This window comes from Fundulus heteroclitus, chromosome 18 (assembly GCF_011125445.2).
Source record: "Fundulus heteroclitus isolate FHET01 chromosome 18, MU-UCD_Fhet_4.1, whole genome shotgun sequence".
NCBI classification, from domain to species: Eukaryota; Metazoa; Chordata; class Actinopteri; order Cyprinodontiformes; family Fundulidae; genus Fundulus; species Fundulus heteroclitus.
In genome coordinates, this window is record NC_046378.1 from 27,842,288 (window position 1) to 28,419,003 (window position 576,716).

A 576,716-nucleotide genomic window follows, 5' to 3' on the forward strand; every position below is an offset into this window, starting at 1 on the left:
GCGGTTATGCAAACATAGACTGGTGGAGGTTTTAAGAAATCTACCATTCCTCATTAGTTTCATCAGCTACTTTCATCCATTATCAGCAATCCTCGATAGCATCTTTGGGTTCTTGTTTTACTTTCCAGAAGGTACAGCTGGTCCAGTGCTTCTGTGTTCAGCTGTCCTAGATGAGAACACTGACAAATGTTATTGCTGTCATTGACTTTTTGTACTTTTACAAATGTAAACAAAGTGGTTTTCACTCCCACAGAAAGTCTCCTAGCCCAATGCTTCTGTGATTTTCCGTCTCTATTCGGTGCATTGGCAGTGTATGGTTGTCTTAATTTGACAGGATTGTGTCATAACTGGAGTGAAAAGAACTCTATTGGATCTAAATTTGATTATTTTATTGTAATAGGTACACTGAATTCCATATAATGTAAAATAAATTGGACCTGTGGCTTGCTGGATGTATTCATATGACGTCTGTAGTGATTTGATGCAATAGAAAATAAATACTATTAAATTGAAGTGGAAAAATAGTTTTATTCACCTGTCTTTGAGAATTTGATCACACGTGTGCTTTGCCTTATTAGTGATTTTAACAACAATCTGTACTTTCTTTTACAAAATGGTTACCTTTCTTGAAATGCTTTTCCGCCGATGCACCCAGCTTCAAGATGACACTTGCATGCTTAAAATGTCTCCCTACTAACCTTTTCACCCCTCACACCTGGTCCAAACCATTGGTCTGTGGTTTCCTCAGTAGCTCAGTTCTTGAATGGTAATAATAAAAGGCTTGTTCTGCTCCATGTCCATCATCTTGCGTGAGGAACGTGTTCAATCAACCAGAATCTGGCTGGAGGGGAATACAACCTGTTTGAAATGGAAATTTGTGCTGGTTCATCCTCTGCCACCACCAAGAGTCACAATGGAAACCCCCTTCTAATTTATTGGCATGAATCAGTTCCAAAAGAATAAATTAGGTGAATATTTTTCACGTTTGGATTGATGCCATTTCTGATTTCTTTGAAAATACTATATGAAGCTGCAAAAAAAAATAGTGCCTCAGTGGAAGCACCGAAAGCCTTTGATAAACATTCTTATCTAAATGTGAGATGTTGAAATTTGATCTGCTCAGACAGAGCAGAAAGCTTAAGGCATGTGAGTGTATATGTATGCCTCGCTTTCCCTTCATATGCAGGACTAGGGGCCTGTTTTATCAGCTCCACCACTGCAGCTGGCAGTAGTGTGTGCCCACCCATGTAGACAACTCTTTCAACTTAAGACAGTGAAATAAATCTTATGCAGACATAAAGCCTTGCAAATGAAAATGCGTGGCATTGTATTTATAACGGTGTGTGCCAGCCAGCTGGCTTGAGCAATATTCAATTTATCTTGGCTAATTTACAGGGTCTCTTCAGACTTTAGAGAGATTTGCCTTATGACTAAAGACAGAGCAGGGTCTGTGCAGGGACAGCCAAGCCTAATGAGTGCACTGGTGCCAACTCTAGAGCAAGTAAGAATGCTTGAACAGCTCAGAAAACTAAGCACGCCATAAGATATCCATCAGATCTAAAGCAATTCATGTAAACATAATAAGAAATTAATTAAAGCAAAGATAAATTTCAGCTTTAAAGCTTGAAAGCGTCACAGATATTTGAGTGAAATCAGATGTTTTATTTTTAGCGGAGAAAACACACACACACCCACAGCCAACATCTATTGACTGAATTAATTGTAGTTGTGATGGATTATCTCTTCAAATGCTACCAAAGATTGAAGGTTACAGCTGGTAAATTAATGAAAAAAAGAAAAAAAAGTTGATGTTTTGATAAGATAAATATCTTTAATCATTTCATTTCAAAATTATCCACATTGTGGTACCTAGTAAGTATATCATTGGTTATTCCTACTGCTCAAAAAAATAAAGGGAACACTTAAACAACACAATGTAAGACCAAGTCAATCACACTTCTGTGAAATCAAACTGTTCACTTAAGAAGCAACACAGACTGACAATCCATTGTATCTGCTGTTGTGCAAATGGAATAGACAACAGGTGGAAACTAGAGGCAATAGGCAAGAAAGGAGTGGTTCTGCATGTGGTGAACACAGACCACTTCTCAGTTCCTATGCTTTCTGGCTGATGTTCTGGTCACTTTTGGATGCTGGTGGTGCTTTCACTCTAGTGGTAGCATGAGATGGAGTCTACAACCCACACAAGTGGCTCAGTTAGTGCAGCTCATCCAGGATGGCACATCGATGCAAGCTGAAGGTTTGCTATGTCTGTTAGCATAGTGCCCAGAGCATGGAGGCGCTTCCAGGAAACAGACTAGTACATCAGGAGGCGTGGAGGAGGCCGTGGGAGGGCAACAACTCTGCAGCAGGACCGCTACCTCCACCTTTGTGCATAGAGGAACATGAGGAGCACTGCCAGAGCCCTGCAGAATGACCTCCAGCGGGCCACAAATGTGCATGTGTCTTCTCAAACAATCAGAACCAGACTCCATGACGGTGGTATAAGGACCTGAGGTCCAAAGGTGGGGTTATGCTGGCAGCCCAACACTGTGCAGGATGTTTGCCATTTGCCAGAGAACACCAAGATTGGCAAATTCGCCACTGACGCCCAGTGCTTTTCACAGAACAAAGCAGGTTCACACTGAGCACATATGACAGAGGTGACAGAGTCTGGAGGTGCCATGGAGAACGTTCTGCTGCCTTGCATCATCCTCCAGCATGACCGGTTGGCGGTGGGTCCATAATGGTGCGGGTTGTTATTTCTTTGAGGGGCCGCACAGCCCTCCATGTGCTCGCTAGAGGTAGTCTGACTGGCATTAGGTACAGAGATGAGGTCCTCAGACCCATTGTGAGACCATGTGCTGGTGCGGTTGGCCCTGGGTTCCTCCAAATGCAAGACAATGATAGACCTCATGTGGCTGGATTGTGTCAGCAGTCCCTGCAAGACAAAGGTATTGATGCTATGGACTGGCCTGCCCGTTCCCCAGACCTGAATCCAACTGAGCACATCTGGGACATCATGTCTCACTCCATCCACCTATGTCACGTTGCACCACAGACTGTCCAAGAGTTGGTGGATGCCTTAGTCCAGGTCTGGGAGGACCTCATATGGAGCATGCCTAGGCATTGTAAGGAGGTCATACAGTCACATAGAGGCCACACAGACTACTGAGCCTCATTTTGAGGACATTATATCAAAGTTGGACCCTGTAGTGTGTTTTTCCACTTTAATTTTGAGTGTAGCTCAAAATCCAAACCTCCATGGGTTAATACATTTGATCTCCATTGATAATATTTGTGTGATTTTGTTGTCAGCAGATTCAACTATGTAAAGAACAAAGTATTTAATGAGAATATTTAATTCTTTCAGATCTAGGATATGTTATTTCAGGGTTCCCTTTATTTTCTTTGAGCAGCATTTTTTTTTAGCAGCATTCAATCAAAAAGAACAAGAAAGAACATATTATTTGTTATCTGTTTTTCATGACACCAATAGAAAGAAAAAGGCAATACTTCTTAAACTTTCAGTTTTAGCCTTAGATGAAAACTGCAAAATGTGCAAATGTGCAGAATGTGCAAAATGGGGAATTAATTGGTTAGGTTTACGTGACCCAGAAACTGTTCTAAACCAATCTGGAACTAATGCAGTAACATCAAGCTACTCTAATATCGTATACTATTGGTAGAGGTGCAAGCAACAGGAAACAACAGAAACTTGTGTGAAAGAAAGCTGTAAAAAGAAGTTGTAGCTGTTAAAAACTAAAGTTCCAGATGAGTATTTACAGACAGTCTGACAGCCTTGCCTGGTGTCTGCGACAAGATAATCTGAGATTGGCCCCCACCCATGGCATGCATCTCAACACTACTAAATGAGAAATAAAGCCTGATTTCAATGTTGAGACCAGACGTAAAAATCATTTTAGTATAAGGTAATGTTATATCTATGAATGGCCTGATTTAGAGAAGGTATTTGGTCAACGTTCAGACCAACCTGCATGGTCTAAAAGTGACCTAAGGTGGAATTACAATGAGTAAAAAAAGTTTGTAAATCATGGAAAAATGCCACACGGCCTATGCCGAAACTTAAATTTGGGTTCCTGTGAATACATTTAAATAAATTCCATCCCTTTTGCAGTAGTGATATTGCTTTAATAACATCAATGTACAGAAACAAAATACAGTATTTGCATATTTGAGACAAAAATTAGGAAAACAATGGTAAATATGAAATGTTTGCTGAACTGGCAGATAGGAACAACATACAATTTGATCTGATGTATCCATAGACATTCTAGCTTCACAGGCCATGCAATGACAGCAAGATACTTTTCAAGAGAAATTCAAGAGAAAAAATATTTTTTTGTTTTATGAGTGGAAACATCATGAACATTTTTGTGCTTTGAAAAAACTTAAGCAGCAGGGGTCAGAAAATGTGGGTGGTCTGTGTCCCTTGACTCAGACTGGGTCCTCCTCCAGTCCACTGTAGTCTGGTTATACAGATCTCTGTCCAGAATGCATTACAGCAAGACCAATACAGCATTAATAATAAATTGTTTGATAGCTGTTATAACATTTTAATTAACTGCTGCAGTCTTGCACAAGTTTAAAGGTTAAATTGTTTTTGTTTTTTTCTTTACCATACATGCCCTTACAATTGCCCGACGTGTAAAATGAGGTTTCCCCCATTTACTGCAGTTGCCACTATGGGCTCCATTAGTCAGTTCAGAAGAGAGTGATTCAGGTAATTTTGTAGCAAATGAAGAAAAGGCCCTGTCTTCTTTTGACTTCAGTTTAATATGAAGAACTATCAACAGGCCCTAATCACAGGACCTAAGGGATCTGCTGGGGACATTATAGATGCAATGGTCCTCTGATAAAACCTGGTGCCTGCTGATGAAGAGCTAAGTCAGATCAAGAATCTTGAAACACATCTCAAACACACCGTGAGCCACTGTGGTGAAAAATAACTTTTTAAAACTGTTTGAAAATAACTAAATAACTGTGTCAGCCCTATTCAAACGTATAATATGTGAATGAGCAACATTTATGACCCTTAGTTTGGGGTCAATCCAAAAAGTCCTATCTCCCTAGTAAGCCATTTCTGGGGTAGATTTCTATCTACTTTTGTCTGGGTTGATCCTGGTTCCTGCTGTAGTAATGCAGGGTGAAAAAAACTAGCCCAGAAAGGTAGCAAGGTTCCTGCAGTAGAAACTCACTATAATATCCTACACTTGAATTTGGAGGAATTAATGTTTTATGCTTCTGATATAAGTCTAAAAGTTTGGAGTTATAAAAGACAAGTAGCTCAATGTGTTTCTCTGTTTGAGCTGAACCAAAGCCTAGAAGCGACATTCACTGAGCTAGGTTCTGCTGAAGGGATGGGAGAATGTTTACAACCAAAATGGGAGGAGATTACTCACTCATCTCAGTGAAACACAGTTGCTGAGAGGCTGAACCCTGCAAATTGTTACGTGTGGTCACACATCAATTAGGATATGTAAAAAAAACAAAAACTCTACATTTCTTTTTCAGTGGGCGTCAACTTTGAGATAACATGTTTCATGAATTGGCGCTATATAAATAAAATTGAATGGAATTGAACTTGCATTTCAGGACATTATTGTCACCAATTCTACTAAAGTAGACAAGACTCAGATTTTTTGCCGGTGTTGCAAATGCGATACACATATGAACGTTATAAATGTGTTGTTTTATCACAGAAAAACATTTTTTATTTGGTTGTCTTTTATTAGGATGAGAAACTGAGTTTTGGGGATCCTTGTGTGTATTATTGTCACTGTTAAAGGTGTTATAAAGATGCTAAAATACTTACCAAATGAATGGATCAATTAAGTAAATCAGTAAAAAAGTGACAAAAAAGACCCAATCCCCCAACTCAGAAATAGGTACAGCTTGAAAACACAATGATGAACAAATGACAAGCAATTTGGCAACTTGGGAAACATCAAGTTTGTGCTCCACTGCCTATTGAAGCTCTCCATGAACAGTAGCAACCTGTTTTGTAATATATTTGGCTTCTTTAAACAATCCATTAAAGCCACATATTTTTCCAATGCATATGGGTGGAGGTGATGGACGTAGTTTTTGAATTAATTAAACAGGACTACCACTGGCTGTCTCTTCTTTTCTCTGTTTTCTCAACCAGATGCATCAAAAGGAATTTAGTGTACTGTTATGTTAATGAATGTAGAAATTAAAACCTTCAGTTTTTCATCATAACATTTGCACAGCTACATATATTTTTTTACATACATTTTTTTTCTTACATCCAGTTTTTCTTTTTGCACATTAATCTAGTTTGTTTATCATCTGTTATCAAGCTAAAAACAGCAGTAGAGAGATGCCTTCATGAGGCTAATGTACGGTTGACAGCTTGGTTTACACAAGCATACCAAACAGCTTTCTAGATGAATTATTATAACCTTCCTCTGCTACATTACAATACAGCCAAAACTATGTAAAACAATGTAACATTTTAGACTCACCCAATTGTGGATGTAGCTGTGTAAGTGAATAAGTTGCCTTATCAGATTAAATTTTAGTTTTCAGTCTTGGATTGTGTGAAATACATTTCTAAATAAATATGACATATATTCCAGAGCGATTTGTATTATTGCCATTTATTGAAAAGAGAGGCAGGTATTTCATGGTAAGTTAGGGCTATTTAACCTGGCCAGCCAGATTGACAATGTGTAGCATCTTATCAGTCTGGGACTGCTCCAATTGAATCTGTTTGGGGAAAGGAGGTATATGCCGCCTTAAACTACAATACTGCAACGTGATTGGCCCGAATCGTTTTTGGTTCGGACACAGATGGTAGAAGCCTGAGCGGTGCAAGATGACTTCTCGTGTGTTTGTGAACGTGAAAACACTACGGGAATTCAGCTTGCAGGCAAGGTTAGGGGGGTAGTAGCTTTCTCTCAGCTTTGACAGTACACAACTCCAGATTACTTCTATATTTAATTTGTAGAAATGGTCAGTTTCAAACAGTGTGGGTCACCTTTAAGTATGTTTTCTTATTCACTCTCACTCTTTTTTTAATGACAGCTCGTGTGATCTCACTCGCAAGTGAGTTCTTATCATTTTAAAATTAGTCCGTTTGGGTTCCACCCAGGCATTTAGTTTGTTACCACATGGAACCAACATGATTAACAAAGAAGGCCAGGGGTGGGTGGGGGGTACACTGTAGAAATGTGTAAATCTGCCTCCGGAGGCCTCTATGTGCTGTTATTTTGGAGCCTTGTCAGTTCATGAGGAGATATGAGAGATCTATGACCAGCTCGTAGGGGTGAAAAGATGCTGTCCGAGGGTTGTAAGGATGGGTTAATGTGCAAAGAGGGAGGGGGATGTTTAAGGTAGAACAAAATTCCTGAATATCTTATTGGTTTTCCATTGCCCCTCTGCAAAAAAAAGAGCAAAAGGGTATTTTTTTTTTAAAACACATAAACGCAGTGATTTTGATGATTGATAGAGAAAGGAAGATGAAGAAAAAAGAAAGGAGGAAAAAGGGAGGGGTGGTGGTAGGGGGGTTTAAACATGATGCAAACCATTTGGAGTAGAGAGTGGAGGTTGCCAGCACAGCCTGCTCTGTTTAAACTGGAGAGGAAGTCACCATATATACAGCATGCCAGCAAAATCTCTCTCTTACTGTCTTTCTGTATCTCCTCTTTCTCCCTTAGCTCTCAATCTTGCTTTTTCTCACACATGGAGATAACACACACACACACACGCACACACACACACACACACACACACACACACACACACACACGCACACACACATCCGACTCGTACAGTTTGAGAAGCTCCAGAAAGATTGTGTGCACACGTAGGTACACACTCAGAGGTCAAACAATGGCCACTGGTTAGAGAGTGTGTTTGTTATTCCAATATTATGTTTCTTTACATCACCATCACCAGCCCCATCACCATTATTATCATTATTACTATTATTACAATCTGGAAGGCTGGCGTCTACATGTACATGGGAGAGAATAAGGCAGCACTGATGGAAGAAAAGAGCCAAGAAACAAAGACTAAAAATGAAAGATGGAGCAAAAAAGGGAGGAGAGGAGGTCAGCATTTTCCCTCAGCACCCGTACATGACTTAATCTTATTCCTCTCTATTGAGACCTTCCCAGGAAAGAGGATTTGTTGTATGCACTGAGACACAAAAGGAGAGAAGGGGATGAAAAGTGAGAGGGACATGATTTAGTGAAGTGGGTGATGAGGAGGTGAAGGTGAAAAGGAGCAAAGAAGGGAATTACAGGAAGATGTATGTGGAGGTGTGGTAGGTGTGATCCTCATCTGTAAAGAAGATTGGTCTTTATTGCATTCAAAGCTTTCATCACATTTCATACCCCTACCCCCCCCCCCCCCCCCCCCCCCCCCCCCCCCCCCCCATGCACACACACACACACACACACAGACACTGTTCTCTAAGGGCATCAAGTAAAATTCAGTGCAAGCGATTGTCTTCAGAAGATACTTAGTTAGTCACTTAGTCACTTAGTTAGTCACTTGTCTTAATTCCTGCTGTATAAAAGGCTTTATTTACTAACACATTGAGCAAATACAAAGCTTAAAACACCAAAATAACAACTAATACGCCAGCAGGACATAATCTTCTTTCATAAACACTTTGTATGCAACCAGAGTGACTTTAAAAAAGTCAAACAATGTGGCTATACACCTTTAATATACAGACAGAGCTAAAATGGAATAATTTGGATCAAAGCAGATATTTGTTTAACATTTGTTAAAACAAAATGCTGCAAGGCCTAAAAAATGTTTTACAGATACCCTCTATCCAGTCTGACAATATACAATTGTCTCAATTTTTCCTCTGTGCAAAGCTTGTAGAGATAATTAGATACTTTGTTTTTTGTGGTTGTAATGAGACCAAATATGAAAAAGTTAAAAGGATTTGAAAACTTTTACAAAGTACTGTCTTTGAAAGGGGGAGGGGGGGGGGGGGATATTTAGTATTTAACAAGTTTTCAGCTCTACAAAAAGATTTAAAAATTCAAAAAAAAAAAAACACTCGTAAAACAGGTAGCCACCAGAAATGTCAGATGCATTGAACATCTGTTTCTCTAAACTTTGTTGTAAAATAAAATTTTTCAACTTGTGGATTTGTAATAATATTGCTCACTGTCAGATAATCCTCTGGGTATAATCTGCTGCATCACGAGAATATTATATTTGTTGTTTTTGGTGTATCAAGAGGAAATGTTGAAAAAAATGTGTAGCTGAAGGATTAATTGTAAAGTGACCACCGAAACCCCAGTAAGTGTATAGAAACAAGAAAAGTAAAGCCCATGTACGATGAAAATGTTTACACCGCTTATGTGTTGGCTGCAGCCGGCCTTCATAGAAGACATAATGGTTTTTGAAAAGAATCAAAGCACTGCTCAGCATCAGATATGACTTTTGTTGTTTCTTTTTTTAAACAAGTATGTACCTTTATTTAGTAAAATAGTTACATGTTGTACTTGAAAACACAACTAATGTACTCTCAGTGAATTATAGAAAATCCCAGATCAATACTGACATAAATGATAATATCTTTGTTCTTGGCCACAGCATCAGAATATACTTGTTAGCTAGATATGCTGGTATACATAATCAGGCAATTTTTCTCAAGGTCATTCTCCCAGTCTTTCACAAATAAAAGGTTTGGTATGAGAGTATTTTCTAATTTCAAAGGTGCATAGCCAGATTATTTGACTTTTTTCTTATTTTACGTCAGTAGCGTCAGCAGCTTACTCTGGTTGCATACAAAGTTTTTAATAAACGATTATCACGTCCTGCTAGCATATTACTTGTTATTTTTGGTGTTTTATGCTTTTTTTGCTCAATTTGTTAGTAAAAAAAGGCTTTTTTTAATTTCCGATATTTCCGGAAGTACGTACTGTGCGTGTGCAGCAGGGGTTAAAACAAGGAAGCGGCTAACACCTATTAGCATCACCCAGTGAATCAATGAAGTTGTCTCAGCCTTAATTAAAATATAGTAAGAGTTTGAGCAAGTCTGCTACAATGCGTTCAAACATTATTGGAAACCTTTGTAAAATAGTAAATATCTTGCATGGAAAAACTTAATTTTGAGTAAAATAATGATTTCTTCAGTCAATAAAAACATTCACTTCAAGAAATAACTTTTTTTTTAGAATCACTAGTGGCAAAGAGTTGAGACTTTTCAGATTTCCTATTCCCCATGCTATAACAATTCTTAATTTCTTTGAATGACAAGGACCTTTCATGCAATCCATGAGATCATTTTCTTGCAGCTCATAAATATGATGTTACAAATGCACATTTGTAGCCAGTTTTAAAAGACAAGATAACATGTCTGTCAAGAAAGCTGATGTCTGGTGATCTCCATAAGTCAGGGAATTTTTGCAAGGATAAATAGCGATTCACTTACAGTGACCCACATCTACTGTCAGAACAGTTATTAAACTGTGACAAATACTGGGTCACTGAGTCTTTTACCAGGACAAGGACTTAAAAGATTGAGTTGAATTGACAAAAATGGTTCACCAAACACAATGGCAATTTCAGGCCTCAGGCATAATGCCAAAACAAGATCTGGGGTAACTACAGAACAGATGATCCAGAACTCAGGAGGAACTAAAGAAGTTGTGCATAGACCAAAAAGATCCCTCCCTATTCTCCAGGCTTACAATGTGTCATAGGAGAAGAGGGCTATTCTGGTGGCAAAAGGGTTAATCAGGGTGGAGAAAATCCCACAGTAATACAGAATTGTTCTTATATTTCAGTGTGTACATTATTGAGATGCACACAAGTACATGGCAAATATATTGTTTTATTATATGGAAACTTAAAGCAGCACCGTGTGAGTTTTTAGTATTAGCTTAATTTGAGATATTGATTTTTTTTTTCAGGTCAATATATAGCACTTGGTGTGTATCGATGCTCCGGGTTGCCCTTCTCAAAAACACGCCTATGTAACTTGAGAGAGTCGGTTCATGTGATGAATAGGTCATGTGACCTAGCAGTCTGAGGTCCTCTTACCTGTTGCTTTTGACATGGTTTGTGTATCATCACTGATACACAAACCAGTAGGGTAATGATAAGCAGTGGGAAAATCTGATTTGTCAGCTGTAATATTCTCTTTTTCTCAGACATAAAGGTTTTTCTTCTGTTTTGTCGAACATCAGCTGACAAAACAACAATTTTTTAAATGTATTTTGTAAAAATTATTAATGTCTGTAAGTTTAATAGCAGAAGTTCTCCGTTTAATAAAACTGGTTTTGTGCATCCTGGGTGTCTGGAGTGATTATGTGAAGGATTTGATCTTCCTCTTTCTTTTACAGTGACTCCCAAACTACCAGTAGTGCTAATTTACTCATTTAAATGGCATGGACCAAATCTGTTTTGCACTTCTTATCCATTGCGCACAAAATAGTTGTAGATCAACTGCAACACACCTACTTATTGCTTACGTGTTAAGCGTAAGTTCTTAAATGTAAGTAGGCATGCGAACAGGTGAGCGGAGTAGACTCTAATTAGCGCAGCAGGTGGATCTGACCTAACTGATTAACTGGTGACTAAAGAGTGGACTGTGCTGATTGGGTGGTGACAGATGGCTGGGAGGTGACAGAGCTGATAATAACTGGGGGCTGAGAGGAATGAAATGAAACAGTCCGGAATAGTCCAAAAATATACGCCCAAACCCAAACCATGACAAAAATAAAGTTGAGCAGTGTTACAGCCTTGGGTGAATAAAAGCCTGAGTCTGATGGCGTTGGAGTGGATGTTCCTTTAGTATCTGCTGGATGACAGGAAAGTCTGTGGTTTGGAAGGGATGCATCGTTGATCAAACTTTTTGGCCTACTAGTCAAGAAAACCATCATGTTAATGAATCTGACCATGCAATCACAGTTTATATCAGAATAAAGGACCTGTCTCAGTCATGGATCTGTCATTGACGGCCGTGTCAAAGACCGACGCCTCCAAAAACGAGTCGCGTGCTCTACCCCTACCCCACCACCATGCCCATCTATTTGTTTTTAACATCTGTGCTTTAATGGTTTTCAATCAAGCGTGATGAAGACTTAATGGGAACTAAAATTCTCTGGGCTCTTGTTTGGAGCTTTTTATAAACCAGACACAGACTATGTATTGCTGTGTGTCTGTTTCAAATATGGTAGATCAGTCCAGAACTCACTTGACTGGAGCATTGCGGTTGGCTGACGTCATCCTATAAAAACACTGCACAGTTAATTGGTTTATGATCACTTCCAAATTAGCTCCCTGTGGATTTTTGTCAAGTGAGAGGCTGACAAGAATAAAGATGGTTACTTGGCAGCACATAATGTTGAATAAATGCCCTGATTTTATATTTATAGTTCAGTAGAAAGTATATATAATAAGATGGGAAGTAAGAGGGGAAGTATTAACACTGTATTTTTCACAGAAAATATATTTCTATTGTCTGTGATAATAAGTCTGTTACAACAGATGAAATCCACATAAAATTGTTCCATCCATCTAGTCCATCACAGGGAAACAGAGAGACACACTGGCAAAACAACCATGCAACTCAAAACAAATGAGTTTATATATTTCAACTTTATAATAAAGTAAAATAACAGGGATTTATGTGATATTACAGTTTTTATTGATTGCTTTGATGCAGCAGTCAACTCAAAAGCCAAATTTTTCAAAACAGTTAACGCAGAGGCCTAAACAGTGGCAACAATGGTCAAAATTACACATTTTGTTAGCAAAAGGCCCCAACTCTGCCAAAACATTTAAAATATGAACCAAAATCAAATTTTGCCCTCAAACAACACAACCTGCACACAAATGTTTGAGCCCTTCCAATCATTCATTACACAAGGGGCAACAAAATACAAAACATCACACTCAGTGTGAATCAGTGCAGCATTGCTGGTTCATTGTAGCCAATGACTGTACGCAGCTTACATGTCAGTGTCATTTGTAGTCACATTTGCCTTCTTGCAAAAAATGGATCCAAAATCAGATATGCTGTGATCCAAATTTTATTGATTATTCATTCTTTTTTTCAGATTGTGGCTACAAATGAAATATTCCAAGAAAAGATACTAGAGCTGTCTGTCTCTTCTAGTCTCTTCTCTCTTGACAAATGAGCCACATGGCCTCAACTTCATCACACTCAATATTTTCCCTTGTGATGTACCTAGGGAAAAATCTTCTTGCATGCCTGATCCATCCTTGACATGCCTCTGCATCTATATCATGGGCAGCAGCAGTCATTGCATTGAGCAAGGGCATCTGCTCATAGGGGCGGTGATCATATACTTTCCATCTCCATGCACTGAAGAATTCCTCTATAGGAATAGATAGAGATGTATATACTGTATAGCAGCAATACCTGCTCTCCCGTCGAAAAACTCTTACCATGGATGCAACCGTGTTTCTATTGAGAAAAGGTTGGACTCTTTGTTCAGCCCCTCTAAGTGAAAGGACATGATTTACCACATGATCAATCACAGTTGCCCGAATTTCATCTGTAACTTGAGCCCTTCCAGCTACACCGCCACCTCGCACACGGATTCCTCTTCCTTATAATCTTCTTCCCCTTAGCCATCTACCTCTTACTCTGGCTCTCACCTGCCTTAGACCATCCATGCTTGCAAAGAACAACACACAGCATAGCACCTTTTACGTAAAGCCTGCAAACTGATTGCAAATTGAAAAAATGTGTAAAGAAGTGTCAATCAGGTACTTCAGTGATTTCATTCCAACCAATAAGTTTCTAAGAGCTTGGAACATATGGTTTCTGTTTTATTAACACAGCTAAAGCAATGGAGTTTGGACTGCTTGAATGACATCCGCGTTAACTGTTTTGCATAAGGGCGGGGAAGATATGTCAAACCAATGAGAATGAGTTAACTCATATGCAAGAGGTGTCTTTTGCTCTGCTGAGATGGTGATGATGAAAACTGAAAGATTACCAAATTCTGTCCTTGGGCAAGACACTTCACCTGTACCAGTGGTCAAAGGACCTGCTGGCACTGATCTATGGCTTCCATTAGGTTGCCCCAGGGCAGCTGAGGCTACAAGGTAGCTCACCATCACCAGGGTGTGAATGACTGAATGTAGTGTGAAGAGCTTTGATAAAACACTATACGAGTGCAGGCCATTTTACCATTTTTTTTTAAAACTGGGATTAAGGACTGAACACATGAATACAAGAAGCAATCCCGCCCCCTGACGGAAAGTTAATAAAGAAGATTGAGTCCTAACTGTTGACCAATAAAGTTGTTTCTTGTTACCAAGGGAATAAACAAGAAGCATTTCAGGATGAATAAACATAAACAGCTCCCAGTGGATCTTTGCAACCTTACAGTTGCAAAACGTATTATTGGCATTGATAACATTCTTTCTAATCCTCTGAAGGTCCAAATGCACACTGTGGGGGCCATAATCTGGTAGTGGAAAGAAAATAATTTCACAGTGAACCAGCAACAAACAGGTGACTTCACAATATTTCTGACATAATAATCTGAAGGCCAAGGACCACCTGCAGAGAGCTACCGAAAGACCTGGTATTAGTAGGTAAAATTTTGCATGAAAACCAATTGACCTATATGCACACTTACTACGCAAGACTCCACTATTAAAGAAAAGCATCATAAAAGCCATTTGGACACTATTGGTAAAACACTGGCAGAATATGGTCTGCTCAGAATGGTCCATCCATACCAAACACACCATACCAACAGCAATGATCTTGGTGTGAGGCTGTGTTTCAGCACATGACAATGGGACACTTAATTAATTAAAGCTGCAGCAGGGATTTATTATATAACAGTGGACTTGGCCAGAACAGTTTTTAAAAAAAAACACCTTACACCTCAGAGAAAGGAAATAAAGCTTCTACAATGACATATCCAGTCACCTGAGTGGACTCCTATGCAAAATCTCTAGGAAGAACTGAGGAGCAGTGTCCGAAGAAGACAAAGAACCCTTCAAAATTTGAAGACATTTCATGTAAGGGAATGGGTCAATAAAAGTAACACCAGTTCATGTGTTGTTGTCAGTTGTCTTGATGTTCTCACTACTGAAAAAGGATTTTATGCAAAGAATTTCATAAAATTCAAATGTGTTCAATACTTTTCCCTATATCATTCCACATAGCTTACTTTACAGACTAATTGATATTGTCTTGTGTGTGAAGAACTAGGGTTGATAGCAAAATCTGGTGTCAATTTCATGTCAATAGCCCTACCAGATATTTTACCGAAACTAAGGTTAACAGGTTCAATGTATATTTACCCTCCCCCACCTTTAGTAATTTGGTTGTTGGAGCAATTTTTTTCAGTTTTAAAAATTATTATTTTCAGTAAAATGGTAAAATGAAACATTAAAATGACCAAAACTGTGAAGATGGTATTCAACCAGGTCACCAATCTCATAGTCAGCTTATTCTTTTAAAGATTTCTCCATAATCAATTATAACAAAAGCTGTAAAAATGCTTCAGCAAATTAACACACCCACATCTCTGTGCGTTTCGTGTGTGTCGGTGCTGTTGTGTTTCTGGTGGCTCGACTTCAGGATTGTGTCGAAGCTGTTTGTAATAAATGTGCCCAGTCAAGTGGGCCCAAAGAGATATATCATGAACGGGAGGGGAGGAAGAGTGCACAGGGGAAGGAAAAGGATGGAACAAACAAGGATGAGGGGGGAACATAGTGGGAAAATACATGAAGAAAAGGAGAAAGGAGATGGGGGGAACGAGAAAGGAGGATCGATTAATAAGGAAAACGAAAAAAAAAAAAAAAAAACAGGGGGGCAGGGGGCTGTTTCTCCTGGGTCCTGCTATGTTTCCCATTATGTAAGCCCTGGTCACCGGCATCATGCCAGCAGGCAAAATAAAAGAGTCTCTCTGGCTTGGCATGGCTTGTATTTTCCTATCCTCAGCTTGGGGTCAGGGAGGGGTCAGGCAGCTGGATGGGGCGCTGAGGGGATTGTGGGGTCTGGGCTGGCCTCCAAAACCCAAAAGGCCCAGGGTTCAAGTACCAGCTGAAAGCAATCAGGGGGAAATCTGGGAGTGCCACAGCTGCTCGCAGCAGCGTTGTTCTGTGGCCCATCTCTCTCTCTATCGCTCTCTATCGCTCACTCTCTCTCTCTCGCTCTCTCTCTCTCTCTCTCTCTCTCTCTCTCTCTCTCTCTCTCTCTCTCTCTCTCTCTCTCTCTCTCTCTCTCTCTCTCTCTCTCTCCTGTCCCACTTCTACACTCCCTCATCCTTTGCCCCCCTCTCCCTTACTTTTCTTGACAGGCTTGCACACACGAAAGACTGCATACTTTAAACATGAAGCCAAAAGTACACTTCTGCTGGTGTGTGTGGGCGCATGCAGCATTTGTGTGTTTACATCTGCGTGCTTGTGTGTGTTTGTCAGTTTGTAAGTGGGGTCACGGAAGAGACAAAAGAAATAAAAACAATAACTGACGTCCAGTCTGCTTAGACAATAACCAGTTGTGCACCACAAGACTGTATGAGTGTTTCACCACAGAGCATCTTAGTAAATCCGCATGTCTGCTGATGTGTCAGTGTGAATGATTTTGTCCATTTCAACCAGTCAAGTAAACCAACATTTAATGGGAGGCAAAATGTACTTATTACAGGTGTTTTATATTACAGTGTTTCAATAAACCCAATGCAAGCATGTTTCTTCAATATCAGAAATGCCAGCTTTAAACAAATTAGGACAATGTTTTTTTTTAAGCATGGGGGTTGCATTTTTCTCCTTGGGTTTCAGTCTGATCACAATAAATGCCAAAAAAATACAATACCGTTGTCAGTGATTTGTTCCATCCTGTGATGTTTGTCCTTTTTTAGCAAAGATGACAACTGCCTCCGTAAAACACTGGTTAATGAACCAGTGAGATGAGCCTTAATCTTGTAATTACTTTGATAAAAGTTAACACTACTGTGCTCCACTCTGAGTTTGTGCTACCGAACTCTGGAAGAAGGTACAGGATTCCCTTGTGTAAATATAACAGATACAAACATTTGTTCATCTGACCATCATTAAAACATGTTAATAAGCGTATGGTTTGGGATTAGAAGATTAATAGAGGAAAGTAAAGGACATGTAGGTAGCCACATCTCTTATGATCCACATCAGTAACTGGGAGGGCAGTGGTGCTTGATCATCTTATCCAATGTAAACTTCTCCCAAGGGAGACTATTAAAGATACTTTGACGTTGACATTGACAAACAGGATTGGCTCATTAAATGTAACGTGCTTCACAAAAGTATTTGTACCTGTTGAATTTCTTTTCATTTTGTCACATTACATGGAGAACCTTTATTGTATAGTGTATAGTTAAGGATGGTCAAACATGGTGTTGACAACATCTGGGGGAAACTTTCTTCAGCTTTGAGACAGAAAATGGATGGAGCAAAAATATATTAAAGGCTGCAAATAAAAACCAGACTGGAGTTGAGGCTCACCTTACTGTAGGATAACAGCCGTAAACATTAAACCTGATCTCAAATGGTATTGTTCAAATTTGAAGTATATTCAGGTAGAACTGCCCAAAGTCTGACAGACACCTAAATCTAATTGATAAGGTTTAAAAACTGATGTTCACAGATGCCATAACCATCCCAACTGAGCAGTTGATATTTTGAGAAAAAACTTTGGAGCTGAATATAAATAAAAGTGCCACACTTTAATATCTTGTAAAACATTAAATATTTCCTTTCAACTCACAATTAAGCAGGACCTTGTGTTGGTATATTATGTAAAGGTCTGATAAAACACATTGAGGTTTGTCTTTATATCATGTGGCAGGACATAATATTGTTCAGAGGGTATGAATGGGTTTTTCACATTGGATTTATCTCTCTTTGACAGACTCAGTGCTGCTTGTATGCAGACAAATTTCAATAGGGTCCGATGGAGATGGTAATGTGCTACACACCAATATTTGTTGTACCTGATAGTTTGCTTTGTTTTCAAGGTCCAAAAGGCAACAAATGCAGCAGAAGTTTTGTCGAGTACAGTCAGTTTTTGCTTTATTTAGTTGTTTTCAGAAATCTGTTAAAAAACACATTTGCTGCTGTTCTGATGATCCAACATTGTCCAACATTGATTTCGGTATAGAGTGTTCTTCTACTATGATGCTCCTCAAACAGAGGACTGGACCATTTGTAGGGAAGGGTGACGTGCCATGTGTTTAAATGTGTAAAGCTTCCTGCAATGGTGCAACAAAGTTTGTTTTAACAGACTGCAGGAGTTAGACACCCCATTAAGGCTCACTTTAAGTTGTTATTTTATTACCAAACAACACTTACCTGTGAAACTGAACATATTATCATCCTCTCATGAAACACACTTGCTTTAAACCTCTCAGCACGAGAGGGAAGCTGCGAGCCCATTAGACTTGTTTCAGAGCCATTCATCTTATAATGGGCCAGAGATAGAGCAGAGCATCCAGCAGAGCCATTAAACTCTGCATATGGTTTATGAGGGGTCATGGATCTCCATTATGTCTTGCTTAATGTGCACAACAAAATGTCTCCTGTTGTGTATCCAAAAAAGTTGGCACTGGTGCCTTTTGCCAGAGCATGAACCTTCTCTTACAGATGAACTAGGCCTGCAATCATCATTATCAGTTGTATTCCAGGTGCTTGTTTCTTTCAACCCTCCCCCCCCCCCCCCCATCTAGACACCTTGGAAGGGTAAAAGATGAAGGTTGGGTGCTTTGAGGAGGCCAAAGGAATAAAGCAACAGTGTGATTGAAAATGACAAAAACAGAGGAAGTGATATAGACAGAGAGCGAGCCAGCTGAGTAAAACTCCAGACACAAAGGGCTGGAATCAAGCACACAAACACGCACAGTCTCCAACACATGCTCCCTAATTGTCCAAGAAAAAGGGGCACTGACAGAAAATGCTGAAGGCTTGTGCTGGAAGAGACACCCATAGCCCGTGTACGAATTTGTTGCTTCACTTGGAGTGACGGAAGGAGCACGGCTGGCTGTCGTCAGCCTGGTCCAGAGCAGGAAGTGTGCTGGGGATAAGGCAGCCATGTGGCAGGATGTTATGGATTTCTAATTAGGGCAATTCATCTGTCAGCAAGGGCATGCTTTCACTGGAGTTTTCTCCGGCCTAATGGTCGCTGGATCACAGTACTTCGCAATCCCAACTTTTACCATGCTTTTTCATGCAGATTCTTCACCCGGGGTGAACATGCACATTCACACACTGTCCCGGAGCTCTCACAGCCAGCATACTTGTTCTAGTACTAGCTGTGACAGAACAAATCATTCAGTCACCACCACTAACATCAGCCAAATGGCCCAAAATTATCCATGGGCATCCCCTTAGACCATTCCTAATTGGCAGTGTAAAATTATGAATACGAGGGGGAGAGTGTGGGAGTGAACATGCCATAATTTAGCAGTCTCCTCAAAGTAAATCTTGGGGTGAATGCACTGTTCTGGGGGCATAAAGAAGAAAACAAAAAAAACAACGATAGTGCTCCATAGATATTCCAGTGGGCTGCTAATCGGAGAGCTCCCCAGGGAGAAAACTGTGCTATTGTGTTAAACCAGATATCCTGCTGCAGCTCTTTTGGACAGGAGCTGATAATCAGACAAATAAACAAACAAAGGGAGGTGTGCTATGTGTCTAACAAGTGCACATACATGTGCGTGGGTGTTTGAAACAGTGAATGCACTGGACTAATATTAGAAAAATTTGTGGATTATAAACACAATCGTCAATATATGTCTTTACAGATCCCTATTATTTTACAAACTGAAGTTTTTCTAGATATCTCCTAAAACAAGGGATGAAAAGATGGCTAAAAATTATGTCAATACTTTAAAATATTTGTTTAGCCTTGGCTGTTGTTTGCTTATTGAGTTTTTAATGTTTAACAAAATTAAGTATAAAAAAGACTCAGAAACCCAAGGGAGGAACCAATTGGAGGGTTCACTCCTACCTTGCTCTTCAGGGGGATTGTGTGAAAAAATATCCCAAATCGCTTCTTGTGACTCTCAGCCATGTTCAAAGTCTACGATGAGAGCAGCACAGCTACAATGAACAGCTAACTGCTAACTTAGTCACTAAGCTAACCGGATACGTAAAAGTGCACATGTGCAGCCACCAAGCGGAAACTCAGAAAGACAGAGCAGGAACGCTGGCATTACGTTAGCACGTCAGAATGATTGGCATGTGGGACAACCAATAGAAAAGACGAGTCCCCCGGAACTTGAGGGACAGAGGGGTGAGTATATAACATCTATGGGCGAGAGCAGGGACAAAACTGTGACAAATCCCTGCCCAAATCCCAAATGGCAAAGATTGGTTAGAGTTTTTACAGGCATGCAGCTCCCACAGAGACTGATTTTTGTAGCCTCCCTTTTCTGAATACATAATGTTTTAACTACTTTCAGGATGGAAGGATGATTTTACATTGTATAAGAAAAAGTGTTTCTGACCAGAATTACTAATTATAGCTTTAAGTATAGCATGCGTATCAGACATTTCAAAAGGATAGAACATATTCCCTGGCCAGTTGGCCAGTTGTTAAGTTCATGGAGGTGCCGTCCTGCTCGGCTCCAGTCACGCAGCACACTCTTGTTTTACTTGTGCCACGATTGCGTCGAATGCCTTCTTTTCCTCTCCTCTGCTCCAGTCAGGCAGTTCTGCTGCGTAGTGGACCGAAACACATGAACAACTGCTATATGGCCGGATCAATTTAGCTCTAGCTCATCATGACATTCCTTTGTGTACATTATGCCGACCTGTCAATCAGTGACGCTGTAAGCAACATTCAATAAATGTGACATTAACTGTGAAGATGGAGCAGTAAAAGCAAACAATGACATGCAAAGGTGGCGCTGAAATGAAAGGAAGACCTCAAGGATAGTGCAGCAACAAATGAAAATATTTCTGATTAGTTTGGTGATCATTTTTTCTATTGTGTCTGGTATCTATGCCAGCCATGATTAGCATCGGTTAGCACTGTTTCATATTACTAACGTCAAATGTTTTTTGTGGCTGTTGCAAATTGTTTACATAGCAATTTACACATTACCACTTCTAATTTCTTGCATAGACTGTGGCTGACGATGACTCAGGTCAGGCAATAGACAGCCAGAGGGCCCAAAGCTCAGATTTTCATATGGGCACAAACAGAAGAGCAGCAAGAAGAGCATCAACAAGAACAAAGGCAAAGCACTATGGTAAGAATAATATTAATAATCTTTGCTCATGCACTAAAGCCAAATACTATGATTTTATATATATATATATATATATATATATATATATATATATATATATATATATATATATATATATATATATATATATATATATATATGTGTGTGTGTGTGTGTGTGTGTGTGTGTGTGTGTGTGTGTGTGTGTGTGTGTGTGTGTGTACGTATGTATGTATATAAATCTTATGATTTGTTTTGTTTCTGCACAGGCCTTCTCTACAGAGCGACTCATTCAAAATAAGTGTCAATGGAGTGTGATTCCATACAAAGTTAGCCAAGAAGCTCCTAAGTCTCAGCTTGAAGAGTTTTGTGAAGGTAGGCATACTTTGAGAAGCTCAAAATTGTATTATTGCTTCATAAAAGGTTATTACAAGAGCAATTGGTTGAACACTGTATCCCTCAAATTATTTCTAGTTTGTTAAACATTTTTACCTTTAGATACTCTTTTTTTTGTTGCTCTTTATGGCGGGCCGTTCATAGATTGAACAGCCCCACCCTCCCCATACCAATATGGATGGATTCTGGCTCAAACCAAAAACTTTTCAGCAGTGACCTCATTTTATTTTTATTCATTTTATTTTTATGCATCAGAGTAAAGTCAAAAGCAAAAATGAACTAACTGATGAGAAGTAGATGTCAAAGAAAAAGTCTGGTATGTCCAAACATAAAAAAACTAAAGAAACACTTAAAGTAGAAAAAGGTTTTTGCAAAGTATCACTGAGTATCAATAATGAGAAAAATCAGTAGTGAAGGGATGATAAAACAGAAGAGGGTGTGTGAGAGAGAGCAGAGAGAGCCGAGTAAGGATGAAGCGAGTGATGGAGGAGGAGGTGGGGGTGGAGGCTGTGCGAGGCCGGGAACACAGAGCAGCGGCCGGGGGGATGTTTAGATAGGTGCAGGCTGCCACTAGGAAGTCCACGCTCCAGTATAAACAGGCCGCCACACAACCCAGCACTCCCAACTGTGGGAGAAATCTGCCCTGAGACGCATGGTGTGGCGCTGGCCAATAAAGTGAAGGAGGACAGGAGGGAATGAGGGAGTGGGTGGTGGGGGAGGCAAGGGAGGATGGGTACACGACCACTTTGAGATCCCTGCAGAATATATACACAGCTGAATCTGGCCGCTCGACCCATTTCCTCCTGCCTCCCTCTCTACAGTCTGTGCGGGACCCTTGAGACCATTACGGCTGCTCTTATCTCAGTGTAATCTTTACCTCACATACTCCAATAATGTACACACATATAAACTCACACTTGGAATACAAAAGCAAGTCTTTATCATTTACAGGGAAATACAATGCCTTACAAAAGTACTTATACCCCTTGAACGTTTTCATATTTTCTCAAATGATGATCAGAAACTTGAATCTTTTCTTTTGTTTTTTGTGGCAAAAACAAACAAATTTATAAAATTTTCTTCTATTGTTTTTGTCACATAACGTCAAACAATCAATCAATTTTTATTTATATAGCCCTTTACAACACACAAGGGGACCAAAGTGCTGTACATAAAATCAACATTATAGAAACAGAATTAAATAATTTTTTTATTTTATTTTTTAAAAAAATAAATAAAATATCAATAGAATTGAAAAACATAAAACATAAACATAAAAAGCATGTACAAAATTAAGTACAAAATATGACACAGTGCTACTGAATGTTAAAGCCAGTCTGAATAGATAGGCTTTAAGCCTGGCCTTAAAAACGGCAACGTCGGTAGTTGTACGAATGTCAGGAGGCAATTGTGTGTGTGTGCGTGTGTTTGTGTGTGTGTGTGTGTGTGTGGTTTAGTGTAATCATGTTCGTGTGTCTGCCCCTGTGTGTTTGTCTATGAAATGTCCCAAATAGGACTTGAAGCCATTAGTCATTGATAGTGGTAGAACATTATCAGGCAGTTCAGTGCGCTCTGTTCAAGGTCACATATGTCATAGAGCATCTTGTTTACATAACATTAAGATCGCTGGGGGCCAGTTTGGATAGCAGCATTTGTATTTTGGCAGGCAGACTCTTGGTTTTCTGTCCGCTTTAAAGTCTCACTGGTACATCTCAATGGCGATTCCAAAACAGCCAGAATTGTGGTAATTCTGCCAGGGTCCAGCTTCCATCTTTCTCCAAGATCGTTCCCATTCCACCAGCAAGTTCAGAAACTGCAGCTGGCCTGCGGTTCTGCTTACACAGCATTTCAGTCTGAGTGCTGGTAGCGGACATATCCCTCACATAGTTCAGGCAGCCTCGACATGGGCTGAAACAGCTCCCAACGTTTTCACAATTTCTCGATACTCCAGGTAACCACCAGCTCCAAAAAACAGAAATACGGTTATCATAAATCCAATTTTGAACACATTTTCAACATCCTCGACTGACAAAATGGACATACACACGATCCTCCTCCCACTGTGTGTCCAGCTGCACATGTCCAGTCAGACACAGGGGCTCTCCTTCTCCCAGTCTTCTCGTTGACAAAATTTGATCAATTGCGTTGAGAGTCCAGCTAACTAGATCCGTAATTTATAGTTTGTAAGATATGTCAAAGGAGGCTCCAAAAAAGATTAATAAAAGCAGGTAGGGAAACGGGGCAGGGAGACGCAAAAGGAGAGAAAGGAAAAGCTTAGTGAAGGCGGAAGAAAAGTCGTAGTATGCCATATTTTGTCCAGTTTGGTCTGAACAGTGCTCTGCAATATGTTCAAAACTTGGGACATTGTTTTATAATTTAACCCTGCTTTAAATTTTGCAACTATATATCTGACCTGTAAGATGTGTTCTCTGGTCTTGATGCTATTTGTTAACTGGTGCTTTCTAACACACCTTGGAGGTCTTCACACAGCAGTAGTTAAGCTGAGATTAAAATACACACTGGATGATTATTTACCAAGTATGTGACTTATTTTTTTTATTATACCTTTATTTTTACAGGCAAGTCATTAAGAACAAGTTCTTATTTACAATGGCGGGCTGACAAGTGGAGTAACCACTTAGGAAAAAGGAAGTAGGGCTAAAATAAATACATTAGTAATACATACATAATACAATATAATACAATTTAAAACACAACAGAAATAACTATGTAGAGAAGCAGCTGCAAGTGTCTGTGAACAAGGATGATATAATTGTTATCAAGGATAAAATTGAAATTAGTCTATCCAGTTTAAGAATATTTTGCAGAGCGTTCCAGTCACTGAAAGGAATTGGATGCATTTGATGTTATGTAAAGGTATCAGAGTAAAGGGAGTTGGTTACACGCAAACACTACTCTTTTTTTTTTAGATTATCCATCGATTATCCTTGTATGATTGCAATGGAGCTTGTGTCTGTCTCCAGCGGTCATTGGGTGAAAAGTGACGTACACCATAGGTTGCCAATCCATCCCAGGGCAACAAAGAGACACACAGAATTAAAAACCACACAAAGATTCTCGTACCTAAAGAAATTTAAAGAAACCTATCAATCTAACAGTCATGTTTCTGGACTGTGGGAAATAGCTGGAGTACCCAGAGACAACCTACACATGCACAGGGATAATTTCACATTTTGTTTTAGATTTTCTGTTGGTCTTTCTTATAAAGCCTAGTGAAATACATAAAGGTTTGTAGTTATAATGTGACAAAATGTGAAAAAGTGAAATGGATATACGTAGATAGTTTTGCAAGCCACAGTATGTCAATTAAGCAGATTGACTTTTCAAAACACATTTAAATTAAAGAAACGATCCAAGATGAGAATCAATGTTTTGGCCAGTGACACTTTAACAGGATGTGGACTAATGACTCAACTTATGCTTTCAGGAACACTTACTATATCTTCCCTATAAGACAAAAACAGCAGAAGGTTGGGACTGAAAGTTATCTGCTGCAGGACTTGAAAGGACGTTGTTGCCAAGAAAACATTAACCTTCCGCCAAACTGAATTGAGAGCCATTATAGAAGCATTTCCCAAACGAATGATAAAATAATATTCCTCCACATCTGCTGGTTTTGTACTTACCCAGCCATTTTTTAGCACTTTAAATATTTTTGGATCGGTGGCCAGGCTATTGAATTTGTAAAGTAAAAGAAATTAAGAACTACTAATCGGCAGAACTGATCTACTGTACCTGCAGTTCATTATGTTTTCTGAATTATTAAAACGATGCTTTCTTAATGCAAAAGAAAGCAATGAAAAAAGGAAATTATAAGGACACAAGAAAAAAACTTATCTTTGTTATCTATTGCAGTTGTTATTTCGTATAAATGAAAAATAGACATGTTCCCAAATCATAGTTGTCCCTCCCTTAAATTTTAAAGTGATCTATTTTAAATGTTTGTTCTCATAAGCTGCACAGGTATGATTATCCAAAGGCATTATTTTGTATTTGCTGTATTTCAAATGCATTTTTTTTCATAAAATTGATAAAGACTATTAATTTTGCTAACAAATAAGGCACCATCTCTGATGTCTGTTGTTTTATGAGCTGCAAAAACAGTCAAAATGAGAAAGTGTATACAGGGATTTTAGCAATAAATACAGGTCATCACAGAGGCCATCTCAAACCTTCCAAATCAATGCATATTTGTTTTTCAATGATATTATACAAACATCATTCATGTTCTATAAAATAATTAATGAGTAAATTAACAGAATAGAAGATAAGCAACATGCATCAGTTAGTTCATGGGTTCCCAAAGTGATGGGCGGGAGCCCTATGGGGGTTGTGAGACATCACGTGATGGTCCAAATGATGATTAAAATTTCTGATTTTAAAATGTCAGAGATATGCTTGTTTTGATATAGTTTTGCCTTTAATCATGGAAAAACTTTTTTCACAAAAGGTTTTTTTTGTGTGTGAAAATGTACTTCTCCGTGGTAAATAGTTTATTTTCTTTAAACTACAATGATCCAAATCCAATTCTCTTTTTTTGCAAAAATAAAGTAATGATATTAGGTGTACTACAGTAAACAGTACGAGAATTAAGTCCTAATATTATAAGGATAAAGTCAGAATATTACAAGAATAAAGTCAAACTGTCGTTTGCCATGTGCTAAAAAGATTTAGCAAATAAGAGTTTCCTTGTTTGTGAAACCGATACCAAAGTATAACCTCACTAAATGCTCAACATTCCTCATTCTAACACAGTGGGGAAGACTGTGCTTTTTTTGAAAGAGTTCTAATAAAACTATTAATTTACTTATCGCTTTATTCTTGTAATTTACAACCCCATCCCCAAACCACCAAAAGGTGGTAACCAGTCCCTGGAACTTTAAATTTGGGAGTCGTAGGGAAAAATCTTAGGAACGCCTGAGTAGTAGTAGTAGTAGTAGTAGTAGTAGTAGTAGTAGTAGTAGTAGTAGTAGTAGAATAGAATAGAATAGAAAGATCCTTTACTGATCCTTTACTACCCACAGTGCAGAAATTTGGATGTACCAGCACCAAAGAACATATTTACAACATAAGAAAAAGTACTTTACAATTATAAAAATAGCATACCCAAGAAAGAAGTGTGCAAATCTGTATGTAATGCAATGCTGCATTACTTGTGAATTTCTTCAAAGATTTCAGATAAATACTTGTCTATAAATAACTTGTATTTTATCTACACTAAAATTACATATATTTCTTTTTTGTTAAAAACTTGTAAGAATTAATGCCTTACATTTCCGAATTGTTTAGGTCTTTATATAGGAACTTTTTATTGGTATTATAAAAATTATTCTTAGTAAAATTCAGGGACAGTTAATGATAACTGATAATTTGTTTTTTTGGTTTTGGTTTTAAAAGTAAAGCAATCGATCTAGTCATATGCTGCTTTACAGATTTCTCCTGTTTTTGTACATAAATGTTTCACATCATCAAACACACTTACACATCACACAAAGAAAACCAGAGTAAGTACAAAACACAGTTTATTAAATGATGCTTTCCAAACCAACCTGGCCTTATGTGAAAATAACTAATGTATCCATTAGATTGTCAGTGCTTTTTAAAGAACAAAACGTTTAACCTAACTCTTTTTAACCAAGAATTGGACGGCAGGATCATACACCGTTACGAGTCGGGTCCACTCACCTCAGACTGGAAGTCACACACTTCTCTTGTGGTTTTCATGTTACTCATAGGATTTTCAGGGGAAATTCCTTTGAACATGAGACCCAGCACAAGTAGGCACGGTAAGTGAAGAGAAACAATCAGCGTTCCATAAGAGCAGACTCGACTGCAAAACCCTCCGTCACACGCAACAATTTGAAGGTTACATCATGTCCTCCTAGGCATTATGTTTATTTCTAGATCAACTGGAGAAGACGCTCACTTGCTCACATCTTGCAAACACATATGCATGCACGCACACACACACACACACACACACACACACACGGACACAACAGAGAGATTACTGCCTTCAAGGGAACCCATCTGTACCTGGCCCAGACACCTCAAAGCTTAATGCAGAGAAAGGCCAGTCTCACCATGTTTAGTCTGTTCTCCTGTCCCTTCAGATCCTGACAAGACCCATGAGAGGCTGAGGAGCAACTGAGGAGACTTACAGTGACATGATAGGTACACAGCTCTTCTCCTGTAGACGTATATCCAGCACACTATTTACTCTGTCTCTGTCAGAGTTAAATTATTGTATTCACAAAAAGCTTGGTAAAAGAGCCTGTCTGAAGTTACAAGATTCTGACTTTATACCTATGCATTTACAGCAGCAAATAGTAGAATAATTTAGACTTGAAAGTTGACAGCTTACCTCTAAGAAACATTTTTAGTGGAATCGACCCAAAAACACCATTTGTGCTTTTGAGACCCGTAAATATGCATAGCCTACGCTTTGTGGTGATGTACCGAATGGAAAAAAATAGAAAAGCTATATTTGTTCAGGGCTTTTGAAAAATCAATTAAACTGAAAATTAAACAGGTCTCCAAAACAAGAAAGAAAAACAAATAGTCAGGTGTAAGCCCATGTCCAGTTCATGAGAAAAGACGATGCAAAAACAAGAGAATAAAGAGTTTTCCGTCTTTGTTTTCACAAATAGAGTTTAGGGCTGACATATCACAGACTATGTTTTATAAAACCCCTTTTCAGTTTCAAATTTTATGGTCAAGATTTGATTAATCAAAGTACTTTGAACTACAGATGATGAAAAACCATCTAGATTATTTAAGGAATTGATGAATGAGCCACAGCTGTGAAAACAGATGCCCACTTTAGAATCCCTGGTGGTCAACAGTTAGCCAGACATGGTATTATCACACTGCTTACGAGTTGTTGTTATCACTCTGTCAGTGTTTATTTTTTATCTGGGGACCACAGTACTGCCGGATAAACAATTTCAAAAGTGATGGAGGATGCTTCTATGCTTACCAAGTGTTGTGAACCAGTTCAACAACATCTTTCCATTCAACAGGGTATGAAGTACTACTTCCTTTTATCCTTTTTATGTGAGAGTTTCACACAGGGTGACGAAATCTTAAAGCAACTTACTTTACATCATTAATAATCGCAGCTTAACCCACATCTCAGTCAGCATTGCCACTTTCAGCCTCAACAACAACATTACCTAGCTCGTTGAACTACGTAACGAATAATAAAACTAATGTGCCCAACAGAGAAAAATGGACCAGTGTTACTGGGATTATAGCCTTAGTCTATAACCTACTGAGTAGGTATATTCCTACTCAGAGAACAGTATATCTCAACACAGGGCTTAAAACTGGAGAGATCAAAATCTTACACATGGCTGTGAAAACTGTGAAAAATAAAGACATAACAGTACAATATAGCAAATTCCTTAGATTTTTTTTCATTTAGCTAATTTTCAAGATCATTCATTTTAAACTAATCCAAAAATACTTTATTAATCCCATGGGGACATGAAATGCTAGGGGTCTCTTCAACAAGTTGTTGTAGATAGTGATGGCTGCAGGCAGGAAGGATCTCCTGTAACAATCTGTTTTACAGCGGAATCCGGAGAAGGGTCTGACTAAAATGCCCACAGGACATCAGACCCACAGGTCTGTTGTTGCATGACAGTCTGAGGAGGAGGATGTTCAGGGTTATCCATTATCCATAATTTTCTTCATTTTAGGAAGAACACTTCTTTGCTCAATCATCTCCAGATGTTCTAGAAGGGTCCACAGAACAGAGCCAGCCTTCTTTATTAGCTTGTTGAGTTTCTTTGGGTCAATAGTTCTAGAGCTGGTACCACTAAAATGATGGCAGAGGAGCTCACACTCTCCATAACAAACTTATAAAAGATCTGCAGCATCTTGCTGCAAATCCTGAAGGACATAAGCTTCCTCAGGATGTTCAGTCTGCTCTGTACCTTTTTGTTGACAGCTTCACAGTTGCGTCTCCAGTACAGTCTGTTGTCCAGGTGAACAGCGGGGTATTTATACTCCTCCACCACCCCCACTTCTTCTCCCAGGATGGGTAATAGCATTGAACCTATTCCTGTTTCTCCTGACATCTATAATTATCTCCCTTGTTTTATTCACATTCAGAATGAGGTGATTTTTTACACACCATGCCACATGTGGGGATGTGGGGAATAAAATAGTTTTGTGCTTTTTTCATCCAATTGAGGGATTTACAGTATGTTAGCACCACACATTGATACCTCCCCAAAAAGTAGCCTCAAAAACCAACATACTGCAGCTTTACCCTAATGGGCCTATATTAAGGATTTTCTAAATGTTTTGGGTCCCATTTGTGTTTTTCCTTGCAGAGCAGACAACAGTTCTTCCTTATTTTATCCCAACTAATTTCTGTGGGTCTCCCATGGGGGGACATGCCCAAAATGAGCCTCACAAACTTCATGTGTATCAGCTCATGCACGGCATTAAGTAAGTTATGCCCGTGTACACCCACTATTACAAGGGCTATTACCCAGGGCATTTCACAGAGCAAACTACAAAAAGAGAAACCCAAAGGCCTTGTGCATGTAGCTCATCAAGGAAACGCAGGAACTTTTTTGAGGAAAACATGTGGGCAAACAAGTGTAGTAATTTCCACTAAAAGAAATTATATCAAGCACTATTTTATCACTTAATATAATGGCAATTATAATTAATGCAATTATTCTTTGAAAATGTAGGAAGCAAATGTTTTGTTGTCTTGCAGCTGAATACCTTCACCCACAGATAATGTAAGATTTCATCCATTCTTTGTTTTTCCTACCTAAAAATCAGTCTCAGCAGATCTTAAATTCCAATAGGTTTCCTGGCTGCCATTTGGCAACATACATTTCCAGCTCCCTCCACAGGCTTCTGTAGGAATGAAGACTGACTCGGCCACTTCCAGACCTTACTCATTCTTCAGCCATTCAATTGTTGCTTTAACAGCATATTTTGGGTAATTTTCAACCTTGAAGTTTATTCTACAATGCATCTTTAATGATAAGTTGGCGGTAAGAAGGTTCTCATCCAAGACTTGATGGTAGATTAACCTGTCCACTAGCCCACCTCACCATGCAGTGAGGTCCTCCAGCTTTTGCCCCCTGATGTGCTTCGAAGGATCATTTAGTCTTGTCAGGAATGATAAAGGGATTTTAATGCTTTATGCACTCAACCAATTAAGATCAGTGGTATTTGACTGATGTATTGTAACTTCCAGCACTGGAAGGGATCAAATACTTATTTAACTGAATGTGTGTTTTTCTTTCTGGCTTTGTAATTGATAATCTGTGACTTTCCTATAGAATTAAACTACTGATTCAGATAGCACTTTACACTAAAGTCACCCACACTCATGTACCGATATTTAGGTAAAACACTAACTATTAGGTGCCTTTCCCAAACTCACGACTTTCTGACAGCAAGACAGACATTGAGTCACTGTTCATTTCTGACCCCCCTCCCCCCCATGCTCTCAAAAAGCTTTCTGTATTCTATGTTATATATATTCTATGTAATTTAGTGCACTAGTTTATCCTTTCTTAATTTCATAAGAAAACAGCAAGCATTTTTTAAGCTGCTGTTTATCATCCAGTTCTTATCACATTTTCCCATTTGTTGGGAATTCCCTGCCCTTTGCATCTGCTGGCAGTTTTTGTCCTCTATGAGAAACGTATCTATTTTGTCATTACACGCACGAGGATCACTTAATCAGAAATGTTCATCTTAGTCGGCCATCGTTCTATGATCCATTCTGCTCATACTCTCCAACCAGGCAGCCAGCCTCTCCATCCACACTTTGACTGTAACCTGTGATTCGAAAACTTGTAACCTTGGGCCTACTGTTAGAGGAGTTAGAATTTGTTCTCTCTCTCTCTCTCCCTCTCTGTCATCTGTTCTGTGATCACTCTTCAATCTGATATAAAAACAGCTTAGTTAATCTTCAAATGTCTCACAAAAAAGTGGGAAAGCATTGCATAATCATCGCAAGTTGCAGAGCTCAGCAACATTGCCTGCCCCCTTCGCCCCCTCGAAGCATTGGAGGCTGACCAAACCCGCCTTGGCCAAACCATTGTTGTGTGTGGGTGGGGGGAATTCTGGGCCATGGTTAAAGAACATGCTACATATATTAAGATATGCATATAAATGTTTTATTAACTCAAATATTAAACGTATTTCACACAAATAACACCATTTTGAAAAAGCATTTCTGCCTATAATTGAATGATTAGAGGCCCAGTCCTTACCCTCCTCCTGGGCCTGGGACAATTAATCCATCTGCCACCCCCTCCCCTGTTGGCAGGTGTGATGGGAGCCCATGACTTTTCAAACTGGGATGACTCCACTAGCTCAAGGCCTAATACGTCACTCTTATGACTTACAAACACATGAGTCAGTGCCATTCTTTTCAAAAATTCATAGCAAAATTCAGAGGAACACCAGATGAGTAGGAGGGCAGCTGAGAAATAGGGTAATGCATGGCCAAACAAAAGCGGACCCACACCCAGCCTAACACATTGATACAAAAATACACACATTCACAAAGTGGATACCAGTAAACACTAGCAAGTCCGGCAGTTCTTCCTGGAAGAGCCCCATGAAACAGCTGTGAGTCCCAGCATAGCCTGACTCTCCCACCCACTGGGCCTCTTACAAGCAAACAAACACCCATGCTCTCACACACTGATATACCACACACAAATCCTTAGACAGACTTTATATGTACTGGTTTTTAACGTTTATACACTCATGGACAGTCGTCTTTGAAAGTGATTTATTTCACAATGGATATTTTTGTTGCCCAACACATTAAAAGACAATGGCATATTGTAATTATTTGCACATTTTCTAATGTCAGTTTGATTCTTTTTTATGTATATAAAGTTGATTCACAATGGAACATACACGTAAATGCTTTGCTGAGCCACCCAAAAAATTCTTGCATACTTCCTTTCAAACCACATAGAAGATAATTTTTGCAAATTTGAAATTGTTTGAAAAATTCATAGTATGCCTGTAACTTAAAATAAACAACTGCTTTTCCAGCAGGCCAGAGAGGAAGAACAAAAAAAAAAAAACAAGACAAATTTGACCAAGTGCACACAACTATGAACAATTACTAACTTTCGTCCAAGCTTTAAAACATTGCCACTTGCCAACTAACACAAAGGGTCATACTCAGAAACATGGTGATTCAACCTCAGTTGACACATCGGTATGGCCTGAGCTTGTTACTAGATATTGCTTCTGCATCCAGGCAAACACAGCATTACGCAAATTCCTGTGCAGATCACACAGGTTTTTGGTGTCCCCAGCAATTAGGAAAGCAATCCTATTTTTTCTTCCAACCCAGGGCAGACAGATAAAATTATAAGAGAATTTGGAAGAAGAACATCAGTGCAACATTTACAGACTTTGAGGTTGGCCGTTTGCATACATGTCTCAGCTCTACATCAAATTTTAATCTTCAAATTCTTATAAATTCTCTCTAAATTCTGATTCCTGCTGGGGTGGGGCCTTTGGGGACCTCGTGGTGGCCTCCAGTGGCTACTGGCTGGGTAGCTGTGCTGCTCCTGGGTGGGTCTGGGGCTCAGGGTTCCTGCGGTGCTGTGCTCTTGGGCAGATGTCCTGGTAGAGCCTTGGGGGCTTGGGTACTGTGAAGTATGTTGCTGGGGGTTTGAGCCGGTCCATGCCCAGATGTCTGGACCTACGCAGGGTCTCTGGTGCGCTGACGGGCCTCTCAAACCGGTGGGGAGTATTGGCATCAAAATCTCAGGGCAGATGCTCTCCCCTTCAAGGAAAGCATGAATGATAAAAGCTGAAATAACGGCCTTTGCAATTTACACAGTTTAGACACAATTTTCTGTAAAATGCGAAAAAAGAACAAAAAATTCTGGTACAAAATAAATAAGGACATTCTTACATTGATTGCTGCTTAAATCCTGTGGCGCATAGCGGTCACTACAGTGGACACCTCTTTGGCAGTTATTTTCTCCTAAATACAATGATTTATATGGTGGAAGTGCATTTCAGTTGTTAGATTGTTATCTGCTGCCCCCTTCCATTGAGTTTGATTTAGTGGTTAATTGTTGTAACTACAAATTAACTTCCTCTGAATCCACCTCTGGGAGAATCCCAGAGGTGAAAAAAATATTACAATACACATGACTGTCTAAGTAACAATAGCATTATTTTAGTTTATGTTATTTAATAAGTCATAGATTGCAATTAACTACGTGTCCAACAAAGGGGACGTCATGCAATGATAACTATTTCCAACATAGGTCTTGTAGTTGATTCATATTTTATTGGAGTTGCAGTTGAGTTCATTTTGTTATAGCTAAAATTTTGTTTTTTAAAATACATTGTTTTGTGCAGGTTAGGCTGTAGTTTGTGTCATATTTTAGACCAAAAGTGCAGGAAAGAATATGAGAGACTATAGAATAGTCCAGGAGATTCCACCCGACTCCATTCTTGATGGCATTTTTGATTTTGATGGTAAATGGTAAATAGCCTGTGTTTGTATAGTGCTCGATCAAGTCCGTTGACCTCAAAGCGCTTTACACTACATTCAGTCATTCACATTCACAGTCATTGTACACATTGTAGCCACAGCTGCACCGCTGTGGTTGATTGACAGAAGTGGGCCGCCAGACAATCAGTGCCACCGGACTGCCGGCAGCAGGCAATGCATGTGAAGTGTCTTGCCCAAGGACACTACATCTGAGATAAACAGTGTAAGGGTTTAAAGTGGCAATCCACTTGTTACAGGATGAAGTCCTAGCTCCTGCACCCCTGTCGCCACAAAAACCACAAGTGTTTTCTTCATTTTTGGGATGAGACCATTGTTCATCCCTTGAGTCTCTACCTGATGTCCGGATTGGAAAAGTTAAATCTCCTGATCTTCAAAACTTCTGTGGCCTGTAAACTGATAAATACTGCTTCCTCCTGCAATGCAAAAGAGGAAGACCTAGGGGGACTCCATCTTCACCAACGTACAGAAGAGTGGCCAAAGTATCCAGTGAGGTCAGATTCAGCACAGGAAATAACTGGCTCAAGCTCACCCAACTCAAAACAGATGCCATGATGATGTATGCACATGGAAGACCAAATAGATCTGCATGCTGTGCAGTGTGGCACTGTGCCTTGGGTGCTTTACCAACTTTCTTGTAAAATAGGATTGGTTCAAATTAAAAAAGAAATGTTCAGAGAGGTAGAGATTTCATGGAGTTGCCAATGTTCAATGATGCAGCGACTGTCCCTTCTTGTTGGTGAAAACATAATTATAGTGTAACAACATGGTATTACTAGTCCTGCATTCTGGAAGTGATATGGAGACTCACAAACATTTGTGTTCTTTTTATAAATGTTTTGATACATTCATTTTGCTCACGTGGGAGATTTCCATCGACAATGCGACTCTCCATTGTGGCTCTAAGCTCTTTATTGAGGAATGAATGCTGCTTGTCAAGACTCAATGCAATCTACTGGGTTTCCTCAGACAGGAAACTTTATGACCAATCTGTCTGGATGATTTGATTGAATTTGACTTTGTAAAGTGCCTTGAGATGACATGTGTTGTGTATTGATGCTATATAAATAAAATTGTATTGAATTTAATTGTTAAGCTTCGTGTTAACCTGAAACAGGCTGGAAATTAAAGAAACACCTCAAACATCACTGGAGCAATATTTCCTGAGACCAATGTCAGCGTTTGGTAGATGGCTATAAGAAGTACCCTTTTTCAGACATAGTCACTAAATTACACATACATATAAAAGTTTTTTCCACTATCTTTGTTTAATCATGAAATTATTGTGTTAGTGTGTTCCTGTGGTTAAATAAGTTTCATTCTGCAAAGATAAATACTTAATAGAATATTTTTGAACGGATATTTATGTTCTATGTTTGTGTTTCATTGGTCTTTGCACAGATATTTGCTGCTTGTTATGAAAATACAAAATAAATTATCTAACAATTCTTTTTTACTTTATAGATTTTTTCCAGTCAGTCTAAACCTGAGCTCATGTGTAAAGTTAAACTTTAACATCTTGCACCAATTTTTGTCTTTGTCAAAGTCATCCTTGTTTTTTTTTATCATTGTTTTCACCCACCTCAACAGTTTATTTAATTTGTCTCGTAATGAAAATCTGTGGAATTTTATCTTGTCACACAGTGATGTATTAACCTCCTTTCATGTGCCTGTAACTTCAAAAGGCAGTTCTGTTTTTGCTAACCTATTTCAGCTGTTTGTGGCATTCTTGCATAATGCACATTCCCATTCCGGAAACTAATGCTGACGTGTTTTTCAATGCAGTCATAAACTGCTTAGAAGTTGGAAAGCAAGTTCTTATAGTTATGGACAAATTGGTGTTATTGTTGTAGATATTTAGATTGCTATGACGAAAAAACAAATAATACAAAAAAGCAATATTAAATAATGCAAACGTTTACTGGATTTCAGACACATCTGCCATTAATACTTCAGTTTGATCCGTGGATATGTTGAAAATACAACTGTAAGAAGATATTTACATATATTTGCATCTTTTTTTTCTCTCAGAGACATTAAATCAGATGGAAGTTTTCCCGTTTCAGTTCAACTATCAACATTATTACTGTTTGCCAATTTACTAATGACCAACACTTTTTTAGACAACTTTTGGTTACTATCTTCATATTCAGACACCTTTTCAGCCCTACACAAAAGTTTTCTAATGTACTAAGATTAGCTTTTGGTAAAATATTGACAGTTTTTTTGTGACTAATTCTGCGGTGTGATTAGAGTCATTGCCCTAACTGTTCCCAAGCTTTAACTTCCTGGTGAACGTCTTAAAATGTTGCTTCAGAATTTCTACATAATGGTCTTCCCCTATGAGGCCATCTATTATGTGAAATGCACTGATCTCTCTTGTAGCACAACAACCAGATAATATGATGCTGTGGGGATGTTTGGATGGTGTACCTTGGGCTCACAAGTTTCTCCCCATTTCCTCCAATTGTAATATTGATCACTATGAGCAAACACATACATTTTTGTTTAACCTTCTACTCAACCTGTCTCCAGATAGTAGAGTGATTTACAAACTTTGATCAGATTTTTTAAATGTTTCATTTTAAGTAATAGTTTCTTTCTCACTGACTGGCTGTTCCTACTAGTTTCAGTCAGCATCTTCACAAGATTTTCTGTTGTTCTGGGGGTTGTACACACATTTCGCCACAAACCACGTTCAACCCTGAAACACAAAACCAATCTTCTTTCTGAACAGTATGCTGCCCGGATATTCCCATGCTGTTCATACTTGCATATAATTGTTTGAACAGAATCTTGAATCTTGAGCTGGAAATGGTACCCAAAGATGAACTGTATTGTGGCGGCCCACAGTTTTCCTCCTGATATCTTCCCTTTGGATTTTTGTCATGATGTCAAACAAGTGTCTTTCAGGAGCTGCCTTAAAATACATCCACAGGTCATCTTCTGAGCTTTCCAAAATTGTTTAAAGGCATGGCGATGTCAGTGTGCGTATTTTTCTGACTTTTAGGAAAATAATGGAAAAACAATTTCAGAAAATAAGGAATCTGTTTAGGTTTCTCATATAGAGTATATAAATAAAGATTGTACATTATATGTGCGTCCTTTCTGAGAAGCTTAAAAAGTAATTTCTCACAAAGAATGTTTCTGAAAATTCTTACATAGTATAATGCTTTGCAAATGAATTCATGTTGTTTGGATTTTTTCACATTTTGTTATGTTGCAGATACAATATTAATGTTTACATATTTATATTTAAATATAACATATAATTCTTATATTTAAAATTATATCACTTTGGTTTCATGTAGTAAACCAACATAAGTAAAATGCAAAATGTTTTAGTCATAAAAATTGGAGAAGTGTGCCGAACATATGAATTCATCCCTCAAAAACAATAATTTGAAAAAAAAAACACCTTTAGCTGCAGTTAAAGTTGCAAGTCATTTCGACTTTTCAGATTCAGATTCTCTGTTGGTTTTAATTTTACTTTTACTCATATGCTTTGGTCTAAATCATCATGTAGCTATGGCTTTCTGTTTAGATCCGTTTGTCCTGCTGGAAGACAAACCTCTGCCAAAGTCTGAAGTCTTTTGTAACGTCTGAAGGCTGTTGTTTTCTTGTTGTTTTTTTCAGGATTGCTCAATCTGTGTTGATGAATGAATTACTTGGCCTTTTACAGCTTTCCATCAATAGAGTAAGTTGGAGCTTGCAGATTGTGCACTCAGTGTCGTGTGTAGCCATCAAAAAGTTAAACTTTTATCTCATGTGATCAGATTAACTTAAACATGTTTGCCGAGTTCACTACATAAGCGGTCCTCAACCCCCGGGCAACAGACCGGTGGCAGTCCATGTTTCATTTGGTACTGGGCCACACAAAAAGAATAAATAACTTACATCATTTCCGTTTTATTTATCATCTGAGGCTAAACTATAGTTTTTGAGGAAAATCTCTTTATATTGAAAAATGGCCATATTCTGTCCATTACATCTCCACATCTCACTCACCAGGTTAGGACACATTCCTCGGTCATGTTCACATATGAACTGATAGCTTCATACTTGGTAACTGTATTGCTAAGGCTAAGAAGCCATTTACTATTGGTGAAGAATTGATTCTGTCTACCACTAAAGACATTTGCAGTGAATTTCTAGGAGAGCAGGTGCATTGACAACTATGAACATTGATTTATAAGCCCGTAGCTCTTTCTGTTTGCATACAATGTTTTCACGATTAAGTTTTTGCACCCTGTTGGCTTGTTATACTTTATTTCTGTGTTTTGCACTTTGTCTTTGTTTCATTTGTTAGTAAACAAAGTGCTTTTGTGTATATTTAAAATAACAAGACCACATGACAGAAGGTACTGGGCATTCACACAATGAGTAAACAAGGAGGAGCAATGGAGCCCACAAACATATATATGACATTAAAGGGAATGAATACAATTATAAGTATATGTTCATTCTTACCTGTAAAAGGTAATGCCAGTACACTGGTTTGTATAGTTGGTACAATTCCACTCAGCAGATGAATGAGGCATCTTCTTCAAATTGCTCCACTATGCTACCCCCAATATGGTGGCTACTTCAAAGAGCAATTCAACGTGTCGACATGATGGAAACAAACGAGTCAGCAACATCCAGTGGAGGTGTGAAAAGAAAGAGTAAGTAACCCAACTCTGTAGATTAGGTTGGTGTTTGCCCACACCAAACAGTTACTTTACTGCAAGGAATTGCTGGAAGGTCTACTGAGTAGTTGTGTGAATTGTTTGCGGGCTCTCCCAGTTTGGCTTTGTCCGTGTATTTGGACCAGCACTTCCTGTGCTATCCTTACGCAGCAGATCTTGGTGATATCACAGTAAATTGGGCAAAAGACTGGGCTATTTCAGCCCTGCGATGGACTGGTGGCCTGTCCAGGGTGTACCCCGCCTTTTGCCCATTGACGGCTGGAGAAAGGCACCGGCACCACCCGCGATCCCAGCAGGGATAAGCGTGTAGGAAAATGAATGATGGATGAACTTGTTGAACTCGCACAGCTGACAATACGGCAATCTGATTGGCTGAGCAGCAAAACTCGAATCACGTGACCTCTTGGACCAGAGTGCAATGGTTTATATATTTTTTTATTGGCTATAACTTGTTAATGTACAAGTGAAAATGTGGGCACATTGTTTTTTGAGATCACTGCCATCTATAGCAACTGATCCAAGTGGGAGAAAGTTGCCCCCTGACAGTTCATACAAAAGTCCTTAAGGAGACGTCCTACAGATTCTGGCCCATGGCCTAATGGCTTGTTAACAGCAAGCAGGCTTACATTGGCGGCAACCAGACTTTCGCTCAGTTTTTCTGAAAATATTTAGACAAGTGGCTCGCACTTGAGCAACCAGTAGTTGGAGCCAAGGACTCCACTCTAATCTCCACTTCAACCTGTACGCGGGTGACCAAGTACTTCACTCACACCAACCAATTGCTTCTAATGAACCAGCACAATGACAGGTGGGCCATTGATCTGCATCTGACTTAGAATGCACCTTGGAGGATGGGCCTCCATGTCCTTAAAAACAGCAGCGCTCTAACTGCTGATTGCTGAAGTGTGAGCCACCAGAATTGACAAAGATTCCTGGATAGGTATTGAAAATTTTTCAGATAAACTGAGCAAAAGTTTGGTTGCCTCTTATTGAAGCCTGTTTGCTGTTGCAATGACCTGGATAACTGATAATTTGCACAGGCATGGCTTGAGGACATGCCTGTGCATGGCTTCTTATGGTAAAATTTCTTCCTGTAACTCTTCCATAAAGCCTAAATATATGAAGGGGCACAGCTAGTAGCAGTCCTGTCAACAGATTCTCCCACTGGTGAGTGCAGTTCCTCCAGATACCTAATGCACCTCTTGGCTGCTTCTCTGATTAAAGCTCTTCTTGTGTGGCCTGCCAGTTTAGGTTAATGGTCATGTCTTGGAAGGTTTTGGATAACGTACTGGTCCTGTACTCTTAACAAAGTTTGGTTTATTGTTTTGCAACCTAACCCTGCTTTAAAATATTCCACAACATAATTCCCCCATCTGTCTGCTGTGGGTTTTGTTGGTGTTCATGTTGCATTTTGTTCACTAATGTTCTCCAATAAACCTTTGAGCATCAGACAACCATTATAAGACAGCTTTTACCGAGATTAAAATATACACAGGTAGACTCTAATAACTAATTAGATTGCCTATCAAGGCATTTGGCTGAACTGGCATTTACTTAGCATTATCAAAGTAAAAAAAATAATTTAAAAAAATGATAAACTAAATGGAAATACAAGCCAGACTTTCCAGGATTTTATTTAAAAAAACAAACATTTAAACCATGTTTTTTTTTTATTGTTGTTCATAATTGTACAATGTTTTCTGTTGGTCCATTACATCAAATCCAAATAAATTACACTGAAGTATGTAGCTGTAACATTACCAAATGTGAGTAAGTTCAAGGGGTATGAGTACTTTTGAAAGGTACTGCCTACAAGAAAAAAAAATAAAGTTTTTTCACTATAAACGTGTGCCGACTCAATTGTGAAAACACCTAAAACTTGTTGTCTGCTTTTTACACTCACTTGGCGGTCACAGTAACACACGATTCTTCAGATTTTGTGGTATTTCCAGATCCCGCCAGCATCAATGTTGACTTACAGTCATTTGAGTGTTCCAAAGAAAACACGTCATCACTGTGCTCTGTGAACTGTTACTGTGTCTTTCTCACTGTTGAGTTTTCACATTACCTTATGCCTCTTAATTCGATTTATGAAGAATACACACCCCATATAGTTCTAGATAAACCAACAAGTCTGTTAAAGTGGTAGTTCAGATTGTTTAAAGTGGGATTCTGTGAAAAGGTTTGGAACAGTCAGTATCTTTCAGAAACTGCAGTAGTAATGTGTCTGAATGAGATGAGCTTGGAGAAACAAAAACATGTTTTCACCAGAGAGTCGCGCTGTAAACTAATCTGAGTGGGGGCAGTTTCAAATCCGATATCTGCCATACTAAAACAATTTAATCTGTGTGTTTTTTATACTTCTGTATGTTGCTGTCACTTTTGTTTTAGGTTGTTATGGCTAACATTTGTACAGGTGTTGGCCATATAATTAGAATATCTTAAAAAAGTACTTTTTTCAGTAATTTCATTCAAAAAGCAAAAGTTGTATATTTATTAGTGCCGTCAAACGATTAAAAAATGTAATCGCCATTTATTGCATAATGTCATTAGTTAACTCTAATCGCAAATCAACTGCAGATTTTATCTTCTTATTTCTGAAAGTGCAAAGCATATTTGGGTATTTTTAATATGCAATTTACCTCCTTTTTTCAAGCACTTTTCAGAAATTGGAATGAAAAAATCCTGGTGCCATAAAATGTAAAATCTGGCCAATAATGGCTTAATCATTAATCATAACGGCCTGATGTTTACACAATGTTAAACCAATGTGTAAATAACAACTTGTTTTCATGCTGAAATATTTTTTTGACTCTTAAACAAAGATAGACATCGTATTACATATTAACACATAAATCAATACATTTTAATAAAGTCGCAAGTTTTATTGTTCATTTTTCCACTCTCTTTTACACACGTCTAATCCTGAGCTTTCACAATAATGTCATCATATTTGTTTGCATGCTGTTTATATCCACGTTCATACACTGTTTTTTTAAAGTGTGGAAAAGGTTTAAAATTTCCAGGTCATTCCAGAATCTTACACTTTGCTTGCAACTGGTGCAGGAGATTAATACTCTTGAAAGAGAACTGTTTAGCACAGTTTGCATGTGCTGACACTGTAACCCCAGGGTACTTCATTTGGCAATGTGATTCAGCCTTAGTTTGTCAAATACAGAGACAACATATTAATAAGCATTAAAGTATGGTTCATGGGTTGGGTTTCTGCAATGTTATCAACGCGTAAAAACTCATCTCCACAACCAATCTCTTCCCAAAAATGGTGATCTGCGTGGCGTAATCTACGTTCAGCAAGTTTCACCGGTTATTGCAACCGTAAACTGCAGAAAATACGGGCAACATTACTCCCTCTGCCTTTACTGCCATCGGCTCCTATGTCAGTCTAGAGTAGAAAAGACGCAGCCAATATGGCGGCGACGCAGGATGCTCTCCAGCACATAATGAGGCGGAGGAATAGTTCAGCTGGTTAGACTCACGGTGTCTGTAGTGCGACAGCGCGAGTGGGTCTCTTTATAACTCGTGGTTATCTTTATTTATTTTAGAGCCCAAATAAGCAACTTCACTTTCAGAAACATGCCCAAAAATCCGCAGCCCATGGCTCACAGAATTTACAAGTAACTTTGAAAAAGAGAAGCCGAAAGTCGCTTATAATAAGCGGACTTGGCGACAGTGAGTGAGGGTTTGTTATACTACAGTTTCTACCGCACAATTAGCATTCTTGGAAATACAGAAAGCGCCGAGGGTAAAAGAAACACAGTCCGGAGAGTGCTATGGGGGAAAAAAAAACATAGGGAACGGTATGTCTGTGCGGGAAAAAAACAAACTCCGTCATAGTATTACAAACTTAACACGTTAATAACGCGTTAAAACTGACAGCCCTAATATTTATTCATTACACACTAATATATTTCAAGTGCTTATTTATTTTAATTTTGATGATTCTAACTGACAACTAATGAGACCCCAAATTCAGTATCTCAGAAAATTTGAATATTACTTAAGACCAATACAAAAAAGCATTTCCACAAATGTTGGCCAGCTAAAAAGTATGAACATAAAAAGTATGAGCATGTATAGCACTCAATATTTAGGTGGGGCTCATTTTCCCTGGATTACTGCAGCAATGCGGCGTGGCATGGAGTCGATCAGTCTGTGGTACTGCTCGACTCCAGGCCACTATCAGAGCAACCCTCATGAGAGGGTTGCTCTGATTGTAGCCTTTGGCTCTTCTGCATTGTTAGGTATGACTGATTGCATCTTACTCTCCACAATACCCCACAGATTTTCTATGGGGTTAAGGTGACATGTGTTTGCAGGGCAATTAAGAACAGGGATACCATGGTCCTTATACCAGGTACTGGTAGCTTTGGCACTGTGTGCAGGTGCCAAGTCCTATTGGAAAATGAAATCTGCATCTCCATAAAGTTGGTGGGAAGCATGAAGTGCTCTAAGGCTTCCTGGTAGATGGCTGCGTTGACCTTGGACCTCAGAAAACACAGTGGACCAAAACCAGCAGATAACATGGCACTCCAGACCATCACTGACTGTAGAAACTTTGCACTGGACCTCATGCAACGTGGATTCCGTGCCTCTATCCTCTTCCTCGAGCCTCTGGGACCTAGATATCCAAAGGAAATGCAAAATTAACTTTAATCAGAGAACATAATGTTGGACCACTCAGCAGCAGTCCAGTCCTTTTTGTATTCAGGCCAGGCGAGACGCTTCTGACGCTGTCTCTTGACAGCTAAAAACCCACGTCTTGCATACGTCTGTGCGTGGTGGTTCTTGAAGCACTGCCTCCAGCTGCAGTCCACTCTTTGTGAGTCTCTCCCACATTTTTGAACAGGTTTTGTTTCACAATCCTCTCCAGGGTGCAGTCATTCCTATTGATTGTACACTTTTTTCAGCCAGATGTTTTCTTCCCTTCACCTCTCTATTAATTTTGTTGGACACAGAGCTCTGTGAACAGCCAGCCTCTTTAACAACTACCTTTTGTGTCTTGCCCTCCTTGTCCAAGGTGTCAATTGTCGTCTTTTGGACAATTGTCAAGTCAGCAGTTTTCCCCATGATTTTGCTGCCTACAGAATTAGACTGAGAGGCCATTTAAAGGCCTTTGCAGGTGTTTTGAGTTAATTAGCTGATTAGAGTGTGGCACCTGGTGTCTTCAATATTGGATCTCCTTATAATGTTCAAAGTTACTGAGATACTGTATTTGGGATTTACATTAGTTGTCAGTTATAATCATCAAAATTGAAAGAAAGAAGTGCTTTAAATGTGTGTTATGAATAAATGTAACAATGAATGAACTACTAAAAAAAAATCAATACAAAATCAAGAAATGTAAAATACTTTGTTCCATGAAAAACTGAAACAATGCTTTTTATTTTGAGCATAGCAGTGGCCTTATTATTATCCAGAAATAGTACTGTATGACCAAATAATACTCAGACATGTAATGACAGCATGTCTCTTGACTCCCTTCATGGCCTGTGGGTACCAAGAAATCAATCAATCAATCAACATTTGTTTCTATCTGCGCTTCATAGTGTCATGCAAATGTACTACAACATTTCATTTATTTATTTTTACAGATTTATGGTTCTGTGTGTAGTTTAGGTGTTTGTGTGATGCTCTTTCCACTTTCCTATTATGGCAAACACCTGATTGATAGCTCTGTATCCACTTGTTTTCTGGCATTATACTACTAGGCTTAGAAAAAGCATCAAAGACACAGTCTGCATGTAAAGTTAAGTTAATTATTCAGACCCCTGGATGATTTGGTTTTAAAGTAGTCTTAATTACCAACAAGTCTGCTCTGACTGGAAGTAATATTAACATTTTGAAGTGGCCCAGCCAAAGTCCTGATTGAATCTGAAAGAGAATCTGTGGGCAGAGTTAAGGATTAGGGTGATGATACGTCAGCCTTCCAACCTCAAAGAGTTGGAGCACACCACCAAAGGCCAATTATCATAATACTGGTGGAAACATGCAAAGACCTGATCAGCAATTACAAGAAGGGTTTGAATGGTTTATTGCCAATATATATAAAAAATGTTTACACTTTCATTAAAAGTATGATGTAAGGGTTTATTTTCTGTTGCAGTTACAATTTACTAAGACAAATGCATGTAAAGGTGTACAAATCTCATGAACAATTTTATTAATTTGAACATTTTTCTATACTTATTGAGCATTTTATTCATATTGATTTTGGTTCTGATCTTTTTTGGAACCAGCTGAAACTCATGACATACAACCCATATTAAAACCAAAATAACTTTAGGTGATTTCCATCTGTTAGATATTTTTAATTGTTTTTTTTTTTTAGCCATTTTTCCTTCCAGTAGACCTTGAATTGATTGTCAAAGTGGGTCCATTATGTGGTTGTGAGAAATACAAATTTATGCATGGTCCGTCCTAAATGTCCAACAGTAAACTAAAAGGTAACGAGGCATTCAGAATTTTTTGGATGTGGATAACTGGGTGTAGTTTTATAGACATCAGTAATCATTAACAATGAAGATGGAGCTGGTCTTCAGTATGTTTCAATGATGTTCCATGCAAAAAAAAAAACAAACAAACACATTTATTGAAATGTGGGAAAAGTTTTCTGTTTTTTAGACTATCTGAAGGGGGAAAAATAGCATGATATTTACGTTTTATTTGGAGTTCATTTAGTGGGAAAGAAATACATTTTACCACTTGCCCAAGTTTAATGTGATATTGACTAAATAAACTGCTGATCTCTCCATATTCCACGTGCCTCATCAAATGTTATCTTTTTAGCTCAAAATGTTAAATTTCTTTAAATAAAGCATATTTAACCTGTATTTAAGACACATTACAATATTGCATCATTTTTAAATTTAGATATTTTGTGATTACGTCTTCCTACTTTCAACTAAATGACCAGTTTTGCATCATTTTGTGGACAAACTTTGGGATTTATTCACAAAGGGGATCAATGCTTTATTGGCCTTAAAACTAAGATGTTTGCATTTTAACCCTTTTGTTGTGGACAGAATTCAAAGTAGAGTAAATAACAAAAAATGAAAATCTGTTTGGTCAAACCCAAAAACCCCAATTTTTTTGACGTTTCCTTTGTTTCCACAAACCCTAAATTCAATACTTTTTTGCTGAGCCAACATAATTCTGCTTTGTCAACCTAACTCGTGCTGTGATTCATTTTATAAAGCAGGGTCACGTTCTCACCACAAAAAGTCCATGACTTGTTGACACTCTTGTACATAAATTTCCAAATGCTTCATTACAAGACTCGAACAGACTTACGAAGGATGTAAGATGCACTGCTGCACTTTCAGTGACACGCTTTCCCAGGCTCTGCTCCAGTAAGCGTCTTGCGTCACTGCTTTGGGTCTCATGTGGTTTTTCTGTGGTTGCAACTGCTACAGTTCACAGAGTGAGCACTGAGTTTGTGAAACATTTCTAATGATAACAGATCCATCCTCACATACTCACTGGCTGTAACACATTAAAAAAGCAGCTCTTGTACAGATGGAATAAAAACACCTGAAAGCTATAATTCCAGATCCGGTTTTTCCAGTTTGGGGAAATCTCCACGGATTTCTTTGAGTGAAGCCCAGAGCCACTCAGAAGGCTTGGGTTCAAATACAATCCAGCCCTAATGACCTTACCAGATGTTTCAATTGAATTTGTGAAGTCACAGTGTCTTCATTTGTGCTTATTTAAGCTGCAGCAATGTCATTACATATGCTTTTGCATATGTAATGACATTGCTGCAATTTAAAACTTTTATACTTTTTCACATTTAGTAATAGTACGACCAAAAACTTTGATGCATTCCATTTGAATGACCAACATGAAGTACAACACACAGTAAATGTGAAGTGGAAGAAAAATGTTTCTCTTTAGAAAACTAATATCTATAAAACATGGTGAGTTTTTGTTCTGAGCCCCATTTTTCTCTGATATCCATAAATAAAATCTAGTGCCAGAGAAAAATCATTGAACAAACAACATTATGGAGACCATTTTGCTCCTATTATGTCTATTTACATGGACTTACATGCCAGCCTCTAGTTCTCCAGTTTCTGAACAAGAAAGTGGAGAACAACACAGAGAGATGGTGTGACGTCATACCATATTCCATCATATTCCAACTAAAGGTAATGATACCTTTAGTTCTTAACATCATTATTTTTATGTTATTTCTAAAATAATGACGTATTGCTTATTCTTCCTTTAAGGCAGAATTAGAAACAAAGCTACTATTAAAAAAAAGACATAGGAAGTCTTCTTTGCAGTTTGCAACAAGCCTACAAGCAGAAATTCAATGTGGGCCAGAAAATGACCACTGCACATCCCTATTGCCATTGTTAGTCATGGTAGTGGCAGCATGATTGTGTAGGGATGTTTTCTTCCAAAGAGACCGAGAGTCTGGACAGGTTGGTGGGAAGATGAAGATGGATAAAGCTAAATACACAGCAGTCAAATAAGAAAATCATTTAGACCCGGTGAAGGACTTTAGACTGAGATGCACTTTCCAGATCCGATCAAAGCAGACTTACATGTTAAAATCAGCCACTCAAAGTCCATACTTGAATCCAATTGAGAGTCTGTTGCAATTTGACTGAGTTTTAGCTATTTTGCACAGAAAAATAAATACTAAGCATTCCTAACTCCAGATGTGTCAAGTTGGTAGAGACACAGAGGACTTGGAGTGTAATGGCAAGGACAGGTGGATAAACGAAATAATATTTCTAAAGGGCTGAATCCAAATATACCCCAAACCTTTAATTTCCTTTTTAAAAAATATGAAATAATAATAAAAAGCATATATAATTTTTTCTTGAAGTTTACAGTTCTGCACTATATTTCGGTTGGTCTATCATGTACAATCACAAAAAATACACTTAAAGTTAGTGGGAAAATGGTATACAATTTAAGAGGCAGAAATATGTTTAGAAGGCAATTGAAGTCTACTTCAGTACAAGGATATATAGAATCATGACAGAAATATTTCTTTCTAAAAAGTGATTGATCTGTATGTTTCATGCTAACATACAAACTGAATAATTTATTTTAAAGTTTTAAAGAACATTAACCTTCAATGCTTCTTTCATGTACTTTAAGGACATTTCCTGTGATTTTTTTAAGGTGAAACAGATTAGTGTTGTTAGCCAGTGTCAGCATTAATTGTGTCTGCAGAATGTGATCGCAATACAGCATAATTTAACAGTGTTGTCACTTTGTACTTCTAGCACTACATGATGTTTGTCCTTCTATATTTAAAGAATAGTTCAAGAAAGATGAGAATTTAGGGGAAAAGAATACTTTTCTTTTAGACTCTCAACAACTGCAAAAACAATTTGTCTGTTAGTTTGATCTCATTTGACAAATAACTACCAGTGATTTTAATATTGCATTCATTAAAAGTCAATTATGAATGAAAAATATTTACTATTTTTTGCTTCATCAGTCATGCTGTTTTTTTTATATTAGACACGTTACCTTTACTTATGTATTTACCGAGGGGAATTTTAGACATACTTGGCTATCAATATCTGGTAGTTTACACACTGCAGTCAGAGCAGATGGCAGCTAGATTGTGCTGCAATTTGCACTGAGAACGTGTCATAAATACCATGAATCACTACTCTTTCATTTCCAAGAATGAAAAGTTTTGGCTCATGCTGGAGGAAAAAGTAAATTTAATCTCGTGTTTAGAGCTTTAAGTTTGAATCCTTTGGAGAGCCCTTATTTACCAATTTATTGTGAGTTAACTTGGTCCAAAACCTGCAAATATAAAAACTGAGGCAGCCCATTTTGTTTCCAAAACAAACTTTAGGTTAATAAAACGAGGACACACTGAGCACAGTTTTGATTTTTAGGCCATTGCCTACAAATTAAAGGCAACAATAAAAAAATAGATTCTAATACACACAACAAATTTGACATACATGTCAAAACATATGAATTGAATGGGAAAACCCAAGCTCCTTCTCTCTTCATTGAGTCCTGCTGTGTGTTTCTGTGAAGACAAAGAGTGTACGCCTCTCCAAAATGATATGCAAACCTGATTCGAAGAAAGCAGACAAACATACCAATTAAGTGGGCTTTCTGTTGTTATCTGCAGACGTTTGCAGTTTACACAATGACTCTGTGTAATTGGAAACTCATGTGATATACTGCTGGAAAATGCAGATTGCTTTGATTTAGCAGTTCTAAAACGTTTTACGATGCAGTCATCCCAACAGGTACAATCAGGGCCAAATGCATGATAGTAGTACTGATCTGTGTTCATTCAAGCTACTGGCTCGCGCCCTGTTCATAAACAAAGCTGGAGCCTTTTGAGCCCAGGAAAAGCAAGTACAATCTCCAAGCATGAGGGGAAGTAATGCAGTCTGGGAGAGTATCGGTTGCATTAAAGTTTAAATCATAATAAGATAAGTAAAAGGCTGCAAGAATCTTACATAAACAAATGAATGTCAGTCAGCATTAAGTGGCCTTCAAAAGTGTGAACACCCATGTTCTTATAGGTATTGCAGATATTGTAATGTTATGGATGCCCTAACAGAAAAAAATCAACCTTCCAGCAAAATCGATTTGTAAAGGTTTGATGAGTTCTTAGTCATATCTGTGAGCGCACGAACACACACTGCAGATTAGCCATGAGTAAACAGAGGTACACCTCTGTCTATTGTAATCAAGTTCCATAACCTGAGCCTCTCTTCTGATGGGGCAGACAGCCTGGATGAGCGATAAGTCCCCAAAGCGAGGCCATCCGCCAGCACATGTGTCTGCATGGAGCGGTAAAGAGAGCAGTGAAACTACCCAGTGACGGCTGGTTTATAATAAGTCAAACAGAGGCTTGTCAGCCCCGCGTTCTCTGACATTGGCGCTATGCACACTGGTAGCTAAGCAAAAGCCAGTGGAGCTCTAAGATTCCCGCTTGCATCTTACTAAACAGTATCAGTTCATTTTCATGACTCGTGATAAATCATTGTGACCCATTTATGAGGCTGTTCCAGTCAGACCTGTCCGAACACTCCCTCTGGTACATCAGGCAGATGCAGGTGCTCACAAGGATGATTTTGAAAATACAAAAATGTATGTTTTTGCTTAAAGCATTCTGGATTTTACATTTGCATGACAAGGACAGAAAAAAATTAACACAGATATAGACTTTTGTACTTAGATTGATCCTTTACAAACGCAAACTTAAACCTTCCTCAACGGGTTTAAGTTTGGGTTTGTCCATTGTGTTTTATGTCATCTCAAAGGTGGAAATCTTGTTAAATTATTTATCTCAGTTTTTATACAGTAAATGCTAAAAGTCCAACAGGGTTGTGTAGGGTTTTTTTCCTCAACTGATCCTAATTTCTTCTAACTCATTTGAATTGCAATGGAAATTGACAGGAAATTCTCAGATGTTTACCCTTCTGCCCGAAAAAACCTGCAGGCACTGACACAAATTAGGATCAGAACCAAAATCAGTTTCAGTCGTCGAGTTGGTTTATACAACAAGGAATTTGACTTCACTTCCGTGTCACTGAATATGACTGAGCTTCATTTCCTGCACATTGTAGAAAAGAAGACTGACCTAATAAAATGGTTTAGGACCTTGTTTTTGGATTAAAGCAGATTCACAGAAACGTGAAAATGAGCGTCACACATTTCCATTGTTTCTGGGACAGAGAAGAGAAACAGCAAATCGAACAGGGAATGGAAACAGAAAAAAGAAATAAAGGTGATTTATGATGGAAAATCCCTGTTTGTCTTGCAGTTTAGCTCAGAGATGCAGATGAGTTTCTCACGTCACAGCCAGAGGAAGCTGCGATGCTTGTTTCTGAGCGTCTAAATACATGTCAGACAGGTTATCTGCTTGGATCGAGGAAATTATTCGAAGCCCTGAAAAAAAAAAAAAAAAAAAATCCCCACAAAGTTTGGCTCTGATGCACTGAAAATTTACACGTGTACAATTCCACATGTTGGAGCAGAACCATGAGGCTCTCCAGAGGAAACAGTGCACTCTGCGCATACGCACATAATGCATGTTGCAATGACCGATGCTTGTGTGTCTGGCTAGAAAAGTTGTGTTTGTGTGTTGCCCGTTCATGTGAGTGTAAACGTGTGTAATTAGGGCTTGAAGGGTGGGGGCGGGGATGGGGGGGGGGGGATTTGCAGGTGGCTCACTCGGATGTTCTGCCAAGAATGCATAAACCCACGGGGTGGGGTAGAATAAATGAAAGTGGAAGAGGAGCAGGAGTGCAAAGAGCAGTAAAGAAAAGTACTTGATTTAGATGGTGATTATCATAATCAATTAAAAGCTGTTTTTGCTTTAGTCTCGGTACCCCATGACTCTCGCTGGGGCTTGGGTGTGACTTCCAGAGAGGCACTAGGCCAGATGACTTCATTGCCATATGGTATCTAACCTCTCAGTCACACTCATTTACAACAACACAAGCATACCCATTCTCCAAACACTCCCTCTGTATGACAGCACTCTGTTTTTCTGATAAAACCATGCCTATATGCATGATCAGTTAGTCAGGTGGAATCGGGAGTACGTGACCGGTAATCACAGGCACCCTCCCTGCATGGAATCGTTATGGGTAGGTCTTGGGAACGGCCCAAGCAAAAGGGAAAGACTCATTACTTACTCATCATTTTTTTCTCTGGTGCATTAGTCAAAACAAAACTTGATCTCATGAGTTCAAGCTTGGTTACACCAGGACCAGATTAAGTTGTGAGAGGCCCAACTGGTTCCTGAGTTGGGTGGGGTTAATCTCTTATATTCAAAGAGATAGTTTGGATTTTTTTGAAGTGAGGATGTGTAAAGCTATTATCACTAATTGTTTATTTTATTTGTAAATGCATGCCGTTGTTGTAGTGATTTCGTGGAAAACTCAGGAAATTCTCTGAGCATGAAAACTCAAAGAAAATTGCAAACACAACACATTTTCAATCATTATTTCTATATTGAAAGACACTTCTTGGACCAAAATCATCATTACCACTAGAGGACCTAAAGAGCCATAGCAGCTGGTTTCAGACCCTTGACCTAGACATACAGGGGACCCCATTTTAACAGATTTTAGCAAGTTAAAACAATTAAACTGTGTTAGATTTCTTCCTCTGGGTTTCTTTTTATCTTAGTTCAGCCGCCATTGTGTTAATTAGTCTCTCTCCCTCAGCTGGTCTGCTTTTCTCTCTGCATCAGCTGCAGCTAATCTCACCTAATTAGTTCTTCTGATTTGTTTGCCGTTTCTCAAACCCTGCCTCAGTATTTAAGCTCTGTGACTCTCATCGTTCTCCACCAGATCTTTCCCAGTTTCCCCTCACTATTCTACCCAGTTCTCTATCTGTGTTCCACCTCCTCGTCGTGCCTGCTTGTATGTTTTTGTACTTTCATAATTAAACACATTAAAAACCTTTTAAGGCAGGAGCTTGACTTTTTGACAGAACATGACCATATTGTGCATATTTTAATATCCAAACAATACATTAAAGAATTGTTTAAAAATACTTTAACTGAAACTTGATCAAATCTCAGAAGAAACAAAATACAAAGCATTCAGTATTCTGCAACACTTTATTAGTTTTAACATTGTGAGGGTACTTGACATTCTACTGCAAAATGTTTGCGGTCAAGCTTTTTTTTCCCTTTGGACTTTCACATTAAAATAAGTGCAGTTGTAAATTAAACACTAGTGAACTGGAGTAATTAGTAAAACAGTGAAGTGTATTCAAATTATCTGTCTGTCTGTCTGCAGTTGTGTGTATCTCTTCTATGAATTGTGCTTTTGTGTTTTTAATAGTTTTTAATAGTTGTGAGATTTAAATCTCCCCCACCCCCACCCCGCCCTTTATTTTTAGGAAACATTGGCCAGAAGCCATGTCATATTTCCAGCAGTGCCACAATGTTAATTATTGTGGTTAATTGTGCACCAAACAGCATCAGGAATTCCAGAAACACTGACACTACCTCTCTCTGTCTCTCTGATGCTTTGGGTTAGAGGAGAAGCACTCAGCACCACATGAAGGCTGAGTGGAAAAGGGAGCGGCGAGGTAGAGGCTTTTGTGAGCAGGGTAGATTTCTCACAAGAACTCAAATAAATGCCAAGAAAATATAAAAACTCTGTTGTAGGGAATTTATGGAATTGATGGTACTTTTTATTTTTGAATATTGATGAATGAAGAAAAATTTGGGGTCCAGCAGAAAGGGCAGTTTTATTCATCTGAGCACATGCATGGATCAATCCTTCATTTTTTTAAATTGAAATACTAAAATAAATTAGCTTTTCAATGATATTCTATTCTAACCTTGAGAGATGCACTTCTAAAGGTAAAATCCAATATTTGGTGCTATGGCCAAACACAGAAACTCATGTCTGTATGAGATTCCAGCAACAACCTCAACCGCATCCATGACCTGAAAACCAAAAGATCCAAGCATGACTCAATCTGGACTTATAGGATCACATAGTTGTGCATTTAAAGAAAATGCTGCCTGTACAATAGTCAATAAATGTAGGACTTACAGAAGGCTGTGCATTGACAAGAATATTAATGAGAAAGTAGAAACAGATTTTGATATGCTGACGACAGCGAAAATATGGAATGTATTACGGAAGTGAAAGACTTGAGGACGAAGACACAAACAAACACATAAATCCACAGACAGACACGTAGTCGATTGCAGAGACAGACAGGCCCCCTCTAGCATTGCCTTCTACATTATGTCTCTCTTTCTCTCTGCTTCTATCACTCCGTCTTTCGACCCTTAGCCATTACTCCGGTGACTCTACTCTTTCCCCCTTTAAGACTCAAACAGTTGGTCAAGTTCCCTAAGTGGACCGGGTCTGTCTTCTTCAGTCCATCTTCCTCCTCTCCTGCTTTTTGGCGGTGTCTTGGCGGCTCTATAAAGGTTAGTGAGAGCATGATGTGGGTGTTGGTGTCTTGGGGTGAGTTATGGGTACTGCAGCCAGGGGACCTAAGAGAGAGCCAAGCGAGTGCACTGTTGGGCAACGGATAAAAGAGAAAGAGAAAAGAGGGAGGGCAATTTAAGGGTTCAGAATGCCAAGTGCTGATGTGTTTGTTTTCCATCACTGATGTTCCGGGCAATGACAGAAAGAGGAAAAAGAAGAAGAAAAAACCCCCGGCAACATTGATATATTACAACCAGACCTTAAAATCAACTCTCAAAGCAGTAATTGTATAGTGAAAGTGTCTTATAACCAAAATCTTTATTATATCTTCCTATCTAACTTTCACACGCGTCATCCTGTACATGGAAAAGTAATTTTACTCTTCCATCATTGCATTTCTTTACCAAATAAATAAAGGAATTTATATTAATTCTAAAAACAAATCTCAAATATTTTTGCCCACATGTGAAGCCGATGACATGAATATGAACGAAAAGGTAGCGGTTCTCTGGCTTACCAGAGAATCAACATATCTAACAGCATGGCTCCCGTTCAAACCCGTGACTTTTACTGTATCTTTTCAGCCATGTCTGACAACTTTTACACAGAGCAGAGGTGTTTTATGCAAAGTGTGAATACCTGTCTTTATAAGGTAGTGTGTGGCTCCTGCTGCAGGCAGAGACAGATGCAGGCACGCAGAATACTCTGGCTTCACACTGGAAAGGTAACGTATGAGACAGGTTGGAAGCGGGGGGGATTCGGGAAGCAGCATCCGCACATCTGCTGTGTATGGAAATGTGCATTGAGAGATACTGTACATACTACATAAACAGAACCGCTGAGTGAAAGTCTGGCCATCTTAGCTGAAAATGCTCAACAGAACAAACAACTGACAATGATATAGTGTGATGTTACTTTGAAAAACGCATTTTAAATATATATTCAAAAAAACATTTATGTACAACGTTTCAGCTATATTACTTTATAGTGGAAAAGGCTATTTTTTTGGATGTGTTGTGGATTTTCAGCTCAATATACAGAATAAACTGGAAATGCTATAGAGGGGCTAAATCTAAACTACGGACAGTTTAGATCGAGGAAGCAGCAGCTTCACTGCTTTGTGGCTTTTTGCAAATTGAAACATTGCTAAAAAACACTCAAAAGATGAACATCTAGCTGGTGGAATTGCGATTTAACATGGCTGCCTACTATTTGAACAAATTAGAACAAGTTAGAACACGGGATGCACCGAGATAATCACCCCTTTTTTGTAATGGTTTTACAGATCAAAGGCTTTGTTTTGAAAAAAGTGTAATCAGTGTAGAACACTACAGTCAAGGTTTGACTAATCCTTATCTAATTATATATATATATATATAGATATAGATATAACAAACACAAAAAACACTGACAATACTTCATTCTGTGTTTTCACAAAGAGAATAAATGTTTCATAAATCTCTAGCTGTGTTAAAATGTTCCTCTGTTCAGACAAGAATTATCCAGGTAAGGTTTGATCAGTCTAAGTACTTCATATTTTAAACTGCAGGTAAACAAATGCAGTTCAGTTTCACTTTATATGAAATAGTTTAGTGTCAATGGTTTAGTTAGTTTAGTGTCAATAGGAAGATGTGCAGCAGGTGCTAACTTTAGTATCATGAGAAGTTGGCAGTGTTTTCACAGCGATAGTTTATTTTTTAATGTGCCTCCCACTTTCTGTCATAAATGGTTGAACGCAACACTATGTGATGTCAAACATATATTATAACAACAGCCTTTGTGTCATTTTTTTTAGACATGGAGTCGTACAGTATATGTACATGTATATAAATAATATCAGGACACCAACGTTCCTAAATCTTACAAATTTTTATGGCAAATAGAGGCTGAAATAAAAAAAAAAGAATCAGCTTTCTGTTATCTAGTTAGCATGCCTGTTGTCTGTTGAAAATCTAGGAAATTATTGTACTCAGTTGAATATTTTTTTTTATCTGAGTATGCTGTTTAGTAACTGCACTGATTTATTTTATTTTTGTTATGCTGTACATTTTATGCTCTTACCATACAATGTCTCATTCCTGTTTTGTTATCGCATTTTACTTTTGCGTAAATCTGTATGTCTCCATTTTCCCTGTAACTTTGCTGCTGGTTGCTGAATTCCTCCGTAAAAGGGACAATAAAGAATATTTTTTATTGTATTTCTATTCTATTGTTTCATTAAGCACAACATATCAAGCATAAAACCATTTATTGCAATAATAATCTAACAAAACTTGATGTAACTAAAACCGAGCAAGAGGTTACTACATTAGTAAAAAAGCAAAGATGATGGAATTTTTACATCTTGACAGCATTTTTTTTTAGCAATTAAAGCCACTTTTGCACATGACAATTGTAACAATAGTCTCTGTATATTTTGCAAATTGTAAACATTCCTATTGTGTCCCAGTCTTCCAACAAGCTGCCAGAATTTTCTAATGCTGCATGACAGATCTGGAACATTGACACAAATACTGCAACAGATCATTCCCATCCTTCGGCCTCAGTGTATAAATTTAGTATAAGAAGCCTTCTAAATCAATACATTTTTCAAAAAAATCACATGAATCAAGATACCAAACCTTGCATCTTTGAATATGTGCAGATAACATTTTGACCCACTTGAAATGGGTGTATACTGCAATCAAATTTATATAGAGCTTCTCTGTGAAATGTTAATCTTGCTTTTATCTTTATGAAAATTATAAGATATTATCAGGGCTAAAAACAAATGTATAGTTTCCTAGTGGGAAATTAAAGAAGTATAGTTGGATTTTAGAGGAACAGATAAGAAAGATTTGGTATGAAAAGTCAATAGGACAAGAAGAAGGAGGAAGTGGAAGACCCCCAGCAGCCCACGCAGCCCCAACCTGTTTGCTGTCTGACCTATATCGCTTCTTGTGAATGGAAGGAAATTGTCTCCTGAAAAAAAAAAGCTATTTTAAAAACATGAGCAACAATAATAGAATCATGCTGGCTTCTGAGAGCGGTACAACAATCTACTGAGGACAATACAAGGACAAGACGGAGGAGAAGAAGGGAAATAAAGACAGGCAAAAGGACAACCAGGAGGGTTTATTTCTATTAGCCTTTAATAAATATCTGACAGATTTCCTGAGGAAATATCGCAGATCACATGTAAAATAGTTTGAGACTGATGTCAACTGCAGTAACATATGAAATCTATTAGTGCGGAGCCACAGCAGACATGGGGTGAGAGGGAGTGAGCAAGCAGCAGAGGAACAGGGAGTGAGAGAGAAAGAGAGCATGAGAGAGAGAACAAGAGAGAGAGAGAGAGAGAGAGAGAGAGAGGGAGCGCTGCTGAAAGTGATGCAGGAGAAAAAAATCTCACAGCCTTTCCAAATTCTTGAGGAGGTAAAAAAGTCAGCCAAGACACAAAATCAGAAAAAGGAGAAAAAAAGGAAAAAATAGAACAGAAGTGCATGCCTGCGCTCAGACACACACACACACACACACACACACACACACACACACACACACACACACACACACACACACTTCAACACTGATCTCCACATCCTGCTGGGTTCAGAGCCAGCAGTGAAATGAGTGCCCGCACATTGCTGCCAGCCCCAGGGAGGGATGGAGAACGGACGCACATGTACACACACACATATGCACAGAATGATGGACAAAGCAGAAAAAAAAGAAAAGAAAAAGGAAGGACTGGCAGAAGAAAGGGCTACCATCCTTTTACATATGAGTGCTACCATCTGTAAAATAAGATGCCTTCAAGGCAATGCCTTGAAACCTACCTTTTCACTCTGGTTAAACCCTTCAGCGACTATTGTTGACTTTAAAATCTGGGCTCTCTGCACATCACTGCTTCAGTAATGTATGCATGCCTTTGTAATTCTGAATGAAACCAACTTTTTTTTTTTTTTTTTTCATAAGAGCAGCGTCCATAACAAGGCAAACGCTGCGCAAGACAGCAGTAACATTTGATTACGGAACACGTCTGGGTTACCCTGAAATTCTGCAGTGCACATGCACACTAATTATATCTGTGAGAAAGCTCATCAGTTTAGGAAAGCGATAGGGAATGCCATACAAGCAATCACTAAATCTTCCAAGGGTCCCGCACTCACAACAGACACACAAGCACAAGCACAAGCACACACACAGTGTGGTGGTTCTGTACTTTGGAAAGAGGAACTTGTACTGACCCAGTGGTGCCAGTATGTCTGTGGCAGTGTGGCAGCCATGGTGTTCCGCCACCCTCACCCTTGCTCTCCGCCGAGACCCAAACCACAAGCCCGTACCCACAAGCCAGAGAAGCCGAGGTGAACATACCCACCACACACAAACATACGCGTGCGCTCACACACGCGCACACACACACACACACACACACACACCTCACACACAGTCAACCGACCACACATACCAAGTAGAGAGGTAGAGTTCTGGAAAATGAGAATGAGTGAGGTTTCTCTCTTTCTCTGTCTTTTTTTTCCCTCCCCTTTTTAATCATCTAGGCCTGAAAGGGCACACAGAGTTCAGTGGGGACGAGGAGGCTTGTAGGCGGGGTGCTAGTGCCGCTACAGAGATGAGCAACGTCCTTACTACATACTACACTGCCTAGCATGGGAAGTTGAGGCGGTGACTGCTCTGAAACATGTTTGTCGCAACGCATGCGAACGAGGTTGTACGGGGCCTGCTTGGAAAACATCAAAATGTAACTCCTCAAAAGTTAATGTTCAAGCCCTGTAAGAGAGATGTAGCTGAACTTGTAAAAGCTTTGGTGAGAGAGAATCAGTGAGATCATTCTGATACTCAACACTTTCGTTGTGAGGTTAAAGCAGAGGTCAAGGGGTCTGAATAATCATCTCAGTTTTTTCTAGCATCGCCACAAGGGGGCACCACCACCAGAAATGTTCAACATTTATGGAGAACAGGAAGCTGACTAAAGTTTAAAAAGTGCCTTATAAAGTGCAAACTTGTATAAATAAAATTCAACGTACCATTCTAAAGCATTTTAGCTACTATAACAAATATTTAACTTATCCTTAGATGGTTCCAAAGTTATTGTTTCTATAGCACTTATATTAGGTCAGATTGTTTTGTTTATTTGAAGGTAAATTTTTACTTTGGGAACATTTTAGGTATTTTATTCGCCTGCTATGTATCGTACTTGCAAAATGTGGAAACAACATTACACGTGCATGTGTTATTGCTGTTTTGTTACAAAATGAGCGTCTTCCTTCAGAGTAATTACCAGGCAGTTTATAAGTAATTATGTGTGGCCTTTGCATACAGTGCCTTGCAAAAGCATTTTTACATCTTTAACTTTTCCACATTTTGGGGATTCCTACCACAGATTTCAGTGTTTTCCATTGGTATTTTATATAAACACTAACTAGCACATAATTGTGAAGTAGAAGTAAAATGAATCAAGGTTTTCAAATTTTTCAAACAAATAGTATTCTTAGGGGTTTGGCATGTACAATTATTTAGCCCCCTTCAGGTAAAATACAATTTACTGCAACTAAGTGGCTTCAGAAGTCACATAATTCTTGACTTCATCTTGTAAATTATTCTCAGAATAAACACAACTTTTCTATGAAGGCCTCAGAGGACAGCACCTAGAAGACCAAGACATACAGCAGACCACTCAGGGATAAAGAGAAGGAATTTAAAGCAAGGTTAGGTTACAAAAATGTATCCCAAAAGTGGCAAAGGGAAAGCCATTGTAGAAAGGCAGCCACAGGCTGTCCCATTTGCAACAGAGGGTCCTCCAAATTAGAAGAGAACAAAATTTAATTTAAATTCAACCCACATATGGCATCACCTTGAACTCACCACCCCTTGTTAAACATGCATCCTGCTTAGGGACACTTTTTTTTCACCAGGGTCAGAGAAGCTTTTTCAAACTGATGGGAAGATGAATGGAGCCAAACAGAAGGCGGTCCTGGAGGAAAAGCTGTAAGAAAGCCTCAAAAGACTTGAGACTGGGGCAGAAGTTCATCTTCCAGCAGGTCCACAACTCTAAACATACCGCAATGAAAGGATTCAGAGCAAAGAATAGACACAATACAATAGAATGTGTCACAATTGTTCAGTCAAAGTCAAAACTCCACTTAAAAATCAAAGAAGGATGGGCAGAAATTGCATTCTTTAGATGTGGGAAGCTATAGTGGAATATTGTAGATGTAACAGCAAAGAATTGTGGTCTTCCAAAAAAAGTGACTGGTCGGGACTGACTGCCAAAAGCACACCACACTTTGCAGATCTTTGCAGATCCCCCCCCCGATTCACAATTCTGCTCTGTGGTGTTGGTTATTATATAAAATCCTGATAAAATACACAGTAGTTTGTGGTTGTAATTCAATAAGTGAGGAAAAATGTAAAGATACAAATACCTTTGTAGTTATTATAAGCTCAATTGATTCATTCCCTCAAACGTCCAAATTCATTGTTTTAAATCTGCTCAGGCTGGCAAAGACAAACACAATAAAGTTGAAAAGATCGTGTGTGATTCAATGGAAACGGATCACTTGAAGCTGTACTTAAATACAGCAGATGAGTAACTTTTTCTCAATCACTTTCCATGTCTGCTTTGTGTATAATGTGTTTATGATCAGCCAGGCAGAATGCGCTCCGTCTACAGCTAAAACATCCCTTCACTTTAGCGTGGAACACTGTGTACAAGACCCATGGTGTTCATTTGATTTTAACACCAACAACACTACATCTCACCACAGAATGTGTACGTGTGTGTGTGCGTGTGTGTGTGTACGCTGGGCGCTGAAGGTTAAGGATCCTGTATGTGATCTGCTGATGGAGTAATGGCCCAATGGAGTAGAAAGTGATGAGAAGCTGGTGTTTGGAACCAAAGCAGGTCCTTATAAGGAGTCCTGGAGCTGTTTTCTCTCCCTCTTCACTGACTTGCTTCTCTCCAAAAGTGCTGCAAGGTCGGAAGAGAAGAAGACATCCTTCCAAGTCAACATATTTACATATTTGTAACGGCATGGGGATATTCAGCTGAGGGTTGGCAGGCCCCGCGGTGGTCAGCCAGGACAGCTGGGCCTCGGCTGTGTCCTTATCAGCCTATCTCCAGCAGACGAAACAATACACATTTGACAGTCTCGAAAAGGGCTCTGGACATCTTAAGATGTTATCTTTGGTGAAAAACTTAGCATGAACTTACACATGTAAAACCAGATGTAATGTATGGCCTTCATCCATAATGCGCTGGAAAGCTATAGAGAGGAGTCGCCATAATGTAAGAATTTTTAAACATCATCATCATGTGGCACTTTGCAATATCTCATATAGTTGTGTTTTTTCACACAGATACCCAAGGGAACCCCTAATCTTCCTCTCCACCCTCCACTTTAACACAGACTTTTTTTTTCTTCCCTCTTTCTCTCACCCCTTTCCTGCTCTCTCGCCCCCATAGCTCTTGCGAGGAACACAGCACTGTGTTGCTCTTGGCAGAACTCTGCAGGCTGTCCCTGCGTGCCTGAAAAACCAGCGTTCTCCCCCTCATCCCTTGTAGCCAGCGCACACATTTCTCACATTTTCTGCCTGCTCTCTTTCACTCTGGCCTTCCCGCAGCATCCAGGCTCCCAGGCACTGCAGTGCAGGGCGGGAGGAGGTAGGTACTCTTGCTTTGCATCCAAAAATCCTCTATGGTCGCTCTTGTTGTAATTCATCAACACTCCGTCTCTCTTTGCATTTTTTTTTTTTTTGCTCTGAGAAAAAAAAAAAAAAAACAGGTGTGTGAGAGCTTGAGTTCACAGTGATGAGAAAAAGCTGTTAATCTGAATGTTTCTAAGCTAATGGGTGGAGGAAACCACGTGTCTGGTAGGCACAGTGGAGGCAAACAGATGTCTCACCAAATTAGAAAAGACAGACTTTCAGGCTTGCCCAATGACACAGGTGCAAGACTCAAGTCAAATAGAGGAAGTAGAACTCTGAAAGTGGAGGGTATGCTTATACGAGTTAGATGAAACCCAAAGAGAGGCCAGGTGAACACACATGAACACATTTGAGGGCTTAATTGAAACAGCTGGAAACGGAATCCGATTCACAGCAGAATGTGACCGTTTAACCTTCATCCCACACACCAGGCCGTTTGGCAGCGGATCACTGTTATATTTGTTGTTTAATCTGTTTCTTCTAAACTTTAATTTAAACTTTAAGTCCTCTGTGAGGCTGGGGTCCGGGCATTGCTACATAAATGAACATTCTGAGAAATCGGGAATGGGGGGGGGGAGGGGGTAGAGGGAGGGGAAGAGAGAAAAAAGAAAAAGTGCAGGCTGTCTCTTGGGTGCCCTTTTTGCCATCCCATTTCCTATGCATCTGGTCTGTGTTTGTGCTGGGAGGGAGAGGAGGGAGCAAAAGGGGGGCTAGCCGTCTGGGGCCGATTAATAACCAGTGATTTATAGGAACTTTTATGGAATAATACAATAAAAATGTGTGCGTACGTGTGCGCTGGTGCATGTGTGTGTGTGTGCGCTGGTGAGAGTGTGCACAATGCTTTTCTAATTCTGGGGAATCAAAAACAAATTATCGGGGAAAAAACACAGGCCGCACTCAAGATAAATTGGCCACAGATGGAGGCAGGAAATAAAAAGAGCGGAGGTGAAGACACTCGAAAAGACGAGCCCAAGAGGAGAACCGTGAGGGATAGAAAAGGGGCACCGGAGAGAGTGACAGGACGAGGGCAGGGCAAGGTGAGGGCGTTATGAAGAGAGGCGAAGAAGAGGGGAAGAGGAGAGGACAAGAGGAGAAAGGGTGAGCAAGAGGACAGGGATGATGTTGAGGAAGAGGGGAGAGTGGGAGGAGAGGGATCGGGGGAGTTCTCATGCCCTATGCAAAGGAAGTGGGCTTAATAAAGGGGTTATAGTGATTCTGTCTGTGTGTGTGTGTACGTGCGTGCGTGCGTGCGTGTGTGTGTGTGTGTGTGTGTGTGTGTGTGTGTGTGTGTTAGGGGGTAAATCATACTTTGGCAAGGAAATACTTTCTTGTGCCAGAGAGGTCTGCTCATCGCATTGCCCACTCACTCACTCATCAAACACACACACACACACACACACACACACACACACACACACACACACACACACACACACACACACACACACACACACACACACACACGCAGAGAGAGAGAGGTCCACCACTACCTACATGTTCATCCCATCAATTATCAACATTCGTGCGCACACACTCATGACCCCAACAACTGCCTGTTTTATTTTTGCACTCACATGGCTTTACCATTAAACTCAAGAAAAGCAACTACCAGCAAGTACAGCTCTCCAAGTCAAGTACAAGTTTTGAGTTTGTTCAATATTTTTCTTGCAAAGGCATTCACAGACATTGAGCATTTCCACATTTTGTCATGTTACAACCACAAACTTTAATGTGTTTTATAAGGATGTAATGTAGTAGACCAACACAAAAAAGTGCATAATTGAAAACTGTTGAGAAAATCATCATACATGGTTTTTAATGTTTTATACAAATAGAAATCTGAAAAGTGTGGCACAGCTCCCTCCACTCACATGTTCCTCAATCAAATCCAGTGAAACACTTCACTTCAACGTTTTGTCCATCTGTGTGGACCTCAATCTCAGAATAAGTTCAGCTGTTCTGTGGAGGCCTCAGAGGTTTGCTAGTGAATAATAGCTCTGGAGGAGCTGCAGAGACTCACAGCCGGGACAATCTTTTGACATGGAAACTTTTAGTTCTGTTCTCGACAAATTGAGCTTTATAAGAGAGTGTCAAGAAACGATAAGAATGTTGTAAAAAGTTTTCAATGTGCCATACAGAGGACACAGCAAGCATGTGGATGAAGGGTGGCCTGGTCCGATGAGATGAAAACAGGCTTTTTTCTTGACCTGTTAAGGGTGGTATATAACAAGGTTTACTTTGAATCACATTTAAAATGGAAAGGATGGTTCGCATGCAAACTGCATGCCTCTAGTATGTACGGAAAAAAATCTGATAATTATATGCTTAATGATAAGTCTATTTAGTCGAGTATTAATGAGTTCAAAAGAGACATTCATGAACTATAAAATGAGCTATCATGGCTAAAGATGCACCGCTCTGTTTCTTAATGAAACGTTATATAGTTTAAAAAGTTGTTTATTCCATAGCGGTGCATTATGTGACATAATAGTTTAAAGAGGAACTGACTGGGTACAATTTCATCTAAACATAAGGAACTAAAAGCTCTGACTCTGCTCTAGGATGGACTGTAGGAGCTGGCAACAGCCAGTTACTGATATGAATGACTTCCTGTGCTAAGGGGGCCTGGACTGTGGCATCTGTCAGCCTTCCCTTCAACCTCTCCCCTACTCCCTCCTTACTGACAACTCCCCTTAACTCATCCTTTCCTCTTCTCCTTTTGCCCTCTTGCCCACTCCCCCACCCCTACCCCAACCCACCCTTGACTGGGGCCAGGAATCACACAGTGTTTCACTCAGCTTGCTGGTAATCCTCTCTCTCTCTCTGAAGGTTTCCGTCTCTCGTTTGGCATTGCTACCCACACACATGCTAGTTCCTGTTGATCCCTCTGACCCTCTTATGGCCCCCTGGGCATAATTCATGTTGCCCCTGGGTAGGGGCTAAAGCCAGGAAAGACAGAGAGGTTGGTGGTTCTTGGCAGGGCAGCAGAAAAATGAGAGGGGCCTTTGCTGGAAAGTCAATCAGAGACTGAATCACTCTCAGCTGGATTCTTAAAGAGAATAAAAGGCTGGCCATTCACTGCCAGGCCCTGCGTATGTATCTTTCTGTGGAATTCTCATGCCTTTCCTTCTGGATCAAAATGACTTGGTGGGAGATGAAGAATGGTGCTGCTTTGGATCACATGGTTTTAATCATGATAAGACTTTTCTGAGTAACAAATGTGGGTGTTGATTTGCTGTGATACGTCCTTTTCTCAAGACTGATTAATAGTTACTGGATCACGAGAAAGGAAAAGCTCGCCTTGTAAAAGAAATAAAACAAAAAAAATTATACACTTTATAGGCATTTACCTTTACCTTAAAAAAGTAAAATAAATAAATAAATAAAAAACACTACATAAGATACTTTGAGCAAGGAGGACCGGTTTGCATAAGTATGTTTTTAGGTAGTTTAGAGTGGAAAGGAAGTCAAAGGAATCAGTCAAGTAGAAAGGAAGAAGAAAGAGTGGCAGATAGCTTGTCCCCAGTGTTAACCAGATAGCAAATTAGGCTACAAAGATGAAAGGCGGATGGAGATTAAAGTGCGTTAGTGAGTGCGTAGATGCGCATGTGATCTTCAAGATACTGAGAAGCATTGTGACTGATGGCCTTAAAGTGAGAAGCAGAATTTCACACTCCCTACAAATTATACCTTGGGGGTTAATCCAATCATTTGTCATTGTTCTTGAAATCTATCTTGTTAAACTTGATTTTGGTGTAAAATAGAAGAACTTCTGTTTTGTTGCTAAAAGGACATCAGGAATTGCTTAAAAACTGTAATTTTGTTTTTTTAGGCATTTATAAAGTCAGTTGGGAGCAAGAGCTTTTGAATGTTTGGATAGAACTGTACATCACTGTGTTATCTACATAAAAAAGACATTCATGCTGTACTTGAAGCTGTGACCGAGTGTTTAAAGGAAGGACGTGACAAAGTGGACGTGGAAGAAAGAGGTTAAATAGTCCCCAGCACAGAGCTCTGAGGTGTGCTGAATGTGACTGGAAATCCCTCTACTGTATGGACATCATTTGGATTAACTAGAAGTACTTCAACCATGTGAAACTTCTAATTATCACTGGGGAACTTCCAAACCATTCATTTAAATGTCTGTTGACTTTAAGGTCTGGTATGAAGGACAACACCAAATGTAGGCACATTATTTTTTTTGTTCATTTTTAGAAATGTTCTCTTTAGCTTTTAAAAGGCTGGAAGGTTCCTTCCTTGATTGACAAAATCACCATTCCAACAGGAGCAGTTACTCAATACAAGAGCATTGCATATGCTGAAAGACAACTTTATATTTGAAATCCAAATCAGAGATAATGGAGTTCACTTAAATATCGTTAGAGATGGTTTGTGACGTCACACTACGTTTAATTAATGTTTCATTTTGAACACAAATGTTTTCTCTGAGAAAACACACGTGCATGTATCATCAAATCAACTGAACTTTAGTTGACACTTATATCAAAACCGTCACATTACATCTTGCATTTGATGGGGTCCTTCAGAGGAAACAGGTAACAGACAATCATTTGAAGTGTTTCCGTCAACTTTTCTACCATCTGCACGTTACCTTGGGGTTATGGTTTCATAATGACATTATCTTCTTTTTTGCTCTGCATGACTTGTTAAAAACTGTTAAACATTTGCAGTCACACGCGACACTTTGCATTGCATACAGTTTACACTATCAGATTGACAGTGGTCAGTGGACATGTTTGTCCCTGCGAAACCACAAGGATGAGCAGTTATCTTTTTACGGACATTAAAGACAAATCATGCTGCATCATAAGACTTAAAAGTCAGCTCAGTTTCATAATCACTTCCACTTAGAGAAATATCTCGCTATGTGAAATTGGACACATGAGCTTTCCCATGCAAAAAAGTGGCTGCTACCAGAAAGGGGGCAAAGGATAGTACGTGCACAAATCAGGTTGACTACGTGCCGACCTGCCCGTGTGTGTACGAAAGTGTTTGCTTATGACTTTTAGCCCTAGTATGACTGCAAAAGTGGCGCGTATGTGTGACCACAGTGAACGAGAACATGCCCGCCGCAAAGAGACTAAATGAGAGAAATTTGGAGAACAAAAAGAGAGGCAGGCGTCAGAGGTGCAGCAGAACACCGTCTGTTCAAATGTGGGTATGAAAAGACACTCGTCTATAGGCACATGATTGGAAATACACACACACACACACACACACATACACATCAGGTCGACTCAAAGCCACACACCCACAAGTTTCACTTCTGCCTTATGTGGCAGCACTCTTGAAACACCAGTGCACCAAGGTTAGGGTTCACATACAGGTCAACGCACACATAAACACCACAAAGGAGATGTAAAATTTACAATGACACATAAAACTGCTACGATTCTGTTGCTTCAAGAGGTATGTAAAATCTTATTGACTAAAAAAAAGCTGTGAGCACTGGAAGGTGGTGGTGCATGCAGGGCACTGACGTTTTTTTTTTTCCTTGCAAAGCCTCACAGAAATCACACACAACAGAAGCATACGCATAAAGAACAACAGCAAAAAAAATGCATCACAGTGCCAATTTGTGCAAGCTGCACAGAGAAATCCACCAGATTCAGAATCAATGAAGATAAATTGGCAAAAAGGCATCAACCAAACCATGTTGCTACATTAGAAATGAGGACATGAGAAAATGTGTTTATTGTGACGCTTCGGAGCTATACTGAGATGGGGAACTTGACCCTGGGAAATCAGCAGGGTCTGGACTATGACTCATTTGCATGGACAAACTGTCAGATGTTTGCTTAATCAACCCAAAGTGCTTATCTTTACCTTTAAGACCCGTGCTGTGAAAACAGCTAATAGAGGATCTGCTTTTGTCTCGAGATTGGCCACTGTAACCGTGCTCTGATGGTTCTAAACCTGTTTGCTTGTATTTGGGTGGACTAAGTGTATGCGTGCGTCTCGGGTGGATTGTGTGTGTCAGAGGGTCAGCGGGGTGAGAGTAGCGCAGGCCAGGAGGAAGACTGCGGGTGTCAGAGCACTGGACGAGCCTTTCTCATGGCCTCAAAGCCCTCTCTGGACTCGACTCTCATCTCCTGATTGGTTGACTTCCAGACACTGCCAGTGAGACCAGACAACGCGCACACACATCCACACACACACACACACACACACACACACACACACACACACACACACACACACACACATACACAGATGTGCTTTCACATCTCGAAAAAAGAGAAGATCAACATTAGCATAGAGATTTTTTTTTTTTTATAATTTGAGCAGCAGCTTGATGGGCTGACACAAAACCAAGAAGACGGAGAAAAGAAAGCTGTCAAGAAAAAGTGATCTGAAATGAACTAAACGTCTTGGTCCAAACATGCCACTCAGTGTCACAGTGTTTGTGCCTCCTGTTAAAGGAAGAGTCTGCCCTCTGCTGATAGCCTGTTGAAGTGCAAAACTGCACATGTAAATTTATATAAAGCTTTTACGAGCTTAATTTGAAGTAGAGAGAAGGCTAAGAATTCTGGATGTTGGTTGAAGGTGGTCCGCTCCATTTTTTAGGGTAATTCAATGAATCTAAATTAATTTGTAGTCCACCAATTTACAATAGATGTCATCTCAAGGCTCTACACAAGAAAAACGTGTCCAATTCATATCCTTTTGCAAATCGGATACAATTCAGACAGATGGACAGATTCAAATTGTAACGTATGTCTCACAGTACAGACAAATTTAATCAGATACAGGTTGCTGTGTTGATGATCAATGCATTGATTCAACAATGCAATCTTGTTGATGACTTACACCTCAGATATTTGGTTTGAATCCAGAATGGTATCATTTTTGTTGATCTTTGAGGAAATAACATAGCAATATAGTAGGCCCACGTAATCTGCTTAATGTTGTATCATTGTCACAGAACTAAAACAGGTGATAAAAATATCTGAAAGGCAAAGGAGGCTTGAGAGTGTTTTACTGATCTATTTACTGATGGTGAATGCGTGAAATGAGAATGCTACCCATGGAAAGTGAACTAAGGCACATCTATAACACCTATTACTGCATTTGATAAACAAAAATGAAATTCTGCACACAAAAAAAAGGCATAATTCTAAGGGGCAAGCGTTTTGGCTCTCCTGCAAAGAATTACTGTCAGTATGAATAATCCAAATGAGAAAAGGATGTGCTAGCCTATAAAAAGCCTAAAAGTATTGTCTGAGGTGTGTCATTTTCAGGAATAAAAAAAAAACATAAAAAATCCACCAAAAACAAATAAATATACTAGCCATTTTAAAGAAAAAAGACTATGAACTGTTGTGTATGCGTAACTGATTAATGATAAATAGCGAAGGTAACAGATGCAAATTTTTTTCCAATAACAAATATTTTTTATCATTCAGACTAAAGTTTACATGATACACTATCTAAGCACTTTTTTTTTTAGGATTTCTAAAATGAACAACATCATAAAAGGTTGCAGTGCCAAACCTTCCCCTTGTAATGCCTGTCTTTAAAAAGCAATTGTGGTGCATGTAAACAAATCTGTCAGAGATGATGACAAAACCTTAGCAACAGAAAATACCTTCCTACGACATCTACAGGCCTGACTTGGAGCACAGCAGCACACAGGGGTAATTCGGCACCTTTATGTGTCCAAGACAGACAAACAAAAGCTCTTTCAGAGAGCAGCAGCCTGTTTAAAGGTAGCCTCGGGCACAGAGAGTGGGCCATTAGTCACTGGCTAATGGGTGTCTTTAATATGCAGAGTCATACAGACAGACTTTAACAAGGGATTGACCCAGAGCAGGAAGGATTAAAACAATATACAGTAGCCTTTGCGAAGTTGCCCATAAATCATCTTCAGTATCAACACAACATAAGAGTGTTTCTATAGATTATACACACACACTTTGGTGCCTGTATACATATGCCCTCGAGCAGGTCTGGCACTTTAATGTTAGTACAAGCGGTGAGATGTTTATCTCAGAGACAGCTGGTGATTCCTCTGTTAGGTTAAGTACTGTCCTCAGAAGAATGAGGCTCACACGCACTATACATAGGCAAACATATGTAAGGTAATATGTTTAAAAGCCAATAAGCAGGTGAATGTTTCCATTCCAACAGTGAAACTGGTTAACCTGAGACAATGTGAAAGCCTGTCATCGATGAAACACTTGAGGATAACCAAACCCTCAGGGCTTTTCAGCTTTTTCCGCTATCTTAATGGTACAAACACTCCTGCGGATGCCTAACTCAGTATACTTTCACCATGTGCATTATGTGTTCAGGCCTTCATCAGCATCTTCGAAAGCTCGTCTCACAAGGAGCCTTTCTTAAGAATATTCTATGAAGAATATTTCTTTTTTTTTTTCACTTTATGAGATAAAAACTTACTGGTCTTCACCCAATGCCATCATTTTGTATCTGCTTTTCTAATTGTCCAGTTAGGTTCCAACAAAGAGAATATGCAGAACAAAAACCATGGGTCTTTCAACTTTTTAAATGTAGTTCAGTGTAATTGTTTATTTTTTTTAATTGTGTTGCTATTTTTGATTTTAAATTGTACTAGATTTTTTTGTTTACTTCCTTTAAAAGAAGGCTGTGGGTTTGAATCCCAGTTCTAGCCGCTTTTAGATTAGTTGGCTACTCTAAATTTTTAAGAGTGAGTGCATGTGTGGTTGTCGTTTCTGTGTTTTTCTGCTTTTAATCTTTATTTATACAAGTTGTCTCATTGAGATCCCAATTAAGAGATTTACAAGTTTAGTTCAGTTTATTTTTTGTTTTAATTAATAAGAAATACGGTATACTGAAGCAATGCTATCCTAATTTGCTGCACCTGTCGTTTGCTGGGCTTTAGGTAACTTCATAATGCTTTACAGGGGGAAAAAAAGTACAGAAATAAAGCACATTAAACATGCCAAAGATATAAAAAAAGGGACAAAAAGACAATTTAAACATGAAGCCAATAAACAGCTAAGACATGATAGAAATAAGATGATAAGCAATCTTTAGCCTTAATAGGAGATGTTAATGTTTTCGGTCTTGATTTTAGGGAGCAAACTTTAGGCTAAGTAAAACACAAGACATTACTAAAACATAACATTCACAAGGACCCAACAAAACAAATAATCAATTAGCAAATAAAGAATAGGGGGGACTATTTATAACTTCTGACATAGACCGGGCAGCCCAAGGGAAGCTTTACAATAAGGCATCTTCAAATTTCCTCTGGATGCTCCATGAGTCACTGAAACAGTAGCTATATGTGGATCAACAAGGGCACAGAGGAAAGCATTGGAGAAAAATGCATTTGTGAATGAAAAATAACTACATTTTTTAAAATACATTTTCATAGGCTATCTTATTTCATTTCTTGTGGAAGTGACTGTGATGTGATCTTGATGAACTTCTTTTCCAAGATCCCAATTGGCTGATTATGCTTAATCCTCACTGGCTTCATTACTACAGGTGCTGCTTCAAGACCAAGCGGTACAAGAGTAATTTAAAATTGGATTATTTTTTTAATGTATTAAAGTATTTGCAGCACAAAGTGACAGATAGTCTCAGATTAGTCCAAAGAAATCTACATTTGCTTTGGCGACCAGGGTTGGGTACAGGAGGATGTGGGACACTATTGTGCCGTTCCCAGACATCCAGGCTAACTGTAGTATAGCAGTAGTTCCATCCATCCATTTTCTAACATGCTTATCCCTATTAGGGTCGCGAGGTGTGCTGGTGCCTATCTCAAGCTGTCAATGGGCGAGAGGCGGGGTACACCCTGGACAGGTCGCCAGTATATCGCAGATAGCAATAGTTAGATACTAATAAATGAATCATTTTTAGTTCATGCTCTCATAAATAGTTTTTTTCTAAAACAAACAATTTTTTCCTCTTCACAAGCATGGCATCATTTCTGGAAGATCTACCTTCATCCATGTCCAAAAATGGACCTAAAAAAATATTACAGTAATTATATCAGGCCTGTGAGAATCTAACATAACACGAAGATATTTTACTTTGGAGACATTTGTTTCTTTTCACTTTTGAGACTTGCCAACAACAAGTTGGCAAGTCTCAAACTGTCAATTGAAGGATTTTATGTGACGTCTGACTTTTCAGATCATGCTCCGATAGTTTACAAATATTGAGACAGTTGCACTGAGACATGTCATTATTAGCTACAACATATGGTAAAACTGTCTTCAGCATACATCGGGAATCCTGCACCAGCACATCAACACGGCACATAATATTGTTTTCCTCTATGACATGTTGTTACCATATTCCTTTGATAAACTAACAGTCTAATCACGCCAACCACCCATGCAAGGAAACAAGGATTAATAGAAATAGTATGTATATAAAATGAATATATAAATGGAAGGATAAGAGACCAATTGTACAAACATATACAGACAAAACTGCATTTCAAGGGTTTTCCAATATCCATCCCACTCATTTTAAGGAGCACGCTGGCCTTGTCTTTGTAAGAGCAACGCTCCAGTATGCTTGCTGACGATAGAAGGTAACCCTGGAAACAGCTGCGAAGGTGCTGCTCCTCGTCTCCCTGCCCACTGACACACCACTGCACTCTTTCCCCCCTCTCTCTCACCAGCTGTGGTGAGTCATGACGGTGATCATCAGCTTCCTGCACAGCAACTCACACTGGGCACCAAAGAACACCAAGGGCAGACGTTCTCTTGTGCATTTGTAATAACAATAACAATGTAACGATATGAAATAACAGCCATGTTGCTGCTTACATTAAAATTGTCAATATCGTCAACGGTACTCTGAAAAAGAGAACAGGTTGTGTACTTGGAGATGTTTAGTTGCAGGAATTCTTTACAAAAGCTACAATAGGAAGTTAATCAGAGCGTTTCTTTCATGTGGTTTTCAAGATTCCTTCCAAGCAGGCCACAGTGAAAAGTTTGTTTCCATTCCCACACAAACTAACTGACGGTTTGAAAATAGATGCTGTTAAAGCATCTTTTTTTTTTCCATCTGATTGTCGATCCAGTTGTTCGGTTAATTTGTAAATTCCAAATTTCACAAATAAACCTTCACAAATAAACTGTAAAATGCATGCAATTTTGTGGTTGTGAGGTCACAACCACAAATTTCGACGTATTTTGAAACTACTTCATGCCACACAAAGCAGCATGTAACTGTAAAGTAGAAGGTAAACGCTAAATAGCTATACCTTCTGATATACCTTTCACAAATATAAGTATATTTCTAATATAAGTATATTTCACAAATAAGTAAAATCCATTGGAACCAGTTGTCTTGAAATGTCAAAGAGTGAGTAAAAAGTCCACAAGTTCACCTGTGTATAATTTATTGTATAAGCCTAAGTATTCTATGAACACTTTAGAGGTTCATGATGAAATATTTATGAACAGTGTATCATGAAGACAGCCAGACGTGACAGACAGGTCATCAATAAAGTTGTGGAGAAGTTTAAAGCAGGATTGACGGATAAAACGATATCCTAAGCTTTTAATGTCTCATAGCGCAATATCTAGTCGATCAGCTTAAAAGGTATGGCAAAACAGGAGAACTACTAAGACATGGGCTTTTGACTAAGCTGACAGGCAGGCAAAGAAGTGATCTGAGAGGCGACCAAGATGCTCATGGTAACTCTGGAGGAGCCTTAAAGATCCACAGCTCAGTTGGATAATCTGCTGACAGGACAACTTGTTGTTGGACAGTCTAGAAATGTGTCCTTTGTAGAAATCCAATTTAAAGTTTGCCATATGCCATATAAGGGACACAGCAAGCACGTGGAAGAAGGTGCGCTGGTGTGATTGAATCAAAACATTTTTGCCTGTAATAGGTTTTAGGTGGAGAAAAATACACACTGCGGCACACATGGTGGGGATAGCATCCTGCAGTGGGGATGCTTTTCTTCAGCAGAATAAATTCAAATAGACACTGAGGTCTGTGGTTGTAATTAAAAAAATGTAAAAGTTTAAGGGGCTTAAATATTGCTACAGGCTCTGTATAGTGTTAAGAGTGCTTGGAGCGTTTAAGCAGTCCTTTGCAGGATTTTTTTTTTCTCTTCCTTGCAGAAGCCCATGTGTGTCTGTAATACATGCGTACAGGTGGAAAATTGTTACATTGTCATGAGCCAACACTGTGATCCAGCGGCTTTGAGTTTTTGATATGCGGAAAAGATAAGGTCTGTTTTAAAGGCCAGCAACTTTAGCCAAGACCCATTCGTGGCCAGCAGCAGCTGGCTTGGCACATGCGCACCTTCATCTGTGTGATCTGGCCCCAGACTCTGACAGCAGATCATAATCACATCCATTCAAGATTCAATCACTGTTTGTTAAACTGTGAGAAGACTGAATGGGAAGTGCGCGTCCTGGCCAAAGCACATGTGTTTCCATTGATGCTGAACCACTTCGTTGAGAAAAGTGTATTTTTATTGGAGAGGTGCAGGGATATAAAGTCGGTGGAAGTGTAGATCATGAGTCTCAACTTGTCATTTTTGTATACGTGTATGTGCTTCACTGCCACGGAGCGCGGGCACGCTTTAAGAACAAAAGAAAAACCACACTGAGGCAAAAAAAAAACAGGTCACCAAGTGTGAACAAAGATAAACGAGCCGACACAAACAGATATAAATGGCAAGAGGTTGCACTGCTTCCTTTTACTCAGAAACACACAGACATAGAACAGACTGCTACTTGATTTATGAACTTTGAGTCACTTCTCATATTTCTCACTGGTATTTATTTTTAAAATTAAACCCTCAGACACAGTTTCCTTTGATGTCTTGCAGGTTTCTTTTTAAAGGCAAAAGCTGCTGTATCCTATTCGCAAATGTTGAAGATGCTGTTTTCCTGACATATAATATGTTTAAACAGTGATATGTGTTGTGAATAAGTATTTCATCCCATACATACTTCTTCTGCTTTTCCTTTTTCCCGCAATTTTTAAAAATCTAACTAATTTTAGATAGTGACAACATAAATACCAAATGGAGTTTTTTAAATGATAATTTGATTTATTAAAAGAGAAAAAAGATACCTAACCCAGTCATGCCCAATGTGAAAAAGTCATCAAACCAATTATTAAATGTTGTCCTGAGTAGAATTCCCCTATCTACAACCCAGATGAGATTACTGTTGAGGCTCTAGCATCAAGAAGTCATCCAAGGATCCATCTGACAACATGAAGTTGACTAAACATTTTATTAATTAATATTAATTAGTTATTAATAAAATAAAATAAATAAAATGAAGTAGACTAAACCTATATGTATCAAAAGTCAACATCTGATGCCCCCAATCTGAAGAAGTTCAAGAACAGATGAGAAAACAGTCCATCAAAATGTCTTGGGAATAGTTCCAGGGCTATTTTCAAAGTTTCAGGTGTCCAGCAAATAAGTTTTCAGAGATGGAGAATAGATAGAACAGTGGTGACATTTCCAAGGAATGGTTGGGCTTCAGAATATACTTCAGGAGCACATCGATAAGTCACCTAGGAGGTCCCAGGATAACTCAAAACATAGATAACAAGACAAAGAGAGAGACCGGGCAAAAAATCACTGGCATAAAACTAAACATCATTTCATATAAAGAACGTTAGTCCTAGAGTCAAGCATGGTGTTGTTAGTTTTATGGTCTGGAGCTGCTTTGCTGCTTCAGGACCTAGATGTTGTGCCATCATTGCTGCAACCTGAAGAACACTGTCTGGTCATACTTTCATGACCTTGGCCTTAAATGCACAAGGGGACATGAAAATCAACGATAGATCCAAAGTACACCAGCAACTTCCTCACTGAATGGCTTAAAACAAAATCAAGGTTATTGAGTAACCTAATTAAAGTCCCGAGTTAAAATCCGATTGAGATGCTGTGCATGATATTGAAAAGGGTAATTCAGGCTCAAAAACCATGTTCTTTGGATTAATTAAAATAGTTCTGCCAAGAAGAGTGGGCCTAAATTCCACCACAACAATGCAAAAGACTGATTGCCAGCTATCACAACCAGATGGTAGCTCTTGCTGCTGAGTGCAGCGTAACCATTTTAGTGGTTGAGGCTGTAATTAGTTTAAACATAGGGACAGAATCTTTGGAGAGGCATTTTTTCCCCCTAAATGAAGGCATCATTTTAAAGCTGAATTTTTGATTTTTCTCTGATATTAAAACACGTTTGATGATCTGAAATATTATACCGTGCAAAAAAAAGAGAGAGCAAACGCAGAAGAAATCAGAAAAGTGAAAATACTTTTTCACTGCATGGGCATGTAGGGAAGTTGGTTAACACCCAATTCTCCTGTTTCAAGTATTAAAAAATATTCTAACTATTGAGAGGTAAGGAAAGTCCAAAATCGGCACCAAAAGCTCCACATGTGCTTCCTAAGAAGACATTATTTTCAACTATATGCTTAATTGTGGCATCAATCAAAAAAACAGAACCCCCACCCGTGTGAAGCATTATTAATTCCAGGTTTAAAATGTCTTGATTTTTAAAGTATACACTGCAAAGTCAAATATAAATACAAATATAAACAAAATGCATAAGTGATATATTAGAATTAGTAAAAATATGAAACAAAAACAATAGTTTTTTTTAGTTAAATTAAATAATTTATGTTTGAATCAAGCTTTTACTCAGCTCTATTTCATTCTCTTCAAATATATTCTGTATACACTAAGGCGGTATATTATTTGGTTTATTAATCATGTGTTCCAAAGCTATTTGGCATTGAATCTGATTTAGCAATACAAAGAGGAACAGCTGAAATGAGACGTTTGTTCTCACATGCCTTATTTGAATAATCTTCTTTTAGGATAACTGTTGATGCATATTACTTTTTTCCTGTAGAAAGTAGCAGTTAGAGTATTTTGAAAACATCTGCTTACTATTAATTTTTTCTCCTTAAGATTTATCTGAAATCTCTCATTTCTGCAATAATCCGGCCCCATAAATCTCTTTATCCGCAAACTTTATTTATGGCCCTCATTTTCACAATGCACATGCAAACACAACAGAAAAGGCATCATTCAGACACGTCTGCACAGATTCAGGGCTCCCGACTACATCCTGTGAAGGAGGGAAAAAAGGATCACAGTGAGACAGAAGCTGCATGAAGAAGCTGCTGCTGATTTAAGATTATCTAATTTGGCTCAGGGCTGCAACTTCATCTATCTTGTGAGCGAATGCTGTGACATTTATTGCAGGAAGAAGACTTTCCAAGGGTTTGAGGGCATGGCAGTAGGACAGAGATGGAGACGGTAACCGTGGCCAGGACAACGTTGGAACTGACTGGGTTTGAGACCTCTGGGAATTGGTGAAGCCCTTTGGAGCCAGTGGTGGCTAAGGTTTCTACCCTGACACTTTCACAAGTACTGCGTACATACACGCACAAAAACACAACCGATTTTGGCATCCTGAATCCCCAGTGTATCACAAATAAAGAAAGAAATGATTGCAAAATGTGTCCCAGGTATGTTTGTGAACACTGTGTCTTGTTTGGGAATGTGTGAATGGATGGGTAAGATCTAGATTTAGCCTCTTCACAGAAAATGAGACCTGTCAGGGATGATCTACACTTGTGGTAGCGATCACCATGGACTGTAATGATGCATAAAACATCCAACAACCGCTGATTTACTTTTGCTTTTAATTACTGCCTTTCTGGTACACCATTTCTGTGTGCATGTGTGCACGTATGTGTTTGTGAAAGTGTGGGACCTCGGCCCGCAGAGTGCACTGTCAGGGCAGAGATATTGTACTTCCACCCTTACTTGCAGTGCAGCCAATCAGCAAACCGCAAAGTCACTTCTGCTACCTCTCTTGAAACAAAAGGTCAAATATGAATTTGGATCTATTTTCAGTCAGCTCCAGTTCCCTTAAACTGGCGCCTTTACTTAAACGGCGTGCAATGTGTTTTTTTAATAGATAAATGTTGAAGGTTTCTTCTATGACCTCTGCAAAAGTCATAAAGCGATAACCAAAAGTAATAAATACAACAGTCAAGCTTATAATTTCAGATTTTGAAGACTTTGAATATAATCAAATGTTTTATTCATCTCTATATTATTGAAATTTTTGGCACATTCCTAATCTGTTTTTGTGCTGTAGCGTCTATGATGATGCTCCAATAGTTCTTAGAACTTTTTTTTAAAAGTTTGCAACATTTCAAGCACAAACTTTAAAGCATTTTTTTATTATTTTTTTGGGTTACATATACATAGAAAGTGTTGCATAATTTTGAAGCAAAAGGAAAATATTGCATTTATTTTGGGTTTGTTTTCACCAATAAAAGTCTTAAAAGAATGACATTTATTTGTATGTAACCACTATTTCTATGATACACCCTAATTAAATCCAGTGGGGAAAATAAAACTGGATACATGAAGTGTAGACACCATATTTCCAATTTTTAATTAAGACAAAACTTAAACCAGGGAACTTTTTGCTTACACTTCACAAAGGTGAAAAGTTTTGGGTCGAATCCCAGCTGCCCCCTCTGCCAAATAACAATGCACCATTAGGCAAGGCACTTATACCTATGTTGATTATGGATCTGTAGGAATGTTTAGAGCTTTGGTGGATAAATGGGATATGCAGTGTAAATGTGCCTTGAGTGGTCTATATGACAAGAAAAGCAATATAGGTTTAGAACATTACCAGTTTACTTTGTGTTGGTCTGTCGTATAAAATCACACAATAAAATGCACAAAATTCAATCTTATTACATTGTGTATTGGGAAGAAGCTCAACGTATTTGCAGTATTTTGCAAGGCACGTTATTGTCACGTCGCACCTACAAGCATTTCACACTTAAGATTGTATCACTCTCAGTGGTTTTAATAATTGCTAAAGAACAAACAAAGTCAAGCAATTGTCAGGACATGTAAATTACAAGGTTGTGTGAAAACAACAACAAGTATCTTTCATAGTAAGTGAATTGTTCTCCCTTTAGTTGAAGTGAAACTGGTCGTGGAGACAGAATACCACCACAGCCATAAGCCAAAAGTCCTGACCCCTGGGTCAGCTGAGCTGCAGCATGTGTGGGAGCGGGGGAAAAAAAGCAGCAGTGGAGAGAAGCTCTCAACATCGGCCGCCTGTGTGGCTTCCCCATTGGTCGCTGCTTCCCTGTCTGCAGGGGAAGCAGGACAGTGCCAGGGTGCGATGTTTTATGAGCTGGTCTCGACTAAACTCACCACATTCCCACAAGCATTGCACTGGGGGGCGTGACTCTGGCCATCCAGCTGCTGCTGCCAGACCGCAGGGAGCGTGCATGAAGCATTCATAAGACATACAGTAGACACGCACACATACTGTCTGAATTACACTGACAAATGTGTTCACAGCTCCTAGCTCCAGAACGACTAACCCACTGGACTGCACAAAAGAAGCTCAAAGAAATGAAAAGTCAACTGATCTGTGAAATTTTAAACTTGGTCAGTTTAGTGCTTGTCACTCTCGATCTGAAACTCGTTCGTCAATTCTTGTGAATTGTTTTCTTTTTTTAGTTTACCAGCTTTTTCTTAAAACAGATGTAAACCGTATTCTCAAAGTACTTTCGGAATTTCTGTTAAACATCACATATCTGCATGAAACTCTGAAGTGCAGCGAGGGGAATTCCATGTTGAATCTGCATGATATAGTCAGCTGACTCAGTATCGCCTTCATTATGCGCTTCGTTGGCATTTCCTGTATTGCTTTTACATTTATAATTTCAAAATAAGTAACAAACTACAGTTAACCGACTACTTTGCCGTTAAAGGTTGAAGTGGTTTAGGACTCAGATTCAGGCAATGCATAAGCAGGATCATTTGAAATGTATAAACTTAATACAATAACTCAGCCTAAATACATGAACAGAAAACAGAGATAACAGACGAAAATATGACAAACACAAGGTCCATGAGGGGGCCAAGAGCACAGGAACAAGAGAATCCAGTAAGGTGTGAAAGAAAACAGGTGTCAGCCTAAGTGTGGTTGAGTTAACTGACTGGTGCAGAACAGCTGCAAAGGTAGAACCGAGCACTAAACTGAGGTTTTAGGAGAACAACTGGGAGATAATGGCTTGAATACTACAGATGACAGAGGTGAAGAAAACAAAACAGATCACAAAAAAAATCTAAAAACCAAAACCAAAAACCACTGAAACAAGTGAAACTCTAAGACAGAGTGTTATATTAAACCCAAGTCCAGAGGATCATGACACTGGCACTTCCAAAAGGTTGCTGGAGTTTTTCTAAAACCAATAAACAGCAAACTTGAAAAAAAACAAAACAATGAAAAATAAATAACTATAATGGACACCAAACAAAGCATCCACATAAAATGTTTCTTTCAGCCCCGTTTCAGACTACTAAAACTCCATCTCTGTTAAGTCCCGAGTATTTAAAGATAAAACATTTGGGAGTTGCTGTGCCTGAAATTTTACAGAGTAAATAAAGCTGTATAGTGCAGTTTTCTTTTGACTTTTGATTGCCTTTTTTTTTATCAATTCCAAAACCTAGTTAAAAATAAAAAAATAACGTTAAAAACTGTGCATGACAAAGAAAGTACTCTTGATTCTTCAATTTGGTTTGACAAAGTAAAGCAGCAGCCAGATGCTGCTAATCAATTGATTAACGAGTTACATCAATGTGACCTCTTCTGTTAAAACGGGACTTGGGAGACGGCTGGTCTGGAAGATACAGGTGTGTCTCAGCACAGCACAAAGCAAGAAGGAGAAGCAAAAATGTTGCTCCCTATTAATCTGAGAAAGATCATTATTATTTATCATTATTATTATCATTATTTCCAAACAAACTCAACAAATTCACTCCAAGGTCAGACAACACAACTTACTAACGTAACACCAACTGGACTCCACGGTTGCTGTGAAGCCACAGAAGCTGGCCACCTCACAGTCATTAATTTAACCATATCTTTCTCTTTGTAAAGAGTTCAGTAAAAAAAAAAAAAAAAAAAATTCAAGGCCATCTGTCCAACAACTGAAGTGTGACCCTGACTGGGTCATGCAACGGGACAACGACCCCAAACACAGCAGCTAATCTACAAGAGAATGGCTGAAAAGAAAATCAAGTCCAGACCTAGACTTGACCTGCGTGAAATGCTGTGGTGGAGCTTAAGAGAGTCGTATAAAAAACTAATGTCTGCAAACTCCATTGAACTGAAGTCAGGCTGTAAAAAGGAGTGGACCAAAATTCCTTCACAAGGGTCTGAGTCAAGAAGCATACAGAAAATGGGCATTGAGAGTTACTCTTGCTAAATCATTTTTCATTATCATATTTTCTTATTTGGATGTCTTCTTTTTTTTTTATAATAATCACATAGTGGAATCTGCTGTATGGGTATTTAAATAAATTTTTTTAGAAACTGGTAAAGACTTGATCTGTGTCATTATATCCTAAAATATAAAACCCTAGAAATGAAGAGAGGGCAAATCACTTGTCATCTTGTCGTTGTACTTTTTTTTTGTCCTTTACTACTTAATAGTTTATGCTAAATACAGACCAGCAAATATGGATAAACATAAGCATAGTCAGAAAACCTGTATCAATCTTTATAATAAAACAAACACCTTAATCCTTAATCTGTTTTAAAAAGCCTTGAATTACACAATAATGATTAAATACTCACATCAAAGCATGAGTGCTATTAGGAAATTGTTGGGCCCTCTTCATTATTTGACAATTTTCTGTACTCGGACCATTGCCAGCTCATGTCCCCAACTACCATAAACCTACAGAAATTTATGAGGAGAGGACATGTAGAATTCCTTTTTGCTTCATTGCTGACACAGAAAGATAAATAGCCGGCGGTGCTGTGATTCTGCTCACAACGTAAAAGCCAGATTTTGAAGAGGAAGGCAGTCGGTGGGTTTTCAGTGTGTGTTGGCATATCCTGTGTGAGGTTGACCAGAGATAGATTACACACAAGGAGTGTGCGGTGACCTGTGCTGCAGCCAACCAGTAGTGGTTAAGATTGCGGCACTAAATCATTTCATATCATAGCCGTATCTGTTCTTCCCATGGCAGTTAGAAGCTGCAATCCTAACCCACACAGTCACTACAGGAATGTCCGATAATATAAACTTGGTTTCCACAAGTTAAACCTTTGACAGCTCTCAAGAAAAAAATATATCAGGGTGTACTACCACAAAAATCTCAATTGAGGATAAAACATTTTTTTTTTTAGCACAGCTATGCACACTTGTAATCTTTTTACGGGTATACATATTTATTTCTTTGTTTAATCAAACGTTCTCCACTGCAGGTTCTGAAAATACAGAGATTTTGGGTCATAAACTGTAAGCTTAGCCATCAGAAGCCACCTTCTTTACAACCAGTGTGAGCAGAAAAAAAATTCTTCTTTGTCAGAGATCCATAAAACTACAGGTCTAGACACACACGGCACACAGAGGAAGTTGTTTATCAGCTCGACACTGACATCTGTTGGTGACCCAATGTCTCACGTGTATATTATATTTCTGACTAACTCAAACGTCATTATTATATAAAACTTGGCATGATTGATCATATTTTGAAATCTACCACAATAAACAACATACAAAAAAGTATGGTTTGTTGTCTTTGGCTGACTAGTAGAACAAAGTATTTATATTTGTCAGTTCTGCTTTCAGATGATAGATAGATAGATAGATAGATAGATAGATAGATAGATAGATAGATAGATAGATAGATAGATAGATAGATAGATAGATAGATAGATAGATAGATAGATAGATAGATAGATAGATAGATAGATAGATAGATAGATAGATAGATAGATAGATAGATAGATAGACAGGTATTCTAAACTCTGTGGTGTTGAAAAATTTAGGTTCAGTTTCACTCTGGATGCACTTTCCTTCTAAATGTGTGCCATTTTCTAGGTTTCATAATTACTGCTGTACATCAGAACAATACTATGACGCTAGCACCATGTCACTGTAGGGAAGATATTAAACAGATAAAGATCAGGGTGAGCTGTTTAACAGAGGTTTCTGTCAACCCAGCTAAACCCTTAAAACTCATGTTTGGTTAACAATATGGCTAAGAAATAGTAAATCATTTACTATGAACATGGATAATGTGCAGGAACCTTGTTTTCTTAGTTACTCACTCAAATCAGTCATACTCGACAACTGCAGACTCATTTTGTTTTGTCTTTTTAATCAAGTCCACTCCAATCCAGTTACTAGATATTTTAAAAACATTTTAAATCAAACAGTATGCATTCTAACGTTCTGGAGAGCTACTGCAAAAGGTCTAACATTACTCGGAATAAGAGCTTTAAATTTCAACACCTTTTTAAAAGAATGTATCCGCCTAGCTTATCTTTAACTGGTTGACAGGGTAAAATTACTTGATCAAGCTAGAAAAAGTAAAGATTTGAAAGAATATGTGTAAAGAACCCCAGACATACTGCAGCACTAGTTTTAAGTTAGTAAAACACAGCTTTTCTCTCAGGATAAATACTGGTTAGAAAATCTATTAAAAGTTCACAGTAAATATATATTACAGTATGTAGATTTATCTACAATTAGTCATGATCATGTGTCCAAATGTCTTGGACTGACTAAAGGGATTCACACTGTTCTACCTAGCTCACACACTATATTTGACCGCCTCAACTATATTTAAAAAGGAGTGATGCAGGCAGATCTATTTCTAAAAAGGCAGGCGTTTCAACAACCCCGATCCAACGGGACGCTTACATAAAACGTAGTTGTTGCGGAAATGAAGGAGAGCTCCAGCTACGTCTCAAAATACCGGGCAACTTTCTGTGTTCAAGGTTAGCGGAGAGAGATAATTCAAAGATGTGTGAGGCATGTGTGCGTGGGGGAGGGGTCGGGAAGGGGTAGGGCTGGAGAGGGAGGGGAGGGGGGGGGTGAGTCATCTGGATGAGTCATGTGCAATGTGTGTGGACAGCACAACAAAGGATGGATGGATGGATGGATGGATGGATGGATGGATGGATGGATGGATGGATGGATGGATGGATGGACGGATGGATGGGCGGATGGATGGGCGGATGGATGGATGGATGGATGGAGAGGAGAAGGCTGAGGAGCTGAGTTCAATTTGTCACAGAGCTCCAAACTGACCGGTAGTTTAGTAACCTTTGTGTCAGCATCTGACAGCGTTTTTATGGGGATATACAAGGATGGGGGAAATCTGAAACTACTGTATAATCTGTCTGACTGCTGTGTTCCTGTGAGACAAGAATGACAAATACACTTTTAGTTCTCAGGCTTGTGGTATTTCTTTACAACCAGCAGAGGGCCCTTAATATCCAGGTTAAAGGCAACAATAAAATGAATACATTCTGTGGGGAGAGGCAGGATGGTATGATAAAGTTTGGCATCATTATAAATGGGAAATATCTTTGAATTCTTGGTAAACTGTGGCAATTTTAATGAGAACCATCCAGGATTTTATCAAAGGTGTTTTTTTTAAAGTGAATTTTCGTTCATGTTCTTTTTTCCACTTATTTTTTTTCCCCACACAGAGAGTAAGTTAACATCAGAGAAAGGTGACGTCTCTTGTTGCCACAGGCTCCCTCTCTAATACTCATAACCCTAACCCATTATGCAATTCAATTAAAGGTTCCTGACCAATCGACATATAACAGACCATGTTCATATTCAAGACAAAAGAAAGAAAAAGCTACACTAGCGTGTTTGCCAAAAGTGAGCTTCTGTGCTTGGTTCCCTTTGCTTGGATGAGTCGTGATGAGCTGAGTCAGACTGCAGACTTTGTCCAAATTCATCTGGTTCATCCTCAGTGAGGCAGTGGGACTTCAAGTCTTTCCCTAGATCAAGCAGCTACGCTTTGTGTTAAAAAAAAAACGATCAGTGACGAACCCACCAGTTTCCACGTACACAAGCCAGGATGGCGTAAAAAGAGCACAACACAGATTGTTAATCAGCACTAACATCATCATGCGGTGTCAGTAGAAGGACGGCACTTCTCCAGCTGAGCAGGAGAATTTTTTTTTCCTCTGCTTTCAAAGAGAACCACACCTGTAAAAACTGAGTGCATGAACAGTCACGTCTGGTGGAATCAAACTTGCTTCGGGTTATACTGTTTAATTAATTCTCTCCCGCCAACAGTGCGTGCGTGTGTGTGTGTGTGTGTGTGTGTGTGTGTGTATGTAGAAATAAGGAAAAAGCTGTGGAGGAGGAGGGGGCAATGTGATGAAAGTTTAATGAGTGGTGGTGATGTTCGAAAATAGATAGGGGTTTTATATAAATCTAAGAAAAAGATGTCGTAACCAATACATGCTTGTAGAAGCAAACACACGGTTATCACATTACATTCACAAGCATGCCATGTATTATGCATACAGATGTAATCAGTTAAAATATCATCAAAAAGTCAATGTGTTTGAGTGATTTAATTCCAAACAAAAACCTTGTATTGCACACAAAGACATAGATCTCTTTTCATTTTTGAAAATTAGCAGACTCCAACTACAGTCTGAGCTTTGTGTATGTTCCCCAAGTTCTGGAATGGCCTTTCTTTAACAATCAATTTTGAATGGTCAACCTCTTTATAGACCACCTTATGTGGTTTACCCTCTTTGTGGAGGGTGTCAGTGAACGTATACTGGGCAAGCCATCTGCCCTCTCCATGACTTATGAACATATTTCTACTTATATTCAAACTATCTGATGAACTGAACCTTAGGTTTACAATAGCGGTGAATCATGATAATCAAACTTAAAAAAATACTTGAAATATACTATATGTCTTATGAACCTATCTATTCACTATTCATCCTCTGTACATGTCCAGACTGTCTCCGTCTGGCCTCTTTGGCTTCATCTCCAATAGATCTAACATGAGCTGTCCCTCTGATGTACTCATTCCTGATCCCATCCATCCTCTTCAACCTCAAAGAGAACTTCAACATCTTCATCTCTGCTACCTCCACCTCCAGCTCCTGTCTCTGCCTCAGTGCTGCTGTCTCTAAGCCACACAACATTGCTGGTCTCACCATCGTCTTGTACAGCTTTCCTTTCATTTTTGCTGACACTCTTTTGTCATCCTGCTTGGACACGTTTCTTCACCTCTTTGCCACACAAATCCTAGCCCTGGATTATTGAGCCTGAGTAGTTAAAATCCTTCATTGTACTTATCTCTGATCCATTTAACCTCACGGCTTAACGTTGGTCCCTCTCAATCACAGACATGTATTATGTGTTGCTATGGCTAACCTTCATTGCTCTCCATTCCAGAGCAAAGCTTCATCTCTTTAGGTTTTCTCTGACATGTTCCCTACTCTCACCTCTGATCACAATGTCATCTGCAAGGGTATTTATACCCAGGGATATTTCTGCCTAACCTCATCTGTCAACCTGTCCATCACTACAACAAACAAGAGGGGGCTCAAAGCTGATCCTTGACGCAGCCCCCCTTCCCCATCACATCTACAGCACACCTCACCATTATCTTACAGCTCTGGTTTATGTCCTGTACCACCTTAACATATCGCAGCTTTTTTTCTGCACCTGTCATATGCTTTCCCTGGATCTAAAAAATAAAAAACAGCAACAAGCAAACAATGCAGCTCCATCTGGTCGTCTCTGTACTTCTCCATCAACATCCTTTAAACAAAGGGTGCCTCTGAAATATTTATTTTTTCTAGGGATGAAACAATAGTGTTGCTCACAGATGCTCACTCATTCTGCATTCCACCATGCTTTCCCATAACTTCATTGTTTGACTCATCAGCTTTATTACTCTGCAGTTGCTACAACTCTGCACATCTCCCATGTTCTTGAAATTTGGTTCCAGCAACTCCTCCTGCATTCCTTTGGCACCTTCTTGCCTCCTAAAATCTCAATGAACGGTCTAGTCAAAAACTCTACTGATGTCTCTCCTACACACTTCCATACCTCAACAGGTAGCGGGACCCACTGCCTTTCCTCTCGCAAGACTCGTCAACTAGGAGAAGGAAGGCCATGGCACGCCTTCTACTTGGTGCTCTTTCCATGTGGCAAAAGTTCTTCTCTGCGAGAAACACACAGCTGTGGAGCGTACAACACTGCATATCACTTTAATTTCTAGCTTCGGACTCATCACCCTATTTGACACTCTTTTCACTTCCAGAAAATTCCTGTCAAACCCTTCCTTTGAGATAACTCCTAATTCATTTCTCTTCCCATCCACACCATGGTGGAACAGCTTGAACTCTGCTCCAAAGCTTCTAGCCTTGCTACGTTTCCTGAAAACACAGTATGTCCACCTTTCTCCTCTGCATCATGTCAGCCAAATCTCCAGCTTTTCCTGTCATAGTCCCAACATCCAAAGTCCATGCTCTCTGTCCTAGACTCTTGCCTTTCATTATTCCTCTCTGCCTATGGTCACATTGTCTTCCTTGTCTTCTTTGCTGGCCAACAGTAACCCAATTTGCCCTGGTACCCTGTCAGTCACCTGTACCATTGGTGGCCATTGTTAAACCAGGCCACGACTGATCTGGTATGCAGATCATACGTTTGACTCAGATGATAAATTTGGCAAAGGTTTTCTGCCGGATCTCCTTCCTGGTAAAACCCTCTGCGTTTACTCAGGCTTGGAAATGGCACAAGTACGACATGGGACACCGTGCCCCCTTTGAGGGTGCATTAAATTCACTTTTAGACGAAATCCTAATTTATTGAGAGGCGCTTGTGAATGGAAAACAAAACACTATGGTTTTCAATTCTCAATTTTATGAACACAGAAGAGTCCTCTTACTTATAATGAGCTACAGTCTGGAAACCTAAACTCTGACTGGATATCTTTTACATCGGAGGGCAGGCAAAGCTATATAGTTGTGGTAGAAAAAAAAGGGAAGGTTCAGGGGTAGTGAATTGGGAAAGAAAGCTATAAAAGAAGAGCGGGAAAATGAAAATAGTAAAGCAGAATACTGATGAGCTCTGTGTGTGAGAGAGGAAGGAGAGGTGGGGCCATGCAGGTGAAAGCTAAACCCTGTGGGGTATTTCTTCCCTCTCTTCCCATGCTATTGTGTAACCATCACACAAAAAATGAGAAGACACTGACTCCATGGGAAGAGATGACAAATTAGAGAAATATAGAATTAGTAGCTGCAAGGATAATACCAGGATTTAACCTTACATACAATTTTTGGAGTACAGATTCCCTGGACATAAAAGTTTCTCCCTAATGCCTCTTTCCAATATATTTCTTCTTCTTTCGTTTGCCATTTTCCCTTTCTGACAAATGCATAGTTTGTATTTTCTGAAGTGCGCATTAAGCTGAAGTTGGTTGGCTGGAGCTGACACAACTGTACACGAAAAAAAAAAGGGATTCTGAAGCAAATAGTTGTGAAACATAGCCGCGGGATAAAGATGGGGTGGGGGTGGGTGGGTTGGGTTTAAAGGGGTAAAACAAGCGTAAGAGCATGAGGTGCACTGGGGATTGAACTCCCAGTGACGTATTACTGTTTCATTCTTAATTCATGACACCCTGGCGGGAACACTGATGGCTGGTTCTGCCGTTGGAGTGAGTAACAGCACTGATCGAAGCTACCTTTTCGCTATGACTTATTTATGCTTGGATCGCTTGTCTACAGAAATCATCACATCATCTTCAGCCATATATTTAACGACAGAAATGTTTATGTGAAGGCATGATAATGTTTTAGTCATAACTGAAAGGCTTAGAACAATAGATTTTTAACACATTCAGAGGAAATTGTGGTTAACCAAGGAGACTGAACTACATGTAAGGATGACGTTTGTGGAAGTGGTGGCCTAAGGGTTAGAAAGTTGGGCATTTGTGTCTTGGAGAAGCCCCAAAGGTCGGCAGTTCAAAACTCAAAACTTGACCACAGATTGCGCTCTGTGCACCTCTAAGAATGGGAGCACAGAGCTCCCTAAGAGATGGGCTAAATACAGACAAATCTCCACTCTGTGGGACCTTAAATGGAAATATCTGTTTGTATTAATTATTTTAAACTGGGCTTTGTTCAAGACGTTGGGAATCTCAGAATCAGGATTTTTGCTCTGATAATCAAGTAATTTAAAACAGAGTACCAATTTAATACTATGTTGATGTTAATAAAATCAGTTCCATGTGTATACTTGAAACCTAATTAGCTTTTATGTGCATAATCTATATTAGTGTTGTAATGTTGTGTTTTTTTTTTTAAATCACGTCCCAGTCGACAATGATGTTGGTGTTGTTCTTGACAGCAACGTATTTTTTGTCCCAATAGGAGCTTTTTGCAGTACAGCAATAATATAGTGCTCCCACACAGGGTCAACTAGTTTTATTAAAGTTACTAAAATTATCTGAAAAGACATTACCCAATACATGCATGGCTTAATTTGTTTCTAAAGATATATGACTTGACACAAACAGCTAGTCTCCAATAAACTCGCCTCTTGCTTCTGCTGCTGTAATTTCATGTAGATCAGTTACCCAAAGTCCAAAACTAATGTTACAATGTTTATACTCTGTTTCAAAATGACTTGTTGATTTCATCTAGCATTCTGTATTTCAATGTAGTTCCAAACTTATCAGTCTGTTTTAAATATTCTAAAATGTAATTTTTTGTAACTATTGTTTCTGCAGTGTAGGTCCCATGACACAAAGAAAAAGATGCAGCAGCCAATACAGTCTCTTGTTCACTGTGAATGTCATTGTAAAGGGTGTGAAACAGGCTGTTGCACTCTCGTCAAACTATTGTATACCTGCCTTGTGTTTCTATGATGCATGAAGACGTGCATATTTTTTGTCTTTTGGTATCTATTTCAATAACGATAAAGTGAAAAAATATTCTTTTGGAAATTGGTCACAGTATTTTAAGAATATATCTGTCATTACTTGCAGTCATAGCCACACAAACACAAATACCGCTCAAGAAGTAAAGCTTTCCCAGTCCATCAGTTATGTTCTGCAGTACAAACGTACCACTGTAAGGTGCACAACAATTGTGTTAAATCACATTTTTAAACACGGAGAAACAAAAGAGGAGAATTTTTTTTAAATGAAAACAATATTAATCCCAACTATTGTTTCAGTTTTTAGAGTATGAGTTTAGACATTATGATTATCAAGACAAATCCTGATTCTTAAAAGAGTAAGTTCTTTCATAACAATACAAAATTGCAGCATCAACTTTCTACGTAGCTAATAGTAAAGCAGGTAGGTGCTACTGCTCCAAAGTGCTCTGAATATCATATGTAGGTATCATTTGGCTGGCGATTTGGGGGTGACGGCACCTTAGAGCTCCTTCAAGTTTTTTACCCTACCGCCATTATTCTCTACTCTCTTGTCGTTGTTGTTTTCTGACTCTTCCATTTGCATCATGTGAGAATAAAATTCATGCATGTGCTTCAAAGCTGCCAAGGGTGCAACTTTAATTGACAAGTATCATGAATTAACCTGAGTGGATGACACACGAATGACACAAAAATCCCTGATTGGCTACAGGCACAGAGAGCTGCACCACAATGAGAGTCTTTAGTAGCCACTTAGAGTCCAGCATGAAGTCACATTGAAGCCAACTGTTGGAGAGCATATATACACAGTCATGACACAAAATGCAATTTTTTTTCTTCAATTTTGATGGCAGTGGCACATGAGCACCCCCTATTGACAAACTGCCACCGACACATATGTCATGCTATGTAGACTTTCTCTCTGTACCTATGACAATTTGCTCCACTATGAATGTCAAATATTTGTTTTCTGATTTGGTCAGTAAGTGAATATTTGACGCCTAGATGGTATGCATAGATGTTCCTATTTAGAGTTTGTTACATAAGCAAGATAATGTGTTCGGCCTATGATATGATTTTGCGAATAAACAGGCCATACTTTTTAAACCCTAGGTGTGAAAAATGTGCTTGCACAGTTTGCTTAGGTTGAGACTGTCAAAACTTCTGGTGTACGGCTTAGTCAGGGATACTGAACACCTAAAAATTCTCTAATGGGGACTCAAATCTAATCTTTGCCATCAAATTGCTGCATCTCTACACACAATGTTTCTCCTTTGTTAATTTTGTATCAATACATTTTCTTTTTAGTTTTAACCTGTAAATACTACAGGTCATTAACATTGAGAAGTGTGGATAGACAGATTTGAGGAAACGGAGACTTATTGAGAGACAATAAAGAGTACAGCATTATTCACACCATCTGATAGAGGCAAGGTTCAGTAACTTGTTTTCTAATTTACGGAGACATGAACAATACCAACTACAAAAAAAGCAATTAAGGCTGAGCCTAAGTATTAAACCTAATTCCCTGGAGAGTAGAAAGCATCTTCACTCAACATCATCACACTCCATACTCCCTTTGTTTCGCAAGAAAATATGGAAAATGGCTTGAACTTGTATAGTGCTTTATCAAGTCCGACGACCCAGAGTGCCTTACACTACAGTCAGTTATTCACACACACATTCGCACCCTGACGGTGGTGAGCTATGTTAGTAGCCACAGCTGCCCTGACAGAAGTGACTGACAGAAGCAACATACATCGGCGCCACTAGGGTCCTCTGACCACCGCCAACAGCCAATTCGGGTGAATTGGAAACCATTGAGGAAGACAGAAAAAAAAACCCTGAAGTGTCATCTTTATTTAACAACCAGATATACTTGAAAGAAATACATCAGAACAAATATACCATATAAAATAAACAAATGTCTGGATATTTAATCAGAATCTGTATTGGTTTTTATGTTTTCTTTTGAATCCTTACATTGTTCAAATCCACTTTCCAGTCTGTAGATGTTTACCTCCCCCTCGTCGATTTCCTGCTTACACTAAAACTAGTGAATCATCACTGTTGCTCCCTCCCTCTTCTGTTAACTGCAGTTTTCTCGCCTGTACACTCACACATGAAAAAAAAAAAACAGCCGTCAACAGCCTAAGAAAGAATACCACCTATAAGAAGGCGAGACGTAAGTGTGAGAAAGAAGGAAGGCTGAAACTGTCGTAGAATTGCCATATGTGGTTGATATTTTCACATAGTTTTAAAAGATGACAGATATTTAATGCCTCACATCTATAACTTAACATTAATAAAGCATCTGTCTTGCACAGGTGTGTTTTGATTATTAGAAAACATTTTATAACAGCTGCTGTAGTGTTTATCCATATAGATGAACTAATGGCGGTAATTCAAAGTACACATGATGAAATGTTGATTAAAAAGTATTAAACTGAACAGAAATTGTCAGTAACTGTTGTGATGAACAATTTAAATCAGTTGTTGATGCTTTTATATTATAAACTGTATTAATTAATCTCTAAGGGAATAAAAATCCAGCTTTAAATGGGGACTGGGTTCAAAGTATCAGAGTTGAAAATGTATTTGTTTTTGGTTTTGATAGTGGCAAAGTTAAATAATAAAATTTGGAGTTGAGATGTGAAACACAGAGATTGGAGCAATAGAGATTATTAGCTACAAAAAAGGATTTTGTAAGGTTTGTTACAGAAGAACTGATGATAAACTATGGACTAACTGCTACTTAATGATAAACTACTGGATTTATGTACTTTAGTACACTGCTTACCTCATGTTTGTGTTGCTGTGAAAAACCGAAGGAACACTACAGGTACTGAGTGCTGTTTCATCATTACCTAATAATAATCAAAATCTATTTTTTAACCATTCCATACCCTTATATCCCTTCCTTACCATTAAAAGCATCTTCCTGTAACCCCACACAAAGTATGTTGTTAAGCATTTTATAACCATTATTCCAAAATTTTGGAATAGATTTTTATTGTCCCCCTAAGGTGAAATCAGACATGTAAAAAATATTTTTTAAACATTAGTTAACCACACATGTACTATTACATCACTAGTAGGTTTGAGTTTGTGTTTCTGAAAGGGAATTCACACATCTATGGTTAACCATTAGTTAACCATTAATTGATCATTAGCTAAATAATAGGAAATGTCTTTTTCCCAAAAGCCACACACCATTATCTTATTTTTTCACATTTACTTGCTTAGTGTTGCATCCTAACAATAAGAAGCTTTTTATGTTCCACAATGTGAAGCTGTTATTAATGACAATTCATTATTATTTAACAACTAGGAAACATTTTTGTGTCTCCTAAAGTAAGGTCACATATCTCAATCCGTAGTTAATATTAACTGATCACTACTTTAGTGAATTTCTCCACTGTGAGATCAATAAAGCCTAACTTATCTTTACCATTATTTCATTCTTAGAAAAACATTCTGAATCCCCTAAATTCATCAGGAGCTGTTGTCAACCAATTTTTTTCATCGTTATATAACCATAAGAGAATTGATAACCAATAACTCATCTTGACCTAATCATAAGGGGATTATTCTGAGTTCCTTAAAGTAAAGCAATTATTCATCAACATTTTAGTTTAGTAAAGTCCCTGTTTTCTGCTGCATCTCCCCTTGTTGTTCATTCGCCAGTCATTCTGGGGGTTCAACCTAAACGTCTCATAAAGAGCATAAATGAAAACTACATAGACAACTGACTTCTACAATTAGCATGTGTAGAGAAAATGAGGGTGTTTGTGACAAAGAAAAACGGAAGTGATTCATTGATAATCTTCGAGAATACTCAAACTGATTCAACTCAATAATGACCGGGGGAAAGTGGGCTCATTAGCAAAATAAGAGAAGTTCTCTCCTGTGAGACTAACTGCTCATAGCTCATGGCATTTTACACCTCCAAAGCAATTTCACTGGTCTGAAACGTGCTGAAGCCGAAATAGGACAAGTGTGTAGCGTTGCTGCGCCCAATAACCCCCCTCCCATCCCCACCCCACCACCACCACCACCTCATTTCTCCCGTCTTTTCTTCCCTCGCGGAACCCTGAGCGTCCTCCTGTTGACTACATCTCCTCGATGACGTAGGAGTCCACGTACATCGTCCATGTAGGTGATGCTTCTGAATGAATGAGTGTCCCCTCCCATCTCCATTACTAGTACTACGGGACGTCTATAAGAGCAGATCACCGGGACAGCCCGCTGAATTTTATGAGATACCGACGTGCAGGAAAGGGATGCGGGACTTGAAAAGAAATGTGAATCAGAGCTACAAAACCTTCATCTCAACGACGAGTTTAGATAGAACGCAATTAGGTTATTTTAATTTAATTTGTTTTAGTTTGACCAAGTCGCTATTAATAAAATCTTAGTTGGACCAGCAACGATTAAAAAGGTAAGTTATATATTTTCTACTTTTTCTTTAAATTAATCATACTTACATGCTTTACCCACGTGCGATATAGTGAGAATCTTTAAAATACATCTAGCCTCCGGGCATTGAAATCGCTTGATTTTCCTCCTGCGTCTCATTCCGTGAATGTACGGTAGATTACAGAGGCTGGAAGCTGCTGCAGTGTGAGTCACTTTGGCGCACATGGGCAGTGACAACTGTGGAGAGGAAAAAAAGAAGAGAGTGACTTGTGGGGTGTAGGCTACGCGGAATGCATGTTAACCAGGCTGAATCGCCGCAGATACACAGAGCGAATCACGACATGCGGTGGATGAGTTAGTAAGGGCATCAGTCGGTGCGGGACGTCCTAGTTCCTTATTCCCAACCCGCTCAAAATCGCTGCATTAAGTAACAATGTGCATGTGATTGTCAGGATGACCCAGTTTGTGAGCAACATGCCACCATAGCTGAGACGCCATATAACGTGTACCGTTATTCAAGCCAAGTTTTTCCCCCTTCTTTTTTTTCTTTCTTTTCATCTTCAAATGACATCGTGACGCGCTCTTGAGGTAAAGTCAATTTTGCGTCATTCCTGCGCACATGCGGGCAACCTCCAATCACCCAGCAGAAGGCATTAAAGACACAGCTACAGCCGCCTATATACGTCCATAACCTGCATTGCATTGCGTCTCTATTTTCTAAGAGTGAGAGCGGGGAAGGAGGGGTAGGGGAGGCCTAGTGCCTGCTGATGGAAAAAGCTCCCGAAGGTAACTCCTGGAATGGGAGCTGCTGTGACCAGAATCACAATGAGCTCTGGTCAATAAGTGTCGCCCACAGTTTTTAAGGTTAAATGTCCACCTGTGCGGGGGAACCACGCTGTCTTCAGGCGGGATACACGGAGGGGCGATGGAAGGCATACAAATGACCACGATGTCGCTGTCCATTGTGCTGAAAGCGTGCTGGATTTAGACAAGTTTAAAAGATATAACGCTGTAGGTCGCTTATAAGTTCACAAGTGTCATTGGTTTTCGATTACTTGTCTCCAGAGTGCGGTCTGCTGTAAGCATCAGATAACGTTGCTATGATCACTGTTGTCTCTTTCATAAGTTTGCGTTCAGCTGAACAGTGTTGCAGAGATGTTGCAAACCCTCTGACCCCTGCTTCACAAAAGCCAAAACACAACTTTTTCAATATCTACACCTCCCCAAGCGGGAGAATGGTGGTGGGACTCATTTTGCTCCCTCGCCGTTTCATTTGAACAATTACATTTGCAGTTTTGGTTGCTTAGTTTTCAGTAGAGCCGCCAACCGAGAGCTATTTCATAGCCGCTTTGAAAACCAATGATTTTAACTAAGTTATTAGCATCGTTCAAACATATTTCCATGTTGTGCCTTCCTACTTCTATCTCATACCTATAAATATACTACTTTGTACCTATGTGCTTAAATTGTGCATTGGACATTTTACCCTTGACTATTATCAAATTTGCAGTTTTGTCTACTGGGAGACATTTCCTCCCTATCAGGCATCAATCTTACCTACCAGGATAACGTTTTGTACTACTGGGGATTTTACATGATTTCCTATAATCATTTAAAGTCTACTGAAGGCACTCCAATAAATTATGTCCACCAGCAGGAGGTCATTTAGAGAAACTTTGGCTTGATGAATTGTTATAATCTTTCAGATTTCACAAGACTTGCCCAAAAGGGATCAGAACAAAAAAATATCTAAAAAAATTGGTGTAATACAAAAGCTTTCAGAAAAGGATGTATAATTAAATTAAATAATACTTGAAATTTGAGGATTTATGACAGTTTATCTCCATTATTCATGAAAATGGTCCCTTACAATGAAGCTCTGAGTACATAGGTCCAAATTGGTCTAAAACAGAAGGAGTAAGGTGGGATATTGGATGGGAGCATTTAAAAGCACATAATTGCAATGGAGTGAACTGAAAAGGGGATCAGAACCAAAATAAATAGAAGCATGGTGTACATTTTCAGGCAATATTTTAAAATCATGACCACTTATCTAAAACATTCACAGACTGTTTAACTTTCAAGAGAAATTAACTGATATGCAAAGGTTGAAGCCCACTGATAGGAAAAGGAAGTAGAAATGGACTAAATATCAAGTGTAGGTACACAATGGTTACAGAATCTTGACCAGGACCAGCACCATGAACAGAGTTCTTTTTATGCCACATAAATAAATAAAAAAGGAAAATTAGTTTATTTCAACGCATTGTTTCTACATAGGGTTAGAACTGTAAAATGATATACCAGTCATCGTCTCAGCATCTTAAATAGGGTACAGGAACAACTTCAAGCAGTGTTAACCTCGGGTGGCAGCTTTCACCTTTAATCTGTAGTTTCTGCATCTTCTGTGTTTGCATGAAAACACACACATTTTCTTCTTCAAGACACTTTTTTTCCCACACAGATTGAGTGTTTGGGTGAACTGAGATTTCCTGACGTCAGCTCCACAGATACTTAGTTGGGCTTGCATAAGCTACCAGCTCACCCTGTCTTCCTGTGTTCCTGTCTATCCCTATCTTGTGGCTGAGTCATCCATAACCGGCATGGAAATCGATACAACAAACACGACAACAAGTGGGCTATGTAACTGTCCTGCCTGGCCATGCATAGCCTCAGGCCTCTGCCAGGAAAGGCCATATTGTGTGTGCTGCACTGAAAATTTTGTTACTCTGCTTTGGCAACAGTTGTACCAACCTGTTTTTCTTTGCACTTTGCACCTTGACTTGATTGTGTAGCACAGTTATTAGTTTGATGAGAAAAGGGTGCACCTTTGCTTTTCCCTTTGCATGTTACCAGCTCCCTACAGCCTGATTTAGCCCACTGCTCTCAGTCAGAGCATCAATACCTTGGCTCTAGACTGCTTACTGCTAAAACTGACCCAAAGTACAGTAACAGTCTACAGTCATGGCTACTGACGCCTGGCAAACCTCTGCACAGCGAGTGTGACTGCGATGTACTGTGTGACGTTGGCTTCCGGAGCCCGGCACTGAACACTGAGGCTGCGTTACCAACATCGTCATAAAAAACACACACACAAGTAGACGTCAGCGGTTACCACAGCCAACCCGCTTTCCTCCTGCTGTCTCCATGGTAACCGTGGCATTAGATTGTTACTGTAGCAACAGCACCACTGGTAACAGTCTACAGCCATGGTCGCTAGGGGGCAATACACACTCCTTAACCAGAACGGTGCAAGTATGAGAGGATTATACAAGGAAATATTCCTATTTAAGAAAATAAATGTGGCAAATGTGAAAAGTGCTGCATGTTATAGGTTTAGGCAATAAAGTGTGATTTATGTTACATATTTTTTATTCCTGGGACAAACTAAAAGTCTCAGTTAATGTCTGATGAAGTGAGATTTTGATAATTTTGATATTTACACCATTAAATGAGTAATTAGATTTATTTGGCTGTTTCATACTGTGACATATTCTGCTGATTCAATTAATTTACCTCTTTCCTTTGGATGCGTGCTGAATGTAATGCAATTATTCTTTTTAAATAAAGCAATTAATCATAAGCCCATGAGACCTGATGTCTTTTCCAGTCATTTTAATTTACATAATGTTCTTCTTATTCTTCCCAGAATCAAGTGAAAGCTGAATATCTGTTATGAACGACTTTTTTCTGCACTCTAGGACACCCTATGTTCAAATCAATTCAGGAAGGACACAAACTCTTATGCCAAAATGAACAAAAGCTGCTGATTCTAACCAGCTGGAATTTAATAACAGTGATTGACTTGGTGATAAAAAAATACAAATTTTCTGATCTTTTGGCAGCTATTGGTAGTAGATGATTAGGATTTTCTTATGAAAGATGTGGAGACACTGTGGGAGAAAAAAGTGAACTTTCACTGTAAAGTCAGTTCTAGTTAAAAGATAAAAGGACAAAGATGTACTAAAAATCCCATAAATGATTAACATACATTTCAGTCTGTGACAAAATATTTGATTTATTGCTTATAATTTGTCTTAAACAGGTTACTAAAAAGCCTGAGTGTGTGGCAGAATTTTCTAAGGTTAGAAGCCTTACGTTTCTGTTTTGAAAACTAAAGTCAATATTATGAACAAGTCTAAGTTTCAAATACATATTTGTATAAAACACAGTTTTTTTTTATACAACATAAAAGACAATATGCATTAAACAGGATGAAATAGTTTTATAAAGCTTTTCAAGTGCTTTTCATTACCTGAGAGTACAAAGATTAAACATTAAAACCATTGTGGTGTAGTGTATTTTATCTTTAGCAGTTCTGATATTACACATACTGTAACTCTAAACCCAAATGCAATGTAGTTTTTATATGTATTAGGTTTTTATATTTTAGTTTCTTAATATGATTAAAAAAACGTTATTGGAAAAAAAATATTTTCACCAAATAATAATAATAATAATAAAACCAAAATTGACTAAACTTACAGAAACAACCAACTGTTTTCATGCAACTTTAAACCCAGTGCTTCAGCAATCATTAAATAAGATGATAATTATATACACCATTTTTTTTCTCGATGCAGAAATTAAAATACTGACATTTCTAAGGCTGTACAACTGCTGGAAGTTTTTCCTGAAATATTTACTGTCACCTTTTTCTTTTCTTTTACAGAAGACAAGAGTTTTTGACCTATATGCTCCTGGGAAATCACTCTATCACTTTGATACAAAAATCAATGTATTATATTTGAATATACAATATGGCATTGCTTTTATTTATTTATTAAAAGATGCCTGTCTCATTTTCAGCCAGAAACAAACTTCTTTGCTTGAATAAAAATAGTTTTAATCTAAATCAACCAGAAGTATGATGCTTTGACTGTATACAAAATAGACAAAAACTAGTATAAAAGGAAGAAATAAAAACACCCCATCAAATATAAACCTCAAGGAACTTTTGCTGAAGAACTCTGAGAAAAGTGCATCAAAGTCTGATGTCAATCATTCAACAATCTTAACAAATTAAATGGGCTAACCAAGTTTTACCCTGTATTTTAGGCACATGCATGCAGTCTATTTGTCAATGTCAGCTTTATCTTTGACACACTTTATAATGGCAGCCCAACCAAAGAGGTCGTGGTGGGTCTAACTGTCACCCTTAAACATTTTCTTTGACGAGTTACGACATGCAATTATTTATCTTAATTGGTTTTCTCTGTCCTGTTTAATAATTTCCCTTTTTTCTGTAAATTTTGTTATGGTTTAACGGTTCCACAAGAAGATTATTAGCACCTCTATATTGCCACTTCTTACAAAACCTTCTGGAAACCTGCTTTAAAAAACACAGCTGCGAGACACAGTAATAAGATCAACATAATAAAGTCATACCCATGAATATAACTGCATCTGAAAAAAAAACACACAAAACATTGTGGCGGTAATACAAATAAATAAAATAACATGGCAAACTAGTAAAATTATTCATTGGCGTTTAATGAAGTATAACAAAGTTTTGATAGCGGCTCTATTTGAGTCAAAATCCAAAGAGTAAAGGTGGAAACATTTAAGGTCAACTGGCTGCTGACCGTAGTTGTTCTCATTGATCTAAAATATTCTATAAACAGGATGGAGCCACTCCATGAAGAATCTTAAAATCCAACAATATATCTAAAATAAATCCTATAATGAATAAGAAGTTGGGGGGAATGAGGCTAAGGCTGAAGTTTTACAAATGCTACAAGTACTTAAGATGCATTTTGTTAAATGCAAGCAAAAGAGTGATGACAGTTTGATAATGACTTCAGGATTTCTCTAAATGTAACAGGATCCGGAGTAAGATGAAACGGTGGATGTTTCAGTCCATTACCTGTTAAGAAAAGAGATAATAGTTGTCCTATTTAGGAAAAATGCAAGTACAGTCAAATCCAGATATTTGCATACACTGTATAAAAAGAACCTGTCCAGGGTGTACCCCACCTCTCACCCATTGACAGCTGGAGACAGGCACCAGCACCCCTCGCAACCCCATAGGATAGGCGTGTTAGAAAATGAATGGATGGATGGATGTATAAAAAGACATCTTTTTTCACTGACCTACAACTAAATCAGATCAAATCTTCCCACTTTAGGTCAGTAAGAATTACCCATATTATCAGTTTTTCTTAAAAATTTGAATAATAAGGGAGATTATTTTGAACATGTTTCATAGCTTTCTTTAACTACACAATGCAGGCAATAAGGGACAGTGCCATTCAAACTGTATAACTTGAATCCAAATGTTTGGGTATGCTTGAACAGGAATTTTAGCCAATTACTCCTAGCAGAACAGCTGTAACTGACTCAGGCTTGTGAAATGTCTTGCTTACACACCATTCCTGCTCTGCCCACAACGTTTCTATGGGACTGAGATCAGGACAATGTGATGGGCACTTCCCCTAAATCACTTTGAGCCATTGCTCGTTTGAAAGACACATTTGTGCCCAAGGTTGGACTTCCTTGCTGATGTCTTGGCATGTATCTCATTTTACACCAAAACATTCATTTATGGGATCCAAGGAAGAACCAGTCCGCAGTTCTCTTAAAGTCAGAGGCTAAAAATATTGTATTTATACAGAGTATGTAAAGTTCTGGTTTTGGCTGTAGGTATTACATATTTTTAACCTTTCAAAATTTCTAAAAGTGCTTCAGAGGGTAAATATCTAGACTATAGTGTAAAAAGATGAAAGCTTTTAACGTAAATCATAAGTTTGTCAGATTTTCAGCTCGACTCCATCATGCCAGGGCACATTTGGCAGCAGGACACGATGGTTGAAAAAGATGATGACTTTTGTGACAGGCTTGTGCTGGGGTGGCACTTGGCCGAATAATCTGGGACAGGCTGACCTCCCACGCACAATTAGTCATCTCTTTAAAACACTTTTTTTCACTTAAGACTCTTATTCAACCTTCTAGCAACCTTCCGCCCCACTGCTGTTTGGCCGCCCAGGCTTCTTTTCTCCCCCACACACATGGAGAGTCAGCATTCTCTACTCATAATTATTTATTGTTCAGATTTTCACAGGGAGGCTGTAGGCTGGTCAATTTACAGCGGCTGGCGGAAGCAAACTTTAAATAATTAGATCAGCTTCAAATTAAAAGTAACAGGCTGTTTTGGCAGACACATGTAAACAACACATGTTAAAGCTCCATTTACCTCTGAACAAAACAGACTTGAGTTTGGAATTTACCTTGCACAAAAAAGGCTTTCAGAGGATGTGTGTTATCCTCTTGAGAAAATTGTCTCTGAAATGCACAAATCATACAAAAACGCAGCGACAGCATGCAGCTTCTCTTCTTCGGCTCTTCATCTGAAATTGAAATTACACCTGCTGCTCCACATCAGACTTCCATTACTGCAGCGAAGGCACATTCAAAGAACAGAGTTTCTCTGCTGTGAAACCAAGATGATTTTTTTTCTTTCACATCTTTTTTTTTGCTAAGCTTCTCAGCCACCTGCAGAGTGTTTTGACAGACATGAGTACAGACAAGTTTAAATAAATCAGTTGATGTAATTCAGGAAATGACAAAAATTTGAGACAGAGAAAGATAACTTGAGAGACAGGGACGTGCACAGATAGACCCCAGGTGGGACTGGAGCACCTGCCCTTTTTCTTCTGTACAAAGAAATGCCCTCGTGAAAAAAAAATTCTTCTTTCTTTTTAATTTTTTTTAGTGTGTAGCATGTTTTAAAAGGTTATTTCATCAGAGCGCCACATTATCTGTAAAATTTGCTTGATAAGAGCCACTCCTGGGTATTGCACGCAGCAAACAGGTAAGCAGACAGAGGCACGCGCGCGCGCACACACACATCTATCTATCTATCTATCTATCTATCTATATATATATATATATATATATATATATATTCCTGTGGCTTTATATTCTGTGCCAATAATGACAAATACTTGCAGGTTGGAAAGAGATAATAAGGGTGCTAAGTTGTTAAAAGATAAAGTTTGCAGCTAAATTTCTTCCATCTCTGGAAGTAGAGAGACAACTCAGCTATGAAAGACAACTATGTCAAAAAAGAAAGTCGCAGAAAGGTGTGGAAATTCAAAGTGTCCTGAAGCTGCACAAAAACTATGCAAACAGTGCCACTCAGTGGTCACTCAGTTGCTGGCAAGGCAGGAAGCTGAGTGTGGATGACAGGATCACAGCAATGTGGTAAGGAAGCTAAATAAAAAAGATACCACCCAACACTTTAGATGGTCCAGATAAATTATGATTTTTCAGAAGGCGGACACCCCAGAACAATTTGCATTTCTTCACATGGGCCCCTGCTTCAGAGCTACAGGGCCTCGCTTAAGTATTTTTGCCCCATTTAACTTTTCACATTTTCCCCATTACAAACAATGCAGTCGATGAAATTCACTGCCTCCCTTCTAGACAGGACTTTAATGAAAAGACTGCATTACACAAGACTGGTCATCTTTCATGAAGCTGACACAGACACGCACACAGAAATGGAATGTTATTTTAAGCTCTTCAAGGTTTTACCCACAAACCTGATGCACATTGTGACTAACACAGCCACAGAACTATTAGCTCTGGTCCAAGAAACACACACTAAGCAGCAGGCCCTAGGAAAACATCTTGAAGAATGTTTCTAGTTAGTAAATACAGCTCAACTCTGTGTGATTTGATTTTAGTATATACACATCTGTACTGTGAAGGCCTCAAAGGGTTGTTAGAGAGCATTATTAAACAAACAGTCTGATGAAGAACAAAGATTACACCAGACTTGTCAGGGATAAAGATGTGGTAGAGTTTATGGCAGGATCAGGTAATAAAACAATATCTGTAGCTTAAACATCTGTTTAAGCTACATCTATGAGCATTGCTTAAACCGTTGTCTGACAGTAGAAAGAGTATGGCACCACTTCAAATCTACAAAGAAATGGCTGATAACCTAAACTGACTGGATGGGGCGGGGAGGGAGAGTATTTATCAGTGAAGCAGCCAAAAGGCCCATGGCCACTCTGGAGGAGCAGCAAAGATCAACAGCTCAGGTAAGAGGATCCGTCAAAAAGACAGCATTAGTCTTGCATACTACAAATCTGGCCTTTATGTCAATCATGTTTTAGCTATAAACCATCAGCAAGAACATGCAAAAGATTTGCTGGTGGATGGGACCAACATCAATGCTTGTTGACTTACTGTGTGGTAGAAGACTAACACACCAACTAACCAGGAACACAAGAACCCCATGGAGAACAAAAAAGTGGTGGCAGCGTCACGATTTAGGGATGCTTTTATTCTGAAGTGATGGGAAGGCTGGTCAGAATTGATGGGAAGATGCACGGAGTCCTGAAAGAAAGCATGTTTGAAGCAGCAAAGGACCTGAGATGGATTCAGAGGTTCAATTCAAATCAAAGTGAGCAAACATTAGAATGGACCAGTCAAAGTCCAGATCAAAATCCTAAAGAAAATCTGTGGCAAGTCTTGAAATCGGCTGTTTACAGACACACTATCCAATTTGACGTTAAAGCTATTTTGCTAAATGGAACAGACAGATATTTGAATCTCTGAATGTGCAGCGTTGGCAGAGAAATTCACAAAAAGACAGATTCCCCAAAGAACCTCTTAAAGTAAGACATACTATGTATTAGTTTTCTTTTACTTTAGAAAAACAGTGACTGTTTTCGTCCTCTGTCTCATTAAATTCCCATCCAATACGTTAATTCAAGTTACAGACACTTTTGCAAGGTGCAGTACGTGTACTTTAGTACAAATCATATATGTGATTGAAATAGCTTTTGCATTTTGTTGTTAACCCAAATTATCTTTTACATCTCTTGACTGAGATGTAAAATCGTCTGCTTTTCCTAAAAGCAAATGAAATAAGCTTATCTAAACTAAAAAAAACAACAAAAAACACTTGTTTTCTTCTTAGCCCTATACTTGCATGTTGTATAAATGTTCTCATTGCCTGCTTCTTTCCAAAGATTTAATTAGAATTGTGTCTTTTAATCCCTGTGTCTAAAAAAAGTAAAACAATTGAACTTCGTTTAATTCTTGCATTTAAAAAAGTATTATCTTTTATTGAAACCCTATATAAGAAATTGCATGTTTTTTTTCACAACAGATTTGCATTTATAAAGAATACAGTACATAAATTGTAAACTGAAACGGTTTTTGAAAACAGGTGCATTGAAGCGTAACTTGGTTTTCTCAAGAATTAAACTTTTTATTTTGAGCAGTTTGTATTTTTAATAAAACCAGCTTGTGTTAGTTTAATTGGATTTACCAGTCGTGTTGTTGTTTCTGACATGACAACACCTGTTAACACTGTAATGTGCAGTGCATTCATGTCACATCAGGATTTGTTGATCATCACACTTCTTGTCAACATGAGTACAATTGAGGAATTACTCATTTTTGCATAAACTGACACTAAAGACAAGAATGTTGTGATTGTGATATGATTCAGACAAATACAACCCATTGAACTTTTTCACATTTTGTCACGATGCCACAACAACGACATCAGCTTGTTTTTTGGGGGTAATTTTGTGTAGGACATGATCACAAAGAAGTGCTTAAAAAGTGGAAGAAAAACGACAGAGGTGTTTTCAAAACGTTTTATATTATAGTGTGGTGTGTGCATTTGTACTCACTCCCACTGTGTTAATGCACTGCATAACCACCATTTGATGCACTTACAGCTACAAACCTTTTTTGGTGTACGTCTATACGAGCTTTGCACATCCACACACTGAATTTTTGTACAATTCAACAAGCCATCAGGGTGTAGAAAGTCTCTTTGAAGAGCCTTGCTACAGATTCTCAAAAAGACTTGACTGCCTACATACTACATAAAAATGCGTCAATGCTTTGAGACTTGATTGACTAGATGGGGCTTGGTGCCCTCTGGCTCGCTCGTGCTGTTCCTGGCTGTGGGGGATTGGGGCTCACTCCCTCCTTGCTGCTTTGTACTGCACTCAACTGAATTCAAACATCACTTGGTCGGCTGTCGTCCTGGGTTCTTGGGCCCCTGCAGCTCCATGGCAGCGTGGGCTCTGTGCCAGGTTCCCCTCTGGTGTCCTGCGGGTGGATGAGCGGTGTGCTGGCTGGCCTCTGTGCGGCTGCTGGTTTCTTGGGTCTTGGGGTCGTAATTGCTTTCTTCTGATCCCTGGAGGGGGGCGGTGGTGGTGTGCTGCACCCATTACTGAGCACAATGCATATAAAGACCTACACCACATATTTTGCATGTTCACATATTCACACACTTATGCACCCATAATACAATAACTGTATTGCCCTGTGGCGCCTGACATTAGTTTCAAGTTTTTGTTCCATATTCTTGCTCTCTTTTTGCTGTTTCTTTGTCAGTTTTGTCTCTTTTGTAGGTGTCCCTGGTCGTCTTTCCCCATTATACCCATGAGGGCCATAGAAAAATAATTTGTAGCTTGTTGTCAGGATTTATTTTTATTTATTTTAACGATTGTCTATTTGTTTTCTTTGTGTCTCTGTCCTTTCTCTTTCTGTCCTTGTTCTTCTTCCCCTCACGTTTGGCATCAGTTTGTATATAATAATAATAATTTAACAGCCATAAAATAAATCAAGGGTTTGGCATCAAGGGAAGTTTAATAGGGATAAAGCATCCCTTGGTAAGTCAAATAAGTTTAAGTGTCATTCTGCTTGCCATGAAGCTGGACATGACCAGGGGAAAATAAATGCTTCGATTAAAACCCATTCCGTAGCTCAGGGTCATCACCCCACCCCAGGTTAAATGACCCTGCTGAAGAAAGAAACACTGTGAGATGCATTAGAGATTTTCTTCAGAGATTTTTTACCTTTAGAATATTTTCTTTCACATAACTGCTGTCACGCCATATGACTTGTGGAAAACTATAAATTATAATTTCCTCTTGCGTTTTTCATGATAATCTTCCATTAAAACTTAAGATTTATGTAATGCAGAACTAATGGTTTTGCTGGTGCCAAATTCTCCCACCTGAGCTGTTAATATTTGCTGCTCCTCCAGAGTTAGCTGGCTACTTCTGCCTGTTATTGCTCTTGTTGCCCGGTCAGTCAAGGTAGACGGCCATGTGTTGGTGAGGTTTGCAGTTATGTTAAACTCTTTGCATTTTACGTTGATGAACTGGACATAATCCTAAAGCAAACTCTGTTAGTGCTCTGAGTGGTTCAAGGCTTGGCATGTAGTTTTTTTTAACCTAACCCTGCCTTAGACTTCTCCACAGCTCAATCCTGGACCTGCTGGGTGTAATTCTTGTTCTTTGTGATGCTGTTTTTTTAATAATGTTTGATAACACACTTCTGAAGCCTGAACAGAACACCTGTATTTATACTGAGATTATGTTTGAAACGTATTTACTGCTAGTGTGACTTATAAATGCTATTGTTTGAACAAGATCTTATCTTGGGGCCTCGGAGTAAAGGGTGCTGACTACAAATAAATGCTACAGTTATCAGATTTGTATTCATAAAACCTTTTGAAAACCAGTTCACAACTGTGAGCTCCTTTGTGTTAGTCTGACATGTATTGTAATAAAACATGATGTGAAAAAGATCAAGGGGAATAACTACTTTTGCAACACACTGAATATGTAAACATATTGAATCTGATATTCAGAAGTTGACTATTATGGAGAACAAGTGACACAGAGTTACAGTAAACATCCGGCACTTACATTCTGGCAGCTATGAAGCAGATTTCCACTTCTGATATGTAATATATTTGAGGGGGTAGCTGAAGAACGAATAACTCTAGCTATTCTGCTCGTCTTGATTGTTGTGTTCATGAATTAGACAGTATAAAATACATCCTAAAGTTATGTATCTGCATTTTTCAATGTCTGTTGAGAGCAGTAGGAAGTCATTAAAATTACAAACGTTGTTAAAGTAAAAAATGATTCAACCTTTTAAAAAAAAACTCAAGATACTTTTGTTTCACAAGTTAAAGCTGGAAAATAATTTATATTTTATTGAAATGTCTTCCAACTTCAGATTAAAAGCCGTACATTTTAGATTGGGAGAAAAGAGGATTCATAAAACCCCTCTCTCCTTTTTCCTGACAGAATATGCTAAAAAATAAATAAAACATCAGCTAAGAGAGAGAGCACTCTACTGGTCAATAATATATTCCTGACCCTTCCACTGAGGATCACGCAGTCTAGGGTGGTGAGTACAAAGCACTTTAAAAAATCCGCCACTAGTTGGACGTGCATCATGAGAAATATTGATAACAGGCAGAACTGCATCACTCTGACTTTTGTTGTCAAGGAGAAATGATCATGAATATGACAAGAGAAGCCTGATCGTGGTTGTAGGCGAATAAACCCCAAAACACAGATCTGCACACCTGAGACAGTATTTGGTCATGTAGGGAAGTTTCACAAGTTCTTCATTTCCTCTGGGGCCACAGCCGGCTACTGTCAATCAGTTATTGCTGCAGCAAAAACAGCAATATAGTGTTTTTTATTTATTTATCGACAGGCTCCAACATCAATAAATAATGAGGATGGAGAGCAGTCGTGACTAGCTCTGCTCACATCTAGGAACTCACAGCTCTCAGCTTCATAAACAGGCACACTGCTCTCTGCATTCAAAAAACAAACTGAACACGGTTCCATTTCTGATTTATTGTCTTAGAATTGGACTAGGCTAGGCAGAAAAACAGACAACTTTGGATCTTTGATATTTACACTGTTCATCAACAGAAGTGCCTCCCACAAAATGTCTGAGTGGCTCGGGAACGTATTGTGAGGAAAAATGTCAGACAAATTACAGTGCTTTCTGACAAATGGGCTGCGTTTGACTAAAGACGCCCACGTTAACAGACTTTATTCCATACAATATGCTCAAGGTCAGCTCGAGCCTTTTTCCACACCGTCATAAAAGCAAATAAAGAAAGGCTCTGTGCATTTCACCTGCGCATGTAGATTTAGAGCAAAGACAACTCCATTATGAGAAATAAAACCCGAACGAGCATGCATTTGCATCTTTTTTTAAAAAACAAACAAAATATGAAAAAAAAATTGCTTACAGTTTGTTTTATCTGCTGGGCTGTGATTAGGGATTAAATCTAGCTGCTAATCCTACTAATGGGGGCAAAAACTCTTTTGGCTTTTAGACTTGCTTGTTTTTGGTAAGTCTGGACAGGCACCCCCACACTCTCCCTCCACTCCACATCTCCTCTCTGACCTCCTTCTCTGTGTAAAGGGAGGCATGAGATGAATAGAAGGCAGCAGTGGTCACGAAGTGTCATTCCCTTTGACATCCACAGAGGGCGTCCTGATTCTGCTCGCACGTCTTGGAAGGAAGGGCTGGCTCGGTGCCTTGCTTCTGCAGGCAGGCAGTGGGATAGCATTAACACTTGGAACAGTGACAGTACCTACCTCAGACAGATTAGTGGTAATATTAGGCATTATGGCTACTGCGGGGTGCATTAACAGAGCTGCATTTAAATTGAAATTTAACTGTTTTTTTATGGCCTGAATGAATAAGGAAATGTAGAAGCCTCGTGAAGGTCAAGGTTAAAACCACATCTTTAGGGTGTTTACTCCAGCATGTGTTCTGCTGTCACTGGGCCACAGGGTGTCAGTGTAGCAACATGTTAACACAGCATCAAATTTAGCCCCAACAGCACCCAATCACCATCTTTACTATTCATATGATCATCTTTTCCTCCCTGTCAGTCATTTTCTTATATTCAAACTGTGCTCACCTGGGTCTGTCTTCGTGTGGGCCGTGCCGGTTGATTTTCAGGGTGGTTTGGCCCCCATGGCCCCAAGCTCTGATTGGAATAGAAGTCCATGGGATACACTTCCTTCCAGCCTATTTCCTGCAGAGCAACAGCTGCCTGAAAATAAATTTTAATATTTAGGGAATAAGCCTGAAAAAGCACGTTGAGGGTACTTGTTCTCTCATTGACTACCATACTTGCAGTTCTGCATGAATGATTTGCAAAAGATTTATGTGGAGTAATGTGAAGCCACAACAGACAGGGCATTCAGACAGGATAGGTATCATAACGTTAAGCTTGGATAACACAGAGTTGTCATGTTATCCCTATGCAGCTGCACAGTGTGACATAACAGCTGTTAGAAGAAAACAACCACACCAGCAAGACTGAAACGTGACACACTGTAAGTACAGGCCGCTCCATATGGACGAGAAGCGACAATGAATATTGATCATGAATGCAATACAGAACAGCTAAAAGCCTGAACACATGACGGAAAATCCACAACAGACTGCATAAAATGTTTTATATTTAGGTATTCCTTCATCCGAAATAATTACAGAGCTATATGAGTATTCACATCATATTGAATTCTTATACATTTTCTGATTTTACAGAAAACAAACTTCAGTGTCATTTATTCGGATTTTAAATTATTGAAAAACTTTCATAAATAGCATTATTGTGAAGTGGAGGAAAAACATTTATTTTTTAAAGTTTTTCTACAAACACAAACCAACAGATGTGGCTTCCACTTGTTTTCAGCTAACCTGAGTCGATATTCTACAAACATCTATCGCTGATAGTCTCAAGACAATGACCTACCTATAGCCCTTTCATAAAGCACCTGAAACAGTTTCTTAAAAGTTCTGTCATGTTCCCACTTTTATGTTTTGTGTTGTTTAGTCTTCTTTCCTCGGTACTACAGATGAAAATTAGCAAATGTGCTACAATCTGGCTCATTAACAGTCTGTACAGAAATATGTGATTGTTCATTAATGTGCACTGTCCCGAATAAATAAATTATATCTGTACTTGCCTTCCATATGTAGAGAATTACATTTTTGCCTATTCTTCCCTGCTGAAGAGCTCAACCATCATCAGATTAGATGAACAGTGTCTGTGAATAACGATTTTTAAGTCTTGCCACAGATTCATAATTGATCGTGGTCCTGCCCGAAGGTGAACCTCCACTTCAGTTTTAAGTTTTGCAGCCACTAAGATGTTTTCCATCTTCCTATCAACTCTGACCAGCTTTCCTTTCCCTGCCGTAGAAATTGGACATGTTTCATAGTGGACATGAAGAGAGATGTACAAAGTTTAGGTTCTACCAAATACAACACGTGTTGTACCCATGTAGGCTAAAAACACATGTCTGCTGTGTCTTCTAAGAGGCTTGATGCTTTGTGGAGTACATTACAAAGAGATGTCCTTTTTTTATGTGTCCTGTCTGGCAGTGTTGCAATAAGAATTGTTGTCTTAGAGCCCAACAGATTTTACTTTCATAAGTGGACCATTACGGCTTTCGCCATAGTGCGCTGCTTGATGTATATATGAAAAAAGCTTTATTAGATTTTATTCTGGGACTATTTCATGTTCAATGGACACAAAAAAGGGAAGGTAGAAGAAAAAAAGATGAAAAAATGCTAAAAGGGACAAAAGGTGAACAAAATTCAGAAGAAAATGAGAGAACCAGATAACATCCTTGGAGTCTGCTTGTACATCTGCAAAGAGAGATATACAAAGAACAGCAAAACAAACTGATAAAAGTATTACAGGTAAAAACAATCTATGCCTTGATATCATCTCTGAAAAATATCTCATATTAAATAATAAGTGTTATTTTATAAGAGCTGTATAAAGTGACAAATAAAGATAATAATAGGTGTTTTCTGTAAGTAAGTGAATCTGTAAAAACCTGAATCCAAGCACCTGTAGGTGTTTGTGAAAGTGCACCTGTGAATGTAGGTTTATCCATAAGTAAAATGCTCAATAGTGGTTGTGGGGAGCCAAAGATACCGCCACCACCACCACTAAGCCCACCCAACACCAAAATTCAAACAACTCCCCTGCCACATAAGACAGTAGACACCCAGGCTGGGTTCACCCCATTCCCCTTCCTACCCATCCCCCACCAGCAGAATGCACTCCCTTAAGGGAAGAGCATCTGCCATGAGATGTTGATGTCCATACCCCTTCTCCAGCTTGACAGGACAAAAAAATGTCCTACCAACACCCAAGGTGTAGCTCTATGGAGCTCTTGCTTAGTAACTATAGGTATCCTAGTCGTAACCCAACCTGTTAAGTGTGGGTGGAAGACCAAGTCTTGGTAGACTGCCAGCTGTGCTATACTCTCCATTTTTAGATTATGGATGAAACTTCATATATTGATTTATAACCTAACTCTGCTTTAAACCTCTCCACAACTTTATCCCTAATCCTTCTGGTGACTTCCATTGTCTCCATGATGCTGTTTGTCTACTAATGTTCTGTAAAAACCTTTGATGCCTTCACAGAACAACTGTGAATTTGTACCAAGAATTAACTGCACATAGGAGAACACCATGTACAAATTCAAGGAGTTCTGAAGGCAGTTGGTTGCATGGATTTTATTTAAAGCAGTAAGAAAAACGGGGAAATTAATACATTTGAAAATATAAAAACCTGTATAATTAGGATTGTCACCTCAAACAATTAAAAAGTTAATTGGTAGTACTTAGACATTTTGGTTTAAGGGCAGTGTGTAGAGCCATGGAATATTAAGACCAAGTATAAGAAATCTTAAAAATACATAGAAATTGCTCCCAAAAAACTAAGAACTGGTAAAAGAATAAATTAGTTAAATATAGCATTCCCTTTGCTCCCCTTCTTCACCTTTTGTCTGCCTCTTTACACTCAGTCTCTCATTTACGCCATCCATTAGCCAACACTCTCTTCCTCTTCCCTCTTTCCCACCAAGATCTTCCTCTATATGGATGCTAGCTTCCCTCACTAATCCTTGCTCTGACAGGAGAGCCAAGTGTGTCTTATTGACTATAAATATAACATGAGACGCAGTGAAAATAAATGCTGTGCACTCCCCCCCCCACCCTTCACCAAGCTCACTACACCATCCCCATCTTATTCCTCTTCATCTTCCTCCTAAATGCCACAGCGTAAAGCGCGGCTCACCAAGCCGCACAACGATCATACTAGGTATGAGATGAGGCTGAATTAAGTCTCATCACTACTGTGGCGATACGAGTGAAGCTACAAATTATTTTAATGCACAGACATTTTCTATTTTTTTTCTCTTCAAATAGCTGGCGGGGAGAGCAACGGCTGCAAGAACACAAAAGGAATTTAAGGAAACAGATTGGCGCTTAGCTCATTAGAACGGGGGCGAATTTCAGATTTTCTTGAACACAATTACAAAGGAAACAAAACACAAATCCAATCCAGGTTTTATGTAAATGCTATGCTCATTCTAGATGGCTTGGCTCTGAAGTGTAAGTGCTTCAATGAGATGCATAGTTGGAATTAAACAGAAGTCATTTCCAATCACACTCCACTATTCAAGAGAGCATTTCAGTGGCACATAAATGGGAGAAATCCTTGTACGTAGTGATAGTTATATGCTAAACATTGCGAAAAGCGCAATATTGTTTTAATTTGTTTGTCGGCTGCAGCATCCACAGACTCTCTCTCTCTTTCCTTCTGATGTCCAATCCTTCCCACTTCGTAAGAAAAATAAGACAGCTGCATAAGGGGTGGGAATGTGTAACCCTGGGGCCAGCAGGGGGGGCTAGTCTTCTGCTCGTAATGTTTTACATCTGTGCATACTCCTGTGCTCTATGGCGCGGTGAGAATGAAGTGAGTGTGGCACTCCATCAACAGGCCTTGTTGAGAGGCACATAAATTCACTGCCCTTTCAGACACAGTGTTGTAACTTGTCTCCTGTACTTTGATAAAAGGTTCAAGATGCTGTCTGTAAAAGACTCCGTACTCTGTTAGGAGTCTTTTAGGAGTGTGTGTGTGCGGTGTATGCGTGTGTTTTTTTGGAAAAAGCCAGTGGCTGGCAGAAATTAGTTTACCTCGTACGGAGAAAGCAGGGGTTTGGAGAAGGCTGTTCCCCAGTCGATGGAGAGGCGTGGGCAGGCGATCTGGACCCACCTGTAGCAAAAAGGGGAAAAAAAAGCACCAATCTGGGCTCAAGTGTGGAATCATGAGTGCAACAGGGGAAATGTGAGGCTTTGATGAAAGCTGAGACAGAAAGTTGTTATTAGAAAGGCAGGGCACATCTGCGACTGCACATTGCCCGTGAATTTGTGATGCAACGGGTTGAGCGGAGGGGAAGCCGCACTCCACCCAATAATCAGCATCTGTTGGTGAGATCTGTGCTGATTTGTACCGCTGCTTAAATGGTTTGGCTGCACTGAATAAGGAGCGAGCCGGTGTGGAAGTAGCTCTGAGAGGGTAAAGAAGATTGCGCTGGTCTAGTTGGGTGGACTGACTGCGGGAGGCATCAACAAAAAAAAACAAGAAGAGGATACCAGGGGTGAATAGAGAGGAGGAAAGAAATGCTGCTAAAGAAAAGAGGGAGAGGTTAGGTGAGTGTGAATAAAAAAGCTGCAAGAGCTGGTCTCCACGGAGGTAGCCTACATAGCTTGCAGACAGGGTGGTGGGGCTGTGTTTTAAAGGGGAGATGGGGAAGGGGTGGGAAAAAAAGCAGAGAGTAAGAGAGAGAGAGAGAGATGTAGAAGGACAGAGTTATGCAGTGATAGGAAGAAAGACGAAAACAGGAGGAGGGGTCGTGGAGGCAAAGACGAGAAGTGAAGACAGAACAGAAGCAAAAAAAGGGAGGGAGAAGATTGGCAGGGAGGAAAGTGTTTACTCTGGTAAATGCATGAGAGGAATGAGGAGAGTGTGGATGTAAACAGCTGCAGGGAGGACTGAACAATGGGAAAATGAAGACGGAAAAGCAGCTGGGGGTACAAGGGTTAGGTTTCACAGATCAATGCTATCCACATCTCTGAGCCAGCATGTCTTACTTTGTCCCTAATCCTTATCACAGAGCTTCACAGGAGATATTGACAAATATGGATTTACCTGCCGCGCATAAAAAGAAGAACACTACATGTAGGTTAATGTCGACAGAAACATCCCAATCTGAAAGATTGGGATGTTGGGAAAAAGACTAAAGGCAAAAAAGACAATTTTGCTCAAGTGAACCCTACTGCAGTAAACCCCCCTTTTGTTCATTCCTTATTTTCCAACTTTTACACAGTGTTTCAGCTGCAGAGCAGACTGCACCACTGACTCTCGCTCAGCTCTGCTTTTTGTCTCAGAAGCAATCCATACCTCCTGGGCAAAATGTGACATTTTCTAGTTGTAGAATTTTTTTATGGTTCCCCAAATACCGTGAATTCTTATTCATTTTCTAATATTGAGTCAACTGAGTCAAAGACCTTAGCACAAAACTCCAAACCTAGGTCTCCTAAGACCTAGGTTTGCTTAGTTTAGACAGAGTGGAGTGTAAAACATGAGCTTTAACATTAGCTGCTGTTCTCTAACTAGTGCTTTGGATATGGCAAACAGAACAAGGCTGCTGCGACTCATGTGCACATGAGAAAAGCTGTTAGACTGTATGTTGTTGTAGACATCTTTTTTCTCTGTTAACATTTTATTTTTTACACCCATTATTATTTGCATTTACCAGTCAAATATATGCAAGTATATATCCCCTTCATCATGTATATATTCCCTTATGAGGCCATTTTAACTCTTCAGTATTAGGTTGCGTCAAAAACCATGTAATTTAAATGTGTTTCACCAAATATTTATGTTAAAGTCCAACACAAATCAGAAAATACTTATAAATAGGGGAACTAGATACATGTATTGATCACAAAAATAAATGAGCATGTATTCAGCCCACTCTGAACAAATTACAATATGTCACTGCAAGTCTTTTGGGGTATGTCTCTATCAGGTTTAAACATCTAGCGACTTCACAAAAGGACTGCAATGTTTTTAACATGAATTTGGACAGGTTTTTCTTTCCCTGCAGAAGAAAATATCTCTCCAGCTTTATGCTGCCATTTTCAAGGTCAATTTGCAGCTTTAGTTTTCCAAAACGCACATTGTTTAACACCGAGCCCAAAAGGTCTCAGTCTGGTCTCAACTGTATCTTATTCCACATGTTTGCTGTGTCTCTTAGATAGTTTGTTTACAGCTAAAAATTAGAATTCTCAATAATGAACTTCTTTCTGTCACTCTTTCATGAAAGCAAGATGCATACAACTAACAGTTGACATATCAACACATTCTCCCAACTAAACTGTGGATCTCTGCCGCTCCTTCAGCGTTACCACAGGCCTGTTGGCTGCTTCACAGATTAATGTCAAGGACCCCACAATTTGATATGACTTTGATTGTTTGGATCATGATTTGATCCTATATCAATTTGCTTTTGATTTAAAAGTTTAGATTTTGAAATAAGTAGAAGTACAATTTTTTAATTGTACCTGTCATTACTCTTATTTATATTTTGTCCATGTGAAAAGCCATAGTGTACCTGTGCATGTTTTAATTAATTTTTTTATCTCAAGTTTTCAGCGCCATCACAAGACTAATGTGGACATATTTAATGTAGCGTCAGTGATTGACAGGAAATGCTCAGTGGTCGCAAAGACGAAAACATGATGAGATAGAGCCACACACCGTGCATCTCTCTGTTAAATGTGAGGGCCAAACGAGGAGGTTTAATAGTGACAAGGCTTTGCGATTCTTGACTGCTGAGTTATAACTGCCACAGAATGTTTTTGTTTTTGTTGGTCTGGCTTTATGGGACAAGTTTTTCTGATCTACGATGCTCCGTCTGCTCTGTATCTCTTGTTCATGGAGATATAGAGAAGAAGTTTGAGGCGTGTTGCATGACTACGGGGCAGAGAGCAACAGTACCTCTATGGGCTGAACCTACGGCATACCAGGAAAATCCCCGGTAGTCCAAGTTTGCCACTGTGTTAAAAATACAGTAAAATAATTTACTTTAGAACAATTTGCATTGTGCGTGGTCCGGCTTTTGCCCGCACAACACAAATCACACTAAACTGTCGCTCAAGAACCCAATGGCCAGCAGAACTAATCGATTCAGAGGATTTTCTGAATTAATATTGAATTAGGAAAAATTGTATTGCAATGTATTCATTAATCAATATTTTACCCACCTTTACTAATTAAAGCTGGTCTGTCTTTCAATTTTCAGGCAATGGAATAAATGGTGTTTGGTAGGTTACTGCAAAACTTATACCTTGGTCTTCATGATGTTGTTTATTCTCTAATAGTCTATGATAAACCTCTGAGGGCCTCAAAGCACAGGTGGATTTATATTGATATTTAAATACACTTGGAATATTTGAATTTTAAAGATAAATGGCAGCAGTAGAATTTACTTAAGGCTATTAGAGTGAAGGGGGCTCAATACAAAACTACAATACCCCTTCAGAAAGAGGGAGACAATAAGATGGCCATACATCTTGAAGGATTAGAAAGTATTGATGAAAATATTAAAGAGCTTATGATGGATGTCTCTGCCAAGGCAAAGTCCCAGTTTGGTAAACAGGCTGCTCAACCAGCTAGAAAAAAGCTAGTTACTACAGCTAGAAACCACTGATCAGGCCCGAAGTCTGGGTGTAGTGATGGACTCCGACATGAACCTTCAGAGGTGCATCAAATTATTACAAATTTGGCCTCTTAAAACATGAGGAAAATTTCAAGGATTAAAAGACTAATGTCCCAATGGAAGTCAGTGTCTTCACAAGTTTGACTAAAGAGTCAGACAGCCAATATACTGCTTCCCGCAGTCACACTAAAACTAAGAAAGTGGAACACATCACCCTAGTTCTGAAGTCCTAATATTGGCTCCCTGTATCTTTGAGAATAGACTTTAAAATGCTTACAAATATCAGCATTTGAATTTAATAACTAAAATAAATGTTCTTTTGGATTACACTATTTTACTGGGACACACCTTCATATAGTGGTATGGTAATAAGCCCTTATAACCAAGAGCTATGAAAGAAAGAGATCTGTACTGAATGTAGCAGAAAGAGGTATCAAGAAAAAGGATAAGTTAGGATTTAGTCCCAAATGGTGGGATATCATTTTATCACTTAACTAGAAAAAGCCAGCCAGCTGACATAAAGAATTTGCGATTATGACTTTGACATACTTCTCTTATTCACTCACTTAAATGTGTTTACTTCAACAGAAAGTAGAACCTTTCAACACAAAGACACATGCCGCGATTACAGGAGCGGGATTCAGGACCGGCGAGCTCCATGCTGTGATGTATAAAAGCTTAAACCATGTGACATTTTCTGCAGCTTTGCAATGTGAGCTCCGGGAAGTCCATACTGCATTACCTGCTGTGGACCATTACGCTCCGACGTTAGGAGGAGGAACCTATACCTGCATGATCCTGCTTCATTTTGACTCTCAGTTTCAAACCACTGAGCGCATTAAAAGCCAACCTTTCAGAACTGCAGGGGAAAAAAAAATGTTCACCTTTAATGCCAGGCTTAATTGAAATAAAATAATCAATTCCCTTTAAATGTGGGCCAAAATTAAATTTTAAATTGTAAGACAAGAAGTGCACTGTATGATGTTTGCTGTCTTGGATAAGTGTCTGTGTGGTGTGCAGATATGTGTACAATAGTTTAAAACCTGCTTGGGGAAAGACTAATTACACACTTAAGAGCATATGCTAATGGGCCTTTCTCCTTCCTTGGAAAAGAATGTGAGTGTTTAATGACAGAGACAGCCTGGGGGTGGGCACTGTACAATGTACTGTGCCTGATGGTGCTGAGCAGCCACACACACTCTATCTACCTCTCAATCTCCCCTTTCTCTCAATGCCTCTCATTTCTACTTTTATGCAACCTCAGCCTCATACAGCTTATTGTTTGTCACTGTAAGATGATGGAGGATGCATGAATTTTTGCAGGCTATTCTGAGCAGTCAGGAGGAAATGATACAGTAAAAAGAGAAGACAATATGCAATAAAAGAGGTTTGCGGTACATAAGTATTGATTCAACTTTATAAGTACTTAGAAGCCCATAGAGTTTGGCATTTTTAGTCTCAGGTGTGTTATTCATATCGCTTTAGATATAAATAAATAAAAAATGACTAAATAAATTGTCCATCACATTTATTGATACCTTGGGTAAAATTAATGTAAAGCCTTAAAATAAAGTCTGATTTTTGTAGTAGCATATTCTCTGAGGTTTTGTTTTTGGCAGTTCACTGAAATGTACTATACAAATAAACCCGCCTTGCCTAGAAGTTTTTAGAAATGTTTTTCTCCCATTCCATCCATCTAATAATATCAACAAATATGGGCCACCATTCAGCCTAGCTACTGCTGTTTTACTCTTTATATTGCTCTGGCTATAGATATGGACAAGCTTACAGTACAAGAGCAGTTATTTTCTTGGAGCCATATCAGGGCTTATAAATATCAACACCCATTAGACTCACTTGAAGGGCATATGCTCTTGTGTTTCCCCATTGTGAATAAAAAGCTCCTATACAATTGCCCAACCTTCTTAAGTAGGAGATCAGGTAGAGTCCTTTCTTTTGAGCCACAACTATTGGCTGGCTGGCTTCACCACCCTCCATATTTCTTTGATGACATGGCATAAGGCTTGTCCACTAATGCCAAGGTCTCTTGTCATCACATAGGTGGATGTTGCAACATAAAGCCCCACATCTGATTTTCCGTGGATAAATCTCTGCGCTCAATCATCAGCTGTGTAGTTTCTGCTGCAAGATCACAATACAAGTATTTTTCTTCAAAAGGCTTCTATACAGCATCTTCACAAGGAGCTGAGTGAAATAAACTATGTCCCTTGCTGGGTTTTAGACCAAGGGACCAGAAGACAGACCACAGGCTCGTGATTGCTATCTACAGAAGGACTATAAATTGCTACTGCACATAATCCAGCATCTACCAATTCCTGGCTGTCTCCATCTCTCCTAACTGGTTTCAGTGGGAACATCTAGCTGGCTTAGTAGCAATGCATTGATGCTTTGGTATGCTAAAGCAAAAAGACCTCATGTCAAAGATATTTAGGGGCTGAGTCTAACGCTTTAAAAATATCCCCACATCATAAGTCCTTCTGCACCAAACTTCACACCTGATATAATGCAGTCAGGCCAGACATGGATCCATGAGGTTCACTCCAGGGAATGTGTGCACACTGATGTAGAGTACAGTGGTGTACTTTACACCACTGCATCCAGCTATTGGATTTAGCTGCTTGGCCACTGAAACCTATTCAATTAAACTCTCCACACAATGTTTTTGAGCTAATGTGAAGGCGACATAACGTTTGGAGGTATGTAACTACTGACTAGACAGAGTTGGCTACCTATTCTGCACACATACAGCAGAATCACAATCATTCAAAATTGCTTTCACTTTTATAAAATCACTAACAGTGGACTGTTGAATATTTAGTTAGGAGGAATTTCCACAAATGGACTTGTTGTACCGGTAGCATCCCATCACAGTACGTTGATAGTAAAACTTTGTATTCTGATGTACTCATTTGTTCTGGCAGCTCAAACAGTTTTAAATGGGTTGTTGTGATTTTTAGAGAAATATTTATTTTTAACATGTGCTGTGAAAATAATTGTCCTTATGGAAAAACTCATTTTCTGAAACTTGAATATTAATTTTGACTTCACAGATCTGCAAGTTACCTACACAATGTGTCCTAATGTCACCCATACCTTAATAGATTCTAACTGTTCAAAGGCACAGTAAAAAGATGGTCACTTAGTAATTCTTCCCAGTTTCTATCATTTGCCTCATATTTAGGAGGAACTTAACTTTGATGTGTTGTTTTGTACAGATTTTAGTTAGATGCATGTTTTAGATTCTTTCTGAGCCATTATTTTGTATTATAGAGTTTTCCTTTACATCAAGGTTGTACTTGCTACTGAAGCAGATCTTGTTGAAAATCTTTTTGTCTGTGATGAGGGGTTGTTTTGGTTGGGCAAATCGTGCCTGAATTTACATCCTTTTAGTGTTGCATTCACACGTCAGTCTAAGGAGGAGCACAACAATGAAACAAAAGAACCACTTTCACCACAATTTCTGGCTTTCCAAACACAACCCCCTCAACTATCTCCACGTCTCTCCAGCTCAAGCTCGCTCAGACCTTCTGTCCCTATCTCACCCACTCCTCCCTCACACATCACACCTCTCATTACTCCACAGTGAGAGGCCAATCCGAAGGAGGGTGAGTGGCAGCACCTCGGTGATTGGAGCTGTTGCAAATCAGTGGCTCGCTGACCCCTTGTCCATCTTTAACTCAGCCTTTGCAGCTGGAAGTCCGATAAATCAGACAAACTAAGATGTGAAGTCAGACAGTATCAGATATTTCACTGGAATAACTTGAGTACATTTCTAAGGATAAGAATTAAGACTGCTGGCCAAAGTGTTGGAGAATGTTTCATCTTCTTCAATTGTAATTATCAGCAAAATACAAAACTAAGAACTCCAATAGATTTTTACTTTAATACATAATCAAATCAGTGGTCATGGTTTCCTGGATTTCATGGCAGGCAATGTGTTTATTGATATTAGATGATTAAACAGACGAGCTGAAGAAAATATATAAATATTTATTCGAAGCAAGGGGAACACTCTATATTTCTCTATGTGTTTTTTTACACTCTTATATCAATGCAAAAGTGGATAAAGTAAGCTCTTTAGTGAATTATTCATGAAAACCACTTTCCATGCACTCCGTTTTAATGCTGAGGAAAAGGTATGACACATTCAGGAGGAATTATGCCAGAAATTCACCAAGACCTGAATGTCAATATTGTTTATGAACATATAAGCTTGAAAACAGTGTTTGTCAGCTGTGTTGTAGTATGCGCTGGAGAACAATGCTGACACCTCAATTATGCATACAATGATGCTTGCAGAATACATCAGAAATGTTGCTGATAGACTACTTGCTGTTCATCACAATTGCTAGATAGGGGAATTAGTTGAGGTATAAATTATTCATGTCAAAGAGACAAATGTGGTCAAGAATTTGTAATAAAGAAAGCATTTCCAATACTTTGAGATACAGGTTCATAGCTTTATCTTCAGAACAAAGACAAATATTCTTCAATAAGTAAAGTCCAAAATTGCTGATTTTCCTGAAATGCTCAAGTGTAACCTTATTTTTCCTTACTTCAAATCAAATTGTATGTATTTAAATCACATTTAAATAAATGACAGCTTTTGACTAAAGTGCTCTACATAAAACTGTACAGGAAGAAGTTTGAGCATACATTAAAAACACAAAACAGTTAATTAGATTGATCATGCACGTCTTAAAAATATGTAAAGTAACATATTAGGATGAGAAAACAGCTTACAACAACTACTACTACTACTACTTTTATTATAAGACAGATTTAAAAGTTGATGAAGGGGTTGGAAACTGCCAAATATGTTGGCAGTATTTGCATTACCCTTACAAATTCAGATGCAGATAAACTGTACTTTATTAATTATCAGGGAAAATTCTGGAAAGCAACAGTCCATAGTGTTTTTGTTCATCTACTCATAGCTGGACTCACAATATCCTCAACCCTTGGTGATTTGCTTTTACCTTCTTTACGTTTGGACAACTGCCAGTGCATTACGTTTGGACGGTCCACACAGTAACAAAGATCTGGACCCTATGCAAACATCTACAAAGGGGCATAACCTTTCATAGAAAATATACTTGACAAAAATTAAGTCAAATCAACCTTAGGCCCAAAGGGCCGGTTAAATGTTAATTTGGCTGTATTCCTACCCCATGTTTCTGTCTTTGCAGTCACTAAAATGCTTTCAGATACTAATGCAAATTTTTAAATAGAGGTATTTAATGATAGTCCTGGAATGTGAAGGAGCCACTACTTCCGTTCGGGGTCATAGACCTAAGAAAGGTACCTTACACAACTCTCTTTCCTCTTTCAGTCTTCAATTTGTTTAGCATATTTCCTTCTCTTGAGGTTGCTGTTTAGTTGTGATAGTGTAGGACTTCTAATCATTCTGGGAGTTATTAATCCAGGACAAATAGAGAGATTTAACTAATTAAAAGCAGGATGAGCATGCCGGCTATGATTTAGGGTGTGGTAAACTAGCTATTTTTGGGACAGAATGTAAACATATGTTATATTTTAAACTAAAGTACTTAAAAGGATGGATGGTGAACAAGGCATTTCACCCAACTTATCAGAGTTAATGTACTGAATGATAGTTATGTCCTTTGGTCTGGACCATGCAGAAGTTTCTTCTACTCAAAACCATAACACTTGTATTTTAACTTTAAAACACAGAGGAAGCTGTGACAGCTATGAAAGACAACAAAATAGACAGCATGTGAAATTATCAAGTAATTCAAGTAACAATAATAAAATGACTACCTTTTCAATACATAGAAAAAACATTAGCCTTACACAATATTGTTTTTATATAATGTGACTTAAAACCATCAGGGGCTTCTTGAAAACAGCTCGAAATGACTTATAGCAGCCATACCTTCAAACCAGCAAGAGACAAAGTCTAAATGATGCGCTTGATTTGTTTTCAGCATTCACGCAGGGAAAACTGAGAATAAAATATCATCTTTCAGCGGGCATATTCTCCTTTTTGTTTCATCTAACAATAGGCAGTTGGAGCCAAATACTCCCATTCAGAAACAGGATATGCTTCACAGATGATTTCATTATTTAGTTAAAGTGTATTTCAGTTTTTAGGCCAATTTTACAAAATAAATATCTCTCAGATTCAATAAGATAAAATATGAATGTAGAAAAAAAGTATTCAACAATTATCATACACATAAGGAATAGCACTACATCAAATGGTTTACTGCCTGGGCTGCTGGGGGTTGTTTTTCTTCTTTAAAAAATAGGTAATCCTTAAATTTCACTAAGAGACCTATGTTGCAACATTTAGGAAATAGTAATCAGGGTACACTCTAAAAGATGAGTGGTTAGATCAAAGAAAAATAAACTATGTTTAACAGATAAATGTCATGTGTGAGTCTGTGCATCTCAATACTTACGCATCTACATCTGGAATCAGGTCCAGCTTGCTGGGAAAGATCTCAGAGAGCAGCACACGAGTGAAGGACTTGCCCAGAGATTGAAGCCTTGATTCTAGATGCTACAGGAAAACAAAAACAAAAAAGGTCAACAAACAAGAAAGGGCTTCGGTAAAATAAAAAGGCTGCAAATTAACCTTTTCTTTGTTCCAAACTGTTGGGCATAAATTGGAATAGTGTGGGATGCATGCTTAAGCACTACCAGAGGACAGACTCTCATGAAAACCTTGAGTTAATTTGTCTAATTGTGTGCCACTTTGAGACATTTTTATGATGAATTTAGAGACAAAAAAGTCCTAATTTAATTTTGGACATGTAACACTTATGTTGGTGCAATTAGCAATAGGCTTTTAACAATAAACAGGCATTTTGATTAAATCGTAAATATCGTGGGCAGCAGGGTGACACAGCTGGTAATACTGTTGCCTTGTAGTAACAAGGTCTTGGGTTTGGATGCCAGAATGAGGTTTCCATGTGAATGCATGGGTTCTTTCCGGATACTCCAGCTTCCTTCCACAGTCCAAAAACATGATAATCTCTTTAAATTGCCCTTAGGTATGAGTGTTTTGGTGCATGTTTGTTTGTCCTGTGTGTCTCTGTATTTCCCTGTGATGGACTGGCAACTTGTCCAGGGTGTACCCCACCTCTCCGATCAGTTTGAAGCCAACGAAAATTGCTTGAACTAACTTTGTGTTGTAACATACAAAATGCTAACAACAAAAAAAGCCAGCATTTAAAAAAAAAGTGGCCATGCAAAACTTGCTAACTTGTTTATCATTAATGCCAAAATGCTTTTATTTCACTTTATTCTGTACATTGTTTCTTTAGACAGCACTCTAGCTGATACAGTTATGATTGGACATCTCTATTTGTTGCCTATTATTCTTTGCAAGATAACTCAAGTTCAGATTGGAAGAGAGCATCAATGAACAACAATTTTCAGGTCTTGCTGAAAATTTTCTATAAAGATTTAGGCTGGACTTTGACTGAGCCTCTCTAACATATTCAACCTATACCATGCAGCTGCATCTCTAGCTAAATGTCAAGAGTTGTTTTTTTTGCTCAAATTCTTTTGTAACACCTAATATGTGTCCTTCCAAGATTTTCCTGTATTTAGCTCAATCCATATTCCCATGAACTCTGACCATGTCACTGCAAAAGAAAAGCAAAAGAAAAGGACCCTCTCAGCATCATGCTGCCACCACCGTGTTGCACCATGGCGAATGGTGGGGAATGTGCAGTCACGTTTCATAAAGGAAAAACTAAATACAATCATCTTTAATATGCTTGCTGAGTCCATAACTTGGCTTGTGACAAACTAAATGGGAATTCTTGCAGCTTTCTTTCAGTCGAAGAGCTTTCTACCTGCCACTCTTCTATAATGGCAGATTTGTCGGGCGAATGACACTTCTGTCAACAGACTCTTGCACCTGAGCTATTGATCTCCACAGTTCCCTCAGAGTTACCATGAACCTTTGGGGTTCTTGCCATTCCAATCATATTTGATGGGTGTTTATGTCTTGGTAAAACAATAGTTGTATCATAACCCTTCTGTTATCTGATAGTTTCAATGGTGATCTGTGAGATGCTAAAAGTCTGTGCTACAGTTGTTGTTTTTTACAATTTGTTCCATATGTTCACCAATACATTTTAAAGGCCTACACAGAAGAGCCATAATTATACTGATAGTAAAGGTTGAGTCTGCAATTTTTCCAGAACATTCCCCAGATCCATTTTTGAATAACTGCGCATGCGCAAGACCACCTGCTCTACCACTCCTCAGGGGGATCGCGTGAAAAAAAATCAGGATTAGTTAGAGTTTTTACAGCAATATAGCTCCCACGGATATTGATTTTTTAACCTCCTTTTTCTGAATACATAATGTCTACTTTCTGGGCAGAAGGACAAATTTACCCAGTATGACAAAGTATTTCTGAACAGAATTACAAGCTATAGCTTTAAATCATAAACACAGGTGTAACCTGATTAGTAGTTTCTGATTACTGCAAAGATTTTTATTTCAGGGTATCAAAGTAAAGGAAGGTCAATATGAATGCATGCCACAGATTTTTATATATATTTTTCTGTGTTTTTGTTGTTAATTGTAAAACAATCTGAAAACCAAGTATAATTTTCCCTCCACTCCACAACTATGCACTGCTGAGTATTGATGTATCATATAAAATCTTAATCAATTCCATGAAAAAAATGTTTGTTGTTTACATGAGCAATTTTAAATTTAAAAGTGTATACTTTTGCAAGGCAATACATATTCTTTAAACTTCATGTACTTTGCTGCTAAAATCTAGCTTGACTAGATATTAAAGAGCCTCATCTAATTAGGTTTGTGAGTCAATAACAAGTCATTTTTAATGACATGTTTTATTAGCCTTTTCATGCATTTAAACAGTCTTACCGAATATGTCCTGCACGCTTGAATTATAACTGAATGCCGCTAATTAGAAGTAACTATCTTATTATTTTCTAGAACAGCCAGAGGATGTTTTCTTCTGTCCTCATTTTAACTTCATTCTAAAAATGTTTGAGTGTTAGTCATCTGTTTTATAAATATGGTTTGTACACATATTTCTTAAGTTTATATGTATGTCAAAGTTGAAAACACCTACATTAGTTGAAATTAGCTAAATGCTATACTGACTGGTGCTGAACAAACCCTGAATGCTATACTTTCTTTTACCTTGATGTAAAGTGCTTTGCAAAATGCTGATTTGCAGTACGAGCAACAACAATTTATGGAAAAATGTTTACTTATTGGTTTTAATGTTGTTACTGACAGTAAACCCAGACTTTATATTGGGTTCCCAATAAAGTTAAACAAACAGTTTATTGTGTCCTTTCTCCTCTAACTGCTTAAGGTTGTCTGCGTCTGTCAGAAAGAAAGTAAATCCTGGCCTTGAGTAGTATTTTGGCTGACAGTTCATATTGAGAGCAGTGATAAATATGTCTGCTGCTTCACAGTGCTATAACCTCAGAGTTACCTCTCCAATTCCTTTAATCCACACTTTACATTTTTCTTTTTGACTGTAAAACCTTGCAATATAAAATGATACATTTACAAATCAAAGCACAACTCATCTACTTTCACTGACAGCCGTTTGAGCTCCCTGTAAGCTTGTCCAGAGGTTTTTCTGTACTGAAAACAATCTCAGCAAGATGATGGTTGTATTGAGATTTCATTCTCTGCATTAGGTGCGGTTGATATGGCCTAAAATTATTATCGCAATATATTGAAAAGTTTCCCATGATAACGATAAATGGACGACATTAGTACCACCCCCCTCGCCCCCAAATTTACAATCAGTTGTATTGACAGTATAATGGTATAATTCAGCTGGACAACCACAGCTGAATTATCTTAATAGATGCAAATCCAAACTACACATATTTCCCTATAGGTTCCATACAGGTTAAATATTTTGTGACAATAATTACGCTATGAAGCATACCTTTAACTCCATTAAGATGTGCACACTTACCAATTGTCAGGTGCAGCCTGCGGCCAAAACACTGCACAACACTGCACATGCTGTCTATTTTGTTGTCTTTCACTGTGCAGTTTTCGTTTGTCACTGATGTAATGTACAGTCAGACTAAAGAATGTCTCCATCGTGCAACGGAAACAGAGATCAGAGGTGGCTGCAACGTACTTAACAGCTGCTCCTCTTCCTCTTCGACCGCTGTTACACCATATTCTGTGACCACCATATTTTGTGATTCTGTGTTTTATTCTGTGCGGCACTGTTGCTTTTTCACAGCTTGACATGTTGCGCCAAAAGTTACGCCAGCAAAGCGAACATCCATCCATATATATCCCTATTGGGGTCGCAGGGGGTGCTGGTGCGAGCAATGCAAACATAAAAGTGTAAATTAATATCCAGTGCAAGGTTTTTGTCAAAAACTTCCAATACATAGCCAATAATCATTATGTCACAGGTTAAATATTACTTTTCATTTAATTTACAAAGTAAAAAAAACCCACCAGAAACATTTTTGTTAAACTATTTATTCTTTTACATTATATTAGAGTGCGGTCACAATATATGGTAGCAGCGGTCTGTGACGTTTATACTTCTATAACAATCATAATGACACAGGAAAAAAACCTGCTTACTCTGGTCTGCAAACTAGTAACTGCATGATGCGAAAGGTAAAAGACAACCTTTCCTCTGCAACGTTCTCCAGGTAACTGAAAGTTCTGCGTGAATTTCTCCCACTAATGTGTATTTCCACACATTAGTGTTTCAGAAAATGTTGGTCTTAATGCTGCCACAGAGAAACAGTCAACTGTTGAATCTTGCAATGACTTCTCACTCATGCAGGAATTTACCTTCTGTTTGAGGCTGCAGTATCGCATAAAAAATATATCCTTTTGAGGTTGCCAGTCTTGTGATTTCCCCCCTCATCGAGTATTCTAAACCCCAGTCATACAGCAGCTACATTTAGAATAGAATTCAAAATCCTTCTGTATACATTGAAGGCCATCCGTAACCTCTCACTCACCCCTACCTTTCTTGATCTCTTTTACATCACTACTCCTTCCTGCACTCTTAGATCTTCATCTTCCAATTCACTTTACTGTTCCTCCTGCCTGCCTCAGCACCATGCTCCAAAACTCTAGGACTCTCTCCCTCCAGACATTCGCTATACTGACACTAATCCCTACTTCAAGTTTAAACTCAAAACCCATCTGTTGAAGAATGCCTATTACAGTAATGGCCTGTAACTTTCTTAATATGTGTTGTTTTTATCATGACTTATTGTTGGCACCCTGCGTGATCTAGTGTCCTTGAGTGCTTTGAAAGGGTCTTTTAAATAAAATGTATTAGCATTAATATTATTATTAAACAGCTTTTATCTAACAGATTGTTAAACAGAACAGTTTTCAGATCCAAATATTGCGGCCATATTACAACATTCTGACTACCACGCCCCTCCAGACGGCAAAAAGTTTCCGCTCTGCACACCTAGGAAACAGTGTTGCCAAGTCCACTTATTATAAGTGACAATGGGCTTCTTTTTTTCTAAAGTCGCTTGTAAATTCCGTGAGTCGCAGGTTGTGGTTTTTTGGGCTTGTTTTTTTGGGCGCTACAGACACCGTGAGTATAACTGGCTGAAATATCCCTCAGCCTTTCTGCGTTCACACACTCTTACCCATAGACAAAATACACTAGACGTCTCATTACGTTTTGGGGCGCATCCTGCGTCGCTGCCATATTGGCTGGGTCTTTTCTACTCTAGGCTGGCATGGGAGCCGACGAGAGTAAATGCAGAGGGAGCAATGTTTCACATTTTTATGCAGTTTACAGTTGCAATAACCGGCGTTAAACTGCTGAAAGTACATTACGCCATGCAGAACACCATTTTGAGCAGAGATTGGTTCTGGAGATGAGTTTTTACGTACTGATAGCATTGCAGAAACCCAACCCATAAACCATACTTTAATGCCTAATATTGTTGTTGATGTTGTCTCTGTATTTGACAAACTAAGGCTGAATCAGGTTACCAAATGAAGGACCCTGGAGTTACAGTGTCAGCACATGAAAGAAGCTGTGCAAAACAGTTCTCCTTCAAGAGTATTAAGCTCCTGCCCCACTTGCAAGCAGAGTGCTAGACACGAATGACGAAATTTACGAATTTTAAATTTTAAACCCTTATCCAGGCTTTTTTATATCCTAGTTAAGGAAAGGGCACAATTTATAGCGCTAATAGAATAAAAACAACTCCATGATTTGGTCTCTGTTCGAAAATATGTAATGTCCTGTTGTTACAGCGACTACTCTCTCTAACACATGGTATTAGATTGCTTTTTCTCTGAGTACAAACAAAAAAGTAATATTTCTTTGGAGTGATTCCACAACAAAATCCAGCATTACGTCCATTCTAATTTGGGTCGGCCCAAGACATATACCTCGAGAGAAGCAGACCAAGATAAGGTTAGGTTTCTTTTTGTCTTTAAAGGGAAGTAATTTGAGAACTCTTATATTTAACCTTTCCAACAGGATGCATGTATCAATAAATTAATCTGTTCTTCAAGTTTAGAAACTTCACTTCCCAGCTGAGTCTGCCTTTGGCTGAGGTGTTCTGAGAGCAGGACGCAACGAGATGGAGGGAAGAAATCCCGCCAATGCTCTTTAAGTGAGATAAAGGTAAAAGCAATGCTGATATCCACCCTCCCTGGGAGGATTATGAGACATTTCTATGACTGGGCTCTTATCAGAGTTACTTCTGTTCTTTTTACTTGTGAGGTTATCTGACACCACACTTCCTCATCTCAACAGATCGCTACTGGAGAGCTAGAGAGTTTTTATTAAAATCTGCCTTTTAAGTCCTTTCTCATCTAAAAAGAAAAGTATCTGTCTGGTCTCCTGTTGACATTTTATTTTACTTTAATGCTGACTTGATATTTCAAATCTGGATTATAACAAATCTAAGAAGTGCGCTAGTAAACACATCAGAATATGTGTTAGTTGAACAAAGATATGTGATCTGGTTTTCCATCTTTTACATCTCAGTGCTTCACAAAAGTATTCACACGTGCAATTTAAATATTTATTATTTTATGTGATGGTTCTAGGGAAACATAGTCTAAGACGTTGAAGTAAAGTCAGAAAAATATATATAAAAAAATAATTAAAAGAAATCTAAAAAAAAAATGAAAATTGCCATGTACATATGCATCCAACCCCTTATCTTTGAGGTCGTTAAAATGTAAGGTAGGCTTATTTATATAGCACCTTTCAGTAACACGACATTCAAAGTGCTGTACATGAACAGAAAAACATTACAGGCATACATAGGAAAAACATAGGAATAAGCTAAATGAATCCTTGACTAGAATTCTTTCTTAAAGGTTCTGGTGTGATTAGTCACCTTCAAAATTCACATAATTAGTGAAATTAAGTCCACCTCTGTGGAGTCTAAGTACAGTATCACATGATCTGTCAGTATAAACATATTTTCTGAAAGACCCCAGAGGCTTCAGCACCACTAAGCAAGAAGCATCACACTGTGAAGACCAAGAAGCTCTCCAAACAAGTCATGGACAAAGTTTTTGAGAAGTACAAGTCAGGGTGGGGTTCTGAAAAAAAAAAAAAAACTCTAAATATTTGATGTTCCCTAGAGCACCATCAAATCCATCATCTTCACAGGGAAAGCAGGTATCACAACAAAGCTGCCAAAAGAGTGCCACCCACCAAAACTCACAGACGGGCCAAGGAAGGCATTAATCAGAGCGGCAGCACAGAGACCAAAGGTAACCTTGAAGGAGCTCCAGAGGTCCACAACAGAGACTGGAAGATCTGTATATAGGACCACTACAAACTGTACACTCCATAGAGCTGGGCTTTATGGAAGAGTGCCCAGAAAAAGGCCATTACTTAGTGTTATAAAGAGGAAGGCACATTTTGAGTTTTCCAATAGGCACGTGAGTGACTCCCCAAATGTATTTAGGAAGGTGAAATTGTCGGATGACTCTAAAAATTGAACTTTTTGGCAACCAAAGAAAATGCTACGTCTGGCAGAAACCCAACACATCCAATCATACCAAGAACTCTATGCTGTTGGGATGTTTTTCAGCAGCAGATACTGGGAAACGGGTCTGTGTTAAGGGAACGATGGATGGAGCTAAATACAAGGATATTCTTGAGCTATACTTATCTCAGTCTACCTGTGATTTGAGACAGGGACAAAGGTTCCCCTTTTAGCAGGGCAATGACCCGGAGCGTACTGCTTAAGAGACTTCAGTGGTTTAACAGTAAACATTTAAACGTGATGGAATGTCCTAATCAAAGACCAGACCTCAATTGATTAACAGTGAGTAGGAGCATTTTTTTCCTTGAGACACGAGTAAAAATACCAGTGGCAAGATGTGGTAAGCTCATAGAGACTTATCCAAAGTGACATGCAGATGTCATTACCACAAATGGTGGCTCTACAAAGTACTGACTTTGTATTGCCAGCGAACAGGCATGCATGTCACAGTTTTGTGTTGTTAGTCCTATTAAATGTTAGCTTCACAATAGAAAAAGTAAAGCATGTTCTGTAAATAAATTGTTGCAAACTCAAACAATCTCAACAACAATTCCAGGTTGTGAGGGAACAAACAGAACGATACTTTTGCAAGGTACTGTAGGATTTATTGCCAATTTATACTGTAAAATATAAAGATTAGTGGTAGATTATAGCGTGAATATATGTTCTACATGTTTTTTAATACTTTAAATATCTACTTTGAGAGATCAAAGTAGATATGTCTAGATCATGTCTTTCTATAACCCTTTCCAAGTGCAATAACCCCAAATCAAGAATAAGACTTTCAAAAGATATGTATCTGCATCATCCAATAAGTGAAATAACAAACAGCCAGCAGAACTCTGCCTGTCCAAACTTCATTACATGTCACCAAAAACACTGGTAAAAAAAAAAAAAAAACTCACTGTGCAAAGTATTACAAGTCATTGCACAAGAGGCCTCAGGACAAGCAGACTGCTGAAATGAGGGTGCAAACTCACCTCTAGGACTTTGGGACTACCCTGTCGGCCTAGTGTGCCCAAGATCAGACCCCATCTCTGGGCCAGTCGAGCCTTGTCAATAGCCTGCAGCCTCAAATCACGCATGGCCTTGTGATCATAGTACTCCCTGGAGAACACCTTACTGTAGGGGTCATATCTAAGAACAAGCACAGACAGAAAATGGGTATGGCACACAGATATTTTAGGATGTGGATAGACATAAACAGTGAAGTTATATCATTCACATTACCAGCTGTTGTTCAGTTATCTATCTTGAGGACAGAAATACAGAAAGGAGGGAAAATTTAATCATGAAAAGCCATCAAGTATGACAGGACCTAGAGTATCTTAGGGAAATGGGGGTATTGCTGAGCTTTTAATCTCCTTTTCTCTGCTACACTTGAGATTGGAATCTTGTTTATGAGGGATACCTGCTATCTGTGCTGCAGTGAATATATGTCACACATTTCATGGCACAGTGATGTTGATGATTTGTTGACTTTGAATATCTTGAAACACAGAACAAAAAACTATTTTCTATGATTAAAACATCAAAGTTATTCTGATGACTGTTTATTTTTATACACAGCAGGGTTTCCTCAAGTATTTATTTTTAACTGTGGTGGTGGTGACGAAACGGCGGGGTCACTATCATTAAAATGTAATTGAAATGCAACATATGTTAACATTACTTTATGGAATAATGTATGAATTTTACATTGCCAGAATCCACACTATACGTTTAATTTTACCAAAAACATAGTAATCAGAGGCACACACATTGAATGAGATAAATAAGTGATTTAAGCTGTGTGGTAATTAGGTAATTATTTTTGTGCAACAGTTTCAGAGGAAAAAAGAGACTAGATTAAAAACTAGATGTATTATATTTATACCCCACTTTGTAATACAGGGCCCAGTAGCCATCAGTAGCTTCTTTCACTAGCAGCTTCACGAGGGGTTGGATTTTCAAAACAAAGCAAATTTTAACTTTAATGCTATTATATTTTAATTCATTTTAAACTGTGATTATGATTACAATAAGTGCATAAATATACAGTAGCTTTGCTATATCAAATGCATTACATTGCTTTAACATTCTTTTAATCAATTCTAAGGTGTGGCGGCTTTTATTTTGCTGTGGCGGTGCGTCACAATCATAAACAAGTAGTGGAAACCCAACACAGCTTCTTTTTTTGTACAAATAAAAATTCAAAGACTATGTCAGGTATCTGCTTTCAGCTGCCTTTACTCTAATAAAATAGCAATAGCTTTCAGTCTGCTAATTAGCAAAAAGTGACCATCTGTGTGTAATTAAATCCAAGTATAAACACGGTTGTTCTGGTCAGGTTCATAAGTTTGTAGGAGAACAATAGCAGACATGGCAGTGATAAAGTTGTGAAACATTTTAAAGCACGGTTAGGTTATAAAGCAAAATCCCACGCTTTGGAAATGTCATGGAGCACTGTTCAATTATATATATGAAATTTTGAAAAGTATAGCACAACTGTAAACAAAATAAGAAATGTCTACCAAAGACAAGAGGTTGGACTAGAAGAGCATTAATCTGGGCATTATTTTTAGGCCCTTGGTAATTTTGGGGGAGTTGCAAAGTTTAGCTGGGAGAATCTGTCAACAGAGCACCAGAGTGATGCTCTCCACAAATATGGCTTTAATGTAGGGGCAGCAGAAAAAAAGAAAATAGGAAAAAAAATCCTGGTTAAATATGTAGATACTCCTGAACACACCATTTTTAAAATAAAATATAGTGATAGCAGCACCATGTAGTGAGAATTTACAGATATTTTGTGGTAATGTTTTGATAATGTTTTTTTTTATCATTTATGTTTTTGACAGGTTAAACTGGTCAGTATAGTTAGAAAATAGAAAGAGCTATCAGAGTGAAAATCCAAAAACATGAAAAACAATTAAGGGCAGGGTTTAGCTTCCATTGTTGCTGCTGTAATTGCAGCAGAAGGCTACAAGGGATTGACTTGGGGGTGAGTAAAAAAAATCTGCATGAATACATTGAAGATTGTGGTAGTAGTCTCTGAAAAAGTAAATAGTTCAGGGAGTATAAAACATTTGCATTAAACTGCATATACTATCAGCTAGCTGCTTTAATATAGTGTTATACAAGGTGGTAGTGATGAACACATCACATAAGCCAACATTTCTTCAACATGTTTTATATTACCTGTAGGCAGGGATGTCTGGGTTTGCAATCATTATTGACTCCAAGTGAAATCTTCCATCTCCAAGATAACTAAAGACAAAATATTATATTTAATATTGAGCACAGGAATTGAAAAAATTAAAAAGGAAAAAAAAAAACATTACAAAAGAAATGATCATCCATCTTTTTCATTTATTCTTAACATTATGCACATTGAATTCTGTTTATTTGAAAATAGTATAGATAGATAGATAGATAGATAGATAGATAGATAGATAGATAGATAGATAGATAGATAGATAGATAGATAGATAGATGTTTTTTTTGAATAAATGAATGAATAAAATAGAAATATTGATCGATATCGATAATCATTAACAAATTCAGTATTTTAAGTGCAGCCCTGGAAATTGCCTCGCAACCTATTTTTAGCTACAGAACACACAAACACTGAATTCCAACTCAACCCTTTATTCAACCAACTTTTTACGAAAACTACAAGTTTTTAAAAAAGAAAAATGAACACGTGCTCTCTGAACTCTTTAAAGAGGGCAGAGCTTGGTGAAGGAGGTTCCTGGGTTTGTGATTGGTTGGGAGGATCTGATGACTGTAATATTAACCAACATGGCTAAAATGCATAAGGAAACTGTTATTTTATTAAACTTTTTATTGCCCCTTTTTCTTTCTATCTATCTATCTATCTATCTATCTATCTATCTATCTATCTATCTATCTATCTATCTATAGAGAGAGAGAGAGAAAGAGAGAGATATAAAAAATAAAGGGAACACTTTAACAACACAACATAACTCAAAGTCAATCACACTTCTGTGATTGACAATCCATTTTATCTGCTTTTGTGCAAATGGAATAGACATCTGGTGGAAACCACACACACACACACACACACACACACACACACACACACACACACACACACACACACACACACACACACACACACACACACACACACACACACACACACACACACACACACGGTACCTTTAGATTTATACCTAGTCTTTTTGAAGAAACAGTTCAACAAACACAAATGCACACTTGCATTGTAAACTGGCACTCTTACATAAACCCTGCTGCTTATATGAGCGAGGTATTGAGGTCTGTACCTTTTCTTACTTAAGACATGTAAATAATCCTATTAATTGCTTTCCTTTTAGAGCAGCTTTAAATGGGATGAAGGTTGTTTGCCACACAGGCAATTGTGAAACTTGATGAATCTAGAATTTATTTGTAGAGTGTGCTTGTGTGAAAAAATTTACTTATTTCCCTGTATGTACCTATAGAATAATACCAAACAATAGGACAGGAGGAAAGCAGGCCTTTGCTGCAGTGCATTCATTGCTTGAAAACATTCAAGGCCCTCATATAATTACATCCCAGCAGCAAAACCTGCCAACCCTTTGATCTTGTTGTCCGATTGTGGTTGTGCTCTCTGAGACTTTGTCTTATCATCATATTCACATCCACATTTTGTTATTTTATAGAAAAAAGCAAGAGCACATTCAGAAGATAGAAATGGTCCACTGATCATTTGTTAAAGCTCTTTTCAATACAATTTCCTGCTGCTAAGACAGCTTTTTTTGGTCTTTTAATTACTTGTGTGTGTGTTTACATTTTGTGCTTGTAGCATTTCTGTCACACACATTAAGTTCTAATTAAAGTAAAATAATCCAAAGCCAAGTTTTAATTTATACCATTTTAAATGGCTGTGATACTTTACACAGTTTAAAAGATATATCACCATTAAACAAATTGAACTCTGCCACTTCTGTTCTGGATAGTGACTTTTCTGTCATGACATTAACTTAATAATAATTCATTAAAGTAAAAGGAAACCTAACTATTAAAGGAAATTATTACTCTATAATTAAGCATTTAGTGTTGCTGCACCAACTATACAAAACATTTTTTTACAGTTGGTGCTGCAAGACAGAGATTGTTGGAGCCATGTTTAGGAAGCCTCATTATAATACCAATATGTGATTAATTAGTTTTTTAAACAGCATATGTCATTAGTTTTACAACTTCAGTTTTTCAGTCTTTTTGAGGCTTGTAGCTCATATTAATTTATATCTTCAAAATTAAGAAAGGTAAAATAGTGAGAAAAAAAGGCAAGCAAAAAGTAAGCAAAACAAGCCAGCATAGAAATAAAAAAACAAAGTGACATTGTATTTGGAACACTGACTTTGGGTAGCTATAGCGCTGAGCCTACTTGGTTTGGCCCACCGATTTTGGCTCCTCCCCACTCGGTTTCACTTGACCAGTCTAGAAATGCCTGAAGGAGGAAAGACGCCTCCTGGATATTTCTTAAGGATAAAATAATCCACCGGGATAAATATCTTGATCACAAATATCTTGATCAGCTTACATTAATAATAAAATAAGGCACAGCTCTCTCTGCACTCCTTCTGTCTGCTTGCAACGATAAAAAAACGTGTGTGTGCAAGTTTGACAGAGACAGAAGCGGAGAGGGGAGTTGAGGCTGTCTAAACCTGCTCCAATGTAGGCCTGGGTGATAAACGGAAAATGTACCGACACCGAAATTTACGACAATAACTAAAGTCATTTTGCATATGTCGGTATTTTCGGTATACAATAAAAGAAAGAAAAAGGTTTTAATAGGTAAAGGTACGCTATGCTCCTGTCGCTTTATGACGCTGCGCTACCTGTAGAGTCTGTGGTCACTGTGGTAACTGCTGCCAGCCTTATTAACAAGGCCAAGAGCCGCCCGTGACATTTGACACTGCCTCTCTCCCTCCCCCGTTCAGGTCCTACACCATCAACACCAAGTCAAATTTCTTGTAAGTGCAAACCTACTTGGCAATAAACTTGATTCTGATTCTGAGAGAGGAGGTTGAGGAAATGGATGAAATTTCAAATATTGAAGCGGCAGCTGCTGTAGAGCTGCTCCAGGAGGAAGAGGAGCATCTGTTGAATATGTTGCGGCGCACCAGAGAGCTTGAGACGGCATACTTTCTAGCCGATACTGGGGAGATCGTCAGAAAAGTTTTAAGCTCTCTGTATGGTACATAAAGAAAGAGGAACTTGTCGGTAATACTACTGGAATAAACATAGTTAAAGCTGCCGAGCTCAATAGATGGAAGTGAGTGCTGTGTTTTGGGCGCAGGCTGCACCTGGCATTCGGTAAGCTCCATAGCGAAATTAGCATCACTTAATTTTTAATTTATATGTCCTGTTAGGGAAATATGTGTAGTGTACATCTATTAAGATAATTTAGCTGTGATTGTCCAGGTGAACTACTATACCATCAATATAGCTGGCTGTGAAATAGTCTGTGGGGTGAGGGAGGGCGGTTAATTTTATTGTCCATTCATCGTTATTGAGGTCAACAGCTCAATATATAGCCATATTGATTTGAAACCATATCACCCAGCCCTACTCCAAAGTATGCCTCACGCAGTTAAAATTCAGAGCATTATGAGATTATTTGCTCATTTCAAGTCCTAAAATATGACTGCTAGGTTAATTGGTTAGTCTAAATTGCAATTAGTTGTGTGTGTGTGTGTGTGTGTGTGTGTGTGTGTGTGTGTGTGTGTGTGTGTGTGTGTTTGTGTGTATATGGTTGTTTTTCCTTCATGTCTCTGTGTTGCCCTGTTATATATGGACGACCTGTCTAGGGTTTACCCCAGCTCTTACCAAATCACTGCTGGAGATAATTACCAGCCCCACATGAATTTTTGAGGATGTTGTGGTAGAAAAGAAAGCTACAATACTCCGACTACATCTGAAGCCAAACACTCTCTCCTTAATTAGGCTCAAAGAAAATGAATATGCTGACACAGCTAATTATTTGTAAAAGAATGCATACTTATGTTCACAAACAAATGAAAAGCTGAAGTTTAGTCATTCTATCACTGCACTCTCTGCCCAACCAGTCTCTCCATGTTGTGTGAACCAAGTTGTGTGTTCATAACTAAAATTTGAGTTCCTTTCCTTCCATACAAGAATACAATTGTTTCATGATTGTAGAAAAGGAATTGGAGGAAGACGTTATTCTAATGCAAAGGCTGGTTTTAGTGAGTGAGCAGAACCCCACCTGTGTTTACTTCGCTCAGCTCATCCATATTTTCTGCACTGATGTTCTTGCAGCCAAAGTAGTCACAACGTCCTTTTTTCATGCTTTTCAAAAGAGGCCACATATCCATTCAACATATGGCTCTTTAAAAAAAGCTTTTTTGTCAAAAAAACAACAACAATGTCATGTGTCTGCAGCCACAGACAATGGCAGGGCTAAGCGAAGGTGTCATTATGGATGCAAAGTCACCATCCGTTTGTGGTTGGATCTTCCTGTTTCAGTGGGTGTGACTAAACGTCTTCTTTATGTCTTTTGAAAAGCAATGAGATGGCAAAGGGGATGCATTTAATTATGATGCATCAACTTTAATATAATGCTATTTGTATACACATCAGAGAGCTGAGGGGAAGATATAAACTCTCAGGCAAGCCAGTTAGTTTCTCAAAACACTTTTGCACTCCAAAACTGGTACACAAAGAACAACGTCTAAGAAATTAGCATGTGAAACACATTAACTCTTGCATAGATTTTCTATCCACTTGTGCATACAGCAAAGCTTTTCCATGCGTTTTCATTTTAATCTTCATGCACTGGAAGGTTTGAATCACATGCTCTAACATCAAATGACTAAAGCTAAACGTGTGCAGATAAGACAGAGGAGGAATTCTCACCTATGCATAATTAAATCAGGGGAATTTTATTACTTCACTGTGTGCAACAAAGCACAGGATTTGTTGAAAACAGACCAGCATGACATGTATCAGCATAGAGCAGCTGCAGGCATGTTGTGTGCTGCTTGGCCTCGATACTTTTGTAAAACTTTAATTTATTCCAACGCTTTGAGATGTTTTACCTATACAGAGCTATGTACAAAAACACAACAGCAAGTGTTTTATGAGTCATGCAACAACTGACTGGAAGTTGTTTTTTTGCGACAGACAATGAGATAACTTAAAATAGACAATCACATGACCTTCCACAAATGTGTAAACAAACTGTGATGTGTTGCACAGTTTATCAATTCTCATCATGCACATGCCACAGCAGGTGTCGTGCTTTGATAAAAACTCTTCTTTAAAACTCTGAAAATTTGGCATGGATATGGATATATTGCAGTTTTTAAAAAAAAAAATAAACCTGTCAAACTATTTCCAATTCTGTGATTTTCACAGTGAGAAGGTATTTTTTAGTGGATCTGCATCTGGCTTCTACTGGCTGCTTACAGCATACAGACAAACCTAATTATCTCTGCCAACTATATTTCATGTGACTGGAGTATTGTCACAGTGATTATGACTTTAATCACATGAGTTGGCATGGAACTGGCAAGAGGAGGGGAGCGGGAAAGACATTTCTTACATTATGGCATCGATGTGGCGATCCAAGCGAGGAGAGGTGCAGCCTAAAATTTCTCCTGGTGACAGAGGCCGACACTGGGGGACAAGCACATCATACTCTGGCCTCAGGGCTGCACTCACAGCCTGCAGCATAAAGAAAAGGGAAAGAAATTCAACTTAGCAGTTTTTGACGGGTATGGTGTGTTCAAGCTTTTAACTTCTACAATTTCAATCACTATTTCAAGTAAATCCATCCATCCATTTTCTGACCCGCTTAATCCCTCATGGGGTCGCGGGGTATTTCAAGTACAACTAAGTAAAATTTCCTTTTCACAAAATTTAGCCATGAGAATCTAAAATTGTCAAAAGAAAAAATGGTCCTCCATGTATCTCTTAGATTTTGACCAGATAAATAAATTGTGTTTGGTAAATTCCTTGTTGATTGATACATTTACTCTTTGTTTTCACACAGCTTAGAGTTATTACTGTTATTGCTTTGTCTTAACTTTAGATATTTTATGTTTATTTTGTCATTCAGCCAATTGTTACTAAACAGATTTTAGTTTGAAAATTTAAATTAGGATTATGCTAATTACTAGGTCTCACTGATTCTTCCTATAATTTAGTATGAAGATGGCTCACTGGGAAGGTTGAATTCACCCTTATGCAGCATTCAAACCAAACGTGTTTTGAGCATCAGGAGCTTCTGGTTTACATGCAAAGTCTATGGTGGACGCGCATCTAGGAGTGTGGAGAAGTCCTGCGGCACGTTTCACCAGTCAGGTGTGGCACGTTTTGAAATTTCAAACGTCTGACCGTCTGATGCTAGAGTTGAAAGATCTGAACTTTTGCTGCTGGAGGTGGAGCGTCAACCAAACAGCCCGATGTGATGCAATGGCAGATTTTCATTGGAAGGGAAGGACCATGAAATGCCGGGAAGTTGACAATGGAGGACAAACTGATTGTTGCTGTTTGTCGAGCTATCACTACAGAGACAGTAAAGGAGCTTGCCTGGAGGAGGATTAGTGAGTAAGTTGGGATCTCAGGTAAGTTATCAAAACTTTTACCATAGTAAATATTTCCCCACATTTGAGGAAAAGAGCTGGGTAGCTCCTTCCAACGCAGGTAAAACAGTCTGTCCACACTTTGCTCAGAGCGTCCAAGATGAGGTGTTAGACACCTTTTTGATGCTCAAATTGTGTTCGATCTGAACGCATTAGATTGATTATTGATAGAGGCTGATTGTGGCCCTTGAAATAACTTAGCATTACAGTAAGAGTTCTGTAAAACACTTGCTATAGGTCCACAAGTGTGAAGAAATAGTATACTTTTTCTTCCATCACTGCACTGGGACTTTAGCAACATCTTGTCCGAGCATCTTTCTAATTGTATTCTAATTTGGCTGGTAAAAAAACTCTGTGGTTAATTTCATAATGGGAAGAAACATGGAGAACTGAGCAACAAGTCATGATTTGTCCTCCATTACAGGTGGGATAAAAGTGCGGTATTCTCTCTGTCCCCAAAGGAGCACTGTCATAAAATTGGAAAAGTCAGCAGACACATTTGCAGATGATTTTTTTCCTCAGGAAACCAATTTAAATTTGACCCCATGTGCTATGTAGAGATGTGTCTTTCCATGTTTGATAGAGATGACAATAACCTTTGATAAGGTATTATAGACAAAACATGATTTGTTTTTAAGGAGAAGCTGCATCGCCACCAACTGAATCAACTGAGTCAAGATGTACAGAATATGATGTGTTTAGGTATTGACTTGGCAACACAACTGTTAGCCAGATTACAAAGGTATGACCCAGAACTGAATCATACCTTTCTAAAATTTAAGAACTGAAATAACATAGGCTAATTTCAAGCAATTTTTACTGTTGAATTAAATAAAACTTCAATTAAACTGATAATATTTTCTATCTTCTAGCTCGACAGAGGGTAAAAATAATTAGCTTTTTCTACCTGGGTTATAAAGCACTGGACAAGGGAGACATATCATTATAACGTCATTTATATCTAAAATGAAATAAACTGAATCATTGAATAATATATAACAGTAACTGTCTTCCAAAAAGCTTATCAACGGACAAACCATGTAGACATCCATGCATAAAAAACTACACCAATGCGCAAAAGCATACATGGACACAGACACATGGATGCACAAAAAAGTCAAACATACAATTTCCCATCACCCAGGAGTGCAGAGCATGATTTAAAAATGGTGTATTTTACATTAGTAAAAGCCCACAGCGCTGGTGAGAAACTCAGCAAATGAAAGCAGTAGAGCACATTATAGAACAGCGAGGCAGCAGGCCAAAGAGATGGATGTTAAAGCTTAATACTATAACTGCTGCCACTGCTTATGTAAAGAGCAGTCCTGAGCATGATGCTGAACTGAGAGGCTTTCTGAGGTCATTTTGCCTTTCAAAGCAAAAATAACTGCTGCCAGATTTGACAAACCCACACTTGAACTGAGCTTAGAGGAGGGTTCATGAAAAACAGGAACTACAAAAAAACATACAGCACAAGGGTTGAGATGAATGTATGTCTGAATATTTCTACAGCACAAAAAAAAAGAAAAGAATAAACACAGAAGTGAAAACTTGAGGGGATAAAAAAAAATAGGAAATGCGCTCAGGATGTTTTCCTGACACAAACAATAAGCATCCATATATATCTATATATATATCTATATCTATATATATATATATCTATATCTCTCTCTCTCTCTCTCTCTCTCTATATATATATATATATATATATATATATATATATATATATATATATATATATATATATATATATATATATATATATATATATATATATATATATATATATATCACGCCTTACAAATACATTCATACAGATTTTCCAGATTTTGACACAAGATTCTGTGTATTTTATAGAGCTGCTATATGACAAATGAAGAGAAAGGATTGCAATGTTGTGAGCTTGACAAAAGAACATACAATCACCAAGATCTCTTCTTTTTTCCCCCCAAAATAAAATCAGTTAAAGTGTATTGAACCCCCCGAGAAAGCGCTTGGAACCACCTTGTACTTCAATTACAGATGCAAGTCTAGAGACTGAAATTGTTCTTTGCCGAATACTCTCCATCCAATCTGTTAGATTGGATGGAGAGTGTCTCTGAACATTAATTACAATGTCCTGCCTAATATTCTCTTCTGTATTTAGGTTCTGAATTTGACTGGGCTTCTCTTAACACATGAATATACTTTGATCTAAACTTTTCCATTGTCTTGCGGGAAAATAAACCTCACTCCCGAATTGATATCTCTTGCAGCCTGTAGCAGGTTTTCTTGCAATATTTTATGTACTATAATACTATACGTTTAGCTCAATCCACCTGACAACTTCCCTGTCCATGCTGAAGAAAAGCAGCAAAACACCATGATGCTGCCACCACGTTTCACCATGGGAATGGCCTGGTGATGGTGATGTGCAACCTTAGTTTTCTACAACACACTGTGTAACACTATTTACTAATTAGCTGACTTGAATGCAACTGCACTGGATTGTAGTTTAGGGGTATCTGGGAAAAATGAGGGGTAAATTAATATTTGGATTAAAAAAAATTTAATTACCAAAAAATAAATAAATAATATGAATCCTCTTCCCACTGTTTTCCAACTGTACAGCTTTTGTTGGTCTACCGCATACAATCTCAACCCAATAGGACAAAGCTCCATGTTCTCACATGACAGAACGGATACAGCATGAATACTTTTGCAAAGAACTGAAGACAGACTTGGATGAAAAGCACTGGTTGATCACCTGCAATGCTGCCACAAACTGAATAGTGCTGACAAGCGCCAAAGATTGTCCTGGATTGAAGTTGAACTTCACTGTGTCCAAGAAGTGTGCATTGTCCATCTGGATATCCACGAACACATACAGCATCTTAATCCCTGCAGTGGAATCTATGGGGACTGCAGGAAAGCAAAGACAAAAAGAAAGGAAAGACATGAATAATTCACTGTTTTGTCAGATGATTCTGTAAGATATACATAGCTGATGGCGCCTGAAACACTAAGACCCATAACATGTTCAGACATACAGCTATATGGGATCCATGAGTGTACATTTATAGCTCACAGCTGGCGTCTGAGGGATATAATTGAAAATCATTCACATCAAGTTGCTAACTCATGCAAGAACTGATGCAAAGGCCTCAATTATTTAGGGAAGGAGAGGGACACATGTGAGCGCTATTAATGCTATTAATTTCATAGGCCATTTACCACGCACTTGGGCTTAGGAGGCATAGCTAGAGATGTGGCGTAGAAGGTGCTGAGCAAAGACGACAGGAGTCCAGGAGAAGACGGAGGAGAGGAGACACATTAAAGCTAAAGAGTTACGGTTTGTTTCGAGAATAACAATTGTTTGTCCTCTTCTTTTACCTTCATGCTAATAAGAAGCAAGAGGATGTCTTGTTTTCATTGAATAAATAGCCCCTTAAGGTGGAAATTTAAAGATTGGAGAAGGTTGCTTGACGATCTACATTAAACAACTGCGAAACCTTAAACCAAAAAATAGAAATGTACATGAATTCCAATGACATACAGACAACAATGCTGCTTTCTTTGCAGAAAACTGATAGCAGATGGCAATGAAACAGTAGTGAATAATGAGAAATCCCAAAAGAAATACAGTGGAAAATAATTTAATTCTGGGGTAAGGAGAGGGAGATTTCATCGACAACTATATAAAGTTCAAATAATATGGCACATAAGACAGGAGTGGAAAAAGTAAATGGATACCGAGCGCATGAGAGGTGGGCTGTCAATTACCTGGAGTGAGAAGGGATTAATGATTGCACATTTGAGCCAGGAGTAGAAGATATGCATACAGATGGGTATTAAAAACAGCTCGACTTCGCTTCAGGGTCCAAGGAGTTAAAACTAAGACTAAAACTGTTGCACTTGATAAGTAAAACTCTGAACTGAGACAAACTACTGTCTGTTGCTTGTTTAGAGGTACTGCCAAACAGTAAAAGGGCAGAGCAAAGTAACATCGATCTGTGTTCACATTAGCATGGCAGTCTAAGTGCACTTAGGCACTACAATTAAAGAAACAGCCAATGAGACAGACAGGACTCACTGCACAATTACTGTTTTTTTTCCTCATGTGTTGTGCTATTAAGACCTATTAGCTCAGCTTCTTATTAAAACCCATGTAAACAGCTATGTGGCTAAATTGATTAAAAGTAATGTTGATAATGGTATATAGACACAGACTCATTGACAAATGCTTTTTTTGGAGGGGGGGTATACAGCTGAATTTCTTCTCTACTTTGTCAGTTGGGTCTAAGTGAAGTTAAAATCATTCGTTCACAAGAGCCATTCACCAAATCACACAGTTCATTTGTGCAGGGCGACAGAGTGCCTCTAACAGTACAATCCACAAACTGCACAAATGAGAATCTGTTTGAATCAGCTTGTCGGTCTGTACATGTTCAGTCTCTCAGGTAACTTACCAGACCAATCACAGCACGGGAGGCAGACGTTTACAATGCGTCACTCTTTAATGCAGCAGCGCTTTTCTGTAACCATAATCGTCAAGATGGCAGCAACAATAGAGCGATGTTTCAATGATTCCCTTTATTATGTCCTGAATGAGCTGGATGTATCTTTAAAAACTCAACTGGCTGCTCTAAGAGCTAAAAGAGACAGTGTTTCTTGGAGTTTGCATCACATCCGTAGTTATGTTAATTGCTCTACTGTTTCTGCTGACCCTGTTAGTTCCGTCTTTGAAATTGGGCTCTACTGGCAGCTTTCTAGACTGATATGCTGTGTTTACAGTAAGTCAGTCTGGCTGGCCAGGTTAGACCTCCACTGAACTGAGAAATTAACAAATCAATTAATAAAGTAGTTTGACTAAGTTTGCTCACTCAAATGAATCATTCATTTGAACAAGTCATTTGTGAACGACAACACTGCTTCGGGGAAAGATTTCTGCCAACTCTGATTTCCTCTTCAAGAATTCTAAGATAGGATCATGAACAAACAGCATTCATAATATTTTTTTTTCTAGCATTCATGTTGTGATCAGTCAGTTGTTTTTGTTAGGAGCAGAGACAATAACTTTACATGAGTGAGAGGTTTTAATTCAATGGCTGATGGTGTACTTGTTGCTCAGAAAAAAAACTTGGATTTTTGAGTTCCCAACCAGCTGAACAAAGGTCAGAGCTGATCAGCCAAAAAGAGTTAATCGGTTGTGGTCACCATTTCCAAACCAAATGTAGTAGCTTCTCCTACCTTGAAGCATATCTAGTATTTTTGTTCCTCGAAGGGAAAAATGTAAATACAAAGTTTCAAAACACAGATAGCTACACTTTGCTACATAACAAACAATATAACATTGTCAAACATGTGTGTGATTATTCCAGCTGGTGAGTGAGAAATTGTTAGCATAGTGAGGAACTTCTGAAGCGTTGGCGAATATGTTTCTATTGTATTTTTTTTGTTGTGCAACACTGTCTGCATTTTTTAAACAAGCCATTTTTTCAAACTGATCCATCACAGTGAGTCAGTGTCTGTCAGTGAAAGAGATCACAAGCTATGACTGATCGGTGTAGCAAATTAGTGTCTGAGAATAGACAGCAACTGGAAGCAGATACTAAAATCTATTAAATCTGTGCAGCATAGTATAGTTTAACATATCAGGAGTAGAGCTGAAGCTGAGCAGATAAGATTTAACTGCAAGTGTGCACTGAAGGTAGAGGTGGGGAGCAATTTGCATATTCATGAATCCATCCCTACTCTAAAGGAGGTTAAGGTGTACAGTTACATCTGAGCCATTTTAAAGCAAGGGTACAATTTTATACCAAGGGAAAAGGTGTCCACATATATAGCTTAGGTAACTGTAGATTATATGAATTTCTTTTAATCACAACATGATGGTTTTGGATTTGCAGTGTTGCATAATTCTAAGATACCCTTTGACAATGACATTTAGGAAGACAAATATATAAAAAAAAAACACTGCAGAGAAAATGAAAGGAACACAGCAGAGACAGTAACTGTGAGTCATTCAAAAGCCTGGGTCTTTCATCTTTCACAGGTGGTTGAAATCTTAGGAAACCGAGCAAATGATGTCTCATGGATAAGAGACGAAGGCTAAGATCCTGCACAGACAGGCAACCATAAACAAAGATTATTTATCAATTTCTTGTCTAACTTAATTTTTGAAACTAGCAAAATTTTAAACCCTTCAACTTTAATCTTGCCTCAAGCTCCATGAATAACACACAAATCTTGTATATGGTTGGTAAATAGTGGCATAACAAACAAATACTGTTCTTCAGTTGCATTGAAATTCCGTTGGTCATTTCTGGTATTTTGCAGAGGTGAACTTGTTCTGGCAGTATTATTGATTTAACATTTCTTCCCATGTTGTCCAAAGGACAGACAGTGAGGGCATGTGTGAAGATCCAGAGGAACTGCTCAAGATTTCCAAAAGAAAGCTCTAATTAATGTTCTCTACTGATGCAAGGGTGAAATGTGATGCTCCAAAAGGTGTACTACAGCGGCTCACAAATGCATTCAAACCCATTGAACTTTTTCACATTTTTTCTCCTTTCGTCAACCTACCAACATAAAACATATGTAACTTAATGATTTAATGTTATAGATCAACACAAAGTGGAGAATACCTGTAGAAAGAATAGGATGCATGTTTTTAAACTTTTTGCATCAAATTAATGTTTGTAATTTGATTGACTGGGTCATTCTAACTGAGCAACATACTTTGAGCTAAACCCATCCACCAGAACTATATGTTCAGTGTTGCAGTCAGTTGTTTTCCATGCACTAATTGTCCTGGAATATGCTCACTCTATTTTCCCATAAAGTTTGACCAGCTACCATGTGTCAGGCAAAGAAAATCCCCACAGTGAAACATGGTGGTGGCAGTATCCTGAACACCTTCTTCTGTACATTTTCCATATTTCCTTCATCGCTTATAGACAGCTGTAAAACAGAATCCTTGTCCAGTCTAGGTGGACTGACTTAAAAAGTTTGCAATTGTCCTAAATTCCTTTTTAAATATAAGGGAATAAATCAGAATGCACACCACATTTTTTGATCATTTTGCTGAATTTTCCTTCCACTCCAGTCATGTACTAGCTTGCGTTGCTCTGGACAATGTACTTCATCATAACATAAAATTATGATAAAATACATTGTTGTTGCAATTTGACAAAATATGGAAAAGTCTAAGTCTAAAAACAGTATCTCTAAAATTTTACTGATTCTTTTATACATTTTTATGCTGATGACATGGTGGTTGACTGCCATGCAGAAAGTTATCGCATGGCAGTCTGTATTTGACTTTGTTCAATCTGACTTGTTTCGTCAGAGACTAGTCCTAAATACTGACAAGACAAAGGTCATGGCGTTTGCTCACAACAAAGAAAGTTCAACAAACTCTCCCTTGCATAAAAACAATGACAGGTACACCAATAAAGTTGATTCAGGCTTTTAAAAACCCTGGCATAGGAATTGACATTAAGCTTTCATTTAAATCATCATATTGAACATGTTGTAAAGAAGCTGAAGATCAAACTAGCTGTCTTTCTTCAGAAATAGATTTTTTTTCTTTCAGTGCAGGTTTGTGACCTTCCTCCCTCTGCTAGATTACTGCAATGTTAATATGAATGAATCTACCACTCTGCATGTGTTGGATGCTGTCTATCATTGAGCAACTGGCCATCATTATCAGGCTGTAGCGCATTGGTACATTTTCATCTATGAAGTCACTCTTGGACTGTTTCGCCGTACTTATCCTCTGACATATCACTTAGACAGCCCTGTCACAGACTTTTCTTTCAGGACTTTTGCTCGTTCAGTGTTCTGTTAGAACAATCAAAACTTGGAAAAAGGGCAGTTTCTTACTCTCATAAACTTGGAACAGTCTATACAGTGATCTAAAAGTTACATTATGAGGGACAATTTAAAGCTATGGTTGGTAATTCTGGTCAGAAACACGTTTTGTTATACGGTGTAAAATCGTCCTTCCACCCTGAGAGTAGTTAATACATTATGTATTCACAAAAAGCAGGTTAAAAACATCATTCTCTGTGGGAGCTCCCCCCGTCCCTCAAGTTCTGGGGGAAATCGCCTTATCTATTGGTTGTCTCACATGCCAATCATTCTGACGCAATCATTTAACGCCAGTGTCTGTGCTCTTTCCTTCTGAGTTTCCGCTTGCTGGCTGCGCATGCACACTTCTAGTGGTTATGTATCCAGTTAGCTTAATGGCTAGGTTAGCGGTTAGCCGTTTATTGTTGCTCTGCTGCTCTCACCATGTTCGAGTCACGTGAAGCGAACCACATTCATGTGACTCAGTAGAAAGAAATAAGGCCAGAGTGGATTTGGGCAAGTTTTTTCATGCAATCTCCCTGAAGAGCGGAAGAGCAAGGAAAGATGGTCTTGAGCATGCACAGTTATTCAAAAGGGGACCTTGGGAAACTTCTGGGAAAATAGCCGACCCTAGCTATAAGATTTGTTTAAAAACAGTGGAGAAATCTTGCTATTAAACTTGCTCTTGTTTTTAGGTCACCTTTTATTAGCTCATTTCACCTGAATTTGAATGTTTAAATGTTTTTATCGTCATAGTGTGTATAACTTTTTTGTTGTTTATGTCTAATCAAAACAGATATCTCAAGTAAATGAGATTTTGGATCTCAATACAAGTTAAACAAAACTTGGCCCACTCTCTGTAAGTGGGTATCCTTGATGCTCATTCTCTTCAGAGTACTTTTTTTTTGAATTCAGATTAATTAAGAAACAAACATGTGCAAGAGAAATAAAGAAACGCACTGAGACAACTGTGGCCATAGTGAACCATGAAATCGGCTCCCAGGGCACGAGCAGTGAAGTCGTCCACGCAGCAGGCCCCGTAGGTCACGTCCCCCATAATGATGGTGTCCGCCTCAGTGAATCTGCAAAACACAGGCAATAATGAGTGCTGTCGCAGACAACATGGACCTCATCTTGACTGTTAATATAACGATCAATATATATGGCATCCAAGACGCAATGTGATTATGAGAAACCTGAATGACATCAATTCCCTTCTTTGAACAGCAAGTAAACTACAGCATACAGTGCCCAACAATTTTGCCTATACAATAGCTGACTCAAAACAACTGAATGGCTTTTACCTTGTCGTCAATGGTCAAAGCATAGTATAACATCAAAATGACAGCCCAGATATACAAAGGTTACTAGTACATTCAGACAGATAAGGCCATTTAAAGGTTGATACAAACAAGTAAGAACAGAAATAATTAAAATGTTGTTTGGTTTAACTTGAAGGGAAATTTTATGAATTTATTTTCGGTCAGATTTTTCATCTGTAATCTGACAAATGTGAATTGGTAGCACGTCTAAAAAAGTGAAGAAAAAACTTGAAGAGTTGTAGGCTAACAATAAGTCAACTCGGTTGTTTCTATTGTTCACACGTGTATATATTACTTTGTGCGGTGCATGCCGTTGAAAATAATGGGTTCCAGAGAGCAGCGTCGCGCACACCGCATCCTGTGTGGAAGGCAGTTGTTCACTGAGTGGATATTTATCAAATGTGTTTTTTCACGATATTGCCTACCTTGTCTATTTGCATGTGCAAAATATTATTTTCTGGAACATCTCTGGACCGTAGGAAGCATTGTAAATCAGTGGTCCCCAATCCTGGTCCTCGACGGCCGGTGTCCCAGCAGGTTTTAGATGTAGACACCTGACTTACTTCCCCAGTGTGCTGTCAAGTTCTCCAGAGTCCTCCTAATGACCTCATTATTTGACTCAAATGTGTTGAAGCAGAGTAACAAATAAAAGTTGCAGGACACCGGCCCTCGAGGACCAGGATTGGGGACCACTGTTGTAAATCATCCTCCATGTCTCTCCCGGAGACCGTGGGTTGCAGAAACTCCACAAATACTGTTTTTCCGCAATAAATGTCAATCAGGAGTTTTTGTGAGATCTGGCAAAAGTAAGTAAGGATCTCACAAAATGTTTCCAGGATCTCGCAAAACGTTTGCGGGATTTTGCAAAAGTATGTCTGGATATTTTTATTTATTTTTTTCCTCCATGTCCCTTCGCGGGCTCCGTAGAATTCAACAATGCCATCAATATAGAAATATTTTTAAATAACGTCTCCAAATTGGTCATTTATCCAGTCTATTTCTACCAAGCTCGCCCTGCATTTACACTATGTGCCCTCTCCCCCGTAGGAACCACTGGTCTAACTAATTTCTACATGTGGCCAAAACAGTCAAACAATTTCTGTGTTAGTCTGCAAAGTTATGTTGGTTGAGGCTGCTGGCTGTATGGATGTGTCCATGTAGGATGGATATTGTACAGTGGAGAAAACTGTAGCATCATCCATTAATTAGAGGGCAAAACATTAATAAATGCTGGTGTAAGCTTGAATCCTATGGATCAGTACATTTGCAGTTATTTTAAATTGCTAAAATAGTTAATTGTATGAGGTGTGTCTGGCTAGCTGCTAGGTTTCTATCACTTGGAGGATTTCTTCACTTTTTTATACACTCACTACAAACTGTCATCACTCAACTACGGTGATAGAATGAATAATCTGATCTCCATCCGATCAGTGAATGCACCATGTTTAAGCCCCAACAGGTTGGGCTGAAAACACTTATGAGCATGAAAGTTGCTATTGTGGGATGAAATGTCAAAGCTTGCTTTTTTTTTTTTTAGTATCAATGGAGTAAAGTCAGACACATGTATGTGGTTCATTTAGGGTGATAGACAATGAGAGAGAGCAAGACTTTAATCAGGTAACAGGAAAGCTGAAGATCAAAAAGCAAAGTTGCTATGTTATATTCTTTTTAGGTTTCCACCTTTGCCTGCCATGGAGCATGTTTTATTTGTAAATATTGGTATTCTTGTCAAAACCTCAGTTAAGGTAAGGCTCTACTTTCTGCAAGGATTACAGACAGGATGAAAATCAGCATGATCAGGTAATCTCTAATTTCTTATAATAACTTCATAAAACCTCACTTTAAAAATTCTGAACTATCCCTTTAAAGTTATTAATACTCACAGGCACTTTTGCTATCCCATCTATGGCCTGAATTTTTTGAAAATTTACCCACAAACATGGGAAAACCGGCTTAACATTTGGTAGGAATGAAATAAGCCATCCTCGGTAAATGCTAAATAGCACAAGTAGGTTTTGAAAATGTATCACAAACCATGTGGACCTAATGTTCCAGTCTGCAGTAATAAAAGAAAAAAAATCATAGCTCCTTGAGAGGAAAACTAACAAATTAAACATGCATCTGTGGGCCCAAATTTCTTCGAAAGAACAACAGAATGCATTACTGGGAAAACAAGCATTTACTTTAATAGCCCTTTATGGGCAAATAAATGTTAAGTAAAGTCATTAAGGCTGAGTAAAACGAATAAAATCTAAGTGGAACACAGAGCAAGTAAATGAAACAGAGCTTGAGGCATTTGAAAGGGAGGACAAAGCTGCAGGCGAGGGGGTTGTTGAAAAAAGGTGGTTCACACCAGGTATTTGTGCTTTTATTCTGACAGATTTAGGCTAGACAGAAAGGGGGGAGAACAGAGATGAGACAGAGGGCTTAGGAAGTGATAAACAGACACGGCTGCATACAGAACAGCATCTGTTCCAGCCAACAGAATCTCCGTAATGCGTCTCCTGCTGCACAATCTTTCAACCTCCATCCACTCAGTTTATTCTTCGCTCTTCCCTCTGAGGGGTCTCAGACCAAGTTTCTATTAAGCCTTTCCACCTTCGTTTTGTGTGATGTAAAGTCCAGGTTGGGCTATCTCTCTGGGCTCCCCGTCACTGTCCCCTTCTTATGCATGTGTTTCTTTTCCTCCCTCTTCTCCCATTTCCCAGTTTTACTATGATGGTCGCGCTCAAGTAAAGAGTAGAGCAGGCCAGCTGAGCCAATCAGAACTAGCAATTTATCTGATAAACCGGTATTTGCTCTTGATGGTTTTAATCAATTATCCTCTCTGATGGTAAGATTCAGATTTTGTTTGGATCCACCTGATTGTACTGTGAGCCAACACCAGGTAGATATTGCTGGTTTGTGGAAAAGTTTGTAATCACATGGGTAGTTTTTGGGGTCTATGGACTCTTAGAAGTAGAAGTTTTTCCATTCACTTTGACATGCTGTTTTTATTTCCACCTGAGTTTGTTGATTTTGTTTGGAAATGAATAAATGGGCATCAACCCTACAGCTAAAAATACACAGCATGCCCACCAGGGGAAAAAATCCACTGTAGGCCATGAAAAGCCATCTACAATGCAAAACACAGCAATACAGAAGATTATTGTATCTAATCAGCCATCTATCTGCCAAAAACATCATTATCACGCTACCTCCACTGGCACTGCAAAGCAAAGCTAGTTATTTCCAGGGTGAAATTTTATGGTAATAAATGCTAAGGATCTGAGTAAGAGGCCGATATGAGAGGTGTGATTCTACTGGGACATAGACATAGTAATTACTGGGCAATGCATTCTCCCATATCTCACTGGGACTAAGGAAAAGAGGCAAATGGCTGATAGGGTAAAGGAGGTTGTTAATAAAATCCAGATTTCCATAGCTGTATTTTAAAATTTAACATACTATGGGACAGCTTGGCACGAATGTCCTCAATCACTAGTAATTTGCATATATTTCACTTTTAATCTCCTAAAAACACCGATCTCACCATTTCAGTTTGCACTTATCCATTGTGTCGGCTGCTTTCTCATTCCACATTGTATATCTGCACTGGTTTAGGCATACTCTGTTCAGCCTTTCCTGCAGAAATGTCATTAAGATCTAATTAAGATGTCAGAGGAGCTTGTGAACTCCAAAAACGCCCTCGTTAATTAGCTCTTTAGCATACAATTCAAAATGTTTGAGAAATTACCCACTGATTTAGATCTTTCCCACAAAAAAATGCACTGGTGTACTGCACAAACAACTACAAGTCGACAACATGACTGGAAAACATATTTTCACGTGTCCACACAAACACAGGCTGTGTATTTTATGAAAGCTGATTGTATCACATTTTATCAACATGTTAAGCTGCTGTATTTTTTATAAATAGCATTTCACTTGGCTGCATTTGTATTGTACAGAAGCAGAGTGAACATAAAAGCAAAATAATGTTTCTGATATGTTCTCCAGAGATTATATACTTTTCCTGACTTTGACAAGAATTCCTTCAGAGGCCACTATAAAAGAAAGTTGTTTGTTAATAATACCTTACAGCTGAGAGATTCTGCAGCAAACAAAGAACATAAAGTAAAAAAACACCTGCCTCTGAAGCATTTCATTACCACGCACAAAGACATTCTGTCGCAAGAGGCACTCTTCTTTTGATGGAAATAACTTGATTGAATTACGAAAACAGGTTTCCACCATCTGTCTAAAAAGTTTATTTAAGGTTGCAGTAATTTGGGATATGAGATATTGCAAGTATACTTTGCCTCTGATGAGCCCTGTTTGAATAAGACATAAAACTTTCAAATGGCTTGCAATAGAAGTTGGAAAATAAAGACAGATGGTAATTACTTTTATTAAATTTGTGCCTGACAGTGCTGAAAAATATTGCAGATGCAATGGTGTATTTAGTGAAGATGAACTGACATTACATACCTCAGTTATTCATACCTGGAGAGACCCAAATTACCAAAACTAAAATGTTTTGGAAAAAACTCTGACCCTGAGAGTATGAAGTATCACTGGAATGAAAGACAACAAAAACAACAACTGTGGACTGGTTGGTAGAATAGGGCCTCACAAGATTAGAAAACCTTGCTATGGCAATAGTAACGGTAAATATTGCAATGACAATATCAGCTACCTCTATATTCTACTTTTCTCTCTCTCTCTGTGTTCCGTGTTTCTTGAACGCTGTGAACATTACCAGTTTGGGTAATGTCATTTGTGTCCAATTGGGTAAATACTACAAAAGCATGTAAAATGCAAGTTCATTAAACTTGTAGTATCAGGTAACAATTATTTCACAACAAATAGAATACATTAATATTGCACACACTAACATTGCAATGGTGATATAGTCTCAATATATTTTGCATCCCTATAATTGACTCATTCATTAAAGGCCGATGAAAATAACAGCAACTTTTTTAAAACTGTCCCATAGGTGTGGGTTCCTCTGTCCTGACCATTGATCTCCACCTCTTCTGGGTGAGACCGTCACTGGAGGCACTGTTGGAACCACTGACGTCTTCCTTGACTGGGTCAAGCCAACACTTCTTGGGTCATCCAAAAGGCCTGCATTCTTTGGGGCTAAAATCCCAAACTTTCTTGACTAATGCATTTTCAAAACTGTGCTATCACATGGCCTTACATGAGTAGGTGGGTTTCCTGCATCTGTCCAGTTGCCATTGCATCTCCACAGATCCCCCTAGTCTCTTATTTTCAATTTTCTTCAAGCCACATGAGACGGAAGGCCCACCGCTAAATGGACATCTCCCTGGTGTGGTGGGAGTCCGCGTATTAATGTTTGTTTGGTGTGTGGGTAAGAGTGTCGGCATGTGGAGGCAATAGGGTGGAAACATGTGTGAATGTGGCTGTGTACCTGGTTTTCTGTTTATCGTTTTGTTAGGTTGGGTTTTGGACTGCCCCCTCTCCTGGGGAATCTCAGGACTCCACTGTCTAGCCTCCCCATCGGCCTCAAAACACAGACAATCTTAATTCATCCTGGATGTTATGTAAACAAGACCCTCTGTGACATCTGTGACCTGGAACAGAGAGCTACTGAACTACCTGATAATGTCATCACTATCAGAATTTGGCTGTGAGAGCAAACAATTAAGCTTAGAATTTTTAGTGTTGAAGCTCGTTCCAGTGAAACAATGAAACAAAATAAGTTATTCTAGTTGTAGCTATAGAAAAGTTGGACAAAATTACTTTAGATCAGAAATGCCCAAGGATATACTTAGCTTATTTCTTATTATGAATAGAAACTATTAAGTATTGTGATTTTATGCTTTCTGTATGTTTGTTAATGAATGAAAGATGTTTAGTCAAGCATATACTTAGCTTATTCCTTTGTTCATGTAATGTTTGTCTTTTCCTATGTAATATTTCCCTCTGTATTGTTTTTTTCTGTTCATGTACAGCACTTTGAAATGTCTTCTTACTGAAAAGTGCTATATAAATAAACTTGTCTTGCCTCCCAGTCAACATAAGCTAACACTAGCTTTTATTAGCTTGACACACACTACGGTACCTGGTTAATGGGCTGTGCCACTCTTTCAAGCTGCATCACGCAACACTCCTCGCACTTCCAATTCCCCGTTCCATGTCCCCCACCTTCCACACCGCCACAGCTTCACACTCACCTCCCCCAACCACCCAGGTCAACTACCACCAGGATTATCCCATTTTCTGGGGGAAACCCTGCATACCCTTTATGCAGTCCATGCAACCTGGGTACACATTAAATTAGATTGTTGGGAATCAAGAGAAATAGCTCCTGAATGTCTATAACGGCTGCACCATGCAATGCCCACTGAAACAGATACAACAGCACAGACATATTAATGAAAGCAAGCCATAGTAATTGAAGCAACAATCTTAATTTGCAACACTGGTCCCTAGAGGAGCTTTTGAAAATTACTGAACTCACAGTTATATTAAGAAATGTTGCACAAATTCCTTTTCATCACTACTATACTCAGCTGCCTTTTGACTTTATACCATTTATGAAAAGTGTGATTTTGGGCTATTGTAACCATTATGTTCAGGGCACTTCAACCTTCGTTAGTGTTCCCTGACTGTCCAAGCAGAGCCTGAAGACTGTCTCTGAATGAAGAGAACCTGATAAACCAAAGAAGAAATATCAAATGAATTTGTTCCTGTTTTCGCTGCTGCACTGATATACTGAGGTGTGTCACAAGTTTCTGTAAGATCAACACTGCCATACTCATCCAACAGTCTCTTCTTCAAAGAGTTTTTATCTTCTTTGCCATGGCACTGAAGTGAGATCTCAAATAATTTTCTTTTGACTCTCTGTTAGACACGGCACAGAAAAACATGTTTTTTTTTCTATGAGACATTTCCAATGTTAAGATAGTTGTTATATATCTGAAACAAAGCTTAGAAATTGTTTGCATGTCAGTGAAATTTAAGATGTTTACCAAAAAGTCATTATCATTTGATTCTTTTCAAACTCGTTGAAACATAGGATCAGAAGGGCTAAACATGTCAAAAACTGCCAGGCAGTAAATTCAGGGTTTTAGGGAAGGTCTCCATGGCCTCTCTGAACTCTTCCCATTTTATTGGGTTTTATTTTAAAAGCTTTAATTTTCAGAGTTCAGTTTAAACAACCTCATATAGAGGCAACACCCTTGAATATGTCACAAACTGAAAGGACATATACATTGGAACAGAACAGATATAAACCTAACCAATAGATATAGATAGATATAACAAGGTTTTACAATCATGCAGTCCTACTGTGACCACTTCTTGCCCTGTGTGTGCTGTTATACGTCTTTTTGGGGTGGCCTTTAGGAAAAAGCTCTCCATTCACTTAAGACAGAAATTAATCTTCATCTGAAGATTAATATTTGTATGTATTAATTGTATGTATGTATGTAATTGTATGTATTTATAGGCAAGTTTGCAAACTTAAACAGTAGAGATACCAAAATACATATCAGAGGCAGTGATGATGAATACTGTTTGCAGATTTTCCTCCTCATAACTAAAAGCTTAAGGGTTTCAGATATATCCTGCAGGTAGCAATGGAAAAATCTACTCTCCAGCAACCTATGACGGACTAATTTTACTGTAGCATTTTATCAGTGTTTAGTAATTTATGTGAATCTCTTACCCTCCCATTATTTTATTACTATTATTCAGTATTGCCACATATGACAATAAAATACTAACAGAATATAAAAGTCTTACCCAACAGTGATTCTGTTTTGCTCCCAGTTAACAGGCATAGGCTGTAGCCTAGCCAAGAAAATAATATAGATCTTCCCTTATACATTGAAACAGTAACACATGTTTAATTAAAGCATTGGTTAAATGCCTAAGAAGAGGAACACAGTTGCATATTGATGTTAAAAAAGTCCTCTCACCTTAATATCTAGTGTCAAATTACTGATATGATCATGTAGCTAATCTCTGACCACTATTAGGGGAATTTCATTATTAACATCATTTTTAATAGCACCCTCCAGGGAGATTTAACGAATGTGACAACACTCTTGAGTAACAACCAACTTCTTTCTTCCTTACTCAATTTTATCTATGAGAGATCCTAACTGAAGTTAGATAGAAATATCACAGTAACTGGTATAACAAGAGCCAACTTGACTAAGCAAAAGTATCAGTGTTACCAATTTATGTGCTTTAGAATAAGACACACTGAGACATCCTTCATGCAGTAGAGATTACTCTATTTAACAATTCCTTCAAGCTACAAAATTCCAGGAGATGTTCAATTATTATTATGCGGCTCAACTAATTGGAATTTATGAAGACAAATATGAAAGCATTAAGGTGGGGGTGTGACTACTGAAAACAACCCATCCATATATATCACCTCCGTAGCTTTACCCTTTTCCGTCTTGAATTACCATTGCATACCCATGTCACGTCACCTTTGTTAATGAAGTAATATTTCATATTATATAAAAGGTAATACAATACACATATGACATCCACAATAGGTTCTGGACTCTTAAACATCATCAAGCTGAATTATCAAATTAAAATTGATTTTGAGTTTCTTACAAGCAGTTGTAATTTTGCAAAAAAATCAGTTCACAACTCATCATATCTCATTAACATTAACATATAGGATTAAGGAGTAAAAGCCATAATAGATGATTATTTTTGGTGGCTTGACTATGCTCCATACTTATGGTTTAACTGCTGCACTAACTGTAGAAAAAGGTTGTTATATTGCTTGTTTTTTTTATTTAGAAATTAGTTCAATTTTCAGAAAAGTTTAGAAATGTTTCACTGATTTCAAATGATTACTCAGTGGCAGGAGAAAAATTAACTACTACTCTTACTGCATATTCCACATTTACTGACTCCTCCCATTAAAGATGTTGTAAAGAGTCCTAAATATAATTACTTTTTTAATCCTTGTAGCATAATTTCATGTTTTCCTTTTGTTTTGTTATTTGCAGAATTAATGGTTTAGTTATAATTTCATTTAGTGAGTACAAAAAATATATTGTTTTTAACAGTCAATGGTGCAACAATTAATGGTACTTTGCAAAACCCTTTTTAGGGTACGTCTACAACATTTTACAAGGTTGGAGCACAGAAAAAGATATTTGATTATTCATCTTTGCATAATAACAGAAACAGACCCATATACTTACATGTCCCTCACCATACATATAATTAGGTATGAGGTGCATTATTATTTACTCATCTTTTTGCCCCAAACCAACCTCAAGAATGTGTTGCTAAAGAGCTCAATCTTAGGCCAAATCACATTTCATGACTTGCTCCTGACTTTTAGCCATTGCCCCAACATTTCAAAGTTGAAGGCTGTCACAATTTATTTTGTGGAGTAGGAAAAGGGGTAAGGAAAAATGTTCTTACAGTCTTTAAAAACAGAATGTTCAGAGGCACTCTTAGAAATAAAGGGATAGGAGCTATATTTGGTTGGAAATTCCCCTGATCAATGTAATAATTTCAGATAACATATTTGAAAGGCACAATAACCACTACAATGCCTAATTTAATGTGTTCTCATATATTATGTTTGATAACAGTTATTGTTAATCAATAAAAAATAGATCCTGATTTTAAATATTTGTTTTCCTCCACAAGCAAAACAAAAAGAAAAAAAATGGTTTAGTATTTCTTGTTTTGAAGTATATTGTTGTGAAAACAAATACTGAAAATACAGTTTAATTTATAGTTTGATGCACTCTGATGCCTAGAGAAACATCCTTGTACCAAGCATAAGAAGCATATGAAGCACTGGTATTTTGGAACAACACTATACCAAGTATCTGCTTTTAGTATATTGTCAAAATAGTATCAAAACTGTCAATGCAATTATCAAAAACTGATTTATTTAAGACTAAAACACATTTGTCACAACATTTTATTTTGTTCTTTACAAACATAAAAATGTGTGCTTAAAGACTGATAACTGACTAAAACACCAGGTTTCAGCTATTTAGCAAACTTGTGTTTGCCATGTGAGAACAAATAAGGCCTTTTCCTGACATTATTCACATAACTTGTAAACTGCAACTCTCACAGTAACTTAAGATTTTTTTCTACCTTACTTATCATCCTACTCAATAAATGCGGCACCTGTCGCATTTCTCGTCCTGTCAAAATGTTGCAATTTCCATGAAACTGTAGATATGGACAAGCTTAGCTGATTCTTTCTTTTTTGTGGCATTTCCTGACTTTAACACATAGTTGGCTTACTTGCATGTAATGTAAGGCAGGTTAGTTATGCGGGCACAGGTGCTTCCCATTGTTGAATAGTCTGTAAGGGAAATGGGCCTCTGTGTCACCTAGTATTTATATCCGGGCGAAACAAGAAGCTGTATATTATTATTGATTAATAGACGCTTTGACAAAACTTAAAAGATAAAACTATAAATACATAAAAAAGGATTTATTAACTCTTGTTTTGTAGGCCTTTTTAGAAGTGTAGAACCAGATATTTTGATAAAAACAAATATTTCTCAAGATAGGGTTAGTTTCCCTTTTACCCACTGAATAAAAGTAATATTGCTTTTTAAAGATCTGTAAATATCTTTATCAGGTGAGTCAATAAAGGTGAATTGTGTTGTCAATTTGTCCTTGATAAGTTGCCTAGTTGAAACAGAGGCAAGAGACCTGCCTCAAGGTCTATCCATTAATACATTGGTCAGAGGAAGGTTGTACTAAATAATAGGATTTTCTGACTGTGTTGTCAGCAACACTTTTGCATAAAATCCAATAATAGAGGTGGTAGACTGGCCTCACAGGAAACAAACTGACAAGCAGGTCAGTGAGTTGGGTACAGGTGCTTCACTGCTCATCTTTTACAGCATCACAAATGAGCACCTAAAGTTTCCATCCTATCAAGCCATGTGTACACTAACACCCAGTAGTGCATGATGGTGCAATCTCCCTTTCCCCTCTGCTCAAAACGTGTGTCACCCCACCTACCCACCCACACACACATCTGGCAAAAGCTCATCTTTTATTCCATTACATTTCTGATATCAGCAACCCCCACCACCGCAACCTCCCCACACACTCACCAACAACCCCATTGTATGTCTCTGAGTGGGCTTTGGGTAGAGGAAGAGCAGACTGGTACATACAGAGAGGCCTCTCCCAAAGGTAGGATCTCTCTGCACAGATGAACCGTCATTATTTCTCCAAATGAATTCAGTTTAGGTAAGTGGGGGAAAAAAGATTAAATCAGCTAAATGAAAGTCCACTGGAATAAATGATGTTGTGTACGGTGGGAAAACAAGAGAGTATGCACCTTGAAAACTAAATAGGAGAAAACGAGGAGCATTATCTATAAAACATGAAAGCGTTTGGATGTCAGACAAAGCCGCATTGAACAAAAAAATGGTGACAAAGAAAGGACGAGTGAGCACATCATGTTTGTAATATTGCTAAATCTGATACCAATAATCTGCTTTATGCATATAAAACAACAAGAATATCTTAACTGCCTTCATCTAAACATGAATCCAGCAGGAGGCAATGGACAAAAGGATTAAATTATCTCAATTCCTTCTCGTTTTGTCTGTAGTTTGAGTATTTTCTTCTATTTTACCTTTTATTATTGTCGTTTTTACATAGGAATCATTGGTTTGCTAATGCACAAAGAAGATTTGAATTTAAAAAAGTGACTGCCGAACTACAGCCACTGAACATCTGCCAGCAAACAGAGACTACAGCGAGGCTGTGAGCAGCAGATGATGCTTACACAGATGATTTCAGTAATACCATTAGATAATCCTTTAACTCCCTGAAAAACAAGATCATTACTGCCATTTCTCTGAGTGTATCTCATCTCTTTGCTATGCCGTTTATTCCCAAACCCCGAGCAATGGGTCATTATAGAAAAGCCCACAGCTTTATCCAGACAGATCCCCAAACTGTACTGCAATGCAACATGTAGGTAAAATGGGGGAACGCAATATATAACCAGGATCATGGTAATCTTCATGCATGTCAGAAAAATAATACAAAAAAATTAAATAAGTTTGATCCAGTAGTTATCAGATCAGTGAGGGTTTAAAGGCAGGGATCACGATAAGCACGAAAGAGAGGAGATAACAGGAGCATTATGTGTTACTGTGCCACCGCATGAGCAGATTCTCAAAGCTTCCTTAGATATACTGTTACTGTGTGCAATTAATAATTCATCCCATTACTGGGTGACTGATTATCAATCATTACAAAGACAGACAAAAAAAAAAAAAAAAAAAAAAAAAAAAAAAAAACATAGTAAAAACCACACTGTTAGAACTTTACTTAAAGGTGCCATGACATCACTGTATAAACCATTTAATGTAGCTGATTTTTAAATAACAACATCATTTTGTTGTTTTGTTTGGCCAAATGTCCATCCTCAGTAAAAGGGTTGGGTACGTTAATGATATGCAGCTCTACCAAGTTGACTTCACTCTGATTGGCTACAACCATATTTGCAAAACTGGTCAAACGTGGCCCTCCCACACCACTTTCTCCCTCCTTCTAGCTTGGAAAAGAGGCGCATTTTTAAGGCCAATATCTTTTGTTTCCTGATTGCAGTAGCTTTGTAAGCACCCTGGTACCGCTAAGAGTTTTTAGGGGATAATCCCCTGAGAAAATGTTATAGATGCACTTGCATTGTTTTTCTTATGTTGAATGACACCCATTTTATTTGTGACACAACATTGTGCTTTATCCTTGATCAATTTTTGGCATTATCAAATTTCTTTTGCTTGTAATTTTTGATCAACAGCAGAATACTAGAACAATTTGAGTTAATATTAAAATATATCATTACGCCAACAAAAACTTGCTTCAGTATGAATTTAAGACATTAAGTGCTGCTATATTCACATGTACAGATATAGAGAGTCATTTACCTGGAATGTAATATGCCCACTATTTATGCCTAGTATAGAGGTATATGGAAGCATACTGAATATTCAGAAGCAGTATGCAGACACAATTACATTAACAAAAATGAAACAAGCATTTGTTATTTTGCAGTTTCCAATTTCTGTCTAAGCAGGTGTTTCTTGCCAAATAATTTTATATCTTTAACAGGGGAGCTTAGATGGACATAAACACAACATACAATAAAAGAGAACACTAACTATGTCTGAAATCGGCAATTACTCCTGAACTAAAATAATAATAATTGTATTTTGAAGTCTTGTTCAAATGCGTGGAGCTATCTTGTTTATATTCAGACTTGTAAACGACTACGTGTGAAGATCAATGTGACTGGATTTAACCTAAATTGAGCTTTTACCAGTCCTAGGTTTGACAAAAATATATTAAATGTAGTAATACTCAGCATTCCAACAGAAATCTCTCCTGACATAAAAGTCAACTCTGAAAAATAACCGGCGTAGGAACCTTTTCCTTGTAGCAATTGATGAGGTCACATTGGTATAAACCCTCTGTTTATCCTCAGGGCTTTCCTTCATCATGTGTCGCTCTGCTCCCACAAGATGTTTACATTTTCTCTCTATTGTAAATTTTCACAGTGATTTTTACACTTGTACTCTTTATGATCATATTTAAAATTTCTAAACTGCAGTGATTAAATCACACACTCTTACTTTTTGGTATTTATCTGCACATAACTTGAGCTTTTTGTAATTCTATTGTTTGGACTTCACATTTTAGGATTTTCTCATCTCTAATATATTATTAAATGGAGTTATGTATAGTTAATAAATAATTTTTGTGCAAGTTAAAAAGACAACCTTATCTTGATGCATATTAAAAACATTATTTGGGAACATATGAGAAAATGTTCACTCCTGTGATAAAAATAGATGGAATTATGATGAGCCCAGTGAAAATATTTTTATTAAAGTAAATTGTTGTTTTGATAAATAAAGTAAATTAATCTTATATGATACTCTGAGACAGCATGCCTAATTTCTTGGGACACTCACAGTTTTAAAAACTGTATTGCTGTGTTTTAATCATTAAATATTTTTCTTTTAATTTTTTTCTCCCGAAATTGCTCTTAGAATGCCAACTGACCTACTCTGAAATGACCACTTAAAACAGTGATTCACAAATTTCTATGCCTCTGCCACATAAAACTGATTATTACAGCTAAGATGATGTCCATAACATTTATTTATTTATGGTTACTTTGATTTCTATGTATATTTTAAACAAAATACACAAGTAAGCCAAAAGGTTATTCATGCCTTTAGTAGATAAAGATTTAAAATTATTTTTATTTCAATTAAGTTTGTTTCTAATGGTAATATAGACAGACATCGTTCAAAAACAATGAAACAATGTGAAAGGAGGATTCAATTAAAAAAAAAAAATCTAATCTGTTTTTAGCTTTCATTTAATAAAAAAAATCCACCATTATTAACAGCTTTATTTACAATAAATGGAAAAAATCTTTTTGGCATCACAGTAATCAACCACTGTTATAATTAATGACCAGCTTTTCCAGTGGTATTTTTGATGATTGATATTGTACTATGTGCTCAAGTCTTTAAGGTTGGAAGGCCTCATTGCCATGACCCTAATCTTTAGTCCTCTCCACAGATTCTGTGGAGAGAGCAGAGGAAGGAAGAGCCAAATTTGCACAGCTCATATATCCAATATATCGGGCGGAATAGGGTAGGGCCGATGTAAAAGGGGCTAATGAGGCATTAACAGCATCAGCAAAAACAGTTGTGTGTTCTCCATCCTGTTCTCCAGATGAGTGGCAGGATACGGATACTGCTTCTAAAGTCTGCCTTTGCCTGTTTGATCTCGGGTGTCTTCTTGCTGCCACCCACTGGACAGGAGTTGTACTGGAGTTTTCCTCACAACTTCCCCATACATCATTAGGCTTCTTTATGTAAATGGACCCTAGCAAATGGAAATATCTCAAACCTAAAACCCCAGGCTTTGGTTTACCCCAGGAAACCAAAGCCTTGGGCTTTAAATCCTGGGGCTTGCAATGGAAAAGGAGCTCCAGTCATTTATCAGCCGTCTGGCACTGTGCAGCAGTATGTGTGGGAGGGGCATCGGTGAGAAACACTCTAAATCATACAGTACCTTTTCTAGCTCATGTAAGGAGTTTAAACTGCGATACTGGCATCACAGATAATGTTTGCATTTCTGAAACCTTAACTTATAACTCTTGTATAGCTTGATGCATGTAATAAACTAATGTTGAAAGCCAAGCTATACAAACTAAATTTGCATGCTTCTGTGTTTTTGGTATATGTCACAGCATCATATACATGCCTTGAACAGTTACTACTTTGTTTCGGGTTGAGACCTGTGTATTAATGTTGATAAGGAGATTTCTAGAAACAATGCTTAAGAAGAACTTTCAAAAAGAAAAAAAAAGAAAAATTGTCTTGGAAAACTACTGTTTTCATGTAACAAGACTTTTGTAATCTAACGTTGGGTACAACTTCCAACTTATTAAAACTTACTTTCTTGAAAAAATATTTTGGAGCCTGAGCTTAATATTACACTGCTTTCAGTGAAATTGCAAGGAGATGTGCCAGACACTGTGTCACCTAAAAGAAGAGTGATTATGGTGGGTCAGAGTGATTATACTGGAGGAAGAACAGATGAGGACAGATGGAATAACTGCATGTCTTTCTTCCACACTGCTGAGATGTAGCAAAGAATCCAGTATAATTTAAAACCATGGGTAGTTAATATTTCTAGCAGAGCAATGATTATTAATTTTCTAGCTTAAAGAAAAATACAATATATACAATATATTATTCAAGTGACCAGTCTTTCTTTCTTTATCTGTGGAAAGAATCAATTGTACATTTCACAACAGCGGGGGCAATTTCAGAGGTGCAATTTTCCAAGATATCATATTACACAGTGTCAGCACCTAGCAGGATTTCTGGTCTGCCAGGGCATGATGTGATGTGATTACGTTTCGCAAAGGTGAAACCGGCAGATATTTTTGTGATCTTCTAAGTCTTGATCTGGGAGGTGAGGATGGACATTAGTGGGGCTGATTCACTTCCCCCTATCACACCATAGATGGCAAAATAAACTGTGAAGTTATAGATGTCACATTATCATTGGAAGGTGAGATACAGCAACAAACCCTAGGTGGGTCATGGTCATGTTGACAATGTTAAGTTAGATTCTTAAAAGTCTCCACTTGCTTTCACTGTGTATAAATTAACTAGGAACACTAAAGACGATGTTGGTTATAGGTTGCTGGAGCTGTTGAAAGCAATTATTGGGGAAATAGATAACCCCACTTCTGTATTATAAAGGCCTCAGCTGACATCTGTAACCATTTTTCTGGCTTGTTTAGATTAAAGGTTTTAAAGAATAGTTTCTGTTTCCAGAGTCATTTCCTACTAAATACGTATTCAAAGTATTCAGTTGTGTGACCGTTTCTCCAGAGTAAAAGAAACGAAAGGGACCCAGAGGTGTCCACCGGCCAACAGGAGGCGGCAACATTAACAACAATGTAAAAGGAATAAATACTTAAATATTTACTTTCTACTAAACAAAATAAGCCATTCTAGATTGAGTCTTCCTTCTAAATAAAAAAATGGAAAGTGGCACACAAAAATCAGATACTTTTATACTGAAATGATATGCCCTAGTTATGTTACTGTATTTCTCTGAATAAGATGTCACAAATCATGAGGACAGCCTCAAAGCTACTGACAGGTTTTCATTGGCATGTAATGGTACCTGTTGAAATGCTGATTCAGGAAAGTTTTAAGAGGGCTGAAGATGTATGACTGGAGAGTCGATCAGAAAATATATAATGTATATGTGGAATATAAAATATATATGTGGAATGGGTTAGCTTTGAGTTATAAAGGAGTGTTCTAACTAACCAGGATCTATTTTAGCCAAAAACCAGACACAAGTGAAAGAGTCGATTGCAGATTCTGAAAAACACATGCAACATCATTTATTGGCTCATGCCAGACCTGTTGCTATTGCTCAGCTGTGCTGTGGGCGCCAAGCAGAATGTGACAACGTGAGGGAAAGAATGCGTTGGAGTCTCCTACAAGGCTTCTTCCTAATGCTACACTTGACATTTACCCTGGAAGGCTGTGGGCTGTGGCTGCTGCTCTCACTAAAATTATTCGACCTGCTGTGCAGAATAGGATCTGTTCTGATGGATGTCGTCAACTAGGAGGTAGAGATGTCTGGGGGGTGGGGGTGGTGGTGGTGGTGGTGGTGGGGGGGGGGGGGGTTATGTTGTTCCTGGATATACCAACACACGTCACTTGACATAGCTTTTTGTTTGAGGAATTTAGGGGGTTATTGTGGCAGTCACCCAGGGTTGGCACAATGAAGACAGACAGGAAACAGGTATAGTAGGACAGTGGGGTCTCCAAGTAACTGTTTTCCATTACACTTTTGGCTCAATAAATCCTTTTCAACCCAATAATACCCAGACAATGTAATAAATAGTATATCCAAACCAAGTGAATCCATGGTCACACAATTCATTGGACCAAAGAGATATAGATAGATATATATATATATATATATATATATATATATATATATATATATATATATATATATATATATATATATATATATATATATATATATAAAAAAAAATAAACACACACACAAACTCAAGTATATCAACGATGTTCAACATTTATCAAGAGTCCTAAGAATTGGCATCTCAGCTTTTTAAATGTCATAAACCTAACTTTGTGCTTGTTTCAAAACCACAGATCAATGACTCACTGCTGTGAATTTAATGCCATGGATTATTTGGCCATCTCAATCAATGCGTAGGCTCAGTTACTGTTATGTCTTTATTTGTAGTCCTATTTTTGAGAAAGCTCCCTTGATACTTTTGATTTTACATTCATCTGTAGGTTTCATCTATTGGAGAGGCTGATGATCTGATACATTTTTTGCTTTTTGATTAGGTAAGGATGAATATTGTGATGACTGTAAGAGCTTTTACACCAAATACAATTTGAGCAAATGTATTACTCATCGACTGCCTTCTTTTATTTCATTTTATTTTTTTTTATTTCAACATATTTCAGTCCTGGAGAAGTCTCTGTTGGGTTTATTGTGTGCAAGACAGTGACTTGAAAGGTACAGATTTAGTGTCTTGCATCTTTATCAAAATTACATAAGACAGACAATCATACTTAGGGTTCCTGCAACGTACAATTGACCCACTGGGAGGTATCATGTTGAGTAGCCATTTCTGATTTCAGTAGCCAAAACAGGACAGACTTGTCAGCCTTGTGTGCTTTCCCTATCTGACTCCTATATGAAGACAAGCTGTCGGTGGGGGAGGAATATAAAACGAGCTTAGAAGACTGTAGCTCATCCTATATGCTATTTTGTGTTGAAATGGAGGACCATCCCCTTTGCCCAGCGAGAAGGAAGAGAAAGAAACCAATAAAAGAAAAAGAAGTAATAACCGGGGGAAATCGAGAGTCTATCAGCTATTATTACCAGGTGTAGACAATTTATTAGGGAGAGGGGATTTAAAACGAATGTGGAGAGTGCTGGCTTTCTGCTGGACAGGTAAGTTACTTCAATATAACAGTGAGGTTTATTTTTGGTGTTATCTTGTTAGGCTTGTTAGGGCTGTCGCGATAATCAATAAATCACTTAATCACACAGTAAATTTTAATCAGATGATTAAAATAATCACGATAATTTGCGTCTGAATACTTGCTTATTTGCCCTTGTGTTTCTGTCTCCTCTCTCTGAGACGGGATAATAAAAGGTTTCAGTGCGGTGCATCGTTGTCTGCTTGACCCTCCCTTCTGTTTTTCAGTGTAGTAGGGGTTAAATCTTGCCAGGGTATCCCACAGAAAATTGAGTGATCCTGACGGTAGTTGTTAGTGGGTTGTGGGAGGAGGGTGAGGAACAGGGAAGTGGAAGTGCAAGGAGTGGTGAGTGGTGCAGCTCTTAACCGGGTACCATAGTGTAGTTTGCGTCAAGCTAATAATAGCTAGTATGTTAGCTTAGTTGAACGGGAGGTTTTCTTCCAGAAAAAAAACTTTACTGACTCTCAAACATCGACACATTTAATGCTTAGCCTGGCAGGGGGTGAGTAAAGCCTGGTGGCCAGCCAGACTTAGAATATGGTAGGGGAAACCCTTCTTGTGTCAGGTAGGCACATGCTCAAAGTTAATATGAAAACGCTAGTTTGAAAAGAAATTCAACTGGTGTCATACATTTTTGATACAGGTTGGCGACTTTGGCTTGAATTGCCATCTTGCAATCGGAAGGTTGTGGGTTCGATTCCAGCTTCCCCTTGTCACATGTTGATGTGCCCCTGGGCAAGGCACTTAACCCCAAGTTGCCTACCGAACTGCGTATCGGTTTATGAATGTATGCGCGTCAGTGAGAGCAATTGGGTAAATGTGGCTCTAGTGTACAGCGCTTTGAGTGGTCAGTATGACTGGAAAAGCGCTATATAAGTACAGTCCTTTAACCATTCCATGGCTTCTGTAGTGGCCCACTGGGCCACAGCTCGTAAAGCTCTGGCCTTGTTTTCATATTAGCTGCATAAGCTACCAGTTATCTGGGGTCTATGTTTATTATTTACCCAAAGCAGAAAGACACCCTCAAATACTTTTTTTTTACTCAACACATCATGACAAATTGCAAACTGTTTACAATATTGTTGTGTTGTGCCAGTTCAGACGTGACAGAAAGCGGGCATCAATTCGGGACGTAACGGACTACGTTACCCATGATGCAATGTGGTCAAAATGGCCACCAACTCATGTGGTCAAAATGGCCACCAACTCCCATCACGCAACACGGCAAAATGGCCGCCGATCAAGATAAGGTTGCTATGGTGATGGCTATAAAAGCCGATCACACACGACAATCTCCCTTCTTCCCTGGCTTTCAGCCAACCCGAGAAGACACAGCTGTTTTCCGTTGGGGTGATTCCACGCCACGTGTTCGATTGCTCGCTGGACTGAGACTTTTCGACGCAACGGTTATTCCCTGCTTTTATAACAGGAGGTCGACTTAAATAAGTACTTTTAAATTCCCTCTGATCAAAAGACTGAGAGACGCCGGATCTCCCAGTGATCGAAGAGGACCCCGCTTTGTCTGGCCAACAAAGCGACTGTTGAACCCGGAGGAAGAAACGAAGGAGCTTCTCCCCCCGTCCCGCTGCAGCCTGCGGACATCTGCGCTCGTCAAGGCGCGTCCAGAAAGCCGCTACTCGGAGCGCTCCGGACCAGCCCCGAGGCACCTCAAAGTAACGGGGTCTCCCCTTTTATTTCTGTCTCACCAACAGGGTGTTTAGAAGTGCCTGGGCAGGCGGTAGAACTTTGTAGGTGTTGGTTAATGCTTTTATTCCACGACGAAGTTGGAATTATTTTGCTGAACATTTTCTTTGTATGTGCATGCATTTTACAATTGATTTGCTGTGTTGATTTGTGATCCATCAAGAACCCCGCCGTGGGTTACTGCTTCATTCCTTTCCATCTTCTTCCCTGCTTCCCCCCTCTCTCTCTTTTCGCTTCTTATCAGTTTAATTTCTTTGTCCGAGCTCAAGTCGCGGGCTTTGCTTTAAACTCCCAGTTAGCTGCCCCCTCTCGAAGCGAGGCATTATCCCATCAGCGTAAGCGTATCCCATCAGCGTAAGCGTGGTTACGTCATTAGGACCTCCCCTCATACGTCATCGTAGCAGCCATCTTGGGAGGGTCACGTATATCTGAACTGTAGGTAGCTTAGCTGAACTAGCTTTGTGTAAGACATCAAAGCGTCCAGTGAGATTCCCGAAGCTGTTCTGTCTATCAATGCTGATACGTGAAATGCCGGTGTTTCGAGGGCGGTGTTAAACAACTTTGAGTTAAGTTAAGATCTGCTAACCGCTCATTTTAATCCATTGTTTATTTTGTTTGTTCTTTATTTCCACATATATTTTGCATGTTTTAGTTTAGTAATGAGTAAGAATTCCAAAGTTGTTTGAATCAGAGAATTACTGTAACAGGGAATTGCTTTTGGTTCAATAAAACCAACGACTGCGGAATAGACATTGTTTTGTGTTCAGTCCAATTCATAGTTACATGGTTATTCAGAAATCAGAGCTAACCTCCTTTGGAGTTAACATCTGATATTAATACAGAGACAATATCATTGGATGGTGATAAGGAATAAGGATTTAAACTCTAATTGCAGTTACATTGGGGTTCTCACAGCCTGCTGGATAAACCTGGTCGGTTAACAGTCCGACCTGATCATTTATTCCAGCATAAATGAGTTCATAACAGCAAATTAACTAATGCATTAGTGGTATAAATACTTATAAGCTTATAGCTAACATCACCACCATTTGAACTATATTTGTGAAATTTGAGTTGAATGATTTATTATTTAAATTATAATACCAAATTATAATTAATAATAATAATAAGCATATTCAACCAGCTTATGGCATAACAGTTGCAAATAGCATGTTTTCAGTCGTTTTTGTGCAGTACATGTGGTAAAACGCAAAAACTTTAATCTGTCCTAGTTTGGTGACGTTTGTTGGGCTGTCCGTGAAAACAAAAATTTTCAACCAAAACCAAGACCCATACTGATGCTTACTGCACCCAAATGATCATAAGATGGCATCTGCTAGAAAAGTGCTTTAGAAACAATAATCACCTGTAAAGAGTGCATGTCATCCCATCTTCCCCTTAGCAGATGTATCGAATATCTCTATACACCACTTCAGTTCCAGTAAATGTCCAAAATATCAATTATACAAAACAGACTCATCTACTATATCTCATTTATATTTCTCCACTGTCAGAGATGAGACACTAGTAAAGACTAGCAAGTTTATAAAATCTGTTTCAGGCTTAATACAAGGCACCAGGGAAACCAGCATCGGCAATAAAACATATGGTTTAGTTACAGCATATACATCACTTGACAGACTAAACAACACTATTGGCTTTGTTTAAAAAAAGTTTCCTTTCTCATTTGCCTGTAAGAGCCAATTGTAAAACAATATTTGAACCCTTATGACATTGTCACCACGGGCAGAGGACTGAATTATATAATTTGGCATAAACAAAATCAGATAAAAGAGGCTGAGCAATGAAACAAACACATCACTGCTCTAATGAGCAGAAATTAGTTCTTTAATTTATATCATAAATTGCTGGTTGTGACTCCCTCCTTTATTGTCTTGAGATGTTTCTAGCTCTTTATCTGCCATGCTACGTTGTATTAAATAAAAAAAAACTATTTGTAAGAGATCATTTTTTTCCAACTTATCTTTTAAGTGCAAATAATGAACAAAAAGTAAAGTTAGAATAATGAATAACTAAACATACATTCAATGTAAAGCACTGAACACTGTAAAAAGTTTAACATTTTGACCTAAGTACATTAACACACAATGATTAACTAGAGCTTGTCCTCATTAAGACTTAGTAGTCCATCCAGTTGCAACTCCTTACTATGGGGCTGTTAATTTGTGATGTATCTACCACTGCTTCCGGGTCCAAGCCAGTCAAATGTGTTGTTTATTCAATATATCGCTGTGCTGTATTAATAGATATAGGTTTTAGACAATAAAACAACTCCAGCTGTCATTTTATGGTTTCCTGTGCGATGAGAAGGGGAAGAGGAGATGGCTGCAGTTGAAATTACTAAAACGGTGCGATTTTGCTGACTCGCCACATTAGCATTAAACTAACCTGTCGCATATGCTAACTACAGTACATACAATGTTAATGTTTGACATTGTAAAGCATAAATACAAGTTTGGGAATTAACCGTAAGCATAAACCACAGTGCCATGTATAGCTGATCTGGACCCAGAAGTTCACCCGTGACGTCAGACGTAACAACTGAATTGGCACAGCTAAGCCTTTTTATCCTAATTTTTATATGGAACCCAGCCCCTATTAATAGGGTGGTAGCTATTGTGATGACAAATCTGTTCAACTATTTTGATTTCTAGTAAGCCTAAACATACACTGGGTGAAACAGTGTGAGCTGCAGCCTATGGCAAAATCTTAACATTACTTTTGATTCTTCCAAATGTGTTTCTTGGTCCGTGATCCGTTGCTGCAGTTTAAGCCGTTATCACAATGTTGCAGATGCAAGTTATTTTAACTTTGCATTCCAACAGCTCACACAGCTCCAAGGCATCTCAGCAGAACGACAGAGAAGGACCAGGCTGTGGAACGCGAAAGAGGGCAGGGTCGGATAGCAGGTGGATTTGGATGTTCGAGTCCACCCTCAAATTATTTTTGACTAATTCCCTCCTAATGTCCGTTTTTACTCCTGCAGTGAAGTTAAACTTGAGTTGGATATTTGAAAGACATTCTCTCAGTGGTTCACTGCAGACCATTGATGGCTTTTAATACTGTATGATATACCAGAGATGGTGGTGTAATACATTTTTCTAGAATTAAAAAAAAAAAAAAACGTGAAGTTTCAGAGTTGGCTCCAGGTCGATTGCCAATTTGCCAACTCAGACCCACATTGCAAACCAAATCGTTTTCATATCTTCCATTTTTTAATTTGTAGATTTTTCCTTTATGTAGCATTAAATTAAAACACTTATGCCCCTTTCACACAGTAATTTCCTGGGACCACATTCTCGGGTCGAACAAGAATTAGCGGCTTTCACACATGCTAATTGTCCCAGTAAATTACTGGGTCAGCTCTTTTCACACTTAACTTGGCAAAGGTGAAATGGATCTAATACCACCTACAGGTGGCAGTAATGCAAAGGATATTGCTTAATATCTAAAGAAGAATTTCAGCAGGAAATTACGTGTGTCAAACAGCTGGTTAGTCCCAACAAACGAATGGTGGTTCTTCCAGTGGTTAGTAGCTTTTTGAAAACTACAGAAGAAATATAATTTGAGTATATTTCTCTGTCGGAAAAGCGACATCAGGGGAAGATCTAAATGCTAACTATGAATATCTCACGTAATCACGTAAATGCATCCATTAACATGAATGTAATGGCTTTATTCACACAAGAGCAGTCGCAATAAATTACTGGGTATGATCCTAGGTCTTGACATGGTAAATTGCCGAGTTTTACCTGTTAAATGAGTTCTGGCTTCATTCACACATAACCCTGACCTGGAAAATTACCAGTAAATTACTGGGTAAGGTTGTAAGTGTGAATGGGGCTTTATTTAGTTGAAGGAAATAGCACTAAGGTAAAACATGATGTTTTTGTTTCTCCTTTGCAGCTTCAGGACCTGGACAACCTGCTTGATGTCAGAAAATCCTGAAGGAGAACGTCTAATCATCATTTTCTCACCTTAAGCTCAAACTCAAGTCAACCTCTGAATATCTAAAAGAAAGCAAAAAAAACTGTTTGGTCACCAAGATTGTTATAATTCAATAAAATTTTATTTATATAGCGCTAATTCACAAAACATGTAATCTCAAGGAACTTTACAAATTCAAATTTATTAAATCACACAGCGTGGTCAAAAAGTTTCCAATCTAAGGAAACCCAGCAGATTGCAGTGAGTCTTGACAGGCAGCATTCACTCATGAAAGAGCGTAGAGCCACGGGGACAGTCCAGTCGTCTGCGATGTTGATGGCTTTGCGGCAATCCCTCATACTAAGCATGCATGAAGTGACAGTGGAGAGGAAAATTCCCTTTTAACAGGAAGTAAAACCTCCAGCAGAACCAGGGTTAGTGTAAACGGTCATCTGCCTGGACTGACTGGGGGTTAGAGAAGACGGAGCATAGAAGCACACATTGATCCAGGAATCCTTTCTATAATATCCCACAATATAGCTCACCATGAGAAAAACTGCAAAGAGAGGAAGTGAATATGTGGAACAATGGTCATCATGTCAAAAGGGACACATTAAGAAGACGCTCTATTTTATTATTTTAATCTAAATGTTGAAAGATGATTGTAGTATATGATGAATTATTTTTTTCCAAGAAATTATTCATATAAAGCAAACTTATTAAACTGAATAAAAATGTGTTTTATTGGACTGCTATAGTAAGAGTACAGCACTGTATTTGAAATCTTTTGGTCACATGGTATGAAGGGTATTGGAGTAAGATTAAATTTCCATGAACATATTAAGGAGTAGTTCACAATTTTCAACATTTCCAAAAGTGTAAAAAACACTTGAAAATGTTCTTACTGATGAACCAGGCTTTTTAACTGTCATACTACGTTCCAGAAGCTTGCTTAAATTTCTGTGACTGAAATTTATAAATATATCAGTCTAAATGTAATATCTACAAATACTTTTTTTTTTGCTCAAAGCAATAGGTGTATAGTCCTTGATGACTGACGTTCAGTAGATGGTACTCAAATGATTTAAGGTAATGTATAAATATTTGCAAAGGTTAGAAATCTATATAATTTTTGCAAGCTCAAATGTTTATTAAGAAATCAAAAAAATAATCAGTAATACAGCAGAGCCTAAAGAAAGGTATCTATGAGAAACGTTTTATCAGGTGGAGAAATCTTGCAGATGGCAAAATCAAGGTGAAAAATATTGAGAAAAATTATACAAGACAAGCTATAAAGTAAGTCAGAAAAGCAATTAGTGCATGCTAATTGCTCTCATTAGAAGAGATGGGACCGATTTAGCAGACTTCCATGATGGACAGTTCGAACATGTTGCATCCATGTGGACTGCACAGATGGGCGGTCTGAGAGTTCTGCGGTACATATTGGCAGTTCCCGGTCTGATAGCAGCAGGGTTGATAAGACCCAAGCCTATCATCAAAACTTCACTATCTTTTTTGTGTTAAAGAAGCAGAACTGAATGTAAGACGACTGGGTGCAATCGTAGAAGCCTCATAAAGGACCAGTAAAGATAAACTGCATTAGGGCGTAAGAAGAGATGATTTATGAAAAGGTAACAACAGAAAGACATGGTTTAACACTTAGGAAGTGTGAGGCATTACTATTTAAATGTTAAATAAGTGCATTAAAGTATCATAATATAAAGCATCTGTAATCAAGAACAAACTGTAAAACTGATGTGATCTAAGCTTCCTGCGTGAAATCAAATATGCACTCGTCCTGAAAAGTTTATGGCAGCTTCCAGCACTCCATCGTTCATCTTGTCCATTTTATAATCAGGTTTCTATTGACTAAACACAGAAAGGAATCCACTCTAAGTGTTTAATGATAGCACCCATTTTCTTTAAAAGAACACATGACAGGCACCACTCCTGGGAAACAAGGGAAAGCTGAAAGCTAAATGAGACTACTGTAACAACACTGGGGGGAGAATAAAAGAGAAAAACGTGTGTTTTAAGGACATGATGGCCCTCTTGCTCAAATGTGTTTTGGAATGTGTCTCTTTATACGCAAAATACCACAAAGCAAAATCTAATTTACTGGAAAGCAGCCAAAATCAGAGTGAATATGGCAAACCATTACAGTGCCTAGCAAAACCATTCATATCTCATGTGTTTCATCACATTTTGTCACATTACAACTGGAAACTTTAATGTATTTTATTGGGATTGTATGCGACAGGCCAACACAAACTAGTGCATAATTGTGGGAAGGAAAAGGATACATGTTTTCAAAGTGTTTCACAAACAGAAACACTAAAACCTGTGGTGTGGATAATGAGCTAATGAGTCAGTACTTTGCAGAAGCACTTTTTACTGCAATTACAGCTGTAAAGCTGGGGTCTACAGACTGCGCAACTAATAACAGAAATGTCTGCACATTTCTTTCAGAATGAATTCAGGGTGTCTGTGGAAGTCTTCAAAAATTCTAAATTGGAATTAGGTCTGGACTCTGCATGAGCCACTCTAGCACATAAACATGCTCTGTTTAAAACTATTCCATGGTAGATTCAGCTATATGTGTAGGGTCGCTGAAATGATGGGAGGTGAATATCCACGCCAGCCTTAACTCTTTTGCAACCTCTTACAGATTTACTTCCAGGATTGCCCGGTATTTAGCAACATCTCATATCACACCAAATCTTACCAGTTTCCCCGTCGTGTTGAAAAGCTCCATTTGTTCACCGATATGTTTCCTTTACAAGAAAGGAGGTATTTATACTAAAAGGGTAACTTCTAAAGACAACTAATTTCACTTGATTTCATTAGAGTGAAGGTTGCTAAATACAAATACATACAATATTCAGATCTGTGGTTTTTATCTTCCATTTAACAACACTTCACTTAATGAACTTTTTGCTGTTCAATGAAATCCAATACCAACAAAATAACAAAATATGATCAAGTGAAATGGGTTTGAATAATTCTGAAAGCTGCAGTCTGTCTGATGCACCTTAAAGCTAAATTACTCCTTCCTGCAGTAGAAAAAAAAAGGTGTCTGTTTGATGCATTAGGCCCTACGTGGATGTAATTAACAAGAATGATAACTCTTTCCCCCTCCAACTGAGAGCAACAGGAACTCCGGTATCTGCTCTGTCCAAAAACAGCATAATTGTGTCTCATTTTCTGCTGAACTCCTGATTGAGTCAAAGGCGCGAAGTTACGATAATGCTCTCAGTCTGTTAATGAGTACCAAGTGGCCGCAGCGGTTTAAGGTTACATGCTGCTGGCTTGACTTCTACACCTGCAGCTCGCTCACAGACTCCCAAATAACATGAGCTGAAAAAAACAACACTTATTCCTCCAGCTTACCTCTCAATTATGTCAGCGATGGTGCAGGCAAACATCTGCAGGCCCTCTGGAAGCTGCAGAGCAACTGTAACAAAAAAGAAACAACAAAGAGAGAAGTTACATGCTTGTAGAGCAATGGGGACAAGTTATTTAAAACATCCTCGACAGCACCCCTTATATAGCCGCTGCTGGTTCACAACGCTGATAGCAACCTGTGACAATTCAGAGTAATATTAATTCTGTGCTGCTGGAAAGTCCAAAAATAATTTACAATGGCTCCACTTCTGCAGTTTACCACTTGCTACTAGCATCATACGTAGCTCTGAGTCATTCTACCCCAAAAGTCAAGCAACGAATTGAGTTTCTCTTGGCCTTCTGATCCTGGTGATCCCAACAATACAAGGTCAAATGATTTACTGACACGTGAGCTGAAAAATTCAGAAGTAAAACCTAATGTTAGAGTTTAGTAAACAGACTTTCTCTCAGACTGTAGGAGACAGGCATGCATTATTTTATTTCTTTTTAATAACACAAGTAGAAGTGCCCGGAAGCACAGTTTGCCTATCATCTCTACTGCACCCTGCCTGCAATCAGGGACCCCTTTCCTTTATGCATATTCCTTCAAAGACAAATGACTGCTACTAATGTAAACACACAAACCAGCTTTGAATGAAAAATTCTCACCCTCAAAAAAGTATATCAAAGAAGAAATGAACTGGATAAAGATATTTCACATGTTTTCTATCACACCCTAAGTAATAAGAACTGAGTCAGCTCAGTACACACAAGGGATCTGAACTACATTCGCTCAAAAACATGTGGGAGCTTTGGCAAAGGAAACTTCTTAAGAATGAGAAATGCGAGAAATGTAAAAGGCAGCTGGTTGACTTCTGAAAACATCTAGTTGGTGATAACCTGTGCAAACTGAGCATTTTCAGCCCTAGTTGGTTTTCTCAATGGAAAACAATAGCAGCTAACAGTTGTGGTAGGTCCCTGACTTTTTTAAACAGTGTAACTCAACACCAACATTATTGGTCTAACATGGCAATTTGCAGTTTTTGTCAATATCAACTCCTCAGTGATAAAGAGGAACACACATTTTTACACCAAATTTTATATATTACTTTGAAGGGAAGGACATAGTTTACAAAAATATCTCAATGGATCTTAACATGCTATCTCCAAACTCATCAACATCCAATCTCCTCAGTAAGTATGTTTTGCACATTCTACAAGCTTCCTAAAACAAGAGACCATGGCATCACAGAGGCAATGGTGTCAATACATTAGTGCATCCACCCAAACATTTCAGCTTATTCTGGGGGATCCCAGGTTAGAAGGGATACATGGTCTCTCAAGCGGGTTCTGAGTATGCACCCAGGAGACATTCTGATCAGACGCCTGAACCAACTGAGCTAATTCCTTTCAATGCAGAGGAGCCGCTGTACTTAAAGCAGAGGGGGATAATATTAAGGAAATACAGCAAGAATAAAAAGTGCCATGTTTAAAATTGCTTATAGGTGCTTTTTAAAGATAATTATCTTCGATGCTTTACCTTAAGTTTGTAGTTTTCTATGACAGTGCTTGCTTTTATGTTTTAATTATTTGCGGCCATTAAGACCTCATGTTTATGATAGATATAATGTGCTCAAACTAGTACAGTATATTACAAAAAGTAATCAAAGTAATTTACTTTGGGTTAGGAAAACTGATCTACTTTGTCACAATGCTAACATCACATAAAGGTATCTATTCATCAGTCAATCAGCCAGTGAAGAAAACTGGCTGATTCCTCCGTTCTGACTTGGGATCGGTGTGGTTGCATTTATGTGTGACACGCTAATTAAATAAAGAAATAAGAGACCCAGTCTCCAGTGGTATTGTACTACAGATTAGGCAGGGACTAATTAATGGTATCAATCTTTTATGAAAATGATTGAGTGACAGAGTAATGCAGAGCTCTTACTTCCCTATCTATTGCTGCACACTGCCAGTTAGCAAGCTGAAACAAGGGCACTACAATTGTCCCTCCCTTAAAAAGGTATATAGCTATGTTATATGCCTATACCAAAAAGACCAAAATGCAGCTGATTATGGTCAAATAAGGCCCTATACACTCCAAGCAATCGGTCCAGATAGTGTTTTGATTGTCTTTTTGAGCGTAAAAATAACCACCTCATAAGGCGCGATGAGCAGATATAAACAGACATAGTGCCATCCACCCGCAGTACCGCATAGCTATCAGAAAAACACATGGTGACTAATAAAGTACTACTAAATGTTCAACCGAGCCTGACCCTTTCGCAATGCCTCGCGATAAAGTGGCAGCTTGGCATGATCAAAGACCAGCCGTTATTATTTAAATAAATCTTTTTACAGCAACTGTAAGAGCCTCATATCAGAGAAATAAAATAAATAAAATTCCCATTCATAAATGGAAACTGGGACACAGCATTGAGGTAAGAGCTAATCAATGAATCAATCTATTTATAATGTTTGTACTTAAGACGAGGCTAAGAAGAGCATTGCTATTATTATTTTCACAGTATTAATAAGGACGTTTACTCACGTCAAGCAACTTTGCCGTCACATCTGAGCCTCGGCAGCTTTAGCTTCTGCTTCATTGAACACCAACATTCATGCTGTATTCCCAGCACTATTCCAGTCTTTTCCCTCTTGGAATCATATATATTGTTTGCATTTTTTCTTTCTTCTCGATCTTGGAACTTTTTCCATGGTTTCCACAATTTGCTGGGAGATGCTAATAACCTTTAGCTGCTTCCTTGTTTATCCCCTGCTGCACACACACAGTGTCACACTTCCGTTGTTAGTATAGATAAACACGGAGGGCTCTATTTTTACGCAAAAATGAAGCGTAAAATGGCAAAATAATAACTAATGCGCAAGCAGGACATGATAGCCTTTCATAAAAACATTGTATGCAACCAGACTGAGTTACTGACGTATACATTTTTAAAAAGTCAAGTAACGTGGCTATGCACCTTTAAAAAAATTGCAAATTCAGTAGTTTGGAGAAGAATTTGGTTAAAAAAATGGAAACTAAAGTAGCACCACCTATTCCTCGTGTTAGGTATCACAATATTAAAACTGAAAAAAAAAAAGCTGCTTACATTTTCATTTGATACCGTGATTGGCTAAAACCAACTTTGGTAGGCGGGCACTAGGGGTCACTTCATCCAATCAACTCGGAAAGTTCTGATGAGTGTCCTACCTTTCCACAAACCGAATCGATGGAAGCAGACCCAGATAGATTATGTGTAGAACATAGAGTGCTACACATTATCTAGCTTGTCAAGTTTGAAAAACTGCATGCTTAAACCAAATTTATGTGAAAATCACTGCACAATTTTGCTGGTATTTATGTGTCAGGTGTTTGAAAGAAAAATGGCAATTGGACAAAATGAGAATTTTCCAATCTGACCTCAAAAGAAAAATAATACGGGAAAATGTATCAGCAAGTCAAAGCCTGATTGGCACACCTCTGATTAAAGAACATTAGTCATCAGTTAAAATTGAGGTTAGAATTTCTATTTGGAGAAATGATGAACCCAATTTTTAAAATTAACACAGTCATTAAGTCATAGTAAATAATAAATAAAATGAAAATGAACCTTATATAGCCAGAGATGTTATGTTGTTATACGATTACAGAAGAAGCTAGTTTGTAAAATGACAGCAGTTACAGATATAATCAGCAAAACATGTAAAAGAAATATGTTTAAAAATGCTGAGGATGTTTAAAAATGCTAAGGATGATATCTCGGCTCTAACAACATGCTGCAAGCTAGACCTTAATCTTTAGACAAATGTAATGTACATTTTCCTCCTATATATATTCATCATTAGAACAGTGCAGTAATTTCCTTTGGGAACTTCTTGACAGATATGTTAGTATTTTTCCATAAACAGATTAGTTACATTTAGTGATATTAATCTTTTTCTGTCTACATTAGCTAAAAATGATTGAATCTTGTTCTCAGAGACTACAAACACACTGATAAAGTCATTTGTAATCCTCAAAGGAAGAAAAGGCAGGAAATCAGATGTGAATTAACTGGACAACAACAAGAAGGCAAATTTGAGAGTCAGGAGAATAAATGTTGCTGGAGGATGTTTTACACCTTTTAATTTTTTTAATTATTCTGCATTTCAGATATTTCTCAAGCTTTATTATATAATTGAAAGGGATATATTTTTGCCAGTTTTGGATGCTTTGAACAATATTTCCCTTATATGCTCCTAATAAAAAAATGGCTATTATAAGGTCACAGAGGTCAATGTGCTAGATTTGCTTTTTTTTTAAAAAACACCTGCACTCTACATCTCATAAAATGCTGGGGCCGAAAGTTTTAAGACTGACATTTGAAAGTTTTTTTATGGTAAATTAGTTTTTTTTTATCACTTCTATTAGTGGTGATATTAAATTGTATTACATTGGCAATATCTTCTATTAGCATATCATGTTTATTATGGAGGTGCATTTAAATAAACTGACATTGAAAAGTTAATTTATTTAATTAATTTGTAAGAGTAGAACTTATATAGGTTAATTACATATTGGGGTATATATTAAGCATTTACGTTTGTTATTGATGATGGCTCAAAGCTAATGAAAATCTCAAATCATCTTCTTAATAAAACTACACTGTACCCAAGAAGAGGCACTCAGTACTTGATCAGGGCTCATTTTGCATGAGTTACAGTGTCAATGCATTGTGTCATGAAGGTAATCTTTAGTAGCATTGCTGAAATGCTAAGAGCACTCAGGTTGCTGTGATGCAATATTTAGCTTGTATGCATTATTGGGTATGTTGTCCCTCATCTTCCACTTGACAATACCTCACATGTTCTCTATGGTGTTTGGGTCAGGCCAGCATACTGTAGTCAAGTACAGTAATACCATGGTCATTAAACCAAGTATTGGTACATTTGGCAGTGTGCGCAGGGACCAAGTCCTGCTGGAAATGAAACCAGTTGGAAGAACTAAGTATTTTAAAAATGTCTGGAATATGGTTGTGCCAGCCTTGGACATAATAAAACACAGTGGACCAATAACAGCAGATGGCATGGCTCCCCAAATCATCACTAACCATAGATACTTCACATTGGACTGAAAGGTACCAGTATTCTGTGCCTCTCCACTCTTCCTCCAGACTCCAGGACCTTGATTTTTTTAAATTAAATGCAAACTTTACTTCCATTTGAAAAAAGAATTTCCGTCCACTGTCCATTTTTTTCCTTAGCCCAAGTCAGACGCTTTTGATGTTGTCTCTGCTTCAGGAGTGGCTTATCACAAGCAATGAACAGCTGGTGCCCAAGAACTAACGCTCAGAGTTCAGAGAAGGAGCCTACAGAAGCTTTGGGATTTGAAGTCTGTGTGAAAGAATTGGTCAAAATCACACCTGGGAAATGCATGTGACAAGTTTCTCCAAACAGATGGATCTTGTGCAAGTTATCACCAACAAAGATTTTTGTACAAAGTAAACAAATAAATTTCACAAAGCATGTTAAGTGCCTTCTTTCCCTCAGTGTCAGCCCATTTAATTACACACAATTCATGTACATCTATAGTTTAATTTCTTTGCATAAGTGGACTAGATGGATTGTTACCAATATCTGGTGAGAATGTAATGTCATTTGCACCTTTGGAAATATACAGTTGAAACCAGAAGTTTACATAAACTATATAAAAAGAAACATAAGTTTGTTTTTTTCTCACTGTCAGACATGAAATCTGAATAACCTTTCCTGATTGTTTGTTAGAATTACCAAGATTACTTCTACTTGCTGAATGCCAGAGTAATGAGACGATTATTGCTTACAGTAATTTATTACTTTCTTCATATTCAGAAGTTTACATACATTAAGATCACTATGCCTTTAAACAATTTGAGAATGCCCAGATGATGATGGGTTTATCGACAACATCTGAGTTTATCGACAACATCTGAGTTGGTTTGAGACACACCAGTGGATGTTTTAAAGGCACACCTGAAACACTCTCCCATTATGTTACACAAAGAGGCAAAGTATAAAGAAATCAGTCAAGGTATCGGGAAGAGAATTGTTGACTTGCACATGGAGACGGGTTTTGTGTCCCAGAGATGAATGCGATTTGGTCGGAAAAGTGTATACCAACCCACGAGCAAAAGCAAAATCCTGGCTGCAGCTGGTATGTGTGTGTCATTATCCACAGTGAAACAAGAACGTCACCAACATGGGCTGAAAGGCTACTCTGTCTGGAAGAAGCCATTATTCCAAAGGAAACACATAAAAGACAGATTACAGTTTGCAAATGCACACAGGGACAAGGAAATACATTTTTGGAGAAATGTCTTGTCGTCTGACGAAACAAAAATTTAACTATTTGGCAAAAATAACCACTGTTATATCTGGAGAAACAAGGGGGAAGCTTTCAAGCCTAAGAACACCATCCTAAATGTGGAATACAGGGGTTGGCAGCATCATGCAGTGGGATTGTTTTGCTGCAGGTGGGATTGGTGCACTTCGCAAAACAGAGGGCATCATGAGAAAAAAAAGCCTTATGCGGAAATTCTGAAGCAACATCTTTAGACATCAGTAAGACAGTTGAAACTTGGGTGCAAATGGGTCTTCCAAGTGGACAATGACCCGGGGCATACTAACAAACTGGTTACAACGTGGCCTACGGATAACAAAGTTAATGTTTTGAAGCAGCTATCACAAAGCCCTAATCTCAGTTCCATTGAAAATGTATGGGCAGAGCTGAAAATGTGTGCGTGAGTAAGGCCTACAGCCTACAGACGTGGCTTAGCTACATCAGTTCTGTCAGGAGGAATGGGCAAAAGATCCTGCCAACGTTTGTGAGAAGCTTGTAGAATGATATACAAGACATTTGCTCCTCATACAGTTTAAAGGCAAGGGTACCAAATATTAACAAGACACTTCTGATCTTCAAGAAAGTAATAAAACAGTGTCTAAACATATTATCCCTCTCAATATCCAGGCATCAAGAAAATAGAAATAATTTTGGTAATCTAACAGACCTAAGACAGGAAAGGTTTATTCAGATTGCATGCCTGACAGTGAGGAAAAAAAACGTTTTTTATATGGTGCATGTAAACTTCTGTTTTCTACTGTATTTACTTTTAAGAATCAATTCAATTAAATATTATTTATTTAGCGTCAATTAACAACAAGTAATCTCAAGGCACTTTACAAAGAGTCAATTTCAAAGCAATCATACAGACAGATTGGTCGGAAAAGATCAAAATGTGTTAGATACCTACTGTGTGTGTGTGTACATATGTGTGCATATATATACATGGAATAACTGAAACAAAGAGCTACATTTGTTATTTATTGATGTTATTCTGAAAAACACACCCTGCATGCTGGTTTTCATATGATATCTGTCATCTATTTTGTAACATAGTGTGAGCACCTTTGCATCAAAATCTTTACTTCAGTCAACAATGACGATTAATTTTATAAAAATTAACCTTTCTAAACAGTGCCAGATCCCATCCTGAGCTATTTCAGTATCTATAGTTTGCTCATAATAAGGAGGACATGAGTTTGCGGACAAGTACGTGCAGATCTTAATATTACAAGTGCGTATGCAACATCATACTATAAAATGCACAGTGGGAAGAAGTCTCCAAGGCAGCTGTGACTTGCCAATAAATTCGGTCACATGTTTTTACTATAAATCTATCAGTGTCTTGTGATAACATTTGGTTTGAAGTTGCAGAATTCAGTACACAAAAAAGTTTTTCCATGACTTGGCCAGAAACAATTCCAGGACTTCAGTGCCCAACAACATGAAATAATAAAAGATGGAACAGACAATAGGCCAAGGAGGCTGAAGTGTGATGTGCACATGATGGAGTGATAGATGGAGCAAAACAAAGAGAGGTAGCAGGAGTGCTTCTTACAGATGAAAGGTTAAGGGATCACCCAGCTCTCATGCAGACAGAGAGACGGGTCATTACATGGAAAAGGGCAAGTTTATTAACAGAGAAGGATTTGAGAGCACACCTCTGCCATAGCTGACAGAAAATAAAAAGCTTTCTCCATCTGCTGGTTCCTGTGAGTGGTGAGTCAGATGCTAGAAGTAAGAGTGCAAGTTTAAAGCTTAGAAGTAAGCTTTATAAATGCTTTTGACTTTAGAGAGACATTTTTGCCCAATAATGGCCAACCATATAAGACTTGCCTCTACAAATAAATAACTGTATTTCTAACTATTATTGACCAGATGTGTGAATGCATTTATACTATAAACACAAAAAGGAAGTGATGACGTTTTCTTCTTGTATTGACATGCCACTTAATTTGGACCGCTGTTGTAAAAGTTTTAGCTTCAACGAGGATTATCAGGAGATCGTCAACAGGTTTTGCCAATCTTTTGTTGTAGCTCTGATACCTGTTGAGGAGATTAGAAAGCTACATGTCGGATTATGATAACAATCAAAAACAACAGGTAAACTAAGAGAAGATTGGAAAGAAAACTATTTATGAGCAGACAGCAGACTGAAAGGACAAAGCCTGGGGATTACCAAGTTTCCAAACAGAAGTTTATACACAGAAGCAGGCAAGTAAAGGAATAGGAAGGGTTTATACCTTAGTAAATCCAATATCAGGTAGGTCAACGCAATAGACTTATAATGCTCTGAAATCTTAAATATAAAAAACTAAACTAAATGCAGCATTAACATGGAAATTGACATAAACCCCCAACTTCTAAAGTAAACTTCAAAAAAATGGTTTAAAAAAAGTAAATCGAAGTGACATTAAATCAGTAAATGTTTCACCCCTTATTGCAATTTATTACAAAACTAATCTAATCTTACATAAGAGTTCAGCATAAAAAAGAACAAACATCTAGTGCCATGCGTATGTATTATCCTGGCACATACAGATTGTTTTTTTCTGTTTATGGTACATTAATGTTTCAATCCTTAAACAAATAATAATACTAGATAACCTGAGTAAATACAAATGAAGTCTTCAAATGATAAGGATATAATTCAACTTACAGCAAGAAGTCAAAGTATGTGCTAAAATTCCTAAATTTGATTTTGAATCAGAAACCAATACTTTTCAGTTCCTAAAGGGAAAAATGGGAACCTGAAACAATGTTTCCACCAGCATCCTTCGTAGCTGGTTTGGCATTAATATCCTAAAAGCTTTGCCAGTGGTCTACACTAAGCACTAAAAGTATTGCTGCAGTCAAACTGTCTTTATTTTTTTATTTCCCCAGAGTACATTCTAAAAATCCTTCTTATAAACGTTCACAATGAAAACGACAGTGGCATTTGTTTCTAGCTTGTTCAAATACCTTAAAGAATTTCACCACAAATGCAACTACTGGCAGGTCAAATGAATGCCAATAACATTGACAGTGTAATTACAATGAAACACCTTGTAAGGAAACCATGGATCCCAGCATTGACATTAATGTTAACACAACAGCTACCACTGTAGCAGAAAATATTCACCATGTCAGCTACAGTGGATGTGGCATCGCCCAGAGGCCTTGCCACACTAGAGAAAAAAATAAATGGAGGAAAACATCTCCAGTATGTTGACTCTTATTGCAGTGGATGCTCTTTTTGACTTCCTGTTGTGGGAGAAATTACACACAGGTGTGCAATTTTCAATAATGGTGGCTTTGGTGAGCAGTTCTTGCAGGCCAAAAGTCACTGAAGGCTGTATGTTGTTACTGCCATTTCCAGCCCTTCAAAGTTGGCAGCTTCAACAGATGTTGAATGGCTATGATGGTGAACAGATACTTAACCCTGGTGTGGGCTGGACTGGACTTTCAAACACATGAGAAAAGGTCCATTTGCCTTCTAATTTGGCACTTAAATTAGATCCTTAAGATTTCAGGGATTTAATCAGCTGTGTTTTCTTGGGTATGAACTGTATTCGTTTCCAATTAACTGTCAGGAATATACCATTATTAATACAAATAATCGCAAATGCTACAAGGGGGACATACATGCTTCATTTATGCCTGTTTTTCCATAGTGGCACTTCGATTTGCTTCACTAGGAGTCTGTTTAATTCAGTACGCTACGGGTGGCTTCTGTTACAACAAAATGTCTCGCAAATGTGGGTAGGGGCTGGGGCAGCTAACACCTGACTTGGATTCCTGAGCATGATTATGTTTATGGGCTAAATACCTGTATGTGTTTGTTTGTGTGTATGTGTTATTGCTGAAAATTGTAATAATCTTTTAAAAAAAATGTATCTTTAAACAAAAACACAGAGGCCATTATCAAATAAGAATCTTCAAAGTACCAGTAGAAATACACAAAATGCTGGTCAGCAATTATAAGAGTTTATTGAAGTAATAATCAAGATTTATTCATTTATTAAGAAGGGTATACATAATATTTTTTAAAGAAATGTAAATTAAAACGACTAATAAATTATGAAATTACAAAATTATGAAGTTATGGTGTGTGAAAGAATAAGTCGATCTTTTACTTTTGCTTTAGGAATCAAGAAGGAAAACGGCAGCTGGCTGGAGCTAATCAAAAGCATTGTAAAGAAAACTAAATTGTGTAGCTGGCTTTACTTCCTTTCCCAGTCAAAACATTGCTTAGTAATATTTGTTACCACTAGTGCTAAATCTGTAAATTTTAAAAGCTAAACAAATGGCAAATGACACTGAAGACAGAAAACCTTTTTGAGATATTTTTTTAATTTCCCAGCATAAACAACATCTTCAACAGTCACAGAAAGTTATCCCGGTATTGAATTATGTTCTGTGTTGTTCTTCAGTACTCCATTTCAAACAAATTGTGGGAAACTCAAGAGAAGTTCAAAGGATGACAAAGAAACAGGTGGGTACAAAAAGGAACAAAGAGGGACAAGGGTCACAAGGTGAGTTATGCTCTGACTTCAGAGAGAGGGGATGAGCACAGATAAAAAGCATCCTATTACTACAAAAAACAAAAACAAAAAACAGCCAGCAGCAAACAGTAAAACACACAATGGCCAACAGGGATTTCTTTAAAAATAAATAAATATGATGCAATGCTATTGGCATGTATAATTATACCCATGCCAATAAGAGACAGAAGGACCACGTGTTATTTATATTGGCAAAAATATTTTGTTTTCCTCAGGGTGAGGGCAGCTATTAAAAAATGCCATCATGAACTGAAAAAGCAAGCATTTGTAGGAGTCAAAACATACATGGAGTGCTGTATGGTAGCAGAAAGTGGAAAAAACGAGCCATAAAAAGAGAAGGTACCAAAATATGCGGCTCACAGCCTGGCCCAGGATTTTGTTTTAGTTAAGGAAAAACTTCAGGACATGGGTTTGTTATGATTCAGCAAATAGGAACCAACAAAGAATATAAAGCAATTAAGAGCAAAACAACTGGAAAAGAAGTCCAGTTGTTTTGTTTTTTAACCTTTTATTGGGAATACAGTATTTTTCGGAGCCCAGCCCACAAACAAAATTGCCCCCTAGAAGATCAGGGCATCATAGTAAATTATTATAAGTCTGTGTGTGTTCACAATTGATTTTATAAAAAATTAACCTTTCTAAACAGTGTCAGATCGCATCCTGAGCAATTTCAGTATCTATAATTCGCACATAATAAGGCGGACATGAGTCCGTGGACAAGTAGGTGTAGAGCTCAATTTTACGAGCGCGTACGCAACATCACACTATAAACTGCTCAGTGGGAAGAAGTCTCCAAGGCAGATGCGACTTGCAAGCACCTGCAGCCTCTCTGCACCACGGACTGACAGGTGTGTGGTGGGTGCCTGCTGCGGGAAATGTAGGAATTTTTCACAAGAAATAGCCAATAAGTACGCTCAACTATGAAGTTTAAAATGTCCGCAGAGAGTCAGCTTTATGCACAGTACAAGCAAGTGTGGAGCCGCCTTTAATGTTTCTCCTAAACTAAGTTGTTGCTCTTTTACTCAAAGTCACCTGCATTCGCAAGCAGGTAAACTCACACACGAGCCAGAAGACAGAGAGCGTTCAAGAGTCACAGCATCTTTTTACCTGCCTTGGAAAATGTTTCTGCCCTTTGTAAACGGGCCCAATTTCTGAGGATGGCTGCACTAAAAGCTCCCACCGAGTTGGGAGAGCTGAGTGTCTACTGGCTGCGAAGACGTCGGTGGAGTCTGTTCTGATGGAGGAACATGGGGGATTCATTAAAGAGAAATGCTTTTTCGATCAAGAATTATCCCTGGGATCCAACGGAATAAATGTGTCCTTTTTTTTCTGTTGTGTTACAACTGAAAAACGACGCATTTGTTTATTTCACAGGTGCCCTGATTACTCCAATATACTGAGAACATTTACCTGAAACAAATATGAGGATGATCACATATGGAATTATTATAAGGATTAACGCTCAATGCAGCACGTTCTCAACAAAAAAGCTCTGTTATAATTTACAGATGTCCTACAAAAATGCAGTTTGCTTTGATTGTCGCAAATCACCAAAAGTGAGTGACTGTTGGAAACAAACTCCATCAATGAAATAAGATGGCTGCTTTATTCTTGGAAAATGCCTTTTTGTTGCTGGATAGACCCCTTGAATGGATCAAAAACTTAACCCAAATGTAATAAATTAAAATTTGATTATGACTTTACGTAATAAAGTCAAAAATATTATAAACTCTGGCAGATCTAGATTCTGAAGAGATTTTAATTCAATCACGAAGTAGGAAGGAAAAAAGGCAGGTAGCCTTCAAATTATAACCATGTATACATTTACACAATAGAGACAGAAACATAAAAAGAGAGTCAGAAAGATGGATAAATAAGAGATAAGTTAAGAGACACAGAAGATGGCCACTCATATAAAGCTGTATTTTGGGATATTAATGGAAAGCTAAGTGGGAGAAAGCCCCCTCCTCCCAAGACAGAATTTCTAGGGGAAACACTGAACACCTATTTACAGGTAGACAAAAACACATAATCTTTCTTTTACATTTAGGTTACAGAGACATGCAGAAAATCTTTAACATGAAACATTGAAGAGAGATCTGTTTATATGAGCTTTTTTCAACATGATCTGTTTTAGAATCCCATACTTTTCCAGACTGAAAGGTTTATATTCTTTTCGTAGTTTTTAGGTAAATACATTTTACTGCAATATTCAGACTTTTCTATCAATATGCTGCAGAAATTACAGTTTAGGCAAAAGAGGATAGAAAGCAGGAAAAAAAGAGTATAACCTGTTAAAGGAGCTATAAGTAATACTGACGCCTTGTGGTCCAAATCGGTACAACAGCTTGCCAATCACAACAATCTAATATGCCGTTTTTAAAAGGTGTGTTGGTGTTTTTAATTTTTACTTCCACAGGACAGGTATATGATGTTGTATTCTGTTCCATTTCTGGTCCGTTTCTCTTACTGGTTTCCATGTTTGCAGGCTGCTGCTCTTTTGCTAAGATAAAATGCCAAATGCTGCGCTCTGTGCTGGGAAACCTGGGAACTCTCATAAGATTGGCTCAGGAACCAGGAAGTAAACACGGGATACACACCGCACTGAAGTCGCTCTGGACCGTATATCTAGGTTTGAAAGGAGAAAACATAACTCAGACACTGTTGATGGTGAGGACTGATTGTTTATGGGGAATGTTACTTCCATCCCGGGTGACAAATGACAATGATTAAAGTCGGGCATACACTGTACGATATTTTCAATCGTGGTACTCATATACAGCTCAAACTGTACGACCAAACTGCAGGGTTTAAAAGTTCACCGCTCACGATATATGTTCTTACACTGTGCAGCCCAACGCTCTGATGCGACCTGACTGCTTACACTGTGCATTCAAAAACCACACATCGGAATCAGCCTCATAGAGAGATGGCGCTACTCGGACTCGTCTACTCGGAAGCCAAATGTCAACAATAGAAGAAGAAAAAGGTGGAAGTGTTGATGCTCACTGTTAAGTATGAGGCTTACTAAAACATAACGTGCTGCCTTGCCAATTCTACGAGTTGCTCCTCCGTAGTTTGACTCCATGTAACACGTACCGCCATCAAGCTTCTCTCCGCTCCTATTTTTTTAATTTTTTTTCCGTTTCGTGCAACAATTTCCTTGTTTGCGCGTGCGCAGTGCGCGAGGTCATGGTAAATCGGCTCATAGCTCTGCTTCAACAGCACGATGCGCTCATGATTGCTCACGATCACTCACGAGGGCCAACTGAATTTCAAACATGTTTGATTTTCAACCGACCGTCCGATTCCTGATCGGGAGGTGGTTGTGAGAGGCGAATCGCCCCTCGTAACCCCCCGTATACTACACGACGCAGGGCGCACAATAAAGCTGAAACTCGGCCCGATCCAAAAAAAATTCTGGCACGACTGAAGAATCACCCCGAAAATGACAGAAACTTGTACAGTGTATGCCCGGCATTAGGTTGATTGTACAGTAAATATCTTACTTAGAGCTCCTTTAACAAAACATGTCTAATATTGTCAAAGCACGTGTGTAATATTTTCTCAGAGATTTAACTTTTGTGCATAACATTTTAAACATTCTTACAATGGACTTACAAATAGTCTTCAGAATATGTTTTTTATTGTCTCTTTTTCAAACATATTTAAAGAGGGAAATGTGAAAAAAACACCATGCTTTAGTTGAGTGCCTAGAAACCTTGCTCTATGGACAGTGAGAAGAAAAAACATCTTGGGGCACTAGCAGCCCCAAGATTTGTTCAGATCACAACAATCTCACTCAGTGTGAGTGCAATCCTCAAAAGCTGTCAATAACACACAAGCGTAATTCCTATGGGAGTGCTATCACTCTAAAGATCAAAAAAAGGCCAACATGTTCCATTTACAAATTCAGTGTTAACTGACACCAAGGCACAGTAGACAAGAAGTGCATGTGAAAAGCATTTTGTCTCACTTTAGTGACCCAGAAGAGGGAGCACAGCACAAAAAAACCTTTATGTTAAATTACAACAACAAAGAGCTTAAACCATCTTCAAAAGAAGGAGTCACAATCCAGTTATTGTTGGTAAAATATATTTAAATACGCTTCAGAGATACTACTTTTCTTAAATTGTTTAGTAGATCTATCCTGTCTATTTATCCTGTGCCAATTCCCAAGAAATCTAATCTTACTGTCATTGTAGGCCAAGAAAACCATTATAAAATTAGGTTTTGTAGGTGAGAAACTGTATAGTAATCAATGTAAGTTAAGCCAAAATACACAACTATGGATGGCTTTCCAAACAATTTTACCTGAAGCCGTTTGTGTCAAATGCCAAAACTTTAAATTCTCAAAAATTGATGGTGCACCTTGTAATCCTGTGTATCTTATATAAGTTTATCGCTTGTCGACTGATTTTATATGGTACAAAGTGCTCAAAACTCGGTTAAAATGTGTAAGTACGACTTTAGTTAGCGATGAAGTCGCTCCACTCAATGGTTATACGGAGCATTACGATACACTGTGTCACTACCTGATTGAACCCCTGAGCTGCCTGACTGTAATGTCGAAACTAGGAGTGCATTTATCTAAACCAGCCCACGCCCAGAGTAAGCGCTACCAACAATGAACTAATTAAGTTAATTCAATAGAAAACTTAAGTTTATTTTGGCTTTATGTTAGAAACAGGGCAGTGTAGTCCAAACAGTCTGTCCTCCCAACAGATGAATAGCTTTTCCTCTCAGGAGAGAGCTGTGTACACGGAGGGGCGGAGTGATATTACACACTCGGGAAGAATATTTAATGCGCCTTACAATCCGGTGCGGATTATGTGTGGACAAAGATGCACAGAGATATCTTAATTCACAGTGCACTTTATAATCCGATATACTTTATGGTCTAAAAAATATGCCAAAATGTACAAGTCTGCTAACTCTATGCAGTAATATAAATCTAATGACAGATATTTATGAAATATTTTCATACTTAATGGCAACTGGAATTTTTAGCTGAAAATGTCCCAGGGGGAGTAATAATCCAGAGAAGGATTTTTAAAAAAAAAACAGTTTTGTATCTCCTCTAAGATATACACATTTTGTGAACATTACAGAGAAATGAGTGCATAACAAAAACAGATATACAAAATGATGGGACATAATCTGAACATTCATTGATGCTCATTTAGTTTAAAGTGTTTTGTCCCAAGACCAACTAAAATCTAAATTGTTGCCATCTCGTCTGCCTAAAACACAAAATGGCTGGTGTTTTTGAATTGCCTGATTTAATTATTAGTATTTAGCATATGTATCCTTTTCCAATTTAGCGTCTCAAAAATAAAGAACTCTTTTAAGCAGCTGTGAGTTATTTACCAAATAACCAGCTATATTTACCCCATTAAAATATAAATACTCATATGACCCCAAAAATTGCACAAATATGTTAACAGCTGTCAAATTCCAGAATAATTAAACCAGGAAATTAACGTTAACTACAATCCACACCAGTTAATCGCAGCTGCCTAAATGGTACACGGATTCCAATGTACATGAAAAATTACAAATGAGAGAGCTCAAAGTAGTGAGTTTTTTCTTTTTATTTCAAATTTGTCAACAACTATAACAGGAAATGCCTTTATTGTGAAGTACCGGAAGTTTTTTTTTTTTTTCTTTTAGAAATTCAGAAATTATTTCTTTTGAAATAAGCCAAAGCTATTTAATAAAGAGTTCCATTTGAGAGACATCTTTAATCGTTATTATGATGAGAGTAAACACTATCAGCTTGTTATGATCCATTGTTAACCCACTTTCTGCCTACTGTCTATGTTAATAAATCAAACACACACACACCGTTTCAGTTGTGCTGCATTCTCTCAAGTGGATGCACATTTTTTCTTAACTGTTTATAAAAATTTACAGTGTTCATTGTCATTTAGACAAGGCCTCAGGCTTACTTACTGTAAATGATTGTTCAATGGTGTCACTAAATAAGAACAGACTAATTTAGAACCCGCTGTTAACTGTTACTGGCATAAACTATCAAAAAAACAAAAAGAAACAAACCACCATACAGTTAAAATGAAAGCCAGTCTTTTGTATATACTAATGTAACTGATAAGGGACAACATTAATCATTTACTCAAAGTCACAACACTTATCAACTTACTTCCCTGATTACATGAAACTAAGAATACTCACCAGACTCGAGCCACAGATCTCAAGTCAGAGTCAAGTCTCGAGTGTAAATCAAGTTTAAAGTCTGTTTTTTAGTCAGCAGCATTAACTTTTTTAAGCATTGCTGAAACTAGGCACTGTCCAGAATTAGAATGCAACTTCAAAGAAAAGCGTATGCAGATATGTGCAAACCTGATGGTTTATTGAAGGACTGCAACAATACGTTTAGCCAGGTTGAAAAGCTTAACAAAACCTGTCATAAATATTCAATACGTTCCCCTTAAAAGCAAACCCTTTGTCTGCATCAGTCAAAAGTGTAAATATAGAAAAAAAAGAAACAATTGTCTACAGAAAGACTCACCTCTCTTTGCTTTTGCCTGTCTCACTCTCCAAACAGTCTTGTGGATCTCAAAATTGTAATTTGGTGGAAGGACCTTAACTGCTTCCTGTAGCTCAGGGTCTTGGAGGATGTCATCTGGAATTTGATTGGCTACCCGGCGTGGGCCCCGGACTGGGGAGAAAATTGATTATTGTGACGTTACCAATATGAAAAACACACAGGTTGAAAAATAAAAAAGAAATAAATCTGACAGACTCAAAGGGCAGTTTTCTCAAATATAATCTACACATTCAACAGCAGAACATAAATACAGTCATGAGGGAAGATCAGATTAGAGAGAAATAACCAGATTCCCACAAATGACTGATGAGTTTAATTGAAATCAGCGAAGAATTGAACAAAACCATATTATGGGCACTGATAAGATTTCAGTTACAATTTATAAAAGAAAGACCTTTTTAAATCTACTGCCATCAAATTATCTTCCCTCACTCACTGATATTTATTGTATAAGCCTAAATATCCACAATAAGTATATGACAGACAGATTGCTTTGTATTACCCATTGTTTTTCTTTGTTTTTTAAGAGGGAGACTGTATCACTAATAGAATCATAAACTGAAATGGAAAAGAACTATGACAGGTACTTATTTATAATGTAGTTTATCCTCAAAAAACTGAACTAAAATAGAATCTGCAATCTTTGGAAAAAAAATAATTAATTTATCTTTTTGTATGAGTGTGAAAACATTTTATTTGAACAGTTTTAAAGAACAGAACACAGTTTTTTATGGAATTGCATAAGGAATTATTGTTAAGATTTTTAAAAACACAGCCCGCTCTGCATTTGTAGAAGATTGACAACCAGCATGAAAGCTGTCAGCTGAAACAATAAAAAGGACTAAATAAAAAATAAATAAAAACTTTTTCATTGTTACTCAGCAAATAACTGAAAAACATACTACTGCTGAAAACAAAAAATATAACACGAAATTAAAAAAAAAGAAGAAAATTTTGAAAACATACGATAGGAGTGAATGCTGTGATGGATTTGTGAGTTAATGCTTAAAAAAAATGACCCAATAAACCTTCAGGCAGAAACCATCAACAAAACAACGTTACAGTGGACCAAAGAGCCGCCTGTGGCCGGTCAGACAAAAGACATTTTCAGAGATGGATAACAAATCTACACCAGACTGTGTATGGATCTGGTCAGTAAGGATGACAAACTGACATAAATACAGTTGGGCCCAGGAATACTGGGCAGTGATACAATCTTCATGATTTGGGCTCTGCATGCTACCATGTTGAATTTGAAATAAAAGTGTAGACTTTAAGATTTAATTCAAGAGGTTGAACAAAAATATATGATTAAACATGTAGCAATTATAGCTATTTTATATAAACGCTCATTTCAGGAGGCCAAAAGTAATTGGACAAATAAACATAACCCTAAGTAAAATGTTACTTTTCAGTATTTTGTTGAGAAACCTAAAGTCTGGAACTCCTGGACACCATCAAACGCTGGGTATCCTCCATAGTGATGCTTTGCCAGGTCTTTATCGCAGCTGTCTTCATTTGGTGCTTGTTTGTGGGTCTTTCTGCCTTAAGTTTTGTCTTAAGATAATTAAATGCATTCTCAAATGGGTTGAGGTGTGGTCATTGATTTGCCATTGCAGAATATTCCACTTCTTTGCTTTAAAAAACTCTTTGTTGCTTTTGCAGTAAGTTTTGGATCAATGTCCATCTGTACTGTGAAGCACCGTCCAATCAACTTTGCTGCATTTGGCTGAATCTGAGTTTAATGGAGATAGGTTACATCAGGAAATGAGATTATTCAGTAAGTTACAGACCAAGCAGTTGATTTGTTTTATTTTTATTCAGACATTTCAATATACCTTCTTGAGAGGCAGGGGGACGGGCCATCCATTCTGTGTAATTGAAGTGTAGATATAAATGTCAATTTATGTTTCCTTAAATTCTGGTTGTTTAATTTCTTGATTTAACAATAGACTTGTTTAGTTAAAAGCACTTACCTCTTCCTGGTTTGGCTCCTCAGCAGGATGTGGCAGCAAAAGGGAAAAATGAGCTGCCGGTGCTGCTGAAAAGCTCTTGGAGCAAACCATTTGGAAGAAGGGTAGAGCTTTAAGGAATTATGTTTAATTTGAAGTATTGTTTTGACTGACTTTAGATTTGCTTAGTTAAAATGTTTTGTACTTATGTAAATATTTATTAGGTTTCATTTATTGTGTTGGGTGCTAGTTTTGTGTAAGTATTGTTTATTTTATTTTTTCTGATCATCCCCTTCATTGGGTCCTTCCAGCAAGACACTCAGGGTACACTGCTATAAAAGGCAGACATTGTTGTTGGTCAGGGGGGTGTTAGTGCAAGTTCTTAAATAAAGCCACCTCAAATGTAATTTACTGTCCTGCCTCTACATTCAACTTTGAATGGTCAAGTGCTCACACTGAGCAGAAAGTGAATCCCTATAAACTTCAGAATTCATCCAGCTGCATCGGTCTTTTGTCACATCAATAAACACAAGTGACCCAGCAGCATTGGAAGCCAAGCATGCCCATGCCATCACACTGCCTCCACCATGTTTTACAGAAGTTGTGGCATGTTTTATATCATGGGCAGTTCCAATTCTTCTCCAAACTTTCTTCTTCCCATCATTCTGGTACAGGTTGATCTTAGTCTCATCTGTCCAAAGAATGCTGTTCCAGAACTGGGCTGGCTTCTTCAGGTGTTTTTTTTTGTTTTTTTTTTGGCAATTCTGGCCTTTTTGAATTGGCAATTCTGGCCTGCTCTGACCCAGAGGCGGTCTTGTGGCTCTGTTCTTGTGGCAAGTTGAACAGCTTTACGGCAGCCTGATGTAAGTCCAGTGGCATCAAAAATAGTGTTACCAAGTCTGCTTATTATAAGCAATGTCTGGCTTGTTTTTTGAGTTGCAGTTTATTAAGCTTGTTTTTGTAAATGAAGTCTCTGATTTGGGAAACAAATAAGCAACGATGAACAAGAGCTCTAAATAGACCAGGTCCCGCTGCGCAACAGACAGAGAGCCAAAATAGTCTTTCCCGCAATACATTATGCTGGACCCACTGTGATCGGCTCTATCCATACGCATACACACATCTCTCTCCGTCTCTCTTCAGCTGCTTTGAGAGTAAAGGAGGAAATACACCAGACGCGTTGCGGCGTGTAAGCGCAGCAAAGCAGCATACACGTGTGACCCGTCCTATAGCTTAGGTCAGCTGTTCTTTTTAACCAGTCAATACATTTACACTAGAAGCATAGATACGTGTGTTGTACGTGCGTATTTATTCTAAGCGATGACTAAATTACATTGAAGTTCTAATTTCAGACGAGCATACGCTCCTGTTTGGCAGCGAATGGGAATACAACATCCTGTGTCAAAGTTCACTTCCAAAAGTGTCCCAAACATAATAGCTGAGTGTCAGTTCCCCCACCTCAATGTGTCTTGAGTTACACCTGTACTAATGCTGCATTCCATTTCCCTCAGAAGTTGGAACTAGGAGCCTGGAATAGCTTAACACTCGAGTTAACAGTGTTTCCATTTACACAGTTGGAAAAGTCAAGATTCCAATATGGCGACAGCCCGGAAAGGCGTCGTTTTGTTCGTAGTACCTCTTACGAACGTTGTTTAAAGCAGTACTTTCCACATGCAAACACCACCCTTATTTTGTTCAGTTGTAGCCGCTACATGTAACATGTAAGCAGGCATGGAAATGGCTTTTGTTTAATGATTGTCTGTTTTTCCTGTACCTCAACAAAAAAAGGGGTATTTTTTAAAACGTCAACATTTTTTTCTACCTCAAAATAAGTAAACAAAATAAAAAAACTTGCTCAAGACTATTTAACCTCTTGAATCTGTATTTGCAACAGCAGACGGTGACACTTTCCAATCTCTCTCAATAAACATCTTCAGTGAACACGTCAAGTCAAAACATAAAGCCCACTACTATGTTTAATTTAAATATTCCATTTTAATTTTATCGCTGAGCAGGAATAAAACAAATAATTCATAATACAATTATTTTTTGTTTAAGTTGAGCCCATGAGTACTTTCAACTTTGGGATGTTGGTCCACATTGCAGACAATCTGGACACCATGATCTACTACATCCTTCTAACAAAAAGTAGAGACTTGCTTGAGAAGAGTTACCATGATTCATTGAATAAAAGTATAAAAGGAAACGTTGTAATAAACCTAAAATACACCAGCTATAACATTCAGTGCCGGCAAAGCTGTCACACGCCAGTCTATTTCTGTACTCCAGCAACACACCTGAATCAAATAATTAGGTCTGTAGCAAGAACCACTACATGCTGAGGGTGCAATTAAACTATAGTATGCAGGTGTGTTGGACCAATGAACACGTCTCAGTGTTACAGGACATCTGCCCTCGAGGACCGGAGTTTAACGCCCTTTTATGATGGAGTAAGTATTTAATGTTTATAGAGTAAAGATTGGACATTTGAGGTATCATCCTACCACACATCATATCACTGCCAGACAGCGCTGAGCAAAAAGCACGCCGGCGAAACGGTATTTCACTTACACTGTTAATAAAACACAGGCTGAACAATAAGAGATGTGACAAATGAACGGTATAATTGGCGAAAATATTTACCAGCGGGCTTCTTGACAGGAACCATCTGCACTTCACTCGTGGACGCAGCCATGTTTGTTCACTTCTAAACAAGAAGCACGTGAGCGAGAGGAAGGCATATCCAATCGCTTGAAGAGGGAAGTCGCGACAGGCTGAGCACCGAAGTCATCGATGGCACGCAGCGCGGGACAAGAACGGCTACGTTTGCAACTTTTTGAGAAAATATAATAGAGAAATATTCACTTTTGCAAAACTCAAATAAAAAGCTACGCTAAAATAAAACAACGTTTAAATTATATTTTTTACAAAAGAAAGTAAAACGAAGACAAAACTGTAACGCCCAAAAAAAAGTACAATACATTATTTCTGATATAATTTTGCTAAGATTTTTATTTCCATTTTATATAGAGTGATAAAGAATTAAAATTGTAAAGTTTAAGTGATTAAGTAATTGATATACATGGTGTAAAATAACTCCGAAAAAACAACACATTCACCAGCTGTGTACAGATTGAACAGCTGAAACAATATAGTGAAAAATTACCTACAAACAGTGTGAAATAAAAAATCTGAAACATTATTGCATTAATTTATTTATCTTGTTTGTTTTTGTGCTTCTCCTATGTCATCTAAAATGAAGACCTCGCATGTCAGATAGGTTTGCGTCCCAGGCTGGTGCAGACAGGGACACTTGGCAGCGAGAGGGATGGAGCGGCACACTGCCCTGTGGAGGGGCTGAGGCAGTATCACTCTTCCCTTCCTCCCTGAGCGCACAGCGATCTGATCCATAGTTGGAAACCGACCAGAGATCTTCCCAGATAAGGTGTCAGAAATGTAAGCAGAAGTGAGAGCTGAAAAAGAGGCGGAATCAAAGTCCAATTTAATAAGGATGATTTGAGGAGTCTGCGCTCGTAATCTGACACCCGGAATGTCAATCCAAATAATTTATGATAATTATAGGCTTGGACGATAACGATGTGTTTTGGATGATAATTTGAGTTTGGACATCTAAATTTAAACCGCTTGTTTTTTTTCTTTTGTTTTTCTTTCTGGATTTTGGGGTCTCAGTTTACCAAAACTGATCTGAAGCCTGTGCGGTCGCACAAGTCTGAAAGAGCTGGGCGAGGGGGTTCTGCAGCGCGTCCTACCACACTGGACTTGATATTTCGGATTTGTAGGACCACATTTTTTTTTTTTTTGCACCAGTTTCCCAGTGATTGTTCACACTCCCAAGCTCCGATTGGGGTGTGTCGGACTTTTGAAGAGAAAGGAGCTTGTTGATGGTTAAAAACACAGCGGTCTGCGGCTCCAACTGAATCCACGGGAGCGCACGGAGATCCAGAGGAGTGACAGCTGACATTCTGCTCGACCAGACCCGGGATCCGCTCCAGATCGACTCCGAAAGTGAAAGGCGCAAGTTTCAAGGGCTGGAATATAAGGATCGATGAGACGCGCGGGACGCAGAACGAAATAAGGCATACACAGACCTGCAAAATGTTCAAACGGGGTAAGTCTCAAGTTTTGCTCCAGATTCAGTCTCGCCCATGCGGGGTGTTGAGACAGATTTTGTTTCTGCGTGTTCAGTTTTGGCGTAATGCGTCCTCTGCTTGTACTCCTCCAGGACATAACCAGATGTTTAAACACTGTATGACACATTCATAGGACGCCAGGCTGCCCTGCAGATGTGTTATCACAGACGTTGCGCCATTTGATGCGCATCTTTAATTTGCACAATATGCTCTGTAGGTCTGTGGGAATTAAATATTCATCTGCTAGAGGATACACTGGGATGCACTGTGTGATATTAATACAGCTGATGCCGCACTGCAGTTTATGAGTTATGCACGGATCACAAAGCTATTTCTACCAGCCTACTACTCACTCTGTTTGCTAAATCTGGTGGGGACAACTGTAGTAGATTCCCCATCCCCATGTACAAAAAAAAAAAAAAAAGAGATCGCCGAACTTTTAATATCCATGTCCCCCGGATTTATCCACATGAGACCAGACCCTTGCTTGATGGCTTTTTTTTTTTTTTTTGTCTCCAGAAGATGCCTCTCTCATTCTGGGCTTTAATTAGCCACATGAGCTGCATAACTATCTCCACAGTAGGGAGAGTAAAAAGCTCTTATAAGAATGAATTACGGTACTTCATGCCCCCACTGCGCAATTATTAGGGGATTGAAATAATAGTGAAAGTAAACTGTTTCACGTTTTTCCTGCGTCTACTTGAAACTCCCGGGTGGAACCTGGAGATCCCCAGACTCCACTTCAGCAACCACTGCGTTTAGTTTTTATATGGTCATAATACAGAATAACCTGCTCCTTTGTTTTCTTATACAACCCCTGTCAGATAAAAGCTGAATAAGTCAGTACAACCATTGGAAATGTCTCATAGAGTGCCTTGTGACATTACTACCACAAACTTTGATACACTTGACACATGCTTTTTGATTTGGTTTTTACCTATTAAAATTTGTAATGTGTGGTGTGCATTTATAGTCCTTCTGTGTGTGTCAATTACAGCTGCAAAAATTATAGGCTATTTGGCTTAATGCTTTGTGCATTAAGACACTGAAATCGTTGCCTATTCTTTGCAAAATAGCTCAAGTTCAGTCATGTTTGATGGAGAGCATGAGTGAAGAGCAATTTTCAAGTCTACCCACAGGTTCTCAGTTGGATTTAAGCCTTGACTCTAACTGTGCTAGTCTTCAACTTGAATATGCCTTGGAAGGTGAACTTTCATCTCAGTTCAAAGTATTTTACAGTCTCTAACAAAATCCCCTGCCTTATTTAGCTCCATTCATCAGCTCTTGCTTTCCTGTCGCTGCTGAAGAAAAGCATCTCCACAGCAAAATGCTGTCATCACATTACACCATGAGGATGGTGTGTTCAGGGTTGTGTGCTGTGTTGGTTGCCCACCACACTTAGCATTTTGAATGTTGCCCAAAAAAAATCCAATTTTAGTCTCATCAGGCCAGAACACCTTCTTCTACAGGTTTGCTGTGTTACATATGGCACACTGCAAACAGGACTAATTATTGCTTTATTTAAACCATAGCTTTGTTTTTGCCACTCTTGAATAAAGGGCAGACGTGTGGAGTCCATGATTAATAGTTTAGCGATCAACGGATACATTAACGTTAGCTGTGGATCTCTGCACCTGTTGTAGAGTTACCCGGATATGCTTGTCTGCATCTGATTGACAATCTCCTTGCCTGGCCTGTCAGTATCGGTGGACGGCCATGTCTTGGTTGGTTTGTAGTGATGCCATAGGCCTTTCATTATTCGGATGATGGATTGAATGGTGATCTGTCAGATGTTCAAAGATCATTGTATTGTTTTCCCCATTGATGGTGTATTGAGCAAGGCACTTGCGTCCTGGGAAGGCTGCAATTTTCCCAGCTCAAATCTCACAGTCCCTTGAGCTAGACCTTTATCCTCAGAATTCTGCCTGGGTGATGCACTGGGGGAGCCCTCTGCTCCCTAAGGGATGGGTTAAATTACATAACTTCCAATGACAAATAAGGATTTTGGTTATTATTATATTTAAAAACTGACCCTGTTTTAAACTTCTCCACAACGTTATATCAGACCTGTCTGTTGTGTCCTTTGGTATGATGCTCACAGATGTTCTTGACCAAACCTCGCCTTCACAGAACTGAGACTGAATCAGGCATTAAGTGGACTCCATTAATCAATTAGGACATCTGAAAGCATTTGATGTTACCTAGGATTATCGGAAATTAAGGGGCTTGAATACTTTCTACAGTTAAGACACACTTTTAAGATTTTTCTTCTGAAAAATAAAATTATAACCTTGCTTTGTTTGCCTTCCACCTCATAAGATATGCACCATATACTGGTCTTTCACATTTAATGAAAATTTAATTCATCAAAGTTTCCGGCTATAAAGAGACAAATGTAAAAAAAAAAAAAAAAAAAAAAACGGCAAAAGGGGTCATTGTTTTTTGCAAGGCTCTGTTTATACACAGAAAGATACATCTTCAGTAAAGGTCATCTGTGACAGCTGTTCCAACTGTCACACAGAGACAGGAATGGTAAAGGGTTTCTGTTATTCTTTTTAATATTACTTTACATATTGATTAGTGAATAGTTTAGGTTCATCTCTTTAAAATTGTTTTCATTAGTCTGACACTTTAGTTAACTATTTGCAGTGCACACATTTAGTTAACTTTGTTTGTCAGTTCTCTTGTATTTTGTTAAATGCAACAAATTAATTTTCTTCTTTTGAGTTACCAGTTTCCTCTGGCCCGGAAGCTGAAATCATACAGATGAGCTCCAGCTGATGGCTGTCAAATTTCATCAGCGGGTCGTTCCATTTGTTTGCCAGAGTAAGGGGAAATTTTGCCTTTAGTTTATTTAATTTTACCATTTCTTTAATGTATCTTCTTTTTGGTAACTTAGTTCAATAGTAATATTTATCCAATTTAAAGATTTAGTTATGTGCTGACCAGTATTTGTTTAAGTTCTTGTGTGTTTATCTACCCCCTGTGTGTGAATTAGCAGTGGTCTGATCAGCCACTATTTAAGTTCCCCCTCATGTCTTGTTTGTTAGGTCAGTTTTGTGCTTGAGTTCTTTGTGTTACTACTTGAGTTGTAGTTTGTTATGTTGACCTCAGTTTTTGGGCCCCAATTTATCATTTTTGTATAATTTTTGGATTTTTGTAATAAATTAAGAATATAATTTTTGAAATTTCATCAACGTCTCTTTGGCTGGTCTATGTAAAACCTTCACATCATCATAAAATACCCACAAATTGTGGCAATCGGATTTATTTAGGGTCTCCTGTGAAAGAAACACTTCTATTTAGAGTGTGTTTGTTTTTGCAGAGTGCCTGCGGGGCGAGGGAAAACATGTTGGTTTTTTTCTTGCTGCCATCGGATTGATTATTGCTGTTTCAGCTGTTGAGATAAGGCACACAATAGTGATGACTGCTTAAAGCAATGACACCTGTGAGAGAGAATGCAATCCTGCTTCGTCAAAGCTTCACATTTGGGATGTGAAGCTTCTAAAAAAACACGGTTTCACGGTTCTGGGCCATTAATATTATGATTTAAAATGTTAATGTATAAAATTATCAAATTGCTTTTAGTTAAAACAACCCAACATCCATTTTCAAACTGCATTAGCTTAATATAAGTGACGGGTGGGGCTGCTTTAATTTCTACACCTTGAATATAAGCATTTTCATGACTGGAAATATTTTCAAGCAGTCAAACTAGTATTATTATTATTATTATTATTATTATTATTATTATTATTAATCTGTAAACTTTTTTTCCTGTTAAACTTTTGATGGGTGAACAGACATGCATTCTTTTGCAAGTAAAAACAAACCGATACATTTAATACAGCAAAATACATTTACAAGAATTATGATAGTGTGAAAAAATAAACAGCATAAAATGTATCTGATATATTTATGAAAAGACATTAATTAATTAGGTTTTATTTATTACAACTTGCCAGCAAGCTCACAGCTTGCCAAATTTAGCTTTAAAGCAGTGTCACCTTAGGGTGTTTTCACAGCAGAGCGATTTGATCCAAATTAAATGAATCAGTCCGCTTTGTTTTTTTGGGGGGTATGAAAGCTTATTTGTACTGTAGTGTGGACCCAACAAGCCAGAAAACATGGTTCTTGGTTTGTTTGCAGATGAACCCCAGTCCTGTGCCTTTCAGGCTGTGGTGTACGTTCGCTCACCTGATTTCCAAGAAAAATCCGACATTAATGATGTCTCTTTGTCATCCATGTCTTTACTTGGGGCGCACAACATTCACTGTAGTTCTTATTTTAAGATTTGGACATCGCTGCAGCAACAAACAAATCTCTTTGTATTCAACAATTGAACATTTCACTTATCAAACACTTCCTTTTTGATGATTTCCACTTGCACAGTTTACAAAAAAGATAGAAAAAGTGCAAGACTAGCCAAAATGATTGAGAGAAAAAGACAATTTGAATCAAACAGAGGAACACCTGCTCCGTCCATCTCAGTTGAGTCCTTGTGCAACACACTTCTCCTTTGCCTGCTGCCAGTGGATGATTGCATGGCAGCTTCGCTTCTGTCAGTCTGCCCCAAGGCAGCCGTGGCTACAATCTAGTTTACCACTGTCAGCGTGTGAATGGGTAAATGACTGAATGTAGTGTGAAGTGCTTTGGGGTTGTCGGACTTGATGCATTGCTATAAGTGCAGGCCTTTTACCAATTTACATAGTTTGCTGCTTCATTTACTGCTCATCCTGGGCAGCTTCTTGTGATGGTGCCAAAAAGAAGCTGTGGTTCTAACGACATGGTGCTGTATAGGTGGCTAGGTCAGCAACATGAGGGGAAGGGGAATGTTACATTACCCCCCCGCTCCATGCAGCTTGAGAAAACTGAGCACTTCTGCACTATTCCTTACATCTCACTGGTTATGATGGAAAGTGTTAGCTGTTCTGAAACCATAGCTTTTGAAAACCTCAGCTGATCTTGATATTTAATCTTCATTCTATTCAGATGTCAGCTGTGCACAATATAACATTTCTTAATATTCAAAGGATGATACATCATCATTAACAGTTTTCCACTAAGATAATCTCTCACAACACACATTTATTTCAGTGCTGATCGGTAAATAAAGAACAGACAGGTGCGGGTCCAATTGGCATGCCTCATCCCCGCTCTGACCAAGGCTTTTGTATGTAAATCAGCTGTTTTACCCCCCGTGCATTCCAAGATGAATATAAATCTCGTAATTCAAAAGAAATTATTTCAAAGCGCTGGTTTCACCAGTCTGCCAAATATGTTCTGTATGCCAACGAGTCTGAGTCTATAGCAGAGAAGCAGGGATGCGTCAGCTTTGGCAGGAACAGTGCAGAAGTTCTCTGGTGAATCTGAATTTTTTTGCACCTGAAATAACACGTTTTATAGAAAGCCAGGATGATGCATCATGAGCAGCAGCCGCTGTGACAGATCTGCCATTCACAAACACATACAAGGAAAGCATCATGTTGCAGCTCTTCTCAGGATGTGGCGAGCTGTGCCTCCTTATCTTTTTTACTGAAGTGCGCATGCAGGTTTTGTAACTATCTACTGGGTTACACTCTGGTGCAATTCATGTACCAATCCATAAATAAAAAAAAATCTGAACATCTAGAGCATATGCGAGTCTTTCCTATCAGTCATTTAGAGAACATTTGAGTGATTCTACATTTTGGTGTACAGATCTATATTTATGTATCCATGCAGGCACACATGTCAGCTCTATCTCTGGCTCCACGTCTATGACTGCTTCTGTTTCTTACTTTCACAATCTTCCTCTCTCTCGCTCTATATATATATATATATATATATATATATATATATATATATATATATATATATATATATATATATATATATATATTTTTTTTTTTTTTTTTTTTTTTTTCAAAACCAGTCAGCCCAGACTGGGCACAGGGGATGATCTGTCAGAGCAGCTTGCAGACGGAAAGGACTAGATGTCCACTGAATTTACTATGCTGTGTCGTGCTGTAATTGCAGCTACATGTTAGTCAGGATTATTGTAAGGAGCTCAGCTAAAGCATTTTGCTCTGCTAAGACACACCAGAAGCACAGGGTGACTTGCATAGACAGGTAGTTGATTTATGGGTTTAAAAAGCAAGATTTGAATCAACCTGTGTGTGCATTTATTGCATCGGAAATTCTCATTGTTTTCATCTTGTTTTGACCCAAAAACTGAGCTCTGCTGACCTGGTAGTCATATATCTTCCTATCCCCATTGGAGCAGGTTTCCTTTCATTCAAGAAGAGCTCAAAAATCAATTTGTGAAGGCATAAAACATGCTTAGCAATATGTCTGTCGACATGAAACCACCTCTATTTTTTATACACTTACATCATTATTGCATTGTGATGCTATTTCAAACAGAAACTGCTTCTATCCCACTTTTGATGATGCTTAAAGAGGAATTTCACTAGAGAACACAGAGAACTGGGTCTCATTAGGCCCTGAAAGCACAAATCCTACAGCAGCCTGAATGCTTTCTAGTCTGGATTCTGCAAAACTTAGGCATAAAGCTAGGAGAAATTCACTTGAATTGATCCTTAAATGTTGAATATGTCATGAGTTAAAGGCATTTGTTGTTTCAGAACTTTCAAGGGGATTGTACATGTAAGAAAAAAGGATATTTATTGCAGGTTTTCAGCTTGTAAAAATTAAAACAAAGGATAATAAGCAAGTGTACAGTGCATTGATTGCATTCATAGACTTTTTAAATCGATAATTTACCTTCACAAGATAAAATTTAAAGTAGATTGAAACCTAAACAATCACCAATATTCAATTGTATGTGCTAGAAGCAGCTATTCTTTACAGATTTTGCATTTACAAGCCAAAAAAAAAAATTAAATTTGTCTTTCCATTATCTATTCCAATCTTCTCTTTAACTCACAATAGTTTTCTACAAGACTTGGGTCTTAGCACTGAGTGCTATGAAAAAAGGTTCATTTTGTGTTATGAACTGTTTCTTTGTTGATTTGTCAGCGTGTTTGGGTAATTTTTCATGCGAAAGATCCAATAACAATCTATTTTCAGTTTTATTTACAATGTCCGAGTATTTCAGTGTATATCAGCCATTTTGTTGCTGAAGTTTCCTTTGTTGAGAAGAGCAGAACACTTCTGCTTTACTTAAATCACATGTTTTTAACTCTTTTTTTTTACCTTGTCTTTCATGTTTAGAAAAATTACTAAGAGAAATGGGCACTGTGTTAGATCATATGTTTATACCAGAGAAACAGAAAGTCGTAGATCACCAATTAAAAGTTCCTAGTCACTCTGATAAATTTATAACAAATAAAGGTATTTAACTGTTTGAGTTCAGTAATTAACTAAGGATTTTGAGATAAAACATGGGACCCTCTCTCTTTGTGGTATTAAGAAGATGAAGCGGCATATCTTCCAAAAAGTGAAAAGACTATAAAAATGGGATTTTTATAGATCCAGAAATCAATAGGGCATAGAATGGAAATGGGAAGAATCACATAAAGATTTGACACATATACTTTGGTGAAAAACACTTGATAATATTGTAATTAATCAGGAACAATACCTCAAAATCAGCCAGAATGTGCCAGGAGAAGCCTGATCCTTTTATCGCTAGATCAATGGAATGTCTATAATACGTGCAATATGTTCTCTTTGTTCTTTTAAATGGAAACGTAACGACTTGTAATATGGACTTTATTATCTAACTGTGTTTAATATCATAAGCGTAGTGGGCACAGGGAAATGGGGACTTCATAGTCCCACAAAATCAGTGTGAGACCATCAAAATGTGCGCGCACACACACACACACACACACACACACAAACACACACACACAAAGATGTATAGTATGTTTGATTTTTTATTTTTTTTTTATGTCAGGCTTTCAGGATAAGATTAATTTGGAAACATGTGTTCTCTAAAATAATGAATGTGATAAGCACTTATAATGGAATGCAGCTCAAAGGGAACCCAGAAAAGTGAAATTGCTCTCCAGATTATTAAAGATTATTACAGCACTTTGAATTGTCTTGTTACTGGAAAGTGCTATATAAATAAACTTGTCTTGCCTTAAAGTCTCATGTTTACAAATATGTGCGTTCAAATCAGCAAATATATGACTAGTAATTAGTGGAAATCTTTAAAACTCATATCATATACCTATATTTCAAAAGCAAACAATACAAACAGATCAGTCTGTTCCTTTACCTTCCACCTACAAGGATTGACGATGGTGCAAAGATAATTACTTGTAGTGATAGGAACAATTTTGGAAGCAGCTGTAAATTGATGCATAACTTATAGAAGAAGAGCTCTTCTTGTTTTTTTTTTTTTTACATATTTGCTCACAGGGTTGGATGGTTTGTCATTAACAATATCAGCAGAGCAAATACAACACAAGATAAAAAACACCTGTGGCTTTGTAAAATAAGAGCGTCTCTGAGCCTCAAGCTTGATTTTTATTTTTATTTTTTTAACACAAGGAGGGGTTTGCCTAATAATCATTTCGTGCTCTGGTAATAATTCCAAAGCAAAATATGGATCTCATTAAAGCAAATATTTGCCTTTCATTAACAGCTGACATGTCTGTTTCCCAAATGGAGCCACAGACAGTGCTTTCAAGCAAACCTAATATTTCTAAATGTTGACACAAACTTGCACAAGCACAATACAAAAGCCATCTGTCACAGCTTGTTGCAAACTTTCAGCCATCATAAAGGCCCAGAGAGACTTGCGTTTAAAAGCGTAAGGATTCTTTGCTCATTTTATTGCTGGCCTAATCCTCTCAGAGCCTCGGAATGTGCCATCACTCCCTGTCAGCTTCGCACCGTCGTACTTTTCGGCGTTAACTCGGGTTTATGTGCAAGAGTGAGGGCCAACAACTGAGTTCGAAAGGAGAGGAGGTTTGAAAAGAAGCGGAGAGGATAATGTAGAGGGGAGCAAAAATATAAACCTCAAAGTGATCCCTTTAAATCTTTCTAAGCCGCCTGAAAAATAGAAAGTAAATCTGAGCTGAAAGTTGACGTTTCTACTCTAGTCTGACACTTGTTTAGAAGTGCAAATCTTAAAAAACCTTCTACCCCTCTGTTGAAAATGGTAATCAAAACATCAAGTAGATGCATGGGGGTACACAGGTACACACAAAAAAGAAACAACTTTTCTTTTTTTTTTCCTCTTGCTGGAGCTTTGATGCTGTAGGATGGAGAGGGGAAAGTAACTGAGTGATTGGTATTCCAGAGATCTGTCTTAGAAAACATAGAGTCTAAGATAATTGACAGAGAAACAATCATTGGATAGCTGAGTCACATTTAATAGACGGCCAGACAGTGCACCTCGGCTTCTGTCAGTGAATTCAAAATGTCTCATTTAGCCGAAGAAGATTCTTGATACCCAAAAGCCATTTATTTAGCACACAATACTCAGGAGTGTTTCTGGGGGAGATAGTGGCACTTTTTGATCATACTTCTCCTAACAGAAGATGGCATATAATTAGTAGGTATGCGAGTGAGTGTGTTTCTGTGCAGTAAGCAGCAGTGACTGGTGTGAGTGTCCCACTAAGCTGCATTTTACTTCTGGGAGCCATTTCACGCTTCCCTTTCAACCATTTCACGATGAATTAGGTCGCAAGGGGTCAGAGTTCAGAAATGGACGCAGGTGAGGACCCAAAAAAAGAGCATTTAAATTCCTGCAGCATTTGGATTTGTAATAGAAGTCAGGGGTTAGAATTTACAAAAAGTGCACGGGAAAAAAAGTATTGCTGTTTGGACAAAAGAAATCACCTGATTTTTGTGTAAATGACATTTTCTTTCCCTTTGTTGTGGAAATGAGATGCAAGGATGGTCATTAGTGGATGATAATGAGGTGAAGGAGACAAACAACCTAAGCCCCGTTGGTTTTTCTAATATTAATAATTAATTTCTGATTAAGTGGCTAATTGGAGTTTAAAGGTCAATGTCAACTAGAATGCCATGGATCTTTAGGAAGGTGGGGGGAGAAGGTCCAGGAGACTGTTGACAGTAATCCCAGGTGCTCTCCTGTTACAGTGACAGCTCTACTGCGTCTTGAGGTTTCCTCCCCAGGCGACACCTTTGTGTGCTGAGAACAGCAGTTCAGCTATACCAGCACCTGGGCTTCTGACCTTTTGGCATTGAGAACATGAAGTGGCATATACTCCAAAATGGGAAGTGGCTAAGAAAACTGAATTATTTAGAGATGCACCAATTAATCTGCCAGAGAGCAGAATTAGCCAATTTTCATTTGACTGGCTCTGATTGGTAATTGCCATGTCAATCTTCATCAAATGCCACAAAACTAAGAACCTTTACCATTTGATTAACTTTTTTTTATCCAGCAGGATACAGATGAATTATGGGGCTGGGTTCATAGATGGGCTTTGAAAGGTGTACACATTTATTTTAAATTATGGATTTTTATAGATTAGCTTAAAACATTTTTCAACCTTTGTCCACCATTTTTGTGGCATGTAGCATAGCCTATGCAATAAATCTGTTAGGCAGAAAAAAGAAAAAAAAGAAAAAGAAAAATCTAAAAATAGAAGGACGAAAATTGCTAACCTGGTTAGTAAGTGTGAAAGCTAATTATTCGCCGAAACAAATTTTAAATCACTTTTAGTATTTAGACATCTTTGTAAATGCATCCTTAATTTTTTTTCTCATATAACAGTCGATTTTGACCCAAAACCTTCTAGGAGTCCCTTGTCATCTAAAGGTATGTTGGCTTACAATTGTTAAAACAGATGGATGTGGCACCTTCCGGCATTTAGAAATTGCACCAAAGGATGAACGAGACTTGTGCATGTCCACAGTTATGTTCCTGATATCTTGACTGATTTCTTTTGACTTTCCCATTATGTTACACCAAGAGGCAGAGTGTTTTAGGTGTGCCTTTAACACATCCACAGGTGTGTCTCAAATCAACTCAAACGTTGTCAGTAAACCAGAAGCTTCCCAAGACTTGACATCATCATCTGGGCATTCTCAAATTGCCTAAAGGCATAGTGATCCTAGTGTATGTAAACTTCTGAATATGAAGAAAGTAATACATTACTGTCAGATATAATCATGTCATGATTCTGGCATTTAGCAAATACAGTTAATTTTGGTTACTTCAACAGGCCTAAAATAGGTAAAAGGTTATTCAGATTTCATGTATGACAGTGAGGGGAAACAAAGCTTATATGTCTTTTTATATAGTGCATGTAAACTTCTGGTTTCAAATGTATTTCTTTCACAGCCCTCTTCATAGATCTTCCCCGTGAAGAACATCATCATGTTTCTAGAAGACACCTCAAGGCTTTGGGTCAAAATCAACTAGTATTTTGAACTATTTATAATTTAATCCACCATTACAAAAACCAGTTCCATCTGAACAAAACTAACCACGGGACACAATGCTGCCTCGGCAATGTTCCACAGGTCACAACATCCTTCCTGAAGGTTGAGGGAGATTTTAGGAAGGATTACATATTTTTTTTATTTTGTTTATTTTTGAAGGTAAGGTGTCTGTCTTGCAAGCTCACATTCCAGCCATAAGACAAATAGGCCTACAGCAGATTGTTTTTGACTTTTATTAGAACTTGTTGGAAATCCTGCTGGTTGCTTGAGAGACGACTGATGTGCAATTCCAACGTGGCATCGCGCATGCCAGTGTGAGAGCAAGCCTACAGCATTACATTTGCAAATTTACACTAGCCAAATATTATAATTTTTTTACGCTCAAGCCACTTTTTAATTTTTTTGAAATTCTGAAAGAGGAGACTTTGGGAAGTCTGCAATTGTAACAAGTGTTCCAAGTATTTTGAACATCTCGTCGCTGGAAAAACAAATGCATCAACTCCTGCTGCTGAATACAGCCCTGTCATTACGTATATATATATATATATATATATATATATATATATATATATATATATATATATATATATATATATATATATATATATATATATATATACACCTTTTATTTGAATTTAATTTGGATTTTATAACACTACACTGAAGATGCACTGGCTGGCTGGAACTTTCTAGCAGGCAAAGCAATGATTCATTGCTTATTATTATTCTGATTATTGCCACTCTTCACCACACTCCAGTTTGAGCTTTTTTTTTTTCCCCAAGATGTTTATTGTGAAAATATTAGCTCATTCAGCCTCCTAAATGTGCCCATTTATTATTTAAAAAAAATGTAATTCCTCCATGGACTTCATGGCATATTTCAAACCACTCAGATGGAAAAAGGATGACTGGAGGAAACAACCATCATCCCTCCTTTTCTAAGAGTCTTCTCTCCGGCTGTGCTTCTCCCCACACCACCAGACCTGGCCTCGTCATTTCTGGTGTTAATGAGACAGGCTACTGTCACAGTCACATCTTAGCTCAGTTCATGTAATATCTGGCATGACTTTGTTCCAGATAATGCTATGCGGGCCTAGGCATCTGTCATGACTGTGGTTGACTTTTAGGGAACACTCAGTGCTGGCAATTGCTTCAATGCACTGGAATTAATTTTCCTTTTCAAGGCTACCTTTTGTGGTTTGGCATCTGCATAGCCACCTAAATAAAATGAGACCAGCAGATCAATCTAGCTGATCATTCTAATTTTGAGATGACACTGACTATTCCATGCATTGATAACCCTTTACATTACGTTTTATTAATTAATTAGCTTTACATTTTGCCATGTTGCAAGTTTCAGTATATTTTATTGGGATTTTATGTGACAGAGCAACACAAATTAGTGCACAATTGTGAGGCGGACTTTTTTTTTTTTTTCATAAACAAAAATCTGATACCCCTAAATAGTAAATGGACTGAATCAACATAGCACTCTATTGTCATACTGATCGCTCAAAGCACTTTGAGCCACATTCACCCAGTTGCACTTGCAAACAGGCCCACATCCACAAACCAATAGGCAGATTGCTAGGTAACTTTGGGTAAAGTGCCTTGCCGACATCGACATGTGACAGGAAAAAGCTGAAATCTAGCCCACAACTTTCAAATTGCAAGACAACTACTGTTCTCACTGAGCAATAAATAAAATCTAACACAACAAACTGCATTGCGAAATACCCTAATTGCTGAAAGAGTCCACCTACGTAGATCTTAATCTCAGTACAATTGTACATTTTAGGAGTCATTCAGATCAGGGTTAGGTTATGAAACCTTACCCTGAGTTTTAAAAATCTCAGAGAACACTGTTCAGTCCATCATTTAAGAATGTAAAAAGTACGGTACAACTGCAATCTGCCAAAACATGGCTGTCCAACTGAACTGGCAAACCTAAGAAGAAGAGAACAAATCAGATAAGGAGCCAGGAGGTTCATGTCACTAGTTGCATGACAGGCAGCTCAGTTGGTAGGACCACTAGTAGTCACACTTTATACAATTCTAGCTCTTATGGAAGAATGGCGAAGGGAAAACCATTGTTGAAAGAAATAAAGTCACAAGAAAGTCCTATTTGCAGTTTGGCACAAACAGTGTGAGAAACACAGCAAACATGCTGAGGAACCAAAACTGAACCTTTTGATGTTATGCAAAACACAATGCTTGGTGAAAAACTGGGATGGCACACATCTCTGTGGTAACACACACACACACACACACACACACACACACACACACACACACACACACACACACACACACACACACACACACACACACATTAAAATTGAATGGGTGTGAATGCTTTTGCAAGGCTCTGAATCCAGTAACATCATCATCATTTTTATGTATTTAATGTCTAAAGAAAGAGTCTGGTATTATGCGACAGCTTAGGAAGAGTAAGGGGATTTTCTATAGAATTCAAAAAGATGAAGAGTAGAATGAATAAATAAAAAGGCAGAGCTCAGAGAGAGGGATGGAGTTGTAGTAATTACAAAATATAGGCCAAGGTCTTCTACATCACCAATCTTTTTATATGCAAATCCATGACAATTGTCTCAGAATGGTAATAATTGTAGGCACTTACACCAATTCAACCATGTTTTGACATTATTAAAGCTAATATAAAGGGGATAAGAATGCATTTCAATTTTCCTTTCTTTTTCCATATCTTGCTAAATCGGAGTCTAAAATATCCCGCTGTGTTTGTAGCCACCTTCATCAAATCGAAATCTATTTCTGGAGGACGAAAGGGACCCCTCACACTCTCCCTCCTTGTGTATTTCAAGGACTTGAATGAGACTGAAGTCCTTGACATTTTTTATTTTTGTGGCTTTTCTTTTCTTACAAAAAAATGTTCAACCTTGGCTCTCTCTCATGAAAACCATTCAAGCCATTAAGACCTTGCATCATAAAAAATACTGGCCATCAAACTCACAATAGGGTTGCAAGGTGCTGTTTTGTGTGGAAGAGATAAGCTTTTAATTATTCCACTATTCTTGTAACAGTAAGGAGTCCATGCTGCTTTCAAATAAAGTAGATTTTGACAAATAGTGCACGTTCAAAATATCTCCATATTTTTGCTGCATTGCATCTCCAGCCTCCTTAATTGATGTGCAGGGCCTTTTTGTTTTCTCGTTTTTTGGCAAGAGGTTGCACAGGGAGTGTTGTGCTTAATGATGAAGGATTTGAAACAGTGTTGAGAACCGGTGAAATTGAGAGAAGCTTGCTTTAAATTCAAACCACCTTGATTTAGTGGGAATTCTTTTGTGCATCCTAACTGAACCTTTTTTGTGCTCCCTTTGGGTTAAAGTCCTGTTTCTGTTTGACAAAATCACATCTCTAATCATCCTGTGTGTGACCATCATGGAAAGAACTAAGGAATAGAATGTATTCACACCCCTGGAATATTTTTCATATTTTGTCATATTATACCATCAAACCTTTTTTATGACATTTTATTCAAATGTTATAGAATTGAATAGAAATACCTTCATTGTACAACAATGGAGTGATTTGGCTGTGATTGGCAAAAACACGTCCCAAGAGCCTGGTCCACTATCCGGCGTCTCAGGAGGGGGAAGCATGCAGTACCAATACTGTTTATAGTGGGGGTGGTGCGCTACTGTCCTCGACTCGGGACGTCGTGCTTCGGTGGGCGGAATACTTCAAAGACCTCCTTAATCCCACCAACACATCTTCCATTGCAGAAGCAGAGCCTGAGGACTCTGGGTCGGGTTCTCGCATCTCTGGTGCTGAGGTTGCCGAGGTTGGTAAAAAGACCTTGGTGGCAAGGCCCGGGGGGTGGATGAGATTCGCCCTGAGTACCTTAAGGCTCTGGATGTTGTGGGGCTGTGTTGGTTAACGCGGCTCTGCAGCATTGCGTGGACATCTGGGGCAGTTCCCCTGGATAGGCAGACTGGGTTGGTAGTTCCCCTATGTAAGGGGGACCAGAGGGTGTGTTCCAACTACAGAGGAATCACACACTTAAGCTTCCCTGGTAAGGTCTATTCAAGGGTTCTGGATAGGAGGGTCTGTCAGATAGTCGAATCTCAAATTCAGGAAGAGCAGTGTGGTTTTCGTCCTGGCCGTGGAACACTGGATCAGCTCTACACCCTCAGCAGGATCCTGGAGGGGGCATGGGAGTTTGCCCAACCAGTCTACATGTGCTTTGTGGATCTGGAGAAGGCATTCAACCGTGTCCCCCGAGGGATCCTGTGGGGAGTACTTCGGGAGTATGGAGTACCGGGCCCTTTAATAAGGGCTGTCAGGTCTCTGTATGAATGGTGTCAGAGTCTAGTCCGCATTGCCGGCAGTAAGTCGGACTTGTTCCCGGTGAGAGTTGGACCTTTGTCACCGATTCTGTTCATAACTTTTATGGACAGAATTTCTAGCCGCAGCCAAGGTGTCGAGGGGATCCGTTTTGGTGGCCTTAGGATTGCGTCTCTGCTATTCGCGGATGACGTGGTCCTATTGGCTTCATCGGGGCGTGATCTACAGCTCTCACTGGAGCGGTTCGCAGCCGAGTGCGAAGCGGCCGGGATGAAAATCAGTGCCTCCAAATCCGAGACCATGGTCTTGAACCGGAAAAGGGTAGAGTGCCTTCTCCGGGTTGGGGAGGATGTGCCCCTAGTGGAGGAGTTCAAGTATCTTGGGGTCTTGTTCACGAATGAGGGGAGGATGGAGCGGGAGATCGACAGGCGGATTGGTGCAGCGTCTGTTGTGAAGCGGGCGCTGTACCGGTCCATTGTGGTGAAGAGAGAGCTGAGCCAAAAGGCGAAGCTCTCGATTTACCAGTTGATCTACGTTCCTACCCTCATCTATGGTCACAAGCTTTGGGTCGTGACCGAAAGAACAAGATCCCGGATACAAGCGGCCGAAATGAGTTTTCTCTGTAGTGTGTCTGGGCTCTCCCTTGGAGATAGGGTGAGGAGCTCAGTCATCCGGGGAGGACTCCGAGTAGAGCCGCTGCTCCTCCACGTCGAGAGGAGCCAGTTGAGGTGGCTCAGGCATCTGGTTAGGATGTCTCCTGGACGCCTCCCTGGTGAGGCGTTCCAGGCATGTCCCACCGGGAGGAGGCCCGGGGGAAGATCCAGGACACGCTGGAGGGACTATGTCTCCCGGCTGGCCTGGGAACGCCCTGGGATTCCCCCGGAGGAGCTGGCCCAGGTGGCTGGGGAGAGGGACGTCTGGGCCTCCCTACTGAAGCTGCTACCCCCGCGACCCGACCCCGGATAAGCGGAAGAAAACGGACGGACGGACAGATGGTGAAAACACGTAGACAAGATACAACAGATTTACACACGAGATTAATTCATATGAATAAAAAAGCTTATTAAATGTTAAGTTGTAAAGCAGAAGAGAATTAACTTTTCAGAAAGGGGAAAATACAGCACAATTATGAATAGATAATATGGCATATACAGGTAAACCTGTAATGTTCAAGTTAAAATTAAAGAAAGGCAGCAGCCGATTTACAGAATGATGTAAGAAATCTGACAATGTGCAAGATTGTACAAACAATCTACCAGATAAGCTAAAAAGTATGCATGTGCTAGATCCACACAATAAAGTGCAAAATTTTAAAGTGGAAGGAAAATATTAGATGATTTCCACATGTATTTTTCAGAGGAAAATCTGAAATGTTTGACATACCTTTGGATTATGCCCCCTTACTTCAGAATTAGGTAATCCTACCTTTCACTGTAGTCACATCAGGGAGTGTTTTCGGGTATGTTTCTGCTAGATATGCACATCTAGTGACAGGATTTTTTTTTTGCCCATTCATTAGTGCAAAATAGGTCATGCTTCAACTTTGACTTGGCCATTTTAACACATGAATGGACTTTGACCTAAACCATTCCTGCACAGCTTTGGCTGCATGCTCTTTTTCAGTGATGACTTTCTCTTTACCACTCTTCCATAAGGTTTAGATTTGTAGCGTGCATAAATAATAGTTTTCTCATGAGGAGATTCCCCCATCTGAGCTGTAGATCTCTTCAGCTCACTCAAAGTTACCATGGTCCTCATAGCTGCTTTCCAAGCTTGCCAATTTTGAGCGATGATAATGTTTTGGTTGGTTCACAGTTGTGCTGTTGTTGTTATTGTTCTTTCTTTATTTTTTAAATGCCTCTTGTTTTTTGTTTACTTTTTACATGTGCAGCACTTGGCTGCAGCTGTGGTTGTTTCAAAGGGCTCTATAAATGACTAAATAAAGTAAGTATGTAAAGTTATGATAGATTGAGCAGTGCTCTGTGAGATGTAAAGGTATTGTGTTAGTTGGTCTTCATGAAGCTGTTTGTTCATTATGATCTCTAACAAACCTCTGGGACTTTCACAGACTAGCTGTGTTTATATTGAGATTAAATTGTACACAGGTGGAATTTTGGAGTACCTGAGTAAAGCAGGCTAAATAAAGATGACTGTTAGATTACATTTAGCAAAAATGAAACTATGTTTCAGTGTTTTCTCTTCCAGTTCATATTTGTGTACCACTTTGTGTTGATTTTTCACACAAGAATTTCAATGAAATTCATTTAAGTTTGTGTTGCTAGTATGCCAAACTGTGGACAAATTTAAGGGATGTGAATTTGTGGCGATTTAAGGATTTGTTTGAAGAAAGACGGCTTTGTTTGAACATTAGATTTCTTTTTTTTTTCTCTAAACTTTTTGGGTGAGAAAAAAGGGAAAGCTTGGAGCTGTTTTTATAAGGTTTCCATCCATCTGGCATAGTTGCCAGGGGACCTTGAAGGAGAAAGCTCTATCCTGCTTTGCCTGCAGTCAAAAAAGAGAAAGGGAGCAAGGGAAAAATGTCAAACTAATAGATAGTCACTACCATGTATGCTGTGTCTCACAGATGCAGCTCCTAGTCAAAGCCTCAATCACGCATTGCTCAATTCCCATGGGAGGCTCGGGAACACAGAGATGCCACAGTCTGACAGGGAACACTGCCACGGCTCTGCCCCAACACCCCAGTATAAGATCACTGTCAAGGCCATGTGTGCACCTCTGACAGCTCCAACTCTTACTTAAACTACAAGTGTCTTTATTCCCCAGATGGCCAGGAAGAGCCTCCAGTTTGCTCTCAGCATTCACGTTAATATGTCCCCAGTCCCAACGCAGAGACATGTTTGATGTGAAAGTGTATTTTAGAAATGGAACGCAATATGGAGGGTAAATATAGCAGATGTCATCTGGTGCCAGCTCTCTAGTGAAACAATAAACACAGTTTGCTGTTGGAATACGGCCTCGTTTTATCACTGAACTGGGGTTGCATAAGATTTATGAACTGCCACTGTGGCAACAATTCCATGCAGCGGGGATTGATGGTGTTTGGTACAAAAAATGTGTCTGGCTGGGACATTAACTCAGCAGATTTGTCCCCGTCTTCACAAGTACAGCCTTGTCAATTATTCAAAGGAGCAAAACAACAGCCCAGAAAAGACAGCACACTGTGTATAACGCTCATTTACACGTCTTTATTACCAGAAGTGTTCTCATGTGTTTAGGCCACAATAGGTGGTGGTATTTTTTTCCCCCAAAGTGTTTGTCTTCCAATTCACACCATTACCAGCAGGAGTTTTCATAATTCCTCAAAGACGAAGGCATCAAAGGATGCAAAAAAAAAAAAAGAAAAGAAAAAAAAGGCACTGTAGAAAAGGTAGCTGCTTACCTCACTGCCGCAAAGTAATACCAAAGACTTCATTGTTGTATCTGAAAGATACATGGTCACAAAGAGACAGAGTGAACGCAAGGACAGGAATTAGGCTCTTTCGGGGCTCTAATGGAAGAAGCAGGTTCTTGGTGTCAGGCCTTCTCCCTTCAGTGATGGATTGGGAAGTTAACAGTCACTATGAGTTAGGTAGCTCAGTGTGCCGCAACCTCTGGAGCCACTTTCTAGACAAAGGCCTTTTATAGCCACCCAATCTGAGATGTGAAGATAGCAGATTATAACAGAGAACTTTGTCCTCCTTGGTACATTTGGACATGTTTTATGTGGCAGAACTTTTTGGATAAATGTAGGAAATACATAAGAAGGTGATAAAAGTGCTACACATTCTGGCTCCAATTGTATTTTTAGCTTTTCAAAGCCCAAAGGGACGAGCTGTTGACTAAATCAAATAGAATGTATATGGTGCAAAAGAATGTGGCATTTTTACATTTGTTAAATTGTTTTCCAGTAATCTTTATAAACTAATAAGGTTTTACTAGTCACTTTAAAACTTTGCATTTGATCAGTACTAAAAGTTGATTAGATTTACCTTTTTTAAACAGAATTTTGAATCACATATAAATTACTTTAGTATTTCAAATGTGACTAGAATTACTTATTGCAACTTTAGTTGATGTTCAAAACACAGTAATCTGAGAGGAGGGTTAGGGTCACGATGGATCTCAGAACATGACAGTTATTTTAAAAAAGGGTTTTCTGTCTGCTGAACCTTTGTGTCTTCGTTGGGGTGTAAACTATGAATATTTCTATTGTAATAGTCATTGCTAGTCATGACAACAGATGATGTTACACTCTGTGTTACTGTACATGACTGTGAGAATGAACAGATCAATAAAACAAATCTGTGCCTGCGGGTGGGTTTGTTTTTCCTGATCTGCAACGCCAACGGGGTGGGGAAGGCGCGTTCGGCCCAGCTCTTCTACCACGGTGGGACAGCGGCAGGACCGGGTAAATACCTCTTGTTGCGCTAAATGTTTTTACTCCATCATACACTGAAATAGGGGACATTTTTGGGGACAGCTTTTCCAGGGACAGGTAATTCAAAACGGATGCTGTCCCCAGAAATCAGAGACATATATGTCCATATATGGTCATCATCAGGCCGCTCAAAACAAAAAAAGCAGGTTTCTGTATTCTAGTTAGCTTTCCTGTTGCTGCTAAGGCTCCTTGTTAATCCTCTGTAGAGCAAGTTTTTTTTCTGCAGTTATGATTACTGTAAAAGTCCACCATAATCTCCTCCACTCTAAATGTTTGAACAAAACAAATAAGAAACATACCTCTGAAGAAGATAATACTGGGCAGCAGATAGCTGCTAGTATCATTAAACTGTAAGTAATCTGACAAATTGATATAAGCATCTGTTTAGAAATGTGAAACATCTGCTTATGTACAAGTTCTGAGATAACTATAAATATTTTCTTGTTTTTTTGTGAAATGTCATCATCTCCATGTTTTTGTCTATAAACTTAGATTAAAAATAAATAAAAGAATGATAAAAAAGAATCAGACAACATTGGACCTGAAGCAAAACACGAATGTGAGAAGGGAAGCATTTTGAGAAAAGGCGCGAATAGTGCCACAATTACTGTAATCTTTCATAAGGTCATTAGTTGATGGTTTAACCTTGAGAGCCAGAGAAATTGTGACATAATGAAAAAATACAGACCTGATAAATTATTACTCATTGATCATCTTTTATGACGTATGTATGATGGTTAAAACTGCCTTTTATTGGACGTTTCATCCCATTGCTTAAGATGTCATTAAACCAGTAAAGATTCTAAGTCCCGCTGCAAGCAGAATATTTATATTTCCAACTATGACATTTTCAAGGTCTACATGCAGCCCTGCTTTGTAGCAGTAGCCTTGAGATATATTAATGTCAGTCAAGACAACAAGAATGATAGATGATGACTGAGGATGGGAAAGACAAATGAGCTCTCCTCTTGTCAAAGTTGCCAAATACTGTTCATATTATGATCCTTCGGTTTTCATTTGTGTTTTGATCACTAAAAATAACATGATCAGATTTAAAGAATTGTGCAACTTTTTGTTCATACTTAAGACCAGTATAATTTTTACCTTGTTTTGTAGTTTCTGTGTCTAGTTTTGCCTCCATTGTGTTAAATATTACTCCCGGCTCACACTGCATACAGTGCAAATGCGGTTCCGGCGCTGCAAGGAACCTAAATAATCAAAAATCAATGTGTACACTCACATCAGCCACGTACGGTTGCAGGTCTGGTCACCGAGGTCATGCGGCGCTGCAAAAAATTCAGCAAAAGGGAAATTTGACCTGATGCCGCACCAGCTACTAGATCAAGCTCCCAAACTGTACAAGCCAAGCAAGAAACATTGGGTGCTAGACAGGATAAAATTTCCAGCGAATTTCAAAATAAAATCACCCCATAGACTCACTAACTTGACTCGTGTAAACAAAACAGGGACACAGAAACACGAGGAAACAGAGGGGCTTTTGTAGGATGATATAGGATATTTTTTGCACACTGATAATGGGTTTTGCCCAAAAAAACAAAAACCATAGCTGTGTTTTAATCATCTATGAGGGATAGCAACAGAATGGACCAGTATCTGTAACAAACAACAAAAAATACTTTCCCTTGCCCTATTTATTACTGGAAGCAGACTTGACATTACATCGAGTGCTAGAGATGTCACTATAATACCTTTTGATAATATTTTTTTAGTAAATATAAAATTATTATAGAATTGCATTGTAAGCTGTCTTTTGCGTCTTATATTAGGGATTAGTGCAGCTAGTGTTACTAACTTTAAATGACAGATCTTTGAGTATTGCGCGTATTAAGAATACTCTATGTATTCCAAAATGGCTGCCAATATTTTCAAGACCTACCTCACCTATGGCAGAAGGAAGTGGGGAAACTCAAAACTGTTAAACAGAGCAAAATTGCCATCAAAAGTTAAACGTTCCTGATTAAGCATAGCCCTTTCTCTGTTTTTAAGGTCTGAATTAAGAGCTGACGTAACTCCACAGAAAAAGGTCAATTTTAAATAACTTCCAACAGTAATGCAGTAACTTCTATTGTAGTAAGTTTTAACTCCATTCCTCTTGTAACTGAGCATTGGAGCTGACAATAGATATTGCAAAGTATGAGAGATTGCTGCAAAGCCATGATCAATGCAGACGACTGTCCACTGTGACTCTACGCTCTTTCAGGAGGAGTGAATGCTGCATGTCAAGACCTGATGCAACCCGCTGGATTTGCTTAGATAGGAAACGTTTTGACCAATCTGTCTGTATGATTTGTTTGAATTTGACTTTGTGAAGTGCCTTGAGATGTTATGTGTTGTGAGTTGGCGCTATATAAACAAAGTGGAATATATATTTTTTTGTTATAGTCATGGAGATTGATCTCCGTTACCACATTTCAGAACAACATTTCAGTTCAGTTCTCATTTTCAAATCTCTTGGAATATTTGCAAATTTAGATCCTTGAGTCTCAATGTAGCAGAAGCTGCATGTTGTGGCATTGGGAATAAGCAGCACCCACATCCCAATCTGTCAGGGGTTCTCTCCACAGTCCCCCACCACACACCTCATGCTTACTGTCCACATTCATTTCAGCTTCTCAGCTCTGGATGGAGTTCCTCCAGTTATGAAACTGGGAGATGCTGGCACGATTATCCGGTGGATTAGAATAGCTCTCGGGGCTGTGTGGGTGTAGCCAGGGTGATTTGGCTATAGGTGTACACACATGAGCACTGACACACATGTACACTAACTACTGTTGTTCCAACCTTGTATGTATGAGGCCTCTCCAGCCTCCCACTAGCAGGTGCAAGCACTTCTATAGAGCTGAAATGCTTCAGTTCTCACTCCCCATAAACTACTCATCTACTCATCATGGCCCACGTAGCCCTCCTGATGAATATGATCTTATCATGTATGTGGGGGGGGGAAAGTTTGTAGTACAAAGTTCTGTTTTGCTTCCACTACTGTTCTGCCGGTGTGAAATATTCAATATAAATAGTAAGCGCAAATCCTTTCAGATAAGTAGTTATTATCTTGGGTTTCCAACTTAAAGAGACAATAATTTACCATAAACATGTCACATTTGTTGCACTGAAAATGGGTTTTTGCACATTTTACCAGCTAAACGGAAATCCTGGTGGGCAGCAGATTGCAATCTGTGGTGAACATTCTGACATGTCCCTGTTCCGTTTCTGTCAAGATGCAGGTTTGCAGTATTTCAGAAACATATTTCAGAAACAGGTGTATGAGCAAGTAGCACTGAAAATGTGTCTTCCAAAAGTATTCATACACTTTGAACTTTTTCAAATTGTGTTTTAAAATGTATATATGTTGCCATTATTTTATATGATAGGACAACACGACTGACCCAATGCAAAGAAAGGGAGGTTATAAAATTGTTGAATTCACAAATTCACAAATAGAAATCAGAAAAAAAAAAACATTGCCCCTTGAGCAGGGTAAGGACATTTAATGAAACTAAATACAAGGTAATTCTAGAACAAAACCTGAAGTCTGTGGTCTGAAAATATTTTAAAACTGGGGAGAAGGTAGACTTTTCAGAAGGATTAAAAACACACCCAGAGCTAGAATTCAGCAATTTAGATCCACACATATTCATGTGTTAGAATGGTCCGGCTGGGACACAGACCTAAATCCAATGGAACATTGAAGTTTGTCGTCCTAATTTGCGAAAATTTAAATAATAATAATACAAAATTAATAAATAAACAACAACAACAACAACAATAATAATTCAAGGGAGTATTTTATGCGGGGCATTGCATTGTGGTAAACAAAAGTATTTTCAGGATATTGAACAATTCACAATTTTTTAATTAATTTCAATAGTGCAGTTGTCATTTACTGTATTAACCCACACTTGCTCTAAAGTTGGTAAATTAAAGCCAAAAAATAGAAGGAATCATTTCAAAATTGTTATTTTAGAACAACTTCAAAAGCTCAAACTGAGTTAAATTTTAGTTATGAAAATAACTGCCTCCCCCACCCCCATAAATTCCTCATGATTGCGAAAAATCAATCTCCTGTCTTAACAACCGGCAAGACTGCAACATCTGTGTCGGTTTGATATAATTCACTGCTGGGTATGTCTCCTCAGCCCACAGTCAACTCCATCCCGCTGTTTGCACTCTAACCCTCCTTTCTGCTTAAGATTGATAGGAGATGTGTAAGAGGTGTGTTTGTGTGTTAGCATATGTGTATAAATTGGAGTTGGGCATCGAAGGCTGCTTTCCCTAAAGACTGTGTCGGAACACAGAGGCCGTGACCTCTCAGCATCAATCCTGCAACCCCTCAACTCAGCGTGCTCAGCCTCTGCTGGACTCTAAAGACTCACAGGGCTCCAGCTTATCTGCAGTAAAAACAACAAACAAGCATATTCAGAAGAAGATAGCAGTGTGAGCAGAGGTGAGGGGCTTTTCTCTGAGCCAGTGCCCCTGTCTGATTGGAAGAGGCCCATTTTATTTGAATGCTGATGTGAAAGAAGTAGTTGAAATAAAAAGCAGGCAAACAGCACTTAGAGCAACAAACAGAAAGTTTGGACAAACCTCTGATTTTTAGAGTTAAAATATGTTGTAGTTCGTTTGTTGTGGGGCAATGTCTGTCATGTTTCACATGAAACCTAATTCACATAGACAGACATAAAAAAGACAAGATAACAGACATGCTCCGTGGCGTGACTTAACAAGATACAGCGTCAACAGAAATGATTAGATCTCACCGCAACACTTCCTCTTTCCTTCTGGCGCGGACTGTGTGCACAGTCTCCAAATGAATAATTAATGTAAACTGGGGTTGTTATCAAGGGTGACAAAATCACAAAAGCTCTAAATATTTGCTCTTTTTCCCTTTTGTCAGCAGTGGGAAATTTAGAACATATTGAGATATGGTTCAGGTCTGGATCAGGTGAAGTAGAACACCCATGATGGACTAAATAATCAGAGACAAAATTGAATTAGGATCTAACTTCCTGCCTAAAGAAGAGCATTGCTGGAGCAGCTATGCAGGTGTTTTGACAAATTGGCAAACTTAACCAAGATATTTGTATTCTGATTTAGTTTAGTACCTGCAATGTGCTTTGACATGGAGATGATGTCTAACACCCACAATGAACATCTAATTTTACACTTATCATGTTAAATTGGTTTATTGTTTTTGTTTGCAAAATGAATTTAAGGATTACCTTGTTTTTAGTTGGCAAAAATTAAAGCATCCTGAAGAAGAGCATTGCCTGGTTCTACTAGGAAAGCAATGACCATTAACATAGCTACTATATATATATATATATATATATATATATATATATATATATATATATATATATATAGAGAGAGAGAGAGAGAGAGAGAGAGAGAGAGAGAGAGAGAGAGAGAGATTTTTACTTCCAAAAGCATGTATCTTTTTTCTGCCACTTCAAAACCATGCTCTGGGTTGTATAAACCCGATAAAGCACCTGGGTGCTTGTGGCAAAATGTGACAACGGGTGAAAAAGTTTTAGGTGTATGAATACTTTAGCGGGGCATCAAACCAATGTATCAAACTGGGAGATGTTGTTGGATTCTTATTCTCCCAGGCATTTCCTTGGCCTCTTTGCTTGCTGCAAAAATTTCTCTCTTCTATTCATCCTGAATTATTTAAAAGTGTTGTGATTCCCAGTATGATTGTGAATCTGGGGCTGCAGCTCTCAACAGCGCAGTCATATTTACTTGTTTTCTCCCTCTTTACAGTTTTCCTTGTCTTTCTCCCTTGGTTCAAATGCCAGAGCATGATGTAGCAGTCTTCACGCCCCAAATCTCACCTTCATTGGGGAAATAGTGTATATCTTTGTGTGTGTGCGTGTGTGTGTGTGTGTGGTTGGCGGTGGTGGGTAATGAATAGTCAAAAAGCTGTCATCTACAAGGCAATGGCTATTCATATGAATCTGTATTCAGGTCAGAGACGTGTTCAGAGGGGAAGGGAAAGAGAGAGAGGGTATGATTTTATTTCCCATCATGCATCTGCAACACCGTCCAAATTGGCACAGAGGATTGGGCAGTTTCTCCAGGGATAAGCATCCTGCCTTTTTTCCTGACACCCTCTGGAGGGAAGTATGCCAGGTGCATCTGTTCTCCACAACATGCAGGTCCAACAAATATAACCCAAGTTCCATGAGACCTGCACGTGCCTCCTCCATCAGCTCATCGGCTACCAAAACCAACAATCCCGCCTCGTGTTTTTTGTACTTGACAGTCGACGTGCCAATGACTCTTTGGGCATTTCATAAATGACAGTTAGCTGCCCTGAGGATAGCTGCTGAAAACAGCTACCGGCAGATAAAAAATTTATACAGTTTTGCCATGTTTGAGCATCCCCGCCTCATCCTGTCCTTCCATCTCTATTCCTTTCTCCAAATGATGTGCAGATGACACACACAGTCACTACAGCACATGGGTCTGAAGCTCTTTTGTTTCTGATCTGTGGGGGAATATTAATGTAGCATGTGCTGTCTGGGATGGATCAAACTATTCAGTAAGAAAGAGGGATCTTTATCTGCCCCCACAAGCACTGGCTTGTAGGGATTTAATGTGGCACTGGCTGGATGTACACTCTAATAGGCAAGTGGTGAAAACATGAGAGCGATCCTCAGAGAACACAATAGAGGAGCATATCGAGGAGAGAGATACGGATGATTAGATTAGGGTTTTTTTTCTGTAGATGGATGCATTTGTAACCATAGTTGAGTTACTTTGCAGCTGCTTTTCCACCCTCCTTTCATAAATCTGCATCTTCGGATCTAGACATATAGTGCGCTTCATCTTCATCATACAATGAGTCTTATGTATGTAGGCAGAAATTTAAGTTGAAATGCATGGTTAAAATAACTTGGAGACTCATTGCTGCAAACAAATTGCTTTGTAAAAAAAAAAATAATAATGAAGCAGCAAACTCAAGTATGAGATTTGAAATTTCAGGACCAACATAGCTTTACTGCACTTAACATGTTATTCAAAAAGATAAAGAAAACTTGTTTTAAAACTTTTTTGTCTTCATGAGTAACTGCTAGGTTCTGTGATATTTACAGTTCTGGGACTCATAGTAAATTAAGTCTTTAAAGACCATCTTAGTCTCCATTGGGCAAGGGCCAGTATGGGAGTCATATGTGGGAGTGGTAAAATTATCAGAGCTTAGTGGTTGGATGCAAATACCTAAAACAAAAGTTTGCAACATGATGTAACAGCTTGAGCATAAAACAGAAGTGCAACAAGTATTTCAATGGCTGTAAAATAAAACAACATATTGGCTACTACAGATATAAGAATGTTGGGTATAACATTTGTTTTACTGTATTTTAGGCACTTTTCTCATGCATAAACTTCAACCATCTATTTAGTTGAACTCAGCATTAGCGATCAGTATTAGACCTTGTTGCTTTTCTGCTCTTTGTGAACATGCAGAACAAGCTCATATTGGATTGTTAAATAGTCAATACTCTATTAAACAGACATACATCTTGAAATTAGTAACATGAATTTAGACTTTTAGACAAAAAAACGTTAAATAAACCCAAAATGCCAAGGGAAATGCTGAAAAATAAAGGGTCAGATACATTTTATGAGAGAAGAGATACTTTAAAAAGAATGCTTTTTATTTCATAATTTATGTTTACTGTGGTCCTACTTATTTCCTGCAGTTTTGATGGGTTCGGCACACGAGCGCCCCCCTATTGAAAAGCTTCAAATGATCAAAATTGAAGTTTGTATTCTTTAATATTTAATCCTGGCATTTTCTGAAAATAAATGTTTGAATTATACTATGTATCTGTTTGTGCATATTTTTTAATTATTATTAACTAACCCAATATGAGTGATATCTAAGTTCAAAGCCAAAACTGATTTGAAAACTGGATTTCACAGACTGGCTTGAAAGTTGTGTGTGTACAGCAACTATCCTCCCTCTTCTGTCTATAAATAAATTCTAACAAAGTAAAGTTGTCAGGTCAAGACTCTGCTGTCCACCTACACCTTAAGGACAAAGGACACTCTTTTGAGGACCAAAATGTTCACATTTTGGACAAAGAAGATAGATGGTTTGAAAGGGGTGTGAATGAAGCCATCTACGTTAAGAGAGAAAAAACAACCTTAAACAGAGGAGTAGGCCTTAGGTTCCAACTCTCAAAAACTTACAATGCAGCTATAGGATTAATTCTGGCCAATCATCACCTCAATTCTCATCCTTATATGGGTGATCATAACATCGCTCCTTTAAGCCAGGCCAATAACAACCCTAACGACTCCTCGTTACAGAGGAGTGGACCAGTTTTGGTCCAATCTGCTGGCTTAATAGCTTCAACGACTGCCCATTACTAGGAGTGGACCTGTTTCGGTTGAATTTGCATGTTATCTAAGCCATTACAAGGCCTTTGTTTGGGAAGTAGTATAAAGTTCGGTACTCATCAATACTCTAGACCTTTTGAATTAAGAAAGCTTCCTGGAGAGGAAGCGAAACGTCTTCAACTACGGAAAACAAGTCCAGTTGCTTTGTTTTTTACTTTTTTTGGAATGGTGTGTGATGTCATCCCATAGTCCATCTGAAATACATATTACATTTACTCTTCACATTACTATTTTTTTTAGTTCTTTCTATGTAAAACAATGGAATTTAGCTTATTGCTCCTTTTTAAATTAGGAAGTCAACCATTTTCATTATGTATAACAGTTTGAGGTATTCATGCAAACCTTGTGGATTTCACAATTTTAAAAGGCAGATGTAGGCCAGTAACAGTTGCGCATTTTTGAATGACACTTTGTTAAAAAAGAATGGCATCTTTAATGCTTTATGAGCATGGAAGTTTTTTCTATTATATTATTCAGTGTCTTTTTATGTCTCCCCTGGAATTTCAGACCATCACAATTTGCAAAAGATTGTCTTTGAGGTTAAAAGGCTGTCTTCCGTGGCCTATAATTTTGATTTCCTTTCACACTTTCATTTAGATGTGAATTTTGAGTGAACCACTAAAACTATTTGTAATTTTAAAAAGGCCTTTCTTCTTCTAAAGAGGCACATGTACTTCAACCTTTATAACAGCTCGCCTGGACAAATTAGACATTTTGTAATCATTAATTCTGTGTTAACCTTGAACCAAAAATAATTTTGTTGGCATATTCAAGTCTTTCATCCAGTGATAATTGCAAACGTTGTTCTTTCCCTAAAAAAATGAACTATACTGCTCTTTTAATGATCATGTTTTTCTAGGAGTCAGTAAAATTTAATCTTTGCGCATTTTGGGTATTGTTTTATATATGATAGTTGTATCCTAAAAACATTCTACTTGGAAAAGACAAGTCTCCTTGAAATGAGGCTGCTCAGTTTAAGTTCTTTTAAATCTGATAGCACTGCTGATTACATAATAATCTTGCAACATCTCTGTGTCCTGAATCAGAGATAAGGACTTGTTTTAAAGTTTTGTTTTTTTCTTGCAGCCTAAGAGCAGAACACTTTATGTAACTTAAAATAGTCTTATTGAGCAGTAAGGTTCACTTTGGTAAAAATTCTACTCAATTAAAATAATATATTATTCTCAAGGTAAGGCAAGTTTATTTGTGTCACACATTTCAGTAACAAGACAATTCAAAGTGCTATATAAGAACAGAACAAAAGAAAAGAAAAGGAACATACAGAAAGCACATTGCAGTGGAATAATAGCAGCAGGTCAAGATATAACATAATCCAAAAATTATTACTTCAGCTTTGTTTTTATTCAACTGATTTTTTTTTTAACACATGCATTGATTTCTTCTAAGCATTTACTCAGTGCTTGAATGGCTTCATCATCACCTGCTGACATGGTGATGTAGAGCTGTGTGTCATCTGCAAGGTTATGGTAAATTATGTTGTTTTTTAGGATCTGAGCTAAAGGGAACATGTAGATATTGAATAAGAGATGGCACAATATGGAACCTTGGGGAATCCCGGATGTGATTTTTATGGTCTTTGATGTAAAGTTACCTACTGACACAAGAAAATTGCTGTCCTTTAAGTAGGATTTCAACCAGTCGAGTGCTTAACTGTGTTGAATGCTCAACTCAGGTCCAATGATACTGGAAAAACTGTGGTTCTTCCACAGTTTGCATTTATATGTATGTCATTAAACACCTTAATAAGGGCGGTCTCTGTACTGTGGTCAGCACAGAAACCTGACTGTAAAATGGCAAAGCGACTGGTCATTGTTAAGAAGGTATTTAACTGTTGAAACACAGCTTTTTCAATAATCTTACTGATTAAGGGGGCGTTTGAGATGGGCCTGTAGTTCTGCTGTAGTCGAACTACAGGCTCTTGCCTTCTTTTCAGAAAACTTCTACCCTCAGAACATCAATGGACCCACTTTCATTGTTAATTACTCCGTAAAGCAAGTCCTTGTCTTCATTTAGCCCAGGGAAAATTCTTTCAAAATTTTGTTTTATTTGCTACTATGCACTGACCAGGTTTAGGCTGAAAAAAATAGTTAAAAGTCCAGCTGTCCTGATCCTTGAGTTTTTGTGTCTTGATTTAGTTATGTTTTAGGTTCTTGTTTCTATTTTATTTTTTCCCCCAGTGTACTCCATGTGATCCTACTCATTCAGTTCACCTTAGTCAGTTAATTATCCCTCATGCCACTCACCTGTTTTTCTCATTATTTAAGATCCTGTTGGCCTTGGTTCTTTTTTGGATTATTCTGTTTGATCCAACGAAACCAATCAATTTATGTCCAAGCTGCTGTTGTTTCCACTCGTTTCAAGTATGTTATAATCCAGATAACAATTCATAGCAGTATAATTTTGTGCAAATGTCCACAGAAGCTATCTCTATGCCTAGCTTCCTTGTTTGTATACACTCATGGATATGGAAGTGTTTAAGATAAGATAAGAAATGCCTTCATTGTCCCACAATGGGGAAATTCAATGAATGGATTCAATTAACACAATGAGCGTTTTGGTCATACAACTCACCTTCAAATCTTTACTGGGCTTGGCCCTAAATGCATAACGTATGTATAATGTATAACCTAATGACCAGGTATGCAAACACTCAACCAATAGGAACAACAGCAAGTTCCCAATGGTATAGTTCCACTAATAAAGGGTAAAACTAACAGAGTAGTAGATTTAAAAGTGGTTGACACTTCTTCTATGCCTTTCTAACAAATTGCTGTCAACCAAAGTGTGATACGTAGTCTTTATTGGCCAACTCTGTCACAAAACAGAACAACTCAACTATTCTGCCTTGTATCTAAATTGAAATCTAAAACATAGGTCCAGAGTACCAGGTTTGAAGTACTTACCTTCACATTCTGGGAGCAAAATAATAACTTTGGCTAAATCAGGAATTTGATAACTATGCTTTGATAACATACCACACAATCTTTATTACACCTCCTGGTTTTTTTGTACCTGAAAATGGAGACTGGCCAATTTCTATTAAATCATCCATTTTATGGACTGCATTGACTATCTTGCAATCTACTTTTGTTTAACTCATCAAATTTAAAGACCAATCTGTTTAGGCATCATGGCAAAAAAAAAAGAACATCCCAAATTGGCAGGTGTTTCACATGTTTAAGCTTTGTAGTGGGCTATATTTAGTGCTCTGAACTGTTCTACAGAGAAACAGCAGCATCAGTCATTAAAGCAACTGCCCCAAAATGTTTACAGTCAGCATAAAAACCCATGCAGAGGCTTGTAATACAGAAGCGTCAGAAGGGGAATATAATAAGGGAGCAAAATCTACACAGGGAGGAGTTGGATTGATGGATCAACAGAACGTGAAACTGTAACATGCAAGAAGTGGACTGTTTTTCTCTGCTAGTAGGAGTACACATCAGTATGTTTCTGCGATTTTAGTAAAATAACAAATATTTTTTTCAGCTGATTCTGAAATGCTTTGGAAAGGAAAGTCATTATATGATATTTATGTCTGAAACATATTCGATTTGGACTAAAATAATGATTTTGGTTCTGAGCAAGGACAACTTAAAAATTACTTTGGTACATTTTACTGAGATTTCTACAGCCACATACCATACTTTTTCCTTAGCTTCAGAATGTTATCATATCAGAAAAGTCTTTGTTATTGAACTTAACTCACTGTATGTTCAAAGAAACAGGAATAATACAACCACGTTCATTATCAACATAATAGAAATCATATGTGATTCAAAAACACCTTTTGTGGCTAGTTGGTAATGAGATGTATTTTACTCAAAAACACAGTTGGGATGAATTCAGTGTTAAAGGCCACGGGGATTATGAATAGTAGTTTAATGAGGTAGTAGGTGGATGTCGTGGGACTGTGCTGCGCAGACCCTGTCAAAGCCAAGTCTTTTATTCAGATCAATGTATGGTAATGATAGAGAAACAGACTGTCTAAGTGAAGGATTGGAAAATGAATATGTAGTTGCAGTCCGTTAAAGCTGCCGCAATGAGAAACTGGCAGCATAATGATAAAGCTTGTGAAAGATTAAGTGTCCTTGGTGTATAGAGTATGCACCTTTGCTGCTGGTCATAATGCAGCCACAAATGGCTCGGCAGGAGTTTCAACAAAGGTTGCAGCTTTCAGCTTTGACCTGTCATTGGAACCCCTATATTCTTTCTATGGGAGTTGCCTGTGACTTTCACTACTCTGAATAATAATCAACAACTTCCTCACGCACAATAATGCATTTATTGCGTTATTTTCCAAGCAAGCCATCTGTGCTAAATGCCAACGGCATGTTAATGCCGGTGTTCACCTGAACACACTTCAGGAGGATCAGAGACTGTGGAGCTAAATCACAGGAGGACAGACTAAATCAGAAATCTGCAAAGCAATCCAGTAGCCTCTCCTCCCTTGAGCATGCCTCCAGGGCTGGTTTTGTCCACAGTGAGACAGTCTGTGATCAGTTTCAGTTCAGACGCTATAGTGTAGTGGTTGGCTTGGGTAAATTTTAGACAGTGATGTAGAACAGAAGGATAATTGCAGAAACACAGAAGGTGGCCCCCAGCTGTCAGTACCTTTAAGTGGTTGCATTGTGCTAGATGATCACATGGTGCCTCTTTGCCTTTCTTTCCTCCATGTTTAGATACAATTTCAGCTTCTCACCACAGATTACGACTCTGGACTCAACTTATCCTCCTCCTCCTCCTCCCTTCTCTATTGTTTGTCTCCCACACTATCACCCACTGAGCATTTCAGAGTAGAGAAAACACTTGTTTTGACAGTTATGATAACTGACTAACTGTCATATGTCTGGAAGAAAAGGAGCTGTGCCATTTTGGAATACACTCCGCTCTGTTTCTTTCACCATCCCTATCCTTTACTATGTTTACGTGTGTGGAAAAAAAAAGGAGGGGTGGTCCCTGTGTGATGTTGATACAAGGGTTGTGTCTTTTTTTCTTAATGCTACCCCGTGTCTGCTTATCCGACAAAAAAAGATCAACAATGATTTTGTTTGTTTGAGTTGCGAGCTTTGAGTACATGTGGAGATTCACCACAAGTGGTATTTTGTTGAGAACGGTAAACGAAATCCTGATGCTGCCATTGCTATACTGCCTGACAGCTTAAATCACATGCAAATGTAAGGTGCCTACCATAGTTCCAGTGAGAAGTTCCCTTTTTTTCCCCCACACTCATCCTCACCATGAATGTCACAATATGTCTGGCATCTTAATGATTTATTTGATCAGTTCCTTTTTCCTTATTGAAGATTTTTGAATCCACATGAGGTGAAGAATATGTCTATAGGCTCAATTATATACATATACCCTGACTAATAATTGTTGTACATTTTGCCTTAGGAAGCTGCAGAAGAACCACATGTGTTTTTCCCCCCATCAACAAGGTCCTGGGATCAGTCTAGCTAGGTAATTGACCACAATCCTTGGCAGAATCATGGTTAATTTGAATCACTTGATTTTTTTATCATGAACCTGGCTTTGAAATATAGCCCACAAACTATCATTTGGGTAAAAAAATGCTTTGGGAATGCCAGTCATTGCATGACGCTGCCACCACCATGCATGTCAGTTTGTAAAATTATCTTAAATCTGAAAGCTTGACAGTGACTCCTCCAAAGTGTATTATTGCCATTTTGGCCAAGTAGCTACATTATTTTGCCCCACCAAAGGCATTGGGCAGGTCTAAGAAGGTATCAACAAATTTAAATTTAAGCTTGAATGTTTAGATTTTGTAAGGGCTTCTTTTCTTGGTTGGCTTTTTTCAGTGGTTCCTGTGTTAGTCTTTAACATACTAGCCAATTTCCTTTAATCTAAGGCTGGTGTTTGTGTCAAATGGTTGAAATTAATAAATTAGTTATACTGATTCTGTTTTGTAGTTGTTACTTCAAGTCTACTTAATACAGCTTATTCTTTCTATGTGACACCTGTATATTGTCTTGTTCCCATAGACTTCTCCAATCTTTTTCTTAGAATTTCAAGAAACACTTTTTTATCAGAAAAAGCTCCGCGTGATCGTTGTGCTAAGTTGTGTCTATTTTTGAATCCTGCAAACCTCTATTTTTAGAACGTGACAAAAGGGAGGTGTTGCAGGAGAGGATGGGGAAACAGGAAGCCGAGCATAACCACTGTTTTCAGTATGAGAGTGGAGAAGGATATAAAAAAAAACCCTTCAGGTTTTGGAGATGAGTTGGGACTATATCTTAACTGTGCTGCACACCTTGCTGCCACGGGAATAAAACTTTCAGCTCATTTCCAAACTCACTGGGGGTCAAGGTTAAAGTATTTTCTTTTTTGTACTCTTGACAAAAATGTCTGATCCCTTGGAACATTTTCTATGTGAAAAAAAAAAAAACTTTGAACTGGGATTAAAGTTAATGTTTTTTTTTTTTTCCCCCGTACCTACCATTTGAAGACTCCCACATTTCATAAGGATTTGCAGTTAATGATTTTGCTGCTTGTGGATGTGAGAAGCTAGAAGAGTGTGGGTCTGGTTGCAGCTACCCCTAATGGGCTGCTTAGTGGTGTGAGTTATGAGATATGAGAGATCAAGTGCCCTGTCACAGCAGAAGATGTGACTTAAGAGGCCTACACATAAGCCAAAACAAGTGTTGGCCTGTTGCCATGGCAACTATCATCAAGTGAGTGTCAGTTGGATGCTTGTGAAGTGACATCCAGTGACTTCACAGTTTAGTCTCTTAAAGATGTGTAATTGACAAGATATCTGACAGTCAGGCTTTTAGTCTTCTTGTGCCAGAACCACAAAGCTGCTTCTTCTTGAAGAGGTCATACCAGGCTAAATCCAATGTTTTTTAGCCCTTATATACATTTGGTTGTGTACTTGGAGTCTCTAGGAATGCAGAAAAGTAGAATTTAGTCTTTTCGGGTGCTGCATAATTATCCTTATATTCTTTTTGGTTCATATTTTTCAAAGTTCTGTTTTCTCTATTCCCCAATTATGTCACAGTATTCGCTGCAAAACTGCTAAACAAAGTGATGGACTTAACCGATTCCACGAATCCGCCATTTTTATTCTCGCTGCAATTTTGTAGTCCAAGCTCAAGGATGCTGAAGCTACAAGTGGATAAGTCAAAATCTTTGATTGTTAGGGATATTAACCCACGCTGTTCCTTACACCGTCCCCCAGCATACTATAAATCACGGACAAAATAGGTGGGATCTGGAGGGGGCGGGGTGTGAAGTGCCTCATTTGCATTTAAAGAGACCACACCAAAACAAGTTGCTCTCAAACGCACATCTGAACTGCCGTAAAAGAGATATTGTGTAGCAGGAATAATAAGGACTTCAGACCAAAACATTGCAGTTCCAGTTTGTATGGACCACAACTAAATGATTTAAATGTGAAAAGAAAGGATTTAAAGGCATAATATTTCCCCTTTAAGCCAAGCTGTTCTGAGGGTGGCCTTTTGTTAACTGACATCCAAACTGGTCAAATATGGGTTGTCGAGCTTTATTTTGCTCTACAACAATAGTCTAACAATCAAAAACAACTCAAAAGATTCTGAGAGGTCTACATTTAGCAAGAATAAATTTAAATTGCTAGAGGACTGAAGAGATGACTAAACCCAAAAAGCCTGCTAGTGCATGTCCAAACCCATTAACATATTGCTTAATGATGAATAGCAGGTGATGGAAAATTCTTAATGTTCAGAGAGCAATGAATGCTTTTAAGTTAGTGTTTAAATCCTCATTGAATCTCTCTTGGCATTTTTACATCAAAAGTTGTGTGTCTCACATATTTTCAGTTGTGTGTTAAAAAATTTAACTGCAAGGACTGCAGTGTGGTCTAAATTTAACTGGTGATACTTAGAACTAAATGTGGTCTTTGTGTAGCATGTGTTGAAATTACATCAATTTCTTTGAGCGTTAAAAACTGAACAGCTTTTCTAAATTAAGATTTTATTACAGTTTGTATATGACATATGAAAGATGATAATTAGTTCCAAATTCAGTGTTTTAGCTCCTTGAAAGCCCCATTTCCCCTTTTTCTCAAGATTTTACTAATGTATAACTTTTTCAATATCCATATTTCCGGCAGGTATATGAGTGCTAACATGTAAAGAGACTCTTGTAAAAGGCTAGCTCCATCTACAGTGTCTGGAGAGGTCCATTTTCAAGAAATTTGGAAAGTTGAGCAACATATTTGTCACCTTTGCTTTCTCCCTGGCTTAGCAGGGAAAGAAGCAAACCATTTGGGAGTTTCACAGATCAACAACTAAAGTGTTTTGGTGCTTGTAATTGAGCCAGGCCTCTCTCTGGAGGCAAAACTACATTCTCGGTTGATAAATAGTTTAACAGCCACTCTAAATTCTAAGCTCCGAAGCACATCAATGCTGTTCACTCCTGCCTTTTTGGTCATCCGGAGAGGACGCTCAACTATTCAGAGAATGTTCCAGGAGCCAACATTTTTCCAACCTAAAAATAGTTGCAAAAATTATGCACGAAGAGATATTGTGTTAAATTTCTTCTTGATACTAAAAATCTTTTTTTTTTTTTTTAGCATTTTTAAAATTCCTCTTGATGCTAAAATCCTATCTAATTTGACTGTAGAATGGGAAATTGTGTAAATATATAAAGACTACAGAGTTACCTACTACCTTGAATGAGCCGGCTCAAGTTTACTGACCCAGGCAAGATATTTATTTTGATGAAGGGACCAGGTGGCACATTGGGGGGGCAGGTCATTGTCTGGCAGTAACACAACAGGAGGCAGGAGGACAAGGAAGAAGAGGAAGTGTCCTAATGCTTACATGTCCAGACATATCAAGGAGAGAGGTGATTCGAAAATATATATCAGTTCCTGCAGACCTGTGGTGTGACAGCCGCCACCACCAACGGGCTCAGCTACCCAGAAAAGAACAAGAGAGCAGCCACTGCAATCAGCAAGGGGTGCAAACAGAGCAGCATTTCCTCACCTCCTGCTAACTGTAAAAACACACACACACGCACACACACACACACACACACACACACACACACACACACACACACGGCAACGAGTTGAAATCCATGGACATTACACACAAACTCCCATATCTGCTTGGAGAAATGCAACAGCGTGATAAGACAGCTGCTTGCTGTACTGTGACTCTAAACAAACCTAACACTGTCAAAAAAATATGAGGTTCCATTAGTGCCAAAAATATTTTTTTGCATCTACATAAGGTGTATATGTAATGTAACTATGTAATCTTAACATGTCAAAGTGTCTATGTAAGGAACAATGTACTTGCTTATGTGCAAGTTATTTTTATTTTTTCAGATTTAGTTTGGGAATCAACACAAATCCCTAATCAGTTCCTTGCTCTGCTTGTACAGTGGACCATGTGACAGTACAATTTGTTGTTGATTCAGACCGAGGAATGAGGAGGAGATTAAACTTGAGACCCAAAAGTGGTGTTGTTCACTTGTCTAATCAGACATTCTCGTGCATAAAAAAAAAAAACACATGAAATACTGCTTCACAGCACTCACTCTCCTTCTTCACACTCTCTCCTCCCAGCTTGACTCATTCTCTACTTTGGAACGGAGAGGAGGGAGGTAACTTTGCAAGCCCGGAGCCTGTTTACCTTTCTGTCCTCTAGGACACACCTACAGAGACTGCATAGTTGCATCTGAGCCGTTTGTTGTAGACATACTGCCACTAGTCATGAAACAAGCGTGGGTGATAAAGAGGCCCACAACAGCTTGTGTGAAAATGCCATGACATTGAGGGCGATGCGCAACAGCCTCATATCCCAGAGTACATAGCTGTAAATATGTCTTTGATTATGTTCTCTGTACATCTTCATAAGTCGGTGAGGCAGAAGACAGGACATATCTTCAAAACTAAAACCATGATGGTAAAGGGTAAATAGCCTGTACTTGTATTATGGTGGAAATTTAAAATTGGTGAACATTTTCATGAAAGAAAATTGAATCCATTGTAAGGAAAGCTTAGACCTATGTGACAAGGAGCAGACTAATAGAGTTTTAAGTGTACAAACTACCGTTGCAAGCTCTTGCAGAGAGTGGCACATAAAGGTAAAGTTTGTTTAGGGGAAAGAAAAGCAGTTATGACTGACATTAGTGACAAACTGTAGCAGTGCAACAAAAGAAAATGAAGCTATAAGTGCTCCTACCAAGTACATTAGCTTGGAAGCAACCGTACCTACTGAACTTTTCCTCAGCTTTTCAGGTTAGAGCCACAAATGTTAATGCTTTTTTATTAGGATCTTATATTACCGACCGACACAAAGAGGTCTGTAATTCTGAAGTTCAGGAAAACGTGCAATTTTCAAGATTTTGTTATAAAGTGGTGTGGATTGGTATGCAGCTTCCTTAACTCTGGTACTACTACATAAAAATCCAGTAAAACTGACCTCTACCAGATTAGTATATAGAGTACACTTAAGTGTAATTTAATCTCAGTTTAATTACAGCTGTTTTTAGATGTTCATTAGAAAATGATACTGAATAAAAAGCATAAAGAAGAACAAAAAAAACACCAAATACAGCTAAGTGGAATGATTATTGGCAATGTTAAAGCAGGTTTAATAGCTGTAAAAAATAGTGCCATGATGCAAGAAAACTTTTAGACATGTCTCCACAATATAACGTTGTATCATATTGTAAGTTTAGCTTTAAAACTATATTTTTGCTGTGAGCCTTAAACACCTCATGGACAACTGTTCAATCCCTTGTGTGAAAATGGAAAGACTGTAGCCCAACTGCAAACCTATCAAAGTCATAGTTGCCAATCACAACTGACAAGACGGGCAAGGAAAGCATTAATCCGAAAACCGGCCAAGAGGAGCATGACAACTATGGAGGGGCTGCAGAGACAGTTCAAGTAGGTGTTAATCGTTCACTACACAAATCTGGCCTTCATGCTGGAGTGAAAAGAAAAAAGCCAGTGCTTCTGGGAAAGCTACAAGAAGCCCCTTTTGATGTTTACTACAAGCCGAGTAGGGGTGCTCTGCTCAGATGAGTCCAAAAGGGAATGTTTTGGCCTAAATGCAAAACTCTGCATGGAAGAAAACTAAAACTGGACATCACTCTGAACAGACCACTGCCATGCTGAAACACTGCGTTTGCAGCATCATGCTGTCATGATGCTTTTTTTCCACAGGGAGAGAGAAGATTTTTAAAACCATGTATAATTTTCCTTTCCCTTGGCAACTATGCATGACTTTAATCAAGGCTATCACTTCAAATCCAATTAAAATACCCTGAACCTTGTGGTTATGATGTGACAAAATTGTGGAGTGGTTGAAAGGGTATAAATACTTTTGCAAGCAGTAAAAGTGTATTGTGTCAGAAATAAATAAAAACTTAAAATATGATCAAAACTATAGAGTGAAAAGCTAAAGCAAGTTGTGTTTTTGTCGCATCTCAAGATGGATCAGTTTTCAAAGAAACAGCATGTTTTCTTTTTAGATTCATTTCATCAATTTTTGTTAACAGATCTGAAGGAAACGATTTGCATTTATGACCTATGTTGCTGTATTTGAGAAAAAGCTTCTGCTTTTAGTTCTTTTTCTGAAGTTTTCATACACTTTGGAACCAGCTCCTTGTAAGTCACATGGTTCACATCCCAACATATAATTCACCACCAATTTTAGAATCAGGCAATATGACAGGTTGTGAAAGGTTTTGTCATGGCCTGGCCTTTCCACAGCAATCAGAGAAAATCAGCTAGGTGGTGCGCTCTAAAAAACAACAACATTGTTGTTACTGGTGTGCCTGACCCCAAGTCCAACATATCATCTGCTAATATTCTCTCTTTTTACACATCTTGTTAAATGTGACTGTGGTGGAAAACTGCAATGTGTTGACCAATCTGCTCCTCCAAGTACGACACCCATAACGACATGCTCTCAAAACGAAATACTTCAGCCCTGAAGCCTCCTTCAAAAAATGTTTGTAATGTCAGTTATTACCTTAGACTGTGGCCTTCTTTTAGAGTGGGCCATTCACTTAAAGTTTTCCTCTTTTGCGGGAAGCAACATAAACTTCCTTTACTTTTTAGTGGTGGACTAATATAAACTTTTTTTTAGAGTTGTGCTTGATTAAATATCCTTGTGCATCTTAAATGCTGTAGTTTTGGAAATGAGCTCCAACAGATGGAGATTAGATCAGTCTTTACATCCCAGTCTTGCGTCTTTACTTAATTGGAGGCACATCCTTATGAGATTCAGAGCAAGTTTGCATCTGAAGTTGAGAAATATAGTCACTAACTTTTAGTGGAAGAACAGAAAAGCCTTACTCTTCTGATGTTGCTATGGAAAAATGGTTCTGTATTAAGTTCGATGCACAAACTTAAAGATACTAGAGACTAATTTGTCAGTGTCCTCATAAAGATGAGGATCAAACCATAAAATAAATGCATCTTTTGTCACAGTAGCATAACCTTAACATTAGAAAAACAAAACTGCTGGTCAAACAGCTTTTGGTACCCCTGCTGTCGATGTTTTGTTGAATCTGTCAGTGCCTCAGCTTTGCCAGACAATTTTATGAGTGTGGTGCCTACAGAGAGAAGGATCTTTGTGCAATTGCTCTAAGTAATCCAGAGTCTTGAGCCCCATCTCTTCTCTTAAGCTTACTCAACAGTTTTTTATCTTGGATTTGAATTGTAAGTATGATGATATTTCAAAACATCTTGAGCAAAACCAGAAGGGTAATTTTGTGTCTGAACCATTTCTGAGTTTATTTGTCTTTCTTTATTTTTCAGTGGGGCCCCAATTACAACATGTTCTCAGATTTTAGCAGAGTCCAGATTTTTGCTTAAAATTGTCCTGGTATTTCAAACTGTGTAAACCATGCACTCTAACAAGGTCCAAAAACAAAAAAACAGCAAAGAAACAGACTGACGGTGAAAAATCATAGATCTTCCTCTTTGAGTAACAAGCATGAGGGGCTTTTCCATTTATTCAGCCTTTGTTTCAGCACTAAATCTCTTTGAATGCGTGTGCTGAATCAACAGTCTTTAGCCTCATCTGACCAAAGTTTTGCAGACTCTACATGTCTACTTTGGTGAAGGTGGAACAAGAAAATGCAGACTTTGTCTGGTATTACTCTTAAATAACCAGATAGCATCTAAATGGAGCCTAACCATGGATATAGAGACTTATGAGCAGAAGATAACACAGTTGTTGTTCTCAGTGAGCTGTAAAAAAAAAAAAAAAAAACATTTTTCTTTCATTACCATGTTGCTCATTGTGTGTGGTGGCAAGATAAATGCGAGTCTTTGTCCAGCCTGGATGCCAGTGGCTAAAAGTAATGGGCTTTTGTCTCATGTCATATTAATATACCCGGGTAACAAAGTCATAGATTACTTATTAGAATGCAGTACAACTCTGATCAACTTTTAAAAGATGAATGTATAAATAATTCAAATTCAAAGGGATTGTGCTGTCACTGCTAGCTTTTCTTTCAATGTGAGATTGTATCATTTAGCACTAAATAAACCTACTCTATCTAAAAGATAGATTTTTAAATTTTGGTGTGAGATTATGCTACTCCAATGAAAACTGAATTTGCGTAAGGATTTTCTATGCATTTATTCCAGGGTTGTTATGTATTTTTTTAGCGTATGATGACAAATTAAATGGCAACTGGGATTCTCTGCTGAGAGAACATCAAAGCAAACGCTACAAATACCTTTAGAGACATACTACTTCAGATTTTAATTTCAAACAGAAATAGAAATTAACTAAAAACCAGAATTGCTAAAAAATGTAAGTCTATCCGCAGAAGGCATAAAAGTTGTCTCATTCAAAAAAATAACATGAATATATATACTGTACATACATACATATAAATAAAAAGCAGTATGGACTTTGAGTTGCTTTGTTTTCCTCTTTATTTTGATTCTATTCTTTTCACTCCGAGTGAAAACCTTTGACTCAGTCTACAAGACCCTTTCCTTGCATTCCTACCATGATAGATACGCCATCCGTTGTGCCTGAAGCACTACAATACTATGATTGCAATCTCAGATAAAGAGCCCTTATTCCTGAGTTGTTCTTATTTTTTTAGTAGGGATACTTATTTTCCCCTCAGATATATCATTGTTCTCTTTAAGCAATGTGTCCCCCAAGGCCCTAGGTGAAAGAATAATGAATCCTTTGGCCACTTCCTAGCCCATCAGATTCATGCTCCTTAGCAGCCACTTATTTGTGTCTTCTTTTTTCTTTTCCTGAGAAAGATCGAGATGGAAACCAATTAATTTCAAAACAACTGATGCAGACTCTCGCAGTCTTGATCCATGTCCAAGTGATTGAAAGTACCCGTTCTGAGCTGACCTCGCGATGCTGTTTCTGCTGCCTGCTCCTTCATAAATATGCTCTTTACAACTGCAGATGCTTTTTACTTTCCAAATGCGTTTTGCATTGTAAACAAACATTACAGTAGCTGGGGATACAAAAAATACCGTGTCTGTCATCCTGAGATAAAAGCCAAAGCATTTTCTTTAAAAGAACACATAAATTTACCAAACTAAAAAAAAAGACAACTGTGCGTGTTGGTTCCAATTAGCTCTTAGCTTTGGATATCAAGCCTGTTTTCCTCTTAAAGGGGCGATGCTGTTGAAATGCTTCACATTTATTCCCTCTAATGCTCTTCATCAGTATTATATAACTGAAAAAAAACCCAGACAAATCTAAGCTTATAGCTTGAATTTTAAGCAACGAGAGCTGTTGCTGTTAGTAAACCACGATGTCCAGAGGGAATGCCTGGATTTTAAACCCCATTGTGCATATTGTTAAACCCACACAGGTTCATTAAAAAGGGAGTGCCGTGGAGCAGACTGCCTGTAAGGGTTGAAGGAGTGGGATGAAGCTTAGCTCTTTGTAATAGCAGGATCTGGGGCATGTAGACGGTTGATGGCTGCCTGCCCTGAAACAGGCATGCACGTCTGTGTCTCACAAACCATTTGTGGCTCCTTTTTTCCTCTCTCGTACTCTCAGCGATTTTAACTTTGTCTCACACCCCTCAGCTCTTCTTCTCTCCTTACGTTGCTGCGCTATTAATAGTGAAGGCAGCCTCTAGAGGATGCAGACTTGGTAGAGGGGGACAGAGAAACAGCGACACCCTCTAAGGGTAGAAGAAGTTGAAGGAGAAAGAGGCGAAAATGAGAGAAGAACCGAAGGAGTGAAGACACAGGTCAGGGATTGGGGGTGAAGTTGGAAGAAAAAAATATGTTACACACTCTGGAAATAAAAGAGATGAAGATAAATTGAAGTTAAACAGTGTCACGCAGGAAAACAGCAACAAGAGAGCGTAAGGAAGATTGGTGACACTGGAGACTGCAGCTCTAAATCTATTTTCAGACGTATGCTGGTGAGAAAGAAAGCAGAAAGGACAATAAATTCAGATGGGACCTGATTCTTTGGCGTCCTCCTGTTACTCCAACCACCATGCTCCTGATTCTTTTAATCTGCTCGAATGGCTACTGTGGTTTTCTACACAGATATTAGAAAATCAATGAATTCAAATTAAAATGTCAGAAAAGCAAAGGGATACAAATTGTGCTGAAATGAAATGTAAACTCTCTCTAACGGCCATTTTAATTCAAGCACAGAAATTAGGTCTTGAGAATGCACATTTACCTTTTTTGCTGCTTGCTTTATGGATTTCTTAGGGAGTAAAAATATGACAAAACTGCTTTGTTTATAGGATGAGGCTCTAGGTCAGTTTGTCCCTTCACCAATTAACTCATACGCATCCATAGCCATTCCTTCGCATCCTACTTCCGTTTTATGCCTATAAAAATATTCCTACCTTTGCACAAGTTTAGCAATTAAAAAAATTACTTAAAAAAAACATGTAAATTAAATAATATAAAAAAGTGAAAACCTGGTGCATACTTCTATTTCACTGTATTTTATTTTCTAAAAATGTTATAAAGCTGCTGGCTTTCTTTGAGTGTGGTTCCTACACTCTGTATAGACCAGTTGGCTCTTTTGAATAGCTCATTGTGAACTCTGATCAAACTAAAATAACACAAAGCAACCTTTTCCTGATAGTTTTGATTTATTCAGGTCACAGAAACCCATTTTAACACAGTAGAGTATGAGTAGATGATAGAAAATTGCTTTAAATCACTGGTTGTCAAAACCATATGCAAAAGGCAGGTGTGAGTTGGGGCACTAACGGTGAGTTGTATGCAATGCATACTGCATTGCATACAACTTCTTTTCATGAAAAAAAATATATAGGTACAAAACAACCAGAACTGCAAAAGTTCAAAAGCATGAAAGGAGCAGTGCTGAAAAGAACAATCACTGTTATTTTAAGGGGGGAGTGGAACCCCAGCTGGCCAGTCTCTAATTTCCTTTTCATTGCTGGATTTCAGTGCTGGATTGTGTTTTTTTTTTTTTTACATTTATTTCTTCTCAAAAATATTTTCGTTAGTTGAACTGAAAAAACAAAACAAAAAACACCGACCCACTTGTATAAAGCATATGTTGCACATTTATTAATCTCTTCCAAGTACACCTCCAAAAATTAGAGTATCTCATTTCATAAAGTTAAACTCTTATTTTATATAGATTCATTACAACACAGGGAAATGTTTTTAGTCTTTGTTTTGAATTATTTGACTATATATAATTAATCTAAATAATATGAGTTTTTACTTATGAAAGAGTGATAAAAAACATGAAACTCAAGATTTTCTAAATTTTGGAGCTTTACTTGTATGTGGATCTTAGTTTTACATTTTCAGTTGTCAATGCATGGGGATTTCTAGGCCTTCCACCAATGGGCCTTTTAAAACCTTGTCATTCAGGTTCCCTACATTGATTTACATCTTGCAACATTACAAACACAAACTTTCTTGGATTTTATAAAACAGACCAGGACAACGTAAAACATATTGAACTTTTTGAGCTGCATGCACAAAGCTATGTCTGAAGGAAAATTAATACAGGACAAGACCCTGAAAACGCAAATTAAAATTATGAAACATGGCTGGATGAAAACTGGTTAGAGACAGGAAAATACTAGATATGAGAGCGGAGGTTCAGCCTGATGACAACAAAGCTTGGGCTACAATTAAATGGTTTAAATCAAAGCATATAGTTACTTCCTATTAAAAGTCCGGATCTGAATCAAGCAGGTATTCTGAGGCAACACTTAAAAATTGCTCTTCCTATACGCTCTCCATCAAATATGATTGAGCTTAAGCTATTTAACAAAGAAGCTTTGGTAAAACTTACCCTAAGGGAGACATATCCTAAAAGGCAGCAGGTTATTGACTTAAGGGGGAAAATACAAATTTAGAAAACAAGCCTTCTTTTCCTTCTTTTATACAATATTTGCCCAACTTTGAATTGGATTATCACAGAAAATCCTAATGAAAAGCAACCACGGTTGTAATGCGAACAAAAATGGTTCAGGGTGTAAGAATAATTTTGTAAGGTTTTGTAAATCACATGGTTGCATTGAAGGCAATAAAACCATTCACGGTCTTTACCTAGCCAACGAAAAGAATGATTTTTTAATTAGGTGACTGATAATAAAATCACCTGGCTTAAAGCAAAGATCGCTCTGTGGGACAGAGGAAGGCAGGCAAAAGTCGGTTATTATCGTCTGACCTTGGAGACCTGGCTTTCCTCCAGGGCCCCTGCTCCCACTGAGACATAATTACAACGGCACATAGCCCTCAAACAGTCATATCTGATTTCAGATTAAGCACTTTGACGCACTTAATTGAAATGAGAATTTTCTTTGAAAATGAGCTCGGCTGGCCCTGCCTTAAATGAAAACGGCAACGTTAGAAAGTCACAATGAATGTCTGGACCCAAGCAATGATTACAGACTCTGATAGGATGCTTACTCTAGCTGCCAGAGCAGCTTAACCAATTACCTGCTAAATACAGGATGGATCACAGCAGGATAACCTGGGGGAATCACAGGCAGAGCTTGTGGCTACGGACAAGGGGGTTGTAAGGTGGAAGAGGTTATTGTCCCATTTTTCCTGTTAGAACACACCAGCTATGTGTGGTCACATCTGGGCAATTGCTGTTGGGTCACAACAGGGAAAATATCAACGTTATTGGACCACTCCTAGGCTCCTCTTCTTTTGCTGAGCCCTTTTTCCTTAATTTGTTCCCGCCTGCAAACCTTTTCGATGGATGGCTTTCTCCATCCCAAACCTTTTATTCCACAGCAGTGAGACGTGACTGAGATGTGTTGCAGTCGGATCAGTTGAAGAGATCCTGTGTTGAATAAAACAAGAAAGAGAATCTCAGTGTGCGACGGGACACAAATTGCTTTACTGCCATGGTTTTTATTCTGCTACAGGTGCAATGTGACAAACTTGTATTGGCCGTTTAGGTTTTTTACTAAGCTGCAATCCATCACTGTACTCATTGTGCTTTGACTTTAGCAGCTACCGTTAGGGTTTTTATGGATTTAATATTGATTCTTAAATAATAACCGCAAAAGGAAATAATATGCTCCTACTTTACAAAGAAATACTTTCCTCCTTAGGAAACCTTTCTATCGTGTCTGTAAAGGGACCATAGGGATCCATGATCCCCGCAGCCATTCTGCAGAAACCTTGCATTGTATGCTCATCAACACACAAAATGTGAAAGAATGCAAAATACACTTTATTCTTTAAGATTAAAGACTTAAGAGAAGAAGCATGTCAATGTCTTGTCGGAAGCATACTATACATAATAAATCAAAACAGAACTCTGAGCTGCATTTGACACAGTGGATTATATAATACTGATTCATAAACTTGAAAAGTAGATATTACAAACAGAATACACTTTACTGGCCAAGACTGTCAGAATCAGAATTTTGTTTATTATCATTATACATACATAGGAGCCTAAACATAACAAAATGAGGTTTGGCGCATCCCAGCTTTTACAGTATAAAGGAGTATAAACGATGTATAAACGAAACATGACAAACATAAGAAAAACATTTTCAGAGTCAGAATTGGTGCAATAAAGTGCAGTAAATAGTGCGAGTGAGGGTCTAAAGGGAAGTCTTTGCTTTGACAGCTCCAGGGAAGAAGCTGTCTTTGAGTCTGTTAGTCTGTGTTCTGATGGTTATGTACCGCTTCCAGCTTCTTGAAGCCGGTTTCGACTTTGGCTCCTGATGTTGGATATTACTATGACAAGAATTTCATTGGCTACATGCCTGTCGCATCAGCATCATGTCTGAGATGCCAGAGCTGTACGCGTAAAAGGAGGAGGGACTTAAATCACATGAACCAACAACACACTGTGGGTATGATTTGAGAGGTAATACACCCACACAATTGGTCATAATCGGTGTCAATCAAAAGAAGAGTAAGTGGTCGCCATTTTGGCTCAATGATCCTGAGAATTTTGTTTTTTTAAATGGTTAACAACTAAAAGCAAAAAATGTGTATATCCGGACCCTCTAGAGCAGGGGTCACCAACTTGGTGCCTGCAGGGACCAGGTAGGCCCCAAGGATCATATGTGGTGCCCTCGAGCCTGTTAAAAAGATAGCACAACCCTACAGTGAGCTGCATCTTAAATGCTATTTTATTTAGTAGCTCTTTCTTTTTAATCATACTTGTATTTACAGAGACTTAAAATGATAAATGCTTTAAAGTATGCATATATTACATAAAGTTAAGGTGAGCTCTGACTCTTTGTTCAAAGGTCAGTACAGGTAGCCCTTTATATGACACAGTACAGATGAAGTAGCTCTCAACTTCTAAAAGTTTTGTGATCCCTACTGTACAGGCTGCCAACCCGGAAGAGGTTAATGAAAAGGAGTCTTCTAGAATTTTAAAACCACTTGTAGAATATCAGCCTTCCTGTTTAATCAGAACACTTTTATTTTAGTTAGATTAGTGCAAAGGTGTATTTCTCTGGTCGGGTTTGATGTAATGTTCCTTAATTTTTGTCAAAGCAATTAGAATTATCCTGTGTATGAATTTTGCTGTATAAACAGGCTTGCTTTGCCTTGTCTTCTTTCTGTAATTAGACCTTAAATTATGCATCCTCATAAAAATTCAGTACTTGACTTCCAGGATCACTTACCATCAGTTTTAGTCATAAGAATCTTAAATAATCCACCAATGAAAATTAGAACTATAAATTTTATCCCTGTAAGAAGGTAGTTTCAGCATGCTCCCAAACCCTTGACGTTTGATTTGAAATTAAAAATAAAATCTTGAGTGCCCTGTATTTAGTGAGCTCCACTTATTAGCTAAAGGGGGAAAGGCCTTGGAGACATGGAACTGCTGGTCGGAGAGAAGATGGAGAATTGAAGTGATGCAAGATATTAATATGCAAATTGGTGAATGATTTTAGTCTTTCATGTTAAAACATTTCTCGTTGGCAGTTGTCCAGATGCTGTAATGCCTTTTACTAGTTAAATATGTACAGTAAGGTGGGGAGGAAGTGGAAATCCCTGAACAGAGAATTAGCGCTGAATAGTTATTCTTGTGAAAGCTAAATTGTTTTGCTTTAAAACAGTTATTTAATTCCTGAATCAGTATGAATTGATCAGTGACCTTGACCAGGATGCATTATAATTATTGTGTCCTGAACTTGTAAGAGAGAATGTTTGAAACTTGAGCTGAGGACATGTTAAAATTTGGTTGACCATATGGTGAATGTTGCAGTGTTTTTGGGGTTACTTTCAATTCAGATTTCTCTAAGTATCTGGTAAGATTGATAGATCATGATGATGAATGAATCACAAAAAACTGGTCACCAACCACATAAACATATCGATTTCTCAAGTCTTGTTCTGTAAACTTGTCAAACCAAAGCATTTTGCAATATTTTTTACATGTTAGTCCTTTAATAGTGGCACTTTTAAGTTTATGCATGGTCGGCCACATTTATTAGCAAGCCTGATAAAGATGTGTATTGATCCTTAACATGTATTGATTGATCACATAATGTCCCTCAACATAATTTGAGCATATTTTTTTCAAATACTACATAAAAAAGCTTTTAATTTTTTTTAAATCCCTGTTCCCACAATTATTGGTACCCCTAACAATCCCATCACGAAAGATGTAACTGAGGCTTTTTTTGACTTTATGTGGAAAAGCATCTCTGTAGGCCTGCCAAGCTATCAAGATGCAATGTAAAACAATCTCCTAAATATACAGTTCATAATATCTATGTGCCAAACAATTGTTTGTGGGTTATGCCATGCAGAACCAGTTCAGGACATTTTAATGAAAGTCTAGGGGCTGTTACCAATAAACTGAAAATGTGTTTTCAACAGATTCTTTAGCAGGATAATCATCCTGACCTTAAAGAATAATCACAACAAAAAATGTTCGCCGGATGGAAAATCAACCTTCTTGAATTCACATCTGCCCCCAGAATAAAAGCCTGTAACCTGGCACGCCAGTTTGATAATGTGTAGCACTCTCCATTCTGCACATCATCAATCTTGGACTGCTCCCATTGAGTCCGTTTGGGGAAAGGCGGGACATTCAGCAGAACTGTCCGAGCTGATTGGGCGAAGCGACACCTAGTGTCCGCCTACCAAAGGCTGGTTTTAGCCAATCCCGGTATCAAATTAAAACATAAGCAGTGGTGTTATGAGAAACCGCTAGAAGGTAAGCCAGTCAATGCATTTCTTGCTGTTCTTTCAAAGAAGAAATTGTGAATTCTTACCAAACATGCGATAGCAGCAGCTATGTGTGCATCCTCCTGTGCTGCTATGTTTTTTTGGTTCAGCAATGGGCTCATCAGCTCTTGCTTCTGTCACAGCTGGTATGTCCTGCCTTAAACCACAATAATGCAACGCGTTGGCCCGAACCTTTTTTGGTTCGGACACAAACAGTTGAAGCTGGAATGAAGTATGAATGAATGAATGACTAGCCTTTATTGTCCTTGTATAGGGTAGAAAGAAATTGGACTGCAACTCAGTTTGGTGCAAAACACAAAGAGCATAAGAAGCAAGCATAAAATAAAGACACTAATGTATACCTACAGATAAATACATAGTATCAGCATGAAGTCAGTGCAGGTGCAAGTCAAAGACTATAAATATGAAATTGAGCAGTTAATTTCACTTCAGTGTATTTGGTTATTTCACAGAAATTGCTCATTGCTGGGGCGACGTGACACAGAGGTTGGGGAGTTCGTCTTGCAATTGGCGGGTTGCCGGTTCGATCCCCCGCACTGACTGTCTCTGTCGTTGTGTCCTTGGGCAAGACACTTCACTTGCATTGCCTGCTGGTGGTGCCTGCTGACCACCGCCAGCAGGCGCCGGTGCATGGCAGCCTCGCCTCTGTCAGTCTGCCCCAGGATAGCTGTAGCTACTAACATAGCTCACCACAGTCTGTGTGTGAATGGGTGAATGACTGACTGTAGTGTGAAGCGCTTTGGAGATCGTCAAGACTAGTTAAAGCACTATACAAGTACAAGCCATTTACCATGATCAGTATGATTCACGGGAACAAGTTTCTTTGATTTTGTGATTGTTGGCTACAGTGATGGCGCTCAGAGAGGAAGCTATCCCTAAGTCTGTTTGTCCTAGTTTTGTATGACCTGTACCATCGACCTGACAGTAACAAAGTCAAACAGGGGGTTACTGGGGTGGGAGAAGTCCTTGATGATATTGCGAGCTCTGCTCAGGTAGCGAGAGTTGGCATTGTCCTCCAGGCTGGGCAGAGAGCTGCCAGTGAGCTTCTGGGCTGTATTGAGCGCTATGGTGATTGCGTCCTTGGTACTTCGGATTGCCTCATAGGCAAACTGGTGGGGTAGAGACTGGGAAGCAGACATGTCCTGATGTCCTGATGTACAAGTATTGGGAGTATTCATCCTGCAGGTAAGGTTATAAGTCCTGTGGTAAAACCTGTGGATTGAATTGAAGAGATGAGAGCACCATAAATAACACAGGATGTTGGATGATATAGAAAAAATTTGCCGAAAGAATTGGTCAAAGATCCTACCCTGTATGTGCTCCTACTTTGTAACATGTACAACGTATGATCAGTAGCAGTACCAGGGATTATGCCAATGGTGATTTTGCTGAACACAGGAATATGTGGACCCCCCCGCCCCCCCTTCCACACAAACACACACACACACACACACACACACTGAGCAAATGTACTCAAATAAAGTTAGGGTTTATCTAAATATTCTAGTTTGAGATTATGATCATGCAAAAACGAAAAGAAGAAAAAAGTTATAATAAGGCTTTTGAATTTATAAATATGGACCACACTCTACATGTGACATATTTTTATCTTTGTTAGATGTATAAACTAAGTTGCATATCCATTTCAAAATGCTATTTATAATCTTGTAATACATTGTATTGTTTTTACTCTTCATCTATTTAGTGTGAAGATGTTGTTAATTCTAGGAATCACACAGGGTTTGATAGATCCTTGTTTCCTCTTTTTTTTCTTTACCCACTTAAATCCTGCACAGGGTTGGTCAATGCCTCACAGGCAGACGCAGAACTACTATTTCTAATTTTGCTGCATTGTTGTTACAGAACGTTTCCTATTCCTACCTGATGAAGAAGTAAGAAGAGCATCTAAGAAAAATGGAAGATACAAGAGAAAATCTTTGTTTGGGCTGGATTTTAATCTATAACATTAGTGAAAACACATGCACAAATAAACAGCGAAATGAAACCATCAGTACTCAAGTTCTTCAATTCGTAAACAGACTAATCATTTTTTGAGTTTTAGATTGCCTGGCATTAATTCAAGTAAAGATTGAGAATGCCCTAATCTCTTCTCAGCTCTGACATTCACGCTCCCACAGATGAATACTAGAAACTAAGCCTGGAGTTCGGCAGGGACTGAGGAGGAAGGCCTTCCTTCACCCCATTGCTCCATTACTCTTATGTGCCAATGCTTCTTTACCTTCAGTTATCAAGCAGTGAGATTGTCTAATTTGCATTTGGTGAGAGTGGGTGGGGTGACATTACTGGTAAACCCTAGTGCAATGACCTAGACATTAGTTAGCAGCAGGTTGAGCAGCCCAATAACTGTGAGCCATGTGTGCCTAAGCATATGTTCAGACATGGCAAAACATAATTGTCCACCACATGTTTTTTAGAATACATTTAACAGTTGTTTTGTTTGTGCTTATTCACATCAAGCCGCTAATTTACTAATGCAATGTGCTGCTATCTAATAGCTGTTATCATCACACACACTTGTGCTTCGTTTTGACAGTTGGCTAGTCCTCCGACTTTATGTTTTCCTTTGTACATTTATGTGCTGGAGAGGGACAATCTCCCTTTAAGCTCTATCAAGTTGCCATTCTTAAGAAGAAAAAAACGGTCAACATGTTTTGGTTGTTATTTGCATATTCAGCTTTTAAACTAGACATCTCCTTTAAAAATAAATAAGAACATTAGATTTATATTTATGTACTTAAATTATTATACTTAAGTACAAGTCATGTCACAAAGCAAGGCAGCTCATGGATTGTTTCAGAATGGTTATACTGTACCACTGCAGTGCCTTGGATTTCAGTGACAGACCAACACAAAGAAGTGCTTGACTGAAAAGTGTAAGAAAAACAATAAATGGTTTGAAAACCATTTACCTCTAAAAATTGAAAAGTCAACAACCTTCAATTTAATTCTCTTAAAGAAAATTCTATTTTGATGCTTTCCGAGGTCAACTGATTAGTGAATAGAGTTCACTTGTGTTTAATCTTAACTCATGACAAATACTGTTCTGTGAAGGCCTCAGAGGTTTGTTAGAGAACATCAGTGGACAATGATCCATCTATCCATTCATTGTCTGTGAGAAAAAAATTGAGGGTCCCGATATTGCAATAAAAGGTAGAAAGGCAGTATTTACTTTGGGAAGCTAGTTTAATATCCATGACATACGTTTTAGATATGTATTTGTTCAAAATACATATAAATTTAACTTTAACTTTACCATGATGTGGCACAAAATGGAAAACAGCATCACAGAAATCATTGAGTTAATTTAAATTGTTTTAATTTTATAGCTTTAATTTAAAAGTCTCAGGGTTTATAGTAAAATCTTATTAACATCCAAATACACTGACATACAACCCAGTTTAATCAGTTATTTAAAAATATCTATTTCTTCCAATTATGTTTCACCATACAGCCATTATTATTATCATTATTATTGTTGTCTTTTGTTAGTTACCTTGATTATCATGTGGAGAAGTGTTGTAGTAAACTGCTGTTCTGAAAGCAGTGATTATCTGTTCGGGTGAATGTGGATTTAGGGGCCTGGATGGAAAGCCGGAAGATAATCTCTTCTGGTGCCTGAATGTGCTTGTCATGTGTGTGAATCCCCTTCTTTGCAACCAGTCATAGAAAATATCAATCCATTCACAAACCCTGTGGGACATTAAACATGGCAGAAGTGCTTCAGGACTCCCTTTACGTAAAATACATTTTCTACTAAAGAAAGGAATGTTGTGGACAATGAATGTCAATACCACAATGTGTGTGGATAAAAGAGGCAAAGGGGGGAGTGAGAGCGCAGCAGTCATTGGATTATGGAGGGAGAAAAAGGTAGAGCAGGATAACAAGGAGAAGGAGCATCAGTGAGAGAAAGGCCTTTCATCTCTCTCTGACGTCTTCAAAGACAATGAGCCTCACCCACTGTGCTGTGTTGACATTAACAAATGCACTTGCAAGTACACACTAAAGCAAACATCTGAAAGCCCACAGATGCATGTATCTCACCTTATACACATGCTCCACCGCCGCATGTCCTCCATGTGGCTGAATGTCAGGGAATATGCTGTTAATAGTGTAAACATTATTGGCATCGTTCCTCCATGTCTCGAGTGAATGACCAAGACTTGGGCAGTTGATTACTGTTACAAGCTGGACGTTGCCGGTATTTATGTGAAACACTTATATTTCTATGTGTTACTCCGCTGCTACCCTGAATGATGTGAGCGTACATAAAAAAAAACTATTACAAAGTAAACATAGATGTGAGTGGGAGGCAAAACAGAATCTCACTTGAGGTTATTATGACAAAAGAAGTGTTGTAGCTGTTATTGACTCAATCCATGCTAAAATCTTGCCGTGCTTAAATAGACTGAATTTTTACAGTGCTGTTTAATTCATGCCAACCACTCAACGTGCTTTTAAACTACAAGTCACATTCGTCCAGCCGCAACGGTCACACATCAATATGCAGATCAATGGACAGCTTAACTACCTAGTCCAAAGGGGCTTCAACATACGGTATGCTGGGAGAAACTAGAATCAAACTCACAACTATCCAACTGCTAGACAACCACTCTTTCCACGGAGACGCAGTCGCCCTTGTCATTTCAGGGTCATTTCAATCCAACTGTGCTGAGCTTTTTGCTTTTATTTTTAATATAGTGTGCATGTATACAGGTGCATCATACTGAGGCACATGGTCTTATTTTCCTTTCCTGAACACATAGGACAATATATTAAAAGAAGCATCTGAAAATATAAGGCAAAAGTAGTAGACACAAACGCATTAAGAATAGTAACACTAGAGGTGTAGCGGTACACAAAAATCATGGTTCGGCACAATTCAAGTAAAACAAGTAGAATTCTATAATTTTTAGCAGATCACAATTAATCTTTTTAATTTCTGAATATAATTTGATTTTATGTTCTAAAACTTTAGAAAACTGAGAAGATAGAACAAACAGGAGACTCGGCTGAATTTTTGTCAATGAAAATATAGCAGTGTAAAACTCTAAGTGTGGACAATGAACCTGGGAACATAAAGTGCGCAGATGATTAGGAGGTTTATTTCTGGTAATAAATCCCAGTGCTCCATAATAAACAGCATTTAACATCTGTGGAGAACCATATAAATCTCACTGGTAAAAAGCAGACTCTACAATAAAATAAAACATATATTTTTACAATATAACTCAAGCTTTATTGGTTTTTAAAGATGTTTAGTGTGGGACTTAAAATAACATTTCTGCTTTTGTAAATACACATATAATTAGAAGAAACCACAAAAACTGCTGTTACTGTAAAGTAACAGAACATATTGTTCCTTTTTCACCAGTTTGAGTTGGAGAAAATGTGACTGAAACACCCTGGTGTTTAAACTACCTATTAAACACCAGGGTGTTTGTGTTTGTTTCACAATCCACATATTTTTGTGTTTTGGTTTTCTGTTGTGTTCCATTTTAAATATTTCTGGGTTGATTATTGTTGTAAAAGGTTTTGCCATGCAGGTTTTCATTTTTCAATTTAATGTATCTATATAACGCCAATTCACAACACATCAAAGCAGTTCACAAAGTCAAATTCAATCAAATCATACAGACAGATTTGTCAAAATGTTTCCTATCCTAGGAAACCCAGCAGATTGCATCGAGTCTTGACAAGCAGCATTCACTCCTCCTTAAAGAGCGTAGAGCCAAAGTGGACAGTCATCTACATTGTCAATGGCTTTGCAGCAATCCCTCATACTGAACAAGCATGAAGCGACAGTGGAGAGCAAAACTCCCCTTCATCATCCTCAGAGTGATAAAGAAAGAAAGCACCACACAAACACACCCGGATACCTGACATCAGAACCCTCAGTGTGAACGGTCATCTGCCTCATCCAACTGGTACTTAGAGAAGACAGAGCAGAGACACAGAAAGCACAGAAGCACATATTGATTCAGGAATCCTTTCTATGTTATCTGGTAATGGCAGATGATATGCCTCCCCTGGATGCCTTTTAGCTCCTGGTTTTTCATTATTCCCTGTTGGATTCTTTCGTTACTGTACCTGGGGTCTATTTCCAGCTCTTCATGTCATCCCCTTGTAAGTTCTTCTGGTTATTAAAAACTGCTCTTGCCACATTGAATCTCTGCACTTGGGTCCTTCACTAACCTGCATACATGACAGCTTGCTCGACTATAAACAAATGGGTAATTTGCTTAGATATGAATATAAATATCAGTAATATTTAGAACAGCATTAGTAATATATAATATGCCAGACCTAACGGAGAGCCTTGAGGAACACCTTTAGAGACATGTTGGGAAATGGCAGAACAACCACTGAGCTGAACACACTGCTTGCTACCAGAAAGTTATTTACAAAAATAGCCCATGGCGAAGCCTGAAAGGTCACCATTTGACAGCCTCTTAAATAAGATTTCATGATCTGCTATTACAAACCCTTTAGACAAGTTCTATATTGCATTGTGGAAATATTACAAGGACATTTTAAAATACAAGAAAATCTACTCTCCATTTCAAAACTGTTTCTACATTTGCTTCCTTTGATTTTTATTTTTCAGAGGGCAAACACAACTACATAAAAAAAAACATGGAAATGCCTATGGATTATTGACTTCTGTTCAACTGTCTCTGCTTTTAAAAAGTGCCAATGTTTATGTATGCTGACAAATAAGTATAAATAAAAATACACAAGTTGATCATAGTTTTCTTGTCTTTGTGTTAGTGTCTCTTGAAGCTTTATTTACCTCATTCCTTCGAAAAAATTATATCAGGTTAGCTGGATTGGGGAGCACTCACTGCTTGATGAAAAGAGTAAATTCCTCTATAACTTAAGAGTTCTGTGAGTAAAAACAGTTAATGAGGTGAAGGAAAAACTAAAACGCTTTGTAAGTTTCCATGACATGGAGGTGGTCTCTAATTATCTTGGTTTTCTTACGATGAGACAAATTTTTCATTGCATGGCCAAAAGAAAATAGTAGCCTTGCACTTTACTCAACAACTATTTGACAAAAGCTTGCAAGAGTAGTTATTTCCCTTGATTCTTTCTACAAGAGGCAATCAAAATTTGAGAAATTGCTGTTGTCTCAAAATGATACTATAATGAGGTAGAGGAAGAGTTGATGGCCCAAATATAAACATTGTTTAGTTGCCTGAGCAAGACAACCTATAGCTCCAGAACCACTTCAGAACCGTGTGACTGTGTAGGCCCTCCATAGTGGCTTTTAATAACTTTGACCATAATGAAATAGTGGTGCAGTGATTTTACATATAAAGTCAACAAGAAGGGCTAGTTTCTGTATCAGCATCAGAATTTCACAAAAGAATGAAAGTAAGGCTACGATAGGTTTGATCTTATTCAGTCCTTTGCATGTAATTTGGCTACAGATGATGTCTTTTATCTTTTAAAGTGATGGTTCCTCCCTTAAAAAAGTCACCAAAACTCAGCTGATCACAGTCTATTTAAGAAGGTGTATATATCCCAGACTTTGTAAAACATTGCTAATTTTCTTTGTTCTAAAACAAAAGAGAGGAAAATGTTAGGATTATCTTATAAACTTCATACAATGTGTTTTTTTTTCTTCTGAGAGTCAATTGGGTTTTGCAGGGGTAGCCCTAGACATATTTAACCATGTCTCAGAGAGGAAAAAAGTAGATCCTTGGATTATAAAGGTATCTTACCCCTGTTATAGGCAGAAAGATGCAGGGAGAACAGTTGTTTAAAATAATATGCAAAATGTTGTGCAAAGAGAGGATAATGAGCAGACTGACTATAACCCAGAAAAATACCTTGTATATGAATACATAACTGTAATGGGTTACTTTTAAGACACAGTTGCAAACATAGGGAACAGAACTGAATTAAACATGTAAATAACCTAGAAGATATTAAAGCAGATAATGTAAATACAACATTAACTTTATAAAAACTGGAATAAGTAACGTGAACAAATTATTTTAGGGCTGTGAATTAAGGAAACAATTTTTAAGTGGTGAGGTTGGGAAAACTTTTCAGTTTCTGTTTTGATAGGAGGTGAACAGAGTCAACTTTTAAAGGGAGATGATGGGATGTTGGTGTGGTGATTAGAAGACAAAAAGGGCTGTAGAAAGGGTGATGATGGTAAGATTAATATAAAATAAAGTAAAATGTAAATTTAATAGAACCTAAAGACCTCCTCATAGAACTCTAGGTATGATCTCAGAAAAAAAAAATCATATCAAGCACCTTTTAAAGTAAGAACATTCACCGAAGTGCAAGATAATGAATGTTATCCATTTAAAGAAATGTGCGTGTTTATTCCAAACCTGCATACCAACTTTTTTGTGTATTTCTTCATTTCCATTCTACATGCATAGATCATTAAATATCTCAGAATTGTTACAGCATATTTTATTGGCTTTATTGTGCTCAAGGCTCTGCACAGTTAGCAGTGCTCTGTGCTTGTTTTATGAGCAAAACATCTTCTAGCTATGTATCTCTCCCTGTTTCACTGGGTCTACACTGCTGTGAATACCTTGATGAAAACACTGCAGGGCACAGGGCTGGTATGTATGGATATATCCATATGTTCAGCTGTGTTTACTGGTTTTATGACCAGGTGTTTCCAGCAACCAGAGAAGTTGAGCTGATCTAATGGGAAGGGAGAAGTAACTTAGCGACAGATTCATGTGTCCTACACATTTTAAAGATGGTTTTGGTTGGCGAAGCTTTAATTTGCATACAGTTTATTATAATGCATCTGTTTTTGTGCTTGCCTGTAGCAATAATAAACAATAATTGCACCATGGAAGATAACTGACTTTGGAGGGATGTTGCATTGTATTTTAAGTATTGGCCTGAGCAGGTTTTTAACTGGGAATCCAGGAAGTGTCACTGAGAGGTATATCCAGGGGAGGTCTCAGAAAGAAAACACCCCACAAACACACCCAGATCCCTGACATCAGAACCCAACTCAGTGTGAGGAAGTATGGAAGGATCAAGAAGGCCAGAAGGAAACACAGAAACGAACCTCAGAAGATGAAACATATGGAGTACCCATAGTTGATGGCAGCAATACCTCTGGTAACACTTTGACTAAGAAAGACATGTAATTAATCACAGAAGCACTGAGCCAGAGGTACTTTCTATGGGAAAGGATAGCAACACATAATATATCTTATTTCAACTGACACACAATTATTTGTTCCTTGGGTGTAAATGTCAACCTTTTTACTGCCGTTGTTTTTTTTATGCACATTTAATATCAATGTGGTAGGATGCACTGGCTCCAGATTTACCCTAGAATAAAAATGGTTTACGTATGTCCAGGGGAGGACTTATTATCTTTATCCAATCAAGGGCAGTTTTGAAACTTTGCTGCTAGGCGCCAGCGAAGGCCACTTGCCAGGTGCCCGTATATGCAGGTCCCAGAGTGGCACCGCAGCTCGGGAGAAATAAAGTGAAAGTGAAGTGTTATGATGCTAATTGAACTTTTTAGGAGTTTATTTATTGAATTAGACACCATAAACAGTACCTTTAGAGTTTAAACCTAAAAATGCATTTTAAATACTTGAGCAGGTCACTCTGTTCATACCCATGTTTATATTGTGTTGGGTTATTTCGGTAAATTTATGTGGCTTTAGACAGTTTTTCTCCTAAATAAAACCTACAGCAAAAGATGTTTGGATTACATGTAAGTCGGATGAAAAATGTTTAACTTCCTTTCATTTATTTCTCCAGGCCATGTTACATGATATACATTATTGAAAGAACACAACAACAACTGGCATGGCAACAATAATCAAAATGATCTAAAGAAACCAACACCTCATTAACCTAATTGTGCCCCAGCATGAAAACATCAGAATCCAGTCTGTTGAAATTTCCATTAAGCACCAGAAATGCATCATGTTCCGCTGGATGATCAAAGACTGTTGCACTTTGTCTGGGTTTAAAACTTTGCGATCAATGTCACACAGCTCAGGTTTGATGTGTAAAGATACATTTGCTTACCACAGAGTTTCATTCCTTAGAGTGTGGTTTAAAGACCACATGTCTTTGTCACTAAAGACTCTGCTGCTGAACTGCCTTCAATACCTCATTATTAACCCACGCTGCTTTTCCTTCACTTGTCGACTTCGCCATGAAACACTTTTGCATAATTCCCGACTAGTGACTTGCCTGACAAGCTTCAAACAAAAGAGGAACAGCTTCCTCCGCTCAACTACTTTTCACAAAGTTGGTTTTAATGATAGAGGAGTTTAATATAAGTACTTTAGATTAAAGGTTACAAAAGGTGCTGCGGCTCAAACGCAGTAAAAACAGGAGTCTTTTCCGGTCAATGAACCGTGTAAACTAAACGTGGAACAAATTGAAAATGGATTGTGAAGGAGAAAAATAATTACAAGCTCAAATTTTCCACCTGTTGTTTACAAGTAAAGTGCTCTTTGTGGGTCTTTTACACTGAAATATTCCTGCTTTAGAGCTGTTCACACGGTTAAAGACTACATTTGTGCCTCAGCCACATACCGCTGTGAGACCACTTTCCCATCTGCACCGAAACGTGTCCAGGGCTTTTGGGCACATGCCAGCTCCGCGGCTCGTCAGCTGGCTGCGACTTGTGCGTGTGATTTGGAGGTAACAAGGTGACAGCAATGGTACCTGGGTTGGCAATGAGCAGTGAGGCACATGCAGGCCATCTGTAGTGAATGGTGTGATTCTGCTCAGAGGTCAAAAGGAGAGACGGATGCAAACCTCAGAGCTGCTTTTATTCCTTTGGCCTAAGCGACCTGCAGTTTATCCTCTCATATAAGCTCCCTATTTGCCACTGAGTTCCAGATCCATTCGTCTGCAGGATCCTGCAGACAAATCAGAATTTAGTTATGTGGATCAGCATCTCTGGATCCACATAACTAAATTCAACCCTGCAAAACATACTCTGTATGAGTCTCGGCTTACATATAAAGATCCGCAGTTTATTTAGAGCAGGCAAGACTAAAAAAAAATTATGATAAAGCTCAGGCTATTCTATATAAAGAAAATAGCTGGTGTTACTTTCGTTGTTGGCAGAGTAGGGGGGGATTTCACAGAAATCCCAACTGGAAATGGCCTTTTATTTTAGTTTATTTAAAATTCCCCCATAAAGCTGAAGCCCAGCCACTTAAGTTGGTGTTGATGATGGAGCTCCAATCACTGCGGTCCAGTGATTCTCCAGATTTCATGCTGTTGCTATTGATGTGAAGAATGCTTTCTAGAGGCCTGTGTCATCATTTCAGATATGTGTGTAATTGCTGATTGTAATGAACAGTTATGCTCGAGACCAGAGGGGTGACGGTACAGAGGGCGATGAATTTTAGGTAAGGTCATGGTAAATAACATAGCTGCCACCAATGTTCCGGGGACGGATAGAGATGGTGATTATTTCCTCCCCAGAAATGCCAGGAGGTTAGCAGGATGGGGCAGATGCTCAAGATAGGGTGCCACCATCAAAGTGATGATCTGGGACCGATGCTGTCACAAGCTCGGCGCCCAAACCTTTCATCTGTCCTTTGCCCATGCATGATCTACCCCAGTGTTCTGTGACCTGTTTATATTTGTGTGTGTGTGTGTGTGTTTGCGTTTGCTGAGAAACCTGTCCCCACAAGCGACATCAAAGATGAAAGACCTACAGTACCTTGTTAAGGTAGCGAAGAATTGTGAAGATGAAGAAAAGGAATGCATGTTCTTCAAAATGTTTTGCCAAACAACCCCTAAAATTTGTGATATGCAGTCGTATTCAGCCTCCCTGATCTGATTCCTACTTTGTTGCGACATCTTTTTCTGCCCGTCTATCCGCTATTAGCGTTGCACGTCCAAAGACTGAGATTTTGCCTCGGTCCTCTTTACAAAACAACTTAAATTCAGTCAGATTGGATACAAATGTGAAAAATAACTTTCAAGTCTTGCCAAATATTAGTTGGATTTCCTTGAGCTTGGAGTCGTCTAAAGATTTGTGAATTTCTACAGCTCCTCTAGAGTCTTCATGACATTGTTTATTAATTCATGCTCTTTAACAAACCTCTGCTCTAGAGGTTGTAACAAGACAAAATGTTAAAAAGTTTAATTATTTTAAATACTTTGGAAAGGCACTGGACAAACTTTCTTTTACCTGATTTTGAAAGCTAGTCTTTGCTGAGAGACTCCAGAAAAAATGAATACTGCACTGCAGACATTTATGATCAGTAAATTAAACCAAACAGCAAGCAATGCAACATGTAATGATAGCCTTACACCACCCACAGCAGGGCTTTTTCTGAATCTAATGGAGTATCCATATTAATTGCAAATTTCAGTCTTTGGTCAGTGTAGCTAAGAGTGTGAGGCAGAGTCTTATTTTCTATCACCACTTTGAATCCTGTAATTACTTCCAGGGCCCTCTGAGGGACCAACACAGAACTGTCTGCACACTTCATACAGAGCCAGCAGCCCTGCTCATGCACACTTTCACTCGTGTCTGCCCTCTGTGCAGTGCAACATTGTTGTATCCCATGGAGAAGTACACTTTGTGAGCACTACATGATTGTTAATCTCGGGTAGTCAGAGTCTGGCTCTCGTACGTGTCTAGGCCCTATGGAGAATAATCATTACAAAATGTGATGGTGAGCTCTCAGGTAATCCTTAGACAGCTCTTCATCTGACTGTGAGTTTGAGTTGTTTTTCACAGGAATAGAATCCCATTTAGGGTGCAAATTTATTCCGCCCTGAAAAACCTTAACAACCTAAATAGAAGCATTTCCTGCTTACATTTTTCTTGACCAGCACTCTAGTTGAGCTTTCAAAGCAGAGGTTTCAGAGCCCACAATCTCCCCAAATGCTTTATCTAAATTCATGACTCTGAACCATATGTTTGCTTTGAGAAGCAGATGCAATGCAAAGCTCCCGAGAAAGTTTAACATGGTAATCCTGCCACCACAGTGGTCCAACAGGTTTGATTTGGGGAATCCGGTTCCATATGGCTAGTTCTGAAATGCACTTTGTCCTGGAGGAGGGTAAACAGAGCAGAAGTGACCTATGATGAGTCCCAAAATGGACTCATCATCAGCGTGATGGCAACAGATGAGCGAGTTTAGTCCACATGGCCTCCCCTTCGCTCATTACGCAGGCCAGCACCTGTGTTCCTCCTGTACAACACATCTGCCAGTGAAACTCTGCCTCCTATTTGCAAGCCTCTCGAGGGATTGCGCACCCAATTCATAAATATTGAGCAGCATTGAGTATATTTTTCTTCTGGTCTGCTATGAAAAGACAAACCGGCCATCAACTCTTCATTAGTATTTATTTGCAAGTGTTGCATTCTGTCACTTTTAGGGCCCCACGTATTTGTGTTTGCTTCGCTTTCCATATAAAGAATATACCTTTTGAGACAGCTTTATTAATTGACTTTGATTAAAGATAAAATGTAATATTGTGTCCTACAATGTGCTGCTAATTCGCTTTGGCTAAGAGACAGTTAGCAGTCTTAAGAACTGTATCTCATCTTGGCAATATTTGCTCTCTGTATCTAGCAAAAGTTTCACAAATCAAGCAGATTGTGAGGACATGTCTTGTGCACAGCCCTAGCAGATCCCACAGACTTCTTGTCAGATTAACTGCTGTCTGGCTAGGCCATTTCAAAACTTGAATCATCTTCTGAGGAAGCCATGCTTTTGTTGACTTTGATGTCTGCTCAGACTCAGGGTTGAAAAGTGAAAGTCCTCGTCATGCTCAGATTTCCTCAAGGTTTATACATTGTTGATAGTTGTATCCACCTTGATCCACCCATCTGAAGAAAAGTAACTACAGCCCATGATACCCTGACATTCTGACACAACATTTTGGAAACATTTAGCGAGACCTTCATATTTTCTTTGAAATAAAAGGTTTCTTACTTATGTAGTCCTTTTATCTGAAATATGGATGGAAGAGGAGATTTGTTTATACGTGTAAAATCCAACATGTAATTGGTGGAAATTCTTGCAGCTCATCGGTCTCTTGGCGGGCCTCCTGGACCAGTTTCTGTCTTCCCTGTTCATTTGTTTATATATAGTCATGCATTTTTGTTTTTTTTTGTTGATAGATGGTTGATAGACATCCACTGTCCCATATTTTCTACAACCATGTACTCTGCTATGGCATAAATATGATGCTCCTGGATTATATTTGGTCATTTTCCTGATTGATCACCTTTGTTCACCATTTCAGCAGGAGTGAAAGAGACATGTCTTATTGTTTCTTCTATATTAATATACATAGAACCTTTGGCCAAGATTTTCATAATAATTATTATTGTTGAAAAGCCTAAAATTCAGCTAAAACAATCAGTAACCAGCTTTAAAAACTCTGAATTTACAGCTTGATTGTTCGCTGACATTTTCTCTACCTCAAGTGTCAACTTTGAATGTTAGCAAGAAATTGATCTAATATGTCACAACTATTTCATTCTGTAAACAACTTCATTTTATTAATATGTAGTTTAAAAACTGATCCCATATTTTGTCCATATATGATGACAATGTCACTGTTGCCCTCATTACTTGATCAGTAATGACACGTCCCTTTTGGACATATTACATTTCTATCAAACATCTAACAACATTTCAGGAAAACATGGCATATATAGGATACCATATTAAATAAAAGAGTTCTAAATGAAGTAATATAGAACTGCCTGTTATGGGGGGCAGTGAGAATATAACTGAAAGTTAATATTCAATATAATTCAATCAGCTGTCATTGTTTTGAAACTCTTTGGTGATGCCAAGTGTGCTCCCAGCCACTCATCTTCCTGCCTCTCTGAACAAAGCCTTTCTACTCAAGGAAGAAAGCCATGCCATGCTTCAGAGCTTAAATTAAATCCATGTCCAATATTTTTTTTCAAAGAATAGCACAGCAGCAGCCCAATAGGATATTCACATTAACTTCTGCTTTGCATGCATCAAAGAGAGCACTGTCTGAAGCAACTTAGTCCTTGTTGAGTTTTTTTTTTTTTAAGCACAATTCCCCATTTCCTTATTTTTCTTTTCTTGCACAAGAAACCATACTCCTTGTAATCGCAAACTGGTGCTCATCTGATCTGAGAGCTGCCGTCTTCCTGGCACTCAGCAACAGTGGAGATTGCAAATCTTTCACTCATTCTTAGTTTTGTTTTACATCAGCGTTACAGTTTGGATAAAGCGTCATCAAACAAATAATAATGTGTGGCAGACTGTGGGCAAGTTTACCAGTACATGTACAGACAATGCCTGCATTTGATATTCGTTAATGTAGATCTGAGAGGTTTTTGACAAGCAGTCTTCAGTGTTTGGCTCTATAGGATCCAGCTTCCCACGGCCATACTGCTTTCTGCACAGCAACCAGAAAACAACATTTTAAATCAAATTTTTGCCACCCTTTATCTCTTCTTTTTATTTATTTATACAGAGACACGTGCATATACTGAGAACACGCTGTTATTTGTCGAAAGTGTTGCTGCTATATGGATGTGAACTGACCTTTTGTTCTTGTGTTGGAAAGAGCAGGTAATTTTCTTCCTCGCCACTACAACAGGGCATTCCTCAAATGATGTCAAATTACTAAATTTAGACGCATGGGTTGGAGCAATCTTGTGGTCATACAAGCAGAGCGGTAAGGCTTGAATAGTTCACTTGTTTGAGTCAAATAGTAAACAGATCTGTCCTGAATATTGTGTCAACAGACAATAATATGGCTAACAAAAAAAACACGCTGCTGCGTTGGTATCTGCTGGAGTGACTAGCGATATGGTGATGAAGGGAGGTTTTTTTTCATTGATTTTCCAAACCCCTGAAGGATTGAACAGAAATGTCAGTGTTGCATGCGAGCTCGTAACCGAGGGGACTTTACTGTGGAATCTGACCAAAGACACCTAAATGTGGTCTCTAGATTTCCTTGGTGCCAACTTTTGAACATCCAGACCTGATAGCAGTGACTCCAGCATCTGGGCAGGTAGGTGAAGTTTGTTTGGCTTTTTCTCAGCGGCTTTAAAACTTCATACAATCCATGAGGGCTGTTCATGTGAGCTCCAGTGTTGCATTTAGTCCGCTTATTATCAATGACTTTGGGCTTGTTTTTCTCTAAAGTCATGTGATTTTCATGAGTGGGCTGTTGCGGTTTCTTGGCTTTGTTTCTGAACCCCGCGACAACCATTTTACGAGCAGTAAAAGTCCTGGTGTGTATAAATACCAGCTAAACACGTGCGCTGGTCATGTTTAGAAGCAGCGTGTGGTGGTTTTCTTGCTCGTCTTCCACTTCTTTTCATGGATCAAGTTGATGTTTCTCTCTTGTTTGTTTGTGTGTGTGTGTGTGTGTGTGTGTGTGTGTGTGTGTGTGTGTGTGTGTGTGTGTGTGTGTGTGTTTGTGTGTTAATGTGAGTTAAAGCTGAAAACTTAGTTAATATCACATAATTGATCTTCAAGTATATGATGTGTCGACATTTATGTAATTTTTAGCAGCTATGCTATGTTTCTGAGAGTTGCATTACTCCTACACTGAGATCAGTCAGATTCTGCTGTTTTATTTTTCTTATTTTTTATTTTTGTCTTTAAGTTATCCATTTTGTTGTGACTCAAAGGCAAGAACAAAAACAGAGACACATCGAGTGTACATGTTCTTAAATATTGGCTCACTTTATCAACTGTATGTGTTATATCATTATTATGGGGTGTGAAGTGACCTGCAGGTGTCATAATATTAAATATTCCTTCATCACATTCAGATGGTTCTGGAATCATTGAAGATGAAATGAAACAAGTTAACATTTTTCTGACCGATTAAAGTGTTACGTACAGAATTGGTGGACTTTTTTGATCCAAGCTAAAAGGAAAAAAGTGACTCTGTATTTTTGATATTATTGAAAAGTTAACAACAAAACAATTGTGATAATATGAATGAGTATTACTGCACATAAAACAGGTTAAATGCAAATACACAGCTCAACTCAACGTTAACATGCTTTTACCAGACAAATATTTTCTGTAATTAACATTTTTATATAGCAGTAAAATTTGTGTTAAGGGCACAGAAATATTTAGGACAGAACAAGTGAGGCAGGGGGAGGAAAAGCACTGAACAGCATGGTGCACATCCAGAGCTGCATTGACTCCATTAAAACTGATGGCACCCTCATAAAGCTGTTCTTCCTGCTTATGCGCGTCTCCTCATCCAACACAAAAAAACTGACGTTTGAACTTGACATATTCAGGCCAAAGCTGGTTTAGGCTTCAATACACATATTGGTGTTGTGTGCATATTTTCTTTCAACACTGACTCGCTGAAATAAGGGCCCGAGCACTGCAGCTCTTGTTCAGCATTATTATGAGCGGACAAGGCTTCACGTTCTCAAGAGAGCAGTCTCGACTACAGACAGAGACAATATAGCTGCTGCATTACACTCCTGTAGCCATCAGTATGTCATGTATCCTTATGACGTGTGAGGTTTAAGAAGGCTGCTTGCGCAGTCACTTGGGGTGGAAAAAAAAAGAGGTGGCAGGGCCCTGATCTCTAATGTTCTTCCATCTGCCATCTCTAGTATCTGTCACAGCAAAGAGCGACTGTCAAAGCTTGACAAGGGAGATTGCGCCACACAGTGCATCACTTAACATTCTGACAGTAAGTCAATTGGAAAACAAGATTACTTTGCAAGTAAACTTATAGCAAGTGTATCAAGTAAACATTATAGCTGAACATACAGAAGGACAACATTATCACACACGTAAACACTTCATACATCATTAACAGTGAACTCGAGAGGCTTTATGAATGCTGATTTGGCTAATTTTAGATCAAGAACTGACGCAGTCTTATGGAAACGGAGGACAAAAGGAAAACTAGCAGGTGATAGGAAGATGTTTTTGGCCATGATTTGGTGCTGCTCTTGTCAGTGTCTGGAAATCCCCCAAACAGATGCGACTCCTGATCAGATGCCCAAACCGCCTCAACTGACTGCCCTCGATGCAGAGAAGCAGCGGCTCTACTTTAAGCTTCCCTCCCTACCCTGCTGAGGAAGCTCATTTCAGCAACTTGTACCTGGGATCTTGTTCTTTTGGTCATGACCCATGCCATTTGACCATGTACACGGACCAGTAAATCGAGACCATTGCTTTTCGGCTCAGCTCTTTCTTCAAACCTACAAACCGCCGCAGCACCTGCAGTACTCCAAAAGAAGCCCCAATCGTTCCGTCCATCTCTCGTTCCATCTAACCATCACTCGTGAAAAAGGCACCAAGATACATAAATTCCTTCGTTTGAAGCAGAGACTGACCCCTGACCCAGAGGGGGCAATCCACCCTTTTCCGGTGCATGTCTCATTGCCCCAATATAATTATCAGTGTGTAAGTGAGCGCAGAAAGCACTGGCTTTATAAAGCACTCATCCATAATTGTAAGTGTGGTGTCTAGGTCAGTAAGAACCACATGTTTGGCACTTAGTACCTACCTAGACATTATTAAAAGTTTGGGTTTGACTCTGTGATGAAGTCTGAAAATGATTATTTTACTGATAATCAAAAATTGAGAGCCTTGCAAAAGTAAGCATACCCCTTGGCATGCTAAATACGGACAACTGGCCCTGCATATTAGCTTGTATATGCTATCCCCATAGTGTTGGTCGAAGATGATGGAGGGAAGGGTGGATGCTTTCCAAAAGAAAAGCTTTTAAAGGAGACAAAGGACTTAAAACTAGGGGAGTTGTTTACCCTACAGCTAGAAAACAGCTCTGAACCCACAGACAGAGTTAAAGGTCCAGAACTAATTCAACCTGTGGCAAGACTTGAAACCAGATTTTCCCAGATGCTCTCCATTCATTATGACTGAGTCTTAGATACTGCACAGATAAAGGAATTAAGACGTATCTAGCTAAAATCCCAATAAAAATAATTTGTCGTTGTGAAGTGGCAAAAAGTGAACAAGTTCAAAGGGCACCTGTACTTTTCCAAGGCACTGCATAGCTATTGCAATTAACAAGGGCTATCAGAAAGAGCAGCATCATTTTAGAGGAGCACAATCATTGCACAAGTAAATAAATAAAACAGTTCAACAATAACAACAGATGGGTACAGAATTTATTTTGTCAACATTAAGAAGGGATAGAGGCATACAGTGAGCAATTTTTAGAGAGGGATGAGTGGAGGAGACGAACAGAGGTCCATAGGGACAAGTATAACATCACAATTAGGTCTTAACTGGATATAGTATTATATCACTGCTGCCGTATGCTTCATTTTCTGTTTTACAGGCCAATGGGTGTATTGTTTCAATAGACGTTATTCAGGGGGAAGCAGAACTGGTCAATGTCAAGGGAATCTTTCAGTTTTTATGCCAGAGGATATAAAGCTCCATTTATGCGACGTTGAAACCAAGGCCGACAAATGATGTTGCTCATAAAGAAAAGCAAAAGGTCTTTGGATGAGAATATAATATTGTGTTTACAGCTGATGTGTTGTAATAAACAGGTAGCCCATTAGCTGTTTGTCTAGAACATTACTAATACATTCACAATGTCATCTAAGAGTCAGGGAACTTCCATGATTCATGTCTTTCATATCACAGGGCACAGTTTGCACTGTCAGGGCAAACCGGAAAGTGGAGGGAGTTGGCCAGAAACATGCATTGAGTCCCAGGGGTTTGATTCTCACTAGATCAGTATGGGCTGCAATGTCAGATGGGCACTACTGACATTTATAGTGCCTCGAGGAAGAGGCAGTAGGGGCTAGAGATTCACTGGGAAGTTTGTGCAAGGTTGAAGATGAAGTGACCCTGGTGCAAAGCACCACTTCTCCTACTCTTTGCCCCTTTGCCACCTGCTGTGGTCAGGATTGATGAGCAGTGGTTGGTGCAGAGGCACTGGGCTAGATTACAAGTGTACCACTTTGTCATGTGTGCAGTAGTTCTTCAAAAAAAAGAGCTCTGCTCCCTTTAATTGGTTGCGATTCTTCCAGAGCAATTTTCCCAGCAAGTCCCACATTCACCGAGCATTGTTTGGGAAGGAAGACGGGGGGAAAGGAGACTCTAGCATAGGAAAGCAAGTGAGGAGCAAGAAACCGTATTTTGAATATCACTTTTTTTATCATATATAGTGAGATGAAAAAGCTAACAGATTTCAGATTTGTTCAGGTTTTTTTTTTTTTTTGCTTTTCTGTCATACTTAAACAGTCCTGATCCTTAAAACAATGAATCTCTGACAAAGATAACTTACATGACGGCAAAAATGGGGGTTTTCGAATATTTAATTTATCAAGGAAAAAAACTATCCAAAGTAACCACATATAAAAATATTATTTCCCCCTAGATAAATAATGAATCACTAATACCTAATATTTTAATTCAATGTTATAACCAAACCAAGGTCTGATAACTGCCTGACCTGTAGAATGAAAAATGCGTTGAATATACTCACTTTCTGACAATATGAAATAGGCTATGAGATCTCAAAAAGCAAGACATCATGCCCTAAAGAAATTTGATAAATAATTGAAATCTGAAGAAATTCAAAAACACATGAAAAACAAAGTAATTGGCATCTTCAGGAAAGGGGTTACAAAGCTATTTATAAGGTTTTGGGACTCCCCCGACCACAGTGAGTGTCATTATGAACAATACAGAAAAAAATTAAACAACCTAAAGCCTCCCCTTCTTGCTTCTTGTTGCAAATACTTGATGTGAGTGGTTGCTTCCAAAGGTGGCAGAACCAGTAATTAGCTCTAGGAGAGAAATTAGCTTGGTTTTTCCCTCAAAAAACTAAATCACTATTTGAAAACTGCATTTTGTATTTAGTCAGGTTATATTCATCTGTTCTTAAGATTTATTTCAAATATTTGAAATTGACAAAAGAGCAAAAACAGAAGATATCTATAATCTACAATCTTCTTCTCATTGTTGGGACCATTTGCTTATTTTAGCATTTCTATTGTAAAATGTCAGACCAGAATCTTTGAAGGCGTAAACAAAACAGCAGTTGGATAGGGCTATTATTATTATTGTCGCTAGAGACAGAAAAGGGCTCCACTTGGAACTCGAAGAATGACTTCAAAGATTGAACCAATTCGCAAGAAATGAGGAAGAACAGCACAGAAAGATTAGAGGAGAGGTGCTGGCTCAGATTTTAATAATTCCTCCCTAAGAGTAGCAGGTGCAGTTCAGACACAGGTGCTCAGTTTTATTAGATCTTAGCGTTGTATCCTAGCAACCTGGCTGTGGGAATAGGCGGCTGCCCCGCCCATGCCCCAGGGGCTGTTGGGATTGAGATTCTGATTAAGGCTTTAGGCCGGTCGTAGAGGGGATTGCAAATCATCTGCGCAGCTCTTAAGAGTTGTGGGAACCTGGCAGCCCCGGAGTCTTGAGAGACTAAAAACAGCTCTAGCAACGATTCAAGGGAAACCTTGATGACTGAGTAGGCCACATCTTTATCGGCCTGTAGCCTGACGATCATGCTCTCTGAGGACCATGCTGAAATTCAGCAGAACTGTTTTGCTACATATGTCTTCAAATGTTTGCCAGAATTTTGGCTTATTTGAAAGAGTTGCAGAAGTTCTACATGCATTTGCGTTTATTGATAAACTTTTGAACACACGCCTTTTTTTTTACACCCCATCACAACATGTGTGTGGGAAGTTATGTGTGTAGTCTCCAGTGATTCAAGTGCATTTATTATTCCTAACATGACTCCTTAATCAAAGCAGAACGCTCCTAATGAAGATAATTTACTCCTGCACCTTACTCTATACGTCCACCGATGTCTTTATTCCTCTTTTTGTCTTTCAGTTGGGCTGCTTGTGTAAAACTAGAGACTTAAAGAGAGGTATTTAGAAAAAAAGAGGTTAACAGAGTGACAGGTATTTTGATTTGAGAAGAAGAAAAGTCATGTTTTGGAGAACCGAAGTGACACATCTAGAAAAGTAAAATGGGAACGTTATTATGTGAATTCTATGGTGAAACTTATGCTGGAGTCAGTGTTGATGAAGGGATTGCATGATAAGGAAGTAAGATAGTGACAGGGAGAAGGGGCTAAAAAAGGAGGGGGATAATGTGGTGACCCACTTTGCAGGCACCCTGCTGAGATGCTAACCATTGCAGCAATAAATAACACACAGCGAGCCAGCAGAGCTTAACAGCTGCTTGGTGGCAGTTTATGCCCCCTCATCCCCTGACCTGCAGCTTCCAGTCATAACCTCATATTTTTATCCATCACATCCACCTCCTATCTGTTCTCTGACCAAAGTTTGATTCATTATCGTTCAATTAGCCGAGTGTAGCCGTGTTTGAAAATCAGAGGAACTAGTCGGGTATGTGTTGAGATTTGGTTTTGGACTCTGACCTTGGGATGAGAGACGAAGAAAATAAGCATTTATACCGACATTTAGCTGCAAATTTCAGCCAGGAGCTGTTGTTCAGGCAGAAAGCAAATTCAGACATTAAATTTGGTTTTTACGGCAATTAAATTCCTTGGACGTGGCTCAGTGGGTAGAATAATCCTCTTGCAATCAGAAGGTTGTGGGTTTGATTCCAGCTTCCTCTTGTCAGATATCAATGCGCTTGTGGGCAAGACACATAAATCTACTTTAATCCTTACAATCTGTGCATCGGTATCCAAATCTGGGATCCAGTTCAGCATCCAGTGAGTGCGATTTGGGTGATATGGCTACAGTGTAAGGCAGTTTTGAGTGGTTAGTATAACCTGTTAGATAAGTCAATTTACTATTTATAATCACCATCTTTTTAACTGTTCAGTATGTTTGCAAAAGCTGAAAATTTCTTTGTATGCTAAATACATTTTAACTGACAAGGGAATGTTTTTTTAAGAACTGATTTTTTCTTTTTTTTTTTTACCTGAGCTACGTCCCCTCTGAACAGATAGTCACATTCATTATTATTCATGACAGATGAACATCTGTTTGCTGTGGCAGGCTATTGCATTTATATTTATTGTCAGTTATGTGCTGAATATCTTTAAAAGTATAAAAACCTCATTTCACCCAATATCATATCACCTCATCTTGTAGAGGATGAGGTGATATGGGTTTGTTTAATGAATTATATTTTAGCAATATAGTAAACTAATAATCCTGTTTTGTTTTTAAAGACAAAAAAAAGCTTTACAAGTAAAACTTTGTATGTCAAAGAATCTATGATCAGTGTAGTGTTTGACCAACTAAGTGGTCACTGGCCACCTGATTGGGTAGAGCCTTTCATTTGCTATTAGACATGTGGACTTGAAATAGATTTACTTGCTGGAGTTCATACCAAGCATTGGAATGGAGAGAGTGACATGGTTGTTGCAGCCTGAAACACTGGCCTGAGTAGTAAAGAAACTGCTGATCTACACATATTTTTCAGGCTAATCCATTTCTCTGAGTTATCCGTGAAATGGTGGTATAAGGCAGAATATCCAGTGAGCAACAGTTGCGTGGATGGGAATGTGTTGTCGAGGTCAGCAGAGAATGTGCAGACTGGCACAGCATCACAGAAAGTCCGCCGTAGCTCAAACAACCTCTCATTACAACCAAGGGGTGTAGAATACCATCTCAGCAGATGGACTGACGCGGCTGAAGACCAATTGGATCTCACTCCTGTCACATAAGAACAGAACACTGAGGCTACAATTTACACAATCTCACCAAAGTTAGACGGTAAGATGTTGGTCCAGTGAGTCTCAATTTCATCTACAGCATTCCGATGGAAGGGACACAGTTGGAGGCATGGATCCATCCTGCCTTGTATCTGTGGTTTTATTTGCTGCCTGTGGTGCAATGGTACAGGGGATATTCTGTTGGCATACTGTGGGCTTTGTACTACTGTCTGAGCATTGTTTCAATTCGACAGCCTACCAGAGTACTGCTGCTAAGCATGCACATCCCTTTATGACCACAGCATAACCATCTTCTGATAGCTATTTCCAGCAGGATAGAGCTCAATGCCAAGAAGTTCATCTGAAGCTGGTTTGTGAGGATGCAGTCAAAACTTGTTGAAAATATCCTTTTAGTTCAGGGTTGACAGATCCAAAGGAGCAGTCAAGTTTTATGTCATTCCCAGCCAACAGTTAGCTAGTCACACTGTTCTCAATTGCTTACAAATTGTTTGTATATTGTATGTAGCTGTTGTTTTTTTTTCTTGCTAAGAACCCTAAATGTCTTGAGTGCTTCTGAGCTTTGTGGGCCAACTGAATGAGCAACCTTTGTAAGTCTACTCTATCAACACAACAGGGCCTCTCAAGAATGACTTCCTTTAATAACTTGGACATACTTTACATTGCAAAGTCACAATCTGCCAGCAAATTGTTTCAAAGGACAAACTTTATTTTATAGGAAATATTTTTGTGCTTCGATATTATCAGATCTTATAGATGTGCTAACTAATAAAAAAAACAGACAAAGTAAAAAGCTAATAAAATAAATAAACAAACAAAAGCAAAGCTGTATAATCAGTTACAGGAAAAAAAAGGCAAGGATGTCTAATAAATCATTCTTGTTTTATTCAGTTTAATTTAACTTTATTACTCCTCAAGGCAAGCAAGTGTTGTAGTAGCTCTCATTTTATAAGATTCTTCAGAGTTATTATGCACAGTATAGCTGTGGGCAGGAAGGATTGCCCGTAGCGGTCTGTGTTGTAGTGGATCTAAAAAAAGCCTCTAACTGAAGACACTTTGTTAAAGAACTACTGTGTTTTATAGACTATTCTCGGGGTTGTTCATCATATCTTCTTTCATAAAGCATCCTTATTTGCTTAAAAAATTCTACAGGATCCAGAAAAATCCCAATGGAAACAAAGGCACTTATCTAAAGGAACAGGAAGTACAATCTTATGTGATCCGATTTATACTTCTAAGTCTTTTACTTTCTAATACCGGATAAGACGCATAATTAACACCAGCTTTCTAAGTGGGAAAATCAGAACTATATATTTTTTTTCAATTCACCACTTTCAGCTGAATGATACACAAAGTAATGTTAATTTATGTGAAAACAACGGGTTATCGTGATGCTAAAAAAGTCTCTGACAAAAGTTCCTCAGAGCTCAAAGGTGTATTTCTTGTGTTTAGAATAACATGTTTATCTTATTTATTTGTTTAAGTGGTTGACTGCTGCAATCCAAGTTCCCCTTAAAACACACATTTCCAGCCTAAGTACGCTCTGACTTTGTATAGCTAGAGAGTTATGCTCACAGCTGCTCCTCTGCTGTATTTGTCATCAAACACAAAGACAAGCATAGTGTACTTCAGAGACCTGTTCGAAGCTAAAGCTGGAGGGACCCTTGCTTGTGTTTCTGTGTTTGTCTTTGTCTGTGCGTAGGTGCTGGGTGGGGAAGTGAAGCCACTCGTCCTTGTAAGGGGTTTTAGCCTGGGTACTGGCAATCAATCAATAAGTGATGTTGTGTGAAGAGGTCACAGGGACACGGCCCCTCTCTCCTTCCACTCTTCATTTCCAAAAGGGAGAAGTCTCTTTTTTTAAACTTTAAGCACACACACAGGTATAATTCTGTATGCATGAGATCATTTTATGCCGATCTCTGCATGAAGATTTCATGGCATAAAAACCACAGACCTACACAGAGGTCCACAATAAATTAAACCAATCATATTTTTATGATGTGTTTATGGAAAAATGCACGAGGGCAGGCACTCAGGAACAATTGAAGACATTAGGTTTCATAGGAGCATTCTTTATTACGGCACAGTAGCGCTGTCTGGAGAAAGGGATGGCGTTCAGCTCAAAGGAATATTATCGCTATGCATCATCCACTTCATGTGTGCATACTTTACTAATCCTGAGATGAAAACAGTCTAGAGTGTTTGAGAAAAGTATTCATACACCTTGAACTTCATTACATTTTGGGATGATTTGTAGTGCGACAGACCAACCGAAAACAGAGCATCATTAGGGGCCATTTTGAAACATTCTGCCCCGGTCTCAAGTCGTTTGCTATAACATATTTTGTTTCTAGGATACCCTGCATTTAGCTCTATCTGTCTTTGCAACAACGATCAGCCTCCTTGTTCTTAGAAGAACCTCACCCCCATAGCATGATGCTGCCGCCACCATGTTTTATTGTGGGGACAATGTGTTCCAGTTCATGTGAACATTAGCTTTGTGCAGCAAACAGTGTTTTGCATTAGAGACTAGGATTTATTGTGCTGTTTATCATTATCAGGAAACATTTCTTATTATGAATTTTTTTTCATTTAAACCTCAACACATGCTGTATTGTTTGAGCTGTTATGTTTTACTATTTTCCTTGCGGTTTGTTGCATGACTACATCAATAAATATAAAAAAACTGAGAAATATGATTAAATGCAGTTACTGTGTGCAGTTTTATGATCTTTCATCGGAGTCCTGAGGAAGCCTACTTCATAATATCTATGGTTTTCAGAGCATTGTTTGTGTTTATAGAGGTTTGACAGCAGTGATGTGCAGTCACAGCTACACAATTGTCTGCAAGGACCAAAAAGAAGTTGGACATACTTCTCTATCATTATTTTTTTTTTACACAAAATATAATGGGAAACATCCATCCGTCCATCCATCCATTTTCCATCATGCTTGTCCCTTGTGGGGTTGCGAGGGGTGCTGGTGCCTATCTCCAGCTGTCAATGGGCGAGAGGCGGGGTACATCCTGAACAGGTCGCCAGTATATCGCAGTAATGGGAAACATTTCATTTTATATCACAAACCCCTTTTTTGCATGTACAGGTAGATACAATAAATAGTTTGCAGTTCTTATGGCTGTCTTTCAGCAAGGACTTCTCTCTTGTCACTCTTCTATTTAGGTCTGATTTTCAAAGTTCACAATGAATAGTTTTTCGTGAACAGTGTTGTAGATTTATGCAGCTCCCTCAGAAATACTATGGACCTCTTGGCTGCTTCTTTGAATAATGTACTCCTTGTTAGCTGAAGTGGACAGCCATGTTTGCAGTTGTGCAGAACCTTTTCCATTCTGGGATTTCAGATTAAACAGTCCTCTTGATGTGGGACAGTAATAGATATGCTTGCTTCATTTTCCCTTTTATTTTTGTAAAGAAAATAAATATATGTGATGGACTGGCGACCTGATCAGGGTGCACTTTGGGGCGACTGTGGCTTGATGGGTTGAGTAGATGTCTGGCAATCGGAAGGTTGGTGGGTTTGATTCCAGCTTCCCCTTGCACCATGTAGATGTGCTCCTGGGCAAGGCACTTAACCCCAAGTTGCCTTCCAAGCTCCGTCTCATTGTATGGGTGTATGAATTTGGGTGGTCAGCACGACTGGAAAAGCGCTATATAAGTTCAGTCCATTTACTTCGCCTCTCACTCAATGACTGCTGGAGATGAATACACAAGTATAGATGATGGATAAAAGAAAAATAATAAACCATGAATAATTTTTCCTCCTATTTACACTTATGCACTACTATGGCTATGATACAATTAAAATAAAATACATTAAGCTCTGTAGTTTCACTTTGACAAAAAATGAATTTTGAACACTTTTCCAAGTACTGTAAATGTAATATCAGACGTTATTGTGCAAAACAAAATCATGCTACAACATTCTCTGACTTTCTTCCAAAAGTCTAATCAATGCCCATTAGTTTCCCCCACAACATGAAGAGCTGCTTTTGCCCATATAACAAGACTGAAAAGTTGACAACTGACCATTTGCTCACTAAAGATTAAAAACTCTGAAAATTAAACATCTTGACATTGTACAATATAACAGAAAAATGTAATGTGACACTAAATTCTTAGAATTGACTCAAGGAAGTCAGCAAGTGCAGTCTCTTTGAGTGGATGTTTTAAATACTCCAAACCCTCAATGAATAAAAGGTTATTGCTTTTTTACCAAATGAATATTAATTTTACATTTGTCTTTTAAATTAAATATTGAGCATACAAGGGACCCATATTTTAAAGAGCCAGACACTTATAGGCACATCAAATACACTTTTTCTTCAACAGCCTTTTTATGTTGGAGTACTGCCACACAGGCTGCATATCACATCCTTGAACTGTTGTAAATTTTCATTGTCTGTTCATTAATGTGTCATGAGCCTTTTATGGATGTGCCATATAAACCGTTTAGAGGACAGCTGAAACATTGTGCATGATGTCAATGACTGAGAGGATTTCCTGACAAGAGTCGGTGCCATCCATTTACTCTGTAAGTTAATCACTATCCTTTGTGATACAATTACACAATTTATGGAAACACAGCAGGCAATTTGAGATATTGTAATGCCGAACAAAAGTGCTGATTAATATAACTTCTGTGTTATTAGAAGCTGTATTGATGGATTATAAGGAAAGAAAAAGAAGTTGATAGAGCAGCAGTTTTTGGTTGAGGGAGGAGAGAAAAAACGGACGGCTGCCTTGATGAAATGTCAAGCATGAAAAAGCTAGGTGGGCGCAGTCCTTTAATTAATTGACTTCAAGTAGAAGTGTGGTCACTGACCCACGCACGGATGCATTATCAAGGGCAAATCCACTTCACTTAATTGATTAAAACACATGAATGCAGTAAAAAAAACTTTGCTGTGTGTAGATTTGCTTAAAAACACTCAAAGTGCTCAAAAACCCTTCACACCTTTGTTGCTTAAGTTGGATTTTCTGTCAGCTCTTGCACCTAACAGTATTCAATCTCCACTTTAAATCATGTATGTTGGTATAATTAAAACTTCAACTTTCGGATATACTCCATTTCTGACTTGAAAGAAAAAGAAAAACACAGCTCCAGTTTGCTTACAACAACAAAAAGAGGCCAAAGAGGTTTGGGGATTCTGTCTGTGGATCGATGAATAAAAAAAGGAACTTTTTGGGGCCTTTGGATCAGTGGTATGACCAGAGGAAGAAGAAGAAAACGTATATTAAAAACATCATATTATGTGCAGTGATGTATGGTTGTGGTTGAGTAATACCATGAAACTGCTTTTCTTCACTGGAATCGTGTAGAATCTGGAGTGTACCATTATCAGGAAAGTATCAGGAAATCTTTGGAGAGCAAATGTCTCGTTAATTGTGAGGAAGCTGAAATTGTGAGGAAGCTGAAATGTTTGGTCTCAGAACATGTTCTTGAAGATACTAGAGTGGCGATCATTGCTGCCTTCCATGAACTATATTGAAAGTTTCTGGAGGGACGGTTTCAACACCAAACCCTCAAAATGTGAATCTAAGATGTGAAACAGGTCAAAAGAATGCTTGTCTAAGCACTAAAGATGCATGTCATATATAAATGTATAAGACTGTCGTATTTTGTGTCTTATTTGAAGAAACCACTTGTAATATTAGTTATTCTGAGCTATTGAATTTGTTCTTATTGGCTTGATTTATAGCAAACAGCCGCTGGTTTGTATATTTTGCCAACAAACCAAATTTTAGTTGCCACTATATCTGATTTGAACTTAGAAAAAGCAACACCGTTAACAGCTTGGGTTGGGAATTCCACTCATTAGAGGCAGTGATAAAACATCTCCTTGATTTTGTCCATTCAGCTATGGGAAACTATTTCAATTTGAGACTTTGAAAAAAGAAAAAAAAAACTAATGTGGCAGCACCTCTACTAAATGTCCCTGTAATTGTAAATAATCAAAAAATATTTTGTGCAAGCATTTTATGCACTTCATAAAGTGCATTTTTCAAAAGGCTGATAAAAAAGAAGAAAACCAGTCATTCTCTCCCTAAGATGTGTGTGTGTGTATGGACAACATAAATCATCCATCGTCTTAAATCTCTTTGATGAATGGCCAGAGAAACCTAAGTCAGTCTACATCCCTTTTGATCTGCACGATCACACTGAACTTTAAAGGTTATATATAGAAACTAACCTCTTATAGTTTCACTCCATGGTTATTATTTAGTGAAAGCGATTTGGTGCCGGTGTTGGCTTTTTATGCATGTTGACATGCCATCCTGAAGGGCGGGCTCAGGGCTGAAGACAGCGTTGATAACGGGTGACTGCTGGAGATGAAACACTGAGAGAAGATGATGCAGGGCAACTTAAAGTCATCAGAAGATCATAGATGTATGGTGTGATAAATGAAGCCATTCCGTCTGTGCAATGCACCGTGGTTTTGTGAAAAATCTTCATGTGATTTGTGTTCCAGAGTGTGACTTATACAACACTCTGTTTCTTTCATCACTATCATAAAGGTGTTCATTGAGGTGTTCACTGTCTTTAAGGTATGCATCGAGGTCAGTATGTATGTGGCAAATGCTGACAGCACATAATGTGGCCTTCTGGTTTGTGAAATATGTGGCAGGATGAGTGGATGCTGAGAGAAAGAAAGGGGCTTGGATATGTTCAAAGTTTAGACTTCACAGTAGGAACAATCAGAAAGAAAAAGTCTCATCCTGTGATGTGAGCAATGTGAGGGGGTGACCTTTTGTCTCACCCATCAGGGCAATCAGGGGGTGTCTGTTTTAAAATGCCAAAACACAGCATCAACATCACTGTGTCTCCCTTTTATTGATAATATGTAAATAGGATTATTATGACTTAATTATTTTAAAAACAGGCTTAAATCAGGATTATCTTATACTAAAAAAACGGCTCTGGCCAGATCGCCCCTGCACGATTTTATGTGCCTCGTATTATAGAAAATTACTAAAGGGAATGAGGATAAATAGAGTGACAAAACATAAACAAAGGCATTCTCGTATGTTCTTTAACATGCTTTACTGCAGCAACTGCTACATGTAAGACATTATCAGAGTGTGTCATGGAAACCAAAAAGGGAAAAAAGTAATTTACATATCCATATTTACCACATTCTTAGTTGAAAGAACCAATTCAGTTGTGCTCTCCATTTTTACACAGATAATGAAACGTCCATGTGTAAGTAAAGGTAACAGAAAAGGCCTCTGAGGGCCAAATTTCAAGAGAGAAAGTAGACTGTTTCTTAACAACTCTGACCTAAAAATCCAACATGGCTGATTTTCCTGTAAAACTTTCTGATAGCTGTTTATTTGTGTTCGTATTTTGATGATTTTTCTCTCACAACAACAGAACTATGAAACCTTGTTCAGTGAACATATTGCAACATTGTTTGAACAGACAATATGCAAAGAAATATATACCATACATTTTATTGTATTGCTAAAGATAATTAGCCTCGCCACAGAGCTTACCCATTAGGAAATCCTACTGGTTTTTAATTGTGGAACTGGAACATGGTTAAGTTGGGTTGACTGTTATCCCGTTATCTAATACCTGACTTTAGACATAAATTGAATACTACATGGGTATCGACCAGCTCTTGTACCTACCATGGGTTTATGGGGAGCTCAATACGTTTCCTCTACACCAATACTCTATTCAAAACTTTCCGATGAAGTAAATATCAAAGGGGATATCTGGTTTTAGTAGCTCTATATATCACAATTAGTTTTCTCATGTTCACCTTGCAACAAAATATTACCAAGATTTATGCTGATGCCATGATGACTACCACAGGTAGCCTTGAACCACAGTTGGATTTGAAAATCATGCCATTCTATCATTAATCTCCAGGTTTACCAATAAAATAAAGTGAAAACGTTTCCACTTCTAGCCTACATCCATGACTTCATAATTGCCCCCAAACACTAACCATGGTTATCTTAAATAATTTAGATAGATGCTTGAGTGAACTTTTAAACTCCACAGGAACACAAGAGAGGATGTAAAGCAGTGAGGCACTAATGTTGAAGTGCTAAATACAGGATATGGTGAACTATTGTGCTTGATCAAATATTCCAGAGGGGGAGCCGGAGTTGTTTTGTTGTTAAGACTCTTACAGTAGACATGAACAAAGAGCCTCAGGGGCTGGGGACTTGAGCTTGGATTTTCTTCTTAATACTGTAGACTTTTCTGCCTTTCTGTAACTTTGTGACTTAGTTCTGCTGGTGTGATGTAGGTGAAGTTTACTGAGATTTGATTGCATTTGAATGGACTTTTTTCTCTGCACCACTATGAAAATATTTTTATTATTGTAAACGTGAAGTGACCTAAAAAAATAAAAATAAATCTGAATGAAACTAAAATTGTGAGAATAGAATTAATACAATGTAAGTTAAGTTTCCAGTAGTTGTAAAAAAAAGACTCACAATAGAAATAGAAATATAAAAACTATATAGCCCGAACAAATATAAGCATACAAATTAATATCTACATATAAAAAGGGAATTTAGAAGCAGACTTAAATAGATGTATTTAATTAGAAATAATAAAGAGGTATTGGCAAGTAATTGAGAAAAGCTATATTTATCTGGAGTGAGATTAATCATTGTTTTCTTATCATTGTCATTTAATGAAATCAAGCAGCTAGTTATATTATATTGAAATGTCCTACACTGTATGATGTAAAAATACAAATACAGGCTAGAATAAACAATATGAACTAAAAGACACTTGTAGTCTACAGACACTGATACCACTAAGATAAATGAAAAGAAATGCTAGTAAAGTTCAGATCACGGTTGTGCCAGATTCAAGTCTGAGTCATGTAAGATCAGACATTTGCCTACACAGAGTCACAGTCTGGTTTCAGTTTAACAGCGAGAGATAGTTTGTCCCATTTGGAATTTCTATAGAAAAGCATTTTAGTTCTAAAGATATATCTGGCTCGACAGATACAGACAGAAAACCCACATCCTCACCGAATGTCTTGCTGCTACTCTTAATACGCAGCAGTTAGGCTGACAATAGAATTTTTACTCTCTGTTTTGACACGAGTCCTCGACAATTTGACTCATAGCATATTTCAGGGCCTTTCCAGTTAATACTGTGTGGTCAAAATAAAAGAAAAAAAAACTGTTATTCTCCTGCTTCATAAGCTTAGTGCTTTGCCTTGAACAGCATTGCATTTATGCATTTCTCTTTCACATGGCACACATGTAAATGTAAAGTATGGCACAAATAGATAAGGAGCTGCAGCAGCCAACACACTCCTGTGTAGTATAACAAACAGTTTGTTTTTCAGAGAAACCCACAGATTTGTATCAACAGAACAATGTGCACAGCCTGTAGCACATTTGTTTAATGCTTTACACACAGAAATACAGTATGTCATGAGCTGGTTTGTTTTTTTAGATTACTTATAATTACAGACACCAGACAAACATCTATGGGGAGTAGATTAAGATACCGATCATTTGATAATGATACTAAACATCTGATTGGAGAGTCCTAATAAATAAACTAGAAGGTTCCTTTAGATGGTAGTTTACAGCCTCCTGTTGCAGTCGAATTCCTGTGCTGCACTGCAGCCTGACATAATGTATTCTGTCCTGTTAAAAAAAACAAATTCAAAGTATAGTTTTTCTTTGCTTGTCTCTATTTTATTAAATCACAGCACTTTTACTGAAAGGTCTATTCTGCCAGAGACAAACTGCTGCAGAAATGCTTTGCAACACTCTGTAATCTGCATAAGTCTGTGGCGCAGCTATTTTCAGGGAGCTGTTACTATCAGGTAAAAATCGAATAAAATAAATTTTGGGATCTAACCACCTGATAAACAGTACCTCCAACTTGTCAAAAAGAAGACAAGAGTAAAAGACTATATCTAGACATTATCTAAAAACAAAAACAAAAAATCTATCTCCATCATACCTTCCTATTTTGCCACAATATGCAATTAGGAATATATTTAAAAGGCTGGCTGAAAGTCTAGATAAAGTTTGGGTGCTCTTTTATGAATTTAAACAAGCACTCTACACACAAGGCTCGGCGGTCAGCAGGTTGTGAAAAATCTTAAATGTTTAAAACTCTCCTCTGGGAGCTAGACGGGGGAACCTTTGGTATCTTAAGTCCCTTCTCCTTCTGTAATGGACTTGTTAAAGTGCAGACCAGGACTGTCAGAGGAGGCAAAATGCTGCGCACAGTTTAATGCTCTTCGTTCACTTAAAGTCTTCCACCTTGTGTGACCTGCCTAAGATTTTTAATGGGTATTTTTGGAATGTGCAAAGTTTGATGTAGTGAATGGTGGCCTAAGAGCTGATTTAAAATGCATAATATGATATGATGCATAGTAATAAGATGGGACCTAAAGCAGTGGCTTTAGCTAGTAAAAGCAGAGTGAAAATAAAAGAGACAGCCTGTGGTTCTAGTTTTGTTAACCATGTTCATGGTTCTGGTTTTATAATAATGGTGATCAATTGGAATACAAAGGACAAGTAACAAAAGCCGATTCATAACTGCGTACATAGGTTTACATAATGTGTTTACATATTATCAATTATCACAAGGATGGTGTCAAAAAGCTGGGATGACAAAATTAAGTCAAACCTTCCAGACAAATTAAGTATGCCAAAGAAATCATATTTGCTGACCTTTTGAGGAAACCGCTGAACCAACATCTTCTTGTCTTGTTGTCGCACCATGCCAGTCCCAGGTGTAAATTTGTGTAGCTCTGAGACTACTTAACAGGGAAATATAGCAAGAGCTAAACATGCTCAGTCAGCTCTCTGGGCAAATTAATGTTTAAAAATGGCAGGGTGTCAAGAAAGAGCATGAGGGAAATTTAGCCCATGTGCCTAAAGCGCCAAAGAAAATCAGATATTACCTTATAAGTATGCAGTGTTTCGAGGTGATTTTCTGATTTGGATGCATGGTTACATGTTGTAGTCAGCCTTTATTAGACTTTAAACAGTTACACAACAGATTAAATCAGGACTTGGAAGGAGAGTATTCTGAATACTTAACTTTCCAGACAGGTCTTTTTACCATGTCCAATAATTACTGTGTGATTTCATTTGTCAAAACCAACTGAACTTTATATGAAGTTGATTATCTTTAAAGTAATTCTAAAACCATTTTGCGAGACATATTTTACATACAAATAAAGCCATTTAGTTTTTTTGAGACTTCAAAAGGAATGATGAGATGTTCACTATGCTGCCTTCTTTGAATATTTGTTATATTGCAATAAACAATTTTTATTTATTTTTTCCTGTTTTGATTTTAATTTAGCTTTTCAGAACTGTAACCAGAGTAACATGCTAACCTGCTGATGTTTCTTCAACATTGTCATCACATGGTTCCAAATCACCCATTAATCACCTGAATCCACTCACCTCATCATTTCCAGCAGTATCCATGCTTTTCTGTTTGTTCCACATCCACATGGTTGCATTTGTTAGAGCCATGTGAAAGTTGTTCTCCATTTTTAGTTGAAGCTGAGTTCAAATCAAGAAAACAAGCAGTGCCTGTTGGAAATTGCTGCAGCTCCTTTAATGTTACCATCAGCCAACTGGCAGTCTCTCTGACTAGTTTTGTTTCATACATTTTGGATACACAGCCGGATTCAGTGACTGTGCTGCTATATTTTCTCTGATTAATGATAACCGTCTTTACCATATTATATAATAATGCTGAGGACAGTTTTGTACTCCTGACTGATACCTCTCTAGTAGATTATTATTTACCTCTCCAAATTTTGACTTTAGGCGAACTGCAGCCTGAACTTCATTCCGTATTTACTGTGACCAATTTACTGAAATCAAATTAAAAGATATTTTCTCTCTGTATTAGTGGTGGCCTAGCGGTTAGAGAGCAGGAATAGTTGCGTTCTGGTAGAGGCTGCAAGGTTCCTGGTTCGACTGCCACTCTGGGTCCCTGAGGAAGACCCTTACTCCCAGAATGCTCCCCAGACACTGCAAAGTGGCAGCTAACTGCTGCCTAAAGGATAGGCTAAATGCAGAGGACAAATTTCATTGGATTGTATGCTGCAATGACAATAAGGATGATTGTTATAGTTTAAGAGTGTGCACACTAATGCAACCAGAATATTGCATATTCTTAATTTTCTGGTTTTCAGAAAAACATATTGGCATGTGTTTTGCTATATTTGTAGACAATACATGTCACAATAGAGGTGGGGAAAAGAAGTCTAAATAATCTTGTATTTTGACAGGGTTTTTACGATTTTTGAGAGCTACTGTAAATTATGTACTAGGATGATGGACAAAGTTACTTTTTACCTAAAGTAATTGTCTCTTTTTCTTGCTTTCATGCTTAATAATCACCTCTTAGGATGAAAGTTCAGTGTTCATTACATAGCCTATGTGTGAGTGTCCTGAAGTGGTCAAACAATTGTTGGCTGTGGCAATTAAAAATTAGAGCCAACTTCTCTGCCATGTCGGCAGGGCAGACAGAGCGTCTGCATAGCTTAGCATGAGATTAAGTGTTGTTGTATCAAGTCATTCTTTGGGCATCAGGAAAAGCATTTTTGTCAGATCAGTGAAGTATACTTGGTACATATTAACCTAAATGAATACCATGGGGCAATTTGTATTCCCTTTTTATCATATCCTCAAGTTGAACCATTAGACAACTGAAAAGTTTGTTGTCACTGCTAGCGTTAACATTTTTATAAACACTGGTTTCTTATATACAATATGAGCGTTTACAACTTCTTCACAGTTGACTGTTTAATTATTGACTATTGAACCAAATATTTTTATACTGGGTTCATGTGTTCATCCATTTATCAATGAAAACTCTATTTAATGCCTGCTACTGATTTGAATAAAGCTGCCTGGCTCAGTAGAAATAAGACAGAGTCCCACTCTGGTAGATTTAGCAAATTCCACTGTTATGCTTCAACCATTTTGAAACCTGTTTAGAAGAAAATCCTATTGTGACTGATAGGAGGAAAACATTCAGGTTATTTGATGTTTTTAGTTTTATTATAATAAGCTGATCTGGAACCCTTAAATAATTAAAAGACTGTCTTTGTACAAACTATACGAGTTTGGAAATAATGGACAATTGTTTAGTTGCATTTTAATGAACCCCTTCATCCAATATCTGTCTATAGCTGCACATTCACTGAAAAAAACATTTTCTCTTTAAATTCTCTAGTCTCCTCTCTAGCTGGCATGACCACCCACAGCATCCTCATAATGTATTGTTTCAACCCCCTCTATGTTGCCAAATCAGTGCTTTTTTTCTGGATGCATGAACTCCAAAGGACCTCTCACAGTATTTTAAGGACTTAGTGGCAAATCTCTTAAACTCTGTAAATTGCAAGACTTAATTTAATTAAATTAAATTTAAAAAATACTTTATTAATTTCCAAGGGAAATTAAATGCTGTTGCAACTCCTGTTATGTGGATTCTCCACAGAGTTATTGTAGATACTGATGACTGCAGGCAGAAAGGATCTCCTGTAGCGGTCTGTCTTACAGCAGATCGGGACAATCTACTGACTGAAGACACGCTGTTGCCGTACAACAATCTGATGAAGAGGATGCTCAGGGTTGTCCACAATGTTCTTCATTTTATGAAGAATCCTTCTTTGCACCATCATCTCCAGAGGTTCTAGAAGGGTCCCCAGAAAAGAGCCGGCCTTCCTTAAAAGCTTGTTGAGCTTCTTTCCAGTCAATTGCTCTGATGCTGCTGCCCCAACAGATGATGGCAGAGGAGATCACACTCTCCACAACAGACTGATAGAAGACATGCCTAAGCTTCCTCAGGAAACAGACAACAGACCAAGAAGGCAGATGACCTGAAGGCAACTATCGAAGCAATCTGGGCTTCCATTACATCTGCACATTGCCGCAGGCTGATTGTCTTTATACCACAGTGCAGTGATGCATTAATTCATGCAAGAGGAGGTCAAAGCAGTTATTAAGTGCATAGAAATTGACATACTTTTCTGAAGCCTGTCATTTTTGCCTAAAACATCCTTTTTTAATTGGTCTGCTGTGATATTCGTTTTTTTTAAGAAACAGAATTCTGGGTTTTCTTTACCTGTAAGCCATAATCATTAAAATTACAACAAATGAAAGGTTGAGATATTTACATTCTGAAATGACTCAAAAAATATTGCACTTTTGCACAATATACTTTTTTTTTACATGTATTAATATTTTTTTGAGAGGTGCTTGCATTAGTCCTCTTCAGTGCAATCAGCACTGAAGGGGAGTCTTCTTATCTGATTCTCGATAAATGCTATAATTGCCTTGCCGGTCATTTTAGGTGGAAGGCCAGATTTGCAGATGTGCCATGGTCTTTCCATTTGCATTTGCTAATTAGATGACTTCTGAGAGCAGTCTTTGCACTGTATTTTATTTAAAGGTATTTGAATAAAGAGGCTTGAATTCAAATGCACATCGCACTTTTAAGATATGTATCATTAAAAATTTGAAATCCATGTAATTCTCCTCACACTTCACTATAACCTGCTACTTTGTGTTGGTCAGTTATATGTACAGTATACCTAATAAAATACATTTGATTCTGTGGATTTAAGGTAACAAAATGTAACAAAAAATAAATGTGTATGTCGCTGTAGTCCTTCAGTAGTCTAGTTATCTCACTCTTTCCTGATTACAGTATGAACTTTAGTGGCAGACAGAGAGCAATAGCACTATGACACAGCCCTATTTATAGTAAGCTGTGATTCGCCATGTTCTGACATCTTGCAGATATAGCAGTCATTCTGCTGTTTTTCATCCCAACTTACACTCTGAGGCATTTGGACAGATGACCATCTATCTTTATCACCTTCCCATCGCACAGAAGTCCCGCTGAAGGCCCAGGCTCTTTGTAGCGCTGTGCTTGGCTCTCTGCTTGCTTTGGCTACTCTGACAGCTGATTGGCTTTGCTATAGAGCTAGACTCTTAGCTTCCCACCCCCTGGGCTCCTACTGGCGTGGTTCCATTGCTGTGAATCTGGCTAAATGTGGACCTTAAGACGGAGCCCCTCTCTGATCTTACCCTGTGTAGTTGTGAATAGACATAATGAAGCTTATATTTAATTGCCCCCACCAGAAGCGTCCCGCATTCAGGAAAGGGTCACTTTATTACCCTTTTGGCAAATTTCTTATCTTCCTACATTAAGGATGTGTGTAAATATTGCTATTTTGCATTTTCATGGAAATTATTCAGTTGCTCCCTGACCTCTGTTTCTCCTGGCATTTAACATGCCCATATGCTGTGAAAGCAGCCAAAAGACTTTGCCAGGAAGATGCTGAATTAATGATGCAAGAAACTCTGGCTTGTGCTACAAGACCAACACACTGGGCACTGAATGGGCTGATTGTCATACGCAGACCCGGCGACCAAATCCATCCGGCTCAGCAAACGGCGTCACATTCCCTACCTCAGCCGTGAAGCCGTATGGCTTATCTGGCAGTGCAGGCTTTTCATTTCATTGAATTAATTCCTCCATTTGCCTTTGTTTTGCAGTGTTCTCACATATTCATTATTCACAATGAAGTGTATATCGCAAGGAGCGGGTGCGTCATCATTGTCAGTCAGCTGGAGACCAAGCACATACATAACAGGCAAAGCTTGTTAGATTAATTTTGTTTTCCATTTTTTTTTCTATCAAGCCCGCCTCTCTTCAACCATTTGTGAAATATGAACACAAAACGGCTCTGTGATGTGCCACATTATAGCTTCTGAGCTGACACTGTGTCACAAATAATAATGGCATTACACTAAAGATTAGTTGAGCCATTTGTTGCAACGGCAGAGCCCTCATGGAGAGCGAACCAGATATTTTCCGACACCTTTTACTGTTGATTATAGCCTTTGTAGCTGATAATCATTCAGATTGAGGTGAGTCCAGTTGGACTGAAACCTTAGTGCTTGCTTCTGCGCTAATCATATTATCAAACCGGTCTTTGGTAACTACATTGTAAGCTTCTCATGTATTTCCCGACATAACACCCTAAGTAAGTGGAGATGACACACAACATTTATCCATTGCTACTTGTTTGCTAATTACGCTTTGACATAATGCTCCTTTTCATACAGAATGACAAAATAACCTATATAACTACTTGTCTTCTGTCACCTTCATTTGCAAAAACGTTTACACATTAAGGCTAAAATACACCAAAGCATCCGATCCGTGCAATCCAAAGGAAAATCAGGCTTGTTCGTGTTGCCGGAATTTCCAGCGGTAATACTTGGTCTCGCGAGTCCGGTGGTCTGTTGGAAGAACCTCTATCCAGCCAGTAGGTCAGTAAAAAATCTGTGCAGATCTGTCCGTTGGATTGGATGGATTGGATAGTGTGGTGTGTTTCAGCCTTTAGTTGTAATGTAATACAGCGTCAACCACTTTCATTGAAAGGTATAGTAAGAGTATGTATAATATTATGTATTATATGTATATTGTTATGTATAATAATATGTACAGAGCCTTAAAATACACAAAGTTGTTATTGCAGCAGTATAATCTGACAGAGATTTGCTGCAGGTCCTTTACAATCCTGCTCACTGTGTGTGGAGGCAAAAATAAACTTGGGCCCTTCTTATTCAACCTACTATTTCAGTTCCAGTTATTTTAATCTTTGTAAGTGTTGCCCTGACTGTGGATATGAATAGGTTTAGGTGAGTATGCCATTTGTTTATTTAAAAAAAAAAAAAAAACGGAAAATCAGATTATTTATACCATTCTCAATAATAAATGGAAAAATCATTTTTTTCCATTAGAAGTCTTTGAGGTTGCAAGGGCTCTTTGCTTTCTCCTTAACCCCTTCACAGACACTCTGACTGATTCAAGTTGGCAGGTCCAAAAGTTTAAAATTGCTTCCAGTCAGAAGAAACACACTTCTCTGAACCTGGAAACTGGCTCACAGCTTACATTCTTAGCTGTGTTTCTTGCCTTGATAAAGCCAACTATAAAGCTAGTACTGCTATCACACTTTCATTTGTCTCTAACAAAGAAATTACCCCTGGATTAGTGCTTATGTGCTCTTTTTGTGTCTCTGCTCCGTCTTCTCTAACCCCCAGTTGGTTTGTGCAGGATGGCCGTTCATACTGAACTTGGTTCTGGTGGAGGTTTCTTCCTGTTAAAGGGGAGTTTTCCTCTCCACTATCTCTACATGCTAATCCAGGAGGAGTGAATGCTGCAAGGCAATGTCCTGGATAGAACTGACTTTGTAAACTGAGTTGAGATGACATGTTGTGTGAATTGGCACTATATATAAACAAACTAAACCAATAAAGATTATTCCAAGCCTAATATACTAGGTTTTGAATAAATTTGACACTTACTGCATAGTGCATACCCTCGGGAAACAGGAATTTGCAGGTTTGCTCTTTTTTTCTTCTTTTCTTTTTTTCTCATTGCTATAACTGTGTGTAACTGCCCGCATGCTGCCACTGTCACACTTGAATTTCCCCATTGCGGGACAATAAAGGAATTCTTATTCTTATTATTACGTAGGGCTTGATGCCAAAATACTGATCAATATTAAAAGGAATACCAAACAAAACAAATATCCATGAATTAACCTGTTTTACACGATTATTTTATAAGGCTGCTCATAATTTTGCCACTGGTAATAGTTTCAAAATTACTCAAATGTACTTAAATCAAAGGGTGTATTTTTCAGTTTTTTCCTTTTATTGTGAAATCAGGCTTTTGCAGTGAAAGATTCATTTATTTTTAGGCTTTTTGCACCTCTTTACCAACAGTGTAGAGAATTCTGTAGAACTTTAGGAATCAAACTGAAGTTAAGACAAACAAACAAAAAAAATTTCAACATTTTCAACATTATCAGTAATGTAGGAAACACTTTATCAGTAAATTTATCGAAGTCAATAACCATGGTAAAATCAAAACTAATTTCAATTGCTTAATTATTTAGAGAGCCCCAAAATGAAAGTGATACCTGATAGAAGCAGATGATTTCCCACGAGTCAAACTGAGACATAAGTGAGGTTTCTCATCAGATGCATTTTAGATTATATTAGATATTTCTATTTTTAAAAAGGAGCGGCACTCCTCACCTTAGTGATTCCCTCTCTATGCCGACAATCATTATTTTTCCATTTGGAAACAAGTGAAGAATTCAGATAACCTAAAAATCAGAGACCCTTTTTTTTCTTCAGGGTGTTTTTTTTTTTTCTCACAATTGCATTACCAGTTAAACCATGTTTACCTTCATTCGCAAAGAAGACACCGCTGCAATGACTTCATGGCCCCCTTTATGCAGAAAACACAGGCCAGCACCTCTTCCCTCGAGCAAAGGGCAAGGCTTAGAAAGATCAAATGTTATTTGCAGAGGCAGTTTCCCCACATTTCAAGCAGAAGCTCTCCTGCTCCTAATTGCAGACTCACCTACGTACTGGTTCTAAATATAGTTATGCTCCCGAATATAGTTGAGGTTGCTAAGATTTCCCCACAGAGGGAGGAGAGCTGAGGTGGATACTAATGTATCCTGTAATTGAAATTAACAATCTCATACACATGGACCCTCAGAAACACAACCTAATTGCCTCCCTCATTAAAAAACATGTGTTGCGTCTTTGCAGTCTGCACTGGGTTTCATATTAGGGCGGATTGTTGCCGCTGCCACATACAGTAGGATCTGTCATTCTTTGTTGTCGGGTAATTTTGCGACTGCGTGAAGGAAGAGTCTTTAGACCAATGTGCCTCAATGTAGCCTCACTGTGAAAGTCTTGCTCCTCTGAGTTTGAATTCCACCCAGCATCCAATCCGCCGTCCTTACAGGTCTTGATTGTGGCAAAATGCAATCAAAGCTCCCAAAAGATTGATTTTCCACAGCGGCCAAGATGCTTTGTTTGAATTTTTAGAAATTTCCAGACTGCTGTTTAGTTTTACTAAAAAAAAAAATTGACAGAAAAAGATTCAATTTGCCAATCATTTTGAAATATGCCCTTAACAGATATTGTGCAATGTCTTCCAAAAACATCTAAACACTATCGAACTTTATCATATTTCATCATGTTACAAATACAAACTTTAATAAGTTTTGTTTAGAATTTTATGTGATAGACCACCAGAAAGATGCGCATAATTTTGAAGTAAAAAGAAAATGATTAATGGGATTAAAGTTTTTACAAATTAAAATGAGAAAAGTGCGCACATTTGTATTCTGGCCCCCAGTGTTAACACATTGTTAAACTATAGTATAAACGAACACAAGTACAGATGCAAGTGTTTGGCGGCATGTCTCTACCAACTTTGTAGATTTAGAGACTGAAATATTGCTCCATTTATACGTGCGTAATAGACTAAGTCAGACTGGATGGAGAGTTTCAGTGAACAGTCATTTTTAAGTCTTATATTGGGGTTTAAGTCACATATTCCTAATTCTTTTAGGTTTTGAATTTGACTGGGCCATTCTAACACATGGATAGGTTTTGATCTAAACTATTCACTTGTTGGTCTGAGAGTATGTTTAGTGTTCCTCTGGTGCTGAAAAATGAGCTTTTAACAGATTTTTTTTTAGGATTGTCTTATGATTTGTTTCATCCGTCTTCTCATCTGATCAGCTTGTTTGTCAATGTGTCAATATCCTGGGACATCATGGGGATGATTTGCTCTAGGAGGTGTGCAGTCCTAGTTGTTTTGTCACACATAGGGCTTGGTATTAACAAGAGAATGTTCAGTTTTGCTTTTGGATAACCAGGTCACCTATTTCGAAATGTTTGATGTGTCCCCTTCATGCCTCGTGGCAAACTTTAAAGAAGATGTCTTAATGCTTTCTTCCAGCAGTAGCGTTTTTCATAGTTCTCTTTCATAGAGGCCAGTGTTGTGGAGTGAACCGCTAATAGTTGTCGTGCAATCTGAGCTGTTGATCTCTGCAGCTTTTCCAGAGTCAAAATAGGTTTCTTGACCCCCTGGTAGGTTTGCAGATGCTCATTCCAATTTTGAAAGCTAGATTAAATAGTGTTCTATGACATGAACAAAGCTTGGGATAATGTTTTATAGTCTAACTTTGCTTTAAATTATTGGAAATCTTAGCAATTGATGATGCAGTTTTTCAGTTTGTTGAGAAACAGTTTTGAAAAAAAAAATCTTTGGTCATAATTGTCTCTAGGAAATGCAAAGTGGGTCAAAAAAAGTTTCTTCTCCAAACAATAAACTATATAACAGAGCTCAGTCTTCATATTTCTATCATGGTTTCTCATTTCTATAAATGGCAGATACAAAAATGAATGTTTGTTGAAGTGAAAGATAAATTATATGAATAATGTATTTAACTGAAACGTTGAAGCAGGTTTCAAGAAGAAATCTGTGTTTGTGGGTTTCATGTGTTGATGGATTATCTCACTTTCAAGTGAGCAATTCTCATTCATATTTTGACTGTTCCATTTGAAACATTGCTCAATATTTGATGAAGCTACCTGCCTTAGATCTCAGTAAGCAGTCGATGAACAAAGCTGCACAATCTGTGCAAGAGTCTCCTCTGGCATTAGATTCTAAATAATTAAATGTATTTTCACGCTTTATAAAAACAAACTATTGTAAATCATTTATATTTTTTGCATATTTCAAGGATTAAAATCATTGTATTAAAAAAATAGTCATCTGTTTGGGAATCCTCTTAAGTGTACAGAGTAAATGGCCTCAACTTGACTCATCGGCAGCTGTGACTAATAATAGTGGACCACTTAAAAAAAAAAAAAAAAACATTCATAAAGCCTGAAGAAAGGAATTAGGTTCTATGAAAAATGCCTGTGCAAATTCTCCATTATCTGGATCATTTCAACAGCAAACAGGCTTAAATCGGAGGCAACCAGACTTTCGTTCAGTTCTTTCTGAAAACGTATTAACACCTATCCAGGAGTCTTTGTCAATTCTGGTGGCTCACACTTGAGCAACCTGTAGTTGGTGCACTGCTGTTTTTAAAGGACATGGAGGCCCAACCTCCTAAGCACATTCTAAGTCAGATGCAAATTAATGACCCACCCGTCACTCTCCTAAGTCGTTAGAAACTATCGCTTGGCGTGAGTGGACTTGGTCACCTGAATGATGATGAGACTGCTGATGTAATCTCTTTGGAACGTGTTGGAGGATCGCGCTGTAAACACTGTGGAGTTTTAAGCGCAATCCTCCCCCTCTGTTTAGTGATGGCTTTTCTCATTTGACCAAGATGGCTTCTTTGACCCCTCTGTTCTCTCTGTCCAAAATCTGGACTTCAACTGTGTGTTTTTATTTCGTTATTTCAGTGCAGGTAGACATAGATTTAGAAATCTATGGAAAAGAAGTAAAATTGATGAAGAAGCTAAGGCGAATAGCCCATTCGTTAATTCAGGGTTTTTTAATTTGTAAGCTGTATTAACAGTAGGGCAATACTTAAGCTAGAAGAACACAACACCTAAAAGACTTACTGAAATGGTTGCTCCAAAATGATCCAAATGATATGGATATAAGATGATTGATAAGTCTATGTGCCACTTATTAGGATTTGCAATTTATTATTAACCTGAAATATACAGCTTTGATCATTTCTTCTCTTACTTAACGGTGCATTGATACGCGCCAAGTGCTGGATATTGACCTGAGAAATAATTTAATATAACTTAAATTAAGTTAATACTTGGGTCAAAAATGACACTGTGCTTTAAATACATTTACAGGACAACAAAAATGTTTGCATAAACTTATGAGGGGTTTCACTCGCTTTAGTTGTGACTTTAATTGATACATCTGAACTGCTTTCAGTTTCACAGACAACTTCAGTGCACATGTTTGAGTTTATCATGGACTTTCTGTTACACAGACTTGGTCAAAATAACACATAGTGTAGGCCTTACTTACGTTAGTTAAGGTCAGTGTTCATGAGTCAACAGTAGGAAAGAGACTGTCCAAAAATGACACTAATGGCTGTAATTGGTGCCACCCAAAAACAACACAAATTCCTATCTTATATTTGATTCAGAAACAAACATCTCACTGATAACCCTAATCTTTAGAAGAATATTTTATAAAGATAAGAGGACAGCTGTGAGTCTTGTAACCTGTGACTCACAAACTTTTAATAATGACAGTCAGCAATGGTGTTGGTACATGTTAATGACAGTTTGAACTGCTTTGATTTGTTCAGGACCTGAACAACTTGCTAAAAATGATGAATCCATGAATTTTGCCCGAAGGAAGAAATGTGCCTCTTTGTTGAATTGAATCTGGGAAACACACAGACATCAAAACTGGTTTTGAAATGATAAAAAAAAACAAGTTAGCACCGTGCTTTTGCAATGGCATCATATTTAGGATTAATAAAACATTGCAAAAGATGCTAGTTATGTGTTATGAAAACGACTAGCTTGAAAAAACACTGCTATATATTTTATATTCTATATGCTTGATGGCTGCAATTTCTTTTCTCTGCATCTTTAAATGTCTTTTACAAATGGGCTGTGAAATGTGGATTAGTGAAAATCTTTGCTCTCAACTGCCATTTTTCTTAATTAATTGAAGCTGTTTCATTTATTAGCATTCAACTCTGACAAAATAAAACTTGAATGAATTAAAATGAATTGATATTAAATTGATATATTACAAAAACAAAAAATGAATTGATATTCATGCTTTTAATACATCTATGCAAACTCTTTTCCATCACTGTAGTTGCTAGGGAATTTATATGGTTCCTAAAACATTCTTGATTTAGTTTGCTTAATAGTCATTATTATTATTATTACTAGATTTGTATGCATGTCTTATGTCATAGTTACCAATAATGTCTCCATACCTTTTTGAAGGATAATTACTTAAAAGGAATCCAAAAGACATTCCGAGACATCAAAAAGGAAGATATTTCATTTCTTTATACGTACCAGGAATAAATAAGGAAGTCTTTAGAATTATGAAATATTTTATAACACAAGAATGATGCAAAGTGAAGAAGTAAAATGTAAGACTGTGTGGATAATCCTCAGTGTGTGAATTTAAGTTTTCTGCACTTCTTCATTTGGTCATTGAAGACATTTGATTGAAAAGCCTATTTAGCTTTCATTGCTGATAATTTGGAGGTTATGAACTATTACCAGCGTTTAGGTGATAATAATAAGTTTAGTTTTCTTTTTTACCTGAAAATGTCTGGACATTTATTGAAAGAGAACTATAAAATAATATTAAAAAAAGCTTTATATTGATTGTTCGTATTCAATTGTATTATCACCTTGGGATGACCTGTCAATTTTACAATATCATTCTGCTTTCATTGACCGGTTTCGATGAAGGTCTCTGGCAAATTTTGTCTCCTGCAAAAGCTGTCACCAGCTCAGTTATTCAAAACGTTGATAATAATTTAGCATGTTAAGTTCAACAAAATAGGAATATTCTAACTAGTGGAGACCGAATAAATATTATTTCTGCTAAAATATTTATAATATATAAATATTATATTTTTTTCTTTCACAAATAGCGTTTTTGCCCATCACAGAACTGCCGTTCTTCAACTTGTTTGCTGTGCTCTTATCATTGCTTGTAGCAAACTACAAACACTGCATCATCTCAAGGTATCAATACCTTGAGATGATACGGTGCCTAGTAAAAAAATTAAGAGGGTAAAAAAAATAAATTATGACCAAATTATATCTTTAAAACCTTGTCAGAAATGGCTGTACTTATTTTGTGAGATTGTCCTAGGAGCCAACTTGCCACTCAGAAAAGAGCATCCACGGTGGAGTGTGTGAAGGTAGCCGCCTTATCAACAGTTCAACAGTTTGGGAAGCCACTGGTTTCTGCGCCATCTCACCTAACGCACCTTTTGAATGCCGCTGGGATCGAATATTTCTGTTAGCTATTTGTTCAATACTCTGTTTACCTTGTAGCTGTCTTCACTGTTCAGGCACTAGTTAGTATTGTGCTTTATCCCCCTTTTTTCCTTTTCATGTCTTCTCGGTACATCTGTTACTCGCTGTGCATCCTGCCATTGTGATTCTGCTCACTCTGTCTAATTAGTGAGACAGAAAGGAAAAACAAAAGCCCCCTCTTTCTGTCTTCCTTCCACATGTCCTCTGCTTCCCCTCGGTGCTTCTACATCAACTTCCAATCCTCCATCAGCTGGATAAAAGAGAAATAAGGCTAATTGTTTTGTTAAAAGGCACTTGATTCCTCATAGTACTCAAAAGACTATGCTGTTGTTAGATAAGCCGGAGCATTTCTTCCATTCAAAACATGACAACTCTTATATTACACTCCCCCATCAGTTTTTTCATGCATACAAATGCAGTTTAATAATCTAATAATAGTATTAAGCTTCATATGAAAGCCTTCAACTTTGAATTATTTAGAATCAATTTTCACCTATTGGTTTTCTAGCAAATCATGAGTGCAAGGTTGAAAGTAATGGAAACAAAACACATTTATGTAATGCTGTGTTGCCAGAGGATTTTTGCACTGCATAGAAATCTACACTGGCATACATTGACTTCAGTCTATATGGGGAGTTTATGCAATAAATCAACACAAAGTACCATTGCGATGTGCATTTGTATTCATCACTCTTTATTCTAATACTCCTAAATAAAATTCTGAGCAACCAACTGCCTTGAGAAGGCACTGTGGGAAAAGAAAGCTATTCTTTTTTCTGGTATTCTAAAGAATAACAGAAGAAAATCCCTTACAGCTACAAGCTGGAGGAACATCAGATTTGCAGAAGGAGCTGTTCTGGTCAGATGAGACCATAATTGTTCTTCTTTGCCTTCAAGAAAACCCTGAAACCTAACAGTGCACGTCATTCACACTGAAACATGGTGATAGCACCATCATGCTTGGGGTTCTTTGTGTTGGTCCATCACATAATATGATATGGTTTATGGTTTTAATATGACAAAATGTGGAAAAAGTTGAGCATTAGAACTGTTGCTATGCACTGTCTTAGCTGTGCATCTTTTTTGTCTGCTTGTACCTTTTTCCTCTGCAGTGGAAGGTGATTAATATTTCAGTGAAGTATCTTTTCAGCTCCAGGCCTGTTTATTCCCCCTGTCTGCTTTAAGGATGTGTGACGAGCTGGCCCTCATGTTTCCAACCTTGCAGAGGGATGCGCATGCATGCACAGATGTGGACATGTGTCCAGACACGCACTCTGTCATGCAACCCACAACAATTTTAACACCTCAACTAACACAGCTGGGTAATACCAACCTCTCTTGACGACTCTCCAAATCACCAGCTGCCCCGCACTCGGTCCAGCTGCCCCAGTGAGCCGAGTTCATTTATAACGCGGGCTGTGTGGCGCGTCCTGGAACCATTCACAAACATGCAACACCCGCTCTGCGGGGAGGCATGCATTCCTCCATATGTGAGTCAGTTTTCCTGGTTAATTCCCAGCGTTGTGGCAGAGGCTCAGCTGGGCTGATTTTAGCTCAAAGCCTGCCACCTGGTCCCAGATACCCCTCCCGATCGGTCACCGTTAATAGGAAAATCAAATCACCAGTCCATTCTATGTCTTTACCCCTCCTGCTCGCTATGTGTAAAAAAGGTCCAAATAAAGAACAAACTGACACTAAGTAGGATTTCTTATCACTAGAGCTGTACGCTTTACAAACAGATGTCTATTTTGCATCTGTTCTCTTGACTTTAAAAGTAAAAAGTACTGAAGACGTTTGAATTTTGTTGCTTTGCTGTTGAATATGTTTTTCATGCTTGCCTTGTTTAGGTTGTTCGGGGGCTTCTGCTTAATGATCTGCATCAGATTAGGAAGATAAATCATTAAAGCCAATGGTTTGTTGCCATCCTCAAATTGACCTTCTTAGCAATGTAATGAAGTGTAAACTTTGTTTTCAAACACTTTCTGCATTATTTTTTATTTATTTAAATACCTTCACTGTCAGAAATATATATGCACTGCGCTATCCCCAGTTCTCTGTTTTCCTCCTCAACAGTGACTTTAGTTGATGTTATCACACTTCATTACTACAACTTTACAGAAAATAAATATTAGTTATTTCTTTCAAAGTGATTCATTATTTGTCATTTCAACTTCTGTGGCATCCATAAAAATTGTACTTTTATTTCCTGTATCATTTCATGATCTAACAGGATAATTTCACTAACACTAGCTTAAAGCTGCGTTGGAAGAATTGCTCTCCCTGACATTGGCCTATCAACTACTCAATATACTCTTTATTTTCTAGACACCCTTTGTTACCTTAATAGTAGGATCATAATTTCATTTTTTTCTACAATGTATAAATTACACAAGGTAAATACTGGGTAATCATTTAGAGATAAAATTTTGGCGCCGCAACCATATTTGCACTAATGTGAGCCCAGGGTTAAACTGACATCATCGCTGTTCACTTGGAGTTATAATTGTATGGTATGGAGATTTACTCCAAGGAAATAAATGTTCCTTCAACCCATTTGATTGTCTAGCCAATCAGGACGCAGGGCTGGAGTTTCATAGATGTGACGTAGTGGAGAAGCGACCGTGACGTGAGACTGTTTTGATTTAGACAATGGCGGCTCGCATCGAGGAAGCAAGCGTTAACATTGATGCTGCTATTTCTTCCGTGTTGTCCAATCTACCTAATATTGTTTCATTAAAAGAACATCAGAGAACAGCTCTGAAGGCTTTTGTTGGTGGAAACAATGTTTTCGCTCTTCTCCCGACCGGATTTGGCAAGTTTTGTTTTCCTGGGCGAGCCCATGGCGAAGCGGTTAGCGTGAACCATATTAGGAGGCCTTTAGTCCTCAACGCAGTCGGCCCGGGATCGACTCCGACCTTCGACGCTTTGCCGCCTGTCTTCCCCCCTCTTCCTGTCAGCTCACTGTCAATAAAACGCGTGCCACTAGAGCCGCACACACATTTAAAAAAAAAAGTCGGTCTCACAGCGTCACGGGTTAGCTTCGGTGTGAGTGGTTGAAATAACACATCGATAAAGATGACAGACAAGTGGCTTATCCAATCATATGCAAGGATTTTTGATAAGGCCCAGCCTTCTGAAACGCCATTCCTATGGATCTGTCCCAGATGGATGAGTGGAGCTAGACTGAGCGAAATCCATCTGGCCAGAGTCAGGTTAGGCTTTTGCTGTTTTCAAACATATTATTGGATATTTAACTTGCTGCTGTCCTACTGGTAATACATCTGTACCACCTTTTTGGTGAGGTGAAGGGAAGTACAGCTGATGGCCAGTGATGTAGTAATGTAATAATGAGTATTGTCATGTGCAATTAATTTGACACAGTTAAATTGAATTCCTTCCAAATTGCAAAGGCTTAGCTGCACTCTACGATCCTCACTTAACATAGCGAAAACTGATTATGCGGAACATTATATTATTAGAATGCTTAAGTCACTCTGGGAGCTTACAGAAAAACAAACAGGTATGCTGCATTATTTTTAACATTCTTTCATAAAGACTAAAAACAACCAATGACAAATCTTTTTTACCGTGTGTGAACGCCACCTACAAAGCATATTTCAGATCATTTATTTCGGTGTCTGTCTGCAATACCCTGACAGTTCTTCAAGGACATTCGACTCCATCAAAAAGGAGAAACAAACTGGAACAGCAGCGGAATGCCTACTGCTGTTAAGTACTGAGGTGGAGTGTGTCTCTGGCTGGTAAACCGCACGTGTGTGTGAGTGTGTTTGTGAGATGAAATGTGAAGAACTGATGCTCATTAGTTTTTTTCTGACACTTACACTGGACAGTTAAACCTGTAACATATTTCTGACAGAAGACAACATTTCTTCTTCTGTGTGGGATGACCGACTTTGAAGAGGAAAAGACAGCGCTCAGTCACTGTATATCCTCTGACAGCTGACAGCCTGAGAAAGCCTCCGTGTTGGTTTGTGTGAGTGTGTGTTGGGGTAGATGAGTAAAAATGGATCAAAGTGCTATGTGGTTTCAGCACCGGAGAGAAACACACTTTATCAGCATGCTTCTCCAATCTCCAAGTTCCCTGTTGTTACTGAAGCATCCGACACGCACGCAACGCAAAGGCTGTGGCCAAAATATTGGAACTGGCTGACCGCCGTTAGTCTGTTTTGTTGTGCTGTGCGGAAAGACAAACAGGCTGAGCTCCTCTGGTGGCCGCCCACTAGACCTGAGCAGACTGACCGTGCCCGGCCAGCTGCTGCAGGTTGTTTGTGCATGTTTGGATCATCTCGGGATCTGGCCATGGTACGTCCTCTAATGACACAGGTCCAAAGCCACCACCACATTCACATGCAAATGTCCTGAAAGATTGAGGAAAGGCCTGAATGTGAAGTAGCCTTGAAGATTTAGGGGAAAACTAATGGAACTTCCAGAACCGTGCTGACCAGAGTTGTCTGGATCTGAACAAATTCAGATGTGATTTTTATCATTTCAATTTTTTTCCTTCTCTATTGTTGAGTGAGACCCTATCAGCATGTGCTTCTTAACTTTTATCCGAACCTCAATCCACCATTTCCCTAGTGTCCTCTTTAGAGATTCAAACAGACTTGAACTTTGATTAACCCCAATTCAGCCACAGAGGCTGGGTGAGATGTCAGTCAGTTTGAATATATGCATTTAATCAAATCTGTTATCGAGCTTTCAGCCTAATTTGTGAGAAAGGGAAAAAAAGCAAGTTGATTGGACCCCTGTATGGAGCTATTTATTTCCTACATATAGTGCGTCTAGAATACAAGTGCATGACTTCAGGGAAGATGTCTCGTAAATTCAGAAATAACAAGAAAAACACCCATACAATGTGGAATCTTCTTCATGCATATAATCAAACATTCATGCAGAAGATGTTGCCACGACAGAGAAAGTGTGTCTTTCTCTTATTTAGTTATTTATTTATGTTTTGCTGTTTTAAATATTTGCTATTGCAAAATACAATTGAATCTCAGTTGAAGTGCTGAAACCCTGAGTTCTGTTAAATCAAGCTTAAAAACCTATTTGTTTAGAGTTGCCTTAAATGATAATGATCAATTTAAACCGTTGCAGTTAATTGAAACCTCATTAGATTAGGTTTGTAGTGCAAACCTACTGCTGTTTCACTGCAGTGTGCATTCCTCTGTATGTTTTCCTTTCTTATGTACTGTTCATCTACAGCACTTTGAATTATCTTGTCCCTGAATTATGCTATACAAATAAACTTGCCTTGTCTCAATAAAATGAATAAAAAATAGTAATTTAGTTCAGTAATTCCAGACAAAAAGTGAAATTCATAGTTAGATTAAGTTTTGGTAAACTTTAAATGTGCTTTATATATAAATTGGATTTTGGATTAATAATAGCTTACTTTAAGACTTTTGTTTCTGTTAATCTAATAAAAAAAACCTGTAAATATTATATTTGACAAATTAAAATTATTTTAAATGCAGAAATGTTATGTTAGGATGTGCACAATTTTGTGGAAGACTGTAGACTTGACAGTGGTCCAGTGCACAGTCATTGCTCCCCTTTCACACAGGAATAATACACAAGACCCTTTCGCAAAAGAAACTGACAAGTCACGGTGGGCTGTATCCATGTTTATCAATGTGGAAGAAGAAAGCTGGGTAGAAAAAGATTCACAAGCAACAAAAATAACTGCACACCTGGGGAGATCGTGAAGCAAAGCCCAATAAGGAGTTTGGGGGAGATTCACATAGTGTTGTCTGTAACATGAGTCAGCAATTTAAGCAGACAAACAGACATTACCAGGACGTAGGCTGCAACGGTTGCTATTCATGTGCATAGCTAGTCCTGAAACGGAGACCTAAGAGTCATGTTACCTGGGCTAAGGAGAAATATAAATGAACTGCTGCACAGTGGTCCACTGTCCTCTTGAGATGAAAGTTATTAAAGAAACCTGGGCTTACTTAAAAACTCAGTGGTGCCACAGGCTGATCACCTCAATGCCATGCCTCATTTAATGCAATTGCAGTAGTTCCTGTAAAAGGATATATTTAGAGTAGATTGCCATCTCTGTTAAAGGCAAGCTTGTGAAATAATCTGATCTTCAGATGAAAGACATGGTAGAATACCTGCACCATATTATTTTACATCTGTAAATGTAAATTTAATGATTTCACTAAAATAGACAAAATATACTTCAATACACACAAATACACACATACAAACACACATATACATATATATCTATATATTAGAACTGTTAAAAGATTGAAATTGTTTATGTAATTATTTATATGGTTGCTTAATTTTAATTAATCACATTCCTAAATATGACTGAAAAATAAAACAAATTTGTGTCTTGTTAAAACAGAAAGATAAATAACATGTAGCGGATATAACATTTGGTTTTTAATTTTTAAAAAAACAACAACCGATGAATTCAATTTCGATTTAATTCAATTGCATTTATATAGCGCTAATTCATGAAACATGTCATCTCAAGGCACTTTTCCAAAGTCAAATTTAAATTAAATGGATTTGTCATTAAGGTAAATATTTTAAAAATGACAAATCAAAAGATCTGTTTAATTCTAATCAATGTAGGCATTAGACACAGCTCTTTCTTTATGGAAATACAAGGCTAGGTGAATAGAACTATTTTTTATTGTTGTGCAATGAAATGCCTCCTTTACCTTTTGCCTATACATCTTTTAGCTAATTTCTAGGGCAAACTGACTGTTTTTCATTTTCTGAATGTAAAGCCGTTCATTTCTTTGAAACAATATGAAATGCAACTGAAAAGAGTTATTCACATGTAACAGTGTATGCAGGAGTCTTATGCAAATTATACTTATGCTTGGCTCTGCTCTGTACGTGTATATCTTTCTGTCACGTTGCACCTCATCTGGAGAAGGTGGATTTTCGTCTTGAGGTGTACATCTCAAAAAGTCTGCAGAGACCTTCTGGTGATTGTTTACAAAGCATGCCTCCAAGTGGCAGCAATGCAGGGCAAGTACTCACACGGCAGCAGTTTAGCGGCAGCTGTCATATTGGGTGCACTGTCTGTCCCTATAGTGATTTTTCCATAAATTTTCCACTTGTGTGCCACTGTTGAAACTGTTGAGCACATTTCTCTGGTGACACTCTTCTTTATTCATTACGGTTAAAGCAAATTACTTAAGTTCCCCTGTTTTAGTGATGTGATGCACCATCACACCCAGTTAATTGTTGTTTCTCATGGAGGTCCAACGGTCTCCTGTCAAAGCAACATATTCTGCTGAAGCTAAATCCTCTTCATAATCTTTTTTAGCGTTGTATAGTTAATTGATTTTAGTCATCCCTGTGCCTCTTGATGGTGTAGAATGAGTTGAAATTTCCACTTTCAAAATTTGTGTGAGGCCCGTGTCCTTGGCAATATAAAATGGTCTACAGTCCTTGGTTATCCATGTGGCAGTTTTGTCTGTCAGCTTCCCAGATGCAGACTAACTCAATGCCCTGGGTTCGATAAGGGTGGTCTGACGCATGCCAGGTGTAACTCTTGAAGTTGAAGCTCCAACAAATTAATGCTTGCTGTTAAGATGATACTTAAGGGGTGCTTCTGTGAAATCAAAGTCCTTCATGAAGTGTGATCAAACCACAACATGATTTGTAACTGTTCCATTACATAATTTTTTTGTTAATCCTCAAACTGTCCATCCATAAAGGTATCTCTAAGGGATATACCAAGTGTTAACTTGGGCCACCAGTGGTGGGCACAGTCCTGCTAACCCACAAACAGATAATTGCGATGCTAACTTTTGGGTTAGCTGTACCCACCACTGCCAGCCACCCCGCCGAGGGGATCGGGATCTCATTCTTTTGGTCATGACCCAAAGCTCATGATGAGGTGAGGATAAGAATGTAGACTGACCAGTAAGTAGAGAGTTTCACCTTTCAGCTCTCACTTTGCCTCAACAAACCAACATTACCAATTTCCCCTCACTGGACCCAAATACATACATACACACACACACACACACACACACACACACATATATATATATATATAATATAGATATATATATAGATATATATATATATATATATATATATATATATTATATATATATATATATGTATATATATATATATATATATATGTGTATATCTATATATATATATATATATATATATATATATATATATATATATATGTGTGTATGTATATATATATATATATATATGTGTGTGTGTGTGTGTGTGTGTGTGTTCAAAAACTTTAGGATAGAGAGAAGTGGTGGAAATGTCATATTTTAATTGCTGTTATGGATTATGTAGGTCCATTTTTTTTAGCAGAATTGATTGAGTAAACAGGCAACCAATCATGCAGAGCAGAGTGCGTGTTTTATGCAAAGCTCACATCAATGACTTTCAATTTGCAGCCATGTTTCTCCAAACATCCACCCACCTCTAAAATGCACCCACAAAGGCTAAAGGAAGTGTTACAGAGGAAAAATCACAGGGCTGCCAGATACGCCGGATGATTTTGATGAATTTCCTTATCAAAGGTTTGTTGCACCATATGGCAGTTTTCTTTCTTGCATCTGACCTTCTCCTGTTTGATACTTTTGTTCCTAGGAGCAAGCTAAGCAGATAATGGCCACCTAGTTACTCTGCAGGGACAAGAAGGCTTTCATAAACTGATGACTTTCATAAACTTTCTGCAATGCACAACAAAGACAAGAGAAAACTTTAATGGACCAGTGTGTAGCATTTTGGGCATATTGCAACCAGTCATCACTCGTGCTTTCTTAGCTTGTTGAGGAACTTGCAGTGGCTGTAACTTCAATAGGTCTTTGTTGTTCTGCCACTCTTTTGCTGTCCACTGCAATCCTCAGTTGATGTTGATAGATTGTTTTAGAACCACATCCGTATTTATGCTGATATTGTCAGAAACAAATCATTAAAAGCATCTGTTAGGAAAGCCTGTGATTATTTCATAGCTTATCTCAATCTTGTTTGCTAAACATCTGTGAATGCCTTTTAATTTAAGCTGTAATCCTCTTTCTTCAAAGTAAATTATACCCAGAGGACTGCCAGTTGGAAGATCATTTTCCCTGCTGAATTCAAGAAATTACCCTACAAAATGATTAAATGAAACGGCATTTAGGAACACTTCATTGAAATCTTTGTCTCATTTCCAGTTGTTAGATTGCTTTCTAGCATCCCAGGTGCAGTTGCTGCAGCTCTTTCAGTTGTAACACAGTGCCTTACAAAAGTATTCACAACCCTTGAACTTTTTACATTGAAACCATAAACTTAACTCTGAAGTGCAAGGCAAATTACGCATTGTTTGTGTGCCTTTATACTATCATTAAATAAAATCCATTGCAGCCAACAGTCTTGAAAACTCAAGTAATTAGAAACCAGAAGCCAACTTTTCCATTTGTTTAATTCAACAGAGATATAACTTTATCAGTTTTGTGAAAGACTCAGGGGTTTGTTAGAGAACATTAGTGAATAAACAGTATTATGAAGATCAAGGAACACAGTAGACATGTCAAAAAATAACATTTTGGAGAAGTTTACAGCCAAGATGGAATGTAAAGCAATTTGGAAATAGTGTTGAGCAACATTGACCCTACCAAGACATAGCCCTCAACCTAAACTCATAACCCTAACCCTATACGCCAGGGAAAGATACAATTTATAGGAGAAGAAGCCAAAACGTCCATGGTAGCTGTGGAAGAGCTGCAGAGACCAGAAACTCAGGTGGGGGAATTTATTAAGAGGATAATTATCAGCCGTCCACTCCACAAATCTGGTCTTCATATAGAAAAAAGAAAGATATAGTTAAAAGTTTCTGCAAACATGTCGAAGAGGCTGCTCTGATCAAATGTCACTTTTGGCAGATAAGTGACACTATACATCAACCTCAACACACCATGTTTACAATGAAACATAATGGTGGCAAGATAATGCAGTGGAGAAGCTTTTCTTCAAAGGACTGCAAAACTGGTCAGACTTGATCTGAATATGGAACTAAGAACAGTCCTGGAACAAAACTTGTTAGAAAGTTTCAAACACTTGTCTGGGGTTGGAGGTTCCCCATCCAGCTGGACCACCCAAACATAAAACCAGACCACTAAGAATTGGTATACAATATATGTATTAATATGTCAGAATGGCCTAGTTAATGTTCAGAACTAACTTTAATTGAGAATCTGTGGCAGGACTTAAGAATTAGTCTCCACAAGCGCTTACCTTCCAGTCTGGCTTTGCAGGAGCATTCTGACAAAAAGGGTTAGAAAAAAGTGTCAATCACTAAATAAAAAAAATAAATGTAGACAGCTGTTGTGCAATTAAATGCTTTTAGGTTATTTAATGTTTAATCAAATAACCGTCGGTCTGTCAGATATTTTCTGTGAAAATCAGCTCAATTTGTCTGTGATGTTAGGACAATAGAGGAAAGAGGGATTTGATGTCTAGCATTCTCTACTCTGCACACATATGAAATAAATCAGTGGCAGTTTCTCTTCAAATATAAGGATTTATTAACAGAAATTTTGTCTGCTGGCGGTGGTTAGAGAGCCTGGTGACGCCGTTGTATCTGTCAGCCTGCCCTGGGGCAGACTCTTCTTTGGGCTAGTGAAACTTAACTACAACTACTAAGAAAAACTAAATATCAAAGAAAGTAATGACCTATATAAATACAAAAATAACAAAAGGACAAATAAAAATGGTTGAAAACCATCACCATAAAATGACTCTATGAATTTTAGATTTATAAGAAGATAAGAATGCATGCCACGCTTCTAAGATTAGTGCTTTTTGGTTTGTTCTCACCCAAAAGTTTTAAAAGCATTTATGCTCTACTTTGTGTTTATCCCAATAAAATACACTTCGGTTTTCATCTGACATAATGAGGAATGTTTTTAGACATGCATATGCTTTTTCAAGGCATTCTTTGTGTAAAGGTTTATGTTAGAGAATAATGGAAAACGTGTTGTACATTGTAATATCAACCGAAGATACTGGAGGATATGCTTAACATAATGTAGGTAACCTAGTAAAAACTGTTCATTGCTGGCCTGTTAGAAAACCTAATTTTGATGAAAAATTATACTGTATTTTTTTTGGCACTGGATTGACTACCTTGAAGCATATTTTCCCCACAAATTACCACTGTGGTCACTACAGCTGGACAGGCTGGGGAGGCATGGGTGGCTTTGGAGAAGTGGTATTTACTCGAAAAGGCTTTGAGAAGAGGGATTAGTACTCTTCCACTCGAGCACTGGGCAGCACATCCCGGCTCTGCAGCTGGAGTATCCTGCAGTCTTTCAGCCAGATAAGGCAAGGGGAAATAGGTCCCGAAGAAGCTCAAACATATGGGAAACTCATGTTAGCTTAGCTGTCTAAGTTACACAAACATACAGAAAATGCAATTAGGCATATGCACATACGGATACACAAGTGCACTTACTTTACCAAGTACTAACAAGATGAGTGTTTCTCAGAACGACATGTTTTGTTTTCTATCCCCGTTTGATAATGACAATACAAACACAGGACCTCGTAAGTATGAATTAACCGGATTACTTGTGGGTGGGGTTAGGGACATCAAGGGGAGTCATAATGAAGTAAGGATAAATGGATGAGGAGAGATGAAGAAAAGGAGTGTAGAGGCGCCAGACGTGCAGAGGAGGCAGAAATGGGTTCCCACAAAGTAATATGAGAGCAGAGGAGGTTGTGAGAGGAATGATGCAAGGGATTGGATCTTTCAAACGGTAATCGCTTAGCTACCCAAAGGGGACAACTCCCTCTTTCCCGCTCTCTCTCTGCTCAATCCCCTGTCAGCATGAGGAGGAACAGGCTGGTGGATTGAAATGTAAAAGAGGCAGAGGATCAGAGACAGGTGGAAAATGAGAGGAGCAAAGGGCAGAGAGGGGTTGGGATGAGTCAGAAATGGCTCCTGTCCCTGTGCTGCAACGAGGTGGAGGCATGGCATGTGTGCATTTGTGAGTTCTTGTTTGTGAGCGGGTCTCAGGAGACATTTGCAGACGATTATGTTCAAGTAGACGCGGCTATCAGATCACTCCACGTACCGCCACCCCCCCCCCCCCCCCCCCCCATTCCCCCCTCAGGAATTGTCGCGCAGGAGAACATCTCCTGAGAAAGACGTGAATATCGAAAAGATGAAAAGGAAAATGATACCCATCAGTAATGTAAACGGCTGAGGGTGATGCCATGTTGAGGAAATGTTCAGTGCTCTGACTCCCATCACTGTCTGCTAAAAGGAACTCAGGAAAGTTGTAGCGATTATTGTCCTTGTAAAACACCAGTGGCTCAAGTAAAAGTCAATGCCACACATGATTGCTGCTTTCCATTTTTGACTCAAATGAACTAATGTTTACACCCTAAGCGGTGAAACTAACAGTCTAATAGACTTCTGTTTAAGCCCCTGCAAAAGGATAAATGCATCACATTATGACCCTTAAATGTGAAGTGAATAACACTGATCATGTGCTTACCTTTGCTCTTCTTAGTAAGTCCGAAACAGGGGTTGCCCTCAAAGTTGATGTGTTAGAAACCAGAATAATTCCCAAGCATAGGAATTTTGAATGAGCAAGTCCTACGTATTAGTTCTTGTGGGGTGTTCTTTGTATTTTGTGGGGATCATCTATCAAAAATGCCCCATGGGAGATCCAGCTAAGAACTGGAGACTGAGTTACTTACAACCAAGGTTCACAGATGTTCAAATGGCTTGGGAACTGAATGCTGTTCTCACAGAAAACTTTCAGAATACACAGGGCATCAGGGCCCTAGAGCTGCAGACCAGTCAGTGTGCATACCTGACCCCTGTCTAATAGCCAGCAGCCGCAACAACAAAAAATACAATACAGCATCAGAACTTAGTGTTTTAGTCAAAACCACCTAACCCAAGACCACGTCAAGACAAGAATATACCAAAATAAGACAAGACCTAGAGTTTGAGGGAGGGAAGACCAAGTCTAAGCCCAGTACCCAAACACAATAACCACTTTGAAGTGTTAACTTGGCTCCTAATTCCCCAGGTCTCAGTCTAATAAAGCATCTGTGTGATGTGCTTTTACAAGCATTTCAGATTCATGGAGGCTTACAAATCACAGGATCTCAATGATATGATATTTTGGTGCCAGATACCAGAGTACACCTTCAAGGGTCTGTTTGAGCCCAGGCCCTGACAGGTAAGGGCTGTTTTTGTATGAAAAAAGACACCAACACACTATTAAGCAGGTGATTATGGCATTTTGTCTGACTGGTCTATCTATGTTCTTCTGAGATATTTCAGAAGTCGATGGCCAGCTTTCTCTACCCTGTACAAAAAAAAGATGATTTATTGCGTTCAATGTATTGTTTATCGCGGTGTGCAGCCTATACCGTTTGCTCCATCCATGTATCATATGCATGTATTCGTTTTCGAACACTATCGACATGAATTATTCATTCTTCTAATTACAGCCATGACTCATTAGAGCACATGTGGAGCATGCATGAAGTTATTCTAAGAAAGAATGGCTATGAATCATGGATTGCCCACTGTGAACCACATCAATCAGCAGTGCCTTGTTCAATAAATAGAACGTAATTGGGCCCAAAGAAAGTAAGTTGTTAGAAGGGAAGCCTTATTAAATTTAGAATAGAAAACACTGCATTTGGTCCCCAACTGAAAATTGTATTTTAAAAGACCACATAAGTGAATCTGGCCTATTTATAAATAAGTATATGCTGAAACCTATCGGTTTCGCACGTATTTCCTGCCCATCGAAACCCATAGATCATGCCCCAATTGCGATTTTATGCTGCAAGTCTCTTTTTTGAAAAGAAAAAGGAAATGTTTTTCATACAATTTTATATTTTATTAGCTTTTTTTTTCTTTTGTTGTTTTTTGATTTTCTTTAAGTCAACCAGTTCTTCTCTTTACTTTGTCCAGAAATATTTATTGAAGACTGGACAATTGTTGCCTGAAAAGATTGTCCATCAATTTTGCCTCATTCAACATTTCATTCACATTTAAACATCAATATATGCAGCTTTATGTAAATAACTTTTCATCTTTCAGTTATCATCCACACCTCACACTTTTGGTACCACTTTACAATAAGGCTAATAGTTAAATATGTCATCAATTAATTTACAAACAGACAAAATTGACCGATGTCTTGCCTTATATATATATATATATATATATATATATATATATATATATATATATATATATATATATATATATATATATATATATATATACTTGGTATTGATATCAACCTGGGCACTGCGTTTGTTAAATGTTCATCAGAGCATTACTGCGTAACCTAAGGCAATCCCTTAGGGACATTTAATCAGCATGTCTAGGATAGGAAAATGTATTTCTAAACAGTAAGGATGAAACCTATTTCTATTTATGATTTTCAATTCAAGAATAGTGCACAGTAAATATAACAATATTGATATTGTTGATATTGATATTGTTGTTACAACAATAAGTAACCCAAATAGCATTTTCATGTTTACCGTTTACAAGGTAGAGGTAATAGAGTTTGTTGCTTGTTTATGTTGGAAAAGTTGGCAACACTGGCTTCCAATCCACACTCGCACAGTTTTGCCTTTCTCAAATGAAGCTGATTGGGCACAGAGGGATAAAAAACAATTCTCAAATGCTTGCACTGCCATGTAAAGGTCAAACAATTTAAACAGAAATACCCTCAAGCATGCAGCACTGTGCCTGTTCGCCAAGTCCTAAGTGTACATCATCTTGTCTGAAGACGTGTAACATAGATTGAGTGTCAGCTGTTAGCTATTGGTTGGTGGCTTCCCAAAATTTCCTACAGCAGAAGTGTTCCACAGTGGACTGTTAGGGAGGATGGTGAGGGGAAGTGTGGGGGGTGTCATCCATCCACCGTCATCTCGACTATCTTCAGCAGGTGTAAGGTCCAGGTGGTTCTTTCCACACCAGTGGAGCAGCCGATCCACCTGTTTTCTGTATGCAGAATGCAGGACCCTAGCATGTGTCCTTGGTTGGTAGAGGAATTGCAGAATGAAGTGTAGACCCAAATTGACTCCATCATCCGCTGACCTGTTTGTCCGGTAAACAAACTGGGAGTATTTGATGTTCTTGAGATGCTTCACCACCAGTTGGTCAAAATATTTCATTACAACAGCCATCACTATAGGATCTGTAGTCATTCACCCTGTGATTGCGTTTTTTTTATATCATGTGATTTTCTGCTTACAACTAATGAAAACACAACACAGGATTAGAATATTACATCGGACCAATAAAAAAATATATTATATGTTCAGTGTCTGCTTAAAAGTTATCTTTGAAAGGTATATAAATGGTAAATGGCTTGTACTTGTACAGGCAGACCCTGACAGTGGTGAGCTATGTTGGTAGCCACAGCTACCAGACTGACAGAGGCAAGGCAGCCATACATTGACGCCACTGGACCCTCTGACCACCGCCAGCAGGCCAAGAGGGTATATATATATATATATATATATATATATAGATAGATAGATAGATAGATAGATAGATAGATAGATAGATAGATAGATAGATAGATAGATAGATGTTTCTTTCTTTTCTTCCTATAAGGCTTTTTCTGTAATAGTCTTTTTGAAAGAATTCTGTCACTGTCGCAGGTTGCAGGTAATGTACCTAAAAACATTGTTATGGGCTACATTTATAAAATGACTCCCTACTCCCTACAGGGTTGAATATCTTGCAGGAAATGCCCACAATTCTTTGGAAAACCACTGTCAGTAATGTGAGGTCATTTCTTTGCTTCATTTGAAGCTTTAGTAGACACAGTTCCTGTGATGGGGCATACTCCCTTTATCTTCTTATCACCATGGCTACAATTTAATACACATCTGGTCAGCGGGTAGAGGTCTTTTTCCCCAGGCTTATCATTAGTGGCAAACATGGGGATTAGCTCATTTGATCAGACTTTATTCTCCCGTCTACAAATGTTCTCCCCTATGTCTTCACCAGCATTTCCATCAGTGGTCTTTTCTTGCCAGTGAGCCTTCTTTGACCAACTGAGTTCAATTTCAACAAAACGTTCAAGAGAAATCCTCTGAAATAAGGACATTGTTGAACCACTTAGATTGCAAGACAGTTAAATGCTTTGGACTTCGGGAAGATAATGTAACCTCATTAGATAGTTGAGATTTGTTGATTGTGTAGAAAAGGCTCAGCGTTTTACTGCTTTTTGCCACTTTTGTGGAATGAGATGCTAACGGTGTGTAGATTTGCAGGGAACATAGTGTTTTCTAATGAGCAGTTACATTTCCTGTGGAGAGACAGTGTGTATGAGAATGTTGGGCATGTATCCTGTATATGCTCGCTCACATTTATTGATCAATAGCCTTGGACTTCCTGACCCCTTTTAGCACTGTCGTTCAAGCGGCTCATTCTCACCCAAACACCCCCTTTTGCGCTGATTGAATGTCAGCGCTAAGGTCATGTAGCACAGTTCTACTTGACTCACTAAGACAGCATATCTTGGAAGTATTTCATATTTTTAATTTCCTGTCAGTGTCATGCACACTGATTCCTCAGCCATCATGTTGGAACAGACCCAGACACCGCATAGCCATGCCAAACTGACACCAAGCATGAAATAGCGCTGATTAGATGAGGAGAACAAATTGCATGTGACTTTGCATCTCACATGAAACCAACAATTGAAATGATTACAAGAGTAAAAGGTAAGCTTTTCATGAAAATATATATATTTTTTTTACATGGTTACTTTCTGTGCACTGTATACAACTACTTTTGCAGCAACCATTAGCTTTTATACAGTTCTTAGCAAAAACGCCCCGTTAACTTTATTGTAATTTGTACAATTAATTTGTACATTGTAATATCAATGTGTATTAATAAATGTTTTTTTTTTATAAATAAAGAAAAAGGCACATAACTGAATTGGAAGGAAAAATCTTAAATGTTTTCAAAATGTTAAAAACTTTATCTGTATCTGTATGTGTGTTTACTCGCCTAAATCTGATAAACCTGAACAAAACCCAGGGGAACCAACTACTTTCAGAAAATGCCCAAGTAGTAAACAGAGTTCACCTTTGTTTAATTTGAACTCATAATAAATACAGCTCTTATGTAAAGGACTCCAATGTTTGTCAAATAATATCAGTGCACATAGACTCATGGTAACTCTGGAGGAGCTGCAAAGCTACCTAGCTTAGATAAGATAATCCGGAGACAGCGGAAATATAAAAAGGTATTTTTTATGTGCATAAGTCTTTATGGATAACAGACAAGAATTAAGTTATGTTTTAAAAGAAATCCGTAAAAGGTCTTATTTACAGTTAGCCACAAGCGATGTAGGGGACACAGCAAACTTGTGGATGATGTTCAGGTGAAATTGGCCTACATGCAAAATGCCCTGTTTGGGAAACAGTCATCACTGCACATTACCCTGAACACACAATCCCCACAACAAAACACGGTGGTGGAAGAATCATGCTGTGGGAGGGCTTTTCTTCAGCAGGGTAAGCAAAGCCGATAAGAGCTGATAGGAAGATGTATAAACTTAGGACAATTTTGAAGAAAGGTTGCAAAGACTTAAGGCAAGATTTATTTTTCCAGAAAGAAAAGAACCCTAAACACACAGCCAGAGCTAAACTGGAATGGTTTGAATCAAAGCATATTCATGTGTTAGAATGCCCCAGTCAAAGCAAACCTAAATCCAAGAGCGAATACGTAGCAAGGCTTGAAAATTGCTTTTCGCAGATGCTCTTCATTCACTCTGAACTTGGGATTCTTTTCTTTTTTTTTCTTTTTTTTATATAAAAATGCATGTGAATAACACTGATGAATACAAATGTGCACCACATTTTTGTAGTTCTTTATTTTGGGTATTTTTTTTCCTGCTACAAGTTTGCACTTCTTTGTATTGGTCTTTCACATTAATTTCAGTAAAATACTTTTTAGATTTTAATGTATAATAATGTGAACAAAGTTCTAAGTGTACTAACACATTTGCAAGTCATTGTCAATTTAATCAGTTTGATAGAACTTAAGACTTCAGAGCCATATTGCGCACCATTCACAAGTGCTGAAAAGTAGTCTTATCTTTAAGTTGCCATGAGACCTATCTTCCAAGAAAGCTAATTCTTTTGTTTGTAAACCATGTAATTTGTCTTCTTTGAGAAACTAGACGAATAGAACAGAAAAAAAAATCTGAGGTGCATTTCTTGGCAAATTAGTGCCAACATTTTCTTAAGTGTAAGTATCAGTTTTAACCATTGAAGAAGGCTGTCACTTTTGTTTCAGGTTTAGTTAGTAAAATACGTACGTAGTTGCACCTTTATCATTTTTATATTATTAATTAATTTATGATACTGCCAGATCTGGCAGATCTTAGTGACAGTGGTATTTATTTATTTTTCTTGCCTATGATGAAACTTTGCTTGTAAACAGTGAAATGACTGAAGCTGAGGTAAAATTTAACCCTCATTCTATGGTAGTCAGCTTCTGCTTGCATTTTTATTTAAAGAAAGGAGACTGTTTGGAAATTAAAACGTTTATTCTTTATTGAAAAACTATTTGCAGTGACATCCTCCCACAACTTAGAATGGCGGTTATCAGAGCGTTTTAGTTGAGACCAGAATAAAACGTATTGTATTCTGTACTACTGATGAAACATAATTCTGTCATTGCACTAGGGACACATGTAGAAGGTTGTCAACAGGGTGGCCAGATGGGGGGCATTTGATAGTCTTAGGGTGACATATCAAAAACAAAAGTCATTATAAAATTTCAGCATGAAAAATCGAAACAAAAGGGCATTAAAGAATGCCAGGAAATAAATGTTGTAACTCACTGAAACGGTTTCCCAGTTCTGATTTAGTTTAGTATTCATAAACCACATTATACAAATACTATAGCTTAGTTTTTGTTCTTCCTTTACAAACAAAACAATGCACACGTTTAAACAGGTTTAAACACGTTTAAAAATAAACACTGACAGAGGGATTCCAGGCCATGACAGAAACATTGCAGATAGAAACTATAGGGAACTGATGATCAATCTAACATTTTCTCCCTATGTGGGCCGCATCTGCTTGTGTGAGCCTCTATTGACAGAGAGACCGCAGACTTGTCCCTTTGGAACCTGTTTGTGGTTTTCTCACTTCTGAGTAAAAGTCTCTGTGGTTCTTATCATTTGTTTCTCTCTGTTTATGGGTTTTCTTCACACTTCGCTCTGCATGAAACCACTAATTAACTTTGCTCCCTCATGAACTTCATTAAAAAAAGTCTTTTCAAATAGGCTGTAAGTTGCACACTAGATCAATCTAATAGACTTTTTGTTCAGTTCACAGTGAAGCCAAGAGGACAAGGCTGCCAGTGATGCCTTAGATTTAAAATTCCAGCTATATTATTGATGTGATGAAATCAGATGACTTCTGACTTTGCTGTAAAAATGCATTGGAAACTGATGTTACCAAGAGAGAGAATTCTGTTGACAGGGGATATATTAGCTCCAAACTTCATAAATCTGGCCTTTATGAAAAAGTGACAAGCACAAACCCTTTGATCTAAACTAACGCTGTGCATCACACAGATCACTCTCACCTTAGGGTGAAACATGGTGGGGATAGCACCATGCTGTGGGAATACGTTATGGTTATCAATCCGATAAAAGCACATAATTTCTTAGTTTACTATTATGAATAATTACAATATGATATTTCAAGCCTTTATAACTGACTAAATCCTATCCAGTACCATCCTGTCCTCCTTAGGTATTTCAGACCCTTATCATAAGGCACCTTCAGGCTTATCAATCCTAGGTCTGTTAGCTGCTGTCTAAGAAGTGCCATGAAATTCTCCCAGTGTAATAAGCGTGAAAATGCCTATTTCACAGATTAATCGATATTACTATTTTCAAAACAAAAATGTATAACATAATCTAACTGCTTCTTAGTTAAAACAGAAAACAATGCTTATTTGCTGCTAATATAATGTAATTTATACAAAGATTTTTTTTTATCATTGCACTTCTATAAAGTTTAAATTATTACAGTAAGGGCTATTATGTTTACAATGATGTTATCATTAACATTTATTTCTTGTTATTATGATTTGAAACATGGACTTAAAGGTAGTCGTCAAACACCTTACATTTCTGCCCCATTCTTTAGCATAAGGTGCTAATGCTGGACTCACACGGCATACAGTGCAGATACGGTTCCGGCCCCATGACGAGCCCAAATAATTAAAAATCAATGCGTACACTCTGAGGCTGTGCGGCGCTGCAAAGAATTCAGCAAGAAGGAAGTGTGACCGGATCGAGCTCCCGAATTTTACGAGCCAAACATGAAATGCCGGGTGCTAGATAGGCTAAAGTTCCTGTGAATTTCAGAATAAAATCAACCCACGGGCTCACGCTAACTTGACTAGTGTAAACAAAACGACAAAACACAAACACGAGGAGGGTGAAATAGAATATGTATGCGCACGAAAAATGAGTTTTTCCCCAGAAAACAAAAGCCATAGCTGTTTTTTAAACATTTATGAGGGATGGCAACAGAAAGGACCATGTGAACCTCTGTTTTTGGGGAGCATCCATTTTGCATCCAGAGCTGTGAGTGGAGGCTTGCGGCAAGTTGGTGTTGTGATATAAAGCAGTGCAAGTGGGCGTGGCTGAGCAGTGGCTCTTCCTGGTTTTGTGGCACAGCTGCTGGCTATCCTGAAATCAACCTGCCAGTATATAAACCCCTGGAACCAGACAGCAGGTGCCAGACTGTTCTCTTTGACCTCGTTTTGGAGAAGTTGGATGCCGCTCAGACCGCTCAGCCTGCCTGCCAAACCACAGCTGAAGAAACACGCAAGTTAACTGGAGAGTCTTGACTTGTGATCAACCTACTAAACACACAAGTTAACCGGAGAGTCTTGACTTGTGATCAACCTACTAAACACGCAAGTTAACTGGAGAGTCTTGCACCCCTTTTGTTTTCCTTCCCTTTTGGAAGCGTTTTTTGTTAATATAAATTATTATTTATTTTTACATCCCGAGTCTGAGTCTGCATTTGAGTTCTGTACAAAACTAACCATAAAAACCTAGCTCTGTATCGGAACCGTCACTCGCAGAGTAGTCCGTGTGAGCCCTGGGTAAAGTGCTGCCTTACTTCTTGCTTATCTCTTCTGGAGTATCGTTCTCTATGGCATAGAACAATAATGACATGCCAGCAGCAATAATTACACAGAAATACCACAACTGAGGTCAGGCTGGAGATTGATTGAGACCAATTTTAGGTTGAAAGGTGGGGTCAATGTACATATTTAGTCCCTGGATAGATTCTGTGGGCATTTCGTTCAATTCAGGAAGTGAAGGCTGGGTTTGCTTTCTTTTGCAACATGTTTCTCTGCAGGAAGGTAGTCACTTTATTTAACGGTAAAGCTTTAGATGAAATGCTTTTGTGCTTCCTGAATAAAGTAGGCATCTCTTAACTTGGCTATCACGCAAAATGTACATTCTCTACTTGAAGCTTTTTTTTTTTTAATCCCATCGGGACATGATTGATGGGGTCGTGGGGAATCACGCAGATGACAAGTCGGATCGTCAACTGACCAAAGATAAAACATCTTTTGATGTTGAAACTGTCAGCTCTGCACTTTGTTTAATCCCTTATAGGATTTTTTTTTTACAATGTGTAGTTTCATTTTGTTTAGATAGGGTTCCTCAGGGTTCTTTGAAATTGTTCAGATGTAATGCCGTTTGGATGTTTATTGTTAATAGTGGACCTCTATGGCTAGCTGTGTATGGTTTAAATGTGAAGGAAATGTGACAGCAGAACAACCATGTCAGTCTGTAATATGTAATATCTCAGGAATGCCTTCAGACACATGCACACCAACAGAGCATTGGTCCATGACTTAATACTAGCTTACCTTGATTTCTTAGACATTTCACAATAGCATACATAAAACTTGAGCAAAACAACATTAAACATTTAATTCCCTTAGAGTAAAACATGTATTTCTGGTATGGAGACCTGCTTTATGTAACAAACAGGAAGGCTTGTCCCCTTCATGTCATTGTCTAATCAGATTTAGGTCTCCACAGCATGAGTAATACCCACCCACACGTAGTGAATGCATACACAAAAGGCTGATAGTTCAGCTGCCATCTCTGTGACACAGTTATGAACGGGGGGGAAAAACACACAAACCGATAGATATGAGATAGTCCTCTGAATTCCCAACAAGGACAAGACTGTAAATTGTGTTTTATTTAGAGGAAATGTTGGCCGTGCAGCTTATATGAGGCCTGGTGTGGGTTTTTGTAATCTATTATGCCTTTGACACTATCCACAGTCAGACCTTGGAGGACAACAGCAATCAAACCGTACATGGGTTTACAGTGGGTGTCCTTGCTGCCATGATGTTCAGTATTGTCAGTGAAAGAACCCAGCAACTGTTCCAGTCTGTCCTTCTACCTAAAGTGAAAGGCCTGACATAAATTAAATGACAAAACATACAATTTTTGATGGACCACCTCGGATTTGGTGTTCGCTTTTATGGGTAGGATGTCTGTGTATCACTGTGGTGGAGTTTACAACCACACAGGTACCAAAGTGGCAGAGTGAAGAGGTTGTTGTGTTGTTTTTATTGTGTCCTAAGACAGGCCTTGCAAATGAGGTCCAGAGATGTCCTTGATGAAGTCCATTAGATCATTAAATGGCACAAGTGAGAATTCAGACAGAACTGCGGCATCCAATTATTCTATTAGCTGGACTCTCCCAGAGGAGAAGTGATAAAGTCACTTATGGATGTGCTAACCGACTGTATCAGCACAAACACCGAACAGAGTTGTTTAGGACTTAGCCTTTGTTTTCTACCACTGTGTATATTTGACCTGGGCATTTCACAACCCGCGGGCGTGTCCTGTCCAGCCCGCAGGCCAGACTGGGAGGCAGCACTTACGTGCAGCAGGACATCTGCTCTACACAGTATTTATTGCTCCTGTCCTGCCATCCTACAAATTGGCAAAAAAAAAATATATATATAGTCAGTGATTTATTAGACAGGTTGTTGAAAATTGTTGCTGTTATTTAATGTCTGCAAAGGAAACAGAATCTGTCTTTAAGCACAGGTCAGAGTAAAAATGACTAATGCAGAGCTCAGGAAATGAAAAAGCGACATCAGAGGGCTAGAAGAGACACCGCTTCAGACAGAATAGGGATTATTTTATAAGGTTTGTCAAAGTAGTTTTTTCCAATGTCACATGGAGGTCAACACAACGTGAAGAAACAATAAAAGTGAGTTTCATGAGAAATGCACAGCAGAGAAAGACACCTGCAGACCAATCAATGGGGTACATTTATTTTGAAACCCAAATAAAATCTAACTACAAAATAACTACCTCAACATTCATAATGAGCCTGGACCCTGGTCTTCATAAACATCGTCATTGTCCTGTATTGGTTTTGTTGGGATCTGTTCACCTCAGCCGCGTCACATTAATTGTATATCAGAACATTACAAAAAAAATTACATTTTATTTTATATAAATAAGCAAACATAAATATTTTTAAGGACAGAGACACGTGCATTCCTACATGCACAGCTACAACTGATGCTTGTCAGCTAAGCCCCAATGTGTCAGCTCACGCTAAGAAAAGAAAAGCTGAAACCGAATGCTACATTTTCAACCGGACATGGACTAATACAAGTCAAAATTAAAACATTCTGCATTTGTGATGTGCAAGTCGCTTTATTCAAAGGTTACAATTTGAATCGCCACAGCATGACCAAACATGAGAAGAAATACAGGAACCTGTCTAAAGAAGAATGCGTAATGGAGTCAGATGCCTCGCTAGACAGGTTGGAAAACCAACCAGAACTTTTTACTAAACTTTTAGATGCAGTTGTAAAGACAAGTTATGTCATATCTCACAAAATTGCCAAGAATGGAGAGTTTATGGAGCAGTGTTTGGTGGATTCTTTGGCACTTATATGCCCAGAGAAAAAGGCAGTTTTTGAGAACTCTCCTGATGCATTGTAATGAGGAGGTTTCAGGATTTTTGCCGAAATATGGAGTTTCAGCTGAAGAACAGAGCAGTCATTTTTAATTATTCTTCCCTAGTTTTGGATGAGACCTGTGATGCAACTGATTTTCTTACATGGAATGACTATATGTTATAAAATTACAGAAGAGCTGGCAGTCATTTAGCTGATGAAAGTGATAAAAATTGTGAATGATCTCTTCATGGAGGTAAATGTTTGGAGAATTTGGGACTGCAGTTGGACCAGCTTGCAGGTGTAATGGATGGTTTTCTAAATATGAAGGGGAAAAATGTTGGACTCTAAAACAGAATGCAGGATAAAGTGACACGCCCTGGAAAGAAATTTACATTTTAACATTGCATCTAAGGCTACGTTCACACTACAGGGAAATGCGACCCAAATCCTATTTTTTTTTTTTGCCCATATGTGACCCATATCTGTCTTTTTCACGGCAGTGTGAACAGCCAAAATAAGATTTTGGTCACTTCCATATGTGGAACTACTTTGGATACGTATAGGATTTTTTTTCACAGCGTTCGTAGTCTGTACGGTCAGGTTGCCTTTTATCCATCTTTTACGTCCCTCTCCTGTCTCTCACTACACATCCACACACAGTAGTAGCAGTTAGCTGCATAAAAGATCGTTGTTGTGCTGCTTCTTACCTTACTTGGGCTGTGTGACGTCTCCTGTTAAATGTGCATGCGGGTCGCTTTGCGGTCTTGAACCGTTCAGACAGAAGAATGATGGCAGTCACATTTAATAGTAGTATGAACAGCCACCTTGAAAAAAAAATCTGATTTCAGTAAAACATTTGAATCGATCATCAAGACCTGCAGTGTGAACGTAGCCTTAGGTCAAGAAGTGTTGTGTAAGATAAACCATGATGTTAAAGTTGTGACTAAAATACTGGAGTTAACACTATGAGGGCAAAAGCATAGAATCACACAGAATAAAAAAAGAAGAAAAGCAGCAACCTCATACCTTTGTGATCACATATGTACTGATATTCAGTTTCATTTCAAAATAGCAACAAATTAACTTAAAAATTTCATATTCATATGCATATGCCTTATAATCTATTAATAATTGCACTGCATGTTTTTCTCCCTCTGATACATCTTTCTCTTCTGCTGTACAGCTTACATTTTGCTCTTTTTTAATACTATTCAATCTTGTGTGTAAGTCGGGCGTCTTATGTCTACTTGTTTTTATCATGCCTGAATTTCCCCATTGTGGGATAATAAAGGTATTTCTGTTCTATTTTAATACATCAGTCTGTGTTTCACTTAGTGAATAAAGAAGCTGAAACAAATGAACTTTTCAACAACGCTCAAATTATTGAATGGGTCAGGATGTAGCATATACACAGAAATCCTTTCATTTTGTTTTTCATTTGTCTTTTGTTTCTTTGATAACTAAATTTGATTTCAGTTCCCTCTGCTCTACCTTTACACCTTTCCTTACTTTAAACTAGGGCAAGAGGAATGTTTATTATGTACAAGGGCCACGTCTAATTCACAAATATATGTGCAGAACCAGAGAGTGAATGCCCTTTAGTACCAGTATCTGCTTGGATGTATTGATCTTCGTTTAGAACGAAAATGTCCGTAGCCCTCATAAGAAATATGAAAAGAACTGTAGAAAACTGCACATCTTGTCACAGGAAAATACTTTGATCTTTATGTGTAAAGCAGAAAGGTGGCTTAGCGCTGAATGCCAATAAATAATTGTGTGACCTTAAGCTTTAACATTGTTAAATCAAGGATGAAAAAAGACCCTGTATTGCTGCCGTTGAAGTGAACTGCAAGAAAAGCTGGGCATACTCATGCTGAGAGAGTCACATAAGACAGATGAATGGGTGTAAAAAGGATTTTGGACATAGCCCATTGACCAGTGAAAAGAACAGACGTGGGATTAGGAAGCTCTCCATTACCTGACTCTGCCTTTTCTAGGAGTCAGGGCGGTGCGGGGAACCTAGGTAAAATTTTACAGTAGAACTGGAGAAATAACCCCTCTCAGAGACTTAGATATAGGCTCAGCTTGCACCCACCAGTAACAGAGGGGATGATGAATGTTTAAGCACCCAACACTCCAGGAGCTGGAATTTCACAGGCGATCAGCACTGGCTTAAATTGGACCAGACAGTCACCAGGGAGATACCAATCTCTGGAGGAAGAAATCTAGGCTCCACATACTGAACACAAGACGCATTGCTTTTGTTGCACAACAGTTGCTTTAACAGTCTCAAGCGGTTTCCCAAAGTTGAGAGTCAAGACAGTTATTAATTAACGCTCTTTTTTTTTTCCTCATTGAGAGTGAAAAAGTGTTCACACAGAAGCTACAGTGCTGTAAAAAAAAAAAAAAGATTTGCTTCCTTGAGAATTTTTTCCCTTTTTGCTTTTATGTCACTATTAAATGTTTCAAATTATTGAAGAAAATTCAATATTGGGAAAAGACAGCCTAAGTTAATACAAAAGCAGCTTTTAAAACAATGATTTTACAGCTATTCAAACCAACATGGCCCTTTGTGAAAAGTTATTTCCCACTCTTAGTGAATCACAATTTACCTCTTATTTCCCATGTTTTTGGTTCAGTTTCACTAGCCACACTCAGGCTTGGTTTCTTCTTAATCACATAAGTAGAACCTGTGTGACATCCTGAAGTGGGATAGAAGATCTTACGAGTAATACATAATGCCCTAATTGAAATAGATTTGAGAACAGATTAGGGTTGTAATAAATGTATTTATAAACTCTGTTCTCTTCTGGATTCTAAATGAAGAAGCTAAGGTTCTTGGTTTGTGACCGTAGCTCATTCACTCTTGGGTTAGGCAGCCAGACAGTAACCTAAAACACACCAGCAGCTCCATCTCTAAATGGTGATAAAAATTAAAGAGAGAGGTGTGGATTTGTGTAGTAAAAGTCTAGATTTAAATCATATTCAGATATGTTATGACCTTCAACAGGGACATTGCTACTTGAAAACCCTCTAGTTTGGTTGAATTAAAACAACTCTGGAAAGAGGAATTGGACAAAATTCCTCCTCAGTGGGCACAAGTTTGGTACATTAAAAGTGTTGGGGAGTTTGTCTTCCTTAATAAAGGAAATCATAATTTTAAGCATAGCTTTTATTATTTCTTAAGGCTACCATTGTCTTATATCTTATATTGTTTGGTAGTCTGAGACATTTAGGTTTGACGAAACAACAAAAAAAAAGCAAAACAAAAAAAAAAACATAAAACCTGTAAGGGGCGAATACTTTTTCATGACAGCATAGACCACAGTGAAAGCGAAACGATCTAAATGAAGTTTTGTTTTAAGACCCAATATAAAAAACAGCTGCAACAATGTTGTTAAAGAAGATAAAAAATTCATTTACAGACCAATCTGACTCGTTTGTTGTTTCATTGCTACTGCCAGTAGAGCTATTAAGTTGCTTTTAACGTCATTGTTTGCTCCATATAAAGTTATGACATTAAAAAAAAAAAACTTCATTAGCGAAGGATAAATAGGACGCGGAATGACCTTCCATGAGTCTGCGGTCATGGAAGTGTCTTCTCTTCTGTTCCACTGTATATCCATCTTCAATTTTTCAGCAGCTTCAAGATTACGGTCGAAGCATGTTCACAGAGACTATAAGTGGAGCTCAATATGTCTTTGCATCCTCTTGTTAAAACATATTATTAGCAATGCATGGCCAAGTTGAGGCATGCATCCATCCATGCTCACCATTTGGAGCCTGGAAGTAAAAACATATTGACATGTTCATTCCCACTTGTTCCCTTCTCTCTCACTTACTTCTCCCATGTTCTGTTACGTTGTCACATTTTGTCTCGGTCTCCTCCCTTTACCTCTACCGTTCTCCATCCGCCTGCTCCTCCATGCACAGAGAACATGTCTCTGCTTTCAGAAAAAATTATGCCCATGCACACTAAAGCTGACACCTTCCTCTAGTGCCTCTGTTCTTTTCCTTGGGTGATGAAATATTTAGAATAACATTTCTGTTTTTATCTAATTGCATGTCGGCTTGTTCTCCCCTCAGACTCAAACTGATTTGCGGGGTCAGGCTGCGAGGGCTGCGCTGTGTTTGGGGGTCATAGATGTACTACAATACCCAGCTGGCAGTGGAGAGGCATGAGAATTTGGAGTGTTGGGATGCAGCAACGTCATGACTAATTCATAGGTTTTGTGGTTCTACCAATAGAGTTTCAGTTGCCCAGCACACGCCCTGGTTCTTGAAATCTCATCCCACCAGCATTCCTGACAGTAGCACAGCAGCAGGAAGTTTTGCACATTGTGCATTGATTAGTAGATGGGGATGCCTGGAGGGAGGACATTTGTTTACTTTACCTTGTATGTAGGCTCATTCAGGGATTGTGTAATAATACAACCTTTGCTTATCTGTGTATTTGTGTGTGGAAATGTGTGTCTGAGGAAAATGATGCAGCCCAGCTGTGCCGTGTGTGTGTGTCTGTGTTACCTTGGGTGATTCATCGATCTGTGATATGGCAGACTCCGCCTCATGCCGAGAAACACAGAGCAAGAAAGCACCTTTGATGAAATATCTCATATAATGCATATAATGCATGCATATAATGTGCAAAGGGATGATGCGGCAGAAGTGGGATGTTGAAGGAAAGGAGGCTGTCCCAAATGTGCAGGGAACTCAACCTGCATTAGAAAACTGACAGACTGACACATGACTGCATGATTATTCATAGTCTTCTCAAGTCCTCACCTCCTACGATGAGGACCTTTCTTTCACACAACATCCTGCTGCTCTGGTTAAATCATTAGGGCCGTCGAGCCGTGATTATGCTGTGAGGCAGGTGGACTTTTCAAAACCAGGGGAGAATCTATTAGGCATAACTCCAAAATATATTTTAGAAGTAAAAACAACAGTTTACTGAAAGCACTGTCCGACAGGTACATCTAAAGAATGTGACTATTGTAAAATATTTGCATATTTTTTGTCATTCATTTCAGAAGACTCCTGTATTATATAGATTCATTACAGATAGAATGAAATATTTCAAGCCTTTATTTATTTTTTCTTTTGATGCTCAAGGCTTACGGTAAATGAAAATCCATAATTCAATGCCTAAGAAACTAAAAATGAAGCAGATTATAAACAGAAATTCATCCAAAAAGTACATTAATTTTTATGCAATTAATACTGAGGTGTAATGGAAGTCCAGATTGCTTTGATATCGGCCAGCTCATCTGCCTTGTTGTCTCTGATCTTCCTCTCGCCCATATTCCATATGTTCTCTAGGGTTCAGGTCAGGCCTGTTTGCTGGCCGTTAAATCACACTGAACCAGCTTTTTTACCTTTGGCGGTGTGGGCAGATGCAAAGTCTGCTGGAAAATGAAATCCGGATCTCCATACAGCTTGTCTGCAGGAGGAAGTATAAAGTGATATAAAAATGTCCTGTTAGATGGCTACATTCGCTGTGGAATCCAGAAACCCAGAGGACCAACACTAAATCCTTACTGACCGCGGAAATTTCCCGTTGGGCTTCAAGCAACGTGAGTACTGTTTTTACCCACCCTTCCTCCAGACCCTGGGGCCTTGATTTCCAAATAAAATGCTATATTTTCTTACACTTGTAAAGGGAACTTTGGATCACTGAGCAACAGTCCATTTATTTTTCTCCTCAGCTCAGGTAAGACATTTATAACCATTGTGTAGGAATCATCTGTGCATAGAGGCTCTTGACTCCAGCCTTAGTCCGCTCCTTGTTAAGCTCCACCAAATTCTTCAATGGTATATATTTGACATTCCATTAAATCCCTCTTGCTGGTGCACCTTTTCCATTTTCATTCCACTTAACGTTCAATGAGTATGCTTGGATACGGCACTCTGTGAACAACCAGCTTCTTTATCAATGACCTTTTGTGTCTTATGCTCCTTGTGGAGGAGCTCTATGACTGTCTTCTGGACATCTGTCAAGTCAGCAGTCTTCCTTATGATTGTGTTGCCTCCTGGGCTGGACTGAGACCGTTTAGAGGCTCAGGAAACCTTTGCTGACGTTTGGAGTTAATTAGCTGGTGTGAAACCATGAGATTCCAATATTTAGCTCTTTCACAATATTGAAAATTAGTGGCATCGATCAGGCTTTTCTAAGCCTTTTCAAGCCGATTATGATTTCCCGTTGTGCTGTAGGTTCTTTAATAGAGGGAGTAGTTTTGAAACCAACACAAAATAGAGAATTACAAGTTTTTTTCCCATCTTTGCTTGAAAACATTTGACCTTAATCTTGAAAGGTTTGTGTTTAAATCATAAAGATACAGTAAAGTATTGTGGTGGCTGATGCATTTCCTGATCTCTAAATGTGGGAGTTCTTAAAAATTATGCATTTATTGAATGTTTCAATGATTTTTAATCTTTTCAAAAGAAAACTTAAGACTTATTTTTTTTGTTTTAGAATTTAAGATAATTTATGCCTATATTTAACCTTGCCTTAAAATAGTTATACTTAGAATTATGTTGAACTTTTGACTTGATTGTATATTATTTTTAACAAATTCTATTTATGTACTCCTCTTTACGGGATATAGGTTTTGCACAACTTATTTATTAACCTTCTTAGTTTATTTATGTGATCTCAGTTTTAACACTGAGGATTTTAGAAACTATGTGTTTTAAAATGTTTTTCTACCTTTAGTGTCTTTAGATTTCTTCACTCATCTCTCTGAGGAATTGTATATTTTTACACATTTCCCATTTTTTTTCCATGCTAACCCTAGTTTAGGCCATTTCTTTGTTTTTCTGTTTTAATTGCCATCTGGTTTATCTTACACAAATTACTTTGTCTTGCCCTTGATAACTATGGAAAATACTAATAATAAATCAATATGAAAACTTTTAAAAACTGCTTACTTAACTTAATGTTTGTCTGCATTACTAATCATAGCTAATCAAGGGAAAGATTATTCTGCCCTCTGGCTGATGCACTAGTGCATCTCTAGTAAGAGCATATATCAATGATGGGTTATATTCAGTGATTGCTGATATTAGTTTATGGAGTGTTAAATCTGTTGGCTCAAATTTATCTAATTTGTAGCACACATCAATGATTTGTCAAATTAAAGGCTACAAACTGAAGCCCTGTATACACCAACTCAACATACAACAAAACATGTTGCATGTCGTTTTAAGCCACTTGGTATCACATCAGCACCTCAACACAACCAAGAAATTGTTCAGATGTATTCTGGAAGCGTATTATATGAAAGCACACATGTCTGCAACATTTCCTCTGAAACTTCAGCTTTTCAGTGATTATTCCAGGGGAAAGTGAATAAAATTTAAATTTAGCCCCAAATCCTCAGCATGTAACACGAAAATCATTTGTTGAACCATCTTTCTCATCAATTACAGCTCAAAGTATGCGCGGGTGTGTCTCGCCTCCTTTGCATATCGACAGACTGACATTTTTGTCACTTTTTCTGAGAGAAAGTAGCTCAAGCTATTTATTGGATGAACAGCGTCTGTGAAAACCAATTTTAAAGTCCTGCTGCAGATTCTCAGTTGTGTATAGCTGTGGACCTTGGGTAATTCTAACACATGAATATGTTTTAGTTTGAAGGTGAACCTTTGCTTCAGTCTCAAGGTTTTTTGCAGCCTCTAACAGATTTTAATCCGGGATTGCCCTTATGTAATTTTGCCCTGACAAGCTTCTCTGTGCCAGCTGAATTAAAGCATCTCAACAGTATAATATGTATTCTGCCATGTTTCATTGTTATGTGCAATGTCAGTTTTCCACCATACATGGCAATTTGCATCTAGACCTTAACATCTTTTTACACGTTTGTTGGATCTCCAATATGGCTTGTGGAGAACTGGCTTTCTCATACCTTTGTTTGACCAACGTATATTGTTTTCATGCTACTCCTCCTCTATCGAAGCCAGATATTTGCACGATTAGCCAAGGCAAGGCAAAGCCAGCCATATTTGTAAAGCACATTTTATTAAAAGGACATTTCAAAGTGCTTTAAATGGAAACATAAGAAAAGAAACACATAAAACAGTAAACTGCAGTGGCATAATAAGGGAACGTAAAGAAATAAAAAGTTGGACTACAGACTGGAATCAATGATTAGTAAAGTTAATAGTTAATAGCTCATTAATACAGTAAACAAAGGTTATGCTTTAAATAGAACAGTATGTGGCAGCTCTGAACTACTGGATCATAACCTTGATTTTAAAGAACTCAGGGTTTCTGCGTTTTTTGCCGGTTTCTGAGAGCATGAAAACCTAACGCTGATTCTTCCTGTTTGTTTCTCATTCTGGGGATGCAGAGTAGACTTGAACTATAAACCTGAGTGGTTTGGAAGGTTGGAATGACAACAAAACTTTAATGCATTTCGATGCTAAGCCATTCAGGTTTTTATTTATTTTCTAACAGAATACATTTTAAGTATATTCTCTGATCTGCGATAGACTGGCAACCTGTCCAGGTTGTACCTCATCTCTCGCCTATTGACAGCTGGAGATAGGCACCAGCACCCATATTGACCCCAGCAGGGATAAGTGTGTTGGAAAATGGATGGATGGATATATTCTCTGATATACAGAGAAGCAGTGTAGGGACGACGTAGCAGGGGGGATGTGCTTTACTTTTTAATGTTAGTGAGGACTTGGGCAGCAGCATTCTGGATCATCTACAGACAGCTAAGGCTTTCTGTAGCTATCTGATTGACCATTTAGTTTTTTTTCTAGATCCTGCTGAGAAATTAGTCATCGTCATGTAGTCCTGTTCTTTAGGAGATAGAAGACAGACCTCCTAATTACCATTATGTGCCTCTGAAGGTTAAGGTCTACACCCAGATTTTGGGCCTGATCAGTTGTTTTTAGCTGTAACACCAGAAGCTGTATGTCAACTTTTGAGTCCTCCTCCTTTGGTGCAAAATGCCTAGTTTGCTTTTATTTTATTAAAATAAAGAAATTGATGGCACATCCCTGCATTGATTTGCTCTATGCATCTACTCAATGCTCAAATAGGTCCATAGTCACCTGGTCACATTGAAACATACAGCTGTGCGTCGTCCACGATCATTGAACTCTATCGATGTGTTTAAAAAGTCATTCTTTTTTGTAAGCAATTATTTTAGCCTCACTGGTTCATGGGCTGCTTTGACAAATTGAATGTTGTTTAGATATATTTTAAAATCTTCCTTTAACTGCAGTTTTACTGTAAATCACTTTCTGACTGCTGTCTACAAAAGGTGCTATATAAGGTAAATTTACTTACCTATGGTGACTTATCTTGTTGTTTGTTTTGATTGACCAGTACTCTGTCAACAGATTCTCCCAACCGAGGACAGAATATTTCCAGCTCCTCCAGAGTTACCATAGGCCTCATGGCAGCTTTTCTGATTGTAGGTTTTCTTGCCTGTCCAGTCAGTTTTGATGTTTGTGCCTTATTCTTTTTATTTTCCAATGATGGACTGAACAGCTTTATAATGCTTGAAATTGTTTGGGTTTTTATAGCATAACCCTGCTTTTAACTCCACAACATAATCACAGACCTCTCTGGGATATTCCCTTATCTTCATGATGCTTTTTGTTCCTCATATTCCCTTACAAACTTCTGATGGCTTCTCACATAACAGCTCTATTTACTATTACTAAATTACACTGGAGTGGACTTTATTTTGATGATTTTTGAAAGTCACTGGTTGAGCTGTGTTTTTTTTTTTTTTGTGGAAAAATGTGGAAAACGATTGAACACTCACCCTGCTCCATAAAACAACTGAGAGACCTTGTACCTCTCAGTTTGAACATGCAGAGCATAGACACAGGGGCGAGTGGGAACATTTTAACCCTGATGGCAGTCAAGTGAAGGGTATACATTAAATAGCTAAAGTCTATAGCAACACAGTTTCTTGATAACCTCTTGAATTCATAAATTTATAATGAACAACCATGATATACTGTACATCCGTGCTGTCTTGAGGAGATGTGTTGTAACTGTCTGTTACAAACTTCCCTACTGCATATGTGATTTTGCAGTCCTGCAAGCCCTAAGGAGCTAGTTAACCATCAGAGATGCTCATAAGAGGACAGGTGGGGATTAGTTAGACGTACAAATATCATCTCTGCAAACATTACTGTTCTACAAGGTTTTCAGTATAAATTACAGAGGTGAGACATTGTGATCTTTTAACAAAACAGGAACTGCATCTTGGATCTCTGGGTTCAGCAAAAGTAGAGCGTTTCAAACCTGTCCTTTTTAGTCTTTAGGGCCTGTGAGCTTTTGAGTATGAGTGAAGGATACGTGATTAAAGCTAACTTGAGCATAGCCAGGCACTACAAGAGAACTGTGTGGAACTGATGCTGACCTCGCTGATTGATTTTAAAAGCTTCAGGCTCAGGAATGTCAGCCTTCCTTTTTTAGTTCTGGAGAGGCAAAGCGAAATTAGATTTTTACGATCATCATTCTTGTTAAGACCAGCATGCAAGATATTTCTCATTACTGGTGCCATTACTAAAAGGGGTCACTCTGTATATTCTTTTTACATTTAAACTTCTGTTTTTCTTCCTGCACTAAAATCTGTCTGACAATAAAACTAATTATTTCACAAGTTTAGGATTTAAATATTCAGTTGTCTATGTTTTAAAACAAAAGATTTTACCTGAGGTGTGCTTTGTGCAGGTTCTTCTTGTCTTTTGCAGCGAAGTGTATTGCAAAAACTTTTTTCAGTCTAGCTGTTTGATGGATGAATACTTGGTAGACCAAGTATTCATCCATCCATATTGACAAAACTGATGCAATAAATTAATTAATGTGATAACTAAATGTAATACAAAGATTAATGCGACCAAAGATTAATCTCTGCAAGGAGTGTACCAACATAAGCGACAGATATTAAGCCCTGATTCGTCATTTTCTGTCATCAATGCATAATCATGTTTACAATAATTTTCTACTAAATCTGGAACATTATTCAAGCTGATGACAAAGTACGAAGGGTGCTTTTGAGCTATTAATTAGGGTCAGGCTCAGTTAGATCGAACAGGAAGAATGAAAATAAGAAGCAAAATCACTACCAGAACTGATTAAAAATCACCTGTAAACACTGATCAGCTGAGTTTTTACTGAACCAAATCTTTTAATGCATGATAATCCCCCCCCCCCCCCCGGCTGCAGCATACAATATGGTCAACCTGGCAATCTGCATATTTATATAATTTTAAATATGCAAAATAATTTGACATCTAGTAACGTTTCAAAAAGTAGTTATCACATCCATCAAATAGGGTTTAATTATGTGGAACAATGAGCAAAGTGGCATGTGTTGTTGTCTAAGAAGATTGAAGCATTGTAGGTCCTCTTACCCTGAACCCTGACCCAATAAAAGCTGTTAAAGTGCTGTTAATGATAAGCCTTTTTTCCAAGTTTGCTAAGGCTTCCAAAAATAATATCTATTTTACCTTCACTCAAGGACAAGTGGAAGATTTAAGTCCCAACTTCCCTAATGCTGGGTTTTAGTCTCTTTCAAAAGTTTTCAAATTCCTTCAAATTATTTTTACATTTTGTCTGTACAGAGATACAGCCCAGAGCACCACAACCTGCTTTTCATTGTCTCACAACCTCAATTTCTATTATTTATCACCTCAAGCTGCTCCTGCTGCCTCAACCACACCAAAAAAAAAAAACATGTGAGTCATTACTTCATGCTCCTATTTCTGAGTTCTCCTACGAAGAAGTTCAAGGCAACTCACCTCATGTCCCTGTTTCTCAGTTCTTCAATAAGGGGGTTCAAGAAGACCTGCCTCGTGTTCTTGTTTCTGAGTCCTCTGACTAGAGAGTCCAGGTTGGCTTGCCTCCATGTACTGATCCTGAGTTCCTCAACAAGGAGATCTAAGTTTGCTCACCACTGTCTCCTGATCATGATTCCTCAGGCATCCACAACACTCTCTTTGGCTTCTTTGTGATTTTCTGCAGCCAGTCTCCAGGGCTCCACTGTCACTGGTGTCCTGGTTGGCCACCAGAACTTTGTGCATCTTCTCCATGATTTTATGTTGGTGAAGATTCTCAGTCATCCAGGGTTGATCGATCTAAAAAAGTTTAAAAAAACATTTTGAATTGAAAAAGCTTCCTGCATGGGAAACCAAATGTCTTCAGCTTCAGAATAGAAGTCAAGTTGTTAGTTTGTTTGCTTGTTTGTTTGTTTTTTTTACCTTTTTTGGATCCTCTCCATGACTTATGGGTTGCTCCCCTGAACTCTGTGCCTCAGTTGTGTCCAAGGACTCTTTAAGGGCATCTAGGATCCATGCCCTGTGCTGGCAGGGTTCCTATCAGCTCATCCAGAGCTGTTTTGGGTTTAGTTCTCACTTTTTTGTATTTAGGTGATTTCAATATTGGTGTCTTTCCATATTAGTTAATTCCTTGCTATTTAATGCCTGAGTTCTTTGTTTTGTCCTGTCTATGCACTTTGTTTTTTATGTTGGCATTGGTCCGTACTTTTGGGTTAGATCCTCTGTGTTTCCATGGAGTTTTTCCTGTGCCCATTATTCACCCTTCCCTCACTGAACTGAGGGAAGGATTCTCCCTCGGCTGCTGTATATTCTGTTGATTGTAGTCACATGCTTTTCATGTTACCAATCACATTCTCACAGTATTTCAGCTCTCAGCTTTCCTTTTCTCACCACTGTCTCCCAGTTTCCCATTAGTAAATCCTTCTACCAGCCTCCATCATGTGTCTGCCAATGGCCTGCTGCCATCTTGGTCTTGAACACACACTATAAATGACACTCCTTACGTTGGTAATCATCAATTTTCAAGTGTAGCAACAGATCCACAATTAAATCTAGGTCTTGGTTTAGTCTGGGTCTGTAATTGATAGGGTTAGATCTAAAAACCATTACTTTTAGGATAGTTTAGGGGGAGTGATGGCAGAGTGGTTAGAGCAGTGTGCTTGCATTCTGAGAAGTATCCAGTTCACTTCCCTTAGACTCCCAATTTGGGTCCCTGAGCTAGACCCTTAACCCCAGGTTCCTCCCTGGGTGCTCTAACCTGCCCACTACTCTGTAACGGTGATGAGTTAAAATTACAAGACAAATTTTGTTGGAATGAACAACTGCAGTGGCCAATACTTATTTCTTCTCTTTCTTCTGTTTTATTAAAGAGCGCTCCATTCATCTTTTCAAAAATGATGAATAGCTTCTTTGCTCCTGCTAAAAAAGGTATCCCCACAACATGATACTACCACCAACTCGGGCAGCTGTGGCTCAGTTGTCTTGCAATTGGAAGGCTGTGGATGTGATTCCAACTTCCCCTGTCACATAACGATCTGCCCCTGGGCAAGATACTTAACCCTGAGTGGCCCCCTGATCTGTGTATTGGAGTGTGTGTATGTTAGTGAGTGCGATTGGGTGAATGTGGCTCCAAAGCACTTTGAGTGGTCACCGTGACTAAAATAGGGCCTTCTAAATTCAGTCCATTTACTACCATGTTCCTTTTCAGGGTGATGGCAAGAGCAGGCTTTTGGCCGTAAAATGTTATATCAGAATCAAGTGTACTGCCAAGTAGGTTTGCACTTACAAGGAATTTGACTTGGTGTTGATGGTGCAGACAAAACAAAATAGATATATGTATACAGAAAGCTATTTACACGGTAGATTGTGCGTTACTGTAACACAGAAGGTCTAGAGATGTTACGTTGATCTAGCTTGTAAGTCCTGACGGGGGAGAGAGGCAGTGTCAGGGGCGGCTCTTGGCCTTGTTGATAAGGTTGGTAGCAGATGGGGAAAAAAATGTTCTTGTGGCGTGAGGTTGTGGTCCTGATGGACCGCAGCCTCCTGCCAGAGGGAAGTGACTGAAATAGTCTGTGACTGGGGTGCGAGGGATCAGCCACAATCTTCTCTGCACGCCTCAGAGTCCTGGAGGCGTAAATGTCCTGGAGAGATGGAAGATTGCAGCCAATCACCTTCTCTGCAGACCGGATGACACGCTGCAGTCTGCCCTTGTTCTTGGCGGTGGCACCAGCGTACCAGATGGTGATGGAGGAGGTGAGGATGGACTCAATGATGGAGGAGTAGAACTGCACCATCATTGTCCTTGACAGGTTGAATTTCTTCAGCTGCCTTCTTCAGGAAGTACATCCTCTGCTGGGCTTTCTTGGTGACAGAGTTGATGTTCACCTCCCACTTTAGGTCCTGGGAGATGATAGTTCCCAGGAAGCGGAAAGACTCCACAGTCTCAATTGTGGAGTCACAGAGGGTGATGGGGGTAGCTGGGGCTGAGTTCTTCCTGAAGTCCACAACCATCTCCACTGTTTTTGCAGCGTTGAGCTCCAGGTTGTTCTCCCTGCACCAGGTCACCAGATGGTCAGCCTCCCACCTGTAGGCGGACTCGTCGCCAACAGAGATAAGTCCGATGAGGGTGGTGTCGTCCACGAACTTCGGAAACTTGAAAGACTGATGACTGGAGGTGCAGCTGTTGGTATACAGGGAGAACAGCAGAGGAGAAAGAACACAGCCCTGGGGGGAACCAGTGCTGATGAGCTGTGAGTCAGAGACATGTTTTCCCAGCTTCACGTGCTGCTTCCTGTCAGACAGGAAGTCTGTGATTCACCTGCAGGTGGAGTCGGGCACATTCAGCTGGGAGAGCTTCTCCTGAAGCAGAGCTGGGATGATTGGGTTGAAGGCAGAGCTGAAATCCACAAACAGGATCCTGGCGTAGGTTCCTGCAGAGTCCAGGTGCTGGAGGATGTGGTGAAGGGCCAGGTTGACAGCGTCGTCTGCAGACCTGTTGGCTCTGTAGGCAAATTGTAGGGGGTCGAGAAGGGGGTCGGTGATTTCTTTCAGGTGTGAAAGCACAAGGCGCTCAAAGGACTTCATAACCACAGAGGTCAGGGCAACAGGTCTAAAGTCATTAAGTCCTGTGGTCCTTAATTTCTTGGGAACAGGGATAATAGTGGAGGATTTGAAGCAGGTTTGCACGTGACATGTTGCCAGTGAGGTGTTAAAAATGTCTGTGAACACTGGCGACAGCTGATCTGCACAGTGCTTTAAAGGGGATGGAGAGACGGGGGCAAGAAGTGTAGGGATAAAGGTTCAGTTTTGCATCTGGCCAGAGCATGTTCTTCCATATGTTTGCTGTGTCCCCTACATGGTCTGTGGTAAACTGCAAGCATTATTTTTTTAGGTTTATTTCAGCGATTACTTTTTTCTTTTCTCTACCATGGATCTGTTAGATGCCACTTTGATTAATGCTCTCCTGTCAGTTTAAGTGGTCATACATTCTTTGTAGGTTTTGCTGTTGTGTCACACTCTTTCCAGTTTTGCTGATGGATTGAAAGAATTATATGTGAGATGATATTATTATCTATCTCTGCTTTTAATCTTCTCCACAGCTAGATGTATATGGCCTTTATATTGTTTACAAATCTTTTCTAACAAACCTCTGAGGCCTCCATAAAGCAGCTGCATTTATACCAATATCGAATTACACACGTGGACTCTGTTTACTTATGTTTCAAAATAAAAGAGGCTGAATGCAAATGCATACCACACTTTTCAGAGCTGATATTTCTGAAACCACTTTAAAACCATTTAACATTTTCCTACTGCTTTACAGTTATGTGCTAGTATGCATTAGTCTGTCAGGTAAAATCCCTTCATTATACATTGAAGCCTGTATTTTTAATATGAAAAAAAAAGGTGAAAAGATTCAATGGGTACAAATACTTTTGGAGAACACATCTTGTGTTTACAATGCAAAATGATCTTCCTGCACCGAACCCTCTGTCAGATCTTTACAGCAGTAGTTCAGGGTGCATTACATACACGAGTTGGAATTAATCATCATCATATATTGTGTGCTGCATATTTGTGTTTCATTAATATCTGACAGTTGTGATCACATTGAATCTCATTTTGCACAGGCACAAATGGGCACACATTAAATAGGCGTCATGCCTGCTGGAGGACCTGAAAGCCGCGACCGCTTTTCTTCTCTCTCTTGCTCTTCCACCTCTGGTGCCAAGCCACCCATTGTGTTATGTAAATCATCTGTGATTTGACACCTCCAGCCACACGTCTTCATTAGGGTGAAAAAAAGAAAAAGAAGCTATTTGTGCATTCTTTACAGCTGATTTGGTATATTCTGTAAATGGATAACCCCAAAGTTATGTTGTAGACATTTATCTGCACCTGGCAACTAACTAAAGACTATTATTGATGGCTTTTGCACTAATTTGGACACAAGTCAGACCTGACCCATCATTCATTTCTCACTGAGATATAGTTAGACACTCAGAGCTCATTAACTAACAGGATACGGCAGGGAAACTGACGCCAGCTATATTTTTTCTCCCAGCTGTTATCACATATAATGCCACCCTTTTCAGTTTATATAATATATGCATCTGTTTAAGACTTAACATGATAATTAGCGCTGCCAAAAGTCCAATTATTAATTTTAACCTTGCTTATCGAAGCCGTCAGGATAAAATGCAATAAAATAGGTCAGCTTTATGTTTTATTTATTCACATCAAGAGAAAAATGTGCATGCTCTGACTGGATGTGACATCCTTCACTGCATATTTTAAAAGTCACAGCACATTATTTTAGATGACTTACTCCATGCAATAAAAGTGCCTAGTTGGGTGCTTAAAAATAGGCTCACTGGATCATCCCATTGACACTTATCCCACAAAACCTGGACTAGACGTAGAAATTTTAAAATGCCAGACTATCGATGCATTTATCTTCCAGGTATTCATTGTGTAGAATAGGAAGTCCATTATCCTCTGATTCAGCATGGGGAGTGTAAGGATGTATAGCCCATACCAGAAATGATTCAAATTTCGAGAAGTTAATAATTATTATGTCGGCACATTCCCTTCCCACATACGTGACTCTGTCTTATCTAAGTTTCACTGTAGCTTTTTGAAACATTTACAAAAGTGGAGATGCTGCAGAAATGATGTTTATCACGAGCAGGCATCTCGCAAACATAATCCACAAGGACAGTCTTGATAATGTTGTGTGCGAGTGTGATATTTTTTTTCTCCCATGAGTATCAGATTCATCTCATCTCTCTTCATTATCATTTCACGTCCATCCATGGAGAAGCTGAACCCCTGGCTTTACGTGGATTTACTCCGCAGTCCCCTGACGGTCCAGGGAACTTCACCGATGCCCACTCAAGGCCCAATCTCCTCCATTTACTTCCCCTCAGGCTTCATCCAAGTGTGACTGATAGGGCCAAAGTAGGGAAAAAGTGTAGCAGGCCAAGCCTCCAATAAGATTAAGGGCTGTTGCATGTCAGCTCAACGTCTCTCTCTCTCTCTCTTTCTGCCTCAGTTTGCCACATCTGCATGCATTTAGCGTTAACTTCAGGGAGACATGTTTGAAGTAGGAGACTTGATTAAATGTGAGCTAGATTGAGCGTGAAGACTCCTGTTGTTGCTTCCATAGAATATAAGAGGCAAAGTAGCAGCCAAGTCCTGTTAATCAAAAGCTCTTGATTAACCGATCCTCATCAGTGTGGCCACCTATAAACAGGAGTTCTGGAATTTGCAGATTGGAAGCATAAAGGTGTGTGCCAGCACAATGCCAAGAAGAAACAACATCAGGGAGAGTTATAACACAATTTTCAAATAAAGCAAACTCCATGCTCAGGGAAAATGTGAAAGCTCCGGAGCTGAATCTCTGACACTACAGGTCTCATTTACTACTTTAAGAATTACTGCTCATGAGAGCGTCGTTGGAAAAAAAAAGACAACTACAGCTTGTTTGAAAAGGTTTCCATGCAAAAGCCTCTTCTTTTGGAAGAGAATATGCAATCAAGGCTTTGGTTTGCAAAGCTGCTTCTGTACATTGAAAAACTGAGACCAAACTAGAGACCTTTTCCCATAACACATATTTTCATGTCTGGAGAAAACCAAATGCAACATATCAGCAGCATTACCTCACATTGTCAAGCAAGGTAGTAAGAGGGTACTGATTTGTGTGGGTTTTAAAACCTGGTCACCTTGTAGTCATTCAGTTTTCCATCAGGTATTTTGTAAATGAAGGTATTATAAAGCAAAATGTGAGGCCATCTTTTCAAAAAGCTAAAGCTTTACTGAAAATGTGCTAAAGGTGGTTCTACATACTTGTGAATGATGGGTTATTTTATTTTTTTAATTTTGGTTTAACTTCTGTTTGGCTGGGTGGTGTGGAACCTGTGGTGTGTTTTTGTGCACTCTGGTTGGATTTATATATATATATATATATATATATATATATATATATATATATATATATATATATATATATATATTCATCCTGGTTTGGAACCCCTTGTTGGGGAATGATTTACATAATTTGCACCTAATACTGAATCTCAATTTTAATTTGACAGCGCTTGGTATTCTACAATTCTGAAGGAACATAACCAAACTTCCCTGAGGAGCAAACTTTTAGCTGGAATGAAACCCTTTGGCCGATTGTTTTTAGCTGTTCCAAATTTTAGATAAAGTAGTAGGTAAAACCAAAGAGGGCTATGAACATATCTATTTTGTTATAATGTGAGATTGCACTTGGATTTTAGGAAACTCCTGAGTACTACTTTATGCAGATCAAAGCAGCCCAGTTCTGGGCCATTAGGGACACTTTCTAATGCTGTGCACCATGCCAGCCAACCTTTGGGCTACATGCTGACTGGGAAGGGCTAAACTGTGGTGGAGACAAAAGGGAATGAGCATTATTTAAAAAGGGACTACAACTACATTGTACAACTTTTTGGGATATATCTTAGAGCTTTGAAAGAACAGATAAAAATTGTTTAATAAGAACAATTTTCTCAAGCATCTGGATTTAGACTTGGATATATTATGAGAGATGTGCACAGAATGTAATCACTGTTACCTCAAAATCTCTGGAGGAAGAAATAGTTGATGTAGAGCATCTTTGTTCTGTATCTCTCCTCTTTGCACCCACGTTAGCCTGTCAGTGAGGTGACACAGTAGGGGAGTATATATGTGTACAATAATTATTTTTCATATGTATTATTGTTATTGTTGGGTTAGTCTGTTGAACCATTTGAAGAACGTTCTGTGAAGACAATATAAAGTATTTGCTATATGGTAGTTTTTAACTGCTGTGTAAACTTTTGCCTCTTAGACTGTTGTATTTATGTTAAAACCAAAAGTACGGGTGTGAAGTTGCAGTCCACATGGCCCAGAGCCATGGGCGTTATACAATATCAATATCAACACATCAGATTTAAACACATGTGCCATCAGCAGACTGTTGGTCAACTTGGTGATTGGCTACAGAGAAAAAAATCAACCCCATTGCATCCGATATCTTGGAGCAGAAGCTCAAATAAAAGTTGATGGCCACCGACTTTAGGACAAGAGTTACCTAACCTTTGCTTTTGTGTTTTTTCTATAAGACATGACTCTGAGGGTTGTGTGTGTGTTTCTGTGGGATACAAAGGTTGTCATAACGTAAAGGACATTATTTAGTTTAGTGTTTTTGGTCTTTTGTTGTGTCTACTGGTTTTATTTTGGTGTGGTTAATGGTTTCTGTGTTCCATTTTTAGAGTTTATTTTATTCTGCCTTTCAACCTGTCTACTGCTGTTTCTCTTGAATCTTCTGTTTTCAGACTCTTTCAGTCATTGGAAAATGAAAGCACCAGGGACTGTCATATGAACCAGGATTAGTTGCTTTTCAAGACAACTTTGTATTCATTTTATGGTTTTCAGTATCACAAAGCTGGTTCATTCTCATCTGGGTTTGTCATTATAGTAACTCATGCTGGAAACATAACCGGCTCTGCAGCAATACTTAATTTATGGAGGCTGGCTCTGTGGTCTGATAAGAGTAAAATCAAAAGTGTTGGCCATCAAGATCATTGCTGCATTTGGAAGAAAATGTGGTAAGCTTGCAGCCATCAGAATAAAATTCCAGCTGTGAAGTACGACAGTGGAGTATCATGTTGTAAGAGCATTTTGACCATAAGAGAGACTTGGCTGCTAGACTAAACAGGTGGCACCATTAGAAACAGAACATTATGCAGCAATAGTGACTACATGTCTCTAGACACAAGCCAGGGAAATAAAGCTCAATCAGACCTATTGAATCGACATCGATCCCAGGCAAGTAAGGCACAAGGTGCCTTAAGGAAGGTCAGTGTTTGGATTGGCAATCACAAAGCTCTGTGGTCAAACCCAAATGTGTGGACAGTGATCAAAAGGTGTGCGCGTGCTTACAAACCTGACTTGGTTACACTATTTCTGTAAGGAGTAATTGGCCAGATTCTTAGCAAACTATTGTGAAAATCTTGAGGTAGCATACCCAAAATGTTTCACTCAAGTTACATAGTTTAAATGGTCATTTGTTTAACTAGAGATCTGTAAGCTTCTGTCATGAACGGAATATGCAGGACCCAGCCTTCAGCCAGACAAGCAGAGGTTTGAATGAAGGTTATTTATTTATTTAAGAGGTGATGAATCAGTCAGAACAAAAATGGGAATCACGCCACAAACGGGACAACAGCGTCCTAAACCAAAAAGAGTCCAGAGCCGACAAACAGCAATCTTAAATAATCAAAAATAGGGGACAGGCTAGCTTCAGTGTCCAAAGACAGGTCCGGGCAGGCAACAGGCAGGCGGTCAGATCAGAAAAGGGGTAAGGCGGGCTCGTTTAACGGAGGACAGAACAGGTCAGGTAATACAGGCAGACGGTCCGATCAGGCAGAATAAACAGGAAATACTGGGGTCAGGCTGGCTCAGATATCTGGAGGCAAATCGAGTCAAAATCAGTGACAAACAAACAGACTGGGTGGAGACAGAGAGGTGACCAATTTCTGGCAGGATAATTGGCTGGTGAAAACAGGTTAACTAAAACACAGTTTAAGGATAAATCAAAAACAAAACAAAACTAGGACAGAAACTAAAACTAGGACAGAAACGTAAATCGTGACAGCTTCTGAATTTGAACATAGTTAAACATTCTCCCCCTCATTATTTTGGCATTTAATGAATAAAAATAATATTGGTGATCCTTCCTGACCCAAAACAGGAAAAGTTTACTCTGATTTAATGTCAGACAGTGAGAAAAAGGTTACGTGATGTTTTGAACGCTGTATAAAAGTATCAGGTTTCAGCAGCATACTTAAAATTTCCAACTCATCATTACCCAACTGTCACTCACCCTGTAGGAACCGCGTTTCTATACCTATATAATCTGGATACATCTTGCTTCCCATGACAGTTATTTTGTAAGTTTGCAAAATTAATTTTTTCACTAAACACCTTTAATGTCCTTCTTAACCTGCCTCTTGCCTGCCTACATTTAGGTCCTGTATCTGGGATCTCAGAGAACTCTGGTGGCTTGTCTAGGATTTGCCACACCTTTCCACTAGTGACAATTAAGGGTATAATGCCCCCATGGCCATGAAAAGTACAAAGCAGCTCTTAAGAGTTTAAACACGTTTACTGAGATAACCAGGCAGTGCTTTTAGCCACACACAGGAACACCTCATTCAGCAGCCATGTGTCATTGTCAGCCAGTTCTGATTATAAGCTCTAAAGCAATACTTAGATTGGGTAATAAACTGTCATCATAACCGTTTTTTATCACATTATGCTTAAGTTTGTCAATATTTTAGTACTTGCGGTGTGCATACCACCAGTTGGCAATCCCTGTAATGCGTTGTTTTGTGTGCCCCATTATAGTCTCCTGAACATAGTTGTTAGTGCTGCAATCTGGACACAAGTTCATATATGATATGCAAATATTCTCTTTACTGACAGTACGTCATTACTTTGTTGTCTAACAAATATAAACCGCTAGAAACATTATTTTTGTGTATTTTCCCCAAAATCCTTTTTCGGTTTTACTTACGGAAAGAGATTTTTTTTTTTTTTTTTTTTTTTTTGTAAAACAAAATGACATTTTTGACATCTTGACTAGATTAAGGAAGTAAACAATCAGCTCCATCACATTTGTTTGTTCAACTCTTCATTTCTCTCAGTGATGGTGGCAGCTGTCACTGGCTCGTCTGCAGACGCATCTCAGGCATCAGGGATCTTCAGGGCATGCTGAGTGTGATTATCTCATACATCCTTCCTAAAAATATAACAGAAAAATGTAATAATAAGTGAGAAACAGAAGATTTGAAATTCCTAAGTGTATTAACGGGTGAAAAAAAGTGTGTAATTGCTCTGAGCTCATAGGAACTATTTGTTGTAGGTGTGGAGCGAGAGGGGGACTATTGGTACTAACGGGAGTATTCCAGGCCCACTATTACAGCATGTTAGAAAATAATCTCAAAACAGATTTGAGTAAAACATACAGTGAATTTCAGTTGTCTTTACACCAGCCCACTGTGTTACACGAGCAAGTAAACACACTGAGAATGATGTTTATCCGTAGATGGGCGAGCCCTGCTTTGCAGACTGTGCACAGACACACTCTGTCAACTGCATCCAAATGAGCTTTTTTCCATTGGAGCAACTTTTAGTGAGTGTGGATTTCAGCAAACCCTGTGATGCACTCATATCTCCTGCACTACTGCATCCTTACATGAAAGATTATCTTAGCTCTTAACGCGGTTGGTTTCCATTTCCAGTGCCCGGAGAGAACAAAGGCATGAAGTTTTGGTTTCCTTGTGAGGCATTTTTATTGAAAAATATCAGTTTATTACAGTCAAATAGCTCTTTTTTTCATACCGGGATGCCCAAAATGTGGCCATAAGGGTGTGGATGGGCGGAGGGGAGGGGGGGGGGGGGGATTTGCAGCCTTCAGATTGATATTGCGTGGCTGTCGACCACAACTTAATAATTGTAGAAATTTGCCCCAACGGTACAGGTGTTCTAATGGTTGAAAAATAGAGCACCAGGTTACAATTTTCATTGTAAGGCCTTTCAAAAGGATGCAGACAATTTTTTTTATTAAAAAAATAGAAAAAAAAACTAATAGTGGGGGCTTTTATTGACCAAGCTTATGCTTTCATTTTATTTTAAGAGAAATAGGACCAATAATTTTGACTCAAAAGCCGACTTGGGAATATACATTAACTGACATTCACTAAATAAAGCACACATTTAAAAGGGGTAACCAATATCCTGTTCTTGTTGCTGTGAGAAAATTCTAGATGGAGAAAATTGAAAACTAGCAACCCAGGAAATGTAGGTCACTAAATGCCTTTAAATTTATAGGTCCTTTTTCTGAGAAGACATTTGTATTTTTGCTTCTTTCATTCACACTTGTGTATTAATATTTTTTATTGCTGAGCTGGAAAAATTTAAAACTCATAATTCAAGAATTTTCAGTGAAACCATTATTTTTTAGTAAAACATCAATAACATTTTCTGTGGCCTCCAGCTACTTTTAACTTGAATATTTTGACCGGTTTGGCAAAAACCTGGACTACTGGTTAATTTATGATGATGCATTTTGTACTGAATTAAACTTAGGTCACCATTGTGCATGGTGATGCAGTTGTACCACTGTTGCCTCGCAGCAAGATGGCTCTAGGTCCGAATTCTGATCTGTGCTTCTCTATGCAGAGTTTGAATGTCCTCCCCTGCATGCAGAGCTCTTGGCTCCCTCTTATCATCTAAAAATGTACATATATACATTAAATGCCAAAGGGATGAGTGTGTGGAAAGGCACCATCTCTCTGTTGCCCAACAAGGGTTGATCAGCTGTAGAAAATAGATGAAAAGACGGGCGTTCAGAAATCCAGCCCTTGAGGGCCAGTGTCCTGCAACTTTTAGATCTGTCCCCTGTTGAAAACACCTGAATCAAATGGCCTTTTTAGCATGCAGTCAGGTCTTCATAATCTTCATAGTCTTGCCAGTCATGTAATTAAGTGATTGAGGTGTGCTGAAGCAGAAATGCATCTGAACATTGCAGGACACTGGGGTGCCTGGACTGCAGTTGAACACCCATGGTTTAGGAGTTATATGTGGAAAAAGTCTCTCCCATGACTGTCTTACCCTTCATCTCTGCAACATGAGATTCACCTACGTCATAGAAAAAAGACCCGGCTCATATGCACAGCAGCGCTTTGTAATGAATTGTTTTTCCATCCCAGTGACTTCCACAAGCACATTTTTGAGGGGCAGAAATGATTGGGAAGTGATGATGATGAACAATCCATTAGAGGTCAGCAAGCAGGAAATGGGGTGATAATGATAAACCTGATTCAAACGCACCTCTGTAGTTAATGGACCGTTCAGGCTTTATAATGTGTTTTTTATCATTTGTTTATTGATAAATGTTATTTTCTAAACTTCTAGTCAAAGGTTAAAACTCTAAAACAGACGAAACACTACAGTGTCTTTAAAAAAATCAATACTTCATCTGTTTCGCACTTTGTCAAATTGCAACTACAAATTTCAATGTGTTTCACATTTTATGTAATAGAGCAGCACAAGACTGAAACATAGTAGTAAATATCAGAAAAGTGTGGTGTCCATTTGTATTTACCCGTCTCCAACCCCTCAGGACTTTACTCTAATATCACCACACTGATCCCAATGTTCTTGGGAAGAGAGTTCTACAGCTTTTTTAAGGCGGTGGTGCACTATTGTTGTTGTCATAGAGAGAACAACAGTGAAATAAAAATAGTTGTAAAAAGCAGTTTACACAACATATCAGCAGCATCATCGGTAGTTTACAGCAGGGTTGGTGTATAAAATAATATCACCAGCCTTCAACATGCCACGTAGCACTGTTAAAACCATAATTTCAAAGCTAAAGGAGCATAACACAATTGCTAACAGCATGTCCATTCAAATAACAAGCCAGGTAAGGAAGGCATAAATCTGAAAAAACAACCAAATGTCCTATAGTGTCTTCACCACAGAGCTACTCAACTTAGGCAGGAGAGTCAGTGAACAGGACAGCTATTTGGTATATACTCCACAAATATGGCCTTTTTTTTTTTTTTGATGATCAGCTATAGCTATTAACAAAAGCCACAAGAAAACACATTTACGTTTTCTAAAAGCTGTGTATGGGACACGTTAAACATGTGAAGGAAGATGCTCTTGTCAGATGAGACCAAAATTTTACTTATTGGTTTACATGGTACACAGTCATATTAAAAAAAAAATAATACCTTTTTTTTGGTAACTCAACTCAATAAGTGAAAGACATTATATAGGTTAATTACACATATACGGATGTCTACAAGCCTTTATTTACAAGCCTTGTGATCCCCCACAATTAGCTGGAGGATGTTGCTAAGTAGAGGGATGTTTGAGGTTCCCTCCTTGACCTGCCCCGCGACCCGATCTCGGATAAGTGGAAAACGATGAACGTATAGATCGATATCTGTGACAGAAAACTGTCCTGCAGCACTTTTAACTTGAATACACATCACTCAGAAGAAATCAGTGTAACAGGGTGAGGAGAGTGTCATGCTATGGGCCTACGTTTCTTCAGCAGGGGCAGGAAAGCTTGTAAAGCGTTATAAGGAAAATGTTCAGAGCTTGTGGTAAACTTTTTTCCGCAGTAAAACAACTCTAAACATGCAGCCAGGGTTACAATGGGATGGTGTCGATCAAAGCATATTTTTGTGTTTGGATGCTCCAGCTTAAAGTCCAGATCTAAATCCAGCTCAGAATGTCGGGCAACATTTGAGAGATAATGTACAAAGATGCTTTTCATCTAATCGGAAAAGTATTTAAGCTATCTTGCAAAGAAGAATAGAGAACAATGTCAGTCTCTAGATGTGTAGAGACATATCCCACAAGCCTGTGGTGAGAGGTGACCCTACCAAGTACTGACCAGGAAGGAAACTCACACTTTTCAGATTTTCATTAATGAAGAGTTTTAAAAATCTGTTGTCCTTTCTTTTCACTTTTCAGATGATCACATATTAATTTGTGTTCATCTATCATATAAAATTCAAATAAAATCAATTTAAATCTGTGCTTCTAACTTCACAACATGTGAAAAGGCTCATGGGTATAAATAGCTCATGTGTAGAAATACTTTTGCAAGGCACTGTAAAGCTCCAATTTCCAAATATTTAAAAGTACAATTTAAGTTAAAAATTAAAATCATTTTTATTACATTTAAGCCAGTATAAGGCTTAAATAAAGTTATCACAAAAACTACATTACATAATAATTCATGCAACAGATTTGAGCACAAGCTTATCTTCATTCACCCATGAAGACTCAAAAATGTGTCTAATAAAAGAGTCAGATGTTATGGTCTATAGTATCGAGAAAAAATTCATAGGCCATCAGTCAATTATCACATCAAACACAGTAAAATCAAGCTTTATTGAAAAGCATTTCAAAAGGGTCAACATGAAAAATGTAAAAACGTTTTAAAATGAGGTGTGTTAAAAGTAAATTATGATATCTTTATAACCATTAGCAAATTATGTGATTACATATTGGTAGGACAAATCATATGTAACTGTATGTCTTCATGATTGTTTTATTATTATTATTTATTTATTTAAGAAGCCAGAAGTACATTTTCTTTTTTCCTTACCTAAAAAAAGGTGTTCTCTTTGCCTATCAATTTATAGATTCTTGATGTCCGTGCTGTCCAGTCTGAAATTGACTGTCACTGACTCTGATAAAAAAAGAGCACTATTAGGACTATCTGTCAGTCATTAAGCTTTGAGACTAGGCATTAAGTGGTTTTATGAGATCCTGGCATCATCCAACATTTGATTAATGGGACATTAAAATGCGGAAAAGAAGCTTCACAATCACTTTGTTCAACATGAGGCGGGGATGAAGGGGCTGGATAATATGCATTACTTGTCAGGCACTAAATTATTATTTGTCCCCATGTTCGTGGCTTAATTTCATGTACAGTATAGTTTGACAAGAAAAGTGATTAAATTTGACATTGCACATTTGCCAAAGGTTAGGAGAAAATTCACTCTGATTTGACGAAAGAAGGAGAAAAAAAAATCCAATAAAGCTTAGCCGTGCCCCAGAAAGAGAAGATGTTAAACCGAGGCTGGTTTTTCATTTAGACTTTACCTCTTTCTCTCTCTCCCCCTGTTCCCTTATTACCCTGCAGCTCAGAGAGGAAGGGAAATGATTTGGCTTGAACCAGCACCAGCGTGAGGACAGACAAACTGACTGAGAGCCATAGCGAGGGGTTGTGCCTGCGTTTGAGGCCGAGTCGGAACAGGAGAAAAAAAATCTGAAATGGAGGGAAATATTAGTGTATTCATTATTCATTCCAAACATTCCTCCAGCCTCGAATTCAGCTGCTGCAGCATCACTGTGCTGCTTGTTTGTTTAGCCCCAGCAGCATTCTCATAAAGATGCTGCTCTGTGTAAGTGTGTGAGGGAAAGCTTACACCTGAGTGTGTGCCGTCACGTCTCCACATGGCCGTGGATGCTTGCAAATGTCCTCTCCCTCGCGGTTGATTTGAGCGCCGTTTCCAGATGGCTTCCAGTGAAACCCAGTCTTAATCGTTGCTCACACCTGTCCTCTCAGGGGTGGTGACAGCGACCCGTTTTACTTTACCACCATTTGATGTCTCCTTTTTAATCCACAATAGCTCTGTACTCTCATCATTTGTCTTTTTTTCCGCACACAATGAGGCATTTCGGTTTTTTTTCTTTGTAATGTTTCTTCAAACGCTACATTACCAACATCCCTAACACATAAATCTCTCGTTTTGGATATTGAAACAAAAAATCTGTTTTGTGATTCCTATTCTTAAACAATTTTTTTTCTACACTCGTAATTATGTGTGGAAATATTGCACACTACGTGCTTTTAACTGCATTGGAAATTGCATACCTTTAAAGATGTGTTGGCACAAACAGAAGATTTTTACCTGTTGTGGAATTTATTCACTAAAACGGCACAATATTTTCTTTTTAAAGATAGGTTTGTTTTGTAAAGTGTTACCTCAGTTGTAGTCAGCATGTGATTTGATATTGTTAAGGCAGTTTCTGCGATGTGGGCTCTGGATATAAAGGTTGTGATGCCATGCATGTACAGTTAAGTCTTTTGTGAAACAATAAAACAAGTAGTTCTTCCGTGGCACTGTTTTATGTTTGCAGCTAACTAGTAAAGACTTTAAGATATTAAACTCTTACTGACAATACTTAGTTACAAAAGCATTGAAGCCCCTGTTGCTAGCTCATCCTGAAAGGTGCCTAGTGCAAGTTTTAAAGTTAAATGTTGTTTATTTTCTTTCCCATGCATGGCCTTACAATTGCAACACATGTAAAATGAGTTATCCTCGGTTTACCGTAGTTGTCTCTATAGGCTGGATATTCAGGGTGATTCAGGCCAAATCATCTGGGCGTGCTCTTGTTCATCTGGCTACTTTGTTGAGTCTCCGCCGTAATCTATGCGTTAGCGAGAGAACACGGGCTAACTTCTATATTTACAGCTTTCTTACCTACGAAGACACTGAAACATTGCAGGAACGTCGCGGGGCGGTAGCACTGTGCTTTCAGCTAGGCACTCTTTCCACCAGGAGTGATTTTAGGGCGGAGCCCTGGTGCACAGTTGGTGTTGAATCATGCCAGACGGTATGCTCCTTAAAAAAAAACAAGTACTGGCTTTTGTAAATGTCACAAAGTCATGTTACGATTACGATTCCTGATGGGGAGGTGGTCATGAGAGGCTAATCGCCCCTCGTTACCCCCTGTATACTACACGACGCAGGATGCCGCTGAAACTCAGCCCGATCCAAAACATTCTCGCACAACTGAAGAATTGGCCCAAAAAGAAGCAAAAAATCGTACAGTGTAGTAAGTGTATGCTTAGCCACTCATTGATCATAAATGAAGATGGTGTTTAGAGCTGTGAGCTTTCAGAAATGAAGCCTGCAGTGTGGGACAACAGGAGGGGATGTGTAGCCTCACCTCCTGTAACAGCATAACATTTAACAAAGTTGTGCTGCTTGAAACTTCTGTGCCATTTGTTGTCAATTCCCCCATTGTGAATGAAACTTAAGTGTGCAATCCACGCCACGTTACCAAAATTAAAAAGGTGCGCGGGGTACACGTCGAGTATAAATAGCTTCAGTCCTTTCACAAAGGGAGGCGTCTTAACAACACATTACCTTCATTAATAGTAACACCATTTGGTGCTAGTTGCAGAAGAGCAGAATACAATTTGCCAAGCTGTCAACACTGAATAAATAAGTTTCCACCACACTGACAAGACTTTGGGTCCTCAGTAGAAAATAGATCAAACGACTGGGAAGTACTGTAAGAATAGCACTGGTTAACCACTAACTGCTGACGGCCCTGAGGTTAGCATCTGCTTCAGACCTTTTCGGTACTAAACTACAATAATGTGAGCTAAGGTGAGAGTAAGGTTCTTTAAAGCATACTCTGAGATTTCTAAAATCTTTTTTCTGAAGATGCAGAAAGGAGACGAACATGGGGGGAAAAAATTGTTTGATCAAGCGTGGACTTGTCTCATGAGCTGAAAGTATCATTACACTCTTAGTCACATGTACTTACTTTCTCTTAGGGTTTTTGCCACCATAGAGAAATGCCTAAATTGAAACAATAAAAAAGCTGCTTTTCACCGAGTTAATATTTATCCAGAACCATTCGAAGGATTATTATTCTGTTTGCCAAGTGATGAAGTGGCTGATGATTTTTGACAGACCCTCGTGAAAGGGAGTTGATTTAAAATTTGTGTGCATTAGCTGGAAGTAAAAGGAAGTAAGAATTGGTAACAAGGTCACAGCAAATTGCATTGTATCTCAGGGTCACCATCCACTTTAATGAGCTCCAGGACTAAGGAAGTCGTAAAAGGACAACAATATGAGAGTCAAAAAAAATAAAAAATCAATGTTTAGAATTATTTATGTTCTTCTCAATAAACAACGGATGAATCTTTGTTGGCATGGCATTAATAAAACCCTTATTTTAATTAGTGACCATCTTAATGCAGTTTTTCCAGTGCTATTTTGAAAGTGTATCTTTGGTAATGAGCTCTAAGTCCTTGGGGGTTGGAGCCCTTCTTGCCATTGCCCCAGTCTTTAGCGGCCACCACAGATTTTGCATTAGATGTGTTTAAAAAAAATAAATAGTTCTGTTCCATTTATCTTGCAGTTCTCAGATCAAAGTGGGTGGCAAAGCTCTACTTTAGTGCTCTGATTTTTAGCAGAGCTCTACAATAAAAAATAGACAGAATCAGAAGCCAAGGAAACATTAATCAGTGTTGGTAAACTTGTTACATTGTTGTTGTGAGACGTTACCCTACTCTCATACTTTCTCCATTACAGGGCAGGCAATTATGTGCTACATGTATCTAATTTGCACAATGTGTTAAGAATACAATAAATGCATAAATCTTTTAATAAACTGGGGAAATATTTTGGGAATTTCTTAAAGTTATTTTATTGTCGAACTGGATAAATAATTTAGGGAAAAGTTAAGCTGGTTACATTTGTCAATGTTAAGTTAAAATGTATTTGTATTACTATAATTTATTGATAACTCGTTTCAACACAAACCAGTGAACAAGAAGAAACTGTTTTATATATAGACCATGTGTGTCTTTTAAAATGATTTTAATACATCTACTTTCAAATATTAGTCTTGCAACCACGCAGCAAATTATTAAATGCACACACATTTGCATTTACGCATGACTCTGAAATCTTATAGGCCACTCTGCGTAAAAATCTTTTGATTTGCTTAGGCGTTAACTAATTTTAATCGCCTGTTTCCTATGACCATTTGCATTTTCTAGTAATTTAAATACCATTTACATTTAATAACCAAGTTTCCGTGAGATCGTTCCATTAGAGCCTTTTTTTCCCCCTCCCATATGTAACCATATCACCAGCCTGGGGTGGTGAGCAACGAACCAATTACCCTCTAACGGGCCAAATGTATGTTAAACCTAATCTGACATGCCTTTGAGCTGTGAAGTGCATCAAGATGGTTAATGCTGTGACAATATGACTGATTCCTCCAACAATTGGATCTAAATGAGTTAATGCTCATGGCTGTTCTGCACAGGAGAGGGGAGTCGGTTTGGTTTTTGACAGGCGTGGTCGCGGGGAATTGCTCTTAAACTTTAAGGCAAGAGTGATACTCCAGCGATCCTTACTGAGTACCCATTTGACCTTTCTGTTGACTGTTAGAGGGTAAAAACAAAGTAGCGAATAAAATTTACTGTATGCTGGCCTATATGCAGCAAAATAACTCTTCTATGATGCTTTTCATTGCCTGCGGCTGCTGATAAAAGGGGGGGAAATTTAGACAGGGATTTAAAATGGTCCTGTAAAGCTGTACCGGCTTCACTGGCATGAGACTGCGTCTGGTCCAAACAGTGTAGCTGGCCTTCACCTCATTGAGCAAGTGGTGTTTAACAGTGCTAATAAGCCAAGAGTGAAATGCCATCTGTAAAGTAGCTATTAGTAAGACTGTCAGCTCCGTTCCTGCAGCCGTACGGCAGACGCAGTTTAAATGTCATCTGCTGGCCGTACACATATAGCCAGAACAGACAGAGCAAAAAATTCAACCAGTTCAATAAGGGGAAAGTATTATATGGCTCCTGACACCGTGATCAATAGGCCGTGTCTGTGGAGGGAATGCTGTCCTCTTAGGGCAGTGGCACAGAGCGCTGTGGCTAGAACCCAGTGCCAGGAAACGTAGAAGACAACAAGCAGGTTAACAGGAGCCGAGGCCGCATTGGTTCACAGGGTACCAGACAGCATGGCTCAGTAAGGCAGTGCTGGTGGAACATGCATTATGCTTAAAGATTCATGTAGTTTCAAGCATAATCTGTCCTCATTTAAAGATAAATTGAGTTGTGCAAATCTCGAACTGCTGTAGTTTGATGCTTGGAATTTTGTTGTTTTGGCTTTTGCAGCACTGCTTTTATTTACTGTTAGTGTTATTTTATCAATGTCACAATTTATAGCTGCCACTCTCGCTGGGATGAATCCATCCCAACTATGCCTCCCATCCATCTCCGTCTCACACTACAGGCCAAGAAGAATGAGATGCCTGTCAGCAGGGGAGATGGCACAAAGATTCATAACCTCTTCAATGCCCTTTCAGCTTTCCCTCACTGTCTTGTTCCAGAGGGGCCTTCTAAAGTTGTCAAATGTCCTTGACTAAACTCAAATTCAAAAGCAATAAGTACAGAGGATTAGGGTGTGCAAAAGTATTTATACCACTTCCTCTTCACTTTTTGTCATATTACGACTGCAGACTTTAGTTTTTTTTTTACCGGGATTTAGTTGTTTCTGACATAATAGTGGGATCATTTTTTGTCTTAAATACCTCTTAAAAGGTGTGCATATGTATGCGGCTGTACCGAGTCAATAATTTGTAAAGCCACTTTCTTGCTGTAATTGCAGCTGCAACGTTTCAGGGATATTTCTCCACCAGCTTTGCTCATATTTAGACAGATATTTTGAGTCGTTCCTTTAAAAACAGCATGAACTCAATTACGCTGGATGAAGAGAAACTGTGAACGGCAGCATTAAAGTTTTGCTCTGACTGTTATCGGACTTCAGTCTGGACTTTGACTCAGCCAATCTAACATATCAATGTGCTTTGACCCTTTTTACCTTTCCACTGTAACTACAGTGTGAATGTATGTTTGGGGATTTTGACCTGTTGGAATATCCATCCCAGTCTAGAGTCTGTCAGAGGATCCTCCAGGCTGGCTTTCTTTCAGTATTGCTCTAACCTATAACATAACCCTGCTTTATATTTCTCCACAGCTTGTTATTTTAGAGTACTGTTTCAGAGTAAACTGAACTGAAAAGTTATACACTGGAATGTATGCACATCCTTCCCATAAAATCCAAAAATAGTTAATTAAAGTTTGTGGCAGCAGCTTGATAAAATATGAAATAGTGAAACAACTATAGATATTTTGCAAAGCATTGTGTCTCCTCCTGAGATTTACAAAAAAAAAAATGAAATAAAATACAGAGACTAGAGATAGGTTATGTTGCTTGAAAGCTTCTGAGAGGCAGACAAAGCAGAGTAACTCCCTGACAGCGTATTTATATTCGCAAACTCATGATCGGGGGGAGGGGGTCACAAAGAGGTGAAGACAGAAACAAAAGGTCATCTGCAATTGAGGATGAGAGACAGGACAGAGTTGGATGGACACGAGGGAAGTAAACACAAAGAGACAGATGAGCACACAATGATAAATGACAGGGGAGAGTGGATGTGCTGTCTCAACCTGTCGCTCCCTGGTCTGAGAGGTTGGATGTGAGCTGCAGAACAGCGCTTTAATAATATACCAACCATGGCGATTAATAAGCATGAGAAAACATAATCCACCTGTCATAGAGTAAGTGTAGGAGTGTTGCATAGTGGCTTGCTATACATGTTCTATGGTCTTAAACATTTGTGAGAATACAATGCAGATGTCTCGGCGTTCCAGGGATGAAAAAAGCTTTCTCTCAGAGGTCCCAGACATTGGCAAAATAAAGACAGCCGGCAGTATGCTGATAAATAGCAAATGTAACAGCATTTACCGAGGCTCGAGCTGTCAATGGCAAGGCATGGTGCCACTGCACGATCTGTCAAAAACAATTCAAAGCAACAAAGGAAAATCTCAATCAAGGCAGCCTTTCTTTATGGCAAACACTACCGCAGCCACATCCCTGCTTCATCAGCACCCCTCACAGAACACAGGGCCATTTATAAAGATTAGACTGTAAAAACATGCAACTCGCCCTGCCTCCTAAGGCTTCAGTGTTCCTACAGTTCAATTAGTTGAGCTAAATTCACCTCTTTTCCAATCCCACTAGGCTTGTCAATCATGCTGTCAGGACATATCACTGCCCTGCTCTCCGTCTGACAGTCAACTGCTCATGAACACAACATGTGAGTCACACTGAAACACACACCAAGAACGGATCGTACCTGCAGGAAAAGCCACAGCTATTCAGTTGTCCCCTCTAACCTAACCAACATGCATAAACCAAGGTTGCTGAGGCCCCTGCAGAAAACACGATAATCCATCAGCAGATGTGTTTTTAAGGAATGAATGAGATCATGAGACAGCGGGTGAACTCTTGTTCGTGTACAGACAGAAGAGGTGGGATCTTTGATATGCCAGGAGGTGTGGTTCTAAGTGAGCTTCACAATGAGGGTGTGATTTGATAAGACTTCACAGCATCTTTGTCCCTAAGTGGGTGCTATAATGAGAGCCAAAGAGTAGAGAAGAAAACTGTATTTCGCGAGAGGGGATGTTAAAATCAAATCCATGCCAAAAAAGTGGGTTAGATCTACTGGGACCTCAATAATATGGAGTAATTATTTACAAACCCAGCTTGTAGCCTAATAATTTAGTGGGGAAAAAAAAGCTTTGCTTGAAAGCTGCTGTTCTATTTAATATAATTTCTATTTTAATTATGGCATTAGAATTTCAAGGAAGATATGATACCATGGTGGAGGTCAAGGTGAGGCACATGAGACAAAGTTGTTGTTTTATGTTTTTTTTAATATAGGTTTAGGACAAAAACTAACCAAAACCTCTACTTGAAAGCAAAGACCTCACAGAAGCAAAGTTTGGAATGGTGATGCTAAACATTTTCCTGCTTCTTGAAAAGTCTGAACCTTTTTTCTGTCTGTGAGTCGTTTTGGCTGCCCCCTTATTCAGGGGTCTCCACAGTAAATCATTACTGCTTGCACACAGACTTGGCAGAGTTTTTACACCAGATGCCCTTCCTGGGATAACCAAGATTTAAACCTGGGTCCCCCAGATCAAAGATGCAGACTTAGCCTGCTACACCACATAGGACCTAACCTAAAATGTTCCTGTTTATGGTTTACAGATTAACATCTGAAACAAAGTTGTAGAACAATTCATTTGAACTATAAGAGTTTAGAGCGGCACCAGACAGGGGCCACTGACCACTTTGATGATGCTCATCAAAATGCAAAATCATTTCATGATTCCATGAGCCATATTATGCCATCTACATAGAAATGGGGTATCCACATCTTGCTCTGGTGGACAAAATGCATGATCGACAAGCAAAAAATTCAAAAGTTATAGTAGCTGCAAAACCTTATTTTTAAAAAAGCTAATATTTGTACCAATCTGTCAGGGTGTACAGACTCTTGGTAAAACTCTACTTGTAATTTGTTTTTAATTGTAAAATTTGAAAGCTGTTCTTTGTTTGAAACGTCAGAATGTTTCCTCTTGGGTGGATATTTAGAGTTACAGAAATTCTAGTTTGAGGAAAGACTTTTGCAAACTAATTTCACAGCAAAACATTAATGAGTAATTTCATATAAAGGACACAAAGGCAGTCCGTCCACTCTCCTCTCATTTGCCAAACTATTAACATAAATCCTTTTCTTACCTTCTTAATCCAGAGTTATTGAGACAGTGATGTCTGTCCTTTAGCGGTCAGTGAGTGAGAGACGAGGTACACGCTGGACAGATGACCACTCTTTTTTTGTGGTGCAGGACAATTTATGAGTCGACAACAAACCTGTTTCCTGTCCAGTTTGGCTTTCATATCCTCCTGACTCCAGTGAAAACATTAAACCTATGTATTGCGAAGAGTTTACTGGAAAACATTTAAGGGAGAATGAAGTGAACAGTAGCTCTAGATGTTATTGCTCCATTTATCAAAGTGACGGTTCTTGTTTGATTTGACTCTGATGACATAAATAGCTAGGTCAGACTTGAAACCCGCAACACATAAGATATCGAAAATGCCCCTGACCCCTTATTTCTAATCTATTATAGAGAGCACTAGTTGCACCAGTTGAGCAAGAGCGATGCACCTGCTATTTCATTCTGGCTTTGCAATATTGTCAACACAATAGAGACAGCTTGAAAACACTAATAACAGATGTGTCATTGTCTTTTGTGTTAGACTGATTGTAGTTAGAAGCAGTTCAGGGGTGCTCCGTTTTATAATGCAGCACTACCCCGCCGCTGTTTTTACAGGGAGAGGAAAATCAATCAAGGGAAACAATACTGCAAAATAAATGCAGAAACAGTATCTCTGCATAATCAAACCCTAAAGCCACAACAGAAAAAAATATGTGATATTGACCTTTCAAATTCAAATTTTTATCAGGAATAGGATGTATACCGCTGTAAGTTTGGTTCATCCTTGGGTGCAATTTCCCGATGTCTGAGGTTGCCAAGATTATCTATAGAAACGGCACGTGAAATCTCAGCCGTCATACTATCCAGGAAGGAGTTCTGTGTCCCAGGGGTTTGTTTTGGTGCAAAATGTGTATCTGCCCCCAGGACAAAAGCAAATGACCTTGTGATGAGGCTGGATAAAGCTGGAGAGCATCATTATCCACAGTAAAACAAGAGCTGTAGCGACATAGACTGACAGGGCACGCCGCAAGAAAGAATTCCTTTCTCCAAAAGGAGCATAAGTAAGTCAGATTACAGTTTACAGAAGCAGACAGAGAAGTAAAAAAAAAAATCAGGGGAAAAAAAATCTTTTGGCAATAGGCAAATATAATGTCTGTTTGATCATAAATTACCGAAAACAGGACAGGTGTGGGGAAATAAAGTTAAGAAAGTGTTTGGTTTCAACAGTGTTAGAGCAATAGAGAAATAGATTACTGCTATCTTTATGATTGATGTTATTAAGGTTTTGATTTAACTAAAATCAAGGAAATCATTGAAAGTTTGTGAATTGGACAGAAGAAGTGCTTCTTCTATACAGATGAGAAAATCAACTGGCAAGTTACCTTTAAGTTCAAAGTGATCGTCTTTCTCGTCGGGAAGAGCAACGTTGTGACTATGCCGCTTACCTTTTACATCCAAAGGAAGAAACATGAGTTGTTCTTCGTATCCAATCAAACCAAGTTTACCAAAGCAAGAGACTTGATTTTGTCCTCATGAAATCTACAACCTCGGTTGCACTGCCACCACTACCACTATTTCATTGACATTGCAACATCTGAAGGGCTCTTCTGTCTGCCTCCGGGGCTACCTGCTGCCCCTGGGGAGCGTCGTGTTATTTTGCCGCTACGCAGCAAACGAAAAGATCAAATATTGATTTGCCACAATAACAATTCGGCCGCCGCCAGGGTAATGCGAAAGATCCCATGCGCCGCACTGCTCTCTAATAACGGAAGAGCAGAAGGGACATGTGCAAAGACACGCACCTACTTTTCCTTGCCCACATGAACAGACCCCCGACACAAAGTAGAGGATGCTGGTGGGGAAAGATTCTTGTTAGACGAATCAACTCTCCTAACAAGAAACTAGGATTCCTTAAAACTTGCGTTCACGGAACACTTTTCAATTCCACCCGCAAGCTGAATAACTGCAAACACAACCTAAACTACATATTTATCTTAGACTTAAACATCTATTCAATTCAATTCAATTTTATTTATATAGCGCCAAATCATGAAACATGTCATCTCAAGGCACTTTACAAAGTCAAGTTCAATCATATTATACAGATTGGGTCAGATTATACAGATTGGTCAAAAATGTCCTATATAAGGAAACCAGTTGATTGCATCAAAGTCCCGACAAGCAGCATTCACTCCTGGGGAACCGTAGAGCCACAGGAAGAGTCGTCTGCATTGTACATGGCTTTGCTGCAATCCCTCATACTGAGCAAGCATGAAGCGACAGTGGGAAGAAAAACCACCCATTAACGGGAAGAAAAAACCTCCGGCAGAACCGGGCTCAGTATGAACGGTCATCTGCCTCGACCGACTGGGGTTACAGAAGACAGAACAGAGACACAAGAGAAATAAAGAAGCACAGAAGCACACATTGATCTAGTAATCTGTTCTACATTAAATGGAAGTAGCGGGTGAGCCGTCTTCTCTGGATGATGTCACAGTTAACAGAGAGCAAAAAGTTAAAAGCTGAAATGACGACAGTCATTTCAATGTAATACAATGCAAAACTGGAGAACAGTAGACTGAAGAACAGTAGAAATCAGTAGAGTGAGAAAATTAGACCCTGATGTCCTCCAGCAGCCTAGGCCTATCACAGCACAACTATAGAGATAGCTCAGGGTATGAGCCACTCTAACTATAAGCTTTGTCAAAAAGGAAAGTTTTAACATTAGTCTTAAAAATAGATAGGGTGTCTGCCTCACGGACCAAAACTGGGAGTTGGTTCCACAGGAGAGGAGCCTGATAGCTAAAGGATCTGCCTCCCATTCTACTTTTAGAGACTCTAGGAACCACCAGCAGACCTGCAGTCTGAGAGCGAAGTGCTCTGTTAGGAACATACGGGGTAATCAGAGCTCTGATATATTCTGGAGCTTGATTATTAAGGGCTTTATACGTTAGAAGGAGAATTTTAAATTCTATTCTTGATTTAACAGGAAGCCAATGAAGGGAAGCTAAAATTGGAGACATATGATCCCTCTTGTTGATTTTCATCAGAACTCTTGCCGCAGCATTTTGAATCAGCTGAAGACTTCTGAGCCCCAAATAACACTAAAAAAGCTTGTATTTGATCTAATTTCAAGATATTTTTGATATTACTTGTCTAGAGGCCAAGGTATCTTAAAAATATAGGTTTAATGTCATGATTTGTTGGATTGTGAGTTAGTTTTGATAGTTGTTCTTCCTTTCTTAGCGCCTTATGTCTCAGTGTATTCCTGTGTTTGGTGTTTTCGGTTACTAGTATTATTACTCTCCTTTAGTGTCTCAGTTTTCTGGTCTTTAACAGTTATTTCTCATCAGTTCATTCACCGACTTGTGTAGCATCCAGTAATTAAAATCCCCAGTATATTTACTCCTTGGCTCAGTTATTCCTTGTCACATCCTCTGTCGTCCACAGCCTTTTTCCGGTTCGTTGCAGTCTCTTTATTAAAGCATCTTTATTTACCATGCTCCCGCTGTTCTTGTCTCTTTGTTTGAGTCCTCATCAAAACCAAATCATGACAGACACAGCCTCTCTCCAGCCGGCAACAATCCTCTGATCACATGGTCACACGGCGTGTTTAAAGTCGTGTTTTATGGGAGAATTTTAAACCTAAGGATTTTACATCAAAAACTGGAACTAAGCACAGCTCTTCCTGGAGTTACGAAAGAGCACTGTGTTTGAGAGAGAACAAAAGTATGTTGAGATAAACTTTTGTGTTTTTTTCACAACAAAAGAAATAGCACTAAAAGCCAAGAGCATTGTGACTGCGGGATTTATTCACGCTTTTATTGTACACGTATCGTGTGTGCCGCTCCTTGACTTTAAACCTAACTATAAGTCCTTAAGGCTGATACCTAATCAAGACTTACAGATTATGCCAAGTTGTGTCTGCTCATCTCTTTCTGTTGTTACTGTGCAGGAACCTGCTGCAGGGAGCTTTGGGTTTGCAGGAAAAGCTAAGACAAACAGAGGCAGATGCATTGTGATGCATTTTGCTGCGCAGTATTGTACAGGTATGGATACCTGTAATAATGGTGCAGTCGCTTTCTTCACTTCATAGTGCACTGAAAGTAATTTAAATTACAAATGTCAGCTTTTCCATAAACGCCTGTGCAAATTCTAAGTTATCTGGGTCAAACAGGCTTAAATTGGAGGCAACTGGACTTTTGCTCAGATTTTCTGAAAACGTTTCAACAGATATCCAGGAGGCTTGAGCCTTTCCATAAATATTTCAGGCTCATTTTGTTTACTGGTAACTAAACTGTGAACATATGAATGAGAGAAGCATTGGTGGGGATATTTGGTCGTAATGATAAAGTGGTTATGAATGTCATCATTATATATATATTAGGGCTGGGCAAGTTAACGCGTTAATTTCGTGTTAACTCATTAGACTATTAACGGCGATATTTTCTTTAACGCGCGTTAACGCATGTTTCTCACATGCTTTTATTTTGTGAAGGTCTGTTGCTGCGGTGTAGGGGTTTGAATCAGAACAGTAGGTGGCGATAATGCGCCAATAACCTCGCTGTCAGCCAAGCCTCGGATTCAGAGGAAGAAAGAAAAATACAAAGCTGACATGGGGAAGGCGGTGTTTCCCGCAGGAATTTGCTTAGGCGAGGCGGTGAGTTGGCGAACGGAACAAGTTTTGTGCGGAGCGGAGCGGAGTCTGCATCGACGCCGTCAGTGAAGTCGCTTCTCGTTTCAAAGTATCCATGTGTTTTTGCCTGTTTTTCCCTGCCATTCACTATATGCACGCGAGAAAGCAACAACAAAAAAACGCGTGCCAACGTCAAATAAACGCAAGCAACGCAAGCATATCAAGTTAGCAAGCATTTCAGTTTAAAGTTCATCCAGCATCGAATATGACAGAAACAAGTTAGTTGTAACCACTGCCAAGTTAAACTTTGGTATTGAACATAAAATGGTAATGCTGCTCCCTGCTGTTACCTCAGAAATTGCCTGTTTTTGGTAGATTTTTTCCCCATAAAGAGATTTAATAAGCTTTAATTTATTATTATTGCTATTTTTTGTTTTACATGTTCAAGTTGAGCTTTACACTAAATATGTGTTACTGATAAGTGCTACAAATGTTACAACACTTTTGTTCATATGGCAGCGGAACATTAAAATAAAAGTGCTCTTTACACTACTTTTGAATTCATTCTTGGAGTTTGTAAATACAATGCGATTAATCGCGATTAATCGCGATTAATCAGGGTGATTAAATATTTTAATCGTTGCCCAGCCCTAATATATATATATATATATATATATATATATATATATATATATATATATATATATATATATATATTTAGATAGACAGATAAAATAATATGTTTTCTTCAATTTCACTTCATCTCGTGTCTTTTTTCTCACACATAAAATGTTGGCACGGTTTTAAATCCACATCTAAAGGGATTATTCTTTTTCTACACTGCTGCTAAAGTGCCTGAAATGCCTTGTTTGCAGGGCAGATCTTTTCAACCTTTGCTTAATGTCATCCCCGTGAAACACATTTGCATAAAACCTGCCCAGTGGTTTGTCTGACAGGCAAATAATGAGCAGCTTATTTACACGCTACCGCTTCTATCCAACCGGTTGACCAACAGGAGCCTACTGAGCTTCTTGGGAAGGGGTTTTCAAACAGGAACGAGCTAAATCCTCCAGCACCATACAGTATGAGACAATAATCTGTTTATACCTAGACAATCATATAATTGCATTGTAAAATTAGACTAATATCAACTCTTTAGGAGTGCACAGGCTTTTTAAGTAATTAGCTCAACAGAACACTTAAACGTCGAGTTTAATCTTTCTAAAATGACCAAGGTTTTATTTGTATTCAACAAAGTGAAAATATATGGCCCTACTCAACATTCAGCTATATAAAAATAATCTAATGAAATTACAAACTACAGCAGCACATTATTGATCATTAAGGACTGGTGTATATTAAAATATAAAGCTGTATATTTTATCCACTTTCTTTTTCCTTTTTTTTTCTTTTTTATTAAGGCTAGCAGTCTTATATTAATCTTGTATTATTGCACTGGTAGTAGAATTAAACAAATTGCAATTCCGTTTTCAACTTTATTATTTCAGTACCTTGTAAAAGTTATCATACTGCTTCAGCCTTTCTAGATTTTGTTGTAAAACAATCATACATTTTACTGGTATTTCATGAGACAAAACAAGACAAAGTAATGCGAAATTATGAAATTGTGAGGGAAATAATAATTGGTTTCATTACAAGACAATGAAATGGTTTGGATCAACACTGCAAAAACTGTACACAAAGTAAGTAAACTTTTCTTGAAATTAGTGTGTATGTCCTTGATTTGAGCAGGCAAGTTTAAATGATCTGCCAATGGAATAGGATTTTTGCACTTAAAATAAGAACAACTCATCTCTATCATAATATTTAAAGTGCAACATATCAAATTATCTTATTTTAGGGGTAAAAATACTCTTTCTATTGGCAGATAATCTTATTTACCTGCTCAAATCAAGGACAAATACACTCATTTTAAGAAAATTTTGTTTCCTTTTTGCAGTATATTGTGATGGCCCACTAAAATCCTGAAGTAAATGCAATGAACAATCTGCTTTAAAAAGCTTGAGTCACTTCAGAAAAAAAAATCTCTAAATGTTCAAAACGGTCGAGAGTTGCAGCAGTAACTGCAGTGGCTGGAGTGAAAAGGATTGACCAATGGGACCTGAATCAAAAGGCAAACAATGCAATGCTTTTACAATTTCTATATGTACCAATATTTAAAAAATCTTGTATCCAGTCCCGTCCCACTTCAATAATTGTCAACTTTTTACTTATCTATCTGATAATTCCCCCTAAATATACACAGAAGTTTAAGGATTTAATGTGAACAAAATGTGGACCAAAAAGTTTTAGGTTTATGAATACTTTTGCAAAATGCTGTATTATGGTTTTAAGACTCTTTGGACATTTAAACTGTTTTGGACAGTGTCTCTAATGTTTCAAGGTGATATGAATGCCTGCATCGCTAGCACTGTTTAACTTCGCCTCAAGAATAATTGGTCCAGCCAGGCCTGTCCATCCATTCTGTATTGATGCCATCCAGCTTCAGATTTGCCCCATTTCCTCTCCTCATGCACACACCTTCCCATTATCTCCTCAAGTTATCTCAACCTTGCATTATGCTCTAGGAATCTAAAATCTGTTAGCGATAGCAACACAAAGCACCAGGCAGCCTTTCAGCACATCATTTACAAATATTAGCATTAACTCAAAATGTATAAGGAATATATAAATGGAGATGGGTATGTTGCTCTTATTTCTTTATGTTTTTACCCAAAGTATCTCAGCAGTGTGTCCGGGTGAATGGGAAGGACAAATGAAGAGAGATTCTGTGCCGTGGATTAATTAGGACATTTGAATATGCCAAGTACTGAACATTAGGCTGGCGCCGGCAGAGTAAAATATTGTGTGCCTGAATCTTTGGTGTGCTGCGATGAGGCAGAAAGTAAATGTGATAAACCTGACTCAACTTTCATTTGGAGAACGCCTTCAAATCTGAATCCACATTTTGCGTGCCTCAAAGACATATTAAGGGAGTACAGATCCGTGTTTACCTGCAAGGTCCTTAAACCTTATTCGGCAGAAAAATTAATCATTCATAGAATCTCTCTTTGCCTTTGGAGGATGAGGATTACACTTTTAATCTATAATTATCTCATACTTAAATCAGTCACAATTAAATCATGAAACAAGGAGGCTGTGCTTTCCAACATCTTTTTCTATAAAAGGCTCTGTTGTAAGTCTAATTAGAACTTTGTAATTAAGTCTGTGAAATCACCCTGGAGAAAACTATCAGAAGAACTTTCAGGTGAGATATAAATATAATTAGTTGATACCTTCTATGAAAATCAGCTGAACGAACTGATAATAAAAACTTTTCTTAGATTGAAATGATGATCCCTTGTAAAATAGGACTATCCCATTCAGAGTTAAGGGAACAATTAAATACGGAAAGCAAAGTACAAACTTATTGCCTAAGGTCTTAATGAGCAGAAGGACTTTCTGAACAGCACTGCTTCCTCATGACCTTCTGGCCAGCTGTGTGTGCCTAGCTATGGTCATGAACAAAAATGTCAGTCAGAGATCAGAAGAAGGGAAAGTCATAAAATTAATTACTCTGTAGCAAAATTAGGAAGATTTTTGTGACATTGGCTTAACAGATGCCCTTTTGGTAGCACGGCTGTCTAACTGCAAGCGGTCTTAGATGCAAATCTTAGCTGTGCAGGAGTTTCTTTTTGGAGTCTGAAAGTTCACTCCATGCATGCATTGAGGGTTTTTTTCTGGCCTCTCTTGCTCTTTCTTACATGTTTGTGAATTGGTTATTTTAAACCATCTGTTGGACTGAGTGTGTGCATTTATGATTGCGTGTTTAAATGCTCGTCCTGTAATGGACTTTCCAGGATGTACTCCTCCTTTTGCTTGTTTAGGGAAGGGATAGGTTAGCATAGGGTTGGGTGTTATTGGTATGTGTAGCTTTTGTAAAAGAATATATGCATCTTCCAAAATACAAGGGAGTGGTAGCCTAGTGGTTAGAGCAGGAGGCTTGTATCCTGTGAAGGCCTCAAGTTCCCCGGTTTAAATTCCACAGACTGCCACTTTTGGATCCTGGGCAAACCGACTTACATTTCCTGTGTAGCATTTTTTTAAAACACCTCTTGAGATTTAAGGTTATGGCTACTCGGGAGTATATATCCAGAAGAAACAACAAAATTGTTAACATGCCTGTGAAAATATGTGTTTTCTTTTTTTCTCTTGGAACATGGACTCACTTTTTATTTTACCCAGTATATTTTATACGGTCTGTTTGCTTTGTGTTTTGTGCTTTTGTATGTTAAAAAAAATTTATGAATTTATATCATATTGCCAACTACATATTAAATCTGGCTATTGAACGTTTTTACCTTGAGCGTATTGTTGATGTGTTGATTAATGTGCGCTGTCCTTCACAAATAAATATAAATACATAAAAATTCAAGTTGCTGAGTCAGTATTTTGTAGTAACATCTCTTGTAGCATGTTTACATCTGCAAGCCTTTTGGGGTATGTCTTTATTGGATTTGCATCCCTAAAGATTGCAAATTTTTTCCATTCTTTGCAAACTAGCTCAAACTCAGTCAGAAGAGATGAGGAGCGCCCATGGCTGACTGTCTTCGCCAGCATGGCATTCAGCTCTGCAGAGGCCTGGTAAAGAGCTTTTCATTTGACTCAGGTATTTTGGAGAAGGGATGCTTCTAGAAGTTGCAAGATAATAGCTGTCAGGGACTGGAGTTGGACACTCATGATGGAGAGCATCTATGAACATGGAGTTTAAAGTCTTGTCATGGATTTTCGAATCAATTATAGGTCTTGACTTTGACTGGGCCCTTTGCAACACATCAATATGTCTAGCCCGTCTGAGCATCATGTGAACTCTGGCCAGCTCCCTTGATTCTACTGTAGAAAAGCATACACATTGCATGATGCTGCTGCCCCCATGGTTTCATAAGAATGATTCTTTAAGGATGACGTGCGCACGTACATTTTGAATGTGGGTCAATATGTCCAGCCGTGATGTCATCTGACCAAGTTAGCTTCTTCCACACGCCTGCTGTGTTCTTCACATGGCTAGGACCAAATCTGCATGTCACACATTAAATGTTTCTATATTTGTAAAAAAAAAAAAAAAAAAAAAAAAAAAAAGCATAGCTTTCAGATTCTGACCATGTCCGACCTTCCTTCTACTTCACAGATATGCACTACTTTGTGTTGGTATCAAACAAGACCCAGCAAATAAATGTCCAATGGGTTATGATCACTTTTGCAAGGTAGTCCACCTATCAGAAGATATAAACGTTTGTGACAGCTGACATAATCCTGAGCAGAAAATACAAGTGTTTTATCAGATTTTATGATAAGAACAGAAAAGTGGAGAATCTGAAGCCAGTATTTTACTCTTCCTTCTTGAAGTATGCAACACACTAGCACATTGTCACAATTGTCTTATTTTCTTTCTTTTTAGCTTTATTTTTCAATTTGGAATCCCATCAAACTGTTTTCAGCGGTGAGCAGTTTGGATTGAGGAGTAAGAATGGTGCTATAAAGAAGCAATCTGGGTTTGATGAAGAGGCAGGACTAAGGCAGTCGAAAAATAGATGAGTGGTAAATACTTAGCTGGGAAAAGCGACAAACCACAAAGTACACTCTGTATGTGGGCAATTCCCCCCCCCCACTCTCTCTCTCTCTCTCTCTCTCTCTCTTACTCTCTCTCTATCATTATCTGCTAAATGGTCACAAAGGTACACAAACTAGGCCATGGATGAATAAACAACACTTTATACAATGGTCACTGAATCCATTACAGTACCCCCATCACTCCAGTTCAACTTCCACCATTCCACGTATTCATCCCACAGGCTCGGTCAGCGGATAAAAACCTGTTGTTTTCTTCTTTTCATGGCATTGGCCATATCTCTGGGTAGACATTCTATGGTAACAATGTGCAATTTCTCAGACACTTCATTACATGTCTGTCAATCTTCATTCTTTTCCCACTCTGTGCCTGTGTACCAAGGTCACAATGTTTAGCTTTTTTTTTTTCTATTGGGTGTTGCAGTCAGGGTATGAAAACCCCCTGATGAAACCTGACCTACTCTTGTCATTTACATGGACATCTGCAGTCAATAAAGTTGGACCTCAGAGCTATGCTACTAAGCATTTAATATTACAGTCTCTGGAATATAAATGTCTGCTTGTAATAAGCAACATCCCTGATTCCAATAAGTATGGACCTTGTGTATAATGAATAGCATTGGACTGAAAATAGAGCACCAACACAGTTTAGAAACAGGGTTTAAAATGATCAGACCCTAAAACAGGGGTTAAAAGTTCATTTTTCCAATTCCTTCATTAAAACAAGTATTCCAGAAATATATTTGATGATCATCTCTGTTATTGATGTTTTTATTCCCAGCTGCTGGTAACAGTAGTCATTGCGATTAAACAACAAGTTGTGACATCATTTGGTAACAAACAAAACTTTGTGTTATCTTATTTTGAAAAACTATCTTTAGTCCAGAAAAACTAGCAAAAAGCCAAAACTAATTATAATTAAGTTCTTCTGTTATACTACATGTTTAGTTTGCTTATGTTAATTCAAACCGTAATCCTTGAAAACTGCAGTTTTACCTTTGACTTCATTGAAAATGATAATTAACAGTGCAGCAGAATGAAATAGGAACATGTACTGTGATGTTACTGCTTCGGACAATCTGTCTTCTTGGGCATCCAAGGCAATGGATGGATGGATGGATGGATGGATGGATGGATGGATGGATGGATGGATGGATGGATGGATGGATGGATGGATGGATGGATGGATGGTCATTGCTTGGCCACTGCTATTCAGACCTGAAAAAATGTGTGTTGGAGCCCTGGACCAAATATCACTAATACCTCTCAACTGAACCACCATCAGCAGTTAAATTCATATGAGTTCTACATCCAAATCTTGATTACTTTTATTCCTTGTATTATGTCTATGTTGTATTTCACATTGCGGAGGAAAAAAAAAGAAAGAAAAAAAAAACATTACCACACACTGCAGGTAGCAGTAATCCAGCCTCGCCTAAGGACATGTCTTGGCGAACAACAACACCTAAAAACCCTGCACTTTACAACACTACAAAACTGCTGAGACAAGTTGGCTTTGATGTGTTTGTGTCGGACAGATATTCCTAACCCTTTGACACTTTGTGGCAGAACAATTTTCTTCTACCAATTTCAGCTCGCAACCATTCTGCTACTTTAGCAGAGGGTGGGGGACTCTAGTGCCTGATGAGGAATAAGCAGTTTGCTGCAGTACAACAGCGTCAGCCTCTCTTTCAGGCCTCTATGTGCATGTCACTGGCAGGCAGAGCCACAACTATGAAATGTAATGTGAAATCTATTGCTAAGCCAGACGAGTTGTTTTCATAATTAAGCTGACATATTTTGGGAAGATGCAGCTGAGATTGAAGAACTGCAATTTGTCAGGAAGGCAGAGGGGCCATATTTGTATAGTTCATACACTACTGTTTTGATCAACATACTAGGAAAATCATGCCGAGTAAATTTCACTCCTGTGTCCATTTGTCTTTGTGTGACTGCTGAACTAAGCACTCCTTTTTCTTAAATGGAACTGCAATGTAATAACTGATGAGTGTAATCCTTCATTTCACAATTGAAATAGTGAGAATATGGTTTCAATTAATGAATAAGTCAAATTTGCTCAATGGCAAGTATTTTCAAAGTACATAATCAATCAGTGTGAAGATAATCGTGAAACTTCTCCTTATTTGTTTAATGTACAAAATCAAAACTGCTAAAATAAGAATATAATACAAAGCTAGTAAATACTAATGTGGCCATTAGTTTATCATTTCAAGTCATGTAGGAAGACTCTATATTTTATATATTGTGTACAGTCTCTTGCAAAAGTATTTAGCCTACTTGGCATATTTCATGTCTTATTGATTAACAATATGGAACTAAAATTGATTATTTAAGAGTCAATACAGTATGGGAGTTGTCGACATACGTTTGGGCGAACTCACAACGCACTGTCTCATTTTCAACATTGAGTAATGGCTTTTTTCTGGCCACTGTTCCATAAAGCCCAGTTCAATGGAGTAAGTATGGACTAATTATGTAACTTTTGAAGGTAACTGGTTGCCCCAGAACTTTTTAGGAGCTTCATGGCAAAGGAGGTGGATAGATATGCTTAAGATTGTGCTCATTTGGACTGAGATGTCTGATGTTTCTCCAGGTATCTTTTGGAGCCACTTCTCCATAGTGGGGGTTACAGGGCTCAGATGACCACGGGCACTACTGTTGTCTTCACTGAGCCCTTGGTATTTTTCCAATTTCCCGTGCTCTTTTTTCCTGATGTTTCCATCACTCGGGATGGCCACATCGATCACACAGCTGTGCTCTGCTGCTTATCAATTATCACAATATCCGCTTGGTTGGCCATTACTGTTTTGTCTGATTGCACCTGGGAGTCCCACAGGATCTTAGCTCTGTCATTCTCCACCACCTTGGGAGGTGACTCCTATTTTGACCTGGGGGTCTCCAGCTGGTATTCTCTTACTGGAAGTAGTAGCCTAATTTGTGCAGATTCATTACATCGATAACTGGACATTTCCTGAACGCAGCATCTCAACGGTAAAACATGGCAGTGGCAGCAGAGGCTGGGAAGTTGTTCAGAGTTGTCAGAAAGATGGATTAAGTATTACTGGAAGATAACGGCTTAGAGGCTGCAAAACACATCAGAAGGGTTCCCCTACAAGTAGGACAATAAGCTCACAGCTACAAAAGAAGGGTTCAGATCTATCTCTATGTGCAAGGCTGGGAACATTATGCAAAAAGACTATATTTGCATTAAAAGGTGCTTCAGGTAGGCTAAATACAAATATTCAAACTTTTCCTATTTTAAATTTTCAAAAGACTTGGGAATTATGCTTTTTTGTTGGTCTTGATAAACTACATTGAAGTTTTAATTTTAATCTGACATGTTTTATTGCAAGATGGTCCATATACATTTGATGTTCCTTTCAGTATTGCAATTGTCTAAACACGTTTAAAGTTCAAAGGTAACAGCATGTGTCCCTATGGTAAATAATTTTTTGCTTTACTAGCAAGTAAAAATATAGTACAGTTTAAAAATGTGCATGATATCGATGCAAAGTCCCAATACTCCCAGCATTGGCTCAGTAGGGCCAAACAAGTTCATGCATCTACGTGCTTGTGTGTTTCTCCCGGCATTATGAGCGCATGTTGCGCTCTCTGGGAGGCCGGCTCCCAGCTGTCAGGAAGTGCAGCTTGCAGTCAGTCAGGGAGAACAGGTCTGTGTAAGCTGCCAGTCAGTCCCAGCACTACAACTTCTGTCCCTACAGTAATGATGCTCAGGGTGCACATCCACCACTACGGGAGCTCATTAGGGGAAAATAATTGGAGTTTGTTAAAAACAACAGCCTTCAGGCTTTGGAGACAGGTGGTTGTCCAGATTTGGAAAGACATCGTCCTCTTCTGACAATTAACACATGCCAATGGATAGATGGATAGATGGATGGATGGATGGATAGATAGATAGATAGATAGATAGATAGATAGATAGATAGATAGATAGATAGATAGATAGATAGATAGATAGATAGATAGATAGATAGATAGATAGATAGATAGATAGATAGATAGATAGATAGATAGACAGACAGACAGACAGACAGACAGACAGCTAGCTGCTTTTTCAGCTGCCTCATTCAGCCTCCCACTCTTCATCCTCTCTCAGCAACAATCAAGCAAGAGACATGGCCTCTATTTCACACAATGAAAGCCTCTTCTGATCCCCTGCTTTCACCAAACATTGACAATCACGCTAATTTTTACTGCTCTCACCAATAAGTGAGAGTCGGCAATCATTTAATGGCACAATCTGGAATTAAACACAACACATATAAATACTGTCACAGAAGGAGAAACATGTAATTATTGGTAATTATCGTGGAGGATTCTGCAGCAAAGTCAGTATGCCGCCGTTGCTCAAGTGGAGGGCTCAGTTTGGCAGAACTCAGATCAGACAAAATTATCTCACTGTAGCAAAACCAGCAAGTTTGCGTCCCATATGCCTTTGAGTTTTGATTTAAAACTCACTGTGTCGTTATTAAATATTTATGTCCTGAATTAAAAATCTGTCCATGAAAACAGGAATCACACTAAATTCAAGTCCCACGCAGAGACTCTGAAACTGGCACGAAGTATACTAATCCTCCTTAATGTCTGGCAGACTGCATGTCATGTAGTTATTATGCTCCCAGTTTCCATGTTTCACATGTTCCTCCCTGAGCAGGAGAGACTTAGATCATCTTGATGGCCGACTTGAGTGTCTGATGTGAGCTTAATCTTTTACCTAAAGTAACAAGAATACAACTAGAGACAGATGTTTGTCTCATTTGACGTGATTTTCATTTCTGTACAGTACATCAACACCCAGGAGAGGTTATGTGCAAAATATCAGGTTTGGCTGGTTAAACCTCATAGATGCCTTGATATTTATGAGTGACAACGGGCTGGAAATAATAGCATGAATAAATACCACTTGCAATGTATATTTTATGTGGAAAAGGTATGGGAGGCATTGGACGGCATGCAGAAACAGGTTTGGGATGGGGATATCGAATCAGTTTCCAGGCAAATTCAGGTGTTTTAAAGTGCAAATAAACAACTTGATGTAATGTATATGTTTTAAGTGCTCAAACATCATGACTGGCAAGGTCAACATATCGTGTCAATGCTGGTCACTGATCGGAAATGGTGTATCTAAAATCTCTGAAATAAAGACACCAAAGCCTGTCACTTCAGCCTGCCTCCATTGAAGTGGATCAACAACCTGATGGCTGTCCATATCTTGACATACATAATAACTTCATTGCATTAGAAGATGATCTACTTTTAAGTAATATTCTGAATTAGTTTTAGAATTAGTTTTAGAAAATATTGAGCCCAATTCATCAATTAACATATGTAACTATGCCCCTTCCGTGTACAGTAAAGTAATTTTCACTTTAGTATAGATCATGCAACCCAGAACATTTTATATGTAATTTAAAAGCTACAACAGCAATAGGAAAACAAACAAATAGACAATTAAATACAAGTAATACAGTATACAAAATGACAAGAAACTATGCAGTAATTCTCAGAAGGTTTTAAAACACGACGTGACAGCTTTGTCTGCTGAAGTGACAGTTTTAGTACAAAAACTTCAGTTTTGGCATTAGAAAACAAGAACTTGCATTGTACCGTTGTGTACCTTGTATGGTATTAATATATCTGCACCCAATGTTTTCTGAGTGCCTCCAAGTGCTCAGATTATTATTAGTCAAATTAATTAGACAGTAGGGCATGCCTGGTTCACAAAATTTTAAAATTGTCGACCAATTTTCAAAACCTGAGTGACACGATGCATAAGTAATCGTAGACATAACAGGTTTGCTTGTGCAGTGTGTTGTGTCCGGTCAAATGGCAAGCACAGCACACAACACACAAACAGATTCCACTCAGGAACATTCAGGTGTCAAACAGGAAATCTTGAAAGAACTCTTGAGATTAAACATAAATTCAGACTAAATAAAGACTGACGAAGAGGAAGAATAATGGCTATAATTTCTGGACTAATTTTACAGAGAAAAAACATTACAAAAAGAAAAGACTGTATGCTCGTTTGTCTTCGGGGAACACCACACACGTTAGGATATCGGGCCAAGACAATCCAACACGTTGAATATCATCGATTTAAGATTAGAGTTGTCCTGACGTCCTTCCGAGCTGACTAGATCACTCTTAACACACTACAAACAGCAGAAATATCTCTTAAAGGTGTGTAACCATGTTATTTGACTTTTTTTAATTTGTATGTCAGTAGCTCACTCTGGTTGCATACAAAGTTTTTTATGAAAGATTATCACGTCCTGCTGGTGTATTTTGGTGTTGTATGCTTTGTTTTTGTTCAGTTTGTTAGTAAATAAAGCCTTTCGGATCTATTCATAATAACAACCGAAGGACGCCACAGCACATTAGCATCTCCCAGCAAAACAATAAAGAATGGTCCAAAATCCAATGTAAAAAAAAAAAAAAAAAAACAGCAGAAATATGTGAATTCAAGAGGGAAAGACTGGAATGTCGCTGGGAATACTGTATAAACCTTGGTGTTTGCTGAAGCGGACACTAAATGTGCCGAGGCTCAGATGTGACCGGAGTTGATTGATGTGAGTACATGTTCTGATATGAGGCTCTTAGATTTGCTCTTAGATCAGTTTATTTAATTAATAACAGCCGAGCTGCTGCTTCACTGTGAGGCCTTGCAGAGGGTCAGGCTTGGTCCAGCATTATTTACAAGAGATTTATTAATTCAGCAAACCGGCATTATGATAGTGTGGCAATACTTCCAGTAGATGGCGCCACTTCGGTTTATGTCTGCTCATCGTGCCCATTGTGGAGCTTTATATAGCCTCAAAAATGACCATGAAAACACTATCAGGGTGGATGCTTGGTGTATAAAACCTTATTTTATCATGCTGAAAAGTGTTTTTTTTTTTGTTTGTTTGGGTTTTTTTAAGCATATAACGTGGCTATATACCATTAAAGCCATCTTGATAAATGGGGATTGTCGGAAGGCGAAGATCAGGGCAAATATCTGGCTAATTATCTGGCCTTATGAACCCAGCATTACCTTTCACTTTGAGAATCAACCACCTACTGTCCCGAGGTGGAGGAACAGTCTGGATAGCTAGCATGAGATTGGGTTATTGTTGGGACATTTAATTCAAACTCCATTGTTTCTCCAGCAGTGGCACACTTGTGAGGTTTCTATGGCTTTAAAGAACAGCAGCACTCGTTGTGGACTTTTTGACATCTTCAAAAAAATCTGTGGCAGTTTAGCTTAACTGTGGATGATACAAAGTCAAATGCAAAGGGAGGCAATGTGGGCTGTTAAAATCAAAGGCAAATACAGAATAGTGGGACAAGGAGAACAACATTTTTCATCTTACAATTTCCACAGTTTAAAATCATTTTCATAAGATGACAGAAAGTACCAGCGTGAATGTTATTTTCTTTGACTGTATGGAGCATACAATACCTGAGGGTTGCTCTGTCCCCACCTGTTGCTGCACACTGTGGGTGAACTGGCTTAAAGGTCCCTTGCTTACAAGAAGCAGTAATTTATGTCTGTCTTAACATGTCTGTTACTTAAACTGGGTAAGAAAAGACCATGTCCCTTTTTGAAAAACTATGCATGTGCAAGGCCGTCTTACCTAATCTTCTGCTCCTCAGGGAGCTTGTGAGAAACAATCTCCCAAATCTACTCTGGTCTTATTTCTTTCTTCATAGGCATTTCTCTTGTTCGCATAAACTTGTAAGACAGTTTGCTTCTTGCGACTCTAACAAGGAACGTGCATGCACGTTATGTGAGCAAGTCACAATGATTGGCATGTGGGACAACTAATATAGATAGGGTGATTGAGCTGGAACTCAAAGCTGAAAAAGATTGTCCACTATACCTTTAACATGTCTGTTAAGTAGCTATATAGTCTAAAATGTCCAGAAATATTAGTAGAGAAATTTGTAAATAAAATAAAATGAAATAAAATAATAAAAGCATTAGTTATTTTAAACATTTTAAGTAATGTTGCAAATCTGAAAGAACTGTGTTGTGGAAGAAAAATAGTTACACAGTGTCCTATCCATTGGTTTCTTGATTGACCAGCTATTAATAGCGCGGCAGAATAAGTCAATACTGCATAAGAATCTTTCACTTGATGGTACAAGCACCACATTTGGTGAAGTAATAGGACCAATTTTTTGAGAGAAGCACATTACCCAACAGAAAATCCCCTGCCAACTGTGGGTGGAAAAATAAGGCCTGGAAACTCTTTTGGACGACCCTTCCACCAAGAATTGTCAGCAGTCAGCAAAATGTGGCTGTAAGACCGAATGGCGAGGACTACGCAAATGTTATCGCTTCAATCTCAAGTGTACACAGTTATGTGCATGCAAATGTGAGGAATACATGATTGATTAATCCACCACACAAATCAAGAGTAAATCATTTCCTGCTCTATAAGCTAAATTTTTGACATTTCATGCAAAAAGTAGACAGGAAGTTGGCATCATCCTACCTAGCAGGAAAATAATCAAAATGAGAATGCCTCAGCCTACCCCAGAGTAGTAGTACTATATATTCTTATACTGCCAAATTCTACAGTAACTGTACATTTCTCTATACTGGACTGCCATTTGTTCAAATAAAAGCAATGCTAAGAAAGTGTTTTGTCATTCTTGTCATATCATCTTAGTTTTCAATAATTATGATTTTGTACATGTAGAATTTGATTTTTCATGCTCAAAAACAGAAATTTAGATGTATAGAACATCAAAACCATATTATTCCATCAAAGTCTAGCTCAAACATGGTAAAAAAATCACTTTAGATAGTGGCAATCTTGAAACATTGTAGCCATTTTGTTTTTCAACATGGTTAATATACTTTTCTAATAGACTATGCCCTGGAGCATATGTGTAGCAAATTTGGTGCTTATATAACCAAGTGAAAGATTGTTTCAGCAATTTGCTGTGCTATGAGGACAAATTCTTTAATGGTTTGAAATAAAAGTAATTGCTCCAAAAAATTACTTATATTCATATGTATATACATTGTTGTATTTTTGATCAGTTTAAAACAAAAAATGCTGAGGAAATGAAGCCAACAATAATGTGTATGTCTAATTGAGAATAACCAAGCATATAGTTCAGAACGTAATTGAAAAAGCGATTTGCGAATATAACACTTTGTTCAAACGATAACAGGCAAGCGACTTGGCTATAATCACTGCTAAGGTAGTATGCCTAAAAAGGACACATACTTTCTCTCCACTCCTTTTTGATCAGATCACATTCTAAAAAGTGGAGTCCAACTCAATGAAAGCTGCTGTATAGAAATAATGATGCCCAATCACATTTTTCAGCCAGCAATCATGGAGATTTTTTCCCTGAAATGGCCTCCAGATCAGAAAGTCACTCAATAACAGACTTACTCAACATTTCCTCCAATTTCCAGGTAGTTAGCACACAATATGGCACAGCATGATAAAGTGACTATATAGAAGTGGCTCGTAAAGGAGTCCAATCCACAAATGAGAATAACTCAAATCAATCTTACCTGTACTCACGCATCCCATGCATAAGGTTTCAGCAGATGGTGCCTTTATATACAGTTCAAAACAGTTCATTACACCAATGTCATGCAGGTTATTCTCTCCTTTCAGTGACAACGCTGGCTGCTTTTCATTTGCATTTGGAGCCGGGTTTACTGTTTTTTTTTTGTTTTTTTTTTTGTCCTATATAATTGGCTTATCTTGCTTTCAACTGGCAATATACACAATCACAATGTGCAACTTTTTAGTGTTGTGGAAATCCAGTTTGCTTTAAACTGTCCTTTTAGCTCTGACTCCAGGGCAGGTTTTATTTGGTCTCAGTGGAAGAACTGTGACTCACATCAGTAACATTGAATGCGGCATGTTTCATGGTTGTCCTCAATTTCTTTCTCTTTTAAACTTGTTGTGTACAAATTGGCATCTGTGCCGAGACAACATAATTCTCCCTGTATGAGTAGCTTCATTTTACATTAATGTAAATGGTGAGTCAAGAAAAGATTATTTGCTGTTTGTCAGTGAAAGGCTAGGAGCAGAACAGCACAGCCATTCTGCTGTCAAATGCTGGAAGCAGCAAATGGACCAAATGCCATTACGATGTGTTCAACAAACCACGAAGTGTTCATGAGGAGAAAGGAGCAAAAACAGATACTGTCAGTGAGAGCAGCCATCCGATTCTATTTCAGAATCACCATAAACCTGGTTTTTCATTTTCTTTTTATATCCCTTCATTTAATTGTTTCTGGATTGTGCATTGTTTATCCTGTTGTCCACTGCTGGGCCAAATTTTGCAGCAACTTAGTTGAAGTTAAAAAAAAATGTATCTGACTCAATGACCACTGAATGAATGAGAGATGAATGATTCTTATATTTTTTTTATAGATTTGAGTAAAGATATATATATACACATGTGTATATATATACTTTTTTAAACTAGTAAATGGCCATGCGTAGGCAACTTCCACTTCTGTGAAGAAGCAAGGGGGTTGGTCAGAGCGGAGATTCTGGGAGTAAATGCTGAATGGGGGTGCTCAGGAAACTGCACAGTTTTCTACTGCTAGAAAGTACAGCTCTTTTCAAAAATATAGCTCTTTTTGCCGCTAAAATAGCCCACCATGTAATTCAGGACCTTCTATCTTAGCCAGGTTTAGTCTATAGATGGGCGGATGGATTTTATCAAAAATAAAATAAGACAAACTTTTGCTGTCCCACAATGGGGGAAATTTGGGCATGACAGTGACAAAAACACAGTCAGAGTTATCCACTTGATGAATAATAAAAAACAAATGAATTAATGGTTACACTCTAAAGCCACAGACAATGAAATTTTCAGAAAGGAAAAAAAAGAAAGTATAGCACAATCTTCAAGTTATACAGAGGAAACACAGCAGCCGATTTACACAACGATGTGATAAAAAAAATATGCAATACACAGGATTGTACAAGCACCACCCCAGAGTAACTAAAGTGTGTTTAAGTGGACATCAGCATCTGAGATACAATGTAAATGATTTATAGTGAGATCCAAACCCAGATTAGTATTCTTATAAATATTATTGAGTTTGTTGGGAGCAGCAGAGAATATAAAGTCTAAGAAGCTTGGAGGAATGACCTGCAGAAGCTCTCCTTTGAGCATCTATGGTGCAGCAGTCTGTCATCTTAGATGCTCAAAGGAGCACTTCACAAATACAGTGTTACCAAATACAGTGTTACTATTGTCAAGCATTTTCATCAAATCTTTAAATGAACAAATGGCTATGGAACCACTTTTCCATTCCTGCTTTAACATAATAGTATTATGGTAATAGCATAATGGTATTATGCTATCATGCTCTAGCCATTAATTAATTTAATTTTTCCATCAGACTTTCTGTTTCCATGAAACTTAAGTCCTGTCCTTACCATCATAGATTATCAGCAAAGCTGAGCAAAACAATCTGAAGTTTCATCAAACTTTACCAATTAGTCAGCTAATATTAGCTTGCAGTGTTACTCCACGAGGGGCAGAACAGCAAGACACAATAAGATTAAGCACTGTAAGTTCATTGAATTCACCGGGTGTTTCTATAATATTTTAGTCGTTCACTGCTGTGTAGATATTTAAAATATTTGTTTACATAACATACTGATTAATTTGACTACTTGATTGAAATAGCATTTAATTCTTTTTTTCGCAATTTGAAAAAAAAAGATTCATAATTCATAGTCATGAGTACTTGAAACGGCTGACTATGACCCTCAGCAAAGTTCTTAATGCAACAATAGAATGATATCATTGAAAACACTGTCACATTCGAAGAATCAGTGGTTTTGAACCCTGATCAATGTAAAATCTATCTAAACAATTTATTGTAGGCACATGCTATTTATGGAGGCATATATCTATTTTTCCTTTCTGAAAACTTTGTTTGAAATATGGATAATTACTTTCATTTATATGCTATATGTTAACCAGCAATGAACTGTAATTTATAAAGATATAACTATTTGTTCTGTCTATCAGCACCTCAAAGAAGGGCAGTGATATACTTTTCAGTCTTGTTAGGTTTTTAACCACACACCATTTGACTCACTTGCTGGGGAATGGTTAACTTAAAGCATGGCATATCTTTACAAGTAAGGGCAAAGTAGAACAGAGAGCCTTGACTCGTGATTGCTCAAGTGACGAGAGAAGGCAATTGTGAATACAAATAGGTGTGGGTAAATTCGTATTCCTTATTGTGGTCTCTTGTTCTTTTATTACAGTGAATTGACTGTGGCTGCCCTAGTTTTTCTTACAGTCAGGTGTGCACCCAGTGTTTGGACTAATAACAATGTGTTGCATTTGTCTTCAGAACTAAAACCTAAAAGTCTGAGGAATAAACTGATCCAAGCTTGAATCCTCAGTGTGCTCATCAATTCCTGTTATAGAACCTCTTGTTTCCACCCAGTGTAACACAGCATCAATTACAGTCCCAACACTGGAACAGATGTAAAATATATATATGATTTTCTTTTCTTAAGAAAATGCTCTTTTGTTAAACAGAAGCTGACAAAGAGCTAAAACATCACACATAGTGACCAACGTCTTCCTCTTTGCTGCCTTAACAGGGTGTAGTGTTGAAAAAACATTCATCTTGGTTGTTTTAACTAAGGCAAGCTAAAAAGTTCCTTGCCTTATTTGGTAGAAATTTTAGAAATCAAAATCAAATATTCATCTAAAATCAAATGCAGTATTGTAATGCAACACTGCATCCTTAAGAATTATATGTCATACTCTCTTACCCGAAATACATTAGTATAGTAATAAATACTGTGTGGTAATGCAGGAAATGAGTCCCAAATCAAAGCTCTCAGTTTCTAAATTTGTCATTATCCTCATACTCACTCAAATTATGCCGTTTTTTTTCAACGACTTGATACAAGGGGTTGAAAAAAAGCTTCCTCCGCTGGGAGGCTGACTTAACTTTAGACACAGGCTGAGGAGCACTGGGGAGCCCAAAGCAGAGCTGCTGCTACTTTGCATTGAAAGGAGATAGCTGAGGTGGACAGACAGATGGACGGGTGGATGGATGAATAATGAATTATAGACAGCCAATATTTCCCAAAATATTTGAAGAAAATATTAATCAGAGGAATGGCTTCTGCTTGTTAGTAGTAATGACGATATATGCCTTAAGCACTGAAATTGCTTTACAAGTATCTGCAAGTATTTGCAGCATTATTCTTGATTGGGAGTTGACCTAACTGAGTCTGTCTTTGTTGTGAAATCCAAATTCAAGACATAGAGATACAGTAAGGTATCATGCTGTAAGGTTGTCCCAAGCAGCCAGCACGTCAGCATCAAGTTTTGAGACAAACAATTGGCAACAGCTAGAATAATGGCATGGACCAAATTTATAGACAATCATATGTTCAATCTGTTTTACTAAAAAGAAACTCTGTATATCAATTATGGTCTGTTCTATAGGTGTACTAAAAACTACACTCACTGGTTTCAGCATTTTCACTTCAATAACAAACCAGATGTTTAACATTTTTGGAAAACTAATAAAATTACAGAGGACAGTTAATGGACCACAGTCTTCTAATGCTAATAATACATTTCCTTTGTTATAGATTGTATTTTATTTTTATTTTTTCATCAAAAACTTACTATCCAGAGGTCTGACGGAGTGTCCACTTCCTTTGCCAGATTTCACATTACCTTGGGACTTTACCACAAAGGTAGATTAATGACTTTGGAAAGTAACGTCTGGTTTACACGTAGTCTGGGGATTTCATTGTCTGGTTCACTTTTTACCAGAGTGTATTGCCATGGCAACTTGTGTTGGAAACCCAGAGATCAGCACAAGCACCTGCACTGCCTCCATCAATTATCCCAAAACTGAGGAATGGGCAAAAAGAAGAAGAAGAAGAAGGGTGTGTGGAACGTGTCAGGGAGAGTTAGAACAGTTGCTTTTTACTAAGGTTCATCTCTATGTTGTATGTCCAAAATATGATTGATTTTTATTTGTAAAACAAAGAAAAGTTCAGTTCAGCTAATTTTAAAATTGGTCCATAAAAAAATGCACGTTATTTTTTTTTTTTTTGATAAATGATGTCACTTCCTATTTTACATAACAGGTTGCACAAACATATCTGGAGTTTCTTCATATTCAATTTATGAAATCCTTAAGCTAAAATTTACAGTCATAGCCAAAGAATATACCTATTACACACAATAATCTGTTAAAATGCACAGGTGACATTATAGATCAACGAGGTTTAAATTGGACTCCCCCCTGCTGTTTTTAGACATTTCTCCAGAATCAGTGTTTCTGGTTTGAAATACTGAAATCCAATCGGATGTTATGAGCTAGTTCTTTTATTGTAAATCAGTGGTTCATAAAATAAATGTTCAAAGGTACAGACCTGGTTTGTAGATTAGATCAAAAGTCCAGGATAGCAAAGAAATAGAAGCATGTTTTTATATATATAAAAAAAAAAAAAAAAAAACACAGGAGCCAAATGGTTTTAGAAGAAACAATGTCATGAATTTGATCACGTTTACAGCCCTATCAAGGTGCTTTCATTTAACACATGGGCAATAAAAACAAATAAACGGAATGTAAAGCGCAACAAAACACTTTTAATTTAAAACAACTGATGCAAAAACTACAGTTCAATTTAGGAACTTGAAATTCACACTATATTGTTTTGCATAGTGTTCTTGTATTACGTTTGTCTATATTAACAGTGATCAAAGTAAGAGGTCCATCAACGACCGTATATAATAATAACCTTTATAAGAAAAGTTAAGAGTTTTTAATGTTTCATCTGCAATGATGATCGTTTGTCATAAAAGTTTATTTGGAATCTGTTTCGATGCTTTATATCATTCCGTATCATAGTGATCTGTCTCTGACCAATCAAACCAGACTTTGTAACCTGGTTAAAGTGGCCCATAAGTTTTTTAGGGAGGACTCTTGTGGACTTTTACTGCAGGCATGTACTGAGGAAGGCAACCTATGTCATGTAATGTCAGACCACCCACTCTTTAGAAATTTGAGCTGCTTCCCTCAGGTTGTCAGTAAAAAATGGCTGCAGTGAAGACCAAGCAACATCTCTTGCATACCCGCTGCTTTCTTTTATGCTTAGCAACAAAAACCATAAGCGTTGTTGCCATTTCTGTTGCACATTGCACTTTGCTGATGCTGACTGTTTGTTTTTCTGGTGATACAATATATGCATTGTTTTATGAGTCAACATGTTTTTAATTGAATAAAACACACACGGCTTTATCGTTTATTCCAAAATGACTATTTCACTTAGCACAGAGGGCTTTAGTAAACACATTTTGCTCTGTAGAGGATCTTTGTACGGGGAGATGTTTGCCGAGGTGCGAGATTTATGTTAGTCCCTGTCCATCTGAGAAGGCTCATTAGGTATTCGGGTCATAAAATGTTTCTGTATAGTTCCAGTTAACCTTGTGTTGGCAGAATTTACAAAGAGCGTTTTTCATCAGTTTCATAAACTAATTATTTGGCTTTGAACATTGTAATAACGAATGATGTTGCTGCAGTGTGCACCTTTGTACTGTTGGTTGAGCCTAAACCCAACACTGATTTCCCGTGTTATCTGAAGTGCCTCGCTGGGCGGTGTGTGCAGCTTGGAGACTTTGAGTGAGACAGATTGATATGGAAAGCATGGTTTTCTTTTGTGTCCAACAAGTGGTGACTATTTCTCCTGTACATCAGGATGGCAAAAGTGGTATTAACCGTTTTAAAACGTCAGCGAGACAGATCAGCTGCAAGCTCATAATGACTGTGTTCCTGGAAGCTAACGTTGTTCTTCCTGCAACTGTGTCATCAGCAGAAGTGGGTAGAGTAGCCAGAAATGTTACTCAAATATTGGTAGCACTACTTCAACATATTTTACTCAAGTCAAAGTAAAAAGTAATCAGCCAATAAATTACTCAAATAAGAGTAAAAAATGATTTGGTAAGAAGGTTACTCAGCTAAATATTTGTAACAATTGATTTAATGCTTAAAAATTATGCAGTTGGTCAGGCAAAAATATTAAATGATGTACAAATTCTGGTATTTTACCGACTAACATAAAAAATACAAACATTAACAGTTACAATGTAACAAATTCAGGCAGAAGAAACACTTTTCTAAACATAAGGATAATAAGATCCAGAGTTTTTGCACAAATTTGCCCCCTCTGGTAACAAGCTGACATGCATGGGAGAAGAGGAAATGCATCTGCCACTGAGACTGTATGGGTCTTTTGTTTAGAGGCATAATGTCTTCTGAGGCAGGAAAAGCTACAAATACTGAAGTTAGCCCGTGTTCTCTCCCTAATGTATTGATTACAGCGGAGACTCCACAAAGTACCCAAGTGAACAAGAGCGCGTCACACCCACGCCCAGAGATTTGGGGCTGAATCACTCTATCATGAACTGACTAATCCAGCCTATAGAGACAACTGCAGTAAATAGACGAAAACTCATTTTTACACATCGGACAACTGTAAAGCTATGTATGGGAAATAAAAACAAACAATATTTAACTTCAAAACTTGCGCCATGCACCTTTGAGCAGATGACGCAGAGGCGCATTGAGCTCTGAAAGCCTAGGAGCGTATTTGGATGGATAGTTGATCATTCCCAAGAGAGCTTTTGCTGGATTTGCTTTATTTCATCTTTCTGATCCAATGGCCAAAGAATATGATTTCATGGGCAAAATGATGCTGTTTTCATGGTTGAGCTCATCCCCACACTCTCTGGACCACTTATAGCATAGCATAAAGATTCTGGTTGTGCATTTTTGGTCCAGCCATACACAAGGATGTCATCTATAATCGCCACACCACCTTTTAGTTATTTATTATTTATTTAACCATTTAACCAGGTAAAAATGCCTCAAACCTTTTGTCTCATCTACTTTACGCTGAAACACATCCTTTACTGATTTCAGCCCACAGGGAAGGAGGAGGTATGGACCAAATACATATCTCCTGTAGGCTTAATAGCCCAGTAGACTGACCTAAGATAACACTTCATAACACTGAAATACCTGGCTCCCGCTAACTTAGGTGTAATGGCATCAAGTGTAGGTAATGGATAGTGTGGAAGTTTAATTACCTTATTAAAATCTTTGGGTTCCAGGCATATTCTCAGTTTACCAGCGTGTGATTTCTCTGCTACAACCATTGAATTGCATATTGTCGGTTCAGTTACTTCTGTATTAATCTGGTGCTTCTCCATCTTCTTCAGCTCTTCTTTCAGGTGATCCTGCAGGGCATAACATTAGGGTCAACAAAATGCATTTTTTGCATAAATTCAATGTTTTAATGTTGCCATTTATGTTGTGCTTGCCCCTCACTGGTAGCTGTTCTCCTCCACACCCTTAAAGTAGTTGAGCTGAGAGCCGCAACATGCATTTTAAAATTCATGCTTTAAATACAGATGTAGGAATGAAATTAGTTGAGGCTCCAGTGTCCAGTTTAAAGCATATTGTGGCTTTTTTTGAGTAACCAGATGTCTGCATATGTTAGTTTAGTCTCTTTAGTGCCGCCATCACCACTGCGTGAAACTGTGTTAATAAAGAAGTCTTCTGGGTCTGAGTTGTTGACCTCATCTTTTGGATGTACTGTGAGCACCGCTTTTCCATGTCTTGAATGATAAAACTTTCCAAAGTGGTCCCACCTATTACATATTTTACATTGCTTTCCTTTTGTGGTACAGGTTTATTTAAATTTCTGAGCTGTCTTTCCAGTGCAAATTAATGTTTTGAGACATTCTGCGCCTCTATCTTATTTTGCCTTGTGGCTAAAATGTTGTCGTTTTTTTTTTCTCGTTTTATCCTGCTGAATTTTCTACGTTGCATCCCTTAAAAGACTGCCCGTTAATGTAGCACATCCTGCTCATATGTTTCCCTGCTGCTGCTAGCTATAGTCTTTAGCTGGACTCATGCCATTTTGCGGGATCTGGAAATGTCTATTGCTTGTTGTGTGCAGTGCAGTTATGTTGGATCCCACGTTAAGCACTTTTTCTCTTACTCTTTTCTTTTACTAGCATTCCATGCACACAGACTCTCTCTCCTTGTACCAATGCCTCCTTTCTGGCCGTGACCGCAGATATTTTTGCATGCGAGTTTGCGCCTCACTTGAATTGTACTAGATATAGGCACGCTATTAGTTTCAGCTTTGACAAATCAGCGGGTGGTGAGTATTTACATTTGCATATATCCCCCTCCCGTAAATTTGCACGGTTTGGTCATTAGCATGTGATCTGGAAATTCAGGAGGCACATACGCAAAAAAAGTTTGTACAGGCTATTCTGCTCATTTTATACACATAAATAGATTTGCTCCACATATGAAGATCAGCTCTGTATATGCTAATTAGTTTGCACAATTGTTTTTATACGTGCAAAGCTGTTGAGGATCAAGCCCTAAGTGTACAACAGTAGGTATTGTAATTTTCTTGCAATCCTAGAAGCGTGGGTTTCATTTCATCTTATTTCAGTTAACCTGTTTGTGCGCCCCTGGCAAAGGCACTTCTTACCAAGTTGTCTGCCTATCTGTGTATCGGTGTCATTGTGTTTTACCAAGTGCAACTGGCTAAATGTGACTTTTAGGTAAAGCACTCTAAGGGGTGCTATATGAATATAGTGTATTTACCAAGTGATGTATCAAGGTCTCTTTTATTATAACACAAAAACAATGTAAGTTTTTAGGGCTGCTACAGGTTTGCTTTAAACACTTGACAGATATACGTAAATTTAATAATATTTGTATCTTTTGACTGCAGTAGCCTTTCATCTGGATTTCAGTTTAAACTGACTGAGTTAATTCTGTTCTGAAAGACAAAGGGAAATATTTCCTGCTACTGAAAGGAACATTTCTTTGTCCATCCGGTGCATGAACATCATGTTCTGAAGCCAAAAGTTTCACAATAAGTAGCATGATAACATCCCACGCCACACATAGTCAACCTCTTAAACTCAAGATATGTGTTGAACCGAATGTGTGAAAAGGAAAGGGATCTCTTTGTGTGGTTAAGGTTTCTGCCGGCACACGTGGCTCTTTGTTACTTTTTTTTACTGAAAATCTACTCCCACTTATTCCAGTGTTTGCACCACAATAAACCAGATAATTGCTGCAAATGGTGGCTGTACAAACTACTAACTTTATGGGGGATGAACATTTAATCCATGCTAAAGTTTTCTGTTATTTTGTCCTATATGTTGTCCATCCATCCATCCATTTTCCAAACCGCTTTATCCCTCATGGGGTCGCGGGGGGTGCTGGTGCCTATCTCCAGCGTTCAATGGGCGAGAGGCAGGGTACACCCTGGACAGGTCGCCACTCTGTCGCAGGGCAACACAGAGACAAACAGGACAAACAACCATTCTATATGTTGTTTGCTTCACAATAAAAAAGCAATACATCTTCAAAGTTGTACACATATTCAGAAAAAGAAAGAGTAAAAACTCTCAAACAATCCATTTTAATTCCAGGTTGTGACACAACAAACCATAAAAAATGTCATGAAGGGTGAATACTTATACAAGGCCCTGTAAATCTTGCTCAAAGTTGAAAAACACTGTTCTGCAAATGAGTTGTGGAGTTAAGAATGCAATGGATCAGATGTCAGCGTGATATTTAAAAGGGATAAATTAACATGAACTCTTGCTTGTGACATGAGTAATCTCTTCAGCAGAAGGGCTTATAGATAGACAGACAAATGCCTGAGTGTTAGATGCTGCAGACATGACATGAGTGATTCAGTACTCCCCAAAGTTATAGAGAAACAACAGATGGCAACATAGTAGTCGAATGAAAAGCACACACGCTGGCAAGTCATGACAGCAGAAAACAGCAGTATGCAGCTGGAAAACAAAACGGCTTTGGAAGAATATTTATCCTGGTTGGGATTCACAGTTTTAGCAATTAAATGGCTGGAGTGTTACTTTGGAAAAGCAGCACTCTTACCTGAACCTGCTGACTCCCTTTTGGATAGTTAAGAGCATGATTTGTGTTTATCGAGTTTTTTTTTTTCTTCTAATTTCTCCTTTACCTGGAGGTTCTGCTTGGACTGAACTACTTAACATTCTCACAGCAGCTCAGAACCTTTAACCTGGCCAGTCAGATTGATAACGTGAAGCCCTTTCTGTTCTGTGCATTATCAATCTGGGGCCGCTTCTTTTCAATCCGTTCAGGGAAAGGAGGGACATTGAGCAGAGCTTTCTGAGCTGATTGGGCGAAACGATACATAATGCCCGCCTAACAAAGGTTGGTTTTAGCCAATCCCGGTATCAAATTAAAATGTAAGCATCAGGCGTCATGAGAAACCACAACAAAGTGAGCTAGTTAAGGCACTTCTTCCTGTTATTCTTACAAAGAGGAAATCGGGGATTCTGACAAAACAGATGAGATAGCAGCAGCTACGCGTGTGTCCTTCTGCGCTGCCATGTTTATGTCGGTTCAGCTGTTAGATCGGCAGCTCTTCATCCACCGTTATGTACCGTCGTAAGCCATAATACTGCAACATGATTGACCTGAACCGGTATTTGGTTGGATTGTCGTGTGTTTGTGAACGCACAAATATTGCGAGAATTCAGCTTGCAGGCAAGGTTATACAACAATAAACCTACACAAAAATGTAGGCACATACCACACACTAAAAATATGCTTCCTTAAAAGGTAAATCTTAAGTGCATACTATAAAACCCGTGTTGATGTTTAGTAAGCAACACAAATGCAATTTTAGTACAAAAGGCATTCTGAGCATGTGAATTATTCATAATAAAGCCAATTATTGGGATTGTCCAAATATCGATATAAAGGATAAAAAGCTCTGAAGCAGATGCCAACTTTAGTGATGTTAACAGCTAATGACTTGCCACTCGCAGTGTTCTCAGAGTGCTTACAGCTCACTTGTATCTTCTCGGTTGCTCTTTCATCATTTCTTTTTTTCTATTTACCGAATGACCAGAAAGGAATGAAATGTGGTGAAAGCTTTTCCGATGCTCTTTAAATACAGGATTTTTGAAGTATATGTCAACCCCATCAACACAGCAGGGAAAATGGGTTTGTTATACATTCAAAATAAGCATCCCAGATAACGATATGCAGTAGGTTGTAAAGCTCACACATTTCCATATCTTTGATTCATCCTAATAGCTTTACAATTACTTTGCTTTATTCTGGCAACTAGTAGAAATTCCTTGTCAAGACTCAAGACTTTGAAAAAAATGTATCTTTGTAATATTGTGCGATTTCATTCCACAAGATCTCGTTCCACTCCCTAAAATCAATAGCTGAATTTCATCAGGGTGTCCGATACAGATAGTTAAAAAATAACTAAATCGCGACTCAATTTCTTAGAATCTTGGATCTTCTTATTTGTCATATGTGTTCCTCAGAATACACTGCCAAAAACCATTGGGGCACTAGTAGTTTACGAGAGCAAAAGAAAATTGCTTTTTGTGTCAGGATGGTGTTTAAAGGTCAGTGAATTGTTTAATAAAAATCTATTTTAACACAAAGGGAACAAAAAGCATCCCTTTCTTCTTCTACAGCCCTAACCTAAATATTCTCATCAGTCTAATGCAAACCATTGCCAGTGTCTGCGACGCAGCTGGACTGTAAATCAAAAAATGCTCTCAAACACCAAGGCAGGACTCTGCTCTTCATCACTCAAGACATCAGCATAATTCCCTTCACTCTACACTTCCAGCTCAGTTTTTTTTTTTCTTTCGTGAGAGAAATGGTCTTCCAGTTTCGGTTTTGTCAATTCTAACCGGACCAATCCACAGGATGCATTCCCCGAGTGCCACAGTACATGTCAGAAAGGCAATAAGAAACAGACGGAAGGATTAGGGGGGAAAAAAGCCGCACTCTTAACAGGAAATAATTCTTCTTGACTGAGAAGCATTTAGTGGCGCGAGTTTTTCATCATCACTATTTCTCAAACTCCTCTTGTGTCATTAGTCTCCGGGTGAAGAAAAAAGGTTATTTTTCTCTTTGCTCCAAGTACAGGACGCAGCACATTATCTCCCTGCAGATTTTCACTTTCAAACACGCTGGCTGTCATTGGTGGAGGAGCAGCCTGGGGATAATAATGGTGGGGCGGGAAATGCAATAAAAGTAAAGCCATTTGCTGCTCACTTACTCATTCATTTAATGACAGCTTGTGGCAGCCACCATAATAAAATTAGCTTCCAACCTTTCATATGCTGCTTTAGAAGCAGTGCAGCAAAATAATTAATGCCCATTTTCGCATTTGTATTATATTTTGGAATGATAACACAATTATGCAATTGAACAAACATTATGTGCGAAACTTCTTGTAGAAGTAATGGCTTATTTAATTTCTGTATGCTTTTCTACACCTACTTTCATTACCATTTTATTCCGTTGCTCTTGATAACAGAGAGAGAGAGAGCTCTGAGTACAGTTGACATACTTAAAAAATAGCTGTTGTCTATTATTTGAAATTGTGTTAGTGTAAAGCTATGCAATCGCAAGACATTTTAAGTGTAACAATAAGCAAAAATTAGCAAAAGGCAAGAAGGCCTTTCTCTCAACCACCTGAAAAAACATTAAAATCAACAAACTTTTCAGTGGTGGTATTCAGGTTACATATAGCACATTACAGATTATAGTGCAGGGGTCCAAATGGCTACAATGGAAAAATCATGTCTTGCTGTGTCTGTGTGTTATGTGCATGTGCATTCTGAGCCAGTGTCTGCCTCATCAAAACTTTCATTATTATATACAACACACAATGACAATAAAGATTGTTGATCCTTTTGGAAACAATTGGAGTACAGTGAAGTGATTCTTATGTTCAAACCCATTTTAGATCATTTGTGATATTCTCCTGCTGTAAGCCATGTGTATGATGTGGTCAGAAATTTGACATGTTCAGCAACTATCTTATTTAAATCACGGTGTACGTGGTTAAGAAGTGGATTTATTTTAGCTCCTGTTGTCTTTCTATAATCTCAAACCAGTCTGCCAATTATCTGACCTCAAAGAGGAATTTTATGTCACAAATCTATGCTCCATGTTTTACAATTAGTTTCAAATGTTTATTTTTTGCCTTATAAGGCACAGAACGGACAGGCTCCTGTGTATCTGACCTCCGGCAGCCTTATGTACCCCCTTGATCCCTTATGTCTAATGATGACTTGTTTTTAGTTGTACCAAGGTCTAGGCTGGTTCACATAGGTGAGCAAGCATATAAGGTTGTAGACATGAATCTGTGGAATAAACCGCCCCTACATATCAGACAGGCTTTAAAGGAGTATTTAAAGGAGCAATAAGCTTTTTTCAGACAGAAAGAACCAAATAATAGTGGTGAAGAACTGAAGGAAATATTTCATATGGACTACAGTATGACATAACACCACATCTGTCTATGTTGTTCTATGTTCATTGGCTTTTAATACAGCTTCAGCGGCATTGGGGGTGTTGGGAAAGAAAAACCTTAGGATGGTCTAACAGATAAAAGAATAAAACACTGCCTATTGGATTTCAATAATAGATGCATCTAAAATAAAATAAAAAAAAAAAACAAGAAAATCTCCTTTAAAACAACATTATGTCCCTTTTAAGTATAAAAACAACAAACCAGCACCAAAAACCATGTTTACACAGAGCATTTGTCACAATTTTTCAGTAGTTAGCTGCCCTGAATTTGAATTATGATTATTTCGGCCAAATATTCCACATCAAACAGCTTCTCATAACACTGAACCTCACTCCTTGAGACAATTACTAATCACACTGAAGGAAGAAAATCATATCAGACATGCTATAGTGGAAAGCATTTTTTTTTTTAATGAGACCTATATTTAAAGAGAAGGTCACTCTGGTGACTGTTCTTGGATGCAAAAAGGTTATCCACCTTGTTGAAGATTTCTGGATGAATTGATGCTCAATAGACAGTTTTTCTTTGCAGATCACTGTGAAATTACTCCTGTGGGAAACTAGTGTTAATATCTGACAACAGATCTGGGTTAATAAGCTCCATTGAACTCCTCATCCAACCCGATGTTTGAGCAGGTGCGTCTGACTCTGGTTCCTCCGTGTTCAGCGACTCCTTCAGATAATTTATGACCCGAGTAAAATTATCTTGCTTTGTTTTTACACTGGTTTCTTTTATTTTTGGATAAGCTTGTTGGACTGATACATTGTCCCAAGTTTAATCTTTATAGATTTTTATTGCCTTCAGGTTCTCTTTGTGTTCAAACTATCAAGCAACTACAATAAATGTATCTTGTTCGGCTCAATGTTGGAATCCTCCAGCCGCACAATTCATCCAGGACAGCAGTTCTGTTAGATGACTTGGACATTTTGTTTTCCTAAAGCAGATAGATTTAAGAAAAATATTCAGACTGGTTTACATCGGTAAGCAGGCTGTTTTGGGCAGTGAACAGTTAGCCCTTTGGAACGATTCCTGGGTTTTCTCATAATTGTTTGGCACCGGTTTTGTTGTAAATTTCACAAAACATGATACAATATTTTTAATTAGTGTTTATTGGGTATTTTAAAAGGTTTATTTTAAACACCATGGAGGGCTCAGCCCTACCAGTTATACCACTTAAACCAGCTGGCCCTGATCGCATTTAATAGTAACGATCTGTACATTTCTAGGTTCTTGTAAAGGCTGCTATTTTTGAACCATCAACACCAAAATAAGGTTGATGAGAGATTTATCATAAAGTTATTTGTAAGTCTATAATTTTCATAAGAAAATCCACCTACTGTAAGCATTGCCATCAGAAGATGCTGCTCACAGCTAACATCCATACTCGTCATACCTTTATCATAGCAACATAGGTGTGCTTTTCTGCCATTTTTGCATGGAAAAACAACAAGGAATAGTTGGTCTATACTCTACATTAATTGCAAAAACAACAAAAGAATCAGTTGCATTTCTCAGTCCAGTTGAGCAGTAAGCAATCACTTGTCATGAAAAATTAATGTTTATAAGGAATGTATTGCTTTCTATGTTAAGCAGATAATAAAGAGAGGAGTAAAGGAGAAAACATATTATGTGCCTATAGAATTACCCATTATCCATTACATCCATTGCAGTGATCAGGGTTAGACCCGGATAGATTTCAAGTGATTTGAAATTTGAATTAAAATCAAAGATTAACTTGATTAAGTGTGGAAAATGATAACACCTAATACATATGTATCAGATTACATCATTATTTAAACTGCAAATGACTATAGCTCTCTGCAACAATTGACAAACCAGGTTTGTCGAGAGTGGGAAGCTTTATGGCTGTCTATTTGCACATTCTACAGATGTTTAGGTGAACAGATGAACATGAGCAATTTTTGATTACAAAAAAGCAAAATGCAAATACACTCCTTGACAACAAAAAAAGGTATGCATTATAGAAATTGGTCATGTATACTGAGATCTAACATAATTCAGTATAGATGAAGACAACCAACAGGGATATAAATTTGCAATGATGCAGACATGTCAAGAACAGATGCAAGAGGGTATACGTTATGAGATCATGGATGGAAGATAGTGTTATCTGGCATATGCCAGAGCAGCAGTTAATCTAAACATGAGTAAATGTGAAAAAGTTGCATTGAATACTTACAAATTAATTGTTTATATGAGCCCAGGTAGTTATATCATGCATCTGTAATTATGAAGATGGTCCGATGTTTTGTATATGAGAGCAACCAAGCATCCCACAAAGGATTAATTCACCTAAACTTTATTTATTTATGTATTGCCAAATTACAACAAATTAATAAATTACATAAATGTCATTTCAGGGTACTTTGCAGGACAGACTGTCCATATCCAGCCAAATAGGTTCAAATTCAATTAATATTCATCCAGTTTATTCCAATTCAATAAAATCATAGTTACATTCAGATTCATGCATATGAAGACCAATATAATCCTAATGACGTGCACTGAGGTCTTAACGTTGCAGAAATTCTCTCCTGGAGCATAAACTACAGTATTCTGTAATGTTTCCCCACAGTATAACAGTCTCCTCTTGGCATTGTCTGTCTTTTCTGACCCCGTGTACCGCTGACCAAAGTTTGTTGTAACTGAGAAAATAGAAGTGGGTTTTTAACTTACAACTATACATTGGGACTCTGTGGATTTTATCTGGTGACAAGACTGATTCTCAAATTTGGCACGATAGTGTTGATTACTGGATATGGATGACTGGATGTTAGGTAATATTTCTTACTTTAAAAGGAATGCTTTCACCTTTTGTTTGACTGTTTCTTTGCTTTTTGTGCTACTTTAAAAGGCATACAAATATTCAGAATCTACATTAACTCACAAGAGAAAAAACTGTATAATCATAGGTGCATTTCTTAAAGTACCTAGCTGTACAAAGTATACTGACAGTGTTATTCAGTTCTAGCTTGACTGTATAAAATAGCATGTGAAGTTCTATTCTAAAACCTGTACAATTAATTAGGCCATATGTGTTGTAGTTTATTTTATATGATTTTATATTTTACTGACAACTTAAGGATTTGTATGTTTGTATTATTCAGGGTCTTTGAGCTACAAAAGCCAGGACATTTTATGTCTGTATACCTTGAAAAGGCCATCATGGTCCACAGTGAGCTTCTGAAAGGCATAATTGATATGTAATAGCTTCAAATAGATGAGTATCAGAAACATGTAGAGATTTAAAAGGCCTGTTGTTCATGCACCATGATTTTTCACATTGCTCTACTTATAAAGATTCTATACAGGTTTTATTTATCAAACAACTAAGTGTTAACATGTCATTCAACCCCACTATCACTGCAGGCAACACTGAACAGATCCCGACGTTTCTACCTCCATCCTGCCTACACACTCACCCACACGTCCTATATCTCAAGGAAAATTCTGTGTAATTATGGATATTTCCACAAGGACGGCATGTAGAGCAAAATCTAAACTGTGCTCCAAGAGCAGCATATCTGGGGTGATTTGGTTTCAAACTTTGTATTATGCTGTGTTGTGGCCTTGAGAAGTGTTATTAACTCTAAGCTATTTTTGTGCATTTTAGTCTTACTTTATCCTTTTTTTTTCCAGCATGCATGGTTAAAGTGCATAGTAGCAGTGCATAGTAAAGTGAAAACCATTGCCTTCATTGGATAAAAGGTTAGGTAGATATTTTACTTTATTATTATTACTCAAAAGAAAATAGAAAATATATGAAATGTTTAAAAGAAACAAAAGTAATGCTCAATGTTTGTTTATTAACAAGGTCTAAATTAGGAAAATATATCAGGAAACTTGAAAGGTAACTAAGACATTTACTTCTTGCAGTGAATAATGCTGATGCAACTTTTTTTTTTTTTATCTAATCCTGTTAGGATTAGCCTTCTGTTGGAAAAAAAAGACAGAAATATGTGGCAACAACCCTTTTTTACTTGCAAAAGTCATGATTTCATATGTGGACATTTTAATCAATTCTTAAAAGAGTTTCTGTTGTAAAAAATTAACATGTAATCAATTTCAAGCTAATAGAGTTTCCTTATCTCACCTGAAAATGTGTAATAATGCTTGACATTGTACCTAATCACATAGTGAAGCTATTTCTAATTGATTTATATAGTATAACTCCAGGAACTTTAAAACATTATGCTGAAAGACCAGTGGTTTATCACTTCTTTGTTTTATCTTATTGGTTTATTTTATTTGAATGGTTCAGCCTTTATTTGATCGATGCTGAGACAATTTTCTTGTGTTTAATGATTTAATCCACTGTTTGTCTTTTTTTGCAACATGCATTTTATAACCTGTTTAAAAGTGGTGCACATCAAGTTTGTTAATACATCAACAATGTGAGCTCAACAGGAAAAAAAAAATCCCTTTTGCACACTTGGGGTATTTGAGTTTGTGCTTTTGCCATGATTGCTTCCCATGGTTGACTGGGGCCGAGCTTAACCTCCCAATCAGCCCCAACAGCAACGCTGCCTGTGGGTAAGAGGAGAATAGGTGGGTGAGAGAGAGTGACATGGTGCCGAGGTAGCATCTGTGGTGGTGAGAGCAGAGAGGTGTAAAGATAATAGCCCCAGTGCAGAGATATGCAAGGCGGGGCACGTCATGAGGCTTGATCAGTCTGCTGTGAAGGAGCCCTGGATTGCACACAAAACTAAAAGAATAATCTTTAATTTATTAATTTTTTATCTAAAGAGATTTAGCATTTCTTTAACTGTTTTTTTTTCTCCTTCTTTTTGGTTGATGATATTAGTCGTCAATGTGGCTGTCAGGGTTAGGATCCCCCTTCTCTCCATTTTCCTGTCAGTCTGCTGTAAAGGTCACAACATCTTAAGAAACAGTGATAATGTTGACAGAAGCTAAAGCTAGAGTAAATATACAGGCAAATTATCAAATGTGTGCCAACCTGAGTTTGTGATTTCTGCTGCACTACATGCAAAGGCAGATCTTCTCCTAAAATAGCTCTGCCAAGCAAATACTGTTAAGCATTCCTAAAAATGCATTCATCCAAATTTCTGTATATCAAATGTGATGAGATGAGAACGTGATGTATCACATTCTCAAAGACCAGACTGTGTTTGCGTTATGTGGACTACATTAAAAAAAAAATACTGTCTGCTGAACGCTGCGGCTGATCCTGGCAGTAGGAAGATGAGGCAGCGAGTACGTCTCAAGCCTGAACCTCGTTGTTGAAAGAAACGACCCATATTCTTTTATTTATTAAGTGAAAATAATAGGATATAAATGCTGTAAGGACAGTTGAAGTATTCTTTTCTTATTCTTATATCATAAGATACTATAGTAGGTTGGTTATTTGCACTCTGAGTATAATTTTGTTTTATTTGACATATTTTTAACTATGATCAATTATTTCTATCTCTTTAATTAATCAGTACAAGAGATGGAAGATCCAACTATTTCTCATATGCAGTGGTGCAATAAAAACATTCACATCATTCATTAGCACAGAAACACCATTCTAAACACGATTCCTCCCAGATGCCCGCATGTTTTTAAGGTTTTGATGAATACCTGAGGAAAACTCCTGTCTATGTCTTTGATCACTTCTGGACCTGCTGTGTTGCGGCTGTGGAGAGGACAACTCTGACCTGGTGGGAAAACGAGTGTAAACTGCTTGCATCTGCAACACTTCATGGCCTCGTTTCTGTCTGCCTATATTCTTGCAATCTGCATCACAAATCTGGTTCAGAAATAAATAAAGCACAAAGTGCATGCTAAACAGTTGCAAACAAGGGCACAGATTGCACACTGCTTCACGAATTTCCCCCATAGCCTCTTGCAGATTTATCCATCTGTTTGGGATGATTTCTGTCATCTTGGATGGATCTCAGTCGTGTAAGATGTAGTCTAAAAATTGGATTGTGTTTAGTTTGGATCATTCTCTCTGCACAATGTACATACATTAGAATGAATTAGTGCTAACATTTCTAATTTTGTTACCGATACTGCTGTATCAGTTTTGTTAAGATGGTGTTATGATATATTTTTCTGGGATGAACCCGGACACAGCACGCACACACAGAGTCAGTTCTTATGAGTGAGTTTTATTGAATAGTTTGGAAGATGGAGGATGAGACCAGAGTCTTTCAACGGACGGAGGTGAAGGGTGTAGAAGCTGGCTGGCAGGAGGAGTGTGGAGAGACTGACCGGGAGGAACTCTGGAGCCGAGCACTGGAGAGCAGGACATCTGAGCAGAGCCGTGGAGCGCAGAGCATCAGAGCCGAGCAGAGCAGTGGCGAGCAGAACGTCAAAGCCGAGCAGAGGCGAGCAGAACGTCAGAGCCGAGCAGAGCCGAGCAGAGCCGAGCAGAGCATCAGAGCCGAGCAGAGGCGAGGCAGAACGTCAGAGTCGAGCAGTGGCGAGCAGATCATCAGAGCCGAGCAGAGGCGAGCAGAGCATCGGAGCCGAGCAGAGCATCAGAGCCGAGCAGAGCCGAGCAGATCATCAGAGCCGAGCAGAGGCGAGCAGAACCTCAGAGCCGAGTAGTGGAGCACAGGACGTCCGAGCCGTGCAGTGGAGGGCTGAACGTCCGAGCCGAGCGGTGGAGGTCTGAACGTCTGAGCCGAGCGGTGGAGGTCTGAACGTCTGAGCCGAACGGTGGAGGTCTGAACGTCTGAGCTGAATACTGGAGGAAACAAAACTGTCGAAAAGTCTTTGGGCTGACTGTAACAAGACCAGGTGAAAGGAGTCTTCAGGCTGACGGGTACAAACGGAGCTGACAAGAAAAACTGGCAGGGACTGAGCGGGAGTGAACGCTATGGACCGGCGACGGGAACAGAAAGAGGTGAGTCTGATAAAGCGGTGGGAACAGGTGGAAGCAGTTGTGGGTTAATTGCAGCCTGCCAGGTGAAACTGATCAGGCTGCGCAGGAACAAGAGAGAGGGAGAGAGGCTCAGCATGCAGCCAATAAGCTGCATCCTGACAGATGGAACATGTTTTTGACTCTGGGTCAGCCAATAGACCTTCTTGCCTGAGCATATATCCGTTGGTCTAGGGTTCTGTTTCTCTTTAATAATAAAATGGAAAACTGGAATGAAGTAAACAAGCAACAGGCAAACAATGAAAACAGAGACACAAAAGAAACTCTAAACCCACACATCTATGGAATATGACGGGTCCATGATGGTCCACAGTTTACCTGGCCAATTAAAGTTGTCTGATTTGTTCTGAACAGCAAATGTTGGCTTTACATCTAATCTTCAGAGAGTACTTTTGACTGCTTGTGCTTTACTTCCACGTTGCTCTGCTATTGACTAGTTTAAAAAATAAAGACTGCACCAAGGGTGGTTTATAGCCTAGCTCATGGATCTACAACATGCAACTTTGGAGCCAAACGTGGCTCTTTGAACCTCCCACAATAGCTCTTAGGAACTTTGGCTAAAGATAAAGATTTACCACCTAACGTTTTTAAATATGGATATGATAACAAATGGTGCTCTTAACAGTTTTTCAGTTCTTTAATGGAATAATTGCAGCAAATTTCCACAACAGAACGAGACTCAAATTACCAGTAATACTTTTTAGATCTATTTGTCTTGTTGTTGGGTTGAAAACTTTTTTTTTTTTTTTTTGCATTTTTAACATCCCATGGAAGAAATGTGTCCATTCTCTTTTTCTTTTTGCAAAACTTTAGCTTTTCTTTCTTTCGGTACCTAAAAATAAAAATAAAATGATGCTACTGAAACGTGACAACAAATTTCCCATGCTAGCTATTTCTCAAAAAGTCAAAGTTTTCTTTTTTCAAACGGTTGGTTAATGTTTGTTGCTCTAAAAGAGTTTTTTTTTGGATGGAGCGTGGGCAAAATGACTTTTTTGGATTGTAAAGGTTGCTGACCCCTAGCCTGGCTGCTTTTGCAGATCCTAATCAGAAGTAGATATTTGCTTTAATGCAGCTCAACAGCAACTGTTTTCCATTCTGTATTTTCTCAGTATCTGCTTATGCCCTTTTTTGTTTCCCCTCTTTCCCACTGCCTCTCCCTCTCTCTTTGAAATACCACTCTCCCAATTGCTTGTGTAAACAAAACCCTCACTGGTTCCCTCTGTCCTTGACTTTACTTTTCGTTATCCATCTTCAAGGAGAGATGGCGGGGAGTGGCTGGAGGGAATCGTGTTTCATCATCTGACAGTATAAACTGAGATGAGGGCTGATATCTTCTTTTGCTGCCGCTCATCTGAATATGATTGTAGTTTATGAGTAGCCCCGATATTCAGGAGGCAATGCTCCCTTTTACAGTCACATGTGAACAGGGTTCAAGAAACCAAGTCATAACATGCAAGAAAAATTAGTCCGAGGCCATCGCTGCGGAGGGGGGTGAAAAAATAAACCACTTATCTGTGAAACGTCTACAGCGAGGCACTTGGCTTTATGAGGAGAGAGAGGATTGGGAGCACTCACTCGTGAGCAGTGGTTCCATGCAGACAAGCAGCTGTGAGGGAGGGGAAGGCACTCACAAAGCTGTGCGGTTCGCCTCTAGAGGGTTCAGGTTTACAATGGAGAGGAGGAAAGAAAAACAGAAAACTTCAAATGGCCAAGTTGTGGCGAGAGGAGAGGCTCTTGTGGCATGATGGAACACCAGAACGTGTTGTTAAGGAGACCAACATGACATCTTGTAATCTTTATGCTTCACTTTCTGTGCATAGGTGAAGAAATAGGAGTAATGGGTTTATTGCTTTACAAAATCCTGTGACCAAGTTGTTTCTCTCCTGTAGCCAAACACGGCTCTCTTTAATAAGTAGGCAGTGTTTGGCTTCATCCATCAAAGGCTCCTGTCTTACTGAGAAACATTGTGGGATTGAATTAAAGACGACGGAAATGGCATGACAGAGAATAGAGAAACTAAATACAGCATTTTTGCAAAAGTATTCATACCAATTCACATCCTGTCGTGTTAGAACCAGATACTGTATCTGAATGTGTTACTTGAGTTTTAAAAAAATTGACAATGTGTCCTGTTTTGTGATGTTTTCCTGACCCACATTCAGAATCAACCTCATGAATGCAGGATGTAGAACGCAAGAATTTTATCAAAAATATTTACGAGAACAGCCCCGTTCGACTCAGAGGACTTTCTGTATCGGAGGTTCTGTGGTGTCTGCAATGAGGAGAGAAGCAGTTAGATCCGAAGAGGAAATAATGACAAGGGGAAAGTGAGATAGATGAATCGGACGGAAGAGGGCTTACTGGTTTGGCGTGGGTGGGGAAGCGTTGGAGGAAGAAGATGAGATCTTGATGGAGGAGTTTCAGCGGGATATCCAGAGGTAGGTCTGTCAGAGGCAGTTGAGCAGAGAAATGGACTCCGGAGCTGAGTGGCTTAACTTGGAAACAGGAAGAGCACAAGGGTAAGCGGAGCTGAAGAAAGCGTTCATGGATGAATCCTTGAAGGTATGGGAATAGCGAGTGGGTAGACATAGGGCTCGACTCTACCAAACAAGGTCGATCGTCAGGCGAGGCGTAGTCGTCGTGCGGCTCCTCAAATCCCCAACCGTAATGAGGTGAACTGCCGTCAGGTGTTCAGCCTGCACACAGCCATGCTCCCCAGGATGTCCTGTTCACAAACCCTCACTCACACATACATAAACCCACACTCACAAAACCCGGACCATGACACAAAGTTAAAAAAAAAATATAATCAAAAGTTTGTCGAGCAATTATGTTCTTCAGCCTTTACTCTGATAACACAACAAAAAATCTGGCAAACCAATTTAGAGATGGACAGTTGAAGAAATGTCTATTTGTGTGTTGATAAAGCTTCGTATAGGTCTGTTAGAGAACATTAGAGAACTAATGGAATCATCAAGACTAAGGAGCACTCCAGACAGGTTAGGGATTAAAGCAAAGGAGAGGTTTAAAGCACAGTTTGGTTAGAAAGCACAATCCTAAATTTTGAACCCCTGAGCACTGTTCAAGACATCCTCCGACAATAGAAGGAGTATAGGAAGCGTATGGGACAATGGTGAACCTACCAAGACACGGCCATCTACCTAAGCTGACAGGCTGGGTAAGGAGAGGATTAATCAGAGAAGCAGCCAGGAGGACCACGGTAACCCAGAGAAGCTGCAGAGATCCACAGCTTAGAGGAGGAGAATCTGTCAACACACAAACTATTAGTCAGGCACTTAAGAAATATGACTTTTATGTAAGAGTGGCCAGAAGAAAGCTGCTTTTGATAGAAAGCTTTTATCGTACTGTTTATAGTTCTCCAAAGACCAGGCAGAAAACACAGCGTACATGTGAAAGAAGGTTTTCTGGTCAAATGAAAAAAATATGTCACTTTTTTCTTTACATGGTTTCGATAAAAGTCTGTTCAATATTTTTAATGGTTCAGTCCAGACCTGTGATCCTTTTCTCTTCTCTTGAATATTGTACTTTACTTTTTTGTGGTTTGCAATGTGACAAAAATTTAAAATGTTCAAGGGGGAAGATTTTTTTTTTTCAAGATGCCACAGTTAACTATCAATTTAATGTAATTTGATCAAGATCCCTCAAGTATCGCCATGTAGAGCTAAAACTGAAGGGCCCTTTATAATAGTTTCTAAGTGAGTAGATTTACTAGAGGGAGACACAACAGTGACTGAAGGTCAATGCTGGCATGCAGAGGAGAATTACAGTATGTGCATGTAATGATTATAAGTTATCATCTCTAGACGGAGTTATGGTGAATGAACCTAAAAGGAGATTGAATGAAGAAAAAAATATTTTGGAATTAAAATGAAAAAGATGAAAAAGATCTCACCTCAAGATGATAAGAACTGAACTTATGGCCGAATTGCTAATTTTTGAGAGACAGTTACATTAAATGGTCTGTTTGTGTGTATGTGCTGGGTAGAAGTCCTGAAGGCCTTCAAGGTGATAAGCCGCTGCAAATTAATGAATTGACATTACACAGGGATCAATGGTGAAGCTCTCGGTGTCTGAAAAACTACTCTTAATGAAAAGGGATTACTCTCTGAAGATCAAGGTCTTCCACTTCCTCCCCCATCCCTTCTGCTCCGTTCCTCCTGCTCTTTTGTATTCTGTGCTGTTTTAGGTCCTCAGTCCTCAGCCCTTTTTGAAGAACGCGCACATGAACACTCCTTCTTAACCTAAATCTTCAAAGGTACTTCCAGTCAAATGTTTTTGTGTGCAATGTCTGGCTAGGTTTTTGAAAGCTACAGTATGTTATTTTTGCTTTAGGTAAATCTTTCATAAAGATAAAGTTTTTGACTAGATTTGTGTTACCGCTAACTGCTATAAACTGATTGCCAAAGAATATGATTTAATCTTTAAAGAAGCTATTTTTAACAAATAGTGAAATGGATTCTGTTTAAGATCTGGTTTCGACATATTTTTGAAAAGTATGAAAAGAACATTTAAGGATATATAGGAAATTATCAATAGCCATACTTATTATATAACTAAAGAGCTGAAACTATGATAGGTAGACAAAATGGAGACCAGAGAGAAACCTTCAGGAGGATCTGTAGATATCGTATTACTGCACTATACAAATACAACCTTCATGGTAGGAAACCTTCTCAATCCAGAAGGCAAATGATTATAAAAACAATATTGCCTTTTTAGACACAGCCACCTATGGATCTAGACCGCCATTTCCCTCCCTAACATAGAAAGTGTTCCTGGATCAGTGCGTGGGTGCTCTTTGTGTGCCCCTGCTCTGTTTTCTCAAATCCCCAGTCGGTCGCGGCTGATGGCCGTGCACACTGAGCCTGGTTCTGCTGGAGGTTTCTTCCCGGTAAAGGGAAGTTTTCCTCTCCACTGTCACTACATGCATGCTTGGGATGAGTGATTGCTTCTAAGTCAATGATACAATGCAACCGAGTCTCCACTGCTGCTACACGCTCCTCTAGGAGAAGTGAATGCAGCAAGTCAAAGACTCGATGCAAACTGCTGTTTCCTTAGAAAACATTTTAGCCAATCTGTCTTGTAAGATTTGATTGAATTGACTAGAAAAAAGTGACTTGAGATGAGATGTGTTGTGAACTGGTGCTATATAAATAAAATTGAATAGACTTTTTCCAAGTTATTTTGAGGGAATGTATGGAGTGCTTTGGACAAGTTGTGGATAACTTCTGTTTTTACTTGCTACATGATAAAGCTCTGATGACTTGGGCTAAAAATATTAATGATAGGGAACTTCGCCACATGGTTCTATAACGTACAACAGGTGATTAAATCCAGTGTTTTCGCCAGTGGGGTGCGGCTGTATCTCAGCTGCTGTAAACGCTCCTATTGAGAAGCTGTGCCAGCTGGGTTTGCACTTTAGCTCTTTGTTGTCTTCATAGAAAGGTTCTTACATTTTTGTGAAGCCATTTTAATTTGGTAACAAGACACATGCCTTACTGCCGTCAAATAATGATTTCCTAATAGACAAGAAAAAAAAAACAAGAAATGCAGAAGTGTTTTTGTAGTTCTAAACATGTTTAGGATGTTTTGATTGCTCATATCTAGCCTCTCCGACAACGTTAGCCTACCTCCTTTAGCTAAAGTCACAATTACAAACACATGATCAGTAATGTACATTGTTGTAAATGATCATAACACAATTTTGAGATTTAAGGGGAAATAGATACTTTGCTTACTGATAAGCTGGCAACAGGGTCTTTGTCCTTTTTCTTTCGGTGTCACTTCACATTTCAAAAATTGGGTGGTTGCACATATTTCCAAGACAAGCATGTTATGCAGGTGCACAGATTTCAAACAGCGCTGTTCAGTACACATACTTTCAGACTTGAAAGGACCATGGCAAAAATCTATTGCACGAATATATGAACTGTTACACCCTCATTTAATTGCATTTTGTTTCCTTGTTTTTTGGCTGCATATATTTGTATATACATGTAGGTGTGTATTTTGGTTTGCTGTCATAACTGTTCTGCAAGCTAACTGCTGCTCTTGATGGAAAAGTAAACTTTCCTAAAACTAGAGGTGGGGGAGGGCGCTCGGTTCCCATGACAAAATTTCCTGTTGCTGAAACATTTGAGCTGTACCTGTCATTTATTTCATGAGCTGCTACATTCAGTCATCCTCTGTGTGGGAAGGTGCTGCATATGTAGCGCTGCATTTACCATACAGATCTGTTTGCATTTTTCTTTGTGTGCGTGTGTTTCTGTTTTTCAGGCCCTCTTCATCTCCCGGTCATCCCATTGTCTCTTGAACTAATGAGCCACCAAGGCTTTTCTGTACCCTCACACTGTTTTCTGCTTGATTTCACATTTCTCCTTGTCTCCTCGAAGCCATTAGTTGAGAACGCTGAAACTGTGAGTGTGTGTGTGTGTCTTTATGTACATAGAGCACCAAACTCTCACCTGCTATGAATAATTGATCTTTTGAATCTAGGGCGCATGAGGTTTGTATGCAGGAAGGTAGCTGCCGCTGGAAGAAGGCACCTTACAGAGCTTGCTTTAAAAAGAAAACATGTAAGGGGATCTGGGAGGTGCAGCCCAGTGAAAATGCCGCGTTTCGGTGCAGATATGGATCTGTGCTGGTCGGCCCCCAAAGCAGGCCACTGCTGCATCTGAATTATTACTGAGAAAAAGTGTTTAGTTGCATGTGTTTGTGCACAAGGTTAGTCAGTGTTGTGCATACACATGATGCAATTTTAATCAATTTTAAGTTCAAAAATCCAAACAAAGCTAGCGCTGAAACAGCCTCAGCTGAACTCTGAGAATAGGATGCAGAGGTTGATGACAGAAGAGGAAACGTCTTTCAGGGTGATCAGAATATTGAACACAATTTATTCTGTGTTTGAGCTCTTTGTTGATAACGCTGTGGCATCGCAGTCTCAAATCAGCGGCTAAAGGACAATAAATGTGCAGGATAAATAAAAGGCTAAATTATTCATGTTTGCACATGAGCTTTGTTAAGTCATGCGGTAAAGTGCTCTCAAGCCATCTAAGTGATTATAGTGTGTGAGCTGACAGGTATGTGAAATGAAGGGCACTGAGATAAAAAATGCAGAGATGGAGACAAATTGCAGGGTACTGCATCGTGTTATTAGACTGATTGGAATGTTAACAGTAATAGCTTATTTGATTTTTGCATTGCAGTTGGAATCCCAAAAGGAGAAACAAATCACTTTTACTTTAGGCTGCAGCCCCGTTCTGACCGTTCTCCTCTGCTTTTCTAAACACTCCATTAATTTATTAATTCCTCTGGGATATCACAATATTTTGCTTGGCCCCCATCTAAGGAAACATCAAAGCGTGGGGTCAGTTAAAGAGCATTAGCCCCGGAGCTGGTAGTGATTCAATGCCTTGCTCAGATTCTTTATTGGGCACACGCTGGCTGGCACAAGGCTTAAAACCAGGCCGTCTGGTTCACAGAGTGACTACAGCACCAGGCTCCCAGACATATTCCTTCAAAGTTTGTCTTAAAAATAGTGTCCCACCAATATCACCCCCCCCCCCCCCCCCCCAATCTCTCTATTAAATAAGGTAGACCTGACACAGCAAGTTTTTGTCCAAGACATTTCTTTGTCGCTTTCCTTTCGCTCCGTCTGTCTGCTTGCTGTCACCTACCATCACGTCTGCTCAGCTGTCACACTGAGAGACAAGTAATGATTGGCTTTGCTGCACTTTGTCGGCGACAGAGGCACATAAGATTGAACAAGATGCAGTCGCTGGACTAGCCAGGCGGACTGACAACTGTCCAGTCAGCAGCTGGATAGAAAAAACGAAAACTGAGAAGAACCTTCAACACTGAACATTTATTGATAGGGACTGTAAGATCACTTGGTTTTATTGATGAAATTCTTGTATTGATGAATAAAAGACTCCTAAAACAGACAAACTGTTCTATATGCTATTGTATGTGCCCCTGTATGGATGTTTTTCTTTGTCAAAATGTCCACATCAAATAAATAATACACTGAATACAAAATTCCATTTTCAAATCATTTCATAGTAGTTATCCTGAACATCGGGACCCATTTTGAAATATTAGTATGTGCTCTCTGAACCTCATAACCGGCAACAACTGCCATCAAGCATGTATGATAGCAGGAATTTGGTCTTTTACATAGCTGCTGAGGATATTTGTCCAACTCTTATTAGCAGAATCGTTTTAATTAAGTCATTTTGGAGTTTTTCAAGCTGATGGGACAGCCTCTCAATCAGATAACCCCTCAGAGGTGGACTGGCTCCTGTGCTTCAGATCAAAACATTGATATGCATATCCCAAGCGTGCTTTAGACTGTATGTCCCAAACTGATGGCCAAACATTATTGTTCAGGATTTCTTTTACTAGAGGGCAAAATAGATTTTTTCATCAATTACAAAAAGCTGTCCAGCGTATAAAGCAGTTCCAGAATGTCACACTACCACCACATGTTTGTATGATGTTCTTTTTCTAAGAGGATGTGTCTGGATACACACCTTCAAAATGTTTTTTGAATCGTTAAGAAATTATTTTACCAAATTGTTCTTTGACAAAAGAATGAGCAACAAATGGCATTTTGATGCCCAGTCTCTAATTTTGAATCATTAGTTTTGCATGGCCCTGTAACCCCTTTCCATTTAATTCTGCAGGTCTGGCAATGATCAGGCCAGGACGTAGTAATGAAATTGAACACATATTTTACAAAACGCTGGTTAATGACTATTTCGTCAGTTAGGAAGCAGGGTAATTACTTTTTACAAAGTGCCTGGTGGGTTTGGATAGATTCATTCCTTAGTAATTTTTTTTTTTTTTTTTCAAATAATTTATGTTATCTTTCAAGGAAGTTAGTGATAGACTTGGCTAAATATATGAAGCAGTCAAGACTGACAAAAAAAAGCAGAAAAGAGAAAAAACTAATGTATTTTTCACAGCAGTTTCTTCTTGTCCTCCATTTTTGCATTGGATTGTGTTTTTGTCTCATACAAAATCGCCTGATGGGTTTTTTTAGAGTCTGTGACCACCTTGCTATGACTACCCCTCCCATATTGAGGTACTTAATTGTAATGGAAATCGACAAAACGGGTAGAGGAGAGTAGAGCTGAGTCAAGTTAAGTCAAGCCGAGTAGGTACTAAAGGAAAAGGACCATAATGTTGGATATGAGCCAACATGAGATTGTCAGGGTATGATAACCTTCGGTTTAAAAAACACAGTTAAACAGTATAACATTAGGTCCAGCGTGTTAAAAAAAACTACAAAACCTAGTTGCTTTCATTTGGAACAGAAAAGAAACAATTATTCCAATTTCTGCTAATTATTGCTAGACATATCTGTATCAGGACTTTTTGCCACTGATGCTGATTTTAGTCATTTTAGGATAATCATCGGTTGATACAGTTTCACTGACACAGGTGAACATCCAGGAAACTGATGCGGAGATAGTGGACTCTTATAAGTACCTGGGTGTTCACCTGAAGAATAAACTAGACTGGACTCATAATACTGATGCTCATTACAAGAAAGGACAGAGCATACTCTACTTCCTGAGGAGACTGAGGTCTTTTGGAGTGCAGGTCGCTCCTGAAGACCTCCTTTGACTCTATGGTGCCATCAGCCATCTTCTATGGTGTGGTCTGTTGGAGCAGCAGCTTATCTGTAGCCGAGAGGAAGCGACTGGATAATCTCATTAGGAGGGCCAGCTCTGTCCTGGGATGTCCCCTGGTTGCAGTGCTGGTGGTGGGAGACAGAAGCACTGTAAGGAACATCACATCACTGATGGACAATGTCTCCCACCACATGCATGGAGTGGTTGCAGAGCTGGAGAGCTGTTTCAGTGACGGACCACTGCATCCCAGATGCTTTAAGGAAAATTTCCAAAAGTTGTTTCTCCCAGCTGCAGTCAGACTTTCTCGACCGTCTCTTACTCCATTCTTGATATTTGTCACTAAACATACTATATATCTGAATGGACACAGTTAGGGTCTACAGTTAAACTTGCATATTGCTCCTGCTGTGGTCTTACAGAGCCATTTTGGGGGAGATGATTTAACATTTCCTCTCTGTTTTGATACTTTTTGATCATTCAGCTTGATCATTAAGCTTGTAGCATATTATAGCGTGTTTCCAGTTAGCCATGTGCTGAAAGTTACAGAAAGAATTGCTCTCCTGCTTCAGAAACTTGTGACTATGTTTGCCCCTAAGAACAGTGGGCAGAGCAGGTCACATGACACAAACAGACAGAAAACCAAAGCATCCTGTCTTTGACTGTCTTTCTAAAGGTTGAAAACCCCTTTGCAGAGGAATCAGATCTGATCAAGAAATTAAGGTGAAAACAGCTACAATACAGGCTGTGGCTAGTTTTAAGACATCCTGCATGGAGGGCACAAACTGGTGTAGCAAGCCAACAAATGCTCATTATAAAATCTATATGGAAACACTGAAAAAAGAAACAAAGAACTGAGTTGTAATTCACTGTTAATCCTGAGACTTTAGAGAGTAAAAATGTGATGTTTGTCTTTGACAGATGTGCCCCTGTTTAATTTACTGTGCAAGTGCTAATTTGTCAAAAGCACATATGTATTAAATCTTGAATAAGACAGACAATTATTTACATATGGGTATTTTTTTGTAATTGATTGACAATGTGTCGACTGAGATTAAACAACTTTCTTTTTTTTATTGATCTGTCTTTCAGTACACTTCGTTTTTTAGTTGTTGTTTTTTTATATACTTTTACAAATTTGCATCTTTTTCCTTTTGGGCACCTATGCCATGTGGGGTTCGGAAATGCTAATTAAACTGCTGTTAAACAAACATTTAGTCACTTGATTGACTCATATTCACAACTCCGTCATGATTAAAGCTTTCATTGCTTCCGCAGGCGATGTTCCCTGACTGCTATTTGTGTCACTCAAAGAAAATTGCTTTTTGGCAGGATGGCCAGATAGTGCGATTCACGGGGACTCTTGTTATGGAAATCATTACGGAGGGCCTTTTAAACCTCTGGATTCTCGTTTGATACACGTGTAACTGGCCTGTGAGTCGGGAATGATTTCTTCTGGAATTTTGCACTCTAAGGGATTCATTTTACTGCAACTGTTCTTTGAGGTGACACTTGAAACAAATATTTATCAATGTTGGCAGTCTGTACAGACTAAGGGTTAAAGCTTCTAAACACCTATGAGAGCCCCAAACCATCAATATGAAATATAATTATAGCCCTCTCAACCAATGGGAATTGCATTATAAATGCCCTCTATGACTTTAATAGAACTGCAGTATATAAACTACATATGGATACACTTTGGATGATTTATATAGTTTTGGCAGACCCATTACTTGAGTTTAGTCCTCCTGCTGCAGTGCAATATCGCCACAGGGAGTGCAATATATTTGAATCATTTGGCTTTGTGCTGTCATGATAAATGAATGTAGTTGGTGGCTGATAGTGTTGCTCCCTCCAGAGGTGATTTGGCAAACGTACCCATGTACATATGTGCTTGGATGGTTTGTGGGTTTTATGCAGGCAAAGGTGTGTGTGTGTGTGTGTGTGTGTGTGTGTGTGTGTGTGTGTGTGTGTGTGTGTGTGTGTGTGTGTGTGTGTGTGTGTGTGTGTGTGTGTGTGTGTGTGAGTGGGTGTGTAGGGGGAGGTCTTGTCTGGTTCCATGTGAGGCATTTATGGATGTTAAGGGGTAAGCTCTGAAGGCAGAAAAAGAGTAAAGGACCAGCAGGGGCAGATGTGCCTCTAAATGCAAGAATTAGCACAGAAGTCTATTAATTAAAATGTGGGAATCAGACATATGTGGCTCATACATGCCTTCCATCGTACCGCTTGGCTTCTCAGCAGCCCAATACTATTATTAAACAAAATGAGCTTTATTCACTTCAACACTCCGGTTCCTTCCTTTTCTTCTGTGTTTACGCCACGCAATTCCTTTTTCAGAAGAGTTATTTTTAGACTCTCTGAGCTGTCAACTTGTGAAACACGGCTGTCACACAATCATGCCAGCCTGTTTTATGTTTAACTTCATCCTGGTTTGCTTGCTTGCTTTTTTGTGCGATTGTGTGTTATTGCAGCAGCGTATGAGAGTACATACTAGATCTGCCAGCAATGTTGAGGGAGAGACTTCTGTCATTGTTTACCTCATATCCTCCAGCTTATGATTTTTTTTTTTGTCTAGGCCAGCCACTCTACTTATAACCCTTAACACTATAAACATCTATTCATTTGTTTGTCAGATCCTTATTGAATCATTCACTAGATCCCATTCACACTGGGCTTAGACTGCCAAGACGTTGAAAACCAGCCAAAACACGAATGTTCTCTGCAGAGTCTTGGAAAGGTCTTCCTGGGTGAGTCTAGAATGATTTTATTATGCTCTCATGATGTAGCGTGAGAGCACAGAACCTGCTGAGACAGTGTTTTTTTGTTTTTTTTTATTGTGGTAAGATATCTGGGTCCTGAAGGATGGAGCCTGGTAGCATCAGTGGTTTCCTGTTCATGATGCACATGTGTAGCTTAATCATCACCGGAACAGCCGTGCTGTCTTCATTGCCATCTAACAACGCCCATGCTAGGCTGGCAGCACTCTACGTGTTTTATTTTAAGGCTTTTGGCATTTAAGCATTAATGTCCATGGTGTCTTGTCAGTGCACAGGCTGTAACAAAAAGATTATGACCAACCAGCTGAAACAAACGTTATACTCTTTCCCGCAATGCCAAAAAAAAAGGAAAAACAGGTACATCGAGATCTGTATGAACTACATTCACATTGGGAGGACTCCAAGCTGGAGGGAAAAGTGTGCATACCTCCAAATTGTTGAATGCTGGTAGACCAAAGAAATTATTGCTCAATAATGACACCCCACTTGTGCACAGCACTTTGTACAACCCCCACAACTTGGACACTGTTGCCCCATAAAGGAGGCCTCACCACATAAGTCATAGTTTCCAAAATCAGTTCAGTTTCACGTCTCTGCGGCTTCCAGACTGCGTTTTCAGCTTGTCATTAGTAAAGCTCAGTTGTCGTTCCACTGTGACCTCCTGCTAGTTTAGTCGTCATTATTTACTGTGACAGAGTGATCATATTCAAATTAATGTCCTGGAAGTGGTGACACTGCCAGAGTGTTGACAGTTTACAGTTTCACAGGACATGTTGTGCTGAAGCAGAGGGAACAAATCGCAGAAACGAAGCATGGGATAAATCAAGACAACTCAAATCAAAAGCATCGGTGGCCTGAAATTCACTGGTAACTTTAGAAGGAGAAGCCTATGGTCTCCTTTTCAAACTATAGACTAACAGATTTCAAATGATGATCTAATAGATGAAATTATCATAATAGACCAATTCTAGGCATTTTCCTTCGCTTTCTATTCATTATATGGACATAATTACATCCAATTTCCTTTTATTTCCCTTTCATACTTTGTGAGAATCACTATAATTTCTTTGCACCAGTTCAAATGCTTTCCAACACCTATCACAATTTCCTTTTAAGCTAGAAGTACAGGATATCACAGTGACATAATAAATGTATTTATTTTGCAAATATTTCTTTTCCATTATTTTTACCCATTTCCCCTTCATTGACTGGGGAAAAAAATCAGAGAACGTGAGGAGGCAATATTGCCTGCAGTCGTACTGAGGAATGCCAAATGAGACAATATCTATAACATTCTTCTGGCAACTGTGAAAACAAAGAAAAATGTAATAATTTGAAACAAAGTGCTTTTAATAAGTCAACAAAGAAATTCTTTAAAAAAGCTTATCAGAAACAGCCTGAGAGAAAATATTGTTATTTTGGTCTTTGTGTGCCGTGATTGCTGTTTCTTTATCCTTAAAGAATAAAAGCCTGAATTTTTCCTTTTGTTCCGCCCTTGCTAATTAAAATAAATCTGCAATCATTGACCCATGCTTACAATGTCAGAAGCTGATGTTCTATTTGCAGCATTGTTCAACTTCCTGTGAAATCATGGCTTATATAAACAAACATAAATAGAAAATAATTGGATGTAAAACACACAATTTGTGCTGGAGACATTAAGCTATTTTCATTTTATTAGTCATGTAAAATCATTGGATTTAAGACAGTTAAACGTTTACATGAGGAATGTGTCAGAATGTTTAATATTATAATAAATGATAGAGGATCAAAAATGCCATTGTAACAAATAATTTATTCACTTGATCACTTGTTTAACTTTATGGAACCTATTCCCAAACGTCTGACATTTTTTTTCAGGTGACTTTTTCTTGCCTATACTCAGCTGACAGATGTCTCTTATAGTTTGCCAGCTGCAGCTTTAAAATAACATCACCTTAATAAGAATGATGAACATATTAGGCAGGATGCATTTAGTCACAAATGTGTTAGAAGCAGAAAAAATTAGCTAGCATGCGATCTGTTGGCTAGATCTGTTGCATTGACCAACCATCCTGGTCATATTATTTTGCCTGATCTTGTTAAACATGTGGTCACTGTGACCTTGTAACCAAATCTTTGTCTCACTTGCACTATAAGAGCACAAGCCATTTACCATTTGATCCCAAAGGGAAATATTGGTGGTGTAACTCATAGGGGCTTCTTCAATGAGTTATTATAGATGGTGATGGCTGCAGGCAGGAAGGATCTCCTGAAGCAGTTTGTCTTACAGCGACTCTGGAGAAGCCTCTGACTGAAGACACTCTGTTGTTGTAGGACAGTCTGATGAAGAGGATGCTCAGGGTTATTCATAATTTTCTTCAATTCATTAAAAAAACATGTTCTAGATGGGTCCCCATAACAGAGTCGGCCTTCTTTATAAGCTTGTTGGTCTTGTTTAGGTCAATTGTTCTAATACGACTAAACCAACTGATGATGGCAGAGGAGATCATACTCTCCACAACAGACTTATGGAACATCTGCAGCATCTTGTTGCAAACCCTGAAGGACCTAATTTTCTTCAGGAAGTTGCCCAGGTGAACAGCGGGGTATTTATACTCCTCCACCATGTCCACTTCTTCTCCCAGGATGGTAATAGTGTTGAACCTATTCCTGTTTCTCACCAGTGGATTATCTCCCTTGTTTTATTCAGAGGGAGATGATTGTTTCCACACCATGCCACAAAGCGGTCCAACAGCTCGCTGTCCTCAGCTTCCTGATGCATCCCACGACTGCAGAGTCATCTGAGTATTTCTGCAGATGACAGGAATGTAACTTGTATTGAAAGTCTGAGGTGTAAAGAGTGAAAAGGAATGATGAGAGCACAGTCCCTTGTGGTGTTTCTGTTCCCCTGAATACCTGGTTAGACACATAACCCTTCAGTCTCACAAACTGTGGTCTGTTTGTTGGGTAGTCGCTGATCCGGGCGATTGATAAGAACTCCACCTGAGGGTTCTGGAATTTCTCACAGCAAATCAGGCTAAAATGGGCTGGCGAGAAACCTGAGGGGGCCAAAGGGGCATCACCATCTTCTGATTGAACAGATGAACAGAAGAAGGGTCTATGGCCAAGGTGGACGATAATACATCTGAGGTGTGAATGGAATGGAAGCTTTGGGTCAAAGGACGTTGGGTGTCTGACTGTGGTCAGGAGAGGAGGATGCTGAGCTTGTCCCTGAACTGAACCCGTTGAAGAATATGTTCAGGTCATTGGCTCTGTCCAACCATCTGTCCGATCCTGCTTTTTCTTGAAGCCTCTAATCTTCTTTATCCCTGATCACACATATATGGCACTGTTCTGCTGGAGCTTGCTCGCCAGCTTTTTTCCTGTACACCTCCTTGTTGAATTGGTCTTAAACAAATTTGACCAAAGTACATCATACGGTATTGGAAAGAAAACCGAAAAATAATATCATTGGGTAAAAAAAATGACGTCAATGATTGTGATTAGGTAATTTCCATCCAAATCAATTTTCTTTCACTTTAAAACAAAAGTTCAAATGACTTTCTAGATTATTGAATAGTGGCTTCCCTTTGCAAAGAAAATAAATCTTAATTCAGGATGCTCAAAACTTTAGTCAGATATTTATTTCTGATGCAAACTAAATGAAAATAAATATACATATTATATACTGACCCAGACTCATTAATCACATCATCAGCCATTAAAAAAAAGACATGAAGCCTATGCTACTATTCAATATATCCCTGTGTGCTTTACTCCTCTATCAACCAGAGCATCCTTGGGTATCATTGCAAGCCGTATTTGAGCGTACAGCGTGGGGATACTATTTAGAGTCTGCTGGTGGCGGCAGCAAAACAACCAGAGTGCTTATCGGGGTCTTTGGAGAGACACAGGAAATTGAGTTTGTCCAGTCTAATGATGGGCAGAGTCACGCAGCTTTACAGGCGTACCATTTCTCCCCTATTAGCAAAGATGTGTTATTCATGAGGGCAAATCCAGTATGAACTATCTGTCATTTATATTCTAAACATTTGCGTCTCATTGTCTGTCAGGGGGACTCTCGCCATTCTGTTTTACTCATTTGTCTATTTTTTTCTGCAACTCCCGAAATAAAAATGGGAACTTAGTATAAAAACAGTGAGGGTGTGACGGTGGAGTCAAACGTGACCCTCCCCTAGTGAATGGCTATCCGTGTCCTCTGTCGGCAGTGACTGGGGGAGAGATAAATGGAGGTAAAGGGAAAACTTCATGGGAAGACTTGGAGCTGAACGACTTGTGACGAGGGTGTTAATACATGGGCCAGAGCACAAATAGCTGCACGTTTTTTCTTTCCAAAAACACATTATCTCTCTCTCAGAGCTACGCCTTTATTCTGCCAAATTCCAATAGGCGCAATTGGCATATACACGCTTTGTTGAGCCCAAACCTATTTATATAATACAATCTGAAGCTGAATGGCTTTTTTTGTGTGAGCTTACAATGCAGTTATGACAGACATTGATTTATTTATTTTTATACATTTTTAAGAACAGCCTTCCCTCCTAATGGTTCTTCTTTTTTACCGCTCGGTGCTGAAAACCAGTCTTGCTATTGAAAGCTATGTTAAGCAAGCATCGATTAGACTTCCATGCCGTCACATTGTCGTGAGCCGCCTCGTCTACGTCTAACACCGAAGCTTCCGAGTGCATGACATCCAGACCAAAATCCACGTGTGGTGATGTATGAGGTGCCCAGTTGTGTGATTGCGTTCAAGCATTTATTTTTACATCTGCGTTTAGTGGTGCAATTACGCAGGGGCGAGCTGTCAGGTATTGAAGTCGGGGAAAGGGGAATGTGATGCCAGCTGCAAAAGGAGAGTACACATGCTTTGAGTGTTGCTGTAAACAAGGAGAGGGGTGTTTAGTGCTCCCTCGCCTCTCAGTCAGCGTGTAGAAAGAGCTTCCACATCATATATTCATGTTGTCTAAAGCCTCACCTGGGAGGAAGGTAAAAAACGTTCCTCCTAAGAGACGGAGGGGAGGAAGATGTGTTGCAGTGATAGGAGTAAATATTTTCACACATTTACCTTTTTCACACTTGTGATGTTACAACAACAAAAAAAAAACTATAATTCATTTTATTGGGATTTAAAGCGACAGAGCAACAATACTTCTTTGTTGCTTTCTTCTCTCTCAGATTTTCACAAATAAGAATCTGAAAAGTGTGGCGTGCATTTGTATACAGCCCAGCTGAGACAATACTTTGCAGTAATTACAGCCGCAACTCTTTTAAGGGGTGATTCTACAAGCTTTCCACATTTGCAGACTGAAATTTGGGCCCATTCCTCTTTTCATAACAGCTCAAGTTTAATCAGGTTCATAAACGAGCATCTATTATTAGGCACAGATTCTCAACCAGATCTAGGTCTGGACTTTAACACGTGAATATGCTCTGTGTGTCAGGTTTTTTCAGCCCCGTCTTTTGCAGCCTCGAACATGATTTCTTCTAGTGCTGCCTTGTATTGACCTCCATTAACCTACTTCTCTCACCAACTTTCACATTCATGCAGAAGCATTGATATAGCATGATAGTGTTACTATCTTCCTTCACCACTAGGATGGCCTGTCTATGTCGACCAAAAAGTTTAGTTCTGGTCTCAGCTGACCATAGCCCCTTCTTCCACATGTTTGCTGTGCCTTGCTTTTTTTTTACTTTCTTTTAACAACAGCTTTATTCTTGCCACTTTTTTTTTTTTTTAAAGGGCCTCTTGGCTGCTTCTCTAATTCATGCTCTCCTTATCTGTCCTGACAGCTTTGGTGGAAGGCTGATTTTGGCTATTTTCAGAAGAGCGCACTGTGAATTTTTCGAAGCTTAATAACTTAACCCTGCTTTACAACCCTAAACCGTTATCCTCCAACCGGTCTGCTGGCTTCCTTGGTTATAGTTATGGTTCCTTGGTCTTCACTAATGTTCTGTAACGATCCTCTGAGGCCTTCACAGAACAGCTTTGTTTCTAATGAGATTAAATTATACACAGGTGGACTCTATCTACCACAGCCTAGTGCTGCAACCACCAGGTTTTCATGGTGAGGATTCGACGTTAGGTAGTAGATGCAGTGTTAGTTTTTAATTAGATGACCTAAATGAACTGCTAATTATTTACAGGTTTCAGGGATGACGGTGGCGCAAGGAGCTAGGCAGTTTGTCCTGTAACCGGCCAACACATTCTCTCTCCCAACTCGACACTTGGTCAAGGCCCCGTTGTGTCAGATACTGACGCGAAAGACGTACCCCTCTGATTAGATTAGATTAGATTAGATTCAACTTTATTGTCATTACACAGGTACAGGTACAAGGCAACGAAATGCAGTTTAGGTCTAACCAGAAGTGCAATAGCAGCAAGTGCAGGATAAACAATGGTTCCATATGTACAGGACATGGGTTATTACTGAATAAATATAGAGATGTATACTATTATAGACAGAATTTTACTCATCTTACTTACTGATCATGTAATGAGGCGCAGGGTGCATGAGAGGTTGTGACAGGAACTTGCGAAAACCTTACATGAACTGCTTATAACAAAACTAACCCTAATCCATGCCTTATCCTAACCCTAACCGCTAAGCCTAAAGAAATACGTTACCATACACTACTAAAGCAACCAACAACAACTTTGCAGGCTAAAATTTTCGCCGCAAAACACTTGACACAATGTCCGCAACCTGTCGTGCACCCTGTGGATCGATATATGACGACCCCTGTCGCGTCAGTATCTGACGTGCAGGGGGCTTTGACCAAGTGTCAATATTTGACGAGTTGGGGGTGAGAATCTGTTGAATCAGCGAGTTGGTGGTTCAAACCCCTTACTCCAACTGTTTTAGTCCCTGTCCTTGGGCAAGACACTTCAACCGCATTGCCTGCTGGCGCTGGTCAGTGGGCATGGTGGCGCCGATGTATGGCAGCCTGTCGTCTGTCAGCCTGTGAATGGCTGAATGTAGAATAAAGTGCTTTGTGGTCCTCAGGACATGATAAAGCACTATGAAAGTACAGGCCATTTACCAGAATACACAGGGCTGAATAGAAATGCATAGCATTTCTAATTGTTTGAAAATATTGATAATCAGGTATTATCTTCCATCAACATTGTGCTGGTCTATCACAAAATCCTCATTATGCCGCATCGTACCAACCGTCAAGGTGCAAAGTCTGAAATAGGTAGAGACTGGTGCTTTAGAGGAAAGAAAGAATCTGTGTTTAGTTTTTTTCTTAAAGCCAAGGCGAGTGAGAATAGAGGAGGTGCATCCCTATGGTCCTAACATGATTAGCAGATCACTGATTTAAATTGTCCCACTATCTCGACAACATCTACATTCTCATCCCCCCACGCTCTCCCAGTGTATCAAGCTTATCGCTTTCTGTCTCTCGCCTGCTCAGATAATTCTTCTGTTAGAGATCTGCTACCTAATTCTTATTGAAGACATGCATGAGGGAAGGGTTTAATGGAAAAAGTTTAAGGCCTTGAAAAATAATTACTAGAGTGAGGAGATCATTTTTTTTTCCCTTGGCTAAATTCCTGCCGTGACAGGTGATTAAAAAAAAGTCATCTAATCTCACAACAAAATATAAAGGCAAAAGGCAGCTTAGGTTTGATTTTTGCCTTTTCTAAGATTCTCTCTAACATCCTTCCTTCATGAGGGTCGGTAGCCCAATAAAGTGTGAACCGAGACCAAAATTAACAATTAGGAAGCCACATCTCAAATACCAGGTGCATGCTGCTTAATGCAAATTTTCCCTCACGGTGCGGCAGGAAAAATTTACTGTGTCTTGTCTTATTTGTCTGATAAATAAAGCAAACTCTTATTTCCCAGGAGAAATGGAAAAACATTTTCACCAATTTACTCAGTCAGCGGGTGCCGCGCTTGATACGTCTTCATGGAAATAGCAAGTAAAGAGGAAAACACCCACAGAGTGATAAAGTAGTGAAATGGCATTCTTGTTAGGGCTTGAAGGTGTGACAAATCGGAACACAGCTCATAACATACAAAGGGATCCATGTCCTGTTGATAGTAAAATCTGAGCGCAGGGTTCTCTCAGGGTACGGCGGGGTTACCGGCGAAACATTTTCCCCCTTGGCGCGCAGGAACACACTCATATTCAACCTTTTTGACAATGTTCAACCATGAAGAATCACCTCATTTATTGAGGACATTTTTTTGGTTTAGAGGGGTTGCATGCATTTTCCATTGTTGCCCAGTGGCAGGGCTTAACAAATAGGATTAGATTTGTGCCCATGAGAGCACATTCCTGTTCAGGTGACACGCAAGCTCTCCGTGCTCCAGCTCCGCAACTAGAAACAGAGAATTACTGCTAAAGGTCAGTGGAGTCAGACGCTGAATGTCACAGCTTAGCCACAGTTTGGCAAGAAAATACATTCAGATAAATAGGCTTGTCTCCCGGGGAAAAGCCTGCTACTGAATTTCCAGCACAAAAGACCTGGGGATTATAGGGTGGGTTAAAAGGCAACAGAGGCATATCGATTGGAGACAGTGTATCCAGGCTCCACGTTGCTTTGAATAATAAATTGAGTACAAGGCAGTCAGGAGGTTTATCAGATGGAACCGCCGTAATGGGCTGTGAGTTGGGCTCATCTTGGATGGAACTGTGCAGAAGTCCCATCTCCCATCTTGCGAATCTGGGGGAATCATGTCACTGATCGGAAAGTGCCTCGGAGCAGCTGACTCCGAGTTAAAACAAGCATTCCACACTCCATTTAACAACACAAACTGACTGATCACAGCCTTCACTTGTTGGAAAGAAGCGCCAGCAGACTCGGAGGGAATCTGAGTCTCCCGAAGGTGGCAGAATATTGGAAAGGGTAATTTCTGGAAGGACTACATATGTGTCAAATGGGATAGGAGTGGGTGCAGCAGGAACCCAATCAAAATCGGTGAGGCATCCTGTGACTCAGAGGAGCAGGTGTTATTGTTTGTTGTCTCTTAAGTACATTTCTTATTGTTGGCTTCAATACATTTATGGGATTAATGCAGAAAAATGTGAGCAAGAGGGTCCATATGTGTACCACACTCTGTGCCATGGGCTGAAAATATTATCAAGACAATTATACTGCTTTATGAAAACAAAATACACAAATCTGCTGTTTCTTTCATGCCAGTGTTTTATGATTCATAGTTTTATGTTGCCCAACATATACAGAATATATGTGAAACCCATATTAAGTATATATATATATGGATTGGACTTTAATGCAGTATATTTCTAGTCATTCCTACCACTTACAGCACTTCTGCAATACAAGTCTAATTCACGAAACAGCTCTGATTCACTCAGCAGTGGGCAGGCGTGCCCACTCAGTCTTACACTGATCAGAATGCAATTTAGTACCTCGCCCCTGGACACCTTGGTGGGGACACTGGAATCAATTACTAAATGACTTGTCTTTCAACTAAGCCACCCTTTTGTCCCACACGATAAACTTAGGATAACGATAAATTGAGGCAATGCTCACTGCACAAAGAAGCCTGTATGACTCCAGGACAGACCATCCTTCTTCCGTGACCTGTGGTTAAACTGTGTAAATGTGACAAGATTGGCGACAAACATGATTTTTTTACTCGGCCCTGAGATTACAATTTGTCAGCCAAAAAAGCATTTCTGCATTTTCACATGTGGGGATGATATTTTGTTGTAGCATTTGAATTCCCATTTCACACATGGAACTTTTATATCGTGTGGTAATGTGCAGGTATTTATCTATCAATCAATCAACCAATCAATCAATCAATCTTTATTAATCAACTACAATTTGCATTGTAATCGAAATTTCAGTTCCAGTACAACCGTCCATCATTTTGGGGGTAACGATTGACTGAGGCCTTGCGTTTCAGATGTGGGAGTTATATTATGCTGTAACATGATAAACATGTTTCACGTGTCAATTCCTTTTCCTAGCAACATGTGAACATGTTGAAATTATATTTTTGCCGACATGTGACAAATGTGAAATCCATCGTTATGTCATTTTGTCAGGTTGTTGGGAGTGAAATATTTTAATGAAGATTGAAATTTCTGGTACAGAATTAAATGCATGGTCCGTTAATTAAATAACTTATAATTCACCTGAATAGGCTGGAAGGTCTTGAAGTTGCAGTACATTTTAACAATCTAGTAACTGTACCAAGCCATTTTTTTAAAACTTTTGATTAATTGCAGATTAAAAAATTCCCAGCATTTTCACATTACTTGTTGTGGAATATTTGATATTAAACTGCTAACAGGTTAAACTTATTTTAAAGCACTAGTTTAGTGTTGGTACATGGAAGCCATAATCAAGATCTTTTGACTTTATGTGTCAGCCACAGTTTCTTTCTAAAGTCTGGATTTCAGCAAATTTACCGCTGTATGCCATATTACATATATTTGGTTGTAGAATAGATTCTGACACTTGTTGAATAGTTATTCCGCTTTTTTGTTAAAAACTGCATTTTTATAACTCATCCAGAGGTACAGCCAAACAGATTTACAGTGTAAAGCAGTTAGTGACGATGCCTGCGAGGTTTATCACTTGTTTTACCAAGTAGGAGCGTGCAACCAGGGACCCAAAAACAGAGTGGAACAGATGAATTTAAAGGGATTTTAATCCTACTGAAACAACAAAATAAAACAAGCTCTAAAAAAAAAAAAAAACTTGAAATCTTATACTGGACATAGAAGCTTTGACAAAACTGACCCGGTGCCAAAAACTGTGAAACAAAGCTCAGGTTTCATTCAGACCCCCCCCACACCTAATCAGGGATGATTGTTTTAGCCACCACACTGTTGTTGTGACAAAAACAACAAAAACAAAGATGCTAAATACTTACGCTGGTCAAAATTCATGAATATGCTACATGTGGAGTCTATTTGTTTCACATTTTTATTGATATTTCTTTCTCAGTAGCAGAAAAATGTGATACAACATGTTTAATCTCTGTGTGTCTGTCTGTGTTCTCTACAGGCTGTGGGCTGGAGTTCCTGCTGGTTCTCTGTGGCCTCAAGTTTTCCTGGTCCTGCCCCCTTCACTGCATATGCTACACTGCACCCAGTACCGTGTCGTGCCAGGCTCACAACTTCCTGTCGGTCCCTGATGGTATCCCCCCGGACAGTGAGCGCATTTTCCTGCAGAACAACAAGATCCATCGCTTACTACCAAGGCACTTCAGCCCAAACACAGTCACTCTGTGGATTTACTCTAACAACATCACTTACATAGAGCCGTCCACCTTCCATGGCTTCACATTGCTGGAGGAGCTGGACCTCGGAGACAACCGGCACCTGCGCTCTTTGGCTGAAGACACCTTTCACGGGCTGAGCCGGCTCAATGCCCTCCACCTCTACCGCTGTGGTCTCAGCTCACTTCCAAACAATATCTTCAAAGGCCTACGAAATCTACAGTACCTTTACTTACAGGTACAGTTTTAACAACTAGTACAAAAAGGCTTTTGCCTTTAAATGCTAACCTTAAACTTTTATGTTTGTTGAAATATTTGCCCAGCATTTACGGAGGGTGGAAGTTTGGGCAGCATAGTGTCACAATATTTAAGGCTGGTTTATGCATGACGCACGTACATTCTGTGTGAAAATAAGACATTCGGACACCACATCTGCAGCATTTATGCTCCACACTGCAAAGACGGAACTAGGAATAAGTAAAATTTTCTCAAAATAAGTGTATTTGTCGTTGATTTGAGCAGGTAAATAAGACTATTTGCCAATGGAATAAGATTTTTGCACTTAAAATAGGAACAATTCATCTCCATCATCTTATTTCAAGTGCAGGATGTCTAATTATCCTATTTTAGGGGTCAAAAAACTCATTCCATTGGCAGATAATCTTATTTACCTGCCCAAATCAAGGATAAATACACTAACTTTAAGAACATTTTACTTATTTTAAGATCCGTTTTTGCAGTGCATGCAGCTTTTCCTATTCTCCTAGACTCTAGAGGGCAGTGTTGTGCTGCTACGCAAAATGTACCACAACCCATGTGGCAGTAGAAAAATACAGTTGTTTCCAACATTGTAAAGCCTTATACTTTTTCCAAGAGTAACAGCAAATTTTGTCCAGGCACTGTGATCTTTATGGGCCAAATGATAATGATGTCTATATTTATGAATATCTGCTTGAAGTGGCAGCTTGCTTGTCCGCCATGTTTTCTGCACTGGACTGTCCGTGTAGTCAGGAATTTTCCTAGGTGCTTGTCACTACCCGATCTGTACCGGTAGCACCAACCATACCATCAGCTCATTTGTGCATGCGAAAACAGAATATGTTTTGGGTCGCCTTTGAATGCGCATCAATAGATGAAAAAGAACCAGAAAAAAATAATGTCCATCCTTTCCTACACAAATGCTATGGTTCACATTATAACAACAGTCATTATTTTGTACGAAAGCTATATTGTATTTGGGAAAAAAAACTATAGAGAGCTGTAACACATATATGCTGTCAATGTGCCCTCTGGACCCATCACAGACAATAGAGGACATTGTTGTTATGATGGCCACATCTGTTATTTATTGCAAAAAAATAACTGCAGGTGACGAAAGACTGCAAATGGATCCATTCTTTCATCAACCCCGTTGGAGTGCACAGCTAAGTACAGAGAAAATAAAATATTTGAATAAATTTAAATTTTCGCGGTGTGACATGGCATGCTCAGAGCAGTCAAAGCGTCCATTGAAATGCAATGTAACAAAAAAAAAATTGTATTTTTGTTATTCCCTTGAAATCATTAAAATATTCACAGAATTACAATAAAATACAAAAAGAAACACCCCACCCTAAATAGGATAAAAGAAGAAAACATTAAGAAAAACAAAAAATGGCATACCTGATAGTTATTCTGTTTGCGCATGCACAAAGGAGCTGATGGTACAGATGGTGCTACCGTTATAGATCGGGTAGTGACAGTGAGCAAAGCAAAAATCTTTGGCCGTGCAGAGAGGCAGGGTCATAGCCAAAATTACGTAATATGGCCGTGCAGAACTCTCGTATGCTTCAAGCATAAACCAGGCTTTTTACCTAGCCAAAAGTTGTTGATAGATCTTTGCATGTTTTCTCTGTTCATGTGTGGGTTCCCTTCTATTACCTCCCATTCTTCGAAAATCCCTACAAAATGTAGGTTAATGTGTTATATTGCCCTTAAGTGTGAGTGTGTGTAAGTGTGGTTGTCTGTTTTTTGTGTTGCACACCATCATGTATTCAACCTCTTCCCCACTGACCGCTGAAGATAGGCACCAGCCCTTATTGCCCTGCAAGGAAGATGGATGGATGGATGGATGGATGGATGGATGGATGGATGGATGGATATAGAAGGGGCATAGCAGTTATACACAGCTAATTTTAAGGCACACTGTTATGTGGGACAAAATGTTCCTGTTAAATGTTTTATAAATGATCAGTTACTGACAGTGGGGTGAGGCCATGAAATTGTTGACAGGGGACTGTTTTCTGTTTAAGGTAAATGCAAAATAAAGATACTCCAGAGATGAGAAAAGCAGAGCTGCACGACTCAACACATTTATCGCCCCAGTTATCCAAGTGCTGTTTCTGTGAAAGTCTGGCACATCTTATATGTATTAATCAAGGTGTCCTTTGGCATCTGTGGTCTAATGCAATGACCGAGGCAATACAGCTCCAGTGCCCTTGTGCAGTAACGCATAAACAAGCAACAAGGTCCTCATTCAAAAAATAGCATCAGAGGGAGACAGTCAAAAGAAGGACGTATTCATAAGGCCAGCTTAATTCAGATACATTTTTATTATTTTTCTGATGATTGGGGTTTTAAACTCTTACAGCTGAAAGTGATAGTTTGGATATTTTAAAAATAAGTTTGAAGAAAATATTATAATAGTTATTTTATCTGAAGCAGAAAGATCTCATATTGTCTTGGTAAGTCACTCTTAACTAAATAATGATCCAAGAACGGCGTGCATAGCTTTGCAAGATTAAAAAACTGACAGTAAAGAGATCTGCCTCTACTTATTAATGTCACCAAGAGGGTCTGACAGAAGAGCACTGAGAACTTGGAAAATGGTTTACATGCCTGAGTAGTAATTTTATACTTGCTCATTTACACTCATGGCAAAACGAAAGCATATGTATATATATATATATACTTACATGGTTCTATATGGTAGTGTATGTATCAACTACTTGTTGTTTTGATAGTGAACTAGTGTGTGTCATTTTTACTGCTTTATCAGTCAGCAATTATTTTAACCCACCTCAGTTTTCTGTAGCCACAGCTTTTGTTTTCAGCACCAAAACATCTTCTTTCTTCTCAGGTCTGCATCTGTGGATTTCACCATGATACTTCTACATTGGCATATTCATTGTTGGGAATTTGACTTTTGAAAAGTGAATTTGAAAAATAAAATTTCTCTCTTCTTTGTTCAACTTTAATTGAAAATTTGATTTCAGAGGCTTAAGGCACTCTGGTGCCTTTCAGAAAAGGCCCCAGAGGTTGCAGCACCACTAAGCAAGTGTGAAACTACTATTATTTTTGTGGGGAAACAAAGGTAATTTGAGTTTTTATTGTGGTATGAAGACCACCTTAGATTGATCCAAGCATAAATTATGTAAAAAAAAACAGTTAAGGCTATGCTTGATAATTTTACACTAAAAAACAATTTTTTTATGTTCTCACAAATAAATCTAAGATTTAAGTGATCACAAGCTGTGTTTTAAATATCTGTTTAGGACTGAATCATTTAGTCCAGGCTTGAACCAAATAAAGTATTTTAGATATTGGACTAAGCTCAAGTCTTTTTATTTAAGTTACAAATATGATAGGTTTATTAGGACTTTTTTCACTTATTTACTAGTCCCACATCATTACTTCAAATTTAGAGCAAAACACATTGGCATTTTATCATGTAAGTCACAATTAATTACCATAGGCGTCTGGCCACAATGTGGCGTCTGGTGATCCTCCTCGGCATTGTTCAGTTTTGCTTTCTAAACTATACAAAACTAAGTCTGTTTTTCTGTTAGGTACTGGCCACTCCAGAATGACACATTCGACACGATGCCTTGCAAAAATATTCATCCCCCCTTGGCATTTTACTTATTTTGTTAAATTCCAACCTGTAATTTAAATGTGTTTGGCCTATTTTATGTGATGGATCTGCACAAAACAGTCTAAATTGATTAAGTAAAATGAGAAAAATATTATACATTATTAACGAAAAAAAAATTATAATAATAATTGTGTGTGTGTATGTATCCAGCTCCTTTGGTATGAAGCCCTTAAAAATTTCTGGTGTCATAAATTACATTCAAAAGTCAAAACAGTCTGCCACCCAGAGGCTGCCTACTCTGAGCTTGATCCTGTTCAGCTTACAGCTGGGTGAAGCGCAGCGAGAACGGACATAACGGGCATTTCACAACTAAGCCATATATTGATAAACCAAGCAGATATTTTGGTTTTACACACCCACATTCTCGCTAAAAATCAATCTAGAAGTTAATTTTGCATCAATGAAAGTGTAATTTATAAAACTTTACTAGCTTAATGCCTTCTTCTATTGGCTTTTACTGCAAGGAGCCGCAGTCATTGTGAGAGGGTCATGTGACAGGGGTGCTCTTTGCTCACCGGGTAACTGCTATACTGCCCTCTGTTGGAGCCTTAGTGAACTGCGTGTGATTTAAACTACCACTGAAAATGAAATATTGAGACCGCAGCAATGTTTATACATTTTTAAACGACGCATCGACACACAAATACCGTGAGAATTCAACTGCAGGCAAGGTTATCTTCCATCATCTTCAGATGGAAAGCACATGATACCACAACAAACCTACCAAGACAGGGCTGTCCATCGAAATTAGCAGACCAGGCAAAGGGGGAATAAATCAGAGAGGTAGCATAGAAACCAAAGGTAAACCTAATGGAGTTGCAGAGCTCCACAGCAAAGACTGGAGGATCTGTCCAAGAACCACAATAAACTGTACACTACCTGGAGCTGGGCTGTATGGAAGAGTGGCCCGTAAAAAAGCTATTACTTAGTGTAGTGATTGAGACGGAGTTTCACCTTCAGCTAGGACAATGACCCCAAGCATACTGCTAAAGCAACACTCGGGCCATTTAGGAGAAAACATTTAAATGTGTTATAATGGTCTGGTCGAAGTCCAGAACTCAATCCAATTGAGAATCTGTGGTTTGACTTGAAGATCGCTGTTCACCAGTGAAATCTATCCAATATGAATGAGCTGGATCAGTTTTGCCTTGAGGAATGAGCAAAAATCCTTGTGACAAAATGTAGCGAGCTCATAGAGACTTATCCAAAATGACATGCAGCTGTTATTGGCACAAAAAGTGGCTCTACAAAATACAGATTTTCTGTTATTTTGTTCTATTTCGTGTTTGCTTCACAATAAAACAATACATTTGAATTTGAGGTTGTGGGGCAACAAACCATGAAAACTGCCGAGGAGGTTGAATAGTTTAGCAAGGCACTGTATGTGCTATTGGCTCATGAATAAAATTGTATGCACTTTTTTGTGTTTTCACCTTAAACTTACCCTTTATGAGTTTACACATGACTTCATGGCACTTGTGTTTGAAGGCACACACATCATGGTAGTGTTTTGCACAGTCTGCACTCAGCAGTCCAGACAGGCAATGGCCATAATGCTGTCCCCACAGCTTCCTGTAATGCATTTACATGGTTCTATGCAATGCATCAACAATAAAACGTCATCATTGGATTACATAGAGTAATTGTGTCATCATTGGATTACATAGAGTAATTGTGTCAACCCTTGAGCCATGTGGACATACGGTTAGGTTTTTACAATGACAGAAAAATAAGACATTGCAATGACAATTCATCCTGTGTCTTTCTTTCCAGGATAATCACCTCAAGTACCTGCAGGATGACACATTCATGGATCTCCACAACCTGAGCCACCTCTTCCTGCACGGAAACCGTCTGTGGAGCCTCAACCAGAACACCTTCAGAGGACTTCAAGCCTTGGATCGCTTGCTTCTGCACAAAAATCAGATAGAGTGGGTTGACCGATTGGCCTTTCATGACCTGAAACGCCTCACTACCCTCTACTTGTTCAACAACACCCTCGTGGAGTTGTCTGGACAGTGTCTGGACATGCTTCCTGCCTTGGAATACTTGCGCCTCAATGACAACCCCTGGTCATGTGACTGTAAAGCTCTTTCACTCTGGGAATGGTTGAAACGTTTCAGAGGTTCAACTTCTTCGGTGGGTTGCCAGGCTCCAGTGAATATGGTTGGTAAAGACCTGAAAGAGCTGCGGAAGGAGGACTTCTCCAGCTGTTCTTCGACGGTTTCTGAGTCCAGATCTCAGACCAACAATTTATCTGGCACGGTCAATCCATCGATGAATCGTGGAGTTGCAGTGGGCTCTGGAGGTCAGACCCACATCGTGGATCCCTCAAGGCCTGGGCCTCCTAAAAATTGCACAAAGCCTCGTAACAGAGTGAGCAAGAAGAAGGGTGACAATGAGGTTCACCACTCAAAGGAGGTTATGTCAGACAAGGAGGATTCGTCCCCTTATTTCACAGAAGGGGGGAAACATGACCACACATCCCCAGATGGCACAGTCACACGGAGAAAGCACAAGTGCTCTCCTCGGACCACTGTTCGCCCCCCCAGTGGGGTTCAACAAGCTAACAATAAGGCCCCCACATTCAAGACTTCACTACATATCCAAGCCTTATTTGTGGCCTTGATAGTGACAAATATCGACCCCATTCTCCGCTGACCTTCAGAGGGTTTAACAAATCAAACAAACAAAAAAAGCTAAGCACAGCACAGCCCTCAGACCTTTCTCTTGCTCCTGCACTACAAGGCCTGTGTCTTTTATGTATGTGTGTGAATGTGATTATATGTGTAAATGTTGTAGGGAGCTTTATTGTTCGAAATGAAGACAATATCAAGGCATCAATCATCCATAAAGGAAAAACTTAGAGCACAAAAATCTGACTGAAAAAGAGGGAAAGCTAATGCAAACTAAGCTTGCACTGCCAATGCCAGTATGATTTCTTCAACATACATCTTAGTGTTTTCTTTTTTTCTTTTTTACTCAACTGGAGCTCAGATAACCAAAATTCAATAAACAAAAGAAGGTCAGGGTGAGAGACAAAAAAAAGAATCAAGCCAAAACTTGCTAAGTGGTTCTTTAAATAGTCCACCAAGCTTTAGTCTTAGTTTAATTGAATAGAAGACAGTGTCAATCATAGGTAAGGAATCTGTGAACATCTTTTTCTTCTTTTTTAAAAGGCTTTCTGTTCTAAATTTTGCTAAGCACAACTTGTTTAAACTGTTATAGTTTCTCAGTCAATATCAAACTTAAGGATTTGGAGCAAAAGCCTATTCCCTTTAGGTGTTATTGGCTACAAAGAGAGCAGCCATTAAACTCACACAGAGTACAAAGCTGTAGCAGATGATAAAAATCTATTTCTAAGATATACTTGTGACTTTTTTCAGTTAATCTACCTTCTGCCTGCACAGTATTTCTGCGCATAATTCTCTCTTCCATCTTCATTAACATCTCTTCTGCTCTGTGCAACTGAAGATTAAGCTACTAATTGTCTCAAGATGACGAGGATTGCCATTTGCTATTTTCATCTGCTTGGAAATGTGCGTCTCTTGGGGGGTGGGAGGGAGGGGGATCAAGCTGTGAATATTGAGATGTCTGTCTATATCTTGTATAAGATGTTGTTCATTCGGGTTTTTTTAATGACACAAAACGGACCTATAGATACGTTCCTGTTGCAGGGCCAAGAGAAGCCTTAGAGGTCAGAGGTGAATTTCTCAGTTTCATTGTGAGGGTGTGTTGAACTGCTTCCTCCTCAGTGAGGACATCACTTCCTCATCTTCATTGGGAGTATGAGGAACGCATTTTGTTGTCTCCTTGATTGCTCAACCTCAAAGCTACACACGTAACAGGACCCCTTAAAAAAATGGGGGCATACCTTAAAGAACTCTTGTCATCAATAAACAATTGAAAGAACAATTTGAGATGAGCTTGGCAACTTGGATCACCTAGAAATAAGCCTCTTCATTTACTGCTGGGATTATCCACGGATACAAGGATTCAAGAACCAGACAGTTGTTTTTGAGGAGGGCGCAGTGAAGTGCAGACTATTACAGGACATCTCGCTGTACTTCTGGAGCGGTCGTGCCTCCCTTGAAATATGTCATGTTTGTATCAACGATGTGAACTGCATCAGTAACAATGGAGACGAGAGGACATCTCGCAGTGCTGATAATAATCATTTACTGTATTACTATGAGAAAAACAGTATCAGTGACATCAATGATGATAACAGGGTTTTCTGCTCCTCCTGTCAAGAGGAGAGTTTCAGTTTAAAACATTCTGTTGACTTCTTTATTTTATTATTTGATGTTATATTTTTAGAGCTGTCGAATTGTTCCTCACCCCTTTCTTTCCTGTTCTACTGTATGCCTATTGATCTTTTTTTTTCTCTACCATGATTAAACTGTTCAGTAAGTTATCATCAAAAACAACAGTACAAAAATGTTTATAAAGATATTAAAATCTATAACTTCTTATGTCTACCGTTGCAGTGAGTGTGTCTGTTTATTATTGCTTTCTTTAGCACCAGGGTCATTTGAATAAACCTCCCTTTGAATTTATTTAAAGCAAAAATTGATGCTGTAAGCATATTTAAGGTTCTCCCCACACCCAGTCCAGTGTTTATCTGTGCACTACTTTCCAATGTGTCTCTACTCATTAGACACCACTGGCTGTTTTCACCTTCATTAACTAGACTTCCTCTTCCTATAAATTTAAAGGCATGTCCAACAATGCAAAGAGTACATATTACTCTATTTTAGCAACCATTGGAAATTAAATAAAATCCAGACCAATTTTTATTTAAATGTATATAATATAGCTATAAACTGTTCTGTCATCTTATTATTCAATGAATCATTTTAAAATATAAAAAATATTAACATATTACATGGAATATGTGGATTTTCTGGACAATTGACTTTAAAGGGGACATGCAAAATCTAATTTTTTATTACTAGAAAAGTGAAAAGACTACTTTTACCATTTTTTGTTAGTTAGAATTATTTATTTTATTTTTTTGCATTTGCTAAATACCAGGTGAACAAGGAAATATTTTTATTTTCCTTTTTCAAATTCAGAAGGATACATACAGGATCATTATTTTGCCTTTAAAGCCTTTGGGAAAGGTTAGAAATCCACAAACCCCAGCTAATAAATAGACTTTTGGCTTTTACTCTGCTTCACCGTTTGTGTTAAAATGTTAATAGGCAACATAGCGGTGACTTTTTGACACTTGTGTTTGCCTGTGTTATGGTTAGTACTTTCCTTGCACAACAAGATTACCTGAGGTTCAAATCTTAGCATGTCCTTTCGTAACAGAGAGCCAGTGTAGTACAGGATAATTTTTTCCTGGCTAGGGGTTAGGTTTAGCACCAAAGTCTCAGTTAGGTTTAGTTTCGGGTTAGGGATATATTGGTAAAGGTTAGGGTTAGGCCATAGAAAGGCTTGAAAATTAATGGAAGTCTATGGAAGTCAAGGCAGTGCAGTCCTCACTTTGTAGTTTAAATCAAGTGTGTGTGTGTGTGTGTGTGTGTGTGTGTGTGTGTGTGTGTGTGTGTGTGTGTGTGTGTGTGTGTGTGTGTGTGTGTGTGTGTGTGTGTGTGTGTGTGTGTGTGTGCGTGCGTATCTCTAAATGATCAAAACTAGCAACCTATGCAGGATTTACCAAAACAGGAATCAATGGTTATGGAAAATAAATCAATAAAGGACTGTTTTGCTTCCATGCTGCTAAACACCCACTATTTGTGAAAAAAAAATAAATCTTGAAGAAATAACCTAATGTGAAAGAAAAAGAATCACTGATTTATGTCATTTTCTGTATCTCAGAATGCCTTGCCTCATCTTAGTTAACAGGCTTTTCACAAAAGGCAGTCGAGAGAAGTAGATGTAACTCTAATCTTTCCAATCCAAAGAAAATCTAACAAACAGGGCTTTTTGTCAGCCCCAAATCAACTAAAAGTTTTTTTAATATATATATTTAAAAACTGGCAGGAGAAATGCCACAAAGTAGTGAAAATACTGATGTGCTTTAATTAAAAGGCTTAATAATGTGAAAACGGTACTATAAAAAATCTGATGGAAGCATAGAAAGCGTGAGAGAGACCACAGTCTGTTAATAACAGACCATTTGGATAGAGAAAAATTTGAATTCATGAGGAAAGAAATGAAACGCAAAGAAAACATAATCAGATGCTTTGTCACAGTAATGAAACGGAGAGTAAAAAAACTGATAAAGAACACAGTATAAGTAAATAAGATATGCAATAATTCACAGCTCTCTCACGAAGCTTTCCTGTGGACAGATCACTCCTAAACAAACATAGATCCCTCATCATCATATGGAGCCCAGTGCCGTCTCGACGCGGTATAAGATGTGGTTTGCTGACATTATTGTGGACCCGAAATCGCTCTGACTGAAAATGCTGCACCGTGAGTACCCCCCCCCACCCCCCTTATAATGCAGCCTATGAGTATCTGTGCCCATTTTCCATTGCTTTGTAATAGACTTGCTGCCATTGCTGTGTGGCTTTAATTAAAACCATGCAATTAGAAAATTGAAAAAGAGATGAAGAAATTGGGTGAGCTAGGAAGAGAGACAGCACGCTGGGGGACATGATAATTAAGAGCCAGAGTGCCACAAAATGCCACAACACTTACACTCAGTGTGACTTTCCACCGTCGCTTCTCTTCTCCGGTGCCCTCTTTCCCTGCTCAATCACAGAGCTTATAGCTCCATTTTACCATAAAACCCTTTCTTATAGCAGCTCTTTTATTTTGTCTATTTATTTGGCTGAAAATCCCCCCAGAGCAGTGTTGTGCTCCAGTTCTTCACAGCAGCCAGCCTGCATACTGAAGGGAGGGCTTGAGCAGCTCAAGGCCACACCAGCACCTGCATGGATTACAGGCTCACTAATCCTTTGCTTCTTGACCTCTAGTCAGATGAAATATGAGGAAGAATTACTTGCTCTATGCAGTACAACTTGGTTAAACAGCATTCTTGTTGCTATTTGAAGAAGGGCTGAATAGGAGAAGGTTTTTTTTTCATGAATCAAATTTATCTGTTTCTAGACTATGATTCATTTGGTGTACCAATCATTTTCCTTTGTGACTTGATTGCCCAAAGTTGTTTGGAAATGTGTTAATAGGGCTGGAATAAAATGAAAAAGGAAACAAATGGAATGGTCAAACCAAACTGAGTAATATTAGTTATTATTGATTGGTTTTAAAGTTTAACTGCCATCAAAGCTGGAGTAAAGATTTTTCTCCATAAAAGTGCCAATTTCAGTGGAAAGCAAACAAGAGGTTTCTTTGATTTAGTTCGATTCTGCGGCATATAATTTTCCTTGGGTTTTTTTTAACATGTCCTGTCTGGCAGTGTAGCATTAAGAATTGTTGTCTTAATGCCAAAGAGAGCCCAACAGATTTTACTTTCACAAGTGGAGCATTACTGCTTTTACCATAGTGTTCCACTCTATATATGCAACAAACGTTATCAGATATTATTTTGGGATTATGTCAAGTTCAATGGACACAGAAGCTAAAAGGTAAAAGAGTAAGAAAGGAAGAGAGCAATATTAGCTGATAGGGTTATAATAAATAACCCCTTAGTATCCTACAAAGAAAACCACACAAACACAAGTTTAGGCTGTCCTGCAGGATAGGGCAGAGGAAACCAAATGGAGAAGTTCCCTCCCTGACAGTCTGGGATCATCTGCGCCAAGCCACCTCTTTCTCCCTGCCTTTTTAATCAAACTTCAAAAAAAGTGACAGGAGAGGTCAAAAGTTTACAACATGGGGGTTTGCACACAAATAGGGAAGCAAGTTTGTTTGGGGGTGGTGATCAGTCACCTGCGAGATGCACAACTGGATAAGGCAAGACATTCCTTATCTGGGAGAACTATTTGTTCTCCCCTGTCTGAAGTTAAAAACAACAGAACACCCCTAAAGGCCAACTCTCAAAAAAAAAAAAAAAATGCCTGTAACTTAATAAAAATAAAATTATTACATTCACATTTCTCTAACATTAGTCAAAATGCTAAAAGGGAGAAAAATGACAGAAATAGAGGAAAAAGAGAGGACAAAATATCATCATCAGAGTACAGCAAAACCAACCAAAAAAGTATCACAGGTACTTTTTTGGCTGGTTTTAATAACGCCTTAATAACATCACTGAAAAATAGGTAGTATTATAGCAACAACCAAAGCTAACTATCAGGTTTATTGATATAGAAGTGAATCTGTAAGCACCTGGTACCAAGCACCTGTAGGTGTTTGTGAGCATGCTTGTATACAAAAGGTTTATCCATAAGAAAATCAATAGGGGTTGCGAGGTGGAGCCAAGGACCCACCCCAAAGAGTGCTGAGGACCAGAACCCTAGATGCCTGAAAAGGCCCCAAGAGCAAAGGAACCCAAGAAAACAAACACAGGGATAGCTGCCTCCCTCATCCCAGGGAAGAGCAGTGAAGAACCCCAGTGAACCCCCCAACAGTCACTTGCCGAAGCCCCCGGCAGCCAGCTACGCCAGAGTGGATTCAATCATGGGCCAAGAGACCCGAGGCCCAGGGGACATGGAGCCCAGGCCCCATGAAGCAGCCAAGGCCATGCAGATTCTGAACCACACCCTGTCTTCTACAAATTGAATACAGTTGAGACAAGATATTTACATACAATAGATAAAAGACGCATAACCTTTGCCTAACAACTGCCTAACATTACATCAGACTGAACATCTCCTGTTTTGGGTCAATTATGGTTACCAAAATAATGTTTATTTACTTAATGCCCGAATATTGAAAGAAATTATTTTGTTTTATCCACATAAAGTTTTTTAAAGACAAAAATCCTTGAAAGACTTCCAAAGGGAGGAGCCCACAGGCATCCTGATCAGATGCCTGAACCACAATCGGGGCCGTACCACATTAGGGTTAAATCATTTCTGACAGCACATGTCTATTTTCATGGCATCACACTGCTCCCTAATGATGACTATGCATGTCTTTCCATGGCAACTTTCCGTTCCTATTTGAGGGGGTTTCACCCTGAGAGCATATTCCTTGTAATTCTATCCTTGGTAAGAGTTATTATCCCTTCCCTAACTGCTATATTGCCTAATAGACTTTAAGGAATACTTCCATTATATTTCGGTTGTGTTGTGTTTGGATCCCTGTGTATTCATTCTGATTATCGTTCAGTTTCCCACAACCCTTGGATTCCTGCTTTTCACAGCTGCACTACATCAGTGAATCACCCACCTGCTTCTTATTCTGAAATCCCTTTTCCCTCTTTAAATACTCACTGGCCTTTTTCGAATTGGCTTTGTCGGATCCTTCTGTATGGATGGAAGACGAGTTGATAGTGGTGGTCCGCAGTCAGCCTGACTTGTATGACTCAACCAATTATTACAGGCAAGACAAGTCCAGAAAGAAGCAAGCCCTGAAAAGAGTGAGTGAGGAGGCTGGAGACTAAAGTGCCGACTTTGTCGCTCCAATGTGAATGCACCTTTACAGTTTTCTTCTTACTTTTCTTCCTGTTATGATGCGGTCAGCTCCCATTTTTGGCTCCCATTACTCAAAAACAGAAAGGCCGGTATCCCCATTTTGTTCTGTAAACAGTGTAACCAAGCTTTCTGGGTTTGTTACCAGTACCGCATGAGATGGAAGGAAACTGGACTCAGGGCTGGGCTTCTGGGTCACTGCATCACTCATCGGGATCATTTGTTATTCCCAACCCTTTCGTACAAAACACAGGGCGGCTTACTGCCTGGCTGCACTATGACAATCCTCGAGTGACATTTAACTAGCATGTATAATATAAAAAAACACAGCAGTGATAAAACCAACTCGTGGCTGAGTTGTCTGCAGGGGCAGACCCCGTGGGTCCGAGCGCGATCTACCCTCGAGATTCCCATGCAGTACGGCTAATTAATTACTCAAACTGTCTTATCAGGGGTCAAGCCAAATGACCTCTCCAACCATAAACCCACTCTCAACACATCCTGTAAGCTGCGTGTTTACTTTGCCCTGAAAGGGAGACACGGTCTTAAAGGCCAGGCATTCCTTATTACTTCCATACAAATGCCTGATTAATATAACAACTAAGATATTTTCCTCAACACAAGCCAGAACTCAGCACACCTGTCATTCTCCCTATTTAAGCTCCCTTCAGTCAGCTCTTCCCTGTCGGATCGTACTGTTCATGACGGTCTACCACTGCTCACCTCTGCTCTCTTTACTCAGACCTCGTCCTGCCAGTATTTCCTTTATGTGCCCGCCTGCCTGCCTGCAACTCTCTCTCTGCTGTGCTACACTCCAAGAACTCTCTCTGTTGTGCTGCTGGTTCTCCTGCAACCCCGGCGCTCCAGGTATTCTCTCTGCAGTGCTGCCAGCTCCACCTCAACCCCATCGCTACCTACCTGCTCAGAAGGCTTCCTGGCTCCGCAGTGCAGCACCCGCAGTCCTCCTGGCCTCTGCACATCCACCTGCTCCTGCCATCTCTTTCACCCAGCCCCAGTCCAGTCTAGACCATTGGTATCATCCTCCATAACCATCTTTTCAATAAAATCCTTAAAAATACACGTCTCTGTTGTGGTTGTGTTCGGGTTCAGTCACAAAGTATGACAGCTGCGGTGTGAGCCCAGAGGGATACAATATTCTTCTCATAAGCTTCTACTGCCATGGTAAAAGTAGGTTATGCTGAACTAAAACAGATACCCCCTCATGACTGACTTCTTCAAATTTCATTATTTATCATTGGTTTAATCACGAAGCTAATATTTTTGTTTGCAGAATATGAGTTTTTGAAGCTAACTTTTTGGCTAGCTGTGTCCACCACTGGTTAAATTTAGCTTTTGCAAGAGTTAGAGCATAGCTCTCAACTCTCACGCATTGACCGTGTGACACACGCATTTCATCAATTGCACACGCTCACACGCATTACTTTGAAAATCTCAATCTTACAATGAAAATCTCACTCTTGAAACGCACGCGTACGGACGCTTCACGTCATGGCGGAACCAATTTGCGGTGCAATGGTTTCCGCACGTCCAGTAGTAGCGGTAACACAGCTGCAAGGACCGGCGCCGCGCAAACAAGGTTCCCTCATCCAAATTGAAACACTTCTACGGTCCGTGTTGTGTGCGAATTAAATGGTAAGTCTGCATGTGTTATTAAAGTCCGTGTAAAATAGTGACCGTCTTCAATCGAACAACAGCACATCACCCCCCCCCCCCCCCCCCCCCCCCGTTGGACCATCTTCAATCGACCAACAGCACCCCCTCCCCCCCTCCCCCGTCAACAATCTCACTCTCAACAATCGTCAAAAGTTGAGAGGTATGGTTAGAGACTTTTTCAGGAAAAAAATTTACACCACTGTGCTCCTGTTATACAAGGACAAGATAGATTTCAAAATCTAGCTGGTCATTATTGTTACCAATACCCCAAACTATTAACAGAAAGATTGACATGATGAGCCAGTCAAACAAACCAAAAAAGTACAGCAAGGGGCCAACCCTATGCAGGGCCGTCAAAGCCACTGCCAATACCAGACTAAGATTAAAAGTCAAAAAAATAACCTACTGCAAAAGAAAGATGCGAAAACAAGACAACTGGTCCCACTAGGCTAAATTGAAAATGAAAAGAAAAACAAAGGCTAGGTAGGAAACAGTGGCACAGCTGAAATCAGTCAAACACTAATTACAAAATATATACAATCAACCAAAGCCCAAAAAATATCATAGGGACATCACAGGCCCTGATTTCTCTCACTACCATTCTCCGTAAAATGTTTCATACGTGTTTTTTGTTTTTGTTTTTCAGAAATACAGATCAAGTGAAAGCAACAAAGAATGTCACAATTAATAAATAATAATTGCATAATTGATTACAATAATTGAATTCTAGATGTTCAAGAACAAGTAAGCATCTCCTTTATAAAATGTGCTTTAGTTTAGATGATTTTTCTTTCTCTTATGCATTCTTGGCTCCTAAGCTTATCACGATTGCTAAAAGAACTGAAGATATGCAAAAAAAATAATAATAATTACACAGAGAAAACACTATTAAGCTGTAATCTTTTTAAAACGGCATGCTTTACAACAAGCGTACATCTTTTTTCCTTTTTTTTCCCTTTTTTCTTTAGAATAAATGTTGTTGTTTTTTTTGGGGGGGGGGGTATCAGTTGTTCAAACTACAGGGCCAGTTACCTTCTAAATTCAGCATAACAAAAACAAAGACATTCTGCATAACATTGAAGATAAACAATAGAATTCAAATTTAAAAGGAAGAAGCGAAAATATGATTAAAACAAATTGACAGAGTAATCTTTGACTTTTATGAGAATCTAAAGGAGCCAACAGTTTCTGCAAATCTTGGGTTTTCTGGAAACTGGTTCCAGAACTGAGAGCATCAAAACCAAAAATTGCTTCCCCCGTTTTTGTTATGGTCCTAGGGAAACTAAGTATACAAGTAGGCTGATTTTGTCGTACATTTTATGTGGTTGTTAAAGTTCAGTCTGAGTCGGTAACATCGCCTTGGTTTCTTGCACACTTTATGAATTTGAGATTTATCCTTACTGAGTACTGGTCTCTAGTGGGGCGAAGGGGCCTATCTATGAACCCAGGGCATTCTTGCTACAAGGCAGAAATGCTAGCAACTGTAAATAAATAAAACTACATAATCTTGTATTGCCTACTTTATTCTATTAATTTTATCGGTGTCTGTGTGAGAATTTTCCATTAATCCATGACTTCCTTTAGTCTGGGACATAAATATGACACCACACAGAAGCCTATTTCTCTGAGCAACTCTTCACAATGGGAAAGACATCAGAACATGCCCTTCACTTGAGACAGGTTTATGTTGATGTTTACTAATCAATAAAATGCTACATAAATACTATAGGTCAGCTATACATGAACAAGCTTTAATAGATCATAATAACATTTTAAAAGGATAATGATCTGATAAAGAACCAAATTATTTACTCACTGGGCATAAAGGTACAGAGGCCAAGGAAAATCCTCCAACACCTCACTGTTAGACAACTGCAGCCTTTTTTTTTTTTTTTTGCATTGTTAGAAGATACTATCTCAACAAAATGATTAATTTATTTAAAAGGCTTCTGGTGCATCTTCCCCAGGGTGTCAAATGTGGAGGGCTTGAGAACAATATTTCTTGGTTTTAGAGGATATTTCACCCTTTTATTTTTGAAAGAATTAAGCCTTGAAGGGAGATGCTGCATACTAAAATGATGAGACATAATATCTTCAAGAATCAAGCAATGGCATCCAGTTCTCTTCTTTTCAACCACTTGTTATTAATATTACCTGATGCACTAAAACCTACATTGAAATGCCTCTGAGTAAACATTGATATTCTGATGGTATTTCTAGAATAAAAATGTTGACGTCATCATTTAAATTCACCTTGCAGCCTTACGGTTTTGTCCAAGGAAACAAAACTGTGCTACTTTCCATGGGCAGGGAGCAAAGAAAGGGAAGTTATATTCTTTCCTTTCCTGCCATCCCCTCTGTAAGTGTCAGCGCCCAGATATCTCCTGGTTTTTTAATTTGAATAAAACTCCCTTCTGATCGACTGACAAAGTGGCTCTCTGGCTCTCTTAGCTCTGGGTACAAAAAGAATGAAATATGCTGATGCTGTAGTGATTTTGTCACTCACCTTGAGGCGAGCCAGTTACAGAGCTTCCCGATTCCCCTTAATACAGTATCTCCCAATCTGTCTACGTCCAGAAAAAAGGAGTGAACTCACTGAAGTGGTATGGGTGCTCTTCTGTTCTTTTTTTTAAAAATACGAACTAGATAATGTTGTTTTGCACTCTCTGTCAAAACTCCCAAACCAAAAATCTTGAAGCTGTATACCAATTACACACGGGATGAAATCCTCCCCATAAGACGAGCATCATTACTGCAGAGGACATGCAGGAAGCATGCAGCTCTCTTTCTCTGCAGAGGTTTTCTGCTACTCTTTCTGCATCACATTCTGCCAGACAACTACAAAACACTCTACATGTACAGCATTTCCCCTCACTAAACTCTGTGCCTCTGAGCAAGAAGCTGCATGAAGGTTGGAGGTTGAGTTCGAGCTTGTCTCACTTGTTCGCTCCGTACCGCAGCCTCACAGCGCAGTCATCACACAAATAAACAACGATGCGTTGGAAAACACAGCTAATAATGCAAATACATACCCAAAAGTATTGTTGCATATGACTCCTTCCTTTTTTTTTTCTTTTTTTTTTTCTGTGGGACGCAGACATCCCCCAGCATCGTGGGGGTATTTGTTTGTACGGCTTTCAAGTAGGTTTGTGCCACCCACGCATGTACTAGAAGCCAGCTGTGTTTACAAAAAAACAAACCCTGCCGATGAACTCAGAGCCTGCATCGGAATGCCAATCTTCAGTGAGTTCTAATAGTTTATTCTTTGAAGAAGAGGGACCATTTTTTTTAATTATTCTGAGCACACAAGCATTGTGGACAGGTCAGTATGTAAGAATTATACATTCAATCACAAATGTAATAGGAAAATTAATCCTTTAAAGGTAGTATTCAAGATCTTATTTAGTAATATGTAAATGCAAATTTCATTGAATTTGGGCTGAGGTCCTTCTAATGCCACGAAAAACTGGAGATTTAGAATACAATGTGGTATAAAACATTCCAAAAAGGATTTTGGTCTTTCCACGTGACGATGGAATGTCTCAATTAAGAGAACTATCTAGCCATTGAAAAAGTATGTTTTCAATAAAAAAAAATTAAATACCTTTGTTGTATCAACAGCCACATATCATATTGGGAAATATTCAGGGAGTCTGTGGTAATCCCAGTCTGAAAAAGCCAAGATAGAAAATAACCTTGCATGTGCTTGACATCCCACTCCCGACCTTCAGAACATCACGATCGTTATATTAACAAAGGCTCAAGGGCATCATGGGAAAGCTTTGTAGTTCAGTATAGTCAATTGGCCCATTCAGAAATAGAACCACATTTTTATCATTGCAGACTCAGATAGACAGGCAAGACATTGAACATCTGTTCATCGTCATGCCTCTTCACCTTTCAGCTCTGTGTTTGCGAAACACAGTCATCAAGTTTTAGATGAGAAGATGAAAGAGACAAGTGAGTGTTGTCAGCAAAGTTGTAAAGCCACCATCTGTGTTGATATCAAGACACATCAGTGCCCATGGCAGGAATAACTTTTGTATTTATTGTGCAAAAAAAAAAAAAAAAAAAATGTAAGAGCTTTGAAATATTTAATCTGAAAAGTTTTACTTGTACAAATCACACATTTTTGGAAACAGTATGCTTTGAAAAGGAACAAGCTTTAATAAAGGTTCTTGGAAATAGATGTTTGTAGAATTGGAAGTAGTTGTGAGAAAGAGTCATATTTATACAATATAGGTATATATTGTATAATATATACCTATATTGGTATATATTATACACCAATATAGGTATATATTGGTGTATAATATATACCAATATATATTATATATATATAATATATATATATTCCCCCTATATAAATATAGGGGGAATGTCTCTTCCAGCTTTGCACATTTTAAGACTGACATTTTACCCAATTATTCATCGCAAAATAGCTTAAGCTCAGCAAAACTGAATAAAGAGCAACCTGTGAACATAAACTGTCAAGTCTTGTCACACATTCCCAATTAAATTCAGGTGTTGACTTTGACTAGGTCATTGTTATACAACCCTGAGCCACTTTTTCAGGTTTACACGCTCAAATGCTTTTTAACACAAATAGTGACTCAGTCACTCACATAGGAGCAACAAGGCAAAATTGCCTTGTCAATGTCAAGAGGTCAGAAGAGAATAGGTAGGCTGGTCCGAGGAACCAGTAACACAAATAAGCACTCGTTATAGCCGAGGTATGCTGAATATACTACACAACACATCAGACCTTGAAGCAGATGGGCTACAGCAGCAGAAAACCCCACCGACTGTCACTCCTGTCAGCTATGAACAGGAAACTAAGGTTAAAATCACAGAGACTCTCCAACAGTGGAAATGAAATGTTGCCTGGTCTGATGAGCCTGGATTTCAGGTGCAACTTTTAGATGGTTGAGTCTGAATTTAGTGTATCTGACATAAAAGCATGAATCCATACATCATGCCCGTACTAAGGATAGTTGCTGACCATCCCTTTATGACCATAGAGTATTAATCTTCTGATGGCTACTTCAAGCCTAATAAAGCACTTGGTCACAAACTTCAGATAATCTCAAACCGGTTTCTTGAACATTTACTGGATTCTAATGTCATTCAAAGTCACCAGATCTCAATCTAACGGAACACCTTTGGGATATGGTGCTGTGGGAGATTCACATAATCATGTTTAGTCAAGATACCTGCAACCACTGTGCATCGCCGTCACGTCAATATAGACAAACATTTCTGACGAATCTTTTCTTATCTTGTTGGATGTGTACCATGAAGAATTAGTGTAGTTTTGAATTGCAATTTATGATGGGATCCAACCTAGAACTAGCATGGCATACCTTATAAAGTGGCTGGTGAGTGAACCTGGATTTAAAACAGAGGAGGCCAGCTTCAGTCTTCAAAAGCCATTATCCTTCATGTTTTGTATGTGTCCCTGCTCCCTCACAGCTAAATTACTGGCTGTCTTACCTCTTAGGTATGTCATCAAGTTCCACAGATGCCTCATAAAGATCCTTTGATTTTATTCATGGGCATTGAACCAGGGGAACATCTAAAACACACAGGACACCTGCCCCTGAGTACTGGACTTGGCTACCATTGATTTAAACCGTTTTATTATTAAGACATTTTAGTGCTGTAACTGTCTTGCTCCCCTTATAGGCAAAACAATACTTTTATCTTAGTGGCCAATTGTGGACAGTTGACATGACACAGAAAATAGGTTATTCTCCACACGTATCAAACTGAGACTACTTTGATCACCTATCCAGAAAAACAAAGAAATCAGGACTACCATGAATTTTGGGAACCCACAATCCATAGGGTCCATTAGTAAAGCCTCAGCAGCTTAATTTACATTCCTGAAGGTTGTGTCATGTTTGTCAGAGTTCCCGCTGGTGGTGCGTATCTTGCAGATAATCCCTCCACTTAAAATCCCACCTGGCTGAAAGTTTTCAGAAGTATAGACTGCTGCACACTTATTCGATCTTGATAGGAAATTAAGTCCACTGTATGAGAACTAGAGGGGAAAAAAACTCTTCACCATAGCTATCATAAATAAACTACATCTAAGTCTTAAGTTTTTTGACTTGGGCAGTTACAGTAATATTGATTTCAACAATCAAGAATAAAGAGTCTTTGTTGACACATGACACACAGACATAAATTAAAAACATAAAAAAACGAAGACTGAGGCTTCTTAGAGAAGAGTTTGGCACATTAATGTCCCTGTAAAGCTAAACAAGTTTATTTTATTTTATTTTATTTCTTTTTTTTTCCGGTAAACCATCCCTACTGACTGAATAAACCACCACTGATAGTCAGGGTTGCCTGTAGAGAAGCAGCTTTACTATGATTGGTTTCAACATAATCCCAATAGTTCTCCATATTGTAACTCAGTAATCAGGCACTCAGAAACACTTAATCAAACAAATACAAAAAGATTCTCAAACAAAACTGTGAGATAACATAAAGCCTAATTATATTTCAACTGTGGCCATTATTTGCCCTACCAAGTGAGAGAACCACATCTAATGGCACAAATCCACAATATTCTATACGCATTTTCTCCTTCCAAAGGAATCCAATAAAACTTTGAGCTAAGCTTGAACGCATTAAAAGGACGGCTGGAGGGCAGATGGACGCTCAGGTGTTTTGCTCTTCAGATATTTTTTTCCCCCATTAGCTTCCATGTAAAATATCCCCAGAGCATGACGTTGCCGCCACCATGTTTCACAGTATGGATGGTGTGTTGAGGGTTACTTGCAGTATTGTCTTCCTGTTCCGATATTGCTAACAACTGTACCACCATGCAGCTCTCCGCTAAAATGAATATTTTCAGACACTGATAAAATGTTACACCTACAGACAAATGGATTTGATTTTCGGTAAACACTTTCGTGTTTAACAAAATCAACAAGGAACGGGCTACATAGAATACTTGTCTATGATCCTAATTGCTACAACAATTAATTAACATCTCCCAGACAGTACTTCAATACTATTAGCCTCCCCGTACCACTTTCAGTTTGCAGAGGGAAGCAAAATAATGGGGGAAAGAGAGAAAGACATCACTTTGTTAGCACTATCTTGGGCCTCGCTGCCTCTTCTTAGATCCACATTGATTTTGTGGCAAGAGAATCAGTGTCTGGTTTATATGGCTGTGTGCTTTCCAAGTCGTCCGAGCTAATTGCTCAAAAGAGTGGCGGCTCAAGATGAGCTGCAGGGATTGAGCCAGCGAGATACGTGACAATTTCACCTGGTTTTCACAGCTACTGTCTGTCACTGTATGTCGGTGGTACAGGATCACACCTGTGACTTGAATTTCTGATATCCATATCAGACTGAGAAGTAGGTGTTTTGATCAGCGCCTCAGATCACATAAAACACTCCCCTTGTTAAATTGAGTGCCGCAGGCATTGGTTGGAAGACTAACAAGACAGGGTTAATCTTATGGCAGGGTTAATATTCCCACAGCATAAAATAGCCAAGTTGTGCCTATAAAACATCAGGTCCATAACTTTTTTTTTTTCACCGTAGTAGTAAGGTGACATCTATGACAGCACCCATCATCAGCAGACTTTCAACCTCCATTCTTCCAAAGACTCTTCAGAGATGAGTGCTGTCATCCTTTTCTATAGATTAGATGTTAGAGAGGAACCGTGAATAAAATCCTCAAAAGGATTTAAGTCATCTGTGAAAGGGAACAGGGACATTAATCTGCTCTGCTAAGTGAATAGATGTGTTTGGCCATTTCTCTGCATAAAGATCCTAATGTTGATTTAAATGTTCCATTTGCCACTTTTTTTTTGCTGCCGAAACATAGATCTTTTTTTACCATGTAGAGAAACAACCTTTCTTTGAGGTGAACCTAGAAAAGTTGTCCTATTTTTGCTAAACTAGTTCTCCTGAATGAATGTGAATACATTTTTTTCCCCAGTCTTCTCGCCCATATATACATTTTTCTTTCTTTTGTAAGTTCTAACTTTTCTACAAAAAGTATTGCTGCAGGTCAGTGAATTGATTAAGTCGGCCAAGTTTTGTTATAATGGAAACTTTCTTATACCAATTTAAATGATAAACTGAACTTGACTGCACTGTTTGACAACTAGGATCAATTTGCAATGTATGTATTGACTGTCTCTGTCTGTATAATTAGACTTTTTTGGAAAGTATTTTATGACATTGTTTTGCAAATTAGCATCATATGCATAAAAAAATTTATTTAATTTATTTGAACTAAATTGCATTGAATTGAACTAAATGTAATTTAATCTAATTTAAGTGCTGGATAAATATTCCTCTTACTAGATTCAGATGCCATTTGCTACCATTGTGGGGCTATTTTGCCCAAACTTACTTCCATTGCAGAGTAATGTGAAAAACACAATTGGACACAACCACATTTATACATTTTAACTTTACTAAAAATGTAAAACAATAAAAAAAAAAAACAAAGAAAGACAATACCATTGATTTGTTTGGTAAATATGAAAAAAAAAACATTTATTCCCAGGAAAAATAGCTAAAACTAAACAAAGGCATATCACATCAAGAGCACAGCACGACAACATCATTATTTTCTGAGGCAGGTGTGCCCTGTTCAAACCTCAGATATTTAGTTTAGTGTAATCCTGACTGTTGGAGGGGGAATAAACACCATTGGGATCCGAAGAGCTGTCTGAGACCTTCAGAAAAAAAAATGTGTTTGTAGAGTGTGATGAGGGATTTGAAGAGATGTCAAAAGAATTTGAACCCAGCCTTTATAGTGGGAGACATTCAAAACAACCCTCAGCATGCTTGGGCCTGGCCATCCAAACAACTGCTGTCTGAAAGCAGACCACAAAATGCTAGAAAATCTTCAAAAACCCTAAAATGTCATTATGGGACCCGCAGCTGGTTCTTGCTGCATAAAAGGGCATGCTTGTGCAGTCAGAAAAGAGGGTAAGAGCTTAATGTCTGAGTGAGTTGTGAAAGAAGGAAACCTTTACTCTTTAAGAAAAACATGAAGGTTGGGTTGATTCTTGCCGGAGAGAACATGTAAAAAGATCAGGGCTTCTGGAATAATGCTCTCGGGACAAATCAAATTATTCTGACACCAGAACAGTGGATGTGTTTCGCATAACCCAGATACAGTTTTCTAGGAAAGGAACCTGATGTAAACTGTGACGGAAAGGCCTAGGAGTGTCATGATTTGGGGAAGCTTTGCTGCAGCAGGACCTGGCCAGGTCACCCACACAGACTTAATTCAATTCAATTCAATTCAATTTTATTTATATATCTCCAATTCATGAAACATGTCATCTCAAGGCACTTTACAAAGTCAAAATCAATCATATTATACAGATTGGTCAAAAATGTCCTATATAAGGGAACCAGTTGATTGCTTCAAAGTCCCGACAAGCAGCATTCCCTCCTGGAGAAGCGTAGAGCTACAGGGAGAGTCGTCTGCATTGTCCATGGCTTTGCAGCAATCCCTCATACTGAGCAAGCATGAAGCGACAGTGGAAAGAAAAACCACCCATTAGCGGGAAGTAAAATCTCCGCCAGAACCGGGCTCAGTATGAATGGTCATCTGCCTCGACCGACTGGGGTTACAGAAGACAGAGCAGAGACACAACAAGAGAGACAAACAAGCACAGAACCACACATTGATCCAGTAATCTGTTCTACATTAAATGGTAATAGCGGGTGATTTGTCTTCCCTGGATGATGTCACAGCTAACAGAACGACAGACCAGGTGTACCTACTATGAAGAAAAAAGAAAGAGAGCAAAAACTTACAGTCATTTCAATGCAATGCAAAACTGGAGAACAGTAAAACTCAGTAGAGTGAGAAAAATAGGCCCTGATGTCCTCCAGCAGCCTAAACCTATAGCAGCATAACTATAGAGATAGCTCAGGGTAACATGAGCCACTCTAACTATAAGCTTTGTCAACCACCACCATGAATTATCAGAGGGTGCTTGAGGAAGATTTAGGATTATCTGTCAAGAAAATTAATAAACTGAAGCAGGCCCAAACAACCAAAAACATTTCAGTAAATTCACCAAGAAATGACTGAGTATTAGGAAATAATAAGTCCTGGGCCAAGTCAAAGCCTGCATCTTGATCTCATTGATATGCTGTTGGGTGACTTAAAATGGGCTGTACATGTAAAAAACCACTTAAACGTCTCACAGCTCAAAGGGTGATGTGGGGTAAACTTTTCCCTAACCAGCATCAGGGATGAATGGCTATAAGAAGCTCCTCACTAAAATGATTGCAGTTACTTTAAGACTGACTCATTATTCTTTTCCAGACACAAATATAACATTCAGAGTGTTCAGCTCTTCATTGATTAAATTCATTTTGTATAGTTTTATATGATACCGGCACTGGACTACAGGTTGTAATGTTTTATCAATGACTTTTTTTTTCACTCTGTTTAAAAACTTTTCTTCTCTCATTACGTTGCTATTTTCATAAATATACAATATATCCCAAAAACCACAAGGATAAATTAAAACTTACGAGGGAAGCTCATGACAGAAGAGTTAGTGACAATGTTAATAAAAAAGAAAAAAACAGCCAGTGGAATAAAGAGGCTACAAAGAAGAAGAGTTATGCTGAGGATTTTATTATTTTATTTAACTGTAAAGGCAAAAAAAAAAAAAAAAAAACTGCCAGCTATCCTGGGCAATAATATCTGCAGGATGTACTATAAATGTAAAAATGTACCCAGCAGAGTCCTTTACCATTTTCCCCAAAGTGTGAGTTTGAAAATCAAGCTCCCAAATCACATCCCCGTAGCTCTGACAGGAACGGCGAGGAAGCTCTGTGAGTGCCACTCCATCACAGGGGACTGGTGGGGTAACGCTGCTCATGTCAGCATGCCAATCTCTCCTCACAGCTAAAAATAAGATGTTAAAGGCAAAAAAAAAATATCGTTTAAAAATGCTTCTCAATTTTCTTAGTTTGCAAAGTTGCTCCAGCACCAAGACTAAAGAGTTTCCACATCTCCTCATCAACTTTTTACTGCAACTCTTACTCCTCACTCAAACCCCAGGGGGGCACCGAATGGAATCTGATACAAAAGTTGCTACATGCAGAATTATTACCTCTGTAGCAGGTCATTCAGCGTGGAAGGTGGTGTGCAGGAGATGCAGATTTTCTCCTTAAAGGGAGTTTCAGATCAAAGAGCTTGAAATAATTTAGAGCGACTGCAAAGTCACAGATTTATAACCCAAAACCTGAAAGAATGAAAAGATTCATTCAAAACATGATTTCTATTTTCTGTCCTGGATAAAGCATAAAACCACTCAGGGGCATTCTGGTTGCAAAAAAAAAAGACACATTTTTAAACACATATTTTACGGCTGAGCGATAAGACTCAAAATTGTAATCCCGATCTCTGCACCGTTTGAGTTCTCAGAAAAAAATAAAAAATAAAAAACACCTCTACTGTGTGTCCACCCTTCTTCTTCTATGTCCTCCGTATTTCATCACAGTGATTTACTTTAAAACTGTCACATCAAACAGACTGACATGGTTTCTTTCACACACTCATCCGCGTTTCCAGATCATGAGGGAAGAGAGACGACGCCTTTAATTCGCAGTTTGGAGAAGAAAGCCAACATTTGGAGAGGAGCGTCTGTTCAGCGCTTACATGCTGTGACGCACACGCAGACTTTAACAGCATCCTCCCAGAGAGTCTTTGATCCACTTTAATACTCCCTGGGCATGACTCAGCATTTGTCGTGGAGCAGCCACACAGTTGTTGTCATGCACATGGCTTTAATACGGAGGGGCTTGTATAAATTAAGGTATGTCATTTTGTTTTTACTCAAGAAGGAAATTGTGGAATTAATCATTTATCTGTGACTATCAGCTAAAATGTCATGAAGATATAAGAGGTTAAAAAGTATTGGCACCCCTAATAATTCTTATAAAGTACATTTAAATGAAGCATTTTGTTGTTTCAGTGGATAAGACGGACTTTTAATTAGCAATTTGTGAAGCCCTGTTTCCCTGGGGCATTCTTCAAAATAGGAACATGCCCTTCAAACAAGGCAGATGTGTGTTGATCATCACTAATCAGGAAATGGCTGGTAAGAAATTGCTAGTCTCCTAACCTTGCACAAAGTATGTGCATCAATAAAAAAAAAAATTCAAATAAACTGGAACTGTGACAAATAGGGCTTGATGAGGACCCAAGTTTATTCTGCAACACCCCACACTGAGAGGAATGATGAGAGATTTAAGCAACCTCCAAACCTCGTGGTAAGGCAAAGCAGGGCAAGCTTGTTTGTAAAGCGCATTTCAGTAACTAGACAATTCAAAGTGTAAGAGAACTACAGCAAACAGTGGCCACTTATAGTCGCTAAGTCTCCATAAAACTCATTAGAAGCTATCTTCACACCAACCGACTACTGGGGAAACAAGCATGCCAGGAAAGGGTCTTTTCCGTCCTACACCATCACAATGGTGGTGTTGATTCTCAGTCATCCAGTACATGACTATCATTAGCGGTTAAGTAGAAGGTACCTGGACTTCTTTTCTTGTTTCTTGAAGGTGTTTTGCCTCTCATCCAGAAAGCTTCTTCACTTCTTAACATATTAGAGTGACTAATGGGGCAATTAAGACAATTTGGGTCATTGTGGCCTATGTGGCCCTGTTTGTGTGATTGTTCTGAGTACTGTTCTGACTACAATTTAGTTGTAGTTTCCCTGTTACTCCCAACCATGTTTACAAGTGAAGATTTGAACATTTTGCATGAGAGGAAATCATCTTCGGGTAACAAGAGAAGAAAGTCAGTTGTATTCTGCCTAACCATCATAAACATAAAAATGTAGGGTTTGGTAAACTGTACTGGGACTTTAACTGAAACTGCATGCTTTGGAAGGGGGGCGCTAAGGGTAAACCTTATAGCAACAAAATCCAGGTGGGTCTGGCATAAAACAAAAGAGGAATATATGAACAACATCTCATGCTCACTGTTAAGACTCAGAGATGATCTGTTATGCTGTGGGACTGTTGCTGGTCCAAAGGCTTTGGGAACCTTATTCTGGTTCTTGGCAACAAAAACCTTTTGAAACAGAATGTTTTAAACAAAAAAATAAATAAAAAAATCTGTGAACTCTTTCAGAAAAAAATCAAATGCCTTGTCTTTGAGTCTTTCAGCAGGATAATGACCCAAAGCATATAGCCAAACCAGAACATAAGTAATTAACTACACGCAAAATCAAATATTTTTATATTTTCAAATTAAAGCTTGGATTTTTCAGGAAAAATGCACAATCTTATATTACTGCAGTTAAAGACAAATGCACGTCTTACTTATAGCTTCACCAACGAGGCCAGTAATTAGAGATAGTGGTGGAAATAATATATTTATTAGAAATAAGCTCTTCTTCCTCGTACAAATTACCAAAATCACGCAAAAAGCCTCCATCAAGCTGAGCTAATTATTCCCAAAAAGTAATTCATCTGCTAACTCTCTGCCCTGGCCTGGGTCCTGAAACGCAAACGCAAACAGACACTCACACATAAAGAAAAAGACAGTTTTATATCTTAAACAAGTCCACTTTCGACACAGACCAGGTCATGTGTCTTTCTGTATACTGGGAGCCCACTAAGCATTTTGTCAGCATGTGTCACAAATACATAGCTTCAACATGACAGAGGCCTCCAACCCAAAGGTGAGGGGTACTCTCTCTGCCACTCAGCCTTCCAAACGCTCGCTCTCCATGATGTACGGGGTCAGGAGGTCATGGTGTGTGCTCACCACAATCATAATTTTAATTAGATGTTCGCCACTTGAAATGCGTGACAGGACAGAACCAAACACAGCGAGGCTAAATCCCCACGGTTTTTCTGAACCTTCTGTAAGTACCGAATCTTATTTATTATTCCTCACTCAGAAGGATAACAATGTGTAAACAGTGAGTGAAGAGTTTTCTCAATTCCCTAAGCGCAAAAGTAAGACTTGATTACCTCCCGTGTGATGACCCCTTACAGCAGACTTCAGAGGGACCACCCCCCTCTTCCTATTTCATGGACTCTTGACATCAGAAATACGAGGATTAACATGGTCTCCCTTGACAATGTGGAACTGAAATGAAAAGTAAACAAAAAAACATTCCCTGTACAGTTTCCTGAGATAGAAAGCGAAGTGTTGTATGTATTTTCAATGGGACGTTTCTGTAAGCCTCACCAGTTCAGCTGATTTATTTGCCGCAGTGCTGAACATGGCTTAGTTTGTGCGTTTTTTAATGTGATGGGATTCTCATTTTAAGACCACTGGTATACAGCTGTGTTTCCTGTGTAATCCCATTGGTTGGCAACCTTGGGTTTAAAGCTTACATATGGTTTTATTTTTTATTTTTTTCTCGGTCACTCAAGCAACATTACAGAAGGAAAACTTGAACGCAAACAACTTAGATGTACAGCAATAACTTCAGCGGTTTCCCTTTTTTTTTTTGTTCCCCTTGCTCTGTGCTGTTGGCACATTCAGTAGCAAGTTAAATCATGTATGCCTTGTTAATCTGCAAAGTTTTAGCTTCGCTTTAAGTGCGCCATTGAAAGTCAAACAAAATCAACATGTTTTGTGAAAAATCCTTTGCAGTCAGCGAATAGACCCACAGACATCAGCCCGCACTTTTCTGTCTTATCTCTCTCCAAAGACTCCGCTGCAGAGCCAAGGGAGTAGAGCAGTTTGATGCGGTTGTCAGGTTGCCTTTCACAAAATAAATAAATAAGTAAATCAGAATTCACCCAAAATTCCTAGGCAACAAATCCCACTTAAGATCTAAAGTTGAAACATGTGGTTTGCATCCACATATATAACCGGAAAAGGAAAATACAAATAGTGTTTTGTTTTTGTTTTTTATCAGCAATGTGAATTCAGCACATCATAGGAAAGGAAAGAAGCTGACACCGTGCAGGCAGGTACATCAGAGTTGGAGGAATCCAAATGTCAGCGCGTTTCACCATGGATGGATGGATGGATGGATATACTGGTGGGTGGATAGATGTTCAAAAAATGTGCAAAAAACCTGCAGCTGTTCCCCAAAGCCATCAAAGAACGACAAAGTAAATAATAAATGCAATAATGAAAGTTCCACCTTGGGCCTAATTCAGTAATAAAACAGATTTGCCAGTTAAGGCACCATTTCTTTCAACAATAGAAATCCAATTTACCCACCCAGTGGCTGCCATTAAAAACTGTCTGGCACTCAGGAGAGTCGAGCAGGGGAGCTGCATGTGAACGGCAGCTAATAATCAGAGGTGACCGCTGAATTGTACATTTGAAATAGAAAGGGAAAAAATAAAGCTTAATGATTACTGAGAATTAATTTACAATACAGTGACTAACAAAAATAAGGGTTGATGTTAAGGCTTAGTACTCTACAGGCTTCAGTACTGTTTCGTTTCACTGTTTTAAAAGGTACTTCCCAGAAGTGTGCAGCCAGTTTGCATCAGGTTCTTTCTTAACATACTTGTTCAGTCCTTATTTGGGATAAGCTTCGACTTACTTAATGTTCAAACATGATAGCAGATACCATAATGCAGTAACTCTATCTCTCCATTGGCAGCACAAAGCAATCTATCATATTCATGTTTCAAGACAAGAACATGCAGGGTTCAATTGCAGTGAAACCAATTTCTGTTTTATGAACTGCGCATTGAGAAAAAGCTAAAATAATGTGAAATCCAACATTATATTTTACATTACTGGTGTTGTAAGTTGTTGGTTGTTATTACTTATTATTGATCATTTCACAAAATGTAGATGCATGATTTTAAGAGGTACGCTCACCAAGTACATGAACATCTGGTGTATATATGTGACCCTACCCTCATTAAGAAGTGAAAATAAATCATAAATTGCTTATTATGATCCATCTTGCTGTGAAATATCCCTGACTTTATTTGCTCACTGCTTGTTGGACCATGAACAACTCAAGGTAATGCTACTAAGGAATAAATATGTAAATTAAAAACTTTAATTATTAATAAATACCCCAAAAAAAATGATCTCATCTCCATACATTTGTGTTTATCTTTAGGCACTTGTATCCATGTAATCAGCGATATTAATGGTTCGCACATGTATGGTGCCCTGAACATGCTCCTTCTTCTGTTATCATATCCATCATATCTCTGTTAGAAATTAAGCTTGGAATTTTGAATTAAAGATGATCAAATAAGCAAATAATGGATGAAAGGGACTGCATGTTGCTGAAGTCGTCAGTAATGTCCTGGAGTAAAGAGATCCTGGGTTTGGTTGGTTATATCACTTAGTTGCCATCAACACACTTTGGACTCCTGTACTGATATAGGGCGTATTATTGGGCCCACCCTGGAACGTTTTCTCAGAAGCTTCATCGCTTCTGAATAGAACAAGTTTGAAAAAAAGAAAGACAGGGTACTGCATCTTTGAGCACCAGTCAGGAACTTGACACTCCAAGTGTGGGCTGTTTGATAGAAAACAAATGTCCTATCGGGCCTGGGGTGGGCTTCCCAAAAAGGCCAAAGGGGCGATCACCCAACTGGGGCCACATACTTGTGTTTTTGCTGGCACCCATCAAATCACTGTCAACTGCTGGCAGCACTGGCATCATGTCTCAAGGCTTGATACTGAGAAGAAATAAATCACTGCTTCTGCCTTTGTTTAAAGAAGCAATAAGTAATAATGACACCTAGTGTTTCAAATTGGAACAACACACAACCCCCCCCCCACCACCCACTACTCTTTTGCCAACATATAAAATACCAAATGTTGTGCTCTGTGTTGGCAACCCTGGGAACTCCCATGTGATTGGCTCAGGAACCAGGAAGTAAACACGGGCTACACACTGAACCAAAGTAGTTCCAGCCAGTAGCTCTAATTTTAAAACAAGAAAAACCTGACTAAGGCATTGTTGATTGAAAGGACCAATTGCTTATAGGGAATGTTACTTCCATCCCAGGTGACAAATGAGAATGATTTTTGGTTCAGTTTACAGTACATTTCTTACGTATTGCTCCGTTAGAAATGCACGTTTTGTTATGGTGATCCTGGCTATAGAAGTTTTGCACATTTGTCACATTACACACACACCTCTTTGATGAATTTGCAAAAAACAAAACACAGCAGCAAACCCTGCTGCGCTAAAGAAAGCTGTTAGTGGCAAGCATTAAATTCAATTAAATTAGTGGAAAGTCCAGTGTTTTAGTTTCCTGAGGAAGAAGAGGCGTTGTTGGGCCTCCTTCACCATATTGGGAGGTGTTTACAGACCATGAGAGGTCCGAGGAAATGTGGATGCCCAGAAACTTAATGCTGTCCACATGCTCCACCACCTCTTCCTGTATGCTGAGAGGAGTCTGTTCAGTCTTTTCGTAAAGCATATTTCTATAACAGTGAGTTAGAGGTTGAGGTTTATTGGGCTTCTTTATGACCCTGAAGTCTCTTATTTGGGCAACAAACTAAGCCACTAGTTCAGACCAGCTCCCACTGCCAGACAGCGAGCAGGTGACTCCAGCCACTATACACAATCCGTTATGTGCACACACACACACATCTCTCTGTAGCTCTAGCTGCTTTGAGAGTCTCAGTGTTCTGTAGCTTTGGTGGTCACGCGGAGAGGAGCTATTTTCAAAAGGTCCTATAGGGGGAACGCCACTCCAAAATGACTTAGAATGGCTTTAACAACAACGTTTGTGGAGTGGATAGCAGAGCAGTCATGGGTGAAATGGATGAAGAGAGCAGGGCTGAGGACACAACCCTGTGGCATTCCAGTATTGAGGATCAGTGGAGCAGATGTGCCTTTCCCTGTCATCACCACCCTGTTGGTGATGAAGTCACCTGATCCAAGAGCAGAGAGGTGGTGATAATCGCAGGTTGTGGAGCTTCAGAGTCAGCATCTCTGGGAGCACAGTGGTAAAGGCTGAGCTGAAGTCCACAAATAGCATTCTAACACAGGTGTTGGGATGCTGCAGATGAGTCAGAGCTGAGTGAAGTGCTAATGAGACAGCGTCCTCTGTGGAGCAATCCTCCCTGTAGGCGAACTGCAGGCTGTCCAGGCCAGCAGGGATGGCGTCCTAGATGTGTTTCAGAAGGATCCTCTAGAAACACTTCATGATGATGGGGATCAAAGCAACAAGAGGATAAGTGATGGTTGCTTTTTTTGGGGACAGGCACGATGATGGATGATTTCAGGCAGGTAGGGACCATGGAGATCTGCAGAGAGAGAATTAAGATGCCCAGAAAAAAAACGTGAAAGTTGGTTAGCACATGATTTTAGCGTCCGACCTGACACCATGTCTGGACCTGCAGCCTTGTTGGTGTTGACCTTCTTTAAGGAGGAGGTCTCTTGGTGCAGCTGCAGGATGAGGGGCCGACACTGTATCCCTGGCCTAGGAAGATGCTCAGGCTCCCTGCTGCTTGGAGAATCGAAGCATGCGAAGAAGTCGTTTAAGGCATCGATATACTCCTTCTGAAAACTTGTTGTGGAAGCAACTGATGGATAATTTAGCACCCCCACCAGAGTCCTTGAGCTGCCCCAGTAAAAAGGACACTCTGGGTAGTGAGCCGTCTCCCCCAACAATTAAAAACAATCATTACCGATCGGCTGTATCTCCATTGAAGTAAGATGGAGAGCTTTATTTTCACATAGACCCTATTTGCTGCATTTCTTCCCACATTTCAAAAGGCAACAAAAACATTTCATATGCAAAATTATTTTGACCAAATCAAATATTTAAATAGTCTTTAGAGCAGCTATTTTTCAGTAACCTGACTCCGCCAGATAGATTTGCTCCGCATATCCATCTGGAAACTTTCCGTTGAAGTAATTTTGGGAAGGGGCGAAAATACTGGTTAGCTGATTGGCCTATGTTGGTGATAGACTGACCAAATAAACCAATCAGATCAACGAAGCATATGACGTACTAACAGCGACGACGAAAACACAACCACAAGCTCTTGCCAAAACCAGTCGGGAGAAGAGCAAAAACATCTTCTCCTCTGAGAAAAGCCTCCAGAGCAGTGTTTTGCTCTTCTTTCAGTGAAAAAATACTCTGTAATTCAGATAAAACTTGCTCGATAGCCGCGCTAACGCTAGTTTCATCGGCTGAAGCCGCCATGTTCTTTAGACTGAACTGACGCGCTTCTCGTTGCGTCACACCTCAACCCGCCTCAAAGCCAACGCTGATTGGACGTTCGTTTGGTGAACGGCTCCAAATTTTCTTCAACGGAGAGTAGCCAGACTGATCTGCGAGTGAAACCTTGAAAGCTCACGAGATCAGGATGGTCTCACGAGGCTAATTTTTCAGTCCCAGTTAGTTTTTTTTTTTTTTTTAACTGGCTTGATGTGATCTGTGAGGGTCTAGAGAAAAAAAAGATTTTAAAATACTTCTTTTATACTATATGGTACACATGTGCCTGGTAGATTTGTGAAATTAACATGAATAAACATTTAATTCTTTCACCTCTGATCACGCGTCAGATAGCTTTTTGCTTCTGGCGTCTGTATACAGACATTAAATATACAATCACTTGCTGTGCAGAGAACCTGTAAAACAATGTATATCTTTTTACTTGTTTAATGCAAATCATCCGCATAGCTGGAATAATTTTATTCCTCTCTGGTATCATTACTGCTGCTCTGATGCAACAAATAGGTTAAAATTCTCACACCTCAGCCTGCTTTCTGTTACCTTTTTCAGAAGAAGCTGACATGTTGTTAGGTGAAAGAAAAATCTTGTCCCTACAGGCTCAGAAAGCCATCTTTATGGATTAGAAAGGCTGACAGGTATGTCAATATTTGTAAGGCCAATTTCAGCAGCATACAGGGGGGCCCATTTATCCTGTCAGGAGTGAAATCCGCCCCAAAAGGCTACTCAGTTCTGTGATAACACTCTCCCCCCCTCCCTTGAAAGATGCATTCGCTGATTTGTAATATAAAATTCAAAGCATTTTCTGTGACAAGTGGCAAGGTTCCCTTAGCAGGGATCTTTGAGGACTTTTGGATGTCTCATACTTGAATGGTGTGATGCAATTTTACCTTGAAATCAGACATCTTTTCAAACCTCAAATTGCAGACATTTTTACATCACTTTTTTAGCAAATAATGTGGAAATATTCAGCTTTTTTTGTCATTTCAAATCAAGATTTATTGAAAACTAAACAATATTCAGGGACAAAAACAACTATTATGTGATATTGGACAGGTGATTGGTCTGGCAAAACAGGAAACGACCTGTGATCAAGAGGGGAAACAAGTGTTAGATTTATTCTATTCGAAAGTCCTCAGTTTAATCTGTGTGAAAGTCACAGAGGTTTCTGAGGCACCTTCACAAAAGAATGTTTTATAAATGATGGGTCAGGATTAAGTTAATTGTTATATAACGCCTGTGTCCATGTAGACAGGGTCATCATTTAACCAGAGGTGGGCAGTAACTAGTTACTTTTACTTAGTTACATTTACTTGAGTAACTTTTTGAACAAAATGTACTTTTAGGAGTAGTTTTAGTGCACTGTACTTTTTACTATTACTATAGTATCGCTACTCTTAGTTGAGTAAAATTTAGTACTACTTTACTACTGCGAGTAACTTCAAGAATAGAGAACCTACTTGTTTTGACCAAAATGGAACAGAGAGACAAAAACAGAGAGACAAAAACACAAGCTTAATTATTTTCTATCCGCTAAACTCATTGAGCCGTTTGGTCAAATGAGTGTACAGTAAACAGAAGATAATGTCATTGGAAGTACTTTGCACTGTTCTAATATACTCTATATACATTACCTGCTGTAAGCATTGCTTTCAAGTTTAATGTTGAAGAAGCAAGATTTAGAAAAGTGTTTCTTCCATTGGAATTTGTTATTTTGCAACTGGGTTATTCTTTGTATAGTTTTTCCTTTTTGTCTTTGAAATAACATAACTTGCACATAACCTTATATTTCTGTCTGTCCAATTACATATTTTTTAGCTATTGAATCATCAGCTGTTATGATTAGTTACTCAGTAATTGAGTACCCTTCTTACTGGATACTTTTTTACTCTTACTTGAGTCATTTCTTGGCTGACTACTTTTTACTTTTACTGGAGTGAAAATATGTTGAAGTAGTGCTACGTATACGTGAGTACAGTTTTTTTTCTACTCCACCCACCTCTGTATTTAACAAAATATTCCTGAAACCTCTAAGAATACAGCTTCTGACAGCAGTTCTGATTATCATTATCGCTACACATGCCGTATTGTAAGAAGAAAAAAAAAGGAAGGTTTTGCTAATTATTTCTCAAGGTGCCCAGCCATGCAGACAGTATTCATTTTATCTCCTAGGTAATAAAACATTCACTCCCTCACGTACGCATGTCTCATCCCAGAATAATGGGACTGAGAGAAATTCTGTTTGCGCTGCTCGCAAAGGTGATAATGACATCCAAGCTCAGCAGCAGAGTACCTATCGAACAGTTTATTTTGGCTAACCTGTAGGTCTTGAGACATTTGCTTTTGAAATGTTTTTCTCTGAAAACAGTAAGTTTTAGATAGACAGACAGTTGTGCCATTGTTTCTAAGGTTTTTGCTTGTCTGTTGCTCAGATACATGAAAAACGGCACTCTTTTGAGCAATTTACTGCCATACATCTATATAGTGAACCACTGATGATTTTGCCCATTACTGGATTATTTCCTGTGTCTAATATGTTGCTAATATTTACAGCAGCTTTTTTTTTTTTTTTTTACCCTGTTCATGCAAAAGTCAGGAATTCTGGGCTCAAGCCATTAAAAGACCTGGTTCAATAAGTCTATGTTTTCAGAACAAACATACTGCCAGTGCAATTTGAGTTTCAGTTTTAACTTATTTGGATTTTGTTCAACTTTTTCAGAAATGATTCCTTTTAGATAAATATTGTAATTATGTTTTAATTAACTAATTTAATTAACTTGAGCTCCCTGTTGTGAGCAAGTTATTTGACTTATTCTGCTGCTTTCATACAAAAAGCAAGCCTGACTCCCACCCGTTGTTTTCCTTTTTTTTTTATATACAACAAACAACAATTGTTTAAAGAACCAATTCATAATGAAAAAGTTTCATTACTTCAAGTTAAACCTTGTAATGTCATTGGGCCTGGTGCCTATTTCCAGCAGTGAATGCGGGAGAGGAAGGGTAGAACCTGGGCGGTGTGCAGGTCCATCAAGAGAACAAAGAGACGCATGAGGTGGATATGGGGACTTGAAGCTATCTCTTAGGCTACTTTCATACTACGAGGAAAAAGTGGTACAATGAGGTTTTGTCTAAAAGTAAAGCCCAAAACTATTCATATCCTTAGGAGATATACATTTAAAGTAATCTATTAACTTTACCAACATCTTTTTTCTGATTGGACGTAACATTAATATTTTAGAGCTGCTTGACCAGAGTGCCTCTTTCCACCTAATACAGAATATGTGGAGGGAATTAAATATTATTATGATGGCAAGGAGGCTTTCCTACCTCATAGACTCATCACCTTAGATACATTGCCAAAAGACCAGCAGAACAGACAAAAACTCAGTTTGCAATTTGAAGAATGGCTTAATTGTTGTAATATAATAAAGGGTTTTCCACTGATTATTAAAAAGGGTATAATTTCCCAAACGCAATTTTTTTTTTCAAAACCATACTTTCATTAGGGATTTCATGATGTTTTATATGATGGGTGTTTCATTTCCTGTCAAAAACAAACTTCCTGTTTCAGTGAAAATCATTTTAAAACTAATCTGGCAGAAGTGTGAATAATTTGTGGCTTAACGGCAGTCTGAAAACTGGAATAGTATTGATGGATACAATGGGATTGATTAATATTATCCACCTTTTCTTTCACAGTAGTTTGTCACTGTTTTGCTGCTACTGCACTAAAGTAAGCAAGCCGAGGCTGCTGCCTGTATCTATCGGCCTGATCAGATGCAATCCGTCAGTCCGCTCTGAGCCTGCCAAAACTTGACCAAACCTTTGGATTTTGCAACACGATGTCAGTTGTGCAATGGCATCAAAGATGGTACGTTCCTATACTTTTCTTTTTCAGGTCCTGCAGTTAGTGAGATATTATCCTGGAGGGCTCACAATCCCCTGATGAGCTGAATTGGTATAGCTGGTAGCCTCCATCAGTGTAACAGGCATATTGACATAGATTTTATTTGGTTGAGAAAACAGCATTTTTTTACAACGCTCCCCTAATATTGTCTAACAATGATTGTATCCCTCCAAAGTTCACGTTTTGCATTTACATTGACTAAAATTATTGATGAAAATAAATGCAGGAACCTCACTTAAAACAATCAGGATTGTCCCTTTAAACTATTCAACTTGTGTTGAAACAGCATAGTAATGGCAATCAAAGCAGAAATGTAAACCAAGTAATACTGATCAAAAGCATTGTGTTGTTTTCTGCATATATGGTTATATTCATTAAAATTATAAAATACCTTCAGATGAGGCTCATTTGTTAAATTGAAAGTACCTTTTGTAAATAACAATTTAGGCAGGTATTAAAACTTTTTCTATTAGTCCCACTTTACTGCATTGTTTTGTAACAATGAGTTTGCCTGGTGTAATATATATATATATATATATATATATATATATATATATATATATATATATATATATATATATATTACATCCTGCCAGAAAATCAAATTTTTTGCAATTTTCAGAGAACATGAATGACAAAAACTTTATTTCCCACTCATTTAGCATGTGGTTAAACAAATGTATTATTAAAAAATGTGTTTGTTCTTTCTGAATTAAAATAACAATCCTTACCCAAATGACCCTCGATCAAACCTTTGATCGAGGGTCATTTTGGACCAGGTTGCCTTCATTAACATCAACGGTTTGAAGTCGTTTGCAGTAGTTGGGGACGAGGTACTCAGGTGATGAAGATGCCTTCTTATTCTGCAACTTCTTGTATGTCAGGCAAAGTTGTTTTAATTTTTGTTGATTGATTCTGGCTTGGTTTTGCCTCTGCTTCCACTTCTTAATTAGAGTTTGAGCACTGCTGATTACCATTCTCAATTTCTTGAATACCTTTCTGATATCCTTTTCATGTTTTATAACATTCAGCTGCTTTCCCCAGCAGATATTTTTTAATAATTGTTATGCTTTCCCCCGTGGCATAAAATCAAGCACCGTCACTGGATCACTGGATGGAACAGGCAAGGCAGGGGGCCTGTGAGGAGGCCAAAAAACACTCAGATGTTTTTAAGCACACACATGTGTCACAAGCAAACAGAGCACGGCTGAGGATGACTACCTTCGTTCTGTATGCACTCTGTGCATACAAAATGACAATAAAAGTTGTCTAAGTCTAAGTCTTTGAGTAGCCATTTAAATCCAAGTGTATGTGTGTTTTAACAAATGATGTAACGGTTCAAAAAGTGTTTTAATTAATATCTGTGCAGAGCAGAATAATCCAGTTCACGTATGAGCAGTCAGCCGTTTTAGATTGTTTTGTATGAAATTGTGAAATGAAGGCAATAGGGTTTTTTTTAACCTTACAAAACAATAAAACAGTCCTTTACCACAGTACCAAAATGTATCTTTCAATTCAGGACTCCGTGGCAAATATAACACTTTCATAGAGTGCAAAATAAATGTTGACATGCACACTGCCACTGCTTACCCCCCCCCTCCCCCCATGCCACCCAAGGGGTGGTGCAAGCCAAATAACCCATAATAACTTAATAAATACCTTAATAAATAGCTCTGTACCCACTACATACCACAAAGCGAAGACTGAGCCTCCCCCCCCAAACCCCGCCTCATAGTTTTATAGCAGTTTATAAGACCTGTTCTGTTTTCCTTATTATTATTCATCCTTTTTTCACTTTGTTAGATATCTTGAGTGAAAAGGTGAAAGCATCGCTTCAACTCCGATATTCATTTGCTGAGTCTGACTTGTGAATAAGGTTGTCCTCTACATTTAGTCCAGATGAGGTAGCTCTGATTGGACAAATGTGTGTTGTGGTTTTGCCTCTGCTGACCAAAAACCTTTAATTGCTCATTAAAGCGGCATAATTCAAAAAGTCTTTTGACTGAGTCCAAAGCTTTGAATCCACCGACTAAGCTGCAGCTGGGAACAGGACATGGGAATGGTTGATGGATCTGTTTGATATCAGGGAAGAAAGAAGTGCAATTAGAGTTGAAAAGCAGATGAGGGTCACTGAAGAAGCAGAAGCCTGATTCATTAGGAAAATCTGAAGTATTACACAGCAGGTGGACTTTTCGACTAAATGATCATTAAGAAAAATCTGAAATGATCTTGTCTTGTTCAGAATCGCCCTTACATTCAATCAGACGAAGGCCTAATGTTACAAGTGTCTATAGCTTGTAACATTTAAAATTTAATAACCCAAAACCTTCTTTTTCTCCTCAGAAGAGTCTCTAGGAACGCTTTTAACAGAAGATCTAGAGCTGACTGCCTTTCTGAAATGATTTGCAAAGCATGATCAGTCAAAAAAAAGCTTTAATCTGTAGCTACAACTGGATTGTATCACTTAAAAACGTTTTCAGCAAAAGACTATTCATTTCAATAACAATAACACAGAGAAAATGCATCACACAAATTTCAAAGTCTCGACATTGACTAAATAGATTTCAGGGTTAATTATGAGACCTTTTCACTAATTGACAAAGCTGTTGTTGGTATTGGTCCACCTTCTTAATCAATGGGTGCATGAAATCAGCAGAACTCTCATGTCTTGCGGTTTTAGGTTTTTAATGAAAGAGAGAACTCAAAAATTTGTTGAGGCTGGTGGGTTTTTAGAACCGAATGTCTGAAAACATTCGGCTGGCTGAGGGTGTGGAAATTCAAATAGAAAAAAAAATCTATCTTTTAGGGCTGCGTGATATTAGAAAAGTATGCACTGGCAATATTGTTGAATATTGCAATGATTATAACAGTTGCAGTAAATCAACATTTTCCTCACTCTTCTGTTTCTCATCTGTCATTATTAAGCTTCCGATACTCTGTGTTATCTTTGGATTTTAACCTTTTCTCTTATTCTTATTACAATGAAAAAATAAGTCTATGAATAGAAAAAAATAAAGCTTGTTAATGTATGAATAGAAACAATTAAAGGTGCATAGTTACGTTATTTTACTGTTTTTTGATTTATACTTCAGTAGCTCACTCTGGTTGCATATAAAGTTTTTATGAAAGATTATCATGTCCTTTTGTCGTATTGGTTGTTATTTTGGTGTTGTGTGCTTTGCTTTTGCTCAGTTTGTTAGTAATTCAAAAGTCCGAACTTTTCTGTCAATTTGAATCTCATTAAGGGTGCTCCTTGTCCACTTCTTTAAGCACAAAAATGTTTTTTGTGTGGTACATATTTAGAGAATATATTTAGGCTATATTTCTATTGAGCAATGATGGATTTACAAACTGAAGACGCCTGTAGGTCGCGAAGATCCGTCCTCTGACACGGGGCCGTCATCCAGACACAACCACAGCTGAGCCGGGTGCATCTCTGGAGGATCTGATGGACCAAGAGGTGCCGACACCGTTGTTCTGCTTTCACCATTACATACAGCACTGTGACTCTTGTTAAAATCCAGTTCTGTCACGGCGAGTAGAACAGCCAGGAGGGACACCGGCATGTGAATAGAAGCTCCTCCTATATGACGAAGCCAGTTGGGGGGAAATGGCAGCATGGTCAGGGAAGATTGTTTGAGAAAGAGAGATGAAATGTCAAGAGACCAATGGCAGACAATACAAGAAAGATATTCGCCTGGATTGTATTCAGTGTGAATGTACCTTTAAAGTGGAGTTAACAGAGGTAACCCAGGAAGACTCGTTAGGCTACAGAAGTTAATCCAGTTTGACCTGACCACTGGTGTATGTAACTACAGGTCATAAACAGAAGTCACATGTCTGTTACTGTAGTTAGGCTCACTGGATAAAAGAAATACTGTGTTCCCTGTCAGGTTTGGAAAGTTTAGATTCTGTAAAATATAATTCATAAGAAAATTGTTCCTTTGGATAAAACTAGATTACATGCTCTGCTACAGCTATTGTTATAGAAGAAAAAAACATATCTCACCACACTCTTGAGAATAACCGGGCTGAGCCACACACTCCGGTGCCTGGATCTTAAAATATAAAGAACAAAGAATTGGTTATGCAAGCAAGTAAAAAGTAAATTATTACTATTATTTTTTTCCCCCGTGTGCTGTCATGGGTTTACAGACATAGAGAAGCCGGTTGTCTATATGTGCAAAAGCAGCTTTGCTCTATAAGGATATCTGGAGATGATATCTCAATTGCTTGATTGACTTTATTAAATCAGGGTTGCATCTGGCATCAAAGCAGACAGATTGCATTTAGAAAAATGAATCTGTGTTTGTATGACTAACCACCTGTTGAATAATTTGTATGTGTGCTAATTTATCACCAAGAATGGCAAAGATATTACAGTGGTGAAAAGAGTAGTAACCTTGCAGCAACCATGGGTTAGAGGGTTAAAAGCAGCCAGGGTAAATTATTATATCAATTTAAAGTTGTATTTTATTTGGAAAACCATATCTGAGTAGTTCAACAAATCTGCAGACAATATATTATACCCATCATCACCCTCAGAGTGAAACAAAATGTGTCATGTTTGTGCTTCCTCCAGGAGATTATTTCCAAGAGCTGCTCTTTTACGGAACAATTATTTGCGGCTCATCCCATGAAGCTTTTATTTGTTTGCTACTTTATTTATCCAGCAATACAAAATGTAGTGTTTCTAAACAGTGAAATAAAAAAGTGTTAACAGTCTATACACAAATAAAATGTATTGGGACTTTAAGATTCTTCTCAGTCCTTCCCTTCTCTCCGGGCCCTTGCAGTGCTATTTCTCTATGGTTCTACAGGTGGGCCCACTCCAGGAGAACATCTTGTCCTGTCCAGATTTGTTCTTGACAGCTGGTAAGAAGATCCTCCTGTCCAGCTTAGAGGATTCCTCCTGGTATGTATTGTGGCTGTCCTCTAGCCGCCAACCATACTAGGCAATGAACCGGAAACATAAAGACAAAACAATACAGATAAACAACTCCAAGGTTCTCCAAGGTGCATAGCTTTTCTTGTATGCAATGAATGAAAAACTAGCTGTTGTCACAAATCTAGGCGATTTCCAACAAAAAATTAAAACGTTTGTTCTGTTTTTTTTATAATAGCTTTAAAATAAACAACCACAATAGAAGCTGAAAAGCGGGTATTATTCAAGGTTTGTGTTTGCTCATTTTTAGCTTTGCCAACTGTATTAATCACTGTAGACTTGCAAGTCTTGCCAATTAATGTAAAGTCTGACTGTGCATTAAAGTACTCATAATAAACAGAGTGGTGGTCTGATGGTGTTACTTTGTTCATCAAAAACATAATGACCGTTGATCTGACACAACCCCAAACCTGTCCAACTCTCAGCTTGGTTTAGTTACAAGCATCCTGCAGGGATGGATTCAGTAGTCACACATACAGGAAGACAGCCGAGCACCTGAGGGAGAAGAGTTGAGAAGTTGTGTTCGCTGACCTGTAATTATCATGTGAAAATTGTCCCAACTTAAACACATACAAATACATAATTATGAGTTTCCAGCTGTGGCCTTGTTTGAGCAAATGCTATTTTAAGCATCTTTAATTTATTTTCTGTAGCTTTACATTCAGAGCAAATTTGAGTGAGCATTTTGCATGTATGTCACGTTTTGTTACATGTAAATATTCAGATTTTTAGCTATGCAGCCTCTCACATTGTGATGCACAAATGTTGGAATCTGAACTACAAGCTCGAATGATTTGAGGCATATAGCCTCCATAGGAAGGAACATTGAACCTTGGTTTGCAAATTACTTTTCGTCTTTCCTGTGTTTTTTTGTGAATCCTTGTACTGGATTTTTGTATTCATGGGAGGAAAAATGCTTCTGAGAAACCTCAGGGATTCAAGCACTGCTGTTGGTGACACCAGATCCTGGGCTTTGTGCTTTATCAGTGTAACTCAGGGCATACAACACAGGATGCAACACCGGTGTGGCCTCTGTCTTTTAAAAGGCAGCACAAGCCCGAGTATTAAGAGGTTGTTGCTGATTTCAGAAGTGACAGTTTTAAAAGAAGGGATTTAGATGCTGACCAACACATCTCTCCTCCTGGCTTTGAAGCCTTCATGTAAGGCCTGGTATGACATTGTCCCACCACCTCTCTTCCTGCAGGAAAGCCTCTAATGGACATGGCTGCAGATTCAAATGAGATGTTTTACTTTTTGTCGGCCTTCTTTTAACCTGGAAAATAAACTTGAGTCTAAAAGTATATCCTTTTCGAGAATGTCCTCACAAAATTGGGCAAGTTACAACGATCCACATGTTTTAATACTGATCCTACACACATATACGTATATGATCCTAGTCTTTCATCAAAATCAATTGGGGAAAACATCTACAGCTACATGCATCCGAGTAGTTGAGGAGTCCGTTAAAAATGTTCAAGAGACCATATCCCTAATTTTCAGGTCTTTTTGCTAATAGTTCCTGAAGTGGAAGACACTATATTTAAATGCCTTAAAAAAAGAGACAAAACTATACATACCTTTGGTCTGACATTAGGAGGACATCCTTTACTGAAGACTGCACCCACCTGTACTTCACTGATAAACATAGGTCAAAAGACAAAGGTACAAAATAACTTTGGTTTAACTCCACATGTTACACAACTAACACAAACAGGGACATATTTTAGACTTGATCATCACTAAGGGTCTAAACATTTCCAAGGTCAACGTAACTGATGTTGCCCTATCCAATCACTTTTCTGTTATCACTTTTAACCAAGCTTACTCTGCTACTTCCTCTTTGTCCTGCAGCTCAGTAGATGAACTAGAAGATAACTTTCAGTCTAAAGTTTCAGACATCATTTAGTGCATTTCTCCGATTAAAATTAAGGTTGTTTCTGGGAGGAAAAAAATCTCTGTGGAGAAGGGCTCCAGGAGCTAGAAGGGACAAAAGGACGTGTCGAAAAGCTGAACACAGGTGGAGAAAGACTAGACTCCAGGTTCACTATGACATCTATAAAGAGAGACTTTACAGATATAACCTAAAGCTGAAAAATGCAAGGGAATCTTTTTTCTCTGAGATCATCAACAAAAAAAGTAATAATGCTCATGGCTTATTTGCCACAGTCGACAGGTTAACAAATCCTCCTGTGTCTGTTACTTCTGAACTCCACTCCACCAGAGCCTGTAATGAATTTGCTAGCTTCATTACTGAGAAAATCCAAAAGATGAGAGATGCAGTCTGTACATCCATATCAAACTCAGAACCAAAGCTGTCTCCAACTAGAACTGATCTCGAATTGTTTTTTTCAGCCAAATAATTTACAAAAGCATAGAACCAATCGTTCGTCAGCTAAGTTCCTCCTCCTGCTGTCTCAATGTTCTACAAACAGCTTTCTTTAAGAAGGTTTTGCCTGTCATAGTGTCTGATTTGACTCAGATAATAAACACATCCCTTCTGTCAGGTGTTTCCTCCAGTCTATAAAAACAGCAATTATCAAACCACTGTTGAAACAGTTTGGACAGACTACTTCTGCAGAACTGCAGGCCCTTGTCAAACCTCCCCTTTATCAGTAAGATTATTGAAAAAGTTGTGTTTCAACAATTAAACACCTTCTTATCAATGGCCAGACTGTGAAAGAACCACGGTGCTGGCAATACTGGACCCCAGTGCAACATTCAATACTGTAGATCACTCCATTCTTAGAGCACCTGGAAAACTGGGTCGGCCTCTCTGGTACAGCACTTTACTGGTTTAAATCCTGCTTAAAGGACAGGGACCTTTTTGTGTCAGTAGGTAACTTTATATCAGAGATTACAAAAATCACATGTGTGATTCCCCAAGGGTCTATCTTGGTCTATCTTGGGTCCCCTCCTTTTCAATATCTACATATTCCCTCTAGCTCAGATGATAAAAAAAAATAACATAGCTGTGTACCATAACTATGCAGATGACACACAGCTCCATCACCATGTCACCAGGTGACTATGATGTCATTCAAGTGCTGAGTAAATGCTTAGAAGAAATCAATGCATGGATGTGCCAAAATTGAATAAGAACAAAACAAGTAATTATTTTTGGACCAATAGAGGAGAGATCAAAAGTCTGTGCATAGCTTCAGTTGTTCCAGCGAGGAACCACCAATTAGGCCCGAAACCTGTGTGTAGTGATGGACTCAGACCTGAACCTCCAAAAATATCTAAACACAATTACAAAGATGTCTTTCTATCACCTGAAGAACATTTCCAGGATTAAAGGACGAATATCTCTGCAGGATCTGGAAAAACTAATCTATGCATTAATCTTTTGTCAAATCAATTATTTAATGGTGTTTTCACGGGTCTGCCAAAAAGTTAATCACACAACTGCAGCTGATCCAGAACGCTGCTGCCCGTGTCCTCACTAAGACTAAGAAAGTAGAGCACATCAGTCCCAGCTCTGAAGTCCTTACACTGGATCCCTGTATCTCATAGACTTTAAAATATTTCTGTTAGTCTATAAATCATTGAATGGCTTAGCACCTAAATACATCACAGACTTGTTATCAGCGTATAAACCCACCAGACCACTAAGGTCTTCTGGCTCCAGCCTACTCTGCATACCCAGAACCAGAACCAAACACAAAGAAGCAGCATTTAGTTTTTATGCTCCACCTATCTGGAACAAACTCCCAGAAGACTGTAAAAGTACCGAAACCTTGAGTTCCTTTAAATCAAGGTTAAAAACCTATTTGTTTAGAGTTGCCTTCATATGTTAATGTTGAAGTTTGTAGTCCAACTTGTCTTATACTGTATCCGACCTGCTGCTGCTGTTCCAACCCAATGTGCTTACCTCTGCAATGTTTTTTCTCTATCTCTGTAATCCTTTTTTTCCTCTGTCTGTTTTTGTTCTGTTCACATACAGCACTTTGAATTGTCTTATTACTGAAAAGTGCTTTATAAAGCATTTGCCTTGCCTTGCATTGTAGACATGATGGCAGGTGGTCCAAAGTAGTTCTATACTGCCACTGGTCACTTTATTAGGTAAACCTGGTTGATCCCCATTGCCTTCCAAACTGCACAGATCTTCCTGACTGATTCTGGCCCATGCTGACAAAATACTATCATGCAGTTGCTACTACTTGGTCAGATGATGTGTTCCCCCTGTTTAACCACATCACAACAAGTCACTGAAGTACAGTGAACTTGTTGTGATGTTGAAGAAAACAGTTTAGGATTATCTGAGCTTTGTGACTGGACCTATTCCGTTGGAAGTAGCCAGAAGGTAAGGTGTGGAAAGGAAACATTGTTCACATCATTACACAGCCATCTGCAAGGCAGGATTTATATGCTGAATGCTGATTTCACCATGTGAATGTTACAGATGAAATCAAATCAGTAGACGAGGCAGTTTTTTCAACCTCCTTTGACAAGAGTGGCACCTAGTGTGGTCTTCTGCTGTTGTTGCCCATCTTCTTCAAGGTTCGAGATTTTGCGTGTTCAGAAATGATGTTCCACGTAGCTTGGTTATAAAGGGGACATATCATGCAAAATATAATTTTTTTAGCCATTAAATGTGTTTTGTTGTGTACTTGCAGTCTCCAGGAGTGCAAAAATACTTTAATTCAGTCTGTCGAGGTACTGTGTAGATGTCCTGATATTCTGTTTTGGTCATATTTTCAAGCCATTCACTTTTCTGTGTTTTCTATTACATTTTATGAACAGGTCACGGTATTTCCTGTGGAGATGCTAAACAAGGTCATGGACTTCCAGCTTGCCAATTTCGTGAATCCACCATTTAATTTTTTTTTCACTGTGATTTTTGTTGTCCAAGCTCAAGGATGCCAAAGCTACAAGTGGATAAATCAAAATGTTCGGCTGTTGGGTGTATTATCCCACACAATTCATTACACTGTCCCATAGCATACAACAAAAATGGACAAATCAGGCTGAGTGAATGCACTGTGCCCTTGAGGGGGCCGGGGTGTAGTGTTCTGTTGAGTGATTATTTATGTTTTGCGTTTTTGTATTCAAGTTTTGGTACAGCTATTTATTTGTTCAGTGTCTGTAAGAGGACCCTCATGGGTCCCACTCTTATTTACTCTCACTTAATTCTGTTTCAGAAATCCCTCTCCCAAGTATGTATATCATCTCTGGTTAATTATTTTATTGTCTGTTATCTTACTGTTGTCTTCTGTCCCTCTGCTTGATCTTGGATTTGTTTCAGTTTAGGACTTGAACCCTGCTTTTGATTCCTATTTAGAAATTTAAAAGAAGTTACATTTTGCACCAATTTGGCCTCCCTATACCTGGGTCCTATCCATACACTGCAGACACCTTAACTTAATACGATTCATGAATTAGTTAATCCTCCCACCATACGACTGGCCTGTGTGTGTTTCAGCAGTTTGTGATTTGCCATGTCCAACCATTTTGATAAGTCACAAGCCATCATTTCGATACTTGGTGCAGCTACTAATAGAAAATCCACTCAATATAATGCTCAAACATGTTGAACTTTAAATTGTACCTGACTCTAAAAACTCCAAAATCAGTCAGAAAGCACAGAGGTCCCCCCTTAGCTGAATCTTGACTTTTTTCAGTCAACGATTGACTGTTAGTCGAGGCTAGTTCCGGCTTTAGGAGATATCCCCTACCACAGCCGCGTTATCTCCTCTGCTGCAGACATGCATGCATCGCCTGCAGCATCGCAGAAAACACACGCTTGGCAACAGACCTTCTTGTTTAATTATAGCTCTTCAGACTGACGCTGTACATTACTTTCATTTTCCCCCACTAATATTTGTCATGAAGCATCCATTGGCTTCCCCCTACTCTGTTTTCAGTATGTTTACTGTATTAGTTAAACATGGGGCACAGTGGCTTGTAAATAATGATGTTACGATGAAGCTCTGGGGCATCAGCTGAAAAAAAAGCCATGGAGCTGGCACTGCATCGTAGCCAAAGCACCTTGACAGCTGGGAAGTGTGTCAGCAGCATTGTGCCTCCTCCTTTTCCTGGATGATGATGTGAGAGTCAGTTGGAGGAAGAATAGAAAAGTCACACACAGGGAAAGAAACATCCAGGAGTCAGCGAGTTGACTTCTTCACTTCCAGTTTTGCTTGAAGAGTTTGTGTGAAGACAGTCCTGAGCTCTGAAACTGACACACCAAGGCCTGAACCAAAAGAAGACGAGGCAGCACAGTACGTGACACAAGAGTCTTTTTTTATTGTGTCCTTCAACCTGATAGTAATGGTAACAACAACTTTCACCAAACTCTTACCTCTCTCACTGAAGGGCTCTAATTGTTTGCATCTGCAGTTTATACAGTAGTTATTTGTTATTCATACGTTGCTATTTATGTGATAGACCAGGTTTACACGTTTGCCGCGTGTTCTACAAGGCATGTAGTAAATTTAAGCAGGACCTCTTGCGGCCCTGTTAACAAAACTAGGCTGACAGGAAAGAGGGCTAAAAGAGAGGGAAGACTTGCAGCAAAGGACTGCTGGACTGAGGTTGAACCTGGGTCAGCCGTGTCGAGAACTTAGGCCTCCATACATAGGTCACACACACGTTATCCCTGTACAACCGATGAGCCCTTGTGGCATTCTTTCAGCAAAAGACCTTTTCTGACTCCTCCATAAATACCAGATTTGTGGGGGGGCGTGTTTTGCTTTCAACAGATTCTCCCACCTGAGCATTGGATCTCTGAGTCTCTTCCAGAGTTGCCATGAACAGCCATTGGCGGCTTCTCTGATTTAACTCTGTCCTGTCAGTTTAGGTGAATGGCCATGTGTTTCTAGTGTACATTTTCCATTTTCAGACCATGTATTCAAGCGAGCTCATTTAGTTGACCAAATGTTGGGATATTGTTTTAGAACCTAATCCTGCTTTTAACTTCTGACTACAAATCAACACTGCATTTTTTTTTTATTATTTATAAACAGTTTTGAAAAGTGCATATAATCTTCCTTTCACTTCACAAATATACACTATTTTGTGTTGGGCTACCACATAAAATGTGTTTATAGTCTAACGTGACAAAATGGGAAAGGTTCAGTGCTCTGCACAATGGAGTTTCACTTCATTAACTGTAAATACTTACACCTCTTAGAAGTAAGAGTGATGCATAATATTTAATTGTGAAGCCTTTAAATTAGATTAAGCATAACCAAGACTGTGATTTCAAGAGTCCCCGTTTTTTTCGTTACGTATCAGCCGTCGCTTCTCAGCGGCTTTGTTTTCGCACTCCCATTACTGCATGAATGGCTTCACCTGATTTTTCAGTCCCGTCTTGAAGGGGTCTGTAAAGAAATGTCAAAATATCACCTCCAGCAGGAAGAGTTGTAAAGCTGCCTGAGCTGCAGTCTGTCAGTTCCTGAGACAGCCTAGTGTCTCTCCCTGACACCCCCCTTTTTCATCTTATTTGAGGAACAAGAAACGGCTCAGCTGACATTTAAGTGAGTAAATAAGTCAAACGTTATTTTTTTTCTCCCCCACACTTGGTAGGCGAGCTGTAGCTCGTACACGGTTTGTGTAAATGGAGCCTTGGGTTGATACAACAAAGAAATTATTCTGTTCCCACTTTACATTTACCCTGAGGACTGAGGGGGCTTGAGCACAGAGACATATTGTACTGGAGCACAGCCTGAGGCTAGAGCCTCACCTCAAGGGGTCTTGCTTGACCTGGTCTACCTGACATGGAGATACAATCTTTATTTTGGGTAACAGGTACCAGGGCTGACGCCAGGGAAACAGATGCTGAAATTTCTGAAAACAGCATAAACCGGGGCGAAATGATGAGGTAGAAATGTGTCTGTGCTACACCAATCCTCCCAGAGTCTGTTCCCAGCATCACGGGACATAAGACAATACAATTCTTCCACTCACATCAACAGTTACAATGTTGTATATAGGTACAGCTCCTCTCACACGTTTCGATCTCACAGTAAAACCTTCATTTCTTATCCAATTGGTCAACATGAAAAATACACACATTCTTTGTGTTTTACTGCACTTATACATGCTGACAAAAATACCAAAATATGGTTAATCAGATTTAACTCATGTCGCATGTTTGAAAGTTTTAAACAAAAAAATACAAATATCAGTCCAACAACTTTCATAACAGTTGTGCATAAATTTACAACTTTAGATGCACCGTTCTAGTTTTTTTCTGATCCGAACCGTTCTGATACCTGCGCTAAGCGTATCGGCCGATACCCGATACCAATCCGATACTGCTGTTGAATGAATAAACCGTATACCTGAATTAAGTGAAGTTATCAGGCATGAAATAAACATCGTTAAAAAAAAAGTTCAGCATGTTCTTTAGCATGGTGCTTTTGGAGGTGCTTATTTAAGTTTGTGGTGTTGAATTTACCAACCTTATCACCCCCCTCGCAACTTATTCATTGCAGGTGCTGCACGTTGTCGTCTGACTTGTTGCCATATCAGGTTGGAAATGTTTCCAAATAGCAGACTTGGCTCGGTCCGGCCCTTGCTCCATGTTGCTCTGTGTTTGCTCATTGCTAGCTGCTGTGCGTGCTCTGCGTAATCGTCGTTGCAAACATAGAATAGAAGTGACTAGATTGCTGTAACTGTAGTGTTGCATATGATATTTATTAAAAAAAGAAATGACTGGATCGGAATGCAGGATCGGCATCAATCATCTGATATCCCATCCAGCTAATTAGTCCGGGTATCGGGTCAGTGCATCTCTATTTACAACACGCCATATCTGTAAAGCTGTTACCGAATTTGGGTAATCTTTACATCAAAAATAACAATTATGTAACTTTCGGTAAAAGTTTAACATGCAAGAACTCAAAACCATCTTAGCACACGATAACTGAAAAAGACTGCCTCTGCAATAACGACGCTCCACAGACCGGGTTTGATAACAAACACGGAAGAATCCGACAAAGTTCTCCCTGCAAATTTATGTAAAGACAATAAATATGTTCTTTACTAAGCTCAGATATAAAATTAAGAAATGTATGTTATTTTCTAACCTGAACACAGGGCGAAATGATGAGGCAGGGAAACATGTCTGTCCTTCAAAAATCCCCATGTTGGTATTAACGCTTGCAATACAAACACTGAAATATTAATTACTTATTCCATATATTAAGGGTAAGAAAATCTGCAGCCACAAGGGAAAAGTATCGAATATGCTTACTATTATTTATTAAAACCATTTTAATATGTCTCTTGGATGGAGAAACTAGTGGCATGCACTGGACAGGTGTGATTTTGACCAGTCCTTTTACACAAATTGTCTTATACTTTGCGCTCTTATTTTCAGTTCTTTCCATTAATTCTCAAAGTCTGATAAATGACTCTGGGAAGTCTAGCAGCATTATTTTCTTTCTCCAACACCAGCTGAGAGTTTTCATAGCTGTGCATTTGGGATCATTGATCTTTGATTTCGGCTGCTCAGTGGCGCAGTGGGTAGCGCTGTTGCCTTGCAGCAAGAAGGTCCTGGGTTCGAGTACACCCCTGGGTCTTTCTGCATGGAGTTTGCATGTTCTCCCTGTGCATGCGTGGGTTCTCTCTGGGTACTCCAGCTTCCTCCCACAGACCAAAAACATGACTGTTAGGTTAATTGGCTTCTCCAAATTCTCCTTAGGTGTGAATGGTTGTTTGTCCTGTTTGTCTCTCTGTGTTGCCCTGCGACAGACTGGCGACCTGTCCAGGGTGGACCCCACCTCTCGCCGAGTGAACGCTGGAGATAGGCACCAGTGACCCCATGAGGGATTAAGCGGTTTGGAAAATGGATGGATGGATGCATCTTTAATTTCCAATCAAGAACGTTCTAGTACATTTGCCTTTCTTAAATGGCGAATGTCAGTATCTCAAAAAGCCCAGCGCCATAATGTTCTCACCCTCCAAACTTCATTGCTAGTTTGGTGATTTTGTCTTGCTATTTATCCTCAAAATGCACGTGCAATGAAGTTCAAATTGCTTCTTCTTGAAGATCTGATCAAACTATTTTTTCCTTGGCTATAACTGTCAGGTACAGGTTACTGAGCCCGAATTCAGCCACACATAGAGCTTTGTTCCAGAGTTTTTATTGAAGATTGTGAGTTGTGTAGATGGAAACCAGAAGTCTGTACCAGATAGCAGCGGAGGGATGGTGAAGATGGCTGGAGCTGAAGCGGGCGGAGCGAAGCTGGACCCAGAGAACGTGAGGGAACTCTGGCAGGCACGTGGTTGACACAGAGGTAGCTGGAGGACTGCTAGTAGACATGAGGAAGGCGGCAAAGAAGACAATGAGCACTGGAGACGAGAGGCGTGATCAGACGAGGGAAGGACGTTGACGAACCAGCGGCGAAAGCAGAACTGAGAGGAGCTTATATAGGAGGTTGGGCAGGTGGACTTGATTAGTGCAGCATGTGAAACTGATCCAGCATGGAGTGAAACAGGGCAGAGAGGATGATGGAAGGACCTGGAACTGTCCATGGTGCAGCAGGGAGAACTGCACCCTGACAATAACCAGCTTGTCCAAATGTTCTGCAGGAAACTTTAAACAAGCTTTAACATGCTTCCCCTTCAGCAGTGGAGTCTTGCACAGTGAGTATGCACAGAGACCATTGCTTACATGTGAAAAAATGTACCAGCGAATTCCATTTCTTTGATCCTTGGCTTTCGGAAAACTCTTATAGCAACTGTTATGACTTATTTGTCAGATGTCTTACAAAGAGCTCCTGATGGGGGCTAGTTTGTGGTGAAGTTATTTCCTTCCAGAACTATGGACCCAGAGTTGGTCACTGGAATATTTTAGGGTATCAAAAGTCCATTCCCAATAACATTAGTATTTTTGTTTACTTATTTTTATTTATTTATTTATTCATTTTTGCCTTGAGAGAGGTGTTTCCTTTTGCACATCATGAGATGCTTCTTGTGCAAAATCTTTGTAAAATGCGAAACTCCTTTATAGGCTATCAATTAGAACAATATCAATATCCTTTTTTTTTAAAGAACAATTTAAGTATCATAGTTTATTTTCACAAGTAGAGGGTAGGACTGTTTTCAAAATACTGACAGATTTTAGCTGGTGTCCTGTCTTTCTGTGCATTTTTTACAGCTTCTTATTATGTATTTAAGCTTTTCACTTATTAATTCCCCTTTGTTATACATAATGATGTATGGTATGTGCAACAAGACACATTTCTTTGTTTGGAATTACTTTGATGTTTCTGACATCGGGTGTAAAGTTAATGTTAATAACCCTGTTGGAAATATATTCACTGAAAAAAGCAGTGTGTTTAGTAATTGCTTCCTTGTTGTAAATTAAATGATAAACAGGTTTAATGCAGTAGAATCCACTGCACAATAAGGCTACTATGTTCAGCACTAGTAAAAGAAGAAATGCATTTCAAAATGTTTCTTCTGTAAAAGGGTAAAAAAAAATACATAAATGCTAAATCTGCAACTCTACGCTGAGGAATTATATCAATATAGAGAGAATTGGATATCAATAAACAACCCCAAAGGAGAGAAGAACTAAAGCTGAACTTATAGAGTCTGTCTGCAGACTTTGTGGGTATAAATGTGACCAGCAGAAGCCACAAAGTCAAGCCTGAAGGGAGCTCAACCAGCATTTTCTAACAATTAAAGCATAAACATGAAGACGGAAAAAAAGAAAGAAAGCAGGGAAAGAAAGTAGGGAAAGAGAGGCGCAAAAGTATCAAAAAGACAGGGGTGCATAACTAAAAAACCTGTCCACATCCTTCTCCAAGAGGACTATTAAACATGTCTGTGTGTAGAGCCTGGAGAGGACAGGAAAACGGTGTACAAGGAAGAGAGAAGGTAGAAAACGTTAAAGGCGTCATAAAGGGAGCACGTAGCGTACTGACATAAAAACAAATTGTAGATCATGAGGGAAGAAACCAGACTGACACGCTGATATTTCCAGTTCGGGCGCTTCATGGGCTCCAACATCCATATAGCTTAGTCTCTCCTTGGACTGTCTAATCATTTGTTATCCTGACACTTCAATGAACCCAGAGATTATGCCACCTCTCAGTGCTCACTGATGAGCAGCCTTTATTCCAAGCTACGGGTCATTCAATTAAAGGGAACCCAGACAAGGTCACCCACACCTGTACATATCCAATGAAGACCAGGAGATCTTAAAGCATGGGGTGTCAGTTCCTTTGTGAGGTTTACAAAAGAGCAACATGGAACTTCAAAGTTATTTTGATATTGGAAACCATAGAGGAATAGTAATTTCAGTGAAGCTTTGATGTTCTTTCCTTTTATATTTCTTTGCTCTTTAAATGTAATGAGTATGTGAAAATTATTCTAGCAAGACCATTCAGAAGCCCTCATAGGGCTGGATCTTTTTCCTTGAAAAGAGGAGGGGAGAATGTGAGTGTGCGTGTGTCTGTGTTGGTTTCAGACGGGGACGCACATTCTTAGAGCCATCTACCTTTAATCAGATCACCCTGGACACACGATAGCAACCGCAGTCAGAGGTTTTTCCAAGAACAGCCGCGAGTTTGAGGACTTACCTAACACCGAATTGTGAGGTGTGGTTTCAAGGACTTCTCGACCTGACGATAATTCGCTGTCGAGAAAATAACAATAAAGACTCGTTTCTTGCACACAGAATGACATGCCAGGGAAGCCAACACAACCTTTAAGCAAATTCAATAAAAAATTCAATACAAGTAGTAAAAAGGACAGAGGTACATTTGCATCTACACCTTTGCAGTTAACATTGCTTGTGCTCAAGCAACAACGGATATGGTTATTTCATTTGATTGCCACAATTATCTTAACCATCAGATGTGCACCTGCCAGATATTTTGGCCGCCAGCACAATTTTCCGCTCTCATTTTAAAGACTATTCACTATCACACCAGTATACCTGTTGAAAAAGCACAGCCAAAAATAAATCAAAACCGAGCCGTGCTGTGCACCAGACGGATGGGATGCAGGGGAATAGATGGCACCTGTTGGTTTGAATATACACATAAAGGCCAAATACCAATTTTCCCCTTCCTATGACTTGACCCCGGGGCTCCATTTTCCATCCTCTCATGTAGTCCACTCTCTTTTTTAAAAAAAAGTAAAATCGGTAATCTCTTCATCCTTTCCTCAAGAGGACCGGTGGGCCTTACAGGTGTACATTTCCAACCTTAGGCCATGATGCTCTATTCCCAAGTGTTAGTACCCGGTCAAAGGTACAGCTAAAATTAGAGATATGGCCAAAGGAGATGGGAATTGGGAATATTATGGCTGCCGGCCCTCTCTCATGAGCAAAAGCAAACATTCCATGGCACAGGGAAGGAACAAGACCTATGGATCCTGAGAAAGCACACGTTGCTTATTCACATTCATTGCAGACGTACCCCAGGGGTCTTCCTCCTGCCCGTTCATCTCCTTGGTGTCACGGCCACAGGCCTCCCCACATTCAGCACAACCTCAGATCCTCTGCTCATGCAGTAACACAACAATGCAAACTGGGCAAGGCCAAGGCCAACAGGTTGCTGAAAACGACATCCCCTAATTTATATGTGAATGGAATCGTTGAAACAATTCTGCAGACTATAACTATGCCAATATCATTAGTTTTCAACCCATAGTTGTGATTACTTTCTCTTGGACAAGTTAAACAGCAATTCACTTCCAACACTAGAGGTCTTTGCAAACAAAAATTTAGTGTGACACCATTTATTTTCTGACACAGTTACCGCGTTTCAAGAAAGACAAGAAAACAACCCAGTCAAGCAAATTACTCTTTCTTACATATCGAAGGCTAAATAAAATTACTCCCACCATAAATATTAATATCAAGACTCCTTGTTTCAAGGATCATTAACATTTCTTTGTATTCATATAGTTCTGGTCAGAGGTATGAAACCAGTCTGCATCGTCATGAGTAAATATTCCTATTCTAAAGTGCAGTCCACAATAGCCAAAGTGCTGTACATCCTGTCTTGGAAACAATTCAATAAGGCAGCAACTAATTTAAAAAAAGGAACATGAAAAAGTAAAAAAAAATAAACTAAACTCAAGAAGGAAAGAAAGCAGTAATTTAGTAATTTAGTTTGGCCATAAAATCCAAAGTAAAAAGTTTAGATTTGAACCTACATTCAAGGTGGAAAACCAGCAACAGCATTTTGAAGGGTGACATTAGAAGTAGTTCTCTGTCTCAGTTTTTCCATCCTCTTTATTTAATGAAACAGTCCCTCAGCATTGTGGTTGCAGCATCGTGTACAACAATTTGTACAATATCCCTTTGATTAAAGCCTCAACCAGACTCCTTCAAACATACTTCTTGTTACGGTGGCCATTTTGCTCACTCTTTGTCCTGTTTGACTGTCAATTTTTTTCTGCAGAATGCAGGTTCTTCTTCGTCCTCCTGGACAACTGCAGATTTCAGTTTATTTGATTTTGGAGCGGGAGCTTCTTTCTTGGGCACCACTCTCTAAATCCACGTTAATGTTAAACCTCCATCACTGTAGACGGTGACACTGATGCTGCAGCAGTTTCCAGTTTGGGACATTATCATTGTCCCTGAATATCATAACTAATTTACTTTCATATAAAGTGACACTTTTTGGATTGAACACAATTCACTGTTGCAGCAGGACAACGAAATAAAAACATATTAAAGTGTTTTTTATTTACTTATTTTTTGTCTCTTTTGTTGTGTTTGTCTTCTCTAACCCCCAGTAGGTCGAGGCAGATGACCGTTCACACTGAGCCTGGTTCTACTGGAGGCCTTTTCTTCCCGTTAAAGGGGAGTTTTTCTTTCCACTGTTGCTTCATGCATGCTCAAGTATGAGGGATTGCTCCAAAGCCATGAACAATGCAGACGACTGTCCCTGTGGCTCTACGCTTCTTCAAGAGGAGTGGATGCAGTTTATCAAGACTTGATGCAATCTACTGGGTTTCCTTAATTAGGAAATCTTTTTTTCTTTTTTTTTTTTTCTTTTTTACCAATCTGTATAATCTGACCCAATCTGTATAATCTGATTGAATTTGACTTTGGAAAGTGCCTTGAGATGATGTGAATTGGCGCTATATAAATATTTAATTGAATTCAAGTGGTTATGGAAGGCCAACATGACGGCTCCTTGTAAGGCCTTCTTAAAATCCTGAGCTCAAAGCTTTTGAAAACCAGCTAATTCAAGTTAACTTTACCTTTCCTGATAAGATTTTGTGGTTTACTATTAATTTAGAAGGATACCAAAAGAGCTGCATAGTGGCGCAGTTGGTAGAAAGAAGGTTCTGGGTTCAAACCCCAGAAGATAAGTGGGCCTGGGGTCTTTCTTCATAAAGTTTGCATGTTTTTGTTGTGCATGCGTGTTCTCTCCCGGTACTCCGGCTCCCTCCCACAGTCCAATACTATGATTGTTAGGTTAATTGGTGTTTACAAATTCCCCTTAGATGTGAGTTTTTCCTGTGTATCTTTGTGTCACCAGCGACCCTGCATGGATACGTGGGTATAGATGATGTAGTATACCAAATGTTTGTTAATGGCTACTCGCAATTTACCAGCAGATATCTTACTGAATATTATTGGGGTTCTATGTACTGTATATATTAGATCCTGATTTGCATGTATATTTCTGATTTGATTTGGCGAAAATCCATAATAAATCCAAGACTTTGCCAAAAATGAATATGATATTCACAATGTAGCAAGATAAACATCTGTTCCAAACTTCATCTGCAGCATCTCATGATAAGAAGGAAGGAACTGCTGCTAAAGATGAAGATCAGCAAATCTGCTGGGAGATCTCGAGCCAGCAGCAAAATGCAACTTGCCTCAGGTGCTCGATCTTATTGGCAAATGCATCTAGAACTTCATTTATATGCATCTTAAAAGCCAGACATGAATGCATCTAATATTTTCTGGTGCAGAGGCTTGAAATGTCAAACCAATAAACACCTCAATAAAACAAATGAGTATACCAATGTCACAATCGATGCCTGTAGTTTACCATCATATACTCTGCCTAGTGCAATTAAGGGCAACAAGCATGTTCTCTCCATAAAGTACAGCTGCACGTTTTCACAGTGATGCCTGCTATGTAAGCCCTGTGGGTGTTCTGGCATGGCGTAGGTCTTTGATTTTTTTTTTTCGGTGAATGTGCTTTGTTTCTGCAACTTCTTTTCTTTTAGCACTTTAATATCCTTTTGGTCGAAGGTAGGGGCTCTGGCAATGACACCACAATAGTAGAAAAAGAGATTTAAACATCTAAATAGGACAAAGCTCTAATGCAGGGAAATGAGGGAAATCATTCTGCGTGTCAAACAATGCAAACCTTTGGTGTTATGGAATGTGTGCACCAATTTGTAGATATACATGACTCCATCTTTAATTCTGCAGTCCGACAAAACCACAAGTCAATCATCGCATTTGGTAGATTGATTGACTTTAGTTAAGCGGCATGCACTGTTTGCACAGTTTGAATACATGAAAATATCTGAGCAGATTATGTTTTTTTATACTGAAGAAGAAATGCCCTTGAAAGAGTTGTTTCAACAACATAGCAACCCCAAACACAGGAGTAAGCGAACGGATCTCTTGACAAGATTAGTTAAGGAGCGAACAGCCCAATCCCCCTTAATGCAAAATAAAACTTGTTGAGTGTCATCAAGCATGCCGTTCTGAGAAATGTTTGAAGAAATGCAGAGGAATTTCAGAATGTGGTCCAATCTTCCCAGGCTGCAGTGCGTGCCACAAGATGGTGACTCCAATGTGAAAGAGTTCTTAGAAACAGTGGGCACCCAACCAAATCTTAGTTTAGTGATACAGTCTAATATTTATTTACAGTAGTAACTGAGTTTGTAAAGAAAGATCCAGGCTTCTGTTTTTGGATAAGTCCAATATTTCTTTCCCTCGGGTTCTGTAGATTGAAAAATAGATTCTTTATCTCTCCATTTTTTGATTAGAAAAAGAACGTGTAGAGTTGCCAAGGCATTTGTGCACATGAAAATAAAAGACATAGTGATCCTGAGTATTATTTACGTTTTTACATTAAAAGCTGCTGGCAACCCAGCTGTCACACAAGCTGTGGATTTATATCAATCTTTCAGTCACTGGAGATTGCTTTAGCCACCCGCCCTTAATTACTTGCTTTCAAATGACTAAGCGTGCCAGTAAAGATTCTCAGCATTTTGTGGGTGACTCTAAACAATCCAAGAACATCATTGAGCTAACTACACTTCAGCCGAGGCTAATAATGAAGCCCCAACAACACAATCATGTAGATGCTTAATTATATTAGAACTGAATTTGTTTTTAATCAGATGGGGAGGGATGGCTTTTCATTGAAGATGCTACTTGAGCTTGATCAAGCAATCAGCAAAACCCATGTGGCCTTTTTTTTAACACGTTTGATCGCAGTATCACATACCGGCAGAATTAAAGTCTACTATTTAAGTCTTCTTAGATCTGTTAAATATATTCTTTTTAAAAAATAACAAAAAGAAGAAAAGAAAAAACAACATACTTGTGTTATAATACTGGAACATTATTCCAACCTTGTGATAAGAAAATACATGCATTATTTTATAGGAGATCCTTTTTCCAGTAGCATCGGCAACATTCACCTTACTGCACTGGCCATCTTTTTGGCTAGCAGTTAAAAACATCTCAAACATGTTGGACTCCTCCTGCCCTCTGGTAAGAGGCTGTGGCGCATCTGTAACAGAACATCCAGACTGTGGTAGAGCGTCTTTCCTCAGGCCGCCAGAAAAATTAACTCTCTTCACAAGTTGCCCTGTTCCACCTGTTAACACCAGGGGTGGGTGACATGAACTAAACACGTGTGCCGTTTCAAAAGCCAATTTTTAGTGACACTTAGCACTTGCTTACACACATGAGGCTGCCTGACGGTCTCATTTTGTTTTTAACTGTTGATGGTTTGTGCCTGGACCCTCCCTTAAACTTTTTTTTTTTTTTATTGTGCACCAAGATCCATTGAGAACAGTATCTCACTTCTGTATCTGTGAAGTGTATGATAGAAGAAGCAATAACCAAACTAAAAGGGGAGTCAAATGTTTATGTGGTGTGTTAACTTCTCAACCAATCAGCGAACAACTTTAACATTACAATCTTATCCTGACTTCATCTTCTCAGGGGAACCAAATAAATATGTATGGGACTTGGACTACAAAAGGATTTAAAAGTAAAACTTCTGATCTTCAGTTTTGCTAAGATTTTACTGCCAATACAGTTTTTCCTGTGAATTCCTCTTCAGGATCCAGTTGAGAGCATTTTAAATATTTTTGTAGCGTTTTGTGGCATGAGGGGCCAAGTATCGTTCTTACAACTCCCTAAGAAATATAGATCCTTACCTCAACTCAAGAGATCTCCGAAGAGCTGCCAACATTTCCAAATCCAGTGTCTTCTAACTTTGCAGCGTTAAGCCTTTAGGTTACCAGTTAAAGTTTGTCTCGCTGTTTAAAGGTAGAATCATGAGTGAACTGCTGACACGTTTACTTTAAAAAATATATATCTTATAATAGTCTAAGGCTCAATTTTTATTAAATTTTTTTACGTGTCCTGTCTGCCAGTGTATACACCTGCAAGAAGTGAGATAGAAAGAATAAAACAGAAAAGGTATCACAGGTACAAACAACCAAAAGTTTGATAACGTCACTGATAAATAGTATTTAACTCAGGATAAATTTAAATGGTAATTGGTCTGTATGTGTATAGAGCATTAACTAGTCCGACGACCCCCAAAGCTCTTCACACGCCAATCAGTCATTCACCCATTTCCACCCTGACGGTGGTGAGCTGTTAGAAGCCACAGCTGCCATGGATTAGACTGACAGGAGGCTGCCATACGTCGGCGCCACCAGGGGCTTTCTGACCACCTTGAGCAGGCAATGTGGGGTGTCTTGCACTAAAGAAATTTACCCTAACTAAACCATGATTCATTATCACGATTTGTAGGCATAGTTACGCACCTCGAATGTCTAATGACTGAGCTTTCTTTGATCATATTTGTCCTTTCAGAGCCGATTGGCTGGCCAGGAAATAACTGCCAGGAGCAAAGACCAAGCCCAACCCTGCTTCCGACTGGCAGCCTGCCACACCCCCTCCGAACCGATCTGTTTTGTCATTTTGTTTTGGGTCAAGTTGGGAGTTACCAGTAACCCTGCTTCACAGATTTTGGTTGCCAGCATTTAGACAGCCAGGGAGGAAACCTAGATTCAAGAGGAACCGGGCAGGCTTTTGTTTATTTTGACAGGATTATCGAAAAATCTCTTCCTGGTTTCTTTGTGGATTTTAAACAAACCTCAATTCAACAGAAACCATATTCCTTGACCTTCCACCATTCTGTTAAGTCGGCTAAATAGCCGCCATGTTTTGTCAGGCTGTTACTTATTTGAGTTTAACCCCGAAGCAATAACAGAAAAATTGTTATAATTTGATGGCATATCTGCACGGTTATAGAAACTGGTTTAGACATGGTGCCAAAACACGTGGCTAAGAAAGCCAAAAATAAGGAGGAAAAAAGGAGGGAGGTGATTACACGCAAAAATCAAATGCCTCCAAATATACCGGCACTAAAGTCAAAACTTGCCGTTTCTTCCTATTCTGAGACAGGCCCAATCTATCCCTGCACACTGCAGGCACCAGATGCAGCGCACAGCAGAAACGAGATGCTATCACAAGAAAAATGGGAAGGTGCAGCCTTACTGATGTTCTGCTTTAATACAACATGAAAGCCAAGTTTGCAGGGATTCTGTTGCACATCTGAGCAAAAACCTGAGGAGATAGAAGGTATTGTGAGCCCATGCTTGAATAAATCTCCAGAAAAAGCTGTACCTTTTTACAATTCCAGTCTGCTCTTTGCCTTTATAAGCACAGGCTAAGATTCTCTATGATTCCACATTCATTAACAGACATTCACATTTGACTGTCACATCCATCACAGAGCAGCTTGATTACAAACATCTTTATTTTTACAACTGTGGGAAAAAAAAAAAAAGAAACTACAAGACTAAAGAGACAAACTGTCATTGACTTTAGCACAATATAACACATTTTCTGCATCATCCATGTGTTTTGCAAGAATGCGGGAAATGGTGCCAAAAAAAAACAAGAGTGGGAGAATAAATGTTCTTATCAGGAATGTGCAGGTCCAGTTTAGGCATTATGCAAGTGCGTCAGAGGGTGAAAAAGAGTGCTAGCGACTCCGCTGGTCTATGCTTAAAGACAGCCACCCACCAACCCCACAACACACGCACAAACAGCTGGCTGACTTGAAACACTTTTTGCCCATGGCTTACTGACCCAGTCTCTGCTCTACAATTTTAAATCAAAAAACAAACAGAAAAAAGGGACAAAAGCAATTTTATGTTTACAGACAAACAGTTAATCAAACCTCTAAGTATTCAATAAAGACAAAAATTACTTTAGCTGTATAATTCAGGAAACCCAAAATAAAGTGAGTATATAAAAGTTGAAAATGAAAGTCATTTAGAGCCTGTACAGGTTGGGGTTGGGGGTTCAGATCCAACAATCTGTTATGGTGAAGTTTCTACTTGGCACCCATCTTTCGTATGTTCACGATCAGCCTCTTGCTGTATTCTCTGTGGTCGACAGGCTTCACTTCCATCACTGTGGCCTTAATCCTGGATTCGTCCTGTTAAACAGAGAGAATCGATCAACATCTCATTCAAAGGACAATTAAAAACTCCATTTAAAGAGACAGTTCACATTTTTTAAAGTGTTCTTCTGTGTATCCTATGTAGTCACAGTTAACATGGCTGATATCTGCTTTATGAGGATTCACAAGTTTGAATATCCATTAGCTTTACTGCCCATGTGACTTTATCTCTTCCAGCAAATTTATTTAATCAGGACTTTTTTTCTCTTGTGTGTAAAATAAAAGAATCACGAGAAACCAATCTATTTTAAACAATATTAAAATACGAAAAACAAAAAAAGAAATTTACCATTCGTCTAGGTGAGAAATAAAGGATGCGTTTATGTTAAGCTCTGTGCAGTTTATCCTATGACTGAATTACTTAATAGATAAATGCGCAGTTTGTCAAATTGTAATTTGACAAATTTTAACACCTCTATCTATATGATTATTAAATACATTTTGGCCATGCCATTTCAACTAGGTTAATTACCAATCATTCAGTATACTGTATCCAGTACTGATAAGGTCCATCTCTACTTCTACAACATATTTAACTAACTTTGTCAATGAACCCCAAAAATTACTCTTGAGAAACGTGTTTATTCCCCCCCCACATTAAAATGGAGTTTGCACCTTTGCTCACAAGTATCTCTCTGAAGCTCAGTTAAAATAAAAAAACTGTCCTTCAAATCCAGATGTAAATCAGTTAGAAGCATCTGTGCAGCAGAGGGCTTTTAAATAGTGATATTAACCATATGTGTATCATAAAGTAGGCGATACAAACTAAACAGTCCATCAGACTGTTTAACTGGGGAAAAAAATGAAATTCAAAAATGGTATTTACAACAACAACAAAAAAAAAGCAGATCTAAACAGCTTTCATCCCCCAACAAGACATTTGGAGGAGCTATCTGAACCACGATGGCATTTAGCTTTCACAGCTGTCTAGACATGGGGAGGTCATTTCTCTCAGCGCCATTCATCCCTGCTTTTAAACGGAGGTTACACTCGATTTTTCTCTATTAATCCACTGCTGCTGAAGTAGGTAAAATGTAACTCATCTTCCCTTGGATTTGTGCTCCCTCTCTTCAAAAGCCATCACATACCTTGTTTGTTCTGTATAACACAGTATATGGCCTACTGAACAAAATTGAAAACTTTATTTTTGTTTCAACTATGCCCTTCAATCTCATTGAGAGCTAGATACCTCTGCAAAGCCGACTGCTTTTTCACTGCAACTTTAACTCAAATGAAAATTCAACACTTTCCTGATCTTATCTAATGGGTAAAAAATAAAAACTGCTGCCTTAAAAAAGACTCAAAACAAGTTGAAGTCAGCCCTTTTCAGATCTTTCCTGCATTCAACCCAATGGAAACAAACAATCCATAACCTTATTAGATCAAAACCAAAGATCCTACACATCACAGATGTCTTTGCATTCACAGAAGATCTTTATTATCTCTGCATCTAATTTAGTACAATTAATAAATGCCTCAAATTTAGGTCAGGTAAAACTAATCCTCTTTATCTCAGCTCTAAATCTGCTGAATTATGATCATTGCAGCATCACTGTTTTATACCATACAGCTTTTACTAAGCAGAACAAAACAGCAGCACAAAAGCTTGAGTGGGTGAGTTTTCACAAGATATTTATATCGTCAACATCACTTGGGTGAACGCAATTATACAGCTTCCCGTCTACCTATTAAGGATTACCAAATAAATATACAAATGTTCTACATAAATGTAAAAACCTGCCAGTAAATGTTGAACCTAATACATTTTATCTCCTAAACGGCTTTTTAAGACGAACCATTTAAACGTTTTCCATGTGGCCTTCAGGAACAACCAGACCCCATTAACAGCACCGTTTTGAGTTTGGATTAAAATAAATAAGGTGTTAACACCATGAAGAACAACAACGATGTCAACATTTACACCGCGGCGTGAAAAAAATAAAAAATCCTCCGACTGGCGAGTCAGCTGAATGTGGCTCTAAAAATAGTTTTTTATGATCTAATGCTGCTCTCTACCATATTGTCAAAGGAAAAGACGAGGCTCACATTTTACCTGAGTACTAATTTTAAGATTTCATACAAATGAGTTTCATTTATAAAAATGAACACTTATAAAAACCAATAAAACAGAAACTGCAATGTTTACAGTTGAAAACATTGAAACAACGATGAACACGATAAACGGAAGCAGTTTCAGTTTTAATTGGGCCGAGAATATATTGTGTTTTTTTTGTCATTTATTTATTTACAGCCAACATTGTTTCCAGTTAATGTAATACAGATGCATCTAAAAAATGTACATGACTGAAATTATTTTTCGATAATTCAACTCAAAAAGGTGAAACTCACAATTGTTACATTTAATCCACAAATGTCTTTAAGCCTTCTATTTCTGGTCATTTTGATAATTACTGCTTACAGCAATGAAAACCCAAAATTCCTTTTTCAGACATTTTGAAAAAGGATATGTGAGCCTATTGCTAAGTGGGCGAGTCGTTTCAGCTGATCCGTTTTCCAGGGGTCGCAACAGCAAGTCAGAACAACTTGCACACAGACCCGGCAGTCTTTTTTCATTTTCATTCTTTTTGATTTTTTTAAAACTTGCAGTTTTGGTAAAAAGTCTGTGTTTGTGTGTTCTGTACCTAAAAATAGGTTGAATTTGTTGATAATATCGATCAATATGATTTCCATTTTATCGATATGCTTTTTTTCTATATCGTCCAGCTCTAGTTTGAACCATAAGACCCCATTCAGTATTAAAAAACATCTTTTTCTTAGGTGCTATGCAAGATAAAGCTCTGATAAAATTAATTTATTAGCTGCAAGTCGTAGTCCTCAAAATTAACAGTAATGAATAATTGAAATGTCACTGTTTAATAAATCTAGATAGACTAGTTTCACTATTAGTAATGAATTACAGAAATAGTTGAACTTTTTATATTTAACTCTTTTGTACAATCTCATGCACATGAACTGGGACAATGTCTGAAACCATCTTTTAATGGGTATTTTTTATAACCAATTGTTATTCCTCTGAACTTTTTGGATTGGATCAAAACTGCCACTGTAGTTTTTAGATGCTTATACTTCAGTTTTTCTCCATCTTGACTAAACAGATTGCTTTTTCAACAATATGTGAGCTTACTCCAATTTGAATACTTCCCATTACCTCAGAGGCATGTCTGCAAACAGCATTTTCTTTTTAATTGAACACCAAGCATCAAAAAACAAAAACTGCAGAGCTAAAAAAATAAAGCACCTAGATTGATAAATCCTAATTTATATCAAATATGAACATTACTTTTGTTAAAGGGATCCTTGATTGGTTCAACATGTTGGTCTAGATTTGTTGTAATGTCCCTGTTAACTTAAAAATTGCTGTTTGTGATCCGTAAAAACTCGTGCTTCAAGATTTTTAACTTTTGATATTTTTCACTCATATAGGTTGCCATTTTTTCACCTGCGCAATGCATGCTGGGTTAAAGATGCGGTTAGGTCCTACTGGACTGGAATCTACAGAGTTAACATAGGAATGTTAACATTAACCAAGTTGTTTATAGTCTTATGTTTGACTGGTGTAAATTGGAAGAACACGACTTCCGAAGGACCCACATTTGTGTTTAACACTTATCAACTTTGTTGATTAAAAATGCTCAAAACTTTGACAATGGGTGGGCGTTACCCTCGCAAGCTAAAACCAACTGTCGTGCAGACTATTCTTATCCATAAAGCGCCTAAACTGTTGCCTTGAGTGAAAGACGCTGGGAAAAACATCAGAGAGGCAAAACTGCAAGCACTTTTAAATAACGAAGCTATTGCCGCCGGTACCAATTACTGAATGTGAAATCACGGACCCAACACTGGACCAAAGACCAGACCATCAACAGGTGTTAACGGACCGAAGACCAGACCCTAAGCAAATGTTACCAAACTGAAAAGGTTTAACGTTACTCATTGCTGTTTTGGCAGGACAGAGCTAGAATACGTAATATACCCAGAATGCATTGCAGCGTAAACAACATGGCGACGTCCATGTAACAATATTTCATTTCAATTTCTAAAAACTAAACAGCTTACAGTAGGTTTGCTGTATTGTTTTTACATCTAAAATAGGTATTTCTCAAATAAAGGCCCTTGTTACAACTAATCGTGGATCCCTAAAGATCTGTTGCAGCTTTCCAGTCCTACTTTTAAAAAAGACCCTGAAGCAGCCCAATCCAACACTGTCCACAAGCGAACATCCAAGTGTCTTACAGTGACTAGCTGGTCATTTTGAGAGGGATAAAATGAACACGGGGGTTGCAGGTGTCTCTGTTGAAGCAATACGGGCTGCAGATCCATGGGCCAATACATGCTTGTAAGCTCTGCCATTGGCAATTAGGACGCTGAGCTGACTGTGACAGACACAGTGGTCTCTTCTGTGTGTTGAAGGCGGATGCCGCCTCTGGCTTGCATCCAGACTTCCTGCTCAGAGTCCCAGCCCAATCAATTCTTTTATGCATTTCCCTCAAAAACAAACCTCTGTCTGTGTTGCCTACAGGAAACAGTGGCCGCCGCTAAGCTGTGAGCGAATCCTTCACAAAGCTGCTGAAAATCAACAGCTTTATGGTACAAACTGCTTTTCAGAGGCGGTAATGACAGCACAAATGAAAGCCAGGTAGATTTGTCCATGAATGGGGAAATTATCAAAAAGGATGGACCGCAGATGGAACATGTAATTTCTGCTTTGCATATTGAGCTCGGAAAGAAATGTTAAGTGCATTTGAGGCATCGTTATTTATTTTTTACCTGTCATTCATTAGGTGAGCTTATGTAAAGTGGCTTGTATTTATGACATTTTGTCATATTAAAACCAAAACACTTCAATGCGTTTAACTGACAGACCAACACCATTGGAGCCAAATCACTTCGGGTCACATTTAAAACGCTACGTGTTGGAAAACTAACAGCGTGTTAGCCTTTTCCATTAGGTAGCTGGTCAGCCGATAGGAAAAAAAAGGTGGACATACAGTTCAATCCTTGATGAAAACCTTGTAGACGATGCACGAAAGTTGAGACTAGATTAAAGGTTTACCTTCCAGTTGGTCAACAACTTTAAATATACAGCCATAGATGAAAAGGTTTTTCATTCCCAGTCAAAGTGACGGCCTAAATACTCTTCAAACTGACTTGCCTTCATGCTCTCTATCCAATCTGAGCTCACAATATTTTGCAAAGAAAAATGCCGGTCTTAAGATCTGTGAAACTGGTAGAAATATAAATCAAAGGCCTCGGAGCTGTAACTGCACCCAAAGTTGATTCCAGAAACAAAGTATTGATCTTAAATGTTAAATAAAAAGGAATACAAACCATCTTCCCTAAATGGCACAAATAAATATACTTTGTGTTGTGTCACATAAAATACACAATACACAGATGTTTGTTATGTAATATGATAAAGTATGAAAAGTTGAGGTTAAGATAAATTAGTGCATGTTGACTAATCATTTTACTTACGTTATACGTTTCCAGCTTTACTCTGTTGCGGAAGATGAAAGTGTTGAAGTTTGCTTGCTGAAAGATCTCGTCAAATGCAGATTCATTCTGAAATATGGACAAATTTATTTTTCTTTCTGTTTCACCAAACCAATGCAAAAAAAAAAAAGCACCTTTATACTTAAACACTTGCTGGGAATGCTTAAAAAGGAATACAAGGAGGAACAGAAGCACAACATCTGTAAGTATATGCATGTTCAGAAACAACCAAACTGGAAGCTTGCATCCTTAACTGGTCGCTTATTTCCTGAAGCAACGGTTAATTTTTGGAAAGAGCAGACTCACCGAGTCCTTGAGCTGGCCCAAGTAAGCCACATTCTGGCCCAGAATGGATTCTGCGCTCTCCTGGAAGCAAGTTACCCACTGGTTGTCGGCATAATCCGCAATGTTGGCCTGACAAATAACATGGTAGAAAGAAAAGGCAACGGTAAATACATACAACAAGAAGGGTGAAGTGTTTAAAGTGTGATGTTTGCCTGATCCTGCAGTTGGAAGATAGCGTATATCCTGCTGGTTATCCTGGCAAAATGCACTGAATCAGTGGGGAAGCAGATTCACAACTTTTTGTGTTGCTTGTGAAGAACAATATGTTAACTTGTAAGTGCTACAAAACAAAAAACACCTATTTAAGATGTCTACCTTTCCTAGTCCTGTTGCTGACTGGGCTTCTGCTGTTTTTTCATATAAAAACTAGGTTATTTGCTTCAGAGCTTAGAAAACTTATTTGTGTTCATCAGTGAACAGGCTATAAAACAATAGTGTACACAGACCTGCAACACTGAACACAAAGCTGTAAAAGGACTTCAAGTCAATTTAAAGTTGGTCTTCATTACAGTGTTTCGCAGATGTAGCTTTAACATTTCTAACTTTAATTGCAAAGAGCAGTTAGAGGCAATGTTGTGAGACAAGAGAGAAGAGCAAAACGGAGAGAGGCTCGGGTTTAAAAACAAAGTATTGAGAACCGAGTAAAAGAACAAAATCTAACATTTTAAGTATGAAAGAACCTTAGCTGAACTCAAAAGCAGTAGTTTAAAAAGAGAACATTTACATGTACGTTTATGTGTCACTGAAAGTGCAAAACAGGCACCGATGTTGAACTGGCTTTAGGGAAAATGGAAACAAAAAAAAAAAAGAAAAGAGTCACTTACAGATAGAATGAGCCGGTACTTGAAGTTGGGAAACTCCTTATCGCACTTCTCGCAGCGGAACATGCCGTTCTGCTGGTCAACCACTTTTTTGTTGCAGTCCTGGCTTGGGCAGGCCTGATAAAGGCAGTTCTCCTTGCGCAGAAACACAATGGTAGCTATGCAGGTGTAGTAGTCAGCCTAAATGAGGAGAAAGCAACAAATACACATTAAAAGATAGACAAATCTCCTAAATATACCTCTTTTAATGAGCTGTCTTCTTGCACTCATGACCTTATCGTTACCCATTAAACTTGCAGCTTTGTGACGCCATTCATCAGGAGCATCTAGCAATGTAGAGTGGATAGAAAAGGTCTATACATGTCTGGGTTTGCAATGCAACAATATGAGATCAGGATGAGAGCCAAGACTTTATTTATGCGTCTGCGCCAAGCCAACCCAGCCTGAAACATTTTGGCCAATGTTCCAAAGGATCAGTTTTGGACAAAAACAACACTGTGTGTCCAAAAAAACAAAAGAAGAAGAAAAACGCACCCACAGAGATGCATGAAGGCGGCAGCATCATGCTTTGGGCCAGCTTTGCCTTCAGCTGGAAGTGGGGCCTTAAGGTCATGGTGGAGAGGATTTATGACCCTTATAAAAACTAGTCGATGCTGGTGCGAAACTCATGATTCTGTCAGAAATCTGAAGATGAACTTTATCTTTAAAGAAAACAACCAAAACCAAACAAACTAATGACTTCACCATAATAAGACAAATCTTTTGGAATGGTTCATCGGGATTCTCAGACGCCTGAATCAGATTCAAGATCTATGTTTAAAGAAGGCTGTGGACAAAAAATGCCGTTGCAATGTGACATTTGAATTGAAGACATACCTTGCTTCTAGATTCATACCTATAAAAAAGGGGTCACAAAAAAACCCAAAAGGTTCTCCAATTGAGCATTAGGGCAAGGGTGTGAATACTTACGCAACTGCATCAATTTAGTTCATTATTTTACCTCTTAGTTCGTGTTTAGAATGAGTTCTACAGTTTATAGATATCACAAAGTCCTCTAGAAATATTTAATCAGGTGTGTTTGTTATCTCGTAAACCCAGGTATTAAACAGGTGTTTGGAGCTCCTACATTTGTAGACAGGAAGCAAATGTTAGTAACACGTTTAACCTGCCAACTAAAGCCGGTCAAATCAGTAAAACGCAAACTGATGGCTACAAAAATGCCCGGATCTGTTCCAATAGAAAGATAAATTGTCTCAGGAGGAAATGAGTTGCATCACCTGTGTTTTGTTCACAATAAATCTCTCACAACTGGCTGATGGAGCCCCCAAATGAAGAAAATCTAGGCGCTGCAGGCTTTGGTAAAAGGATAACATCCCCTGGTCAAGCTCAGGTTTTGGATGGCTAAACAAACAGTCCTCCTAAATGGGTAAATTACGAACGTTGAGATATTTTTCTTGTCATTAGGGAACTAGAAAAAAATAAATAAAAAATGCGGGGGCTAATGGGGGAGTTTTTAATGACCATTTTGTTATTTAAAAACAACGAAACTTCAGAAGACCTCACGTCCCATATCTTTGTTATGAGTTTAGCCACTGATGTAAATGTCTCCAATTAGTCTGTGATTGACCTGTGAGAAGAGGGAAAAAAAAAATGTTTTTCTTGCCTTTGTGACAGACTGTTAAAATGCTGCGTCAAGCAAACAAGCAAATTGTGTCCACGAGCCCTCAGTGGGGGCACGGCATCCATGTCCAGGCGTCAAGTTGTGGCACAAAGACTTTGTGACAAAAACAATGGTGACAGGACTTAGTTTGGCGGGGTCTTAAGAAGCCTGACCCTCCCTGCCATCGTCTATAGGATGTGAGCGTTTGAGGCAGCCTCAGCCATTCTTTTGTCACAACCACACATGGTTACATGGACATGAAGAGAAAAGCAGCTCTAGAATAAATGGGCAAGAGCTTTCCAAATTCATCTGGCGTAGGCGAACATTGCAACTGGGAAATATTCACCTACGGCAACACCTCAAATTAGAATACCACCAAAAACTGAAATTATGTCAGTAATCCAATTAAATAAAAAAGTGACGCTTAAATTAATTACACAGTAAAATATCACATGCATTTCATTATTTTTGATGTTTATGGATCACAGCTAGTTCCTCAGAAAATTAGAATAATACATAACATTTAATTTAAAAAATGAAATGTCAGCATACTGAAAGTTATTTTTATGTACTAAACAGTATTTCCATGGACGGGGCTCATCTTGAATCAATTACTGCATCAGTACAGCGTAGCATGGAAGACATCAGCCTTCCACTCTGCAGAGGTGTTAAGGGAGTCCAGGCTGCTTAGATAACAGGCTACAGCTTGTCTGCATTATTGTGTCTTAACACAAGAAATGCGACCATTGGAGCCCATTTCCTAGACACGGTTGTGTGTAACATCCTTTTAAAAAGGTAGTCACTATACTTATGGACAGTCGTCTATCAAACTTTTCCTTCCACGCAACCTTTTAATAAATATATTTAATTAAAATATGCAGCCCTGGAAAAGGCAACTTCTTCTGCAATGATCATCAGTGGCTTACCCTCCTTGCAGAGGGTGTCACTGACTAATATACAACAAGTCCACCACAGAATACTGTAGTTATTAGAAATTGGATTTTTAGATTTAATGAAATATACAACCAAGTAGGGGGGACTCAAAAGTGTGCAAAACGCACATGTATACATGTACCCTCCTTGCAGAGGGTGTCACCAACTGTTTGCTAGACAACGGTCAGGTCAACAGTCTTCCCTGTGATTGAGGAGGAAACAATGTTAAATTCTCTGTTATAATCATTTGCTAATTTTCTATTACAGGAAAACTACATTTTTGTGTTTTTGTTAGCTGTAAGCTAAATAAATCTCGTTGTGTAATCAATGTACCAGTTTCGCTTTTTGAATCAATTACTAAATGAACTTTTCTAATATATTCTAATTTACTGAGATGTGCCAGTATATGTCTCCAGAGAAAAGAACACCTTATGTGCATTACAATGCACATTATGCAATGAAATGATGCAGCATAGAGCATGAAAGTAAATCATAGCATTACAAATATGAGGTTCACCCTCAGCCTCAAGGATAGAGATTCCTAAAAAAAAAAAAAAATGTACTAACCAATTTAGCAAATCATGATGTTCACTTAGCTAAAGGTTAATGACAAGCGCCCCTGTTTAATCAATGCATTTCATTGCCAGTCTGTTTGTACACATAAATATAAAATAACAAGGTCCCACATCTTCACGGTCATCGTAATTGTATACATCTATTAAATTCTCATGTCTTAATAAAACATTTTTCATCCTACAGTGATAATTACTTTAATGGAGTGCGTTTTAAAATGTGCCAAATTACTCAAGTCAACATCTTAGCACAGGTCATGCTATATCCACTTCTGTGAGCACAGTTTCCTTCAAAGCTGCAAATAAAAAAGGTGAACATGAAAGAAAAAGCAATCGCCTTACCATCGCTGGGGCAGTTCTTCATTATAAGTGCAAGAAATGATGCCTATGTAATCTTCACAATCAATACCAGAGATAAATGTGCCTTTCAGCAGGTACATACACTACAACTATAGGTGGACATCTACAGAGCAGATGGATTAATGAGCAGCAGGAGATAAATGTTGCTAGGATTTGATTATAAACCGGCTGGTGCATAGATATATTTTATTGATAAAAAAAAAAATCATTACACTAGGAATAAGCTTAAATCTTTTCTATAGCATAAATAGTAGCAAAGCTATAAAACGGAATATTTGTGACCTGAAATGCATGCTTTGAGTAAAATAAACAGTAACATTAGATTATTGTTGTTTAGGATTCATAATCCATCTTTCAGTCTCCTTTAAAGTCATCACAGAACAACCACGTTTGTTGAGTAAGCAGCGGTCATGTATTTGGGTCTCAGGGCAAAGCTGTGGATGAGTGTACCTTGTCGCCGTGTCCCAGCTGCTCCGACTTCACGTCGCCCAAAGACTTCCAGTTTTCGTTGAATCTGCCGCCGCTTCTCGCCTCCGTCAGGGACTGGCCCTCCATGGTGTGGCCTTCCTTGTCAAACCTACAAGAATCACATCCAGTCAGCGTTACTGCTAGTTTAAGCCTGGTTACAGAGAAATAAGTCCTAATAATGTCATCTGTTGGGTGATTAGTTTGGTCCCTAAAATGAGAGGAACCTAGAGCTGGGCATCGTGGCTGAAGCTTCCTATTTATATTATATACTTACAACAAATTTTAATGCTCCGTAAGATTCAAACTGGCTTTTAGTGAATCTAGGTTTAGAGTCAAATGATCTAATTCAGGTTTGGTCAGTCTAAATATTTCAGATTTTAAACTAGAGCTCCACAACTGCAGTCCAGACTAATTGAAAGATTAAACCAGCTATTTAGCTTGGTGCTGTGGGAACGCAGAGTAGCAGGCTTTAGCATCATTAGCAGTGAATGATGGGCCAGTTACAGTATTCTCACCATGCTTACAAATGATCTTTAATCCAATCTGCCACTCTGTTTCCTTTTTTCTGCCAAATACCCAAAATGGCAACACACAACCCATTTAAAATGTGGTGGGGCTTTCTTCAAAGCTGGCAAGTGTTGCTGGTCAACCAAACAAGAAGATTTATGAAAACAAATCCTTTATTGTTCCTTAGATGGGAAATTCAGGTGTATCAGATGCAAGCAAGGGAACAAGTCCACCACAGAATACTGTAGTTATTAGAAATTGGATTTTTAGAATTAATTAAATATACAACCAAGTAGGGGGGACTCAAAAATGTGCAAAATGAAAATGTATAACAGTGCATGGAAAAAAAATAAACGGGTTACTAAAAAACGGTGCAATTACCAGCAGGGATATAGACAAATTGTTTAATTTGTTAGGAGCAGTGATGGTTATAAAGTTTAACAGCTGCTGGGTAGAAGGATCTGTGATAACGCTCCTTAGAGCACCTTGGATGCATCGGTCTCTGCAGGAGCTTCACGCTTGAGGTTGGAGATAAACTAAAAGAGTTGTTTATTTTTAAATTTAACTTTCAAAATACCCGTCAACTTTACTTTTAAAGTGTAATCCTCATTGTTTTATGGTTTTGCTACGAGTTTTATCTTCTCTCTGTGACACAGCTAGGTTTTTTCACAAATTCATCTCAGCAAATGATACATTTTCCCGACTGCTTTTAAGCACAGCCAGTTAAACAGGGCTCCGTCTCCCACATTCTGAATCCATGTTTGAAGGGCCCTATACAACTTTGGGCCGGCCCTGCACTTCACTTCACACACTCAAAGTAGCTGATGGACGTCACGTTGACAAGAAACACGGTGGCATTTTAAAAAGATTAGGTGCCACAAGATCTTGTTAGACCCTTCCCACCAAGGATTTCATATATGCCCTTAAGCTGTTTTAAGCCCTTTTTCTGCATAGCCGTTCCCTTATTTCTGCAAGGACCTAATCAGAAGTAGTCCTCACAGTTCAGTGTAAAATATATTAAAAAAAAAAAAAAAAAAAAAAAAAGGAAAAAAAATCCTGCATGATATAATCGATCCAATTAGGGGTAAGATTATGATTCAATTTACCATTCAGACCAAGGTATGAGACACAATACACAGCTGTTTGCAAGCCTTTTGGAACACTGCAGGGAGCCCACTTAAACAATAACAAAAAACTTCCCAAGCGGTGAAACGTTTCCTTTTCTCAAAGCGTCCACGGCTCATCGGGTAGTATAGAAAGCTCAGAGGCTTTTGAAATGAATCAACAGCACAGGGATGGATGAATTGGCCAGGGTCAGGGCTTTTATCAGAAAACCAGCTTCATGCAATGTTCTCAGTAACTGGAGAAAAGACAATAGCAGGAAGAAGAGGAAAAGGCAGGGGAAGAACTAAGATGGGTGGAGGTAAAAAGCAGCGGCTGTAGAAGAGATCAGTCAGGTTCAAAAGGTCAGAGATCAACAGAGCTTACTAATCTGGCCCAAGGCAGAGTCCTGTGCAAGGACGAGGTCAAGTTGTAAATATGACAGAATGCCTTTTTCTCCTGCAGGCATGACTAATTAAGAATATCCCACATTAAAAATTCAGACTGTGGCCTGCACAAGCCCATTTCCCTCCTCTGACAAATGTGAGCAATTCTTTCCAGTGACAGTGATTTCCTCACTTGCGTACCTGCAAGGATTTGCTTTAATTGCGCTAGCAATCACTTATCGGCCGTGACAAGACTAAAACAGCAATTTCTGGACACCTCAGAAGACAAATGCCTCTACAGGGATAAACAAGAAACAAAACATGTAGCAATTCACCAGAATAGGTCAATACTGAACCACGGCTTAAGGATCCGCGTGGAAGCACTTTGATGTCATGTTTAACATGCCGCTTCAGGAAAGACATTAAAACGCTAAACAACATAACAATCTGATATGATGCTGCAGATTTTTTTTTTATTATACAAGAAAAAAAAGATCAAGTAGAAAACAGATGACAGAGAGGAAAACAAGGAGGATTCATGGCATTGTGTTGTTTACAGAGAGAATAAGGGGTTAAATAAAGACTGACTTGCGCATCCTGCAAGCATGTCAAATGCGAGTGTGCAGGAAAAGGACAGTACAGGAGCAGAGACGTGTCTGAGGAACAGGCATGAAGGGATGAGGAAAAACTCGAAGTAAGCAGTGTTTTCTGCTCCAGGCTAAGACTCTCACGCCTGAGCTCAGAGCGGCACAGACACAACAAATATGATTCCTCCATCTTCTTTGACATTGTCATCGTCCCTTCATCTAAAGCAAATGACATGCTGTCAAATGCGGAACTTGCTTCCATTGTTGGCAATAGAAGTTTGAAAACCGTAAACAAGGATCAGTGAATACTGGTGAGCCATGGTATATCATATATATATATAGCATGGACAGGATATTAGTCAGGTGGATATTCTGCAGCAGGTCTTCAGTGGTGCCCTTCAGACTACATCTCCAACAGGGAGCCCGACTATAACTCAATGCATTTTGGGATTGTAAATAAACCCTGTGAAATAAACCTGAATCCAAATCAAGTTTTGTTTTTTCAAGATTTGCATAAAATAGAAATGAATCAATGAGAAATGTCGGAAGCGAAAAAACAAAACAAGAAGTTAAATGAGGTTAAAAACAAAAGTTTTAACAGAGAAATCACTGCAAAACCTTCCTGTCAGCAGGGCCACAACTATGGACATGTCTTTTAAAAGTCAAACAAAAATTTACTTCAATAAGTGAAGCCGTTTCATTGCACAGCACTAGCTGCATGTAGCGCTTCAGTCTGAGAATAAATGACGGGTAAAAATCACTATTAATTAAAGTAAGCCCACACCTTAGCAAATGCGAAGGTAATAACTCCAGTCTTTCTGAAGTAAAACGGGGAGGAAACATGATGCATTAATGAGGCATCATATTTACTGGAGCACTGGCAAAGCTGCTTTATTTGCTCTCAGGCTCACGTAATTACTGCCCTAACTTTCCGACTCGTCTGAGCAAGTGGAAATACTCCAGCCCTGATAAGGAGGACAGAAAATGTCACCTCGACTAAATGAGATAATGGTAAATGGCTGAGGGTGACTGCATCAAGGACTCAAGGAATAAACCTGATAAAGACCGGCTAAAGAAGAGACTGTCCTGTCCGGCAGTAAGACGAGAGGCAGCCTGACCCTCCCTAGACGTGCTTTTGCCACCTAATGGACGAGTGCATCTGCACAGTCAGATGAAAGTGTAGATTTCATGCCGTTAGCAGCCTTTCTTCGCCCATCAAAAAGAAGCAGTGGACATAATCATGTTAACAACACATTAAACAAAGATCAAGATTATTAGCGCAAAGACCAGCATTGCCATTTCTTTCTAAGCAAGATTAATTAGTGAGCTTTTAAAAAGGGCTGCTGTCCAGCTTTTCAAATGAGCGGGAGCAGAGCTGCACCACTAATATGCTGCCTGAGTATGAGACAACAGCCCACCAAGGATAGACTATTCATTTGAACTGGTCCCACAGGTCTGCGCCAAAATAGTCGAATTAAAATGCCTCTGCAGCAGTAAGGCAACCGCGCTTCAGCAGCCCTGGGTCTACAGCTGAGTGAGAAAGCCACTGGTCTCCTAAGTGCAAAAATTAAATTGCACTTATATTTTAGAACTGACGCATCAAAGCATCAAATTATTTTCTCTGTTACTTCAACATCGACGAGAAATTTCACTTGAACAATTAAGAGAAAAATGCACAGTGTCACCATTCTAAAAATGGCTTATGATGAACATAAAGCATGAAGTATAATCACATTTTGTCAGGTTACAACTTCAGTGCCTCTTATTTTATTTAATGTGACAAACAGTGGTTTATGAGTTGAATTTTATATCACATTTGTAATTTGATTTAAGTATTTTCAGAGCCTGGGCAAAGACAACATTGCCATCTTTATATTTTAATTACCATTTATAACCTTATTTTATCTGCCCATCCCCCTTTCTGCTTATACAATTGAAGCCGGCGCCCTGCAGAAATCTCTGCTGTTATTTCAATGTGAAGTTTTTCCTTTTACTTAGAATTTAAAAAATATATATATTAGAATTTTTTTGAGCCTGGCAACATAAATAATTTTTTACAAGAAAATGTGGAAGAACCCTGCTCACAGCCTAAACATTTATTTTTGGGCTTAAACACTAAATCTGCCTAAACACCACCACCAGAAAAAGACATGCAGCTATGCTTGTAAAACCTATTTTCTCTCCAAACTATTGACCCGAGGGTGTCACATGAGAATGTAATGCCACGCTTTAAATTTTTTTTTTTTGTTAACTTAATCTTTTTTTCCCCCACTACATAATCATTTAAAATTTTGTGTTGTCTGTCATGTAAAATACATTAAAAAGGCAATGTCCTCTAAATAAAAATCAAACATAGAAACAAAAATGATCTATAGGATAAAGCCTGGACTAAGGACTGAAGACTATTTTCTCCAGTTTGTCCACAGCGGTGTTACGGCTGTCAGCTATTCTAAATAACGATCTTGTCTTGACCGTTGCTCTCACAAGCACTGAATGGACTGCGGGTAATGAATCAGGTCGCGCCTCCTTCCATCAGAGACTTTAAAACTGTTCATTAATGACTGCCTTGAAACCTGTGGGAACCCACTGCTCAGAGAAGACCCCCATGGACCAGCGTTTCTTCAGCAGGGAATTAAACCAACGTGAGGATTTTAAGGATCATTATCTCTAGCCGCCTAGAAGAGCAGAGACTGAGAGTGGACAACAAATGTCTGTCATTAAACTCAAGAGGGGGTGGGGGGGAGAGAAAGACAAAAACGGTATAAAGTCTTTGCAACATGGAGTTAATGATGTGCAGGTAAATGGAAAAATAGCACCCTAGAGCGATCTTAATTAGATATTTTCCATCTCTGAGCAAATAAAATCCTCCTACAACAGAAAAAGCCGTTTCAGAGGCTGCAATGACAGATGTGATAACTGATAATAAATTATAATAAACAGCCATTAACCAATAGTCACTTTTATTAATTGATCGATCGCCTCGAAACTAGGGTATATATATATGTATATATATATATATATATATATATATATATATATATATATATATATATATATATATATATATATATATATATATATATATATATATATATATATATACACGCACATTTCTACAACAGCAGTAATTCAGAAAGACAAAAAGGAGACTATCAAGTAAAGCATAACATGAGAAAAAATAAATTGGGTTATTTTAATATCCTACTTCTACTGAGCTATATCACCTTTAATGAGATTCTGCTATAATGCATGACACAATGCGAAAACAATCAACCACACATTTTCTGGCTAATTTCTACATAATCGTATGTTTAAATCAAACACCAGACAAATTGGAGGAGAGCAGAAGCACTGCGGTGAGACGCAGTTACACAAATAAATTCTGGGTTTCGACTGGTGTTGCAAAGGCGATTAAAAGGAATAGAAATGCATTTTCACAGATTAAAATGGAAAGTATGATTTCCATTTATATGTAATGCTTCATTAAGGTACCCCAAATACGTGGCAGATGGGGGAGAAGCTAATCTTAATCATAGGAATCTGAGCATGCACACTTGCAAACTGGAAAAATAACAACCTTTCATTTAATTTGAATACTATGCGCATCAACAAGAGTGACGGCATTGTTTGAGGAATACATACAAACTCACAGAATTAAAATATCTACCGTTAAACATTTGATATATGAGCCATTCTGTATGCAATGCTGACATTTGTTTTGCTAGCTGTATCATCTATGCAAGGCTCACTTACCAGCCTCTGAGCTTGTATGCCTCTGGGATATCTGGGTTAATCATCAAGGTGCTGCTGAAGGATGCAGAAAGCGATCGGCCTCCGAAGTCTGAGAGCTTTGCTGCCTTTATGGCTACTATCGGCTGGCCAGTACCATCGAACGTTTCTGCCTACAGAATGAAAAGATTGCATTTAATGTTTATCCAAAACTTGACAACTAACACACAGTAAAGGAGCTAACTAATTTATATTCAAAGCACTTTTATACATTAGAAAACTAAATAACCAGAAGATCACAGAATAAAAGATGCAAGGGAGGAGAAAGGTAAAACTTCATCATTTTCAGCTTTTCCTTTTTAGGGGTCGCCTCAGCGAGTCATCTGTCTCCTTATTACCGTATCTTCAGCATCTTCCTCTCTCACACCAACTACCTTCATGCCCTCCGTCTCTACATCTATAAATCTATTCTTAGGGCCTCCCCCTACCATCCTTCTACCGATGTACTCACTATCCCGCCTCCTTACAGGTCCAAACCATCTCAGTGTGGCCTCTTTGGCTTTATCTCCAAAACGTCTAACACGTCTCCCTCTGATGCACTCGTTCCTGATTCTATCCATCCTCATCACTCCCAAGGAGAAGCCCAACATCTTCATCTCTGCTACCTCCAGCTCTGCCTCGTGAAGACTTCCTACATACGGGAAATGTAGGGCCCTATAATTTCCGCGATCACGGAATTGCGGACGGAATTGCGGAAATGGCAAATTAACGCGGAATCTAGTGTAAACGCGGAATTTCTACATTTGAAATGAAATTCTGTTTTTGTGTGGGAGAAGAACGCACGTCTGGGGGAAATGCACACCGGGGGACGCAAATCTGCGCGACACAACCCCTCCCGCTCTTTCATTTCAGCTTCCCCCCACCATCCCCCATCAAAACATTGAACAAATGATGAAGCGGCTCTCCACAGCTCCGCTTTCGGCGAAAAAGTTGAGAAACACTGAGGCTGACATCCCTTTGCAAAAGATAACAAAACTGTGTCAGTTTCTAAAGAAGCACTGCAAACAGGGAGGAGCCCTACCTGAAAATGTAAGCAGTCTTCGCTAACTTCACCTAATCATATAACCAGTGTTTCCCGCAGCGCTATCTTTGCGAGGCAGCTGCCTCGCTAAACTCACGCTACCGCCTCGCTAACATTCCAAAAAAAAAAAAAAAAAAAACTAATTCGATATACTTCCATGTTTATTTGACATTAACACGCGGTTGTTTGTTGTTGCTTTCGCACGTGCATACAGTGATTGGCAGGGAAGAAACAGGCGCCCCCCCCGCTCCGTCAGTCAGTCGTCCGCGCAAATCTTGTTCCGGCCAACAACTCACCGCCTCGCCTAAACAAATTCCTGCGGGAACACTGAATTCTGAAATTGAGATGTCCTATAATATTTTTTTACTTGAAAAAGCTAATGTAGCACTTTTATTTATAACAATTGGTTCATAACCATTAATATTCTGTTAGTACTTAGTGTTATGTTGCATCATGCAGTAAAAGTATTGAGTAAATGTGATGTTTTTTACCTCAAATTTAAGGTCATTCCTATTTTATTTGTGTACATTTTAATCATCAACATTAAAAGCACATTCTTTTTACAACTGAAATAACAGTAAAGGGTAAAAAAACTGAATTCATAAAAATTTAAACGGAAAAAACAGAATTTTCAAAAATTAAAACGGAAAAAACAGAATTTTCAAAAATTTAAACGGAAAAAACGGAATTTGGGAAAAAATAAAACGGATTTTATAGGGCCCTAGAAATGCACTTTACTGCCAAAAGTATTCGCTCGCCCATCCAAATGATTGAAGTCAGGTGTCCCAATGCCGTCCATGGACACAGGTCTATAGGATCAAGAACCTTGGCATGCAGACTGTTTTTCTACAAACATCTGTGAAAGAATGGATCGCTTTCAGCTCAGTGAGTTCCAGCGTGGCGAAGGGTAACGCCGCATAAACCGACGGAGCAGCGGATGCTGAGGCTCAGAGGTCCCCAACTTTCTGCAGAGTAGATAGATATTGACTTCCAAACATCATGTGACCTTCAAACAAGCTCAAGAACAGTGCGTAGAGCGCTTCATGGAGTGGGTTTGCATGGCTGGGCAGCTGCATATGTCACCAAGAGCAATGCAAAGATGCAGTGGTGTAAAGCAGGCTACCGCTGGACTCCAAAGCATTGGAGGCAGTTTCTCTGAAGTGACGAATCGAGATTCTCCATCTAGCAAGTCTGGGTTTGATGGTCCCCAGGGAAACGATGCTTGTCAGACTGTATTGTGCATAGCGTCAAATTTCTGGTGTGGCGTAGTTTCTCATGAGATGGACTTGCCCCTTAGTTCCAGTGGGGAAAAAAAAAAAAAAAAAGCTTTGAATGCTTCACCATCCCATTTTAGATAAAACCATGCTCTCAGCTTTGTGGGAACAGCTTACAAATGGCCTTTTCCGTGTTCAACATGACACAGCGCACAAAGCAAGGTCATTAGGGATGGATGAGAGTTTAGTGTGGATGACCTTGACTGGTCTGAACAGAGTCCTGACCTAAACCCGGTAGAAACACCTTCCTGTCCCACATTAGTGTCTAACCTCACAAATGTCCATCTGGAAGAATGGTTAAAAAAAAATCCCAAAAATCACACTCCAGAACATTGTGGACAGCCTTTTCAGAAGAGATGACGCTGTTACAGCTGCAAAGGGCGCCCAACATCTAAATGAATCAATGGATTAGGACTGCAGTGCCCCCTAGGAACACATCTAGGCATCATTAAAAGTTGTTTGACATTGTTCTTTAGCAAACATACGTTTTATTTCAAACCCGTTTGGAAGTGGGACACCTTTAAAATAAACTAGATGGGAACACCTTGCTGCTTTACAGGAGGAAATAAATAGGACTGAAGTCGGCACAAAGGGGAAAAAAAATAAATAAATATCGACATTTTAGTCAACAACTCAATTCTATTAATATTCATTACATTTCCAGCTTTTCAAGAGAACAACTTAACCAAAGAGCAGCTTTTCTAATCATCCCATTATTTATTGATATTCCTTGCAGAAAACTGAATATACATCTAGTACTGATGCAGTCATGTAGAAGGTTTTAGAAATCCCCAGCACAACCCAGTTTTTACTTACTTCCTCTCCCCACAGTGTGACAGTCACCAGCTTTCCAGACATGTCCATCAGACTCAATGTTCTCTTGGATACTTCACGGTTAGACTTGGTTGTCAGCCGGGTCACCTCATCCACGCTCTTGCACACTCCAATCACGTCTGCAACGCAAAAACAAATAAGTGTTACCCATAGCAGGACACGCTGGATTTAATTATCGGACCACCACCACTCTGTACCTTAGTTTATAGTCCTGTCGCATCTGAATTGCATTATAACCTGAGCATAATATTCTCAAAAACACAAAGGAATTACTTAGTATATCCCATTTCTAAAGCTGCCAGACACAACTCTACTCGATGTAATTTGGCACTGAAATAAAGAGGAACCGACAACCACATTGAGTGTCGTTTCATATTGCAGGAATGGTTTTGCTTTTAGCCGTCGATGGACAATCTGGGTCTCTGGCAAATATACTTGGCACTTATACCTAGTTTGTTGGAAGTAAAACCACAAAAAAAGCTTCAAAAGTTTTCATAGATGCAGGACTTCAACCATACTTTGCTCAGGTTATAACTTTGTGAATTTGCGCTTTAAGTTTCCCATAGTGTAAAGTAATAGTTGCTGATGATGGGTTGAAAAAGGTGATTTAAATAGTTTGCCTCAACCCAAGTCTAATTAAATATAGACTTTCACACGACAAAAGGATTGATGGGTGAATAATGCGTCAAGAACGTTTTGACTTTAATTGCTCAAACATACAGGAGCAGAATTATTTTGCAGGGAAAGCTGAATGCCGCGGATGAGTTTCTTTAAAAACAGGACAGAAGTTTCTCAACTGATCCTTTCAATAATATCCTAATTCATTGTTTGTGAAAAAGCAATGCATTACATTTAAAAAAAAAAAAAAAAAAAAAAGCAGAAAGCAGTGATTGTAAATGACAAGATTGATTACTGGTCCTTTTACCTTTGGCACATACAAAACATGTTTTTACAGCGTGGACAAGGGTTTGGTCCATGCAAATATAAAATCAACAGCAGCAGCCCTGTGCAATTGCTGCCTGTTAATTTTGCTGAATGCTTTCTTTAATGATCAACTCCAGCAGCAGGGTAGGTTGCTAGTAGGTACGCAAAACAACATTTGACCTCCAAATAATTGTTGATTAATGGTTCATAAAAGTTTGTTTCATTTGAATAACTAATAATGTTCGCTAAGTGGACCTTCTTTGTGTTGTAGTGCGATCGCTGTCCATAAGAGGACGCCACTGCTCATGCTTAAGTGGAGCAAGATGATAGTAGTCAGAGAAATAATCGCGACAGAGGCATGCCAGAACAGGAGCAAAATCAAAATGAGTTTGGTTTGGGATTATTTTACGCCATTTAATAATGACAAGGATACAAAATGCTCTTTATGTGGTTCTGTTTTTAAATATACTCTGCCTCTTTTTACATTCAGCATATGGAAAGACACTCTTGATAAAAGAGAAAGGAGCCCATCTTTGAGCTCCTTAAAATTAATATTTAAAATGATACCGTTGGCTCACATCATTCAGGAGGTTTACTACTTCACTGTTGCAGATACAGGAGCTTTAAGTTGCATTAAAAAAATATATCTGTTTTAGTGTTACCTTGTAGCATTACTGTGGCTAACATGCAGAATTGCTCCTCTCGCCTCACAGGGAAAGAACCTCTGTACAATGCTTTTATTTACTATGTCGGCTAAAGACAGTCGCACATGTTTTTCCTGGACTCGCCCTGTTAGCAGACAACTCTGCACAATTTTTTAATGCAGAGAACTGATCAATAATTTCTGAAAGGATTATTGTAATGATTTTTGACCAATATCAAAATAACTATAACCAATTCAGTGAAAACAGGTTATACTGAACTGGGAGCAATACTACTACGCTCCTTAAACTTCCCACTAACGTGCAAGTCTAACCAAACTAAAACTCAGACATTTTGTTATGAGATGCAAAAATCCATTCACTGGCATTCTGACAGAGCATAATGTGGGTGATGCATCATGTTATGTAATTCACAGCAACTTGTCAATAGGGTGCAGCAAGGGAAGGCTTGCTGTAGGATTTCACCTGGTGAAGTGAGTACTTCGAGGATCAGGAAATCAAAGAATATGGAGTAGTGCTGATTGTGCTTCAGCAAAAAACTTTAACCATGCAAAGTTAGCCGTTATTCTGCCAAAACCTTGAGATAACAGGGATTTAGACAGCATCTCTGCATTTTATTGGTTAATAACTTGTTTTTAAAATTAGTCAATTATATTTATATCACTGCAAAAAGCAATTAACATTTCATTAACCAGTGCAGCCCTAATTTACAGAATAAAAATACATATAAACTACTAATGTAAAAAACAGCAATTACTTTCAACCAAGAAAAACCTGATTGGTTTTGTCATTAAATCATCCTATTTTTCCCGTTTTGGCAACTGGTGTGTGTGTGTGTCTGTGTAGGGTGCCTTATATCGGTGCAGATATGTGTAGAAAAGCTACATACCAACAATGGTGTCTTTGTCTCTGTTTTCCAAGTCCCCAATGGAGACAAAGTCACACTGCACCATGGGAATATCACAGCTGTCCTCACAGGGAATGATGCTGGACTCTCCGTTGAGAGTCATTTCATAGTCATTCTTCACTGATGTGTACTGCTTGTTTGCAATCTTCAGGGAGCCCTTGGAGATGTAGTAGACCTGGTTCATGCAGAAGGATAAACTGGGTGTTAATCAGAGATCTTGGGAGCATTTCACCTAACTGAATGGTGCAAACGAGATAGGACTTCAGACAGCAGGGGAGGTGGGGAGGCATCAACAAAGGCTGGCAGATGATCATAAGCTGCTTATTGTATGGGTACGATGCTGCCAGATGACTCATTCATAGTCTCTGTGGTTTTAACTCGCAAAGTACTGGCAGCTGTTGATAGAACATTGTGCTGCCAAATCTGTCTTAAACAGCAAAGAGAAAGAAAGTTTCGGCAGATCATTTGGAAATCCTGAATTATCTAGGAGGAAGAAACTCACCTTCCCAACCTCAATCAGAGAGTGGAACTTGTCGACTTCTTGATTAAAACCAGTCACTCTGATCTCTCCCTGTAATTAAAAGGTATTACAGAGAAAATGTTTTAAATACCAGACAAAATTATGGGTTTTGGACAAGGATCTTGGGGTCCATTTCCACAGAATAAAAATAAAAAACATACACTGTCATCCACAATCTCCATAGAGAAGAGTTTTCCATCTCCACGAGCGTTGCTCCATGTACGAATGCTGCTCTTGTTGGTTACACGAGCACGGATCGTCCACCTTTAACACAAATTTGGGTTAGGATTGATCACTTGAAGAAGTTTTTAGAAGTAAAAATGTATTTTGCTATAACAGCGCATGCATGTATAACTGTATTTAGTCATTAATTCACTCTCAATGTGTTGATAATCACTGTTTTTGAAAAAGGTGTTTTAAGCTTTTTCCATATTAAAAGCTTAGTCTTTATTGATTTATTTTTTCTCAAGGTAATGTTTGTGCCTTTTATAACCAGAGAGCTGGGTTGGAAGTAAAATAATCCAAATCTTGATAAAAATAATTTAAACTAAAGCCTAATTTTTTTAAAAAGGAGCATATTAACATGTTTACAGTCAGGCTTGTTCTCTTTATTTAGGCAATGTTCCCAGCATCAATATTAAAAAACAGCTATTTATTAATTTCCAAATAAATTCCGGCGCTCTAATCTGACATTAAAGTTAAATAAAACTATCCCATGATGTAGCTTCACTTTAATCTGAACCACTAATCTTAGTGATAAATGAAACACTGAAATAAGCCCAATAATAACTGTTAGATATTCGATTGAATTGCAGCGGTAGATTCAAAACAGTCTGCCCCTCGGTGGCTGCCTACTCCAGGGCTGAGGAGCTTCATCACCCCTCAACTACAGCTGGGTGAAGTACAGCGAGAACGGACAACGGGCATTTTACAGCTAAGCCATATTTTGATAAACCAAGCAGATATTTCAGCTTTACAAAGCCACATTTTCCCCTAAAAATCAGTCTAAAAGTTGATTTTATTTCAAAGAAAATGGAAAGTACAAAATTTTACCAACTTTAGTGGCTGCTTCATTCTGCAGCCATGCGAGAGGGTCATGTGACAGGGGTGCTCTTTGCTCACAAGGAACTGACGCTATACTGCCCTCTGCTGCAGCCTCAGTGAACTGCAGGTGATTTAAACTACCACTGAACGTGAAACTTTGAGACGGCAGCAATGTTTATTTTTAAACGACGCGACGACGCAGGATTTTTTGCATCAACAATATTTTATTGTCAATAATGTCGACTAAAGCCATATACAAAAAAATGTGCCCCCTTCCGTTACTCCTCTATTTAGTTGTAAAGTTACTAGATGCAGTATCTTTACAACTAAATGCTTGTAAAGTTACTAATGCAGGTTATGGCTGAGCCAGACTGATGCTGATAATTTAGTAGGAACAACAAGAAGGAATCTGTAGCAACCTACCCTAATGATGTAGTTAATCACAAAAGAAAAAGAAAAAAAAAAAAAAAAATCAGCAAATTTATCATAAAGGCAGAAATTGTAAATGGTTGCTACTGATTACATTTGCATAGAGCAGATCCTTATTTATGCTGTAAAAATATGTTTTGTACGCGCTAAATCCATATTGGTTTTCAAACAATTTATTTTTGGTTCAGGTTTTGTTATTTGTCCCTCTGTGGCAAACTGATAAAATGGCAAATTGAAGCACACTGGAGCACACTGAAGATTAGCAATTATAATAAAACAAATTAAATGTACGACCGAATCAAAAGTACCAAACATGGTATCTACTATCTTTATTGGTATTGGTATGATTTTTTTATATTGTGACAATCCTATAAGCAACATAATGAGTAAATCACTGGTAGTCTCTTATTGTAAGTATTACCTTAAATTCCAATCACATTTTCAGCATGTTTCCAATGAATGGATATTAAAACAAACAAAGTGTTACTATTCCAACAACAAAGAAAGCCTGCATACTGACTTGGACTGGTAGGGGTTGAGACTGGCGATGGGCACAATTTTGGAGCTGGCCCCTGGAGTATCAGGCAAAGCAGAAGGAGCCTTCTTCGTAAAGTCGCTTTTTAAATTTCTCTTCACTGGTTGAGAAACTAGGAGAAAGAATATATGATGTGTGATGAGTAGTGATGGATAACAGTCAAAAGAGAGGTGCATACATCATTCATCACGGGCAAGTTACTAAAATCAAATTTCTTTCGATTGCAACCGTCTGATCGCTGCGATTATGTCACTTCACAGGGAAAGTTTCAAAGAAAAGACGTACTGCTTCACATTTACCACTGCTGACCTCACTCCTGCATAGCGGAGATGTCTGAATAAGAAATAAGAATGTTATCAAACCAGGTGGCTAGAGATATGTGAGCCAGCATTTTGGTGAGAAGTATGATTCACATTTCACAGAATCAAGGCAGAGTGTGAAATGCTATAACAAACTGGAGCTGCTCTTCCCCTGGAGAGCGCTGCTGCCTGACTGCGATTTTCCATTTCAACAAGCACCGCACATTTGATTTGTGAGCATCTCACGTGGAGGATTAGGGTTCAAAGTGTCCACTTAAGTCCTCCAACTTTGCAAACCACTGCACTTCTGGTAATTAAGCCCCCAGATCAAGCAGCACACGGAGAAATGAACAATGAGTGTGCTGATGAACAGGATGGCCGCCACAACCCTAATTCCCACATGGCAGATTTGGGGAATGAATACCTGCCATGGCGCACACAGGAATATGGAAAAACGCTCTGACAGCTGGATTTCACATCTCCCCAGGTCAGAATTGCTTGCAAAACAATTATCTTACTAATCTTGGACCACATAGTAATCGCTTATGAACAAGTCGATTTCCTGATCTACTCCACACCCTTGACCATGTGAGCCTATATTGCTACTAAAAAGTATCTAAAATATAATGGCTTAAATGCAAAGGCAAAGATAGTTATGGTTATTAATACTAAGTCATAGACTGGAAACTAGGTGGTAAGGCGTTACATTTCAAACAAAAAAAAATGTCTCCATGAATTAAATATGCAGATATTTTTACAAGGCCTGGTCAAAATTGTTTGTCACGAGAATCTTTAGATCACTCATCTGCAACAGACAACTGGTGCCATCTGGTGGCCATTTGAAATATGTGCATTTAGTAGCTTAGTTGCCATTTTGAACACATTTTTTTTTATATATATATAATTTTTATATTTTAACTGATGTTTAGCAGATTCAATGCAAGCTTTAGCTCACCTTCATTTCTGTTTTGCTGCTGCTGCAGAGGTGGTCTGCTTTCAGGGACTTGTGCCGGATGCTGGCCTTTGTTCTGACCTGTACAGAGAAAATGACATAAAACAATTGGAGACTAATGCATCTCAATGAGTTGATATTGAACATGTAAATGATATGCAGAAACTAATAAGAAAAAAAAAAAAACAATCATAAAGCGAAGCATATAAAAGGCAAAATATGTGATCACATGGGTCAATGTGTTAGATCTAAATATCTGTGATGATATCCATGCATTTAATGGCAGGCGTGACGGCAGCTTAAACGGTGGGGTAATATTTACCATCAGCATAAGGAGTAGGGTCTCCTATTTTACCGCTAACCCCATCAGCCGGCGTGAGGACATCAATTTCTAAAATGATTACCACTCGTCTGTAACGAAAGACATTATAACCTTAAATGCATACTCAGGTCATAAAGGAGAATCCAGACCAGGTGTATGAATTAAACCTTCATACCGTCCATCCTTGAGCATATTCGTCACCTGCCTCTTGAGGAGGCACACACAGTTAGGGGCCAGGATGTTCTCCTCCGCCATGTAGTTCAGCTGAGTGGAGAGCATGAAGGCTGCCGATGCGTAGAGAGAGCAAAGCAAGACATTTAGATTGCGGGTGGCAAAAGACGCGATCAGAGATGGAACCCGTGTTCTTCAAGTCAATCTGGTCGCTGGTAAAACATTCATGCAACATGAAAGCAAAAACAAACATGGCTTACATGACAGTGTGTGTCGTCCATCGCTCATCATCACCCTAAAGCGAGAGGGCCCGCTTCCACCGTCAATCTTGCGAATGTTCTAAAAAAAGTTTAAAAAAATAATTATGTTTCTCGAGTGGAACAATAAAAAAAAAAAAGTGATTTAAGATGAAAGGACAAAAAAAAAAAAAAAAGACATCACAAAATACAACAGGTAGGTTAATAAATTATGCCCTAGTTGCTTAACTTCAATCCCTTCATACAATACACAGTAAACATGATTTACTGACAACAGGGCTTTTGGCAACATGAAAATACCCTGACAGCGAGAGAGAGAAAAATACACAAGCACGCATTTAAGATTTAATTTAATTAGATTTAAGAACCACTGTTCAGAGACAGGAATATTCATAAAAGACAGTTTGTTACAAACCATAAAAACTTAAATTAAGCATCTTAACTTTTTTTAAGTTGCCATACAATTTTATTAAACCTTTACTAACGTGTTTTGTAATGTATGTAAGATAAGAAATTCCTTTATTGTACCACAATGGGGAAATTCAGGTGTTTCAGTAGCAAAGACGCAGACATAGGAGCACACACTTTATAGTAATGGAAAAACAAGCTGATCTAATGTAAAGTTGCTTCTAAAGCAACAGAGAATGAGCTTGTAATGAAAGGATAAAATAAAAAGTAAAAATATTGCACAATAATTGCTAATATGGCACCATGAAATATTCAAGATAACACCTGCAGTGGTGGTGGGAGACAAAATGCAGAGCAGAATAAGTTGATGTTTACAGAAAGATAAGTGTAGTTCAACCGGACGACTTTATCTTTCAAATGAATCAAACAAAAGGCTGGATTAACAGACTGAACGGCAGGCTGACTGCGTGGCGCGGCGTAAAAACGACACGGTTACTCACCAACAACTGAAGCACTGCGTCGTTCCAACCGCTGCCATTTGCCAAAGCCTGTAAAAACATTTAGATAAATTAATTCAACTATTTCCCACCAATATCTCATTATATGAACACACATTTTCACTCAAATGAACTTACAAACGTACTTATACAGCTAACTTCGACCTTAATTTGAATGCAGTTGTATTTCTGCTATTTAAAAAGATTATCAAACGACTCAAATATTAAAAAATTGCCCTGCGTTTGTGCCAGATTTCAACTCAGACATTACCCAAACAAATTGGTATCAGCTGGTTAATGCAGCTGAACGTAATTCGGACATATCTAACCTCAACAGTCTCTGCAACACCTCGTTACAACTCTGGTTATATTTAGAAAATTAGCCTTACCTCTATGGCGCCCACTGAGAGATTTGTCATGTTTGTAGATAAGTGGTTTACTAACAAAACCCCACAAAGCCTGGTTACTACTACACGGACAGCTCCGACAAACGTACACTGCTAGCAGCTCCTAAACTGTGTCGGTGGCGCCAAGGGGTTCGACAAAGCGCGCGCGAAGTGTTGAGTCTGTTGCCAGTTTCCGTTTCCGTTCACTGATCTGAGGTCAGTTTAGAATTCTTCACAAACGGGTTGCAGCGCCGGTGATAGAGACAGCAAAGCAGACCCGAGGCCAGCCGCGCCAAATAGAATGTGACGTAGTTTTTTTTTTTTTTTTTTTTACGTGATGCGTTCACGAAAACAAGGGACTTTCAATATTATTTCTATATGTATATATGTAACTCATTTATATATATATATAATTATATATAGTATATGATATAATATAGTATATATATATAGATATATGATATATATAGAGTATATATATAGATATATAATGTTTTATATATATATAATATTATCAATCTTATATATATGTATGGTATATTATATATATATATATATATATATAATATATATAAGTATATATATATATATATATATATATATATATATATAATATCCCTTTATATATATATATTTTTTATTATTATTATTATATATTATTATTATAACATAAAACACTAAAACGAGGGTTCGAATCAATAATTATCTATGTTACTGTTTTTGTAAACAAAACGACACTCACTGTTGTCCCATTCCATGCTACGACGAGAACTGATGAAGCTGTGATAACCCAAACAAAAATGTGTAAGTGTCGTGACAAATCCCATTTAACAAAAACAGGGGGATAATAAGCTGTAAACCTCATGACAATGTTTAGTGTACCCATCACATGTTAGGTGCATGTCAGCATACAAGAAAAAAAAAAATCAATAAGCAATCTATTTCAGTAATTTCTCTCAAAAGGTGAAACGCTTTTTGTCTAGATTAATTACAAACACTCTGTATTTACTTCTGTTCCATTTATGGCTACGGAAATAAATTTTAAAAAGCAGTTTCTCAGAGGATAACATTACAAAACACCAATTGAAAATATATGTTAATACAGTTATGGCCATGCTCTGGGCAGTGGTGGTTCTAGACCAAATTTAATGGTGGGGGGAGAGGGGTAGGGGGGGCTAACGTTTTTTCATGGTGGCACTGAAAAAAATAATTAAAACAGGGAAAACTGGGCATAAGTTAATCGTTTTATATAGTAAGTGAGATACAGAGCCAAAGAGCTATTTGTGTCTCTGGAACTGCAGACTGCAGACCCCTGAAAACTGTGATCCTGTATCAATACGGCTGAAGGTAACACTGAAATACATGAATTCTAAAATTCTTATCAAAATAAAAATGCTAGGGTAAAAAATGAAATGGGCCCAAGGGAACAACCAGTTATGATTTCTGTTCCAGCACATATCATCATATCATCAGTTTTATGTCTTCAGTATAGGGGCCATAACAGGGGCACTGTCCCCTGTTTAGAACTGGCCATGGCTATGGGCCTGATTGTGTGGGGTCGGCTGCTGCGTTGACAGCTGATGCGCAGACAGCAGCTCATGACCTCTAGAATGAGAGCAAGACAAAAAAAGGTCATTGCTAAAGAATGTGACTGTATAAAAAATTTAGTAGTCAAACATAATAATGACAAGTTACAGTAATTGAAAGGGAATAGTGGTAGAAAGAGGTATAGATGTTTCAATAGTTTGGGGGGAGATTTACAAGGCATGCATAGTGGTCCAAAGTTTTACATTTCAGATAAAAGTAGATCTTACATTTTATTTTGAAATCTGCTGATGTTGGTGTGTGTTTTATCAGGTCCAACATCAACTCAGCCATCTGTCAGGGAATTTTAGAGAGCTTTGTCCTTCTCTCTGCATACAAGATCTATGCAAATGCTGATTTTATTTCATGCAAAGCTAGCAAAGACCAAGTACTGCGTGCACATACATTCAGAACACATATTTCAGTATGTCCACATCTCTGCATTAAAAATCTTTTATATTTCATTTGTATTTTAAAATATTGGAATGTTCAAAGGATTTGCATTTTAATTTTTCCATCAACTGTAAGCCATAGTCATCCAAATAAAGGCCCGGAATATGTGAATGCGTGTCGACAATGGCTTTCCGTTTTTGTATTGTATTACTGAAAAAGAATATGGCCTTATTCTGATTTATTGAGATGTGCCTGTAAAACTGTAGAAACATAATTCAATTTATGCATTTGTTTCACTATGCCTGTAAGATTATAAAAGCATTCTCTCAAGAATGGGCCCAGTGGTATGCATTTCTAATGCATGTGCTGGATGAAGATTTCTATTTTCTCCCCGATATGCAAAAGTGTTGAAATATTATAGTCATCATTTCAACAAAAGGAGTAGAGATTATATATTCCTTACCTTTCTGTACTCGGATCTTTACTAAAACATTTGAAAGCATTCATTCAAACACAACATTTTATTATATTTAAGATCATAACTCATAGCCAATGGGATTCCGATTAATACATTTAATTACTTGCAATATAACAGATTTGAAAAAAAAAACAAAAACATTTTTTCAAATTCCTTGATCATCAATAGCCAAGTGATGTATTATTTTATATGGAAACAGGCACACAATGTTTTTGTTTTCACATATATTTTGTTCCAGAAAAATAATACAGTAGACTTAAGATGTTTGAGTTTTCCTGGGGGGAAGAAAAAGTATTTTAGTTCCTACTTAGGAGGATTTACAAATGGGCCCATGTCATTCTTGTCAACTGGGAATCCCACTTTATCTTTATCAAATTCGACCCTCTGCAGGACAGGGGCTCCAGGGTTGGGATTGTTGATGACACCCATGAAGATTGGTATCTGAGTTACATCATCTATTAGCACAAAGAAGAAGGGCTGAGTGAGGTGAAAAATAGGATTGGATGCCCTTGAAATGATGACAGCTGTGGCTGCAGCAGCCATCGCACCATCCTCATTTATTTCCATGCCAGACTTGTGCATGACACTGGACACAGGCAGGGGGCCATCTGCAATCCCAGCCAAATTGGGATTTAGGAACATCTCCCCAAGACCTAGGACAAAATCATGATTAAAGAAGTAGCTTATGGAAACATCTTGCTACAGCAGTTGCTGATGTGGAAAGGTCATGTCTTACCCAATTTGGTAAGAACTTCCTGCAACTCTTGGGAATATTCCAGTTTGAATTTGGGAACTTTAACTTGAACAGCCCTCTCCTTGGGTAAGCGCTCATACAAGTCGGAGATGTTTAGATACGAAGAAAGTGAAGTCACATTCACTTTCCCTGACTCAGGCATGATGACCAACAAACTCATGTCATTTGTGAATGGGAACCTTGCTACCTGCACAAGGAGAGAAGACATGTTGTTGCAGTAAAACAGAGATCGTTATTTCACATCTGGTCATTTTAGGTCAACTTTACTTCTTTATTTCTGTTTCTTTGCTGTTGTCTTTGTCTAACTTTTGCTTGGTAAAATGTTTGTTCTAATTACTGAGATATCCCAAAATGTAAAGCCGATTTTGCAATTATTTCTGGTCTGTAATATGTACAACTTGATAGCCTCTTCTTAGCAAGATTTTCAAGTTTACTACTGATGCCTATTTATTACTTTGCTGGAATAAATACATGTAAGTACATGTTCAAGATAATAGCTTTTACACATCAAAATGTTTTACAGAATTTGACCGAGACTTATATCCAATCCGGACACCTATAAATGTAGCCTGGGTTTCTATTCCGAACTTAGTCCCGCCCACAACGTTTTAGGTCGGGAAGTTCTGACTAGACTCAGAAATTCTGACTAGAATTGAGTATGACCATGTCAGGCTACTATAAATGGGTCAAAAGAACTCAAAACTAATAAATAAATGATAAAAAAAATGTATTCACTTGTTAATGGAGTATATTTATTTATCCATTTAATTTAAGATAAATTAATCCAGAAATGTAGTAATGATATGCCGGAGTAAAAACAACCAGGAATTGGATAATTATTTTACATCTAATTTAAAAACTAATTCCTGAAACAAACAAAAATACTAAAAGTTCAGACGTCATACTTTACCTGAGCCTCCAGCTCATTGTCAATGAAAAAACTCAGCGGATGTTTGGTATCTTCCATCATATCGACATCGACCATGTGCAAATCATCAAGGTAAAAGACGCCTTTGGAGGTGAAGTTCGGATCAAATCGAGCTTTCCATTCTCCTGTTGGACACATGGGGGGAAAAAATGGCCACGTTTTTTAGTCAGCAGCATTCTTCAAACAAAAAACTGTTCATACAGTACCAATCATTATTAAAGTTTTTTTCTGATAGCATAGAGAAAATAAGTTATACTTTATTATATTTTAAAAGGTATACAGATGCCTGTAAATACATTTTGAATAAATCATTAAAAAGCTGATTTATTCAGTAATGGAATTCAAAACTGAATCTTGCATAAAGATTAATTTTCTTCTTATTTTTAATCTAATGATGGTTTTTATACAGAAAATTTCTTGAGACTCATGGTCTCATTTTAAAGAAAGACCTGTTACATACAACAACTATACAGAAAAAAGGTTCCAAGCATTTATTTCTGTTCATCTCTAAAATAGCCAACTTCTAACGAGAATCAAATATTCAGTTTCTCAGGGAAAATGCATTACATAAGACAAACAAAAAAAGAACGATATTTGCTGTGGAAAGGTTATGTTAGCCCCAGATTGTCATTGCTAAAGAAGCTGGGTCTTGTGCTATGTTCAAGAATATTATTGGAAATTTATATGAAAGGAAAAAGTGTCTTAGAAAAAGGTTTAGAAGCAACAAAAATAACCAACCGCAGCCTTAAAAAGCACTGTGAAAAAAGCATATTCAAGAGTCTGCCTTCTTCTTTAGCAATGAGGCTTACTCAGATAAAAGTTGTATTCCCCACAATTGTGTAGGCCAACCAGATAACATTTCTGTATTCAAAATTCCTTGTTTCCTTGTTTGCTGTTGGATTATTAAATTTTCTGAGAGACTGGAAAATTGGACTTAATTATAAAATTATAATAAGAGATAAACACTAGAAACATATCACTCTGTGTGTAATGAATTTATCTGAGGTTCCGTTTTTTTAAACAAGTTATTGCAATAAATAAGATTTTTCCAATATTCTTATTAATCTACAGGTGTAAGATAAGAGTCTATATGCTTGTTAGTCACCTCTGAAATAAACAGCATTGATGAGCATGAGAAGCAGATTGGGTGGTAAAGAAGACAGGAAGTGCGTCATTTTTCCTTGTGTCGCGTTCTCCACCCATTCATTTATCTGCTGAAGACTTTCCACTATTGCAGGTTCTGAGTCATAAAACCGCAGCGATTCACTCACAAAGTCTTGTTTTGCTTCAAACCCTGAAAGAAAAAGAAAACCATGTTCCGTTTTATAGTTTAAAGTCTTATATTTTATAAGAAACTAATAACAGACAAATAGCAAGAATAAGATGTGCAATATATACTTGTAGCATTAGAACAAAATCAACGTTTGCATGTGTCTTGGGACGAACCTTGGCGCAGAAACATGCGAGTGGCAATTTGCATGTCCCTGTTTCGGAGCTGTCTTAAGACATTATGCAGTGACTCGTGATAACAGGGTATTGAGTTGTTATGCAGATGAAACATCAGCAGCTCCTCCGTCTCGTTTTTTGCACCTTAAACAGACAAAACACAATTCGACATTGCGGCCTCGGCTATGCCACTTTAAAGTGAGGTGAATTCAGCAAAGGGAGTAAATTCATTTAGAAGCAGTCTCTGCAGTCGTGGCTTGCATACCTAGAGCCAGTTGTGAGAGGGCCAGATATATGCTTAGAGGAGAAATGATGACGTTTGGCTGCTCCGTTGACGTCTCCAGGTTTTGTAAGAGCTGCACACCCAACCTCTGGATCGCAGCAGTGATCGTTTGTTTGGTGTCAGGGCTTTGACTGATAGCCTGACAACTATTCCCCTCTTCTTCATCTGGTGACGTGCTGTTTGTCGGTGGAACGGACGGTGCACTAACAGTTGTATCTATTAGAGTTGCTGGCTCTGAGGTACCCTGGCTTTGCCCCTCCTACAGGCGAGAACAACAGAAGCAGGATACAATGCAAGCACGATCCACAATCATAAGCATGCACATTAAATACAAATGTCTCAGTTCTTACTTCTATGGGTTGACTGGGAATTAGGGGAATAAGGGGGATTGACTGATCTTCTGTCACTTCAGCATTCTGTGAGGTACAAGATAGCAGAGAACAGTGGTATATAGGTATTCCGTAATCAATAAAGATCTTTAGATTATTATTTTTTTTGAGCAATTTACAGTAGCTCCTTGGCTGCAGAGACATATCAGCAGGAGTGTCAGGCAGAGGTCCATATCCATGAAAAGTAACTATAAGAGAAGAAATATATCAACCAATAAGATAACATTTTCTCAGAGACATACCTTTCTTGATTATAATGCTGTAGTGTTGCACAATAAATGATTAAAAAATACCAGTGTCTTTTCCTCATTTAAGTTAAAAAGAAAATCCTTTTGAGTCTATAATTCCAATGATAGCAGGTTTGTCTACAGGTTCCAAAAACTTCATTTTCTGTATTAAGGAACTTGAATGACCTAAAAAATTGACAAAATCTTGAACCTTGAACAGAAGTTAAAGCCTGTATGAAATCAACCATGAAATGCAAAGTTCTTGCTTTCAGCCGTAACCCAGAGTTAACGCTCACTCTACGAGCATCAAGGTAATTTTTCACGAGACATTTTCATTACAAGCATTTTAGTTTTGAACAATCAGCCTCCATCTAAGACAAAAAGAAGCCTTACATTTGTCACATTATCTATGGTCTTTCAGGAGTAAGATTTGAAATAGGTTTACCTTTTTTAAATGAAAAGAAAACCCTCCTGGCTTGTCCAAAAAAAGGAGAACCTACTGTACTGTGAATTGCTAAATTCCCTGAGAGTAAAAGGTTGGCAGTTGCTCAGCAAACAGTTAAATATCAACTTGCATTGATTAGGAGGCTTGTTCAAACCACTATTTGTTTGGAAACGCAGCTACTGAAACCCGTCCAGGGTTAAATATCCACGCTTGAATTATGTAGTTATTATTCATGCCAGTGGGCCGGTAATTTCTGACAGGAAACATGACAAACCAGTTACTAAAATGACAAATCATGTGTGTGGATAAACAAAACACGCTGACTTCATGTTGACATTTAATGTCAGGGAACACGCTCCCGCATTTCCCAGAAGACCCGGATTTTGACATATCAGTTAAACACAAGAGGCACCAGAATCCCTCTGCTGAGCTCAAAACTCCTACATTAAGGTTGTGACCATCCAAAGAGCAATTCAGAAATAATTTCATTACAAAACGCGTTTTGCCATCAGGAAAAATCATCTTAGATTTCAAATAACACGACTGTCATCTACAAACACAAAGAGAACTTTGCACCATCTGTCCCAAAGTGGCTTAGACCAAGATAGGAGTCATGATGAATCACACAAAAAACAAAACAGGAACACACGGAAAAGATGGCGGCAATCTTTTATTAAACAATAAATATCACCAACTTCTTGTGTTATTTTCTGTTTTGAATTTCTGCTCCAAAAGTTATAGCATATATGTTACCAGAACAATTTGATCTTTAGGCAGATAATTAAAAAAGCAACATAAAAGCTCTGGTGTTATAAAAAGTGCAGAGCTTTTACACTTTAGCGCTACTTGGCTTTGAAAACCGCTAGGTTAAACCACTTTAATGCACAAACATATATAGATACATCTATAACTATAGATATATATACACACAAACTCAAGACACCTTTATTCAAGAATATTTCTTTAAAGTTACATAAAAAGGTGACAATAAAAAACAAAGTTTGTTCTCTTGGCATTGACTGTCCTATATAAAACTATTTAAAACTCTTGAATTTTCCACATTTTGTGACGTCGCAACCAGACTACTCATTGTATTACATTATAATTTTATAGGAAAGACCAACATAAAGCAGTGAATAATTAAAGTACATTGAAAATGATTTACTTTTTAAAGATTATTTTTAAAACAATAATCAGAAAGTGTGCAGAGAGAGAGAGGAATAACGCCAAGGAATAATGGCCTACTGGTACATCATAAAAACCCGAAGTCTTGTATCCACCCCCATAACTGTGATACTCGGATTTAAATAAAATCCATTGCCTTCAGAGATCACCTGATTATTTAGTGAAATCTAGTGCTAGAAAACTAACACTGCACAGTCACTTTAACAGTTTCCCAGAGTGAAACATAGTGGTGGCATCATTTTGCCGATGATTTTCTTCGGTAAGGAAAGCTGATCACAGTTGAACAGTTTAAACCTAAGCATATTCACGTGCTAGACAGACCCAGTCAACAATCTGACATTTGGGAGATTTTGCATAGAAGAATGGGCACAAATGTAATTATCTAGATGAGCAAAAGGGGTAACAAATGGTTTGCTGCAGCTATGGGAGTGTACATATGATTTACAAAAGTGCAAGCCGAAACTTTTTGAATATCTGCAACAATACATGTAAAAAAAAAAATGCATCCTTTCTCATCCACTTCACCAATATCCACTACTTCCTGTTGGTCGACCACAAAATGCATAGAAATATTTGGTTTGACATGACAGAATGTGAAAAGCTGAAGAGGAGTGAAAGTTTTCGCAAGGCACTGTAAATCAGGTTTTAATGTTGGAAACTAAAAAAAAAGTGGTCAGTCTTAGCAACTGGCATGTCCAGTAAAAGCAGCATCTACATGTAGAAAGCATAATGTTGCTACAGGGCTAAAACATGTTCTCCAAAATCCTGAAGAAATTTCAAGTAATCCATTTATAGGAGACAAAAAAAAAAAAACAACAAACAAAAACATTCAGTATTTAAAATCAGAGTGAGACTAAATGTTACAATTCAGGCATCAATTGTGCAGTATCTAGGCTGTGTATCTAACATTTGTCTGGGGTGAAAACCATAGTGTCACTTCTCTGAGTAGGCACACCGACACTGTCCTCACAACAGCAAGTGCACATTTATTGTTCATGATGTATACACAAACCTTTATCAAACAGGTCTTAAAAAACATGGAGCCGCAATAACAGAAATCATTTGCTCTACAAATACTGCATAGTTTTAATCAGTGCATTTAAATTCGCTTAGACTCATCATCAAGGAAAATGGCAGGTGAGGCCAATGATTTTTTTTTTTTTTTTTGGTTTTGTGGAGCATCTATTTGGATAAGTGTAAACACTACATAAGACCTTCCTGAGGTTGTGTTCCAATTTATTTATTCAAAATAAATAGCTGACCTACAAGTGACCTAGTCAAGACACGGGTTTACTATAATATAGTATACATCGAGAGGAAAAGGAAATAGATTTCAGTGGATGATGAAAGTCAACAGTGTGGAACACCTTCGGTCTATTAAATTCTGTGCTAGTAAGGTGGATTAACATGATTCTGCAGATGCTGAGTTTCTACAATGTCGCAACTTCCTAAAAAAAAGCTATTTAAATCAACTGACAGCATTCCCTACCATGAGCCCAAAAGGCGCAGCTCAGACATCCGTGCCTCCGTTAAGAAGACAGATCATTGGACAGAGTGTTTGGTGCAGCTAGGAGCTACTGTTTTAAGCTGATAGCCTAATGGCCCCGTTGTCAGAGCCAAGCAGCAGGAGCCTCTTGGTGGGCAGCACAGCCAGGCTGGTCAGAGTGCCGCGAAAGTTTTCTGTGCTCAGCTTTGTGCTGCTCACGGGGCTCAGGGAGATGTCTGCCATGGAGTACACCCCGATCTTGTTCGCCACCGTTCCGGTTACGATCTGCGAACCGTAAAGGTCAAAGGCGTGGATGTGGTCGGACTGTGACTTGTACTGGCGAAGGGGCTTGTTTTCAAGCTCTTTCCACACACTCAGAGTGTAGTCGGTGGAGGAGCTAATCACCAGGTTTCCCTCCGCAGCCTGAAAAATACAACAGGAAACAAGAAGCAAAGTGAATAATTGGACCACAGCAGTGAAGTACTGGCCTGTCTAAAATGTTCAAAGCTATTTCCAAGATATTTAAAGTTCAACCTTCACACAAATTAAGCGGTTTATTGACTGGTTTTCAAAATAATTGTAAAATAAAGAAACTGAACACCCAAATTAAGTGAAAATTATTTAGCTAGATCAGTCAGAAATGGTAATCTTCCCTGCAGACAATATAAACATCTGAGTAATCTCAACGTGCCCGTGAGTATCAGTGTGGTCTTTCTAATGAGTAACCCAGGTCCATATTTGCCTAAACCTGTGACTTTAAAACTAGAAATACAATCCTTGACCCAATTTGGGGTTAAATAAAGTTTGCAGTCTGTTGACAGCCTATCTGCTAGGAACAACTTTCATCATCTCTGACACATTAAAGATTAAAATAAAAGCAACTTGGTCTAATATCTGTTCTAATAGTTATCAGAAAAGCCTAATAGAGAAAGTTTGTGTGGAGTCTATAAATAACATATACAGGCCTTTAACAGCCCTTTGCACTTAAGTACAGTATCTGTGCCAGTTTCAAAGGCCCAGTCATGGTTAAAGAAAAAAAAAATACCCTTTAGATTTACGAGTTTATGTACTTTCCCATACAAGCTTGAAAAACTTTGTAATATGTTTGTACCCTGTGGGCTAGACTACAATCATTTCAGAAACTTGTAAAGAAAACCATGGTAATTAGGGTTACCATTAAGATTTTAACCAGGGGACAACAAAAATCCATTATAGCATTTTATCCGAATAATTTTCTGAGATCAAAAAAAAAAAAGTATATATATCCAATATGCGTTAATAGTCAGAAAAAAATAAAATAAAAATAATACATATATATTCCTCATGCATAAGGGCTAGAATGAAGCATTGTGTTTTGTTTCAAGAAGATAAAAGTATATAAATATATAAAAATAAATAAAAAATATATATATGAATAAATAAATATATCCATCCCGGCGTGTCCCAAAAATATGGGTATGAGCACTGGATGCATACTGCTGAGCAATCTTAGGAGAAAAATAATCAGTGTGGTGCAGATCAACGTAAAACAATCTAAAAACTGTTGCATATTTCATAATTTAGTAGTTGTTTTAAGCAAAAAGTTGCATATTTATTTAAGCAATAAATCAAACTATTATGATTAAATACAAAATATGGCAAAAGTTTAAGAAAAAAGGTACACAAAATATATGTTAGTAGTATGTGGTTTTACCAAATCCCTTTATAAACATACAAAACCGTACATGAAACATACTGAAAAATTAAAAACAACAGCGATGTTCCCATGTTTTGAAATATGGGATATCAAAGAAATGGATTTCATGTAAGTACATACATATCTTTTCTTTTTTTTTTTCCCCCCAGTGTCCCGTGTAGCAATGTGGCAATAAGAATTGATGTCTTAACGCCAAATAGAGCTCGACAGATTTTACTTTCACAAATGGAGCAATCAGCTTTCGCCAAGTGCTCCGCTTGATTTATGCATGTAAATAGTTTTATTGTGATTCCTGCGGGGAGAATTTCAAATTATGTGGACACTATAATGGGAAAGTAGGAGAGTAAAGGAAGAACAAGAAGAGAGAGAAAAAGAAAGAGAAGAAAAAAAACATGGTAAAAAAAAAAGTACATACATATCTAACATTGTGATGACAAAAAAAAAATAGTCATAAATTATATATATATATATATATATATATATAAATAAACATGACTAGCAAGGCAGCTACCATTACCATTGCATGATATGTATAATTCTGTATATTTCTAGTTTATAACACAAGTATAGTTTTGACTTGAACAGCACAGAAATGTTTACCTTCATGTGGAGAATATCTCCTTCGTGAGCTGGCCAGCCCTTCAGTACAAGTCCTGTGCGTGCATCTAACAGAACAATGAATCCTGAGGAGAAACCTGCAGCTATTGTGCGTCCTGAGGGGCTTACTGCCAGGTAGCGGATGAGCCCAGCGCTAACATTGCTATATGCCAGCCGAAATTCGTGCTGGGGACACAGGAGAAAATTAGTCACTTTCAACACTCAAATAACTCAGTCAAGGAGAAGTGCACACAAAGGCTCATTTTATTTTTGAAGATACAGCAATGATTAATAGCTGCTAGGTGATAAATGGCTTGGGTCTCGAGAGAACGAGCTCTCGAAGTGAAATTGCTACCTGCAATCCAGGTTTTCGAGGATCAATGAAGCGGAGAACAGAATCTGCACTGCCAAACACAACACTGCAGTGTGGAGCTGGCATTGTGGTGACGGCTGTAATTGGATTCTTCCCATCCACAGCTTCATATGAACGAATATGCTTGCCTAGGGACAATCAAAAAAAAGAAAAGTAATTGGACAATAAAATATGCAAGCAAAATTATAAACTCCCTAGTACAATTTAATCAGGGGCAGAAATGAATTGTATTTAATTTTCTGTACCTGTATACTGGTCCCACACATGCACAGTACCATCACAGCTCACTACTTCCTGTGAGGACTCTAGCTGTCCAACATAGAAGACAGACTTTCGATGTTCACTGTAAGTCAGCCTAGGCTCCACCTCCTGAGTCCCGTCACCATGGTTATACAGCGGCCAAAGCTTCACAGTTTTGTCTTTGCTCCCAGACAGGAAGTAATCCTCTCCCACCAGTGGTGCCAAACACTTTATGGTGCCTGAATGACCCAAGAAACTCTGCAGTCTTATCTGGTGAAAGTGGAAATATGAATCCTGTTGATTAATACCGATCTCATACTGCCAGTAGGCTAACCAGTTGCCCTGTAGAGAGCGGCTGCTACGAGGAAGCTCTTGCTTCAGGGCACTGTCCTCTGGGGAAGGACCTGCTATCCAGGAGGAGAAGGAGGACACACTGGTTGAAGGAATGGAAAATGTGGAGGCAGTGGTGATGACGGGAGTTGTATGGCTTGTGCGTCCCCAGGAGCTGGCCAGGCTGTGGTTGGTGTTACCGTCGAATTCATTGTCACGAGACACTTGGATACGATTTCCGACCAGGTGGCTTCCAAATGTGCCCGACTCCGGGAGGGAGTCTTCTTGTGTCATGGAGCTGTGCGTTGGGGCGGGGAATGGGTTAGAAACCACTTGTCTGCCGAGGCCAGAAGATGACGCTGGTTCCAACCTGGATGAAGAGGTGAGGCTGGTCTCTGTAGTCCCCTGACTCACACTCTGATGATAGGAGTTGGCCAATTGCCAGACCAGTTCATGATTTGGGACCAGCTTCTGAATGGCAGAGCCACCTATTAACAGAATACTAAACAATCAGTTTAACCCATACATTTAAAGATGCACCAATCAGTCAGCAATTATTGGCTTCACTCTTTGATTGGCAGGGGAAATCTATTCATTAAATGGATCACAAGGAGCTCCCACCATTTTTGGACTTTCACAGCATCAACAGCGTTTATAAATGAATAAAAATGCAATGACGTTTAGGGAATTTATCATTGTGACGGAGAGGTGCAAATGCACTGCAAGTACATAAATGAGCTGCGAACACTTTTTTGTGTGAGGCTAACACACAAAACACACGCAATGGAAGAATGCAGCAAAAGAGAAATGCTGCAATCACAGAAATTAGACACAGGCAGAGGCAAAAATGCTGCGCCTCTAGTGGCTCTCTTTTTAACACAGTGCAAAAACGAATCTAAAAATAAGTAAAATGTTCTTAAAGTTAGTGTATTTGTCCATGATTTGAGCAAGAATGAAAGGAGTATTTTGACCCCTAAAATTAGATAATTAGACATCCTGCACTTGAAATAAGATGATGGAGATGAATTGTTCCTATTTTAAGTGCAAAAATCTTATTCCATTGGCAAATCATCGTATTTACTTGCTCAAATCAAGGACAAATACACTAACTTTATGAACATTTTACTTATTTTTAAGTTCTGTTTTTGCAGTGTAGGTTGACAGCCGCGCTATACGCTGCACCAACCTGTGTGCTCGATTCATCACATTTTTTAAGATACATAAATCGGAACAATTCTATCATATTCTTTGGGATTCAAAAATGCTACCTCTATCAAAGAACAGCTAACAGGCTCTTTCAGTTCTTTCAGGAAACGTTTTGACACCTATCCGGGAGTCTTTGTCAATTCTGGTGACTCGCACTTGAGCAACCAGAAAAAAATATGAACGAAAGCCCTATTGCCTCCGATTTAAGACCGTTTGCTGCTGCGATGATAACTGAGAATTAGCACAGGCATCAATCAAAGAACTTGCAGCATATTTTATTCTATTGTTTTGTGTTCAAAATCAAAATTGGCAGGTCAGACCTCCAAGAAAACTAGGAATTGGTATCAGCCAAGAAAATCCTGATTGGTGCATCTCTATTATAACAAATACTAATGCATCATTAACAAGGAGCATATTTTGCTATATGCTCATTTCAACAAGTGAATGTGTTTAGTCATATGAGGAAAGAATTACCTATGAGACAGTAGAAGGGAATGTAAGAGGCATGGGCCATCTCTGGATTGAATACAGCCTGCAGCTCCTCCAAGACCCCCATCTCATATGTTTCATTTGACCCCTCAGGTGTACACACATCCACCACTGTTACTTCTCCCACAGTTCTCCGAGGGGCATGATTCAGCTAAGGAGGTAAAGAGACAATTATGTTTGTCTAGAGTCAATCAAGTTAGTTGAATTTTTCTACTTACTGAAAACAAGACAATGTACAAGTCATAGATAGATGCTGTGGCTGGCAAAAGTATTCATCTTCTATTTTCTTATGTTATAACCACAAAATTTGATCTATTTTACTAAGATTTTTTTTGTGATAGACCATAGCAAATATTTGTGAAGAGGAAGCAAAATAATGTGTGGTTTTAATTTTTCTTCCATACAAAATGTCTGGGTTAGTTTTATTCCTACCCCATCACAGACTAGTCTTTTAAAAACTCTAACAGTTTTTTTTTTTTCCTGCATTTACATCACTTGATCTAACCCCATTAACTCTGACCAGCCTCCCTGGTCAGAGCTTTCTTCTGGCCACTTTTCGAAGAAGACCAGATTTCTGAATTGCACGATAAACAGTTGTTCCATTAACAATTTCTCCCATCTGAACTGTGTAGGCTATATCTCAAGCTTCTCCAAAGCTACCATGGGTATCTTCTCTGCTTATTCTGCCCTTTGTCTTTTTCAGTCAGTAAGTTTTGCAGTTGGACCATATAAACCATAACAGAAAAAAACTCCTTGAGAGGTTCAAAGCTTTGAATAGCATTTAATAATCAATCCCTACTTTAAACTTCTAAGTTTTAATACCACATTTGCTAATTTATCTTCTTTAGCAAACATTTGAGGGAATTGGTTCCACTGAAATGTACTTAAGGAAAGCAGCATAAAAGGGGTTAATACAAAAGAACACCATAAGTCTCAGATTTCTAACTTAAAAACAATGTACCATTGTCCTTTGAAGGAAGAGCTGAGACAAAAAGCAAAGCTCTTGATATACCGGTCTGTCTACGTTCCGACCCTCTCCTATGGTCATGAGGTACGGATCGTGACCAAAAGAATGAGATCCTGGATACAAGTAGCCAAAATAAGCTTCCTCTAGAGGGTGGATTGGCTCAGCCTTAGAGATGGGGTGAGGGGTTTGTGAGCTCAAAATAGAGTTGTCAGATGAGGTTGTTTGGGATCTGATCAGAATGGCCCTTTGGTGCCTCCCTTTGGAGGTTTTCCTGGACACGTCCAACAAGGAGGAGACCCTGTGGAAGACCCAGAACTCACTGAAGGGACTATATATCCCATCTGTCCTGGGAATGTCTTGGGACCCTCCACAGATAGCTGGCACTGGGGAGAGGGCTTCTGAGACCCGATCTTGGATAAGCGCAAGACAATAGATGGATGGGTAGATTTCCCTTTGACGTTAAAAGGATGCGATCACACAAAATCCTAATAAAATACATTAAAGTTTGTGGTTTTAATGCTTCTACAAGTGGAAACCTTCTAGGAGTATGAATACTTTTGCAGCACATTCACATTGGAGGTTAAATATATAACTTGACTTGTTTAGGGCTTCTGAAGTTCACCATTTCGGTTAAACGATTGATGCATTCTCGTGAAGAGTTAAAATACTTGTGTACCTGGGACTGAAGAGAATGGAGCAGAGAAAAAACAGCAAAGAATCGGCACAAAGTGTCAGCCATGTGCTGCTGCACCATCTCCCTCCCAATGCGCAGACAGATGAGAGCCATTAGGCTCAGCATCTTTAGGCAGACAGCAATGCGCGTTTGTACACCACTGGGGAACCTACACAATGCAACAGAATTGATTACTGACTTCTACATCTCATGGTTTATGATACTATTCTGTTCAAACACAAAAAAATAAAGATTTTAAACTTTAAAACAGATCCTGCTTAACAGCAAACGACAAAAGTACAACTGCCTGTAGTATTTGGGTTATTTTTGTAAGTTTGCAGTTTAATATCTGTAACTGTAATCTGACGTCTTCTCTACCCACATTACATGAGTGTTGTGCGTTACTTACCCCATTCTTGGTGTAGTAATTAGATTTAAAAGTGGAAGGAGCACATCCTGATTCAGCTTCATAAGCATGTCCATTAGTGTGGTATCAGACAGGAAAACAATGATCTTCTGGGTAAGTGCTACGGCTCCGAGCAGACTGGCTTCCTTACGCGTGTTTAGACGCTGTGAAGATGGTGGAGACACCTGAAAAATATTTCAAAAGTCTAAGCCACTATGGTTACCATTTGAACTGGTAATAGCTTTAGCATTGTGTTTGTTTCATTTATCAAAAAGCCACGGAATGGGGTGGCAAACTAGCTGTGGCTAAAACTGTCTGCATAACTTGTACTATCCATACGATGCAATGTTTACTGCACTTGTCCTTGTTACACATGAACATCATCTCAACAACATTGAGTACATTTCATTTTTTCCTCATCTTACCAGATATCCTATATAAGGCAGGTATTGATAGGTGAGAACAGGCTCTCCATATAGCTGAGCTATGTAGATGAGAGAGTCTAAAACAGGTCTGGCTGTTTGATCACCAACTACAGGTTTTTTCTCATACACGTTGCCCATTCCCACACTTTCCAGCTGGCTCTCCACAGAGGAAGGGGACACAAACTGATGATTTTCAGGTCCTATAAAAAGGAGATGATGCGAAAAAGTGTGAAGAAAGCAACGGCACGTTCATGTAAAACAACAGACTGTTTCCACTGATGTTAAAGTAAGGCAGCAAACATTTTGAGATGTTGAATTCACACACCAATGTAACAGTTTGTGAGCAATCGCAGCAAATTTCTGGCAACATATCGAGACGTCACAGTTGGTCCCAGTTTTGCTGATAGCCATCGAACAGTTTTGCAGACTGTATCTGTGAACAGCGACATCAAACATTACAAGTCATAGAAAATGTAAAAAGAGCTAAGCACATGGCCTATTATCGGCTCACCTAAAAGAATCTTTTGCTCTTTCTCCTCAGACTCCTCCGACGGATCACGGTCGTCTTCCTCTTCCTCCTGACCACCCTCAATCCCCTTTTCAGTCTCATCGACCCTCATTCCATTAGTCTCGCCTTGAAGAGTCGCAAGAGTGGAACCTGAATCGGTTAGATCAAGGTTGAGGGAAGCTGGTTGATCGGTCCCCTCCTTGCTGTCGCTGGCCAACTCTTCTTCCTCTAACTCGCCGCTGTCCTCTCCCTCGCTAGCATGTTTCAGATCCTGGCTGCTGTCTGCAGATTTCAGACTCGCTCTGTCCCGCATTGAATCGTCACCCAAGGAGAGTTCACTCGTGCTGCTTTTGTCACTTAATTTCCCCACGCTTAAAGATTCCTGATCCGGATCGTTGGCTGCAGAGTTCTGGCTCTGCTGCTTCCCAGCGCCGTCTTCTCCACTGTTTACATAAAACTCATTCTGAAAGTCCTCCACTTCAGAAAGAAACACCTGGTCATTGAGACTGATGCCAGAGGAGTAGTCAACTAGTCCGGCGTCTCCAACCAGCCCGACTCCTCCACTGACCCCGCCGTTACTGCCCATGTTGCCACCAACCGACGCAGACGACGGCCGTGCCTTGCCAACCTGGAAGTCCTCTTCTTCTTCTAGGTTACAAAGGCCAGTCCTCAGTCCTTTATAACCTTCTCCGCCAGTGCCCGAGCTCTCAAAGCCAGTTAGGACTTGCAGCACGTGTGGGAGCAGGCTAGAAAGAAAGGCCTGGAGACCAAGCCTCATAATCAGTTGAAGGATAAAACAGTCGGTGTAGAGATAGAAACGTCCTTTGAGACAGTGAGGGTTTTCATAAACGTTGATCAGTGGCTTCAGCAGGTACTTGTTTGCATTTCTGGGACCTAAGACTGTAGAGATGGGCTCAAACAGGTACCACGCTGCGTAGACAGCAGTGGATTCCTCATGCATAAGGGTTAGAATGAAGGGCAAGAGAATCTCAAGACCTTCGGCAGTGATTTTACTCCGCAATAGCGCTTCGAGCTGCTGCCACAGGTGGAAGACGATGTCTCTTCCCTGAAGGCTACACACAGTACCCATCTTTGCACGATAGGAAAAGATAAAGTCATGAAGTGCAGCGAAATAGGAGGGGAAAGGAAATGGACTGATGATGGAGTTCAACAACAGGTGAGGACTTGGAGGAGGGAGACCATCATAGATAGGGTCGTATTTGAAAACAAGAGGCTCTGGGCAAACTGGTGCTTCCCTGTGTGCTACTCTAGCATGCTTCTCTAGTAGCAACAAGGTCTCAAGAGCATGGTGCAAAGACAGTGGCACATCACGAAGGTTGGCAGAGCACAGCTTCACGACAGCCTGGAAACGCTGTCTGAGTGGAGTGTCTGCTTTCAGTCCTCTGAGTTTGGCAGCATAGAATATTTCTGCGGTGAGGACACCAAGCGCCTGCACATCCCTTTGGAAGAGGTTAGTGAGAGATGGTCCAGATTCAGTTTTCAAACCCTTTCTGGCCGAGTCACAAGATGTTGCAGGATGCAATACTTCAGCATGAAGACTTTTAACCAAGAAGTTATTCAACTTCTCCAGCTCTTCCAATGGTTGCAATGGGCTGAAGCCTTCCGGGAGAATTATTTTAACTTCTTCTGTATTGGTAGTCGTAACGTTTTCCCCATATTTTTTGTTCATTGGCCCACCTTTTTGTAACACTGCACTTCGTAAAGCAGGAGCTATGCCACTTAAGAAATCAGCTGATGATGGACTTGGAGACTGGGATGTTATGTTTGTTCGCTCTCCACCAATTTTACCTCCCCCGGCAGTGATGGTCGGCAAACTAACAGGGCAAGATGCAGAAGTGGACGAGCCAGTCGATGCTAATGAGTCTATAGCTTCTGTACCTTGTTCAAGCTCTTCATCTTTGTCTGTCATGGTCCAGACATTGGACTCGCACCCTTTGGATTCTGGTATCATTCCATCCAAAGTGTCAACGACGGCGTCAACAGAAGGGATGTGTAGAGAAGGCACATTAAGAGCAGCGAGGCTAAGAACAGGAGGTTCTGCTGGGGCGTACTGGGATGCAGATAAGCGCGGTGGGTGGGGCTGGTCAAACAACTGAACTACACCATAGGTTGTCAGATTAGTGTGGTTGTCCACAAGGTGCAGGCACACATTCTTGGCCTTGATAGCTTCTTTACCTGACAGCTTGTAGCCAAATGTGAGATCTATCCAGTGATGTAAATGCTGGGAAACGTCTCTGCTCTCCAGAAGGTCCCGATGGACCTCAATAAACTCTTCACACGACTTGCACCAAGAAGGCACATCCAGATCGGGCATATCTGGGTGGATTGAGCGGAAAATGGAAGGATCCGTGTAAAACTCTGGAATGCATTCATCAGGAGTCCAGCTCTGCATGCGCTCCATAGTGGCTGGGTATTCATTGGGCTCCCACTGCGACCTAACGTGGCTACAAAGCACTGACTTGGGTGTCTGTCGGGCTTTGTAGACATAATAGGTGATGTCTGACAGCACATCAGATATGTGATGAGGTACGTGTAGGTGCTCGGCTTGTCCATGACCTCCGACGCCAACGCTGATATCTCCACCTACAACACCTACACCAATTCCATTACCCGCTGCAGCTGCCAACGCCTCTTTGGTCATCTCATATGTAAAGTCCAGCTGCTTGTCCCCCTTGTTGAGCCTGAACTTTGACCTCCTGAGATCCCTAAATTTTCCAAAAGGGACAGTAAAATCCACGACCCAAGGCAGCACCGGGTGATAGTTGGGGTCCCCGGTACGTCGTCCAGCTAACCGGTTCAGTTCCATTAAGTAATGAAAGTTACCGACTCGTCCATGAACCCAGTCCAGAACCAGTGTCTTCAGCTCATCAAAGCAGTCTTTACACAGTCTATTGTTCTCTTGGCTCAGACATTTCATTTCTGTTGACAGGACATTTTTTGGCTCTTGGCTTGCGCTATCATCACTCGTCACCTCTTCTTCTGACCCCAGGTCCTCATAATGAGAAAGGTTGAGTTTGAGGTGGCTGGAGAGTTGTTCATCTACTGCTATATCCTGAAGAGACAGTTCTCCACAAGAAAGGCCTGCTGTATGGCATGACCGCATAGCTACCAGGACCTGGTAGATAATGAACAAGACTTTGGCATGACTGTTGGCAAGCTTTGCAGGGCTGAAGGACACAATGTCGTGAAGCGAATACTGAGTGTAGGGTAGAATCAGATACATCATTTCTGCCGTCTCAATCAGACACTCTGCTGGCAGGACATTAGGACAAAGACTGTCTGACTGGGATTTTGAAAAACAGGACAAGCGAGGTGGCAAAAATATGTCTTTTTCCTTCTCTCTGGCTGGAGACAGGGAAGGTGAAAATTTGTCGGGTGAGATGAAGGTCAATTTGAAGAGCTTCTCCAGTGCATGGCGTATTGCATCTACAGCAGTAATATGCATCTGCTCACTGGGCCCTGTATAAGCTTGCACAAGTTTGTAATGAGCTTCCCGCCACAGATTTCTGGTGGAAAAGAAAAGAGAAAAGCCCAAACAGTTAATACAAATTATATCTTGGTAACATTATTCCTTATTGAATTCATATAATTTACAACTTTTGTACAATCACACTGAAACAGAAATTGCACAACTCCTTAAAGCTGATTTTAAATAATCTTGCCTTTGGCTATAAGCAAAAATGTAAAGTACAATAATAACTTCAACAAATCTGAAGCCTTGAGTTAATTACGCATGTTAAAACAATTAAGATTGTTTTACAATGTCAGAGTGTACAGAAGACCAGGGTGAAGGCCTCCACAATCGCCTGGATCACTGACGACCTGAGAAAACAGGTCGTCATGGATCCAGGTTTCTGGATCCATGATTTATAATCATTAATGCTTTGTGCAAATGTTTTGTTTTTAATGTTTTATAATAATTTCACACTTAAATAACATGTACCTGTTCAGATGCATCACTTAAGGTTACAAATTCTAAAACTATGTAATTGAAGCCAACCTGCAATTTATTTTTAGATACTTAACATATGATCATTTTTATGATTTATAGTTACTGTAACTATTAATTTTGTTGGAATGTACAATTGCAAAGATAAACTTTTATAGTTAAGTTTCAAAGATTTTTTTGACAAATCTCACATTTTTAGAAATGTATTTAAAAAACATGGATTCTTTACTGATCTAATTAAGTAGGTCACTAATACTTTTCAAAAGCATTCTAATAAATAAAGTATAAAAACAAGCTCTTTAGTTTGGCTTAGTTCTGAAACTGAAGCAGAGATGACCAATCAGTTTAATCTGACCCAATCTGTATTATATGATTGAATTTTACTTTGTAAAGTGCCTTGAGATGACATGTTTCATGAATTGGTGCTATATAAATAAAATAAAATTTAATTGAACTGAATGAGTTTTCACTGTACCTGACATTATGCTGTGACACACTTTGCATGGTTTTAACATAGGAATTCTGCGAGGGCAAGTCCATTTCATGATGCCACGGATCTCTGGCCAGTCTGTAGCTCAGCTTGCTTTTCCTCAGGCCCTGAATACATACTCGTGTCCAGCCAGGCGGCAACTTAGTCTGCGAAGACCAGAGGTGAGTAGAGACTTCCGCCGTGCTGATGCTTTCAAAGCGGGCACAACGCAACACCCTCTTCTCCCTGAGACCCATCACCCAGCGCGTAGGAACCAAGGCTACAAGCTCTCCAGGACGAGGCCCCTGGCCCTGCTGCTGCCGGTCAACTCCCAGGTCTCTCTCCACTGCTTGCATCAGCCAATCCATGGTAAGTCTTCAAAGGATTTTTTTCTTTTTACAGTTGCACTCTTACCAGTGACTTTACCACAATCTCTCCCCCCAGGATGGTAATCAAAGGTCCATGGAGAAATTTAACAGTCATCAAGAGCAGAGCCGGTCTCCTCTTCAGCCTGCCTCTGCAAAAATGACTGACAAACACAAAAGGGCAATTAGGTGAGAACCACTGAACTGTTCAAATAAAGTCTTTATGAAGCACTTTCAATAAACAGCATTTCGGGGGAAAATACTTTTTCCCCACCTAAGAAGTGCAGTTTACAGAGAGAGCAAAGAGACTCATTCGTCTAATGATAACTAAAAGTTAAATTAAACTAAAACTCCCATTTAATTTTAAAAACTGATATGAACATTCATTAACTACAGAAATAACCCTCAATAAGTAAAGTAGATACAATTATGTTACTTTTGGTTTTATCACAACGTCTTTTACAGAGGACGTGAGGGACCTGGAAGAATTGTACAATATAAGTAAACCTGACAAATATGTGGAACAGGGACCATAAATGATTTTAAACATCATTAAAAGAATCTTAAAATATATTCTTAAAAATCCAGATTAAGAAGATGTGGTGCACTGCTGGAGAAAGCGCAGACATCTCAAGGACACAAATTACATTTGTCAAATTCCTAGTGTTAAACCACTCTGAAAGAAGATTCTTGTCTTGGCTAAGGAGAAATTGGCATAGACCGTTGGTCAGTGGTCCAAATTCCTCTTTTCAGATTAAGCTAAATTCTGCATTTAATTTGGAAATCAATGTCCCAGGATGAAGAGTGGAGAGACACACAGAATGAAAGATACAAGAGTTCCAGTATAAAGTCTCCACAGTTGGTGACGGTTTGTAGAACCATCTACCGATGTTGATCCATTTGAAACATATATTCAGCACAGACATCTAGCAGGATATTTTAGAGCACTTAATGCTTCCTTCTGCTGACAAGCATTTCTGGGCAGAAACAAAGGCTGATGGATGGTTTCCATGCCACGCCACAATGATGCAATATATCATGCAAAAAAAAGGAGGCCCAACTAAGCACTGAGTGCATCTATCTTACAGTACATGAATATGCCTATGAAAATTCTCAGTTAATTGGGTCATCGCAACAGCAAACAGGCTTAAATTGGAGGCAACCGGACTTTCGTTCAGTTCTTCTGAAGCGGTTTTGACACTTATGCAGGAATCTTTGTCAATCGTGGAGGCTCACACTTTGCAGTAAACAAATATGTTTTGGGTATGCTAACATTTCTGTTTTGAAACTCGTTTTTTCATTCATCTTATTTCATTTTTCTGATAAACTGAATTTGGGATTTTCATTAACTGTGAGCCACAATCGTCAAATTCAGCTGAAATAAACTTGGAACCAATCTTTCTGTGTTAAATAAATCCAGAGGATAGCGTTTCCCTTATAGAAAAGATATGTAAATAAACTTTTCAGCGATATTTTTGCCTATTGAGAAGCATCCGCTTTAAAGTCTTTGCACCTGGGCCGAGAGAGAAATGACCAACCTCTGCCAACAAACTGCTTCTTATAGATAAGGGGCTTTATAACATGATCTGATGCCAATAAAAAGATTAATAAAACTTAAAGTCCAACGACTTGTCTCACATGACTGCAATATCTCTGCACCAGCAGCATCCATTTAATCTGTCTGAATCATAGCTGCCTCTAAGTTTGCCTGAAATTACATTAAGGTACCACTTTAGCACTATGAGTTGTACTAACGGCATGTGATCTCTGTATACCCTAAAACATGTATGCAATTAAACAGACAACATTCACGTAAAATCTAGAGAACCAATAGTGCACATTTTACACATTTTCTAAGTGATTTAAAGTAAACGCCAAACTAACATGGCAGATGAAATGATAAAAAAGCCTTAAGATTTTTAGGGAAGTAAAGCTAGCTAACACTTAGCTTAACAAAGAGGCTAACGTTACGACAGCCAAATGAGTAAAAACATTATTAAGTCAGTGGCAAACTTTACAGACGGCTGGCTTTAAATGCAAGTGCAGACACCAGCAAGTACGCTCACTCTTCAGCGCTTAGCGGCTCGCCTCTCACCACTTGTAGCAGTTGACAGCTAGTTCTTTTTTTGGCCGTCGAGCTAACGGCGAATCCCCGCTTCACGCATGATGATGGCTTCGTGTCGCGCTACGAATCCGGTGCACAATGCGAGGTTGGCGTCATTTTTTTTTTCTGACGTTTGCAGACGCGTGTCGGCCGGTTTGGACAGACAGTCGGACGGACTAGAGCCAGTCAGCCGAGCCGACTGTGTTTTTGTTGTGAGCTAGTTGGAGCCATATTTTCAGAAACGGCGCCTCACGTGACACAGCGGCACCAGCAGCCTCGCGTCATGTGATTCCAGCTGCAGCTGCTGCTGCTGGCCTGCTGGCCTTCAGCAGACAGGACGGCCTCCTCAATCACAGCCACTCAGTGAAGGTTCAGAAGTCACGGCTACGTTAGGGATATAGTTATGTAGCCAGAAGGATAGCAGAGATATCATAAGATTAATGTGCACAGTAGACATCACTCAGTCGATCTTTATTTACTGCGCTCTCATACAGGCAGCTGTAGCACAATGTGCTTTACATATGTTAAAAAGAAGAAATTGATGTGATCAATATTTATGTTGTGAAAACACAAGTGTAGATAAAAAAAATCCCCCCCACCAAAAAAAATAAATAAATAAAATAAAAGTTTTGTCTTTCTGCAGAAAAATAACACCTTTGTGATTATTAGAAGTTTAATAATGCAAATTATCCTAAATAATTTATAGCTAGATATTTTCTTACAGAGCACTTTGCTCTCCAACTAAATCCGCCTTCTTTTCATAGTTCCTTGAGCATCTAAAAGTAGAAGGAGAGTTTGAGCTTTCAGTTGTCGGGTTTCTCTCTTGTAGAACCAGCTCCCACTTAGTTTGTTTATGTCTGAGGCCGAAACCTTAACAACTTTACCCTAAACCTAAGCCTTAACAACCAAGCCTAAATTCTATGTCTTTTAATAAAGCCAGTAAATAAATATTTATTTATAATTTCCGTCAGACTTGATGGATGTTGTCAGCAAACGTAATTTTCCATGTAGCTCCTCTAGAGTTTGGTGTTTATTGCCTGCTTCTCTGATTCATGCCCTTTAAGCTTAAGCTTTTGCATTTAGATGCTCCAGTAGAGGATTTTGATACTATCGAATGATTTAACCCCAACTTAATTTTTTTGGGTGGTTCATTGGTTCTTTTCATGCTGCTTGTGCATGCTACTTATGTTTCACAGCTCAGGTACAGCTGTGGACCTCTGTACAGCTTAGGTCCACCGGAGTTAAAATGGGCCTCTTGACTGCTCTTATGATTAATGCACTCAGTGCCTTAACCGGTTAGGATGGATGCCTTGGTAGACTTACATTTGTGCAATAGCTAGTCTTTGATTTTCCGATGATGGATTATGCAAACCATTCAGAACCTTACACCATTGTTGTGATTTCTATTTAATTATTTCCCCTTTATGCAGCATTAAGAATGCTGGTAAATATCACCTGTTTGAATTAAATCCAACCAAAATTTAAAAACATAGTGCCAAATGTTCTTCTGCTTTTCATAAATCCTCACTGACAACCTTTTAATGTGCATGTTTTTTCAAGTTTACATAACTGTTACATGTTTAAAGAGGCTAACCTGAAAGGTGTGTTGTGTGGGTTTCTTCCACAAGGTGGCAGTGTAATTTTACACAAACTTCTCCAGGAGGAGAAAACAAATGCACTCGCATCACTTGAAAAGGGCTTTTGCAGCAAATAATCGAGGTGAGCAAATTATTTTAATTTATTTCTATAATAGTTTTTAAAAGTCAGTCTTCCAGTCTTTGGTAAAAAAAAAAAAAAAAAAAAAATTCATATCAGCTTATATATCTTTAGTCAACTTATTTTTAGTCAAATATTTTCTTATGCATAAGTTTGAGTTTTCAGCACCCTCTAAATATATTGGTTGTTCTTCTATTGATGTATATATAAAAGGCTGTATAAAATATTTTTTTAATACATTAGCACATTCTGAATCCATAAATAAAAGAGCTACACTTCTCTAATATTAAATTTTGGAGAATTTCTTTTTTAAAATGTCACATCCGCACCACTGAGCTATATAATACACTTGAGTGCTGATTTTGCCGAAAAACTGAAGTCACTGGCCGCCATCTTGCTACTCCCTACTCTCACAGAATCCCATAGGATTTGGTTGCAACAACAAGTAGTTTTCTGGCTGTGTGGAAACGTTTCACGTGTCATTTTACAGTCAGTGGATGTACTAACACTATCAACTACTAGGAAATTAGGTGCTGAAAATTTTTACATGTTATTCATATTAAATATATATATATATATATATATATATATATATATATATATATATATATATATATATATATATATATATATATATATTTAAATGAATACCATGCAAGATATTTCAGCACATGACTTTCTCAGTACTTGATAGTTTTAGAACATAACATAAAAGTAAATGGCATTTGACATTTTAAAAATTTTAAGCCCCCCCTGAACATGAGAAAATCCTTGTTATTTGATGCTGTAGCGCACATATTCCCTAGTTACTGGAGGAAAATAGGGAGTACCAATATGGCAGCTGATGGCTTCAAAGCGACTCGTTCTAACATCGAGCTATTAGCACTCCAGTGTATAATATAGCTCAGTGATCCGCCCACACCACCTCAGTACATGTTTCCATGAATAGTCTTGGCTGCTTATACAGCCTTGTTTGTCACAGTTTCTGTTGATTAAAATGAATTATCACAGTGAATGTAGATATGGGTCGGTTAGGGGAGTCACTTTTTTTATATTGTTTGGCTTATGCACTTTGACACATCTGCTTTCAAATATCTTGTCTTTCCCATTTTAAAGAGTGTCAAAGAGAAATAAGTGTCCTTTCTATAACCTCTCTGGCAACTATGGTTTAAGCTATTGGATGTAAGTAAACATTGTTTTAGGACAGTTCAACAAGGAGAACTAAACCGTATTTCCGATTCATCAGATACACCAGGACTGTCGAGAGCTGTGAATTCAATAAGACTAAACTGCAAAAATAAGAAAAATTCAGTTTTGACAAAGCAAACGTTCAAGGGTTTTGCACACTTATACATCCGGGTTATTGGAGCTTATTTCATTTTATATTTCCCCATCAGTAAGCTGTATCTGACAAATTTTAAATTAATGTTGGAAAAATGCTTAAATTTAAAAAAAATCTTGGATTTTGACAGTAGTGTGTACACTTATACTGTATGTCTGCAAACATTACAATTAATGGGTGGATAGTACTTGTTTATATTTTGTAAGCACAAAAAGATCTTGCATGCAGCTTAGAAGTCAGGGAAATATTATGGTTGCAATTGACTGTTGTTAGCTCATAGAAAGCTATTCTTGCAGAAAAAGTATACCTGACGCGGCACCTCAGTGCAATTATTCAGTATGTGCCGTGTTTAGGTGTTTTTTTTTTTTTTAACAAGAGATCAAAATGAACAGACAAAACAGCATCTGTTCTGATCCAGCAAATACTATCAAATTTCAAACAGTAGAAGACTTTCCAGATGAAACAGCTGGTTGCCACTTCACATTTCAAATGACTGGGACGTGGTATTTATGCGTGACCACAATGGGGTTGAAGCCCTGAATTGCAGAGACACAAATTGAAAGCTTTCCTCATCCAAGCATACCGCCAATGCAAAAATAATTACCGTCAGCACTTTCACAGCAAAGATAAAGCCAGAGAACATGACATTCTTTGGCTCCGTACATCATGTTCCTCTTTTTGTTCGGCTCCTAGTATAGTACCTAAAAATAAATAAATAAATAGCCCTGTCATGTTAAAAGTACATGCAAAAGCACATTTTTCACTGGAACCAAACAAATTCTGCCTCTGTGTTAAATAAATCGCTACGGATTTCCTTTAGAAACCAAAAACACTGAATTTGAGAGCTTTGCAAAATTTGAAATGTGATCAGAAGAGATCAAGATTGTGTGAGCACTTTTCTTCATCCATCCATCCATCCATCCATCCATCCAGTTTTCCAACACGTCTATCCCTTGTGGGGTCGCGAGGGGTGCTGGTGCCTATCTCCAGCTGTCAATGGGCGAGAGGCGGGGAACACCCTAAACAGGTCGCCAGTCTATCGCAGCACTTTTCTTCACTTTTAATTTTGTGCCTGACGTTGCTTTTAACATTCTTTATAGTGCAAATATTTTGTACTGAGTAAAAACTACTCATACGTTTGTTCTTAAGATAAGATAAGATGAGATGAGATATTCCTTTGTAATGGAGAAATTTGGGCGTGACAGTGGCAGACATAGACAGAGTTACACACAATACTTAGTGATAAAAAACGAGCAAACATAAAAAGCTAATCTAATCTAAAGTTAGTTCTAAAATACTAAACAAGGACTCTTGTAACAAAATCCAGTCTTGACAAAATGAGATGAAATTTATACAACATTTCATCAAACAATAATATTTGGATGACATTTGCATTAATCTTCCCTGATGACAGGGGACTGGTATTTTATTTGTGATGACTCTTGGAGTCCTCCCATCTACTCTGATAAGCAGCTGTAATTATGACGACAACCATGTTAGCTCACAGCTATTGATGGCTTAATGATGTATTACTACAATATGATATAGATGGCCACCCATGTGAAGTCATGCAGGGACCTTTTAAATGAAATATTACCGTCGTGCTTCTGGAGAAAAGCAGATGTTTTCTGTGACTACCCACTGTATAAGTTCTGACAGTGACCTATAAACAGGATGATACAGTAGAAATAAGATGTGTCATAGTATTGAAACTAATGTGATGCAAGGTTACTTATCTAATCGAGTCAGAAAAGCTACATTTTTAGCTTAATATAATATATTTTCTATTATTTCTGTTTATTCAACTATAGTTTGTAAAAAAAAATAGAAATATTATCATTTAAACTAAACACATTGCAGAAACAATAGGTTGAAAAGTAAAAAATAATGAATATAGTTTATGTAAAACAAAATATCTACCTTTGGTGCACTTGAAGAATACAAGAATCCCTTAAAGAAGACTGAGATAGAGTAAAGAAAACAAAGTTATTTTTTAATGTTTTTAAAAAACGAACAAATGGATTTTTACAGTAAACATGAGGTTGCCTTTATATACTATACAATATATCTATTGTCTTGCGTGTAGACTTAAGCAAATATTTTATAAACACTAACTAAATATAGAGGGACACTTTTTTATTAACTTTACTATTTCCAAACAGTTGGAATTGTCTATATTTGGAGCGTGGAAAAAAGTGCAGTAAACTCTCCCTCTTTCAGCCAGCTGACTGCCAGTGGGCAGCAATAGATGGGGGAGGGGCATAATTGCATTACTCTGCTCTACACACAAAAACTCTGGTCCACTGACACTTTTTCTGGCACCTCATTTGGTGCAGCTTAAACAGTAGGACTGGCGCAGGAGTAAAGATCAGCAGTTTTGAAACAATTAAAAACGTCGGAAAACTTGACACCCGAAACTGCCGTATGCCTTCAAGCAATCCTGCTGTGGGGTTTTTTTCTCATAAATGTCTATTTCGATTTTAATTTTCTATTTACTTTATTATTAATTTATTTATCTTTTTAACTTTTTTTAAATAACCAATATCACAAAATGTGATTTATAAAGCTGTAACAACTAAGTGACATAAATATTCTTGAAATTTCAACCATGTTCCTCTTCTTTGCCATGGTGCCAAAGTGTCATTGATGGTTTGCTCTTTGTTTTTGTTTTTATTAACAAAGAACAATTGCAGGATGTTTCAATGGTGAACCATTCATGAAGGAGTAAAAAAAAGTGTAATAGCATTCCAGTGTCTGCTCTTGCAGTTTCCCTACAACTCTTACATTTAGAATTTTTTGTGAAATATTCTATACAAATAACCAATTACCTTGCCTTGTTGACCTCTAAATACTCTCCGTGTGCCTATGCATGGGCTTATCAACCTGAATAAACTGATAACATTTTAATGATGACCATAAAGGGAGTATTGTAGTGGAAAGGCGTTCCTTCATAGCTGCTTGATCAGCAGTTCTCTAAAGGTGATTTTTAAAAGGGAACGAAAATATTAGGACTTAGTTTTAGGAATATGGAAAACAGTAAGCCTACTCTGCTGTTGAATAGGAAAGTTTTTTTTTTGTTTTTTTTTTTATCTTGGAGAGGGGACCCATCATTCTCACTCTCAGACTCTCACTCCTCATTGTGATTCGGCTCCCTCTTTCTCTCCTTTATCCGCTGTGGGACTCTCCTCCTCCTTCTCTTCCTCCTCCTCCTTCGGCTCCCCCTCTCCCCCCTCCGTGCGTCAAATTCTCGATCCATGGTGTTCAGGCTCACTATTCCTCCGTTTTTCTTCAGGATGGGTTTCTTGAGATTTCTTTGCTCCGTTAAGAACGATCTCATCATCTTTTTAACTCCGTGTGTTCTCCTTCCACTACCTCTGGTGATCGGGACATCGGTATGTTCTCATTTGCTGTTAGACGGTGGATTAACTGATAAAAACTTATTTTTTTTTAATAGAGATGGAAGTTGGGGAGAGAAATGTTAGACAACGACAGGGCAAGTGTTTTTTTAACTTAGTATTTCTATCCATTGATCCAATTATTAAGATATGATTTTTTTTTTTTTTTGTGCTTCTGTTTTTTCGCACCTGTCACATGCGCTGCGCACTCTGGAGCGCAGCGCACGAGAACTGCGCAGTGTTCCCAGAGGCAGCAGTGTGGACACCAAAGTCCTGTTGTTTTAACTTCTTATTTTTGTTAGCATGAACTGTCAAGTGCAGCGTGGGAACACGCAAAGTCAAAGGGCCCTGTCCACATCGTTAGCTCTCCTCATGTGACAGAGGGTCTGCAAGCATGTTATGAATGCAAGGGTGGACTGTAATAAAGCACAGCAGCCACAGACAGGACTGCAAATTAGCTGTTTTTTATGTTATAAAACATGTTTTCCACTTTTTAAAGAATTCTATCAACAATATTACACCAGAGGCTATTTTTTTTAATCGAGGTCCAAAAAGAATTGATAGATCATTAAATGATTACTTGTGTTTGTATTTAAGTCGGGAAGAAAATTGTGAAGTTGGGAGAAGACAAATCTCCATGCATAGACATTGTCTTTTGGAGTTGTCTAGGCTCTGCATTGAGTCTAACATTTTTGTTTGCTATATTTCTGACATTTTTAGGATTTAAATATTAAAAAACGTTTGAAATGTTTGCGTTGCAGTGTAAAATAAAAAGAGTTACCAGATATAGTTTAACAAAAGTAGTTTGACACTAATAAGCTATCATTGAATCTATGTACAATTTAATTCAAATTCTAACACAAAAAGCTTTTTGCAGTTTTGTAGCGTTATACATTTTTTTTTAGAATTAATCAATCTGGTTGAAATAATCTATAAAACAGATAAAGATCAATTTGGTAATATACAAAAAAAAAAAAAATTTACAAGATGAAAGATCAAATTGGACTGAAATTCCTCATTTAAAAAAATGTGAACAGCTTGTGTATTTCTGTGTGAGAAGTGACGTATTTAAAGGATTAGGCAGATATAATTAATAATGTTCAAGTTCGATCTAAAAAAATATGAAAAGTAAATTTATTTGAAGAGGTGCAGGGATGAGCAAAATGTTTTGAGTCAGTGTTAACACAGAAATGTGTGGGTTTATTTTTATATTTTACATTTATACATGGATAGGTATATGTATATATATATATATATATATATATATATATATATATATATATATATATATATATATATATATATATATATATACATTTCATTATTGTATATGAATTTTAACAGGCGCATATTGAGGTTGTTGAGTATGTGCATGCAAGTCGTTTTGTTTGTGAGTATATGAATATGAAGCATATATGAACGTTATTCATATAAAAATGTAAAAATATCCTGCACTGAAACAGTTTCAAAACTGTATTAGCCTAAATAAAATAAGAAAACGCACAAAAAAGCAATCAGGTGAACACTGTGAACACTAAATAGACGTGAAGGGGTAGAATGTTAAAAGCCTAAAGGCCATATCTTGCCACTGTCACACTAGCAACGTCTTTCAATATTTTGTGTATGTTTGACCAAAAAAATAAAACTTAAAACATTTAAGGTCACAGTCCTACATTTGTATTTGTTCTTTTACATTTAATACATTCAAATATTTATTTTAATTATTCTATTCAGTCACTGATTCACAGCAATTACCTAAACAATTTCTGAAATGTATGTTTTTTTTTAAGATGTCAATGATTTAGTTCCTTGTTTGTATAGTAAAACCAAATGCAATTATTTCACAAAAAATAAAATTTTAGATTACGGCATGCTGCAAGACATTTTGGATTTTTTTTTTTTTTTTTTTTTTTTTTTGCAGCCCCACCCGCCTAAGCCAGTGGGTTGAGCTATACACTGCTCTGGTCAATACAATTGGTCTGAAACAAACTTACTGTGCCGGTTAGCCAATCAGATCTTAGGCTCTAATTTAGGAGCCAGAATTCCAGAGTTCATAGTATTTTGTGGACACTGTAAAATGAGAACATGGAAGTATCTGAATAAATATTGATATAATGCAATATGATATAAATTATCTTATGATTTATCTATTTACAACACTGTGGCACTTTTGGTACTCCATAACTATCTGCTCTGAGGTCTGCAGTGGGGAAGTGTTTATTATGTGACCAAAAACAATAGAACAAACTTATCTTCACCCTTTGAACTATCATAACATACAGTTTAAGTTAACCTGACATTTTCTGATCTCAGACGTTTGTATTGGTGTCTGAGAGGTTTTGAGCTAAATTAGCCATTGCATCATAAAAACGTAGCTGTTTTTATGCAATGTCTTTATGTTTTTTTTAATACAGGAGGCAGAATGTGCCTATGTGATTATCTTGATGGCTGTGTACTGGTGCACGGAGGTACTGCCACTGGCTGTGACAGCACTTCTCCCAGCTGTCCTTTTCCCGTTGTTTGGCATAATGCAGTCCAAGGAAGTGAGTCAAACAACTGCAAAAAAAATCTGATGTTTTTTTTTTTTCACTATAAGAAATGTGCCAGAAATTCCATTAACTCCTGCATGATCTATTTTTCTCAGGTGGGTATGCAGTACTTGAAGGACACCAACTTGTTATTTGTGGGAGGACTGCTGGTTGCTGTGGCTGTGGAGCACTGGAATTTGCACAAACGGATTGCTTTAAGGGTGCTGCTTTTCGTTGGTGTACGTCCAGCGCTGTAAGCTGATTAGGGACAGACATTCATACACACCTTTCATCTTTAAAACTTGTATTTACTAGGCCTATCTACTCAGCTATCAAAAGAGCAAATATACTCAAGATAAGGGCGCTGCGTTCAAGGTTTTCGCTGCATCATAAAAAGTCTGTTTGTGCCACTTTGTCACCTATGGTTATACAGCAGTCACAGCCTGATTTTAAGAATTCAGTTCCAAAAGAGCTTTCATTTTTTTCAACCGTTTATTTGTGATGCCCGCTTGATCCTTGCAGGGACTGCTAACTAAGTTCACCAGTCAGTGGGTGAGAGATGGGGTACATCCTGGACTAGTAGCTGGTGCATTACATACCAGTTTGATCGGTTTATTTTTTTATGTTTCTGACAGGCTGATGCTGGGTTTCATGGGAGTTACGGCGTTCTTGTCAATGTGGATCAGTAACACAGCTACCACGGCCATGATGGTGCCTATTGTGCAAGCAGTGTTGGATCAGCTCAACGACAGTGAAAGAGAAGTGCCACAGATCCTCAGCTCAGACGAGCCCGTCCAGACATCCGAGACTGACAGCAAACCACCTGTACAGACAGAAAAAGAAAATGACGGACACAGTAAGCCCTTGTTAGGAGCCACGTTTAAAGACAAGAGAAAAATACGAGAGAAATTGGGTAGCATCAGAAGAGTTTGGCAGGACTGAAAGCTCTTTTCATTCTTCCCTCTTTGTCGACAGGCCCAGTGGTGGTGACTTTCTTAGATGCTTCAGTAGAGGTTGCCAGGCATAAAGAGGCGATGGAGAGGCGGAGAATGTGTAAAGGGATGACCTTGTGTGTTTGTTACGCTGCCAGCATCGGAGGCACCGCCACGCTGACAGGAACTGGTCCCAATCTGGTGCTTAAGGGACAAATGAACCAGTGAGTGTGCCCTTAGGAGTTACAAGCACCGGGTTTTTTTTTTTTTTTCAAATTTTTTTCTTTTTACAATACAGCTGACCTTCTTTTAATGTTTCTTCAGACTGTTTCCTGAAAATGAAGAAGTGATTAACTTTGCCTCCTGGTTTGGATTTGCATTCCCAAACATGATCCTCATGCTGACACTAGCCTGGCTCTGGCTGCAGTTCGTCTTCATGGGGTTCAAGTGAGTCTTATCATGGCTAAAGCCTCAGTTTAGAGACTGAAACGTAAAAATGTTTCCTGGAAGCACCATGCTTTACTGTACAGCTGATACAAAGATTCAGATTTCAATGTGATTCCTCCAGTTTCAGGAAGACATGGGGCTGTGGGGCAACCAAGACAGAAAAGGACATTGCTGCATATAACGTGATCCGTGAGCAACATCGTCAGCTGGGGCCAATGTGTTTTGGAGAGATAAGTGTCCTAAGTCTCTTCGTTTTGCTGGTGATCCTTTGGTTCTCGAGAGATCCAGGTTTTGTTCACGGCTGGGCTACCAATCTAAACTCCAAAGCAGAGTTTGTACTTTTACTTTTCAATTCTGATTTTGCACCAAAACACAAATTCATGCATAGATCCAATTGATGGTAGAATTTCCTCTTTCCTCTGACCTATAAGATATGTGACAGATGCCACAGTGGCAATCTTTGTGGCCATCCTGCTCTTTGTCCTACCCTCTGAGCCACCACGATTCTGTTCATGCAGGACTCAGAGTTTTGACACAAGTAAGTCATCATTCTGGAAAAATAAACTGCTGTTAAAGTGGAGCGTGCTCTGTAATGTTTTGACTCTGGTGTGTATTTTCATTTGATCTGCAGCAGCGCAACAGTCCTTTGGTTCAACACCACGACTCCTCACCTGGAAAGTTGCCCAAAAAAAGATGCCATGGGGTATTGTGCTTCTGCTTGGGGGTGGGTTTGCCCTCGCTAAGGGTAGTGAAGTAAGTAAAAAGAGCAGAAAAATGTCATGACATGATGTTATGTTAAACTTTGTCACTTTAAGTAATGCATTTTACATTCCATCGAGCAACATTCAATTACTATTAAAGAACTAATGTTTTGGTATATAAGTGATCTTGCATTCTTTAAATTTGCATTACTTTATATTTCATTGCAATATTCAATGTTATTCCACAACACATTAACCTGTGTTTTGTTAGACTAAGTTATGTTTAATTATCAATCAATCAATCAATCAATCAATCAATCAATCAATCAATCTTTTATTTATATAGCCCTTTGCAACACCTAGGGTGGCCAAAGTGCTGCACATAAAATCAACATTATTGACACAGAATAAGAGAGAAAAAAAGCAAGAACAAAATATAGTACAAAATATGACATTGTGTTACTAGATGTTAAAAGTCAGTCTGAATAAATAGGTTTTAAGCCTGGCCTTAAAAATGGCAAAGTCAGTAGGGGTACGAATGTCCGGAGGCAATTTGTTACAGAGCCTAGGCCCAGCGACTGAGAAGGCCCAATCCCCCCAGTGTTTGTACTTAGCTCAAGGGTCTTCTAACAAGAGCTGATTTGTTGACCTTAAGGCCCTAGTTGGGCTCCCAACGCACAAGAGTTCGGATAGGTATGGAGGGTCAAGAGCATTAAGGGCTTTAAAAACAAACAGCAAAATTTTTAAATCAGACCTAAAAAAAGCTGGAACCCAGTGGAGAGAAAAAAGGACTGGGGTGATATGCTGTCGTCAGGGAATAGTAGTTAAACTATGTTAGATCACAGTATGCTGTTTTATTTTATGTCAAAGCAAAACACTTTTCTCCACATCATTGTTTCTGACTAGTCCTTTAAACACATTAGCAACTTTTATTTTTTATATTTTTGACAGGCATACCCAGCTGTGTAACACTTTACAATAAGGTACACAAAATTTGATTAACTTTTAGGGAACGCCCTTTGAACTAATCATGTACTTGTGTGTAGCTAACCAGTACTTACTGGGGAACACAACACCAAGCCTTACTAGGGGACTAGTGGTTATTTATCATTCAGGTAACAACTAAGAGCTCGCAATAATCCCACAGTAGCTGCAACATTTGTATACTTTTAAGCATATCTGTTTGGGGTAGCGTGTCTTTTCCACGGTCAATTGCAATTTTAAACAAGAAATAAGTAAGAAATTTATTTTAAAGTTAACCAAAATCATTTTCATCTGTCATGTTGCTACATTTGGAAGTAAACAATCAGTCCTCTCCTTCAACAATGTCTTAGTCAAGTTTTTCTCATTTCAAAAGTAGAAGAATGGTGAGGAACTGATCCAATGCACTGTGTAGCCTTGTTTACTTCCTGCTTCCTGAGCCAATCATATGAGAGTTCCCAAGGTTCTCATACCAGAGCACTGCATTTGGTATTTTATCTTGGCAAAAGAGCAGCAGCCTGCAAACATGGAAGCTAGGTATCAATATTACTTATTCCTCCTTTAAATTTGAACACAGTAAACGATAATATATGTTATCCAAAGAACTCAAACTACTCATATAATGCATACATCCTTCTATCACAGCAGAACAGAGCAATCTACTGATCGTTGACATTACGATGTCTAAAAATGGCTAAAAAGGTTTTCTAACAACATGATTTCGAACTGCTCAAACACCTGTTTTCAGGTTGAACAGCTTCTGAATCTTTGAATGTGTTGATTTTGTGAATCTTTCAACATTACTTTCAATGTTTCAATACAGACCAAACTCACAGTCCCATTTACTCGTAACTACAGTTGGTCACCTTGTGTTGAATTGCGTTCTGTTGTGTTTACTGACACCTCACTTCACCTCACCTTACCTCACATCATGTTTCTCTACTTTCAGGTGTCAGGACTCTCAAAATGGATGGGAGACCAAATGACGCCCCTGCAGAACATACCTCCCTGGGGAATTGCTATCATTTTATGCCTGCTGATTGCTACTTTCACAGAGTGCACCAGTAATGTGGCAACTGCAACGCTATTCCTACCTGTCTTAGCTACAATGGTAAGAGCTATTATAAAAGAAGTTATGTGACATAAAGGGAATCGATGTAAAAACAAGAGACAGGTTCTCAGACTGCAGAAGACATTCAATCATGTCTGACCACAGTGGTTCATTTAGTTAAGGTCCTTCCTGGAGCTCTTAGCTGATTTCACTTGAGCTCCAGCCCTCAGAACTCTCCCAGTGAGAACTGGCCTACTTTCCCATGTTTGGCAAGCTCTCTAGTTGGTTATTTGGGGTGAATATGTTCAATTCTCCACAGTGGGGCCCTCCCCCCATTAATAACCTGCCAAGTACACCAGTGCAGCCCACAGCCTTGTCTGGCTGCTGCATAGCAGCTAAAGAATAGCATTACTGTGCCTACTGGCTGACAGAATCTGAAAGATAATTGTACAAAGTGCAGTTCTCAATTAGGATATTCAAACTAATATATTTGAAAGGTAATGCTAAGAATCAACGCAATGCCAGTGACTTGCAAAAGTATTTAGTTTTTAAGTAGTTTTTTTGCATTGCATTGCATTGCAACCGCAAACTTTGGTGCATTTTGTGTGGACATACAGCTTTTATTTATTTTCTTTGTGTTGCTTTCGGTATATTATTATTTATGCTCCATTATTTAAAGGAATGCAACACATCATACAAGTTAAAGATACAGTTGGGGAGAAATTTAAATCCGGGTTATTTTTAAAGCAACATGCCAAGCTGTGAAAATCTCATGGAGTACTATTCATTCCCTCACCTGAAAATTGAAATAGTGCAAACGACAGCTAGAAGCCTCCCAAAAAACGGAGCTCTATCTAAGACGCAGACAAGAGATGCATGGTAACTCTGGAGAAGTTGCAGCAATCTACAGCTCAGATAAGACAATCTGTGGACAGGATACCTATTAGTTATAGGAAGAAAGCAGTTTGCCACAATGCATGTAGGGCACACAGCAAAAAGAAAGTGCTCTGGTCAGACAAGAGCAAAAATGAAGATTTTTGGCTACCATGCAAAAAACCATGCATGGCAAGAAACTATATTGCACATCACCTTGAACCCCACACCATCATGGAGCAATATGGTGGTGGTGGTAACATCATGTATGAACAATGCTTTTCTGCAACAGGTACACAAAACTTTGTCAGATGCAATGAGCTAAATACAGCGCAATCCTCGAAAAAAAACAAAAAAAAACTGTTGGAGACTGCAAAAGACTCAACACTGGAGTTCCTCTTTCAGCAGGATGGAAGCCCTGTAAATACCACTACAGCTTCAATGGAGCTGTTCAAGTCAAAACATACTCATGTGTTAGAATGACCAGCTGAGAATTTGTGGCACAGCTTAAAAAATACTGTCCACACATTCCCTTCATCTAGTCTGTCCAGTGACATTTTTGTGTTGTTAATTCATCTGAACAATGTTTACATGGTTCAAAAATGTATAAGCTAAATTTGGTAGATACTTTAAAAATGTATACCTGTAAAGTGAAACTTCTTTGGAGTCTAGAATTCGATTTAGACATTTATTAGAAGTCTAAACATGACAATATGTGTTAGCTAAGACTGACTTAAGCAAAAAAAAAGGAGCTTCAGCTTGAGACACTTCAACTAATTAACTTTTCTTCCTGAAGCATCCATCAGGATACATACCCCAAACATTATATGAATTGTAGGCATCTCAGCTTGGATTATTCAGGTTCTAATTTTGTTGCGATTACATTTAAAAAATTTTAACCTGTGTTTCTCACCTGTCATCTGTCATTCTGTCACCACTGCTTCCTCCCTCTTTTACCATGGTTCTGTGTTTAGTTTTGCCTGAAATTTTTCTCAAGGCGATAAACTCAGACTCAGACTCAGCCATACTTTAATGATCCCAGGGGGAAATTACTTAACTGATCTTGGTTTCTCGAGATATCATGGAAGCCTCTTTCTGTCAGAGCACAGCCTGTACAGTTTGATTGTTTAATGATTCAGATGTAAGCCAAGTCTACCTTTAGCTCAGGCAGTTGTGCTGCCTGTCTAAGCTTAGAGGAAACATATAGTAAGACATTGATGCTACCAATAGACACATCATTGACTCATGTCTGAATGAGGTCGGTCTGTGTACTGTATACTTTCTATATTAAAATTGGGCATGTTGCTCATTGGGTGTGCTTGCGTTAGTTTGCAACACACCTTGAGCGAAAACATCTGTGTCTAGATGGGCAAAGGTGGTGAAGATAAGACTTCTGTAACTCCAGTAAAAGATTGAGTATTGACTTTGGGTGGTTAAATGTAAATGTCTACCACGTTCTATTTGTAAAAAAAAAAAAAAAAATGCAAACTATGCATGTTTTTTCTTTTACTTCAAAATGATGTACTACTTGTATTGATCTCTCACACTAATTCCAGTGAAATACATTGAAGTTTGTGCTTTTAACATTACAAACTGTAAAGAAGTTGAATGCATGTTGTTTCAAGTGACTGTGTGTGCAAGCTAGTTCAATATAATCAAAACAGGAGGCTAAGAATAAATGATTCAATCAGGTACTCAAAGCAAACAGTTTGGAAATGACAATTTGGAGCAATAATAGCTTGTGGCTCATCGCATTTAGTCATGATGTCAAGTGAATCGTTGATTAAAACAAAATCTATTTACCGAAACAAAAACACTGTCATTGTGGTGACCTGATATACAGTTTAAATGAAGTTTATTTCCTTCCCCTCATTGTTTATTTTGAGAGACATAAATTACTGTGCACTTGTTCAAGCTTCTGTGCCTCATGATATGTAATTCAGAAGCAAATTCAACTCAGTAATGTTCTCTTAGTCCCAGCAGTCTGCCATTATCGTGTACGCATGCAGCGTTTTCCTATTTTGGATGTCATGACTCAGCACCAGGCCAGCAGAGATTACAACTTAATTACACCCACCTAATGAGAGTTTTCGCTTTGTGCTGAATGGCACACATTTCATTCAGAGTTATGAGTCAGCGATTGTGGTTGAAGAAAAATAGCCAGATAGAGGAGTGTAGGGATTTTGTGATCACATCTGTGTTCATCCCTGCTTTATACTCTTTAAAACCTCCTCTGTGATTATTGCAGTCTCAGTCCATTGGAATGAATCCGCTGTACGTCATGATACCCTGTACTCTGAGTGCCTCATTTGCCTTCATGCTGCCCGTCGCCACCCCTCCAAATGCCATAGTGTTCTCTTATGGATACCTCAAAGTTGCTGACATGGTGAGTAGGACAGTTGATTGAGGGGGTTATTATGTTAATAATATACTGATTCTGAAGTTGCTGTGACTTTGCTGTTTCTATTATACAATTAAGACTCCAGAACCTGTGTTTAATCATATTTATAGTTGCAGCCTAAGCAGTTATATAAAACATGTTGTGAAAAGCATACATGTCCCCACTACCCAAACTGATAAAAGAATAAAGGTAAGTTTAATGAGATTGTGGGACATCTAGTGATTAAGATGCAGGTTAAATTAGAACAATTACCCAAACCATTTTTTCCATGTCTCCTGCAAAGCATGGGGGAGAAACTATGCTGAGTAGCTACCACAAATGAGAAGGAGCTTTGCTAATATTTACTATCTGCCTTGTTTATACTAATTTAGGTATGACTAATGAAAATATAGTTCGAAATGATATATGGCATGTTGGGCTATTGATCCTCACACCTCAGCAGACTAATTCTAGAAGACATCGTGCAAGGTTTTGCCTTGTTTAAAAGTTACCATTGGAAGGAATCACTAGAAAAATGTTTAAGTTACAGGTTTAAAATAGACCGTGACCCCAACCCTGGTTGTTTCATGCAAAAGTGCTGTTGTTTGTTTTTGCTCTTAAATTCTGGTCAGTACCTTCTTGCATGGCCAGGCCAGTTATTGTCTCTGTGACCATGGATGCATGCAGCTTGGACCTCCGTGACAGTCACATAAATCCATGTTCATACTGTTTTTGTGCCAAGAGAAACAACATCGAGTTCCACTTGAAGCTTTTTTCATTACCACATCACAGGGGCAATAAGGGCGCTGGTTCTTCAAATGCCTGCTCAAAAGAGAAGTAATAGTAAATGGATTTCTCATTAGGATATCACCTAAGCTTCTGTGTCGATGTTGCCTTTATGAAATAGCTAAAACAAAAAGGTTTGCCTCTCTGTATTTCTACAAAACAAGTGTTGCTGTTGGTGTTGATGTTCTTGATCTGACTTGAGGTTGTCTTTTGTATAATCGGTGCCGCCTATTGAATGGGAGTCAGTCTAACCCTCGTATCATGTTACCAAGAAAGAACAACATCAACAGACTTATTCAGTTTAATTAATACAAATGCAAAATTAATCGTCAAAGGTTGATAATAAACAGGATCTCAGTTAAACAAACTCCCAGGCCATCTCTACTGTTGCGATGTTAAAGAGGACGTATAGGGTTCCACAAGCAGAACAAAAGCTTCTCTGTCCTGTTTGGATGTGGGGTTTAACTCAGAGGCACACTGTCTTCCTCTTTACCTTCACATAAACTCTCTCAGAGAGGCAGAAAAATGTATCATCCTTTAGAGAAGTTTCTTGTGGCATCCCTGTGAACCGGGGAGTCCCAAAAGCTTTCTTTAATACCAATGCCCCTTTCCTTTCTGTATTTTTCTAAGGCAACGCTAATATGCTACATTATGTCCAAGCTGAAGAAATGTATAATCTTTTTGAAACACTTACTGTCACGGTGAAAATAAAGTAAGTCCTCTTGTAATTCTTTGGTTTCAAGTTCAGGACATAATAAAACAATTTGTTCTTTACCAGGTTCTAAACTTATTTCAAACTTATATCAAAAGTACATAAACACTAAATGTTTTTTAAAATGCTATTATTTATGAAACCAAAGCAAACCAAAAATACTAAAGCTCAGTGCAGAAACCCCCCCACTAAAACCACCCTCCCCGCTTTCTACTGTAGTTCAAAATGAAAAGCATGCAGGTGCTGCTTTTCAAATGCACTCGAATAATTTATCATCAGAGTGTGACCTTTACATGGAAGGTTGGAACTCAGGCAGTTTGCTGATCTGGAGCGTATAGATATGAGTTAACACAATGCCTGGCAAGACAGGTTTCAGCAGTAGCCTTAGTGAAGCAACCACTGAGCCCCATCAGTCTTGAAAGAGTAATAAGGCAATTTTTAAAGTTTTAAAACCCATTGGTTAACAGCGAAAAATATTCACTAGTAGAAAACAATTTAGCCCAGTTACTAATCTTCCTAGGAATGGATGTTGCAGCACATTCACCCCATGTTCAGGGCATGGAATGACCATAGAAAATGCAAAAAGGCCAAGAGCTCCATCTTAAACTCATTTAGCACGTTAAATGTTAAAGTTCAAGAGGAGGTGACGATTAGTTAAAGTTCACACAAGTATGACTTGTTTAGAGTGTTTGCAAGGTTACATCCCAGTGAATTAAAAGACTTTGGAGAGATGAGACAAAAGTAAAGGTTTGAGCATAATACACAGCACCATTTTAAGATAAAAATAAGAATAACATACCAGCACAAATACCTCCTAACAAAACCAAGCAGCCTGGTGGAGGGGTACTGATTTGGTCTTGGTTTGGAGCCACAAGCCTACAAGTTAACATTAAATTCCCCAGTATGTCAAAGTATCTGATTTTTTTTTTTTTTTTTTGTTAAGCTAAGTCATGTTTCTGTCACAGTTATAACCATACTCGGGGAAAGGTTTTGACAAAGTATCATCATTGAACTGATGATCTTCAATAAATTCAACAAAGCAATATTTTGTGATCTAATTTTCTTCAGGTAAATGATGCACATTTTTAAAATCATTGTACTGTTTTTGGGCCCAACAGGCTAGGACTGGGATAGTTATGAACATCATTGGCATCATTTGTATTACACTGGCCATCAACACCTGGGGCAAAGCCATGTTTAACCTGGACACTTTCCCAACCTGGGCCAACGTCACAGGCGTCTGAAGGACTGCCGCCATCAGACATGATCTATGCACGCCCTGCCCTCCCCATCCTCAGGTGACAAACACCTAAAGCCAGAGTGAAAGCACGGGACCAAACGGTGAGCTTCATGTGTTGTGCTGCTGTCTAGGTTTTGTTCTCAGTGCTGAGAGATATATTAATGTTGTGTTGTAAGACTTTCATGAAAACGCATGATGCCTTAGATGACATGGTGGAAACCAAATGCTGTCTATTACCTTAAAACCTTAAAATATGAGGTGTCTGAGCAGCTAATTCTGGTGGCGTAATTTATAACAACTCTTATTTTTTTAAAGGAATACAGATGTTTTTTCTAGTTTTGTTTTATTTTGCATAAATGTATTAAAATATTTTTAAAAGGTGTTTTTACATGTATACATGGTGTTGCAATAAAATCACAAACTGGTTAAAATTGGATTTGTTTGTGATAGATCAAAACAAACGATCACATAATACTGAAGTGGAAGGAAAATAATACAGTTTTTTTTTTTACTTTCTTTAAAAAAAAATAAAAGATCTGAAAAGAGTGGTGTACATTGATTATTCATTAATGTTGTTTGCGCTCTAAAAAATCTGACCAGCTCTGCTTATACTGAAGTCGGTTGTGCTGATTTTTGTTTAAGGGGATCTGAGTAATCCTTTAACAATGCTTATTTGTGAAAGCATATGAAAACAATGTATAATTTTGCGAACAATATTACATTTATGTCCTACTTTGTGTTGGTCTATCACAGAAAATCCCAACAAAAGATATTGAAGTTCATGGCTGAAAAATTACAAAATGTGAAATGGTTGAAATATTGCAAGGCACTGTAATTTGTTCTCATGGATGTATATTACATTTAATGTGTCTGTTGCTCAATTTTACTACACTACACAATTTTATTTTTTAAATAAATGTCTGAAAACCTTATTCTGCTTTCTCCTCTCACTAGAACTTTACACTGAAAGTCTGCGAAGTTTCAGTGAAAAATTCAATATTGATGATGTAAATAAGGTGGTGTAAATTTGCCCTAATGCAGCCAAATGTAATAATAAAATTCAGCTTTTAAAATGTAAATACTTTTCAGACAATATCAAAGACACTGTGACGAGAGCAATTCAGCGTTGTTGTAGGCACCTTTTCTGTGTCTTTCAAATGCTGTATTTCCATTACTGTTAAATATTCAAGGCACTTTTAACATCGGGTAATGCTACTGTAATTTACATTAAAACCTATTTCACCAATGAGTGTTTTAGGTTCTTATTTTCTGAATACAGTTAATGTCAAAAAGCCTTATTGTTGGGTTTGGTGTTTTTGGTATTTGGGTGAATGTGTAGACCTTAGGAAATGCCTGAATGGACTATTATTCCCAAGCATCATTTGGGCTTTAAAGGCTTTAATTTTAAAGGGTTTCACTCTCTGTCTTCCTGTAATTATGAATTTTATATATATATAAAAAAAAACACAGTCAAGTTGTTTTTCTAAATGTATTTAGTTTTTTTTTTCATTTTACACCTGATAAATTAATTAAAAAAAGTTTTAAATAAGTCAGACTTCTTTTTTTCTTATTCAATAAACCTTCATACAGCAATCTAATTCAATTTATCAAACATGGTCATGCAATCGATGCAGTCTTTAGGCTCAAAATTAATCCTTTGGTTTTACAGACAGATGTTGACTCTTTTTGACTGTCTCTGCCGGAGATTTAAACTGGGCAGGAATGAAAAAGAAAATGCAGCCCAGTCACCGCTGACTTATCACCAAAAACAAAATAACTGAGTTTTATCACGTTCTGCTGTTTCTCAACCTCTCATGACAATCATCCAGGCTTCAAAGCACCTTTGTGTCTCTGCCTCTTGCTAACTGACCACTTGTCTCTATCTCAAATCAAATATAATCCTGTAAACACTGTGTGGAAAACCACAGTAATCCTGGACTTAAATGCCACACCTAATGTATGCTGGCAACGCTGTGTGACACTGTGCTTCTGTGAGACGTTGTGTAAGCCGAGGGTCAACGCAACGATTTAGTGCCGCATTGTTTTGCGTCATAAACATTATGGGCTCAAACATGACATTTCAATCTGCGCTTACGGGTCTTAGCAAAAGTTTTCATACCCCTTGAGCATTTTCACCTTTCTCATTTTACAACCACAAACTTTGATATTGTTTTTTGTGATTGGTCAAAACAAAGTAATGTTTATTTATATATATATATAAAAAACTAACCATCTGAAAAGTGTGGCATGTAATTGCATTCAGCCTCATTTATTCTGTTTCTGTTAATGATCAGAAATGCCATCAGAAGTAACTGAATAAATGAATAGTATAGATAAAGTATAAATATTGCTGTTTTGTTCAGGCCCTAGATGTTTGTGAAGGTACATTGGTGAACAAACTGCATTATAAAAAGCAAGTAAAAAAAATTAAACAGGTCAGAGAAGAGGTTATGGAGAAGTTCAAAATGATATCAGAAGTTTTTAACATCCTACCAACCACCGGTAAATCCATCTTCCCAAAATGTAAAGCATATGGCACAACTGCAAAGCTACCAAGACACAGCTGCCCACCAGGCTGGACAAGAAGAGCATTTATCCGAGAGGAAGCCAAATGGCCTTTAGGTAATGTTAAGGATCATGCAATCACAGAGGCTGGAGCTGCAGAAAGCTTTTACCAGGGAAACAGCAGATAACCTACGGACGCCAAAGACTTCACACATGTGGCATGCATAAACAAATGGACAGTTATCTCGGGGCAGAATGGGTACATGGATATCCCTAAAGCCAGGCTCTTTCAGTTGAATGGTGACATGTATCCCAAAGGCAACACGGGAAGAATCAACCAGTTCTGGAGCAGGTCTTTGCTGACCCATATAAGATGATGTAAGCGAGAGGGTTGGCACTCTCGCGTCCGGATTTCTACCCGTCTCGCATTGTTTTATGTATGAGAGTCCAGTACTGAAGCTGTAAACATCCCTCTACCTTGTTAGATTAAATATGCTAAAGTATAATATTCTGTTTCGAGTGTCATTCCTTCAAAACCATAATGCAACAAGTGGAGATTGCTTCAGGGGAAAAGAACCATCAGCACAGTGTGGTAACTTTACTGTAACAGTAAGTGTGGAAGAGCTCCAGAGACCCAAAGCACAGGTGCACTGTGCATTCACCAAATCTAAAATTTGTTAAAGCATGTCAAGAAGAAAGTCACAGAAAACCATAAGTTGTCCATCTTTGTGGAAAACTAACACGGCACATAACTCTGACTATACAACCTCTGTCAGCAAGCAATATAGGTGGAAGCATCAATCTGAGGAGATACTTTTCTCCAGAGAGTGCAGGGAAGCTGGTCAGAGTTGATGGGAAGTAGGAGAGAGCAAAAGGCAGGCTAATGAAATGTTAGTGGGTCTACATTTAGTTTCTTACAGAAACGGAAATGACAAAAGAGAAAGATGAGGCAAAACATTAAAAGGGAGAAAAGTCGACAAAAATAAAGTAGAGAAAAAACAGAGTGCAAAATAACATCCTCGGAGTCTGCTTCTACACCTGCAGAAAGAGATATAAAAAGAACAAGAAAACCAACAGAAAAAGTATCACAGGTCAAAACAACCGACATTTTTGATAATGCCACTGAAAAATATGCAGTATTGTTTAATAGAAGATGTATTTAGCGACAGCCAACGCTAACTATAGTTTATCTGTATAGAAGTGTATCTATAAGCACCTGGATCCAAGCACCTGTGGGTGTTTGTGAGAGTACAGTTATATATGTAAGGTTTGTCCATTAGAAAAAAGCTCAATAGTGGTTGTGAGGAATCCCCCACCCCTCACCCCATGGCACCAAGGCAGATATTGGAGAGACCAAAGCCCCGGACATCCAAATATGCCCCCAGAGCACAAGAACCCAAGAAGGACCAACACGGGGATAGCTGCATTCCCATAAAGGTTTTGAGTCCGGGATGGTGGTTCATCTTCAACCTGGACAAAGACAACCGGAGCTGCAATGGAATTGTTTAAACCAAAGGATTCTCAATTATTAGAATGAGCCAATTAAGTTGAAATCCAAAGTATACAACAAATCTCTGGCAAATATTGGACATGTATGTTCCAGGACTCTCTCTATCCAATCTATGTAAGAGCTATTTTATAAAGCAAATGTAGAAGGCTGGTAGTGGTATGCTCAAATGGCTTTTCTGAAACTCCAGCATACATGAGACTCACTTAGACGACAGAAAACTGCAGCAAACCTAGTTGCTGGCAGTGTGCTCGTAGAAACCATTGGATGCAGAGGTAACAATACAATTACACGCTCTGACCTCTCTTCCGTTGGACAATTAAAGCATCAGACAATTGTTGGCTAACAAGCACTCGGGTGCAGAAAGTCGCTCAGATGGCTATGATCCTGAATGCCAATGGGGAAGAATGCTTATGTAATTACAGTGCCTTTCTCTTTCTTTACTCGCTCTGGGCCACCCACTCATTATCCAATTCCAACACATGCCCTCGTATTACAGTCTACATTATTGGCTATATATATATATACATGAAAGGCTTCAGCTGCTGCTGGCTTTAACGGGATCTCGTGCAGATGAGCTGACATAAGCAAAAAGCTTCTTGTAAACCCAAAACAATTTGAACTTGTCATGAAGAAGGCCTTTTAGTTGCAGAGTGAGCAAGACGCAGCTTTACTACATGACCTACATTTCTACATACACAGACTAGCATTTTTTTTTTTTGATGCACCTGTTGTGTTTAAAAGTATCTTTTCAAAGTGGATCTTCTGAAACCCCATTAGCATTCCACATCTGTGGTATCAGTAACGCATGAGCACAATATGTTGCTTGTCTGATAAAATCAGTCCTCCAGGGAGAATAAAGAAGTTTTGTGAAAACATGGTTTCTTTTAGCAATCGGAGAATCCAATTTAGTTTTGGAAAGGAGGCAGGCTGAAAGCTAAAACCTCCAAAACAAAGACAGAGACTCTTTCTTTTCAGTCTGACGGCCAAAGTGCATTCATGAACATCATTCCTGCTAATGTTGCTTTTATAATCATTTACCTGGTGGGATTCTTGGTAAATCATTACACTTCAATAGCCCCAAAGTAACAGATAAAAACCATAGAAACTCATGAGGAATTGCAATCTGGATAAACAAATAAACAAAAATATACAAAGTTTGTCACATGATTCAATCAATGTCCAAATAAAAAGTTTATTACTCTAAAATTAAACAGGAATTGTGAAGCAGAACTGGTTATATTCATGTGATCACCAGATACTGGAATCCAGAATGAGATTCATTGATTTTAACTAAAACATGCAGACTGTAATTTAATCATGGTTAAGAGTTCAACATCACCAATCAAACCATGATGAATGAAAAAAGAGCTTAAAATGATCTCCATCTTCACAGATTTTGATGATACAAGCTTGCTATTTTAGTTAAAGTAAGTAGAAGCAGAAAGTTGAGGTTATGTCCTGCAATATTACAGTTGTGACACTTTAATATTAATTCTGTTTGTCTGTAATTTATGTAGATTAAAGTTAGTTTTTATGTTTTTAATTCAGACATAACATGTTTTTTCTAACCTTTGCCTGTAAGTCTGCTAAATTAAAATAGCTCCATCAAACCAGACAAGCTTGAGCGCTTTATCCTAAATATAAATATGCAAGTATGGAGATTTCAGCATTCCCGCTCAAGAGTTGAATTCAATTCAGTTCAAGAGTACAGGTCAGTTCATTTAAATTCAGTTCACTTCAACTCAGTTCAGTTATATTCATGGTTTAAAGGTTCTGATTAATTAAGGTGTATTCACTTAACTTCAGTTCAATTGAAATTACTTTAGCTCAGTTTAGTTTAGATGAGTTATTTTCAGTAAAAATTAATTTAATTAAGTTCTTACTTATTTAATTCCAGTACAGCCTAGTTTAATAATCTGAAGTTAATTACATTCCAGTTATTTCAGTTTGTAAAAGCCATTCTCAATCAAGTTCAGTTTGTTTGTATGCTCGCAATGTACAACAAATGTCATCTTCAGACACTTTACAACATTCAGGTCCAATTCCAGGTTCTATTCTATCAGTGCAAAATTTGCACTGATAGAAAAGATCAGTGCAAATGATCTGAAGTAAAGAAGACTTTACTTCTTAGGGAAAAAAGACATCCAGGAGCTAGCACGCCGGGGAAGATTCACTTTTATGAGGCGTTCTTTGCAGGTACCACAAAATTGCTCAAACACAGGGTAAAAGATGACTCACGGAGTCATATAAACACAGTTCATGTATGTTTTGGTCTGCAGCCATTCTGCTGTGTTCCTCTCCCTGAAGTTCTCAGTACTGTTTTATTTAAATGAAGGGTCAACAAGCCAAAAAGTACAGTTAAACTACATTTATGCAACACTTCCCACTTCTTTTTTAATTAATAATAAAAAAGTGCAGACATTTCGGTCACCACCATCCCAAGTTCATTAAACCCTTATCTTACCTATCCATATCTACAGGACGAATGCAGATAAAGCTGCCATGATAAGCTCTATGAGACTGTTCCTATTTTCATCATGCTCTGTTCTACAGAGAAAATGTAAACAAAGCTAATGCTTGAGAAAGTGTTAGCTGCACAGCTCCACCTCTGTGTTAAATTTTCTTTTATATCTGGGTTTAAATTGGCTTGTATTCACCAAAAACCTGATTTTATTGTTTTTTTTATGTTTCCTTAACGTAAGAGAAAACTGGCAAAAACTCTCACCATATTCAGTTTTCATGCATTAGTATCTTTACCATATACAAGTAGAGCTAAAACAGTGTTAATTTTGACAGCAATTTAAAATTTAGTTTTAGTTTAAATCCTTTGACTAAAACGTCATTTCGTTTTAGTCCTAATTTAGCCATCAGAATTGTTTTGTTTTAGTCAACCATCATAACAATTTAGTCAATTAAATCAGGGGGTCTTCCAGCTTCAAACACTTGGAGCTCATTACGAAAGACAAATTATTAAAAAAACAAAAACAAAAAAAAAACAGATGGAAACATGCAAAAGGCTGGTCAGAAATTCTAAGGGTTTAATTATTGTAATGACAATAAGGATTATTCCACTAAATTCAGAAAAGCGTATAAATATATTTTGTTAAATGCCACATTTTAATAAAACATAAGTAGAAAGCTTTAAGAAATTAAATTAATACAGCTTTTACATTGTTTTTTGTTTTGAGAATTGCCTGTCACATGTCCTGTTGGAGATAATGTCTTGGTTGAATAGAAATTATTTAAAATCAAAATTTTCCACAGGTATGAACAGTTTTTATCTTGACTATAAGTACTGTGATCAGTTCTGCTTCTTTAGACAATGTTTTGCTGCTATAGCTCCTGATTTGGACCTCCCTAATTCCAACAAAATCTAGCAAAAACCCCTGGCAATCATTTAAGAAAACTGCAATTATATCAATGCTATCGTTTTTGCTCTATATTTGAACAACGCTTTGAAACGGCAGAGGCAGGGTTAGCTAGTCAGTATTTGGCTCTCTCTGGTGGTCATTACAGTTTCTACAGAAAACACTGTTGCCTCTGGATCTGACAACTGATCACAAACTCACTTGTTTGTTGGCATAAAAAGTGAGTCGGCCAAATTACATGGTAGCAACTCAATGCATTTAGCTATCTATATGTGGTGAAGACGACTTGCTGAAATTCAAAACAAGCATTAGAATGTGGAAGAAAGGGTCTGTAAGTGACTTTAAAAATACTGGTTCGACACTGCAGATTGGATTTTTATCAGACACAGCCACGCCGCTTGGTAACAGAGAAATAGAAAATACCTAGTAAATGGTGGTTGGATAAATATACATGCCTTGAAGTCAGAGGTCAGATGAGAATGGACATAGTGCTTTGAAATGATAGAACGGGAACAGAAACTCAAATAACCAGTTGTAAGGACCAAGGTTTGAAGAATGCTGACTCTGAATGCACAATATGTCAAAACTGATGGGCTACAGCACCAGATGAGTACACTGGGGGGCCACTCCTGTCAGTTTAGAACATCAAACTGAGGCTAAAATTCACAGAGATCAGAAATATTCAATGATCACCTGAAAAGTCTTGATTTCAACACAAAAACTGTACTGCCAGTGAAGTAAGCAAAAATTAAAACATGGATCCATCCTGCTTTCAATCAGTGGTTCAGGCTGCTGCTGGTGGTGTAATGGTGTGGGGAATATTTTACTGGAACGCACATTTTACTGATAACTATTCAGGTATTGTTGCTGTCCATGTCAATGTATTTATGATCACAGAGTATAATGCATCATGTTGCAAAGTCCAGTTCATCCCAAACTGATTTCTTAAAGATGTCAAAGACTTCTCACTGTACACCAATAGACCCCAGAGTCTATCTCTGTCCAATAGTGCCTTTGGTGGCACGGGAGATTGGCATTATGGATTTGCAGTTGCCAACTCTGCAGTAACATGGACCAGAATTTATGAAGAATGTCTCAGACACCTTGTTGAGTTGGTGCCATAAAGAATTAAGACAGCTCTGAAGGGTAAAAGGGTTTCAGTCGGGTAAGGTGTACATAACAAATTGGCCAGTGAGTTTAATATGCACCAAGATTAAACATCACTTTATTGGCAGATTTTTAATTGAAATTGTCTGATAAGGTTTTATGTGGAAAATTACATTTATAATTTAGGAACCCTATTTCCGATAAGGAAAAAAACAGCCTGCAATAAAACCACAATGGACATCACCTCTCAAATGCTATATTTAAATCCAGTAGATGTTTGCTTTATGTTCATTGTAAATCATTGTAATCTGTATACATAATGATGAGTTTATTTGACCAGCCTTTATGTCTTTGTCTTGGAAATATATAATATCCTTTGAAATGTCATCAATGCTGGATAACAAGAGCACCACCAAATTTAGGAACATTTACTGACCTTTTTCCAAAATAACACAAATATATTGCGATTTTCTGTCTTTCATCTTGCTACATGCCTGCTATGTAGATCTATCTATCTGTCTGTCTGTCTGTCTGTCTGTCTGTCTGTCTCTGTCTCTCTCTCTGTCTGTCTCTGTCTCTCTCTCTGTCTGTCTCTGTCTCTCTCTCTCTCTCTCTCTCTCTCTCTCTCTCTCTATATATATATATATATATATATATATATATATTATATATATATATATATATATATATATATATATATATATATATATATATATATATATATATATATATATACATATATTCCCTTGTAAATTGTAGATAAATCAAACATGTTTTGGGAAAAGGAAAATAAAGGGGGAATTGGTAAATACAAGGTGAAAAAGTCATTGTTTAGTTTGGGAACCTGCCCTGGGATGGTTTTCTGATTTCACCGGGTTCATGTGAAGGTTTACACCATATTTCATCATGTGCGGCTTTTTGTCACATCCGCATATGATCAAAGAGAGCTTTCGATGAATCGTGGACACTGTAACAGAGCAATAAACGCTCCTGCTGAGTCACAGTCCATAGTCTGAGCCACCTGCGTCCTGGCAAAATATTCTCAGGGTTGGACCACATCAGAGGACCACCTACAGCTGCGGAAGCGCGGTGAATTAAGCTGAAAGTACGCGCCGCTCCAAGCGCGCTTCCTTATAATTTCCTCCTTATAAAAGAGGAACATTTAACCGGCGGGTCAGGAGTTGCTGCTCAAGTCGCGCTGAGAGAATAGGAAGCCAGGTTTAAACGCAGCCATGGACGGGAGCGCTCAGAGATCAACTTTTACTGGATGGACTGAGTGTTGGGCTGTAAGACGGATCCGCAGGTTGGTTCCGTTGGGTTTCAAGGATGAAGTTAAAGAGCTGTCCAAGCTGTCCGCACCAGTGGTAAGCGTCCTGTGTTAAAAGCAGCGGCCGTTCAATTCAATTAAGTTCAATTTTATTTATATAGCGTTGTCTACTCTCTTTGAGAAAGAGCTAAATAAATAATTATATTGACCAATAAAGGTTTTTAGTAATAATTGCTTATATATAAGGGCAAAGCCAGCCGTGGATCCTTACTGGGCCCTAAGTTAAATTATCCAGGGATCCAGTTACACATGCATCTGAATAATTTTGGATAATCTAGAACGGTTTAAGTACAGTTAGTTAACCAAATACTTACATATATTCTGTAAAAAGACATAATGATCCCTAGGTACCCATTGACCCTTTTCCAGTGTTCCTGTTTCAGATCATTTAGAATGATCAAATTCACCTCCATCGGGTAAATGACAGGTACATTGTACATTTAACAGGTATAGCAATTAAGTGACTAACAGGTGTACAGTATGTTCTATGTGAGAGGTCAGGCCTTCTATGGTCTGTACATGTGCCTAATTGAACAATTATTATGAGTTTATGATTCTGTTTTGTCTCACATTCCCCTTTATGTTGGCTTTCAGATGATGGCTCAGTTCATGAGTTATGCCGTGAGTTTTGTCAGTACTGTGTTCTGTGGCCATCTGGGGAAGACAGAGCTGGCAGGGGTATCTTTGGCCATAGCTGTGAGTAGAAATAACTTGTTTACAATCCCACTGTCCTGAACCAGTTGAATAGTTTAATCCAGATTTATTTATTCCCCCCCCCCCCTAGGTGATTAATGTCACAGGTATATCTATTGGCTTTGGGTTGGCATCAGCATGCGATACACTAATATCTCAGGTATGAACATTAACCGGTCACACATATTAATCGGAAACAGGTTTGGTGAAAGGATTTTTGTACCAAACTGAAATATTTGTTATATATTTTTAGACATATGGGAGCGGTAACCTTCCGAGAGTTGGAGTGATTCTGCAGCGATCGATCCTCATTCTGTTACTGGCTTGTTTCCCCTGCTGGGCGATCCTCATCAACACAGAGCCCATTCTTTTGGCTGTCAGACAGGAGCCAGAAGTTGCTAGGTCAGCTGTCTTAGAATACACTCACATCTTTTTTCTTATTGCACTTAAGAATAAAACTTCGTTTGGATTCTGATTGTAAAAATCTCTCAATAGTTTGGCTCAGATGTATGTAAAGATCTTCATGCCAGCACTTCCAGTGAGTATATTTTACTTAAATGGCTGTTTATTATTTCATGCAAGCAGGTGGCTTATTTTAGATTAAAATAAATACTAAAATTAAATATTTCTCTGAAATGTACTAGTTTCCATTTGTCTTCACGGTCCCAGTCTGGATGCTTTACAAAGAAGAAAGAGACCAATCATACATTTGAACTAAACCTCATAGACATCAGATATGTTGGTCATTTATTAATGGGATACACCAGGACAATATTTTTGTTGCCTAGATACAGATTTAGATAAAAATCATCTATATATAATTGAAAAGCTTTTTTTGTTGTATGTTAATCTTGCTGACTTGACAGTTATCGTTGACGATTCAGTTAAATTCAGTTTATTTATATAGCTCTAATTCACAACACGTCATCGCAAGGAACATAAAATCAAAGGCAGCTTTATTGAATCATCCAGATTTAATTCTGCAAATATCATATATCACAGTTGAGCTTCTCCAACTAAACCCTCACACATTTTTATTTTTATTATTTTCTGTCTCCTAAACATTCTTGCATTGATTAGGAATACAAATGAAGAAGTACGGAACTAGAATGCATATATGCATACTGTAACAAATGTATTGTAAACAATGAAATAAGGCATAAGAACCATCAAGCATTTCAGATCATGCTAAAGTAAACATTTATGTCATTCTAGCCTCCAAATGCAAACTAAAAAACCTTGGAGAGTTTTAATTTACTATTTTGTAGAGGCAAAGCATTTGTACATCCATCCATCCATTTTCCTACACGCTTATCCCTGTTGGGGTTGCGAGGGGTGCCGGTGCTTATCTTCAGCTGTCAATGGGAAAGAGGCATTTGCAGAGCATCTGTACAGTGAAAATGAAATAAAAATTTGTAAGTGGTGGTTGTATCAACACAATTTAAACTGCCACAAATTTATACAGGTATTAATATGGTAGATATCTGACATTTGACAAGCCACACCAAGTTAATGTTTCGTTTGCCCTTGGATTGCACACATTAACCACAAAAGAAGCACTGAAAGTAGGTTTAGTGAATCATGAACGTGTGAGTGTGTGTTTGAATGGGTGAACAGTTGGTCATTACATCAGCTGAATATAACAAGGCAAACAAAGATGCACCTAGAAGAAGCACTTCTTTCAGACAATATAAGGCAGCGACTTCTAGTATAGAAATTAGTGATGATAATCATTTGGTCCGTTGTGTAAATTATTTGTATTAGTTGGCTTATTTTACCTCCATATCACTGTGTTCCTTTGTCTGACTTATATTCTTTTGTACTCTGGCCTGGAAACAGAGATCATACAATGACATAAAGGTGACTTATTAGATAATGAACAAGCATATGTTGTCCATATCACGGGGTTTAAGCTGCTTGGTCCTTCTGTGTGAAGTTCCCAGATTAATGTTGCCATCGATTCTCTCAATAATCTATTTTGCTTTAACATTATTTTAAAGCAGAATCTGAAATTGATGCTATTAAAGTAGACAAAAAACTTGTGACATTGTGTTAATTGTGTTATTGTGTTATTTTTTTTTATTTTATTTTTTTTCGTTATGCAGGCTGCTTTCATGTATTCTTTACAATCAAGATATCTCCAAAACCAGGTGGGATCATTATTTTAACCTTACTCTTATCTAAAGGATGGTTAGATGTGTAAGATGAGTAGGATTGATTATGTCCGATTTATTGGGATTTTGTAAATTGTGGTCCGTGGATTCAAATAGCAAAGAGGTCAGAGCTCCCTCAATGTATCAGAAGGAAACCAGAAAAAAACATCCATCCATCCATCCATCCATCCATCCATCCATCCATCCATCCATCCATCCATCCATCCATCCATCCATCCATCCATCCATCCATCCATCCATCCATCCATCCATGTCTACTTAATTGTTGTGCGGTTACAGTGCGTGGTTGGGCAAGAAGTGGCATGCCACCTCCTCTCTATACAACTGAGGTTTTCTAGACTCATGTGTTTTATCTGTTGGAGAAATGTCACTTTGCCTTTATCAAGTTAACATCTGGCATTCTTATTGTAGGGGATCATTTGGCCGCAGGTCATCACAGGGCTCATTGTCAATCTGCTCAACGCCCTCATCAACTACATTGTGCTTTTCGTGTTAAACATGGGTGTAGCGTGAGTATTTGAAACCTATTTTGATGTATTTCAGATTCTGTAATCTCAGCTCTATATAAAGTCATAATCAATTAAATAAATATTATCTAACATTTTTTTATTTCAGTAAGTCAGTTTGCCAAGGGAAACACATTATATAGATTAACAAAGACTGGTGATGTTTTGAAATGTTTATTTCTGTTAATTATGTTATTTCCCCACCCACAGCTATTGAAACACATCATGTAGGATTATAATATTGCATCAGACCAATAGGAAATGCAACATTTTTAATGCAGAAATGGGGGCTTAATGAAAAGTATGTTTAATACAGGCTCAAAGGTTGTTTTTTTTTTTCAAAAAGGTATTCAAATCTAACAAACAAGCCTCTTAGAAATGCATATTCTAATTTATTGAATATACAGTACTTTTAAGATCAGATTAAAAAAAATAGCACATTTGAATATTCTTCAGGGGCTCTGCTGTTGCCAACACTTTGTCAGAGTTTTCCTTGGCTGGATTCCTTTATGTTTATATCATGTGGAAAGGTCTTCACAAGGCAACCTGGATGGGTGAGTATTAGTCAAAGTCTCTTTATTTGTCTCTCTTGAAAAAAAATCATTGTTACACTGCTACTGTTGCAAACTCCACGCAGAAAGGATCCGAACCTAGGACCTTCTCGCTGTAGATTTCTGCTCATCACAGACTAATTCAGTCCATGTTTAAACAACTGAAGCTGCTTGTTTTCTTTTTTGAACCAAACATGATCAGATACATCTTTCAATTCTTCAAACTGAAGTAATATAGCGGTTTACTTGCAAATCTGAAGCTTCAACTGAGATACAAACTTCTCTACAGTGCTTATACTGTGCACAATAAAGGGTGTCACTTGCTCTATTTTAAAGGTACATGTAAATAAGAAATAAATTGCATATTTGAATTTAATTTCAATTCAGTTCAATTTTATTTATATAGAGATACTTCAGAACACGTCATCTCAAGGTACTTTACAAAGTCAAATTCAATCATATCATACAGACTGGTGAAAAAGTTTCCTATCTAAGGAAACCCAGCAGGTTGCATCAAGTCTTGACAAGCAGCATTCACTCCTCCTGAAAGAGCGCCACAGTGGACAGTCGCCTGCACTGTTGATGACTTTGCAGCAATCCCTCATACTGAGAAAGCATGAAGTGACAGTGGAAATAAAAACTCTCCTTTAATGGGGAGGAAAACCTCCAGCCGAACCAGGCTCAGTGTGAACGGCCATCTGCCTGAATCGTCTGGGGTTTAGAGAAGACAGAGCAGAGACACAAAAGCACACAGTGATCCAGGATTCCTTTCTATGTTATATGGTAACAGTGGAGGATCTGCCTCCCCTGGATGGTGTCACAGCTAACATGACGCCAGACTAGGTGTACCTACTATGAAGAAAGAAAAGACACAGAGAACATAATGTTCAAACTTTAAATAACAACAAACAATTAAAATTGGAGAACAGTAGGAGAACTTAGCAAAGTGAGAAAAATAGATCTTGATGTCCTCCAGCAGCCTATAACAGCATAACTACAGATATAGCTCATGATAACCTAAGCCACTCTGGCTATAAGATTTTTCAAAAAGGAATGTTTAAGCTTAGTCCTAGCAAGTATTTGGTCCGCAAATGATGAATAACTGCCTTTCAGTCCAAATCCATGTACCACCTCTTTACTGAATGGCACCCAGAGCATTATTCCATATTGTTCATGTAAGAAATACAGCTACAAGTAATAAAACACATTAATTTAGAGCTCTTGTTTTTGATAGTACTTTATGACAGGAAAACATATGGGTTAGCAATGTGATTTTAACTTAATCAATTTAGCTTAAGTCTGACCTCATTGTTAAATGGATGAGCCTCAGTTTGAAACAGAATTTGGTTGTCTTTATTCATGATATGTAGACCAAAATGCATCAATGACCTGTTCTTTTTTCCCCCTCAATGCTGCGTTATTAGTCCACAATCTATGAAAAGGGAGTTTTGGGACAAACATGAGCTTTTTCAAAGAGAATGAGTTCCCAATGTAACCCTTGGGGGACATGATTTGTTTGTCGACCTGCTCATTTTGTGGATTCGAGCTTAGTTTAGAGTTCAAATCTGTGTGAGCTGAAATGCTTAAACAAGTTTCTGTTAGGGAGTAAACTTGTACACCACTAAGGTTGTTTAATAATTATTTGTCCTCTTCTCATTTATCATCTATAGGCTGGTCCAAAGAGTGCCTCAATGACTGGAAATCTTACGTTAATTTGGCTATTCCTGGAATGGTCATGATGTGTATTGAGTGGTGGACATATGAGATTGGAAGTTTTTTAGCAGGTAATGGCCGAACCTAAATGACAGTTTTAAAGATGTTTTTTTTTACCAACAAAAAAAAGGTTTGAAATCTAATACCGGAATCATTTTGAAAGGTCTAATAAGTGAGGTTGAACTTGGAACGCAGTCAGTTGTGTACCAACTGGCCAATATTGCCTACATGGTGAGTTTTTTCTCTCTAAAACTAGCCGTGAATAAGAATAGATAGATAACTTTGTTTTCATTGTACTGAGACTGAAGCAAATTTTACGTTTTGGCAGTTCCCTTTGGGTTTCAGCGTTGCGGGCAATGTGAGAGTTGGAAACGCTTTGGGAGCCGGAGAAACGGAGCAGGCAAAGCTGTCTGCGAAGGCAACAATGTTCTGTGCAGGTCAGTAATGTCTTAAATCATTGATGCATTTAGATTTGTTATTTGCTTTTTGAGACACTTCAAATGTTTTAGGTCAGTGGTCACCAACATGGTGCCCACGGGCACCAAGTAGCCCCAGACGACCACATGTGGCACCCACGAGCCTGTTCTAAAAAAAAGCACAATCCACCAGTGAGCTTTATCTAAAACTTTATTTTATTCTCCGTTTCTCTTCCTGTTTATTCACGCTTGCATTTATATAGATTTTAAAATGACAATATGTATAACAAAGCCTGAACAATGTGTTTATTTTATGTAAAGTTAAGGTGTACTGGTAGCTCTTTGTATGTCTCTGTACCAATGAAAGAAGCAACAGTTTAAACAAGCTCTACCTATTATGCCAGAATGAATGGTCAAATATTTAACCAGGAATATGACCAAAGGTTATCAATGGCTAAAAAGAAAGTCTGTTTCAAGTGGCACCTTCCTAAGGGACATCTAACAAGACTTTGCATGCCAGACTTTGCATTTTGTTTGTTTATGGTCAGATTTTTTTTATTGTACACTTTTAAAAAATTTATGTAAAAGGTTTACTGTCTGGTTTTGCGGAAAGTATTCTCATTTTATTCATTTTAATTTCATAATACATAGGACAACAAACATACAGCCACATTTACTCCAAAGCAGACATGGGTACACCTATTACTTAAACTTGAATGAATGCAGAGAGTAGCTTCCAAGACACAGTGACCCATATACTACACTTGTAAATGATTATGGACTTCAACATTTTTCTAGACCAAGAAAATAGAAAACAATTTGAAACAAAAATGTAGTAAATTGTATGCCTTTCTTTTATTGAGACAAACATGTGAGGCCCTTTTGCACATTTCACATCCAAAGTGATATACAGAACCTTTTTTTTATGAAAATCTGAAAATTTAGTTCCTTTTTAATAGAATGTCGCATGTTTAGTTTATTTCTGAGCTAGTAGAAATTAAGCAATTCACAATTAAACTCTCCAATGCCTTGAGACAAGATTTATTATGAATTTGCACTATATAAATAAACTGAAATAAAACTGAAGTGAATAATGTTTTCATTTTTAATAAATAAAACTACATTTTTGGGGCCCATGAGCACTATAAAGTCATGTTTGGACGCCACATAATTTTTCCCCTGTGTGGATCAACAGCATAAATAAATCAATTAATATTCATAATATTTAGCTGTCACTGCAACATGCCCTTCTCTAAAGCCACCAGGCCACCGCTCTCCCAAAATGATCATGACATTCATTCACAAGTGTTTGAAAATCTCTGACAGCAACTATCTGTTGCAGCAGTTGAAAAGATGTGCTTTAAAATGTTAACACAGCGCTTTGTGAAAATTAACATGAGTAAAAGAGTAAAAGTTCTTCCTTCCTCACGTTATCTGTGTCTGAAGTAACCTTTAGCAGCAATGTAATCAAATACATCAGCTGTTCTGTGTGTGATCCTAGAAGTCATGCTGTTATAGAGCTCACTTATGTTGCTCTTCACAACAGGCTCAGTGTCTATTTGCTTGGCAGTGCTCATTGGGAGCCTGAAGGATCATATATCTTACATCTTTACATATGATGAGTAAGTATAAGCTTAACATTACTCCAGCTATTGTTACCAAGTCAAAGATTTCTTATGAGGATGTGAAATCACACTCAGAGGGTTGACCTTAAAGGAGCAGTAAGCGACATTTCATTATTTCCGATACAAAAAACTACAAAGCAGTGTTTTGAAGAGCTAAAGGTATCTTTTTAGATGGGATGTGGTATGACGTCACACACCATCGCTCAGTGTTGTTCTCCAGGCTCTTGTTTACAAGCTGGGTCGGCCACGAATGCATGTACGTCTACATGAATAGCTGCTACTCAAGGCTTAGCCTCTCCCTGGCCATAAAATGCCACCGTCAGAATAGTGTAGCGTAGGAACCAAATGGCGGAGATGGTGTCCAGCGGATCGAAACGTTCTCTTGCTTACAACATTATAAATTTATGAGTTACTTTGTTCTTCACTAGACATGTTCCTTCGAAAGGTGATGTTGTTTTGTTGTGTACTTATCCTTTGCAAATATGTGCATATGAGGTGAACGGTAGGAAGGGGAGGGAAAAGGGGGGACAGGTTGCAGCTGGAGGGGAGGTAGAGAGAGGCATGGCTTGTCAAACATCTTTTATTTTTTTTTGGTCTACAGACACCTAGTGGTGAAATTTCGCTTATTGCTGCTTTGAGTACTGAAGAGATGACTCAGTTCTTAAATGACCTTTGCGCGTTAGAGGAAGCGTTATCTAACCATAAGTCTGGGAACTCGGTGAACATATTGTAATGTCTAGGTCTAAAGGTTTGTGCAAGCTGCAATCAGTTACTGTAAACTGTGCCACTTCAATAAGAGTAATAGCAATGTTTTACCATTTCTAACCTATTTAAGACAGTAGTATGCTTAAATTAAATGAATGAGACTTGTAGTTATAGTGTTCTAAATACTATAATAATATACTCATCATTTTATGCTATTAAAAGGTATTTTTTGTTTCAGGCAAATTAGGGAAAGGGTTGCAGAAATTATATCTTTCTATGCTCCATTCATCCTCCTGGATGCCATGTCGGTAAGTTGTTTTGAACAGCCCCAAATATCAGTCATTTTTGACCCAAAGCCTTCAGGTCTGCTGCAATGTTGAAGGTAAAGAGGAAAATCTGACGCTTTAAGAGGGGTGTGTAAAAATCTGAGAGCAATTGTGTTTCTTTTTCTGCAAAGTCTTATCTTTTGTTTGATTCTGTGTAAATGACCAGGCTGCGTCTGGTGGTATTATAAGAGGAGCGGGTAAACAGAGAGTTGGGGCTATCTGCTACTTCTTGGGATATTATGGCATCGGTTTTCCCATTGGAATCCCCCTGATGTTTGCTGCCAAACAAGGAATCAAGGGTAAGATTTAAAGTTGGTACAAAGTGTCTCCGAATATTGAACCTCCCAATGAGTATTTCGATTTTAAAACCATATAACATAATGTGTAATATGTTTTATTACCAAGGTCTGTGGACTGGTTTGTTTACCTGTGTGTCACTGCAAAGTGTATTCCTGATTTTCTATCTGGTCAGATTGAACTGGAAAGCAGTTACAACAGAGGTTAGTATTCAAAGTTAAATGTTGCTTAATTCTATTTTTTTCTCCATCACCGTAGATTAAAACTTTGTTTTATGTTATAGGCCCAGATCAGAGCAGGGGTGATTGACAGCTCCTCAAACACAAGTAAGAAAGACACGTTTTGCTATTTTTAAAATTCTTACATTGATGTTAAGGATTTCTTTCAATGTGGACCAATATGAGACAGTCGACATGATGAAGTTGTGTCCAACAGATACATTTATTAACCAACGAAAACGTTATTAATCCTTGATAATCATCAAAAATTGACGGGACAGCCAAAATTAGCAAAGGAGATCACTCAGACAAGCCCTCTGAGGGTTATAGAACATGGTGTCCTTCCTGAAGCCTAAACTCAAAATCTCCTAACCCAAACAACCAGCAAAAAACAAAAAACAAACACTAGACACGACTGATGAA

General features: G+C 38.5%; 7 protein-coding genes and 1 long non-coding RNA gene across 9 annotated transcripts in view; 3 read left to right on the forward strand and 5 right to left on the reverse strand.

Moving 5' to 3' along the window:
• Positions 1–53,828: 53,828 nt before the first annotated feature.
• Positions 53,829–93,899, reverse strand: LOC118566736. Its single transcript, XR_004933256.1, has 3 exons — positions 93,738–93,899; positions 54,439–54,582; positions 53,829–53,888 (listed from the first exon to the last, which is right to left on the reverse strand). It is a non-coding gene; the product is annotated as an uncharacterized LOC118566736 (long non-coding RNA).
• A 12,728-nt stretch (positions 93,900–106,627) lies between these two features.
• dph1 (diphthamide biosynthesis 1) lies at positions 106,628–198,708 on the reverse strand. The gene is made up of 12 exons (XM_036149522.1): positions 198,578–198,708; positions 193,944–194,093; positions 176,510–176,573; positions 148,525–148,646; positions 142,478–142,632; positions 138,690–138,811; positions 133,292–133,360; positions 131,095–131,251; positions 122,525–122,625; positions 112,489–112,567; positions 108,398–108,532; positions 106,628–108,015 (listed from the first exon to the last, which is right to left on the reverse strand). The coding sequence occupies exons 1-12, from the start codon at positions 198,627–198,629 to the stop codon at positions 107,935–107,937; spliced, it is 1,287 nt and encodes a 428-aa protein (XP_036005415.1). The 5' UTR covers positions 198,630–198,708; the 3' UTR covers positions 106,628–107,934.
• Positions 198,709–199,197: 489 nt separating this feature from the next.
• Positions 199,198–429,898, forward strand: rtn4rl1b (reticulon 4 receptor-like 1b). Its single transcript, XM_012874592.3, has 4 exons — positions 199,198–199,390; positions 199,625–200,063; positions 421,291–421,742; positions 427,191–429,898. Exons 2-4 carry the CDS (start codon positions 200,051–200,053, stop codon positions 428,076–428,078), a joined length of 1,353 nt encoding a protein of 450 aa, XP_012730046.2. The 5' UTR covers positions 199,198–199,390; positions 199,625–200,050; the 3' UTR covers positions 428,079–429,898.
• A 54,640-nt stretch (positions 429,899–484,538) lies between these two features.
• On the reverse strand, positions 484,539–513,936 carry rpa1 (replication protein A1). The gene is made up of 17 exons (XM_012874570.3): positions 513,756–513,936; positions 513,370–513,417; positions 512,465–512,543; positions 512,209–512,317; positions 512,034–512,122; positions 511,715–511,792; positions 510,446–510,572; positions 508,614–508,716; positions 508,435–508,503; positions 507,915–508,107; positions 505,422–505,558; positions 502,275–502,423; positions 495,923–496,049; positions 491,951–492,127; positions 491,088–491,195; positions 490,764–490,850; positions 484,539–485,243 (listed from the first exon to the last, which is right to left on the reverse strand). The coding sequence occupies exons 1-17, from the start codon at positions 513,783–513,785 to the stop codon at positions 485,139–485,141; spliced, it is 1,815 nt and encodes a 604-aa protein (XP_012730024.2). The 5' UTR covers positions 513,786–513,936; the 3' UTR covers positions 484,539–485,138.
• Positions 513,937–516,231: 2,295 nt separating this feature from the next.
• serpinf2b (serpin peptidase inhibitor, clade F (alpha-2 antiplasmin, pigment epithelium derived factor), member 2b) lies at positions 516,232–520,834 on the reverse strand. Its single transcript, XM_012874583.3, has 9 exons — positions 520,680–520,834; positions 520,127–520,195; positions 519,969–520,034; positions 519,601–519,877; positions 519,336–519,479; positions 518,995–519,183; positions 517,872–518,014; positions 516,944–517,148; positions 516,232–516,860 (listed from the first exon to the last, which is right to left on the reverse strand). Exons 2-9 carry the CDS (start codon positions 520,184–520,186, stop codon positions 516,511–516,513), a joined length of 1,434 nt encoding a protein of 477 aa, XP_012730037.2. The 5' UTR covers positions 520,187–520,195; positions 520,680–520,834; the 3' UTR covers positions 516,232–516,510.
• Positions 520,835–521,332: 498 nt separating this feature from the next.
• On the reverse strand, positions 521,333–538,442 carry wdr81 (WD repeat domain 81). Of its 2 annotated transcripts, none has more exons than XM_012874564.3 (12): positions 538,160–538,442; positions 535,706–536,228; positions 531,264–534,787; positions 531,078–531,185; positions 530,753–530,952; positions 530,331–530,512; positions 529,925–530,090; positions 528,267–528,432; positions 526,262–527,074; positions 525,999–526,144; positions 525,647–525,829; positions 521,333–523,773 (listed from the first exon to the last, which is right to left on the reverse strand). In XM_012874564.3, the coding sequence occupies exons 2-12, from the start codon at positions 536,065–536,067 to the stop codon at positions 523,447–523,449; spliced, it is 6,177 nt and encodes a 2,058-aa protein (XP_012730018.2). In that variant the 5' UTR covers positions 536,068–536,228; positions 538,160–538,442; the 3' UTR covers positions 521,333–523,446. The 2 variants fall into 2 exon arrangements, with proteins under 2 accessions (XP_012730018.2, XP_036005496.1); XM_036149603.1 differs by having other exon boundaries at positions 538,131–538,442.
• Positions 538,443–544,442: 6,000 nt separating this feature from the next.
• Positions 544,443–558,703, forward strand: slc13a5b (solute carrier family 13 member 5b). Its single transcript, XM_012874588.3, has 12 exons — positions 544,443–544,618; positions 547,036–547,164; positions 547,266–547,402; positions 547,785–548,005; positions 548,125–548,305; positions 548,406–548,528; positions 548,650–548,859; positions 548,960–549,066; positions 549,160–549,281; positions 551,160–551,321; positions 554,383–554,520; positions 557,131–558,703. Exons 1-12 carry the CDS (start codon positions 544,481–544,483, stop codon positions 557,254–557,256), a joined length of 1,794 nt encoding a protein of 597 aa, XP_012730042.2. The 5' UTR covers positions 544,443–544,480; the 3' UTR covers positions 557,257–558,703.
• An 8,055-nt stretch (positions 558,704–566,758) lies between these two features.
• Positions 566,759–576,716, forward strand: part of slc47a3 (solute carrier family 47 member 3) — a 12,461-nt gene continuing 2,503 nt past the window's right edge. The window contains exons 1-16 of the mRNA XM_012874574.3: positions 566,759–567,106; positions 567,664–567,765; positions 567,854–567,922; positions 568,016–568,164; positions 568,258–568,300; positions 569,868–569,912; positions 570,348–570,445; positions 570,899–570,996; positions 572,664–572,777; positions 572,870–572,937; positions 573,035–573,143; positions 574,669–574,744; positions 575,691–575,760; positions 575,945–576,077; positions 576,184–576,278; positions 576,359–576,401. Of these exons, the coding sequence (XP_012730028.2) occupies positions 566,975–567,106; positions 567,664–567,765; positions 567,854–567,922; positions 568,016–568,164; positions 568,258–568,300; positions 569,868–569,912; positions 570,348–570,445; positions 570,899–570,996; positions 572,664–572,777; positions 572,870–572,937; positions 573,035–573,143; positions 574,669–574,744; positions 575,691–575,760; positions 575,945–576,077; positions 576,184–576,278; positions 576,359–576,401 (1,444 nt within the window). The 5' untranslated portion in view covers positions 566,759–566,974. The remainder of the gene's footprint in view (positions 567,107–567,663; positions 567,766–567,853; positions 567,923–568,015; positions 568,165–568,257; positions 568,301–569,867; positions 569,913–570,347; positions 570,446–570,898; positions 570,997–572,663; positions 572,778–572,869; positions 572,938–573,034; positions 573,144–574,668; positions 574,745–575,690; positions 575,761–575,944; positions 576,078–576,183; positions 576,279–576,358; positions 576,402–576,716) is intronic.

Bases quoted from the DNA above. Each gene is read 5' to 3' on its own strand.
- dph1 (XM_036149522.1), bottom strand. From the start codon at position 198,629: ATGGCTGCGTCCACGAGTGAAGTGCAGATGGTTCCTGTCAAGAAGCCC. The intron at 194,094-198,577 runs GTAAATATTTTC...TTTTCTCCCCAG, and splicing joins TCCTGTCAAGAAGCCCGCTG to TCCGGGGCCCACGCCGGGTA. The intron at 108,016-108,397 runs GTGAGCACAGTT...GCCTGCCTGCAG, and splicing joins CCACACGAAGACAGACCCAG to AAGCAAGGCACCGAGCCAGC.
- wdr81 (XM_012874564.3), bottom strand. From the start codon at position 536,067: ATGGATTGGCTGATGCAAGCAGTGGAGAGAGACCTGGGAGTTGACCGG. The intron at 531,186-531,263 runs GTGAGCCGATAA...CGCTGTTCACAG, and splicing joins AGAGCAAAAGATTCTTTTAG to ATACAGTCTGCAAAACTGTT. The intron at 528,433-529,924 runs GTACACAAGTAT...TTACCTCCTTAG, and splicing joins TCCATTCTCTTCAGTCCCAG to CTGAATCATGCCCCTCGGAG.
- rpa1 (XM_012874570.3), bottom strand. From the start codon at position 513,785: ATGACAAATCTCTCAGTGGGCGCCATAGAG. The intron at 508,108-508,434 runs GTGAGTTTCTTC...TGCATGAACCAG, and splicing joins CTCTGATTGAGGTTGGGAAG to GTCTACTACATCTCCAAGGG. The intron at 485,244-490,763 runs GTAAGTAAAATG...TCTGTTTAACAG, and splicing joins TAAAGCTGGAAACGTATAAC to GACGAATCCAGGATTAAGGC.
- slc13a5b (XM_012874588.3), top strand. From the start codon at position 544,481: ATGGTGTTCAGGCTCACTATTCCTCCGTTTTTCTTCAGGATGGGTTTC. The intron at 544,619-547,035 runs GTATGTTCTCAT...TTTTTAATACAG, and splicing joins CTCTGGTGATCGGGACATCG to GAGGCAGAATGTGCCTATGT. The intron at 548,306-548,405 runs GTGAGTGTGCCC...ATGTTTCTTCAG, and splicing joins CTTAAGGGACAAATGAACCA to ACTGTTTCCTGAAAATGAAG.
- rtn4rl1b (XM_012874592.3), top strand. The intron at 421,743-427,190 runs GTACAGTTTTAA...CTTTCTTTCCAG, and splicing joins TACAGTACCTTTACTTACAG to GATAATCACCTCAAGTACCT.
- serpinf2b (XM_012874583.3), bottom strand. From the start codon at position 520,186: ATGGATATGGACCTCTGCCTGACACTCCTGCTGATATGTCTCTGCAGC. The intron at 520,035-520,126 runs GTAAATTGCTCA...TGTACCTCACAG, and splicing joins TCTGCAGCCAAGGAGCTACT to AATGCTGAAGTGACAGAAGA. The intron at 517,149-517,871 runs GTAAAGTATGAC...CTCCTTGTGCAG, and splicing joins ACAATGAGCTGGAGGCTCAG to GTAGCAAGGTTCCCATTCAC.